Source organism: Mobula birostris, chromosome 14, assembly GCF_030028105.1.
Source record: "Mobula birostris isolate sMobBir1 chromosome 14, sMobBir1.hap1, whole genome shotgun sequence".
Lineage (NCBI taxonomy): Eukaryota > Metazoa > Chordata > Chondrichthyes > Myliobatiformes > Myliobatidae > Mobula > Mobula birostris.
Window position 1 is genome coordinate 98,733,604 of NC_092383.1, and position 485,033 is coordinate 99,218,636.

Here is a 485,033-nt window from a genome sequence, read left to right on the forward strand (position 1 = left end):
CCCCCCCCCACACACCCACACACACACACACACACTCACTGAGTCACACTGACCCCCCACACACACAGTCACTGAGTCACTCTGACCCCCCTCCACACACACAGAGTCACTGAGTCACACTGACCCCCCCACACACACGCAGTCTCTGAGTCACACTGACCCCCCCACACACACACAGTCACTGAGTCACACTGTACCCCCCCCACACACAGACACTGAGTCACACTGACACACCCCACACACACAGTCACTGAGTCACACTGACCCCCCCCACACACAGTCTCTGAGTCACACTGACCCCCCGACACACACAGTCACTGAGTCACCCTGACCCCCACACACACCACTGAGTCACACTACACCCCCACACACACAGTCACTAAGTCACTCTGACCCCCCCAAACACACACAGTCACTGAGTCACACTGACCCCCCCACACACACACAGTCACTGAGTCACACTGACCCCCCCACACACACACTCACTGAGTCACATTGAACCCCCGACACACACAGTCACTAAGTCACACTGACCCCCCCTCCACACACACACAGTCACTGAGACACACTGACCCCCCCACACACACAGTCACTGAGACACACTGACCGCCCCCCCACACACACAGTCACTGAGTCACACTGACCCCACACACACACACACAGTCACCGAGTCACACTGACCCCCTGACACACACAGTCACTGAGTCTCACTGACCCCCACACACACAGTCACTGAGTTACACTGACCCGCCCAACACACACAGTCACTGAGCCACACTGACCCCCACACAGACAGTCACTGAGTCACACTGACCCGCCCAACACACACAGAATCACTTAGTCACACTGACCCCCCCACACACAGAGTCACAGTGACCCCCCCACACACAGTCACTGAGTCTCACTGACCCCCACACACACAGTCACTGAGTTACACTGACACACCCCACACACACAGTCACTAAGTCACTGAGTGACAGTGACGCCCTCCACACACAGTCACTGAGTCACACTGACCCCCACACACACCGTCACTGAGTCACACTGACCCGCCCCACACACACAGAGTCACTGAGCCACACTGACCCCCACACAGTCACTGAGTCACACTGACCCGCCTCACACACACGGTCACTAAGTCACACTACCACCCCCCCCCCCCACACACACACACACACACACACACACACACACACACACACACATAAAGTCATTGAGTCACACTGACCCCCCACACACACATTGAGTCACACTGACCCCCCTCCACACACACAGAGTCACTGAGCCACACTGAGCCACACTGACCCCCCCACACACACAGTCACTGAGTCACACTGACCCCCCCACACACAGTCAATAAGTCACACTGCCCCCCCCACACACACAGTCACTGAGTCACACAGACCCCCCCACACACACAGAATCGCTTAGTCACACTGAACCCCCTACACACAAAATCACAGTGACCCCCCCACACACAGTCACTGAGTTACATTGACCCCCCTCCACACTCACACACTTACTGAGTCACACTCACCCCCCGACATACACAGTCACTGAGTCACACTGCCCCCCCGAGACACTGTCACTGAGTCACACTGACACCCCGACACACACAGTCACTGAGACACACTGACCCCCGACACACACACAGTCACTGAGTCACACTGACCCCCCCACCCACAGTCACAGAGTCACACTGAACCCACCACACACACAGTCACTGAGTCACACTGACGCCCACACACACACACAGTCACTGTGTCACACTGACCCCCCCCACTCACACAGTCACTGAGTCACACTGACCCCCCCCACACACACAGTCACTGAGTCACACTGACCCCCCCCAAGCACACAGACACTGAGTCACACTGACACCCCCCACACACACAGTCACTGAGTCACACTGACCCCCCCACACACACACAGTCTCTGAGTCACACTGACCCCCCGACACACACAGTCACTGAGTCACACTGACCCCACACACACTCACTGAGTCACTCTGAACCCCGACACATACACACACATTCACTGAGTGACAGTGACCCCCACACACAGTCACTGAGTCACACTGACCCCCCACACACACAGTCACTGAGTCACTCTGACCCCCCTCCACACACACAGAGTCACTGAGTCACACTGACCCCCCCACACACACGCAGTCTCTGAGTCACACTGACCCCCCCACACACACACAGTCACTGAGTCACACTGTACCCCCCCCACACACAGACACTGAGTCACACTGACACACCCCACACACACAGTCACTGAGTCACACTGACCCCCCCCCACACACAGTCTCTGAGTCACACTGACCCCCCGACACACACAGTCACTGAGTCACCCTGACCCCCACACACACCACTGAGTCACACTACACCCCCACACACACAGTCACTAAGTCACTCTGACCCCCCCAAACACACACAGTCACTGAGTCACACTGACCCCCCCACACACACACAGTCACTGAGTCACACTGACCCCCCCACACACACACTCACTGAGTCACATTGAACCCCCGACACACACAGTCACTAAGTCACACTGACCCCCCCTCCACACACACACAGTCACTGAGACACACTGACCCCCCCACACACACAGTCACTGAGACACACTGACCGCCCCCCCACACACACAGTCACTGAGTCACACTGACCCCACACACACACACACACAGTCACCGAGTCACACTGACCCCCCGACACACACAGTCACGGAGTCACACTGACCCCCCACACATACTGTCACTGAGACACACTGATCCCACACACACAGTCACTGAGTCTCACTGACCCCCACACACACAGTCACTGAGTTACACTGACCCGCCCAACACACACAGAGTCACTGAGCCACACTGACCCCCACACAGACAGTCACTGAGTCACACTGACCCGCCCAACACACACAGAATCACTTAGTCACACTGACCCCCCCACAAACAAAGTCACAGTGACCCCCCCACACACAGTCACTGAGTCTCACTGACCCCCACACACACAGTCACTGAGTTACACTGACACACCCCACACACACAGTCACTAAGTCACTGAGTGACAGTGACGCCCTCCACACACAGTCACTGAGTCACACTGACCCCCACACACACCGTCACTGAGTCACACTGACCCGCCCCACACACACAGAGTCACTGAGCCACACTGACCCCCACACAGTCACTGAGTCACACTGACCCCCCCACACACACACAGTCACTGAGTCACACTGACCCCCACACACACACACTCACTGAGTCACATTGAACCCCCGACACACACAGTCACTAAGTCACACTGACCCCCCCTCCACACACACAGTCACTGAGTCACACTGACCTCACACACACACACACAGTCACCGAGTCACACTGACCCCCCGACACACACAGTCACGGAGTCACACTGACCCCCCACACATACTGTCACTGAGTCACACTGACACGCCCAACACACACAGAGTCACTGAGCCACACTGACCCCCACACAGACAGTCACTGAGTCACACTGACCCGCCCAACACACACAGAATCACTTAGTCACACTGACCCCCTCACACACAAAGTCACAGTGACCCCCCCACACACAGTCACTGAGTCTCACTGACTCCCACACACACAGTCACTGAGTCTCACTGACCCCCACACACACAGTCACTGAGTCACACTGACCCGCCCAACACACACAGAGTCACTGAGCCACACTGACCCCCACACAGACAGTCACTGAGTCACACTGACCCGCCCCACACACACGGTCACTAAGTCACACTACCCCCCCCCACACACACACACACACACACTCACTGAGTCACACTGACCCCCCACACACACAGTCACTGAGTCACACTGACCCCCCTCCACACACAGAGTCACTGAGCCACACTGACCCCCCGACACACACACAGTCACTGAGTCACACTGACCCACACACACACAGTCACTAAGTCACACTAACCCCCCCACACACACACATAGTCACTGAGTCACACTGACCCCCCCACACACACAGTCACTGAGTCACACTGACCCCCCCACACACACAGAATCACTTAGTCACACTGACCCCCCCACACACAAAGTCACAGTGACCCCCCCCACACACAGTCACTGAGTCTCACTGACCCCCACACACACAGTCACTGAGTTACACTGACCCCCCCAAACACACAGTCACTGAGTCACACTGACCCCCCCCACACACAGTCACTGAGTCACACTGACCCCCACACAGACAGTCACTGAGTCACACTGACCCGCCCCACACACACGGTCACTAATTCACACTACCCCCTCCCCCCCCCACACACCCACACACACACACACACACTCACTGAGTCACACTGACCCCCCACACACACAGTCACTGAGTCACTCTGACCCCCCTCCACACACACAGAGTCACTGAGTCACACTGACCCCCCCACACACACGCAGTCTCTGAGTCACACTGACCCCCCCACACACACACAGTCACTGAGTCACACTGTACCCCCCCCACACACAGACACTGAGTCACACTGACACACCCCACACACACAGTCACTGAGTCACACTGACCCCCCCCACACACAGTCTCTGAGTCACACTGACCCCCCGACACACACAGTCACTGAGTCACCCTGACCCCCACACACACCACTGAGTCACACTACACCCCCACACACACAGTCACTAAGTCACTCTGACCCCCCCAAACACACACAGTCACTGAGTCACACTGACCCCCCCACACACACACAGTCACTGAGTCACACTGACCCCCCCACACACACACTCACTGAGTCACATTGAACCCCCGACACACACAGTCACTAAGTCACACTGACCCCCCCTCCACACACACACAGTCACTGAGACACACTGACCCCCCCACACACACAGTCACTGAGACACACTGACCGCCCCCCCACACACACAGTCACTGAGTCACACTGACCCCACACACACACACACAGTCACCGAGTCACACTGACCCCCTGACACACACAGTCACGGAGTCACACTGACCCCCCACACATACTGTCACTGAGACACACTGATCCCACACACACAGTCACTGAGTCTCACTGACCCCCACACACACAGTCACTGAGTTACACTGACCCGCCCAACACACACAGAGTCACTGAGCCACACTGACCCCCACACAGACAGTCACTGAGTCACACTGACCCGCCCAACACACACAGAATCACTTAGTCACACTGACCCCCCCACACACAAAGTCACAGTGACCCCCCCACACACAGTCACTGAGTCTCACTGACCCCCACACACACAGTCACTGAGTTACACTGACACACCCCACACACACAGTCACTAAGTCACTGAGTGACAGTGACGCCCTCCACACACAGTCACTGAGTCACACTGACCCCCACACACACCGTCACTGAGTCACACTGACCCGCCCCACACACACAGAGTCACTGAGCCACACTGACCCCCACACAGTCACTGAGTCACACTGACCCGCCTCACACACACGGTCACTAAGTCACACTACCACCCCCCCCCCCACACACACACACACACACACACACACACACACACACACACATAAAGTCATTGAGTCACACTGACCCCCCACACACACATTGAGTCACACTGACCCCCCTCCACACACACAGAGTCACTGAGCCACACTGAGCCACACTGACCCCCCCACACACACAGTCACTGAGTCACACTGACCGCCCCACACACAGTCAATAAGTCACACTGCCCCCCCCACACACACAGTCACTGAGTCACACAGACCCCCCCACACACACAGAATCGCTTAGTCACACTGAACCCCCTACACACAAAATCACAGTGACCCCCCCACACACAGTCACTGAGTTACATTGACCCCCCTCCACACTCACACACTTACTGAGTCACACTCACCCCCCGACATACACAGTCACTGAGTCACACTGCCCCCCCGAGACACTGTCACTGAGTCACACTGACACCCCGACACACACAGTCACTGAGACACACTGACCCCCGACACACACACAGTCACTGAGTCACACTGACCCCCCCACCCACAGTCACAGAGTCACACTGAACCCACCACACACACAGTCACTGAGTCACACTGACGCCCACACACACACACAGTCACTGTGTCACACTGACCCCCCCCACTCACACAGTCACTGAGTCACACTGACCCCCCCCACACACACAGTCACTGAGTCACACTGACCCCCCCCAAGCACACAGACACTGAGTCACACTGACACCCCCCACACACACAGTCACTGAGTCACACTGACCCCCCCACACACACACAGTCTCTGAGTCACACTGACCCCCCGACACACACAGTCACTGAGTCACACTGACCCCACACACACTCACTGAGTCACTCTGAACCCCGACACATACACACACATTCACTGAGTGACAGTGACCCCCACACACAGTCACTGAGTCACACTGACCCCCCACACACACAGTCACTGAGTCACTCTGACCCCCCTCCACACACACAGAGTCACTGAGTCACACTGACCCCCCCACACACACGCAGTCTCTGAGTCACACTGACCCCCGCACACACACACAGTCACTGAGTCACACTGTACCCCCCCCACACACAGACACTGAGTCACACTGACACACCCCACACACACAGTCACTGAGTCACACTGACCCCCCCCACACACAGTCTCTGAGTCACACTGACCCCCCGACACACACAGTCACTGAGTCACCCTGACCCCCACACACACCACTGAGTCACACTACACCCCCACACACACAGTCACTAAGTCACTCTGACCCCCCCAAACACACACAGTCACTGAGTCACACTGACCCCCCCACACACACACAGTCACTGAGTCACACTGACCCCCCCACACACACACTCACTGAGTCACATTGAACCCCCGACACACACAGTCACTAAGTCACACTGACCCCCCCTCCACACACACACAGTCACTGAGACACACTGACCCCCCCACACACACAGTCACTGAGACACACTGACCGCCCCCCCACACACACAGTCACTGAGTCACACTGACCCCACACACACACACACAGTCACCGAGTCACACTGACCCCCCGACACACACAGTCACGGAGTCACACTGACCCCCCACACATACTGTCACTGAGACACACTGATCCCACACACACAGTCACTGAGTCTCACTGACCCCCACACACACAGTCACTGAGTTACACTGACCCGCCCAACACACACAGTCACTGAGCCACACTGACCCCCACACAGACAGTCACTGAGTCACACTGACCCGCCCAACACACACAGAATCACTTAGTCACACTGACCCCCCCACACACAAAGTCACAGTGACCCCCCCACACACAGTCACTGAGTCTCACTGACCCCCACACACACAGTCACTGAGTTACACTGACACACCCCACACACAGTCACTAAGTCACTGAGTGACAGTGACGCCCTCCACACACAGTCACTGAGTCACACTGACCCCCACACACACCGTCACTGAGTCACACTGACCCGCCCCACACACACAGAGTCACTGAGCCACACTGACCCCCACACAGTCACTGAGTCACACTGACCCGCCTCACACACACGGTCACTAAGTCACACTACCACCCCCCCCCCCACACACACACACACACACACACACACACACACACACATAAAGTCATTGAGTCACACTGACCCCCCACACACACATTGAGTCACACTGACCCCCCTCCACACACACAGAGTCACTGAGCCACACTGACCCCCCCACACACACAGTCACTGAGTCACACTGACCCCCCCACACACAGTCAATAAGTCACACTGCCCCCCCACACACACAGTCACTGAGTCACACAGACCCCCCCACACACACAGAATCGCTTAGTCACACTGAACCCCCTACACACAAAATCACAGTGACCCCCCCACACACAGTCACTGAGTTACATTGACCCCCCTCCACACTCACACACTTACTGAGTCACACTCACCCCCCGACATACACAGTCACTGAGTCACACTGCCCCCCCGAGACACTGTCACTGAGTCACACTGACACCCCGACACACACAGTCACTGAGACACACTGACCCCCGACACACACACAGTCACTGAGTCACACTGACCCCCCCACCCACAGTCACAGAGTCACACTGAACCCACCACACACACAGTCACTGAGTCACACTGACGCCCACACACACACACAGTCACTGTGTCACACTGACCCCCCCCACTCACACAGTCACTGAGTCACACTGACCCCCCCCACACACACAGTCACTGAGTCACACTGACCCCCCCCCCAAGCACACAGACACTGAGTCACACTGACACCCCCCACACACACAGTCTCTGAGTCACACTGACCCCCCGACACACACACAGTCACTGAGTCACACTGACCCCACACACACTCACTGAGTCACTCTGAACCCTGACACATACACACACATTCACTGAGTGACAGTGACCCCCACACACAGTCACTGAGTCACACTGACTCCCTGACACACACAGTCACGGAGTCACACTGAATCCCCACACACACAGTCACTGAGACACACTCACCCCACACACACAGTCACTGAGTCACACAAACCCACCCCCCCCCCATACGCACAAACACACACACGGTCACTGAGTCACACTGACCCCCCACCACACACACAGATTCACAAAGTCACACTGACCCCCACACACACAGTCAATGAGTCAACTAACCCCCCCCAGACACAGTCACTAAGTCACACTGACCCCCCCACACACACACAGTCACTGAGTCACATTGACCCCCTAACACACAGTCACTAAGTCACACTGACCCCCCCCACACACACAGTCAATGAGTCACACTGACCCCCCCCCACACACACAGTGAGTCACACTGACCCCCCACACACAGTCACTGTGTCACACTGACCACCCCCACACACACAGTCACTGAGTCACACTGACACCCCCACACACACCACTGAGTCACACTGACACCCCCACACACACAGTCACTAAGTCACACTGACCCCCCCACACACACACATAGTCACTGAGTCACACTGACCCCCTCCACACAGACACAGTCACTGAGTCACACTGACCCCCCCACACACATACAGTCACTGAGTCACATTGACCCCCTGACACACAGTCACTAAGTCACACTGACCCCCCCCCCACACACACACACACACACACACAGTCACTGAGTCACATTGACCCCCTGACACACAGTCACTAAGTCACACTGACCCCCCCACACACACAGTCAATGAGTCACACTGTCCCTCCCCCACACACAGTGAGTCACACTGACCCCCCACACACAGTCACTGTGTCACACTGACCATCCCCACACACACAGTCACTGAGTCACACTGACACCCCCACACACACCACTGAGTCACACTGACCCCCCCACCCACAGTCACAGAGTCACACTGAACCCACCACACACACAGTCACTGAGTCACACTGACGCCCACACACACACACAGTCACTGTGTCACACTGACCCCCCCCACTCACATAGTCACTGAGTCACACTGACCCCCCCACACACACAGTCACTGAGTCACACTGACCCCCCCAAACACACAGACACTGAGTCACACTGACCCCCCCCACACACACACAGTCTCTGAGTCACACTGACCCCCCGACACACACACAGTCACTGAGTCACACTGACCCCACACACACTCACTGAGTCACTCTGAACCCCGACACACACATACACATTCACTGAGTGAGAGTGACCGCCACACACAGTCACTGAGTCACACTGACTCCCTGACACACACAGTCACTGAGTCACACTGAGCCCCCCCCCACACACACACAGTCACCGAGACTCTTTGACCCCCCGACACACGCAGTCACGGAGTCACACTGAATCCCCACACACACAGTCACTGAGACACACTCACCCCACACACACAGTCACTGAGTCACACAACCCCCACCCCATACACACAAACACACACACGGTCACTGAGTCACACTGAACCCCCCCACACACACAGATTCACTGAGTCACACTGACCCCCACACACACAGTCAATGAGTCAACTGACCCCCCCAGACACAGTCACTAAGTCACACTGACACCCCCACACACACCACTGAGTCACACTGACACCCCCACACACACAGTCACTAAGTCACACTGACCCCCCCACACACACACAGATTCACTGAGTCACACTGACCCCCACACACACAGTCAATGAGTCAACTGACCCCCCCAGACACAGTCACTAAGTCACACTGACACCCCCACACACACCACTGAGTCACACTGACACCCCCACACACACAGTCACTAAGTCACACTAACCCCCCCACACACACACATAGTCACTGAGTCACACTGTCCCCCTCCACACAGACACAGTCACTGAGTCACACTGACCCCCCCACACACATACAGTCACTGAGTCACATTGACCCCCTGACACACAGTCACTAAGTCACACTGACCCCCCCCACACACACACAGTCAATGAGTCACACTGACCCCACACACACATACAGTCACTGAGTCACACTGACCCCCCACACTCACACAGTCACTGAGTCACACTGACCACCCGACACACACAGTCACGGTGTCACACTGAACCCCACACATACTGTCACTGAGACACACTGACCCCACACACACAGTCACTGAGTCACACTGACCCCCCCACACACACACACTCACTGAGTCACACTGACCCCCCCGACACACACAGTCAATAAGTCACACTGCCCCCCCACACACATAGTCACTGAGTCACACTGACCCCCCCCACACACACTCAGTCAATAAGTCACACTGACCCCCCACACACAAAGTCACAGTGACCCCCCCGCACACAGTCACTGAGTAACAGTGACCCCCCCCACACGCACCGAGTCAGTGAGTGACACTGACCCCCCCACACACAGTCACTGAGTCACACTGACCCCCCCCCACACACACACTCACTGAGTCACCCTGACCCCCACACACACCACTGAGTCACACTGACACCCCCACGCACACAGTCACTAAGTCACACTGGCCCCCCCACACACACACACAGTCACTGAGTCACTCTGACCCCCCCCCACACACACACAGTCACTGAGTCACACTGACCCCCCCACACACACAGTCACTGAGTCACACTGACCCCACACACTCACTGAGTCACACTGACCCCCCGACACACACAGTCACGGAGTCACACTGACCCCCCACACACACAGTCACTGAGTCACACTGACCTGCCCCACACACACAGTCACTGAGTCACACTGACCCCCCGACACACACACGGTCACTAAGTCACACTATCCCGCCCCCCCCACACACACACACACACACACAAAGTCATTGAGTCATACTGACCCACACACACACACAGTCACTGAGTCACACTGACCCCCCCCACATACAGAATCACTTAGTCACACTGACCCCCCCACACACAAAGTCACAGTGACCCTCCCACACACAGTCACTGAGTAACAGTGACCCCCCCCACACACACCGAGTCAGTGAGTGACACTGACCCCCCCACACACAGTCACTGAGTCACACTGACCCCCCTCCACACTCACACACTTACTGAGTCACACTGACACCCCGACACACACAGTCACTGAGTCACACTGACCCCCCCCACACACACAGTCACTGAGTCACACTGACCCCCACACACAGTCACTGAGTCGCACTGACCCCCCCACAAACACACAGTCACTGAGTCACACTGACCCCCCCCACACAGTCACTGAGTCACACTGACCCCCACACACACACACAGTCACTAAGTCACACTGACCCCCCCTCCACACACACACAGTCACTGAGACACACTGACCCCCCCACACACACAGTCACTGAGACACACTGACCGCCCCCCCACACACACAGTCACTGAGTCACACTGACACCCCCCCACACACACACACTAACACACACAGTCACTGAGTCACACTGACACCACAGAGTCACTGAGTCACACTGACCTCCCCCACACACACAGTCACTGAGTCACACTGACCCCCCCACACACACAGTCACTGAGACACACTGACCCCCCCCACACACACAGTCACTGAGTTACATTGACCCCCCGACACACAGTCACTAAGTCACACTGACCCCCCCCCACACACACACAGTCACTGAGTCACACGGACCCCCACACACACCACTGAGTCACACTGACACCCCCACACACACAGTCACTAAGTCACACTGACCCCCCACACACACAGTCACTGAGACACACTGACCCCCCCACACACACACAGACACTGAGTCACACTCATCCCCCACACACAGTCACTGAGTCACACTGACCTCCCCTACACACACAGTCACTGAGACACACTGCCCCCCTCACACACAGTCACAGAGTCACACTGAACCCCCACACACACAGTCACTGAGTAACACTGACCCCCCCACACACACACTCACTGAGTCACTCTGACCCCCACACACAGTCACTGAGTCACACTGACCCCCCCTCACAAACACAGTCACTGAGTCACTCTGACCCCCCTCCACACACACAGAGTCATTGAGTCACACTGACCCCCCCACACACACGCAGTCTCTGAGTCACACTGACCCCCGCACACACACACAGTCACTGAGTCACACTGTACCCCCCCCACACACAGACACTGAGTCACACTGACACACCCCACACACACAGTCACTGAGTCACACTGACCCCCCCCACACACAGTCTCTGAGTCACACTGACCCCCCGACACACACAGTCACTGAGTCACCCTGACCCCCACACACACCACTGAGTCACACTACACCCCCACACACACAGTCACTAAGTCACTCTGACCCCCCCAAACACACACAGTCACTGAGTCACACTGACCCCCCCACACACACACAGTCACTGAGTCACACTGACCCCCCCACACACACACTCACTGAGTCACATTGAACCCCCGACACACACAGTCACTAAGTCACACTGACCCCCCCTCCACACACACACAGTCACTGAGACACACTGACCCCCCCACACACACAGTCACTGAGACACACTGACCGCCCCCCCACACACACAGTCACTGAGTCACACTGACCCCACACACACACACACAGTCACCGAGTCACACTGACCCCCCGACACACACAGTCACGGAGTCACACTGACCCCCCACACATACTGTCACTGAGACACACTGATCCCACACACACAGTCACTGAGTCTCACTGACCCCCACACACACAGTCACTGAGTTACACTGACCCGCCCAACACACACAGAGTCACTGAGCCACACTGACCCCCACACAGACAGTCACTGAGTCACACTGACCCGCCCAACACACACAGAATCACTTAGTCACACTGACCCCCCCACACACAAAGTCACAGTGACCCCCCCACACACAGTCACTGAGTCTCACTGACCCCCACACACACAGTCACTGAGTTACACTGACACACCCCACACACAGTCACTAAGTCACTGAGTGACAGTGACGCCCTCCACACACAGTCACTGAGTCACACTGACCCCCACACACACCGTCACTGAGTCACACTGACCCGCCCCACACACACAGAGTCACTGAGCCACACTGACCCCCACACAGTCACTGAGTCACACTGACCCGCCTCACACACACTGTCACTAAGTCACACTACCACCCCCCCCCCACACACACACACACACACACACACACACACATATAAAGTCATTGAGTCACACTGACCCCCCACACACACATTGAGTCACACTGACCCCCCTCCACACACACAGAGTCACTGAGCCACACTGACCCCCCCACACACACAGTCACTGAGTCACACTGACCCCCCCCACACACAGTCAATAAGTCACACTGCCCCCCCCACACACACAGTCACTGAGTCACACAGACCCCCCCACACACACAGAATCGCTTAGTCACACTGAACCCCCTACACACAAAATCACAGTGACCCCCCCACACACAGTCACTGAGTTACATTGACCCCCCTCCACACTCACACACTTACTGAGTCACACTCACCCCCCGACATACACAGTCACTGAGTCACACTGCCCCCCCGAGACACTGTCACTGAGTCACACTGACACCCCGACACACACAGTCACTGAGACACACTGACCCCCGACACACACACAGTCACTGAGTCACACTGACCCCCCCACCCACAGTCACAGAGTCACACTGAACCCACCACACACACAGTCACTGAGTCACACTGACGCCCACACACACACACAGTCACTGTGTCACACTGACCCCCCCCACTCACACAGTCACTGAGTCACACTGACCCCCCCCACACACACAGTCACTGAGTCACACTGACCCCCCCCAAGCACACAGACACTGAGTCACACTGACACCCCCCACACACACAGTCACTGAGTCACACTGACCCCCCCACACACACACAGTCTCTGAGTCACACTGACCCCCCGACACACACACAGTCACTGAGTCACACTGACCCCACACACACTCACTGAGTCACTCTGAACCCTGACACATACACACACATTCACTGAGTGACAGTGACCCCCACACACAGTCACTGAGTCACACTGACTCCCTGACACACACAGTCACGGAGTCACACTGAATCCCCACACACACAGTCACTGAGACACACTCACCCCACACACACAGTCACTGAGTCACACAAACCCACCCCCCCCCCATACGCACAAACACACACACGGTCACTGAGTCACACTGACCCCCCACCACACACACAGATTCACAAAGTCACACTGACCCCCACACACACAGTCAATGAGTCAACTAACCCCCCCCAGACACAGTCACTAAGTCACACTGACCCCCCCACACACACACAGTCACTGAGTCACATTGACCCCCTAACACACAGTCACTAAGTCACACTGACCCCCCCCACACACACAGTCAATGAGTCACACTGACCCCCCCCCACACACACAGTGAGTCACACTGACCCCCCACACACAGTCACTGTGTCACACTGACCACCCCCACACACACAGTCACTGAGTCACACTGACACCCCCACACACACAGTCACTAAGTCACACTGACCCCCCCACACACACACATAGTCACTGAGTCACACTGACCCCCTCCACACAGACACAGTCACTGAGTCACACTGACCCCCCCACACACATACAGTCACTGAGTCACATTGACCCCCTGACACACAGTCACTAAGTCACACTGACCCCCCCCCCCACACACACACACACACACACACAGTCACTGAGTCACATTGACCCCCTGACACACAGTCACTAAGTCACACTGACCCCCCCACACACACAGTCAATGTCACACTGTCCCTCCCCCACACACAGTGAGTCACACTGACCCCCCACACACAGTCACTGTGTCACACTGACCATCCCCACACACACAGTCACTGAGTCACACTGACACCCCCACACACACCACTGAGTCACACTGACCCCCCCACCCACAGTCACAGAGTCACACTGAACCCACCACACACACAGTCACTGAGTCACACTGACGCCCACACACACACACAGTCACTGTGTCACACTGACCCCCCCCACTCACATAGTCACTGAGTCACACTGACCCCCCCACACACACAGTCACTGAGTCACACTGACCCCCCCCAAACACACAGACACTGAGTCACACTGACCCCCCCCACACACACACAGTCTCTGAGTCACACTGACCCCCCGACACACACACAGTCACTGAGTCACACTGACCCCACACACACTCACTGAGTCACTCTGAACCCCGACACACACATACACATTCACTGAGTGAGAGTGACCGCCACACACAGTCACTGAGTCACACTGACTCCCTGACACACACAGTCACTGAGTCACACTGAGCCCCCCCCCACACACACACAGTCACCGAGACTCTTTGACCCCCCGACACACGCAGTCACGGAGTCACACTGAATCCCCACACACACAGTCACTGAGACACACTCACCCCACACACACAGTCACTGAGTCACACAACCCCCACCCCATACACACAAACACACACACGGTCACTGAGTCACACTGAACCCCCCCACACACACAGATTCACTGAGTCACACTGACCCCCACACACACAGTCAATGAGTCAACTGACCCCCCCAGACACAGTCACTAAGTCACACTGACACCCCCACACACACCACTGAGTCACACTGACACCCCCACACACACAGTCACTAAGTCACACTGACCCCCCCACACACACACAGATTCACTGAGTCACACTGACCCCCACACACACAGTCAATGAGTCAACTGACCCCCCCAGACACAGTCACTAAGTCACACTGACACCCCCACACACACCACTGAGTCACACTGACACCCCCACACACACAGTCACTAAGTCACACTAACCCCCCCACACACACACATAGTCACTGAGTCACACTGTCCCCCTCCACACAGACACAGTCACTGAGTCACACTGACCCCCCCACACACATACAGTCACTGAGTCACATTGACCCCCTGACACACAGTCACTAAGTCACACTGACCCCCCCCACACACACAGAGTCAATGAGTCACACTGACCCCACACACACATACAGTCACTGAGTCACACTGACCCCCCACACTCACACAGTCACTGAGTCACACTGACCACCCGACACACACAGTCACGGTGTCACACTGAACCCCACACATACTGTCACTGAGACACACTGACCCCACACACACAGTCACTGAGTCACACTGACCCCCCCACACACACACACTCACTGAGTCACACTGACCCCCCGACACACACAGTCAATAAGTCACACTGCCCCCCCACACACATAGTCACTGAGTCACACTGACCCCCCCCACACACACTCAGTCAATAAGTCACACTGACCCCCCACACACAAAGTCACAGTGACCCCCCCGCACACAGTCACTGAGTAACAGTGACCCCCCCCACACGCACCGAGTCAGTGAGTGACACTGACCCCCCCACACACAGTCACTGAGTCACACTGACCCCCCCCACACACACACTCACTGAGTCATCCTGACCCCCACACACACCACTGAGTCACACTGACACCCCCACGCACACAGTCACTAAGTCACACTGGCCCCCCCACACACACACACAGTCACTGAGTCACTCTGACCCCCCCCCACACACACACAGTCACTGAGTCACACTGACCCCCCCACACACACAGTCACTGAGTCACACTGACCCCACACACTCACTGAGTCACACTGACCCCCCGACACACACAGTCACGGAGTCACACTGACCCCCCACACACACAGTCACTGAGTCACACTGACCTGCCCCACACACACAGTCACTGAGTCACACTGACCCCCCGACACACACACGGTCACTAAGTCACACTATCCCGCCCCCCCCCCCCACACACACACACACACAAAGTCATTGAGTCATACTGACCCACACACACACACAGTCACTGAGTCACACTGACCCCCCCCACATACAGAATCACTTAGTCACACTGACCCCCCCACACACAAAGTCACAGTGACCCTCCCACACACAGTCATTGAGTAACAGTGACCCCCCCCACACACACCGAGTCAGTGAGTGACACTGACCCCCCCACACACAGTCACTGAGTCACACTGACCCCCCTCCACACTCACACACTTACTGAGTCACACTGACACCCCGACACACACAGTCACTGAGTCACACTGACCCCCCCCACACACACAGTCACTGAGTCACACTGACCCCCACACACAGTCACTGAGTCGCACTGACCCCCCCACAAACACACAGTCACTGAGTCACACTGACCCCCCCCACACAGTCACTGAGTCACACTGACCCCCACACACACACACAGTCACTAAGTCACACTGACCCCCCCTCCACACACACACAGTCACTGAGACACACTGACCCCCCCACACACACAGTCACTGAGACACACTGACCGCCCCCCCCACACACACAGTCACTGAGTCACACTGACACCCCCCCACACACACACACTAACACACACAGTCACTGAGTCACACTGACACCACAGAGTCACTGAGTCACACTGACCTCCCCCACACACACAGTCACTGAGTCACACTGACCCCCCCACACACACAGTCACTGAGACACACTGACCCCCCCCCACACACACAGTCACTGAGTTACATTGACCCCCCGACACACAGTCACTAAGTCACACTGACCCCCCCCCACACACACACAGTCACTGAGTCACACGGACCCCCACACACACCACTGAGTCACACTGACACCCCCACACACACAGTCACTAAGTCACACTGACCCCCCACACACACAGTCACTGAGACACACTGACCCCCCCACACACACACAGACACTGAGTCACACTCATCCCCCACACACAGTCACTGAGTCACACTGACCTCCCCTACACACACAGTCACTGAGACACACTGCCCCCCTCACACACAGTCACAGAGTCACACTGAACCCCCACACACACAGTCACTGAGTAACACTGACCCCCCCACACACACACTCACTGAGTCACTCTGACCCCCACACACAGTCACTGAGTCACACTGACCCCCCCTCACAAACACAGTCACTGAGTCACTCTGACCCCCCCTCCACACACACACAGTCACTGAGACACACTGACCCCCCCCACACACACACAGTCACTGAGTCACACTGACCCCCCCACACACACAGTCACTGAGTCACACTGACCCCTCCACACACAGTCACTGAGTCACACTGACCCCCCGACACACACACACAGTCACTGAGTCACACTGACCCCCCACACACACACAGTCTCTGAGTCACACTGACCCTCCCCCACACACACACACAGTCACTGAGTCACACTGACCCCCCGACACACACACAGTCACTGAGTCACACTGACCCCCCCCACACACACACACACACAGTCACTGCGTCGCATTGACCCCTCCCCTGCACACACAGTCACTGGGTCACACTGACCCCCCCCCCACACACAGTCACTGAGTCACACTGACCCCCCCCCACACAGTCACTGAGTCACACTGACCCCCCCCCCACACAGTCACCGAGTCACACTGACACCCCCACACAGTCACTGAGTCACACTGACCCCCCCACACACACAGTCACTGAGTCACACTGACCCCCCCCACACACACAGTCACTGAGTCACACTGACCCCCCGACACACACACAGTCACTGAGTCACACTGACACCCCCCACACACACAGTCACTGAGTCACACTGACCCCCCACACACCCTGTCAGCAGACCCAGTGACTTCACTGTCTCCTGTCGATGCTGCCTGTTCTGATGAGAATCTGCAGCATTCTGTGTTGCTCAGACTCTCTGATGTTTCACATATTTTTCATCTTTTTTGTTGCTTTTGCCTCTCCTTTTTCTCACACCGCTCCCCACTCACGGTCCCGCACATCCATCCCCACCCCTACTTCCATCCCTCTCTGCCCTCATTCTCCCATCCGATTCTCTCAACACCCCTGCTCCTTTACCCCTTCGTCTTCTGCTGCTGCACCTGCTCTACCTCCTCCCTTCGTCCCCACTAACCCCCACAAGATCTCCTCTGCCAGTCCAGCCACTGCTCTCCCCCACCCCTGCCCCCTCACCCCTCACCCTCACCACTGCTCGCGTCTCACCCCTCACCCTTCACCCCTGTCCCCCTCACCCCTGCCCCCCACCCACCTCACCCTTGCCACTGCTCCCGTCTCACCCCTCACCCCTCACCCTTCACCCTTTACCCCGTCCCCCTCACTCCTGCCCCCCACCACCTCACCCTCGCCACTGCTCCCGTCTCACCCCTCACCCTTCACCCCTGTGCCCCTCAGCTCTGCCTCCCTCAACCCTGTCCCCCTCACCCCTGCCCCCTCAGCCCTGTCCCCCTCATTCCTGCCCCCCTCACCCCTGTTCCCCCTCACCTCTCCCCCCTCGCCACTGCTCACTCTGTGTTTACTCTGTTCTCTTGCTCCTCTACAGTTTATCACTAATTCCCTCTCCGTCTCCCCACAGGATCTGGGAGAATTCTGCAATTCCACCTACGATTCTCATCCGCGCCAAGCTCCGAAGATGTAGTGATGATGCTGGTCTCCAGTGTTCAGGGGCAAGGGGGTGGGGAGGTTTGGCTGTGAGAGGGTGAGGGTGAGGGTGGGTGGGCTAACAGAGTCACCCAGTGATGTTCACAGTATGTTTACCTTGCCAATCCTTTGTCCATCTCTTGTCCCTGAGGTCATTTACCCCCTTTGTTTGGGGCAAGAACAGCAGGAGGTCACTCAGCCCCTCTATGTTTGGGTGTGATCAGGTTGTAGTGAAGGGGAACATGAGGACTGGTGATTCTGGGTGGGGTGTTTAAGATCTGCATGAGTTGGGTGAGGAACACTTTGAATCTCAGAACCAGGAGGTGAGCCACATGTGGTCGAACAGCTCAACGAACAACCTGCCACTGCCATTCTCAACTGTCTGTGGATTCAGCCTGTGCAATAAATTTGGCTGAAAAGTGGTCTGGGATCAATTTTCTCATGGCTTGAGTCCAGGCTGGGGGGTTGAATCAGATTCAAATAAAGGAAAAGGTTACGTGGCCTCACTCTAAATTCCAGTCACAGGCTGAACTATCACTAAACTCCAGGCCCAGGCTGTGTGGCCTACCTCTAAACTCCAGGCCCAGGCTGTATGGCCTTGCCCTCCAACACCAAGCCAGGATTTTGCAGTCTAACCCTGAACAGCCAGGCTGAGGGTTTCAGGCCTCATCCTGGGAGAAAGCCTCAGTCTCAGACAAGATTGTCCCAGTCACAGAGGGTCACTCTGACAGGGAGAAAACTTCAACCTCAGACGACACTGTCCCAGTCACAGACATCCCACCCTGCAAAAACTCATTTCAGGGAGGTAGCACACCAGCCCCCCCCCCCCACCCATCGACCTCCAAGGGTGTACATAATACTTTGCTCAGTGATTTTGTCTAATCTGTAAACCAAGTTGGGTATATGCAGCAAATGTGACATTAAAATGTGTACTTATATTATATTATCATGTTTATTCTATTACAATTTTAAGCAAGTCTACAGGGAGTTTGGCCTCGTCACGTTGAACATCAATAGAGTAGCTCCTTAGCAGCCAGCCAGCTCGTTTAAATAATGTTAGCTATGCTGTAATGACACCTGTTAAACTCACCTCAACATGTCTTTTAAATTTTAACCCACCATGGGCAATAGAAAAGTCACTGTTGCAAACAGTGCAGCGAGCAACACTGTCATTATTTTTGAGGCCGACTGTAAAGCCCGCCCACAGAGAAAACTGATAGGTCTACCTAGCAGGGGTCCCCAACATTTTTTGCACCGCAGACCAGTTTAATATTGACAATATTCTTGCGGACCGGCCGTCCGGGGGGGTGGGGGGTGTATTCATCACGACTGGAATATAGGTGATAAGTCAATAGCATCATAGCATTTTAAGTAACGTTTTTCCCTGTATGAACATATAAAATCATTTTAAGTAACATATTTTCCCCGTATGAACATATAAAATCATTGCAACGCTCCAATATCGCTGAATCAGTGCGAGCCCTGGGCTTGTTCCTCTGCAACAAGACGGTCCTATCGAGGGGTGATGGGAGTCAGTGATACTCGAAGGGAGTTCCTTATGTCCAGTCTATTCCGCAATTTAGTTTTCGTTGCATCCATTGCAGAATACACCGCTTCACAGAGATATGATGTTGGAAATGGAAGCAACGTTTTCAGTACTTCTGTGGCTATCTCTGGCTATTCAGCCTTGACTTTGATCCAGAATGCCGGCAGAGATGTTATGTCAAACAAACTTCTCAGCCCACCGTCATTTACAAGCTCGAGGAGTTGATCTTTTTCCCGCGCTGAGATGATGACGCATGCGTAATGACCTCGCGTGCGTTCGAGCTCAACAGTGCGTGACGGAATGAGGAAAGGTGCAAATGACTCATATTGTTTCATATCGCCAAATCATATTGTTTCCTCGCGGCCTGGTGGTTGGGGACCACTCTTAGCACGAAGAGAGACCAATCCGGATGCTCGCCCTCCCTCTCCCGCTCAAAAAAATCGAATTCCGGGATATTGTATATAATTTCCGGGCGTCAGGGAGCAGCTATCGATATGCGGGAGACTCCCGGATCTACCAGGAGAGGTGGAATGTCTGCAGTCACAGAGGATCACTCTGACAGGGAGAAAGCCTCAGTCTCAGACAACACTGTCCCAGTCACAGAGGGTCATTCTGATTCACAGTACCAACAGGAAAAGAGCAACAGTCAGCAGAGCATGAAGAAACCCGTTCATTTGGAAGTGTTACAGAGCGCCACACTGACCAGTGGGGAATTATCTGTAATGATCCCATTTCCCAACATTCAACCATAGCATCTGTGTCGGGGGGGTGGATTCAAGTCTTCATCTGCACCAGGGCTTAAGGGTCAAGCTGGACCCTTACCATTCACCATTAGGTGTAGTGGTCAGCACAATGTTTTACAGTACCAGTGACCCGGGTTCAATTCCCATCACACGGTAGTGTAGTGGTCAGCACAACGTTTTACAGTACAGGACCCGGGTTCTATTCCTGATGCTGCCAGCAAGAAGTTTGAATGTTCTTCCCGAGACTGTGTGTGTAATTTCTCCAGGTGCTCCGGTTCCAAAGGTGTAGCCGTGGGTAGGTTAATTAGTGATTGTAAATTGTCCCATCATTATGCTCGGATTGAATCAGGAGCTGCTTGGCGGCACAGCCCAAAGGACCGGAAGGATCTATTCCACACTGTATCTCAATAAATAACGAAGGGTCTGTGAACCCTCAGGGAACCGCTGGTGTAGACATCGTGTCTCTCCTGCCACTCTACTACTCTCTCGGTCCTACATTCCAGGCACACCCCTCTCTCTGGTGACAAATGCCCCCCTCACACCCCTCCAAATCTGGCCCTTACCCTGACTCTGCATCCTCTCATTTTGTCTGGTGTTGGGAAGTACCAAGAACAAGACATCTATAGGCGTCTGGGAGAGTGTTGATAAGAGAGAAGACAGTGGCCCGGCTGATTAGGTGACATTGCTGTTCTCACTGAGGACTGCTGAAAGGAAAACAGAATCCGCAACTCTGCCGTCGAACATCTCAGGGTTGCTAGGGCTGGGGTGTGGAGAAATAGAATGAGTATGCTGTTGAAATCTTCCGCTTCCTGTCACAGACAACCAACACAGACCACACGTTGCCTGCAGGTGGCAGTATTGCCCAACTTTACTTCCCTCAGTCTATTCTGTCCCATCACACACTCCCAGGACACGGGTCAGACACAGACTGAAGCTCCCTCTACACTGTCCCATCACATACTCCCAGGACACGGGTCAGACACAGAGTGAAACTCCCTCTACACTCTCCCATCACACACTCCTAGGGCACGGGTCAGACACAGAGTGAAACTCCCTCTACACTGTCGCAGCTTTATTAAAGCATCTTTAGATTAATGTGTCCCCAGTCTTCCCCAATCAGAAGCACTGGATGAGCCATGAGGGCCAGACCAAGATCATTCAAGCCTGGAGACTAAGAATGCTGCAAGAGATACAGGTATGATCTCCGGAAAGTCATCTCACGGGCAAAGTGGAGATTCCAGATCAAACTGGAATCAACAAGGGATGCTGGACTGTTGTGACACGGTTTGAATGCTGTAACCTCCTACTAAGTTAAATCAAGCAACATAGGGGAAAGCAGGGCTTTGCTTCCAGGTGACCTCAGTGTCTTCTATGCCTGCTTTGACCATTAGAATATGAGGAACCATTGTGAATCCCCACATCGCCCGCTGATCCTTTGATTTCCGTATTTGAAGCTGGTGTGTGGACTGCCTTCAGGAGGGAGAATCCAAGGAAACCATCCAGACCGGACAGAGTACCTGGCCGTGTCCTAAAGACCTCTGCTGACCAGCTGGCTGCGTTCACTGAGATCTTTAACCTCTCGCTTCAGCAGTGTGTTTTACGCAGGCCTCAATTATACCAGTGTCCAAGAGAGCGTGGTGACCTGCCTCAGTGACTATCACCCAGTTGCCCTGACACCCACAGTGATGAAGTGTTTTCAGAGGCTGGTCATGAAGCAGAATTAGAATCAGGTTTACTATCACCAGCATATGTGGTTTAATTTGTTAACTTTACGGCAGCAGTACAATGAAGTACATGATAAATAAATATAGAGGAAAAAACTGAATTGCAGCAAGGTTACAAAGGTCTATTAAATAAGCAGTGCAAAAAGAAACAGAAGTAAAAAGTAGTGAGGTCGTGTTCATTTAGAAATCAGATGGCAGAGGGGAAGAAGCTGTTTCTGAATTGCTGAGTGCCTGCCTTCAGGCTTCTGTAACAGTGTGAAGAGGCATATCCTGGGTGGTGGGGATCCTTAATGAGCCTTGAAAATGTCTTGGATTATACGGAGGCTGGTACCCAGGATGCAGCTGACTAATTTTACAAGTTTCTACAACTTGTTTCGATCTTGTGCAGTAGCCCCCCACCCCCCTCCCCATTACCAGACAGTGATGCAGCCAGTCAGAATGCTCTCCATGGTACATTTGTAGAAGTTTTCAAGTGAGTTAGTTGTCAAACCAAAACTCCTCAAACTCCTAATGAAATATAACCGCTCGCTTGGCTTCTTTATAGCTGCATCAATATGTTACGTCCAGGTTAGATCCTCAGAGATCTTGACACCCAGGAACTTGAAATTCTATCTCCTTTACCACAGCTTTGGAGAGGGATAGGAACAGACAAGTTAGGAAAGCTTTTAATTGGAGTAAGGGAAAATATGAAGCTATCAGGCATGAACTTTGAAGCATAAATTGGGAACAAATGTTTTCAGGGAAATGTATGGCAGAAATCTGGCAAATGTTCAAGGGATATTTGCATGGTGTTCTGCATAGGTACGTTCCAATGAGACAGAGAAAGGATAGTAGGATACAGGAACCATGCTGTACAAAGGCTGTTGAAAATCTAGTCAAGAAGAAAAGAAAAGCTTACGAAAGGTTCAAAAAATTAGGTAATGATAGAGATTTAGAAGGTTATAAGGCTAGCAGGAAGGAGCTTAAGAATGAAATTAGGAGAGCCAGAAGGGGCCATGAGAAGGCCTTGGCGGACAAGATTAAGGAAAACCCCAAGGCATTCTACAAGTTGGTGAAGTGCAAGAGGATAAGACGTGAGAGAATAGAACCAATCAAGTGTGACAGTGGAAAAGTGTGTATGGAACCAGAGGAGACAGCAGAGGTACTTAATGAATATTTCACTTCAGTATTTGCTATGAAAAAGGATCTTGGCGATTGTAGGGATGACTTACAGTGGATTGAAAAGCTTGAGCATTTTAGACATTAAGAAAGAGGATGTGCTGGAGCTTTTGGAAAGCATCAAGTTGGATAAGTCACCGGGACTGGACAAGATGTACCCCAGGCTACTGTGGGAGGCGAGGGAGGAGATTGCTGAGCCTCTGGCGATGACCTTTGCATCATCAATGGGGATGGGGGAAGTTCCGGAGGATTGGAGGGTTGCGGATGTTGTTCCCCTGTTCAAGAAAGGGAGTAGAGGTAGCCCAAGAAATTATAGACCAGTGAGTCTTATTTCAATGGTTAGTAAGTTGATGGAAAAGACACTCAGAGGCGGGATTTATGAACATCTGGAGAAGCATAATATGATTAGAAACATAGAAACATAGAAAACAGGTGCAGGAGTAGGCCATTCGGCCCTTCGAGCCTGCACCGCCATTTATTATGATCATGGCTGATCATCCAACTCTGAACCCTGCCCCAGCCTTCCCTCCATACCCCCTGACCCCCGTAGCCACAAGGGCCATATCTAACTCCCTCTTAAATATAGCCAATGAACTGGCCTCAACTGTTTCCTGTGGCAGCGAATTCCACAGATTCACCACTCTCTGTGTGAAGAAGTTTTTCCTAATCTCGGTCCTAAAAGGCTTCCCCTCTATCCTCAAACTATGGCCCCTCGTTCTGGACTTCCCCAACATCGGGAACAATCTTCCTGCATCTAGCCTGTCCAATCCCTTTAGGATCTTATACATTTCAATCAGATCCCCCCTCAATCTTCTAAATTCCAACGAGTACAAGCCCAGTTCATCCAGTCTTTCTTCATATGAAAGTCCTGCCATCCCAGGAATCAATCTGGTGAACCTTCTTTGTACTTCCTCTATGGCAAGGATGTCTTTCCTCAGATTAGGGGACCAAAACTGCACACAATACTCCAGGTCTGGTCTCACCAAGGCCTTGTACAACTGCAGTAGTACCTCCCTGCTCCTGTACACGAATCCTCTCGCTATAAATGCCAGCATACCATTAGCCTTTTTCACCGCCTGCTGTACCTGCATGCCCACTTTCAATGACTGGTGTATAATGACACCCAGGTCTTGTTGCACCTCCCCTTTTCCTAATCGGCCACCATTCAGAAAATAATCTGTTTTCCTATTTTTGCCACCAAAGTGGATAACTTCACATTTATCCACATTAAATTGCATCTGCCATGAATTTGCCCACTCACCCAACTTATCCAAGTCATCCTGCATCCTCTTAGCATCCTCCTCACAGCTAACACTGCCACCCAGCTTCGTGTCATCCGCAAACTTGGAGATGCTGTATTTAATTCCCTCATCCAAGTCATTAATATATATTGTAAACAACTGGGGTCCCAGCACTGAGCCTTGCGGTACCCCACTAGTCACCGCCTGCCATTCTGAAAAGGTCCCGTTTATTCCCACTCTTTGCTTCCTGTCTGCTAACCAACTCTCCACCCACACCAATACCTTACCCCCAATACCGTGTGCTTTAAGTTTGCACACTAATCTCCTGTGTGGGACCTTGTCAAAAGCCTTCTGAAAATCCAAATATACCACATCCACTGGTTCTCCCCTATCCACTCTACTAGTTACATCCTCAAAAAATTCTATGAGATTCATCAGACATGATTTTCCTTTCACAAATCCATGCTGACTTTGTCCGATCATTTCACCACTTTCCAAATGTGCTGTATTCACATCCTTGATAACTGACTCCTGCAGTTTCCCCACCACCGACGTTAGGCTAACCGGTCTATAATTCCCCGGTTTCTCTCTCCCTCCTTTTTTCAAAAGTGGAGTTACATTAGCCACCCTCCAATCCTCAGGAACTAGTCCAGAATCTAACGAGTTTTGAAAAATTATCACTAATGCATCCACTATTTCTTGGGCTACTTCCTTAAGCACTCTGGGATGCAGACCATCTGGCCCTGGGGATTTATCTGCCTTCAATCCCTTCAATTTACCTAACACCACTTCCCTACTAACATGTATTTCGCTCAGTTCCTCCATCTCACTGGACCCTCTGTCCCCTACTATTTCTGGAAGATTATTTATGTCCTCCTTAGTGAAGACAGAACCAAAGTAATTATTCAATTGGTCTGCCATGTCCTTGCTCCCCATAATCAATTCACCTGTTTCTGTCTGCAGGGGACCTACATTTGTCTTTACCAGTCTTTTCCTTTTTACATATCTATAAAAGCTTTTACAGTCCGTTTTTATGTTTCCTGCCAGTTTTCTCTCATAATCTTTTTTCCCCTTCCTAATTAAGCCCTTTGTCCTCCTCTGCTGAACTCTGAATTTCTCCCAGTCCTCAGGTGAGCCACTTTCTCTGGCTAATTTGTATGCTTCTTCTTTGGAATTGATACTATCCCTAATTTCTCTTGTCAGCCACGGGTGCACTACCTTCCTTGATTTATTCTTTTGCCAAACTGGGATGAACAATTGTTGTAGTTCATCCATGCAACCTTTAAATGCTTGCCATTGCATATCCACCGTCAATCCTTTAAGTATCATTTGCCAGTCTATCTTAGCTAATTCATGTCTCATACCTTCAAAGTTACCCCTCTTTAAGTTCAGAATCTTTGTTTCTGAATTAACTATGTCACTCTCCATATTAATGAAGAATTCCACCATATTATGGTCACTCTTACCCAAGGGGCCTCTCATGACAAGATTGCTAATTAACCCTTCCTCATTGCTCAAAACCCAGTCCAGAATAGCCTGCTCTCTAGTTGGTTCCTCGACATGTTGGTTCAAAAAACCATCCCGCATACATTCCAAGAAATCCTCTTCCTCAGCACCTTTACCAATTTGGTTCACCCAATCTACATGTAGATTGAAGTCACCCATTACAACTGCTGTTCCTTTATTGCACACATTTCTAATTTCCTGTTTAATACCATCTCCGACATCACTACTACTGTTAGGTGGCCTGTACACAACTCCCACCAGCGTCTTCTGCCCCTTAGTGTTACGCAGCTCTACCCATATCGATTCCACATCTTCCCGGCTTATGTCCTTCCTTTCTATTGCATTAATCTCTTCTTTAACCAGCAACGCCACCCCACCTCCCCTTCCTTCATGTCTATCCCTCCTGAATATTGAATATCCCTGTACGTTGAGCTCCCATCCCTGGTCACCCTGGAGCCATGTCTCTGTGATCCCAACTATATCATAATCACTAATAACAATCTGCACTTTCAATTCATCCACCTTATTACGAACGCTCCTTGCATTGACACACAAAGCCTTCAGGCGCTCTTTTACAACTCTCTTAGCCCTTATACAATTATGCTGAAGAGTGGCCCTTTTTAATGCTTGCCCTGGATTTGTCGGCCTGCCACTTTTACTTTTCTCCATAGTACTTTTTCCTTCTACCCTCACTTTACACCCCTCTGTCTCTCTGCACTGGTTCCCATCTCCCTGTTGTGAACTAACCTCCTCACGCCTAGCCTCTTTAATTTGATTCCCACCCCCCAACCATTCTAGTTTAAAGTCACCTCAGTAGCCCCCGCTAATCTCCCTGCCAGGATATTGGTCCCCCTAGGATTCAAGTGCAACCCGTCCTTTTTGTACAGGTCACGCCTGCGCCAAAAGAGGTCCCAATGATCCAAAAACTTGAATCCCTGCCCCCTGCTCCAATCCCTCAGCCACGCATTTATCCTCCACCTCATCGCATTCCTACTCTCACTGTCGCGTGGCACAGGCAGTAATCCCAAGATTACTACCTTTGCGGTCCTTTTTCTCAACTCCCTTCCCAGCTCCCTATATTCTCCTTTCAGGACCTCATCCCTTTTCCTACCTATGTCATTGGTACCTATATGTACCACGACCTCTGGCTCCTCACCCTCCCACTTCAGGATATCTCGGACACGATCAGAAATATCCCGGACCCTGGCACCAGGGAGGCAAACTACCATCCGGGTCTCTGGACTGCGTCCACAGAATCGCCTATCTGACCCCCTTACTATTGAGTCCCCTATCACAACTGCCCTCCTCTTCCTTTCCCTACCCTTCTGAGCTACAGGGCCAGACTCTGTGCCAGAGGCACGGCCACTGTCGCTTCCCCCGGGTATAGTCAGCATGGCTTTGTCAAAAGCACATCATGCCTTACGAGCCTGATTGAATTTTTTGAGGATGTGACTAAACACATTGATGAAGGTACAGCAGTAGATGTAGTGTATATGGGTTTCAGCAAGGCATTTGATAAGGTACCCCATGAAAGATTAATTGAGGAAGTAAGGAGGCATGGGATCAAAGGGGACCTTGCTTTGTGGATTCAGAATTGGCTTGTTCTCAGAAGACAAAGCGTGGTTGTAGACAGGTCATATTCTGCATGGAGGCTGGTCACCAGTGGTGTGCCTCAGGGATCTGTTCTGAGACCCCTACTCTTCGTGATTTCTATAAATGACCTGGATGAGGAAGTGGAGGGATGGGTTAGTAAATTTGCTGATGACTCAAAGGTCAGGGATGCTGCGGATAGTATGGAGGGATGTCAGAGGTTACAGCGGGACATTGATAGGATACAAAACTGGGCTGAGAAGTGGCAGATGGAGGTCAATCCAGATAAGTGTGAGGTGGTTCACTTTGGTCTATCAAATATGATGGCAGAATATAGTATTAATGGTAAGACTCTTGGCAGTGTGGAGGATCAGAGGGATCTTGGGGTCCGAGTCCATAGGACACTCAAAGTTGCTACGCAGGTTGACTCTGTGGTTAAGAAAACATACGGTGTATTGGTCTTCATCAATCGTGGAATTGAGTTTAAGAGCCAGGAGGTAATGTTGCAGCTATATAGGACCCTGGTCAGACCCCACTTGGAGCTCTGTGCTCAACTCTGGTCGCCTCACTACAGGAAGGATGTGGAAACTACAGAAAGAGTGCAGAGGAGATTTACAAGGATGTTGCCTGGATTGGGGAGCATGCCTTGTGAGAATAGGTTGAGTGAACTTGGCCTTTTCTCCTTGGATGACGGAGGATGAGAGGTGACCTGATAGAGGTGTATAAGATGATGAGAGGTATTGATCGTTTTCTATATTTCTATGTTTTGTTGTTTCTAAATTGCTCACTCTCTCCACTTCTGATCCCTCCATAAGGATTGGTTTGTGTTTCCTCGTCTTACCCTTCCTGAAGTCCACAATCAGCTTTTTGGACTTTCTGACGTTGTGTGCAAGGTTGTTGCCATGACTAGTATATCTCGTTCTTGTGCACCCTTTCATCACATCTGAAATTCTGCCAACAATGATTATATCACCAGCAGATTTGTAGATGCCATTTGAGCTATGCCTAGCCACACAGTCATATCAGAACCTGCCTGAGAGGTGACTTGGATCTTCTCTAGTTTGCCTACCAGAACAACAGGTCCACAGTAGGTGCCATCTCATTGGTTTTTCACTCAATCTCGGAACATCTGGTCAGCAAAGATGCAACATCAGGATGCTCTTTATTGATGACAGCTCAGCATTAAACACCATCATCCCATCAAAACTAATTAATAAGCAACAAGACCTTGGCCTCAATAACTCCTTGTGCAATTGAATCCAGGATTTCCTCACTTGCAGACCTCAGTCAGTTCAGATTGGAAACAATATCTCCTCCATGATCTCCATCAGCACAGGTGCACCATCACAAACTCCCCGGGTATGGGTCAGGCACAGAGTGAAGCTCCCACTACACTCTCCCATCACTCCCTCCCAGGACACAGGTCAGACACAGAGTGAAGTTCCCTCTACACTGTCCCATCACACACTCCCAGGACACGGGTCAGACACAGAGTGAAACTCCCTCTACACTGTCCCATCACACACTCCCAGGGCATGGGTCAGGCACAGAGTGAAACTCCCCCTACACTGTCCCATCACACACTCCCAGGACACAGGTCAGACACAGAGTGAAACTCCCTCTACACTGTCCCATCACACACTCCCAGGACACGGGTCAGACACAGAGTGAAACTCCCTCTACACTGTCCCATCACACACTCCCTGTACACTGTCCCATCACACGCTCCCTCTACACTGTCCCATCACACACTCCCTCTACACTGCCCCATCACACACTCCCAGGGCACAGGTCAGACACAGAGTGAATCTCCCCTACACTGTCCCATCACACACTCCCAGGACATGGGTCAGACACAGAGTGAAACTCCCTCTACACTGTCCCATCACACACTCCCAGGACACGGGTCAGACACAGAGTGAAACTCCCTCTACACTGCCCCATCACACACTCCCAGGACACGGGTCAGACACAGAGTGAAACTCCCTCTACACTGTCCCATCACACACTCCCTGTACACTGTCCCATCACACGCTCCCTCTACACTGTCCCATCACACACTCCCTCTACACTGCCCCATCACACACTCCCAGGGCACAGGTCAGACACAGAGTGAATCTCCCCTACACTGTCCCATCACACACTCCCAGGACATGGGTCAGACACAGAGTGAAACTCCCTCTACACTGTCCCATCACACACTCCCAGGACACGGGTCAGGCACAGAGTGAAACTCCCTCTACACTGTCCCATCACACACTCCCCGGGTATGGGTCAGACACAGAGTGAAACACCCTCTACACTGTCCCATCACACACTCCCGGGACACGGGTCAGACACAGAGTGAATCTGCCTCTACACTGCCCCATCACACACTCCCAGGGAACGAGTCAGAAACAGAGTGAAACACCCTCTACACTGTCCATTCACACACTCCCAGAGTCAGACACAGAGTGAAGCTCCCTCTACACTGTCCCATCACACACTCCCAGGGCACAGGTCAGACACAGAGTGAAACACCCTCTACACTGTCCCATCACACACTCCCAGAGTCAGACACAGAGTGAAGCTCCCTCTACACTGTCCCATCACACACTCCCAGGGCACGGGTCAGACACAGAGTGAAGCTCCCACTACACTGTCCCATCACACACTCCCAGGATACGGGTCAGACACAGAGTGAAACTTCCTCTACACTGCCCCATCACACACTCCCAGGACACGGGTCAGACACAGAATGAAATTCCCTCTACACTGTCCCATCACACACTCCCACCCCCGGGGTCAGACACAGAGAGGAGCTGTGCTGACTGAGCTGGGAGAAATCGAGGCAAAACTACTGGATAAAGTTCGTGGAATACTTTGGAGGTGGCTCTAAAAGTCTCTTGGACAACCGAGTGAGTGACGGCGCTGGTGTGGAAACTCGGTGTGGAGTTTTACTGCCGGTTTGGGCTGGGTTTGTTGGCGGCTGCTAACTGCGTAGCTCCCAGCTGCGGCCGCTGGCAACTCGCCAGGAAGCCGGTTCGCTCCAAAACCGGAGGCAAACGCCGTCCTTCCCCCCCATTGACATCGGGGCAACGTTCCTCCTCCATTGTTTTCCTGATTTTCGTCCGGTGTTGGTGCCGGAGCATCTGGAAGGACGTTTCGGCCTCTCCCGGCCTGGGTCTCTGCAAGTCCGACGGAGCCTTTCCTGGCGTCGAGCCAGCGAGGAACTGTCGACTGCAAACTTTCCCGGCCAGTTATTCGACTCGTTCCAGGACTTCTAACCGGCACCGCTGTAGGATTCTCGGACTGGAAAGAGCGCCAGCATGCCGGACCGGTCTCCAGGGAGTCGCGGACCTTCGGGGAGTTACGCAAGGGCGGCTGCCTCCCCGGCCTCGGACAACGCCCTGTTTCGGTCGGTGAAGGTGGATCGTGGGGTGCAATGTATTTTGCGCCCTGGAATGACACTTGAAAAGTGTACGGAGGCAATGGAGGACCTTGTTGGGAAAGGTGGTATTCTGGCCACCGAGAAGGAGTTCGGAAAGGCGGTGTTTTATCTGGCGAATGAAGAGCTAGTGCACCGGGCCCTAAGCAGGGGAGTCACGGTAGACAACATCTTTTTACCGATGGAGCTGGTGACGGCCCCCACGCAACGTATCGTGCTTGGGCATGTTAAGCCTTTCATTCCAAATGAGGACTTGCTTCCCCCACTGGCCCGTTTAGGGCAAGTAAGGTCGGAGATCACTGCCATCCGACCCAAATTTAAGAGACGCACCCTCCGCACCGTAATCTCTTTCCGGCGTCAGGTATTCATGCAGCTGGAAAGGGAGGACGATGTTGAGGGCCGGTTTACTGTCCGGCGCGAGGGAGTGGATTATCAGGTGTACTGGAGCTCCGAGCGCCCGCGGTGCCATGCGTGCAGGGGGGTGGGGCATTTTCGGAGAGACTGTCCTGCCGCCCGGAACCCGAGGGACCCCATTTCGGGCACCAGTGCCCCAGCTACCTCTACCCCTGATCCTACTCCTGCACGTGCATCTGCGCCTGCATCTGACCCTGCCCCCGCCCGTGATCCTGCCGCAGCCCCTCACCCTGCCCCTACCCCTACCCCTACTCCTACGGTTGGGTCGGTCCCTGCTCCTCTCCCTGTGGTTCAGGTGGGGGACGGGGTGGAGTCTGTGCGGAGCAAGAAGGCAAAGGGGAAATCCAAACACAGTAAGAAGCGGGCCTTTGAGGCTGCAGAGCTCACGCCCATTTCGCCTGAAGTGGAGCGTGGGGCTCGGGGAGGTGCGCAAGCAGACGGGGCGATGGAAACGGAAAGCGCCGCCCCATCGGTGAAGCCTGCACCTGTGTGCTCCTCCGGTGTGAAGAGGAGAAGGGAACGTTCCCGCAAGAGGGCAGGGGATGTAGATGCGGGGGAGTCCCAGGAAGGGGTGGGAATCCGGGTAGGGGTTGGTTCTGAACCTGAGTCCCCAGATGTAGCCACCAGTCCTGGGGTAGATGGTGTGGTTGTGCAAAAAGCTTGTGATAGCCCTGTTTGCACAAATGAGGCAGCCCTGGAGGCCTCCACCCAGGACCTACAAGTCAGCGCCTCTCTGGAGGCCAGTGTACGGAATAATGTAAGAGGAGACGAGACAAAGCTCTCTCATTCTCAGCACCAGGCTGCTTGTGAATCCCTTGGACCAAAGGTGCCGGGTTCCCCTCTATGCCTGCCCCCTGGGGAGGGCGTTTTTCTGTGCACGTCGACCCCAGCAATGAATGACTTGCAGGGAGTCCCTGGGGATTGTCCCTCCACTGTCGCAAATGTGGATGAGGCTGATGCGACGGTGGAGCGGGCAGGTAAGAGCGAGGTGCCCGCTGCGCGGTATGGGTCACAAGCGCAGCCATCTATTGGAACATGCGGGGAGGCCGATGGGGATTCTGTCTGCAGTGACGGGTTGGAGGGGGACTCTTTCGATAGTGAAATAATGGACATCCTCACCCCTCCTGAGAAGTCCCCATTGATACCTGTAGAGGAAATTAAGCATTTTATTCTCACCTCTGAGGGTGCCAAGCACCGGCCTCAACTAGCCTCGCTACGCTGGCCCAGCATGCCGAGGCTGGTGAGGTCCCTGCGAGTCATCCTCGGACGAAAGGGAAAGGGAAAGAGGAATGCGGTGGCGGGAAACGACAGACGGCAATTAAAATCTTTCCTAGATGACCTAGTAAGGGACATTAGAGGGAGAAGCAGCCTCGCTCCTACGGGGGATGGTGGGTCACAGGGTGTCGCTGGTACCGCTCGAGCCCGTAAGGCAAAAAGTAACCTTGCTTTCTTTCCGGACAGTGTGGTGGAGGGCGCCTCCGCTCTCACCGAAATGGGCACAGCTGCTGAGACCTAGTGTGCTCCCGCCATGAAGCTTACCATAGCTAGTCTCAATGTAAACGGCAGCAGGGGTCCTCTTCGCAGGCATAACAATCTCTCAGCCCTCAGGGATGGGCGGTATACGGTGAGTTTCCTGCAGAAAACCCATACCATCCCTGGGGATGAGTCTGCTTGGCTCCTGGAGTGGCGGGGCGGGGTCTACATGAGCCACCTCAGCTCCATTTCTAGCGGGGTGGCGATCCTGTTGGCCCCAACCTTCCAGCCAGTAATTGAAAGAGTCCAGGACGTTGTGCCCGGCCGTCTGCTCCACCTGGTTGTGCGCCTGGATGGCGTACCATTGCATTTTATCAAAGTGTATGCTCCCAGGCGCGGTGTGATGCAGACGCGCCTATTCTGCCAGCTGTCCACCCTGCTGAGCTCCATCGATCCTGGGGATTGCGTCATCCTCGGGGGAGATTTCAACTGTACCCTCGAGGCGGAGGACTGTTCGGGCCTCCAACGCGACCCAGCATCGGCAAAAAAGTTAAAGGAGCTAGTTGGCTCCTTTGACTTGGTGGACAGCTGGCGGAATCTTCACCCCAACTCTAGCGCCTTCTCGAGAAGGTCTAGAGAGGGGGGTTCCAGGATAGACCGCATTTACATCTCTCGGGCCTACGTCTCCTGCGTGTCGGCGTCCTCCATGCGGCCGGTGTCGTGCTCGGATCATCACCTTGTGTGGATGGAATTTATTCCACTACACCCTCGGGTGGGATCCGGGTATTGGCATTTTAACAACCGGCTGCTGGAGGACAGCCGATTCCGGGATTCGTTCCGAGCTTTCTGGGTCTCCTGGAAGGAGTGGCGGAGAGAGTTCTGCTCCCTACGGCTATGGTGGGATGTGGGCAAAGCCTACATCCGGTTTTTATGTCGGGAGTACACTAGGGGGTCGACAAAGAGGCGGAGCTCTGAGGTTGAGCGGCTTGAGAGAGCGTTGCTTGACCTGGAGTCCCGCCTCGGTCCGACTGCTGGAGACCAGCAGCTGTGGCAGGAATACCAGGAGAAGAAGGACGCACTAAGGAACCTGCAGCTTCAGCAGTCCCGAGGTGCGTACGTGAGGTCACGGATCCAAATGCTGCAGGATTTGGACCGTGGCTCACCCTTCTTCTACTCGTTGGAAAGGTGGCGGGGAGTTCAAAAGCAGCTTGTGGAGCTGCTGGCTGCCGATAGCTCCTCCATCACGGACCCTGATGGAATTAACAGGGAGACTTCCGCCTGCTCAATAACTGGCGGCCGGTCTCCCTCTTGTGCGCGGACTACAAGATCTTCGCCCGGGCAATGGCCAACCGTCTGGGTTCGGTAATTGGACAGGTGGTCCATCCTGACCAATCTTACACAGTCCCGGGCCGCTCCATCCAGGACAATGTCCACCTAGTACGGGACCTGATCCACCTACTCCAGGAGACTGGGAGCCCCGCAGCGTTTCTTTCTCTTGACCAGGAGAAGGCTTTTGACCGGGTGGACCACAGTTTCCTGGTGGGCACCCTGCAGGCTTTTGGGCTCGGACCACACTTTGTGGCCCGAGTTCGGCTCCTGTACTCTGCCGCAGAGTGCCTGGTTAAGATTAACGGATCATTGACAGGACCTATCCACTTCCGAAGAGGAGTGCGTCAAGGGTGCCCCATGTCCGGTCAACTGTATGCGATCTGTGTCGAGCCATTCCTCGGCCTTCTTCGGCGAAGGCTGACAGGTCTGGTTCTGCGCGAACCGGACATGGGGGTCGTCCTCTCGGCCTACGCCGATGACGTACTCCTCATGATGACAGACCCCTGTGACCTGCGGAGGATGCCCGAGTGCCAAGATGTTTTCTCGGCGGAATCGTCCGCCAGGATCAACTGGGCGAAATGTTCCGGACTCTTAGTAGGCCAGTGGCAGGTGGACTCCCTGCCGGAGGAGATGAGAGCTTTTGAATGGAGCACCAGACGTCTTCTCTATCTGGGAGTCCACCTGAGTCCTTCTGGGGAGACCTGGCTGGCGAACTGGCAGGACCTGGAGACAAAGGTCATGGCCCGGCTAGGGCGCTGGTCAGGCCTTCTCAGGGTGCTTTCCTATCGAGGCAGGGTGGTGGTCATAAACCAGCTGGTGGCCTCCATGTTGTGGTACTGGATGGTCACCTTGGCCCCCCCCCTGCCCCTTTTGTCGCAAGAATGCAGAGGAAGCTAGTGGACTTCTTCTGGGGAAACAGGAAGCACTGGGTCTCTGCAGCGGTTCTGAGTCTCCCAGAAGGAGAGGGCGGACAGTCGCTGGTGTGTGTACGCACACGACTGGCGGCTCTCCGCCTCAGGACGCTGCAGAGATTCCTGTACGCCGAGCACCCTCCCAGGTGGCACGTGTTGGCGACTTTCTTCCTCCGGAGGGGCTGCTGTCTTGCCGAAGATATGCAGCTACCACCGGCGGGCGTTAGCCGTGCTGCTTTGCAGAGGCTGCCCGGCTTCTATCAGGACCTACTGAGAGTCTGGAACATGGTTGCCTCAGGCCGGGAATCCCCTCCTCTGGCAGAGGGCGGGGTCCTGGCTGACCCTTGCCCTGTCTCAACGGATGTCAGTGCGGCTCAGGTGTGTGGAACGACTCGGGCTGAGCTGCTCGTCGGGCCCAGGCCCCGCAGCCTTGCCCGAGAGACGAATCCACACAACTTGAGCCGTCTTTCATCAACACCCACAATCCCATTCAGGGATGCAGGCAAGAGGTACCTTTATGGGCTGCTGCTCCACACCCTCCACTTCCTAGCATTTGTCCCCCGTCCCGACACGCCATGGCGGTCGGTCTTTCCACCTGGAGGTGAGGGGGGGTTAATGGAAGTCCCTCTACAAGGGAGTCCTTCCCATGCACCTTGGGGATCTCGGCTGGAGGGTGCTGCATAAAGCGGTGCCCTGCAATAAGTTCTTTAGTTTGTACACGGATCTCCCAGCCGCGTGTCACTTCTGCGGGCTGGAGGAGACCGTGTACCATATGTACGTGGAGTGTGTGAGGCTGCAGCCACTTTCCGCGTATTTGCGTGGGCTGCTTCTCGCCTTCTGGTTGCATTTCAGTCCCACCCTATTCATATATGGTCATCCAGTAAGGAGGGGGGCACAGAGGGATGAGGATGTCCTTGTCAACTTGCTCCTGGGGCTGGCGAAAATTGCCATCCGTGGCTCCTGGAAAAGGGTGGCAGGAGGTTCTCCCCGGGCGGACTGCCTGGCTATGTTTAGGGGGTATGTTCGAGCCCGGGTGAACATTGAAAAGGAATACGCACAGTCCACGGCGACCGTAGAGATGTTCCGGGACCGTTGGGCTCCGCGGGGTGTAAATGCCATCATTGATGAGGATGGCAATATATTGGTTTAACATGTATTGTCTGTTTGTAGTGTAGTAAATGTGTTAGTCACTGGTTTTGTAAATATTGTATAGCACCGACATTTGTAATAAAGAATTTTGTAAAAGAAAGTTTAAAAAAAAAGGACACGGGTCAGACACAGAGTGAAATTCCCTCTACACTGTCCCATCACACACTCCCAGGACACGAGTCAGACACAGAGTGAAACACCCTCTACACTGTCCCATCACACACTCCCGGGACACGGGTCAGACACAGAGTGAATCTGCCTCTACACTGCCCCATCACACACTCCCAGGGAACGGGTCAGAAACAGAGTGAAACTCCCTCTACACTGTCCATTCACACACTCCCAGAGTCAGACACAGAGTGAAACTCCCTCTACACTGTCCCATCACACACTCCCCGGGTATGGGTCAGACACAGAGTGAAGCTCCCTCTACACTGTCCCATCACACACTCCTCGAGTATGGGTCAGACACAGAGTGAAACTCCCTCTACACTATCCCATCACACACTCCTACAGAGATAGGGAGGGGATGGAAGTGGTTACAGAGATAGGGAGGGGATGGAAGTGGTTACAGAGATAGGGAGGGGTGGGTAGAGTTTTACAGAGAGAGGGAGGGCCGTATAGGGGTTACAGAGAGAGGGAGGGGCGGGTAGAGTTTTACAGAGAGAGGGAGGGGCGGGTAGGGGTTACAGAGAGAGGGAGGAGATGGAGGGTTTAAAGAGAGAGGGAGGGGATAGAGGGGTTACAGAGATAGGGAGGGAATGGAGGGGTTACAAAAATAAGGAGGGGATGGAGGGGTTACAGAGATAGGGAGGGGATGGAGGAGTTACAGAAAGAGAGAGGGACAGGTAGGGGTTACAGAGATAGGGAGTGGATGGAGGGGTTACAGAGATATGGAGGGGATGAAGGGGTTACAGAGATAGTGAAGGGATGGAGGGGTTACAGAGATGGGGAGGGGATGGAGGAGGTTTACAGAGATAGGGAGGGGATGGAGGCGTTACAGATATAGGGAGGGGATGGAGGGGTTACAGAGATAGGGAGGGGATGAAGGGGATTTACAGAGATAGGGAGGGGATGGAGCGGTTTTACAGAGATAGGGAGGGGATGGAGGGTGTTTACAGAGATAGGGAGAGGATGGAGGGGTTACAGAGATAGGTAGGGGATGGAGGGGGTTTACAGAGATAGGAGGGGATGGAGGAGTTACAGAGAGAGGGAGGGGCGGGTAGGGATTACAGAAAGAGGGAGGGGCAGGTAGGGGTTCACAGAGATAGAGAGGGCTGGGTAGAGTATTACCGAGATAGGGAGGGGATGGAGGAGTTACAGAGAGAGAGAGGGGATGGAGGAGTTACAGAGATAGGGAGGGAATGCAGGGGTTACAGAGATAAGGAGGGGATTGAGGGGTTACAGAGAGAGGGAGGGGATGGAGGGGTTACAGAGATAGGGAGGGGATAGAAGGGTTACAGTGATAAGGAGGGATGGAGGGGTTACAGAGATAGGGAGGGGATGGGGGGGTTTTACAGAGATAGGGAGGGGATGGAGGGTTTACAGAGAGAGGGAGGGTGTGGAGGGGTTACAGAGATAGGGAGGGAATGGAGGAGTTACAGAGAGAGGGAGCGGATGGAGGGGTTACAGAGATAGGGAGGGGATGGAAGGGTTTACAGAGATACAGAGGGGATGGAGGTGTTACAGAGACATGGAGGGGATAGAGGGGGTTTACAGAGAGTGGGAGGGGTTGGAGAGTTTACAGAGATAGGGAGGAAATGGAGGGGTTACAGAGAGAGGGAGGGGCTGGTAGTGGTTACAGAAATAGGGAGGGGTTGGAGGGGGTTACAGAGATAGGGAGGGGCTTGAGGGGTTACAGAGATAGGGAGAGGATGGGGGATTACAGAGAGAGGGAAGGGATGGGGGGTTACAGAGATAGGGATGGGATGGTGGGGTTAGAGAGATGGGGGATGAAGGGGTTACAGAGCTAGGGAGGGGATGGAGGGGGTTACAGAGATAGGGAGGGGATGGAGGGGTTACTGAGTTAGGGATGGGTTGAAGGGGTTACAGAGATAGTGAGGGGTGGGAGGGGTTACAGAGAGAGGGAGGGGATGGAGGATTTACAGAAAGAGGGAGGGAATGGAGGGGTTACAGAGATAGGGAGGGGATGGAGGGGTTACAGAGATAGGCAAGGGATCGAAGGGTTACAGAGATAGGCAGGGGATGGAGGTGTTACAGAGATAGGGAGGGGATCGAGGGGTTACAGAGAGAGAGAGGGGATGGAGGGTGTTACAGAGATAGGGAGGGGATGGAGGATTTACAGAAAGAGGGAGGGGCTGGTAGGGGTTACAGAAATAGGGAGGGGATGGGAGGTTACAGAGAGAGGGAAAGGTGGGTAGGTGTTTACAGAGATAGAGAGGGGCAGGTTGGGGTTTACAGAGATAGGGAGTGGATGGAGGGGTTACAGAGATAGGGAGGGGATGAAAAGGTTACAGAGATAGGGAGGAGATGGAGGGGTTACAGAGATAGGCAAAGGATCGAGGGGTTACAGAGAGAGGGAGGGGATGGAGGGTGTTACAGAGATAGGGAGGGGATGGAGGAGTTATAGAGATAGGGAGGGAATGGGGGTTACAGAGAGAGGGTGGGGCGGGTAGGGTTTACAGAGATAGAGAGGGGATGGAGGGGTTACAGAGATAGGGAGGGGATGGAGGGGTTACAGATATAGGGTGCGGATGGAGGGGTTACAGACATAGGGAGGGGATGGAGGGGGTTTACAGAGATAGGGAGGGGATGGAGGAGTTACAGAGATAGGGAGTGGATGGAGGGGTTACAGAGATAGGGATGGGATGGAGGGGCTTTACAGAGATAGGGAGAGGATGGAGGGGTTACAGAAAGAGTGAGGCGATGGAGGGGTTACAGAGATAGGGAGGGGATGGAGGGGTTACAGAGAGAGGGAGGAGATGGAGGGGTTACAGAGATAGGGAGGGGATAGAGGGGGTTTACAGAGATAGGGAGGGGATGGAGGGGTTACAGAGAGAGGGAGGGGATGGAGGGGTTACAGATCTAGGGAGGGGATGGAGGGGGTTTACAGAGATAGGGAGGGGATGGAGGTTTTACAGAGATAGGGAGGGGATGGAGGGCGTTACAGAAATATGTAGGGGATGGAGGTGGTTACAGATATAGGGGGGGCTGGAGGGGTTACAGAGAGAGGGTGGGGATGGGGGGTTACAGAGATAGGGAGGGGATGAAGGGGTTACAGAGATAGGGAGGGGATGGAGGGGTTACAGAGACAGGGAGGGGATGGAGGGGGTTTACAGAGATAGGGAGGTGATGGAGGGGTTACAGAGATAGGGAGGGGATGGAGGGGGTTTACAGAGATAGGGAGGGGATGGCGGGTTTACAGAGATAGGGAGGGGATGGAGGGGTTACAGAGATAGGGAGGGGATGGAGGAGTTACAGAGATAGGGAGTGGATGGAGGGGTTACAGAGATAGGGATGGGATGGAGGGGCTTTACAGAGATAGGGAGAGGATGGAGGGGTTACAGAAAGAGTGAGGCGATGGAGGGGTTACAGAGATAGGGAGGGGATGGAGGGGTTACAGAGAGAGGGAGGAGATGGAGGGGTTACAGAGATAGGGAGGGGATAGAGGGGGTTTACAGAGATAGGGAGGGGATGGAGGGGTTACAGAGAGAGGGAGGGGATGGAGGGGTTACAGATCTAGGGAGGGGATGGAGGGGGTTTACAGAGATAGGGAGGAGATGGAGTGTTTACAGAGAGAGGGAGGGGATGGAGGGGTTACAGAGATAGGGAGGGAATGGAGCGGTTACAGAGAGAGGGTGGGGATGGAGGGGTTACAGAGATAGGGAGGGAATGGAGGGGGTTTACAGAGATAAGGAGGGGATGGAGGTTTTACAGAGATAGAGAGGGGATGGAGGGCGTTACAGAAATATGTAGGGGATGGAGGTGGTTACAGATATAGGGGGGGCTGGAGGGGTTACAGAGAGAGGGTGGGGATGGGGGGTTACAGAGATAGGGAGGGGATGAAGGGGTTACAGAGATAGGGAGGGGATGGAGGGGTTACAGAGACAGGGAGGGGATGGAGGGGGTTTACAGAGATAGGGAGGCGATGGAGGGGTTACAGAGATAGGGAGGGGATGGAGGGGGTTTACAGAGATAGGGAGGGGATGGCGGGTTTACAGAGATAGGGAGGGGATGGAGGGGTTACAGAGAGAGAGAGGGGATGGAGGGGTTACAGAGAGAGGGAGGGGATGCAGGGGTTACAGAGATAAGGAGGGGATTGAGGGGTTACAGAGAGAGGGAGGGGATGGAGGGGTTACAGAGATAGGGAGGGGATAGAAGGGTTACAGTGATAAGGAGGGATGGAGGGGTTACAGAGATAGGGAGGGGATGGGGGGGTTTTACAGAGATAGGGAGGGGATGGAGGGTTTACAGAGAGAGGGAGGGTGTGGAGGGGTTACAGAGATAGGGAGGGAATGGAGGAGTTACAGAGAGAGGGAGCGGATGGAGGGGTTACAGAGATAGGGAGGGGATGGAAGGGTTTACAGAGATACAGAGCGGATGGAGGTGTTACAGAGACATGGAGGGGATAGAGGGGGTTTACAGAGAGTGGGAGGGGTTGGAGAGTTTACAGAGATAGGGAGGAAATGGAGGGGTTACAGAGAGAGGGAGGGGCTGGTAGTGGTTACAGAAATAGGGAGGGGTTGGAGGGGGTTACAGAGATAGGGAGGGGCTTGAGGGGTTACAGAGATAGGGAGAGGATGGGGGATTACAGAGAGAGGGAAGGGATGGGGGGTTACAGAGATAGGGATGGGATGGTGGGGTTAGAGAGATGGGGGATGAAGGGGTTACAGAGCTAGGGAGGGGATGGAGGGGGTTACAGAGATAGGGAGGGGATGGAGGGGTTACTGAGTTAGGGATGGGTTGAAGGGGTTACAGAGATAGTGAGGGGTGGGAGGGGTTACAGAGAGAGGGAGGGGATGGAGGATTTACAGAAAGAGGGAGGGAATGGAGGGGTTACAGAGATAGGGAGGGGATGGAGGGGTTACAGAGATAGGCAAGGGATCGAAGGGTTACAGAGATAGGCAGGGGATGGAGGTGTTACAGAGATAGGGAGGGGATCGAGGGGTTACAGAGAGAGAGAGGGGATGGAGGGTGTTACAGAGATAGGGAGGGGATGGAGGATTTACAGAAAGAGGGAGGGGCTGGTAGGGGTTACAGAAATAGGGAGGGGATGGGAGGTTACAGAGAGAGGGAAAGGTGGGTAGGTGTTTACAGAGATAGAGAGGGGCAGGTTGGGGTTTACAGAGATAGGGAGTGGATGGAGGGGTTACAGAGATAGGGAGGGGATGAAAAGGTTACAGAGATAGGGAGGAGATGGAGGGGTTACAGAGATAGGCAAAGGATCGAGGGGTTACAGAGAGAGGGAGGGGATGGAGGGTGTTACAGAGATAGGGAGGGGATGGAGGAGTTATAGAGATAGGGAGGGAATGGGGGTTACAGAGAGAGGGTGGGGCGGGTAGGGTTTACAGAGATAGAGAGGGGATGGAGGGGTTACAGAGATAGGGAGGGGATGGAGGGGTTACAGATATAGGGTGAGGATGGAGGGGTTACAGACATAGGGAGGGGATGGAGGGGGTTTACAGAGATAGGGAGGGGATGGAGGAGTTACAGAGATAGGGAGTGGATGGAGGGGTTACAGAGATAGGGATGGGATGGAGGGGCTTTACAGAGATAGGGAGAGGATGGAGGGGTTACAGAAAGAGTGAGGCGATGGAGGGGTTACAGAGATAGGGAGGGGATGGAGGGGTTACAGAGAGAGGGAGGAGATGGAGGGGTTACAGAGATAGGGAGGGGATAGAGGGGGTTTACAGAGATAGGGAGGGGATGGAGGGGTTACAGAGAGAGGGAGGGGATGGAGGGGTTACAGATCTAGGGAGGGGATGGAGGGGGTTTACAGAGATAGGGAGGGGATGGAGGTTTTACAGAGATAGGGAGGGGATGGAGGGCGTTACAGAAATATGTAGGGGATGGAGGTGGTTACAGATATAGGGGGGGCTGGAGGGGTTACAGAGAGAGGGTGGGGATGGGGGGTTACAGAGATAGGGAGGGGATGAAGGGGTTACAGAGATAGGGAGGGGATGGAGGGGTTACAGAGACAGGGAGGGGATGGAGGGGGTTTACAGAGATAGGGAGGTGATGGAGGGGTTACAGAGATAGGGAGGGGATGGAGGGGGTTTACAGAGATAGGGAGGGGATGGCGGGTTTACAGAGATAGGGAGGGGATGGAGGGGTTACAGAGATAGGGAGGGGATGGAGGAGTTACAGAGATAGGGAGTGGATGGAGGGGTTACAGAGATAGGGATGGGATGGAGGGGCTTTACAGAGATAGGGAGAGGATGGAGGGGTTACAGAAAGAGTGAGGCGATGGAGGGGTTACAGAGATAGGGAGGGGATGGAGGGGTTACAGAGAGAGGGAGGAGATGGAGGGGTTACAGAGATAGGGAGGGGATAGAGGGGGTTTACAGAGATAGGGAGGGGATGGAGGGGTTACAGAGAGAGGGAGGGGATGGAGGGGTTACAGATCTAGGGAGGGGATGGAGGGGGTTTACAGAGATAGGGAGGAGATGGAGTGTTTACAGAGAGAGGGAGGGGATGGAGGGGTTACAGAGATAGGGAGGGAATGGAGCGGTTACAGAGAGAGGGTGGGGATGGAGGGGTTACAGAGATAGGGAGGGAATGGAGGGGGTTTACAGAGATAAGGAGGGGATGGAGGTTGTACAGAGATAGAGAGGGGATGGAGGGCGTTACAGAAATATGTAGGGGATGGAGGTGGTTACAGATATAGGGGGGGCTGGAGGGGTTACAGAGAGAGGGTGGGGATGGGGGGTTACAGAGATAGGGAGGGGATGAAGGGGTTACAGAGATAGGGAGGGGATGGAGGGGTTACAGAGACAGGGAGGGGATGGAGGGGGTTTACAGAGATAGGGAGGCGATGGAGGGGTTACAGAGATAGGGAGGGGATGGAGGGGGTTTACAGAGATAGGGAGGGGATGGCGGGTTTACAGAGATAGGGAGGGGATGGAGGGGTTACAGAGAGAGAGAGGGGATGGAGGGGTTACAGAGAGAGGGAGGGGATGGAGGGGTTACAGAGATAGGGAGGGGATGGAAGGGGTTTACAGAGATAGGGAGGGGATGCAGGGGTTGCAGAGATAGGGATTGGATGGAGGGGTTACAGAGATAGGGAGGGAATGGAGGGGATTTACAGAGATAGGGTGGGGATGGAGGGGTTACAGAGAGGGAGGGGATGGAGGGGTACAGAGATAGGGAGAGGATGGAGCGGTTACAGAGAGAGGGTGGGGATGGAGGGGTTACAGATATAGGGATGGGATGGAGGGTGTTTACAGAGATAGGGAGAGGATGTAGCAGTTACGGAGATAGGGAGGGGATGGAGGGAGTTTACAGAGATAGGGAGGGGATGGAGGGGTTACAGAGATAGGGAGGGGATGGAGGGTTTACAGAGAGAGCGAGGGGATGCAGGGGGTTACAGATATAGGGAGGGGATGGAGGGTGTTACTGAGATAGGGAGGGGCGGGTAGGGGTTACAGAAATTGGGAGGGGATGGGAGGTTACAGAGAGAGGGAAAGGCGGGTAGGTGTTCACAGAGATAGAGAGGCGCAGGTAGGGGTTTACAGAGATAGGGAGTGGATGGAGGGGTTACAGAGATAGGGAGGGGATGAAGGGGCTACAGAGATATGGAGGGGATGGAGGGGTTACAGAGATAGGGAGGGGATGGAGGAGGTTTACAGAGATAGGGAGGGAATGGAGCGGTTACAGATATAGGGTGGGGATGGAGGGGTTACAGACATAGGGAGGGGATGGAGGGGGTTTACAGAGATAAGGAGGGGATGGAGGAGTTACAGAGATAGGGAGTGGATGGAGGGGTTACAGAGATAGGAGGGGATGGAGGGGCTTTACAGAGATAGGGAGAGGATGGAGGGGTTACAGAAAGAGGGAGGCGATGGAGGGGTTACAGAGATAGGGAGGGGATGGAGGGGTTACAGAGAGAGGGAGGGGATGGAGGGGTTACAGAGATAGGGAGGTGATGGAGGGGGTTTACAGAGATAGGGAGGGGATGGAGGGGTTACAGAGATAGGGAGGGGATGGACGGGGTTTACAGAGATAGGAAGGGAAGGAGTGTTTACAGAGAGAGGGAGGGGGTGGAGGGGTTACAGAGATAGGGAGGGAATGGAGCGGTTACAGAGAGAGGGTGGGGATGAAGGGGTTACAGAGATAGGGAGGGAATGGAGGGGGTTTACAGTGATAGGGAGGGGATGGAGGTTTTACAGAGATAGGGAGTGGATGGAGGGGTTACAGAGATAGGAGGGGATGGAGGGGCTTTACAGAAATAGGGAGGGGTTGGAGGGGGTTACAGAGATAAGGAGGGGCTTGAGGGGTTACAGAGATAGGGAGAGGATGGGGGATTACAGAGAGAGGGAAGGGATGGGGGGTTACAGAGATAGGGATGGGATGGTGGGGTTAGAGAGATAGGGGGGATGAAGGGGTTACAGAGCTAGGGAGGGGATGGAGGGGGTTACAGAGATAGGGAGGGGATGGAGGGGTTACTGAGTTAGGGATGGGTTGAAGGGGTTACAGAGATAGTGAGGGGTGGGAGGGGTTACAGAGAGAGGGAGGGGATGGAGGATTTACAGAAAGAGGGAGGGGATGGAGGGGTTACAGAAATAGGGAGGGGATGGGGGGTTACAGAGAGAGGGAGGGGTAGGTAGGGGTTACAGAGATAGGGAGGGGATGGGGGTTACAGTGATAAGGAGGGGATGGAGGGGTTTACAGAGATAGGGAGGGGATGGGGGTTTACAGAGATAGGGAGGGGATGGAGGGGTTACAGAGATAGGCAAGGGATCGAAGGGTTACAGAGATAGGCAGGGGATGGAGGTGTTACAAAGATAGGGAGGGGATCGAGGGGTTACAGAGAGAGAGAGGGGATGGAGGGTGTTACAGAGATAGGGAGGGGATGGAGGATTTACAGAAAGAGGGAGGGGCTGGTAGGGGTTACAGAAATAGGGAGGGGATGGGAGGTTACAGAGAGAGGGAAAGGTGGGTAGGTGTTTACAGAGATAGAGAGGGGCAGGTTGGGGTTTACAGAGATAGGGAGTGGATGGAGGGGTTACAGAGATAGGGAGGGGATGAAAAGGTTACAGAGATAGGGAGGGGATGGAGGGGTTACAGAGATAGGCAAAGGATCGAGGGGTTACAGAGAGAGGGAGGGAATGGAGGGTGTTACAGAGATAGGGAGGGCATGGAGGATTTACAGAAAGAGGGAGGGGCTGGTAGGGGTTACAGAAATAGGGAGGGGATGTGAGGTTACAGAGAGAGGGAAAGGTGGGTAGGTGTTTACAGAGATAGAGAGGGGCAGGTTGGGGTTTACAGAGATAGGGAGTGGATGGAGGGGTTACAGAGATAGGGAGGGGATGAAAAGGTTACAGAGATAGGGAGGGGATGGAGGGGTTACAGAGATAGGCAAAGGATCGAGGGGTTACAGAGAGAGGGAGGGGATGGAGGGTGTTACAGAGATAGGGAGGGCATGGAGGAGTTATAGAGATAGGGAGGGGATGGGGGTTACAGAGAGAGGGTGGGGCGGGTAGGGTTTACAGAGATAGAGAGGGGATGGAGGGGTTACAGAGATAGGGAGGGGATGGAGGAGGTTTACAGAGATAGGGAGGGGATGGAGGGGTTACAGATATAAGGTGAGGATGGAGGGGTTACAGACATAGGGAGGGGATGGAGGGGCTTTACAGAGATAGGGAGAGGATGGAGGGGTTACAGAAAGAGTGAGGCGATGGAGGGGTTACAGAGATAGGGAGGGGATGGAGGGGTTACAGAGAGAGGGAGGAGATGGAGGGGTTACAGAGATAGGGAGGGGATAGAGGGGGTTTACAGAGATAGGGAGGGGATGGAGGGGTTACAGAGAGAGGGAGGGGATGGAGGGGTTACAGATCTAGGGAGGGGATGGAGGGGGTTTACAGAGATAGGGAGGAGATGGAGTGTTTACAGAGAGAGGGAGGGGATGGAGGTGTTACAGAGATAGGGAGGGAATGGAGCGGTTACAGAGAGAGGGTGGGGATGGAGGGGTTACAGAGATAGGGAGGGAATGGAGGGGGTTTACAGAGATAAGGAGGGGATGGAGGTTTTACAGAGATAGGGAGGGGATGGAGGGCGTTACAGAAATATGTAGGGGATGGAGGTGGTTACAGATATAGGGGGGGGCTGGAGGGGTTACAGAGAGAGGGTGGGGATGGGGGATTACAGAGATAGGGAGGGGATGAAGGGGTTACAGAGATAGGGAGGGGATGGAGGGGTTACAGAGATAGGGAGGGGATGGAGGGGGTTTACAGAGATAGGGAGGTGATGGAGGGGTTACAGAGATAGGGAGGGGATGGAGGGGGTTTACAGAGATAGGGAGGGGATGGCGGGTTTACAGAGATAGGGAGGGGATGGAGGGGTTACAGAGAGAGAGAGGGGATGGAGGGATTACAGAGAGAGGGAGGGGATGGAGGGGTTACAGAGATAGGGAGGGGATGGAAGGGGTTTACAGAGATAGGGAGGGGATGCAGGGGTTGCAGAGATAGGGATTGGATGGAAGGGTTACAGAGATAGGGAGGGAATGGAGGGGATTTACAGAGATAGGGTGGGGATGGAGGGGTTACAGAGAGGGAGGGGATGGAGGGGTACAGAGATAGGGAGAGGATGGAGCGGTTACAGAGAGAGGGTGGGGATGGAGGGGCTACAGATATAGGGATGGGATGGAGGGTGTTTACAGAGATAGGGAGGGGATGTAGCAGTTACGGAGATAGGGAGGGGATGGAGGGAGTTTACAGAGATAGGGAGGGGATGGAGGGGTTACAGAGATAGGGAGGGGATGGAGGGTTTACAGAGAGAGCGAGGGGATGCCGGGGGTTACAGATATAGGGAGGGGATGGAGGGTGTTACTGAGATAGGGAGGGGCGGGTAGGGGTTACAGAAATTGGGAGGGGATGGGAGGTTACAGAGAGAGGGAAAGGCGGGTAGGTGTTCACAGAGATAGAGAGGCGCAGGTAGGGGTTTACAGAGATAGGGAGTGGATGGAGGGGTTACAGAGATAGGGAGGGGATGAAGGGGCTACAGAGATATGGAGGGGATGGAGGGGTTACAGAGATAGGGAGGGGATGGAGGAGGTTTACAGAGATAGGGAGGGAATGGAGCGGTTACAGATATAGGGTGGGGATGGAGGGGTTACAGACATAGGGAGGGGATGGAGGGGGTTTACAGAGATAAGGAGGGGATGGAGGAGTTACAGAGATAGGGAGTGGATGGAGGGGTTACAGAGATAGGAGGGGATGGAGGGGCTTTACAGAGATAGGGAGAGGATGGAGGGGTTACAGAAAGAGGGAGGCGATGGAGGGGTTACAGAGATAGGGAGGGGATGGAGGGGTTACAGAGAGAGGGAGGGGATGGAGGGGTTACAGAGATAGGGAGGTGATGGAGGGGGTTTACAGAGATAGGGAGGGGATGGAGGGGTTACAGAGATAGGGAGGGGATGGACGGGGTTTACAGAGATAGGAAGGGAAGGAGTGTTTACAGAGAGAGGGAGGGGGTGGAGGGGTTACAGAGATAGGGAGGGAATGGAGCGGTTACAGAAAGAGGGTGGGGATGAAGGGGTTACAGAGATAGGGAGGGAATGGAGGGGGTTTACAGTGATAGGGAGGGGATGGAGGTTTTACAGAGATAGGGAGGGGTTGGAGGGCGTTACAGAAATATGGAGGGGATGGAGGTGGTTACAGATATGGGGGGGCTGGAGGGGTTACAGAGAGAGGGTGGGGATGGAGGGGTTACAGAGATAGGGAGGGGATGGACGGGGTTTACAGAGATAGGAAGGGAAGGAGTGTTTACAGAGAGAGGGAGGGGGTGGAGGGGTTACAGAGATAGGGAGGGAATGGAGCGGTTACAGAGAGAGGGTGGGGATGAAGGGGTTACAGAGATAGGGAGGGAATGGAGGGGGTTTACAGTGATAGGGAGGGGATGGAGGTTTTACAGAGATAGGGAGGGGTTGGAGGGCGTTACAGAAATATGGAGGGGATGGAGGTGGTTACAGATATGGGGGGGCTGGAGGGGTTACAGAGAGAGGGTGGGGATGGGGGGTTACAGAGATAGGGAGGGGGTGGAGGGTTTACAGAGATAGGGAGGGGATGAAGGGGTTACAGAGATAGGGAGGAGATGGAGGGGTACAGTGATAGGGAGGGGATGGAGGGGGTTTACAGAGATAGGGAGGGGATGGAGGGGTTACAGAGATAGGGAGGGGATGGACGGGGTTTACAGAGATAGGAAGGGAAGGAGTGTTTACAGAGAGAGGGAGGGGGTGGAGGGGTTACAGAGATAGGGAGGGAATGGAGCGGTTACAGAGAGAGGGTGGGGATGAAGGGGTTACAGAGATAGGGAGGGAATGGAGGGGGTTTACAGTGATAGGGAGGGGATGGAGGTTTTACAGAGATAGGGAGTGGATGGAGGGGTTACAGAGATAGGAGGGGATGGAGGGGCTTTACAGAGATAGGGAGAGGATGGAGGGGTTACAGAAAGAGGGAGGCGATGGAGGGGTTACAGAGATAGGGAGGGGATGGAGGGGTTACAGAGAGAGGGAGGGGATGGAGGGGTTACAGAGATAGGGAGGGGATGGACGGGGTTTACAGAGATAAGAAGGGAAGGAGTGTTTACAGAGAGAGGGAGGGGGTGGAGGGGTTACAGAGATAGGGAGGGAATGGAGCGGTTACAGAGAGAGGGTGGGGATGAAGGGGTTACAGAGATAGGGAGGGAATGGAGGGGGTTTACAGTGATAGGGAGGGGATGGAGGTTTTACAGAGATAGGGAGGGGTTGGAGGGCGTTACAGAAATATGGAGGGGATGGAGGTGGTTACAGATATAGGGGGGGCTGGAGGGGTTACAGAGAGAGGGTGGGGATGGGGGGTTACAGAGATAGGGAGGGGGTGGAGGGTTTACAGAGATAGGGAGGGGATGAAGGGGTTACAGAGATAGGGAGGAGATGGAGGGGTACAGTGATAGGGAGGGGATGGAGGGGGTTTACAGGGATAGGGAGTGGATGGAGGGGTTACAGAGATAGGAGGGGATGGAGGGGCTTTACAGAGATAGGGAGAGGATGGAGGGGTTACAGAAAGAGGGAGGCGATGGAGGGGTTACAGAGATAGGGAGGGGATGGAGGGGTTACAGAGAGAGGGAGGGGATGGAGGGGTTACAGAGATAGGGAGGGGATGGAGGGGGTTTACAGAGATAGGGAGGGGATGGAGGGGTTACAGAGATAGGGAGGGGATGGACGGGGTTTCCAGAGATAGGAAGGGAAGGAGTGTTTACAGAGAGAGGGAGGGGGTGGAGGGGTTACAGAGATAGGGAGGGAATGGAGCCGTTACAGAGATAGGGAGGGGATGGAGGGGTTTCAGAGATAGGGAGGGGATGGAGGGGGTTTACAGAGATAGGGAGGAGATGGCGGGTTTACAGAGATAGGGAAGGGATGGAGGGGTTACAGAGAGAGGGAGGGGATGGAGGGGTTACAGAGAGAGGGAGGGGATGGAGGGTGTTTACAGAGATAGGGAGGGGATGTAGCAGTTACGGAGATAGGGAGGTGATGGAGGGAGTTTACAGAGATAGGGAGGGGATGTAGCAGTTACGGAGATAGGGAGGGGATGCAGGAGGTTTACAGAGATAGGGAGGGGATGGGGGTTACAGAGAGGGGGAAGGGTGGGTAGGGGTTACAGACATACAGAGGAGATGGGGGTTACAGAGAGAGGGAGGGGATGGAGGAGTTACAGAGAGAGGGAGGGGCGGGTAGGGGTTATGGAGAGAGGGTTGGCAGGTAGGGGTTTACATAGACAGAGAGGGGCGGGTAGGGGTTTACAGAGATAGGGAGAGGATGGAGGGGTTACAGAGAGAGGGAGGGGTAGGTAGGTGTTACAGAGATAGGGAGGGGATGGGGTTTACAGAGATAAGGAGGGGATGGAGGGGTTTACAGAGATAGGGAGGGGTAGGTAGGTGTTACAGAGATAGGGTGGGGATGGAGGGTGTTTACAGAGTTAGGGAGGGGATGGAGGTGTTACAGAGACAGGGAGGGGATGGAGGGGGTTTACAGAGAGAGGGAGGGGATGGAGGGGTTACAGAGATAGGGAGGGAATGGATGGGTTACAGAGAGAGGGAGGGGATGGAGGGTGTTACAGAAATAGGGAGGGGATGGAGGGGTTACACAGATAGAGAGGGTACTGGAGGGATTACAGAGATAGAGAGGGGATGGGGGGTTACAGAGAGAGGGAGGCGATGGGGGGTTACAGAGATAGGGAGGGGATGGAGGGGTTTAGATAGGGAGGGGATGAAGGGGTTGCAGAGATAGGGAAGGGATGGAGGGGTTACAGAGATAGGGAGGGGACTGGAGGGGTTACAGAGATAGGGAGGGGATGGGGAGTTACAGAGATAGGGAGGGGATCGAGGGGTTACAGAGATAGGGAGGGGATGGAGAGGGTTTACAGAGATAGGGAGGGGATGGAGGGGTTACAGAGAGGGGGAGGGGATGAAGGGCGTTACAGAGATAAGGAGGGGATGGAGGGTGTTACAGAGATAGTGCGGCTGGAGGGGTTACAGAGATAGGGAGGGGACTGGAGGGGTTACAGAGATAGGGAGGGGATGGGGAGTTACAGAGATAGGGAGGGGATCGAGGGGTTACAGAGATAGGGAGGGGATGGAGGGGGTTTACAGAGATAGGGAGGGGATTGAGGGGTTACAGAAATAGGGAGGGGATGGGGGGTTACAGAGAGAGGGAGGGGTAGGTAGGGGTTACAGAGATAGGGAGGGGATGGGGGTTACAGTGATAAGGAGGGGATGGAGGGGTTTACAGAGATAGGGAGGGGATGGGGGTTTACAGAGATAGGGAGGGGATGGAGGGGTTACAGAGATAGGCAAGGGATCGAAGGGTTACAGAGAGAGAGAGGGGATGGAGGGTGTTACAGAGATAGGGAGGGGATGGAGGATTTACAGAAAGAGGGAGGGGCTGGTAGGGGTTACAGAAATAGGGAGGGGATGGGAGGTTACAGAGAGAGGGAAAGGTGGGTAGGTGTTTACAGAGATAGAGAGGGGCAGGTTGGGGTTTACAGAGATAGGGAGTGGATGGAGGGGTTACAGAGATAGGGAGGGGATGAAAAGGTTACAGAGATAGGGAGGGGATGGAGGGGTTACAGAGATAGGCAAAGGATCGAGGGGTTACAGAGAGAGGGAGGGGATGGAGGGTGTTACAGAGATAGGGAGGGCATGGAGGAGTTATAGAGATAGGGAGGGGATGGGGGTTACAGAGAGAGGGTGGGGCGGGTAGGGTTTACAGAGATAGAGAGGGGATGGAGGGGTTACAGAGATAGGGAGGGGATGGAGGAGGTTTACAGAGATAGGGAGGGGATGGAGGGGTTACAGATATAAGGTGAGGATGGAGGGGTTACAGACATAGGGAGGGGATGGAGGGGCTTTACAGAGATAGGGAGAGGATGGAGGGGTTACAGAAAGAGTGAGGCGATGGAGGGGTTACAGAGATAGGGAGGGGATGGAGGGGTTACAGAGAGAGGGAGGAGATGGAGGGGTTACAGAGATAGGGAGGGGATAGAGGGGGTTTACAGAGATAGGGAGGGGATGGAGGGGTTACAGAGAGAGGGAGGGGATGGAGGGGTTACAGATCTAGGGAGGGGATGGAGGGGGTTTACAGAGATAGGGAGGAGATGGAGTGTTTACAGAGAGAGGGAGGGGATGGAGGGGTTACAGAGATAGGGAGGGAATGGAGCGGTTACAGAGAGAGGGTGGGGATGGAGGGGTTACAGAGATAGGGAGGGAATGGAGGGGGTTTACAGAGATAAGGAGGGGATGGAGGTTTTACAGAGATAGGGAGGGGATGGAGGGCGTTACAGAAATATGTAGGGGATGGAGGTGGTTACAGATATAGGGGGGGGCTGGAGGGGTTACAGAGAGAGGGTGGGGATGGGGGGTTACAGAGATAGGGAGGGGATGAAGGGGTTACAGAGATAGGGAGGGGATGGAGGGGTTACAGAGATAGGGAGGGGATGGAGGGGGTTTACAGAGATAGGGAGGTGATGGAGGGGTTACAGAGATAGGGAGGGGATGGAGGGGGTTTACAGAGATAGGGAGGGGATGGCGGGTTTACAGAGATAGGGAGGGGATGGAGGGGTTACAGAGAGAGAGAGGGGATGGAGGGGTTACAGAGAGAGGGAGGGGATGGAGGGGTTACAGAGATAGGGAGGGGATGGAAGGGGTTTACAGAGATAGGGAGGGGATGCAGGGGTTGCAGAGATAGGGATTGGATGGAAGGGTTACAGAGATAGGGAGGGAATGGAGGGGATTTACAGAGATAGGGTGGGGATGGAGGGGTTACAGAGAGGGAGGGGATGGAGGGGTACAGAGATAGGGAGAGGATGGAGCGGTTACAGAGAGAGGGTGGGGATGGAGGGGCTACAGATATAGGGATGGGATGGAGAGTGTTTACAGAGATAGGGAGGGGATGTAGCAGTTACGGAGATAGGGAGGGGATGGAGGGAGTTTACAGAGATAGGGAGGGGATGGAGGGGTTACAGAGATAGGGAGGGGATGGAGGGTTTACAGAGAGAGCGAGGGGATGCCGGGGGTTACAGATATAGGGAGGGGATGGAGGGTGTTACTGAGATAGGGAGGGGCGGGTAGGGGTTACAGAAATTGGGAGGGGATGGGAGGTTACAGAGAGAGGGAAAGGCGGGTAGGTGTTCACAGAGATAGAGAGGCGCAGGTAGGGGTTTACAGAGATAGGGAGTGGATGGAGGGGTTACAGAGATAGGGAGGGGATGAAGGGGCTACAGAGATATGGAGGGGATGGAGGGGTTACAGAGATAGGGAGGGGATGGAGGAGGTTTACAGAGATAGGGAGGGAATGGAGCGGTTACAGATATAGGGTGGGGATGGAGGGGTTACAGACATAGGGAGGGGATGGAGGGGGTTTACAGAGATAAGGAGGGGATGGAGGAGTTACAGAGATAGGGAGTGGATGGAGGGGTTACAGAGATAGGAGGGGATGGAGGGGCTTTACAGAGATAGGGAGAGGATGGAGGGGTTACAGAAAGAGGGAGGCGATGGAGGGGTTACAGAGATAGGGAGGGGATGGAGGGGTTACAGAGAGAGGGAGGGGATGGAGGGGTTACATAGATAGGGAGGTGATGGAGGGGGTTTACAGAGATAGGGAGGGGATGGAGGGGTTACAGAGATAGGGAGGGGATGGACGGGGTTTACAGAGATAGGAAGGGAAGGAGTGTTTACAGAGAGAGGGAGGGGGTGGAGGGGTTACAGAGATAGGGAGGGAATGGAGCGGTTACAGAGAGAGGGTGGGGATGAAGGGGTTACAGAGATAGGGAGGGAATGGAGGGGGTTTACAGTGATAGGGAGGGGATGGAGGTTTTACAGAGATAGGGAGGGGTTGGAGGGCGTTACAGAAATATGGAGGGGATGGAGGTGGTTACAGATATGGGGGGGCTGGAGGGGTTACAGAGAGAGGGTGGGGATGGGGGGTTACAGAGATAGGGAGGGGGTGGAGGGTTTACAGAGATAGGGAGGGGATGAAGGGGTTACAGAGATAGGGAGGAGATGGAGGGGTACAGTGATAGGGAGGGGATGGAGGGGGTTTACAGAGATAGGGAGGGGATGGAGGGGTTACAGAGATAGGGAGGGGATGGACGGGGTTTACAGAGATAGGAAGGGAAGGAGTGTTTACAGAGAGAGGGAGGGGGTGGAGGGGTTACAGAGATAGGGAGGGAATGGAGCGGTTACAGAGAGAGGGTGGGGATGAAGGGGTTACAGAGATAGGGAGGGAATGGAGGGGGTTTACAGTGATAGGGAGGGGATGGAGGTTTTACAGAGATAGGGAGTGGATGGAGGGGTTACAGAGATAGGAGGGGATGGAGGGGCTTTACAGAGATAGGGAGAGGATGGAGGGGTTACAGAAAGAGGGAGGCGATAGAGGGGTTACAGAGATAGGGAGGGGATGGAGGGGTTACAGAGAGAGGGAGGGGATGGAGGGGTTACAGAGATAGGGAGGGGATGGACGGGGTTTACAGAGATAAGAAGGGAAGGAGTGTTTACAGAGAGAGGGAGGGGGTGGAGGGGTTACAGAGATAGGGAGGGAATGGAGCGGTTACAGAGAGAGGGTGGGGATGAAGGGGTTACAGAGATAGGGAGGGAATGGAGGGGGTTTACAGTGATAGGGAGGGGATGGAGGTTTTACAGAGATAGGGAGGGGTTGGAGGGCTTTACAGAAATATGGAGGGGATGGAGGTGGTTACAGATATAGGGGGGGCTGGAGGGGTTACAGAGAGAGGGTGGGGATGGGGGGTTACAGAGATAGGGAGGGGGTGGAGGGTTTACAGAGATAGGGAGGGGATGAAGGGGTTACAGAGATAGGGAGGAGATGGAGGGGTACAGTGATAGGGAGGGGATGGAGGGGGTTTACAGAGGTAGGGAGTGGATGGAGGGGTTACAGAGATAGGAGGGGATGGAGGGGCTTTACAGAGATAGGGAGAGGATGGAGGGGTTACAGAAAGAGGGAGGCGATGGAGGGGTTACAGAGATAGGGAGGGGATGGAGGGGTTACAGAGAGAGGGAGGGGATGGAGGGGTTACAGAGATAGGGAGGGGATGGAGGGGGTTTACAGAGATAGGGAGGGGATGGAGGGGTTACAGAGATAGGGAGGGGATGGACGGGGTTTCCAGAGATAGGAAGGGAAGGAGTGTTTACAGAGAGAGGGAGGGGGTGGAGGGGTTACAGAGATAGGGAGGGAATGGAGCGGTTACAGAGAGAGGGTGGGGATGAAGGGGTTACAGAGATAGGGAGGGAAGGGAGGGGGTTTACAGTGATAGGGAGGGGATGGAGGTTTTACAGAGATAGGGAGGGGTTGGAGGGCGTTACAGAAATATGGAGGGGATGGAGGTGGTTACAGATATAGGGGGGGCTGGAGGGGTTACAGAGAGAGGGTGGGGATGGGGGGTTACAGAGATAGGGAGGGTGTGGAGGGTTTACAGAGATAGGGAGGGGATGAAGGGGTTACAGAGATAGGGAGGAGATGGAGGGGTACAGTGATAGGGAGGGGATGGAGGGGGTTTACAGAGATAGGGAGGGGATGGAGGGGTTTCAGAGATAGGGAGGGGATGGAGGGGGTTTACAGAGATAGGGAGGAGATGGCGGGTTTACAGAGATAGGGAAGGGATGGAGGGGTTACAGAGAGAGGGAGGGGATGGAGGGGTTACAGAGAGAGGGAGGGGATGGAGGGGTTACAGAGATAGGGAGGGGATGGAAGGGGTTTACAGAGATAGGGAGGGGATGCAGGGGTTGCAGAGATAGGGATTGGATGGAGGGGTTACAGTGATAGGGAGGGGATGGAGGGGATTTACAGAGATAGGGAGGGGATGGAGGGGTTACAGAGAGGGAGGGGATGGAGGGGTACAGAGATAGGGAGAGGATGGAGCGGTTACAGAGAGAGGGTGGGGATGGAGGGGTTACAGAGATAGTGATGGGATGGAGGGTGTTTACAGAGATAGGGAGGGGATGTAGCAGTTACGGAGATAGGGAGGGGATGGAGGGGGTTTACAGAGATAGGGAGGGGATGGAGGGGTTACAGAGATAGTGAGGGGATGGAGGGTGTTTACAGAGATAGGGAGGGGATGTAGCAGTTACGGAGATTGGGAGGGGATGGAGGGGGTTTACAGAGATAGGGAGGGGATGGGGTTTACAGAGATAAGGAGGAGATGGAGGGGTTACAGAGATAGTGAGGGGATGGAGGGTGTTTACAGAGATAGGGAGGGGATGTAGCAGTTACGGAGATAGGGAGGTGATGGAGGGAGTTTACAGAGATAGGGAGGGGATGTAGCAGTTACGGAGATAGGGAGGGGATGCAGGAGGTTTACAGAGATAGGGAGGGGATGGGGGTTACAGAGAGGGGGAAGGGTGGGTAGGGGTTACAGACATACAGAGGAGATGGGGGTTACAGAGAGAGGGAGGGGATGGAGTAGTTACAGAGAGAGGGAGGGGCGGGTAGGGGTTATGGAGAGAGGGTTGGCAGGTAGGGGTTTACATAGATAGAGAGGGGCGGGTAGGGGTTTACAGAGATAGGGAGAGGATGGAGGGGTTACAGAGAGAGGGAGGGGTAGGTAGGTGTTACAGAGATAGGGAGGGGATGGGGTTTACGGAGATAAGGAGGGGATGGAGGGGTTTACAGAGATAGGGAGGGGTAGGTAGGTGTTACAGAGATAGGGTGGGGATGGAGGGTGTTTACAGAGTTAGGGAGGGGATGGAGGTGTTACAGAGACAGGGAGGGGATGGAGGGGGTTTACAGAGAGAGGGAGGGGATGGAGGGGTTACAGAGATAGGGAGGGAATGGATGGGTTACAGAGAGAGGGAGGGGATGGAGGGTGTTACAGAAATAGGGAGGGGATGGAGGGGTTACACAGATAGAGAGGGTACTGGAGGGATTACAGAGATAGAGAGGGGATGGGGGGTTACAGAGAGAGGGAGGCGATGGGGGGTTACAGAGATAGGGAGGGGATGGAGGGGTTTAGATAGGGAGGGGATGAAGGGGTTACAGAGATAGGGAAGGGATGGAGGGGTTACAGAGATAGGGAGGGGACTGGAGGGGTTACAGAGATAGGGAGGGGATGGGGAGTTACAGAGATAGGGAGGGGATCGAGGGGTTACAGAGATAGGGAGGGGATGGAGGGGGTTTACAGAGATAGGGAGGGGATGGAGGGGTTACAGAGAGGGGGAGGGGATGGAGGGCGTTACAGAGATAAGGAGGGGATGGAGGGTGTTACAGAGATAGTGCGGCTGGAGGGGTTACAGAGATAGGGAGGGGACTGGAGGGGTTACAGAGATAGGGAGGGGACTGGAGGGGTTACAGAGATAGGGAGGGGATGGGGAGTTACAGAGATAGGGAGGGGATCGAGGGGTTACAGAGATAGGGAGGGGATGGAGGGGGTTTACAGAGATAGGGAGGGGATGGAGGGGTTACAGAGAGGGGGAGGGGATGGAGGGCGTTACAGAGATAAGGAGGGGATGGAGGGTGTTACAGAGATAGTGCGGCTGGAGGGGTTACAGAGATAGGGAGGGGATGGAGGGGCCTTACAGAGATAGGGATGGCTTGGAGGGGTTACAGAGATAGGGAGGGGATGGAGGGGGTTTACAGAGATAGGGAGGGGATGGAGTGGTTACAGAGAGAGGGAGGGGATCGAGGGGTACAGAGATAGGGAGGGGATGGAGGGGTTACAGAGATAGGGAGGGGATGGGGGGTTTACAGAGAGAGGGAGGGGATGCAGGGGGTTACAGATATAGGGAGGGGATGGAGGGTGTTACTGTGATAGGGAGGGGCTGGAGGGTTTACAGAGATAGGGAAGGGATGGGGTGTTACAGAGTGAGGGAGGGGCTGGTAGGGGTTACAGAGATAGGGAGGGGATGTGGGTTACGGAAAGGGGGAAGGGTGGGTAGGCGTTACAGACATAGAGAGGAGATGGGGGTTACAGAGAGAGGGAGGGGATGGAGGAGTTACAGAGAGAGGGAGGGGCGGGTAGGGGTTACGGAGAGAGGGTTGCAGGTAGGGGTTTACAGAGATAGAGAGGGGCGGGTAGGGGTTTACAGAGATAGGGAGGGGTTGGAGGGTTACAGAGAGAGGGAGGGGTAGGTAGGGGTTACAGAGATAGGGAGGGGATGGGGGGTTACAGAGATAGGCAGGCGATGATGGGGTTACAGAGATAGGGAGGGGATGGAGTGTGTTACAGAGATAGGGAGGGGATGGAGGAGTTATAGAGATAGGGAGGGGATGGGGGTTACAGAGGGAGGGAGGGGATGGAATGTGTTACAGAGATAGGGAGGGGATGGAGGAGTTAGAGAGATAAGGAGGGGATGGAGGGGGTTACATAGGGAGGGGATAGAGGATTGACAGAAAGAGGGAGGGGCTGGTAGGGGTTACAGAAATAGGGAGGGGATGGGAGGTTACAGAGAGAGGGAAAGGCGGGTAGGGGTTTACAGAGATAGAGAGGGGCAGGTAGGGGTTTACAGAGGTAGGGAGGGGATGGAAGGGTTACAGAGATAGGGAGGGGATGAAGGGGTTACAGAGATAGGGAGGGGATGGAGTGGTTACAGAGATAGGGAGGGGATTGAGGAGGTTTACAGAAGTAGGGAGGGGATGGAGGGTTTACAGATATAGGGAGGGGATGGAGGGTTTACAGAGATAGGGATGGGATGGAGGGGGTTTACAGAGATAGGGAGGGGATGGAGGGGTTACAGAGATAGGGAGGGGATGGAGGGGTTTTTCAGAGATAGGGAGGGGATGGAGTGGTTACAGAGAGAGGGAGGCGATGGAGGGGTTACAGAGATAAGGAGGGGATGAAGGGGTTACAGAGATAGGGAGGGGATGGAGGGGTACAGAGATAGGGTGGGGATGGAGGGTGTTACAGAGTTAGGGAGGGGATGGAGGATGGAGGTGTTACAGAGACAGGGAGGGGATGGAGGGGGTTTACAGAGAGAGGGAGGGGATGGAGGGGTTACAGAGATAGGGAGGGAATGGATGGGTTACAGAGAGAGGGAGGGGATGGAGGGGGTTACAGAAATAGGGAGGGGATGGAGGTGGTTACACAGATAGGGAGGGGACTGGAGGGGTTACAGAGATAGAGAGGGGATGGGGGGTTACAGAGAGAGGGAGGCGATGGGGGGTAACAGAGATAGGGAGGGGATGGGGGGGTTTAGATAGGGAGAGGATGAAGGGGTTACAGAGATAGGTAGGGGATGGAGGGGTTACAGAGATAGGGAGGGGATGGGGGTTACAGAGAGAGGGAGGGGATGGGGGTTACAGAGATAGGGAGGGGATGGAGGGGTTTAGATAGGGAGGGGATGAAGGGGTTACAGAGATAGGGATGGGATGGAGGGGTTTATAGAGATAAGGACGGGATGGAGGGGTTTTTCAGAGATAGGGAGGGGATGGAGTGGTTACAGAGAGAGGGAGGCGATGGAGGGGTTACAGAGATAGGGAGGGGATGAAGGGGTTACAGAGATAGGGAGGAGATGGAGGGGTACAGAGATAGGGTGGGGATGGAGGGTGTTTACAGAGTTAGGGAGGGGATGGAGGTGTTACAGAGACAGGGAGGGGATGGAGGGGGTTTACAGAGAGAGGGAGGGGATGGAGGGGTTACAGAGATAGGGAGGGAATGGATGGGTTACAGAGAGAGGGAGGGGATGGAGGGTGTTACAGAAATAGGGAGGGGATGGAGGGGTTACAGAGATAGAGAGGGCATGGGGGGTTACAGAGAGAGGGAGGGGACTGGAGGGGTTACAGAGATAGGGAGGGGATGGGGGGTTACAGAGAGAGGGAGGGGATGGGGGTTACAGAGATAGAGAGGGGAAGAAGGGGTTACAGAGGTAGGGATGGGTTGGAGGGGTTTACAGAGATAGGGAGGGGATCGAGGGGTTACAGAGATAGGGAGGGGATGGAGGGGGTTTACAGAGATAGGGAGGGGATGGAGGGGTTACAGAGAGGGGGAGGGGATGGAGGGCGTTACAGAGATAAGGCGGGGATGGAGGGGGTTACAGAGATAGTGCGGCTGGAGGGGTTTCAGAGATAGGGAGGGGATGGAGTGGTTACAGAGAGAGGGAGGGGATGGAGGGGTACAGAGATAGGGAGGAGATGGAGGGGTTACAGAGATAGGGAGGGGATGGAGGGTTTACAGAGAGAGGGAGGGGATGCAGGGGGTTACAGATATAGGGAGGGGATGGAGGGTGTTACTGAGATAGGGAGGGGCTGGAGGGGTTACAGAGATAGGGAAGGGATGGGGTGTTACAGAGTGAGGGAGGGGCGGGTAGGGGTTACAGAGATAGGGAGGGGATGTGGGTTACAGAGAGGGGGAAGGGTGGGTAGGCGTTAGAGACATAGAGAGGAGATGGGGGTTACAGAGAGAGGGAGGGGATGGAGGAGTTACAGAGAGAGGGAGGGGCGGGTAGGGGTTACGGAGAGAGGGTTGGCAGGTAGGGGTTTACAGAGATAGAGAGGGGCGGGTAGGGGTTTACAGAGATAGGGAGGGGTTGGAGGTTTACAGAGAGAGGGAGGGGTAGGTAGGGATTACAGAGATAGGGAGGGGATGGGGGTTACAGAGATAAGGAGGGGATGGAGGGGTTACAGAGAGAGGGAGGGGATGAAGGGGTTTACAGAGATAGGGAGAGGATGGAGGGGTTTACAGAGATAGCGAGGGGATGGGGGGTTACAGAGATAGGGAGGGGATGGGGGTTACAGAGATAGGCAGGGGATGAAGGGGTTACAGAGATAGGGAGGGGATGGAGTGTGTTACAGAGATAGGGAGGGGATGGAGGAGTTATAGAGATAGGGAGGGGATGGGGGTTACAGAGGGAGGGAGTGGATGGAATGTGTTACAGAGATAGGGAGGGGATGGAGGAGTTAGAGAGATAGGGAGGGGATGGAGGGGTTTACATAGGGAGGGGATGGAGGATTGACAGAAAGAGGGAGGGGCTGGTAGGGGTTACAGAAATAGGGAGGGGATGGGAGGTTACAGAGAGAGGGAAAGGCGGGTAGGGGTTTACAGAGATCGGGAGGGGATGGAAGGGTTACAGAGATAGGGAGGGGATGAAGGGGTTACAGAGATAGGGAGAGGATGGAGTGGTTACAGAGATGGGGAGGGGATTGAGGAGGTTTACAGAAGTAGGGAGGGGATGGAGGGGTTACAGATATAGGGAGGGGATGGAGGGTTTACAGAGATAGGGATGGGATGGAGGGGGTTTACAGAGATAGGGAGGGGATGGAGGGGTTACAGAGATAGGGAGGGGATGGAGGGGTTTTTCAGAGATAGGGAGGGGATGGAGTGGTTACAGAGAGAGGGAGGCGATGGAGGGGTTACAGAGATAGGGAGGGGATGAAGGGGTTACAGAGATAGGGAGGGGATGGAGGGGTACAGAGATAGGGTGGGGATGGAGGGTGTTTACAGAGTTAGGGAGGGGATGGAGGTGTTACAGAGACGGAGGGGATGGAGGGGGTTTACAGAGAGAGGGAGGGGATGGAGGGGTTACAGACATAGGGAGGGAATGGATCGGTTACAGAGAGAGGGAGGGGATGGAGGGGTTACAGAAATAGGGAGGGGATGGAGGGGGTTACACAGATAGGGAGGGGACTGGAGGGGTTACAGAGATAGAGAGGGGATGGGGGGGTTTCAGAGAGAGGGAGGCGATGGGGGGTTACAGAGATAGGGAGGGGATGGAGGGGTTTAGATAGGGAGAGCATGAAGGGGTTACGGAGATAGGGAGGGGATGGAGGGGTTACAGAGATAGGGACGGGACTGGAGGGGTTACAGAGATAGGGAGGGGATGTGGGGTTACAGAGAGAGGGAGGGGATGGGGGTTTCAGAGATAAGGAGGGGATGGAGGGGTTTAGATAGGGAGAGGATGAAGGGGTTACAGAGATAGGGATGGGATGGAGGGGTTTACAGAGATAAGGAGGGGATCGAGGGGTTACAGAGATAGGGAGGGAATGGAGGGGGTTTACAGAGATAGGGAGGGGATGGAGGGGTTACAGAGAGGGGGAGGGGATGGAGGGCGTTACAGAGATAAGGAGGGGATGGAGGGGGTTACAGAGATAGTGGGGCTGGAGGGGTTACAGAGATAGGGAGGGGATGGAGGGGGCTTACAGAGATAGGGAGGGCTTGGAGGGGTTACAGAGATAGGGAGGGGATGGAGGGGTTTACAGAGATAAGGAGGGGATCGAGGGGTTACAGAGATAGGGAGGGAATGGAGGGGGTTTACAGAGATAGGGAGGGGATGGAGGGGTTACAGAGAGGGGGAGGGGATGGAGGGCGTTACAGAGATAAGGAGGGGATGGAGGGGGTTACAGAGATAGTGGGGCTGGAGGGGTTACAGAGATAGGGAGGGGATGGAGGGGGCTTACAGAGATAGGGAGGGCTTGGAGGGGTTACAGAGATAGGGAGGGGATGGAGGGGGTTTACAGAGATAGGGAGGGGATGGAGGGGTACAGAGATAGGGTGGGGATGGAGGGGTTACAGAGAGAGGGAGGGGATGGAGGGGTTACAGAGATAGGGAGGGGATGGAGGGGGTTTACAGAGATAGGGAGGGGATGTAGGGGTTATGGAGATAGGGAGGGGGTGGAGGGGGTTTGCAGAGATAGGGAGGGCATGGAGGGGTTACAGAGATAGTGAGGGGATGGAGGGTTTACAGAGAGAGGGAGGGGATGGTCGGGGTTACAGAGATAGGGAGGGGATGGAGGGGTTACAGAGATAGGGAAGGGATGGGGTGTTACCGAGAGAGGGAGGGGCGGGTAGGGGTTACAGAGATCGGGAGGGGATGGGGGTTACAGAGAGAGGGAGGGGCAGGTAGGGGTTTACAGAGATAGAGAGGGCTGGGTAGGGGTTTACAGAGATAGGGAGGGGATGGAGGGGTTACAGAGATAGGGAGGGGCGTGTCGGGGTTACAGAGATGTAGTGGGGTCAGTGTGGGTCACAGAGACAGGGAGGATGTTTGAGACAGGAGAAGGTTACTGAGATAGGATGGGTGTTGTGATCAAACGAGGTCACGGAGATATGGGTAGAGTGTGGAGGTTTTTCTGTAGTGCTGGAAGTTCAGGAGTGTGTGATCTCGACCTTCATGGTGGGGCCCAGGTGATCTGAATCTCCTCCAGCACCCTGAGTTGCCGTCCACTGACAGTAACCCCACTGCTTTCTCTCTTTGTCCTTGCCCCTGTCTGCTGCCGTGTCCTCATTCCGACTGGAAATCACAGGTGCCATGTTAAAGTGACAATCCCTGGCCAGCCCCCGGTCTGCCGAGTGTCCACGGACAGCGGGTGGGGGGAGGCACATTGAGACTTACAACATGGAGGCTGATCCATTGGAGACACAGAGTGAAGACGACAGCCATCCACCCAGAGCAGCTCAGCAAGGCGAACGAGAGAAAACACGTTGCAAAATATCTTGATTAATGACAGGAGACCTAAACTAGTGAATAATGGAAAGGACACTTTAACCCTCACAGACAGCTACCCCTGTTGTATTTGGCGGGGAAACTCCTTCAGATGGAATAGTTCTCCTCTCACTGTGTGAGCCAGGCTCTGTCAGCATATTCCTTTATTACTGATTTCAGTGTGTGTGTGAGCCCATATGAATTTAATAGAACTTTTGTATATGTGGCAGTGCTCTGCTGTAAACATTACGGTCAAGGTCATCATTTCAAGAATCTCAGTCGGTATATAAATTGAACGCAGAACCAGCCAAACTCTGCTCTCATTTGGCACAGAGATCTGAACGTGGAGACACATACTGGATTAGTTTCACACCAGGTTAATTGAGGGGGCAGATACAGTGTAAGGGGGTCAATACCCACCAACAGGGGAGAATATCTGTGTGTGTGCGTGCGCACGTGTGCGGGGGTGCAGATACAGTATAAAGGGGTCAATACCCTCCGGGGGGGGAAGGGTGTGTGTTTGGGGGAGGGGGAGAGGGGTATATACGGTGGAAGGGAGTTAATAACCTCCCAGGGACCAGGCTGCCTGGTGTGTATGTTGGGGAGAGAGGATGAGGGGTGAGGGTTGATTTTCAGTGACTGGAGGTGGGCTGCCCCCTGTGTGTGTTTGGGGAGAGGGGAGAGGGTGGGGGTTGATTTTCAGTGACTGGGGTGGGCTACCCCATGTGTGCGCTTGGGGAGAGAGGGTGGGGGTTGATTTTCAGTGACTGGGGGTGTGCTGCCCTGTGTGTGCTTGGGGAAAGAGGGTGGGGGTTGATTTTCAGTGACTGGGGGTGGGCTGCCCCGTGTGTGTGTTTGGGGAGAGAGAGTGAGGGTTGACTTTCGGTGACTGGGGGTGGGCTGCCCCGTGTGTGTGTTTGGGGAGAGAGAGTGAGGGTTGATTTTCAGTGACTGGGGGTGTGCTGCCCCGTGTGTGTTTGGGGAGAGGAGTTGATTTTCAATGACTTCGGGGGGCTGCCCCATGAGTGTGTTTGGGGTGAGGGCGAGAGGGGAGAGGGGAAGGGGAGAGGGGAAAGGGGTGAGGGTTGATTTTCAGTGACTGGGGGTGGACTGCCCTGTGTGTGTTTGGGGAGAGAGAGTGAGGGGTGGGGGTTGATTTTCAGTGACTGGGGGTGGGCTGCCCCGTGTGTGTGTTTGGGGAGAGAGGGTGAGGGTTGATTTTCAGTGACTTGTGGTGGGCTGCCCTGTGTGTGTTTGGGGAGAGAGGGTGAGGGGTGGGTGTTGATTTTCAGTGACTGGAGGTGGGCTGCCCTGTGTTTGTTTGGGGAGAGAGGGTGAGGGGTGAGGGTTGATTTTCAGTGACTGGGGGTGGGCTACCCCGTGTATGTGTTTGGGGAAAGAGGGTGAGGGTTGATTTTCAGTGACTGGGGGTGGGCTGCTGCGTGTGTGTGTTTGGGGAGAGGGGAGAGGGTGGAGGTTGATTTTCAGTGACTGGGGGTGGGCTGCCCTGTGTGTGTGTTTGGGGAGAGAGAGTGAGGGTTGATTTTCGGTGACTGGGGGTGGGCTGCCCCGTGTGTGTGTTTGGGGAGAGAGAGTGAGGGTTGATTTTCAGTGACTGGGGGTGTGCTGCCCTGTGTGTGCTTGGGGAGAAAGGGTGAGGGTTGATTTTCGGTGACTGGGGGTGGGCTACCCCGTGTGTGTGCTTGGGGGGAGAGGGGAGAGGGGTGAGGGTTGATTTTCAGTGACTGGGGGTGGGCTGCCCCGTGTGTGTGTTTGGGGAGAGGGGAGAGGGTGGGGGTTGATTTTCAGTGACTGGGGGTCTGCCCCGTGTGTGTGCTTAGGGAGAGAGGGTGGGTGAGAGGGTTAACACTGACGAGGGCAGAGTGCCAATTTTGGGATTTTCTGGCTGTGCTCTGCAACGCCTCCTCCCTCCTCGAAGTGACATGTCATCAGAAACCTGTTCTTGTAATCAGGGCGTCGTGAGCATTGCCTTTATTCGCGATCCAGGGCTCCAGCGCTGTGCTACCCTAACTGGACTGCCTGTATCCTCAGCCTGCCTCCCTCTCCTCCCCTCCCCTCCCTTCCCCTGCTCCAGTCTGTGCCGTTAACCTGCAAACCCACACCCTCTCCCCTACCACCTTCTCTTCTCCTCCCTCCGTTGTCCCGGTCTGAGTCTCTAACCTGTGGGCCCACACTCCCCTCTCCTCCCAACCCTTCCCTGTCTGCTCTGAACCTGTAAACACTGTGCACCTGCTCCGCTCTCCCCTTCCCTCCCTCCCTGCTCCCCTCTCCCCTTCCCCTCCTCCCTGCTCCTCTCTCCCCTTCCCTCCCTCCCTGCTCCCCTTTGTCCTTCCCTCTCTCCTTGCTCCCCTCTTCCCTTCCCTCCCTCCCTGCTCCCCTCTCCCCTTCCCTCCCTTCCCCTCCTCCCCAGCCTGTTCTGATCCCTTCCCCTCCCACCCTCCTCTGATCCGATCTAATAACCTGAGAGCCTCCTTCCAGTCCACCCCCATCCAGGCCTTTCCATTAACCTCTGTGACTTCTCACCTCCACACTCCCCATACTCTCTTCTCTCTCCCTCCTCATTCCGAACTGCTAACCACTGAAGTCTCTCCTCTCTGTCCCCCTCCCTTCCCTCCATCCCCGCTCTGGTTTGTTGTCCTGTGAATCTCCGACAGAATCCACTCCCCCCCGAGTCCTGCCAGCTCCCCCCACCCCGTGCCAGCAGAGATGATGTCTGGTGGACTGCTGGGGTTGTCGTGCCTGCTGGTGGTGGGGGTGCAGGAAGGGTTGCCAAGCGAGCAGTGGGTGTCGCGGACGCGGCACGTGGAGCTGCTGGTGGTGGTGGACACGGAGCTGGCGCGAGTGCTGGGCAGCGAGGTGCGGCCCTACACTCTGGCTCTGCTGGGCGCGGTTGAGCGGCTGTACCGACACCCCTCGCTTGGCAGCGACGTGCGCCTTCCTGTGGTTTGGCTTGAGGTGCTCTGGGATGAGGCGAAGGGGCTACGGGTGGGCTCTGATGCCCGCCAGACCCTTCACGAGTTCTGTGGCTGGCAGCAGGACCGCCGGGCCAGGGGCGATTGGGCAGAAACCCCATATGATGTGGCCCTCTTACTGACAAGGCAGGTAGGGTGACATATTGCGGCATGCTCACCGGGACACATGCCAGGACACAGCTGGGCACACTCTCTGGGGCAAACTCTCTGGGGCACACTCACTGTGGCACTCTCACTGGGGCACACTCACTAGAAAACCTTCACTGTGAGATACTCACCATGGCTCACTCACTGGATTACACACTCTGGGACACACTCACTGGGACACACTCACTGGGGGACACTCTCTGGGACACATTGACTGTGGCACACTCACTATGTCACACAGAGTCACTCATATTGGGGCACGTTCACTGGATCATACTCACCATATCGCCCTCATACGGGCACACCGATCACACTGAGTGATGCGCACGAGGACACGCTGGGAAGTGCTCACCAGATCACTCTCACTGGGACACATCAGTCACAGGTGCTGGTGTTTACACACTACGTCACCCTCTCCGTGCTCATATCCGGCCATACTTTGTGCTCTTCCATTGGGTTACACCTGCTGTGCTCACCCACCCTTTCATCACAGAGTGAGGATCACTCCCCAGGGCACATTTACAGGTCAGACTTGCCGGGGATATTTTCAACGATTCACACACACCACACTCGCGCTGACTGACACACATCCTGGGTGTTACTTGGCAGGACACGATCGCCAACGTCACATCCACTCCACCAATCTCACCCTTCACCCCGTCACCATGTCACACTTGTCACACCCATGCCTGCCAGGGTCACCCTTGCTGGGGGGCATTCAGCACACCCCCAGTGGTCTGATACCACTACTAAGATGCACAGCTTACACTCTCCTGGCACTCACATGCACCAGACCCTTGTCATTACACTTACCCTCTCTAATCACGCTCATGACACAAGCACCCACAGTGCTCACACTCACCGGTTCACTTTGACCAGTACCACACACACTCATCTGAGAGTCTCAGTGTTCACGCTCACCAGGACCACACAAACGTAGCTCACAATCCCCCAGGTCACAACCGCTCAGCTAAATGCACACATGGGTCACTCTTGGCAGGCCAGCCATGCTCTGCTCACACTTGTCAGACCGAATTTCACTGGGGTAGGGCAATACTCACATTGACTGGACACCGATTTACGACACACCGCTGCTGGCTGACACTCACCAGGTGACAGAAAGGTTCACTCCCGTCAGGGTCATAGTGAGTGACATTCACATACAGCTGGGCCACGCAGCTTTCAATAAGACCACAACCATCACACGCTGCACTCACACAGACACAAACACACCAAAACCCCTGTACCCAGACAGAGCCACAACGTCTTTTTACAGAATTCTGCCAGGAGCCAAAATATGTGGAAGACAAGAGGACAAAAAAGAGAGAGGGGGAGATTAGGATCAACACTGCCCCCTCCCACCCACTCTATCTTTAGCTTCACATTTTATAGACTTCTGAAACATTCCTTTAAAAAGATCCTAAAGGCAATAACAAAAACATGCTGGATCCCAGATCCCGATGGGAGTTACTAACAAAACACAGAGTGTTTGTGCAAAACCAGAACTTGTCCACGTCAACACATAACAACCTCTCAAATATAATATCATCTCAGCTACCACAGTCTTCAACACAGTTCAAATAACATCAGAACATAGGAACACTGACCGGTGTCTCTCAGTCCCTCTCTCTCAGGGGATATCTGTACACTGACCGGTGTCTCTCAGTCCCTCTCTCTCAGGGGATATCTGTACACTGACCGGTGTCTCTCAGTCCCTCTCTCTCAGGGGATATCTGTACACTGACCGGTGTCTCTCAGTCCCTCTCTCTCAGGGGATATCTCTACACTGACTGGTGTCTCTCAGTCCCTCTCTCTCAGGGGATATCTGTACACTGACCGGTGTCTCACAGACCCTCTCTCAGGGGGATATCTGTACACTGACCGGTGTCTCTCAGTCCCTCTCTCTCAGGGGGATATCTGTACACTGACCGGTGTCTCTCAGTCCCTCTCTCTCAGGGGGATATCTGTACACTGACCGGTGTCTCTCAGTCCCTCTCTCTCAGGGAGATATCAGTACACTGACCGGTGTCTTTCAGTCCCTCTCTCTCAGGGGATATCTGTACACTGACCGGTGCCTCTCAGTCCCTCTCTCTCAGGGGATATCTGTACACTGACCGGTGTCTCTCAGACCCTCTCTCAGGGGGATATCTGTACACTGACCGGTGCCTCTCAGTCCCTCTCTCTCAGGGGGATATCTGTACACTGACCGGTGTCTTTCAGCATTAAACTCTGTGTTCTTTACCCCACAGAACCTCTGTCAGGAAAACAATTGTGAATCTCTGGGCCTTGGCCACATCGGGACTGTGTGTGAGGTGAATGGTGGTCAGAACTGTGCTGTGATCCAGGACATAGGCCTCCAAAGTTCCTTCACCATCGCCCATGAAATTGGTAATCTGCACTGGCTACCAGTCCGGGGTGGGGAGGGCGCGGCGGTGTGATGGGGCAGCGTAGAGGGAGATTCACTCTGTGTGACCATTGCATTCACAGGACACCTGCTGGGAATGGCTCATGATAATTCAGGGATTTGTGTACAAATGGGGGAGTTGTCCCATCGGTCCCAGATGATGTCCCCCATGTTGTCTAGAATTGACTTCTCAGAGCCGTGGTCTCGCTGCAGCATCCGGTTATCCCTGGGGTTCTTCGCGAGTGGCCGAGGTGAGAATGTGGCCGGGCTGCTGAACCAGAAGCATGCAGGAGCTCCACAACCTGCCTGTGACGGGGCAGTGAGGGAGCTCTCTGTGGGAGGGGCAGTGAGGGAGCTCTCTGTGGGAGGGGCAGTGAGGGAGCTCTCTGTGGGAGGGGCGGTGAGGGAGCTCTCTGTGGGAGGGGTGGTGAGGGAGCTCTCTGTGGGAGGGGCGGTGAGGGAGCTCTCTGTGACGGGGCAGTGAGGGAGCTCTCTGTGGGAGGGGTGGTGAGGGAGCTCTCTGTGGGAGGGGCAGTGAGGGAGCTCTGAGATGTGGGAGGGGTGGTGAGGGAGCTCTCTGTGGGAGGGGTGGTGAGGGAGCTCTCTGTGGGAGGGGCGGTGAGGGAGCTCTCTGTGGGAGGGGCAGTGAGGGACCTCTCTGTGGGAGGGGCAGTGAGGGAGCTCTCTGTGGGAGGGGCAGTGAGGGAGCTCTCTGTGGGAGGGGTGGTGAGGGAGCTCTCTGTGGGAGGGGCAGTGAGGGAGCTCTGAGATGTGGGAGGGGTGGTGAGGGAGCTCTCTGTGGGAGGGGTGGTGAGGGAGCTCTCTGTGGGAGGGGCGGTGAGGGAGCTCTCTGTGGGAGGGGCAGTGAGGGACCTCTCTGTGGGAGGGGCAGTGAGGGAGCTCTCTGTGGGAGGGGTGGTGAGGGAGCTCTCTGTGGGAGGGGCAGTGAGGGAGCTCTGAGATGTGGGAGGGGTGGTGAGGGAGCTCTCTGTGGGAGGGGTGGTGAGGGAGCTCTCTGTGGGAGGGGCAGTGAGGGAGCTCTCTGTGGGAGGGGTGGTGAGGGAGCTCTCTGTGGGAGGGGTGGTGAGGGAGCTCTCTGTGGGAGGGACAGTGAGGGAGCTCTCTGTGGGAGGGGTGGTAAGGGAGCTCTGAGAAGTGGGAGGGGCAGTGAGGGAGTTATGTGCTGTGGGAGGGGTGGTGAGGAAGTTCTGAGATGTGGGAGGGGTCATGAGGGATCTCTGTACTGTGGGAGGGGTGGTGAGGGATCTTCTGTACTGTGGGAGGTATTGTGAGGGATCTCTGTACTGTGAGAGGAGTTGTGAGGGAGCTCTCTACTGTGGGAGGGGTTGTGAGGGATCTCTGTACTGTGGGAGGGGTTGTGAGGGAGCTCTGTACTGTGGGAGGGGTGGTGAGTGATCTCTGTACTGTGGGAGGGGTGGTGAGGAATCTCTATACTGTGGGAGGGGTGGCGAGGGATCTCTATACTTTGGGAGGGATGCTGAGGGATCTCTGTGCCATGGGAGGGGTTGTGAGGGATCTCTGCACTGTGGGAGGGGTTGTGAGGGAGCTCCATGTTGTGGGAGGGGTGGTGAGGGATCTCTGTGCCTTGGGAGGGGTTGTGAGGGATCTCTGTGCCATGGGAGGGGTTGTGAGGGATCTCTGCACTGTGGGAGGGGTTGTGAGGGAGCTCCATGTTGTGGGAGGGGTGGTGAGGGATCTCTGTGCCTTGGGAGGGGTTGTGAGGGATCTCTGTGCCATGGGAGGGGTGGTGAGGGATCTCTGTGCCATGGGAGGGGTGGTGAGGGAGCTCCTTGCTGTGGTGAGGGGGGAGGGAATGCTGTTTGTGGAAGACTGGTACCTGTGGAGTGGTGGATGGTGACGAAGGTTATCTAAGGCAGGATAGACAAAGAGCTGGAAGACTGGGTGGAATATTTTCCAATAGAGTGCACCCTGACCAGTGCAGCTGCAAGTTCTCCCTTGCATTTGTGCATGCATGCACCTACGCAGTTTTCACCGACTGAATATGGAAAGACCCAGACAGCGGACAGCGAGAATGTTTCCAGTCGTGGAGGAGTGGAGGACCCGAGGGCACAGCCTCAGCGTAAATGGACATACATTTGGTACAGAGATGAGGAGCGATTAGTTTAGCCAGAGTCCGATGAATCTGTGCAATTCATTGCCACACACAGCTGTAGGGACCAAGTCATCGGGTGTATTTAAAGCGGAGGTCGGTAGGTTCTTGATTAATAATGGCATCAAAGTTTATGAGGAAAAGGCAGGAGAATAGGGTTGAGTCAAAGAGTCATGGAAAAGACAGTACAGAAACAGGCCATTCAGCCCATCTAATCCAGGCCGAAGCTGCCCACTCCCATCGACCTGCACCAGGACCATAGCCTTCCATACCCCTACCATCCACATACCCATCCAAACGTCTCTTAAATGTTGAAATCAAAATCAGACGCACCACGTGTGCTGGCAGCTCGTTCCGCACTCTCACCACCCTCTGAGTGAAGCAATTTCTCCTCACGTTCCCTTAAACTTTTCACCTTTCATCCTTAACCTATGACCCACCCAACCTCAGTGGAAAACGTCTGCATGCATTTACCCTGTCTATACCGCTCCAATTTTATGTACCTGAATCAAATCTCCTCTCAGTCTTCGATGTTCCAAGGAATAAAGTCCCAACGTATTTAATATTTCCTTATGGCTCAGGTCCTCCAGTTCTGGCAACAACCTTGTAAATTTTCTCTGCACTCTTTCAACTTCATTTACATCTTTCCTCTTGGTCGGTGACCAAAACCACATACAATACTCTAAACTTGGCCTTACCAACGTTTTAGCAACGCAGAAACATAGAAAACCTAGAGCAAAATACAGGCCCTTCGGCCCACAAAGCTGTGCCGAACATGTCCCTACCTTAGAAATTACCTAGGGTTACCCATAGCCCTCTATTTTTCTGAGCTCCATGTACCTGTCCAGGAGTCTCTTAAAAGACCCTATCGTATCCGCCTCCACCACCGTCACCAGCAGCCCATTCCATGCATTCACCACTCTCTGCGTAAAAAACTTACCCCTGACATCTCCTCTGTATCTACTTCCAAGCACCTTAAAACTGTGTCCTCTCGTGTTAGCCATTTCAGCCCTGGGAAAAAGCCTCTGACTATCCACACGATCAATGCCTCTCATCATCTTACACACCTCTATCAGGTCACCTCTCATCCTTTGTTGCTCCAAGGAGAAAAGGCCAAGTTCACTCAACCTATTCTCATAAGGCATGCTCCCCAATCCAGGCAACATCCTTGAAAATCTCCTCTGCATCCTTTCCATGGTTTCCACATCCTTCCTGTAGTGAGGCGACTAGAAATGAGCACAGTACTCCAAATGGGGTCTGACCAGGGTCCGATATAGCTGCAACATTGCCTCTCGGCTCTTAAACTCAATCCCATGATTGATTCAGGCCAACACACTGTATGCTTTCTTAACCACAGAGTCAAACCGTGCAGCAGCTGTGAGTGTCCTATGGACTCGGACCCCAAGGTCCCTCTGATCCTCCACAATGCCAGGAGTCTTACCATTAATACTATATTCTGTCATCATATTTGACCTACCAAAATGAGCCACCTCACACTTATCTGGGTTGAACTCCATCTGCCACTTCTCAGGCCAGTTTTGCACCCTATTGATGTCCTGCTGTAACCTCTGACAGCCCTCCACACTATCCACAACACCCCTAACCTTTGTCTCATCAGCAAATTTACTAATCCATCCTTCCACTTCTTCATCCAGGTCATTTATAAAAATCAGGAAGTGTAGGGGTCCCAGTACAGATCCCTGAGGCACACCACTGGTGACCAACCTCCATGCAGAAAATGACCTGTCTACAACCACTCTTCACCTTCTGTGGGCAAGCCAGTTCTGGATCCACAAAGCAATGTCCCCTTGGATCCCATGCCTCCTTACTTTCCCAATAAGCCTTGCATGGGGTACCTTATCAAATGTCTTGCTGAAATCCACATCTACTGCTTCACCTTCATCAGCGTGTTTAGTCACATCCTCAAAAAATTCAATCAGGCTCGTAAGGCACAACCTGCCTTTCACAAAGCCATGCTGACTATTCCTGATATATCATGCCTCTCCAAATGTTCATGAATCCTGCCTCTCAGGATCTTTTCCATCAACTTACCAACCACTTAAGTAAGACTCACTGGTCTATAATTTCCTGGGCTATCTCTACTCCCTTTCCTGAATAATGGAACAACATCTACAACCCTCCAATCCTCCGGAACCTCTCCTGTCCCCATTGATGATGCAAAGATCATCGCCAGAGGCTCAGCAATCTCCTCCCTCGTCTCCCACAGTAGTCTGGGGTACATCTCATCTGGTCCCCGTGACTTATCCAACTTGATGCTTTCCAAAAGCTCCAGCACATCCTCTTTCTTAATATCTACATGCTCAAGCTTTTCAGTCCACTGCAAGTCATCCCTACAATCGCCAAGATCCTTTTCCATAGTGAATACTGAAGCAAAATATTCATTAAGTGCCTCTGCTCTCTCCTCCGGTTCCATACACACTCTTCCACTGTCACAGTTGAATACATAACTCCAACATAACATCTCATCTCCAGTACTCAGTGCTTTGATTTATGAAGGCCAATGTGCCAAAATCTTTCTTTATAACCCTATCTAATAAATCAGCCATGATGGAACGGTGGAGCAGACTCGATGGGTCAAGTGGCCGAATTCTGCTCCTATGTCGTGTGGTGTTTTACGTCTAAGTGGGAAATGAATGCATTGAGAAGGTTGGTTGGATATTGGCCGTGATGGTGATGGTGATGGGATTGTAGTAATTACTGAGGAACTGCGGGTTCGAGGCAGAGCAGACAGACTCATTCTTCATTGGACATGACAGAGAATGTGAGAGCTGAGATGTGTTATTATCGATGTTTGAAACTGGGACGGGTCACCGCGGGAGCACAACGTGCAATTCTGGCCAGCACAGCACAGGACAGGAAGGTTGTGGTTGGGAGCCCGGACTGTAATTGCAGGGGAAGATCAGACAGGCGTGTCTGCTTTTCCCGGGTCAAGGAAAGCTGACGGAGAACCTGACGTGAGGTGATAAGAGGCACAGAGAGGCTGAGAAGGCAGGATCCTTCTCCAGTTGTAGGGGTGTCAAAAGCAAGGGGAGTGTGGGTTGAAGGTGAGGGAGGAGGATTAGAGGGGCGTCCTGAGTGAGAATGTATTCTCCAGAGGAGGTTTGAAACAGAAACACACTACCTCAGGAGTGAATGAGGTCAGAGAGGGGACGGTGAAGGATGTGGGGAGAGGAAAACAGGGGGGAGAGGTAGGTGGGGAATGGGTGCGGGGAGAGTAATGGGTGCGGGGAGAGGAGACAGGGAAGGGGTGGGGGAGAGGAGACAGGGATGAGAGGGCTTGGAAATCAGAAAGGGCAGATAAGTTGGTGGGAGGGGAGAGGAGGATTGGGGTAGGGAGGTGAAAGAGGAGGGGAAAGTTGGAAAGGGGAGAGAATAAAAGGAGAGGAGGAGGGAGAGCAGAGAAAGGAGGAGTGAAGTGGAGGGGTGTGAGGGGGAGGGGGAAGGGGAGGGGGTGTGGAAAGGGCAGAATGGAAGTGGAAGGGGAAGGGTTTGGGGAAGGATTGGTCAGGGGGAAGGGGAATGGGGAAGGGGAAGGGGGAAGGAGAAGGGGAAGGGAAAGGGGGGAAGGGGAAGGGGGAATGGGGAATGGGGAAGGGGTAGGGGAAGGGGAGGAGGAGGGGGAGGAAGGGGGAAGGGGGAAGGGGTAGGGTGGAGTTTGAGAAGAAGAGTGGAAGGTGCAAGAGAAGGGAAAGAGGAAGAAGGGAGAGAAGGTGAGGGAGGGGGAGTGAGTGGGAAGGGGCTAGGGATAGGGGAGAGGGGGCAAGGGAGAGAAGGGGTGAAATCTCTCTCTCCCTCTCTCTCCCTCTACCTCTCATCCCCAGACCTATCCATTGTCCCAACAACTCCCTCCCACTCTCCTGTCACCCACCCATCAATCCCCATTCCCCATAAGCTACCCCAATCCCCACCAACTGCTCACCATTCCCATTTCTGCTCCCCATTCCCCCACCCCTCGCTCTTCGATTCAACCACCCCTTCACCCTAATCCCTCATAGCTCCCTATTCCCTACCCTTCCCATCCCCAACCCCTCACTCCTCATTCCCTCACCCCTCCCTCTCTATCCCCGAACCTCTCATTCCCCATTCCCCGCCCCCTTCACTCCCCATTCCCCCACCCTTGCTCCCTTTCCCCACCCCTTTGCTCAACATCCCACCACCACCCACTCACCATTCCCCAACAACCCGTTCCCCATTCTCCCACCCCCCCACTACCCATTCCACCAAACCCTGCTCCCCATTCCAAACCTCCTCACCACCCCTTCCCCAGCCCCTGCTCTCCATTCCCCACCCCCTCGCTACATCATACTCCTCCCCCATTGTCGTTTCAATATTTTATTAGTGTCTGCATAGACAAATACAGAGTACAAGACATATGTCAAAAGAGAAAAATAAATAGTACCAAATACATTGTATTAAAAATACAGTTACAATCACTAAACCCTGTATTCATAAAAATTAAATTAAATCATAATATTGAAATATAATAATTTTGTTACACAGAAAAAAGTCTAAACCCACCACCAAAGTCAGAGCTGTTAGGAAAAGCAAGAAAAAAAAGAGGAAAAACCACTTATCATATAGTAAAATATATTATTAGCCATCATCTGTACATTTACAACAAATCAAAGGTTTGAAAATAACTAAGAAATGGTCCCCATAAAGTATAAAATTCTTGGCTAGATTCAAAAACTGAACAACGGATCTTCTCTAAATTTAAGCATGACATAACAACACATAATTGTCAATCTCTCCCTCTTTCCATTGTCCAATTTCTGACTGCCACTCTACCAGTTTCTGTCCCTCCCTTTCTTCCCTCATTTCTGCCCTTCTCTGCTTTTATCCCTCCCTCTTCTCTCTTCTGCCCCCATTCTCTCTCCCAAACTCCCCCTTTCTGCCCCTGCTCCCACCGCCTGGGCATCATCCCCTCCCCATATCAGACACAGCCACTGCTAATGGGCTGCCCTCTGCTCTCCACAGCTGACTGCCTCCTGAACAAGCCGCCCGTCTCTCTGGCTGAGTCCGTCCCCCTGGCCGGGTTAACATACGACCGGGACGTACAGTGCCAGCTGACCTTCGGCCCTGGGTACCAAGCCCAGCCGAAACGCGATCCCTGCCCTGTGCTCTGGTGCTTGGCTTGGCGCCAGGGGAGGTGGCACCATGTCAGTAAGCACCTGCCCGCTGCGGATGGAACACCATGTGGTAAAGGGTCCGTCTGCCTCCGAGGGATTTGTACCCAGAACTGGAAACACCTGGTGCGTACTGGGGAGTGTCTACCTGTGTCCAGGGACAGTGTAGAGGGATTTTCAATCTGTGTCTGACTGATGCCTTGGTAGTGTGTGATGGGACAGTGTAGTCGGAATGTGTGATGGAACAGTGTAGAGGAGTGTGTGATGGACAGTGTAGAGGGAGTGGGTGATGGGACGGTGTGGAGGGTGTGTGTGATGGGACAGTGTAGAGGGAGTGTGTGATGGACAGTGTAGAGGGAGTGTGTGATGGGACGGTGTGGAGGGAGTGTGTGATGGGACAGTGTAGAGGGAGTGTGTGATGGACAGTGTAGGGGGAGTGTGTGATGGGACAGTGCAGGGGAGAGTGTGATGGGACAGTGTAGGGGGACTGTGTGATGGGACAGTGTAGGGGGAGTGTGTGATGGAAGGTGTAGAGGGAGTGTGTGATGGAAGGTGTAGACGGAGTGTGTGATGGGAAAGTGTAGAGGGACTGTGTGATGGGACAGTGTAGGGGGAGTGTGTGATGGGACAGTGCAGGGGGAGAGTGTGATGGGACAGTGTAGAGGGACTGTGTGATGGGACAGTGTAGGGGGAGTGTGTGATGGGACAGTGTAGGGGGACTGTATGATGGACAGTGTAGAGGAAGTGTGTGATGGGATGGTGTAGGGGGAGTGTTTGATGGGACAGTGTAGAGGGAGAGTGTGATGGGACAGTGTGGGGGAGTGTGTGATGGAAGGTGTAGACGGAGTGTGTGATGGGACAGTGTAGAGGGAGTGTGTGATGGAAGGTGTAGACGGAGTGTGTGATGGGACAGTGTAGATATAGTCTGTGATGGGACAGTGTAGAGGGAGTGTGTGATGCACTGTGTAGAGGGAGTGTGTGATGGACTGTGTAGAGGGAGGGTGTGATGGATAGTGTAAAGGGAGTGTGTGATGGACAGTGTAGGGGAGTGTGTGATGGGACAGTGTAGGAGGAGTGTGTGATGGGACGGTGTAGGGGGACTCTGTGATAGGACAGTGTAAAGGGAGTGTTTGAAGGGACAGTGTAGGGGCAGTGTGTGATGGGACAGTGTAGAGGGAGTGTGTGATGGGACAGTGTAGGGGAAGTGTGTGATGGGACTGTGTAGAGGGAGTGTGCAATGGGACCATGTAGGGGGAGTGTGTGATGGGCCGGTGTAGATGTAGTGTGTGATGGACAGTGTAGATGTAGTGTGTGATGGGACAGTGTAGAGAAGTGTGTGATGGACAGTGTAGGGGGAGTGTGTGATGGGACGGTGTAGGGGAGTGTGTGATGGGACAGTGTAGACGGAGTGTGTGATGGGCCGGTGTAGATATAGTGTGTGACGGGACAGTGTAGGGGAGTGTGTGCTGGGCCGGTGTAGATGTAGTCTGTGATGGGACTGTGTTGAGGGAGTGTGTGATGGACAGTGTAGAGGGAGTGTGTGATGGGACGGTGTGAAGGGAGTGTGTGATGGGACAGTGTAGAGGGAGTGTGTGATGGACAGTGTAGGGGGAGGGTGTGATGGGACAGTGCAGGGGGAGTGTGTGATGGAAGGTGTAGAGGGAGTCTGTGATGGAAGGTGTAGACGGAGTGTGTGATGGGACAGTGTAGGGGGAGTGTGTGATGGGACAGTGTAGGGGGAGAGTGTGATGGGACAGTGTAGAGGGACTGTGTGATGGGACAGTGTAGGGGGAGTGTGTGATGGGACAGTGTAGGGGGACTGTATGATGGACAGTGCAGAGGGAGTGTGTGATGGGACAGTGTAGAGGGAGAGTGTGATGGACAGTGTAGGGGGAGTGTGTGATGGAAGGTGTAGACGGAGTGTGTGATGGGACAGTGTAGAGGGAGTGTGTGATGGAAGGTGTAGACGGAGTGTGTGATGGGACAGTGTAGATATAGTGTGTGATGGGACAGTGTAGATATAGTGTGTGATGGACAGTGTAGGGGGAGTGTGTGATGGGACAGTGTAGGAGAGTGTGTGATGGGACGGTGTAGGGGGACTCTGTGATAGGACAGTGTAAAGGGAGTGTTTGAAGGGACAGTGTAGGGGCAGTGTGTGATGGGACAGTGTAGAGGAGTGTGTGATGGGACAGTGTAGGGGAAGTGTGTGATGGGACTGTGTAGAGGGAGTGTGCAATGGGACCATGTAGGGGGAGTGTGTGATGGGCCGGTGTAGATGTAGTGTGTGATGGGACAGTGTAGATGTAGTGTGTGATGGGACAGTGTAGAGGAAGTGTGTGATGGACAGTGTAGGGGGAGTGTGTGATGGGACGGTGTAGGGGGAGTGTGTGATGGGACAGTGTAGCCGGAGTGTGTGATGGGCCGGTGTAGATATAGTGTGTGACCAGTGTAGGGGGAGTGTGTGCTGGGCCGGTGTAGATGTAGTCTGTGATGGGACTGTGTTGAGGGAGTGTGTGATGGACAGTGTAGAGGGAGTGTGTGATGGACAGTGTAGAGGGAGTGTGTGATGGGACGGTGTGAAGGGAGTGTGTGATGGGACAGTGTAGAGGGAGTGTGTGATGGACAGTGTAGGGGGAGGGTGTGATGGGACAGTGCAGGGGGAGTGTGTGATGGAAGGTGTAGAGGGAGTCTGTGATGGAAGGTGTAGACGGAGTGTGTGATGGGACAGTGTAGAGGGACTGTGTGATGGGACAGTGTAGGGGGAGTGTGTGATGGGACAGTGTAGGGGGAGAGTGTGATGGGACAGTGTAGAGGGACTGTGTGATGGGACAGTGTAGGGGGAGTGTGTGATGGGACAGTGTAGGGGGACTGTATGATGGACAGTGCAGAGGGAGTGTGTGATGGGACAGTGTAGAGGGAGAGTGTGATGGGACAGTGTAGGGGGAGTGTGTGATGGAAGGTGTAGACGGAGTGTGTGATGGGACAGTGTAGAGGGAGTGTGTGATGGAAGGTGTAGACGGAGTGTGTGATGGACAGTGTAGGGGGAGTGTGTGATGGACAGTGTAGGGGGAGTGTGTGATGGGACAGTGTAGGAGGAGTGTGTGATGGGACGGTGTAGGGGGACTCTGTGATGGGACAGTGTAAAGGGAGTGTTTGAAGGGACAGTGTAGGGCCAGTGTGTGATGGGACAGTGTAGAGGGAGTGTGTGATGGGACAGTGTAGGGGGGAGTGTGTGATGGGACTGTGTAGAGGGAGTGTGCAATGGGACCGTGTAGGGGGAGTGTGGGATGGGCCGGTGTAGATGTAGTGTGTGATGGGACAGTGTAGATGTAGTGTGTGATGGACAGTGTAGGGGGAGTGTGTGATGGACAGTGCAGCAGTTGTGTGTGATGGGACAGTGTAGGGGGAGTGTGTGATGGGCCAGTGTAGATGTAGTCTGTGATGGGACTGTGTAGGGGGAGGGTGTGATGGGCCGGTGTAGATGTAGTCTGTGATGAGACTGTGTAGAGGGAGTGTGTGATGGACAGTGTAGGGGGAGTGTGTGATGGGATGGTGTAGGGGAGTGTGTGATGGGACCGTGTAGGGGGAGTGTGTGATGGGCCGGTGTAGATGTAGTGTGTGATGGGACAGTGTAGAGGGAGTGTGTGATGGACAGTGTAGGGGGAGTGTGTGATGGGACGGTGTAGGGGGAGTGTGTGATGGGACAGTGTAGGGGGAGTGTGTGATAGGCCGGTGTAGATGTAGTCTGTGATGGGACTGTGTAGGGGGAGAGTGTGATGGACCGGTGTAGATGTAGTCTGTGATGGGACTGTGTAGAGGGAGTGTGTGATGGACAGTGTAGGGGGAGTGTGTGATGGGATGGTGTAGGGGGAGTGTGTGATGGGACCGTGTAGGGGGAGTGTGTGATGGGCCGGTGTAGATGTAGTGTGTGATGGGACAGTGTAGAGGGAGTGTGTGATGGACAGTGTAGGGGGAGTGTGTGATGGGACGGTGTAGGGGGAGTGTGTGATGGGACAGTGTAGGGGGAGTGTGTGATGGGCCGGTGTAGATGTAGTCTGTGATGGGACTGTGTAGGGGGAGAGTGTGATGGACCGGTGTAGATGTAGTCTGTGATGGGACTGTGTAGAGGGAGTGTGTGATGGACAGTGTAGGGGGAGTGTGTGATGGGATGGTGTAGGGGGTGTGTGTGATGGGACTGTGTAGGGGGAGTGTGTGATGGGCCGGTGTAGATGTACTGTGTGATGGGACAGTGTACAGGGAGTGTGTGATGGGATGTTGTAAAGGGAGTGTGTGATGGACAGTGTAGGGGGAGTGTGTGATGGAACAGTGTAGAGGGAGTGTGTGTTGGGACAGTGTAGAGGGAGTGTGTGATGGGACAGTGTAGAGGGAGTGTGTGATAGGCTGGTGTAGATATATTGTTTGATGGGACAGTGTAGAGGGAGGGTGTGATGGGACAGTGTAGAGGGAGTGTGTGATGGGCTGCTGTAGATATGTTGTTTGATGGGACAGTGTAGAGGGAGGGTGTGATGGGATAGTGTAGGGGAGGGTGTGATGGGCTGTGTAGAGGGAGTGTTTGATGGACAGTGTAAAGGGAGTGTGTGATGGGCAGTGTAGGGGGAGTGTGTGATGGGACGGTGTAGAGGGAGTGTGTGATGGGACTGTGTAGAGGGAGTGTGTGATGGGACGGTGTAGAGGGAGTGTGTGATGGACTGGGTAGAGGGACTGTGTGATGGGACAGTGTAGGGGGAGTGTGTGATGCGACAGTGTAGGGGGACTGTATGATGGACAGTGTAGAGGGACTGTGTGATGGGACAGTGCAGGGGGAGAGTGTGATGGGACAGTGTAGAGGGACTGTGTGATGGGACAGTGTAGGGGGAGTGTGTGATGGGACAGTGTAGAGGGAGTGTGTGATGGAAGGTGTAGACGGAGTGTGTGATGGGACAGTGTAGGGGGAGTGTGTGATGGGACTGTGTAGAGGGAGTGTGCAATGGGACCGTGTAGGGGAGTGTGTGATGGGACCGTGTAGGGCGAGTGTGTGATGGGCCGGTGTAGATGTAGTCTGTGATGGGACTGTGTAGAGGGAGTGTGTGATGGGCCAGTGTAGGGGAGTGTGTGATGGGATGGTGTAGGGGGAGTGTGTGATGGGACCGTGTAGGGGGAGTGTGTGATGGGCCGGTGTAGATGTAGTGTGTGATAGGACAGTGTAGAGGGAGTGTGTGATGGACAGTGTAGGGGGAGTGTGTGATGGGACGGTGTAGGGGGAGTGTGTGATGGGACAGTGTAGGGGGAGTGTGTGATGGGCCGGTGTAGATGTAGTCTGTGATGGGACTGTGTAGGGGGAGAGTGTGATGGACCGGTGTAGATGTAGTCTGTGATGGGACTGTGTAGAGGGAGTGTGTGATGGACAGTGTAGGGGGAGTGTGTGATGGGATGGTGTAGGGGGAGTGTGTGATGGGACTGTGTAGGGCGAGTGTGTGATGGGCCGGTGTAGATGTACTGTGTGATGGGACAGTGTACAGGGAGTGTGTGATGGGATGTTGTAAAGGGAGTGTGTGATGGACAGTGTAGGGGGAGTGTGTGATGGAACAGTGTAGAGGGAGTGTGTGTTGGGACAGTGTAGAGGGAGTGTGTGATGGGACAGTGTAGAGGGAGTGTGTGATAGGCTGGTGTAGATATATTGTTTGATGGGACAGTGTAGAGGGAGGGTGTGATGGGTCAGTGTAGAGGGAGTGTGTGATGGGCTGCTGTAGATATGTTGTTTGATGGGACAGTGTAGAGGGAGGGTGTGATGGGATAGTGTAGGGGGAGGGTGTGATGGGCTGTGTAGAGGGAGCGTTTGATGGACAGTGTAAAGGGAGTGTGTGATGGGCAGTGTAGGGGGAGTGTGTGATGGGACGGTGTAGGGGGAGTGTGTGATGGGACTGTGTAGAGGGAGTGTGTGATGGGACGGTGTAGAGGGAGTGTGTGATGGAGAGTATAGAGGGAGTGTGTGATGGAACAGTGTAGGGGGAGTGTGTGATGGACAGTGTAGAGGGAGTGTGTGATGGACAGTGTAGAGGGAGTGTGTGATGGACAGTGTAGGAGGAGTGTGTGATGGGACGGTGTAGAGCGAGTGTGTGATGGAGGGTGTAGAGGGAGTGTGTGATGGGATGGTGTAGAGGGAATGTGTGATGGACTGTGTAGGGGAAGTGTGTGATGGGACGGTGTTGGGGGAGTGTGTGATGGGACAGTGTAAAGGGAGTGTGTGATGGACAGTGTAGGGGGAGTGTGTGATGGGACCGTGTAGGGCGAGTGTGTGATGGGCCGGTGTAGATGTAGTCTGTGAAGGGACTGTGTAGAGGGAGTGTGTGATGGGCCAGTGTAGATGTAGTGCGTGAAGGGACAGTGTAAAAGTAGTGTGTGATGGGACAGTGTAGGGGGAGTGTGTGATGGGACAGTGTAGAGGGAGTGTGAGATGGACTGGGTAGAGGGACTGTGTGATGGGACAGTGTAGTGGGAGTGTGTGATGGGACAGTGTAGGGGGACTGTATGATAGACAGTGTAGAGGGAGTGTGTGATGGACGGTGTAGAGGGAGTGTGTGATGGAAGGTGTAGACGGAGTGTGTGATGGGACAGTGTAGATATAGTGTGTGATGGCACTGTGTAGGAGGAGTGTGTGATGGGATGGTGTAGGGGGACTCTGTGATGGGACTGTGTAAAGGGAGTGTTTGAAGGGAGAGTGTAGGGGCAGTGTGTGATGGGACAGTGTAGAGGGAGTGTGTGATGGGACAGTGTAGGGGGAGTGTGTGATGGGACTGTGTAGAGGGAGTGTGCAATGGGACCGTGTAGGGGGAGTGTGTGATGGGACCATGTAGGGCGAGTGTGTGATGGGCCGGTGTAGATGTAGTCTGTGATGGGACTGTGTAGAGGGAGTGTGTGATGGGCCAGTGTAGATGTCATGCGTGAAGGGACAGTGTAGAAGCAGTGTGTGATGGGACAGTGTAGGGGGAGTGTGTGTTGGGACAGTGTAGAGGGAGTGTGTGATGGACGGTGTAGGGGGAGTGTGTGATGGGCTCGTGTAGGGGGAGTTAGTGATGGCCCGGTGTAGATATAGTGTGTGATGGGACAGTGCAGAGGGAGTCTGTGTTGGGACAGTGTAGAGGGAGGGTGTGATGGGACAGTATAGAGGGAGTGTGTGTTGGGACAGTGCAGAGGGAGTGTGAGATGCGACAGTGTAGAGGGAGTGTATGATGGGCCGGTGTAGATATAGTGTGCGATGGGACAGTGCAGAGGGAGTCTGTGTTGGGACAGTGTAGAGGGAGGGTGTGATGGGACAGTGTAGGGGGAGAGTGTGATGGGACAGTGTAGAGGGACTGTGTGATGGGACAGTGTAGGGGGAGTGTGTGATGGGACAGTGTAGGGGGACTGTATGATGGACAGTGCAGAGGGAGTGTGTGATGGGACAGTGTAGAGGGAGAGTGTGATGGGACAGTGTAGGGGGAGTGTGTGATGGAAGGTGTAGACGGAGTGTGTGATGGGACAGTGTAGATATAGTGTGTGATGGGACAGTGTAGAGGGAGTTTGTGATGGACAGTGTAGGGGGAGTGTGTGATGGGACAGTGTAGGAGGAGTGTGTGATGGGACGGTGTAGGGGGACTCTGTGATGGGACAGTGTAAAGGGAGTGTTTGAAGGGACAGTGTAGGGCCAGTGTGTGATGGGACAGTGTAGAGGGAGTGTGTGATGGGACAGTGTAGGGGGAGTGTGGGATGGGCCGGTGTAGATGTAGTGTGTGATGGGACAGTGTAGATGTAGTGTGTGATGGACAGTGTAGGGGGAGTGTGTGATGGGCCCGTGTAGGGGGAGTTAGTGATGGCCCGGTGTAGAAGTAGTGTGTGATGGAACAGTGTAGAGGGAGTGTGTGATGGGACAGTGTAAAGGAAGTGTGAGAAGGACAGTGTAGGGGGAGTGTGTGATGGGCCGGTGTGGATGTAGTGTGTGATGGACAATGTAAAGGGAGTGTGTGATGGACAGTGTAGGGGGAGTGTGAGATGCGACAGTGTAGAGGGAGTGTATGATGGGCCGGTGTAGATATAGTGTGTGATGGGACAGTGCAGAGGGAGTCTGTGTTGGGACAGTGTAGAGGGAGGGTGTGATGGGACAGTATAGAGGGAGTGTGTGTTGGGACAGTGCAGAGGGAGTGTGTGATGGGACAGTGTAGAGGGAGTGTGTGATGGGCTGGTGTAGATATATTGTTTGATGGGACAGTGTAGAGGGCGTGTGCGATGGGACGGTGTAGAGGGAGTGTGTGATGGGACAGTGTAAAGGGAGTATGTGATGGACAGTGTAGGGGGAGTGTGTGATGGACAGTGTAGGGGGAGTGTGTGATGGGACGGTGTAGGGGGTGTGTGTGATGGGACCGTGTAGGGGGAGTGTATGATGGGACGGTTTAGGGGTAGTGTGTGATGGGACTGTGTAGTGGGAGTGTGTGATGGGACAGTGTAGGGGGAGTGTGCGATGGGACGATGTAGAGGGAGTGTGTGATGGGACAGTGTAAAGGGAGTATGTGATGGACAGTGTAGGGGGAGTGTGTGATGGGACAGTGTAGGGGGAGTGTGTGATGGGACAGTGTAAAGGGAGTGTGTGATGGACAGTATAGGGGGAGTGTGTGATGGGACGGTGTAGGGGGAGTATGTGATGGGTCTGTGTAGAGGGAGTGTGTGATGGACTGTGTAGATGTAGTGTGTGATGGGACCGTGTAGAGGGAGTGTGTGATGGGACAGTGCAGTGGGAGTGTGTGATGGGACAGTGTAGAGGGAGTGTATGATCGACTGTGTAGAGGGAGTGTGTGATGGACAGTGTAGGAGGAGTGTGCGATGGGACAGTGTAGGGGAAGTGTGTGATGGGACGGTGTAGAGGGAGTGTGTGATGGGACAGTGTAAGGGGAATGTGTGATGGGACCATTTAGGGGGAGTGTGTAATGGCCCGCTGTAGATGTAGTGTGTGATGGGACAGTGTAGAGGGAGTGTGTGTTGCGACAGTGTAGAGGGAGTGTGTGATGGGACGCTGTACGGGGACTGTGTGATGGGACCGTGTAGGGGGAGTATGTGATGGGACAGTGTATAGGGAGTGTGTGATGGGACAGTGCAGGGGAATTCAGTGATGGGACGGTGTAGGGGGAGTGTGTGATGGGACAGTGTAGAGGGAGTGTGTGTTGGGACAGTGTAGAGAGAGTGTGTGATGGGACAGTGAAGGGGAATTGTGTGATGGGACGGTGTAGGGGGAGTGTGTGATGGGACAGTGTAGAGGGAGAGTGTGATGGGACGGTGTAGAGGGAGTGTGCGATGGGACGGTGTAGAGGGAGTGTGTGATGGGACCGTGTAGGGGAGTGTGTGATGGAGAGTGTAGAGGGAGTGTGTGATGGGACAGTGTAGAGGGAGTGTGTGATGGACAGTGTAGAAGTAGTGTGTGATGGGACAGTGTAGAGGGAGTGTGTGATGGACAGTGTAGAGGGAGTGTGTGATGGGACAGTGTATAGGGAGTGTGTGATGGACAGTGTAAGGAGAGTGTGTGATGGGACAGTGTAGAGGGAATGTGTGATGGACTGTGTAGGGGAAGTGTGTGATGGGACGGTGTTGGGGGAGTGTGTGATGGGACAGTGTAGAGGGAGTGTGTGATGGGACAGTGTCAAGGGAGTGTGTGATGGACAGTGTAGGGGGAGTGTGTCATGGGACCGTGTAGGGGGAGTGTCTGATGGGCCAGTGTAGATGTAGTGCGTGAAGGGACAGTGTAGAAGTAGTGTGTGATGGGACAGTGTAGGGGGAGTGTGTGATGGGACAGTATAGAGGGAGTGTGTGATGGACAGTGTAAGGGGAGTGTGTGATGGGACAGTGTAGAGGGAATGTGTGATGGACTGTGTAGGGGAAGTGTGTGATGGGACGGTGTTGGGGGAGTGTGTGATGGGACAGTGTAGAGGGAGTGTGTGATGGGACAGTGTCAAGGGAGTGTGTGATGGACAGTGTAGGGGGAGTGTGTCATGGGACCGTGTAGGGGGAGTGTGTGATGGGCCAGTGTAGATGTAGTGCGTGAAGGGACAGTGTAGAAGTAGTGTGTGATGGGACAGTGTAGGGGGAGTGTGTGATGGGACAGTGTAGAGGGAGTGTGTGATAGGCTGGTGTAGATATATTGTTTGATGGGACAGTGTAGAGGGAGGGTGTGATGGGTCAGTGTAGAGGGAGTGTGTGATGGGCTGTTGTAGATATGTTGTTTGATGGGACAGTGTAGAGGGAGGGTGTGATGGGATAGTGTAGGGGGAGGGTGTGATGGGCTGTGTAGAGGGAGCGTTTGATGGACAGTGTAAAGGGAGTGTGTGATGGGCAGTGTAGGGGGAGTGTGTGATGGGACGGTGTAGGGGGAGTGTGTGATGGGACTGTGTAGAGGGAGTGTGTGATGGGACGGTGTAGAGGGAGTGTGTGATGGAGAGTATAGAGGGAGTGTGTGATGGAACAGTGTAGGGGGAGTGTGTGATGGACAGTGTAGAGGGAGTGTCTGATGGACAGTGTAGAGGGAGTGTGTGATGGACAGTGTAGGAGGAGTGTGTGATGGGACGGTGTAGAGCGAGTGTGTGATGGAGGGTGTAGACGGAGTGTGTGATGGGATGGTGTAGAGGGAATGTGTGATGGACTGTGTAGGGGAAGTGTGTGATGGGACGGTGTTGGGGGAGTGTGTGATGGGACAGTGTAAAGGGAGTGTGTGATGGACAGTGTAGGGGGAGTGTGTGATGGGACCGTGTAGGGCGAGTGTGTGATGGGCCGGTGTAGATGTAGTCTGTGAAGGGACTGTGTAGAGGGAGTGTGTGATGGGCCAGTGTAGATGTAGTGCGTGAAGGGACAGTGTAAAAGTAGTGTGTGATGGGACAGTGTAGGGGGAGTGTGTGATGGGACAGTGTAGAGGGAGTGTGAGATGGGACAGTGTAGGGGGACTGTATGATAGACAGTGTAGAGGGAGTGTGTGATGGGACGGTGTAGAGGGAGTGTGTGATGGAAGGTGTAGACGGAGTGTGTGATGGGACAGTGTAGATATAGTGTGTGATGGCACTGTGTAGGAGGAGTGTGTGATGGGATGGTGTAGGGGGACTCTGTGATGGGACTGTGTAAAGGGAGTGTTTGAAGGGAGAGTGTAGGGGCAGTGTGTGATGGGACAGTGTAGAGGGAGTGTGTGATGGGACAGTGTAGGGGGAGTGTGTGATGGGACTGTGTAGAGGGAGTGTGCAATGGGACCGTGTAGGGGGAGTGTGTGATGGGACCGTGTAGGGCGAGTGTGTGATGGGCCGGTGTAGATGTAGTCTGTGATGGGACTGTGTAGAGGGAGTGTGTGATGGGCCAGTGTAGATGTCATGCGTGAAGGGACAGTGTAGAAGCAGTGTGTGATGGACGGTGTAGGGGGAGTGTGTGATGGGCTCGTGTAGCGGGAGTTAGTGATGGCCCGGTGTAGATATAGTGTGTGATGGGACAGTGCAGAGGGAGTCTGTGTTGGGACAGTGTAGAGGGAGGGTGTGATGGGACAGTATAGAGGGAGTGTGTGTTGGGACAGTGCAGAGGGAGTGTGAGATGCGACAGTGTAGAGGGAGTGTATGATGGGCCGGTGTAGATATAGTGTGCGATGGGACAGTGCAGAGGGAGTCTGTGTTGGGACAGTGTAGAGGGAGGGTGTGATGGGACAGTGTAGGGGGAGAGTGTGATGGGACAGTGTAGAGGGACTGTGTGATGGGACAGTGTAGGGGGAGTGTGTGATGGGACAGTGTAGGGGGACTGTATGATGGACAGTGCAGAGGGAGTGTGTGATGGGACAGTGTAGAGGGAGAGTGTGATGGGACAGTGTAGGGGGAGTGTGTGATGGAAGGTGTAGACGGAGTGTGTGATGGGACAGTGTAGATATAGTGTGTGATGGGACAGTGTAGAGGGAGTTTGTGATGGACAGTGTAGGGGGAGTGTGTGATGGGACAGTGTAGGAGGAGTGTGTGATGGGACGGTGTAGGGGGACTCTGTGATGGGACAGTGTAAAGGGAGTGTTTGAAGGGACAGTGTAGGGCCAGTGTGTGATGGGACAGTGTAGAGGGAGTGTGTGATGGGACAGTGTAGGGGGAGTGTGGGATGGGCCGGTGTAGATGTAGTGTGTGATGGGACAGTGTAGATGTAGTGTGTGATGGACAGTGTAGGGGGAGTGTGTGATGGGCCCGTGTAGGGGGAGTTAGTGATGGCCCGGTGTAGAAGTAGTGTGTGATGGAACAGTGTAGAGGGAGTGTGTGATGGGACAGTGTAAAGGAAGTGTGAGAAGGACAGTGTAGGGGGAGTGTGTGATGGGCCGGTGTGGATGTAGTGTGTGATGGACAATGTAAAGGGAGTGTGTGATGGACAGTGTAGGGGGAGTGTGAGATGCGACAGTGTAGAGGGAGTGTATGATGGGCCGGTGTAGATATAGTGTGTGATGGGACAGTGCAGAGGGAGTCTGTGTTGGGACAGTGTAGAGGGAGGGTGTGATGGGACAGTATAGAGGGAGTGTGTGTTGGGACAGTGCAGAGGGAGTGTGTGATGGGACAGTGTAGAGGGAGTGTGTGATGGGCTGGTGTAGATATATTGTTTGATGGGACAGTGTAGAGGGCGTGTGCGATGGGACGGTGTAGAGGGAGTGTGTGATGGGACAGTGTAAAGGGAGTATGTGATGGACAGTGTAGGGGGAGTGTGTGATGGACAGTGTAGGGGGAGTGTGTGATGGGACGGTGTAGGGGGTGTGTGTGATGGGACCGTGTAGGGGGAGTGTATGATGGGACGGTTTAGGGGTAGTGTGTGATGGGACTGTGTAGTGGGAGTGTGTGATGGGACAGTGTAGGGGGAGTGTGCGATGGGACGATGTAGAGGGAGTGTGTGATGGGACAGTGTAAAGGGAGTATGTGATGGACAGTGTAGGGGGAGTGTGTGATGGGACAGTGTAGGGGGAGTGTGTGATGGGACAGTGTAAAGGGAGTGTGTGATGGACAGTATAGGGGGAGTGTGTGATGGGACGGTGTAGGGGGAGTGTGTGATGGGTCTGTGTAGAGGGAGTGTGTGATGGACTGTGTAGATGTAGTGTGTGATGGGACCGTGTAGAGGGAGTGTGTGATGGGACAGTGCAGTGGGAGTGTGTGATGGGACAGTGTAGAGGGAGTGTATGATCGACTGTGTAGAGGGAGTGTGTGATGGACAGTGTAGGAGGAGTGTGCGATGGGACAGTGTAGGGGAAGTGTGTGATGGGACGGTGTAGAGGGAGTGTGTGATGGGACAGTGTAAGGGGAATGTGTGATGGGACCATTTAGGGGGAGTGTGTAATGGCCCGCTGTAGATGTAGTGTGTGATGGGACAGTGTAGAGGGAGTGTGTGTTGCGACAGTGTAGAGGGAGTGTGTGATGGGACGCTGTACGGGGACTGTGTGATGGGACCGTGTAGGGGGAGTATGTGATGGGACAGTGTATAGGGAGTGTGTGATGGGACAGTGCAGGGGAATTCAGTGATGGGACGGTGTAGGGGGAGTGTGTGATGGGACAGTGTAGAGGGAGTGTGTGTTGGGACAGTGTAGAGAGAGTGTGTGATGGGACAGTGTAGGGGAATTGTGTGATGGGACGGTGTAGGGGGAGTGTGTGATGGGACAGTGTAGAGGGAGAGTGTGATGGGACGGTGTAGAGGGAGTGTGCGATGGGACGGTGTAGAGGGAGTGTGTGATGGGACCGTGTAGGGGAGTGTGTGATGGAGAGTGTAGAGGGAGTGTGTGATGGGACAGTGTAGAGGGAGTGTGTGATGGACAGTGTAGAAGTAGTGTGTGATGGGACAGTGTAGAGGGAGTGTGTGATGGACAGTGTAGAGGGAGTGTGTGATGGGACAGTGTATAGGGAGTGTGTGATGGACAGTGTAGGAGGAGTGTGTGATGGGACGGTGTAGAGCGAGTGTGTGATGGAGGGTGTAGAGGGAGTGTGTGATGGGACAGTGTAGAGGGAATGTGTGATGGACTGTGTAGGGGAAGTGTGTGATGGGACGGTGTTGGGGGAGTGTGTGATGGGACAGTGTAGAGGGAGTGTGTGATGGGACAGTGTCAAGGGAGTGTGTGATGGACAGTGTAGGGGGAGTGTGTCATGGGACCGTGTAGGGGGAGTGTGTGATGGGCCAGTGTAGATGTAGTGCGTGAAGGGACAGTGTAGAAGTAGTGTGTGATGGGACAGTGTAGGGGGAGTGTGTGATGGGACAGTGTAGAGGGAGTGTGTGATGGACAGTGTAAAGGGAGTGTGTGATGGACAGTGTAGGGGGAGTGTGTGATGGGACCGTGTAGGGCGAGTGTGTGATGGGCCGGTGTAGATGTAGTCTGTGAAGGGACTGTGTAGAGGGAGTGTGTGATGGGCCAGTGTAGATGTAGTGCGTGAAGGGACAGTGTAAAAGTAGTGTGTGATGGGACAGTGTAGGGGGAGTGTGTGATGGGACAGTGTAGAGGGAGTGTGAGATGGGACAGTGTAGGGGGACTGTATGATAGACAGTGTAGAGGGAGTGTGTGATGGGACGGTGTAGAGGGAGTGTGTGATGGAAGGTGTAGACGGAGTGTGTGATGGGACAGTGTAGATATAGTGTGTGATGGCACTGTGTAGGAGGAGTGTGTGATGGGATGGTGTAGGGGGACTCTGTGATGGGACTGTGTAAAGGGAGTGTTTGAAGGGAGAGTGTAGGGGCAGTGTGTGATGGGACAGTGTAGAGGGAGTGTGTGATGGGACAGTGTAGGGGGAGTGTGTGATGGGACTGTGTAGAGGGAGTGTGCAATGGGACCGTGTAGGGGGAGTGTGTGATGGGACCGTGTAGGGCGAGTGTGTGATGGGCCGGTGTAGATGTAGTCTGTGATGGGACTGTGTAGAGGGAGTGTGTGATGGGCCAGTGTAGATGTCATGCGTGAAGGGACAGTGTAGAAGCAGTGTGTGATGGACGGTGTAGGGGGAGTGTGTGATGGGCTCGTGTAGCGGGAGTTAGTGATGGCCCGGTGTAGATATAGTGTGTGATGGGACAGTGCAGAGGGAGTCTGTGTTGGGACAGTGTAGAGGGAGGGTGTGATGGGACAGTATAGAGGGAGTGTGTGTTGGGACAGTGCAGAGGGAGTGTGAGATGCGACAGTGTAGAGGGAGTGTATGATGGGCCGGTGTAGATATAGTGTGCGATGGGACAGTGCAGAGGGAGTCTGTGTTGGGACAGTGTAGAGGGAGGGTGTGATGGGACAGTGTAGGGGGAGAGTGTGATGGGACAGTGTAGAGGGACTGTGTGATGGGACAGTGTAGGGGGAGTGTGTGATGGGACAGTGTAGGGGGACTGTATGATGGACAGTGCAGAGGGAGTGTGTGATGGGACAGTGTAGAGGGAGAGTGTGATGGGACAGTGTAGGGGGAGTGTGTGATGGAAGGTGTAGACGGAGTGTGTGATGGGACAGTGTAGATATAGTGTGTGATGGGACAGTGTAGAGGGAGTTTGTGATGGACAGTGTAGGGGGAGTGTGTGATGGGACAGTGTAGGAGGAGTGTGTGATGGGACGGTGTAGGGGGACTCTGTGATGGGACAGTGTAAAGGGAGTGTTTGAAGGGACAGTGTAGGGCCAGTGTGTGATGGGACAGTGTAGAGGGAGTGTGTGATGGGACAGTGTAGGGGGAGTGTGGGATGGGCCGGTGTAGATGTAGTGTGTGATGGGACAGTGTAGATGTAGTGTGTGATGGACAGTGTAGGGGGAGTGTGTGATGGGCCCGTGTAGGGGGAGTTAGTGATGGCCCGGTGTAGAAGTAGTGTGTGATGGAACAGTGTAGAGGGAGTGTGTGATGGGACAGTGTAAAGGAAGTGTGAGAAGGACAGTGTAGGGGGAGTGTGTGATGGGCCGGTGTGGATGTAGTGTGTGATGGACAATGTAAAGGGAGTGTGTGATGGACAGTGTAGGGGGAGTGTGAGATGCGACAGTGTAGAGGGAGTGTATGATGGGCCGGTGTAGATATAGTGTGTGATGGGACAGTGCAGAGGGAGTCTGTGTTGGGACAGTGTAGAGGGAGGGTGTGATGGGACAGTATAGAGGGAGTGTGTGTTGGGACAGTGCAGAGGGAGTGTGTGATGGGACAGTGTAGAGGGAGTGTGTGATGGGCTGGTGTAGATATATTGTTTGATGGGACAGTGTAGAGGGCGTGTGCGATGGGACGGTGTAGAGGGAGTGTGTGATGGGACAGTGTAAAGGGAGTATGTGATGGACAGTGTAGGGGGAGTGTGTGATGGACAGTGTAGGGGGAGTGTGTGATGGGACGGTGTAGGGGGTGTGTGTGATGGGACCGTGTAGGGGGAGTGTATGATGGGACGGTTTAGGGGTAGTGTGTGATGGGACTGTGTAGTGGGAGTGTGTGATGGGACAGTGTAGGGGGAGTGTGCGATGGGACGATGTAGAGGGAGTGTGTGATGGGACAGTGTAAAGGGAGTATGTGATGGACAGTGTAGGGGGAGTGTGTGATGGGACAGTGTAGGGGGAGTGTGTGATGGGACAGTGTAAAGGGAGTGTGTGATGGACAGTATAGGGGGAGTGTGTGATGGGACGGTGTAGGGGGAGTGTGTGATGGGTCTGTGTAGAGGGAGTGTGTGATGGACTGTGTAGATGTAGTGTGTGATGGGACCGTGTAGAGGGAGTGTGTGATGGGACAGTGCAGTGGGAGTGTGTGATGGGACAGTGTAGAGGGAGTGTATGATCGACTGTGTAGAGGGAGTGTGTGATGGACAGTGTAGGAGGAGTGTGCGATGGGACAGTGTAGGGGAAGTGTGTGATGGGACGGTGTAGAGGGAGTGTGTGATGGGACAGTGTAAGGGGAATGTGTGATGGGACCATTTAGGGGGAGTGTGTAATGGCCCGCTGTAGATGTAGTGTGTGATGGGACAGTGTAGAGGGAGTGTGTGTTGCGACAGTGTAGAGGGAGTGTGTGATGGGACGCTGTACGGGGACTGTGTGATGGGACCGTGTAGGGGGAGTATGTGATGGGACAGTGTATAGGGAGTGTGTGATGGGACAGTGCAGGGGAATTCAGTGATGGGACGGTGTAGGGGGAGTGTGTGATGGGACAGTGTAGAGGGAGTGTGTGTTGGGACAGTGTAGAGAGAGTGTGTGATGGGACAGTGTAGGGGAATTGTGTGATGGGACGGTGTAGGGGGAGTGTGTGATGGGACAGTGTAGAGGGAGAGTGTGATGGGACGGTGTAGAGGGAGTGTGCGATGGGACGGTGTAGAGGGAGTGTGTGATGGGACCGTGTAGGGGAGTGTGTGATGGAGAGTGTAGAGGGAGTGTGTGATGGGACAGTGTAGAGGGAGTGTGTGATGGACAGTGTAGAAGTAGTGTGTGATGGGACAGTGTAGAGGGAGTGTGTGATGGACAGTGTAGAGGGAGTGTGTGATGGGACAGTGTATAGGGAGTGTGTGATGGACAGTGTAGGAGGAGTGTGTGATGGGACGGTGTAGAGCGAGTGTGTGATGGAGGGTGTAGAGGGAGTGTGTGATGGGACAGTGTAGAGGGAATGTGTGATGGACTGTGTAGGGGAAGTGTGTGATGGGACGGTGTTGGGGGAGTGTGTGATGGGACAGTGTAGAGGGAGTGTGTGATGGGACAGTGTCAAGGGAGTGTGTGATGGACAGTGTAGGGGGAGTGTGTCATGGGACCGTGTAGGGGGAGTGTGTGATGGGCCAGTGTAGATGTAGTGCGTGAAGGGACAGTGTAGAAGTAGTGTGTGATGGGACAGTGTAGGGGGAGTGTGTGATGGGACAGTGTAGAGGGAGTGTGTGATGGACAGTGTAAGGGGAGTGTGTGATGGGACAGTGTAGAGGGAATGTGTGATGGAATGTGTAGGGGAAGTGTGTGATGGGACGGTGTTGGGGGAGTGTGTGATGGGACAGTGTAGAGGGAGTGTGTGATGGGACAGTGTCAAGGGAGTGTGTGATGGACAGTGTAGGGGGAGTGTGTCATGGGACCGTGTAGGGGGAGTGTCTGATGGGCCAGTGTAGATGTAGTGCGTGAAGGGACAGTGTAGAAGTAGTGTGTGATGGAACAGTGTATGGGGAGTGTGTGATGGGACAGTATAGAGGGAGTGTGTGATGGACAGTGTAAGGGGAGTGTGTGATGGGACAGTGTAGAGGGAATGTGTGATGGACTGTGTAGGGGAAGTGTGTGATGGGACGGTGTTGGGGGAGTGTGTGATGGGACAGTGTAGAGGGAGTGTGTGATGGGACAGTGTCAAGGGAGTGTGTGATGGACAGTGTAGGGGGAGTGTGTCATGGGACCGTGTAGGGGGTGTGTGTGATGGGCCAGTGTAGATGTAGTGCGTGAAGGGACAGTGTAGAAGTAGTGTGTGATGGGACAGTGTAGGGGGAGTGTGTGATGGGACAGTGTAGAGGGAGTGTGTGATGGACAGTGTAAGGGGAGTGTGTGATGGGACAGTGCAGGGGGAGAGTGTGATGGGACAGTGTAGGGGGACTGTGTGATGGGACAGTGTAGGGGGAGTGTGTGATGGAAAGTCTAGAGGGAGTGTGTGATGGAAGGTGTAGACGGAGTGTGTGATGGGACAGTGTAGATATAGTGTGTGATGGGACTGTGTAGAGGGAGTGTGTGATGGGACAGTGTAGGAGGAGTGTGTGATGGGATGGTGTAGGGGGACTCTGTGATGGGAATGTGTAAAGGGTGTGTTTGAAGGGACAGTGTAGGGGCTGTGTGTGATGGGATAGTGTAGAGGGAGTGTGTGATGGGACAGTGTAGGGGGAGTGTGTGATGGGACTCTGTAGAGGGAGTGTGCAATGGGACCGTGTGGGGGGAGTGTGTGATGGGACCGTGTAGGGCGAGTGTGTGATGGGCCGGTGTAGATGTAGTCTGTGATGGGACTGTGTAGAGGGAGTGTGTGATGGGCCAGTGTAGATGTAGTGCGTGAAGGGATAGTGTAGAAGCAGTGTGTGATGGGACAGTGTAGGGGGAGTGTGTGATGGGCCAGTGTAGAGGGAGTGTGTGATGGGACAGTGTAGAGGGAGTGTGTGATGGACAGTGCAAAGGGAGTGTGTGATGCGACAGTGTAAAGGGAGTGTATGATGGGCCGGTGCAGATATCGTGTGTGATGGGACAGTGTAGAGGAAGTGTGTGATAGGACAGTGTACGGGGAGTGTGTGATGGGACAGTGTAGAGGGAGTTTGTGATGGACAGTGTAGGGGGAGTGTGTGATGGGACGGTGTAGGGGGAGTGTGTGATGGGACAGTGTAGATGTAGTGCGTGAAGGGACAGTGTAGAAGTAGTGTGTGATGGGACAGTGTAGGGGGAGTGTGTGATGGGACAGTATAGAGGGAGTGTGTGATGGACAGTGTAAGGGGAGTGTGTGATGGGACAGTGTAGAGGGAATGTGTGATGGACTGTGTAGGGGAAGTGTGTGATGGGACGGTGTTGGGGGAGTGTGTGATGGGACAGTGTAGAGGGAGTGTGTGATGGGACAGTGTCAAGGGAGTGTGTGATGGACAGTGTAGGGGGAGTGTGTCATGGGACCGTGTAGGGGGAGTGTGTGATGGGCCAGTGTAGATGTAGTGCGTGAAGGGACAGTGTAGAAGTAGTGTGTGATGGGACAGTGTAGGGGGAGTGTGTGATGGGACAGTGTAGAGGGAGTGTGTGATGGACAGTGTAAGGGGAGTGTGTGATGGGACAGTGCAGGGGGAGAGTGTGATGGGACAGTGTAGGGGGACTGTGTGATGGGACAGTGTAGGGGGAGTGTGTGATGGAAAGTCTAGAGGGAGTGTGTGATGGAAGGTGTAGACGGAGTGTGTGATGGGACAGTGTAGATATAGTGTGTGATGGGACTGTGTAGAGGGAGTGTGTGATGGGACAGTGTAGGAGGAGTGTGTGATGGGATGGTGTAGGGGGACTCTGTGATGGGAATGTGTAAAGGGTGTGTTTGAAGGGACAGTGTAGGGGCTGTGTGTGATGGGCCAGTGTAGAGGGAGTGTGTGATGGACAGTGTAAAGGGAGTGTGTGATGCGACAGTGTAAAGGGAGTGTATGATGGGCCGGTGCAGATATCGTGTGTGATGGGACAGTGTAGAGGAAGTGTGTGATAGGACAGTGTACGGGGAGTGTGTGATGGGACAGTGTAGAGGGAGTTTGTGATGGACAGTGTAGGGGGAGTGTGTGATGGGACTGTGTAGAGGGAGTGTGCAATGGGACCGTGAGGGGGGAGTGTGTGATGGGACCGTGTAGGGCGAGTGTGTGATGGGCCGGTGTAGATGTAGTCTGTGATGGGACTGTGTAGAGGGAGTGTGTGATGGGCCAGTGTAGATGTAGTGCGTGAAGGGATAGTGTAGAAGCAGTGTGTGATGGGACAGTGTAGGGGGAGTGTGTGATGGGCCAGTGTAGAGGGAGTGTGTGATGGACGGTGTAGGGGGAGTGTGTGATGGGCCCGTGTAGGGGGAGTTAGTGATGGCCCGGTGTAGAAGTAGTGTGTGATGGGACAGTGTAGAGGGAGTGTGTGATGGGACAGTGTAAAGGGAGTGTGAGAAGGACAGTGTAGGGGGAGTGTCTGATGGGCCGGTGCGGATGTAGTGTGTGATGGACAGTGTAAAGGGAGTGTGTGATGGACAGTGTAGAGGGAGTGTGTGTTGGGACAGTGCAGAGGGAGTGTGTGATGGGACAGTGTAGAGGGAGTGTGTGATGGACTGGTGTAGATATATTGTTTGATGGGACAGTGTAGAGGGAGTGTGCGATGGGACGGTGTAGAGGGAGTGTGTGATGGGACAGTGTAAAGGGAGTGTGTGATGGGACAGTGTAGGGGGAGTGTGTGATGGGTCTGTGTAGAGGGAGTGTATGATGGGCCCGTGTAGATGTAGTCTGTGATGGGACAGTGTAGAGGGAGTGTGTGATGGGACAGTGTAAAGGGAGTGTGTGATGGACAGTGTAGGGGGAGTGTGTAATGGGACGGTGTAGGGGGATTGTGTGATGGGACAGTGTAGAGGGAGTGTGTGATGGGCCGTTGTAGATATGGTGTGTGATGGGACAGTGTAGAGGGAGTGTGTGAAGGGACAGTGTATAGGGAGTGTGTGATGGGACAGTGTAGGGGAATTCTGTGATGGGCCGGTGTAGATATATTCTTTGATGACACAGTGTAGAGGGAGTGTGTGATGGGCTGTGTAGAGGGATTGTGTGATGGACAGTGTAAAGGGAGTGTGTGATGGACAGTGTAGGGGGTGTGTGTGATGGGACCGTGTAGGGGGAGTATGTGATGGGCCGGTGTAGATGTAGTATGTGATGGGACAGTGTATAGGGAGTGTGTGATGGGACGGTGTTGGGGGAGTGTGTGATTGGTCTGTGTAGAGGGAGTGTGTGATGGACTGTGTAGATGTAGTGTGTGATGGGACCGTGTAGAGGGAGTGTGTGGTGGGACAGTGTAGAGGGAGTGTGTGTTGGGACAGTGTAGAGGGAGTGTTTGATGGGACAGTGTAGGGGAATTGAGTGATGGGACGGTGTAGGGGGAGTGTGTGATGGGACAGTGTAGAGGGAGTGTGTGATGGGACGGTGTAGAGATAGTGTGTGATGGGACAGTGTAGGGGGACTGTGTGATGGGCTTTGTAGTGGGATTGAGTGATGGACAGTGTAAAGGGAGTGTGTGATGGACAGTGTAGGGGGAGTGTGTGATGGGACAGTGTAGGGGGAGTGTGTGATGGGCCGTGTAGGGGGTGTGTGTGATGGGCTGTGTAGAGGAAGTGTGTGATGGACAGTGTAAAAGGAGTGTGTGATCGGACGGCGTAGATGTAGTCTGTGATGGGACAGTGTAGACGGAGTGTGTGATGGGCCGGTGTAGATGTAGTGTGCGATGGCACAGTGTAGAGGCAGTGTGCGATGGGACCGTGTAAGGGGAGTGTGTGATGGGACAGTGCATAGGGAGTGTGTGATGGGACAGTGTAGGGGAATTCTGTGATGGGACGGTGTAGGAGAGTGTGTGATGGGACAGTGTAGGGGGTGTGTGTGATAGGACGGTGTAGGAGAGTGTGTGATGGGACAGTGTAGAGGAAGTTTGTGATGGGCCGGTGTAGATGTAGTGTCTGATGGTACAGCGTAGAGGGAGTGTGTGATGGACTGTGTAGAGGGAATGTGTGATGGGACCGTGTAGGGGGAGTGTGTGATGGGCCGGTGTAGGAGAATTCTGTGATGGGACAGTGTAGGAGAGTGTGTGATGGGACAGTGTAGAGGGAGTGTGTGATGGGCCGGTGTAGATATATTGTTTGATGGGACAGTGTAGAGGGAGTGTGTGATGGGCTGTGTAGAGGGATTGTGTGATGGACAGTGTAAAGGGAGTGTGTGATGGACAGTGTAGGGGGAGTGTGTGATGGGACAGTGTAGGGGGAGTGTGTGATGGGCCGGTGTTGATGTCGTGTGTGATGGGACTGTGTAGAGGGAGTGTGCGATGGGACCGTGTAGGGGGTCTGTGTGATGGGCTGTGTAGAGGAAGTGTGTGATGGACAGTGTAAAGGGAGTGTGTGATCGGACGGCGTAGATGTAGTCTGTGATGGGACAGTGTAGACGGAGTGTGTGATGGGCCGGTGTAGATGTAGTGTGCGATGGCACAGTGTAGAGGCAGTGTGCGATGGGACCGTGTAAGGGGAGTGTGTGATGGGACAGTGCATAGGGAGTGTGTGATGGGACAGTGTAGGGGAATTCTGTGATGGGACGGTGTAGGAGAGTGTGTGATGGGACAGTGTAGGGGGTGTGTGTGATGGGACGGTGTAGGAGAGTGTGTGATGGGACAGTGTAGAGGAAGTTTGTGATGGGCCGGTGTAGATGTAGTATCTGATGGTACAGCGTAGAGGGAGTGTGTGATGGACTGTGTAGAGGGAATGTGTGATGGGACCGTGTAGGGGGAGTGTGTGATGTGCCGGTGTAGGGGAATTCTGTGATGGGACAGTGTAGGAGAGTGTGTGATGGGACAGTGTAGAGGGAGTGTGTGATGGGCCGGTGTAGATATATTGTTTGATGGGACAGTGTAGAGGGAGTGTGTGATGGGCTGTGTAGAGGGATTGTGTGATGGACAGTGTAAAGGGAGTGTGTGATGTGACAGTGTAGGGGGAGTGTGTGATGGGCCGGTGTAGATGTAGTGTGTGATGAGACAATGTAGGGGGAGTGTGTGATGAGACGGTGTAGGAGAGTGTGTGATGGGACAGTGTAGAGGGAGTGTGTGATGGACAGTGTAAAGGGAGTGTGTGATGCGACAGTGTAAAGGGAGTGTATGATGGGCCGGTGCAGATATCGTGTGTGATGGGACAGTGTAGAGGAAGTGTGTGATAGGACAGTGTACGGGGAGTGTGTGATGGGACAGTGTAGAGGGAGTTTGTGATGGACAGTGTAGGGGGAGTGTGTGATGGGACGGTGTAGGGGGAGTGTGTGATGGGACAGTGTAGGGGGAGTGTGTGATGGGCCGGTGTAGATGTAGTCTGTGATGGGACTGTGTAGGGGGAGAGTGTGATGGACCGGTGTAGATGTAGTCTGTGATGGGACTGTGTAGAGGGAGTGTGTGATGGACAGTGTAGTGGGAGTGTGTGATGGGATGGTGTAGGGGGTGTGTGTGATGGGATTGTGTAGGGGGAGTGTGTGATGGGCCAGTGTAGATGTACTGTGTGATGGGACAGTGTACAGGGAGTGTGTGATGGGATGTTGTAAAGGGAGTGTGTGATGGACAGTGTAGGGGGAGTGTGTGATGGAACAGTGTAGAGGGAGTGTGTGTTGGGACAGTGTAGAGGGAGTGTGTGATGGGACAGTGTAGAGGGAGTGTGTGATAGGCTGGTGTAGATATATTGTTTGATGGGACAGTGTAGAGGGAGGGTGTGATGGGACAGTGTAGAGGGAGTGTGTGATGGGCTGCTGTAGATATGTTGTTTGATGGGACAGTGTAGAGGGAGGGTGTGATGGGATAGTGTAGGGGGAGGGTGTGATGGGCTGTGTAGAGGGAGTGTTTGATGGACAGTGTAAAGGGAGTGTGTGATGGGCAGTGTAGGGGGAGTGTGTGATGGGACGGTGTAGGGGGAGTGTGTGATGGGACTGTGTAGAGGGAGTGTGTGATGGGACGGTGTAGAGGGAGTGTGTGATGGAGAGTATAGAGGGAGTGTGTGATGGAACAGTGTAGAGGGAGTGTGTGATGGACAGTGTAGAGGGAGTGTGTGATGGACAGTGTAGGAGGAGTGTGTGATGGGACGGTGTAGAGCGAGTGTGTGATGGAGGGTGTAGAGGGAGTGTGTGATGGGATGGTGTAGAGGGAATGTGTGATGGACTGTGTAGGGGAAGTGTGTGATGGGACGGTGTTGGGGGAGTGTGTGATGGGACAGTGTAAAGGGAGTGTGTGATGGACAGTGTAGGGGGAGTGTGTGATGGGACCGTGTAGGGCGAGTGTGTGATGGGCCGGTGTAGATGTAGTCTGTGAAGGGACTGTGTAGAGGGAGTGTGTGATGGGCCAGTGTAGATGTAGTGCGTGAAGGGACAGTGTAAAAGTAGTGTGTGATGGGACAGTGTAGGGGGAGTGTGTGATGGGACAGTGTGGAGGGAGTGTGTGATGGACTGGGTAGAGGGACTGTGTGATGGGACAGTGTAGGGGGAGTGTGTGATGCGACAGTGTAGGGGGACTGTATGATGGACAGTGTAGAGGGACTGTGTGATGGGACAGTGCAGGGGGAGAGTGTGATGGGACAGTGTAGAGGGACTGTGTGATGGGACAGTGTAGGGGGAGTGTGTGATGGGACAGTGTAGGGGGACTGTATGATAGACAGTGTAGAGGGAGTGTGTGATGGGACGGTGTAGAGGGAGTGTGTGATGGAAGGTGTAGACGGAGTGTGTGATGGGACAGTGTAGATATAGTGTGTGATGGGACTGTGTAGAGGGAGTGTGTGATGGGACAGTGTAGGAGGAGTGTGTGATGGGATGGTGTAGGGGGACTCTGTGATGGGACTGTGTAAAGGGAGTGTTTGAAGGGAGAGTGTAGGGGCAGTGTGTGATGGGACAGTGTAGAGGGAGTGTGTGATGGGACAGTGTAGGGGGAGTGTGTGATGGGACTGTGTAGAGGGAGTGTGCAATGGGACCGTGTAGGGGGAGTGTGTGATGGGACCGTGTAGGGCGAGTGTGTGATGGGCCGGTGTAGATGTAGTCTGTGATGGGACTGTGTAGAGGGAGTGTCTGATGGGCCAGTGTAGGGGGAGTGTGTGATGGGATGGTGTAGGGGGAGTGTGTGATGGGACCGTGTAGGGGGAGTGTGTGATGGGCCGGTGTAGATGTAGTGTGTGATGGGACAGTGTAGAGGGAGTGTGTGATGGACAGTGTAGGGGGAGTGTGTGATGGGACGGTGTAGGGGGAGTGTGTGATGGGACAGTGTAGGGGGAGTGTGTGATGGGCCGGTGTAGATGTAGTCTGTGATGGGACTGTGTAGGGGGAGAGTGTGATGGACCGGTGTAGATGTAGTCTGTGATGGGACTGTGTAGAGGGAGTGTGTGATGGACAGTGTAGGGGGAGTGTGTGATGGGATGGTGTAGGGGGAGTGTGTGATGGGACTGTGTAGGGGGAGTGTGTGATGGGCCGGTGTAGATGTACTGTGTGATGGGGCAGTGTACAGGGAGTGTGTGATGGGATGTTGTAAAGGGAGTGTGTGATGGACAGTGTAGGGGGAGTGTGTGATGGAAGAGTGCAGAGGGAGTGTGTGTTGGGACAGTGTAGAGGGAGTGTGTGATGGGACAGTGTAGGGGGAGTGTGTGATAGGCTGGTGTAGATATATTGTTTGATGGGACAGTGTAGAGGGAGGGTGTGATGGGTCAGTGTAGAGGGAGTGTGTGATGGGCTGCTGTAGATATGTTGTTTGATGGGACAGTGTAGAGGGAGGGTGTGATGGGATAGTGTAGGGGGAGGGTGTGATGGGCTGTGTAGAAGGAGTGTTTGATGGACAGTGTAAAGGGAGTGTGTGATGGGCAGTGTAGGGGGAGTGTGTGATGGGACGGTGTAGGGGGAGTGTGTGATGGGACTGTGTAGAGGGAGTGTGTGATGGGACGGTGTAGAGGGAGTGTGTGATGGAGAGTATAGAGGGAGTGTGTGATGGAACAGTGTAGAGGGATTGAGTGATGGACAGTGTAAAGGGAGTGTGTGATGGACAGTGTAGGGGGAGTGTGTGATGGGACAGTGTAGGGGGAGTGTGTGATGGGCCGTGTAGGGGGTGTGTGTGATGGGCTGTGTAGAGGAAGTGTGTGATGGACAGTGTAAAAGGAGTGTGTGATCGGACGGCGTAGATGTAGTCTGTGATGGGACAGTGTAGACGGAGTGTGTGATGGGCCGGTGTAGATGTAGTGTGCGATGGCACAGTGTAGAGGCAGTGTGCGATGGGACCGTGTAAGGGGAGTGTGTGATGGGACAGTGCATAGGGAGTGTGTGATGGGACAGTGTAGGGGAATTCTGTGATGGGACGGTGTAGGAGAGTGTGTGATGGGACAGTGTAGGGGGTGTGTGTGATAGGACGGTGTAGGAGAGTGTGTGATGGGACAGTGTAGAGGAAGTTTGTGATGGGCCGGTGTAGATGTAGTGTCTGATGGTACAGCGTAGAGGGAGTGTGTGATGGACTGTGTAGAGGGAATGTGTGATGGGACCGTGTAGGGGGAGTGTGTGATGGGCCGGTGTAGGGGAATTCTGTGATGGGACAGTGTAGGAGAGTGTGTGATGGGACAGTGTAGAGGGAGTGTGTGATGGGCCGGTGTAGATATATTGTTTGATGGGACAGTGTAGAGGGAGTGTGTGATGGGCTGTGTAGAGGGATTGTGTGATGGACAGTGTAAAGGGAGTGTGTGATGGACAGTGTAGGGGGAGTGTGTGATGGGACAGTGTAGGGGGAGTGTGTGATGGGCCGGTGTTGATGTCGTGTGTGATGGGACTGTGTAGAGGGAGTGTGCGATGGGACCGTGTAGGGGGTCTGTGTGATGGGCTGTGTAGAGGAAGTGTGTGATGGACAGTGTAAAGGGAGTGTGTGATCGGACGGCGTAGATGTAGTCTGTAATGGGACAGTGTAGACGGAGTGTGTGATGGGCCGGTGTAGATGTAGTGTGCGATGGCACAGTGTAGAGGCAGTGTGCGATGGGACCGTGTAAGGGGAGTGTGTGATGGGACAGTGCATAGGGAGTGTGTGATGGGACAGTGTAGGGGAATTCTGTGATGGGACGGTGTAGGAGAGTGTGTGATGGGACAGTGTAGGGGGTGTGTGTGATGGGACGGTGTAGGAGAGTGTGTGATGGGACAGTGTAGAGGAAGTTTGTGATGGGCCGGTGTAGATGTAGTATCTGATGGTACAGCGTAGAGGGAGTGTGTGATGGACTGTGTAGAGGGAATGTGTGATGGGACCGTGTAGGGGGAGTGTGTGATGTGCCGGTGTAGGGGAATTCTGTGATGGGACAGTGTAGGAGAGTGTGTGATGGGACAGTGTAGAGGGAGTGTGTGATGGGCCGGTGTAGATATATTGTTTGATGGGACAGTGTAGAGGGAGTGTGTGATGGGCTGTGTAGAGGGATTGTGTGATGGACAGTGTAAAGGGAGTGTGTGATGTGACAGTGTAGGGGGAGTGTGTGATGGGCCGGTGTAGATGTAGTGTGTGATGAGACAATGTAGGGGGAGTGTGTGATGAGACGGTGTAGGAGAGTGTGTGATGGGACAGTGTAGAGGGAGTGTGTGATGGACAGTGTAAAGGGAGTGTGTGATGCGACAGTGTAAAGGGAGTGTATGATGGGCCGGTGCAGATATCGTGTGTGATGGGACAGTGTAGAGGAAGTGTGTGATAGGACAGTGTACGGGGAGTGTGTGATGGGACAGTGTAGAGGGAGTTTGTGATGGACAGTGTAGGGGGAGTGTGTGATGGGACGGTGTAGGGGGAGTGTGTGATGGGACAGTGTAGGGGGAGTGTGTGATGGGCCGGTGTAGATGTAGTCTGTGATGGGACTGTGTAGGGGGAGAGTGTGATGGACCGGTGTAGATGTAGTCTGTGATGGGACTGTGTAGAGGGAGTGTGTGATGGACAGTGTAGTGGGAGTGTGTGATGGGATGGTGTAGGGGGTGTGTGTGATGGGATTGTGTAGGGGGAGTGTGTGATGGGCCAGTGTAGATGTACTGTGTGATGGGACAGTGTACAGGGAGTGTGTGATGGGATGTTGTAAAGGGAGTGTGTGATGGACAGTGTAGGGGGAGTGTGTGATGGAACAGTGTAGAGGGAGTGTGTGTTGGGACAGTGTAGAGGGAGTGTGTGATGGGACAGTGTAGAGGGAGTGTGTGATAGGCTGGTGTAGATATATTGTTTGATGGGACAGTGTAGAGGGAGGGTGTGATGGGACAGTGCAGAGGGAGTGTGTGATGGGCTGCTGTAGATATGTTGTTTGATGGGACAGTGTAGAGGGAGGGTGTGATGGGATAGTGTAGGGGGAGGGTGTGATGGGCTGTGTAGAGGGAGTGTTTGATGGACAGTGTAAAGGGAGTGTGTGATGGGCAGTGTAGGGGGAGTGTGTGATGGGACGGTGTAGGGGGAGTGTGTGATGGGACTGTGTAGAGGGAGTGTGTGATGGGACGGTGTAGAGGGAGTGTGTGATGGAGAGTATAGAGGGAGTGTGTGATGGAACAGTGTAGAGGGAGTGTGTGATGGACAGTGTAGAGGGAGTGTGTGATGGACAGTGTAGAGGGAGTGTGTGATGGACAGTGTAGGGGAAGTGTGTGATGGGACGGTGTTGGGGGAGTGTGTGATGGGACAGTGTAAAGGGAGTGTGTGATGGACAGTGTAGGGGGAGTGTGTGATGGGACCGTGTAGGGCGAGTGTGTGATGGGCCGGTGTAGATGTAGTCTGTGAAGGGACTGTGTAGAGGGAGTGTGTGATGGGCCAGTGTAGATGTAGTGCGTGAAGGGACAGTGTAAAAGTAGTGTGTGATGGGACAGTGTAGGGGGAGTGTGTGATGGGACAGTGTGGAGGGAGTGTGTGATGGACTGGGTAGAGGGACTGTGTGATGGGACAGTGTAGGGGGAGTGTGTGATGCGACAGTGTAGGGGGACTGTATGATGGACAGTGTAGAGGGACTGTGTGATGGGACAGTGCAGGGGGAGAGTGTGATGGGACAGTGTAGAGGGACTGTGTGATGGGACAGTGTAGGGGGAGTGTGTGATGGGACAGTGTAGGGGGACTGTATGATAGACAGTGTAGAGGGAGTGTGTGATGGGACGGTGTAGAGGGAGTGTGTGATGGAAGGTGTAGACGGAGTGTGTGATGGGACAGTGTAGATATAGTGTGTGATGGGACTGTGTAGAGGGAGTGTGTGATGGGACAGTGTAGGAGGAGTGTGTGATGGGATGGTGTAGGGGGACTCTGTGATGGGACTGTGTAAAGGGAGTGTTTGAAGGGAGAGTGTAGGGGCAGTGTGTGATGGGACAGTGTTGAGGGAGTGTGTGATGGGACAGTGTAGGGGGAGTGTGTGATGGGACTGTGTAGAGGGAGTGTGTGATGGGACCGTGTAGGGGGAGTGTGTGATGGGCCGGTGTAGATGTAGTGTGTGATGGGACAGTGTAGAGGGAGTGTGTGATGGACAGTGTAGGGGGAGTGTGTGATGGGACGGTGTAGGGGGAGTGTGTGATGGGACAGTGTAGGGGGAGTGTGTGATGGGCCGGTGTAGATATATTGTTTGATGGGACAGTGTAGAGGGAGTGTGTGATGGGCTGTGTAGAGGGATTGTGTGATGGACAGTGTAAAGGGAGTGTGTGATGTGACAGTGTAGGGGGAGTGTGTGATGGGCCGGTGTAGATGTAGTGTGTGATGAGACAATGTAGGGGGAGTGTGTGATGAGACGGTGTAGGAGAGTGTGTGATGGGACAGTGTAGAGGGAGTGTGTGATGGACAGTGTAAAGGGAGTGTGTGATGCGACAGTGTAAAGGGAGTGTATGATGGGCCGGTGCAGATATCGTGTGTGATGGGACAGTGTAGAGGAAGTGTGTGATAGGACAGTGTACGGGGAGTGTGTGATGGGACAGTGTAGAGGGAGTTTGTGATGGACAGTGTAGGGGGAGTGTGTGATGGGACGGTGTAGGGGGAGTGTGTGATGGGACAGTGTAGGGGGAGTGTGTGATGGGCCGGTGTAGATGTAGTCTGTGATGGGACTGTGTAGGGGGAGAGTGTGATGGACCGGTGTAGATGTAGTCTGTGATGGGACTGTGTAGAGGGAGTGTGTGATGGACAGTGTAGTGGGAGTGTGTGATGGGATGGTGTAGGGGGTGTGTGTGATGGGATTGTGTAGGGGGAGTGTGTGATGGGCCAGTGTAGATGTACTGTGTGATGGGACAGTGTACAGGGAGTGTGTGATGGGATGTTGTAAAGGGAGTGTGTGATGGACAGTGTAGGGGGAGTGTGTGATGGAACAGTGTAGAGGGAGTGTGTGTTGGGACAGTGTAGAGGGAGTGTGTGATGGGACAGTGTAGAGGGAGTGTGTGATAGGCTGGTGTAGATATATTGTTTGATGGGACAGTGTAGAGGGAGGGGTGTGATGGGACAGTGCAGAGGGAGTGTGTGATGGGCTGCTGTAGATATGTTGTTTGATGGGACAGTGTAGAGGGAGGGTGTGATGGGATAGTGTAGGGGGAGGGTGTGATGGGCTGTGTAGAGGGAGTGTTTGATGGACAGTGTAAAGGGAGTGTGTGATGGGCAGTGTAGGGGGAGTGTGTGATGGGACGGTGTAGGGGGAGTGTGTGATGGGACTGTGTAGAGGGAGTGTGTGATGGGACGGTGTAGAGGGAGTGTGTGATGGAGAGTATAGAGGGAGTGTGTGATGGAACAGTGTAGAGGGAGTGTGTGATGGACAGTGTAGAGGGAGTGTGTGATGGACAGTGTAGAGGGAGTGTGTGATGGACAGTGTAGGGGAAGTGTGTGATGGGACGGTGTTGGGGGAGTGTGTGATGGGACAGTGTAAAGGGAGTGTGTGATGGACAGTGTAGGGGGAGTGTGTGATGGGACCGTGTAGGGCGAGTGTGTGATGGGCCGGTGTAGATGTAGTCTGTGAAGGGACTGTGTAGAGGGAGTGTGTGATGGGCCAGTGTAGATGTAGTGCGTGAAGGGACAGTGTAAAAGTAGTGTGTGATGGGACAGTGTAGGGGGAGTGTGTGATGGGACAGTGTGGAGGGAGTGTGTGATGGACTGGGTAGAGGGACTGTGTGATGGGACAGTGTAGGGGGAGTGTGTGATGCGACAGTGTAGGGGGACTGTATGATGGACAGTGTAGAGGGACTGTGTGATGGGACAGTGCAGGGGGAGAGTGTGATGGGACAGTGTAGAGGGACTGTGTGATGGGACAGTGTAGGGGGAGTGTGTGATGGGACAGTGTAGGGGGACTGTATGATAGACAGTGTAGAGGGAGTGTGTGATGGGACGGTGTAGAGGGAGTGTGTGATGGAAGGTGTAGACGGAGTGTGTGATGGGACAGTGTAGATATAGTGTGTGATGGGACTGTGTAGAGGGAGTGTGTGATGGGACAGTGTAGGAGGAGTGTGTGATGGGATGGTGTAGGGGGACTCTGTGATGGGACTGTGTAAAGGGAGTGTTTGAAGGGAGAGTGTAGGGGCAGTGTGTGATGGGACAGTGTTGAGGGAGTGTGTGATGGGACAGTGTAGGGGGAGTGTGTGATGGGACTGTGTAGAGGGAGTGTGTGATGGGACCGTGTAGGGGGAGTGTGTGATGGGCCGGTGTAGATGTAGTGTGTGATGGGACAGTGTAGAGGGAGTGTGTGATGGACAGTGTAGGGGGAGTGTGTGATGGGACGGTGTAGGGGGAGTGTGTGATGGGACAGTGTAGGGGGAGTGTGTGATGGGCCGGTGTAGATGTAGTCTGTGATGGGACTGTGTAGGGGGAGAGTGTGATGGACCGGTGTAGATGTAGTCTGTGATGGGACTGTGTAGAGGGAGTGTGTGATGGACAGTGTAGGGGGAGTGTGTGATGGGATGGTGTAGGGGGAGTGTGTGATGGGACTGTGTAGGGGGAGTGTGTGATGGGCCGGTGTAGATGTACTGTGTGATGGGACAGTGTACAGGGAGTGTGTGATGGGATGTTGTAAAGGGAGTGTGTGATGGACAGTGTAGGGGGAGTGTGTGATGGAAGAGTGCAGAGGGAGTGTGTGTTGGGACAGTGTAGAGGGAGTGTGTGATGGGACAGTGTAGGGGGAGTGTGTGATAGGCTGGTGTAGATATATTGTTTGATGGGACAGTGTAGAGGGAGGGTGTGATGGGTCAGTGTAGAGGGAGTGTGTGATGGGCTGCTGTAGATATGTTGTTTGATGGGACAGTGTAGAGGGAGGGTGTGATGGGATAGTGTAGGGGGAGGGTGTGATGGGCTGTGTAGAGGGAGTGTTTGATGGACAGTGTAAAGGGAGTGTGTGATGGGCAGTGTAGGGGGAGTGTGTGATGGGACGGTGTAGGGGGAGTGTGTGATGGGACTGTGTAGAGGGAGTGTGTGATGGGACGGTGTAGAGGGAGTGTGTGATGGAGAGTATAGAGGGAGTGTGTGATGGAACAGTGTAGAGGGAGTGTGTGATGGACAGTGTAGAGGGAGTGTGTGATGGACAGTGTAGGAGGAGTGTGTGATGGGACGGTGTAGAGCGAGTGTGTGATGGAGGGTGTAGAGGGAGTGTGTGATGGGATGGTGTAGAGGGAATGTGTGATGGACTGTGTAGGGGAAGTGTGTGATGGGACGGTGTTGGGGGAGTGTGTGATGGGACAGTGTAAAGGGAGTGTGTGATGGACAGTGTAGGGGGAGTGTGTGATGGGACCGTGTAGGGCGAGTGTGTGATGGGCCGGTGTAGATGTAGTCTGTGAAGGGACTGTGTAGAGGGAGTGTGTGATGGGCCAGTGTAGATGTAGTGCGTGAAGGGACAGTGTAAAAGTAGTGTGTGATGGGACAGTGTAGGGGGAGTGTGTGATGGGACAGTGTAGAGGGAGTGTGTGATGGACTGGGTAGAGGGACTGTGTGATGGGACAGTGTAGGGGGAGTGTGTGATGCGACAGTGTAGAGTGACTGTGTGATGGGACAGTGCAGGAGGAGAGTGTGATGGGACAGTGTAGAGGGACTGTGTGATGGGACAGTGCAGGAGGAGAGTGTGATGGGACAGTGTAGAGGGACTGTGTGATGGGACAGTGTAGGGGGAGTGTGTGATGGGACAGTGTAGGGGGACTGTATGATAGACAGTGTAGAGGGAGTGTGTGATGGGACGGTGTAGAGGGAGTGTGTGATGGAAGGTGTAGACGGAGTGTGTGATGGGACAGTGTAGATATAGTGTGTGATGGGACTGTGTAGAGGGAGTGTGTGATGGGACAGTGTAGGAGGAGTGTGTGATGGGATGGTGTAGGGGGACTCTGTGATGGGACTGTGTAAAGGGAGTGTTTGAAGGGAGAGTGTAGGGGCAGTGTGTGATGGGACAGTGTAGAGGGAGTGTGTGATGGGACAGTGTAGGGGGAGTGTGTGATGGGACTGTGTAGAGGGAGTGTGCAATGGGACCGTGTAGGGGGAGTGTGTGATGGGACCGTGTAGGGCGAGTGTGTGATGGGCCGGTGTAGATGTAGTCTGTGATGGGACTGTGTAGAGGGAGTGTGTGATGGGCCAGTGTAGATGTCATGCGTGAAGGGACAGTGTAGAAGCAGTGTGTGATGGGACAGTGTAGGGGGAGTGTGTGTTGGGACAGTGTAGAGGGAGTGTGTGATGGACGGTGTAGGGGGAGTTAGTGATGGCCCGGTGTAGAAGTAGTGTGTGATGGGACAGTGTAGAGGGAGTGTGTGATGGGACAGTGTAAAGGGAGTGTGAGAAGGACAGTGTAGGGGGAGTGTGTGATGGGCCGGTGTGGATGTCGTGTGTGATGGACAGTGTAAAGGGAGTGTGTGATGGACAGTGTAGGGGGAGTGTGAGATGCGACAGTGTAGAGGGAGTGTATGATGGGCTGGTGTAGATATAGTGTGTGATGGGACAGTGCAGAGGGAGTCTGTGTTGGGACAGTGTAGAGGGAGGGTGTGATGGGACAGTATAGAGGGAGTGTGTGTTGGGACAGTGCAGAGGGAGTGTGAGATGCGACAGTGTAGAGGGACTGTGTGATGGGACAGTGTAGGGGGAGTGTGTGATGGAAGGTGTAGACGGAGTGTGTGATGGGACAGTGTAGATATAGTGTGTGATGGGACAGTGTAGAGGGAGTGTGTGATGGACAGTGTAGGGGGAGTGTGTGATGGGACAGTGTAGGAGGAGTGTGTGATGGGACGGTGTAGGGGGACTCTGTGATGGGACAGTGTAAAGGGAGTGTTTGAAGGGACAGTGTAGGGCCAGTGTGTGATGGGACAGTGTAGAGGGAGTGTGTGATGGGACAGTGTAGGGGGAGTGTGTGATGGGACTGTGTAGAGGGAGTGTGCAATGGGACCGTGTAGGGGGAGTGTGGGATGGGCCGGTGTAGATGTAGTGTGTGATGGACAGTGTAGGGGGAGTGTGTGATGGGCCCGTGTAGGGGGAGTTAGTGATGGCCCGGTGTAGAAGTAGTGTGTGATGGAACAGTGTAGAGGGAGTGTGTGATGGGACAGTGTAAAGGAAGTGTGAGAAGGACAGTGTAGGGGGAGTGTGTGATGGGCCGGTGTGGATGTAGTGTGTGATGGACAATGTAAAGGGAGTGTGTGATGGACAGTGTAGGGGGAGTCTGTGTTGGGACAGTGTAGAGGGAGGCTGTGATGGGACAGTATAGAGGGAGTGTGTGTTGGGACAGTGCAGAGGGAGTGTGTGATGGGACAGTGTAGAGGGAGTGTGTGATGGGCTGGTGTAGATATATTGTTTGATGGGACAGTGTAGAGGGCGTGTGCGATGGGACGGTGTAGAGGGAGTGTGTGATGGGACAGTGTAAAGGGAGTATGTGATGGACAGTGTAGGGGGAGTGTGTGATGGACAGTGTAGGGGGAGTGTGTGATGGGACGGTGTAGGGGGTGTGTGTGATGGGACCGTGTAGGGGGAGTGTATGATGGGACGGTTTAGGGGTAGTGTGTGATGGGACTGTGTAGTGGGAGTGTGTGATGGGACAGTGTAGGGGGAGTGTGCGATGGGACGATGTAGAGGGAGTGTGTGATGGGACAGTGTAAAGGGAGTATGTGATGGACAGTGTAGGGGGAGTGTGTGATGGGACAGTGTAGGGGGAGTGTGTGATGAGACAGTGTAAAGGGAGTGTGTGATGGACAGTATAGGGGGAGTGTGTGATGGGACGGTGTAGGGGGAGTGTGTGATGGGTCTGTGTAGAGGGAGTGTGTGATGGACTGTGTAGATGTAGTGTGTGATGGGACCGTGTAGAGGGAGTGTGTGATGAGACAGTGTAGAGGGAGTGTATGATCGACTGTGTAGAGGGAGTGTGTGATGGACAGTGTAGGAGGAGTGTGCGATGGGACAGTGTAGGGGAAGTGTGTGATGGGACGGTGTAGAGGGAGTGTGTGATGGGACAGTGTAAGGGGAATGTGTGATGGGACCATTTAGGGGGAGTGTGTAATGGCCCGCTGTAGATGTAGTGTGTGATGGGACAGTGTAGAGGGAGTGTGTGTTGCGACAGTGTAGAGGGAGTGTGTGATGGGACGCTGTACGGGGACTGTGTGATGGGACCGTGTAGGGGGAGTATGTGATGGGACAGTGTATAGGGAGTGTGTGATGGGACAGTGCAGGGGAATTCAGTGATGGGACGGTGTAGGGGGAGTGTGTGATGGGACAGTGTAGAGGGAGTGTGTGTTGGGACAGTGTAGAGAGAGTGTGTGATGGGACAGTGTAGGGGAATTGTGTGATGGGACGGTGTAGGGGGAGTGTGTGATGGGACAGTGTAGAGGGAGAGTGTGATGGGACGGTGTAGAGGGAGTGTGCGATGGGACGGTGTAGAGGGAGTGTGTGATGGGACCGTGTAGGGGAGTGTGTGATGGAGAGTGTAGAGGGAGTGTGTGATGGGACAGTGTAGAGGGAGTGTGTGATGGACAGTGTAGAAGTAGTGTGTGATGGGACAGTGTAGAGGGAGTGTGTGATGGACAGTGTAGAGGGAGTGTGTGATGGGACAGTGTATAGGGAGTGTGTGATGGACAGTGTAGGAGGAGTGTGTGATGGGACGGTGTAGAGCGAGTGTGTGATGGACGGTGTAGAGGGAGTGTGTGATGGGACAGTGTAGAGGGAATGTGTGATTGTCTGTGTAGGGGAAGTGTGTGATGGGACGGTGTTGGGGGAGTGTGTGATGGGACAGTGTAGAGGGAGTGTGTGATGGGACAGTGTCAAGGGAGTGTGTGATGGACAGTGTAGGGGGAGTGTGTCATGGGACCGTGTAGGGGGAGTGTGTGATGGGCCAGTGTAGATGTAGTGCGTGAAGGGACAGTGTAGAAGTAGTGTGTGATGGGACAGTGTAGGGGGAGTGTGTGATGGGACAGTGTAGAGGGAGTGTGTGATGGACAGTGTAAGGGGAGTGTGTGATGGGACAGTGTAGAGGGAATGTGTGATGGACTGTGTAGGGGAAGTGTGTGATGGGACGGTGTTGGGGGAGTGTGTGATGGGACAGTGTAGAGGGAGTGTGTGATGGGACAGTGTCAAGGGAGTGTGTGATGGACAATGTAGGGGGAGTGTGTCATGGGACCGTGTAGGGGGAGTGTCTGATGGGCCAGTGTAGATGTAGTGCGTGAAGGGACAGTGTAGAAGTAGTGTGTGATGGGACAGTGTAGGGGGAGTGTGTGATGGGACAGTGTAGAGGGAGTGTGTGATGGACAGTGTAAGGGGAGTGTGTGATGGGACAGTGTAGAGGGAATGTGTGATGGACTGTGTAGGGGAAGGGTGTGATGGGACGGTGTTGGGGGAGTGTGTGATGGGACGGTGTAGAGGGAGTGTGTGATGGGACAGTGTCAGGGGAGTGTGTGATGGACAGTGTAGGGGGAGTGTGTCATGGGACCGTGTAGGGGGAGTGTGTGATGGGCCAGTGTAGATGTAGTGCGTGAAGGGACAGTGTAGAAGTAGTGTGTGATGGGACAGTGTAGAGGGAGTGTGTGATGGACAGTGTAAGGGGAGTGTGTGATGGGACAGTGCAGGGGGAGAGTGTGATGGGACAGTGTAGGGGGACTGTGTGATGGGACAGTGTAGGGGGAGTGTGTGATGGAAGGTCTAGAGGGAGTGTGTGATGGAAGGTGTAGACGGAGTGTGTGATGGGACAGTGTAGATATAGTGTTGGATGGGACTTTGTAGAGGGAGTGTGTGATGGGACAGTGTAGGAGGAGTGTGTGATGGGATGGTGTAGGGGGACTCTGTGATGGGAATGTGTAAAGGGTGTGTTTGAAGGGACAGTGTAGGGGCAGTGTGTGATGGGATAGTGTAGAGGGAGTGTGTGATGGGACAGTGTAGGGGGAGTGTGTGATGGGACTGTGTAGAGGGAGTGTGCAATGGGACCGTGTGGGGGGAGTGTGTGATGGGACCGTGTAGGGCGAGTGTGTGATGGGCCGGTGTAGATGTAGTCTGTGATGGGACTGTGTAGAGGGAGTGTGTGATGGGCCAGTGTAGATGTAGTGCGTGAAGGGACAGTGTAGAAGCAGTGTGTGATGGGACAGTGTAGGGGGAGTGTGTGATGGGACAATGTAGAGGGAGTGTGTGATGGACGGTGTAGGGGGAGTGTGTGATGGGCCCGTGTAGGGGGAGTTAGTGATGGCCCGGTGTAGAAGTAGTGTGTGATGGGACAGTGTAGAGGGAGTGTGTGATGGGACAGTGTAAAGGGAGTGTGAGAAGGACAGTGTAGGGGGAGTGTCTGATGGGCCGGTGCGGATGTAGTGTGTGATGGACAGTGTAAAGGGAGTGTGTGATGGACAGTGTAGAGGGAGTGTGTGTTGGGACAGTGCAGAGGGAGTGTGTGATGGGACAGTGTAGAGGGAGTGTATGATGGGCTGGTGTAGATATATTGTTTGATGGGACAGTGTAGAGGGAGTGTGCGATGGGACGGTGTAGAGGGAGTGTGTGATGGGACAGTGTAAAGGGAGTATGTGATGGACAGTGTAGGGGGAGTGTGTGATGGGACCGTGTAGGGGGAGTGTGTGATGGGCCGGTGTAGATGTAGTGTGTGATGGGACAGTGTAGAGGGAGTGTATGATGGGATGGTGTAGGGGGAGTGTGTGATGGGACTGTGTAGAGGGAGTGTGTGATGGGACTGTGTAGGGGGAGTGTGTGATGGGTCTGTGTAGAGGGAGTGTATGATGGACCGGTGTAGATGTAGTCTGTGATGGGACAGTGTAGAGGGAGTGTGTGATGGGACAGTGTAAAGGGAGTGTGTGATGGACAGTGTAGGGGGAGTGTGTAATGGGACGGTGTAGGGGGATTGTGTGATGGGACAGTGTAGAGGGAGTGTGTGATGGGCCGTTGTAGATATGGTGTGTGATGGGACAGTGTAGAGGGAGTGTGTGAAGGGACAGTGTATAGGGAGTGTGTGATGGGACAGTGTAGGGGAATTCTGTGATGGGCCGGTGTAGATATATTGTTTGATGGGACAGTGTAGAGGGAGTGTGTGATGGGCTGTGTAGAGGGATTGTGTGATGGACAGTGTAAAGGGAGTGTGTGATGGACAGTGTAGGGGGTGTGTGTGATGGGACCGTGTAGGGGGAGTATGTGATGGGCCGGTGTAGATGTAGTGTGTGATGGGACCGTGTAGAGGGAGTGTGTGGTGGGACAGTGTAGAGGGAGTGTGTGTTGGGACAGTGTAGAGGGAGTGTTTGATGGGACAGTGTAGGGGAATTGAGTGATGGGACGGTGTAGGGGGAGTGTGTGATGGGACAGTGTAGAGGGAGTGTGTGATGGGACGGTGTAGAGATAGTGTGTGATGGGACAGTGTAGGGGGACTGTGTGATGGGCTGTGTAGTGGGATTGAGTGATGGACAGTGTAAAGGGAGTGTGTGATGGACAGTGTAGGGGGAGTGTGTGATGGGCCGTGTAGGGGGTGTGTGTGATGGGCTGTGTAGAGGAAGTGTGTGATGGACATTGTAAAGGGAGTGTGTGATCGGCCGGCGTAGATGTAGTCTGTGATGGGACAGTGTAGACGGAGTGTGTGATGGGCCGGTGTAGATGTAGTGTGCGATGGCACAGTGTAGAGGCAGTGTGCGATGGGACCGTGTAAGGGGAGTGTGTGATGGGACAGTGCATAGGGAGTGTGTGATGGGACAGTGTAGGGGAATTCTGTGATGGGACGGTGTAGGAGAGTGTGTGATGGGACAGTGTAGGGGGTGTGTGTGATGGGACGGTGTAGGAGAGTGTGTGATGGGACAGTGTAGAGGAAGTTTGTGATGGGCCGGTGTAGATGTAGTGTCTGATGGTACAGCGTAGAGGGAGTGTGTGATGGACTGTGTAGAGGGAATGTGTGATGGGACCGTGTAGGGGGAGTGTGTGATGGGCCGGTGTAGGGGAATTCTGTGATGGGACAGTGTAGGAGAGTGTGTGATGGGACAGTGTAGAGGGAGTGTGTGATGGGCCGGTGTAGATATATTGTTTGATGGGACAGTGTAGAGGGAGTGTGTGATGGGCTGTGTAGAGGGATTGTGTGATGGACAGTGTAAAGGGAGTGTGTGATGGACAGTGTTGGGGGAGTGTGTGATGGGACAGTGTAGGGGGAGTGTGTGATGGGCCGGTGTTGATGTCGTGTGTGATGGGACTGTGTAGAGGGAGTGTGCGATGGGACCGTGTAGGGGGTCTGTGTGATGGGCTGTGTAGAGGAAGTGTGTGATGGACAGTGTAAAGGGAGTGTGTGATCGGACGGCGTAGATGTAGTCTGTGATGGGACAGTGTAGACGGAGTGTGTGATGGGCCGGTGTAGATGTAGTGTGCGATGGCACAGTGTAGAGGCAGTGTGCGATGGGACCGTGTAAGGGGAGTGTGTGATGGGACAGTGCATAGGGAGTGTGTGATGGGACAGTGTCGGGGAATTCTGTGATGGGACGGTGTAGGAGAGTGTGTGATGGGACAGTGTAGAGGAAGTTTGTGATGGGCCGGTGTAGATGTAGTATCTGATGGTACAGCGTAGAGGGAGTGTGTGATGGACTGTGTAGAGGGAATGTGTGATGGGACCGTGTAGGGGGAGTGTGTGATGTGCCGGTGTAGGGGAATTCTGTGATGGGACAGTGTAGGAGAGTGTGTGATGGGACAGTGTAGAGGGAGTGTGTGATGGGCCGGTGTAGATATATTGTTTGATGGGACAGTGTAGAGGGAGTGTGTGATGGGCTGTGTAGAGGGATTGTGTGATGGACAGTGTAAAGGGAGTGTGTGATGTGACAGTGTAGGGGGAGTGTGTGATGGGCCGGTGTAGATGTAGTGTGTGATGAGACAATGTAGGGGGAGTGTGTGATGAGACGGTGTAGGAGAGTGTGTGATGGGACAGTGTAGAGGGAGTGTGTGATGGACATGTAAAGGGAGTGTGTGATGCGACAGTGTAAAGGGAGTGTATGATGGGCCGGTGTAGATATCGTGTGTGATGGGACAGTGTAGAGGAAGTGTGTGATAGGACAGTGTACGGGGAGTGTGTGATGGGACAGTGTAGGGGGAGTTTGTGATGGACAGTGTAGGGGGAGTGTGTGATGGGACGGTGTAGGGGGATTGTGTGATGGGACAGTGTAGAGGGAGTGTGTAATGGACGGTGTAGGGGAATTGTGTGATGGGACGGTGTAGGGGGAGTGTGTGATGGGACAGTGTAGGGGGAGTGTGTGATGGGCTCTGTAGAGGTAGTGTATGATGGACAGTGTAAAGGGAGTGTGTGATGGACAGTGTAGGGGGAGTGTGTGATGGGACGGTGTAGATGTAGTGTGCGATGGGACAGTGTAGAGAGAGTGTGTGATGGGACGGTGTAGGGGGAGTGTGTGATGGGTCTGTGTAGAGGGAGTTTGCGATGGGACCGTGTAGGGGGAGTGTGTGATGGATGGTGTGGGGGGTGTGTGTGATGGGCTGTGTAGAGGGAGTTTGTGATGGTAGGTGTAAAGGAGTGTATGATGGACAGTGTAGGGGGAGTGTGTGATGGGACAGTGTAGGAGGAGTGTGTGATGGGACAGTGTAGAGCCAGTGTGTGATGGGACAGTGTAGGAGGAGTGTGTGATGTGACAGTGTAGAGGGAGTGTGTGATGGACTGTGTAGAAGGAGTGTGTGATGTACAGTGTAGGAGGAGTGTGTGATGGGACGGTGTAGAGCGAGTGTGTGATGGAGGGTGTAGAGGGAGTGTGTGAAGGGATTGTGTAAAGGGAGTGTGTGATGGCACAGTGTAGAAGTAGTGTGTGATGAGACAGTGTAGAGGGAGTGTGTGATGGGACAATGTAGAGGGAGTGTGTGATGGACTGTGTAGAGGGAGTGTGTGATGGACAGTGTAGAGGGAGTGTGCGATGGGACGGTGTAGAGGGAGTGTGTGATTGTACAGTGTAAAGGAAGTATGTGATGGACAGTGTAGGGGGAGTGTGTGATGGACAGTGTAGAGAGAGTGTGTGATGGACAGTATAGGGGGAGTGTGTAATGGGACCGTGTAGGGGGAATGTGTGATGGGCCGGTGTAGATGTAGTGTGTGATGGGTCTGTGTAGAGGGAGTGTGTGATGGACTGTGTAGATGTAGTGTGTGATGCGACAGTGTAGAGGGAGTGTGTGATGGAGGGTGAAGAGGGAGTGTGTGATGAGACGGTGCAGAGGGAGTAGGTGATGGGACAGTGTAGAGGGAGTGTATGATCGACTGTGTAGAGGGAGTGTGTGATGGACAGTTTAGAGCGAGTGTGTGATGGACAGTGTAGGAGGAGTGTGTGATGGGACGGTGTATAGCGAGTGTGTGATGGAGGGTGTAGAGGGAGTGTATGAAGGGATTGTGTAAAGGGAGTGTGTGATGGCACAGTGTAGAAGTAGTGTGTGATGAGACAGTGTAGAGGGAGTGTGTGATGGGACAATGTAGAGGGAGTGTGTGATGGACTGTGCAGAGGGAGTGTGTGATGGACAGTGTAAAGTTATTGTGTGATGGACAGCGTAGGAGGAGTGTGTGATGGGACAGTGTAGAGGGAGTGTGTGATGGGACAGTGTAAAGGGAGTGTGTGATGGACAGTGTAGAGGGAGTGTGTGATGGGACAGTGTAGAGGGAGAGTGTGATGGGCCGGTGTTGATATAATGTGTGATGGGACAGTGTAGAGGGAGTGTGTGATGGGACAGTGTAGAGGGAGTGTGTGATGGGACGTTGTAGGGGGAGTGTGTGATGGGACAGTGTAGAGAGAGTGTGTGATGGGACAGTGTAAAGGGAGTGTGTGATGGACAGTGTAGAGGGAGTGTGTGATGGGACAGTGTAGAAGGAGTGTGTGATGGACAGTTTAGAGCGAGTGTGTGATGGACAGTGTAGGAGGAGTGTGTGATGGGACGGTGTATAGCGAGTGTGTGATGGAGGGTGTAGAGGGAGTGTATGAAGGGATTGTGTAAAGGGAGTGTGTGATGGCACAGTGTAGAAGTAGTGTGTGATGAGACAGTGTAGAGGGAGTGTGTGATGGGACAATGTAGAGGGAGTGTGTGATGGACTGTGCAGAGGGAGTGTGTGATGGACAGTGTAAAGGTATTGTGTGATGGACAGCGTAGGAGGAGTGTGTGATGGGACAGTGTAGAGGGAGTGTGTGATGGGACAGTGTAAAGGGAGTGTGTGATGGACAGTGTAGAGGGAGTGTGTGATGGGACAGTGTAGAGGGAGAGTGTGATGGGCCGGTGTAGATATAATGTGTGATGGGACAGTGTAGAGGGAGTGTGTGATGGGACAGTGTAGAGGGAGTGTGTGATGGGACAGTGTAGGAGGAGTGTGTGATGGGACAGTGTAGAGCCAGTGTGTGATGGGACAGTGTAGGAGGAGTGTGTGATGTGACAGTGTAGAGGGAGTGTGTGATGGACTGTGTAGAAGGAGTGTGTGATGTACAGTGTAGGAGGAGTGTGTGATGGGACGGTGTAGAGCGAGTGTGTGATGGAGGGTGTAGAGGGAGTGTGTGAAGGGATTGTGTAAAGGGAGTGTGTGATGGCACAGTGTAGAAGTAGTGTGTGATGAGACAGTGTAGAGGGAGTGTGTGATGGGACAATGTAGAGGGAGTGTGTGATGGACTGTGTAGAGGGAGTGTGTGATGGACAGTGTAGAGGGAGTGTGCGATGGGACGGTGTAGAGGGAGTGTGTGATTGTACAGTGTAAAGGAAGTATGTGATGGACAGTGTAGGGGGAGTGTGTGATGGACAGTGTAGAGAGAGTGTGTGATGGACAGTATAGGGGGAGTGTGTAATGGGACCGTGTAGGGGGAATGTGTGATGGGCCGGTGTAGATGTAGTGTGTGATGGGTCTGTGTAGAGGGAGTGTGTGATGGACTGTGTAGATGTAGTGTGTGATGCGACAGTGTAGAGGGAGTGTGTGATGGAGGGTGAAGAGGGAGTGTGTGATGAGACGGTGCAGAGGGAGTAGGTGATGGGACAGTGTAGAGGGAGTGTATGATCGACTGTGTAGAGGGAGTGTGTGATGGACAGTTTAGAGCGAGTGTGTGATGGACAGTGTAGGAGGAGTGTGTGATGGGACGGTGTATAGCGAGTGTGTGATGGAGGGTGTAGAGGGAGTGTATGAAGGGATTGTGTAAAGGGAGTGTGTGATGGCACAGTGTAGAAGTAGTGTGTGATGAGACAGTGTAGAGGGAGTGTGTGATGGGACAATGTAGAGGGAGTGTGTGATGGACTGTGCAGAGGGAGTGTGTGATGGACAGTGTAAAGTTATTGTGTGATGGACAGCGTAGGAGGAGTGTGTGATGGGACAGTGTAGAGGGAGTGTGTGATGGGACAGTGTAAAGGGAGTGTGTGATGGACAGTGTAGAGGGAGTGTGTGATGGGACAGTGTAGAGGGAGAGTGTGATGGGCCGGTGTTGATATAATGTGTGATGGGACAGTGTAGAGGGAGTGTGTGATGGGACAGTGTAGAGGGAGTGTGTGATGGGACGTTGTAGGGGGAGTGTGTGATGGGACAGTGTAGAGAGAGTGTGTGATGGGACAGTGTAAAGGGAGTGTGTGATGGACAGTGTAGAGGGAGTGTGTGATGGGACAGTGTAGAAGGAGTGTGTGATGGACAGTTTAGAGCGAGTGTGTGATGGACAGTGTAGGAGGAGTGTGTGATGGGACGGTGTATAGCGAGTGTGTGATGGAGGGTGTAGAGGGAGTGTATGAAGGGATTGTGTAAAGGGAGTGTGTGATGGCACAGTGTAGAAGTAGTGTGTGATGAGACAGTGTAGAGGGAGTGTGTGATGGGACAATGTAGAGGGAGTGTGTGATGGACTGTGCAGAGGGAGTGTGTGATGGACAGTGTAAAGGTATTGTGTGATGGACAGCGTAGGAAGAGTGTGTGATGGGACAGTGTAGAGGGAGTGTGTGATGGGACAGTGTAAAGGGAGTGTGTGATGGACAGTGTAGAGGGAGTGTGTGATGGGACAGTGTAGAGGGAGAGTGTGATGGGCCGGTGTAGATATAATGTGTGATGGGACAGTGTAGAGGGAGTGTGTGATGGGACAGTGTAGAGGGAGTGTGTGATGGGACGTTGTAGGGGGAGTGTGTGATGGGATAGTGTAGAGAGAGTGTGTGATGGGACAGTGTAAAGGGAGTGTGTGATGGACAGTGTAGAGGGAGTGTGTGATGGGACAGTGTAGAGGGAGTGTGTGATGGGCCGGTGTAGATATAATGTGTGATGGGACAGTGTAGAGGGAGTGCGTGATGGGACAGTGTAGAGGGAGTGTGTGATGCGACGCTGTAGAGGGAGAGTGTGTGATGGGATGGTGTAGAGGGAGTGTGTGATGGCACAGTGTAGAGGGAGCGTGTGATGGGCTGGTGTAGATATATTCTTTGATGGGACAGTGCAGAGGGAGTGTGCGATGGGACGGTGTAGAGGGAGTGTGTGATTGTACAGTGTAAAGGAAGTATGTGATGGACAGTGTAGGGGGAGTGTGTGATGGACAGTGTAGAGGGAATGTGTGATGGACAGTATAGGGGGAGTGTGTAATGGGACCGTGTAGGGGGAGTGTGTGATGGGCCGGTGTAGATGTAGTGTGTGATGGGTCTGTGTAGAGGGAATGTGTGATGGACTGTGTAGATGTAGTGTGTGATGCGACAGTGTACAGGGAGTGTGTGATGGAGGGTGAAGAGGGAGTGTGTGATGAGACGGTGCAGAGGGAGTAGGTGATGGGACAGTGTAGAGGGAGTGTATGATCGACTGTGTAGAGGGAGTGTGTGATGGACAGTGTAGAGCGAGTGTGTGATGGGACAGTGTAGGGGAATTGTGTGATGGGACGGTGTAGGCTGAGTGTGAGATGGGACAGTGTAGAGGGAGTGTGTGATGGGACGGTGTAGAGGGAGTGTGTGATGGGACCGTGTAGGGGGAGTGTGTGATGGGCCGGTGTAGATGTAGTGTGTGATGGGACAGTGTAGAGGGAGTATGTGATGGGACGGTGTAGGGGGAGTGTGTGATGGGACTGTGTAGAGGGAGTGTGCGATGGGACAGTGTAGAGGGAGTGTATGATGGGCCGGTGTAGATATAGTGTGTGATGGGACAGTGTAGAGGAAGTGTGTGATGGGACAGTGTAAAGGGAGTGTGTGATGGACAGTGTAGAGGGAGTGTGTGATGGGACAGTGTAGAGGGAGAGTGTGATGTGCCGGTGTAGATATAATGTGTGATGGGACAGTGTAGAGGGAGTGTGTGATGGGACAGTGTAGAGGGAGTGTGTGATGGGACGTTGTAGGGGGAGTGTGTGATGGGACAGTGTAGAGAGAGTGTGTGATGGGACAGTGTAAAGGGAGTGTGTGATGGACAGTATAGAGGGAGTGTGTGATGGGACAGTGTAGAGGGAGTGTGTGATGGGCCGGTGTAGATATAATGTGTGATGGGACAGTGTAGAGGGAGTGCGTGATGGGACAGTGTAGAGGGAGTGTGTGATGCGACGCTGTAGAGGGAGAGTGTGTGATGGGATGGTGTAGATGGAGTGTGTGATGGCACAGTGTAGAGGGAGCGTGTGATGGGCTGGTGTAGATATATTCTTTGATGGGACAGTGCAGAGGGAGTGTGCGATGGGACGGTGTAGAGGGAGTGTGTGATTGTACAGTGTAAAGGAAGTATGTGATGGACAGTGTAGGGGGAGTGTGTGATGGACAGTGTAGAGGGAGTGTGTGATGGACAGTATAGGGGAAGTGTGTAATGGGACCGTGTAGGGGGAGTGTGTGATGGGCCGGTGTAGATGTAGTGTGTGATTGGTCTGTGTAGAGGGAATGTGTGATGGACTGTGTAGATGTAGTGTGTGATGCGACAGTGTACAGGGAGTGTGTGATGGAGGGTGAAGAGGGAGTGTGTGATGAGACGGTGCAGAGGGAGTAGGTGATGGGACAGTGTAGAGGGAGTGTATGATCGACTGTGTAGAGGGAGTGTGTGATGGACAGTGTAGAGCGAGTGTGTGATGGGACAGTGTAGGGGAATTGTGTGATGGGACGGTGTAGGCTGAGTGTGAGATGGGACAGTGTAGAGGGAGTGTGTGATGGGACGGTGTAGAGGGAGTGTGTGATGGGACCGTGTAGGGGGAGTGTGTGATGGGCCGGTGTAGATGTAGTGTGTGATGGGACAGTGTAGAGGGAGTGTGTGATGGGACGGTGTAGGGGGAGTGTGTGATGGGACTGTGGAGAGGGAGTGTGCGATGGGACCGTGTAGGGGGAGTGTGTGATGGGTCTGTTTAGAGGGAGTTTGCGATGGGACCGTGTAGGGGGAGTGTGTGATAGACGGTGTGGGGGGTGTGTGTGATGGGCTGTGTAGAGGGAGTGTGTGATGGACAGTGTAGAGGGAGTGTGTGATGGGACAGTGTAGGAGGAGTGTGTGATAGGACAGTGTAGAGGGAGTGTGTGATGGGACAGTGTAGGAGGAGTGTGTGATGGGACAGTGTAGAGGGAGTGTGTGATGCAATGTGTAGAGGGAGTGTGTGATGGACACTGTAGGAGGAGTGTGTGATGGGACAGTGTAGGGGATGTGTGTGATGGGACGGTGCAGGGGGAGTGTGTGATGGGACAGTGTAGAGGGAGTGTGTGATGGGACATTGTAAAGGGAGTGTGTGATGGACAGTGTAGAGGGAGTGTGTGATGGGACAGTGTAGAGGGAGTGTCTGATGGGCCGGTGTAGATATAATGTGTGATGGGACAGTGTAGAGGGAGTGCGTGATTGGACAGTGTAGAGGGAGTGTGTGATGGACAGTGTAGAGGGAGTGTGTGATGGGACAGTGTAGAGGGAGTGTGTGATGGGCCGGTGTAGATATAATGTGTGATGGGACAGTGTAGAGGGAGTGCGTGATGGGACAGTGTAGAGGGAGTGTGTGATGCGACGCTGTAGAGGGAGAGTGTGTGATGGGATGGTGTAGAGGGAGTGTGTGATGGGACAGTGTAGAGGGAGCGTCTGATGGGATGTTGTAGGGGGAGTGTGTGATGGGACTGTGTAGAGGGAGTGTGTGTTGGGCAGTGCAGTGGGAGTGTGTGATGGAACAGTGTAGAGGGAGTGTGTGATGGGATGGTGTAGATATATTGTTTGATGGGACAGTGTAGAGGGAGTGTGCGATGGGACGGTGTAGAGGGAGTGTGTGATGGGACAGTGTAGAGGGAGTGTGTGATGGGATAGTGTAGGGGGAGTGTGTGATGGGACGGTGTAGGGGGAGTGTGTGATGGGACCGTGTAGGGGGAGTGTGTGATGGGCCGGTGTAGATGTAGTGTGTGATGGGACAGTGTAGAGGGAGTGTGTGATGGGACGGTGTAGGGGGAGTGTGTGATGGGTCTGTGTAGAGGGAGTGTGTGATGGACTGTGTAGATGTGGTGTGTGATGGGACCGTGTAGAGGGAGTGTGTGATGGGACAGTGCAGTGGTAGTGTGTGATGCGACAGTGCAGAGGGAGTGTGTGATGGAGGGTGAAGAGGGAGTGTGTGATGAGACGGTGTAGAGGGAGTATGTGATGGGACAGTGTAGAGGGAGTGTATGATCGACTTTGTAGAGGGAGTGTGTGATGGACAGTGTAAAGGGAGTGTGTGATGGACATTGTAGGAGGAGTGTGCGATGGGACAGTGTAGGGGAAGTGTGTGATGGGACGGTGTAGGGGGAGTGTGTGATGGGACAGTGTACAGGGAGTGTGTGATGGGACAGTGTAAGGGGAGTGTGTGATGGGACCGTTTAGGGGGAGTGTGTAATGGCCCAGTGTAGATGTAGTGTGTGATGGGACAGTGTAGAGGGAGTGTGTGTTGCGACAGTGTAGAGGGTGTGTGTGATGGGACGCTGTACGGGGACTGTGTGATGGGACCGTGAAGGGGGAGTATGTGATGGGACAGTGTATAGGGAGTGTGTGATGGGACAGTGTATGGGAATTCTGTGATGGGACGGTGTAGGGGGAGTGTGTGATGGGACAGTGTAGAGGGAGTGTGTATTGGGACAGTGTAGAGGGAGTGTGTGATGGGACAGTGTAGGGGAATTGTGTGATGGGACGGTGTAGGGGGAGTGTATGATGGGACAGTGTAGAGGGAGTGTGTGATGGGACGGTGTAGAGAAAGTGTGTGATGGGACAGTGTAGGGGGACTGTGTGATGGGCTGTGTAGAGGGATTGAGTGATGGACAGTGTAAAGGGAGTGTGTGATGGACAGTGTAGGGGGAGTGTGTGATGGGACAGTGTAGGGGGAGTGTGTGATGGGCCGGTGTAGATGTCGTGTGTGATGGGACAATGTACAGGGAGTGTGTGATGGGACGGTGTTGGGGGGGGTGTGTGATGGGACTGTGTAGAGGGAGTGTGCGATGGGACCGTGTAGGGGGTGTGTGTGATGGGCTGTGTAGAGGAAGTGTGTGATGGACAGTGTAAAGGGAGTGTGTGATCGGACGGTGTAGATGTAGTCTGTGATGTGACAGTGTAGACGGAGTGTGTGATGGGCCGGTGTAGATGTAGTGTGCGATGGCACAGTGTAAAGGAAGTATGTGATGGACAGTGTAGGGGGAGTGTGTGATGGACAGTGTAGAGGGAGTGTGTGATGGACAGTATAGGGGAAGTGTGTAATGGGACCGTGTAGGGGGAGTGTGTGATGGGCCGGTGTAGATGTAGTGTGTGATGCGACAGTGTACAGGGAGTGTGTGATGGAGGGTGAAGAGGGAGTGTGTGATGAGACGGTGCAGAGGGAGTAGGTGATGGGACAGTGTAGAGGGAGTGTATGATCGACTGTGTAGAGGGAGTGTGTGATGGACAGTGTAGAGCGAGTGTGTGATGGGACAGTGTAGGGGAATTGTGTGATGGGACGGTGTAGGCTGAGTGTGAGATGGGACAGTGTAGAGGGAGTGTGTGATGGGACGGTGTAGAGGGAGTGTGTGATGGGACCGTGTAGGGGGAGTGTGTGATGGGCCGGTGTAGATGTAGTGTGTGATGGGACAGTGTAGAGGGAGTGTGTGATGGGACGGTGTAGGGGGAGTGTGTGATGGGACTGTGGAGAGGGAGTGTGCGATGGGACCGTGTAGGGGGAGTGTGTGATGGGTCTGTTTAGAGGGAGTTTGCGATGGGACCGTGTAGGGGGAGTGTGTGATAGACGGTGTGGGGGGTGTGTGTGATGGGCTGTGTAGAGGGAGTGTGTGATGGACAGTGTAGAGGGAGTGTGTGATGGGACAGTGTAGGAGGAGTGTGTGATAGGACAGTGTAGAGGGAGTGTGTGATGGGACAGTGTAGGAGGAGTGTGTGATGGGACAGTGTAGAGGGAGTGTGTGATGCAATGTGTAGAGGGAGTGTGTGATGGACACTGTAGGAGGAGTGTGTGATGGGACAGTGTAGGGGATGTGTGTGATGGGACGGTGCAGGGGGAGTGTGTGATGGGACAGTGTAGAGGGAGTGTGTGATGGGACATTGTAAAGGGAGTGTGTGATGGACAGTGTAGAGGGAGTGTGTGATGGGACAGTGTAGAGGGAGTGTCTGATGGGCCGGTGTAGATATAATGTGTGATGGGACAGTGTAGAGGGAGTGCGTGATTGGACAGTGTAGAGGGAGTGTGTGATGGACAGTGTAGAGGGAGTGTGTGATGGGACAGTGTAGAGGGAGTGTGTGATGGGCCGGTGTAGATATAATGTGTGATGGGACAGTGTAGAGGGAGTGCGTGATGGGACAGTGTAGAGGGAGTGTGTGATGCGACGCTGTAGAGGGAGAGTGTGTGATGGGATGGTGTAGAGGGAGTGTGTGATGGGACAGTGTAGAGGGAGCATCTGATGGGATGTTGTAGGGGGAGTGTGTGATGGGACTGTGTAGAGGGAGTGTGTGTTGGGCAGTGCAGTGGGAGTGTGTGATGGAACAGTGTAGAGGGAGTGTGTGATGGGATGGTGTAGATATATTGTTTGATGGGACAGTGTAGAGGGAGTGTGCGATGGGACGGTGTAGAGGGAGTGTGTGATGGGACAGTGTAGAGGGAGTGTGTGATGGGACAGTGTAGGGGGAGTGTGTGATGGGACGGTGTAGGGGGAGTGTGTGATGGGACCGTGTAGGGGGAGTGTGTGATGGGCCGGTGTAGATGTAGTGTGTGATGGGACAGTGTAGAGGGAGTGTGTGATGGGACGGTGTAGGGGGAGTGTGTGATGGGTCTGTGTAGAGGGAGTGTGTGATGGACTGTGTAGATGTGGTGTGTGATGGGACCGTGTAGAGGGAGTGTGTGATGGGACAGTGCAGTGGTAGTGTGTGATGCGACAGTGCAGAGGGAGTGTGTGATGGAGGGTGAAGAGGGAGTGTGTGATGAGACGGTGTAGAGGGAGTATGTGATGGGACAGTGTAGAGGGAGTGTATGATCGACTTTGTAGAGGGAGTGTGTGATGGACAGTGTAAAGGGAGTGTGTGATGGACATTGTAGGAGGAGTGTGCGATGGGACAGTGTAGGGGAAGTGTGTGATGGGACGGTGTAGGGGGAGTGTGTGATGGGACAGTGTACAGGGAGTGTGTGATGGGACAGTGTAAGGGGAGTGTGTGATGGGACCGTTTAGGGGGAGTGTGTAATGGCCCAGTGTAGATGTAGTGTGTGATGGGACAGTGTAGAGGGAGTGTGTGTTGCGACAGTGTAGAGGGTGTGTGTGATGGGACGCTGTACGGGGACTGTGTGATGGGACCGTGAAGGGGGAGTATGTGATGGGACAGTGTATAGGGAGTGTGTGATGGGACAGTGTATGGGAATTCTGTGATGGGACGGTGTAGGGGGAGTGTGTGATGGGACAGTGTAGAGGGAGTGTGTATTGGGACAGTGTAGAGGGAGTGTGTGATGGGACAGTGTAGGGGAATTGTGTGATGGGACGGTGTAGGGGGAGTGTATGATGGGACAGTGTAGAGGGAGTGTGTGATGGGACGGTGTAGAGAAAGTGTGTGATGGGACAGTGTAGGGGGACTGTGTGATGGGCTGTGTAGAGGGATTGAGTGATGGACAGTGTAAAGGGAGTGTGTGATGGACAGTGTAGGGGGAGTGTGTGATGGGACAGTGTAGGGGGAGTGTGTGATGGGCCGGTGTAGATGTCGTGTGTGATGGGACAATGTACAGGGAGTGTGTGATGGGACGGTGTTGGGGGGGGTGTGTGATGGGACTGTGTAGAGGGAGTGTGCGATGGGACCGTGTAGGGGGTGTGTGTGATGGGCTGTGTAGAGGAAGTGTGTGATGGACAGTGTAAAGGGAGTGTGTGATCGGACGGTGTAGATGTAGTCTGTGATGTGACAGTGTAGACGGAGTGTGTGATGGGCCGGTGTAGATGTAGTGTGCGATGGCACAGTGTAAAGGAAGTATGTGATGGACAGTGTAGGGGGAGTGTGTGATGGACAGTGTAGAGGGAGTGTGTGATGGACAGTATAGGGGAAGTGTGTAATGGGACCGTGTAGGGGGAGTGTGTGATGGGCCGGTGTAGATGTAGTGTGTGATGGGTCTGTGTAGAGGGAATGTGTGATGGACTGTGTAGATGTAGTGTGTGATGCGACAGTGTACAGGAAGTGTGTGATGGAGGGTGAAGAGGGAGTGTGTGATGAGACGGTGCAGAGGGAGTAGGTGATGGGACAGTGTAGAGGGAGTGTATGATCGACTGTGTAGAGGGAGTGTGTGATGGACAGTGTAGAGCGAGTGTGTGATGGGACAGTGTAGGGGAATTGTGTGATGGGACGGTGTAGGCTGAGTGTGAGATGGGACAGTGTAGAGGGAGTGTGTGATGGGACGGTGTAGAGGGAGTGTGTGATGGGACCGTGTAGGGGGAGTGTGTGATGGGCCGGTGTAGATGTAGTGTGTGATGGGACAGTGTAGAGGGAGTGTGTGATGGGACGGTGTAGGGGGAGTGTGTGATGGGACTGTGGAGAGGGAGTGTGCGATGGGACCGTGTAGGGGGAGTGTGTGATGGGTCTGTTTAGAGGGAGTTTGCGATGGGACCGTGTAGGGGGAGTGTGTGATAGACGGTGTGGGGGGTGTGTGTGATGGGCTGTGTAGAGGGAGTGTGTGATGGACAGTGTAGAGGGAGTGTGTGATGGGACAGTGTAGGAGGAGTGTGTGATAGGACAGTGTAGAGGGAGTGTGTGATGGGACAGTGTAGGAGGAGTGTGTGATGGGACAGTGTAGAGGGAGTGTGTGATGCAATGTGTAGAGGGAGTGTGTGATGGACACTGTAGGAGGAGTGTGTGATGGGACAGTGTAGGGGATGTGTGTGATGGGACGGTGCAGGGGGAGTGTGTGATGGGACAGTGTAGAGGGAGTGTGTGATGGGACATTGTAAAGGGAGTGTGTGATGGACAGTGTAGAGGGAGTGTGTGATGGGACAGTGTAGAGGGAGTGTCTGATGGGCCGGTGTAGATATAATGTGTGATGGGACAGTGTAGAGGGAGTGCGTGATTGGACAGTGTAGAGGGAGAGTGTGATGGACAGTGTAGAGGGAGTGTGTGATGGGACAGTGTAGAGGGAGTGTGTGATGGGCTGGTGTAGATATAATGTGTGATGGGACAGTGTAGAGGGAGTGCGTGATGGGACAGTGTAGAGGGAGTGTGTGATGCGACGCTGTAGAGGGAGAGTGTGTGATGGGATGGTGTAGAGGGAGTGTGTGATGGGACAGTGTAGAGGGAGCGTCTGATGGGATGTTGTAGGGGGAGTGTGTGATGGGACTGTGTAGAGGGAGTGTGTGTTGGGCAGTGCAGTGGGAGTGTGTGATGGAACAGTGTAGAGGGAGTGTGTGATGGGATGGTGTAGATATATTGTTTGATGGGACAGTGTAGAGGGAGTGTGCGATGGGACGGTGTAGAGGGAGTGTGTGATGGGACAGTGTAGAGGGAGTGTGTGATGGGACAGTGTAGGGGGAGTGTGTGATGGGACGGTGTAGGGGGAGTGTGTGATGGGACCGTGTAGGGGGAGTGTGTGATGGGCCGGTGTAGATGTAGTGTGTGATGGGACAGTGTAGAGGGAGTGTGTGATGGGACGGTGTAGGGGGAGTGTGTGATGGGTCTGTGTAGAGGGAGTGTGTGATGGACTGTGTAGATGTGGTGTGTGATGGGACCGTGTAGAGGGAGTGTGTGATGGGACAGTGCAGTGGTAGTGTGTGATGCGACAGTGCAGAGGGAGTGTGTGATGGAGGGTGAAGAGGGAGTGTGTGATGAGACGGTGTAGAGGGAGTATGTGATGGGACAGTGTAGAGGGAGTGTATGATCGACTTTGTAGAGGGAGTGTGTGATGGACAGTGTAAAGGGAGTGTGTGATGGACATTGTAGGAGGAGTGTGCGATGGGACAGTGTAGGGGAAGTGTGTGATGGGACGGTGTAGGGGGAGTGTGTGATGGGACAGTGTACAGGGAGTGTGTGATGGGACAGTGTAAGGGGAGTGTGTGATGGGACCGTTTAGGGGGAGTGTGTAATGGCCCAGTGTAGATGTAGTGTGTGATGGGACAGTGTAGAGGGAGTGTGTGTTGCGACAGTGTAGAGGGTGTGTGTGATGGGACGCTGTACGGGGACTGTGTGATGGGACCGTGAAGGGGGAGTATGTGATGGGACAGTGTATAGGGAGTGTGTGATGGGACAGTGTATGGGAATTCTGTGATGGGACGGTGTAGGGGGAGTGTGTGATGGGACAGTGTAGAGGGAGTGTGTATTGGGACAGTGTAGAGGGAGTGTGTGATGGGACAGTGTAGGGGAATTGTGTGATGGGACGGTGTAGGGGGAGTGTATGATGGGACAGTGTAGAGGGAGTGTGTGATGGGACGGTGTAGAGAAAGTGTGTGATGGGACAGTGTAGGGGGACTGTGTGATGGGCTGTGTAGAGGGATTGAGTGATGGACAGTGTAAAGGGAGTGTGTGATGGACAGTGTAGGTGGAGTGTGTGATGGGACAGTGTAGGGGGAGTGTGTGATGGGCCGGTGTAGATGTCGTGTGTGATGGGACAATGTACAGGGAGTGTGTGATGGGACGGTGTTGGGGGGGGTGTGTGATGGGACTGTGTAGAGGGAGTGTGCGATGGGACCGTGTAGGGGGTGTGTGTGATGGGCTGTGTAGAGGAAGTGTGTGATGGACAGTGTAAAGGGAGTGTGTGATCGGACGGTGTAGATGTAGTCTGTGATGTGACAGTGTAGACGGAGTGTGTGATGGGCCGGTGTAGATGTAGTGTGCGATGGCACAGTGTAGAGGCAGTATGCGATGGGACCGTGTAGGGGGGAGTGTGTGATGGGACAGTGCATAGGGAGTGTGTGATGGGACAGTGTAGGGGAATTCTGTGATGGGACAGTGTAGGGGGTGTGTGTGATGGGACGGTTTAGGAGAGTGTGTGATGGGACAGTGTAGAGGGAGTGTGTGATGGGCCGGTGTAGATATATTGTTTGATGGGACAGTGTAGAGGGAGTGTGTGATGGCCGATGTAAATGTAGTGTCTGATGGTACAGCGTAGAGGGAGTGTGTGATGGACTGTGTAGAGGGAATGTGTGATGGGACCGTGTAGGGGGAGTGTGTGATGGGCCGGTGTAGGGGAATTCTGTGATGGGACAGTGTAGGAGAGTGTGTGATGGGCCGGTGTAGATATATTGTTTGATGGGACAGTGTAGAGGGAGTGTGTGATGGGCTGTGTAGAGGGATTGTGTGATGGACAGTGTAAAGGGAGTGTGTGATGTGACAGTGTAGGGGGAGTGTGTGATGGGCCGGTGTAGATGTAGTGTGTGATGAGACAATGTAGAGGGAGTGTGTGATGAGACGGTGTAGGAGAGTGTGTGATGGGACAGTGTAGAGGGAGTGTGTGATGGACAGTGTAAAGGGAGTGTGTGATGGGACAGTGTAGAGGGAGTGTATGATGGGCCGGTGTAGATATAGTGTGTGATGGGACAGTGTAGAGGAAGTGTGTGATAGGACAGTGTATGGCGAGTGTGTGATGGGACAGTGTAGAGGGAGTGTGTGATGGACAGTGTAGGGGGAGTGTGTGATGGGACGGTGTAGGGGGATTGTGTGATGGGACAGTGTAGAGGGAGTGTGTGATGGGCCATTGTAGATATTGTATGTGATGGAACAGTGTAGAGGGAGTGTGTGATGGGCTGGTGTAGGGGAATTGTGTGATGGGACGGTGTACGGGGAGTGTGTGATGGGACAGTGTAGAGGGAGTGTGTGATGGGATGCTGTAGAGGGAGTGTGTGATGGGACAGTGTAGGGGGAGTGTGTGATGGGCTCTGTAGAGGGAGTGTGTGATGGACAGTGTAAAGGGAGTGTGTGATGGACAGTGTAGGGGGAGTGTGTGATGGGACGGTGTAGATGTAGTGTGCGATGGGACAGTGTAGAGGGAGTGTGTGATGGGACGGTGTAGGGGGAGTGTGTGATGGGACTGTGTAGAGGGAGTGTCTGATGGAACAGTGTAGAAGTAGTGTGTGATGGGACAGTGTAGGGGGAGTGTGTGATGGGTCTGTGTAGAGGGAGTTTGCGATGGGACCGTGTAGGGGGAGTGTGTGATGGACGGTGTGGGGGGTGTGTGTGATGGGCTGTGTAGAGGGAGTGTGTGATGGAAGGTGTAAAGGAGTGTATGATGGACAGTGTAGGGGGAGTGTGTGATGGGACAGTGTAGGAGGAGTGTGTGATGGGACAGTGTAGAGCCAGTGTGTGATGGGACAGTGTAGGAGGAGTGTCTGATGGAACAGTGTAGAAGTAGTGTGTGATGTGACAGTGTAGAGGGAGTGTGTAATGCGACGCTGTAGAGGGAGAGTGTGTAATGGGATGGTGTAGAGGGAGTGTGTGATGGGATGGTGTAGAGAGAGTGTGTGATGGGACAGTGTAGAGGGAGTGTGTGATGGGATGGTGTAGGGGGAGTGTGTGATGGGACTGTGTAGAGGGAGTGTGCAATGGGTCCGTGTAGGGGGAGTGTGTGTTGGACGGTGTAGGGGGAGTGTGTGATCGGCCCGTTTTGGGGGAGTTAGTGATGGCCCGGTGTAGAAGTAGTGTGTGATGGGACAGTGTACAGGGAGTGTGTGATGGGACAGTGTAAAGGGAGTGTGAGAAGGACAGTGTAGAGGAAGTGTGTGAAGGGACAGTGTAGGGGGAGTGTGAGATGCGACAGTGTAGGGGGAGTGTGTGATGGGACAGTGTAGAGGGAGTGTATGATGGGCCGGTGTAGATATAGTGTGTAATGGGACAGTGTAGAGGGAGTGTGTGTTGGGACAGTGTAGAGGGAGTATGTGATGGGACAGTGTAGGGGAATTGTGTGATGGGACGGTGTAGGCTGAGTGTGAGATGGGACAGTGTAGAGGGAGTGTGTGATGGGACGGTGTAGAGGGAGTGTGTGATGGACTGTGTAGGGGGAGTGTGTGATGGGACGGTGTAGGGGGAGTGTGTGATGGGACCGTGTAGGGGGAGTGTGTGATGGGCCGGTGTAGATGTAGTGTGTGATGGGACAGTGTAGAGGGAGTGTGTGATGGGACGGTGTAGGGGGAGTGTGTGATCGGACTGTGAAGAAGGAGTGTGCGATGGGACCGTGTAGGGGGAGTGTGTGATGGGTCTGTGTAGAGGGAGTTTGCGATGGGACCGTGTAGGGGGAGTGTGTGATGGACGGTGTGGGGGGTGTGTGTGATGGGCTGTGTAGAGGGAGTGTGTGATGGAAGGTGTAAAGGAGTGTATGATGGACAGTGTAGGGGGAGTGTGTGATGGGACAGTGTAGAGCCAGTGTGTGATGGGACAGTGTAGGAGGAGTGTCTGATGGAACAGTGTAGAAGTAGTGTGTGATGGGACAGTGTAGAGGGAGTGTGTGATGGGACAGTGTAGAGGGAGTGTGTGATGCGACGCTGTAGAGGGAGAGTGAGTGATGGGATGGTGTAGAGGGAGTGTGTGATGGGACGGTGTAGAGGGAGTGTGTGATGGACTGTGTAGGGGGAGTGTGTGATGGGACGGTGTAGGGGGAGTGTGTGATGGGACCGTGTAGGGGGAGTGTGTGATGGGCCGGTGTAGATGTAGTGTGTGATGGGACAGTGTAGAGGGAGTGTGTGATGGGACGGTGTAGGGGGAGTGTGTGATCGGACTGTGAAGAGGGAGTGTGCGATGGGACCGTGTAGGGGGAGTGTGTGATGGGTCTGTGTAGAGGGAGTTTGCGATGGGACCGTGTAGGGGGAGTGTGTGATGGACGGTGTGGGGGGTGTGTGTGATGGGCTGTGTAGAGGGAGTGTGTGATGGAAGGTGTAAAGGAGTGTATGATGGACAGTGTAGGGGGAGTGTGTGATGGGACCGTGTAGGAGGAGTGTGTGATGGGACAGTGTAGAGCCAGTGTGTGATGGGACAGTGTAGGAGGAGTGTCTGATGGAACAGTGTAGCAGTAGTGTGTGATGGGACAGTGTAGAGGGAGTGTGTGATGGGACAGTGTAGAGGGAGTGTGTGATGCGACGCTGTAGAGGGAGAGTGAGTGATGGGATGGTGTAGAGGGAGTGTGTGATGGGACAGTGTAGAGGGAGTGTGTGATGGGATGGTGTAGGGGGAGTGTGTGATCGGCCCGTTTTGGGGGAGTTAGTGATGTCCCGGTGTAGAAGTAGTGTGTGATGGGACAGTGTACAGGGAGTGTGTGATGGGACAGTGTAAAGGGAGTGTGAGAAGGACAGTGTAGAGGAAGTGTGTGAAGGGACAGTGTAGGGGGAGTGTGAGATGCGACAGTGTAGGGGGAGTGTGTGATGGGACAGTGTAGAGAGAGTGTATAATGGGCCGGTGTAGATATAGTGTGTAATAGGACAGTGTAGAGGGAGTGTGTGTTGGGACATTGTAGAGGGAGTATGTGATGGAACAGTGTAGGGGAATTGTGTGATGGGACGGTGTAGGCTGAGTGTGAGATGGGACAGTGTAGAGGGAGTGTGTGATGGGACGGTGTAGAGGGAGTGTGTGATGGGACAGTGTAGGGGGAGTGTGTGATGGGCTGTGTAGGGGGAGTGTGTGATGGGACGGTGTAGGAGGAGTGTGTGATGGGACAGTGTAGAGCCAGTGTGTGATGGGACAGTGTAGGAGGAGTGTCTGATGGAACAGTGTAGAAGTAGTGTGTGATGGGACAGTGTAGAGGGAGTGTGTGATGCGACGCTGTAGAGGGAGAGTGTGTGATGGGATGGTGTAGAGGGAGTGTGTGATGGCACAGTGTAGAGGGAGTGTGTGATGGGATGGTGTAGGGGGAGTGTGTGATGGGTCCGTGTAGGGGGAGTTTGTGTTGGACGGTGTAGGGGGAGTGTGTGATCGGCCCGTGTTGGGGGAGTTAGTGATGGCCCGGTGTAGAAGTAGTCTGTGATGGGACAGTGTACAGGGAGTGTGTGATGGGACAGTGTAAAGGGAGTGTGAGAAGGACAGTGTAGAGGAAGTGTGTGATGGGACAGTGTAGGGGGAGTGTGAGATGCGACAGTGTAGGGGGAGTGTGTGATGGGACAGTGTAGATGGAGTGTGTGATGGGACATTGTAAAGGGAGTGTGTGATGGACAGTGTAGAGGGAGTGTGTGATGGGACAGTGTAGAGGGAGTGTCTGATGGGCCGGTGTAGATATAATGTGTGATGGGACAGTGTAGAGGGAGTGCGTGATTGGACAGTGTAGAGGGAGTGTGTGATGGACAGTGTAGAGGGAGTGTGTGATGGGACAGTGTAGAGGGAGTGTGTGATGGGCCGGTGTAGATATAATGTGTGATGGGACAGTGTAGAGGGAGTGCGTGATGGGACAGTGTAGAGGGAGTGTGTGATGCGACGCTGTAGAGGGAGAGTGTGTGATGGGATGGTGTAGAGGGAGTGTGTGATGGGACAGTGTAGAGGGAGCATCTGATGGGATGTTGTAGGGGGAGTGTGTGATGGGACTGTGTAGAGGGAGTGTGTGTTGGGCAGTGCAGTGGGAGTGTGTGATGGAACAGTGTAGAGGGAGTGTGTGATGGGATGGTGTAGATATATTGTTTGATGGGACAGTGTAGAGGGAGTGTGCGATGGGACGGTGTAGAGGGAGTGTGTGATGGGACAGTGTAGAGGGAGTGTGTGATGGGACAGTGTAGGGGGAGTGTGTGATGGGACGGTGTAGGGGGAGTGTGTGATGGGACCGTGTAGGGGGAGTGTGTGATGGGCCGGTGTAGATGTAGTGTGTGATGGGACAGTGTAGAGGGAGTGTGTGATGGGACGGTGTAGGGGGAGTGTGTGATGGGTCTGTGTAGAGGGAGTGTGTGATGGACTGTGTAGATGTGGTGTGTGATGGGACCGTGTAGAGGGAGTGTGTGATGGGACAGTGCAGTGGTAGTGTGTGATGCGACAGTGCAGAGGGAGTGTGTGATGGAGGGTGAAGAGGGAGTGTGTGATGAGACGGTGTAGAGGGAGTATGTGATGGGACAGTGTAGAGGGAGTGTATGATCGACTTTGTAGAGGGAGTGTGTGATGGACAGTGTAAAGGGAGTGTGTGATGGACATTGTAGGAGGAGTGTGCGATGGGACAGTGTAGGGGAAGTGTGTGATGGGACGGTGTAGGGGGAGTGTGTGATGGGACAGTGTACAGGGAGTGTGTGATGGGACAGTGTAAGGGGAGTGTGTGATGGGACCGTTTAGGGGGAGTGTGTAATGGCCCAGTGTAGATGTAGTGTGTGATGGGACAGTGTAGAGGGAGTGTGTGTTGCGACAGTGTAGAGGGTGTGTGTGATGGGACGCTGTACGGGGACTGTGTGATGGGACCGTGAAGGGGGAGTATGTGATGGGACAGTGTATAGGGAGTGTGTGATGGGACAGTGTATGGGAATTCTGTGATGGGACGGTGTAGGGGGAGTGTGTGATGGGACAGTGTAGAGGGAGTGTGTATTGGGACAGTGTAGAGGGAGTGTGTGATGGGACAGTGTAGGGGAATTGTGTGATGGGACGGTGTAGGGGGAGTGTATGATGGGACAGTGTAGAGGGAGTGTGTGATGGGACGGTGTAGAGAAAGTGTGTGATGGGACAGTGTAGTGGGACTGTGTGATGGGCTGTGTAGAGGGATTGAGTGATGGACAGTGTAAAGGGAGTGTGTGATGGACAGTGTAGGGGGAGTGTGTGATGGGACAGTGTAGGGGGAGTGTGTGATGGGCCGGTGTAGATGTCGTGTGTGATGGGACAATGTACAGGGAGTGTGTGATGGGACGGTGTTGGGGGGGGTGTGTGATGGGACTGTGTAGAGGGAGTGTGCGATGGGACCGTGTAGGGGGTGTGTGTGATGGGCTGTGTAGAGGAAGTGTGTGATGGACAGTGTAAAGGGAGTGTGTGATCGGACGGTGTAGATGTAGTCTGTGATGTGACAGTGTAGACGGAGTGTGTGATGGGCCGGTGTAGATGTAGTGTGCGATGGCACAGTGTAAAGGAAGTATGTGATGGACAGTGTAGGGGGAGTGTGTGATGGACAGTGTAGAGGGAGTGTGTGATGGACAGTATAGGGGAAGTGTGTAATGGGACCGTGTAGGGGGAGTGTGTGATGGGCCGGTGTAGATGTAGTGTGTGATGGGTCTGTGTAGAGGGAATGTGTGATGGACTGTGTAGATGTAGTGTGTGATGCGACAGTGTACAGGAAGTGTGTGATGGAGGGTGAAGAGGGAGTGTGTGATGAGACGGTGCAGAGGGAGTAGGTGATGGGACAGTGTAGAGGGAGTGTATGATCGACTGTGTAGAGGGAGTGTGTGATGGACAGTGTAGAGCGAGTGTGTGATGGGACAGTGTAGGGGAATTGTGTGATGGGACGGTGTAGGCTGAGTGTGAGATGGGACAGTGTAGAGGGAGTGTGTGATGGGACGGTGTAGAGGGAGTGTGTGATGGGACCGTGTAGGGGGAGTGTGTGATGGGCCGGTGTAGATGTAGTGTGTGATGGGACAGTGTAGAGGGAGTGTGTGATGGGACGGTGTAGGGGGAGTGTGTGATGGGACTGTGGAGAGGGAGTGTGCGATGGGACCGTGTAGGGGGAGTGTGTGATGGGTCTGTTTAGAGGGAGTTTGCGATGGGACCGTGTAGGGGGAGTGTGTGATAGACGGTGTGGGGGGTGTGTGTGATGGGCTGTGTAGAGGGAGTGTGTGATGGACAGTGTAGAGGGAGTGTGTGATGGGACAGTGTAGGAGGAGTGTGTGATAGGACAGTGTAGAGGGAGTGTGTGACGGGACAGTGTAGGAGGAGTGTGTGATGGGACAGTGTAGAGGGAGTGTGTGATGCAATGTGTAGAGGGAGTGTGTGATGGACACTGTAGGAGGAGTGTGTGATGGGACAGTGTAGGGGATGTGTGTGATGGGACGGTGCAGGGGGAGTGTGTGATGGGACAGTGTAGAGGGAGTGTGTGATGGGACATTGTAAAGGGAGTGTGTGATGGACAGTGTAGAGGGAGTGTGTGATGGGACAGTGTAGAGGGAGTGTCTGATGGGCCGGTGTAGATATAATGTGTGATGGGACAGTGTAGAGGGAGTGCGTGATTGGACAGTGTAGAGGGAGAGTGTGATGGACAGTGTAGAGGGAGTGTGTGATGGGACAGTGTAGAGGGAGTGTGTGATGGGCTGGTGTAGATATAATGTGTGATGGGACAGTGTAGAGGGAGTGCGTGATGGGACAGTGTAGAGGGAGTGTGTGATGCGACGCTGTAGAGGGAGAGTGTGTGATGGGATGGTGTAGAGGGAGTGTGTGATGGGACAGTGTAGAGGGAGCGTCTGATGGGATGTTGTAGGGGGAGTGTGTGATGGGACTGTGTAGAGGGAGTGTGTGTTGGGCAGTGCAGTGGGAGTGTGTGATGGAACAGTGTAGAGGGAGTGTGTGATGGGATGGTGTAGATATATTGTTTGATGGGACAGTGTAGAGGGAGTGTGCGATGGGACGGTGTAGAGGGAGTGTGTGATGGGACAGTGTAGAGGGAGTGTGTGATGGGACAGTGTAGGGGGAGTGTGTGATGGGACCGTGTAGGGGGAGTGTGTGATGGGCCGGTGTAGATGTAGTGTGTGATGGGACAGTGTAGAGGGAGTGTGTGATGGGACGGTGTAGGGGGAGTGTGTGATGGGTCTGTGTAGAGGGAGTGTGTGATGGACTGTGTAGATGTGGTGTGTGATGGGACCGTGTAGAGGGAGTGTGTGATGGGACAGTGCAGTGGTAGTGTGTGATGCGACAGTGCAGAGGGAGTGTGTGATGGAGGGTGAAGAGGGAGTGTGTGATGAGACGGTGTAGAGGGAGTATGTGATGGGACAGTGTAGAGGGAGTGTATGATCGACTTTGTAGAGGGAGTGTGTGATGGACAGTGTAAAGGGAGTGTGTGATGGACATTGTAGGAGGAGTGTGCGATGGGACAGTGTAGGGGAAGTGTGTGATGGGACGGTGTAGGGGGAGTGTGTGATGGGACAGTGTACAGGGAGTGTGTGATGGGACAGTGTAAGGGGAGTGTGTGATGGGACCGTTTAGGGGGAGTGTGTAATGGCCCAGTGTAGATGTAGTGTGTGATGGGACAGTGTAGAGGGAGTGTGTGTTGCGACAGTGTAGAGGGTGTGTGTGATGGGACGCTGTACGGGGACTGTGTGATGGGACCGTGAAGGGGGAGTATGTGATGGGACAGTGTATAGGGAGTGTGTGATGGGACAGTGTATGGGAATTCTGTGATGGGACGGTGTAGGGGGAGTGTGTGATAGACGGTGTGGGGGGTGTGTGTGATGGGCTGTGTAGAGGGAGTGTGTGATGGACAGTGTAGAGGGAGTGTGTGATGGGACAGTGTAGGAGGAGTGTGTGATAGGACAGTGTAGAGGGAGTGTGTGACGGGACAGTGTAGGAGGAGTGTGTGATGGGACAGTGTAGAGGGAGTGTGTGATGCAATGTGTAGAGGGAGTGTGTGATGGACACTGTAGGAGGAGTGTGTGATGGGACAGTGTAGGGGATGTGTGTGATGGGACGGTGCAGGGGGAGTGTGTGATGGGACAGTGTAGAGGGAGTGTGTGATGGGACATTGTAAAGGGAGTGTGTGATGGACAGTGTAGAGGGAGTGTGTGATGGGACAGTGTAGAGGGAGTGTCTGATGGGCCGGTGTAGATATAATGTGTGATGGGACAGTGTAGAGGGAGTGCGTGATTGGACAGTGTAGAGGGAGAGTGTGATGGACAGTGTAGAGGGAGTGTGTGATGGGACAGTGTAGAGGGAGTGTGTGATGGGCTGGTGTAGATATAATGTGTGATGGGACAGTGTAGAGGGAGTGCGTGATGGGACAGTGTAGAGGGAGTGTGTGATGCGACGCTGTAGAGGGAGAGTGTGTGATGGGATGGTGTAGAGGGAGTGTGTGATGGGACAGTGTAGAGGGAGCGTCTGATGGGATGTTGTAGGGGGAGTGTGTGATGGGACTGTGTAGAGGGAGTGTGTGTTGGGCAGTGCAGTGGGAGTGTGTGATGGAACAGTGTAGAGGGAGTGTGTGATGGGATGGTGTAGATATATTGTTTGATGGGACAGTGTAGAGGGAGTGTGCGATGGGACGGTGTAGAGGGAGTGTGTGATGGGACAGTGTAGAGGGAGTGTGTGATGGGACAGTGTAGGGGGAGTGTGTGATGGGACCGTGTAGGGGGAGTGTGTGATGGGCCGGTGTAGATGTAGTGTGTGATGGGACAGTGTAGAGGGAGTGTGTGATGGGACGGTGTAGGGGGAGTGTGTGATGGGTCTGTGTAGAGGGAGTGTGTGATGGACTGTGTAGATGTGGTGTGTGATGGGACCGTGTAGAGGGAGTGTGTGATGGGACAGTGCAGTGGTAGTGTGTGATGCGACAGTGCAGAGGGAGTGTGTGATGGAGGGTGAAGAGGGAGTGTGTGATGAGACGGTGTAGAGGGAGTATGTGATGGGACAGTGTAGAGGGAGTGTATGATCGACTTTGTAGAGGGAGTGTGTGATGGACAGTGTAAAGGGAGTGTGTGATGGACATTGTAGGAGGAGTGTGCGATGGGACAGTGTAGGGGAAGTGTGTGATGGGACGGTGTAGGGGGAGTGTGTGATGGGACAGTGTACAGGGAGTGTGTGATGGGACAGTGTAAGGGGAGTGTGTGATGGGACCGTTTAGGGGGAGTGTGTAATGGCCCAGTGTAGATGTAGTGTGTGATGGGACAGTGTAGAGGGAGTGTGTGTTGCGACAGTGTAGAGGGTGTGTGTGATGGGACGCTGTACGGGGACTGTGTGATGGGACCGTGAAGGGGGAGTATGTGATGGGACAGTGTATAGGGAGTGTGTGATGGGACAGTGTATGGGAATTCTGTGATGGGACGGTGTAGGGGGAGTGTGTGATGGGACAGTGTAGAGGGAGTGTGTATTGGGACAGTGTAGAGGGAGTGTGTGATGGGACAGTGTAGGGGAATTGTGTGATGGGACGGTGTAGGGGGAGTGTATGATGGGACAGTGTAGAGGGAGTGTGTGATGGGACGGTGTAGAGAAAGTGTGTGATGGGACAGTGTAGGGGGACTGTGTGATGGGCTGTGTAGAGGGATTGAGTGATGGACAGTGTAAAGGGAGTGTGTGATGGACAGTGTAGGTGGAGTGTGTGATGGGACAGTGTAGGGGGAGTGTGTGATGGGCCGGTGTAGATGTCGTGTGTGATGGGACAATGTACAGGGAGTGTGTGATGGGACGGTGTTGGGGGGGGTGTGTGATGGGACTGTGTAGAGGGAGTGTGCGATGGGACCGTGTAGGGGGTGTGTGTGATGGGCTGTGTAGAGGAAGTGTGTGATGGACAGTGTAAAGGGAGTCTGTGATCGGACGGTGTAGATGTAGTCTGTGATGTGACAGTGTAGACGGAGTGTGTGATGGGCCGGTGTAGATGTAGTGTGCGATGGCACAGTGTAGAGGCAGTGTGCGATGGGACCGTGTAGGGGGAGTGTGTGATGGGACAGTGCATAGGGAGTGTGTGATGGGACAGTGTAGGGGAATTCTGTGATGGGACGGTGTAGGAGAGTGTGTGATGGGACAGTGTAGGGGGTGTGTGTGATGGGACGGTTTAGGAGAGTGTGTGATGGGACAGTGTAGAGGGAGTGTGTGATGGGCCGGTGTAGATATATTGTTTGATGGGACAGTGTAGAGGGAGTGTGTGATGGCCGATGTAAATGTAGTGTCTGATGGTACAGCGTAGAGGGAGTGTGTGATGGACTGTGTAGAGGGAATGTGTGATGGGACCGTGTAGGGGGAGTGTGTGATGGGCCGGTGTAGGGGAATTCTGTGATGGGACAGTGTAGGAGAGTGTGTGATGGGCCGGTGTAGATATATTGTTTGATGGGACAGTGTAGAGGGAGTGTGTGATGGGCTGTGTAGAGGGATTGTGTGATGGACAGTGTAAAGGGAGTGTGTGATGTGACAGTGTAGGGGGAGTGTGTGATGGGCCGGTGTAGATGTAGTGTGTGATGAGACAATGTAGAGGGAGTGTGTGATGAGACGGTGTAGGAGAGTGTGTGATGGGACAGTGTAGAGGGAGTGTGTGATGGACAGTGTAAAGGGAGTGTGTGATGGGACAGTGTAGAGGGAGTGTATGATGGGCCGGTGTAGATATAGTGTGTGATGGGACAGTGTAGAGGAAGTGTGTGATAGGACAGTGTATGGCGAGTGTGTGATGGGACAGTGTAGAGGGAGTGTGTGATGGACAGTGTAGGGGGAGTGTGTGATGGGACGGTGTAGGGGGATTGTGTGATGGGACAGTGTAGAGGGAGTGTGTGATGGGCCATTGTAGATATTGTATGTGATGGAACAGTGTAGAGGGAGTGTGTGATGGGCTGGTGTAGGGGAATTGTGTGATGGGACGGTGTACGGGGAGTGTGTGATGGGACAGTGTAGAGGGAGTGTGTGATGGGATGCTGTAGAGGGAGTGTGTGATGGGACAGTGTAGGGGGAGTGTGTGATGGGCTCTGTAGAGGGAGTGTGTGATGGACAGTGTAAAGGGAGTGTGTGATGGACAGTGTAGGGGGAGTGTGTGATGGGACGGTGTAGATGTAGTGTGCGATGGGACAGTGTAGAGGGAGTGTGTGATGGGACGGTGTAGGGGGAGTGTGTGATGGGACTGTGTAGAGGGAGTGTCTGATGGAACAGTGTAGAAGTAGTGTGTGATGGGACAGTGTAGGGGGAGTGTGTGATGGGTCTGTGTAGAGGGAGTTTGCGATGGGACCGTGTAGGGGGAGTGTGTGATGGACGGTGTGGGGGGTGTGTGTGATGGGCTGTGTAGAGGGAGTGTGTGATGGAAGGTGTAAAGGAGTGTATGATGGACAGTGTAGGGGGAGTGTGTGATGGGACAGTGTAGGAGGAGTGTGTGATGGGACAGTGTAGAGCCAGTGTGTGATGGGACAGTGTAGAAGTAGTGTGTGATGTGACAGTGTAGAGGGAGTGTCTGATGGAACAGTGTAGAAGTAGTGTGTGATGTGACAGTGTAGAGGGAGTGTGTAATGCGACGCTGTAGAGGGAGAGTGTGTAATGGGATGGTGTAGAGGGAGTGTGTGATGGGATGGTGTAGAGAGAGTGTGTGATGGGACAGTGTAGAGGGAGTGTGTGATGGGATGGTGTAGGGGGAGTGTGTGATGGGACTGTGTAGAGGGAGTGTGCAATGGGTCCGTGTAGGGGGAGTGTGTGTTGGACGGTGTAGGGGGAGTGTGTGATCGGCCCGTTTTGGGGGAGTTAGTGATGGCCCGGTGTAGAAGTAGTGTGTGATGGGACAGTGTACAGGGAGTGTGTGATGGGACAGTGTAAAGGGAGTGTGAGAAGGACAGTGTAGAGGAAGTGTGTGAAGGGACAGTGTAGGGGGAGTGTGAGATGCGACAGTGTAGGGGGAGTGTGTGATGGGACAGTGTAGAGGGAGTGTATGATGGGCCGGTGTAGATATAGTGTGTAATGGGACAGTGTAGAGGGAGTGTGTGTTGGGACAGTGTAGAGGGAGTATGTGATGGGACAGTGTAGGGGAATTGTGTGATGGGACGGTGTAGGCTGAGTGTGAGATGGGACAGTGTAGAGGGAGTGTGTGATGGGACGGTGTAGAGGGAGTGTGTGATGGACTGTGTAGGGGGAGTGTGTGATGGGACGGTGTAGGGGGAGTGTGTGATGGGACCGTGTAGGGGGAGTGTGTGATGGGCCGGTGTAGATGTAGTGTGTGATGGGACAGTGTAGAGGGAGTGTGTGATGGGACGGTGTAGGGGGAGTGTGTGATCGGACTGTGAAGAAGGAGTGTGCGATGGGACCGTGTAGGGGGAGTGTGTGATGGGTCTGTGTAGAGGGAGTTTGCGATGGGACCGTGTAGGGGGAGTGTGTGATGGACGGTGTGGGGGGTGTGTGTGATGGGCTGTGTAGAGGGAGTGTGTGATGGAAGGTGTAAAGGAGTGTATGATGGACAGTGTAGGGGGAGTGTGTGATGGGACCGTGTAGGAGGAGTGTGTGATGGGACAGTGTAGAGCCAGTGTGTGATGGGACAGTGTAGGAGGAGTGTCTGATGGAACAGTGTAGAAGTAGTGTGTGATGGGACAGTGTAGAGGGAGTGTGTGATGGGACAGTGTAGAGGGAGTGTGTGATGCGACGCTGTAGAGGGAGAGTGAGTGATGGGATGGTGTAGAGGGAGTGTGTGATGGGACGGTGTAGAGGGAGTGTGTGATGGACTGTGTAGGGGGAGTGTGTGATGGGACGGTGTAGGGGGAGTGTGTGATGGGACCGTGTAGGGGGAGTGTGTGATGGGCCGGTGTAGATGTAGTGTGTGATGGGACAGTGTAGAGGGAGTGTGTGATGGGACGGTGTAGGGGGAGTGTGTGATCGGACTGTGAAGAGGGAGTGTGCGATGGGACCGTGTAGGGGGAGTGTGTGATGGGTCTGTGTAGAGGGAGTTTGCGATGGGACCGTGTAGGGGGAGTGTGTGATGGACGGTGTGGGGGGTGTGTGTGATGGGCTGTGTAGAGGGAGTGTGTGATGGAAGGTGTAAAGGAGTGTATGATGGACAGTGTAGGGGGAGTGTGTGATGGGACCGTGTAGGAGGAGTGTGTGATGGGACAGTGTAGAGCCAGTGTGTGATGGGACAGTGTAGGAGGAGTGTCTGATGGAACAGTGTAGCAGTAGTGTGTGATGGGACAGTGTAGAGGGAGTGTGTGATGGGACAGTGTAGAGGGAGTGTGTGATGCGACGCTGTAGAGGGAGAGTGAGTGATGGGATGGTGTAGAGGGAGTGTGTGATGGGACAGTGTAGAGGGAGTGTGTGATGGGATGGTGTAGGGGGAGTGTGTGATCGGCCCGTTTTGGGGGAGTTAGTGATGTCCCGGTGTAGAAGTAGTGTGTGATGGGACAGTGTACAGGGAGTGTGTGATGGGACAGTGTAAAGGGAGTGTGAGAAGGACAGTGTAGAGGAAGTGTGTGAAGGGACAGTGTAGGGGGAGTGTGAGATGCGACAGTGTAGGGGGAGTGTGTGATGGGACAGTGTAGAGAGAGTGTATAATGGGCCGGTGTAGATATAGTGTGTAATAGGACAGTGTAGAGGGAGTGTGTGTTGGGACATTGTAGAGGGAGTATGTGATGGAACAGTGTAGGGGAATTGTGTGATGGGACGGTGTAGGCTGAGTGTGAGATGGGACAGTGTAGAGGGAGTGTGTGATGGGACGGTGTAGAGGGAGTGTGTGATGGGACAGTGTAGGAGGAGTGTCTGATGGAACAGTGTAGAAGTAGTGTGTGATGGGACAGTGTAGAGGGAGTGTGTGATGCGACGCTGTAGAGGGAGAGTGTGTGATGGGATGGTGTAGAGGGAGTGTGTGATGGCACAGTGTAGAGGGAGTGTGTGATGGGATGGTGTAGGGGGAGTGTGTGATGGGACTGTGTAGAGGGAGTGTGCAATGGGTCCGTGTAGGGGGAGTTTGTGTTGGACGGTGTAGGGGGAGTGTGTGATCGGCCCGTGTTGGGGGAGTTAGTGATGGCCCGGTGTAGAAGTAGTCTGTGATGGGACAGTGTACAGGGAGTGTGTGATGGGACAGTGTAAAGGGAGTGTGAGAAGGACAGTGTAGAGGAAGTGTGTGATGGGACAGTGTAGGGGGAGTGTGAGATGCGACAGTGTAGGGGGAGTGTGTGATGGGACAGTGTAGATGGAGTGTATGATGGGCCTGTGTAGATATAGTGTGTGATGGGGCAGTGTAGAGGAAGTGTGTGTTGTGACAGTGTAGAGGGAGTGTGTGATGGGACAGTGTAGGGGAATTGTGTGATGGGACGGTGTAGGTGGAGTGTGTGATGGGACAGTGTCGAGGGAGTGTGTGATGAGACGGTGTAGGAGAGTGTGTGATGGGACAGTGTAGAGGGAGTGTGTGATGGACAGTGTAAAGGGAGTGTGTGATGGGACAGTGTAGAGGGAGTGTATGATGGGCCAGTGTAGATATAGTGTGTGATGGGACAGTGTAGAGGGAGTGTGTGATGGACAGTGTAGGGGGTGTGTGTGATGGGACGGTGTTGGGGGATTGTGTGATGGGACAGTGTAGAGGGAGTGTGTGATGGGCCGTTGTAGATATTGTATGTGCTGGAACAGTGTAGAGGGAGTGTGTGATGGGCTGGTGTAGGGGAATTGTGTGATGGGACGGTGTACGGGGAGTGTGTGATGGGACAGTGTAGAGGGAGTGTGTGATGGGATGGTGTAGAGGGAGTGTGTGATGGGACAGTGTAGGGGGAGTGTGTGCTGGGCTCTGTAGAGGGAGTGTGTGATGGACAGTGTAAAGGGAGTGTGTGATGGACAGTGTAGGGGGAGTGTGTGATGGGACGGTGTAGATGTAGTGTGCGATGGGACAGTGTAGAGGGAGTGTGTGATGGGACGGTGTAGGGGGAGTGTGTGATGGGACTGTGTAGAGGGAGTGTCTGATGGAATAGTGTAGAAGTAGTGTGTGATGGGACAGTGTAGGGGGAGTGTGTGATGGGTCTGTGTAGAGGGAGTTTGCGATGGGACCGTGTAGGGGGAGTGTGTGATGGACGGTGTGGGGGGTGTGTGTGATGGGCTGTGTCGAGGGAGTGTGTGATGGAAGGTGTAAAGGAGTGTATGATGGACAGTGTAGGGGGAGTGTGTGATGGGACAATGTAGGAGGAGTGTGTGATGGGACAGTGTAGAAGTAGTGTGTGATGGGACAGTGTAGAGGGAGTGTGTGATGGACTGTGAAGGGGGAGTGTGTGATGGGACAGTGTAGGAGGAGTGTGTTATGGGACAGTGTAGGAGGAGTGTCTGATTGAACAGTGTAGAAGTGGTGTGTGATGGGACAGTGTAGGAGGAGTGTCTGATGGAACAGTGTAGAGGGAGTGTGTGATGGGACAGTGTAGAGGGAGTGTGTGATGCGACGCTGTAGAGGGAGAGTGTGTGATGGGATGGTGTAGAGAGAGTGTGTGATGGGACAGTGTAGAGGGAGTGTGTGATGGGATGGTGTAGGGGGAGTGTGTGATGGGACTGTGTAGAGGGAGTGTGCAATGGGTCCGTGTAGGGGGAGTGTGTGTTGGACGGTGTAGGAGGAGTGTGTGATCGGCCCGTGTAGGGGGAGTTAGTGATGGCCCGGTGCAGAAGTAGTGTGTGATGGGACAGTGTACAGGGAGTGTGTGATGGGACAGTGTAAAGGGAGTGTGAGAAGGACAGTGTAGAGGAAGTGTGTGAAGGGACAGTGTAGGGGGAGTTTGAGATGCGACAGTGTAGGGGGAGTGTGTGATGGGACAGTGTAGAGGGAGTGTATGATGGGCCGGTGTAGATATAGTGTGTAATGGGACAATGCAGAGGGAGTGTGTGTTGGGACAGTGTAGAGGGAGTATGTGATGGGACAGTGTACGGGAATTGTGTGATGGGACGGTGTAGGCTGAGTGTGAGATGGGACAGTGTAGATGGAGTGTGTGATGGGACGGTGTAGAGGGAGTGTTTGATGGGACAGTGTAGCGGGAGTGTGTGATGGGCTGTGTAGGGGGAGTGTGTGATGGGACGGTGTAGGGGGAGTGTGTGATGGGACCGTGTAGGGGGAGTGTGTGATGGGCCGGTGTAGATGTAGTGTGTGATGGGACAGTGTAGAGGGAGTATGTGATGGGACGGTGTAGGGGGAGTGTGTGATGGGACTGTGTAGAGGGAGTGTGCGATGGGACCGTGTAGGGGGAGTGTGTGATGGGTCTGTGTAGAGGGTGTTTGCAATGGGACCGTGTAGGGGGAGTGTGTGATGGACGGTGCGGGGGGTGTGTGTGATGGGCTGTGTAGAGGGAGTGTGTGATGGAAGGTGTAAAGGAGTGTATGATGGACAGTGTAGGGGGAGTGTGTGATGGGACAGTGTAGGAGGAGTGTGTGATGGGACAGTGTAGAGCCAGTGTGTGATGGGACAGTGTAGGAGGAGTGTCTGATGGAACAGTGTAGAAGTAGTGTGTGATGGGACAGTGTAGAGGGAGTGTGTGATGCGACGCTGTAGAGGGAGAGTGAGTGATGGGATGGTGTAGAGGGAGTGTGTGATGGGACAGTGTAGAGGGAGAGTGAGTGATGGGATGGTGTAGAGGGAGTGTGTGATGGACAGTGTAGAGGGAGTGTGTGATGGGACAGTGTAGAGGGAGTGTGTGATGGGCCGGTGTAGATATAATGTGTGATGGGACAGTGTAGAGGGAGTGCGTGATGGGACAGTGTAGAGGGAGTGTGTGATGGGACGGTGTAGGGGGAGTGTGTGATGGGACAGTGTAGAGGGAGTGTGTGATGGGACAGTGTAATGGCAGTGTGAGATGGACAGTGTAGAGGGAGTGTGTGATGGGATGGTGTAGGGCGAGTGTGTGATGGGACTGTGTAGAAGGAGTGTGCAATGGGTCCGTGTAGGGGGAGTGTGTGTTGGACGGTGTAGGGGGAGTGTGTGATCGGCCCGTGTTGGGGGAGTTAGTGATGGCCCGGTGTAGAGGTAGTGTGTGATGAGACAGTGTACAGGGAGTGTGTGATGCGACAGTGTAAAGGGAGTGTGAGAAGGACAGTGTAGAGGAAGTGTGTGATGGGACAGTGTAGGGGGAGTGTGAGATGCGACAGTGTAGGGGGAGTGTGTGATGGGACAGTGTAGAGGGAGTGTGTGTTGTGACAGTGTAGAGGGAGTGTGTGATGGGACAGTGTAGGGGAATTGTGTGATGGGACTGTGTAGGGGGAGTGTGTGATGGGACAGTGTAGAGGGAGTGTCTGATGGGCTGGTGTAGATATATTTTTTGATGGGACAGTGTAGAGGGAGTGTGTGTTTGGACAGTGTAGAGGGAGTATTTGATGGGACAGTGTAGGGGAATTGTGTGATGGGACGGTGTAGGCTGAGTGAGTGATGGGCAGCGTAGGAGGAGTGTGTGATGGGACAGTGTAGGGGAAGTGTGTGATGGGACGGTGTAGGGGGAGTGTGTGATGGGACAGTGTAAAGGGAGTGTGTGATGGACAGTGTAGAGGGAGTGTGTGATGGGACAGTGTAGAGGGAGTGTGTGATGGGCCGGTGTAGATATAATGTGTGATGGGACAGTGTAGAGGGAGTGCGTGATGGGACAGTGTAGAGGGAGTGTGTGATGGGACGGTGTAGGGGGAGTGTGTGATGGGACAGTGTAGAGGGAGTGTGTGATGGGACAGTGTAAAGGCAGTGTGAGATGGACAGTGTAGAGGGAGTGTGTGTTGGACGGTGTAGGGGGAGTGTGTGATGGGACGGTGTAGGGGGAGTGTGTGATGGGATGGTGTAGGGGGAGTGTGTGATGGGACTGTGTAGAGGGAGTGTGCAATGGGTCCGTGTAGGGGGAGTGTGTGTTGGACGGTGTAGGGGGAGTGTGTGATCGGCCCGTGTTGGGGGAGTTAGTGATGGCCCGGTGTAGAAGTAGTGTGTGATGAGACAGTGTACAGGGAGTGTGTGATGCGACAGTGTAAAGGGAGTGTGAGAAGGACAGTGTAGAGGAAGTGTGTGATGGGACAGTGTAGGGGGAGTGTGAGATGCGACAGTGTAGGGGGAGTGTGTGATGGGACAGTGTAGAGGGAGTGTATGATGGGCCGGTGTAGATATAGTGTGTGATGGGACAGTGTAGAGGGAGTGTGTGTTGTGACAGTGTAGAGGGAGTGTGTGATGGGACAGTGTAGAGGAATTGTGTGATGGGACTGTGTAGGGGGAGTGTGTGATGGGACAGTGTAGAGGGAGTGTGTGTTTGGACAGTGTAGAGGGAGTATTTGATGGGACAGTGTAGGGGAATTGTGTGATGGGACGGTGTAGGCTGAGTGAGTGATGGGACAGTGTAGAGGGAGTGTGTGATGGGACGGTGTAGAGGGAGTGTGTGATGGGACAGTGTAGGGGGAGTGTGTGATGGGCTGTGTAGGGGGAGTGTGTGATGGGACGGTGTAGGGGGAGTGTGTGATGGGACCGTGTAGGGGGAGTGTGTGATGGGCCAGTGTAGAGGGAGTGTGTGATGGGATGGTGTAGGGGGAGTGTCTGATGGGACTGTGTAGAGGGAGTGTGCAATGGGTCCGTGTAGGGGGAGTGTGTGTTGGACGGTGTAGGGGGAGTGTGTGAACGGCCCGTGTTGGGGGAGTTAGTGATGGCCCGGTGTAGAAGTAGTGTGTGATGGGACAGTGTACAGGGAGTGTGTGATGGGACAGTGTAAAGGGAGTGTGAGAAGGACAGTGTAGAGGAAGTGTGTGATCGGACACTGTAGGGGGAGTGTGAGATGCGACAGTGTAGGGGGAGTGTGTGATGGGACAGTGTAGAGGGAGTGTATGATGGGCCGGTGTAGATATAGTGTGTGATGGGACAGTGTAGAGGGAATGTGTGTTGTGACAGTGTAGAGGGAGTGTGTGATGGGACAGTGTAGGGGAATTGTGTGATGGGACTGTGTAGGGGGAGTGTGTGATGGGACAGTGTAGAGGGAGTGTCTGATGGGCTGGTGTAGATATATTTTTTGATGGGACAGTGCAGAGGGAGTGTGTGTTGGGACAGTGTAGAGGGAGTATGTGATGGGACAGTGTAGGGGAATTGTGTGATGGGACGGTGTTGGCTGAGTGTGTGATGGGACAGTGTAGAGGGAGTGTGTGATGGGAAGGTGTAGAGGGAGTGTGTGATGGGACAGTGTAGGGGGAGTGTGTGATGGGCCGGTGTAGATGTAGTGTGTGATGGGACAGTGTAGAGGGAGTGTGTGATGGGACGGTGTAGGGGGAGTGTGTGATGGGTCTGTGTAGAAGGAGAGTGTGATGGGCCGGTGTAGATGTAGTCTGTGATGGGATAGCGTAGAGGGAGTGTGTGACGGGACAGTGCAGGGGGAGTGTGTGATGGGACAGTGTGGAGGGAGTGTGTGATGGAGGGTGAAGAGGGAGTGTGTGATGAGACAGTGTAGAGGGAGTATGCGATGGGACAGTGTAGAGGGAGTGTATGATGGACTGTGTAGAGGGAGTATGTGATGGACAGTGTAAAGGGAGTGTGTGATGGACAGTGTAGGAGGAGTGTGCGATGGGACAGTGTAGGGGAAGTGTGTGATGGGACAGTGTAGGGGGAGTGTGTGATGGGACCATTTAGGGGGAGTGTGTAATGGCCTGCTGTAGATGTAGTGTGTGATGGGACAGTGTAGAGGGAGTGTGTGTTGCGACAGTGTAGAGGGAGTGTGTGATGGGACGCTATACGGGGAGTGTGTGATGGGACCGTGTAGCGGGAGTGTGTGATGGGACAGTGTAGGGGAATTCTGTGATGGAACCGTGTAGGGGCAGTGTGTGTTGGGACAGTGTGGAGGGAGTGTGTGATGGGCCGGTGTAGATATAGTGTGTGATGGGACAGTGTAGAGGGAGTGTGTGTTGGGACAGTGTAGAGGGAGTGTGTGATGGGACAGTGTAGGGGAATTGTGTGATGGGACGGTGTAGGTGGAGTGTGTGATGGGACAGTGTAGAGGGAGTGTGTGATGAGACGGTGTAGGAGAGTGTGTGATGGGACAGTGTAGAGGGAGTGCGTGATGGACAGTGTAAAGGGAGTGTGTGATGGGACAGTGTAGAGGGAGCGTATGATGGGCCGGTGTAGATATAGTGTGTGATGGGACAGTGTAGAGGAAGTGTGTGATAGGACAGTGTACGGGGAGTGTGTGATGGGACAGTGTAGAGGGAGTCTGTGATGGGCAGTGTAGGGGGAGTGTGTGATGGACAGTGTAGGGGGAGTGTGTGATGGGACGGTGTAGGGGGATTGTGTGATGGGACAGTGTAGAGGGAGTGTGTGATGGGCCGTTGTAGATATTGTATGTGATGGAACAGTGTAGAGGGAGTGTGTGATGGGCTGGTGTAGGGGAATTGTGTGATGGAACGGTGTACGGGGAGTGTGTGATGGGACAGTGTAGGGGGAGTGTGTGATGGGCTCTGTAGAGGGAGTGTGTGATGGACAGTGTAAAGGGAGTGTGTGATGGACAGTGTAGGGGGAGTGTGTGATGGGACGGTGTAGGGGGAGTGTGTGATGGGACTGTGTAGAGGGAGTGTGTGATGGACAGTGTAGGGGGAGTGTGTGATGGGATGGTGTTGGGGGATTGTGTGATGGGACAGTGTAGAGGGAGTGTGTGATGGGCCGTTGTAGATATTGCATGTGATGGAACAGTGTAGAGGGAGTGTGTGATGGGCTGGTGTAGGGGAATTGTGTGATGGGACGGTGTACGGGGAGTGTGTGATGGGACAGTGTAGAGGGAGTGTGTGATGGGATGGTGTAGAGGGATTGAGTGATGGACAGTGTAAAGGGAGTGTGTGATGGACAGTGTAGGGGAAGTGTGTGATGGGACGGTGTAGGGGGAGTGTGTGATGGGACCATGTAGGGGGAGTGTGTGATGGGCCGGTGTAGATGTCGTGTGTGATGGGACAATGTAGAGGGAGTGTGTGATGGGACGGTGTAGGGGGAGTGCGTGATGGGACTGTGTAGAGGGAGTGTGCGATGGGACCGTGTAGGGGGTGTGTGTGATGGGCTGTGTAGAGGAAGTGTGTGATGGACAGTGTAAAGAGAGTGTGTGATGGACACTGTAAGGGGAGTGTGTGATGGGACGGTGTAGATGTAGTCTGTGATGGGACAGTGTAGATGGAGTGTGTGATGGGCCGGTGTAGATGTAGTGTGCGATGGCACAGTGTAGAGGCAGTGTGCGATGGGATCGTGTAGGGGGAGTGTGTGATGGGACAGTGTATAGGGAGTGTGTGATGGGACAGTGTAGGGGAATTCTGTGATGGGACGGTGTAGGGGGAGTGTGTGATGGGACAGTGTAGAGGGAGTGTGTGATGGGACGGTGTAGGGGGAGTGTGTGATGGGACCGTGTAGGGGGAGTGTGTGATGGGCCGGTGTAGATGTAGTGTGTGATGGGACAACGTAGAGGGAGTGTGTGATGAGACGGTGTAGGGGGAGTGTGTGATGGGACTGTGTAGAGGGAGTGTGTGATGGACAGTGTAAAGGGAGTGTGTGATTGGACAGTGTAGGGTAATTCTGTGATGGGACGGTGTAGGAGAGTGTGTGATGGGACAGTGTAGATGTAGTCTGTGATGGGACAGTGTAGAGGGTGTGTGTGATGGGACAGTGTAGAGGAAGTGTGTGATAGGACAGTGTACGGGGAGTGTGTGATGCGACAGTGTAGAGGGAGTGTGTGATGGACTGTGTAGAGGGAGTATGTGATGGACAGTGTAAAGCGAGTGTGTGATGGACAGTGTAGGAGGAGTGTGTGATGGGACAGTGTAGGGGGAGTGTGTGATTGGACCATGTAGGGGGAGTGTGTGATGGGCCGGAGTAGATGGCGTGTGTGATGGGACAATGTAGAGGGAGAGTGTGATGGGACGGTGTAGGGGGAGTGTGTGATGGGACTGTGTAGAGGGAGTGTGCGATGGGGCCGTGTAGGGGGTGTGTGTGATGGGCTGTGTATAGGAAGTGTGTGATGGACAGTGTAAAGGGAGTGTGTGATGGACAGTGTAGGGGGAGTGTGTGATGGGCCGGTGTAGATGTAGTGTGCAATGGCACAGTGTAGAGGCAGTGTGCGATGGGATCGTGTAGGGGGAGTGTGTGATGGGACAGTATATAGGGAGTGTGTGATGGGACTGTGTAGGGGAATTCTGTGATGGGACGGTGTAGGAAAGTGTTTGATGGGACAGTGTAGAGGGAGTGTGTGATGGGACAGTGTAGAGGGAGTGTGTGATGGGCCGGTGTAGATATATTGTTTGATGGGACAGTGTAGAGGGAGTGTGTGATGGGCTGTGTAGAGGGAGTGTGTGATGAGACGGTGTAGGGGGAGTGTGTGATGGGACTGTGTAGAGGGAGTGTGTGATGGACTGTGTAGAGGGAGTGTGTGATGGACAGTGTAGGGGGAGTGTGTGATGGGACAGTGTAGGAGAGTGTGTGATGGGACAGTGTAGAGGGAGTGTGTGACGGACAGTATAGGGGGAGTGTGTGATGGGACCGTGTAGATGTAGTGTGTGATGGGACAGCGTAGAGCAAGTGTGTGATAGGACAGTGTACGGGGAGTGTGTGATGGGACAGTGTAGAAGGAGTGTGTGATGGACTGGTTAGAGCGAGTGTGTGATGGGCCGGTGTAGATATAGTGCGTGATGGGACAGTGTAGAGGGAGTGTGTGATTCGACGCTGTAGAGGGAGTGTGCGTGATGGGATGGTGTAGAGGGAGTGTGTGATGGGACAGTGTAGAAGTAGTGTGTGATGAGACAGTGTAGAGGGAGTGTGTGATGGGACAGTGTAGTGGGATTCTGTGATGGGCCGATGTAGATGTAGTGTGTGATGGAATGTGTAGAGGGAGTGTGTGTGGACAGTGTAAAGGGAGTGTGTGATGGGACGGTGTAGGGGGAGTGTGTGATGGGACGGTGTAGGGGGAGTGTGTGATGGGACAGTGTAGAGGTAGTGTGTGATGGGCCGGTGTTGATACAGTGTGTGATGGGACAGTGTAGAGGGAGTGTGTTATGGGACAGTGTAGGGCGAGTGTGTGATGGGACGGTGTAGGGGGAGTTTGTGATGGACAGTTTAAAGGGAGTGTGTGATGGACAGTGCAGGGGGAGTGTGTGATGGGATGGTGTAGGGGGATTGTGTGTTTGGACCGTGTAGTGGGAGTGTGTGATGGGCCGGTGTAGATATAGTGTGTGATGGGACACTGTAGAAGGAGTGTGTGATGGGACAGTGTAGAGGGAGGGTGTGATGGGCCAGTGTAGATATAGTGTGTGATGGGACACTGTAGAAGAAGTGTGTGTTGGGACAGTGTAGAGGGAGTGTGTGATGGGACAGTGTAGGGGAATTGTGTGATGGGCCGGTGTTGATACAGTGTGTGATGGGACAGTGTAGAGGGAGTGTGTTATGGGACTTTTTAGGGCGAGTGTGTGATGGGATGGTGTAGGGGGATTTTGTGATGGACAGTTTAAAGGGAGTGTGTGATGGACAGTGCAGGGGGAGTGTGTGATGGGATGGTGTAGGGGGATTGTGTGTTTGGACCGTTTAGTGGGAGTGTGTGATGGGCCGGTGTAGATATAGTGTGTGATGGGACAGTGTAGAAGGAGTGTGTGATGGGACAGTGTAGAGGGAGGGTGTGATGGGACAGTGTAGGGGAATTGTGTGATGGGACGGTGTAGGGGGAGTGTGTGATGGGACAGTGTAGGGGGAGTGTGTGATGGACAGTCTAAAGGGAGTGTGTGATGGACAGTGTAGGGGGTTGTGTGATGGGACAGAGTAGAGGCAATATGTGATGAGCCAGTGCAGATATAGTGTCTGATGGTACTTTGTAGAGGGAGTGTGTCATGGGACAGTTTAGGGGGAGTGTGTTATGGGATGGTCTAGGTGGAGTGTGTGATGGGACAGTGTAGAGGGCGTCTGTGATGGGCCGGTGTAGATATAGTGTGTGATGGGACAGTGTAGAGAGAGTGTCTGATGGGACGGTGCAGGGGGTGTGTGTGATGGGACAGTGTAGACGGACTGTGTGATGGGACAGAGTAGGGGGAGTGTCTGATGGACGGTGTAGACGGGGTGTGTGATGGGACAGTGTAGAGGGAGTGTGTGATGGACTGTGTAGAGGGAGTGTGTGATGGGACAGTGTAGAGGGAGTGTGTGATGGACTGTGTAGAGGGAGAGTGTGATGGACAGTGTAAAGGGAATGTGTGACGGACAGTGTAGGGGGAGTGTGTGATGGGATGGTGTAGATGTAGTGTGTAATGGGACAGTGTAGGGGGGTGTGTGATGGGACAGAGTAGAGGGAGTATGTGATGAGCCAGTGCAGATATAGTGTCTGATGGTACTTTGTAGAGGGAGTGTGTCATGGGACAGTTTAGGGGGAGTGTGTTATGGGATGGTCTAGGTGGAGTGTGTGATGGGACAGTGTAGAGGGCGTCTGTGATGGGCCGGTGTAGATATAGTGTGTGATGGGACAGTGTAGAGAGAGTGTCTGATGGGACGGTGCAGGGGGAGTGTGTGATGGGACAGTGTAGACGGACTGTGTGATGGGACAGAGTAGGGGGAGTGTCTGATGGACGGTGTAGACGGGGTGGTGATGGGACAGTGTAGAGTGAGTGTGTGATGGGACAGTGTAGAGGGAGTGTGTGATTGACTGTGTAGAGGGAGTGTGTGATGGGACAGTGTAGAGGGAGTGTGTGATGGACTGTGGAGAGGGAGTGTGTGATGGACAGTGTAAAGGGAATGTGTGACGGACAGTGTAGGGGGAGTGTGTGATGGGATGGTGTAGATGTATTGTGTGATGGGACAGTGTAGGGGGAGTGTGTGACGGGCCGGTGTAGATGTAGTGTGTGATGGGACAGTGTAGAGGGAGTGTGTGATGGACTGTGTAGAGGGAGTGTGTGATGGACTGTGTAGAGGGAGTGTGTGATGGACAGTGTAAAGGGAGTCTGTGATGGGACAGTGTAGGGGGAGTGTGTGATGAGTCAGTGTAGGGGAATTGTGTGATGGGACAGTGTAGAGGGACTGTGTGATTGGACGGTGTAGAGTGGGTATGTGATGGACAGCGTAGAGGGAGTATGTGATGGACAGCGTAGAGGGAGTGTGTGATGGACAGTGTAAAGGGAATGTGTAATGGACGTTGTAGCGGGAGTGTGTGATGGGACAGTGTAGGGGGAGTGTGTGATGGGCCGGTGTAGATGTAGTGTGTCATGGGATGGTGTAGAGGGAGTGTGTGATGGTCCGGTGTAGATGTAGTGTGTGATGGGACAGTGTAGAGGGAGTGTGTGGTGGGCCGGTGTAGATGTAGTGTGTGATGGGACAGTGTAGGGGTAGTGTGTGATGGACAGTGTAGGAGGAGTGTGTGATGGGATGGTGTAGGGCGAGTGTGTGATGGGACAGTGTAGAGGGATTGTGTGATGGGCCGGTGTAGATATAGTGAATGATGGGACAGTGCAGAGGGAGTGTGTGATGGGATGGTGCAGGGGGAATGTGTGATGGGACAGTGTAGGGGGAGTGTGTGATGGGACGGTGTAGAGGGAGTGTGTGATGGACGGTGTAGAGGGAGTGTGTGATGGGATGGTGTAGAGGGAGTGTGTGATGGGACAGTGTAGGGGGAGAGTGTGTTGGGACAGTGTAGAGGGAGTGTGTGATGGGACGGTGTAGAGGGAATGTGTGATGGGACAGTGTAGGGGGAGTGTGTGATGGGACGGTGTAGAGGGAGTGTGTGATGGACGGTGTAGAGGGAGTGTGTGATGGGATGGTGTAGAAGGAGTGTGTGATGGGACAGTGTAGAAGTAGTGTATGATGAGACAGTGTAGAGGGAGTGTGTGATGGGACAGTGTAGGGGAGTGCGTGATTGGTCAGTGTAGGCCGAGTGTGTGATGGGACGGTGTAGATATAGTGTGTGATGAGACAGTGTAGAGGGACTGTGTGATGGGACGGTGTAGGGGGAGTGTGTGATGGGACAGTGTAGAGGGACTGTGTGATGGGACAGTATAGAGGGAGTGTGTGGTGGACAGTGTAGGGGGAGAGTGTGTTGGGACAGTGTAGAGGGAGTGTGTGATGGGAGGGTGTAGATGTAGTGTGTGATGGACTGTGTAGATGTAGTGTGTGATTGGACAGTGTAGAGGGAGTGTGTGATGGGACAGTGTAGAGGGAGTGTGTGATGGGACGGTGTAGAGGGAGTGTGTGATGGACTGTGTAGAGGGAGTGTGTGTTGGACAGTGTAAAGGGAATGTGTGATGGACAGTGTAGGGTGAGTGTGTGATGGGACGGTGTAGGGGGAGTGGGTGATCGGACGGTGTAGTGGGAATGTGTGATGGGCCGGTGTAGATATTTTGTGTGAAGGACAATGTAGAAGGAGTGTGTGATGGGACAGTGTAGGGGGAGTGTGTGATGGGCCAGTGTAGATGTAGTGTGTTTTGGGACGGTGTAGAGGGAGTGTGTGATGGGACAGTGTAGAGGGAGTGTGTGATGGGCCAGTGTAGATATAGTGTGTTTTGGGATGGTGTAGAGGGAGTGTGTGATGGGACAGTGTAGAGGGAGTGTGTGATGGACAGTGTAGGGGGAGTGTGTGATGGGACAGTGTAGGAGGAGTGTGTGATGGGCCGGTGTAGAGGGAGTGTGTGATGGGCTGTGTAGAGGGTGTGTGTGATGGACAGTGTAGAGGGAGTGTGTGATGGGACCGTGTAGAGGGAGTGTGTGATGGGACAGTGTAGGGGGAGTGTGTGATGGACCGTGTAGCGGGTCTGTGTGATGGGACGGTGTAGTGGGAGTGTGTGATGGGACAGTGTAGGGGGAGTGTGTGATGGGCCAGTGTAGATGTAGTGTGTTTTGGGATGGTGTAGAGGGAGTGTGTGATGGGACAGTGTAGAGGGAGTGTGTGATGGGCCAGTGTAGATGTAGTGTGTTTTGGGATGGTGTAGAGGGAGTGTGTGATGGGACAGTGTAGAGGGAGTGTGTGATGGACAGTGTCGGGGGAGTGTGTGATGGGACAGTGTAGAGGGAGTGTGTGATGGGACAGTGTAGCGGGAGTGTGTGATGGGCCGGTGTAGAGGGAGTGTGTGATGGGACAGTGTAGAGGTAGTGTGTGATGGGACAGTGTAGGGGGAATGTGTGATGGACAGTGTAGGGGGAGTGCGTGATGGGCTGGTGTAGATATTGTGTGTGATGGGACAGTGCAGAGGGAGTGTGTGATGGGACAGTCTAGGGTGAGTGTGTGATGGGCCACTGTAGATGTTGTGTGTTTTGGGATGGTGTAGAGGGAGTTTGTGATGGGACTGGTAGATGTAGTGTGTTTTGGGATGGTGTAGAGGGAGTGTGTGATGGGATGGTGTAGAGGGAGTGTGTGATGGGCCAGTGTATATGTGTCTGATGGGACAGTGTAGATGTAGTGTGTTTTGGGATGGTGTAGAGGGAGCTTCACTTTATGTCTGACCCCTGTGTCTGTTGCTGTTTTTCAGACTCCAGTGGATGGGAGATGGGGTTCCTGGGGTCCTTGGGGATCTTGCTCTCGCTCCTGTGGGGGTGGGGTCCAATTCTCACGGCGCCATTGTGACAATCCTGTTCCCGCTAATTTTGGCAAGTTCTGTCTTGGGAAGCGGGAGATGTTCCAGTCGTGTAACCTGAAAGGTTGTCCAGACAATGGTGGTAGGTCTACACCCAGGAACAGTGGCAGCACCAACCCTCTCGTATCAGGAACCCTCGTTGGTTGTTACTTCCTGCTGCATCTTCCACTGCCCAGGCCATTGGCATCCTTCACCTGCCTCACTGCCCACTAGCATCTCCTCCACCCACCTCACTGCCCACTGGCATCGTTCACCTGTGCCACTGCCCTTTGGCATCCTTCACCTGCCTCACTGCCCACTGGCATCCTTCACCTGTTTCATTACCCATTGACATGCCCATTAGCATCACCCAGCTCATTGCCCGTTGCCCCATTCTGTTACACTATTATTGTTTTACCCCGTCCCACTTCAATGCACTGTTTGATAAATTGACTCTTTGAACAGTATGCAAAACAGATTTTACACTGTATTTTTATTCTTATGACCATAATGAACCAATTTGAATTTCCCTCACTCACCTTCTCCACTACCTATGACTGTACGGCTAAGCACAGCTCCTGTTGACGACACCTCTGTTTTTGGCCGAGTCAAAGGTGCTGACAAATCAGCATCTAGGAGGGAGATTGAGAATCTAGCTGAGCAGAGCCACAATAACATATTCTCACTCGATGTCAGCAAGACCAAGGAGCTGATTATTGACTTCAGGAGGAGTCAGAGGTCTGTGAGCCCATCAGTGGATCAGAGGTGGAGAGGGTCAGTTACTTTAAATTCCTGTTAGACAATCTGTCCTGGCTCCAGCACATCAGAGCAATTTGGAAGTGCCTCTACTTCCTTCCCAGTTTGTGAAGATTTGGCTTGACATCTAAAACTTTTACATACTTCTGTAGATGTGTGGTGGAGAGTGTACTGACTGGATGCATCATGGTCTGGTATGGAAACACCTTCAAAAAGTATTGGATGTCGCCCAGTCCATCCTGGGTAAAGCCTTCCCCTCCATTGAACACATCTATACAGAGCCAGTTGCAAAAAACAACATCCATCGTCAAGGACCCCGACCATCCAGTCCGTGCACTCTTCTCACTGCTGCTACCAGAAAGAAGGTATAGGAGCCTCAGGACCCACTCCACCAGGTTGAGGAATGGTTATTCCCCCTCAACCATCAGGCTCTTGAACCCAAAGGGGATAAGCACTCAACTTCACTCGCCCCATCACTGAACTGTTTCCACAAACTCAACACTCACATTCAAGCACCCCATCTCATGTTCTCAATATTTATTGTTTATTTATTTATTATTATTATTATTGTATTTTTATTTTTTCTCCTCTCAAAGTGATAAAACCTGAGGTACAGGAATAGCCAAGAACACTCATTTTTCAATTGCTAGGATCTTTCAGACTATTCTAGTGGTGTCTCATATTGTGGCTTCTGGAGATTTACGTAGATATTGCTGTGTAGTGACTTTGGGTTGCTGCCATTTGTAGAAATTACTACTGGGGCAATGTATACCTTGTTCATGTTCCATAGTCTTTCAATTGCCTCTTTTCTCGCTTTGCTCACTGCTACCAGAGGAAGGTGTTGCCTTCGATCAGTCTCTCTCTGTCCCTCTCGCTTGCTGCTGAAGGATGATGTCAAGAGTCTTGGGTCTTGGGCAAGGTTTAATCAATGAGGTTTGTGGATTGGACTTGCACAGTTTATGTGTTTCCATTTTTTGTTGTTATTTTGTGTGATGTTGATCGAGTGATTGGCTCTGCAACCGGCACTAGATTGAATTGAACTGAGCTGAAGCTGAATGTTTTGTTGATTTTGTGGTTTGATGTTTTATGTTCTGTGTTTTTTTTGCTCATTATTTTGCTGTCTGTGCGATTTGTTCTTTGTTTGCACGCTGGGGATTGATGTTTTCCTTTGAACGGGTTCCATGGTGTTTCTTTGTTTCGTGGCTGTCTGTGGGAAGAGAAATCTCAGGGTTGTAGAGGGCACACATAGTTTGATAAAAAATGTACTTTGAATCCTTGAATTCAGCATATTTCTGATTCTTCATTTAGTAATTTCTATAAGTTATGTGTGTTTGGAATAGCTTTATCTATTAAATAAGTTGTTCTTGCTTGTTTATCCTGTATTATAATATCCAGACAGTCATTATGGATTGTCCTATCTGTAATAATGGATCGGTGGTAATATAATTTGTAGGACTCTGACTCTAAAACTGGATCAGGCTTGTATTTATAGCAAGGTATGGTGTTTTTTTATGAGTTTGTACTTTAAAACAAAATTTTGGTGAATGACATTTGCCACTTGATTGTGCCTCTGTTAAGTCATCAGATTGAGCTAAACTGCTACAGGATCCTGTAATGTGTTGGATTGGTTCTCGCTTCTCTTGGTATTTTATACACTTACCATCTTGGATATGTTATTTTATTATGTATTTTCGATCATTTGTTCTGTTAAACACATCCTGTATTGCCACAAGGAACCCTTCTGTTTCTGGAAGAGGTCTCTATCTCTGAGACAGGTGTTAATTATTAGTAGTATTATTTCCTTTGTATTTGCATGGTTACTGTCTTTTGCACACTGGTTATTTGTCTGTCCTGCTAGGTGTGGTCTTTCATGGATTTTATTTCTTTATTTCACAATACAGCACCCTTTGAGACACACCAGCCCAGCAACCCCTGACAAACTCAATTAACCCTAACCTAATCACTGGGCAATCTACAATGATCAATGAACCTATCCCGTACGTCTTAGGACTGTGGGAAGAAACCAGAGCACACGGGGAAAACCCAGACGTTCCACGGGGAGAACGTATACAAACTCTTGCCAGAATTTAACTCCGAACTCCAGTACGCCCCTAATTGTAATAGCATCACACTAACCACTACGTGCCTGTGGCACCCTATTGTGATCCTTAGCTTTATTGAGAATGAATCTCAGGGTTGTATATAGTGATATATACATACTTTGATAATAAATTTACTTTGAACTACCTCCTCCTCCTCCTCTGACGTGTCCTCATTGTCCGCCTCGTCAGCCTGGCTCACGCTCAGCAGTGGGGGTTCCTCAAATACATAATGAACCAATTTACCGAACTGCACATCTTTGGACATGGAGGAAAATGGAGCAATCAGGGAGAAGGTGGAAAACCCACACAGGCAGCACCCAAGACAGCACACAGGCAGCACCCAAGACACCACACTGGCAGCACCCAAGACAGCACCCAAGATAGCACACAAGCAGCACCCAAGACACCACACAGGCAGCACCCAAGACACCATAACAGGCAGCACCCAAGACAGCACACAGGCAGCACCCAAGGCAGCACCCAAGGCAGCACCCAAGACTCTACAGCTGGGAAGCAGGGGCTATGCCCACTGTGTCTACGTACCATTCCCTTGCAGTCTGTATGTGATCATCCTGAACTGCACCTGCCCTGCACAGTCCAGTCACCCCCAGCCTCCACCTCAACTCCTCCATGCTGCCTCATTGCCCTTTCCCATCTGATCCCCTCCGTTGTCCCCTGTGGCTAAGGCCACGTCCACCCTTTCTTGGGCCCAGTCCTCCGCCCTTACCCTCCCCTCCCCTCCCCTCGCCATCCGCTCCGCGGCCAGGTGGCATGTTCCTAATGGGAGTGCCCTGTTGCCGACAGGCCTGAGCTTCCGTCAGGAGCAGTGTGAGGAGAGGAACGGGCTGTCGCCGGAGGGGACACTGCTGGAATGGGAGCCTTACTACCACGGCATCCGCTGGGCTGACCTCTGCAAACTCAACTGCCTGCTGAAGGGGACATCTCGTGTCAACGTCTTCTCTGTCAAGGTTTGTCTAAACCTCTCCATACCTCTCCCCATTGAGACCCCCCTACCGCCACCTCCCAGTCCCATCCAGACGTCTATTCAGAGGGCCCACACAAGCTCCCTCTACCTTCCCAGAGGAACGCGTCTGCATTAGGTCAAGACACGTCAACACTGGGTCAATGTAGCACCAAAGCAGAGTCAACAAGCACCTCCTTCTGGCTTCACCCCCCCAGCAACTTCCTGCTGATGCCCCCTTGGGTGACCCCAACAGCTTTTTCTACAGCTGTGATCAAAAAGCTCCAGACCCTGGTCCTCTGCACCTCCCTCCGTAACTGGATCCTCAACTTCTGAACCAGGAGACCACAATCTGTGCAGGTCGGAAATAACATCTCCACCTCGCTGACAATCTCAGGGCACACCCTGGGGTGCTTGCTCAGCTCTCTCCACCCATGATTGTGTGGCTAGGCACGGCTAAAATCCCAGATGCCATCTTCAAATTTGCTGACAATACAACTATTTCAGATGGTGATGAGAGGGCGCACAGGAGTGAGATATATCACCTAGCTGAGTGGTGTCACAACAACCTTGCACTCAACGTCAGTAAGACCAAAGAACTAATTGTGGACTTCCAAAAGGGTAAGACGAGGAAACACACACTGGTCCTCTCAGAGGGATCAGAAATGGAAAGAGTGAGAGATTTCAAGTTCCTGGGGATCTATCCTGGGCCCAACATATCGATGAAGCTATAATGAAGGTCCAACAGTGATTATATTTCATTGGGAGTTTGAGGAGATTTGGTTTGTCACCAAAGACATTCAGAGATTTCTACAGATGTACTGTGGAGAGCACCCTAACTGGCTGCGTCACGGTCTGGTATAGGGTGAGGGGGGTGAGGGCTACTTAACAGGATCACAACAAACTGCAGAGAGCTGTGAACTCAGTCAGCTCCATCATGGGCACGAGGCTCCGTAGTATCCAGGACATCTTCAAGGAGCAGTGTCTCAAAAAGGCAACACCCATCATTACGGACTGAAATCATCCAGGACATGCTATGTTCTCATTGTTTCCATCAAGGAGGTGGTACAGGAGCCCGAGACACACATACAATGTTTCAGGAACAGCTTCTTCCCCTCTGAATGGACTTTGAACCTATGAACACGACCACATCACTTTTTGATTTTTATTTTTGCACTACTTATTTAATTTAACCATTATATATACTGAAGGTAATTCATGGTGGTTTTCTATTATTATGTATTGTGTTCTACTGTTGCTGCAAAGAGAACAAATTTCACAACATATGCGGGTCACGCTGGGTGGCCTGGGTGTCTGATCCTCAGTGACCCGGTCCCTTGGTCCAAACACTGACCTCTCGCCCTGCAAATGAACCCATGGATTCCCACTCCTGTCTTTGCGACATCACAACTAACCTCACTTCTGTGTGTAACTTCTTGCCTGCCCTCTGCAGGACCTCAAGGCTGTGTGACTCCACGACTGACCTCTGCTCACTACGTAACCCAAGGCTGACCTTTGCTCTTTGCCCCAACTCCGTGCAGGTGCAGGATGGGACATCGTGTTTCCCACACAGCAATGCTGTGTGTGTGCGCAGCCAGTGTGTGAAGACCGGCTGTGATGGGCTGATTGGCTCCAGGAAGCGCTACAGCTCTTGCGGTGTGTGCGGGGGTCTTGAAGCAAACTGCAAGAGGGTGGTCCATCACTACCATAGGAGAGTGTGAGTGAACCCTGCAACTTCACCTCTGAACCCTGCCCTTGCATCTCCAAACCCTCTTTCTGTATACAAGCTCTGCCCCTTGACCTTCTGAACCTTGTTCTGCAACCTCCACACTCTTTTATTGAACTCTAAGCTAACTGCACAACCTTCCCATGACCTGCCCCTCAACCTCTGAACCCTACCTTTTAAAATACTGACCCACTAAGGACCTATGCCCCTCACTCCATCAAAATGATGACCACCGCTGCCTTAGATCCCACTGCTGATGAATTTCTTCCTGCCAAACCCCAACCCCCTACCCATCAAACCTACAACTCTCTTGACCTTTGACCCTGGAACCTCACAAAAATTTTGGTCATTGACTCTTCGATTTTCCTTCTCTAGCTCATCCCCTCCCCCCACTCTTGATCCTTGAACCCGCTAACTGGGCAGCCCTTCAGCCTTTCAGCTGTTGATCTCTTGACCCTTCATCTGACCTCCAAACAGATGACCAATGCTCTGACCTATAACCTACCATGGTGCACAATAACGTCATATTCCCTTTGGGCGCTTCTTCACCATCTCTCCGTTTCCACTCTCGGATCTTTGACTTCCTGACCCTTCTCACTACTCCCTTTCACCCTATTGCTCCTGGTAAACTCACCATATCCTCTACTGATCAATAGACAATCAATGAGTTGGACACCTTCATCTGCCTTAATCTAATCCTCAGAATGTGATTGCAACATGTCCCAGGAGAGAGAGCGGTGGGAAACAACCAGACTAGTCGATTAAATTAACTCCATCATCAAATCAGAGATGTGCAGAGCAATAAATGGCCCTCCAGACCATCCATACTCAGGCTGACCAAGATATATAGTCAAGCTAATTCAATTTCCTTCAAAACTCTTGTAATCCAAATCCCTGAGCACAGATTCCTTCAATGTATCTAACATACTGAGCCTGCTTGAAGCACTTCCTCTGACAGATGGTTCTATTTATCCACCACCCGCTGTGTGGAAAAAAATCCCCTCTGCTTCATATAAAACCTTTCAACTCTGGCTTTAAAATTTTGTTCCCTGGATTCAGTTTCTACATGTTGGAGGAAAAAATGCTCAAACTGTCTAATCTCTCCCTGTAACTCAATCCGGATCGTCTCCTCTCTCCCTGTAACACCATCCAGACAGTCCAATTTCTACCTGTAACTCACTTCAGACTGTCTAATGTCTCCCCGTAACTCGGTCCAGACTCTCTCCTCTCTCCCTGTAACTGAACCAGACAGTCAAATCTCTCTGTAACAGAATTCAGTCTGTCTAATGTCTCACTGTAACTCAGTTCAGACTGTCTCCTCTCTCCCTGTAACTCAGTCCCTCAATTTCTTGCAAGCGTTTCTTTTGCACCGTTTATAGCTGAATGGTGTGGGCACATGGCCAAGTGGTTAAGGCATTGGACTAGCGACCTGAAGGTCGTGAGTTCGAGCCCCAGCCGAGGGAGCGTGTTGTGTCCTTGAGCAAGGTACTTAATCACACATTGCTCTGTGATGACACTGGTGCCAAGCTGTATGGGTCCTAATGCCCTTCCCTTGGACAACATGGGTGTCGTGGAGAGGGGAGACTTGTAGCATGGGCAACTGCCGGTCCTTCCATACAACCTTGCCCAGGCCTGCGCCCTGGAGAGTGAAGACTTTCCAGGCACAGATCCATAGTCTCGCAAGACTAACGAATGCCTTATCTATAGCTGAATGGCTTGCTTCCTATATCAAAGTAAGCAGAACATTGCCTAACACCCCAAATATGACTTTGCCGGCATCTTGGACACTGGCAACATAATATGCTGCCTTCTGTGCTCATACACTGACTGATGAAGGCCAATGTTCCCATTTCCTTTTTAACTATCTTCCTGTTCAGGTGACCTTTGCTTCTTTGATTTGTGCTTTTGTGCCTTGTGAGTACACGATTAGCTGAATTAAATTACCGTGGGGTGGCCTGGTGGTGAAGTGGTCAGCAAAGCGCTTTATAGTACCAGTGTCCCAGTTTCAATTCCCACTACTGCCTACAAGGTGTTTGTACTCTATCCCCGAGATCACATGGGTTTTCTCCAGATGCTCCGATTTCCTCCCACAGTCCAAAGACATTTGGGTTAGTAGGTTACTTGGTCATTGTAAATTGTTCCATGATTAGGCTGGAGTTGAATTGGGAATTGCTGGGCACAGCTCAAAGTGCCCGAAGGATCTGTTCTGTGCTGCAACTCAATGAAATAAAAATTAAACTGCATTTGCCATTCCTCTGCCCAGCTACGCCACCAGTCCAGATCCCATTACATTTCCTGGTACTCGTCTTCACTGTCAATGGATTACATCCTTCCTAAATGTTGTATTTCTCTTATGAGAAGCCATTTTTCCTCTCTGCGGTCTGTTACCAAGGTATATGGGGAGCGAGTGACTGTCTCAGAGGGTGGGGAGTGGAGTGGTATGAGTGGGCGGGTCCTGACCCTCTTTCTCCGTGCTGCAGGATGAACTACAGCGAGGTGGGGGTGATCCCACGGGGAGCAGCCAACCTGAAGGTGCGCCAACAGCCCAGGAGGGCTCCATTCCAGCTGTCGGCCTGCCTGGTGCTGCAGCGGGAGGACGGAAGCTTTGTGTTGAACGGTCGGGGCCGGATCAGCGGCTTTCCCAGCCTGGTTCAGGCAGGTGGAGTGGCACTGCACTACTCGGGCTGGAGCTCCCGCAGGGAGGTGCTGCAGGCAATCACCTGTGCGCCCCTGTCCGAGGAGCTGAGGCTGATGGTGTACAAACTGGGCTCGAGGAGGGCAGTCCGCATCACCTACTCCTACTACCTACACAGGAGGAGGATTCAGGGGGAGGAAGTGCGAGAGGTGGTAAGGGCTCCAGCAGGAAAAACCGGACCAGAACCTCGCCCTGTCCTGAGACCAGATCCCTTCCCTGTCCCCAGACTGGACACCACCCCTGTCTCCAAACTGGACACCAGCTCTGCCTCCAAACCAGACCCCACCTCTGTCCCCAAACTGGAAGTCATTACAGTCCCCAGACCGGGCATCACTCCTGCCCCCAAACCAGACCCCACCTCTGTCCCCAAACTGGAAGTCATTACAGTCCCCAGACCGGGCATCACTCCTGTCCCAAAACCAGAACACACCCATGCTTCTAGCCAGCAGTCCACACTCTCCCCGCAAGAACAGCCCACCCCTATTCCTACAGAGGACCTCACCTGTTTCCCCAGTCAGGAACCCCCCCCTGTCCCCACACAGGACCTCAGCGCTGTCCTCACACTGGTTCCAGTTCCTCTCCCCACAGGGCGCCCCACCTCAGGAAGCTGGCAGACGGGATCCTGGCAGTTCTGCTCTGTCTCTTGCGGCGTGGGCTGGGTGTCGAGAAGGGTGGTTTGCACAGACGAAGCAGGGAGACAAGTGAAAGCTTGCAATATGGAAAGGAGACCACACAGCATGGCACTATGTGTCAGGGGGAGCTGCAGCAGGGGGAAAGGATAGGCACAGAGATCCCATACACGGTCCCATCACACACTACCCCTAGATCATCCCACCACACACTCCCCTACACTGTCACATCACACACTCCCTCTACACTGTCACATCACACACTCCCCCTAGATCATTCCATCACACACTCCCTCTACACTGTCCAACATACACTCCCTCTACACCATCCCATCACACACTCCCCTACACTGTCCAACACACACTCCCTCTACACCGCCCCATCACACACTTCCTCTACACCGTCCAATCACACACTCCCCTACACTGTCCAACACACACTCCCTCTACACCGTCCCATCACACACTCCCTCTACAGTGTTCCATCACACACTCCCTCTACACCGTCCCATCACACACTGCGTCCCATCACACACTCCCTCTACACCGTCCCATCACACACTCCCTCTACACTGTTCCATCACACACTCCCTCTACACCGTCCCATCACACACTCCCTCTACTCTGTCCCATCACACACTCCCTCTACACTGTCCATCACACACTCCCCCTACACCGTCCCATCACACACTCCCTCTACACCGTCCCATCACACACTCCCTCTACACTGTCCATCACACACTCCCCCTACATCGTCCCATCACACACTCCCTCTACACCGTCCCATCACACACTCCCTCTACACCGTCCCATCACACACTCCCTCTACACTGTCCGCTCACACACTCCCTCTACACGGTCCCATCACACACTCCCCCTACACCGTCCATCACACACTCCCCCCACACTGTCCCCTCACACACTCCCTCTGCACAGTCCCATCACACACTCCCCCTACACTGTCCCATCACACACTCCCCCTACATCGTCCCATCACACACTCCCTCTACACCATCCCATCACACACTCCCTCTACACTGTCCAACACAGACTCCCTCTACACCGTCCCATCACACACTCCCTCTGCACCGACCCATCACACACTCCCTCTACACCGTCCCATCACACACTCCCTCTACACCGTTCCATCACATACTCTCCCTACACTGTCCCATCACACACTCCCAGGACACGGGTCAGACACAGAGTGAAACTCCCTCTACACTGTCCCATCATACACTCCTGGGACATGGGTCAGACACAGAGTGAAACTCCCTCTACGCTGTTCCATCACACATTCTCAGGACACGGGTGAGACACAGAGTGAAACTCCCTCTACTTTGTCCCATCACACACTCTCAGGACACAGGTGAGACACAGAGTGAAACTCCCTCTACACTGTCCCATCACACATTCTCAGGACACGGGTGAGACACAGAGTGAAACTCCCTCTACACTGTCCCATCACACACTCCCAGGACACGGGTGAGACACAGAGTGAAGCTCCCTCTGCACTGTCCCATCACACACTCCCAGGACACGGGTCAGACATGAAGTTACAATGAAATGAAATGAAGACTGAAATCACTCACTGTTTGTCTATCAAAATCTATTGATCCTCCTACTGATATTTGCTCTTTTCCATATTTCCAATATCCAATGAATCTGTTTGAGGAACACTCATGTGTGTGTGTGTTTGTGCGTCTGCATGTGATTGTCAAACCTCAGCCCCACTCCGCTCCCCAGTTCCATACAGGTGATTGTGGGGAGGGGGGCATGGTTTGATCTCAACGCTCACCCATCTTCTGTACTGCAATCGGCATGGCTGTGCATACGAACAGTGTCACAGAGGACACACGTATGGCTTGGTCCCTGTCCTTTGGCAAGGAGTCAGACTCTTGAGGGAGGGGAAGTCTCACCCAAACCATGCAGTCGTTCCAACCCCTGGGTGTGAAGACTCACTTAAAGAATGTACCAATGGAATCAGAGAAGGACTCACTGAACGCCTGTACCAATAGGGACCTGGAGACATACTGACTGAACGGCTGTACCAATGGGGACCTGGAGACAGACTGACTGAACGCCTGTACCAATGGAATCAGATAGGGACTGACTGAAAGCCTGTACCAGTGGGGACTCAGAGACAGACTGAGGGGCTGTGTCTGTTGCTCACATGTTTTGTCCTGCTGGGAGGGTGATCAGTTCTGAAGTTAGGGATCGGGGGAAGAGGGGACAGGGAGAGCAGGAACTGGAGGATTTGGCAGGGACAAAGTGGGTGCAGTTTAATACACAGTGAGGTTGAGAACAGAATGTAGGAGGGAAAGGGGTGGATGTCAGAGTGGATACATAAGGGGTAGAAAGTCTGCTCTCCTCTTCTTTCCTGAGGCCTGGGCATCTACAATGGGCACTGCCAGGTACTGGAGAGATCCAACACTACTACTGTTCCCACAAACCCCTCCCAATCCATTGAAAGGATCATTTAACCAATATCAGTGATTTCTCCCAGACTGACATCCCCAGTAACATCCTCATCCTGTCCCATCGGACAAACAACATAATTCACAAGCCTCCTCTATCATGGGAAGAGATCAATAAGCTGACAGAGGAAACAACTCGATAATATGTTTAAAGTCTCGATGAAGTGACACAACATCCCCACTGACTCCTGGGAATCTCCTGCCCACGACCGCAGCAAGCGTGGGCTGGAGTTGGAAATCTGGAGCTGTTGACCAGGGGCACACAGGGGTCCTACGTGAGCAATAGGAGAGGTATCCTCACTTGCCCATCCCGACACACACTGCTGTCCTACCTGTGGTAAAGACTGACCTCATCACTCACCTCAGGACAACCAGAGGGACGTCCTCGAACCCAAGAAGCAGGGGAAAGCAGGTAGGCTGCAGGGTGCAGCAGGAAAGCAGACAGGAAGAGTGGAAGGAGGAACTCGGGAACTGTGCAGAGAAGTAGCAAATGCCGTTTAACACAGTGTGCTGTAAAGCCACCTACATTATGGAGGAGATACAACACACACCAAGTCAGTCAGGTCCAAAGGGTGTGGCTGACCGATGGACGTGGCTGGAGATGGGGCTGGTAAGAAAGCAGAGGCAGTGGGAAAAGTGGTAGGGGTCTGGATCCATGGACAAGAGGCAGAGACAATAATACTGTGTTCAAGCAAGTTTATCAAAGCAATATGAAGTTCAAGTGTAATTGTCGTTCGTCCATAGATGAATACCCATGAATACAGCCAAACAAAATAGCATTACTCCGAGCCAAGCTGCAAAACACAGCACCAACAGTCATAAACAGGGACCAGGCACACATAAGATACCATCAAACATACAGTGACAAAAAATATAGTCCAAATCCAAATCCCCGAGCCCATGAAATGCTGCAGCGGTCTGCAGCTGAATACATCATCCTCTGCCGAGCAGGCACTGAGGGGCAGCAGGCATGCCACGCCACACTGCCTCCGGCCCTCGGGTGGAGCGACCGACTCCAACATCTCTCTTCTGAGTGACGGCACTGCAGCTGGAGGACTAGTCCTCACTACACAACTCCCCTGCCGTTTGCCAAAAAACATGATTTGGACTTGCAGAATTGCACATTGACAATGTCCAACAGGGTCTTGCAATCACAATAAAAGTGACTAAGATGATCGTTCTCTCTTCGACTGCATATTGCCTTCATGCACCAGCACCTCTCTGTCGCGGGCAGCATCACGGACCGCACCAAGACCAGCTCCTTCCGTTTCTACGCCAACGAGCAACGCACTGATGAGATAGGCCTGCAGTACGTTAAATTCTTGATGACCAGCAGGGTCTTGTGATCGTAAAAAGCAAATTAAAAAAAGACAATAGCACCTCTGCTTGGCCCTGTGGAAGCCATTGAGTCCAAGCACACCACCATCTAATCATCCAAATCTCAGGTTTGTCTACTGCATACATACTTTAATAATAAATGGATCTTGAACCTTGCACAATATGTAATTTCCTTCACTACAGACGACAACAGTGGACCTTCTCTTGGTAAATAAGGCTGGGGAAGAGGCTGAGGTATCGGTGGGCGGGCAGTTTGGGACCAGTGATCACAATCTTACTCATTCAAACTAGTCATAAAAGATAGAACTGGTCCACAGACTTTTCTACTTTTATTACCCACAGGTGAGGTACTGGAGAATGAGTGATGTTGTGTCTTTATTTATGAAGGGCTGCAAGCACAAACCAGGAAACGGCAGGTCAGTGAGCCTAACAGCAATAGTGGGAAGGTACCCTGAGGGGATTCTGAGAGAATCTACCTGCATTGGGAAAGGCAAGGACTGATTAGGGATTGTCAGCATGGATTTGTGTGTGGAAAATAATGCCTCAACAAATATGTGTTTTTTGAAGAGGTGACCAAGAGGATTGATGTGGGCAGGGCAGTAGATGGTGTCTACATGGACTTCAGCAAGGTCCATGACAAGGTCTCGTGGTGGGCCAGTCCAGTAGGTTAGAACTCATGGGATGCAGAGCAAATTGAATTAGTGGTAGGAGTCACAGAAACATAGAAACATAGAAATTAGGTGCAGGAGTAGACTATTCGGCCCTTTGAGCCTGCACCGCCATTTATTATGATCATGGCTGATCATCCAACTCAGAACCCTGCACCAGCCTTCCCTCCATACCCCCTGATCCCTTTAGCCACAAGGGCCATATCTAACTCCCTCTTAAATATAGCCAATGAACTGGCCTCAACTGTTTCCTGTGGCAGAGAATTCCACAGATTCACCACTCTCTGTGTGAAGAAGTTTTTCCTCATCTCGGTCCTAAAAGGCTTCCCCTTTATCCTCAAACTGTGACCCCTCGTTCTGGACTTCCCCAACATCGGAAACAATCTTCCTGCATCTAGCCTGTCCAATCCCTTTAGAATTTTATACATTTCAATCAGATCCCCCCTCAATCTTCTAAATTCCAGCGAGTATAAGTCTAGTCGATCCAGTCTTTCATCATATGAAAGTCCTGCCATCCCAGGAATCAATCTTCTTTGTACTCCCTCTATGGCAAGAATGTCTTTCCTCAGATTAGGGAACCGAAACTGTACACAATACTCCAGCAACCAACAGGAATTCTGCAGATGCTGGAAATTCAAGCAACACACATCAAAGTTGCTGGTGAACGCAGCAGGCCAGGCAGCATCTCTAGGAAGAGGTGCAGTCGATGTTTCAGGCCGAGACTCCAGGTGTGGTCTCAGCAAGGCCTTGTACAACTGCAGTAGTACCTCCCTGCTCCTGTACTCGAATCCTCTTGCCATGAATGCCAGTGGGAGATGGTGGAGAGTTGTTTATGGACATGAGGCCCGTGATCAGTGATGGGTGCTGCAGAGATCAGTGATGGGTGCTCTGTTGCTTGTCATGAGATTGCGGGTGTTCTGGTTGGTGCATCTGTAGATAACACCAAAACTGGTGGTAGGGTGAACTGTGAAGAACAGGATCTCCGTTGACTGTGAAAGAGAAAGAAAAATGCAAATGGAATTTAACTCAGACAAGTGTGAAATCAGGGTGGGACTTACAGTGAATGATAGGGCCCTGGGGAGTGTTGTATCACAGACTGACCTGGGGGGAGGTATATAGTTACCAGGAGGAGAGAGGGTGATGCAGAAGGCAGAAGTGGCAGCTTGCTTTCAACAAGGCACTGGAATAGGGATGTCCATGTTACAGATATACAAAAATTTGAAAAAAAGAAGCCGAAATCTGATGTGTCGGTATTTCAGTGGAGTAAAGGAAATTACAGTGGCATGAGAGAGGAACTGGCCAAAGTTGACTGGAAAGGGACACTGGCGGGAAGGACGGCAGAGCAGCAGTGGCTGGAGTGTATGCGAGAAGTGAGGAAGGTGCAAGATAGGTATATTCCAAAAAAGAAGAAATTTTTGAATGGGAAAAGGATGCAACCACAGCTGACAAGAGAAGTCAAAGCCAATGTTAAAGCAAAGGAGAGGGCATACAAGGAAGCAAAATTTAGTAGGAAGGCAGAGGATTAGGAAGTTTTTAAAAGCTTACAAAAGGAAATTAAGAAGGTCATTAAGAGGGAAAAGATTAACTATGAAAGGAAGCTAGCAAATAATACCAAAGAGGATACTAAAAGCTTTTTCAAGTATACAAAGAGTAAAAGACAGGTGAGAGTAGATATAGGACCGATAGAAAATGATGCTGGAGAAATTGTAATGGTAGATAAGGAGATGGCAGAAGAACTGAATGAGTATTTTGCATCAGTCTTCACTGAGGAAGACAGCAGTATACCAGACACTCAAGGGTGGCAGGGAAGAGAAGTGTGCGCAGTCACAATTACGACAGAGAAAGTACTCAGGAAGCTGAATAGTCTAAAGGTAGATAAATCTCCCAGACCAGATGGAATGCACCCTCGTGTTCTGAAGGAAGTCGCTGTGGAGATTGCAGAGGCATTAGCGATGATCCTTCAAAAGTCGATAGATTCTGGCATGGTTCTGGAGGACTGGAAGATTGCAAATGTCACTCCGCTATTTAAGAAGGGGGCAAGGAAGCAGAAAGGAAATTATACACCTGTTAGCTTGACATCGGTGGTTGGGAAGTTGTTGGAGTAGATTGTCAAGGATGAGGTTACGGAGTACCTGGAGGCATATGACAAGATAGGCAGAACTCAGCGTGGATTCCTTAAAGGAAAACCCTGCCTGACAAACCTATTACAATTTTTTGAGGAAATTACAAGTAGGCTGGACAAGGGAGACGTAGTTGATGTTGTATATTTGGATTTTCAGAAGGCCTTTGACAAGGTGCCACACATGAGGCTACTTAACAAGATAAGAGCCCATGGAATTACGGGAAAGTTACATACGTGGATAGAGCATTGGCTGATTGGCAGGAAACAGAGAGTGGGAATAAAGGGATCCTATTCTGTTTGGCTGCCGGTTACCAGTGGTGTTTCACAAGGGTACGTGTTGGAGCCACTTCTTTTTACGTTGTACATCAATGATTTGGATTATGGAATAGATGGCTTTGTGGCTAAATCTGCTGATGATACCAAGATAGGTGGAGGGGCCAGTAGTGCTGAGGAAACAGAGAATCTGCAGAGAGACCTGGATAGATTGGAAGAATGGGCAAAGAAGTGGCAAATGAAATACAGTGTTGGAAAGTGTATGGTTATGCACTTTGGCAGAAGAAATAAATGGGCAGACTATTATTTAAGTGGTGAGAGAATTCAAAGTTCTGAAATGAAATGGGACTTGGGAGTCCTCGTACAGGATACCCTTAAAGTTAACCTCCAGATTGAGTCGGTGGTGAAGAAGGCGAATGCAATGTTGGCATTCATTTCCAGAGGAATAGAGTATAGGAGCAGGTATGTGACGTCGAGGCTCTATAAGGCACTGGTGAGACCTCACCTGGAGTACTGTGGACAGTTTTGGTCTCCTTACTTAAGAAAGGATGTGCTGACGTTGGAGAGGGTTCAGAGAAGATACACTAGAATGATTCTGGGAATGAGAGGGTTAACATATGAGGAACGCTCATCCGCTCTTGGACTGTATTCCTTGCAGTTTAGAAGAATGAGGGGAGACCTCATGGAAACATTTCGAATGTTGAAAGGCATGGACAGAGTGGATGTGGCAAAGTTGTTTCCCATGATAGGGGAGTCTAGTACGAGAGGGCATGACTTTAAGGATTGAAGGGCGCCCATTCAGGACAGAGATGCGAAGAAATTTTTTTTAGCCAGAGAGTGGTGAATCTATGGAATTTGTTGCCACGGGCGGCAGTGAAGACGAAGTCATTGGGTGTATTTAAGGCAGAGATTGATAGGTATCTGAGTAGCCAGGGCATCAAAGGTTATGGTGAGAAGGCGGGGGAGTGGGACTAAATGGGAGAAAATGGATCAGCTCATGATAAAATAGCAGAGCAGACTTGATAGGCCGAATGGCCGACTTCTGCTTCTTTGTCTTATGGTCTTAAAACAATCTTTAGGCCACCGGTAGAATATAGTGTGCATTTCCATAGTCTTGTCCTTCAGTCCACGGGTAGAATATTGTGTTGTGTGCATTTCCAGTCCTGATAGCCTTGTCCACTCCACAGATAGAATATTGCATGAGGTTCTGCTCTCCATAGCCTTGTCCTTCACTCCAACTGGAATATGTTGACCCTGAAATCTCCCCATCCTACTTTGAAAGTCCTCCCAATTGTCAAATGTCTCTTTAACTACAAACAGCCTCCCTCAACTAATTTCTCAGAAGGTCATGTCCGCTGAGGGCAGAGAGGAAATGAAAGAATGACGGTTGTGAAAGAGAGAGGAAGAGTTAAAAGAGGGGAGAGAGCGAGAAGTCTGAAAGAGAAAGAAGAGGGCGAAAGAGAGGAGGGGGAGAAACCAAGCACACAGTCAGACAACTGTCTTCTCCCAGATTGTTTATTCCAGCCTCTTTGCAGTCTCTGCGCTTTTTACAAATACAGAAAGCAGGTGCCTCGGATTACAGAGTCTGGGGCCTCTCCCCTTGCTTCCCCTCAGTACCCAACACACCCACCCGTCACCATGGGAATCCCTCCCTTACTCCTCGGTCACGCTGCTTGTTCGCCCACTCCCTGGGACCGTCACTCCGAGTCCCCCACCTCGAGGGCCAGCGAGCGGCAGCGTGACTGTGGCGCCACCCCCACGTGGGAGGCCCCGTCCAGGGACGGGAGGTTGCCTGCAGGGGGGAGGCTGAGCCTGTCCCGCGGGGTGGGTGGGGCGGGACTGCTGGAGGGCAGGGAGTCGCCACGGGTGAAGGGGCGGTCGTGCTGCGAGATGGCCCCCTGCTGGTCCCGTCGGCGGGCCACGGCCTCGTCGAAGGACTGGCTGCCCTTCTTCCTCCAGGCTTGGGAGCGGGCAGCGGGGCTGGTGCTGAGCGGCCGCGGTCGGGCCTTCAGTGCGGGTGGCAGCATGGTGTAGTGGGGCTTGGGGGGCACCACCGGCAGCGCCCGACACATTTGCGATTCCACCACTGAGCTCTCCAGCCGCATGGGCGCTGCCGTCAGCTGCGGCCCCTCCACGCCACCTTCCGCGGGTGCGGCTTCCCTGCCCAGCTCTTCCTCCTCCTCCTCCTCCTCTGGCAGTGATGCCTGGTCTTGTCCATCCGAGCATGTGACCCAGGACTCCCCACTCTCTTCAGCCTGCCCAGCGATGCCCGAGTCCAGAGGCTCCTCGTCCCTCTCCTCCACACTCCCACCACAGAGGTCACCCTGTCCAGCGGGGGCCGCCGCAGCTGAACAGCCCTCACGGCAGCCAGCATCCCTGGGCCCCAGCAGAGTCTGGTTCTCCTCCTCCTCCTCAGAGACTTCAGCATCTGGCATTGGAGGGGTTGGACAGCAGAGGCTGGAGGGAGGGCAGAGCGGGAGGACCTCTTCCGGGCCCCACTCATCCTCGCAGGGAGGTTCCACCGAAAACTCTTGGAGTTGGAACTGTGGAGGGAGGAAACAGATCATCGGGGGTAAAACACAGATAGTCCCACCTCCCGGTCAACAAACGCATCACTCTGTTCCTCCACACCTACCTCCCAGTCCCCACAACCATTTCCATGTTCTTCCACACCCACTTCCTCATTCCTCTAGACCCATCTCCCATTCCTCCACACCAACATCCCAGACACACACCCATCTTCCACGCCTTCACACCAACATCTCAGTCCCAATACCGATCTCCCTGTTTCTCCCACACCAACACAGTCCCACTCCCATCTCCCCACTCCTCCACACCAGCATCCCAGTCCCACTCCCATCTTCCCACTCCTCCACACCAACATCCCAGCCTCCACATCCATCGTCCCATTTCGCCACACATCCACCCAGCTCCCCTTTCCCTACACCCACACAGTGACCTTCCCAATTCACGACGCTAATTCCTGGCACGAGAATGCTGTCCTACAGAGACCAGAGTGTTCAGGTCTCTTCCTTGGACGATAGGCAGAGGTGTGCTCCATTCAAATAAAGAAGAAAGCTAAAAGGTGGTGGGGGGGGGGGGTGGGGGGTGGGAAGTTGTTTGACAAAAGATTCTGCAGATGCTGGAAATCTTCAGCAAAATACACAAAATACTGGAGGAACTTAGGTGGTCTATGGGGAAAAAATGAAAATTTGACTACAAGCCAGTCTTTAAACTGATTGAATCAGAGTGCAGGGACTCAGGATAGGTTGAACAAATAACTGTGCAGACTATTTTCTAAACAGGGAGAAAATCCAAAAATCTGAGATGCAAAGAGACTTGGGAATCCTTGTGCAGAACACCCTAGAAATTAACTTGCAGTTTGAGGTAATGTTGAGGAAGACAAATGCAATGTTAGCATTCATTTCAAGGGGCCTAGAATACAAGAACAAGGATGAGCTGAGGCTTTATAAGGCACTGGTGAGGCCTCACCTTGAGTATTGTGAACAATTTTGGACTTCTTATCTCAAAAGAGATGTGCTGGCATTGGAGACGGTCCAGAGGAGGTTCACAAGGATGATTCCAGGAATGAAAGGATTTTCATATGAGGAACATTTGATAGCTCTGGTTCTGTATCCACTGGAATTTAAAAGGATGAGGGGGGATCTCATTGAAACCTTTCGAATGTTTGAAGGCCTAGACAGAGTAGATGTGGAAATGATGTTTCCCGTAGTGGGGGAGCCTAGGACATCGGGCACAGGCTCAGGGTGGTGAATTTGTGGGATTCGTTACCACATACAGCTGTGGGGGCCAGGTCCTTGGGTGTATGAAAGGCGGAGATTGTTAGGTTCTTGATTGGACATGGCACGAAAGATTACAAAGCCTGGGGCTGAGGAGGGGGAAAAGGATCAGCCATGATCGAATGCTGGAGCAGACTTGATGGACCAAATGGCCTAATTCTGCTCCAATGTCTCCATTCTCCACCACAGATGCTGCCTGACCTGCTGAGTTCCTCCAACATTTTGTGTGTGCTGACAGGGTAGATGCCGGGATGTTTTCACTCATGGGAGAGTCTCTAACCAGTGCGGCTGCCCTGCAGCTCAGAGACCTGGGCTCAGTCCTGGCCTCGTGTGCTGTTGTATTTTTCCCATAGCCTGTGGATTTCCTCTCATATCCCAGAGGTTTGTGGGTCAGTGAGTGAAATTCCACTGTGAATTGCTCCCCGGTTTGTAGAATCTGGGGGGGCGGGGGGTGATGTTGAGAGCAATGTGGGGAGAAAAAAGTCAGATTAGTGTGAACGGGTGGCAGATGGTCAGCACTGAGTAGATGGGCTGAACGGCCTGTTTACATGCTGAATTTCCTGCCCCTCACTGTAAGGGGGTATCGTTACAAGTTCATTTGAAACCGGGATACATCAGCAGTTGTTCTTGCAGAGGGCGCTGGAGGCTGGATCACTGGTGGTACTCAAAGAGGAGCTGGGTTCATTTGCGAGTGATTGGAAGGGCAGGCTCATTTGGTCATTTCCATGAGGGATCTTCTGAGGAGGCTGTTGTGGAGGTCTGGCGAATGAGGCAAGGATGTGTGGGATCCTCACCTGCGTGTGGTACTCCTGCAGCCCCCCCTCGTCCATCTCCCGTTCCATCAACTCTGACTCGATGCTCATGTCCACCCCGCTGGCCCGGCTGTGCTCGCAGGCCGGGAGGTACTCCGAGGGGTCCATCTCCTCCGGGGTGCGCAGGGGCCGGCCCAGCTCTCCCAGGTACTCGGATTCGTAGTCTCCATCCCCTACTGTGTCCTGGCTGTCCAGAAAGGAGAAGGTGTCCTGCAGTTCCAGCGAGATCTCTGGCATCAGAGGCAGGGTGGAGGCCGAGACTGTGATGAGACAGAGAGAGAGAGAGAGGGTCACTCCATCCTCCTTATCTGCAACCCATTCCACCCCCGATCTCCATCACTTCCTCTCTTATTTTCCCTGTCCCCTACACTCATTCTTTATCAGTAATCCCTTTGCTCTCCCCGTTTCCCCTTCTCTCTTTCCCTGAGTCCCTCTCTCTCCATTCCACCCTCCTCCTCACACACCGAGGGATCACTGGTGGAATATTCAGCAGTTTCTGGTCCCTTGGCATCAACACCTCAGCATCTTTCAGAATAAATGCGTGCCAGCAACTATACTTCAGTAGACTCCAGCAAATTTGTACAGCTGTACAGTGGAGAGCATTCTGACTGGCCCCATCACCATCTGGTATGAAGGCTCAGGATTCAACATTAGAATCAGATTTAATATCACCAGAATGTTTTTGTTTTGCAGCAGCATTACAGTGCAAGACATAAAAAACTATAAATTACTATTGCAAATATATATTAAAAAGTTAAATTGAACAGGTAGTGCAAAGAGGGAGCGAAAATAGTGAGGTTCACTATCCATTCACCGGCTGGTGGCGTAGTGGCATCAGCACCAGACTTCGGAGCGAAGGCTCCCGAGTTCGAATCCAGCCGGCTCCCTTGCACGCTTTCCATCCGTGCTGGGTTGAGCGTCGAGCTAGCAACTCGGCCTCGCAAAAATAAGAAAGCCTGCTGAAAAAAACGCCGTCATGACGACGTCCCGATGACTCCACTCGGAGTTAAGGGCTTTCTTCTTCTTCTTCACTATGCATTCAGAAATCTGAAGCTGTTCCTAAAACATTGAGTGTGTGTCTTCAACCTCCTAAAGAGGGTGTGTCCTGGGTGATGGAAGTCCTTAATAACGGATGCTGCTCTTCTTGAGGATGTCATTTTGAAGATATCCTCGACGCTGGGGGAAGCGAGGGTAGACTCAGCCAGCACCAGCCTCCCTACCATTGAGGCCATCTTCAAAGGGCAATGCTTCAAGGCAGCAGCATCCATCCTGAAGGATCCTCACCATCCCAGACATGCCCTCTTCTCGATCTACCATCAGGGAGGAGATGCAGGACCCTGAAGATACACACTCAACATTTTAGGAAGTTTCTTCTGCTCTGCCATCAGATTTCCAATGAATTCATCATGAACTAATGAACACTGCGTCGCCATTCCTTTGGTGCGCTTACTTACAGTGTTTATTTTCTATTGTAACTCAGAGTAATTTGTTCTGCCTGCACTGTACTCCTGTCATAAAACAAGAATTCCACAACTCATGACAGTGACAATAAACCTGACTTGCTCTTCCCGTTTTCTCACCAGCTTTATCTTCAATTCCCTTTCTCCCAATCCTTCCCTCTCACGCTCTACTTGTATACTTCAACCTACCTCACTCTCTTCTCCATCTCCTGCTATCCTTCCCTTCTCTCTTCCCAACTCTAACATCTCCTACTTTGTCTCCTTCCCTCCCTCTGACTCCATAATACGAAATATGGACAGAAACTCTGAGGACTGTAGCATGTTACTCCCACCCACCCAGCGGCCGCACCCCAGGCATCATCCAGACCAACTTCCCTACAACTTCAGATGTTTGGTTCAGGTTCAGGAATAGTTACTGCTTCTCAACCATCGGGCTCTTGAACCAAAGTCAATAATTTCACTCAACTTCACCTGCCCCATCATTGAAATGTTCCCTCAACCAATGGACTCGTTTTCAAGGACTCTTCATCTCATTTTTGCGATATTTATTTCTTATTATTGTTTCTTCTTTTTGTATTTGCAAGCTTGTTGTCTTCTGCAGTCTGGTCGAACACACTAGTTGCGTAGTCTTTCATTGATTCCGTTATAGTTATTATTCTATAGATTGGGTGAGTATGCCCACAAGAAAATGAAACTCAGGGTAGTATATGGTGATGTACATGTACTTAAATAATACATTTATTTTGAATTTTGAAGCATAACATGGTTCTGGAACCCAGGAACAGTTTCTGCACGCAATGCCAAAATAATTGAGTCCTGCTCAACTTGACCCATATCCCAATTCTTTGCTTATCCATATGCATCACATCCTATTAAACAGCTTTATTATAACTGCCTCTACTTTGTTCCAACTCATTCCAGGCATCCAGCATTACTGCGTTAAAATACTTGCCCACCCATCTCTTTTAAACTTTTCCCTTCACCTTAAATCTATGCTCTATGGTGCACAAAATCTCTACCCTGGGGAATAGATACCAATTGTATATCTATGCCTCTCATAATCTAATGAACTTCTATCATAAGACCAGAAAATGATAAGATACAGTGCCGACAAAAAGTATGCACCCTCCTTGGAAGTTTTCATGTTTTATTCTTTTACATTGAATCTCAGTGGATTTAATTTGGCTTTTTTGAGACTGATCAACAGAAAAAAAGATCTCTTTTGTATCAAAGTGAAAACAGATCTCTACAAAGTGGTCCAAATTAATTACAAATATAAAACACAAATAATTGATTACATAAGTATTCACTCCCTTCCAGTCAGTATTTAGTAGATGCACCTTTGGCAGCAATTACAGCCTTGAGTCTGTGTGGATAAGTCTCTATCAGCTTTGGTCATCTGGACATTGCAAATTTCCCCCATTCTTCTTTACAAAACTGCTCAAGCTTTGTCAGATTGCATGGGGGTCGTGAGTGAACAGCCCTTTTCAACTCCAGCCACAAATTCTCAATAGATTGAGAACTGGACTCTGACTTGGCCACTCCAGGACATTAACTTTGTTGTTTTTAAGCCGTTCCTGTGTAGCTTTGACTTTATGCTGGGGTCATTGTCTTGCTGGAAAACAAATCTTCTCCCAAGTTGCAGTTCTCTTGCAGATTGCATCAGGTTTTCCTCCAGGATTTCTCTGTGTTTTGCTGCATTCATTTCACCCTCTACCTTCACAAGCCTTCCAGGGCCTGCTGCAGTGAAGCATCCCCACAGCGTGATGCAGCCATCACCATGCTTCATGATTGGGATGGAGTGTTTTTGATCATGTGCAGTGTTTGACTTATAATAAACATAGCATTTAGTCTGATGGCCAAAAAGTTCAACTTCCAACTGACTTCATCTTCCTGCTGACTTCAGAGTGTCTCACATGCCTTCTGGCAAACTCGACCCGATATTTCACAAGAGTTTTTTTTCAGCGGTGGCTTTCACTTTGCAAATTTCTCATAAAGCTGCAATTGGTAAAGCAGACGGGCAACAATTGTATGCACACTTTCCCATCTCAGCCACTGAAGCCTGTAACTCCTCCAGAGTTGTCATGGGTCTCTTGGTGGCCTCCCTCACTAGTCCCCTTCTTGCACGCTCACTCAGTTTTTGAGGACGGCCTGCTCTGGGCAGATCTACAGCTGTGCCATATTCTTTCCATTTCTTAATGATTGACTTAACTGGACTTCATATGATTTATATGATTTTATTTTGGATGCTTTCTCTTTACTGTTATGAATTGTACACTAGACATGTTGGTTTTACACTATATAAATCTCCTTTTTGTTGGTGGGGTTTTTTATTGTATTGCAGAAACTCATTAAAAAATTAATTCAAAAAAACTGTACTGCAAGGGATACTCAGTGACTTGGGAATTTTCTTGTATCCATCTCCTGACTTGGGCTTTTCAATAACCTTTTCGCAGAGTGTGTCCTTTTGTCGGGATACTGACTCACCAGCAGGTGGACTTCCCAAATACAGGTGTATTTTTTCACTAGTCACTTGAAACACCATGAATGCATACAGGTCTCCAGAAACAGATCTCCATTTAACGAATTGTGTGACTTCTAAAACCAATTGGCTGCACCAGGGATGATTTGGTGCGTCATATTAAAGGGGGTGAATACTTATGTAATCAATTATTTGTTATACGAGTAATTTAGATCAGTTTGTAGAGATCTGTTTTCACTTTGACATAAAAGAGTCTTTTTTCTTTTGATAAGTGTCAAAAAGCAAATTATATCCATGTGACTCAATGTTGTAAAACATTAAAACATGAAAACTTCCACAGTGCGCGGTGGGGGGGTGAATTCCATTTATATGCACTGTACAAGAGCAGAATTAGGCCATTTGGCCACATCAAGTCTGCTCCAGCATTTCATTTTGACTGAACCATTTCCTTCTCAGCCCCAATCTCCTGCCTTCTTCCCGTATCCTTTGTTTCCTGACCAATCAAGAATCTATCGACCTCTGCCTTAAAAACACACAAAGGTGGCCTCCACAGCTGACTGTGGCAACAGATTCCACAGATTCACCACTCACTGGCTAAAGAAATTCCTCCTCATCATTCTAGAAGGACGCCCCTCTATTCTGAGGCAACGTCCTCTGGTCTTAGACTCTCCCACCATAGAACACATGCTCTCCACATCCACTGTCAAGGCTTTTCACCATTTGATAGAATCAATTGGGTCACGCCTCATTCTTCTGAATTCCAGTGAATACAGGCCCAGAGCCATCAAACGCTCTTCATATGACAAGCCATTCAATCCTGGAATCATTTCTGTGAACCTCCTTTGATCCCTCTCCCGTTTCTGCACATACTAAGATTAGAGGCCCAAATCTGCTCACAATACTCCAAAGTGAGGCCTCTCCAGTGCTTTATAAAGTTTCAACATTACATCCTTGCTTGTATATATTCTAGTTCTCTTGAAATAATGCTAACATTGCATTTGCCTTCCTCACCACAGACTCTCCATTTAGAAAATAGCCTATGCATTTATTTCTTCTGTCAAAGCACATGACCATACACTTCCCAACACTCTGTTCCATCTTCCACTTATTTGCCCATTCTCCTAATCTGTCTAAATTCTTCTGTAGCACCGATTTCTTCAAAACTACATGCTCCTCCACCTAACTTCACATCAACTGCAAACTTTGCAACAAAGCCATCAATTCCATCATCCAAACCATTGACATACAAAGTGAAAAAAAGTGGTTCCAAAACAGATTCATATGGAACATCATTAGTCACCAGCAGGTAATGAGTAAAGGCTCCCCTTATTCTCACACTTTGCCTCTAACCAATCAGTCACTGTTTTATCCATGCTAGGATCTTTCCTGTAATACCACGGGCTAATAACTTGTTAAAGCAGCCTCATGTGTGGCACCTTGTCAAAGCTCCTCTGAAAATTCAAGTACACAACATCAACCAATTCTCCTTTGTCTGTCCTGCTTGTTATTTCTTCAAAGAATTCCACCAGACTTGCCAGGTAAGATTTTCCCTCGAGGAAAGCATGCTGACTACTGCTTATTGTATCATGTGCCTCCAAGTAACCCAAAACTACATCCTTAACAACTTCCAAAATACAGACATCAGACTAACTGGCCTATCATTTTTTTTTTTCTACGGCCTCTCTCCTTTCTTGAAGAGTGGAGTGACATTTGGAAATTTTCCAGTGTTTTGGAACCATTCCAGAATCTAGTGATTCTTGAAAGATCATTACTAATACCCCCACGATCTCTTCAGCCTCCTCTTTCAGAACCCTAGACTATACACCAACTGGTCCAGGTGACGCATCTGCCTTCAGACCTTTGTTTCCCAAGACCTTTTTCCCTTGTAATGGTACCTTCACACACTTCATGAACCCGGACACCTGGAACGTCCACCATACTGCTAGTGTCTTCCACAGTGAAAACTGATGCAAAATGCTTATTCAGTTCATCTGCCATTTCCTTGTCCCTCATTACTACCTCTCCAGCATCATTTTCCAACATTCCGATATCCACTCTCGCCTCTCTTTTACACTTCATGAGTCTGAAGAAGCGTTTGGCATCTTCTTTAATATTACTGGCTAGTTTACTTTCATATTTCACCTTTTCCTTCTTAATGACTTTTTTTAGTTGCCTTCTGTCAGTTTTTAAAAGCTTCCCAATCCTCTAACTGCCCACTAATTTTTGCTCTATTGTATGCCCTCTCTTTGGCTTTTATGTTGGCTTTGACTTCGCTTGTTAGCCACAGTTGTATCATCTTGCCTTTAGAATACTTCCTCCTCTTTGGGATGTATATATCCTGTGCTTTCTTAATTGCTTCCAGAAATTCCAGCCATTGCTGTCCTGCCATCATCCCTGCCAGTGTTCTTTTCCAATGAATTTTGGCCAACTCCTCTCTCATGTCTCTGTAATTCCCTTTACTCCACTGTAATACTGTTACATTTGACTTTAGCTTCTTCTCAAATTTCAGGGTGAATTTGATTATATTATGATTACAATTCCCTAAGGGTTTCTTTACCTTAAGCTCTCTAATCAATCCTGGTTCATTGCACAACACCCAGTCCAGAATAGCTAATCCTCTAGTGGGCTCAACCACAAGCTGCTCAGAAAAGCCATTTCATTTTCCCAGTCTATCTGCACATTGTAATCCTCTGTGACTATTGTAATATTGCCCTTTGACATGCATTTTCTATCTCCTGTTGTAATTTGTAGACTACGCTACATCTTTACTGCTGCTTGAGGGTCAACTCCCATCAGGGTCTTTTTACCCTTGCAACTGCTTGTCTCTATCCACAATGACTTAACAACTCCTGACCCTATCTCACCTCTTTCTAAAGAGGTGACTTCACTTTTACTAACAGGGCCACGCCATCCCCTCTGCCTACATGCCTGTCCTTTCGATACAATATCCATCTTTGGATGTTAAGCACCCAGCTATAATCTTCTTTCAACCAGGATTCAGTGATGCCTACAGCATCATAAATGCCAATTTGTAATTGTGTGGCAAGTTCATCTACTTTATTCTATATTCTGCATGTATGCTATCAGGTCTCTGCCACTCCAGAGAAAACAATCCATTTGTCCAAACTCTCTTCATAGCTAGTACACACTAATCCAGGCCATCTCCTGCTAAACCTCTTTGGCACCCTCTCCAAAGCCTTCATACCCTAGAACTACATACAATACTGTGGCCGAACCAAAGTTTTATAGAACAGCAACATGATTTCTTGTCCCTTATACTCTGTGACCTTAGCGATGATGCAAGCATGCCATTCCTTCCCCACCACCACCACTATTTTATTCTGGTGTCTTCCCCTTTCCTTTCCAGTCCTGAAGGGTCTCACCCGAAACAATGGCTATTTACTCATTTCCATAGATGCTGCCTGATGTGCTGAGTTTCCCCGGCATTTTGTGTGTGTTGCTTTGGATTTCCGGCATCTGCAGAATCTCTGGAGTTTACCACTTTATCGAAGTGTTTTGGCATTTTTGACCTGTACATCAGTACTGTTATGGGTTCTGCTGTTAGCTGTGTATTATCCCCTTACATTTAACCTCCCAAAGTGCAACATTTCACACTTGCCCGAATTAAACTCTATCTGCTATTTCTCTACCGATGCTTTAACTGATTTATACCCTATTCCATCCTTTAACAACCTTCTTCACTCTCCATAACTCCACCATAACATCAACCCAACTACATATTCATCCGGACAAGAACAGAAGTCCCAGCACTAACCCCTGCAGTACACCAGGTTACTGGAGCCTCCCAAAACAACACCCTTCCAGACTACCCTGTCTCTTGCAGCCAAGCCAAGTCCGAATCTAAATTACAGATCTCAGTCACTATGGATCCTGATTAACCTACCATCACAGACCTTGTCAAGTGCCTTACCTCAGACGACATAGACAACATCCACTGCCCTATCCTTATTCACTTTCAACCCAAAAAAAAACTCAGTCAGGTCTGTAAGACGTGACCAGCCCCACACAAAGCTATGCTGACCATCCCTGATTCGTCCACATTCATCCAATTGCATCCCCAAGGATCCCCTGCACTGGTCTATCATTTCCTGGATTATCCCCATTTCCCTTCCTAAACAAAAAACAACATTGCTACTTTCCAGTCCTCCAGAACCTCACCTATTGCAAATATCTTCATTATGGTCCATCAGTCTGCTCTGTCAGTAACCTGGGGTAGATTCCATCAGGGACTTATCCCACCATAATGTTTTTCAAGAGACCCAATATCTCCCACTTGATCTGAAGATGCCCTTGCCTATTCAAATACACCGCACTGATTTCACTGTCTTCTCCATCCGTGCCTTTAGAGAGCACCAGCACAAGGTATTCATTAGGTACCGAACTGCTGTCACACCATGGGTTTTCCTGAGGGCCTCATGCCCTCATGAAGGTGTCACTTTTAAAAATCAGACAGCAGGCCACAACAGCATAGTCAGTACAAAGGTGTTCATAGTGCACGAGAGGTGAAAAACTTTTAGAAAAAGCATAGAAGTATTTACAGTGCAAAGAAAAAGGCAAAATAACAAAAATGACAAAAAAGAAACATCACCTGTCCTTTAGAACTAGAGCTCCAATCCATCAGTCTGAAGTACCTCACCTCACCTCACCCCACCCCACCCCACCTCACCCTCTCTCCTTCCCACTTACAACAAAGTGCCCCTCTCAGTAAAATCTCCTTATCCAGTCAAAAAGGGTAGTCCATTCTTTGGAATATGGGGGGAGGGGGAGTCGATACCATGAGCCGGAACAAAAAAGGAATTCACATCCTCCTTCTCAATCACAAATATCCACAAATATATTCATCACGATAAGATCACAATGACATTGCACAACAAAATCAATCAATAACTGGCCATTTTCCAGAAGCCAGCACTCTTCCCCATCCCCCAAAATGAACTCTTCCACTGAGCCCACACAGAGCATGTGCCACCACAACAGGACCCCCACCCATCGGTCACCCACCCATCAGACACCCCACCCATCAGTCAGTCACCCATCAGTCACTCACCCATCAGTCAGTCACCCATCAGTCAGGTCCCCCACCCATCAGTCAGGCCCCCCACCCATCAGACACCCCACCCATCAGTCAGTCACCCATCAGTCAGGCCCCCCACCCATCAGTCACTCACCCATCAGTCAGGCCCCCCACCCATCAGTCACCCCACCCATCAGTCAGGTCCCCCACCCATCAGTCAGTCACCCCACCCATCAGTCAGGCCCCCCACCCATCAGTCACCCCACCCATCAGTCAGTCACCCCACCCATCAGTCAGGCCCCCCACCCATCAGTCACCCCACCCATCAGTCACCCCACCCATCAGTCAGGCCCCCCACCCATCAGTCAGGCCCCCTCCCTGAACCTGGAAACAGCAACAAACAGAAGTGTCACTGTCCTGGAGTGTGCAAGCACGGACAACAGTGTCCAGGCTGTGAAGGGGACTGCCCTGTGCGCCCAATAAGCTCATGCCTGCACTGCCAGACAGAGATAATGAGGATTACTGAGCTACTGGGGCGGGGAAGAGAGAAAAAATTACCCGGTCTGTCACAGCTGCCATCCTCTGACTTTGTTCTGATGAAATGTAACCTCTCTCCATGGGCACTGTACACCTGGTGTGTGCTTCCCATTTCTTAGCCGTTATTCCAAAGTTCCAAATTCTGGAGATTTCTGCTTGCTTCTTCCCCCTCCCTGACAAGCGCTCACCCCCACCACTGTGCTCATCCTTTCCCCATCCATTCCCTTTGGTCTCTCCATCTGATTTGTCACCCCCTCCCTTCTCTCCATCTGTCCTCCTCCCTCTCCCTCCATCGCTTCCTCTTTCCTCCCATTCTTCATCCCCTCCCTCTCTGTTCACCCCGTCTCTCTCTCTCCCTCCTTCTTCCACTCTCCCCTCACCCTTTCCCTCTCTCCTGGTGGCCGGGGAGAACTCAGTCCATAAATCAGTGAGCTTGAATGAATCAAGGACAGTGGAAGTAGACAAGTTTATTGTCTTTGTTCGTGCCATGTGCTTCAAGGAATGGAGGCTGCCATTTTGTGAAGCTGCTCTGTAACCTTCAGTTTTTGAGCTGTCTGAAGCTCTGAGTTTTGCTCAGCAATAGCTGCATCAAAGTGCTTTAAAGAGGACACAGTGATGTTCCTGTTATTCTGCTGGACAAGATCATTTCCAAATGAGAAGTTATTTGTGAGGTGCTGTTTGGTATGCTGGAACATGCAGGTTTATAAATGGGGGGGGTCTGTGTCTGACCTGAATAACCCGAGCCGACTAACTGACTGGTCAACTCTGATTCAGAATAAAGAAACGTCAATTACAAGCTGTTACTTATGAGAATGGCAATAAAATGCTGTTGATGTGGACGAGAGCCAATGGGAAGGTGATACACGTTCTCCAAAAAAGGGGAGAACCAATAGGAAAGTGACACACGTTCTCCAGAAAGGACAGCGCCAATGGGAAGGTGACACACGTACTCCAGAAGGGGCAGAGCCAATGGGAAGGTGACACGCGTTCACTGGAAGGGGCAGAGCCAATGGGAAGGTGACGTACATTCTCTGGAAAGGGCAGAGCCAATGGGAAGGTGGCACACGTTCTCCGGAAAGGGCAGAGCCAATGGGAAGGTGGCACACGTTCTCCAGAAAGGGCAGAGCCAATGGGAAGGTAACACATGTTCTCTGGAGAGGGCAGAGCCAATGGGAAGGTAACACACGTTCTTCAGAAAGGGCAGAGCCAATGGGAAGGTGGCACACATTCTCTGGAAAGGGCAGAGCCAATAGGAAGGTGACGCACGATCTCTGGAAAGGGCAGAGCCAATGGGAAGGTGACACACATTCTCCGGAAGGGGCAGAGCCAATGGGAAGGTGACACACTTTCTCTGAATGGGCAGAGCCAATGAGAAGGTGACACACGTTCTTCAGAAAGGGCAGAGCCAATGGGAAGGTGACACACGTTCTCTGGAGAGGACAGAGCCAATGGGAAGGTGGAACATGCTCTTCGGAAAGGACAGAGCCAATGGGAAGGCGGCACACATTCTCCGGAAAGGACAGAGCCAATTAGAAGGTGACACAGGTTCTCCAGAAGGGGCAGAGCCAATGGGAAGGTGACACGCGTTCTCTGGAAGGGGCAGAGCCAATGGGAAGGTGACGTACATTCTTTGGAAAGAGCAGAACCAATGGGAAGGTGGCACATGTTCTCTGGAAAGGGCAGAGCCAGTGGGAAGGTAACACACGTTCTTCAGAAAGGGCAGAGCCAATGGGAAGGCGATACATATTCTCTGGAGAGGGCAGAGCTAATGGGAAGGTGACACATGTTCTCTGGAGAGGGCAGAGCCAATGGGAAGGTGGAACACGGTCTTCAGAAAGGACAGAGCCAATGGGAAGGTGGCACACGTTCTCCAGTAAGGGCAGAGCCAATGGGAAGGTGACACACATTCTCTGGAGAGGGCAGAGCCAATGGGAAGGTGGAACATGGTCTTCGGAAAGGACAGAGCCAATGGGAAGGTGGCACACGTTCTCCGGAAAGGACAGAGCCAATGGGAAGGTGACACACATTCTCCAGAAGGGGCAGAGCCAATGGGAAGGTGACGTACATTCTCTGGAAAGGGTAGATCCAATGGGAAGGCGACACGCGTTCTCTGGAAGGGGTAGAGCCAATGGGAAGGTGACGTACATTGTTTGGAAAGGGCAGAGCCAATGGGAATGTGGCACACGTTCTCCGAAAAGGGCAGAGCCAATGGGAATGTGGCACACGTTCTCCGGAAAGGGCAGAGCCAACGGGAAGGTGGCACATATTCTCCGGAAAGGGCAGAACCAATAGGAAGGTGACACACTATCTCTGGAAAGGGCAGAGCCAATGGGAAGGTGGCACACATTCCCCGGTAAGGGCAGAGCCAATGGAAAGGTGACGCATGTTCTCTGGAAAGGGCAGAGCCAATGGGAAGGTGGCACACATTCCCCGGTAAGGGCAGAGCCAATGGGAAGGTGACGCATGTTCTCTGGAAAGGGCAGAGCCAATGGGAAGGTGGCACACGTTCCCCGGTAAGGGCAGAGCCAATGGAAAGGTGACGCATGTTCTCTGGAAAGGGCAGAGCCAATGGAGATAGAAACACAACAACTGATGAACAGTGTATGAGAGTGAGCGGCTTCGAATACAAAGATGTGACAGCTCGCCAGGACAAGCACGGCAGATGTGAAGGAGCCCACGTTGGACATGTGGAGATCACAATGGGACCACGAGGAACACCTCGCCAGCCTTGACTCATTGCCCAGGGATCACCTGTCCTTTACCTGATGGACGGTCAGGTGTGCACACAGTTAGTCAGGTTGTGCTTACTAGTTGAGACAGTAAAGGTACCTGTCAGTAAATACAGATTCTCTCTGCCTAACTCATCATTATCTCAGTCAGCATCTCGCAAGAAACAAAACCTGCCCATGAGGATTCTGTCACAGCCTCAGTAAAGCAAAGACCCCAGCCGCCCCAGACATTCTCTCTCCTCTGCTCTCCCTTCAGGCAGAAGATACAAGGCCAGGAAGCACGTCCCACCAGGCTCAACGACAGCTTCTATCCTGCTATCCGGCTACTTAAAGATTTCCTGGTACCTCAGCTGGACCGTTGCCCTCACAATCGACCTCGTGGTGATCTTGTACCTTATTGTTTACCTGCACTGCACTCTCTCTCTGACTGTAGCACTTTACTCTGCATTGTTACTGACCAGAGAGCAAGACAAACTTGTCCCTGATCTCTGTACGTGAGAATAATAAACCAATTCCAATTCCTCTTAATTCTCACTCACCTTCTCCGTCTTCCTCCTCTTCCCCCAGATCCTCCTCCTCCTCCTCCTCCTCGTCACCCTCTGCTTCCTCCTCCTCGGCTGTGTCAGTCTCGGCCTGGCTGGCACTCGGCAGCGGGGGGCCCCCCTGCCCCTCGAGGGTGACTCCCGGGGTCTGGCCCTCGGCGGCTCGGTACAGGAGGTTTCCGAGGTGCTGGGGCAGGGAGACGGAGAAGGGGCCGGAGATGTGGAGAGCGACGCGGCGGCCGGCCCTCTCACGAGCATCCTTGGCGGAGCGGGGCGAGTCGGGGCCCCCGCGCAGTACGGGCCGGCCCCCCTCCTCCAGGGGCAGCGAGCAGAAGGCCGGCTCCTCCGTGTCCAGCGGCCGGCTGGAGAAACTGTCCCGGCGGCTCAGCGAGCTGCTCCCGTGCGGGGGGGTCCCTGAGGGGGGACAGGGTGAGCGGGAGGGAGGGGGGAGGGGAGAGAGGGAGGGGGTGAGGGGGAGATGGGGTGAGGGGGATAGGGAGGGTGGAGGGGGTGAGGAGGATAGGGAGGGTGTGGGGGGAGGTAAGGAGGGGGGATATGGAGAGGAGGAGGGAGAGGGTGAGGGGGAGAAGGGAGGGTGGAGGGGGTGAGGAGGATAGGGAGGGTGTGGGGGAGGTAAGGAGGGGGGATATGGAGAGGAGGAGGGAGAGGGTGAGGGGGATAGGGAGGGTGGAGGGGGTGAGGAGGATAGGGAGGGTGTGGGGGAGGTAGGGAGGGGGGATGTAGAGAGGAGGAGGAGAGGGTGAGGGGGAGAAGGGAATAGGGAAGGATGGGGGGAGGGCGATAGGTGGGGGAGACAAGGATGGGGTGAGCATGGGGATAAGGAAAAGGGTGTGAGAGGGGAGCGAGTGAGAGCAGGATTGTGAGGGAGGAGTTGTGAGTGGGTGAGGGCAGAGGGGATGAGGTTGAGAGTGGTGGGGCAGAGAGGGGTTTGAGTTTGAGAGGGGAAGGTGTTATACGGAGGGAGAGCAGAAACAAGGGAGTGGTGAGAATGGTAAAGGGAGAAAGGAAGGAGAGAGATTAGAATGGAAAACTGAGGTCCTAGTTCGGCAAACCACAATTACCCAGCGCATTACCACAGAGAGACTGGGCCGGCAATCAACGTCGGGAGGACGATGGTAAGGTGTAGTGTTCCCCATACAGAGCTGCAGCCACATTCCCAGAGCAAGGGCCACTCAGACTCACCGTCATTGGTGAAGGGTGCTGAGCTCAATGAGTCCATGCTCTTCGCTGGCCGCAGGGTCATGGATGAGGTCTTCAAATCTGCAGCAGGAAAAGGTGGAGGAAGAGAGGGTGTTTAAACAGGAAAATGGAGTGATAGACCAGTCCTTACACATCTCATTCAATCCCAGCAGACCCCACCACTTCCCATTTATGCTCAATTCAATCCCAACCTTTCCCATTCACTGCCTACCATCCACACTCCAAATGGACCCACCCCTTCCCTATCACTCCTACCATCCACCGTCCCGAGACCCACCATTCCCATTCACTCCCATTGTCTACACTCCTAACGAGACGCACCATTCCCATTCACTCCCATTGTCTACGCTCCTAACGAGACGCACCATTCCCATTCACTCCCATTGTACACACTCCTAACGAGACGCACCATTCCCATTTAACTCCCATCGTCCACACTCCCGAGACCACCATTCCCATTCACTCCCATTGTACACACTCCCAATGACGCACACTGCTCCCATTAATTCCCATCATCCACAGTCCCATCAAGATTCACCATTCCCATTCACTCCCACCATTTACATTAAGTCCCACTCACCTCAGGAGCACTATCCTGTAAAATCTTACTTGCTCCCCAAACCTCTCCTTCCCTCCCTCTCTCTGACACTCTTTCAGTTCCATTGTCACCTTTTCCCTCATTCCGATTCAATTTTCGTTTGGAATCATTCCCAGATCTCCCAAGGTTAAATATTGATCGCCATTTCTTGACCTTTAAAGAGCCTTTTCTCCTGTATTGAGAGAGAGAGAGAAGGGAAGAAATCAATAATGTACCTGAACCCCTGGGTTAGACCCCATCCTGTAACCCACTCCTGGGAATCTGTTATTTTATATTCAACCCCACCCTCAACTCCTCCGACCAAAGCCCTGGGTTAGAACCCAGCCTGAAACTCACTCCCGGGGATCTGTTATTCAATAAATTACCCTCACCATCGACTCCCCCTCAATCAATCCCAGGATTAGATTCTACTGCTGAGGATCTGTTATTCCATTCAGCATATAACCCCCACTCCCACCCCCTCCATCTCCACCTCTACCCCTCTCCGTTCTCCACGTCACCTGCTCTCCAGTCCCCAGTCGGTCCTCCCCCCTCCCATCTCCCGCCCGTTTTGTTCCTTCCCCCCCACCCCCACTACCTGGTGTCCGGCAGCTCGATGATAGTGTGGTAGGGTTTGATGGCAGGCGGTCCGTCCCCGAGGTGCAGGACATGTGGGATCTGGGAGGGGTGGATACGCCCTGGCCCCAGGGCAGGTGCCGGCTCTTTCGCTGGGCTAAGGCAGGGCAGAGACTGGCACCGCTCGGTTTCTCCGTCTGTGGGGTGAGGGGAGAGAGAACAGCAGGAGTAATCAGGGCAGTCAGACCCCGGTAGTCCTTCATCCTGACAGGACACAGAGGAGCAGGAGAAGGCCGCTTGGCCCCTCCAGCCTGTCCCACCATTCCCTGTGACCATGGCTTATTTATACCAGTTACAGCTCCCCTTCTGTGCCATCTCTCATCCCCCCCTCCACCCCTCAATCGGTCAAATAATTCTCCAGCTCTACTTGAAATATTTCCGCCACCCAGTGTGACTGGGATACCAGATATTCACAGCCTAATGGCGGAATAATCCCTACATACCGCAATTTTAAGTGACCAGCCCCTTAGTTTACAGTTGTGTCCATTGTTCTAGAGCCTGCCACTGGTGTAAACAGCACAACATCAACCCTGTCACAGCCCATATCGATGAATACACCACTCCTAAACTCCCTGGAATACAGAAACAACCGCTTTTGGTAGTGTAAGGGGGTTTCGACTTTTATGTTACTGCGGAGGCTGATTAAAATGGCGTCTTTGTTATGTTAATCTGGGGAATGCGGCTTTGTTGTGTTAAACGCTGAGAAAGTTTGCGCTAGCAGCTTGTTGTGGTTTAGAGGGTGATAAGAAATGTTATTAACCAATTGGGATAGTTGTTATGGTTTTGGTGTATTTGAAGATACTGTATGCGCGGGGTTTTGGGGCAGAAGGCGGGAGAGCGATACAGAGGATGGACGAGGTGCTGTAAGTCCGCTAACAGGGTCGAACCCCGAGCAGGACGTTCGGCAAGGAGACAGAGACGGACTCGTGTGGAGCGTCTGGTCGACCACCTTTGTTGGTCCCAGGCGACCGGTCAAGGTGGTCCAAGGGGTCACAGGGTGAAGAAGGAGGGTCCTGAGCTCCAACTGTTTGTGCACGAAGAGATTGAACTTTGATAAGTGTGGCGCCTTTTATTTTCCTTTTATGTTTTATTCTCTCTTAATTATATAGTTCCAGTAATATCTACAAACTGTATATCATTTAATTGCAACGGGTGTATTGTCTGTTATTTGGGCGGGGTGGGGTACCTCACACAGCATCCACACAAACTAATACCCAGTTTGGCGGGGCCGAGGCTGTTTCCCTAGACGACAGCGAGCCGAGCGACCCTGAGGGTGGCCAGGGGGGCTACAGTAGGATGAACCTCTCCTCCCAGAAGTTCGCCTTCCACGGCCTCCAATGCTACTGAAAGGACCCACACCATGCTCAACTCTGGCCTCACAAAACCACTGGCTCAAACACCAACCCCTTCACCATGAGGGCTTGCCATTGTTTGCCTCTGGTCTGTGGTTGTTGTTCTGTAATTCACCTCAATCCCCCAGTGCGTCACTCCTGTTCACTCTCTCTGCGTTTAGACCTCTGTTTTAAATCTCCTCAGTGACCGAGTCTCTACAGCCTCTGGGGGGGAGAATTCCCAAGAATACCTTCCCCTGGGTGAAGAATTTTCTCCTCATCTGTCCTGAATGGCCAAAATCTAATTCTGAGTGTGACCCTTGGTTCCAGACACACTACCCAGGGGAAACAGCCACCCTGCCAATCCCTGTAAGGAGTCTGGACATTTCAGTGAGATCACCTCTCACTCTTGTAGAGAGGACAGTCCCAGTCTGCTTCATCTCTTCTCGTGGGACAACCCCCCCCCACCCGAGAATCGATTTGGGGACCATTCACTGCAATCTCTCTGTCATATGTGGATCCACACTTAGGAGGGGTGTTTAGACCTGTCCGCAATATTTCAGGTGTGGTCTCCCCAGTCCCGGGATGATTGGAGCAAGATGTCTCGTGTCTTGGAGCCAAAGACTCACAATAAACTGTCTCCCTCCTGAAGTTATTATCCCTGTGGGATGACATCCGGTCACTGGGGTGCCAGGATACCCAGCTCACTCCCAACACTGACAAGGTGAGAGACAGTGAGTCAGTCCTTGAGTGGGAGGACGAAATGCCATGGGAGGGGAGAGCAAGAGTGAAGGAGAGGGGGCAGAGTGAGAGAGAGGAGAGGGAGTGAGCCAAATGGGAGATGGGAGGTGGGGGGGGGGAGTAGCCAGTGTCGGGGCAAATCGATTTCCAGTGAAACTTTAACTTTCTCTCCACTACAGGACCTGGTGAGAGTTTCCTGCACCCTCTGATTTAGTCCCACATTTCAGGCAAGGTGGTGGGTGTCATGGGGAAGTTACTGAGGTCAGGGTGACGGGTGCTCTGGGGTAATAACTGTCAGGGTGACAGGTGAGAGGTGATGGGTGTTCTGGGGTAATAACTGAGGTCAGGGTGAGGTCAGGGTGATGGGTGTTCTGGGGTAATAACTGAGGTCAGGGTGATGGGTGTTCTGGGGTAATAACTGAGGTCAGGGTAGTTACTGAGTTAACAGTGATGGGTGATGGTATTCGGGTCGTTACCGGAGTCAGTGTGGTGGTCGCTGGAGCCGAACAGCTGCTGTACGTGATTGAGGATGAACTCGACCACAATGGACTGGACGCGAACCTCCATGAATGCGGCTGTCCCGTTGAAGCCTGTCATCTCGATCTCCTTCGACCTGAGGGAGAGAGGGGAAGAGGGTGACACTATCCTGGGATCGACTGTCCACACCTGCTCACCATCTGCATACCCTCCCCTCTCCCCACCCTCCCCTGCATCTCCTTCCCTTGTCCTCCTTTCATCCCACCCCTTCTTCCACAATCCTTACCCCTCTACACCAACATCCCTCCCCTCCCTACACCCACCCTTCCCACTCTCCTCTGTTACCTCTCCTCCTACCCCTCCCTGGATCGATGAACACTACCCTCCTTCCCTCCACCTATGTATCCCTCCCTCTCTCTGCCCACACCCCACTCTCCTCCGTGTCCTCTCCACACCCTCTCTCCCTTTCCTCTCTTCCATTCGCATCCTCACACACCTCACTTCACCTCGCCTTGCCTGTACCCTCCTCTCCTGTCCCACCTCATCCCTCCATCTATAATCCCTCTGGCAAATTGTAGAGACCGGCAAGTGAGAAATGAGGGATGAGGGTACAGTCAGAGATAAAGGAGTGAGGGATGAGGGAGTGGGGGTGGGTGGCGTGAGGAATGAGGGTGCAGTCAAAGATGAGGGATGAGAGTGGAGTCAGGGATGAGGGAGTGGGGTGGGTGGAGACAGGGATGAGGGTGGAATCAAGGATGAGGGATTGAGGGATGAGGGTGGAGTCAGGGATGAGGGTGGAGGGATGAGAGTGGAGTCAAGGATGAGGGATTGAGGGATGAGGGTGGAGTCAGGGATGAGGGATTGAGGGGTGAGAGTGGAGTCAGGGATGAGGGATTGAGGGATGAGAGTGGAGTCAGGGATGAGGGATTGAGGGATGAGAGTGGAGTCAGGATGAGGGATTGAGGGATGAGGGTGGAGTCAGGGATGAGGGATTGAGGGATGAGAGTGGAGTCAGGGATGAGGGATTGAGGGATGAGGGTGGAGTCAGGGATGAGGGATTGAGGGATGAGGGTGGAGTCAGGAATGAGGGATTGAGGGATGAGAGTGGAGTCAGAGATGAGGGTGGAGTCAGGGATGAGGGATTGAGGGATGAGGGTGGAGTCGGGGATGAGGGATTGAGGGATGAGGGTGGAGTCAGGGATGAGGGATTGAGGGATGAGGGTGGAGTCAGGGATGAGGGATTGAGGGATGAGGGTGGAGTCAGGGATGAGGGATTGAGGGATGAGGGTGGAGTTAGGGATGAGGGATTGAGGGATGAGGGTGGAGTCAGGGATGAGGGATTGAGCGGTATCGGATCCATTGCTGGAACAGGGCAAGTGTGCATGCGGCCGATTGATTCGATTGCAACCTCAGCATTGCTGGGCTATTTTGAAAAACCAGGCTGGATAAAGTTCAGGGAGGCGGATGCCTACAACCATCACACTAACATAGAGTAATATGCGGGATCTGTGATTGACTAGAGAGGGAAATGCGTCACCGTTAGTAAACACTTCTGTGTGAGGGCAAGTCAGAAGCCATGGGTGCTCTTCCCAGCGCCAAGAGCATGCCAAATTGTGATTATTCACAAAGAATACACAGACATTTCTGTGACACCAGAGACACAAGAGGCATGTGGCAGGGTATTCAGTCCATACTGGACTACAGTTCACCCTGGGCATCAGAATATCAAGATTCAAGATTCAAAAAACTTTATTGTCATTCTAACTGTACATCAGCTCTGCAGGGCAGAATGAGACAGCGTTTCCCAGGAGCAGTGCAATCATAATATAACAAACGCAACACTAAATAATAAACATAACAATAAATAGTAAAACACAACAGCCACATGTCAGTTATAAGTGTGCAGTGCAAGTTAAAAGTGTCCAAAGCAGAGTCAGGTGGAGCAGCTATTTAGCAGTCTGACTGCCTGTGGGAGGAAGCTGTTTAGTAGCCCTGTGGTTTTAGTTTTGATGCTCCTGTAACGTTTGCCTGATGGCAGAAGAACAAACAGTTCATGGAGAGGGTGTGAGGGGTCTTTAATGATGTACCGTGTCTTCTGGAGGCATCGACTCTGAAAGAGGTCTTGGACAGAAGGTAGGGAGACCCCAATAACCTTCTCTGCTCCCCTAACCACCCTCTGCAAGGCTTTTTTGTCGACAGCACTACGGCTGGAGTACCAGGTTGTGATGCTAAAGGTCAGCACACTCTCAACCACGCCTCTGTAGAATGTAGTTAAGATGTTAGTGGGGAGTGATGCTTGTTTAAGCTTCCTCAGAAGGTGCAATCTCTGCTGGGCCCGTTTCACAATCCCAGTGGTGTTCCTGGACCAGGTGAGATTGTCCGAGATCTGCACCCGAAGGAACTTGATGTTTTCCACTCTCTGCACTGTGGAGCCGCTGATACTGACGGTTGTGTGCTCAGGCTGAGACCGTCTGAAATCGACGATCATCACCGGCATCTGTTGTGAAATCTGTTGTTTTGCGGCATCGGTGCATTGAAACACATAGAAATAAAAACACTACAAATTACAATATATACATATAAAACAAATAAACAGCCAAAAGGAGAGGGAATAATAATGAGGTAGTGTTCATGGGTTCATTGTCCATTCAGAAATCGGGTGGCAGAGGGGAAGAAGCTGTTCCGGAAACGTTGAGTGTGGGTCCTCAGGCTCCTGTCCCTCCTCCCCGATGGTAGCAATGACAAGAGGGCATGTCCTGGGTGATGGGGGTCTCTAATGATGATGCCTCTCAAAGTTGGCATCCACCTTCTGAATGTGTCCACGATGCTGGGGAGGCGAGAGCCCTAGATGGAGCCGGCTGAGTTTACAACTTTCTGTAGCTTTTTCCGATCCTGTGCAGTGGGACCTCCGCACCCGTGTTGCAACGATAGTGACACCTCTCTTCCTGACAGACGCTCGGTTTGATGCAGCGAACAACGAGCCGGCAAGGAAGGACTCTCCCCCCCGCGAGGAGCAAGGACTCCGGACACGGCTGACGTGAGGAAACCCCTGGACAGGGTCAGCCCATGTGAAGTTACGGGGCCTAGGCAACATAGCTGGTCAGGCACTGGTTGACTGTGCAATCCAGCTAACAGAGATTCTAACAGACATCTTTCTAGAACAGTCCACTTGTCTCCTCAGGCTTCAGGGCAACTACTGTCATTCGGATGCTCAACAGCCTTAACGACTACCGCGCAGGGTGCTGACCTCAATGATAATGAAGTGGTTTGAGTCTGGTTATGAATGGCATTAAATCTCCTTACTGGCAAGATAATGGCACGCTCAGGTTCACCGGCTTCTCCAGTGTTGTCACTGTCTTTTGTAAATGTCTGTTTTTCGATCACAAGACCCTGCTGGACATTGAGAACTTGGACTGCTGCAAGTCCAGCCCGTCAGTGGATTGTGCGTTGGCGGAAGAGCTGGAGGAGCTGGGCTTACTGCCAATTGTGTTGTTTCCTGCATCAGAGAAGCGTCGGAGGAGTGTGTGCGCAGAGCGGCGTGTGGTCTAACAGCGAGTAGCTGTCTTAATCGCTTTTCTCGTGACTGCAAGACCCTGTCGGACATTGCTAACGTGGAATGCTGCAAGTCTGATTCACTGAGTTATTGGCGGCCGGCGGGGGAGCTGTGTGACCTCGGTCATCGCGAAGCCTGGGCCTTGGACTGCAGTGTCACCTGTTTACGGCCACCCAGGAGAGAGGCGTCGGAGTCGGGTGCTCCACCAGAGGAGGTGGGACATAGCATCTAAACTGGAAACGGTTCTGCTCCAGTGTTCGCTCGGCAGAAGACAAGCTGTATAGTGTTAGAATTCAGATTGCTACAACGTTCATGGAATCAGGGACTTGGACTCTATTTTTTGTGTGACGGTGTCTTGTGTGCTTTGCGCTATGTCTGACCGGTGGTGTTTTGCACCTTGGCCCCAGAGTAATTCTGTTTCGTTTGGTTGTATTCATGGTTGAATGCAATTAAAAATGAGATGAATTGTACACTCTCCAGTTCACCTATTGGTCCACTGCGTTTGCACTCCACTCTGTCCTGTCCTACCTGGAAAATGGTGCCTCACACACTAGGATTGTCTTTATTGCCTTCACCTGACCATTTAATACAATCAACCCTCAGAAACTGGTGGGTAAACTGTCGTCATTGGACTTCAGCACCTTTCTCTGTAACTGGATCCTGGACAACTTGACAGAAGGACCAGTCAATCAGTGTTGGCAGCAACATCTCCAGCTCCATCATGCTGCACTCCCTAGGGATGTGTTTGCAGCCCCTCTGCTGTTCCAGTTCAAACCAAATCAAGGTTGCTGATGACACAACAGTGGCTGGCCTCGTTAACAATGATGATGAGATGGTGTGAGGAGAGGAGACAGAGCAGCTGCTAGAATGGTCTGACCACAACACCTTGAGACTCAACATGGACAAGACCAAAGAGATGATTGTGGACTTTAGGCTACCCACTCCTCGCTGCACACACACACAGCGCCTCCAGGAACAAAGCTAGGAGCAGCAAGTTTCTGCGAGTGCTCACAAGAGACAATCTCACCTGGTCTCCTCTTTCTGAGGAGATTGAGGTGTGCATGTATTCCACACCCCCACCATCCTAAACAATTTCTACAGGAACACCATCCAGAGTGTCCTGACCAGTTGCATCACCGTCTGGTACAGGAATTGCAAGGCACCTGGCCACAAGTCCCCACAAAAGATTGCAAGACTGCTGAGAGGATCCTCGGGGTCTCTCTCTCTCACCCATTCAAGATCATTACCAGAGCACTTAGCATTGTCAGTGGTCCCTCACATCCGTCCAACAATCTCTCTGACCCCCTGCCATCAGGCAGGAGGTACTGTAGCATTAGAACAAGGTCTGTTTGGATGGGAAGCAGTGGGACTATAGTACCCCCTGTCACTACCCAGGTCTCATCATGTACGGAGCCGCAGTGCTGTACTGAATACTGTTTAGTTTTTGACTGTGCCGTAAGTGCACCTTATTAATTGATAATTTATTTGAGGTAATATTACTTTACTATGTTTGTAAGTTACATGTACGTACTGTGTTGTGCACCTCGTTCTGAAGGAAGGTTTGGTGTTACGGTTGAACGGCCATGAACCTGAACATGAACCTGATTGGGTCTACTATGCCAAAGGCCCCTCTCTTTTTTCATGGGCGATCGAGTGCACATGTTGTCGTCTCCGCAGCCTCAGTTCATAGGTTTTGCACTGGAAGATGTGCAGCATGTGCGGTTATGATCATGGCTCAGTAAAGTTGTTTGATCATACTACTCTGTTGCTGTTCTTGTACCACAGGTACGTTACATTTGGTGGTGGCAGTCTAAACGAGAATGGTCTCCCTACTCCAAGCGCCCTGGCCACAGCTATGGAAATACTTGGAATACTGTGAGCAGGTTTGGGCCCATTACCTTAGAAAGGACACGCTGACATTCAAGAGGTTCACGAGAATGATCTAGAATGAAAGGGTTACCATTATGGCAAGAGATTGGGGCTGAGAGGAAAATCAGATCAGTCATGATGAAATGGAGGAGCAGACCTGTTGGGCCAAATGGCCTAATTCTGCCCCTATACCTTATGGTCTTATGAGGAGCGTTTGATGGCTCTGGGCCTGTACCCACTGGAATTCAGGAAGGAGAAACTCTTATTGAAACTTATGAATGGAGTGGATATGGAGAGGATGTTTCCTTTGGTGGGGGAGTCTAGGACTAGAGGGCACAGCCTCAGCATAGAGAGAGGTTCATTTAGAACGACAATAAGGAGGAATTTATTTGCCAGAGGGTGGTGGAACTCATTGCGACAGGTGGCTGTGGAGGCCAAGTCATTGAGTATATCTAAGGCAGAGATACCTTAAGCTAAGGTACTGGTGACCCCTGTTTCCATCCAGGGGGTCAGGGTGGACATGGTGGAGGATTACAAATACCTGGGGATACAAATTGACAATAAACTGGACTGGTCAAAGAACACTGAGGCTGTCTACAAGAAGGGTCAGAGCCGTCTCTATTTCCTGAGAAGACTGAGGTCCTTTAACATCTGCCTGGACGATGCTGAGGATGTTCTATGAATCTGTGGTGGCCAGTGCGATCATGTTTGCTGTTGTGTGCTGGGGCAGCAGGCTGAGGGTAGCAGACACCAATAGAATCAACAAACTCATTCGTAAGGCCAGTGATGTTGTGGGGATGGAACTGGACTCTCTGACGGTGGTGTCTGAAAAGAGGATGCTGTCCAAGTTGCATGCCATCTTGGTTAATGTCTCCCATCCACTACATAATGTACTGGGTGGGCACAGGAGTACATTCAGCCAGAGACTCATTCCACCGAGATGCAACACAGAGTGTCATAGGAAGTCATTCCTGCCTGTGGCCATCAAACTTTACAACTCCTCCCTTGGAGGGTCAGACACCCTGAGCCAATAGGCTGGTCCTGGACTTATTTCCTGGCATAATTTACATATTACTATTTAACTATTTATGGTTTTATCACTATTTATTAGTTATGGAGCAACTGTAACGAAAATCCAATTTCCCCTGGGATCAATAAAGTATGACTCTGACTATGAATAGGTTCTTGATTAATCAGTTCATGAAGGGATAACCTGAGAAGGCAGGAGATTGGGGCTGAGAGGGAAATGGTGGAGCAAACTCAGCGAGCCAAATGGCCCAATTTGGCTTCTATATTTTATGTCTGAAGGCTGGAAGAAGCAACGAAACTCAAGCTGCCATGTATGCTCTCGCCAGAAGTCAGGCAGAAGTACTTCGCTGTTCTGCAATCTGAACCGACAGACACATTTGAGGTTTTGGGCAATGTTTGGAGGACGCAGGACAATATCTTAATCAGTAACGCTTCCGATTCTCCCAGCTGCGACAGATCCCGACGAGAAGGTAGATGATTTCATCACAAGACTGACCATAATGACCCAGGAATTCACGGACAAAGACGTTCCCCTTCCCTCTTGTATGTGTTGCTTTCTATTTCCCCGCGTGGATTGTTTGAGTCCGAGATGGGAAGACACGGGACTCTATCCCAAACGCACGAGTTTTCCTGGGACAGAACGTGCTTCAGGAAGCAGTCAACCGAGGCCCTATGCAGGTTCTGCCAATCCCATCTCACAGACTGTGGCAGTTCCGAAAACAGCAAAGTTTGCCAGCAGACACCGACCCGCAGCCTCCACAGAGATTTCGGGACAGAAATTGGATTAAAAACATAACAAGGTGTTGTAATGTATTGAGCGTATTGGATGGAACCCCGCGTTGAATTCTTTACCACAAGAGCACCAGCGCATTTTCCAAACGGACAATATGGCTCAATACCGTTATCCGTGGTCCTTAAGTTCAAGCTTAAGGAAGTTTTACAAGGCTGTCCAGTCAGCCCAACAGGTAGGAAAAGAACTCGATTGACTACAGAACAACTGGCCAGCAAGGAGCAAATCTGCCATAAGCAAGAGTCCATGAACCACATATACGCTATGCACACCAGGCAGCGAATGCTTGGTGCGAGAGACATCTCACATGACCACTGGCGTTGTCACGGTCAAGGTCAAGGAGCAGAACCTCAGCTGGCAGACGGACGAATTATCAGGTGACATTTAGATCCAATACACCATCAAACTGCAGAAACGTAAGGAATACTCTGAAGTAAAGCGGATATTAAAGTAAGGAAAGATTAGACTCCAAACTCCGTACCCTGCTAAACTGCGAGTGTTTTATGAAGATTGGACGCAGCTGTATCAAACGGTGGAAGAGGCGACTACAGACATGAACAACAGAGGACTGCCCGTCAGTGTGATCAAACCAAGGGAAAGTCTGGCTGAGCAGTTATCCCGATCTGCTTGGGAAATAGTAAGAGAACCGAGAAAGCCGGGGACGGGAGGAGGACGAGAGAATATCAGGAAGAGACTGAGTTTTCCGAAGACAACCCTCACCCCCTCCAGAAGAGCCATAAGGTTTGGATAACTTTAAAAGTGTTGATAAGCTAAACGGGAGCGAAAATAGACGGTGCTATACCTATCTCAAGAAATACTTATTATAATGTGGATTTTATATTACTCATTTTTTATTCATTCATTCACTCCTTTTTTCCCCACCTAAGTCAAAATATATATATGGGAGGAATACACAGGGAAATCTTTTCTGTGCAATGGACATAGATTTGTTCACTTACTTTTATGGGTACTGCAGCGGGGGCCCTCAACTCACAGGGAGGAGGGGCTGTGCCCCACGGCCAGACGTTTCCTCCAGCTCAACCCAGGGTCATCTAGAGACCCCAGCCTTGCAATCACACCTTCGTTACCTTTTTTTTATTATTCACGTTTCTTGGTTCTTATTTGTTCAGGGAGTAGATCAATTAAATTTTATTCTGCTAATTTCAATGATATATTGACAGATAAGTACACATGGCTAAGAGCAAAGCAAAATTCATTTCTTTTAATGTCAATGGGTTGTTAAATCCAATCAAACGCAGTAAAATTTTATCCAAAATGAAAAAAGAACAAGCCCATGTAGTATATTTACAGGAAACTCACTTAGGTGATAACGAGCATGGAAAATTAAAGAGAATGGGCTTTACTAATTTATTTTTCTCCTCATATAAATCAGGACATAGGAGAGGAGTTGCTATTCTCATCTCAAGCAAGCTAAATTTTGAAAAAGTATTTGAAATGGGAGATAAGGAGGGCAGATATATTCTGGTAAGGGGGAATATAGACAGAAATTAAGTTACTTTATTGAATATATATGCACCCCCAGGAAGCAATATTAGTTTCTTTTAGAAAATTACTAACATTATGGTAACAGAAACAGAAGGTCTCCTGATATGAGGGGGAGACTTAAATTTACAATCACAACCAAAGTTAGACTCTTCCAATAGAAAAACCTATGAAACAAAATCCTTATATAAGAAAGTTAACATACTTTTTGAGGATGTTAGTCTAATTGATATATGGAGGGACCTTTTCCCTGACAGAAGGAATTACATTCATTTTTCTGCCCCCCATTCTGTAAATAAAAGAATAGACTATTTCATAACATTTGGAAAAGACAAAGACAAAATAATCACTTGTGGAACGGGGACAATAGATGTAAGTGACCATGCACCTATATCTGTTGATTTTGTCCTGCTACCAAAGAATACTATTTGGAAACTAAATTCAAGTCTACTCAATGATCCCTATTTTAAGGAACAAATTAAGAAAGAAATTGGTCTTAGAATTCAATGATAATGGAGAGGTTTCACCTCCCATTCTATGGGATACTCTAAAGGCTGTCTTAAGAGGGAAAATCATAGCGATATCTTCATATAAGAAAAAAATAAGGAATAAAATATCAGAGGAATTACAAAATAGGCTGAAGGAACTAGAAAAAAAAACACATTGAATTTGGCACAGGATACATTAGAGGAAATTTTAAAAATTAGGAATGAAATTAATAGTTTGGCTACGCAAGAAACCAGAAAAAATTTAATGTTTCTGAAACTGAGACATTATGAAAGTGGATCTAAGTCTATGAAAATACTGGCGGGAAAACTGAAAAAAAATAGCAGAAAATACAATTCATAGGATTAGGGATCCAAGAACAAAAATGATAAAAAAAAAATAAGCTAAGTGAAATTCAAGAAGCTTTTGAAGTATTTTGCAAAACTCGATATTCCAAAGTCCCAGGGGGAAACATAACCCAAATTGACACTTTCCTAAATTCTCTAGAGTTACCCACTTTAAGCGAAGAACAAAATAGAACGATGACTGCTGACATAACTGAAGTTGAACTAAAAGCTGCAATTACTAGGCTTAAATTAAGCAAGTCACCAGGTTCAGATGGGTATACGGCAGAGTGGTAGAAAGAATTTAAAAATGAGTTAATTCCTGTCTTACTCCCCATACTGAACTGGGCTCTAAAAAAGGCACAAATGCCACCCAGCTGGAAGGAAGTGATAATCTCAGCTATACCGAAAGAAGGCAAGGATAAAATGGAATGTGGGTCATTTAGACCAACATCCATTCTTACTGTAGATTGTAGATTATTTACCTCCATCATGGCCAAACGATTAGAAGAGTTTCTACCCACACTGATACATAATGATCAGACAGGTTTTATACAACAATACCAAACACAAGACAATATATGAAGGACACTTCACATTATGGATCATAAACAAAAAAATAAAATTGAAGCAATAGTGATAAGCATGGACGCTGAAAAGGCATTTGATTCAGTTAATTGGAATTTTCTTTACAGAGTTTTATGTAGATTTGGTTTCCATGACACAATTATTAAAACTATACAGGCACTGTATGACGACCCTGCTGCTAGGATTAAAATCAATGGATATTTACCAAATAGTTTTACCCTAGAAAGGGGCACGAGACAGGGCTGTGCATGGTCACCGCTACTCTTCACATTATCTCTAAGGAACAGAGCATAAATTGGCCTGTTACGCAGATGACATTTTGATCTATCTAGGGCAACCAACATACTCTTTACCTAAATTGATGCAATCCTTTGAACAATACGGTCAATTATCAGGATACAAGATTGACATAGATAAAGCCCAATTACTTTCATATAACAATAGCCCATCAAGAGAAATTGAAAGTAGGTATCCTTGGGCATGGCAAACAGAGTCTGTCAAATATTTGGACATTATTATGCCAAAAGATTTGGCAAAATTATCAGAATGCAATTATCAGCCTATATATAAAAAAAATTAAGAAAGCTATAACAAGATGGAACCTAATTCCTTTTTTTAGTCTTAAGTCAAGGATTGAATCCATTAAAATGAATATACTGCCCAGACTATTATATCTCTTTCAGACCCTACCAATAGAGATTAATCAAAATCAATTCAATGAATGGAACAAAATGTTATCAAGATATATATGGCAAGGTAAAAGGCCTAGAGTTCGTCTCAAGACTTTGCAATTAGCCAAGGAAAAAGGGGGATGGGGCCTATCTTCTCTTAGAGATTATTATTTTGCAGCACAGTTGAGAGCTGTGATATGTTGGTACAACCCATCATATGACACTCAATGGAAAAACATTGAGGAGAAGATACTTTCCATCCCCATACAGGCAATTTTGGCTGATAACAACCTACAAAGGTGCATAAATACTATTGATAACCCGTGGGTGAAATGGACTCTTAAAATATGGAAAACTATTATAAAAGAATATAAACTAGAGAGAGACATTGCAATTCTTAAATGGTGTGCATATGACTCGGATTTTACGCTGAATAAACTGGATGCTGGATTTAAGGAGTGGACAGCTAAAGGAATAACAGCTATTTGCAATATAATGAAAGAAGGAACACTGTTCAGTTTGAAATGCTCAAAGAGAAACACTTATTAGAAAAACAAGACTATTATCAGTATTTACAGATGCAACAGTATGTTAATAGGATGGTTAAAAATATAACCAAGGCAAGTACATGTTTGATAGAGCTAATTAGAAAAGCATGTAATTCAGATAACAGTAGTAGAATCATTTCAAGCATGTGTAAGGGTTTGTCAAATCTTAAAACACATTCGACTTCATACATTAAAACAAAATGGGAGAAGGAAGGAGGGGTAATAATATCTGAGGAAGAATGGACAATAATATGGAGGTATCAATGGAAGTGTACCAGTTCACAGAAATGGAGGAAGTTTGGGTGGAAAAACTTGATAAGGTATTTTATTACACCCTCTCAGAAATCCCAGTATGTTAGTAACCTCCCTGTTTGCTGGAGAAATTGTGAAAATCAAAATGCAAACCAATATCATATTTTCTGGGAATGCCCCGTTATCAAAGACTATTGGAGTGGGATACACAATGCCCTACAAGAAATCTTTAAATGTGAAATACCCTTAGAAAGTAAGACCATATATTTTGGGTTTATACCTCAAGAATGGTTGAAAAGAGATAAATATTTAATGAATATATTGCTGGTGGCTGGTAAAGAGACCCTTACCAGGAAACGGTTATCACAGGAGAGCCCAACTTTAAATGTATGGATGGAAATTACAATGGACATTTACAAAAAGGAGAAGATAACAGCATCTGTTAATCATAAATTGGAACAATTTAATTCATACTGGAAAAATGGTTTAACTACATAACACCTCATAGGCCTGATTTTATTCTCACAAATCAATGAATATGTTGTAAAAAAAATCACTCCCTACTTGTACATAGTTTTCTCCTTTTGCTTGTTCTTTCTTTCCTCTCTTTTCTATAAGTGTATACCTCAGATAAATATTATGTGGAGAAGTGTGGCATATATGACTATATGATATATACGTACAATATCTGAAATACATCTTATGGAAAAGTTTGTTTGATGATGAACTTCAATAAAAAATAAATTACAAAAAAAAATAGAAGGGGAGTGAGGGATGAGGAATGAAGGAGGGGGAGTGAGTGATAAAGAGTGAAGGGGGAGTGAGGGGAAGCTGGAGTGAGGGAGAAGGAGTGAGGGAGAAGTGAGGTAGGAGCAGTGAGGGAGGGGAGTGAGAGATGAGGGGTAAGAGAGCGACTGAGCTGGTCCTACCTCAGCAGGTTGGGGGCCCAGACAATAGCCAGGTTACGAGCGTGCATGTTGGTTTGCTGACTGTGGGAAGCCATTCGCAGGAGGTGCCTCATTAGGTACTCCAGGGTCCTGGGAACAAGAGAGTGATCAGAGGGGTAGGGTGGAGGGTGAGGGAGTGCAATGCTGTGCGGGGATCAGTGAGGGAAGGTAAGGGAGAGTGCGAGGGATTTTTACCTGTAATGGGAGGGGGGCAGTTCCTGTAGAACCTGACGAATTTTCAGGAGACGATCAGCTTCCATCTGTGTGTTCACAGCATCCTGACAACCAAGCAGTTCAGAGTGTGAGCATGTAGTTGGGGGTGTGATTCCTATTATCTGACCCGTGTCCTGTGAGTGTGTGATGGGACAGTGTAGAGGGAGGTTTCACTCTGTGACTGACCCGTGTCCTGGGAGTGTGTGATGGGTCAGTGTAGAGGGAGTTTCACTCTGTGTCTGACCCGTGTCCTGTGAGTGTGTGATGGGACAGTGTAGAGGGAGTTTCACTCTGTGTCTGACCCGTGTTCTGGGAGTGTGTGATGGGACAGTGTAGAGGGAGTTTCACTCTGTGTCTGACCCGTGTCCTGGGAGTGTGTGATGGGACAGTGTAGAGGGAGGTTTCACTCTGTGACTGACCCGTGTCCTGGGAGTGTGTGATGGGTCAGTGTAGAGGGAGTTTCACTCTGTGACTGACCCGTGTCCTGGGAGTGTGTGATGGGACAGTGTAGAGGGAGTTTCACTCTGTGTCTGACCCGTGTTCTGGGAGTGTGTGATGGGACAGTGTAGAGGGAGTTTAAATCTGTGTCTGACCCGTGTCCTGGGAGTATGTGATGGGACAGTGTAGAGAGAGTTTCACTCTGTGTCTGACCCGTGTCCTGGGAGTATGTGATGGGACAGTGTAGAGGCAGCTTCACTCTATGTCTGACCCGTGCCCAGGAGTGTGTGATGGGACAGTGTAGAGGGAGCTTCACTCTGTGTCTGACCCGTGCCCCGGGAGTGTGTGATGGGATGGTGTGTAGAGGCTGTTCTATGTACCTACAGTCATGGAGACTTACTGCGAATTTATCATATAGTCGGTACATAAGCAGGGGGTTGGGCAGTTCCCGGAAGTAGGCCTTGCAGAGGGAGCTAACACAGTGTATGTCCTGTAGGTACACTTCCTTGGACAGATCGACTGTCTTCTCCGTGTCGAACTCCTGCCTGTGGGCAAAGACAAACCTGCTGAGACTCTGGGGATGGAATCAGGGACAGCAGCTCACTCAGCCTTCCAGATGGTGACCCTTTCCCACTTCACCATCTCTCCCGTTCGTTAGAATCCATGGAATAATTTGCTCTCTCCATGCACCAGACTCCTGTGTTTTGTATATGAGAAAACCACTTCCCTTCACACCCAGCCCTCTGGCCCTCCCTCTGTTTATAAAGTCTCTGTCTTTCCCACACCGGGGGTCTCACCTCCCACAACAGAGGGTCTTGCTTTCCCACAGCAGAGGGTCTCAGCTTCCCATACCAGGACGTCACACCCCTCCCACACCAGGGAATGTCTCACCGTTCCTAAACCAGGGCGTCTCATCATTTCCAAATGAGAATTGAAACCGTGAGAAAGAGGTGGATTATAAGAAGGAAAGGAAGGAGAGAGGAAGATGCAGAGGAGAAGAGAAAGGGAAAAATAAAGAGAGCGAGAGAGCAAGACGCAACATCAGAAAAAGCAGAAAAGAGTTTCTGGGGGACAAAATCTAGGGACAGTCAGAGTCTTACGTCTAATGGTCACAAAAAAGAAAAGAGAGTGTGAATGTGAAAGAGAAGATAATGACAGACAGAAGGAACCAAGCTGAGCAAACGACTGGGTGACAGCGAGGCAGAGTGAGGAAGGGATGGGGAGTGAGAGACAGCACATTACCGCAGTTTCTGAATGTTGGATGATATTCCAGAGAGACGATAGATTCCATCTACTATTCCGTGTTGTTCAATGAATTCTGCACAAGCCTTCAAAACCTGGGGGACTAAGAGAGAAAGAGTTCATCAGTTGCAGGCAGAATAATAACAGACAGAGAGAGAGAGAAAGAAATCTGACAACGTTATCTATACACGGAATAGTCGCTCTCTGTCATCAGCACATCTGTACACCGACCAGTCTTCATCAGTCCCTCTCTCTCAGGGGATATCTGTACACTAACTGGTGTCTCTCAGTCCCTCTCTCTCAGGGGATATCTGTACACTAACCGGTGTCTCTCAGTCCCTCTCTCTCAGGGGATATCTGTACACTGACAGGTGTCTCTCAGTCCCTCTCTCTCATGAATATCTGTACACTGACTGGTGTCTCTCAGTCCCTCTCTCTCAGGGGATATCTGAACACTGACCGGTGTCTCTCAGTCCCTCTCTCTCAGGGGATATCTGTACACTGACCGGTGTCTCTCAGTCCCTCTCGCTCAGGGAGATCTGAACACTGACCGGTGTCTCTCAGTCCCTCTCTCTCAGGGGATATCTGTACACTGACTGGTGTCTCTCAGTCCCTCTCTCTCAGGGGATATCTGTACACTGACTGGTGTCTCTCAGTCCCGCTCTCTCAGGGGATATCTATACACTGACTGGTGTCTCTGATTCCCTCTCTCTCAGGGATATCTGTACACTGACCGGTGTCTCTCAGTCCCTCTCTCTCAGGGGATATCTGTACACTGACCGGTGTCTTTCAGTCCCTCTCTCTCAGAGATATCTCTACACTGACTGGTGTCTCTCAGTCCCTCTCTCTCAGGGATATCTGTATACTGACCGGTGTATCTCAGTCCCTCTCTCTCAGAGATATCTGTACACTGACCGATGACTCTAGGTCCCCCTCTCTCAGGGGGATATCTGTACACTGACCGGTGTCTCTCAGTCCCTCTCTCTCAGGGGATATCTGTATGCTGACCGGTGTCTCTCAGTCCCTCTCTCTCAGGTGGATATCTGTACACTGACCGGTGTCTCTCAGTCCCTCTCTCTCAGGGGATATCTGTACACTGATCGGTGTCTCTCAGTCCCTCTCTCTCAGGGGATATCTGTACACTGACCGGAGTCTCTCAGTCCCACTCTCTCAGGGGGATATCTGTACACTGACCGGTGTCTCTCAGTCCCTCTCTCTCAGGGGATATCTGTACACTGACCGGTGTCTCTCAGTCCCTCTCTCTCTCAGGGGATATCTGTACACTGACAGGTGTCACTCAGTCCCTCTCTCTCAGGGGATATCTGTACACTGATCGGTGTCTCTCAGTCCCTCTCTCTCAGGGGATATCTGTACACTGACCGGAGTCTGTCAGTCCCTCTCTCTCAGGGGATATCTGTATACTGACCAGTCTCTTTCAGTCCCTCTCTCTCAGGGGATATTTGTACACTGACTGGTGTCTCTCAGTCCCTCTCTCTCAGGGGGATATCTGTACACTGACCGGTGTCTCTGATTCCCTCACTCTCAGGGATATCTGTACACTGACCGGTGTCTCTCAGTCTCTCTCTCTCAGGGGATATCTGTACACTGACCGGTGTCTCTCAGTCCCTCTCTCTCAGGGGGATATCTGAACACTGACCGGTGTCACTGATTCCCTCTCTCTCAGGGATATCTGTACACTGACCGCTGTCTCTCAGACCCTCTCTCTCAGGTGGATATCTGTACACTGACCAGTGTCTCTCAGTCCCTCTCTCTCAGGGGATATCTGTACACTCATCGGTGTCTCTCAGTCCCTCTCTCTCAGGGATATCTTTACACTGACCGGTGTCTCTCAGTCCCTCTCTCTCAGGGGATATCTGTACACTGACCGGTGTCTCTCAGTCCCTCTCTCTCAGGAATATCTGTACACTGACCGGAGTCTGTCAGTCCCTCTGTCTAAGTGAATATCTGTATACTGACCGGTGTCTCTCAGTACCTCTCTCTCATGAATATCTGTACACTGACCGGAGTCTCTCAGTCCCTCTCTCTCAGAGGAATATCTGTATACTGACCGGTGTCTCTCAGTCCCTCTCTCTCAGGGGGATATCTGTACACTGACCGGTGTCTCTCAGTCCCTATCTCTCAGGTGGATATCTCTACACTGACCAGTGTCTCTCAGTCCCTCTCTCTCAGGGATATCTGTACACTGACCGGTGTCTCTCAGTCCCTCTCTCTCAGGGAGATCTGAACACTGACCAGTGTCTCTCAGTCCCTATCTCTCAGGGGATATCTGTACACTGACTGGTGTCTCTCAGTCCCTCTCTCTCAGGGATATCTGTACCCTGACCGGTGTCCCTCAGTCCCTCTCTCTCATGGGATATCAGTATACTGACCGGTGTCTCTCAGTCCCTCTCTCTCAGGGGGATATCTGTACACTGACCGGTGTCTCTCAGTCCCTCTCTCTCAGGGGATATCTGTACACTGACCGGTGTCTATCAGTCCCTCTCTCTCAGGGATATCTGTACACTGACCGCTGTCTCTCACTCCCTCTCTCTCAGGGGATATCGGTGCACAGACTGGTGTCTCTCAGTCCCTCTCTCTCAGGGGATGTCTGTATACTGACCGGTGTCTCTCAGTCCCTCTCTCTCAAGGGATAACTGTATACTGACAGGTGTCTCTCAGTCCCTCTCTCTCAGGGGATATCTGTACACTGACCAGTGCCTCTCAGTCCCTCTCTCTCAGGGATATCTGTACCCTGACCGGTGTCTCTCAGTCCCTGTCTCTCAGGGGATATCTGTACACAGACCGGTTTCTCTCAGTCCTTCTCTATCAGGGATATCTGTATACTGACCGGTGTCTCTCAGTCCCTCTCTGTCAGGGGATATTTGTACACTGACTGGTGTCTCTCAGTCCCTCTCTCTCAGGGGGATATCTGTACACTGACCGGTGTCTCTGATTCCCTCATTCTCAGGGATATATGTACACTGACTGGTGACTCTCAGTCCCTCTCTCTCAGGGGGATATCTGTACACAAACCAGTGTCTCTCATTCCCTCTCTCTCAGGGGGATATCTGTACACTGACCGGTGTCTCTCAGTCCCTCGCTCTCAGGTGGATATCTGTACACTGACCAGTGTCTCTCAGTCCCTCTCTCTCAGGGGATATCTGTACACTGACCAGTGTCTCTCAGTCCCTCTCTCTCAGGGGATATCTGTACACTGACCGGTGTCTCTCAGTCCCTCTCTCTCAGGGATATCTGTACACTGACCGGTGTCTCTCAGTCCCTCTCTCTCAGGGGATATCTGTACACTGACCGCTGTCTCTCAGTCCCTCTCTCTCAGGTGGATATCTCTACAATGACCAGTGTCTCTCAGTCCCTGTCTCTCAGGGAGATATCTGTATACTGACCAGTGTCTGTCAGTCCCACTCTCTCAGGGATATCTGTACACTGACTGGTGTCTCTCAGTCCCTCTCTCTCAGGGGATATCTGTACACTGACCGGTGCCTCTCAGTCCCTCTCTCTCAGGGATATCTGTACCCTGACCGGTGTCTCTCAGTCCCTCTATCTCATGGGATATCAGTATACTGACCGGTGCCTCTCAGTCCCTCTCTCTCAGTGATATCTGTACTCTGACCGGAGTCTCTCAGTCCCTCTCTCTCAAGGGAATATCTGTATACTGACCGGTGTCTCTCAGGGGATATCTGTACACTTACCGGTGTCTCTCAGTCCCTCTCTCTCAGGGGATATCTTTACACTGACCAGATTCTCTCAGTCCCTCTCTCTCAGAGGGATATCTGTATACTGACCGGTGTCTCTCAGTCCCTCTCTCTCAGGGGATATCTGTACACTGACCGGTGTCTCTCAGTCCCTCTCTCTCAGGACATATCAGTGCACAGACTGGTGTCTCTCAGTCCCTCTCTCTCAGTGGATATCTGTATACTGACCGGTGTCTCTCAGTCCCTCTCTCTCAGGGGATAACTGTGTACTGACCGGTGTCTCTCAGTCCCTCTCTCTCAGGGGATATCTGTACACTGACCGGTGTCTATCAGACCCTCCCTCTCAGGGATATCTGCACACTAACCGGTGTCTCTCAGTCTCTCTCTCTCAGTGGATATCTGTACACTGACCGGTGTCTCTCAGTCCCTCCCTCTCAGGGGATATCTGTACACTGACCGGTGTCTATCAGTCCCTCTCTCTCAGGGGATATCTGTACACTGACCGGTGTCTCTGATTCACTCTGTCTCAGGGATATCTGTACACTGACCGCTGTCTCTCAGTCCCTCTTTCTCAGGGGGATATCTGTACACTGACCGGTGTCTCTCAGTCCCTCTCTCTCAGGGGATATCTGTACACTGACCGGTGTCTCTCAGACCCTCTCTCTCAGGGGGATATCTGTACACAAACCAGTGTCTCTCAGTCCCTCTCTCTCAGGGGGATATCTGTACACTGACCGGTGTCTCTCAGTCCCTCTCTCTCAGGGGGATATCTGTACACTGACCGGTGTCTCTCAGTCCCTCTCTCTCAGGGATAGCTGTACACTGACCGGTGTCTCTGATTCTCTCTCTCTCAGGGATATATCTACACTGACTGGTGTCTCTCAGTCCCTCTCTCTCAGGGATATCTGTATACTGATCTGTGTCTCTCAGTCCCTCTCTCTCAGGGGATATCTGTACACTTTCCGGTGTCTCTCAGTCCCTCTCTCTCAGGGGATATCTGTACACTGACCGGTGTCTATCAGTCCCTGTCTCTCAGGGGATATCTGCACACAGACCGGTTTCTCTCAGTCCTTCTCTCTCAGGGATATCTGTACACAGACCGGTGTCTCTCAGTCCCTCTCACTCAGGGAAATATCTGTATACTGACCGGTGTCTCTCAGTCCCTCTCTCTCAGGGGATATTTGTACACTGACTGGTGTCTCTCAGTCCCTCTCTCTCAGGGGGATATCTGTTCACTGACCGGTGTCTCTGATTCCCTCATTCTCAGGGATATATGTACACTGACTGGTGACTCTCAGTCCCTCTCTCTCAGGGGGATATCTGTACACTGACCGGTGTCTCTCAGTCCCTCTCTCTCTGGTGGATATCTGTACACTGACCAGTGTCTCTCAGTCCCTCGCTCTCAGGTGGATATCAGTACACTGACCAGTGTCTCTCAGTCCCTCTCTCTCAGGGGATATCTGTACACTCATCGGTGTCTCTCAGTCCCTCTCTCTCAGTGATATCTGTACACTGACCGGTGTCTCTCAGTCCCTCTCTCTCAGGGGATATCTGTACACTGACCGCTGTCTCTCAGTACCTCTCTCTCAGGAATATCTGTACACTGACCGGAGTCTCTCAGTCCCTCTGTCTCAAGGAATATCTGTATACTGACCGGTGACTCTCAGTCCCTCTCTCTCAGGGGGATATCTGTGCACTGACCGGTGTCTCTCAGTCCCTCTCTCTCAGGTGGATATCTCTACAATGACCAGTGTCTCTCAGTCCCTGTCTCTCAGGGAGATATCTGTATACTGACCGGTGTCTGTCAGTCCCACTCTCTCAGGGATATCTGTACACTGACTGGTGTCTCTCAGTCCCTCTCTCTCAGGGGATATCTGTACACTGACCGCTGTCTCTCAGTCCCTCTCTCTCAGGGGATATCGGTACACAGACCGGTGTCTCTCAGTCCCCCTCTCTCAGGGATATCTCTACGCTGACCGGTGACTCTCAGTCCCTCTCTCTCAGTGGGATATCTGTACACTAACCGGTGTCTCTCAGTCCCTCTCTCTCAGGGGATATCTGTATACTGACCGGTGTCTCTCAGTCTCTCTCTCTCAGGGGATATCTGTACACTGACCGGTGTCTCTCAGACCCTCTCTCTCAGGGGGATATCTGTACACAAACCAGTGTCTCTCAGTCCCTCTCTCTCAGTGGATATCTGTACACTGACCAGTGTCTCTCAGTCCCTCTCTCTCAGGGGATATCTGTATACAGACCGGAGTCTCTCAGTCCCCCTCTCTCAGGGGGATATCTGTACACTGACCGGTGTCTCTCACTCCCTCTCTCTCAGGGGGATATTTCTATACTGACCGGTGACTCTCACACCCTCTTTCTCAGGCATATCTGTACCCTGACCGGTGTCTCTGATTCCCTCTCTCTCAGTGATATCTCTACACTGACCGGTGACTCTCAGTCCCTCTCTCTCAGGGGGATATCTGTACACTGACCGGTGTCTCTCAGTCCCTCTCTCTCAGGGGATATCTGTACACTGACCGGTGTCTCTCAGTCCCTCTCTCTCAGGGATATATGTACACTGACCGGTTCTCTCAGTCCCTCTCTCTCAGGGATATCTGTATACTGACCGGTGTCTCTCAGTCACTCTCTCTCAGGGAATATCTGTACACTGACCGGTGTCTCTCAGTCTCTCTCTCTGGGGGATATCTGAACACTGACCGGTGTCTCTCAGTCCCTCTCTCTCAGGGGATATCTGTACACTGAACGGTGTATCTCAGTCCCTCTCTCTCAGGGGATTTCTGTACACTGACCGGTGTCTCTCAGTCCCTCTCTCTCAGGGGATATCTGTACACTGACTGGTGTCACTCAGTCCCTCTCTCTCAGGGGATATTTGTACACTGACCGGTGTCTCCCAGTCCCTCTCTCTCAGGGATATCTGCACACTGACCGGTGTCTCTCAGTCCCTCTCTCACAGGGGTATATCTGTCAACTGACCGGTGTCTCTCAGTCCCTCTCTTTCAGGGGATATCTGTATACTGACCGGTGTCTCTCAGTCCCTCTCTCTCAGGGGGAGATCTGTGCACTGACCGGTGTCTCTCAGTCCCTCTCTCTCAGGGGATATCTGTACACTGACCGGTGTCTCTCAGTCCCTCTCTCACAGGGGGATATCTGTACACTGACCGGTGTCTCTCAGTCCCTCTCTCTCAGGGGGATATTTGTACACGGACCGGTGTCTCTCAGTCCCTCTCTCTCAGGGGATATCTTTACACTGAACGGTGTCTCTCAGTCCCTCTCCCTCAGGGATATCTGTACACTGACCGGTGTCTCTCAGTCCCTCTCTCTCAGGGATATCTGTATACTGACTGGTGTCTCTCAGTCCCTCTCTCACAGGGATATCTGTACACTGACCGGTGTCTCTCAGTCCCTGTCTCTCAGGGATATCTGTACACTGACCGGTGTCTCTCAGTCCCTCTCTCTCAGGGGATATCTGTACACTGACCGGTGTCTATCAGTCCCTCTCTCTCAGGGATATCTGTACACTGACCGGTGTCTCTCAGTCCCTCTCTCTCAGGGGATATCTGTACACTGACCGGTGTCTCTGATTCACTCTCTCTCAGGGATATCTGTACACTGACCGCTGTCTCTCAGTCCCTCTCTCTCAGGGATATCTCTACACTGACCGGTGACTCTCAGTCCCTCTCTCTCAGGGGGATATCTGTACACTGACCGGTGTCTCTCAGTCCCTCTCTCTCAGGGGATATCTGTACACTGACCGGTGTCTCTGAGACCCTCTCTCTCAGGGGGATATCTGTACACAAACCAGTGTCTCTCAGTCCCTCTCTCTCAGGGGGATATCTGTACACTGTCCGGTGTCTCTCAGTCCCTCTCTCTCAGGGATATCTGTACACTAACTGGTGTCTCTGATTCTCTCTCTCTCAGGGATATATCTACACTGACTGGTGTCTCTCAGTCCCTCTCTCTCAGGGAATATCTGTACACTGACCTATGTCTCTCAGTCCCTCTCTCACAGTGGGATATCTGTACACTGACTGGTGTCTCTCAGTCCCCCTCTCTCAGGGGATATCTCTACACTGACCGGTGACTCTCAGTCCCTCTCTCTCAGGGGGATATCTGTACACTGACCGGTGTCTCTCAGTCCCTCTCTCTCAGGGGATATCTGTACACTGACCGGTGTCTCTGATTCACTCTCTCTCAGGGATATCTGTACACTGACCGCTGTCTCTCAGTCCCTCTCTCTCAGGGATATCTCTACACTGACCGGTGACTCTCAGTCCCTCTCTCTCAGGGGGATATCTGTACACTGACCGGTGTCTCTCAGTCCCTCTCTCTCAGGGGATATCTGTACACTGACCGGTGTCTCTGAGACCCTCTCTCTCAGGGGGATATCTGTACACAAACCAGTGTCTCTCAGTCCCTCTCTCTCAGGGGGATATCTGTACACTGTCCGGTGTCTCTCAGTCCCTCTCTCTCAGGGATATCTGTACACTAACTGGTGTCTCTGATTCTCTCTCTCTCAGGGATATATCTACACTGACTGGTGTCTCTCAGTCCCTCTCTCTCAGGGAATATCTGTACACTGACCTATGTCTCTCAGTCCCTCTCTCACAGTGGGATATCTGTACACTGACTGGTGTCTCTCAGTCCCCCTCTCTCAGGGGATATCTCTACACTGACCGGTGACTCTCAGTCCCTCTCTCTCAGGGGGATATCTGTACACTGACCGGTGTCTCTCAGTCCCTCTCTCTCAGGGGATATCTGTACACTGACCGGTGTCTCTCAGTCCCTCTCTCTCAGGGATATATGTACACTGACCGGTTCTCTCAGTCCCTCTCTCTCAGGGATATCTGTATACTGACCGGTGTCTCTCAGTCACTCTCTCTCAGGGAATATCTGTACACTGACCGGTGTCTATCAGTCCCTGTCTCTCAGGGGATATCTGCACACAGACCGGTTTCTCTCAGTCCTTCTCTCTCAGGGATATCTGTACACAGACCGGTGTCTCTCAGTCCCTCTCACTCAGGGAAATATCTGTATACTGACCGGTGTCTCTCAGTCCCTCTCTCTCAGGGGATATTTGTACACTGACTGGTGTCTCTCAGTCCCTCTCTCTCAGGGGGATATCTGTTCACTGACCGGTGTCTCTGATTCCCTCATTCTCAGGGATATATGTACACTGACTGGTGACTCTCAGTCCCTCTCTCTCAGGGGGATATCTGTACACTGACCGGTGTCTCTCAGTCCCTCTCTCTCTGGTGGATATCTGTACACTGACCAGTGTCTCTCAGTCCCTCGCTCTCAGGTGGATATCAGTACACTGACCAGTGTCTCTCAGTCCCTCTCTCTCAGGGGATATCTGTACACTCATCGGTGTCTCTCAGTCCCTCTCTCTCAGTGATATCTGTACACTGACCGGTGTCTCTCAGTCCCTCTCTCTCAGGGGATATCTGTACACTGACCGCTGTCTCTCAGTACCTCTCTCTCAGGAATATCTGTACACTGACCGGAGTCTCTCAGTCCCTCTGTCTCAAGGAATATCTGTATACTGACCGGTGACTCTCAGTCCCTCTCTCTCAGGGGGATATCTGTGCACTGACCGGTGTCTCTCAGTCCCTCTCTCTCAGGTGGATATCTCTACAATGACCAGTGTCTCTCAGTCCCTGTCTCTCAGGGAGATATCTGTATACTGACCGGTGTCTGTCAGTCCCACTCTCTCAGGGATATCTGTACACTGACTGGTGTCTCTCAGTCCCTCTCTCTCAGGGGATATCTGTACACTGACCGCTGTCTCTCAGTCCCTCTCTCTCAGGGGATATCGGTACACAGACCGGTGTCTCTCAGTCCCCCTCTCTCAGGGATATCTCTACGCTGACCGGTGACTCTCAGTCCCTCTCTCTCAGTGGGATATCTGTACACTAACCGGTGTCTCTCAGTCCCTCTCTCTCAGGGGATATCTGTATACTGACCGGTGTCTCTCAGTCTCTCTCTCTCAGGGGATATCTGTACACTGACCGGTGTCTCTCAGACCCTCTCTCTCAGGGGGATATCTGTACACAAACCAGTGTCTCTCAGTCCCTCTCTCTCAGTGGATATCTGTACACTGACCAGTGTCTCTCAGTCCCTCTCTCTCAGGGGATATCTGTATACAGACCGGAGTCTCTCAGTCCCCCTCTCTCAGGGGGATATCTGTACACTGACCGGTGTCTCTCACTCCCTCTCTCTCAGGGGGATATTTCTATACTGACCGGTGACTCTCACACCCTCTTTCTCAGGCATATCTGTACCCTGACCGGTGTCTCTGATTCCCTCTCTCTCAGTGATATCTCTACACTGACCGGTGACTCTCAGTCCCTCTCTCTCAGGGGGATATCTGTACACTGACCGGTGTCTCTCAGTCCCTCTCTCTCAGGGGATATCTGTACACTGACCGGTGTCTCTCAGTCCCTCTCTCTCAGGGATATATGTACACTGACCGGTTCTCTCAGTCCCTCTCTCTCAGGGATATCTGTATACTGACCGGTGTCTCTCAGTCACTCTCTCTCAGGGAATATCTGTACACTGACCGGTGTCTCTCAGTCTCTCTCTCTGGGGGATATCTGAACACTGACCGGTGTCTCTCAGTCCCTCTCTCTCAGGGGATATCTGTACACTGAACGGTGTATCTCAGTCCCTCTCTCTCAGGGGATTTCTGTACACTGACCGGTGTCTCTCAGTCCCTCTCTCTCAGGGGATATCTGTACACTGACTGGTGTCACTCAGTCCCTCTCTCTCAGGGGATATTTGTACACTGACCGGTGTCTCCCAGTCCCTCTCTCTCAGGGATATCTGCACACTGACCGGTGTCTCTCAGTCCCTCTCTCACAGGGGTATATCTGTCAACTGACCGGTGTCTCTCAGTCCCTCTCTTTCAGGGGATATCTGTATACTGACCGGTGTCTCTCAGTCCCTCTCTCTCAGGGGGAGATCTGTGCACTGACCGGTGTCTCTCAGTCCCTCTCTCTCAGGGGATATCTGTACACTGACCGGTGTCTCTCAGTCCCTCTCTCACAGGGGGATATCTGTACACTGACCGGTGTCTCTCAGTCCCTCTCTCTCAGGGGGATATTTGTACACGGACCGGTGTCTCTCAGTCCCTCTCTCTCAGGGGATATCTTTACACTGAACGGTGTCTCTCAGTCCCTCTCCCTCAGGGATATCTGTACACTGACCGGTGTCTCTCAGTCCCTCTCTCTCAGGGATATCTGTATACTGACTGGTGTCTCTCAGTCCCTCTCTCACAGGGATATCTGTACACTGACCGGTGTCTCTCAGTCCCTGTCTCTCAGGGATATCTGTACACTGACCGGTGTCTCTCAGTCCCTCTCTCTCAGGGGATATCTGTACACTGACCGGTGTCTATCAGTCCCTCTCTCTCAGGGATATCTGTACACTGACCGGTGTCTCTCAGTCCCTCTCTCTCAGGGGATATCTGTACACTGACCGGTGTCTCTGATTCACTCTCTCTCAGGGATATCTGTACACTGACCGCTGTCTCTCAGTCCCTCTCTCTCAGGGATATCTCTACACTGACCGGTGACTCTCAGTCCCTCTCTCTCAGGGGGATATCTGTACACTGACCGGTGTCTCTCAGTCCCTCTCTCTCAGGGGATATCTGTACACTGACCGGTGTCTCTGAGACCCTCTCTCTCAGGGGGATATCTGTACACAAACCAGTGTCTCTCAGTCCCTCTCTCTCAGGGGGATATCTGTACACTGTCCGGTGTCTCTCAGTCCCTCTCTCTCAGGGATATCTGTACACTAACTGGTGTCTCTGATTCTCTCTCTCTCAGGGATATATCTACACTGACTGGTGTCTCTCAGTCCCTCTCTCTCAGGGAATATCTGTACACTGACCTATGTCTCTCAGTCCCTCTCTCACAGTGGGATATCTGTACACTGACTGGTGTCTCTCAGTCCCCCTCTCTCAGGGGATATCTCTACACTGACCGGTGACTCTCAGTCCCTCTCTCTCAGGGGGATATCTGTACACTGACCGGTGTCTCTCAGTCCCTCTCTCTCAGGGGATATCTGTACACTGACCGGTGTCTCTCAGTCCCTCTCTCTCAGGGATATATGTACACTGACCGGTTCTCTCAGTCCCTCTCTCTCAGGGATATCTGTATACTAACCGGTGTCTCTCAGTCACTCTCTCTCAGGGAATATCTGTACACTGACCGGTGTCTCTCAGTCTCTCTCTCTGGGGGATATCTGAACACTGACCGGTGTCTCTCAGTCCCTCTCTCTCAGGGGATATCTGTACACTGAACGGTGTATCTCAGTCCCTCTCTCTCAGGGGATTTCTGTACACTGACCGGTGTCTCTCAGTCCCTCTCTCTCAGGGGATATCTGTACACTGACTGGTGTCACTCAGTCCCTCTCTCTCAGGGGATATTTGTACACTGACCGGTGTCTCCCAGTCCCTCTCTCTCAGGGATATCTGCACACTGACCGGTGTCTCTCAGTCCCTCTCTCACAGGGGTATATCTGTCCACTGACCGGTGTCTCTCAGTCCCTCTCTTTCAGGGGATATCTGTATACTGACCGGTGTCTCTCAGTCCCTCTCTCTCAGGGGGAGATCTGTGCACTGACCGGTGTCTCTCAGTCCCTCTCTCTCAGGGGATATCTGTACACTGACCGGTGTCTCTCAGTCCCTCTCTCACAGGGGGATATCTGTACACTGACCGGTGTCTCTCAGTCCCTCTCTCTCAGGGGGATATTTGTACACGGACCGGTGTCTCTCAGTCCCTCTCTCTCAGGGGATATCTTTACACTGAACGGTGTCTCTCAGTCCCTCTCCCTCAGGGATATCTGTACACTGACCGGTGTCTCTCAGTCCCTCTCTCTCAGGGATATCTGTATACTGACTGGTGTCTCTCAGTCCCTCTCTCACAGGGATATCTGTACACTGACCGGTGTCTCTCAGTCCCTGTCTCTCAGGGATATCTGTACACTGACCGGTGTCTCTCAGTCCCTCTCTCTCAGGGGATATCTGTACACTGACCGGTGTCTATCAGTCCCTCTCTCTCAGGGATATCTGTACACTGACCGGTGTCTCTCAGTCCCTCTCTCTCAGGGGATATCTGTACACTGACCGGTGTCTCTGATTCACTCTCTCTCAGGGATATCTGTACACTGACCGCTGTCTCTCAGTCCCTCTCTCTCAGGGATATCTCTACACTGACCGGTGACTCTCAGTCCCTCTCTCTCAGGGGGATATCTGTACACTGACCGGTGTCTCTCAGTCCCTCTCTCTCAGGGGATATCTGTACACTGACCGGTGTCTCTGAGACCCTCTCTCTCAGGGGGATATCTGTACACAAACCAGTGTCTCTCAGTCCCTCTCTCTCAGGGGGATATCTGTACACTGTCCGGTGTCTCTCAGTCCCTCTCTCTCAGGGATATCTGTACACTAACTGGTGTCTCTGATTCTCTCTCTCTCAGGGATATATCTACACTGACTGGTGTCTCTCAGTCCCTCTCTCTCAGGGAATATCTGTACACTGACCTATGTCTCTCAGTCCCTCTCTCACAGTGGGATATCTGTACACTGACTGGTGTCTCTCAGTCCCCCTCTCTCAGGGGATATCTGTACACTGACCGGTGTCTCTCAGTCCCTCTCTCTCAGGGAGATATCTGTATACTGACCGGTGTCTCTCAGTCCCTCTCTCTCAGGGATATCTGTACACTGACCGGTGTCTCTCAGTCCCTCTCTCTCAGGGATATCTGTATACTGACCGGTGTCTCTCAGTCCCTCTCTCTCAGGGCTATCTGTACACTGACCGGTGTCTCTCAGACCCTCTCTCTCAGGGAATATCTGTATACCGACCGGTGTCTCTCAGTCCTTCTCTCTCAGAACATATCTGTACTCTGACCGGTGTCTCTCAGTCCCTCTCTCTCAGGGGATATCTGTACACTGACCGGTGTCTCTCAGTCCCTCTCTCTCAGGGAGAGAACTGTATACAGACCGGTCTCTCTCAGTCCCTCTCTCTCAGGGGATATCTGTACACTGACCGGTGTCTCTCAGTCCCTCTCTCTCAGGGGATTTCTGTACACTGACCGGTGTCACTCAGTCCCTCTCTCTCAGGGGATATTTCTACACTGACAGGTGTCTCTCAGTCCCTCTCTCTCAGGGATATCTGTAAAGTGACCAGTGTCTCTCAGTCCCTCTCTCTCAGGGATATCTGTACACTGACCAGTGTCTCTGAGACCCTCTCTCTCAGGGGGATATCTGTACACAAACCAGTGTCTCTCAGTCCCTCTCTCTCAGGGGGATATCTGTACACTGTCCGGTGTCTCTCAGTCCCTCTCTCTCAGGGGGATATCTGTACACTGACCGGTGTCTCTCAGTCCCTCTCTCTCAGGGATATCTGTACACTAACCGGTGTCTCTGATTCTCTCTCTCTCAGGGATATATCTACATTGACTGGTGTCTCTCAGTCCCTCTCTCACAGGGGTATATCTGTCCACTGACCGGTGTCTCTCAGTCCCTCTCTTTCAGGGGATATCTGTATACTGACCGGTGTCTCTCAGTCCCTCTCTCTCAGGGGGAGATCTGTACACTGACCGGTGTCTCTCAGTCCCTCTCTCTCAGGGGATATCTGTACACTGACCGGTGTCTCTCAGTCCCTCTCTCACAGGGGGATATCTGTACACTGACCGGTGTCTCTCAGTCCCTCTCTCTCAGGGAGAGAACTGTATACTGACCGGTGTCTCTCAGTCCCTCTCTCTCAGGGGATATCTGTACACTGACCGGTGTCTCTCAGTCCCTCTCTCTCAGGGAGATATCTGTATACTGACCGGTGTCTCTCAGTCCCTCTCTCTCAGGGATATCTGTACACTGACCGGTGTCTCTCAGTCCCTCTCCCTCAGGGAATATCAGTACACTGACCTATGTCTCTCAGTCCCACTCTCACAGTGGGATATCTGTACACTGACTGGTGTCTCTCAGTCCCCCTCTCTCAGGGGATATCTGTACACTAACCGGTGTCTCTCAGTCCCTCTCTCTCAGGGAGAGAAGTGTATACTGACCGGTGTCTCTCAGTCCCTCTCTCTCAGGGGATATCTGTACACTGACCGGTGTCTCTCAGTCCCTCTCTCTCAGGGAGATATCTGTATACTGACCGGTGTCTCTCAGTCCCTCTCTCTCAGGGATATCTGTACACTGACCGGTGTCTCTCAGTCCCTCTCTCTCAGGGATATCTGTATACTGACCGGTGTCTCTCAGTCCCTCTCTCTCAGGGCTATCTGTACACTGACCGGTGTCTCTCAGACCCTCTCTCTCAGGGAATATCTGTATACCGACCGGTGTCTCTCAGTCCTTCTCTCTCAGAACATATCTGTACTCTGACCGGTGTCTCTCAGTCCCTCTCTCTCAGGGGATATCTGTACACTGACCGGTGTCTCTCAGTCCCTCTCTCTCAGGGAGAGAACTGTATACTGACCGGTCTCTCTCAGTCCCTCTCTCGCAGGGGATATCTGTACACTGACCGGTGTCTCTCAGTCCCTCTCTCTCAGGGGATTTCTGTACACTGACCGGTGTCACTCAGTCCCTCTCTCTCTGGGGATATTTCTACACTGACAGGTGTCTCTCAGTCCCTCTCTCTCAGGGATATCTGTAAAGTGACCAGTGTCTCTCAGTCCCTCTCTCTCAGGGATATCTGTACACTGACCTGTGTCTCTCAGTCCCTCTCTCTCAGGGGATATCTGTACGCTGACCGGTGTCTCTCAGTCCCTCTCTCTCAGGGGATATCTGTACACTGACCGGTGTCTCTCAGTCCCTCTCTCTCAGGGGATTTCTGTACACTGACTGGTGTCACTCAGTCCCTCTCTCTCAGGGATATCTGCACACTGACCGGTGTCTCTCAGTCCCTCTCTCACAGGGGTATATCTGTCCACTGACTGGTGTCTCTCAGTCCCTCTCTTTCAGGGGATATCTGTATACTGACCGGTGTCTCTCAGTCCCTCTCTCTCAGGGGGAGATCTGTGCACTGACCGGTGTCTCTCAGTCCCTCTCTCTCAGGGGATATCTGTACACTGACCGGTGTCTCTCAGTCCCTCTCTCACAGGGGGATATCTGTACACTGACCGGTGTCTCTCAGTCCCTCTCTCTCAGGGGGATATGTGTACACTAACCGGTGTCTCTCAGTCCCTCTCTCTCAGGGAGATAACTGTATACTGACCGGTGTCTCTCAGTCCCTCTCTCTCAGGGATATCTGTACACTGACCGGTGTCTCTCAGTCCCTCTCCCTCAGGGATATCTGTATACTGACCGGTGTCTCTCAGACTCTCTCTCTCAGGGAATATCTGTATACTGACAGGTGTCTCTCAGTGCCTCTCTCTCAGAAGATATCTGTAGTCTAACCGGTGTGTCTCAGTCCCTCTCTCTCAGGGGATATTTGTACACTGACCGGTGTCTCTCAGTCTCTCTCTCTCAGGGGATATCTGTACACTGACCGGTGTCTCTCAGACCCTCTCTCTCAGGGGGTATCTGTACACAAACCAGTGTCTCTCAGTCCCTCTCTCTCAGTGGATATCTGTACACTGACCAGTGTCTCTCAGTCCCTCTCTCTCAGGGGATATCTGTATACAGACCGGAGTCTCTCAGTCCCCCTCTCTCAGGGGGATATCTGTACACTGACCGGTGTCTCTCACTCCCTCTCTCTCAGGGGGATATTTCTATACTGACCGGTGACTCTCACACCCTCTTTCTCAGGCATATCTGTACCCTGACCGGTGTCTCTGATTCCCTCTCTCTCAGTGATATCTCTACACTGACCGGTGACTCTCAGTCCCTCTCTCTCAGGGGGATATCTGTACACTGACCGGTGTCTCTCAGTCCCTCTCTCTCAGGGGATATCTGTACACTGACCGGTGTCTCTCAGTCCCTCTCTCTCAGGGATATATGTACACTGACCGGTTCTCTCAGTCCCTCTCTCTCAGGGATATCTGTATACTGACCGGTGTCTCTCAGTCACTCTCTCTCAGGGAATATCTGTACACTGACCGGTGTCTCTCAGTCTCTCTCTCTGGGGGATATCTGAACACTGACCGGTGTCTCTCAGTCCCTCTCTCTCAGGGGATATCTGTACACTGAATGGTGTATCTCAGTCCCTCTCTCTCAGGGGATTTCTGTACACTGACCGGTGTCTCTCAGTCCCTCTCTCTCAGGGGATATCTGTACACTGACTGGTGTCACTCAGTCCCTCTCTCTCAGGGGATATTTGTACACTGACCGGTGTCTCCCAGTCCCTCTCTCTCAGGGATATCTGCACACTGACCGGTGTCTCTCAGTCCCTCTCTCACAGGGGTATATCTGTCCACTGACCGGTGTCTCTCAGTCCCTCTCTTTCAGGGGATATCTGTATACTGACCGGTGTCTCTCAGTCCCTCTCTCTCAGGGGGAGATCTGTGCACTGACCGGTGTCTCTCAGTCCCTCTCTCTCAGGGGATATCTGTACACTGACCGGTGTCTCTCAGTCCCTCTCTCACAGGGGGATATCTGTACACTGACCGGTGTCTCTCAGTCCCTCTCTCTCAGGGGGATATTTGTACACGGACCGGTGTCTCTCAGTCCCTCTCTCTCAGGGGATATCTTTACACTGAACGGTGTCTCTCAGTCCCTCTCCCTCAGGGATATCTGTACACTGACCGGTGTCTCTCAGTCCCTCTCTCTCAGGGATATCTGTATACTGACTGGTGTCTCTCAGTCCCTCTCTCACAGGGATATCTGTACACTGACCGGTGTCTCTCAGTCCCTGTCTCTCAGGGATATCTGTACACTGACCGGTGTCTCTCAGTCCCTCTCTCTCAGGGGATATCTGTACACTGACCGGTGTCTATCAGTCCCTCTCTCTCAGGGATATCTGTACACTGACCGGTGTCTCTCAGTCCCTCTCTCTCAGGGGATATCTGTACACTGACCGGTGTCTCTGATTCACTCTCTCTCAGGGATATCTGTACACTGACCGCTGTCTCTCAGTCCCTCTCTCTCAGGGATATCTCTACACTGACCGGTGACTCTCAGTCCCTCTCTCTCAGGGGGATATCTGTACACTGACCGGTGTCTCTCAGTCCCTCTCTCTCAGGGGATATCTGTACACTGACCGGTGTCTCTGAGACCCTCTCTCTCAGGGGGATATCTGTACACAAACCAGTGTCTCTCAGTCCCTCTCTCTCAGGGGGATATCTGTACACTGTCCGGTGTCTCTCAGTCCCTCTCTCTCAGGGATATCTGTACACTAACTGGTGTCTCTGATTCTCTCTCTCTCAGGGATATATCTACACTGACTGGTGTCTCTCAGTCCCTCTCTCTCAGGGAATATCTGTACACTGACCTATGTCTCTCAGTCCCTCTCTCACAGTGGGATATCTGTACACTGACTGGTGTCTCTCAGTCCCCCTCTCTCAGGGGATATCTGTACACTAACCGGTGTCTCTCAGTCCCTCTCTCTCAGGGAGAGAACTGTATACTGACCGGTGTCTCTCAGTCCCTCTCTCTCAGGGGATATCTGTACACTGACCGGTGTCTCTCAGTCCCTCTCTCTCAGGGAGATATCTGTATACTGACCGGTGTCTCTCAGTCCCTCTCTCTCAGGGATATCTGTACACTGACCGGTGTCTCTCAGTCCCTCTCTCTCAGGGATATCTGTATACTGACCGGTATCTCTCAGTCCCTCTCTCTCAGGGCTATCTGTACACTGACCGGTGTCTCTCAGACCCTCTCTCTCAGGGAATATCTGTATACCGACCGGTGTCTCTCAGTCCTTCTCTCTCAGAACATATCTGTACTCTGACCGGTGTCTCTCAGTCCCTCTCTCTCAGGGGATATCTGTACACTGACCGGTGTCTCTCAGTCCCTCTCTCTCAGGGAGAGAACTGTATACAGACCGGTCTCTCTCAGTCCCTCTCTCTCAGGGGATATCTGTACACTGACCGGTGTCTCTCAGTCCCTCTCTCTCAGGGGATTTCTGTACACTGACCGGTGTCACTCAGTCCCTCTCTCTCAGGGGATATTTCTACACTGACAGGTGTCTCTCAGTCCCTCTCTCTCAGGGATATCTGTAAAGTGACCAGTGTCTCTCAGTCCCTCTCTCTCAGGGATATCTGTACACTGACCAGTGTCTCTCAGTCCCTCTCTCTCAGGGGATATCTGTACACTGACCGGTGTCTCTCAGTCCCTCTCTCTCAGGGATATCTGTACACTGACCGGTTCTCTCAGTTCCTCTCTCTCAGGGATATCTGTACACTGACCGGTGTCTCTCAGTCACTCTCTCTCAGGGAATATCTGTACACTGACCGGTGTCTCTCAGTCTCTCTCTCAGGGGATATCTGTACACTGACCGGTGTCTCTGAGACCCTCTCTCTCAGGGGGATATCTGTACACAAACCAGTGTCTCTCAGTCCCTCTCTCTCAGGGGGATATCTGTACACTGTCCGGTGTCTCTCAGTCCCTCTCTCTCAGGGGGATATCTGTACACTGACCGGTGTCTCTCAGTCCCTCTCTCTCAGGGATATCTGTACACTAACCGGTGTCTCTGATTCTCTCTCTCTCAGGGATATATCTACATTGACTGGTGTCTCTCAGTCCCTCTCTCACAGGGGTATATCTGTCCACTGACCGGTGTCTCTCAGTCCCTCTCTTTCAGGGGATATCTGTATACTGACCGGTGTCTCTCAGTCCCTCTCTCTCAGGGGGAGATCTGTACACTGACCGGTGTCTCTCAGTCCCTCTCTCTCAGGGGATATCTGTACACTGACCGGTGTCTCTCAGTCCCTCTCTCACAGGGGGATATCTGTACACTGACCGGTGTCTCTCAGTCCCTCTCTCTCAGGGAGAGAACTGTATACTGACCGGTGTCTCTCAGTCCCTCTCTCTCAGGGGATATCTGTACACTGACCGGTGTCTCTCAGTCCCTCTCTCTCAGGGAGATATCTGTATACTGACCGGTGTCTCTCAGTCCCTCTCTCTCAGGGATATCTGTACACTGACCGGTGTCTCTGAGTCCCTCTCCCTCAGGGAATATCAGTACACTGACCTATGTCTCTCAGTCCCACTCTCACAGTGGGATATCTGTACACTGACTGGTGTCTCTCAGTCCCCCTCTCTCAGGGGATATCTGTACACTAACCGGTGTCTCTCAGTCCCTCTCTCTCAGGGAGAGAAGTGTATACTGACCGGTGTCTCTCAGTCCCTCTCTCTCAGGGGATATCTGTACACTGACCGGTGTCTCTCAGTCCCTCTCTCTCAGGGAGATATCTGTATACTGACCGGTGTCTCTCAGTCCCTCTCTCTCAGGGATATCTGTACACTGACCGGTGTCTCTCAGTCCCTCTCTCTCAGGGATATCTGTATACTGACCGGTGTCTCTCAGTCCCTCTCTCTCAGGGCTATCTGTACACTGACCGGTGTCTCTCAGACCCTCTCTCTCAGGGAATATCTGTATACCGACCGGTGTCTCTCAGTCCTTCTCTCTCAGAACATATCTGTACTCTGACCGGTGTCTCTCAGTCCCTCTCTCTCAGGGGATATCTGTACACTGACCGGTGTCTCTCAGTCCCTCTCTCTCAGGGAGAGAACTGTATACTGACCGGTCTCTCTCAGTCCCTCTCTCGCAGGGGATATCTGTACACTGACCGGTGTCTCTCAGTCCCTCTCTCTCAGGGGATTTCTGTACACTGACCGGTGTCACTCAGTCCCTCTCTCTCTGGGGATATTTCTACACTGACAGGTGTCTCTCAGTCCCTCTCTCTCAGGGATATCTGTAAAGTGACCAGTGTCTCTCAGTCCCTCTCTCTCAGGGATATCTGTACACTGACTAGTGTCTCTCAGTCCCTCTCTCTCAGGGGATATCTGTACGCTGACCGGTGTCTCTCAGTCCCTCTCTCTCAGGGGATATCTGTACACTGACCGGTGTCTCTCAGTCCCTCTCTCTCAGGGGATTTCTGTACACTGACCGGTGTCTCTCAGTCCCACTCTCTCAGGGGATATCTGTACACTGACTGGTGTCACTCAGTCCCTCTCTCTCAGGGATATCTGCACACTGACCGGTGTCTCTCAGTCCCTCTCTCACAGGGGTATATCTGTCCACTGACTGGTGTCTCTCAGTCCCTCTCTTTCAGGGGATATCTGTATACTGACCGGTGTCTCTCAGTCCCTCTCTCTCAGGGGGAGATCTGTGCACTGACCGGTGTCTCTCAGTCCCTCTCTCTCAGGGGATATCTGTACACTGACCGGTGTCTCTCAGTCCCTCTCTCACAGGGGGATATCTGTACACTGACCGGTGTCTCTCAGTCCCTCTCTCTCAGGGGGATATGTGTACACTAACCGGTGTCTCTCAGTCCCTCTCTCTCAGGGAGATAACTGTATACTGACCGGTGTCTCTCAGTCCCTCTCTCTCAGGGATATCTGTACACTGACCGGTGTCTCTCAGTCCCTCTCCCTCAGGGATATCTGTATACTGACCGGTGTCTCTCAGACTCTCTCTCTCAGGGAATATCTGTATACTGACAGGTGTCTCTCAGTGCCTCTCTCTCAGAAGATATCTGTAGTCTAACCGGTGTCTCTCAGTCCCTCTCTCTCAGGGGATATCTGTTTACTGACCGGTGTCTCTTAGTCCCTCTCTCTCAGGGAGATATCTCTACACTGACCGGTGTCTCTCAGTCCCTCTCTCTCAGGGGATACCTGTACACTGACCAGTGTCTCTCATTCCCTCCCTCTAAGGGGATATCTGTACAGTGACCAGTGTCTCTCAGTCCCTCTCTCGAGGGGGATATCTGTACACTGACCGGTGTCTCTCAGTCCCTCTCTCTCAGGGATTTCTGTACACTGACCGGTGTCTCTCAGTCCCTCTCTCTCAGGGATTTCTGTACACTGACCGGTGTCTCTCAGTCCCTCTCTCTCAGGAGATATCTGTACAATGACCGGTGTCACTCAGTCCCTCTCTCTCAGGGGATATTTGTACACGGACCGGTGTCTCTCAGTCCCTCTCTCTCAGGGATATCTGTACAGTGACCAGTGTCTCTCAGTCACTCTCTCTCAGGGATATCTGTACACTGACCAGTGTCTCTCAGTCCCTCTCTCTCAGGGGATATCTGAACACTGACCGGTGTCTCTCAGTCCCTCTCTCTCAGGGGATATCTTTAGACTGAACGGTGTCTCTCAGTCCCTCTCTCTCAGGGATATCTTTACACTGACCGGTGTCTCTCAGTCCCTCTCTCTCAGGGATATCTGTATACTGACCGGTGTCTCTCAGTCCCTCTCTCTCAGGGAATATCTGTATACTGACCGGTGTCTCTCAGTCCCTCTCTCTCTGGGGGATATCTGTACACTGATCGGTGTCTCTCAGTCCCTCTCTCTCAGGAGATATCTGTACACTGACCAGTGTCTCTCAGTCCCTCTCTCACAGGGATATCTGTACAGTGACCGGTGTCTCTCAGTCCCTCTCTCTCAGGGGATATCTGTATAGTGACCGGTGTCTCTCAGTCCCTCTCTCACAGGGGTATATCTGTACACTGACCGGTGTCTCTCAGTCCCTCTCTCACAGGGGGATATCTGTACACTGACCGGTGTCTCTCAGTCCCTCTCTCTCAGGGGGATATTTGTACACTAACCGGTGTCTCTCAGTCCCTCTCTCTCAGGGAGAGAACTGTATACTGACCGGTGTCTCTCAGTCCCTCTCTCTCAGGGAGATATCTGTATACTGACCGGTGTCTCTCAGTGCCTCTCTCTCAGGGATATCTGTACAGTGACCGGTGTCTCTCAGTCCCTCTCTCTCTCAGGGATTTCTGTACACTGACCGGTGTCTCTCAGTCCCTCTCTCTCAGGAGATATCTGTACAATGACCGGTGTCACTCAGTCCCTCTCTCTCAGGGGATATTTGTACACGGACCGGTGTCTCTCAGTCCCTCTCTCTCAGGGATATCTGTACAGTGACCAGTGTCTCTCAGTCACTCTCTCTCAGGGATATCTGTACACTGACCAGTGTCTCTCAGTCCCTCTCTCTCAGGGGATATCTGAACACTGACCGGTGTCTCTCAGTCCCTCTCTCTCAGGGGATATCTTTAGACTGAACGGTGTCTCTCAGTCCCTCTCTCTCAGGGATATCTTTACACTGACCGGTGTCTCTCAGTCCCTCTCTCTCAGGGATATCTGTATACTGACCGGTGTCTCTCAGTCCCTCTCTCTCAGGGAATATCTGTATACTGACCGGTGTCTCTCAGTCCCTCTCTCTCTGGGGGATATCTGTACACTGATCGGTGTCTCTCAGTCCCTCTCTCTCAGGAGATATCTGTACACTGACCAGTGTCTCTCAGTCCCTCTCTCACAGGGATATCTGTACAGTGACCGGTGTCTCTCAGTCCCTCTCTCTCAGGGGATATCTGTATAGTGACCGGTGTCTCTCAGTCCCTCTCTCACAGGGGTATATCTGTACACTGACCGGTGTCTCTCAGTCCCTCTCTCACAGGGGGATATCTGTACACTGACCGGTGTCTCTCAGTCCCTCTCTCTCAGGGGGATATTTGTACACTAACCGGTGTCTCTCAGTCCCTCTCTCTCAGGGAGAGAACTGTATACTGACCGGTGTCTCTCAGTCCCTCTCTCTCAGGGAGATATCTGTATACTGACCGGTGTCTCTCAGTGCCTCTCTCTCAGGGATATCTGTACAGTGACCGGTGTCTCTCAGTCCCTCTCCCTCAGGGATATCTGTATACTGACCGGTGTCTCTCAGACCCTTTCTCTCAGGGAATATCTGTATACTGACAGGTGTCTCTCAGTGCCTCTCTCTCAGAAGATATCTGAACTCTAACCGGTGTCTCTCAGTCCCTCTCTCTCAGGGGATATCTCTTTACTGACCGGTGTCTCTTAGTCCCTCTCTCTCAGGGAGATATCTCTACACTGACCGGTGTCTCTCAGTCCCTCTCTCTCAGGGATTTCTGTACACTGACCGGTGTCTCTCAGTCCCTCTGTCTCAGGAGATATCTGTACAATGACCGGTGTCACTCAGTCCCTCTCTCTCAGGGGATATTTGTACACGGACCGGTGTCTCTCAGTCCCTCTCTCTCAGGGATATCTGTACAGTGACCAGTGTCTCTCAGTCCCTCTCTCTCAGGGGATATCTGTACACTGACCGGTGTCTCTCAGTCCCTCTCTCTCAGGGAGATATCTCTACACTGACCGGTGTCTCTCAGTCCCTCTCTCTCAGGGGATACCTGTACACTGACCAGTGTCTCTCATTCCCTCCCTCTAAGGGGATATCTGTACAGTGACCAGTGTCTCTCAGTCCCTCTCTCGAGCGGGATATCTGTACACTAACCGGTGTCTCTCAGTCCCTCTCTCTCAGGGATTTCTGTACACTGACCGGTGTCTCTCAGTCCCTCTCTCTCAGGAGATATCTGTACAATGACCGGTGTCTCTCAGTCCCTCTCTCTCAGGGATATCTGTACAGTGACCAGTGTCTCTCAGTCCCTCTCTCTCAGGGATTTCTGTACACTGACCGGTGTCTCTCAGTCCCTCTCTCTCAGGGGATATCTGAACACTGACCGGTGTCTCTCAGTCCTTCTCTCTCAGGGGATATCTTTACACTGAACGCTGTCTCTCAGTCCCTCTCTCTCAGGGATATATTTACACTGACCGGTGTCTCTCAGTCCCTCTCTCTCAGGGATATCTGTATACTTACCGGTGTCTCTCAGTCCCTCTCTCTCAGGGAATATCTGTATACTGACCGGTGTCTCTCAGTCCCTCTCTCTCTGGGGGATATCTGTACACTGATCGGTGTCTCTCAGTCCCTCTCTCTCAGGAGATATCTGTACACTGACCAGTGTCTCTCAGTCCCTCTCTCACAGGGATATCTGTACAGTGACCGGTGTCTCTCAGTCCCTCTCTCTCAGGGGATATCTGTATAGTGACCGGTGTCTCTCAGTCCCTCTCTCACAGGGGTATATCTGTACACTGACCGGTGTCTCTCAGTCCCTCTCTCACAGGGGGATATCTGTACACTGACCGGTGTCTCTCAGTCCCTCTCTCTCAGGGGGATATTTGTACACTAACCGGTGTCTCTCAGTCCCTCTCTCTCAGGGAGAGAACTGTATACTGACCGGTGTCTCTCAGTCCCTCTCTCTCAGGGAGATATCTGTATACTGACCGGTGTCTCTCAGTCCCTCTCTCTCAGGGATATCTGTACAGTGACCGGTGTCTCTCAGTCCCTCTCCCTCAGGGAATATCTGTATACTGACTGGTGTCTCTCAGTGCCTCTCTCTCAGAAGATATCTGTACTCTAACCGGTGTCTCTCAGTCCCTCTCTCTCAGGGGATATCTCTTTACTGACCGGTGTCTCTCAGTCCCTCTCTCTCAGGGGATACCTGTACACTGACCAGTGTCTCTCATTCCCTCCCTCTAAGGGGATATCTGTACAGTGACCAGTGTCTCTCAGTCCCTCTCTCGAGGGGGATATCTGTACACTGACCGGTGTCTCTCAGTCCCTCTCTCTCAGGGATTTCTGTACACTGACCGGTGTCTCTCAGTCCCTCTGTCTCAGGAGATATCTGTACAATGACCGGTGTCACTCAGTCCCTCTCTCTCAGGGGATATTTGTACACGGACCGGTGTCTCTCAGTCCCTCTCTCTCAGGGATATCTGTACAGTGACCAGTGTCTCTCAGTCCCTCTCTCTCAGGGATATCTGTACACTGACCAGTGTCTCTCAGTCCCTCTCTCTCAGGGGATATCTGTACACTGACCGGTGTCTCTCAGTCCCTCTCTCTCAGGGGATATCTGTACACTGACCGGTGTCTCTCAGTCCCTCTCTCTCAGGGATATCTGTACACTGAACGGTGTCTCTCAGTCCCTCTCTCTCAGGGATATCTGTACACTGACCGGTGTCTCTCAGTCCCTCTCTCTCAGGGAATATCTGTATACTGACCGGTGTCTCTCAGTCCCTCTCTCTCAGGAGATATCTGTACACTGACCAGTGTCTCTCAGTCCCTCTCTCCCAGGGAGATATCTGTACACTGACCGGTGTCTCTCAGTCCCTGTCTCTCAGGGATATCTGTACACTGACCGGTGTCTCTCAGTCCCTCTCTCTCCGGGATATCTGTACACTGACCGGTGTCTCTCAGTTGCTCTCTCTCAGGGGATTTCTGTACACTGACCGGTGTCTCAAAGTCCCTCTCTCTCAGGGGATATCTGTACAATGACCGGTGTCACTCAGTCCCTCTCTCTCAGGGGTTATTTGTACACTGACCGGTGTCTCTCAGTCCCTCTCTCTCAGGGATATCTGCACACTGACCGGTGTCTCTCAGTCCCTCTCTCTCAGGGGATATCTGTATAGTGACCGGTGTCTCTCAGTCCCTCTCTCACAGGGGTATATCTTTACACTGACCGGTGTCTCTCAGTCCCTCTCTTTCAGCGGATATCTGTATACTGACCGGTGTCTCTCAGTCCCTCTCTCTCAGGGGGAGATCAGTACACTGACCGGTGTCTCTCAGTCCCTCTCTCTCAGGGGATATCTGCACACTGACCTGTGTCTCTCAGTCCCTCTCTCTCAGGGGATATCTGTACACTGACCGGTGTCTCTCAGTCCCTCTCTCTCAGGGAGATATCTGTATACTGACCGGTGTCTCTCAGTCCCTCTCTCTCAGGGATATCTGTACACTGACCGGTGTCTCTCAGTCCCTCTCCCTCAGGGATATCTGTATACTGACCGGTGTCACTCAGTCCCTCTCTCTCAGGGCTATATGTACACTGACCGGTGTCTCTCAGTCCCTCTCTCTCAGGGGATATCTCTTTACTGACTGGTGCCTCTTAATCCCTCTCTCTCAGGGAGATATCTCTACACTGACCGGTGTCTCTCAGTCCCTCTCTCTCAGGGGATACCTGTACACTGACCAGTGCCTCTCATTCCATCCCTCTAAGGGGATATCTGTACAGTGACCAGTGTCTGTCAGTCCCTCTCTCGAGGGGGATATCTGTACACTGACCGGTGTCTCTCAGTCCCTCTCTCTCAGGGATTTCTGTACACTGACCGGTGTCTCTCAGTCCCTCTCTCTCAGCAGATATCTGTACAATGACCGGTGTCACTCAGTCCCTCTCTCTCAGGGGATATTTGTACACGGACCGGTGTCTCTCAGTTTCTCTCTCTCAGGGATATCTGTACAGTGACCAGTGTCTCTCAGTCCCTCTCTCTCAGGGATATCTGTACACCGACCAGTGTCTCTCAGTCCCTCTCTCTCAGGGGATATCTGTACACTGACCGGTGTCTCTCAGTCCCTCTCTCTCAGGGGATATCTGTACACTGAACGGTGTCTCTCAGTCCCTCTCTCTCAGGGATATCTGTACACTGACCGGTGTCTCTCAGTCCCTCTCTCTCAGGGATATCTGCATACTGACCGGTGTCTCTCAGTCCCTCTCTCTCAGGGAATATCTGTATACTGACCGGTGTCTCTCAGTCCCTCTCTCTCTGGGGGATATCTTTACACTGATCGGTGTCTCTCAGTCCCTCTCTCTCAGGAGATATCTGTACACTGACCAGTGTCTCTCAGTCCCTCTCTCACAGGAATATCTGTACACTGACCAGTGTCTCTCAGTCCCTCTCTCTCAGGGAGATATCTGCACACTGACCGGTGTCTCTCAGTCCCTGTCTCTCAGGGATATCTGTATACTGACCGGTGTCTCTCAGTCCCTCTCTCTCAGGGATATCTGTACACTGACCGGTGTCTCTCAGTTGCTCTCTCTCAGGGAATTTCTGTACACAGACCGGTGTCTCTCAGTCCCTCTTTCTCGGGATATTTGTACACTGACCGGTGTCTCTCAGTCCCTCTCTCTCAGGGATATCTGCACACTGACCGGTGTCTCTTAGTCCCTCTCTCTCAGGGGATATCTGTATAGTGACCGGTGTCTCTCAGTCCCTCTCTCACAGGGGTATATCTGTACACTGACCGGTGTCTCTCAGACACTCTCTTTCAGGGGATATCTGTATACTGACCGGTGTCTCTCAGTCCCTCTCTCTCAGGGGGAGATCTGTACACTGACCGGTGTCTCTCAGTCCGTCTCTCTCAGGGGATATCTGCACACTGACCTGTGTCTCTCAGTCCCTCTCTCACAGGGGGATATCTGTACACTGACTGGTGTCTCTCAGTGCACCTCTCTCAGGGGATATCTGCACACTGACCGGTGTCTCTCAGTCCCTCTCTCTCAGGGAGAGAACTGTATACTGACCGGTGTCTCTCAGTCCCTCTCTCTCAGGGGATATCTGTACACTGACCGGTGTCCCTCAGTCCCTCTCTCTCAGGGAGATATCTGTATACTGACCGGTGTCTCTCAGTCCCTCTCTCTCAGGGATATCTGTATACTGAGCGGTGTCTCTCAGTCCCTCTCTCTCAGGGCTATATGTACACTGACCGGTGTCTCTCAGACCCTCTCTCTCAGGGCTATATGTACACTGACTGGTGTCTCTCAGATCCTCTCTCTCAGGGAATATCTGTATACTGACCGGTGTCTCTCAGTCCCTCTCTCTCAGGGAGATATCTGTATACTGACCGGTGTCTCTCAGTGCCTCTCTCTCAGGGATATCTGTACAGTGACCGGTGTCTCTCAGTCCCTCTCCATCAGGGATATCTGTATACTGACCGGTGTCTCTCAGACCCTTTCTCTCAGGGAATATCTGTATACTGACAGGTGTCTCTCAGTGCCTCTCTCTCAGAAGATATCTGAACTCTAACCGGTGTCTCTCAGTCCCTCTCTCTCAGGGGATATCTCTTTACTGACCGGTGTCTCTTAGTCCCTCTCTCTCAGGGAGATATCTCTACACTGACCGGTGTCTCTCAGTCCCTCTCTCTCAGGGGATACCTGTACACTGACCGGTGTCACTCAGTCCCTCTCTCTCAGGGGATATTTGTACACGGACCGGTGTCTCTCAGTCCCTCTCTCTCAGGGATATCTGTACAGTGACCAGTGTCTCTCAGTCCCTCTCTCTCAGGGATATCTGTACACTGACCAGTGTCTCTCAGTCCCTCTCTCTCAGGGGATATCTGTACACTGACCGGTGTCTCTCAGTCCCTCTCTCTCAGGGGATATCTGTACACTGACCGGTGTCTCTCAGTCCCTCTCTCTCAGGGAGATATCTCTACACTGACCGGTGTCTCTCAGTCCCTCTCTCTCAGGGGATACCTGTACACTGACCAGTGTCTCTCATTCCCTCCCTCTAAGGGGATATCTGTACACTGACCAGTGTCTCTCAGTCCCTCTCTCTCAGGGAGATATCTGCACACTGACCGGTGTCTCTCAGTCCCTGTCTCTCAGGGATATCTGTATACTGACCGGTGTCTCTCAGTCCCTCTCTCTCAGGGATATCTGTACACTGACCGGTGTCTCTCAGTTGCTCTCTCTCAGGGAATTTCTGTACACAGACCGGTGTCTCTCAGTCCCTCTTTCTCGGGATATTTGTACACTGACCGGTGTCTCTCAGTCCCTCTCTCTCAGGGATATCTGCACACTGACCGGTGTCTCTTAGTCCCTCTCTCTCAGGGGATATCTGTATAGTGACCGGTGTCTCTCAGTCCCTCTCTCACAGGGGTATATCTGTACACTGACCGGTGTCTCTCAGACACTCTCTTTCAGGGGATATCTGTATACTGACCGGTGTCTCTCAGTCCCTCTCTCTCAGGGGGAGATCTGTACACTGACCGGTGTCTCTCAGTCCGTCTCTCTCAGGGGATATCTGCACACTGACCTGTGTCTCTCAGTCCCTCTCTCACAGGGGGATATCTGTACACTGACTGGTGTCTCTCAGTGCACCTCTCTCAGGGGATATCTGCACACTGACCGGTGTCTCTCAGTCCCTCTCTCTCAGGGAGAGAACTGTATACTGACCGGTGTCTCTCAGTCCCTCTCTCTCAGGGGATATCTGTACACTGACCGGTGTCCCTCAGTCCCTCTCTCTCAGGGAGATATCTGTATACTGACCGGTGTCTCTCAGTCCCTCTCTCTCAGGGATATCTGTATACTGACCGGTGTCTCTCAGTCCCTCTCTCTCAGGGCTATATGTACACTGACCGGTGTCTCTCAGACCCTCTCTCTCAGGGCTATATGTACACTGACTGGTGTCTCTCAGATCCTCTCTCTCAGGGAATATCTGTATACTGACCGGTGTCTCTCAGTCCCTCTCTCTCAGGGAGATATCTGTATACTGACCGGTGTCTCTCAGTGCCTCTCTCTCAGGGATATCTGTACAGTGACCGGTGTCTCTCAGTCCCTCTCCATCAGGGATATCTGTATACTGACCGGTGTCTCTCAGACCCTTTCTCTCAGGGAATATCTGTATACTGACAGGTGTCTCTCAGTGCCTCTCTCTCAGAAGATATCTGAACTCTAACCGGTGTCTCTCAGTCCCTCTCTCTCAGGGGATATCTCTTTACTGACCGGTGTCTCTTAGTCCCTCTCTCTCAGGGAGATATCTCTACACTGACCGGTGTCTCTCAGTCCCTCTCTCTCAGGGATTTCTGTACACTGACCGGTGTCTCTCAGTCCCTCTGTCTCAGGAGATATCTGTACAATGACCGGTGTCACTCAGTCCCTCTCTCTCAGGGGATATTTGTACACGGACCGGTGTCTCTCAGTCCCTCTCTCTCAGGGATATCTGTACAGTGACCAGTGTCTCTCAGTCCCTCTCTCTCAGGGATATCTGTACACTGACCAGTGTCTCTCAGTCCCTCTCTCTCAGGGGATATCTGTACACTGACCGGTGTCTCTCAGTCCCTCTCTCTCAGGGGATATCTGTACACTGACCGGTGTCTCTCAGTCCCTCTCTCTCAGGGAGATATCTCTACACTGACCGGTGTCTCTCAGTCCCTCTCTCTCAGGGGATACCTGTACACTGACCAGTGTCTCTCATTCCCTCCCTCTAAGGGGATATCTGTACAGTGACCAGTGTCTCTCAGTCCCTCTCTCGAGCGGGATATCTGTACACTAACCGGTGTCTCTCAGTCCCTCTCTCTCAGGGATTTCTGTACACTGACCGGTGTCTCTCAGTCCCTCTCTCTCAGGAGATATCTGTACAATGACCGGTGTCACTCAGTCCCTCTCTCTCAGGGGATATTTGTACACGGACCGGTGTCTCTCAGTCCCTCTCTCTCAGGGATATCTGTACAGTGACCAGTGTCTCTCAGTCACTCTCTCTCAGGGATATCTGTACACTGACCAGTGTCTCTCAGTCCCTCTCTCTCAGGGGATATCTGAACACTGACCGGTGTCTCTCAGTCCTTCTCTCTCAGGGGATATCTTTACACTGAACGGTGTCTCTCAGTCCCTCTCTCTCAGGGATATATTTACACTGACCGGTGTCTCTCAGTCCCTCTCTCTCAGGGATATCTGTATACTTACCGGTGTCTCTCAGTCCCTCTCTCTCAGGGAATATCTGTATACTGACAGGTGTCTCTCAGTCCCTCTCTCTCTGGGGGATATCTGTACACTGATCGGTGTCTCTCAGTCCCTCTCTCTCAGGAGATATCTGTACACTGACCAGTGTCTCTCAGTCCCTCTCTCACAGGGATATCTGTACAGTGACCGGTGTCTCTCAGTCCCTCTCTCTCAGGGGATATCTGTATAGTGACCGGTGTCTCCCAGTCCCTCTCTCACAGGGGTATATCTGTACACTGACCGGTGTCTCTCAGTCCCTCTCTCACAGGGGGATATCTGTACACTGACCGGTGTCTCTCAGTCCCTCTCTCTCAGGGGGATATTTGTACACTAACCGGTGTCTCTCAGTCCCTCTCTCTCAGGGAGAGAACTGTATACAGACCGGTGTCTCTCAGTCCCTCTCTCTCAGGGAGATATCTGTATACTGACCGGTGTCTCTCAGTCCCTCTCTCTCAGGGATATGTGTACAGTGACCGGTGTCTCTCAGTCCCTCTCCCTCAGGGAATATCTGTATACTGACAGGTGTCTCTCAGTGCCTCGCTCTCAGAAGATATCTGTACTCTAACCGGTGTCTCTCAGTCCCTCTCTCTCAGGGGATATCTCTTTACTGACCGGTGTCTCTTTGTCCCTCTCTCTCAGGGAGATATCTCTACACTGACCGGTGTCTCTCAGTCCCTCTCTCTCAGGGGATACCTGTACACTGACCAGTGTCTCTCATTCCCTCCCTCTAAGGGGATATCTGTACAGTGACCAGTGTCTCTCAGTCCCTCTCTCGAGGGGGATATCTGTACACTGACCGGTGTCTCTCAGTCCCTCTCTCTCAGGGATTTCTGTACACTGACCGGTGTCTCTCAGTCCCTCTGTCTCAGGAGATATCTGTACAATGACCGGTGTCACTCAGTCCCTCTCTCTCAGGGGATATTTGTACACGGACCGGTGTCTCTCAGTCCCTCTCTCTCAGGGATATCTGTACAGTGACCAGTGTCTCTCAGTCCCTCTCTCTCAGGGGATATCTGTACACTGACCGGTGTCTCTCAGTCCCTCTCTCTCAGGGGATATCTGTACACTGACCGGTGTCTCTCAGTTGCTCTCTCTCAGGGGATTTCTGTACACTGACCGGTGTCTCAAAGTCCCTCTCTCTCAGGGGATATCTGTACACTGACCGGTGTCTCTCAGTCCCTCTCTCTCAGGGGATATCTGCACACTGACCTGTGTCTCTCAGTCCCTCTCTCTCAGGGGATATCTGTACACTGACCGGTGTCTCTCAGTCCCTCTCTCTCAGGGAGATATCTGTATACTGACCGGTGTCTCTCAGTCCCTCTCTCTCAGGGATATCTGTACACTGACCGGTGTCTCTCAGTCCCTCTCCCTCAGGGATATCTGTATACTGACCGGTGTCACTCAGTCCCTCTCTCTCAGGGCTATATGTACACTGACCGGTGTCTCTCAGTCCCTCTCTCTCAGGGGATATCTCTTTACTGACTGGTGCCTCTTAATTCCTCTCTCTCAGGGAGATATCTCTACACTGACCGGTGTCTCTCAGTCCCTCTCTCTCAGGGGATACCTGTACACTGACCAGTGCCTCTCATTCCATCCCTCTAAGGGGATATCTGTACAGTGACCAGTGTCTGTCAGTCCCTCTCTCGAGGGGGATATCTGTACACTGACCGGTGTCTCTCAGTCCCTCTCTCTCAGGGATTTCTGTACACTGACCGGTGTCTCTCAGTCCCTCTCTCTCAGCAGATATCTGTACAATGACCGGTGTCACTCAGTCCCTCTCTCTCAGGGGATATTTGTACACGGACCGGTGTCTCTCAGTTTCTCTCTCTCAGGGATATCTGTATAGTGACCAGTGTCTCTCAGTCCCTCTCTCTCAGGGATATCTGTACACCGACCAGTGTCTCTCAGTCCCTCTCTCTCAGGGGATATCTGTACACTGACCGGTGTCTCTCAGTCCCTCTCTCTCAGGGGATATCTGTACACTGAACGGTGTCTCTCAGTCCCTCTCTCTCAGGGATATCTGTACACTGACCGGTGTCTCTCAGTCCCTCTCTCTCAGGGATATCTGCATACTGACCGGTGTCTCTCAGTCCCTCTCTCTCAGGGAATATCTGTATACTGACCGGTGTCTCTCAGTCCCTCTCTCTCTGGGGGATATCTTTACACTGATCGGTGTCTCTCAGTCCCTCTCTCTCAGGAGATATCTGTACACTGACCAGTGTCTCTCAGTCCCTCTCTCACAGGAATATCTGTACACTGACCAGTGTCTCTCAGTCCCTCTCTCTCAGGGAGATATCTGCACACTGACCGGTGTCTCTCAGTCCCTGTCTCTCAGGGATATCTGTATACTGACCGGTGTCTCTCAGTCCCTCTCTCTCAGGGATATCTGTACACTGACCGGTGTCTCTCAGTTGCTCTCTCTCAGGGAATTTCTGTACACTGACCGGTGTCTCTCAGTCCCTCTCTCTCAGGGGATATCTGCACACTGACCTGTGTCTCTCAGTCCCTCTCTCACAGGGGGATATCTGTACACTGACTGGTGTCTCTCAGTGCACCTCTCTCAGGGGATATCTGCACACTGACCGGTGTCTCTCAGTCCCTCTCTCTCAGGGGGATATTTGTACACTAACCAGTGTCTCTCAGTCCCTCTCTCTCAGGGAGAGAACTGTATACTGACCGGTGTCTCTCAGTCCCTCTCTCTCAGGGGATATCTGTACACTGACCGGTGTCCCTCAGTCCCTCTCTCTCAGGGAGATATCTGTATACTGACCGGTGTCTCTCAGTCCCTCTCTCTCAGGGATATCTGTATACTGACCGGTGTCTCTCAGTCCCTCTCTCTCAGGGCTATATGTACACTGACCGGTGTCTCTCAGACCCTCTCTCTCAGGGCTATATGTACACTGACTGGTGTCTCTCAGATCCTCTCTCTCAGGGAATATCTGTATACTGACCGGTGTCTCTCAGTCCCTCTCTCTCAGAAGATATCTGTACACTGACCGGTGTCTCTCAGTCCCTCTCTCTCAGGAGATATCTGTACAATGACCGGTGTCAGTCAGTCCCTCTCTCTCAGGGGATATTTGTACACTGACCTGTGTCTCTCAGTCCCTCTCTCTCAGGGATATCTGTACACTGACCGGTGTCTCTCAGTCCCTCGATATCTGTACACTGACCGGTGTCTCTCAGTCCCTCTCTCTCAGGGGATATCTGTACACTGACCGGTGTCTCTCAGTCTCTCTCTCTGGGGGATATCTGTACACTGACCAGTGTCTCTCAGTCCCTCTCTCTGGGGGATATCTGTACACTGACCGGTGTCTCTCAGTCCCTCTCTCTCAGGGGATATCTGTACACTGAACGGTGTCTCTCAGTCCCTCTCTCTTAGGGGATTTCTGTACACTGACCGGTGTCTCTCAGTCCCTCTCTCTCAGGGGATATCTGTACAATGACCGGTGTCACTCAGTCCCTCTCTCTCAGGGGATATTTGTACACTCACCGGTGTCTCTCAGTCCCTCTCTCTCAGGGATATCTGCACACTGACCGGTGTCTCTCAGTCCCTCTCTCTCAGGGATATCTGCACACTGACCGGTGTCTCTCAGTCCCTCTCTCTCAGGGGATATCTGTATAGTGACCGGTGTCTCTCAGTCCCTCTCTCACAGGGGTATATCTGTACACTGACCGGTGTCTCTCAGTCCCTCTCTCTGGGGGATATCTGTACACTGACCGGTGTCTCTCAGTCCCTCTCTCTCAGGGGATATCTGTACACTGAACGGTGTCTCTCAGTCCCTCTCTCTCAGGGGATTTCTGTACACTGACCGGTGTCTCTCAGTCCCTCTCTCTCAGGGGATATCTGTACAATGACCGGTGTCACTCAGTCCCTCTCTCTCAGGGGATATTTGTACACTCACCGGTGTCTCTCAGTCCCTCTCTCTCAGGGATATCTGCACACTGACCGGTGTCTCTCAGTCCCTCTCTCTCAGGGATATCTGCACACTGACCGGTGTCTCTCAGTCCCTCTCTGTCAGGGGATATCAGTACACTGACCGGTGTCTCTCAGTCCCTCTCTCACAGGGATATCTGTACACTGACCAGTGTCTCTCAGTCCCGCTCTCTCAGGGAGATATCTGTACACTGACCCGTGTCTCTCAGTCCCTGTCTCTCAGGGATATCTGTGCACTGACCGGTGTCTCTCAGACCCTCTCTCTCAGGGGATATCTGTACTCTGACCGGTGTCTCTCAGTCCCTCTCTCTCAGGGATATATGTACAATGACCGGTGTCTCTCAGTCCCTCTCTCTCAGGGGATATCTGTACACTGAACAGTGTCTCTCAGTCCCTCTCTCTCAGGGGATATCTGTATACTGACCAGTGTCTCTCAGTCCCTCTCTCTCAGGGGATATCTGTACACTGACCGGTGTCTCTCAGTCCCTCTCTCTCAGGGGGTTATCTGTACACTGACCGGTGTCTCTCAGTCCCTCTCTCACAGGGATATCTGGACACTGACCGGTGTCTCTCAATCCCTCGATATCTGTACGCTGACCGGTGTCTCTCAGTCCCTCTCTCTCAGGGATATCTGTACACTGACCGGTGTCTCTCAGTCCCTCTCTATCAGGGGAGATCTGTACACAGACCGGTGTCTCCCAGTCCCTCTCTCTCGGGATATCTGTACACTGACCAGTATCTCTGATTCCCTCTATCTCATGGATGTCTGTACACTGACCAGTGTCTCTCAGTCCCTCTCTCTAAGGGGATATCTATACACTGACCGGTGTCTCTCAGTCCCTCTCTCACAGGGATATCTGTACACTGACCAGTGTCTCTCAGTCCCGCTCTCTCAGGGAGATATCTGTACACTGACCCGTGTCTCTCAGTCCCTGTCTCTCAGAGATATCTGTGCACTGACCGGTGTCTCTCAGTCCCTCTCTCTCAGGAGATATCTGTACAATGACCGGTGTCAGTCAGTCCCTCTCTCTCAGGGGATATTTGTACACTGACCTGTGTCTCTCAGTCCCTCTCTCTCAGGGATATCTGTACACTGACCGGTGTCTCTCAGTCCCTCGATATCTGTACACTGACCGGTGTCTCTCAGTCCCTCTCTCTCAGGGGATATCTGTACACTGACGGGTGTCTCTCAGTCCCTCTCTCTCAGGGGATATCTGCACACTGACCGGTGTCTCTCAGTCCCTCTCTCTCAGGGGATATCTATTAACTGACCGGTGTCTCTCAGTCCCTCTCTCTCAGGGGATATCTGTACACTGACCTGTGTCTCTCAGTCCCTCTCTCTCTGGGGATATCTGTTTACTGACCGGTGTCCCTCAGTCCCTCTCGCTTAGGGGATATCTGTACCCTGACCGGTGTCTCTCAGTCCCTCTCTGTCAGGGGATATCTGTGCACTGACCGGTGTCTCTCAGTCCCTCTCTCTCAGGGATATCTGTACACTGACCGGTGTCTCTCAGTCCCTCTCTCTCAGGGATATCTGTATACTGACCTGTGTCTCTCAGTCCCTCTCTCTCAGGGATATCTGCACACTGACCGGTGTCTCTCAGTCCCTCTCTCTCAGGGGATATCTGTATAGTGACCGGTGTCTCTCAGTCCCTCTCTCACAGGGGTATATCTGTACACTGACCGGTGTCTCTCAGTCCCTCTCTCTGGGGGATATCTGTACACTGACCGGTGTCTCTCAGTCCCTCTCTCTCAGGGGATATCTGTACACTGAACGGTGTCTCTCAGTCCCTCTCTCTCAGGGGATTTCTGTACACTGACCGGTGTCTCTCAGTCCCTCTCTCTCAGGGGATATCTGTACAATGACCGGTGTCACTCAGTCCCTCTCTCTCAGGGGATATTTGTACACTCACCGGTGTCTCTCAGTCCCTCTCTCTCAGGGATATCTGCACACTGACCGGTGTCTCTCAGTCCGTCTCTCTCAGGGATATCTGCACACTGACCGGTGTCTCTCAGTCCCTCTCTGTCAGGGGATATCAGTACACTGACCGGTGTCTCTCAGTCCCTCTCTCACAGGGATATCTGTACACTGACCAGTGTCTCTCAGTCCCGCTCTCTCAGGGAGATATCTGTACACTGACCCGTGTCTCTCAGTCCCTGTCTCTCAGGGATATCTGTGCACTGACCGGTGTCTCTCAGACCCTCTCTCTCAGGGGATATCTGTACTCTGACCGGTGTCTCTCAGTCCCTCTCTCTCAGGGATATATGTACAATGACCGGTGTCTCTCAGTCCCTCTCTCTCAGGGGATATCTGTACACTGAACAGTGTCTCTCAGTCCCTCTCTCTCAGGGGATATCTGTATACTGACCAGTGTCTCTCAGTCCCTCTCTCTCAGGGGATATCTGTACACTGACCGGTGTCTCTCAGTCCCTCTCTCTCAGGGGGTTATCTGTACACTGACCGGTGTCTCTCAGTCCCTCTCTCACAGGGATATCTGGACACTGACCGGTGTCTCTCAATCCCTCGATATCTGTACGCTGACCGGTGTCTCTCAGTCCCTCTCTCTCAGGGATATCTGTACACTGACCGGTGTCTCTCAGTCCCTCTCTATCAGGGGAGATCTGTACACAGACCGGTGTCTCCCAGTCCCTCTCTCTCGGGATATCTGTACACTGACCAGTATCTCTGATTCCCTCTATCTCATGGATGTCTGTACACTGACCAGTGTCTCTCAGTCCCTCTCTCTAAGGGGATATCTATACACTGACCGGTGTCTCTCAGTCCCTCTCTCACAGGGATATCTGTACACTGACCAGTGTCTCTCAGTCCCGCTCTCTCAGGGAGATATCTGTACACTGACCCGTGTCTCTCAGTCCCTGTCTCTCAGAGATATCTGTGCACTGACCGGTGTCTCTCAGTCCCTCTCTCTCAGGAGATATCTGTACAATGACCGGTGTCAGTCAGTCCCTCTCTCTCAGGGGATATTTGTACACTGACCTGTGTCTCTCAGTCCCTCTCTCTCAGGGATATCTGTACACTGACCGGTGTCTCTCAGTCCCTCGATATCTGTACACTGACCGGTGTCTCTCAGTCCCTCTCTCTCAGGGGATATCTGTACACTGACGGGTGTCTCTCAGTCCCTCTCTCTCAGGGGATATCTGCACACTGACCGGTGTCTCTCAGTCCCTCTCTCTCAGGGGATATCTATTAACTGACCGGTGTCTCTCAGTCCCTCTCTCTCAGGGGATATCTGTACACTGACCTGTGTCTCTCAGTCCCTCTCTCTCTGGGGATATCTGTTTACTGACCGGTGTCCCTCAGTCCCTCTCGCTTAGGGGATATCTGTACCCTGACCGGTGTCTCTCAGTCCCTCTCTGTCAGGGGATATCTGTGCACTGACCGGTGTCTCTCAGTCCCTCTCTCTCAGGGATATCTGTACACTGACCGGTGTCTCTCAGTCCCTCTCTCTCAGGGATATCTGTATACTGACCTGTGTCTCTCAGTCCCTCTCTCTCAGGGATATCTGTACACTGACCGGTGTCTCTCAGTCTCTCTCTCTGGGGGATATCTGTACACTGACCAGTGTCTCTCAGTCCCTCTCTCTGGGGGATATCTGTACACTGACCGGTGTCTCTCAGTCCCTCTCTCTCAGGGGATATCTGTACACTGAACGGTGTCTCTCAGTCCCTCTCTCTTAGGGGATTTCTGTACACTGACCGGTGTCTCTCAGTCCCTCTCTCTCAGGGGATATCTGTACAATGACCGGTGTCACTCAGTCCCTCTCTCTCAGGGGATATTTGTACACTCACCGGTGTCTCTCAGTCCCTCTCTCTCAGGGATATCTGCACACTGACCGGTGTCTCTCAGTCCCTCTCTCTCAGGGATATCTGCACACTGACCGGTGTCTCTCAGTCCCTCTCTCTCAGGGGATATCTGTATAGTGACCGGTGTCTCTCAGTCCCTCTCTCACAGGGGTATATCTGTACACTGACCGGTGTCTCTCAGTCCCTCTCTCTGGGGGATATCTGTACACTGACCGGTGTCTCTCAGTCCCTCTCTCTCAGGGGATATCTGTACACTGAACGGTGTCTCTCAGTCCCTCTCTCTCAGGGGATTTCTGTACACTGACCGGTGTCTCTCAGTCCCTCTCTCTCAGGGGATATCTGTACAATGACCGGTGTCACTCAGTCCCTCTCTCTCAGGGGATATTTGTACACTCACCGGTGTCTCTCAGTCCCTCTCTCTCAGGGATATCTGCACACTGACCGGTGTCTCTCAGTCCCTCTCTCTCAGGGATATCTGCACACTGACCGGTGTCTCTCAGTCCCTCTCTCTCAGGGGATATCTGTATAGTGACCGGTGTCTCTCAGTCCCTCTCTCACAGGGGTATATCTGTACACTGACCGGTGTCTCTCAGTCCCTCTCTTTCAGGGGATATCTGTATACTGACCGGTGTCTCTCAGTCCCTCTCTCTCAGGGGGAGATCTGTACACTGACCGGTGTCTCTCAGTCCCTCTCTCTCAGGGATATCTGTACACTGACCAGTGTCTCTCAGTCCCTCTCTGTCAGGGGATATCAGTACACTGACCGGTGTCTCTCAGTCCCTCTCTCACAGGGATATCTGTACACTGACCAGTGTCTCTCAGTCCCGCTCTCTCAGGGAGATATCTGTACACTGACCCGTGTCTCTCAGTCCCTGTCTCTCAGGGATATCTGTGCACTGACCGGTGTCTCTCAGTCCCTCTCTCTCAGGGGATATCTGTACTCTGACCGGTGTCTCTCAGTCCCTCTCTCTCAGGGATATATGTACAATGACCGGTGTCTCTCAGTCCCTCTCTCTCAGGGGATATCTGTACACTGAACAGTGTCTCTCAGTTCCTCTCTCTCAGGGGATATCTGTATACTGACCAGTGTCTCTCAGTCCCTCTCTCTCAGGGGATATCTGTACACTGACCGGTGTCTCTCAGTCCCTCTCTCTCAGGGGGTTATCTGTACACTGACCGGTGTCTCTCAGTCCCTCTCTCACAGGGATATCTGGACACTGACCGGTGTCTCTCAATCCCTCGATATCTGTACGCTGACCGGTGTCTCTCAGTCCCTCTCTCTCAGGGATATCTGTACACTGACCGGTGTCTCTCAGTCCCTCTCTATCAGGGGAGATCTGTACACAGACCGGTGTCTCCCAGTCCCTCTCTCTCGGGATATCTGTACACTGACCAGTATCTCTGATTCCCTCTATCTCATGGATGTCTGTACACTGACCAGTGTCTCTCAGTCCCTCTCTCTAAGGGGATATCTATACACTGACCGGTGTCTCTCAGTCCCTCTCTCACAGGGATATCTGTACACTGACCAGTGTCTCTCAGTCCCGCTCTCTCAGGGAGATATCTGTACACTGACCCGTGTCTCTCAGTCCCTGTCTCTCAGAGATATCTGTGCACTGACCGGTGTCTCTCAGTCCCTCTCTCTCACGGGATATCTGTACACTGACCGGTGTCTCTCAGTCCCTCTCTCTCAGGGATATATGTACAATGACCGGTGTCTCTCAGTCCCTCTCTCTCAGGGGACATCTATACACTGAACGGTGTCTCTCAGTCCCTCTCTCTCAGGGGATATCTGTACACTGACCGGTGTCTCTCAGTCCCTCTCTCTCAGGGGGTTATCTGTACACTTACCGGTGTCTCTCAGTCCATCTCTCACAGGGATATCTGGACACTGACCGGTGTCTCTCAATCCCTCGATATCTGTACGCTGACCGGTGTCTCTCAGTCCCTCTCTCTCAGGGGATATCTGTACACTGACCAGTGTCTCTCATTCCCTCCCGCTAACGGGATATCTGTACAGTGACCAGTGTCTCTCAGTCCCTCTCTCTCAGGGGATATCTGTACACTGACCGGTGTCTCTCAGACCCTCTCTCACAGGGGGATATCTGTACACGGACCGGTGTCTCTCAGTCCCTCCTTCTCAGGGGATATCTGTATACTGACCGGTGTCTCTCAGTCCCTCTCTCTCAGGGGGAGATCTGTACATGACCGGTGTCTCCCAGTCCCTCTCTCTCAGGGGATATCTGTACACAGACCTGTGTTTCTCAGTCCCTCTCTCACAGGGGGATATCTGTACACTGACTGGTGTCTCTCAGTCCACCTCTCTCAGGGGATATCTGTACACTGACCGGTGTCTCTCCGTCCCTCTCTCTCAGGGGGATATCTGTACACTGACCGGTGTCTCTCAGTCCCTCTCTCTCAGGGAGAGAACTGTATACTGACCGGTCTCTCTCAGTCCCTCTCTCTCAGGGGATATCTGTACAATGACCGGTGTCACACAGTCCCTCTCTCTCAGGGGATATTTGTGCACTGACCGGTGTCTCTCAGTCCCTCTCTCTCATGGATATCTGTACAGTGACCGGTGTCTCTCAGTCCCTCTCTCTCACAGGGGATATCTGTACACTGACCGGTGTCTCTCAGTCCCTCGATATCTGTACACTGACGGGTGTCTCTCAGTCCCAGTCTCTCAGGGGATATCTGTACACTGACCGGTGTCTCTCAGTCCCTCTCTCTCAGGGGATATCTGTACACTGACCGGTGTCTCTCAGTCCCTCTCTCTCAGGGAGAGAACTGTATACTGACCGGTCTCTCTCAGTCCCTCTCTCTCAGGAGATATCTGTACAATGACCGGTGTCACTCAGTCCCTCTCTCTCAGGGATATCTGTACAGTGACCGGTGTCTCTCAGTCCCTCGATATCTGTACACTGACTGGTGTCTCTCAGTCCCAGTCTCTCAGGGGATATCTGTACACTGACCGGTGTCTCTCAGTGCCTCTCTCTCAGGGGATATCTGTACACTGACCGGTGTCTTTCAGTCCCTCTCTCTCAGGAATATCTGCACACTGACCGGTGTCTCTCAGTCCCTCTCTCTCAGGGGATATCTGTACACTGACCGGTGTCTCTCAGTCCCTCTCTCTCCGTATATCTGTACACTAACCGGTGTCTCCCAGTCCCTCTCTCTCAGGGAGATATCTGTATACTGACAGGTGTCTCTCAGTCCCTCTCTCACAGGGGGATATCTGTACACTACTGGTGTCTCTCAGTCCCCCTCTCTCAGGGGATATCTGTACACTGACCGGTGTCTCTCAGTCCATCCCTCGCAGGGAGATATCTGTATACTGACCGGTGTCTCTCAGTCCCTCTCTCTCACGGGATATCTGTACACTGACCGGTGTCCCTCAGTCCCTCTCTCTCAGGGAGATATCTGTATACTGACCGGTGTCTCTCAGTCCCTCTCTCTCAGGGTTATCTGTACACTGACCGGTGTCTCTCAGTCCCTCTCTCTCAGGGAGATATCTGTATACTGACCGATGTCTCTCAGTCCCTCTCTCTCAGGGGATATCTGTACTCTGACCGGTGTCTCTCAGTCCCTCTCTCTCAGGGGATATCTGTTTACTGACCGGTGTCCCTCAGTCCCTCTCTCTCAGGGCGATATCTCTACACTGACCGGTGTCTCTCAGTCCCTCTCGCTTAGGGGATATCTGTACCCTGACCGGTGTCTCTCAGTCCCTCTCTCTCAGGTGATATCTGTGCACTGACCGGTGTCTCTCAGTCCCTCTCTCTCAGGGATATCTGTTCACTGACCGGTGTCTCTCACTCCCTCTCTCACAGGGATATCTGTACACTGACCAGTGTCTCTCAGTCCCGCTCTCTCAGGGAGATATCCGTACACTGACCGGTGTCTCTCAGTCCCTGTCTCTCAGGGATATCTGTACACTGACCGGTGTCTCTCAGTCCCTCTCTCTCAGGGGATATCTGTACAATGACCGGTGTCACTCAGTCCCTCTCTCTCAGGGGATATTTGTGCACTGACCGGTGTCTCTCAGTCCCTCTCTCTCATAGATATCTGTACAGTGACCGGTGTCTCTCAGTCCCTCTCTCTCTCAGGGGATATCTGTACACTGACCGGTGTCTTTCAGTCCCTCGATATCTGTACACTGACTGGTGTCTCTCAGTCCCAGTCTCTCAGGGGATATCTGTACACTGACCGGTGTCTCTCAGTCCCTCTCTCTCAGGGGATATCTGTACACTGACCGGTGTCTCTCAGTCCCTCTCTCTCAGGGAGAGAACTGTATACTGACCGGTCTTTCTCAGTCCCTCTCTCTCAGGAGGTATATGTACAATGACCGGTGTCACTCAGTCCCTCTCTCTCAGGGGATATTTGTGCACTGACCGGTGTCTCTCAGTCCCTCGATATCTGTACACTGACTGGTGTCTCTCAGTCCCAGTCTCTCAGGGGATATCTGTACACTGACCGGTGTCTCTCAGTCCCTCTCTCTCAGGGGATATCTGTACACTGACCGGTGTCTCCCAGTCCCTCTCTCTCAGGGGGAGATCTGTACACTGACTGGTGTCTCTCAGTCCCTCTCTCTCAGGGGATATCCGTACACTGACCTGTATCTCTCAGTCCCTCTCTCACAGGGGGATATCTGTACACTACTGGTGTCTCTCAGTCCCCCTCTCTCGGGGGATATCTGTACACTGACCGGTGTCTGTCAGTCCCTCTCTCTCCGTATATCTGTACTCTAACCGGTGTCTCCCAGTCCCTCTCTCTCAGGGAGATATTTGTATACTGACAGGTGTCTCTCAGTCCCTCTCTCACAGGGGGATATCTGTACACTACTGGTGTCTCTCAGTCCCCCTCTCTCAGGGGATATCTGTACACTGACCGGTGTCTCTCAGTCCCTCTCTCTCCGGGATATCTGTACACTAACCGGTGTCTCTCAGTCCCTCTCTGTCAGGGGATATCTGTATACTGACCGGTGTCTCTCCGTCCCTCCCTCTCAGGGAGATATCTGTATACTGACCGGTGTCTCTCAGTCCCTCTCTCTCAGGGAGATATCTGTACACTGACAGGTGTCTCTCAGTCCATCCCTCTCAGGGAGATATCTGTATACTGACCGGTGTCTCTCAGTCCCTCTCTCTCAGGGATATCTGTACACTGACCGGTGTCTCTCAGTCCCTCTCTCTCAGGGAGATATCTGTATACTGACCGATGTCTCTCAGTCCCTCTCTCTCAGGGGATATCTGTACTCTGACCGGTGTCTCTCAGTCCCTCTCTCTCAGGGGATATCTGTTTACTGACCGGTGTCCCTCAGTCCCTCTCTCTCAGGGCGATATGTCTACACTGACCGGTGTCTCTCAGTCCCTCTCGCTTAGGGGATATCTGTACCCTGACCGGTGTCTCTCAGTCCCTCTCTCTCAGGGGATATCTGTGCACTGACCGGTGTCTCTCAGTCCCTCTCTCTCAGGGATATCTGTACACTGACCAGTGACTCTCAGTCCCTCTCTCTCAGGGGATATCTGTACAGTGACCGGTGTCTCTCAGTCCCTCTCTCTCAGGGATATCTGTTCACTGACCGGTGTCTCTCACTCCCTCTCTCACAGGGATATCTGTACACTGACCAGTGTCTCTCAGTCCCGCTCTCTCAGGGAGATATCCGTACACTGACCGGTGTCTCTCAGTCCCTGTCTCTCAGGGATATCTGTATACTGACCGGTGTCTCTCAGTCCCTCTCTCTCAGGGGATATCTGTACACTGAACGGTGTCTCTCAGTCCCTCTCTCTCAGGGATATATGTACAATGACCGGTGTCTCTCAGTCCCTCTTTCTCAGGGGATATCTGTACAGTGACCGGTGTCTCTCAGTCCCTCTCTCTCAGGGATATCTGTACACAGACCGGTGTCTCTCAGTCCCTCTCTCTCAGGGATATCAGTATACTGACCGGTGTCTCTCAGTCCCTCTCTCTCAGGGGATATCTGTACACTGACCGGTGTCTCTCAGTCCCTCGCTCTCAGGGGATATCTGTACACTGACCGGTGTCTCCCAGTCCCTCTCTCTCAGGGGGAGATCTGTACACTGACTGGTGTCTCTCAGTCCCTCTCTCTCAGGGGATATCCGTACACTGACCTGTGTCTCTCAGTCCCTCTCTCACAGGGGGATATCTGTACACTACTGGTGTCTCTCAGTCCCCCTCTCTCAGGGGATATCTGTACACTGACCGGTGTCTCTCAGTCCCTCTCTCTCCGTATATCTGTACTCTAACCGGTGTCTCCCAGTCCCTCTCTCTCAGGGAGATATTTGTATACTGACAGGTGTCTCTCAGTCCCTCTCTCACAGGGGGATATCTGTACACTACTGGTGTCTCTCAGTCCCCCTCTCTCAGGGGATATCTGTACACTGACCGGTGTCTCTCAGTCCCTCTCTCTCCGGGATATCTGTACACTAACCGGTGTCTCTCAGTCCCTCTCTGTCAGGGGATATCTGTATACTGACCGGTGTCTCTCCGTCCCTCCCTCTCAGGGAGATATCTGTATACTGACCGGTGTCTCTCAGTCCCTCTCTCTCAGGGAGATATCTGTACACTGACAGGTGTCTCTCAGTCCATCCCTCTCAGGGAGATATCTGTATACTGACCGGTGTCTCTCAGTCCCTCTCTCTCAGGGATATCTGTACACTGACCGGTGTCTCTCAGTCCCTCTCTCTCAGGGAGATATCTGTATACTGACCGATGTCTCTCAGTCCCTCTCTCTCAGGGGATATCTGTACTCTGACCGGTGTCTCTCAGTCCCTCTCTCTCAGGGGATATCTGTTTACTGACCGGTGTCCCTCAGTCCCTCTCTCTCAGGGCGATATGTCTACACTGACCGGTGTCTCTCAGTCCCTCTCGCTTAGGGGATATCTGTACCCTGACCGGTGTCTCTCAGTCCCTCTCTCTCAGGGGATATCTGTGCACTGACCGGTGTCTCTCAGTCCCTCTCTCTCAGGGATATCTGTACACTGACCAGTGACTCTCAGTCCCTCTCTCTCAGGGGATATCTGTACAGTGACCGGTGTCTCTCAGTCCCTCTCTCTCAGGGATATCTGTTCACTGACCGGTGTCTCTCACTCCCTCTCTCACAGGGATATCTGTACACTGACCAGTGTCTCTCAGTCCCGCTCTCTCAGGGAGATATCCGTACACTGACCGGTGTCTCTCAGTCCCTGTCTCTCAGGGATATCTGTATACTGACCGGTGTCTCTCAGTCCCTCTCTCTCAGGGGATATCTGTACACTGAACGGTGTCTCTCAGTCCCTCTCTCTCAGGGATATATGTACAATGACCGGTGTCTCTCAGTCCCTCTTTCTCAGGGGATATCTGTACAGTGACCGGTGTCTCTCAGTCCCTCTCTCTCAGGGATATCTGTACACAGACCGGTGTCTCTCAGTCCCTCTCTCTCAGGGATATCAGTATACTGACCGGTGTCTCTCAGTCCCTCTCTCTCAGGGGATATCTGTACACTGACCGGTGTCTCTCAGTCCCTCGCTCTCAGGGGATATCTGTACACTGACCGGTGTCTCTCAGTCCCTCTCTCTCAGGGATATCTGTACACTGACCGGTGTCTCTCAGTCCCTCTCTCTCAGGGATATCTGTGTACTGACCGGTGTCCCTCAGTTCCTCTCTCTCAGGGAGATATCTCTACACTTACCGGTGTCTCTCAGTCCCTCTCGCTTAGGGGATATCTGTACCCTGACCGGTGTCTCTCAGTCCCTCTCTCTCAGGAGATATCTGTACACTGACCAGTGTCTCTCAGTCCCTCTCTCACAGGGATATCTGTACACTGACCAGTGCCTCTCAGTCCCTCTCTCTCAGGGAGATAGCTGTACACTGACCGGTGTCTCTCAGTCCCTGTCTCTCAGGGATATCTGTACACTGACCGGTGTCTCTCAGTCCGTTTCTCTCAGGGGATATCTGTACTCTGACTGGTGTCTCTCAGTCCCTCTCTGTCAGGGGATATCTGTTTACTGACCGGTGTCCCTCAGTTCCTCTCTCTCAGGGAGATATCTCTACACTTACCGGTGTCTCTCAGTCCCTCTCGCTTAGGGGATATCTGTACCCTGACCGGTGTCTCTCAGTCCCTCTCTCTCAGGGGATATCTGTGCACTGACCGGTGTCTCTCAGTCCCTCTCTCTCAGGGATATCTGTACACTGACCAGTGTCTCTCAGTCCCTCTATGTCAGGGGATATCAGTACACTGACCGGTGTCTCTCAGTCCCTCTCTCACAGGGATATCTGTACACTGACCAGTGTCTCTCAGTCCCGCTCTCTCAGGGAGATATCTGTACACTGACCCGTGTCTCTCAGTCCCTCTCTCTCAGGGGATATCTGTACTCTGACCGGTGTCTCTCAGTCCCTCTCTCTCAGGGATATATGTACAATGACCGGTGTCTCTCAGTCCCTCTCTCTCAGGGGATATCTGTAAACTGAACGGTGTCTCTCAGTCTCTCTCTCTCAGGGGATATCTGTATACTGACCAGTGTCTCTCAGTCCCTCTCTCTCAGGGGATATCTGTACACTGACCAGTGTCTCTCTGTCCCTCTCTCTCAGGGGGTTATCTGTACACTGACCGGTGTCTCTCAGTCCCTCTCTCACAGGGATATCTGGACACTGACCGGTGTCTCTCAATCCCTCGATATCTGTACGCTGACCGGTGTCTCTCAGTCCCTCTCCCTCAGGGATATCTGTACACTGACCGGTGTCTCTCAGTCCCTCTCTATGAGGGGAGATCTGTACACAGACCGGTGTCTCCCAGTCCCTCTCTCTCGGGATATCTGTACACTGACCAGTATCTCTGATTCCCTCTATCTCATGGATGTCTGTACACTGACCAGTGTCTCTCAGTCCCTCTCTCTAAGGGGATATCTATACACTGACCGGTGTCTCTCAGTCCCTCTCTCACAGGGATATCTGTACACTGACCAGTGTCTCTCAGTCCCGCTCTCTCAGGGAGATATCTGTACACTGACCCGTGTCTCTCAGTCCCTGTCTCTCAGGGATATCTGTGCACTGACCGGTGTCTCTCAGTCCCTCTCTCTCAGGGGATATCTGTACACTGACCGGTGTCTCTCAGTCCCTCTCTCTCAGGGATATCTGTACACTGACCGGTGTCTCTCAGTCCCTCTCTATCAGGGAAGATCTGTACACAGACCGGTGTCTCCCAGTCCCTCTCTCTCAGGGCTATCAGTACACTGACCGGTGTCTCTCAGACCCTCTCTCTCAGGGAATATCTGTACACTGACCGGTGTCTCTCAGTCCCTCTCTCTCAGAAGATATCTGTACTCTGACCGGTGTCTCTCAGTCCCTCTCTCTCAGGGGATATCTATACACTGACCAGTGTCTCTCATTCCCTCCCGCTAAGGGGTTATCTGTACAGTGACCAGTGTCACTCAGTCCCTCTCTCTCAGGGGATATCTGTACACTGACCGGTGTCTCTCAGTCCTTCTCTCTCAGGGATATCTGTACACTGACCGGTGTCTCTCAGTCCCTCTCTCTCAGGGATATCTGTACACTGACCGGTGTCTCTCAGTCCCTCTCTCTCAGGGATATCAGTATACTGACCGGTGTCTCTCAGTCCCTCTCTCTCAGGGGATATCTGAGCACTGACCGGTGTCTCTCAGTCCCTCTCTCTAAGGGATATCTGTACACTGACCGGTGTCTCTCAGTCCCTCTCTCTCAGGGATATCTGCACACTGACCGGTGTCTCTCAGTCCCTCTCTCTCAGGGGATATCTGTATACTGACCGATGTCTCTCAGTCCCTCTCTGTCAGGGAATATCTGTATACTGACCAGTGTCTCTCAGTCCCTCTCTCTCTGGGGGATATCTGTACACTGACCGGTGTCTCTCAGTCCCTCTCGCTTAGGGGATATCTGTACCCTGACCGGTGTCTCTCAGTCCCTCTCTCTCAGGGGATATCTGTGCACTGACCGGTGTCTCTCAGTCCCTCTCTCTCAGGAGATATCTGCACACTGACCAGTGTCTCTCAGTCCCTCTCTCTCAGGAGATATCTGTACACTGACCAGTGTCTCTCAGTCCCTCTCTCTCAGGGGATATCTGTACACTGACCGGTGTCTCTCAGTCCCTCTCTCTCAGATGTATCTGCACACTGACCGGTGTCTCTCAGTCCCTCTCTCTCAGTGGATATCTGTATAGCGACCGGTGTCTATCAGTCCCTCTCTCACAGGGGGATATCTGTACACGGACCGGTGTCTCTCAGTCCCTCCTTCTCAGGGGATATCTGTATACTGACCGGTGTCTCTCAGTCCCTCTCTCTCAGGGGGAGATCTGTACATGACCGGTGTCTCTCAGTCCCTCTCTCTCAGGGGATATCTGTACACAGACCTGTGTCTCTCAGTCCCTCTCTCACAGGGGGATATCTGTACACTGACTGGTGTCTCTCAGTCCACCTCTCTCAGGGGATATCTGTACACTGACCGGTGTCTCTCAGTCCCTCTCTCTCAGGGGGATATCTGTACACTGACCGGTGTCTCTCAGTCCTTCTCTCTCAGGGAGAGAACTGTATACTGACCGGTGTCTCTCAGTCCCTCTCTGTCAGGGGATATCTGTGCACTGACCGGTGTCTCTCAGTCCCTCTCTCTCAGGGGATATCTGTTTACTGACCGGTGTCTCTTAGTCCCTCTCTCTCAGGGAGAGAACTGTATACTGACCGGTCTCTCTCAGTCCCTCTCTCTCAGGGGATATCTGTACAATGACCGGTGTCACTCAGTCCCTCTCTCTCAGGGGATATTTGTGCACTGACCGGTGTCTCTCAGTCCCTCTCTCTCATGGATATCTGTACAGTGACCGGTGTCTCTCAGTCCCTCTCTCTCTCAGGGGATATCTGTACACTGACCGGTGTCTCTCAGTCCCTCGATATCTGTACACTGACTGGTGTCTCTCAGTCCCAGTCTCTCAGGGGATATCTGTACACTGACCGGTGTCTCTCAGTCCCTCTCTCTCAGGGGATATCTGTACACTGACCGGTGTCTCTCAGTCCCTCTCTCTCAGGGGATATCTGTACACTGACTGGTGTCTCTCAGTCCCTCTCTCTCAGGGATATCTGTACAGTGACCGGTGTCTCTCAGTCCCTCTCTCTCTCAGGGGATATCTGTACACTGACCGGTGTCTCTCAGTCCCTCGATATCTGTACACTGACTGGTGTCTCTCAGTCCCAGTCTCTCAGGGGATATCTGTACACTGACCGGTGTCTCTCAGTCCCTCTCTCTCAGGGGATATCTGTACACTGACCGGTGTCTTTCAGTCCCTCTCTCTCAGGAATATCTGCACACTGACCGGTGTCTCTCAGTCCCTCTCTCTCAGGGGATATCTGTACACTGACCGGTGTCTCTCAGTCCCTCTCTCTCAGGGGGAGATCTGTACACTGACTGGTGTCTCTCAGTCCCTCTCTCTCAGGGGATATCTCTACACTGACCTGTGTCTCTCAGTCCCTCTCTCACAGGGGGATATCTGTACACTACTGGTGTCTCTCAGTCCCCCTCTCTCAGGGGATATCTGTACACTGACCGGTGTCTCTCAGTCCCTCTCTCTCCGTATATCTGTACACTAACCGGTGTCTCCCAGTCCCTCCATCTCAGGGAGATATCTGTATACTGACAGGTGTCTCTCAGTCCCTCTCTCACAGGGGGATATCTGTACACTACTGGTGTCTCTCAGTCCCCCTCTCTCAGGGGATATCTGTACACTGACCGGTGTCTCTCAGTCCATCCCTCTCAGGGAGATATCTGTATACTGACCGGTGTCTCTCAGTCCCTCTCTCTCACGGGATATCTGTACACTGACCGGTGTCCCTCAGTCCCTCTCTCTCAGGGAGATATCTGTATACTGACCGGTGTCTCTCAGTCCCTCTCTCTCAGGGATATCTGTACACTGACCGGTGTCTCTCAGTCCCTCTCTCTCAGGAAGATATCTGTATACTGACCGATGTCTCTCAGTCCCTCTCTCTCAGGGGATATCTGTACTCTGACCGGTGTCTCTCAGTCCCTCTCTCTCAGGGGATATCTGTTTACTGACCGGTGTCCCTCAGTCCCTCTCTCTCAGGGCGATATCTCTACACTGACCGGTGTCTCTCAGTCCCTCTCGCTTTGGGGATATCTGTACCCTGACCGGTGTCTCTCAGTCCCTCTCTCTCAGGTGATATCTGTGCACTGACTGGTGTCTCTCAGTCCCTCTCTCTCAGGGATATCTGTACACTAACCGGTGTCTCTCAGTCCCTCTCTCTCAGGGGATATCTGTATACTGACCGGTGTCTCTCAGTCCCTCCCTCTCAGGGAGATATCTGTATACTGACCGGTGTCTCTCAGTCCCTCTCTCTCAGGGAGATAGCTGTACACTGACAGGTGTCTCTCAGTCCATCCCTCTCAGGGAGATATCTGTATACAAACCGGTGTCTCTCAGTCCCTCTCTCTCACGGGATATCTGTACACTGACCGGTATCCCTCAGTCCCTCTCTCTCAGGGAGATATCTGTATACTGACCGGTGTCTCTCAGTCCCTCTCTCTCAGGGATATCTGTGCACTGACCGGTGTCTCTCACTCCCTCTCTCTCAGGGGATATCTGTTTACTGACCGGTGTCCCTCAGTCCCTCTCTCTCAGGGCGATATCTCTACACTGACCGGTGTCTCTCAGTCCCTCTCGCTTAGGGGATATCTGTACCCTGACCGGTGTCTCTCAGTCCCTCTCTCTCAGGGGATATCTGTGCACTGACCGGTGTCTCTCAGTCCCTCTCTCTCAGGGATATCTGTACACTGACCAGTGACTCTCAGTCCCTCTCTCTCAGGGGATATCTGTACAGTGACCGGTGTCTCTCAGTCCCTCTCTCTCAGGGATATCTGTTCACTGACCGGTGTCTCTCACTCCCTCTCTCACAGGGATATCTGTACACTGACCAGTGTCTCTCAGTCCCGCTCTCTCAGGGAGATATCCGTACACTGACCGGTGTCTCTCAGTCCCTGTCTCTCAGGGATATCTGTATACTGACCGGTGTCTCTCAGTCCTTCTCTCTCAGGGGATATCTGTACACTGAACGGTGTCTCTCAGTCCCTCTCTCTCAGGGATATATGTACAATGACCGGTGTGTCTCAGTCCCTCTTTCTCAGGGGATATCTGTACACTGAACGGTGTCTCTCAGTCCCTCTCTCACAGGGGATATCTGTATACTGACCAGTGTTTCTCAGTCCCTCTCTCTCAGTGGATATCTGTACACTGACCGGTGTCTCTCAGTCCATCTCTCTCAGGGGGATATCTGTATACTGACCAGTGTTTCTCAGTCCCTCTCTCTCAGTGGATATCTGTACGCTGACCGGTGTCTCTCAGTCCCTCTCTCTCAGGGATATCTGAACACTGACCGGTGTCTCTCAGTCCCTCTCTATCAGGGGAGATCTGTACACAGACCGGTGTCTCCCAGTCCCTCTCTCTCAGGGGATATCTGTACACTGACCAGTATCTCTGATTCCCTCTATCAGGGGAGATCTGTACACAGACCGGTGTCTCCCAGTCCCTCTCTCTCAGGGGATATCTGTACACTGACCAGTATCTCTGACTCCCTCTACCTCATGGATGTCTGTGCACTGACCAGTGTCTCTCAGTCCCTCTCTCTCAGGGGATATCTGTACACTGACCGGTGTCTCTCAGTCCCTCTCTCTCAGGGATATATGTACAATGACAGGTGTCTCTCAGTCCCTCTCTCTCAGAGGGAAATCTGTACACAGACCAGTGTCTCTCAGTCCCTCTCTCTCAGGGGATATCTGTACACTCACCAGTGTCTCTGCAGTCTCTCTCTCTCAGGGGATATCTGTACACTGACCAGAGTCTCTCAGTCCTTCTCTCTCAGGGGGATATCTGTAAACTGACCGGTGTCTCTCAGTCCCTCTCTCTCAGGGATATCTGTACACTGACCGGTGTCTCTCAGTCCCTCCCTCTTAGGGGATATCTGTACACTGACCGGTGTCTCTCAGTCCCTCTCTCTCAGAGAGAGAAATGTATACTGACCGGTCTCTCTCAGTCCCTCTCTCTCAGGGGATTTCTGTACACTGACCGGTGTCTCTCAGTCCCTTTCTCTCAGGAGATGTCTGTACAATGACCGGTGTCTCTTAGTCCCTCTCTCTCAGGGAGATATCTGTATACTGACCGGTGTCTCTCAGTCCCTCCCTCTCAGGGAGATATCTGTATACTGACCAGTGTCTCTCAGTCCCTCTCTCTCAGAGAGATATGTGTATACTGACCGGTGTCTCTCAGTCCCTCCCTCTCAGGGAGATATCTGTATACTGACCGGTGTCTCTCAGTCCCTCTCTCTCAGGGAGAGAACTGTATACTGACCGGTGTCTCTCAGTCCCTCTCTCTCACGGGATATCTGTACATTGACCGGTGTCCCTCAGTCCCTCTCTCTCAGGGAGATATCTGTATACTGACCGGTGTCTCTCAGTCCCTCTCTCTCAGGGATATCTATACACTGACCGGTGTCTCTCAGTCCCTCTCTCTCAGGGAGATATCTGTATACTGACCGGTGTCTCTCAGTCCCTCTCTCTCAGGGGATATCTGTTTACTGACCGGTGTCCCTCAGTCCCTCTCTCTCAGGGCGATATCTCTACACTGACCGGTGTCTCTCAGTCCCTCTCGCTTAGGGGATATCTGTACCCTGACCGGTGTGTCTCAGTCCCTCTCTCTCAGGGGATATCTGTGCACTGACCGGTATCTCTCAGTCCCTCTCTCTCAGGGATATCTGTACACTGACCAGTGACTCTCAGTCCCTCTCTCTCAGGGGATATCTGTACACTGACCAGTGTCTCTCAGTCCCGCTCTCTCAGGGAGATATCCGTACACTGACCGGTGTCTCTCAGTCCCTGTCTCTCAGGGATATCTGTACACTGACCGGTGTCTCTCAGTCCCTCTCTCTCAGGGGATATCTGTACACTGAACGGTGTCTCTCAGTCCCTCTCTCTCAGGGATATATGTAGAATGACCGGTGTCTCTCAGTCCCTCTTTCTCAGGGGATATCTGTACACTGAACTGTGTTTCTCAGTCCCTCTCTCTCAGTGGATATCTGTACACTGACCGGTGTCTCTCAGTCCATCTCTCTCAGGGGGATATCTGTATACTGACCAGTGTTTCTCAGTCCCTCTCTCTCAGTGGATATCTGGACACTGACCGGTGTCTCTCAATCCCTCGATATCTGTACGCTGACCGGTGTCTCTCAGTCCCTCTCTCTCAGGGATATCTGTACACTCACCGGTGTCTCTCAGTCCCTCTCTATCAGGGGAGATCTGTACACAGACCGGTGTCTCCCAGTCCCTCTCTCTCAGGGGATATCTGTACACTGACCAGTATCTCTGATTCCCTCTATCAGGGGAGATCTGTACACAGACCGGTGTCTCCCAGTCCCTCTCTCTCAGGGGATATCTGTACACTGACCAGTATCTCTGACTCCCTCCACCTCATGGATGTCTGTGCACTGACCGGTGTCTCTCAGTCCCTCTCTCTCAGGGGATATCTGTACACTGACCGGTGTCTCTCAGTCCCTCTCTCTCAGGGATATATGTACAATGACAGGTGTCTCTCAGTCCCTCTCTCTCAGAGGGATATGTGTACACTGACCAGTGTCTCTCAGTCCCTCTCTCTCAGGGGATATCTGTAAACTGACCAGTGTCTCTGCAGTCTCTCTCTCTCAGGGGATATCTGTACACTGACCGGTGTCTCTCAGTCCCTCCCTCTAAGGGGATATCTGTACACTGACCGGTGTCTCTCAGTCCCTCTCTCTCAGAGAGAGAAATGTATACTGACCGGTCTCTCTCAGTCCCCCTCTCTCAGGGGATATCTGTACACTGACCGGTGTCTCCCAGTCCCTCTCTCTCAGGGAGATATCTGTATACTGACAGGTGTCTCTCAGTCCCTCTCTCACAGGGGGATATCTGTACACTACTGGTGTCTCTCAGTCCCCCTCTCTCAGGGGATATCTGTACACTGACCGGTGTCTCTCAGTCCCTCTCTCTCCGGGATATCTGTACACTAACCGGTGTCTCTCAGTCCCTCTCTCTCAGGGGATATCTGTATACTGACCGGTGTCTCTCAGTCCCTCCCTCTCAGGGAGATATCTGTATACTGACCGGTGTCTCTCAGTCCCTCTCTCTCAGGGAGATATCTGTACACTGACAGGTGTCTCTCAGTCCATCCCTCTCAGGGAGATATCTGTATACAAACCGGTGTCTCTCAGTCCCTCTCTCTCACGGGTTATCTGTACACTGACCGGTATCCCTCAGTCCCTCTCTCTCAGGGAGATATCTGTATACTGACCGGTGTCTCTCAGTCCCTCTCTCTCAGGGATATCTGTGCACTGACCGGTGTCTCTCAGTCCCTCTCTCTCAGGGAGATATCTGTATACTGACCGATGTCTCTCAGTCCCTCTCTCTCAGGGGATATCTGTACTCTGACCGGTGTCTCTCAGTCCCTCTCTCTCAGGGGATATCTGTTTACTGACCGGTGTCCCTCAGTCCCTCTCTCTCAGGGCGATATCTCTACACTGACCGGTGTCTCTCAGTCCCTCTCGCTTAGGGGATATCTGTACCCTGACCGGTGTCTCTCAGTCCCTCTCTCTCAGGGGATATCTGTGCACTGACCGGTGTCTCTCAGTCCCTCTCTCTCAGGGACATCTGTACACTGACCAGTGACTCTCAGTCCCTCTCTCTCAGGGGATATCTGTACAGTGACCGGTGTCTCTCAGTCCCTCTCTCTCAGGGATATCTGTTCACTGACCGGTGTCTCTCACTCCCCCTCTCACAGGGATATCTGTACACTGACCGGTGTCTCTCAGTCCCTGTCTCTCAGGGATATCTGTATACTGACCGGTGTCTCTCAGTCCTTCTCTCTCAGGGGATATCTGTACACTGAACGGTGTCTCTCAGTCCCTCTCTCTCAGGGATATATGTACAATGACCGGTGTCTCTCAGTCCCTCTTTCTCAGGGGATATCTGTACACTGAACGGTGTCTCTCAGTCCCTCTCTCACAGGGGATATCTGTATACTGACCAGTGTTTCTCAGTCCCTCTATCTCAGTGGATATCTGTACACTGACCGGTGTCTCTCAGTCCATCTCTCTCAGGGGGATATCTGTATACTGACCAGTGTTTCTCAGTCCCTCTCTCTCAGGGGATATCTGTACACTGACAGGTGTCTCTCAGTCCCTCTCTCTCAGGGATATATGTACAATGACAGGTGTCTCTCAGTCCCTCTCTCTCAGAGGGATATCTGTACACTGACCAGTGTCTCTCAGTCCCTCTCTCTCAGGGGATATCTGTACACTCACCAGTGTCTCTGCAGTCTCTCTCTCTCAGGGGATATCTGTACACTGACCAGAGTCTCTCAGTCCTTCTCTCTCAGGGGGATATCTGTAAACTGACCGGTGTCTCTCAGTCCCTCTCTCTCAGGGATATCTGTACACTGACCGGTGTCTCTCAGTCCCTCCCTCTTAGGGGATATCTGTACACTGACCGGTGTCTCTCAGTCCCTCTCTCTCAGAGAGAGAAATGTATACTGACCGGTCTCTCTCAGTCCCTCTCTCTCAGGGGATTTCTGTACACTGACCGGTGTCTCTCAGTCCCTTTCTCTCAGGAGATGTCTGTACAATGACCGGTGTCTCTTAGTCCCTCTCTCTCAGGGAGATATCTGTATACTGACCGGTGTCTCTCAGTCCCTCCCTCTCAGGGAGATATCTGTATACTGACCAGTGTCTCTCAGTCCCTCTCTCTCAGGGAGATATCTGTATACTGACAGGTGTCTCTCAGTCCCTCCCTCTCAGGGAGATATCTGTATACTGACCGGTGTCTCTCAGTCCCTCTCTCTCAGGGAGATATCTGTATACTGACCGGTGTCTCTCAGTCCCTCTCTCTCAGGGATATCTGTACACTGACCGGTGTCTCTCAGTCCCTCTCTCTGAGGGAGATATCTGTATACTGACCGGTGTCTCTCAGTCCCTCTCTCTCAGGGGATATCTGTTTACTGACCGGTGTCCCTCAGTCCCTCTCTCTCCGGGAGATATCTCTACACTGACAGGTGTTTCTCAGTCCCTCTCGCTTACGGGATATCTGTACCCTGACCGGTGTCTCTCAGTCCCTCTCTCTCAGGGGATATCTGTGCACTGACCGGTGTCTCTCAGTCCCTCTCTCTCAGGGATATCTGTACACTGACCAGTGTCTCTCAGTCCCTCTCTCTCAGGGCGATATCTCTACACTGACCGGTGTCTCTCAGTCCCTCTCGCTTAGGGGATATCTGTACCCTGACCGGTGTCTCTCAGTCCCTCTCTCTCAGGGGATATCTGTGCACTGACCGGTGTCTCTCAGTCCCTCTCTCTCAGGGATATCTGTACACTGACCAGTGACTCTCAGTCCCTCTCTCTCAGGGGATATCTGTACAGTGACCGGTGTCTCTCAGTCCCTCTCTGTCAGGGATATCTGTTCACTGACCGGTGTCTCTCACTCCCTCTCTCATAGGGATATCTGTACACTGACCAGTGTCTCTCAGTCCCGCTCTCTCAGGGAGATATCCGTACACTGACCGGTGTCTCTCAGTCCCTGTCTCTCAGGGATATCTGTACACTGACCGGTGTCTCTCAGTCCCTCTCTCTCAGGGGATATCCGTACACTGAACGGTGTCTCTCAGTCCCTCTCTCTCAGGGATATATGTAGAATGACCGGTGTCTCTCAGTCCCTCTTTCTCAGGGGATATCTGTACACTGAACGGTGTCTCTCAGTCCCTCTCTCACAGGGGATATCTGTATACTGACCAGTGTTTCTCAGTCCCTCTCTCTCAGTGGATATCTGTACACTGACCGGTGTCTCTCAGTCCATCTCTCTCAGGGGGATATCTGTATACTGACCAGTGTTTCTCAGTCCCTCTCTCTCAGTGGATATCTGGACACTGACCGGTGTCTCTCAATCCCTCGATATCTGTACGCTGACCGGTGTCTCTCAGTCCCTCTCTCTCAGGGATATCTGTACACTGACCGGTGTCTCTCAGTCCCTCTCTATCAGGGGAGATCTGTACACAGACCGGTGTCTCCCAGTCCCTCTCTCTCAGGGGATATCTGTACACTGACCAGTATCTCTGATTCCCTCCACCTCATGGATGTCTGTGCACTAACCAGTGTCTCTCAGTCCCTCTCTCTCAGGGGATATCTGTACACTGACCGGTGTCTCTCAGTCCCTCTCTCTCAGGGATATATGTACAATGACAGGTGCCTCTCAGTCCCTCTCTCTCAGAGGGATATCTGTACACTGACCAGTGTCTCTCAGTCCCTCTCTCTCAGGGGATATCTGTAAACTGACCGGTGTCTCTGCAGTCTCTCTCTCTCAGGGGATATCTGTACACTGACCGGTGTCTCTCAGTCCCTCCCTCTAAGGGGATATCTGTACACTGACCGGTGTCTCTCAGTCCCTCTCTCTCAGAGAGAGAAATGTATACTGACCGGTCTCTCTCAGTCCTTCTGTCTCAGGGGATTTCTGTGCACTGACCGGTGTCTCTCAGTCCCTTTCTCTCAGGAGATGTCTGTACAATGACCGGTGTCTCTTAGTCTCTCTCTCTCAGGGAGATATCTGTATACTGACCGGTGTCTCTCAGTCCCTCTCTCACAGGGGGATATCTGTACACTACTGGCGTCTCTCAGTCCCCCTCTCTCCGGGATATCTGTACACTAACCGGTGTCTCTCAGTCCCTCTCTCTCAGGGGATATCTGTATACTGACCGGTGTCTCTCAGTCCCTCCCTCTCAGGGAGATATCTGTATACTGACCAGTGTCTCTCAGTCCCTCTCTCTCAGGGAGATATCTGTATACTGACCGGTGTCTCTCAGTCCCTCCCTCTCAGGGAGATATCTGTATACTGACCGGTGTCTCTCAGTCCCTCTCTCTCAGGGCGAGAACTGTATACTGACCGGTGTCTCTCAGTCCCTCTCTCTCACGGGATATCTGTACATTGACCGGTGTCCCTCAGTCCCTCTCTCTCAGGGATATCTGTACACTGACCGGTGTCTCTCAGTCCCTCTCTCTCAGGGAGATATCTGTATACTGACCGGTGTCTCTCAGTCCCTCTCTCTCAGGGGATATCTGTTTACTGACCGGTGTCCCTCAGTCCCTCTCTCTCAGGGAGATATCCCTACACTGACCGGTGTTTCTCAGTCCCTCTCGCTTACGGGATATCTGTACCCTGACCGGTGTCTCTCAGTCCCTCTCTCTCAGGGGATATCTGTGCACTGACCGGTGTCTCTCAGTCCCTCTCTCTCAGGGATATCTGTACACTGACCAGTGTCTCTCAGTCCCTCTCTCTCAGGGCGATATCTCTACACTGACCGGTGTCTCTCAGTCCCTCTCTCTCAGGGAGATATCTGTATACTGACCGGTGTCTCTCAGTCCCTCTCTCTCAGGGAGAGAACTGTATACTGACCGGTGTCTCTCAGTCCCTCTCTCTCACGGGATATCTGTACATTGACCGGTGTCCCTCAGTCCCTCTCTCTCAGGGAGATATCTGTATACTGACCGGTGTCTCTCAGTCCCTCTCTCTCAGGGATATCTGTACACTGACCGGTGTCTCTCAGTCCCTCTCTCTCAGGGAGATATCTGTATACTGACCGGTGTCTCTCAGTCCCTCTCTCTCAGGGGATATCTGTTTACTGACCGGTGTCCCTCAGTCCCTCTCTCTCAGGGAGATATCTCTACACTGACCGGTGTTTCTCAGTCCCTCTCGCTTACGGGATATCTGTACCCTGACCGGTGTCTCTCAGTCCCTCTCTCTCAGGGATATCTGTACACTGACCAGTGTCTCTCAGTCCCTCTCTCTCAGGGCGATATCTCTACACTGACCGGTGTCTCTCAGTCCCTCTCGCTTAGGGGATATCTGTACCCTGACCGGTGTCTCTCAGTCCCTCTCTCTCAGGGGATATCTGTGCACTGACCAGTGTCTCTCAGTCCCGCTCTCTCAGGGAGATATCCGTACACTGACCGGTGTCTCTCAGTCCCTGCCTCTCAGGGATATCTGTACACTGACCGGTGTCTCTCAGTCCTTCTCTCTCAGGGGATATCTGTACACTGAACGGTGTCTCTCAGTCCCTCTCTCTCAGGGATATATGTAGAATGACCGGTGTCTCTCAGTCCCTCTTTCTCAGGGGATATCTGTACACTGAACGGTGTCTCTCAGTCCCTCTCTCACAGGGGATATCTGTATACTGACCAGTGTTTCTCAGTCCCTCTCTCTCAGTGGATATCTGTACACTGACCGGTGTCTCTCAGTCCATCTCTCTCAGGGGGATATCTGTATACTGACCAGTGTTTCTCAGTCCCTCTCTCTCAGTGGATATCTGGACACTGACCGGTGTCTCTCAATCCCTCGATATCTGTACGCTGACCGGTGTCTCTCAGTCCCTCTCTCTCAGGGATATCTGTACACTGACCGGTGTCTCTCAGTCCCTCTCTATCAGGGGAGATCTGTACACAGACCGGTGTCTCCCAGTCCCTCTCTCTCAGGGGATATCTGTACACTGACCAGTATCTCTGACTCCCTCCACCTCATGGATGTCTGTGCACTGACCAGTGTCTCTCAGTCCCTCTCTCTCAGGGGATATCTGTACACTGACCGGTGTCTCTCAGTCCCTCTCTCTCAGGGATATATGTACAATGACAGGTGTCTCTCAGTCCCTCTCTCTCAGAGGGATATCTGTACACTGACCGGTGTCTCTGCAGTCTCTCTCTCTCAGGGGATATCTGTACACTGACCGGTGTCTCTCAGTCCCTCCCTCTAAGGGGATATCTGTACACTGACCGGTGTCTCTCAGTCCCTCTCTCTCAGAGAGAGAAATGTATACTGACCGGTCTCTCTCAGTCCCTCTCTCTCAGGGGATTTCTGTACACTGACCGGTGTCTCTCAGTCCCTTTCTCTCAGGAGATGTCTGTACAATGACCGGTGTCTCTTAGTCCCTCTCTCTCAGGGAGATATCTGTATACAGACCGGTGTCTCTCAGTCCCTCTCTCACAGGGGGATATCTGTACACTACTGGCGTCTCTCAGTCCCCCTCTCTCCGGGATATCTGTACACTAACCGGTGTCTCTCAGTCCCTCTCTCTCAGGGGATATCTGTATACTGACCGGTGTCTCTCAGTCCCTCCCTCTCAGGGAGATATCTGTATACTGACCAGTGTCCCTCAGTCCCTCTCTCTCAGGGAGATATCTGTATACTGACCGGTGTCTCTCAGTCCCTCCCTCTCAGGGAGATAACTGTATACTGACCGGTGTCTCTCAGTCCCTCTCTCTCAGGGAGAGAACTGTATACTGACCGGTGTCTCTCAGTCCCTCTCTCTCACGGGATATCTGTACATTGACCGGTGTCCCTCAGTCCCTCTCTCTCAGGGAGATATCTGTATACTGACCGGTGTCTCTCAGTCCCTCTCTCTCAGGGATATCTGTACACTGACCGGTGTCTCTCAGTCCCTCTCTCTCAGGGAGATATCTGTATACTGACCGGTGTCTCTCAGTCCCTCTCTCTCAGGGGATATCTGTACACTGACCAGTGTCTCTCAGTCCCTCTCTCACAGGGGGATATCTGTACACTGACTGGTGTCTCTCAGTTCCTCTCTCTCTCAGGGGATATCTGTATACTGACCAGTGTCTCTCAGTCCCTCTCTCTCAGGAGATATCTGTACAGTGACCGGTGTCTCTCAGTCCCTCTCTCTCAGGGGATATCTGTTACCTGACCGGTGTCTCTCAGTCCCTCTCTCTCAGGAGATATCTGTACACTGACCAGTGTCTCTCAGTCCCTCTCTCTCAGGGAGATATCTGTACACTGACCAGTGTCTCTCAGTCCCTCTCTCTCAGGGGATATCTGTACACTGACCGGTGTCTCTCAGTCCCTCTCTCTCAGGGAGATATCAGTACACTGACCGGTGTGTCTCAGTCCCTGTCTGTCAGGGATATCTGTACACTGACCGGTATCTCTCAGTCCCTCTCTCTCAGGGATAACTGTACACTGACCGGTGTCTCTCAGTCCCTCTCTCTCAGGGGATATCTGTACACTGACCGGTGTCTCTCAGTCCCTCTCTCTCAGGGAGATATCAGTACACTGACCGGTGTGTCTCAGTCCCTGTCTCTCAGGGATATCTGTACACTGACCAGTATCTCTGATTCCCTCTATCAGGGGAGATCTGTACACAGACTGGTGTCTCCCAGTCCCTCTCTCTCAGGGGATATCTGTACACTGACCAGTATCTCTGACTCCCTCCACCTCATGGATGTCTGTGCACTGACCAGTGTCTCTCAGTTCCTCTCTCTCAGGGGATATCTGTACACTGACCGGTGTCTCTGCAGTCTCTCTCTCTCAGGGGATATCTGTACACTGACCGGTGTCTCTCAGTCCCTCCCTCTAAGGGGATATCTGTACACTGACCGGTGTCTCTCAGTCCCTCTCTCTCAGAGAGAGAAATGTATACTGACCGGTCTCTCTCAGTCCCTCTCTCTCAGGGGATTTCTGTACACTGACCGGTGTCTCTCAGTCCCTTTCTCTCAGGAGATGTCTGTACAATGACCGGTGTCTCTTAGTCCCTCTCTCTCAGGGAGATATCTGTATACTGACCGGTGTCTCTCAGTCCCTCTCTCACAGGAGGATATCTGTACACTACTGGCGTCTCTCAGTCCCCCTCTCTCCGGCATATCTGTACACTAACCGGTGTCTCTCAGTCCCTCTCTCTCAGGGGATATCTGTATACTGACCGGTGTCTCTCAGTCCCTCCCTCTCAGGGAGATATCAGTATACTGACCAGTGTCCCTCAGTCCCTCTCTCTCAGGGAGATATCTGTATACTGACCGGTGTCTCTCAGTCCCTCCCTCTCAGGGAGATATCTGTATACTGACCGGTGTCTCTCAGTCCCTCTCTCTCAGGGAGAGAACTGTATACTGACCGGTGTCTCTCAGTCCCTCTCTCTCACGGGATATCTGTACATTGACCGGTGTCCCTCAGTCCCTCTCTCTCAGGGAGATATCTGTATACTGACCGGTGTCTCTCAGTCCCTCTCTCTCAGGGATATCTGTACACTGACCGGTGTCTCTCAGTCCCTCTCTCTCAGGGAGATATCTGTATACTGACCGGTGTCTCTCAGTCCCTCTCTCTCAGGGGATATCTGTACACTGACCAGTGTCTCTCAGTCCCTCTCTCACAGGGGGATATCTGTACACTGACTGGTGTCTCTCAGTTCCTCTCTCTCTCAGGGGATATCTGTATACTGACCAGTGTCTCTCAGTCCCTCTCTCTCAGGAGATATCTGTACAGTGACCGGTGTCTCTCAGTCCCTCTCTCTCAGGGGATATCTGTTACCTGACCGGTGTCTCTCAGTCCCTCTCTCTCAGGAGATATCTGTACACTGACCAGTGTCTCTCAGTCCCTCTCTCTCAGGGAGATATCTGTACACTGACCAGTGTCTCTCAGTCCCTCTCTCTCAGGGGATATCTGTACACTGACCGGTGTCTCTCAGTCCCTCTCTCTCAGGGAGATATCAGTACACTGACCGGTGTGTCTCAGTCCGTGTCTGTCAGGGATATCTGTACACTGACCGGTATCTCTCAGTCCCTCTCTCTCAGGGATAACTGTACACTGACCGGTGTCTCTCAGTCCCTCTCTCTCAGGGGATATCTGTACACTGACCGGTGTCTCTCAGTCCCTCTCTCTCAGGGAGATATCAGTACACTGACCGGTGTGTCTCAGTCCCTGTCTCTCAGGGATATCTGTACACTGACCGGTGTCTCTCAGTCCCTCTCTCTCAGGGATAACTGTACACTGACAGGTGTCTCTCAGTCCCTCTCTCTCAGGGGATATCTGTACACTGACTGGTGTCTCTCAGTCCCTCTATCTCAGGGATATCTGTATACTGACCGGTGTATCTCAGTCCCTCTTTCTCAGGGATATCTGTACACTGACCGGTGTCTCCCAGTCCCTCTCTCTCAGGGATATCTGGGCACTGACCGGTGTCTCTCAGTCCCTCTCTATCAGGGAGATATCTGTACACTGACCGGTGTCTCTCAGTCCCTCTCTCTCAGGAGATATCTGTACAGTGACCGGTGTCTCTCAGTCCCTCTCTCTCAGGGGATATCTGTTACCTGACTGGTGTCTCTCAGTCCCTCTCTCTCAGGGGATATCTGTACACTGACCAGTGTCTCTCAGTCCCTCTCTCTCAGGGGATTTCTCTACACTGACCGGTGTCTCTCAGTCCCTCTCTCTCAGGAGAAATCTGTACAGTGACCGGTGTCTCTCAGTCCCTGTCTCTCTCAGGGTATATCTGTACACTGACCAGTGTCTCTCAGTCTCTCTCTCTCAGGGAGATATCTGTACACTGACCGGTGTCTCTCAGTCCCTCTCTCTCAGGGAGATATCAGTACACTGACCGGTGTGTCTCAGTCCCTGTCTGTCAGGGATATCTGTACACTGACCGGTGTCTCTCAGTCCCTCTCTCTCAGGGATATCTGTACACTGACCGGTGTCTCTCAGTCCCTCTCTCTCAGAGAGAGAAATGTATACTGACCGGTCTCTCTCAGTCCCTCTCTCTCAGGGGATTTCTGTACACTGACCGGTGTCTCTCAGTCCCTTTCTCTCAGGAGATGTCTGTACAATGACCGGTGTCTCTTAGTCCCTCTCTCTCAGGGAGATATCTGTATACAGACCGGTGTCTCTCAGTCCCTCTCTCACAGGGGGATATCTGTACACTACTGGCGTCTCTCAGTCCCCCTCTCTCCGGGATATCTGTACACTAACCGGTGTCTCTCAGTCCCTCTCTCTCAGGGGATATCTGTATACTGACCGGTGTCTCTCAGTCCCTCCCTCTCAGGGAGATATCTGTATACTGACCAGTGTCTCTCAGTCCCTCTCTCTCAGGGAGAGAACTGTATACTGACCGGTGTCTCTCAGTCCCTCTCTCTCACGGGATATCTGTACATTGACCGGTGTCCCTCAGTCCCTCTCTCTCAGGGAGATATCTGTATACTGACCGGTGTCTCTCAGTCCCTCTCTCTCAGGGATATCTGTACACTGACCGGTGTCTCTCAGTCCCTCTCTCTCAGGGAGATATCTGTATACTGACCGGTGTCTCTCAGTCCCTCTCTCTCAGGGGATATCTGTACACTGACCAGTGTCTCTCAGTCCCTCTCTCACAGGGGGATATCTGTACACTGACTGGTGTCTCTCAGTTCCTCTCTCTCTCAGGGGATATCTGTATACTGACCAGTGTCTCTCAGTCCCTCTCTCTCAGGAGATATCTGTACAGTGACCGGTGTCTCTCAGTCCCTCTCTCTCAGGGGATATCTGTTACCTGACCGGTGTCTCTCAGTCCCTCTCTCTCAGGAGATATCTGTACACTGACCAGTGTCTCTCAGTCCCTCTCTCTCAGGGAGATATCTGTACACTGACCAGTGTCTCTCAGTCCCTCTCTCTCAGGGGATATCTGTACACTGACCGGTGTCTCTCAGTCCCTCTCTCTCAGGGAGATATCAGTACACTGACCGGTGTGTCTCAGTCCCTGTCTGTCAGGGATATCTGTACACTGACCGGTATCTCTCAGTCCCTCTCTCTCAGGGATAACTGTACACTGACCGGTGTCTCTCAGTCCCTCTCTCTCAGGGGATATCTGTACACTGACCGGTGTCTCTCAGTCCCTCTCTCTCAGGGAGATATCAGTACACTGACCGGTGTGTCTCAGTCCCTGTCTCTCAGGGATATCTGTACACTGACCAGTATCTCTGATTCCCTCTATCAGGGGAGATCTGTACACAGACTGGTGTCTCCCAGTCCCTCTCTCTCAGGGGATATCTGTACACTGACCAGTATCTCTGACTCCCTCCACCTCATGGATGTCTGTGCACTGACCAGTGTCTCTCAGTCCCTCTCTCTCAGGGGATATCTGTACACTGACCGGTGTCTCTGCAGTCTCTCTCTCTCAGGGGATATCTGTACACTGACCGGTGTCTCTCAGTCCCTCCCTCTAAGGGGATATCTGTACACTGACCGGTGTCTCTCAGTCCCTCTCTCTCAGAGAGAGAAATGTATACTGACCGGTCTCTCTCAGTCCCTCTCTCTCAGGGGATTTCTGTACACTGACCGGTGTCTCTCAGTCCCTTTCTCTCAGGAGATGTCTGTACAATGACCGGTGTCTCTTAGTCCCTCTCTCTCAGGGAGATATCTGTATACTGACCGGTGTCTCTCAGTCCCTCTCTCACAGGGGGATATCTGTACACTACTGGCGTCTCTCAGTCCCCCTCTCTCCGGCATATCTGTACACTAACCGGTGTCTCTCAGTCCCTCTCTCTCAGGGGATATCTGTATACTGACCGGTGTCTCTCAGTCCCTCCCTCTCAGGGAGATATCTGTATACTGACCAGTGTCCCTCAGTCCCTCTCTCTCAGGGAGACATCTGTATACTGACCGGTGTCTCTCAGTCCCTCCCTCTCAGGGAGATATCTGTATACTGACCGGTGTCTCTCAGTCCCTCTCTCTCAGGGAGAGAACTGTATACTGACCGGTGTCTCTCAGTCCCTCTCTCTCACGGGATATCTGTACACTGACCAGTGTCTCTCAGTCCCTCTCTCTCAGGGAGATATCTGTACACTGACCAGTGTCTCTCAGTCCCTCTCTCTCAGGGGATATCTGTACACTGACCGGTGTCTCTCAGTCCCTCTCTCTCAGGGAGATATCAGTACACTGACCGGTGTGTCTCAGTCCGTGTCTGTCAGGGATATCTGTACACTGACCGGTATCTCTCAGTCCCTCTCTCTCAGGGATAACTGTACACTGACCGGTGTCTCTCAGTCCCTCTCTCTCAGGGGATATCTGTACACTGACCGGTGTCTCTCAGTCCCTCTCTCTCAGGGAGATATCAGTACACTGACCGGTGTGTCTCAGTCCCTGTCTCTCAGGGATATCTGTACACTGACCGGTGTCTCTCAGTCCCTCTCTCTCAGGGATAACTGTACACTGACAGGTGTCTCTCAGTCCCTCTCTCTCAGGGGATATCTGTACACTGACTGGTGTCTCTCAGTCCCTCTATCTCAGGGATATCTGTATACTGACCGGTGTATCTCAGTCCCTCTTTCTCAGGGATATCTGTACACTGACCGGTGTCTCCCAGTCCCTCTCTCTCAGGGATATCTGGGCACTGACCGGTGTCTCTCAGTCCCTCTCTATCAGGGAGATATCTGTACACTGACCGGTGTCTCTCAGTCCCTCTCTCTCAGGAGATATCTGTACAGTGACCGGTGTCTCTCAGTCCCTCTCTCTCAGGGGATATCTGTTACCTGACCGGTGTCTCTCAGTCCCTCTCTCTCGGGGGATATCTGTACACTGACCAGTGTCTCTCAGTCTCTCTTTCTCAGGGGATTTCTCTACACTGACCGGTGTCTCTCAGTCCCTCTCTCTCAGGAGATATCTGTACAATGACCGGTGTCACTCAGTCCCTCTCTCTCAGGGGATATTTGTACACTGATCGGTGTCTCTCATTCCCTCTCTCTCAGGGATATCTGTACAGTGACCGGTGCCTCTCAGTCCCTCTCTCTCTCAGGGTATATCTGTATACTGACCGGTGTCTCTGCAGTCTCTCTCTCTCAGGGGATATCTGTACACTGACCAGTGTTTCTCAGTCCCTCTCTCTCAGGGATATCTGGGCACTGACCGGTGTCTCTCAGTCCCTCTCTCTCAGGGAGATATCTGTACACTGACCGGTGTCTCTCAGTCCCTCTCTCTCAGGAGATATCTGTACAGTGACCGGTGTCTCTCAGTCCCTCTCTCTCAGGGGATATCTGTTACCTGACTGGTGTCTCTCAGTCCCTCTCTCTCAGGGGATATCTGTACACTGACCAGTGTCTCTCAGTCCCTCTCTCTCAGGGGATTTCTCTACACTGACCGGTGTCTCTCAGTCCCTCTCTCTCAGGAGATATCTGTACAGTCACCGGTGTCTCTCAGTCCCTGTCTCTCTCAGGGTATATCTGTACACTGACCAGTGTCTCTCAGTCTCTCTCTCTCAGGGAGATATCTGTACACTGACCGGTGTCTCTCAGTCCCTCTCTCTCAGGGAGATATCAGTACACTGACCGGTGTGTCTCAGTCCCTGTCTGTCAGGGATATCTGTACACTGACCGGTGTCTCTCAGTCCCTCTCTCTCAGGGATAACTGTACACTGACCGGTGTCTCTCAGTCCCTCTCTCTCAGGGGATATCTGTACACTGACCAGTGTCTCTCAGTCCCTCTCTCTCAGGGGATATCTGTACACTGACCGGTGTCTCTCAGTCCCTCTCTCTCAGGGAGATATCAGTACACTGACCGGTGTGTCTCAGTCCCTGTCTCTCAGGGATATCTGTACACTGACCGGTGTCTCTCAGTCCCTCTCTCTCAGGGGATATCTGTACACTGACTGGTGTCTCTCAGTCCCTCTCTCTCAGGGATATCTGTATACTGACCGGTGTATCTCAGTCCCTCTCTCTCAGGGATATCTGTACACTGACCGGTGTCTCTCAGTCCCTCTCTCTCAGGGATATCTGGGCACTGACCGGTGTCTCTCAGTCCCTCTCTCTCAGGGAGATATCTGTACACTGACCGGTGTCTCTCAGTCCCTCTCCCTCAGGGATATCTGTACACTGACTGGTGTCTCTCAGTCCCTCTCTCTCAGGGGATATCAGTACACTGACCAGTGTCTCTCAGTCCCTCTCTCTCAGGAGATATCTGTACACTGACCAGTGTCTCTCAGTCCCTCTCTCTCAGGAGATATCTGTACACTGACCAGTGTCTCTCAGTCCCTCTCTCTCTCAGGGGATATCTGTATACTGACCAGTGTCTTCAGTCCCTCTCTCTCAGGAGATATCTGTACACTGACCGGTGTCTCTCAGTCCCTCTCTCTCAGGAGATATCTGTACACTGACCGGTGTCTCTCAGTCCCTCTCTCTCAGGGGATATTTGTACACTGACCGGTGTCTCTCAGTCACTTTCTCTCAGGGATACCTGTAGAGTGACTGGAGTCTCTCAGTCCCTCTCTCTCTCAGGGGATATCTGTATACTGACCGGTGTCTCTCAGTCCCTCGATATCTGTACACTGACCGGTGTCTCTCAGTCCCTCACTCTCAGAGGATATCTGTACACTGACCGGTGTCTCTCAGTCCCTCTCTCTCAGGGATATCTGTACACTGACCGGTGTCTCTCAATCCCTCTCTCTCAGGGGATATCTGTACACTGACCAGTGTTTCTCAGTCCCTCTCTGTCAGGAGATATCTGTACACTGACCAGTGTCTCTCAGCCCCTCTCTCTCAGGAGATATCTCTACAATGACCGGTGTCACTCAGTCCCTCTCTCTCAGGGTATATTTGTACACTGACCGGTGTCTCTCAGTCCCTCTCTCTCAGGGATATCTGTACAGTGACCGGTGTCTCTCAGGCCCTCTCTCTCAGGGATATCTGTACAGTGACCGGTGTCTCTCAGTCCCTCTCTCTCTCAGGGGATATCTGTATACTGACCAGAGTCTCTCAGTCCCTCTCTCTCAGGGAGATATCTGTAAACTGACCAGTGTCTCTCAGTCCCTCTCTCTCAGGGGATATCTGTACACTGACCGGTGTCTCTCAGTCCCTCTCTCTCAGGGATATCTGGACACTGACCGGTGTCTCTCTATCCCTCGATATCTGTACACTGACCGGTGTCTCTCAGTCCCTCTCCCTCAGGGGATATCTGTAAACTGACCGGAGTCTCTCAGTCCCTCTCTCACAGGGATATCTGTACACTGACCGGTGTCTCTCCGTCCCTGTCTCTCAGGGATAACTGTACACTGACCGGTGTCTCTCAGTGCCTCTCTCTCTGGGGATATTTGGACACTGACTGGTGTCTCACAGTCCCTCTCTCTCAGGGATATCTGTATACTGACCGGTGTATCTCAGTCCCTCTCTCTCAGGGATATCTGGACACTGACTGGTGTCTCTCAGTCCCTCTCTCTCAGGGGAATATCTGTACACTGACCGGTGTCTCTCAGTCCCTCTCTCTCAGGGATATCTGTACACTGACCGGTGTCTCTCAGTCCCTCTCTCTCAGGGATATCTGTACACTGACCGGTGTCTCTCAGTCCCTCTCTCTCAGGGATATCTGTACACTAACCGGTGTCTCTCAGTCCCTCTCTCTCAGGGGATATCTGTACACTGACCAGTGTCTCTCAGTCCCTCTCTCTCAGGAGATATCTGTACACTGACCGGTGTCTCTCAGTCCCTCTCTCTCAGGGGATATCTGTTTACTGACCAGTGTCTCTCAGTCCCTCCCTCTCAGGGGATATCTGTACACTGACCGGTGTCTCTCAGTCCCTCTCCCTCAGGGAGATATCTGTACACTGACCGCTGTCTCTCAGTCCCTCTCTCTCTCAGGGGATATCTGTATACTGACCAGTGTCGCTCAGTCCCTCTCTCTCAGGAGATATCTGTACAGTGACCGGTGTCTCTCAGTCCCTCTCTCTCAGGGGATATCTGTTACCTGACCGGTGTCTCTCAGTCCCTCTCTCTCAGGAGATTTCTCTACACTGACCGGTGTCTCTCAGTCCCTCTCTCTCAGGAGATATCTGTACAATGACCGGTGTCACTCAGTCCCTCTCTCTCAGGGGATATTTGTACACTGACCGGTGTCTCTCATTCCCTCTCTCTCAGGGATATCTGTACAGTGACCGGTGTCTCTCAGTCCCTCTCTCTCTCAGGGGATATCTGTATACTGACCGGTGTCTCTGAGGCCCTCTCTCTCAGGGGATATCTGTACACTGACCAGTATCTCTGCAGTCTCTCTCTCTCAGGGGATATCTGTACACTGACCAGAGTCTCTCAGTCCCTCTCTCTCAGGGGGATATCTGTAAACTGACCGGTGTCTCTCAGTCCCTCTATCTCAGGGGAGATCTGTACACTGACCGGTGTCTCCCAGTCTCTCTCTCTCAGGGGATATCTTACACTGACCAGTATCTCTGATTCCCTCTCTCTCATGGATGTCTGTACACTGACCAGTGTCTGTCAGTCCCTCTCTCTCAGGGGATATCTGTACACTGACCGGTGTCTCCCAGTCCCTCTCTCTCAGGGGATTTCTGTACACTGACCGGTGTCTCTCAGTCCCTTTCTCTCAGGAGATGTCTGTACAATGACCGGTGTCTCTTAGTCCCTCTCTCTCAGGGAGAGAAATGTATACTGACCGGTCTCTCTCAGTCCCTCTCTCACAGGGGGATATCTGTACACTACTGGCGTCTCTCAGTCCCCCTCTCTCCGGGATATCTGTACACTAACCGGTGTCTCTCAGTCCCTCTCTCTCAGGGGATATCTGGATACTGACCGGTGTCTCTCAGTCCCTCTCTCTCAGGGAGAGAACTGTATACTGACCGGAGTCTCTCAGTCCCTCTCTCTCACGGGATATCTGTACATTGACCCGTGTCCCTCAGTCCCTCTCTCTCAGGGAGATATCTGTATACTGACCAGTGTCTCTCAGTCCCTCTCTCTCAGGGATATCTGTACACTGACCGGTGTCTCTCAGTCCCTCTCTCTCAGGGCGATATCTCTACACTGACCGGTGTCTCTCAGTCCCTCTCTCTCAGGGAGATATCTGTATACTGACCGGTGACTCTCAGTCCCTCCCTCTCAGGGAGATATCTGTATACTGACCGGTGTCTCTCAGTCCCTCTCTCTCACGGGATATCTGTACATTGACCGGTGTCCCTCAGTCCCTCTCTCTCAGGGAGATATCTGTATACTGACCGGTGTCTCTCAGTCCCTCTCTCTCAGGGATATCTGTACACTGACCGGTGTCTCTCAGTCCCTCTCTCTCAGGGAGATATCTGTATACTGACCGGTGTCTCTCAGTCCCTCTCTCTCAGGGGATATCTGTTTACTGACCGGTGTCCCTCAGTCCCTCTCTCTCAGGGAGATATCTCTACACTGACCGGTGTTTCTCAGTCCCTCTCGCTCACGGGATATCTGTACCCTGACCGGTGTCTCTCAGTCCCTCTCTCTCAGGGGATATCTGTGCACTGACCGGTGTCTCTCAGTCCCTCTCTCTCAGGGATATCTGTACACTGACCAGTGTCTCTCAGTCCCTCTCTCTCAGGGCGATATCTCTACACTGACCGGTGTCTCTCAGTCCCTCTCGCTTAGGGGATATCTGTACCCTGACCGGTGTCTCTCAGTCCCTCTCTCTCAGGGGATATCTGTGCACTGACCGGTGTCTCTCAGTCCCTCTCTCTCAGGGATATCTGTACACTGACCAGTGACTCTCAGTCCCTCTCTCTCAGGGGATATCTGTACAGTGACCGGTGTCTCTCAGTCCCTCTCTCTCAGGGATATCTGTTCACTGACCGGTGTCTCTCACTCCCTCTCTCATAGGGATATCTGTACACTGACCAGTGTCTCTCAGTCCCGCTCTCTCAGGGAGATATCCGTACACTGACCGGTGTCTCTCAGTCCCTGTCTCTCAGGGATATCTGTACACTGACCGGTGTCTCTCAGTCCCTCTCTCTCAGGGATATATGTAGAATGACCGGTGTCTCTCAGTCCCTCTTTCTCAGGGGATATCTGTACACTGAACGGTGTCTCTCAGTCCCTCTCTCACAGGGGATATCTGTATACTGACCAGTGTTTCTCAGTCCCTCTCTCTCAGTGGATATCTGTACACTGACCGGTGTCTCTCAGTCCATCTCTCTCAGGGGGATATCTGTATACTGACCAGTGTTTCTCAGTCCCTCTCTCTCAGTGGATATCTGGACACTGACCGGTGTCTCTCAATCCCTCGATATCTGTACGCTGACCGGTGTCTCTCAGTCCCTCTCTCTCAGGGATATCTGTACACTGACCGGTGTCTCTCAGTCCCTCTCTATCAGGGGAGATCTGTACACAGACCGGTGTCTCCCAGTCCCTCTCTCTCAGGGGATATCTGTACACTGACCAGTATCTCTGATTCCCTCTATCAGGGGAGATCTGTACACAGACCGGTGTCTCCCAGTCCCTCTCTCTCAGGGGATATCTGTACACTGACCAGTATCTCTGACTCCCTCCACCTCATGGATGTCTGTGCACTGACCGGTGTCTCTCAGTCCCCCTCTCTCAGGGATATATGTACAATGACAGGTGTCTCTCAGTCCCTCTCTCTCAGAGGGATATCTGTACACTGACCAGTGTCTCTCAGTCCCTCTCTCTCAGGGGATATCTGTAAACTGACCGGTGTCTCTGCAGTCTCTCTCTCTCAGGGGATATCTGTACACTGACCGGTGTCTCTCAGTCCCTCCCTCTAAGGGGATATCTGTACACTGACCGGTGTCTCTCAGTCCCTCTCTCTCAGAGAGAGAAATGTATACTGACCGGTCTCTCTCAGTCCCTCTCTCTCAGGGGATTTCTGTACACTGACCGGTGTCTCTCAGTCCCTTTCTCTCAGGAGATGTCTGTACAATGACCGGTGTCTCTTAGTCCCTCTCTCTCAGGGAGATATCTGTATACTGACCGGTGTCTCTCAGTCCCTCTCTCACAGGGGGATATCTGTACACTACTGGCGTCTCTCAGTCCCCCTCTCTCCGGGATATCTGTACACTAACCGGTGTCTCTCAGTCCCTCTCTCTCAGGGGATATCTGTATACTGACCGGTGTCTCTCAGTCCCTCCCTCTCAGGGAGATATCTGTATACTGACCAGTGTCTCTCAGTCCCTCTCTCTCAGGGAGATATCTGTATACTGACCGGTGTCTCTCAGTCCCTCCCTCTCAGGGAGATATCTGTATACTGACCGGTGTCTCTCAGTCCCTCTCTCTCAGGGAGAGAACTGTATACTGACCGGTGTCTCTCAGTCCCTCTCTCTCACGGGATATCTGTACATTGACCGGTGTCCCTCAGTCCCTCTCTCTCAGGGAGATATCTGTATACTGACCGGTGTCTCTCAGTTCCTCTCTCTCAGGGATATCTGTACACTGACCGGTGTCTCTCAATCCCTCTCTCTCAGGGAGATATCTGTATACTGACCGGTTCTCTCAGTCCCTCTCTCTCAGGGGATATCTGTACACTGACCAGTGTCTCTCAGTCCCTCTCTCACAGGGGGATGTCTGTACACTGACTGGTGTCTCTCAGTCCCTCTCTCTCTCAGGGGATATCTGTATACTGACCAGTGTCTCTCAGTCCCTCTCTCTCAGGAGATATCTGTACAGTGACCGGTGTCTCTCAGTCCCTCTCTCTCAGGGGATATCTGTTACCTGACCGGTGTCTCTCAGTCCCTCTCTCTCAGGGGATATCTGTACACTGACCAGTGTCTCTCAATCCCTCTCTCTCAGGGGATTTCTCTACACTGACTGGTGTCTCTCAGTCCCTCTCTCTCAGGAGATATCTGTACAATGACCGGTGTCACTCAGTCCCTCTCTCTCAGGGGATATTTGTACACTGACCGGTGTCTCTCATTCCCTCTCTCTCAGGGATATCTGTACAGTGACCAGTGTCTCTCAGTCCCTCTCTCTCTCAGGGTATATCTGTATACTGACCAGTGTCTCTCAGTCCCTCTCTCTCAGGGAGATATCTGTATACTGACCGGTGTCTCTCAGTCCCTCCCTCTCAGGGAGATATCTGTATACTGACCGGTGTTTCTCAGTCCCTCTCTCTCAGGAGATAACTGTACACTGACCAGTGTCTCTCAGTCCCTCTCTCTCAGGAGATATCTGTACACTGACCAGTGTCTCTCAGTCCCTCTCTCTCAGGGAGATATCTGTACACTGACCAGTGTCTCTCAGTCCCTCTCTCTCAGGGGATATCTGTGCACTGACCGGTGTCTCTCAGTCCCTCTCTCTCAGGGAGATATCAGTACACTGACCGGTGTGTCTCAGTCCCTGTCTGTCAGGGATATCTGTACACTGACCGGTATCTCTCAGTCTCTCTCTCTCAGGGGATTTCTCCACACTGACCGGTGTCTCTCAGTCCCTCTCTGTCAGGAGATATCTGTACAATGACCGGTGTCACTCAGTCCCTCTCTCTCAGGGGATATTTGTACACTGACCGGTGTCTCTCATTCCCTCTCTCTCAGGGATATCTGTACAGTGACCGGTGTCTCTCAGTCCCTCTCTCTCTCAGGGTATATCTGTATACTGACCGGTGTCTCTGAGGCCCTCTCTCTCAGGGGATATCTGTACACTGACCAGTGTCTCTGCAGTCTCTCTCTCGCAGGGGATATCTGTACACTGACCAGTGTTTCTCAGTCCCTCTCTCTCAGGGATATCTGGGCACTGACCGGTGTCTCTCAGTCCCTCTCTCTCAGGGAGATATCTGTACAGTGACCGGTGTCTCTCAGTCCCTCTCTCTCAGGGGATATCTGTTACCTGACTGGTGTCTCTCAGTCCCTCTCTCTCAGGGGATATCTGTACACTGACCAGTGTCTCTCAGTCCCTCTCTCTCAGGGGATTTCTCTACACTGACCGGTGTCTCTCAGTCCCTCTCTCTCAGGAGATATCTGTACAATGACCGGTGTCACTCAGTCCCTCTCTCTCAGGGGATATTTGTACACTGACCGGTGTCTCTCATTCCCTCTCTCTCAGGGATATCTGTACACTGACCGGTGTCTCTCAGTCCCTCTCTCTCAGGGATAACTGTACACTGACCGGTGTCTCTCAGTCCCTCTCTCTCAGGGGATATCTGTACACTGACCAGTGTCTCTCAGTCCCTCTCTCTCAGGGGATATCTGTACACTGACCGGTGTCTCTCAGTCCCTCTCTCTCAGGGAGATATCAGTACACTGACCGGTGTGTCTCAGTCACTGTCTCTCAGGGATATCTGTACACTGACCGGTGTCTCTCAGTCCCTCTCTCTCAGGGATAACTGTACACTGACAGGTGTCTCTCAGTCCCTCTCTCTCAGGGGATATCTGTACACTGACTGGTGTCTCTCAGTCTCTCTCTCTCAGGGATATCTGTATACTGACCGGTGTATCTCAGTCCCTCTCTCTCAGGGATATCTGTACACTGACCGGTGTCTCTCAGTCCCTCTCCCTCAGGGATATCTGTACACTGACTGGTGTCTCTCAGTCCCTCTCTCTCAGGGGATATCAGTACACTGACCAGTGTCTCTCAGTCCCTCTCTCTCAGGAGATATCTGTACACTGACCAGTGTCTCTCAGTCCCTCTCTCTCAGGAGATATCTGTACACTGACCAGTGTCTCTCAGTCCCTCTCTCTCTCAGGAGATATCTGTATACTGACCAGTGTCTCTCAGTCCCTCTCTCTCAGGAGATATCTGTACACTGACCGGTGTCTCTCAGTCCCTGTCTCTCAGGGATATCTGTACACTGACCGGTGTCTCTCAGTCCCTCTCTCTCAGGGGATATTTGTACACTGACCGGTGTCTCTCAGTCACTTTCTCTCAGGGATACCTGTAGAGTGACTGGAGTCTCTCAGTCCCTCTCACTCTCAGGGGATATCTGTATACTGACCGGTGTCTCTCAGTCCCTCGATATCTGTACACTGACCGGTGTTTCTGAGTCCCTCACTCTCAGGGGATATCTGTACACTGACCGGTGTCTCTCAGTCCCTCTCTCTCAGGGATATCTGTACACTGACCGGTGTCTCTCAATCCCTCTCTCTCAGGGGATATCTGTACACTGACCAGTGTTTCTCAGTCCCTCTCTGTCAGGAGATATCTGTACACTGACCAGTGTCTCTCAGCCCCTCTCTCTCAGGAGATATCTCTACAATGACCGGTGTCACTCAGTCCCTCTCTCTCAGGGTATATTTGTACACTGACCGGTGTCTCTCAGTCCCTCTCTCTCAGGGATATCTGTACAGTGACCGGTGTCTCTCAGGCCCTCTCTCTCAGGGATATCTGTACAGTGACCGGTGTCTCTCAGTCCCTCTCTCTCTCAGGGGATATCTGTATACTGACCAGAGTCTCTCAGTCCCTCTCTCTCAGGGAGATATCTGTAAACTGACCAGTGTCTCTCAGTCCCTCTCTCTCAGGGGATATCTGTACACTGACCGGTGTCTCTCAGTCCCTCTCTCTCAGGGATATCTGGACACTGACCGGTGTCTCTCTATCCCTCGATATCTGTACACTGACCGGTGTCTCTCAGTCCCTCTCCCTCAGGGGATATCTGTAAACTGACCGGTGTCTCTCCGTCCCTGTCTCTCAGGGATATCTGTAAACTGACCAGTGTCTCTCAGTCCCTCTCTCTCACAGGGATATCTGTACACTGACCGGTGTCTCTCCGTCCCTGTCTCTCAGGGATATCTGTATACTGACCGGTGTCTCTCAGTGCCTCTCTCTCTGGGGATATTTGGACACTGACTGGTGTCTCACAGTCCCTCTCTCTCAGGGATATCTGTATACTGACCGGTGTATCTCAGTCCCTCTCTCTCAGGGATATCTGGACACTGACCGGTGTCTCTCAGTCCTTCTCTCTCAGGGGAATATCTGTACACTGACCGGTGTCTCTCAGTCCCTCTCTCTCAGGGATATCTGTACACTGACCGGTGTCTCTCAGTCCCTCTCTCTCAGGGATATCTGTACACTAACCGGTGTCTCTCAGTCCCTCTCTCTCAGGGGATATCTGTACACTGACCAGTGTCTCTCAGTCCCTCTCTCTCAGGAGATATCTGTACACTGACCGGTGTCTCTCAGTCCCTCTCTCTCAGGGGATATCTGTACACTGACCAGTGTCTCTCAGTCCCTCCCTCTCAGGGGATATCTGTACACTGACCGGTGTCTCTCAGTCCCTCTCCCTCAGGGAGATATCTGTACACTGACCGCTGTCTCTCAGTCCCTCTCTCTCTCAGGGGATATCTGTATACTGACCAGTGTCTCTCAGTCCCTCTCTCTCAGGAGATATCTGTAAAGTGACCGGTGTCTCTCAGTCCCTCTCTCTCAGGGGATATCTGTTACCTGACCGGTGTCTCTCAGTCCCTCTCTCTCAGGAGATTTCTCTACACTGACCGGTGTCTCTCAGTCCCTCTCTCTCAGGAGATATCTGTACAATGACCGCTGTCACTCAGTCCCTCTCTCTCAGGGGATATTTGTACACTGACCGGTGTCTCTCATTCCCTCTCTCTCAGGGATATCTGTAAACTGACCAGTGTCTCTCAGTCCCTCTCTCTCAGGGGATATCTGTACACTGACCGGTGTCTCTCAGTCCCTCTATCTCAGGGGAGATCTGTACACTGACCGGTGTCTCCCAGTCCCTCTCTCTCAGGGGATATCTTACACTGACCAGTATCTCTGATTCCCTCTCTCTCAGGGGATATCTGTACACTGACCGGTGTCTCTCAGTCCCTCTCTCTCAGGAATATCTGTACACTGACCGGTGTCTCTCAGTCCCTCTCTATCAGGGGATATCTGCACTCTCAACAGTGTCTCTCAGTCCCTCTCTCTCAGGGATATCTCTACACTGACCGGTGTCTCTCAGTCCCTCTCTCTCAGGGGATATCTGTCCACTGACCAGTGTCGCTCAGTCCCTCTCTCTCCGGGATATCTGTACACTAATCGGTGTCTCTCAGTCCCTCTCTCTCAGGGATATCTGTATACTGACCGGTGTCTCCTAGTCCCTCTCTCTCAGGGAGATATCTCTACACTGACCGGTGTCTCTCAGTCCCTCTCTCTCAGGGGATACCTGTACACTGACAAGTGTCTCTCATTCCCTCCCTCTAAGGGATATCTGTACACTGACCGGTGTCTGTCAGTCCCTCTCTCTCAGGGGATATCTGTACACTGACCGGTGTCTCTCAGTCCCACTCTCTCAGGGAGAAAACTGTACACTGACCGGTCTCTCTCAGTTCCTCTCTCTCAGGGGATATCTGTACACTGACCGGTGTCTCTCAGTCCCTCTCTCTCAGGGGATTTCTGTACACTGACCGGTGTCTCTCAGTCCCTCTCTCTCAGGGATATCTGTACACTGACCGGTTTCTCTCAGTCCCTCTCTCTCAGGGAATATCTGTATACTGACCGGTGTCTCTCAGTCCCTCTCTCTCTGGGGGATATCTGTACACTGACCGGTGTCACTCAGTCCCTCTCTCTCAGGAGATATCTGTACACTGACCAGTGTCTCTCAGTCCCTCTCTCACAGGGATATCTGTACACTGACCAGTTTCTCTCAGTCCCTCTCTCTCAGGGAGATATCTGTACACTGACCGGTGTCTCTTAGTCCCTGTCTCTCAGGGATATCTGTACACTGACAAGTGTCTCTCAGTCCCTCTCTCTCAGGGATATCTGTACACTGACCGGTTCTCTCAGTCCCTCTCTCTCAGGGGATATCTGTACACTGACCAGTGTCTCTCAGTCCCTCTCTCACAGGGGGATATCTGTACACTGACTGGTGTCTCTCAGTTCCTCTCTCTCTCAGGGGATATCTGTACACTGACCAGTGTTTCTCAGTCCCTCTCTGTCAGGAGATATCTGTACACTGACCAGTGTCTCTCAGCCCCTCTCTCTCAGGAGATATCTCTACAATGACCGGTGTCACTCAGTCCCTCTCTCTCAGGGTATATTTGTACACTGACCGGTGTCTCTCAGTCCCTCTCTCTCAGGGATATCTGTACAGTGACCGGTGTCTCTCAGGCCCTCTCTCTCAGGGATATCTGTACAGTGACCGGTGTCTCTCAGTCCCTCTCTCTCTCAGGGGATATCTGTATACTGACCAGAGTCTCTCAGTCCCTCTCTCTCAGGGAGATATCTGTAAACTGACCAGTGTCTCTCAGTCCCTCTCTCTCAGGGGATATCTGTACACTGACCGGTGTCTCTCAGTCCCTCTCTCTCAGGGATATCTGGACACTGACCGGTTTCTCTCTATCCCTCGATATCTGTACACTGACCGGTGTCTCTCAGTCCCTCTCCCTCAGGGGATATCTGTAAACTGACCGGTTTCTCTCCGTCCCTGTCTCTCAGGGATATCTGTAAACTGACCAGTGTCTCTCAGTCCCTCTCTCTCACAGGGATATCTGTACACTGACCGGTGTCTCTCCGTCCCTGTCTCTCAGGGATATCTGTACACTGACCGGTGTCTCTCAGTGCCTCTCTCTCTGGGGATATTTGGACACTGACTGGTGTCTCACAGTCCCTCTCTCTCAGGGGAATATCTGTACACTGACCGGTGTCTCTCAGTCCCTCTCTCTCAGGGGATATCTGTACACTGACCGGTGTCTCTCAGTCCCTCTCTCTCAGGGAGATATCAGTACACTGACCGGTGTGTCTCAGTCACTGTCTCTCAGGGATATCTGTACACTGACCGGTGTCTCTCAGTCCCTCTCTCTCAGGGATAACTGTACACTGACAGGTGTCTCTCAGTCCCTCTCTCTCAGGGGATATCTGTACACTGACTGGTGTCTCTCAGTCTCTCTCTCTCAGGGATATCTGTATACTGACCGGTGTATCTCAGTCCCTCTCTCTCAGGGATATCTGTACACTGACCGGTGTCTCTCAGTCCCTCTCTCTCAGGGATATCTGGGCACTGACCGGTGTCTCTCAGTCCCTCTCTCTCAGGGAGATATCTGTACACTGACCGGTGTCTCTCAGTCCCTCTCCCTCAGGGATATCTGTACACTGACTGGTGTCTCTCAGTCCCTCTCTCTCAGGGGATATCAGTACACTGACCAGTGTCTCTCAGTCCCTCTCTCTCAGGAGATATCTGTACACTGACCAGTGTCTCTCAGTCCCTCTCTCTCAGGAGATATCTGTACACTGACCAGTGTCTCTCAGTCCCTCTCTCTCTCAGGAGATATCTGTATACTGACCAGTGTCTCTCAGTCCCTCTCTCTCAGGAGATATCTGTACACTGACCGGTGTCTCTCAGTCCCTGTCTCTCAGGGATATCTGTACACTGACCGGTGTCTCTCAGTCCCTCTCTCTCAGGGGATATTTGTACACTGACCGGTGTCTCTCAGTCACTTTCTCTCAGGGATACCTGTAGAGTGACTGGAGTCTCTCAGTCCCTCTCACTCTCAGGGGATATCTGTATACTGACCGGTGTCTCTCAGTCCCTCGATATCTGTACACTGACCGGTGTTTCTCAGTCCCTCACTCTCAGGGGATATCTGTACACTGACCGGTGTCTCTCAGTCCCTCTCTCTCAGGGATATCTGTACACTGACCGGTGTCTCTCAATCCCTCTCTCTCAGGGGATATCTGTACACTGACCAGTGTTTCTCAGTCCCTCTCTGTCAGGAGATATCTGTACACTGACCAGTGTCTCTCAGCCCCTCTCTCTCAGGAGATATCTCTACAATGACCGGTGTCACTCAGTCCCTCTCTCTCAGGGTATATTTGTACACTGACCGGTGTCTCTCAGTCCCTCTCTCTCAGGGATATCTGTACAGTGACCGGTGTCTCTCAGGCCCTCTCTCTCAGGGATATCTGTACAGTGACCGGTGTCTCTCAGTCCCTCTCTCTCTCAGGGGATATCTGTATACTGACCAGAGTCTCTCAGTCCCTCTCTCTCAGGGAGATATCTGTAAACTGACCAGTGTCTCTCAGTCCCTCTCTCTCAGGGGATATCTGTACACTGACCGGTGTCTCTCAGTCCCTCTCTCTCAGGGATATCTGGACACTGACCGGTGTCTCTCTATCCCTCGATATCTGTACACTGACCGGTGTCTCTCAGTCCCTCTCCCTCAGGGGATATCTGTAAACTGACCGGTGTCTCTCCGTCCCTGTCTCTCAGGGATATCTGTAAACTGACCAGTGTCTCTCAGTCCCTCTCTCTCACAGGGATATCTGTACACTGACCGGTGTCTCTCCGTCCCTGTCTCTCAGGGATATCTGTATACTGACCGGTGTCTCTCAGTGCCTCTCTCTCTGGGGATATTTGGACACTGACTGGTGTCTCACAGTCCCTCTCTCTCAGGGATATCTGTATACTGACCGGTGTATCTCAGTCCCTCTCTCTCAGGGATATCTGGACACTGACCGGTGTCTCTCAGTCCTTCTCTCTCAGGGGAATATCTGTACACTGACCGGTGTCTCTCAGTCCCTCTCTCTCAGGGATATCTGTACACTGACCGGTGTCTCTCAGTCCCTCTCTCTCAGGGATATCTGTACACTAACCGGTGTCTCTCAGTCCCTCTCTCTCAGGGGATATCTGTACACTGACCAGTGTCTCTCAGTCCCTCTCTCTCAGGAGATATCTGTACACTGACCGGTGTCTCTCAGTCCCTCTCTCTCAGGGGATATCTGTACACTGACCAGTGTCTCTCAGTCCCTCCCTCTCAGGGGATATCTGTACACTGACCGGTGTCTCTCAGTCCCTCTCCCTCAGGGAGATATCTGTACACTGACCGCTGTCTCTCAGTCCCTCTCTCTCTCAGGGGATATCTGTATACTGACCAGTGTCTCTCAGTCCCTCTCTCTCAGGAGATATCTGTACAGTGACCGGTGTCTCTCAGTCCCTCTCTCTCAGGGGATATCTGTTACCTGACCGGTGTCTCTCAGTCCCTCTCTCTCAGGAGATTTCTCTACACTGACCGGTGTCTCTCAGTCCCTCTCTCTCAGGAGATATCTGTACAATGACCGCTGTCACTCAGTCCCTCTCTCTCAGGGGATATTTGTACACTGACCGGTGTCTCTCATTCCCTCTCTCTCAGGGATATCTGTAAACTGACCAGTGTCTCTCAGTCCCTCTCTCTCAGGGGATATCTGTACACTGACCGGTGTCTCTCAGTCCCTCTATCTCAGGGGAGATCTGTACACTGACCGGTGTCTCCTAGTCCCTCTCTCTCAGGGGATATCTTACACTGACCAGTATCTCTGATTCCCTCTCTCTCATGGATGTCTGTACACTGACCAGTGTCTGTCAGTCCCTCTCTCTCAGGGGATATCTGTACACTGACCGGTGTCTCTCAGTCCCTCTCTCTCAGGAATATCTGTACACTGACCGGTGTCTCTCAGTCCCTCTCTATCAGGGGATATCTGCACTCTCAACAGTGTCTCTCAGTCCCTCTCTCTCAGGGATATCTCTACACTGACCGGTGTCTCTCAGTCCCTCTCTCTCAGGGGATATCTGTCCACTGACCAGTGTCTCTCAGTCCCTCTCTCTCCGGGATATCTGTACACTAATCGGTGTCTCTCAGTCCCTCTCTCTCAGGGATATCTGTATACTGACCGGTGTCTCCTAGTCCCTCTCTCTCAGGGAGATATCTCTACACTGACCGGTGTCTCTCAGTCCCTCTCTCTCAGGGGATACCTGTACACTGACAAGTGTCTCTCATTCCCTCCCTCTAAGGGATATCTGTACACTGACCGGTGTCTGTCAGTCCCTCTCTCTCAGGGGATATCTGTACACTGACCGGTGTCTCTCAGTCCCACTCTCTCAGGGAGAAAACTGTACACTGACCGGTCTCTCTCAGTTCCTCTCTCTCAGGGGATATCTGTACACTGACCGGTGTCTCTCAGTCCCTCTCTCTCAGGGGATTTCTGTACACTGACCGGTGTCTCTCAGTCCCTCTCTCTCAGGGATATCTGTACACTGACCGGTTTCTCTCAGTCCCTCTCTCTCAGGGAATATCTGTATACTGACCGGTGTCTCTCAGTCCCTCTCTCTCTGGGGGATATCTGTACACTGTCCGGTGTCACTCAGTCCCTCTCTCTCAGGAGATATCTGTACACTGACCAGTGTCTCTCAGTCCCTCTCTCACAGGGATATCTGTACACTGACCAGTTTCTCTCAGTCCCTCTCTCTCAGGGAGATATCTGTACACTGACCGGTGTCTCTTAGTCCCTGTCTCTCAGGGATATCTGTACACTGACAAGTGTCTCTCAGTCCCTCTCTCTCAGGGATATCTGTACACTGACCGGTTCTCTCAGTCCCTCTCTCTCAGGGGATATCTGTACACTGACCAGTGTCTCTCAGTCCCTCTCTCACAGGGGATATCTGTACACTGACCAGTGTTTCTCAGTCCCTCTCTGTCAGGAGATATCTGTACACTGACCAGTGTCTCTCAGCCCCTCTCTCTCAGGAGATATCTCTACAATGACCGGTGTCACTCAGTCCCTCTCTCTCAGGGTATATTTGTACACTGACCGGTGTCTCTCAGTCCCTCTCTCTCAGGGATATCTGTACAGTGACCGGTGTCTCTCAGGCCCTCTCTCTCAGGGATATCTGTACAGTGACCGGTGTCTCTCAGTCCCTCTCTCTCTCAGGGGATATCTGTATACTGACCATAGTCTCTCAGTCCCTCTCTCTCAGGGGATATCTGTACACTGACCGGTGTCTCTCCGTCCCTGTCTCTCAGGGATATCTGTACACTGACCGGTGTCTCTCAGTGCCTCTCTCTCTGGGGATATTTGGACACTGACTGGTGTCTCACAGTCCCTCTCTCTCAGGGGAATATCTGTACACTGACCGGTGTCTCTCAGTCCCTCTCTCTCAGGGAGATATCAGTACACTGACCGGTGTGTCTCAGTCACTGTCTCTCAGGGATATCTGTACACTGACCGGTGTCTCTCAGTCCCTCTCTCTCAGGGATAACTGTACACTGACAGGTGTCTCTCAGTCCCTCTCTCTCAGGGGATATCTGTACACTGACTGGTGTCTCTCAGTCTCTCTCTCTCAGGGATATCTGTATACTGACCGGTGTATCTCAGTCCCTCTCTCTCAGGGATATCTGTACACTGACCGGTGTCTCTCAGTCCCTCTCTCTCAGGGATATCTGGGCACTGACCGGTGTCTCTCAGTCCCTCTCTCTCAGGGAGATATCTGTACACTGACCGGTGTCTCTCAGTCCCTCTCCCTCAGGGATATCTGTACACTGACTGGTGTCTCTCAGTCCCTCTCTCTCAGGGGATATCAGTACACTGACCAGTGTCTCTCAGTCCCTCTCTCTCAGGAGATATCTGTACACTGACCAGTGTCTCTCAGTCCCTCTCTCTCAGGAGATATCTGTACACTGACCAGTGTCTCTCAGTCCCTCTCTCTCTCAGGAGATATCTGTATACTGACCAGTGTCTCTCAGTCCCTCTCTCTCAGGAGATATCTGTACACTGACCGGTGTCTCTCAGTCCCTGTCTCTCAGGGATATCTGTACACTGACCGGTGTCTCTCAGTCCCTCTCTCTCAGGGGATATTTGTACACTGACCGGTGTCTCTCAGTCACTTTCTCTCAGGGATACCTGCAGAGTGACTGGAGTCTCTCAGTCCCTCTCACTCTCAGGGGATATCTGTATACTGACCGGTGTCTCTCAGTCCCTCGATATCTGTACACTGACCGGTGTTTCTCAGTCCCTCACTCTCAGGGGATATCTGTACACTGACCGGTGTCTCTCAGTCCCTCTCTCTCAGGGATATCTGTACACTGACCGGTGTCTCTCAATCCCTCTCTCTCAGGGGATATCTGTACACTGACCGGTGTCTCTCAGTCCCTCTCCCTCAGGGGATATCTGTAAACTGACCGGTGTCTCTCCGTCCCTGTCTCTCAGGGATATCTGTAAACTGACCAGTGTCTCTCAGTCCCTCTCTCTCACAGGGATATCTGTACACTGACCGGTGTCTCTCCGTCCCTGTCTCTCAGGGATATCTGTATACTGACCGGTGTCTCTCAGTGCCTCTCTCTCTGGGGATATTTGGACACTGACTGGTGTCTCACAGTCCCTCTCTCTCAGGGATATCTGTATACTGACCGGTGTATCTCAGTCCCTCTCTCTCAGGGATATCTGGACACTGACCGGTGTCTCTCAGTCCTTCTCTCTCAGGGGAATATCTGTACACTGACCGGTGTCTCTCAGTCCCTCTCTCTCAGGGATAACTGTACACTGACAGGTGTCTCTCAGTCCCTCTCTCTCAGGGGATATCTGTACACTGACTGGTGTCTCTCAGTCTCTCTCTCTCAGGGATATCTGTATACTGACCGGTGTATCTCAGTCCCTCTCTCTCAGGGATATCTGTACACTGACCGGTGTCTCTCAGTCCCTCTCTCTCAGGGATATCTGGGCACTGACCGGTGTCTCTCAGTCCCTCTCTCTCAGGGAGATATCTGTACACTGACCGGTGTCTCTCAGTCCCTCTCCCTCAGGGATATCTGTACACTGACTGGTGTCTCTCAGTCCCTCTCTCTCAGGGGATATCAGTACACTGACCAGTGTCTCTCAGTCCCTCTCTCTCAGGAGATATCTGTACACTGACCAGTGTCTCTCAGTCCCTCTCTCTCAGGAGATATCTGTACACTGACCAGTGTCTCTCAGTCCCTCTCTCTCTCAGGAGATATCTGTATACTGACCAGTGTCTCTCAGTCCCTCTCTCTCAGGAGATATCTGTACACTGACCGGTGTCTCTCAGTCCCTGTCTCTCAGGGATATCTGTACACTGACCGGTGTCTCTCAGTCCCTCTCTCTCAGGGGATATTTGTACACTGACCGGTGTCTCTCAGTCACTTTCTCTCAGGGATACCTGTAGAGTGACTGGAGTCTCTCAGTCCCTCTCACTCTCAGGGGATATCTGTATACTGACCGGTGTCTCTCAGTCCCTCGATATCTGTACACTGACCGGTGTTTCTCAGTCCCTCACTCTCAGGGGATATCTGTACACTGACCGGTGTCTCTCAGTCCCTCTCTCTCAGGGATATCTGTACACTGACCGGTGTCTCTCAATCCCTCTCTCTCAGGGGATATCTGTACACTGACCAGTGTTTCTCAGTCCCTCTCTGTCAGGAGATATCTGTACACTGACCAGTGTCTCTCAGCCCCTCTCTCTCAGGAGATATCTCTACAATGACCGGTGTCACTCAGTCCCTCTCTCTCAGGGTATATTTGTACACTGACCGGTGTCTCTCAGTCCCTCTCTCTCAGGGATATCTGTACAGTGACCGGTGTCTCTCAGGCCCTCTCTCTCAGGGATATCTGTACAGTGACCGGTGTCTCTCAGTCCCTCTCTCTCTCAGGGGATATCTGTATACTGACCAGAGTCTCTCAGTCCCTCTCTCTCAGGGAGATATCTGTAAACTGACCAGTGTCTCTCAGTCCCTCTCTCTCAGGGGATATCTGTACACTGACCGGTGTCTCTCAGTCCCTCTCTCTCAGGGATATCTGGACACTGACCGGTGTCTCTCTATCCCTCGATATCTGTACACTGACCGGTGTCTCTCAGTCCCTCTCCCTCAGGGGATATCTGTAAACTGACCGGTGTCTCTCCGTCCCTGTCTCTCAGGGATATCTGTAAACTGACCAGTGTCTCTCAGTCCCTCTCTCTCACAGGGATATCTGTACACTGACCGGTGTCTCTCCGTCCCTGTCTCTCAGGGATATCTGTATACTGACCGGTGTCTCTCAGTGCCTCTCTCTCTGGGGATATTTGGACACTGACTGGTGTCTCACAGTCCCTCTCTCTCAGGGATATCTGTATACTGACCGGTGTATCTCAGTCCCTCTCTCTCAGGGATATCTGGACACTGACCGGTGTCTCTCAGTCCTTCTCTCTCAGGGGAATATCTGTACACTGACCGGTGTCTCTCAGTCCCTCTCTCTCAGGGATATCTGTACACTGACCGGTGTCTCTCAGTCCCTCTCTCTCAGGGATATCTGTACACTAACCGGTGTCTCTCAGTCCCTCTCTCTCAGGGGATATCTGTACACTGACCAGTGTCTCTCAGTCCCTCTCTCTCAGGAGATATCTGTACACTGACCGGTGTCTCTCAGTCCCTCTCTCTCAGGGGATATCTGTACACTGACCAGTGTCTCTCAGTCCCTCCCTCTCAGGGGATATCTGTACACTGACCGGTGTCTCTCAGTCCCTCTCCCTCAGGGAGATATCTGTATACTGACCAGTGTCTCTCAGTCCCTCTCTCTCAGGAGATATCTGTACAGTGACCGGTGTCTCTCAGTCCCTCTCTCTCAGGGGATATCTGTTACCTGACCGGTGTCTCTCAGTCCCTCTCTCTCAGGAGATTTCTCTACACTGACCGGTGTCTCTCAGTCCCTCTCTCTCAGGAGATATCTGTACAATGACCGCTGTCACTCAGTCCCTCTCTCTCAGGGGATATTTGTACACTGACCGGTGTCTCTCATTCCCTCTCTCTCAGGGATATCTGTAAACTGACCAGTGTCTCTCAGTCCCTCTCTCTCAGGGGATATCTGTACACTGACCGGTGTCTCTCAGTCCCTCTATCTCAGGGGAGATCTGTACACTGACCGGTGTCTCCCAGTCCCTCTCTCTCAGGGGATATCTTACACTGACCAGTATCTCTGATTCCCTCTCTCTCATGGATGTCTGTACACTGACCAGTGTCTGTCAGTCCCTCTCTCTCAGGGGATATCTGTACACTGACCGGTGTCTCTCAGTCCCTCTCTCTCAGGAATATCTGTACACTGACCGGTGTCTCTCAGTCCCTCTCTATCAGGGGATATCTGCACTCTCAACAGTGTCTCTCAGTCCCTCTCTCTCAGGGATATCTCTACACTGACCGGTGTCTCTCAGTCCCTCTCTCTCAGGGGATATCTGTCCACTGACCAGTGTCTCTCAGTCCCTCTCTCTCCGGGATATCTGTACACTAATCGGTGTCTCTCAGTCCCTCTCTCTCAGGGATATCTGTATACTGACCGGTGTCTCCTAGTCCCTCTCTCTCAGGGAGATATCTCTACACTGACCGGTGTCTCTCAGTCCCTCTCTCTCAGGGGATACCTGTACACTGACAAGTGTCTCTCATTCCCTCCCTCTAAGGGATATCTGTACACTGACCGGTGTCTGTCAGTCCCTCTCTCTCAGGGGATATCTGTACACTGACCGGTGTCTCTCAGTCCCACTCTCTCAGGGAGAAAACTGTACACTGACCGGTCTCTCTCAGTTCCTCTCTCTCAGGGGATATCTGTACACTGACCGGTGTCTCTCAGTCCCTCTCTCTCAGGGGATTTCTGTACACTGACCGGTGTCTCTCAGTCCCTCTCTCTCAGGGATATCTGTACACTGACCGGTTTCTCTCAGTCCCTCTCTCTCAGGGAATATCTGTATACTGACCGGTGTCTCTCAGTCCCTCTCTCTCTGGGGGATATCTGTACACTGTCCGGTGTCACTCAGTCCCTCTCTCTCAGGAGATATCTGTACACTGACCAGTGTCTCTCAGTCCCTCTCTCACAGGGATATCTGTACACTGACCAGTTTCTCTCAGTCCCTCTCTCTCAGGGAGATATCTGTACACTGACCGGTGTCTCTTAGTCCCTGTCTCTCAGGGATATCTGTACACTGACAAGTGTCTCTCAGTCCCTCTCTCTCAGGGATATCTGTACACTGACCGGTTCTCTCAGTCCCTCTCTCTCAGGGGATATCTGTACACTGACCAGTGTCTCTCAGTCCCTCTCTCACAGGGGGATATCTGTACACTGACTGGTGTCTCTCAGTTCCTCTCTCTCTCAGGGGATATCTGTACACTGACCAGTGTTTCTCAGTCCCTCTCTGTCAGGAGATATCTGTACACTGACCAGTGTCTCTCAGCCCCTCTCTCTCAGGAGATATCTCTACAATGACCGGTGTCACTCAGTCCCTCTCTCTCAGGGTATATTTGTACACTGACCGGTGTCTCTCAGTCCCTCTCTCTCAGGGATATCTGTACAGTGACCGGTGTCTCTCAGGCCCTCTCTCTCAGGGATATCTGTACAGTGACCGGTGTCTCTCAGTCCCTCTCTCTCTCAGGGGATATCTGTATACTGACCAGAGTCTCTCAGTCCCTCTCTCTCAGGGAGATATCTGTAAACTGACCAGTGTCTCTCAGTCCCTCTCTCTCAGGGGATATCTGTACACTGACCGGTGTCTCTCAGTCCCTCTCTCTCAGGGATATCTGGACACTGACCGGTGTCTCTCTATCCCTCGATATCTGTACACTGACCGGTGTCTCTCAGTCCCTCTCCCTCAGGGGATATCTGTAAACTGACCGGTGTCTCTCCGTCCCTGTCTCTCAGGGATATCTGTAAACTGACCAGTGTCTCTCAGTCCCTCTCTCTCACAGGGATATCTGTACACTGACCGGTGTCTCTCCGTCCCTGTCTCTCAGGGATATCTGTACACTGACCGGTGTCTCTCAGTGCCTCTCTCTCTGGGGATATTTGGACACTGACTGGTGTCTCACAGTCCCTCTCTCTCAGGGATATCTGTATACTGACCGGTGTATCTCAGTCCCTCTCTCTCAGGGATATCTGGACACTGACCGGTGTCTCTCAGTCCTTCTCTCTCAGGGGAATATCTGTACACTGACCGGTGTCTCTCAGTCCCTCTCTCTCAGGGATATCTGTACACTGACCGGTGTCTCTCAGTCCCTCTCTCTCAGGGATATCTGTACACTAACCAGTGTCTCTCAGTCCCTCCCTCTCAGGGGATATCTGTACACTGACCGGTGTCTCTCAGTCCCTCTCCCTCAGGGAGATATCTGTACACTGACCGCTGTCTCTCAGTCCCTCTCTCTCTCAGGGGATATCTGTATACTGACCAGTGTCTCTCAGTCCCTCTCTCTCAGGAGATATCTGTACAGTGACCGGTGTCTCTCAGTCCCTCTCTCTCAGGGGATATCTGTTACCTGACCGGTGTCTCTCAGTCCCTCTCTCTCAGGAGATTTCTCTACACTGACCGGTGTCTCTCAGTCCCTCTCTCTCAGGAGATATCTGTACAATGACCGCTGTCACTCAGTCCCTCTCTCTCAGGGGATATTTGTACACTGACCGGTGTCTCTCATTCCCTCTCTCTCAGGGATATCTGTAAACTGACCAGTGTCTCTCAGTCCCTCTCTCTCAGGGGATATCTGTACACTGACCGGTGTCTCTCAGTCCCTCTATCTCAGGGGAGATCTGTACACTGACCGGTGTCTCCCAGTCCCTCTCTCTCAGGGGATATCTTACACTGACCAGTATCTCTGATTCCCTCTCTCTCATGGATGTCTGTACACTGACCAGTGTCTGTCAGTCCCTCTCTCTCAGGGGATATCTGTACACTGACCGGTGTCTCTCAGTCCCTCTCTCTCAGGAATATCTGTACACTGACCGGTGTCTCTCAGTCCCTCTCTATCAGGGGATATCTGCACTCTCAACAGTGTCTCTCAGTCCCTCTCTCTCAGGGATATCTCTACACTGACCGGTGTCTCTCAGTCCCTCTCTCTCAGGGGATATCTGTCCACTGACCAGTGTCTCTCAGTCCCTCTCTCTCCGGGATATCTGTACACTAATCGGTGTCTCTCAGTCCCTCTCTCTCAGGGATATCTGTATACTGACCGGTGTCTCCTAGTCCCTCTCTCTCAGGGAGATATCTCTACACTGACCGGTGTCTCTCAGTCCCTCTCTCTCAGGGGATACCTGTACACTGACAAGTGTCTCTCATTCCCTCCCTCTAAGGGATATCTGTACACTGACCGGTGTCTGTCAGTCCCTCTCTCTCATGGGATATCTGTACACTGACCGGTGTCTCTCAGTCCCACTCTCTCAGGGAGAAAACTGTACACTGACCGGTCTCTCTCAGTTCCTCTCTCTCAGGGGATATCTGTACACTGACCGGTGTCTCTCAGTCCCTCTCTCTCAGGGGATTTCTGTACACTGACCGGTGTCTCTCAGTCCCTCTCTCTCAGGGATATCTGTACACTGACCGGTTTCTCTCAGTCCCTCTCTCTCAGGGAATATCTGTATACTGACCGGTGTCTCTCAGTCCCTCTCTCTCTGGGGGATATCTGTACACTGACTGGTGTCACTCAGTCCCTCTCTCTCAGGAGATATCTGTACACTGACCAGTGTCTCTCAGTCCCTCTCTCACAGGGATATCTGTACACTGACCAGTTTCTCTCAGTCCCTCTCTCTCAGGGAGATATCTGTACACTGACCGGTGTCTCTTAGTCCCTGTCTCTCAGGGATATCTGTACACTGACAAGTGTCTCTCAGTCCCTCTCTCTCAGGGATATCTGTACACTGACCGGTTCTCTCAGTCCCTCTCTCTCAGGGGATATCTGTACACTGACCAGTGTCTCTCAGTCCCTCTCTCACAGGGGGATATCTGTACACTGACTGGTGTCTCTCAGTCCCTCTCTCTCAGGGGATATCTGTGCACTGACCGGTGTCTCTCAGTCCCTCTCTCTCAGGGATATCTGTACACTGACCAGTGACTCTCAGTCCCTCTCTCTCAGGGGATATCTGTACAGTGACCGGTGTCTCTCAGTCCCTCTCTCTCAGGGATATCTGTTCACTGACCGGTGTCTCTCACTCCCTCTCTCATAGGGATATCTGTACACTGACCAGTGTCTCTCAGTCCCGCTCTCTCAGGGAGATATCCGTACACTGACCGGTGTCTCTCAGTCCCTGTCTCTCAGGGATATCTGTACACTGACCGGTGTCTCTCAGTCCCTCTCTCTCAGGGGATATCTGTACACTGAACGGTGTCTCTCAGTCCCTCTCTCTCAGGGATATATGTAGAATGACCGGTGTCTCTCAGTCCCTCTTTCTCAGGGGATATCTGTACACTGAACGGTGTCTCTCAGTCCCTCTCTCACAGGGGATATCTGTATACTGACCAGTGTTTCTCAGTCCCTCTCTCTCAGTGGATATCTGTACACTGACCGGTGTCTCTCAGTCCATCTCTCTCAGGGGGATATCTGTATACTGACCAGTGTTTCTCAGTCCCTCTCTCTCAGTGGATATCTGGACACTGACCGGTGTCTCTCAATCCCTCGATATCTGTACGCTGACCGGTGTCTCTCAGTCCCTCTCTCTCAGGGATATCTGTACACTGACCGGTGTCTCTCAGTCCCTCTCTATCAGGGGAGATCTGTACACAGACCGGTGTCTCCCAGTCCCTCTCTCTCAGGGGATATCTGTACACTGACCAGTATCTCTGATTCCCTCTATCAGGGGAGATCTGTACACAGACCGGTGTCTCCCAGTCCCTCTCTCTCAGGGGATATCTGTACACTGACCAGTATCTCTGACTCCCTCCACCTCATGGATGTCTGTGCACTGACCGGTGTCTCTCAGTCCCCCTCTCTCAGGGATATATGTACAATGACAGGTGTCTCTCAGTCCCTCTCTCTCAGAGGGATATCTGTACACTGACCAGTGTCTCTCAGTCCCTCTCTCTCAGGGGATATCTGTAAACTGACCGGTGTCTCTGCAGTCTCTCTCTCTCAGGGGATATCTGTACACTGACCGGTGTCTCTCAGTCCCTCCCTCTAAGGGGATATCTGTACACTGACCGGTGTCTCTCAGTCCCTCTCTCTCAGAGAGAGAAATGTATACTGACCGGTCTCTCTCAGTCCCTCTCTCTCAGGGGATTTCTGTACACTGACCGGTGTCTCTCAGTCCCTTTCTCTCAGGAGATGTCTGTACAATGACCGGTGTCTCTTAGTCCCTCTCTCTCAGGGAGATATCTGTATACTGACCGGTGTCTCTCAGTCCCTCTCTCACAGGGGGATATCTGTACACTACTGGCGTCTCTCAGTCCCCCTCTCTCCGGGATATCTGTACACTAACCGGTGTCTCTCAGTCCCTCTCTCTCAGGGGATATCTGTATACTGACCGGTGTCTCTCAGTCCCTCCCTCTCAGGGAGATATCTGTATACTGACCAGTGTCTCTCAGTCCCTCTCTCTCAGGGAGATATCTGTATACTGACCGGTGTCTCTCAGTCCCTCCCTCTCAGGGAGATATCTGTATACTGACCGGTGTCTCTCAGTCCCTCTCTCTCAGGGAGAGAACTGTATACTGACCGGTGTCTCTCAGTCCCTCTCTCTCACGGGATATCTGTACATTGACCGGTGTCCCTCAGTCCCTCTCTCTCAGGGAGATATCTGTATACTGACCGGTGTCTCTCAGTTCCTCTCTCTCAGGGATATCTGTACACTGACCGGTGTCTCTCAATCCCTCTCTCTCAGGGAGATATCTGTATACTGACCGGTTCTCTCAGTCCCTCTCTCTCAGGGGATATCTGTACACTGACCAGTGTCTCTCAGTCCCTCTCTCACAGGGGGATATCTGTACACTGACTGGTGTCTCTCAGTCCCTCTCTCTCTCAGGGGATATCTGTATACTGACCAGTGTCTCTCAGTCCCTCTCTCTCAGGAGATATCTGTACAGTGACCGGTGTCTCTCAGTCCCTCTCTCTCAGGGGATATCTGTTACCTGACCGGTGTCTCTCAGTCCCTCTCTCTCAGGGGATATCTGTACACTGACCAGTGTCTCTCAGTCCCTCTCTCTCAGGGGATTTCTCTACACTGACTGGTGTCTCTCAGTCCCTCTCTCTCAGGAGATATCTGTACAATGACCGGTGTCACTCAGTCCCTCTCTCTCAGGGGATATTTGTACACTGACCGGTGTCTCTCATTCCCTCTCTCTCAGGGATATCTGTACAGTGACCAGTGTCTCTCAGTCCCTCTCTCTCTCAGGGTATATCTGTATACTGACCAGTGTCTCTCAGTCCCTCTCTCTCAGGGAGATATCTGTATACTGACCGGTGTCTCTCAGTCCCTCCCTCTCAGGGAGATATCTGTATACTGACCGGTGTTTCTCAGTCCCTCTCTCTCAGGAGATAACTGTACACTGACCAGTGTCTCTCAGTCCCTCTCTCTCAGGAGATATCTGTACACTGACCAGTGTCTCTCAGTCCCTCTCTCTCAGGGAGATATCTGTACACTGACCAGTGTCTCTCAGTCCCTCTCTCTCAGGGGATATCTGTGCACTGACCGGTGTCTCTCAGTCCCTGTCTCTCAGGGATATCTGTACACTGACCGGTGTCTCTCAGTCCCTCTCTCTCAGGGGATATCTGTACACTGAACGGTGTCTCTCAGTCCCTCTCTCTCAGGGATATATGTAGAATGACCGGTGTCTCTCAGTCCCTCTTTCTCAGGGGATATCTGTACACTGAACGGTGTCTCTCAGTCCCTCTCTCACAGGGGATATCTGTATACTGACCAGTGTTTCTCAGTCCCTCTCTCTCAGTGGATATCTGTACACTGACCGGTGTCTCTCAGTCCATCTCTCTCAGGGGGATATCTGTATACTGACCAGTGTTTCTCAGTCCCTCTCTCTCAGTGGATATCTGGACACTGACCGGTGTCTCTCAATCCCTCGATATCTGTACGCTGACCGGTGTCTCTCAGTCCCTCTCTCTCAGGGATATCTGTACACTGACCGGTGTCTCTCAGTCCCTCTCTATCAGGGGAGATCTGTACACAGACCGGTGTCTCCCAGTCCCTCTCTCTCAGGGGATATCTGTACACTGACCAGTATCTCTGATTCCCTCTATCAGGGGAGATCTGTACACAGACCGGTGTCTCCCAGTCCCTCTCTCTCAGGGGATATCTGTACACTGACCAGTATCTCTGACTCCCTCCACCTCATGGATGTCTGTGCACTAACCGGTGTCTCTCAGTCCCCCTCTCTCAGGGATATATGTACAATGACAGGTGTCTCTCAGTCCCTCTCTCTCAGAGGGATATCTGTACACTGACCAGTGTCTCTCAGTCCCTCTCTCTCAGGGGATATCTGTAAACTGACCGGTGTCTCTGCAGTCTCTCTCTCTCAGGGGATATCTGTACACTGACCGGTGTCTCTCAGTCCCTCCCTCTAAGGGGATATCTGTACACTGACCGGTGTCTCTCAGTCCCTCTCTCTCAGAGAGAGAAATGTATACTGACCGGTCTCTCTCAGTCCCTCTCTCTCAGGGGATTTCTGTACACTGACCGGTGTCTCTCAGTCCCTTTCTCTCAGGAGATGTCTGTACAATGACCGGTGTCTCTTAGTCCCTCTCTCTCAGGGAGATATCTGTATACTGACCGGTGTCTCTCAGTCCCTCTCTCACAGGGGGATATCTGTACACTACTGGCGTCTCTCAGTCCCCCTCTCTCCGGGATATCTGTACACTAACCGGTGTCTCTCAGTCCCTCTCTCTCAGGGGATATCTGTATACTGACCGGTGTCTCTCAGTCCCTCCCTCTCAGGGAGATATCTGTATACTGACCAGTGTCTCTCAGTCCCTCTCTCTCAGGGAGATATCTGTATACTGACCGGTGTCTCTCAGTCCCTCCCTCTCAGGGAGATATCTGTATACTGACCGGTGTCTCTCAGTCCCTCTCTCTCAGGGAGAGAACTGTATACTGACCGGTGTCTCTCAGTCCCTCTCTCTCACGGGATATCTGTACATTGACCGGTGTCCCTCAGTCCCTCTCTCTCAGGGAGATATCTGTATACTGACCGGTGTCTCTCAGTTCCTCTCTCTCAGGGATATCTGTACATTGACCGGTGTCCCTCAGTCCCTCTCTCTCAGGGAGATATCTGTATACTGACCGGTGTCTCTCAGTTCCTCTCTCTCAGGGATATCTGTACACTGACCGGTGTCTCTCAATCCCTCTCTCTCAGGGAGATATCTGTATACTGACCGGTTCTCTCAGTCCCTCTCTCTCAGGGGATATCTGTACACTGACCAGTGTCTCTCAGTCCCTCTCTCACAGGGGGATATCTGTACACTGACTGGTGTCTCTCAGTCCCTCTCTCTCTCAGGGGATATCTGTATACTGACCAGTGTCTCTCAGTCCCTCTCTCTCAGGAGATATCTGTACAGTGACCGGTGTCTCTCAGTCCCTCTCTCTCAGGGGATATCTGTTACCTGACCGGTGTCTCTCAGTCCCTCTCTCTCAGGGGATATCTGTACACTGAACGGTGTCTCTCAGTCCCTCTCTCTCAGGGATATATGTAGAATGACCGGTGTCTCTCAGTCCCTCTTTCTCAGGGGATATCTGTACACTGAACGGTGTCTCTCAGTCCCTCTCTCACAGGGGATATCTGTATACTGACCAGTGTTTCTCAGTCCCTCTCTCTCAGTGGATATCTGTACACTGACCGGTGTCTCTCAGTCCATCTCTCTCAGGGGGATATCTGTATACTGACCAGTGTTTCTCAGTCCCTCTCTCTCAGTGGATATCTGGACACTGACCGGTGTCTCTCAATCCCTCGATATCTGTACGCTGACCGGTGTCTCTCAGTCCCTCTCTCTCAGGGATATCTGTACACTGACCGGTGTCTCTCAGTCCCTCTCTATCAGGGGAGATCTGTACACAGACCGGTGTCTCCCAGTCCCTCTCTCTCAGGGGATATCTGTACACTGACCAGTATCTCTGATTCCCTCTATCAGGGGAGATCTGTACACAGACCGGTGTCTCCCAGTCCCTCTCTCTCAGGGGATATCTGTACACTGACCAGTATCTCTGACTCCCTCCACCTCATGGATGTCTGTGCACTAACCGGTGTCTCTCAGTCCCCCTCTCTCAGGGATATATGTACAATGACAGGTGTCTCTCAGTCCCTCTCTCTCAGAGGGATATCTGTACACTGACCAGTGTCTCTCAGTCCCTCTCTCTCAGGGGATATCTGTAAACTGACCGGTGTCTCTGCAGTCTCTCTCTCTCAGGGGATATCTGTACACTGACCGGTGTCTCTCAGTCCCTCCCTCTAAGGGGATATCTGTACACTGACCGGTGTCTCTCAGTCCCTCTCTCTCAGAGAGAGAAATGTATACTGACCGGTCTCTCTCAGTCCCTCTCTCTCAGGGGATTTCTGTACACTGACCGGTGTCTCTCAGTCCCTTTCTCTCAGGAGATGTCTGTACAATGACCGGTGTCTCTTAGTCCCTCTCTCTCAGGGAGATATCTGTATACTGACCGGTGTCTCTCAGTCCCTCTCTCACAGGGGGATATCTGTACACTACTGGCGTCTCTCAGTCCCCCTCTCTCCGGGATATCTGTACACTAACCGGTGTCTCTCAGTCCCTCTCTCTCAGGGGATATCTGTATACTGACCGGTGTCTCTCAGTCCCTCCCTCTCAGGGAGATATCTGTATACTGACCAGTGTCTCTCAGTCCCTCTCTCTCAGGGAGATATCTGTATACTGACCGGTGTCTCTCAGTCCCTCCCTCTCAGGGAGATATCTGTATACTGACCGGTGTCTCTCAGTCCCTCTCTCTCAGGGAGAGAACTGTATACTGACCGGTGTCTCTCAGTCCCTCTCTCTCACGGGATATCTGTACATTGACCGGTGTCCCTCAGTCCCTCTCTCTCAGGGAGATATCTGTATACTGACCGGTGTCTCTCAGTTCCTCTCTCTCAGGGATATCTGTACATTGACCGGTGTCCCTCAGTCCCTCTCTCTCAGGGAGATATCTGTATACTGACCGGTGTCTCTCAGTTCCTCTCTCTCAGGGATATCTGTACACTGACCGGTGTCTCTCAATCCCTCTCTCTCAGGGAGATATCTGTATACTGACCGGTTCTCTCAGTCCCTCTCTCTCAGGGGATATCTGTACACTGACCAGTGTCTCTCAGTCCCTCTCTCACAGGGGGATATCTGTACACTGACTGGTGTCTCTCAGTCCCTCTCTCTCTCAGGGGATATCTGTATACTGACCAGTGTCTCTCAGTCCCTCTCTCTCAGGAGATATCTGTACAGTGACCGGTGTCTCTCAGTCCCTCTCTCTCAGGGGATATCTGTTACCTGACCGGTGTCTCTCAGTCCCTCTCTCTCAGGGGATATCTGTACACTGACCAGTGTCTCTCAGTCCCTCTCTCTCAGGGGATTTCTCTACACTGACTGGTGTCTCTCAGTCCCTCTCTCTCAGGAGATATCTGTACAATGACCGGTGTCACTCAGTCCCTCTCTCTCAGGGGATATTTGTACACTGACCGGTGTCTCTCATTCCCTCTCTCTCAGGGATATCTGTACAGTGACCAGTGTCTCTCAGTCCCTCTCTCTCTCAGGGTATATCTGTATACTGACCAGTGTCTCTCAGTCCCTCTCTCTCAGGGAGATATCTGTATACTGACCGGTGTCTCTCAGTCCCTCCCTCTCAGGGAGATATCTGTATACTGACCGGTGTTTCTCAGTCCCTCTCTCTCAGGAGATAACTGTACACTGACCAGTGTCTCTCAGTCCCTCTCTCTCAGGAGATATCTGTACACTGACCAGTGTCTCTCAGTCCCTCTCTCTCAGGGAGATATCTGTACACTGACCAGTGTCTCTCAGTCCCTCTCTCTCAGGGGATATCTGTGCACTGACCGGTGTCTCTCAGTCCCTATCTCTCAGGGAGATATCAGTACACTGACCGGTGTGTCTCAGTCCCTGTCTGTCAGGGATATCTGTACACTGACCGGTATCTCTCAGTCTCTCTCTCTCAGGGGATTTCTCCACACTGACCGGTGTCTCTCAGTCCCTCTCTGTCAGGAGATATCTGTACAATGACCGGTGTCACTCAGTCCCTCTCTCTCAGGGGATATTTGTACACTGACCGGTGTCTCTCATTCCCTCTCTCTCAGGGATATCTGTACAGTGACCGGTGTCTCTCAGTCCCTCTCTCTCTCAGGGTATATCTGTATACTGACCGGTGTCTCTGAGGCCCTCTCTCTCAGGGGATATCTGTACACTGACCAGTGTCTCTGCAGTCTCTCTCTCGCAGGGGATATCTGTACACTGACCAGTGTTTCTCGGTCCCTCTCTCTCAGGGATATCTGGGCACTGACCGGTGTCTCTCAGTCCCTCTCTCTCAGGGAGATATCTGTACAGTGACCGGTGTCTCTCAGTCCCTCTCTCTCAGGGGATATCTGTTACCTGACTGGTGTCTCTCAGTCCCTCTCTCTCAGGGGATATCTGTACACTGACCAGTGTCTCTCAGTCCCTCTCTCTCAGGGGATTTCTCTACACTGACCGGTGTCTCTCAGTCCCTCTCTCTCAGGAGATATCTGTACAATGACCGGTGTCACTCAGTCCCTCTCTCTCAGGGGATATTTGTACACTGACCGGTGTCTCTCATTCCCTCTCTCTCAGGGATATCTGTACACTGACCGGTGTCTCTCAGTCCCTCTCTCTCAGGGATAACTGTACACTGACCGGTGTCTCTCAGTCCCTCTCTCTCAGGGGATATCTGTACACTGACCAGTGTCTCTCAGTCCCTCTCTCTCAGGGAGATATCAGTACACTGACCGGTGTGTCTCAGTCACTGTCTCTCAGGGATATCTGTACACTGACCGGTGTCTCTCAGTCCCTCTCTCTCAGGGATAACTGTACACTGACAGGTGTCTCTCAGTCCCTCTCTCTCAGGGGATATCTGTACACTGACTGGTGTCTCTCAGTCTCTCTCTCTCAGGGATATCTGTATACTGACCGGTGTATCTCAGTCCCTCTCTCTCAGGGATATCTGTACACTGACCGGTGTCTCTCAGTCCCTCTCTCTCAGGGATATCTGGGCACTGACCGGTGTCTCTCAGTCCCTCTCTCTCAGGGAGATATCTGTACACTGACCGGTGTCTCTCAGTCCCTCTCCCTCAGGGATATCTGTACACTGACTGGTGTCTCTCAGTCCCTCTCTCTCAGGGGATATCAGTACACTGACCAGTGTCTCTCAGTCCCTCTCTCTCAGGAGATATCTGTACACTGACCAGTGTCTCTCAGTCCCTCTCTCTCAGGAGATATCTGTACACTGACCAGTGTCTCTCAGTCCCTCTCTCTCTCAGGAGATATCTGTATACTGACCAGTGTCTCTCAGTCCCTCTCTCTCAGGAGATATCTGTACACTGACCGGTGTCTCTCAGTCCCTGTCTCTCAGGGATATCTGTACACTGACCGGTGTCTCTCAGTCCCTCTCTCTCAGGGGATATTTGTACACTGACCGGTGTCTCTCAGTCACTTTCTCTCAGGGATACCTGTAGAGTGACTGGAGTCTCTCAGTCCCTCTCACTCTCAGGGGATATCTGTATACTGACCGGTGTCTCTCAGTCCCTCGATATCTGTACACTGACCGGTGTTTCTCAGTCCCTCACTCTCAGGGGATATCTGTACACTGACCGGTGTCTCTCAGTCCCTCTCTCTCAGGGATATCTGTACACTGACCGGTGTCTCTCAATCCCTCTCTCTCAGGGGATATCTGTACACTGACCAGTGTTTCTCAGTCCCTCTCTGTCAGGAGATATCTGTACACTGACCAGTGTCTCTCAGCCCCTCTCTCTCAGGAGATATCTCTACAATGACCGGTGTCACTCAGTCCCTCTCTCTCAGGGTATATTTGTACACTGACCGGTGTCTCTCAGTCCCTCTCTCTCAGGGATATCTGTACAGTGACCGGTGTCTCTCAGGCCCTCTCTCTCAGGGATATCTGTACAGTGACCGGTGTCTCTCAGTCCCTCTCTCTCTCAGGGGATATCTGTATACTGACCAGAGTCTCTCAGTCCCTCTCTCTCAGGGAGATATCTGTAAACTGACCAGTGTCTCTCAGTCCCTCTCTCTCAGGGGATATCTGTACACTGACCGGTGTCTCTCAGTCCCTCTCTCTCAGGGGATATCTGTACACTGACCGGTGTCTCTCAGTCCCTCTCTCTCAGGGATATCTGGACACTGACCGGTGTCTCTCTATCCCTCGATATCTGTACACTGACCGGTGTCTCTCAGTCCCTCTCCCTCAGGGGATATCTGTAAACTGACCGGTGTCTCTCCGTCCCTGTCTCTCAGGGATATCTGTAAACTGACCAGTGTCTCTCAGTCCCTCTCTCTCACAGGGATATCTGTACACTGACCGGTGTCTCTCCGTCCCTGTCTCTCAGGGATATCTGTATACTGACCGGTGTCTCTCAGTGCCTCTCTCTCTGGGGATATTTGGACACTGACTGGTGTCTCACAGTCCCTCTCTCTCAGGGATATCTGTATACTGACCGGTGTATCTCAGTCCCTCTCTCTCAGGGATATCTGGACACTGACCGGTGTCTCTCAGTCCTTCTCTCTCAGGGGAATATCTGTACACTGACCGGTGTCTCTCAGTCCCTCTCTCTCAGGGATATCTGTACACTGACCGGTGTCTCTCAGTCCCTCTCTCTCAGGGATATCTGTACACTAACCGGTGTCTCTCAGTCCCTCTCTCTCAGGGGATATCTGTACACTGACCAGTGTCTCTCAGTCCCTCTCTCTCAGGAGATATCTGTACACTGACCGGTGTCTCTCAGTCCCTCTCTCTCAGGGGATATCTGTACACTGACCAGTGTCTCTCAGTCCCTCCCTCTCAGGGGATATCTGTACACTGACCGGTGTCTCTCAGTCCCTCTCCCTCAGGGAGATATCTGTACACTGACCGCTGTCTCTCAGTCCCTCTCTCTCTCAGGGGATATCTGTATACTGACCAGTGTCTCTCAGTCCCTCTCTCTCAGGAGATATCTGTACAGTGACCGGTGTCTCTCAGTCCCTCTCTCTCAGGGGATATCTGTTACCTGACCGGTGTCTCTCAGTCCCTCTCTCTCAGGAGATTTCTCTACACTGACCGGTGTCTCTCAGTCCCTCTCTCTCAGGAGATATCTGTACAATGACCGCTGTCACTCAGTCCCTCTCTCTCAGGGGATATTTGTACACTGACCGGTGTCTCTCATTCCCTCTCTCTCAGGGATATCTGTAAACTGACCAGTGTCTCTCAGTCCCTCTCTCTCAGGGGATATCTGTACACTGACCGGTGTCTCTCAGTCCCTCTATCTCAGGGGAGATCTGTACACTGACCGGTGTCTCCCAGTCCCTCTCTCTCAGGGGATATCTTACACTGACCAGTATCTCTGATTCCCTCTCTCTCATGGATGTCTGTACACTGACCAGTGTCTGTCAGTCCCTCTCTCTCAGGGGATATCTGTACACTGACCGGTGTCTCTCAGTCCCTCTCTCTCAGGAATATCTGTACACTGACCGGTGTCTCTCAGTCCCTCTCTATCAGGGGATATCTGCACTCTCAACAGTGTCTCTCAGTCCCTCTCTCTCAGGGATATCTCTACACTGACCGGTGTCTCTCAGTCCCTCTCTCTCAGGGGATATCTGTCCACTGACCAGTGTCTCTCAGTCCCTCTCTCTCCGGGATATCTGTACACTAATCGGTGTCTCTCAGTCCCTCTCTCTCAGGGATATCTGTATACTGACCGGTGTCTCCTAGTCCCTCTCTCTCAGGGAGATATCTCTACACTGACCGGTGTCTCTCAGTCCCTCTCTCTCAGGGGATACCTGTACACTGACAAGTGTCTCTCATTCCCTCCCTCTAAGGGATATCTGTACACTGACCGGTGTCTGTCAGTCCCTCTCTCTCAGGGGATATCTGTACACTGACCGGTGTCACTCAGTCCCTCTCTCTCAGGGTATATTTGTACACTGACCGGTGTCTCTCAGTCCCTCTCTCTCAGGGATATCTGTACAGTGACTGGTGTCTCTCAGGCCCTCTCTCTCAGGGATATCTGTACAGTGACCGGTGTCTCTCAGTCCCTCTCTCTCTCAGGGGATATCTGTATACTGACCAGAGTCTCTCAGTCCCTCTCTCTCAGGGAGATATCTGTAAACTGACCAGTGTCTCTCAGTCCCTCTCTCTCAGGGGATATCTGTACACTGACCGGTGTCTCTCAGTCCCTCTCTCTCAGGGATATCTGGACACTGACCGGTGTCTCTCTATCCCTCGATATCTGTACACTGACCGGTGTCTCTCAGTCCCTCTCCCTCAGGGGATATCTGTAAACTGACCGGTGTCTCTCCGTCCCTGTCTCTCAGGGATATCTGTAAACTGACCAGTGTCTCTCAGTCCCTCTCTCTCACAGGGATATCTGTACACTGACCGGTGTCTCTCCGTCCCTGTCTCTCAGGGATATCTGTATACTGACCGGTGTCTCTCAGTGCCTCTCTCTCTGGGGATATTTGGACACTGACTGGTGTCTCACAGTCCCTCTCTCTCAGGGATATCTGTATACTGACCGGTGTATCTCAGTCCCTCTCTCTCAGGGATATCTGGACACTGACCGGTGTCTCTCAGTCCTTCTCTCTCAGGGGAATATCTGTACACTGACCGCTGTCTCTCAGTCCCTCTCTCTCTCAGGGGATATCTGTATACTGACCAGTGTCTCTCAGTCCCTCTCTCTCAGGAGATATCTGTACAGTGACCGGTGTCTCTCAGTCCCTCTCTCTCAGGGGATATCTGTTACCTGACCGGTGTCTCTCAGTCCCTCTCTCTCAGGAGATTTCTCTACACTGACCGGTGTCTCTCAGTCCCTCTCTCTCAGGAGATATCTGTACAATGACCGCTGTCACTCAGTCCCTCTCTCTCAGGGGATATTTGTACACTGACCGGTGTCTCTCATTCCCTCTCTCTCAGGGATATCTGTAAACTGACCAGTGTCTCTCAGTCCCTCTCTCTCAGGGGATATCTGTACACTGACCGGTGTCTCTCAGTCCCTCTATCTCAGGGGAGATCTGTACACTGACCGGTGTCTCCCAGTCCCTCTCTCTCAGGGGATATCTTACACTGACCAGTATCTCTGATTCCCTCTCTCTCATGGATGTCTGTACACTGACCAGTGTCTGTCAGTCCCTCTCTCTCAGGGGATATCTGTACACTGACCGGTGTCTCTCAGTCCCTCTCTCTCAGGAATATCTGTACACTGACCGGTGTCTCTCAGTCCCTCTCTATCAGGGGATATCTGCACTCTCAACAGTGTCTCTCAGTCCCTCTCTCTCAGGGATATCTCTACACTGACCGGTGTCTCTCAGTCCCTCTCTCTCAGGGGATATCTGTCCACTGACCAGTGTCTCTCAGTCCCTCTCTCTCCGGGATATCTGTACACTAATCGGTGTCTCTCAGTCCCTCTCTCTCAGGGATATCTGTATACTGACCGGTGTCTCCTAGTCCCTCTCTCTCAGGGAGATATCTCTACACTGACCGGTGTCTCTCAGTCCCTCTCTCTCAGGGGATACCTGTACACTGACAAGTGTCTCTCATTCCCTCCCTCTAAGGGATATCTGTACACTGACCGGTGTCTGTCAGTCCCTCTCTCTCAGGGGATATCTGTACACTGACCGGTGTCTCTCAGTCCCACTCTCTCAGGGAGAAAACTGTACACTGACCGGTCTCTCTCAGTTCCTCTCTCTCAGGGGATATCTGTACACTGACTGGTGTCTCTCAGTCCCTCTCTCTCAGGGGATTTCTGTACACTGACCGGTGTCTCTCAGTCCCTCTCTCTCAGGGATATCTGTACACTGACCGGTTTCTCTCAGTCCCTCTCTCTCAGGGAATATCTGTATACTGACCGGTGTCTCTCAGTCCCTCTCTCTCTGGGGGATATCTGTACACTGACCGGTGTCACTCAGTCCCTCTCTCTCAGGAGATATCTGTACACTGACCAGTGTCTCTCAGTCCCTCTCTCACAGGGATATCTGTACACTGACCAGTTTCTCTCAGTCCCTCTCTCTCAGGGAGATATCTGTACACTGACCGGTGTCTCTTAGTCCCTGTCTCTCAGGGATATCTGTACACTGACAAGTGTCTCTCAGTCCCTCTCTCTCAGGGATATCTGTACACTGACCGGTTCTCTCAGTCCCTCTCTCTCAGGGGATATCTGTACACTGACCAGTGTCTCTCAGTCCCTCTCTCACAGGGGGATATCTGTACACTGACTGGTGTCTCTCAGTTCCTCTCTCTCTCAGGGGATATCTGTACACTGACCAGTGTTTCTCAGTCCCTCTCTGTCAGGAGATATCTGTACACTGACCAGTGTCTCTCAGCCCCTCTCTCTCAGGAGATATCTCTACAATGACCGGTGTCACTCAGTCCCTCTCTCTCAGGGTATATTTGTACACTGACCGGTGTCTCTCAGTCCCTCTCTCTCAGGGATATCTGTACAGTGACCGGTGTCTCTCAGGCCCTCTCTCTCAGGGATATCTGTACAGTGACCGGTGTCTCTCAGTCCCTCTCTCTCTCAGGGGATATCTGTATACTGACCAGAGTCTCTCAGTCCCTCTCTCTCAGGGAGATATCTGTAAACTGACCAGTGTCTCTCAGTCCCTCTCTCTCAGGGGATATCTGTACACTGACCGGTGTCTCTCAGTCCCTCTCTCTCAGGGATATCTGGACACTGACCGGTGTCTCTCTATCCCTCGATATCTGTACACTGACCGGTGTCTCTCAGTCCCTCTCCCTCAGGGGATATCTGTAAACTGACCGGTGTCTCTCCGTCCCTGTCTCTCAGGGATATCTGTAAACTGACCAGTGTCTCTCAGTCCCTCTCTCTCACAGGGATATCAGTACACTGACCGGTGTCTCTCCGTCCCTGTCTCTCAGGGATATCTGTACACTGACCGGTGTCTCTCAGTGCCTCTCTCTCTGGGGATATTTGGACACTGACTGGTGTCTCACAGTCCCTCTCTCTCAGGGGAATATCTGTACACTGACCGGTGTCTCTCAGTCCCTCTCTCTCAGGGGATATCTGTACACTGACCGGTGTCTCTCAGTCCCTCTCTCTCAGGGAGATATCAGTACACTGACCGGTGTGTCTCAGTCACTGTCTCTCAGGGATATCTGTACACTGACCGGTGTCTCGCAGTCCCTCTCTCTCAGGGATAACTGTACACTGACAGGTGTCTCTCAGTCCCTCTCTCTCAGGGGATATCTGTACACTGACTGGTGTCTCTCAGTCTCTCTCTCTCAGGGATATCTGTATACTGACCGGTGTATCTCAGTCCCTCTCTCTCAGGGATATCTGTACACTGACCGGTGTCTCTCAGTCCCTCTCTCTCAGGGATATCTGGGCACTGACCGGTGTCTCTCAGTCCCTCTCTCTCAGGGAGATATCTGTACACTGACCGGTGTCTCTCAGTCCCTCTCCCTCAGGGATATCTGTACACTGACTGGTGTCTCTCAGTCCCTCTCTCTCAGGGGATATCAGTACACTGACCAGTGTCTCTCAGTCCCTCTCTCTCAGGAGATATCTGTACACTGACCAGTGTCTCTCAGTCCCTCTCTCTCAGGAGATATCTGTACACTGACCAGTGTCTCTCAGTCCCTCTCTCTCTCAGGAGATATCTGTATACTGACCAGTGTCTCTCAGTCCCTCTCTCTCAGGAGATATCTGTACACTGACCGGTGTCTCTCAGTCCCTGTCTCTCAGGGATATCTGTACACTGACCGGTGTCTCTCAGTCCCTCTCTCTCAGGGGATATTTGTACACTGACCGGTGTCTCTCAGTCACTTTCTCTCAGGGATACCTGTAGAGTGACTGGAGTCTCTCAGTCCCTCTCACTCTCAGGGGATATCTGTATACTGACCGGTGTCTCTCAGTCCCTCGATATCTGTACACTGACCGGTGTTTCTCAGTCCCTCACTCTCAGGGGATATCTGTACACTGACCGGTGTCTCTCAGTCCCTCTCTCTCAGGGATATCTGTACACTGACCGGTGTCTCTCAATCCCTCTCTCTCAGGGGATATCTGTACACTGACCAGTGTTTCTCAGTCCCTCTCTGTCAGGAGATATCTGTACACTGACCAGTGTCTCTCAGCCCCTCTCTCTCAGGAGATATCTCTACAATGACCGGTGTCACTCAGTCCCTCTCTCTCAGGGTATATTTGTACACTGACCGGTGTCTCTCAGTCCCTCTCTCTCAGGGATATCTGTACAGTGACCGGTGTCTCTCAGGCCCTCTCTCTCAGGGATATCTGTACAGTGACCGGTGTCTCTCAGTCCCTCTCTCTCTCAGGGGATATCTGTATACTGACCAGAGTCTCTCAGTCCCTCTCTCTCAGGGAGATATCTGTAAACTGACCAGTGTCTCTCAGTCCCTCTCTCTCAGGGGATATCTGTACACTGACCGGTGTCTCTCAGTCCCTCTCTCTCAGGGATATCTGGACACTGACCGGTGTCTCTCTATCCCTCGATATCTGTACACTGACCGGTGTCTCTCAGTCCCTCTCCCTCAGGGGATATCTGTAAACTGACCGGTGTCTCTCCGTCCCTGTCTCTCAGGGATATCTGTAAACTGACCAGTGTCTCTCAGTCCCTCTCTCTCACAGGGATATCTGTACACTGACCGGTGTCTCTCCGTCCCTGTCTCTCAGGGATATCTGTATACTGACCGGTGTCTCTCAGTGCCTCTCTCTCTGGGGATATTTGGACACTGACTGGTGTCTCACAGTCCCTCTCTCTCAGGGATATCTGTATACTGACCGGTGTATCTCAGTCCCTCTCTCTCAGGGATATCTGGACACTGACCGGTGTCTCTCAGTCCTTCTCTCTCAGGGGAATATCTGTACACTGACCGGTGTCTCTCAGTCCCTCTCTCTCAGGGATAACTGTACACTGACAGGTGTCTCTCAGTCCCTCTCTCTCAGGGGATATCTGTACACTGACTGGTGTCTCTCAGTCTCTCTCTCTCAGGGATATCTGTATACTGACCGGTGTATCTCAGTCCCTCTCTCTCAGGGATATCTGTACACTGACCGGTGTCTCTCAGTCCCTCTCTCTCAGGGATATCTGGGCACTGACCGGTGTCTCTCAGTCCCTCTCTCTCAGGGAGATATCTGTACACTGACCGGTGTCTCTCAGTCCCTCTCCCTCAGGGATATCTGTACACTGACTGGTGTCTCTCAGTCCCTCTCTCTCAGGGGATATCAGTACACTGACCAGTGTCTCTCAGTCCCTCTCTCTCAGGAGATATCTGTACACTGACCAGTGTCTCTCAGTCCCTCTCTCTCAGGAGATATCTGTACACTGACCAGTGTCTCTCAGTCCCTCTCTCTCTCAGGAGATATCTGTATACTGACCAGTGTCTCTCAGTCCCTCTCTCTCAGGAGATATCTGTACACTGACCGGTGTCTCTCAGTCCCTGTCTCTCAGGGATATCTGTACACTGACCGGTGTCTCTCAGTCCCTCTCTCTCAGGGGATATTTGTACACTGACCGGTGTCTCTCAGTCACTTTCTCTCAGGGATACCTGTAGAGTGACTGGAGTCTCTCAGTCCCTCTCACTCTCAGGGGATATCTGTATACTGACCGGTGTCTCTCAGTCCCTCGATATCTGTACACTGACCGGTGTTTCTCAGTCCCTCACTCTCAGGGGATATCTGTACACTGACCGGTGTCTCTCAGTCCCTCTCTCTCAGGGATATCTGTACACTGACCGGTGTCTCTCAATCCCTCTCTCTCAGGGGATATCTGTACACTGACCAGTGTTTCTCAGTCCCTCTCTGTCAGGAGATATCTGTACACTGACCAGTGTCTCTCAGCCCCTCTCTCTCAGGAGATATCTCTACAATGACCGGTGTCACTCAGTCCCTCTCTCTCAGGGTATATTTGTACACTGACCGGTGTCTCTCAGTCCCTCTCTCTCAGGGATATCTGTACAGTGACCGGTGTCTCTCAGGCCCTCTCTCTCAGGGATATCTGTACAGTGACCGGTGTCTCTCAGTCCCTCTCTCTCTCAGGGGATATCTGTATACTGACCAGAGTCTCTCAGTCCCTCTCTCTCAGGGAGATATCTGTAAACTGACCAGTGTCTCTCAGTCCCTCTCTCTCAGGGGATATCTGTACACTGACCGGTGTCTCTCAGTCCCTCTCTCTCAGGGATATCTGGACACTGACCGGTGTCTCTCTATCCCTCGATATCTGTACACTGACCGGTGTCTCTCAGTCCCTCTCCCTCAGGGGATATCTGTAAACTGACCGGTGTCTCTCCGTCCCTGTCTCTCAGGGATATCTGTAAACTGACCAGTGTCTCTCAGTCCCTCTCTCTCACAGGGATATCTGTACACTGACCGGTGTCTCTCCGTCCCTGTCTCTCAGGGATATCTGTATACTGACCGGTGTCTCTCAGTGCCTCTCTCTCTGGGGATATTTGGACACTGACTGGTGTCTCACAGTCCCTCTCTCTCAGGGATATCTGTATACTGACCGGTGTATCTCAGTCCCTCTCTCTCAGGGATATCTGGACACTGACCGGTGTCTCTCAGTCCTTCTCTCTCAGGGGAATATCTGTACACTGACCGGTGTCTCTCAGTCCCTCTCTCTCAGGGATATCTGTACACTGACCGGTGTCTCTCAGTCCCTCTCTCTCAGGGATATCTGTACACTAACCGGTGTCTCTCAGTCCCTCTCTCTCAGGGGATATCTGTACACTGACCAGTGTCTCTCAGTCCCTCTCTCTCAGGAGATATCTGTACACTGACCGGTGTCTCTCAGTCCCTCTCTCTCAGGGGATATCTGTACACTGACCAGTGTCTCTCAGTCCCTCCCTCTCAGGGGATATCTGTACACTGACCGGTGTCTCTCAGTCCCTCTCCCTCAGGGAGATATCTGTACACTGACCGCTGTCTCTCAGTCCCTCTCTCTCTCAGGGGATATCTGTATACTGACCAGTGTCTCTCAGTCCCTCTCTCTCAGGAGATATCTGTACAGTGACCGGTGTCTCTCAGTCCCTCTCTCTCAGGGGATATCTGTTACCTGACCGGTGTCTCTCAGTCCCTCTCTCTCAGGAGATTTCTCTACACTGACCGGTGTCTCTCAGTCCCTCTCTCTCAGGAGATATCTGTACAATGACCGCTGTCACTCAGTCCCTCTCTCTCAGGGGATATTTGTACACTGACCGGTGTCTCTCATTCCCTCTCTCTCAGGGATATCTGTAAACTGACCAGTGTCTCTCAGTCCCTCTCTCTCAGGGGATATCTGTACACTGACCGGTGTCTCTCAGTCCCTCTATCTCAGGGGAGATCTGTACACTGACCGGTGTCTCCCAGTCCCTCTCTCTCAGGGGATATCTTACACTGACCAGTATCTCTGATTCCCTCTCTCTCATGGATGTCTGTACACTGACCAGTGTCTGTCAGTCCCTCTCTCTCAGGGGATATCTGTACACTGACCGGTGTCTCTCAGTCCCTCTCTCTCAGGAATATCTGTACACTGACCGGTGTCTCTCAGTCCCTCTCTATCAGGGGATATCTGCACTCTCAACAGTGTCTCTCAGTCCCTCTCTCTCAGGGATATCTCTACACTGACCGGTGTCTCTCAGTCCCTCTCTCTCAGGGGATATCTGTCCACTGACCAGTGTCTCTCAGTCCCTCTCTCTCCGGGATATCTGTACACTAATCGGTGTCTCTCAGTCCCTCTCTCTCAGGGATATCTGTATACTGACCGGTGTCTCCTAGTCCCTCTCTCTCAGGGAGATATCTCTACACTGACCGGTGTCTCTCAGTCCCTCTCTCTCAGGGGATACCTGTACACTGACAAGTGTCTCTCATTCCCTCCCTCTAAGGGATATCTGTACACTGACCGGTGTCTGTCAGTCCCTCTCTCTCAGGGGATATCTGTACACTGACCGGTGTCTCTCAGTCCCACTCTCTCAGGGAGAAAACTGTACACTGACCGGTCTCTCTCAGTTCCTCTCTCTCAGGGGATATCTGTACACTGACCGGTGTCTCTCAGTCCCTCTCTCTCAGGGGATTTCTGTACACTGACCGGTGTCTCTCAGTCCCTCTCTCTCAGGGATATCTGTACACTGACCGGTTTCTCTCAGTCCCTCTCTCTCAGGGAATATCTGTATACTGACCCGTGTCTCTCAGTCCCTCTCTCTCTGGGGGATATCTGTACACTGTCCGGTGTCACTCAGTCCCTCTCTCTCAGGAGATATCTGTACACTGACCAGTGTCTCTCAGTCCCTCTCTCACAGGGATATCTGTACACTGACCAGTTTCTCTCAGTCCCTCTCTCTCAGGGAGATATCTGTACACTGACCGGTGTCTCTTAGTCCCTGTCTCTCAGGGATATCTGTACACTGACAAGTGTCTCTCAGTCCCTCTCTCTCAGGGATATCTGTACACTGACCGGTTCTCTCAGTCCCTCTCTCTCAGGGGATATCTGTACACTGACCAGTGTCTCTCAGCCCCTCTCTCACAGGGGGATATCTGTACACTGACTGGTGTCTCTCAGTTCCTCTCTCTCTCAGGGGATATCTGTACACTGACCAGTGTTTCTCAGTCCCTCTCTGTCAGGAGATATCTGTACACTGACCAGTGTCTCTCAGCCCCTCTCTCTCAGGAGATATCTCTACAATGACCGGTGTCACTCAGTCCCTCTCTCTCAGGGTATATTTGTACACTGACCGGTGTCTCTCAGTCCCTCTCTCTCAGGGATATCTGTACAGTGACCGGTGTCTCTCAGGCCCTCTCTCTCAGGGATATCTGTACAGTGACCGGTGTCTCTCAGTCCCTCTCTCTCTCAGGGGATATCTGTATACTGACCAGAGTCTCTCAGTCCCTCTCTCTCAGGGAGATATCTGTAAACTGACCAGTGTCTCTCAGTCCCTCTCTCTCAGGGGATATCTGTACACTGACCGGTGTCTCTCAGTCCCTCTCTCTCAGGGATATCTGGACACTGACCGGTGTCTCTCTATCCCTCGATATCTGTACACTGACCGGTGTCTCTCAGTCCCTCTCCCTCAGGGGATATCTGTAAACTGACCGGTGTCTCTCCGTCCCTGTCTCTCAGGGATATCTGTAAACTGACCAGTGTCTCTCAGTCCCTCTCTCTCACAGGGATATCTGTACACTGACCGGTGTCTCTCCGTCCCTGTCTCTCAGGGATATCTGTACACTGACCGGTGTCTCTCAGTGCCTCTCTCTCTGGGGATATTTGGACACTGACTGGTGTCTCACAGTCCCTCTCTCTCAGGGGAATATCTGTACACTGACCGGTGTCTCTCAGTCCCTCTCTCTCAGGGAGATATCAGTACACTGACCGGTGTGTCTCAGTCACTGTCTCTCAGGGATATCTGTACACTGACCGGTGTCTCTCAGTCCCTCTCTCTCAGGGATAACTGTACACTGACAGGTGTCTCTCAGTCCCTCTCTCTCAGGGGATATCTGTACACTGACTGGTGTCTCTCAGTCTCTCTCTCTCAGGGATATCTGTATACTGACCGGTGTATCTCAGTCCCTCTCTCTCAGGGATATCTGTACACTGACCGGTGTCTCTCAGTCCCTCTCTCTCAGGGATATCTGGGCACTGACCGGTGTCTCTCAGTCCCTCTCTCTCAGGGAGATATCTGTACACTGACCGGTGTCTCTCAGTCCCTCTCCCTCAGGGATATCTGTACACTGACTGGTGTCTCTCAGTCCCTCTCTCTCAGGGGATATCAGTACACTGACCAGTGTCTCTCAGTCCCTCTCTCTCAGGAGATATCTGTACACTGACCAGTGTCTCTCAGTCCCTCTCTCTCAGGAGATATCTGTGCACTGACCAGTGTCTCTCAGTCCCTCTCTCTCTCAGGAGATATCTGTATACTGACCAGTGTCTCTCAGTCCCTCTCTCTCAGGAGATATCTGTACACTGACCGGTGTCTCTCAGTCCCTGTCTCTCAGGGATATCTGTACACTGACCGGTGTCTCTCAGTCCCTCTCTCTCAGGGGATATTTGTACACTGACCGGTGTCTCTCAGTCACTTTCTCTCAGGGATACCTGTAGAGTGACTGGAGTCTCTCAGTCCCTCTCACTCTCAGGGGATATCTGTATACTGACCGGTGTCTCTCAGTCCCTCGATATCTGTACACTGACCGGTGTTTCTCAGTCCCTCACTCTCAGGGGATATCTGTACACTGACCGGTGTCTCTCAGTCCCTCTCTCTCAGGGATATCTGTACACTGACCGGTGTCTCTCAATCCCTCTCTCTCAGGGGATATCTGTACACTGACCAGTGTTTCTCAGTCCCTCTCTGTCAGGAGATATCTGTACACTGACCAGTGTCTCTCAGCCCCTCTCTCTCAGGAGATATCTCTACAATGACCGGTGTCACTCAGTCCCTCTCTCTCAGGGTATATTTGTACACTGACCGGTGTCTCTCAGTCCCTCTCTCTCAGGGAGATATCTGTAAACTGACCAGTGTCTCTCAGTCCCTCTCTCTCAGGGGATATCTGTACACTGACCGGTGTCTCTCAGTCCCTCTCTCTCAGGGATATCTGGACACTGACCGGTGTCTCTCTATCCCTCGATATCTGTACACTGACCGGTGTCTCTCAGTCCCTCTCCCTCAGGGGATATCTGTAAACTGACCGGTGTCTCTCCGTCCCTGTCTCTCAGGGATATCTGTAAACTGACCAGTGTCTCTCAGTCCCTCTCTCTCACAGGGATATCTGTACACTGACCGGTGTCTCTCCGTCCCTGTCTCTCAGGGATATCTGTATACTGACCGGTGTCTCTCAGTGCCTCTCTCTCTGGGGATATTTGGACACTGACTGGTGTCTCACAGTCCCTCTCTCTCAGGGATATCTGTATACTGACCGGTGTATCTCAGTCCCTCTCTCTCAGGGATATCTGGACACTGACCGGTGTCTCTCAGTCCTTCTCTCTCAGGGGAATATCTGTACACTGACCGGTGTCTCTCAGTCCCTCTCTCTCAGGGATAACTGTACATTGACAGGTGTCTCTCAGTCCCTCTCTCTCAGGGATATCTGGACACTGACCGGTGTCTCTCAGTCCTTCTCTCTCAGGGGAATATCTGTACACTGACCGGTGTCTCTCAGTCCCTCTCTCTCAGGGATAACTGTACACTGACAGGTGTCTCTCAGTCCCTCTCTCTCAGGGGATATCTGTACACTGACTGGTGTCTCTCAGTCTCTCTCTCTCAGGGATATCTGTATACTGACCGGTGTATCTCAGTCCCTCTCTCTCAGGGATATCTGTACACTGACCGGTGTCTCTCAGTCCCTCTCTCTCAGGGATATCTGGGCACTGACCGGTGTCTCTCAGTCCCTCTCTCTCAGGGAGATATCTGTACACTGACCGGTGTCTCTCAGTCCCTCTCCCTCAGGGATATCTGTACACTGACTGGTGTCTCTCAGTCCCTCTCTCTCAGGGGATATCAGTACACTGACCAGTGTCTCTCAGTCCCTCTCTCTCAGGAGATATCTGTACACTGACCAGTGTCTCTCAGTCCCTCTCTCTCTCAGGAGATATCTGTATACTGACCAGTGTCTCTCAGTCCCTCTCTCTCAGGAGATATCTGTACACTGACCGGTGTCTCTCAGTCCCTGTCTCTCAGGGATATCTGTACACTGACCGGTGTCTCTCAGTCCCTCTCTCTCAGGGGATATTTGTACACTGACCGGTGTCTCTCAGTCACTTTCTCTCAGGGATACCTGTAGAGTGACTGGAGTCTCTCAGTCCCTCTCACTCTCAGGGGATATCTGTATACTGACCGGTGTCTCTCAGTCCCTCGATATCTGTACACTGACCGGTGTTTCTCAGTCCCTCACTCTCAGGGGATATCTGTACACTGACCGGTGTCTCTCAGTCCCTCTCTCTCAGGGGATATCTGTACACTGACCAGTGTCTCTCAGTCCCTCCCTCTCAGGGGATATCTGTACACTGACCGGTGTCTCTCAGTCCCTCTCCCTCAGGGAGATATCTGTATACTGACCAGTGTCTCTCAGTCCCTCTCTCTCAGGAGATATCTGTACAGTGACCGGTGTCTCTCAGTCCCTCTCTCTCAGGGGATATCTGTTACCTGACCGGTGTCTCTCAGTCCCTCTCTCTCAGGAGATTTCTCTACACTGACCGGTGTCTCTCAGTCCCTCTCTCTCAGGAGATATCTGTACAATGACCGCTGTCACTCAGTCCCTCTCTCTCAGGGGATATTTGTACACTGACCGGTGTCTCTCATTCCCTCTCTCTCAGGGATATCTGTAAACTGACCAGTGTCTCTCAGTCCCTCTCTCTCAGGGGATATCTGTACACTGACCGGTGTCTCTCAGTCCCTCTATCTCAGGGGAGATCTGTACACTGACCGGTGTCTCCCAGTCCCTCTCTCTCAGGGGATATCTTACACTGACCAGTATCTCTGATTCCCTCTCTCTCATGGATGTCTGTACACTGACCAGTGTCTGTCAGTCCCTCTCTCTCAGGGGATATCTGTACACTGACCGGTGTCTCTCAGTCCCTCTCTCTCAGGAATATCTGTACACTGACCGGTGTCTCTCAGTCCCTCTCTATCAGGGGATATCTGCACTCTCAACAGTGTCTCTCAGTCCCTCTCTCTCAGGGATATCTCTACACTGACCGGTGTCTCTCAGTCCCTCTCTCTCAGGGGATATCTGTCCACTGACCAGTGTCTCTCAGTCCCTCTCTCTCCGGGATATCTGTACACTAATCGGTGTCTGTCAGTCCCTCTCTCTCAGGGTATATCTGTACACTGACCGGTGTCTCTCAGTCCCACTCTCTCAGGGAGAAAACTGTACACTGACCGGTGTCTCTCAGTCCCTCTCTCTCAGGGGATACCTGTACACTGACAAGTGTCTCTCATTCCCTCCCTCTCAGGGATATCTGTATACTGACCGGTGTCTCCTAGTCCCTCTCTCTCAGGGAGATATCTCTACACTGACCGGTGTCTCTCAGTCCCTCTCTCTCAGGGGATACCTGTACACTGACAAGTGTCTCTCATTCCCTCCCTCTAAGGGATATCTGTACACTGACCGGTGTCTGTCAGTCCCTCTCTCTCAGGGGATATCTGTACACTGACCGGTGTCTCTCAGTCCCACTCTCTCAGGGAGAAAACTGTACACTGACCGGTCTCTCTCAGTTCCTCTCTCTCAGGGGATATCTGTACACTGACCGGTGTCTCTCAGTCCCTCTCTCTCAGGGGATTTCTGTACACTGACCGGTGTCTCTCAGTCCCTCTCTCTCAGGGATATCTGTACACTGACCGGTTTCTCTCAGTCCCTCTCTCTCAGGGAATATCTGTATACTGACCGGTGTCTCTCAGTCCCTCTCTCTCTGGGGGATATCTGTACACTGTCCGGTGTCACTCAGTCCCTCTCTCTCAGGAGATATCTGTACACTGACCAGTGTCTCTCAGTCCATCTCTCACAGGGATATCTGTACACTGACCAGTTTCTCTCAGTCCCTCTCTCTCAGGGAGATATCTGTACACTGACCGGTGTCTCTTAGTCCCTGTCTCTCAGGGATATCTGTACACTGACAAGTGTCTCTCAGTCCCTCTCTCTCAGGGATATCTGTACACTGACCGGTTCTCTCAGTCCCTCTCTCTCAGGGGATATCTGTACACTGACCAGTGTCTCTCAGTCCCTCTCTCACAGGGGGATATCTGTACACTGACTGGTGTCTCTCAGTTCCTCTCTCTCTCAGGGGATATCTGTACACTGACCAGTGTTTCTCAGTCCCTCTCTGTCAGGAGATATCTGTACACTGACCAGTGTCTCTCAGCCCCTCTCTCTCAGGAGATATCTCTACAATGACCGGTGTCACTCAGTCCCTCTCTCTCAGGGTATATTTGTACACTGACCGGTGTCTCTCAGTCCCTCTCTCTCAGGGATATCTGTACAGTGACCGGTGTCTCTCAGGCCCTCTCTCTCAGGGATATCTGTACAGTGACCGGTGTCTCTCAGTCCCTCTCTCTCTCAGGGGATATCTGTATACTGACCAGAGTCTCTCAGTCCCTCTCTCTCAGGGAGATATCTGTAAACTGACCAGTGTCTCTCAGTCCCTCTCTCTCAGGGGATATCTGTACACTGACCGGTGTCTCTCAGTCCCTCTCTCTCAGGGATATCTGGACACTGACCGGTGTCTCTCTATCCCTCGATATCTGTACACTGACCGGTGTCTCTCAGTCCCTCTCCCTCAGGGGATATCTGTAAACTGACCGGTGTCTCTCCGTCCCTGTCTCTCAGGGATATCTGTAAACTGACCAGTGTCTCTCAGTCCCTCTCTCTCACAGGGATATCTGTACACTGACCGGTGTCTCTCCGTCCCTGTCTCTCAGGGATATCTGTACACTGACCGGTGTCTCTCAGTGCCTCTCTCTCTGGGGATATTTGGACACTGACTGGTGTCTCACAGTCCCTCTCTCTCAGGGATATCTGTATACTGACCGGTGTATCTCAGTCCCTCTCTCTCAGGGATATCTGGACACTGACCGGTGTCTCTCAGTCCTTCTCTCTCAGGGGAATATCTGTACACTGACCGGTGTCTCTCAGTCCCTCTCTCTCAGGGATATCTGTACACTGACCGGTGTCTCTCAGTCCCTCTCTCTCAGGGATATCTGTACACTAACCAGTGTCTCTCAGTCCCTCCCTCTCAGGGGATATCTGTACACTGACCGGTGTCTCTCAGTCCCTCTCCCTCAGGGAGATATCTGTACACTGACCGCTGTCTCTCAGTCCCTCTCTCTCTCAGGGGATATCTGTATACTGACCAGTGTCTCTCAGTCCCTCTCTCTCAGGAGATATCTGTACAGTGACCGGTGTCTCTCAGTCCCTCTCTCTCAGGGGATATCTGTTACCTGACCGGTGTCTCTCAGTCCCTCTCTCTCAGGAGATTTCTCTACACTGACCGGTGTCTCTCAGTCCCTCTCTCTCAGGAGATATCTGTACAATGACCGCTGTCACTCAGTCCCTCTCTCTCAGGGGATATTTGTACACTGACCGGTGTCTCTCATTCCCTCTCTCTCAGGGATATCTGTAAACTGACCAGTGTCTCTCAGTCCCTCTCTCTCAGGGGATATCTGTACACTGACCGGTGTCTCTCAGTCCCTCTATCTCAGGGGAGATCTGTACACTGACCGGTGTCTCCCAGTCCCTCTCTCTCAGGGGATATCTTACACTGACCAGTATCTCTGATTCCCTCTCTCTCATGGATGTCTGTACACTGACCAGTGTCTGTCAGTCCCTCTCTCTCAGGGGATATCTGTACACTGACCGGTGTCTCTCAGTCCCTCTCTCTCAGGAATATCTGTACACTGACCGGTGTCTCTCAGTCCCTCTCTATCAGGGGATATCTGCACTCTCAACAGTGTCTCTCAGTCCCTCTCTCTCAGGGATATCTCTACACTGACCGGTGTCTCTCAGTCCCTCTCTCTCAGGGGATATCTGTCCACTGACCAGTGTCTCTCAGTCCCTCTCTCTCCGGGATATCTGTACACTAATCGGTGTCTCTCAGTCCCTCTCTCTCAGGGATATCTGTATACTGACCGGTGTCTCCTAGTCCCTCTCTCTCAGGGAGATATCTCTACACTGACCGGTGTCTCTCAGTCCCTCTCTCTCAGGGGATACCTGTACACTGACAAGTGTCTCTCATTCCCTCCCTCTAAGGGATATCTGTACACTGACCGGTGTCTGTCAGTCCCTCTCTCTCATGGGATATCTGTACACTGACCGGTGTCTCTCAGTCCCACTCTCTCAGGGAGAAAACTGTACACTGACCGGTCTCTCTCAGTTCCTCTCTCTCAGGGGATATCTGTACACTGACCGGTGTCTCTCAGTCCCTCTCTCTCAGGGGATTTCTGTACACTGACCGGTGTCTCTCAGTCCCTCTCTCTCAGGGATATCTGTACACTGACCGGTTTCTCTCAGTCCCTCTCTCTCAGGGAATATCTGTATACTGACCGGTGTCTCTCAGTCCCTCTCTCTCTGGGGGATATCTGTACACTGACCGGTGTCACTCAGTCCCTCTCTCTCAGGAGATATCTGTACACTGACCAGTGTCTCTCAGTCCCTCTCTCACAGGGATATCTGTACACTGACCAGTTTCTCTCAGTCCCTCTCTCTCAGGGAGATATCTGTACACTGACCGGTGTCTCTTAGTCCCTGTCTCTCAGGGATATCTGTACACTGACAAGTGTCTCTCAGTCCCTCTCTCTCAGGGATATCTGTACACTGACCGGTTCTCTCAGTCCCTCTCTCTCAGGGGATATCTGTACACTGACCAGTGTCTCTCAGTCCCTCTCTCACAGGGGGATATCTGTACACTGACTGGTGTCTCTCAGTTCCTCTCTCTCTCAGGGGATATCTGTATACTGACCAGTGTCTCTCAGTCCCTCTCTCTCAGGAGATATCTGTACAGTGACCGGTGCCTCACAGCCCCTCTCTCTCAGGGGATATCTGTTACCTGACCGGTGTCTCTCAGTCCCTCTCTCTCAGGGGATATCTGTACACTGACCAGTGTCTCTCAGTCCCTCTCTCTCTGGGGATTTCTCTACACTGACCGGTGTCTCTCAGTCCCTCTCTCTCAGGAGATATCTGTACAATGACCGGTGTCACTCAGTCCCTCTCTCTCAGGGGATATTTGTACACTGACCGGTGTCTCTCATTCCCTCTCTCTCAGGGATATCTGTACAGTGACCGGTGTCTCTCAGTCCCTCTCTCTCTCAGGGTATATCTGTATACTGACCGGTGTCTCTGAGGCCCTCTCTCTCAGGGGATATCTGTTACCTGACCGGTGTCTCTCAGTCCCTCTCTCTCAGGGGATATCTGTACACTGACCAGTGTCTCTCAGTCCCTCTCTCTCAGGGGATATCTGTACACTTACCGGTGTCTCTCAGTCCGTCTCTCTCAGGGATATCTGTACACTGACCGGTGTCTCTCAGTCCCTCTCTCTCAGGGGATATCTGTCTACTGACCAGTGTCTCTCAGTCTATCTCTCTCCGGGATATCTGTACACTAATCGGTGTCTCTCAGTCCCTCTCTTTCAGGGATATCTGTATACTGACCGGTGTCTCCTAGTCCCTCTCTCTCAGGGAGATATCTCTACACTGACCGGTGTCTCTCAGTCCCTCTCTCTCAGGGGATACCTGTACACTGACAAGTGTCTCTCATTCCCTCCCTCTAAGGGATATCTGTACACTGACCGGTGTCTCTCAGTCCCTCCCTCTCAGGGGATATCTGTACACTGACCGGTGTCTCTCAGTCCCACTCTCTCAGGGAGAAAACTGTACACTGACCGGTCTCTCTCAGTTCCTCTCTCTCAGGGGATATCTGTACACTGACCGGTGTCTCTCAGTCCCTCTCTCTCAGGGGATTTCTGTACACTGACCGGTGTCTCTCAGTCCCTCTCTCTCAGGGATATCTGTACACTGACCGGTTTCTCTCAGTCCCTCTCTCTCAGGGAATATCTGTATACTGACCGGTGTCTCTCAGTCCCTCTCTCTCTGGGGGATATCTGTACACTGACCGGTGTCACTCAGTCCCTCTCTCTCAGGAGATATCTGTACACTGACCAGTGTCTCTCAGTCCCTCTCTCACAGGGATATCTGTACACTGACCAGTTTCTCTCAGTCCCTCTCTCTCAGGGAGATATCTGTACACTGACCGGTGTCTCTTAGTCCCTGTCTCTCAGGGATATCTGTACACTGACAAGTGTCTCTCAGTCCCTCTCTCTCAGGGATATCTGTACACTGACCGGTTCTCTCAGTCCCTCTCTCTCAGGGGATATCTGTACACTGACCAGTGTCTCTCAGTCCCTCTCTCACAGGGGGATATCTGTACACTGACTGGTGTCTCTCAGTTCCTCTCTCTCTCAGGGGATATCTGTATACTGACCAGTGTCTCTCAGTCCCTCTCTCTCAGGAGATATCTGTACAGTGACCAGTGCCTCACAGTCCCTCTCTCTCAGGGGATATCTGTTACCTGACCGGTGTCTCTCAGTCCCTCTCTCTCAGGGGATATCTGTACACTGACCAGTGTCTCTCAGTCCCTCTCTCTCAGGGGATTTCTCTACACTGACCGGTGTCTCTCAGTCCCTCTCTCTCAGGAGATATCTGTACAATGACCGGTGTCACTCAGTCCCTCTCTCTCAGGGGATTATTGTACACTGACCGGTGTCTCTCATTCCCTCTCTCTCAGGGATATCTGTACAGTGACCGGTGTCTCTCAGTCCCTCTCTCTCTCAGGGGATATCTGTGTACTGACCGGTGTCTGTGAGGCCCTCTCTCTCAGGGGGTATCTGTACACTGACCAGAGTCTCTCAGTCCCTCTCTCTCAGGGGGATATCTGTAAACTGACCAGTGTCTCTCAGTCCCTCTCTCTCAGGGGATATCTGTACACTGACCGGTGTCTCTCAGTCCCTCTCTCTCAGGGATATCTGTACACTGACCAGTGTCTCTCAGTCCCTCTCTCTCAGGGGAGATCAGTACACTGACCGGTGTCTCCCAGTCCCTCTCTCTCAGGGGATATCTTACACTGACCAGTATCTCTGATTCCCTCTCTCTCATGGATGTCTGTACACTGACCAGTGTCTGTCAGTCCCTCTCTCTCAGGGGATATCTGTGCACTGACCGGTGTCTCTCAGTCCCTCTCTTTCAGGGATATCTGTACACTGACCGGTGTCTCTCAGTCCCTCTCTATCAGGGGATATCTGCACTCTCAACAGTGTCTCTCAGTCCCTCTCTCTCAGGGATATCTCTACACTGACCGGTGTCTCTCAGCCCCTCTCTCTCAGGGGATATCTGTCTACTGACCAGTGTCTCTCAGTCCCACTCTCTCCGGGATATCTGTACACTAATCGGTGTCTCTCAGTCCCTCTCTCTCAGGGATATCTGTATACTGACCGGTGTCTCCTCGTCCCTCTCTCTCAGGGAGATATCTCTACACTGACCGGTGTCTCTCAGTCCCTCTCTCTCAGGGGATACCTGTACACTGACAAGTGTCTCTCATTCCCTCCCTCTAAGGGATATCTGTACACTGACCGGTGTCTCTCAGTCCCTCCCTCTCAGGGGATATCTGTACACTGACCGGTGTCTCTCAGTCCCACTCTCTCAGGGAGAAAACTGTACACTGACCGGTCTCTCTCAGTTCCTCTCTCTCAGGGGATATCTGTACACTGACCGGTGTCTCTCAGTCCCTCTCTCTCAGGGGATTTCTGTACACTGACCGGTGTCTCTCAGTCCCTCTCTCTCAGGGATATCTGTACACTGACCGGATTCTCTCAGTCCCTCTCTCTCAGGGAATATCTGTATACTGACCGGTGTCTCTCAGTCCCTCTCTCTCTGGGGGATATCTGTACACTGACCGGTGTCACTCAGTCCCTCTCTCTCAGGAGATATCTGTACACTGACCAGTGTCTCTCAGTCCCTCTCTCACAGGGATATCTGTACACTGACCAGTTTCTCTCAGTCCCCCTCTCTCAGGGATATCTGTACACTGACTGGTGTCTCTCAGTTCCTCTCTCTCTCAGGGGATATCTGTATACTGACCAGTGTCTCTCAGTCCCTCTCTCTCAGGAGATATCTGTACAGTGACCGGTGCCTCACAGTCCCTCTCTCTCAGGGGATATCTGTTACCTGACCGGTGTCTCTCAGTCCCTCTCTCTCAGGGGATATCTGTACACTGACCAGTGTCTCTCAGTCCCTCTCTCTCAGGGGATTTCTCTACACTGACCGGTGTCTCTCAGTCCCTCTCTCTCAGGAGATATCTGTACAATGACCGGTGTCACTCAGTCCCTCTCTCTCAGGGGATATTTGTACACTGACCGGTGTCTCTCATTCCCTCTCTCTCAGGGATATCTGTACAGTGACCGGTGTCTCTCAGTCCCTCTCTCTCTCAGGGGATATCTGTATACTGACCGGTGTCTCTGAGGCCCTCTCTCTCAGGGGATATCTGTACACTGACCAGAGTCTCTCAGTCCCTCTCTCTCAGGGGGATATCTGTAAACTGACCAGTGTCTCTCAGTCCCTCTCTCTCAGGGGATATCTGTACACTGACCGGTGTCTCTCAGTCCCTCTCTCTCAGGGATATCTGTACACTGACCGGTGTCTCTCAGTCCCTCTATCTCAGGGGAGATCAGTACACTGACCGGTGTCTCCCAGTCCCTCTCTCTCAGGGGATATCTTACACTGACCAGTATCTCTGATTCCCTCTCTCTCATGGATGTCTGTACACTGACCAGTGTCTGTCAGTCCATCTCTCTCAGGGGATATCTGTGCACTGACCGGTGTCTCTCAGTCCCTCTCTTTCAGGGATATCTGTACACTGACCGGTGTCTCTCAGTCCCTCTCTCTCAGGGGATATCTGCACACTGACCGGTGTCTCTCAGTCCCTCGCTCTCAGGGGATATCTGTACACTGACCAGTGTCTCTCAGTCCCTCTCTCTCAGGGATATCTGTACACTGACCGGTTTCTCTCAGTCCCTCTCTCTCAGGGAATATCTGTATACAGACCGGTGTCTCTCAGTCCCTCTCTCTCTGGGGGATATCTGTACACTGACCGGTGTCTCTCAGTCCCTCTCTCTCAGGTGATATCTGTACACTGACCAGTGTCTCTCAGTCCCTCTCTCTCAGGGATATCTGTACACTGACCAGTGTCTCTCAGTCCCTCTCTCGCAGGGAGATATCTGCACACTGACCGGTGTCTCTCAGTCCCTGTCTCTCAGGGATATCTGTACACTGACCGGTTCTCTCAGTCCCTCTCTCTCAGGGGATATCTGTACACTGACCAGTGTCTCTCAGTCCCTCTCTCTCAGGGGATTTCTGTACACTGACCGGTGTCTCTCAGTCCCTCTCTCTCAGGAGATATCTGTACAATGACCGGTGTCTCTCAGTCCCTCTCTCTCAGGGATATCTGTACAGTGACCGGTGTCTCTCAGGCCCTCTCTCTCAGGGATATCTGTACAGTGACCGGTGTCTCTCAGTCCCTCTCTCTCTCAGGGGATATCTGTATACTGACCGGTATCTCTGAGTCCCTCTCTCTCAGGGGATATCTGTACACTGACCAGAGTCTCTCAGTCCCTCTCTCTCAGGGGGATATCTGTAAACTGACCAGTGTCTCTCAGTCCCTCTCTCTCAGGGGATATCTGTACACTGACCGGTGTCTCTCAGTCCCTCTCTCTCAGGGATATCTGGACACTGACCGGTGTCTCTCTATCCCTCGATATCTGTACACTGACCGGTGTCTCTCAGTCCCTCTCCCTCAGGGATATCTGTACACTGACCGGTGTCTCTCAGTCCCTGTCTCTCAGGGATATCTGTACACTGACCGGTGTCTCTCAGTCCCTCTCTCTCATGGATGTCTGTACACTGACCAGTGTCTCTCAGTCCCTCTCTCTCAGGGGATATCTGTACTCTCAACAGTGTCTCTCAGTCCCTCTCTCTCAGGGATATCTCTACACTGACCGGTGTCTCTCAGTCCTTCTCTCTCAGGGGATATCTGTCTACTGACCAGTGTCTCTCAGTCCCTCTCTCTCCGGGATATCTGTACACAAATCGGTGTCTCTCAGTCCCTCTCTCTCAGGGATATCTGTATACTGACCGGTGTCTCTTAGTCCCTCTCTCTCAGGGAGAAAACTGTATACTGACCGGTCTCTCTCAGTCCCTCTCTCTCAGGGGATATCTGTACACTGACCGATGTCTCTCAGTCACTCTCTCTCAGGGATATCTGTACACTGACCAGTGTCTCTCAGTCCCTCTCTCTCAGGGGATATCTGTACACTGACCAGTGTCTCTCAGTCCCTCTCTCTCAGGGATATCTGTACACTGACCGGTTTCTCTCAGTCCCTCTCTCTCAGGGAATATCTGTATACAGACCGGTGTCTCTCAGTCCCTCTCTCTCTGGGGGATATCTGTACACTGACCGGTGTCTCTCAGTCCCTCTCTCTCAGGGGATTTCTGTACACTGACCGGTGTCTCTCAGTCCCTCTCTCTCAGGAGATATCTGTACAATGACCGGTGTCTCTCAGTCCCTCTCTCTCAGGGATATCTGTACAGTGACCGGTGTCTCTCAGTCCCTCTCTCTCTCAGGGGATATCTGTATACTGACCGGTATCTCTGAGTCCCTCTCTCTCAGGGGATATCTGTACACTGACCAGAGTCTCTCAGTCCCTCTCTCTCAGGGGGATATCTGTAAACTGACCAGTGTCTCTCAGTCCCTCTCTCTCAGGGGATATCTGTACACTGACCGGTGTCTCTCAGTCCCTGTCTCTCAGGGATATCTGTACACTGACCGGTGTCTCTCAGTCCCTCTCTCTCATGGATGTCTGTACACTGACCAGTGTCTCTCAGTCCCTCTCTCTCAGGGGATATCTGTACTCTCAACAGTGTCTCTCAGTCCCTCTCTCTCAGGGATATCTCTACACTGACCGGTGTCTCTCAGTCCTTCTCTCTCAGGGGATATCTGTCTACTGACCAGTGTCTCTCAGTCCCTCTCTCTCCGGGATATCTGTACACAAATCGGTGTCTCTCAGTCCCTCTCTCTCAGGGATATCTGTATACTGACCGGTGTCTCTTAGTCCCTCTCTCTCAGGGAGAAAACTGTATACTGACCGGTCTCTCTCAGTCCCTCTCTCTCAGGGGATATCTGTACACTGACCGATGTCTCTCAGTCACTCTCTCTCAGGGATATCTGTACACTGACCAGTGTCTCTCAGTCCCTCTCTCTCAGGGGATATCTGTACACTGACCGGTGTCTCTCAGTCCCTCGCTCTCAGGGGATATCTGTACACTGACCGGTGTCTCTCAATCCCTCTCTCTCAGGGATATCTGTACACTGACCGGTTTCTCTCAGTCCCTCTCTCTCTGGGGGATATCTGTACACTGACCGGTGTCTCTCAGTCCCTCTCTCTCAGGAGATATCTGTACACTGACCAGTGTCTCTCAGTCCCTCTCTCACAGGGATATCTGTACACTGACCAGTGTCTCTCAGTCCCTCTCTCTCAGGGAGATATCTGTACACTGACCGGTGTCTCTCAGTCCCTGTCTCTCAGGGATATCTGTACAGTGACCGGTGTCTCTCAGTCCCTGTCTCGCAGGGGATATCTGTACACTGACCTGTGTCTCTCAGTCCCTCTCTCACAGGGGGATATCTGTACACTGACTGGTGTCTCTCAGTCCCCTTCTCTCAGGGGATATCTGTACACTGACCGGTGTCTCTCAGTCCCTCTCTCTCAGGGGGATATCTGTACACTGACCGGTGTCTCTCAGTCCCTCTCTCTGAGGGAGAGAACTGTATACTGACCGGTGTCTCTCAGTCCCTCTCTCTCAGGGCTGTCTGTACACTGACCGGTGTCTCTCAGTCCCTCTCTCTCAGGGAATATCTGTTTTCTGACCGGTGTTTCTCAGTCCCTCTCTCTCAGAAGATATCTGTACTCTGACCGGTGTCTCTCAGTCCCTCTCTCTCAGGGGATAACTGTTTACTGACCGGTGTCTCTTAGTCCCTCTCTCTCAGGGAGATATCTCTACACTGACCGGTGTCTCTCAGTCCCTCCCTCTAAGGGGATATCTGTACAGTGACCAGTGTCTCTCAGTCCCTCTCTCTCAGGGATATCTGTACACTTACCGGTGTCTCTCAGTCCCTCCCTCTCAGGGGATATCTGTACACTGACCGGTGTCTCTCAGTCCCTCTCTCTCAGGGAGAGAACTGTATACTGACCGGTCTCTCTCAGTCCCTCTCTCTCAGGGGATATGTGTACACTGACCGGTGTCTCTCAGTCCCTCTCTCTCAGGGGATTTCTGTACACTGACCGGTGTCTCTCAGTCCCTCTCTCTCAGGAGATATCTGTACAATGACCGGTGTCACTCAGTCCCTCTCTCTCAGGGTATATTTGTACACTGACCGGTGTCTCTCAGTCCCTCTCTCTCAGGGATATCTGTACACTGACCAGTGTCTCTCAGTCCCTCTCTCTCAGGGGATATCTGTACAGTGACCGGTGTCTCTCAGTCCCTCTCTCTCAGGGGATATCTGTACAGTGACCGGTGTCTCTCAGTCCCTCTCTCTCTGGGGGATATCTGTACACTGATCGGTGTCTCTCAGTCCCTCTCTCTCAGGAGATATCTGTACACTGACTGGTGTCTCTCAGTCCCTCTCTCTCAGGGATATCTGTACACTGAACGGTGTCTCTCAGTCCCTCTCTCTCAGGGCATTTCTGTACACTGACCGGTGTCTCTCAGTCCCTCTCTCTCAGGGCATTTCTGTACACTGACCGGTGTCTCTCAGTCCCTCTCTCTCAGGGGATATCTGTACACTGACTGGTGTCTCTCAGTCCCTCTCTCTCAGGGGATATTTGTACACTGACTGGTGTCTCTCAGTCCCTCTCTCTCAGGGGATATCTGTACACTGACCGGTGCCTCTCAGTCCCTCTCTCTCAGATATATCTGCACACTGACCGGTGTCTCTCAGTCCCTCTCTCTCAGGGGATATCTGTATAGCGACCGGTGTCTCTCAGTCCCTCTCTCACAGGGGGATATCTGTACACTGACCGGTGTCTCTCAGTCCCTCCTTCTCAGGGGATATCTGTATATGACCGGTGTCTCTCAGTCCCTCTCTGTCAGGGGATATCTGTACACTGACCTGTGTCTCTCAGTCCCTCTCTCACAGGGGGATATCTGTACACTGACCGGTGTCTCTCAGTCCCTCTCTCTCAGAGGATATCTGTACACTGACCGGTGTCTCTCAGTCCCTCTCTCTCAGGGGATATCTGTTTACTGACCGGTGTTTCTTAGTCCCTCTCTCTCAGGGAGATATCTCTACACTGACCAGTGTCTCTCAGTCCCTCTCTCTCAGGAGATATCTGTACAATGACGGGTGTCACTCAGTCCCTCTCTCTCAGGGGATATTTGTACACTGACCGGTGTCTCTCAGTCCCTCTCTCTCAGGGATATCTGTACACTGACCGGTGTCTCTCAGTCCCTCTATCTCAGGGGAGATCTGTACACTGACCGGTGTCTCCCAGTCCCTCTCTCTCAGGGGATATCTTACACTGACCAGTATCTCTGATTCCCTCTCTCTCATGGATGTCTGTACACTGACCAGTGTCTGTCAGTCCCTCTCTCTCAGGGGATATCTGTACACTGACCGGTGTCTCTCAGTCCCTCTCTCTCAGGGATATCTGTACACTGACCGGTGTCTCTCAGTCCCTCTCTATCAGGGGATATCTGCACTCTCAACAGTGTCTCTCAGTCCCTCTCTCTCAGGGATATCTGTCTACTGACCAGTGTCTCTCAGTCCCTCTCTCTCCGGGATATCTGTACACTAATCGGTGTCTCTCAGTCCCTCTCTCTCAGGGATATCTGTATACTGACCGGTGTCTCCTAGTCCCTCTCTCTCAGGGAGATATCTCTACACTGACCGGTGTCTCTCAGTCCCTCTCTCTCAGGGGATACCTGTACACTGACAAGTGTCTCTCATTCCCTCCCTCTAAGGGATATCTGTACACTGACCGGTGTCTCTCAGTCCCTCCCTCTCAGGGGATATCTGTACACTGACCGGTGTCTCTCAGTCCCTCTCTCTCAGGGAGAAAACTGTACACTGACCGGTCTCTCTCAGTTCCTCTCTCTCAGGGGATATCTGTACACTGACCGGTGTCTCTCAGTCCCTCTCTCTCAGGGGATTTCTGTACACTGACCGGTGTCTCTCAGTCCCTCTCTCTCAGGGATATCTGTACACTGACCGGTTTCTCTCAGTCCCTCTCTTTCAGCGAATATCTGTATACTGACCGGTGTCACTCAGTCCCTCTCTCTCAGGAGATATCTGTACACTGACCAGTGTCTCTCAGTCCCTCTCTCACAGGGATATCTGCACACTGACCAGTGTCTCTCAGTCCCTCTCTCTCAGGGAGATATCTGTACACTGACCGGTGTTTCTCAGTCCCTCTCTCTCAGAAGATATCTGTTCTCTGACCGGTGTCTCTCAGTTCCTCTCTCTCAGGGATATCTGTACACTGACCGGTGTCTCTCAGTCCCTCCCTCTCAGGGGATATCTGTACACTGACCGGTGTCTCTCAGTCCTTCTCTCTCAGGGAGGAAACTGTATACTGACCGGTCTCTCTCAGTCCCTCTCTCTCAGGGGATATCTGTACACTGACCGGTGTCTCTCAGTCCCTCTCTCTCAGGGGATTTCTGTACACTGACCGGTGTCTCACAGCCCTCTCTCTCAGGAGATATCTGTACAATGACTGGTGTCTCTCAGTCCCTCTCTCTCAGGGATATCTGTACAGTGACCGGTGTCTCTCAGTTCCTCTCTCTCAGGGATATCTGTATACTGACCGGTGTCTCTCAGTCCCTCTCTCTCAGGGGATATCTGTGCACTGACCGGTGTCTCTCAGTCCCTCTCTTTCAGGGATATCTGTACACTGACCGGTGTCTCTCAGTCCCTCTCTCTCAGGGGATATCTGTACACTGACCGGTGTCTCTCAGTCCCTCGCTCTCAGGGGATATCTGTACACTGACCAGTGTCTCTCAGTCCCTCGCTCTCAGGGGATATCTGTACACTGACCAGTGTCTCTCAGTCCCTCTCTCTCAGGGATATCTGTACACTGACCGGTTTCTCTCAGTCCCTCTCTCTCAGGGAATATCTGTATACTGACCGGTGTCTCTCAGTCCCTCTCTCTCTGGGGGATATCTGTACACTGACCGGTGTCTCTCAGTCCCTCTCTCTCAGGTGATATCTGTACACTGACCAGTGTCTCTCAGTCCCTCTCTCTCAGGGATATCTGTACACTGACCAGTGTCTCTCAGTCCCTCTCTCTCAGGGAGATATCTGTACACTGACCGGTGTCTCTCAGTCCCTGTCTCTCAGGGATATCTGTACACTGACCGGTGTCTCTCAGTCCCTCTCTCTCAGGGATATCTGTACACTGACCGGTTCTCTCAGTCCCTCTCTCTCAGGGGATATCTGTACACTGACTGGTGTCTCTCAGTCCCCCTCTCTCAGGGGATATCTGTACACTGACCGGTGTCTCTCAGTCCCTCTCTCTCAGTGGATATCTGTACACTGACCTGTGTCTCTCAGTCCCTCTCTCACAGGGGGATATCTGTACACTGACTGGTGTCTCTCAGTCCCCCTCTCTCAGGGGATATCTGTACACTGACCGGTGTCTCTCAGTCCCTCTCTCTCAGGGGATATCTGTACAGTGACCAGTGTCTCTCACTCCCTCTCTCTCAGGGATATCTGTACACTGACCGGTGTCTCTCAGTCCCTCTCTCTCAGGGGATTTCTGTACACTGACCGGTGTCTCTCAGTCCCTCTCTCTCAGGAGATATCTGTACAATGACCGGTGTCACTCAGTCCCTCTCTCTCAGGGTATATTTGTACACTGACCGGTGTCTCTCAGTCCCTCTCTCTCAGGGATATCTGTACAGTGACCGGTGTCTCTCAGGCCCTCTCTCTCAGGGATATCTGTACAGTGACCGGTGTCTCTCAGTCCCTCTCTCTCTCAGGGGATATCTGTATACTGACCGGTATCTCTGAGTCCCTCTCTCTCAGGGGATATCTGTACACTGACCGGTGTCTCTCAGTCCCTCTCTCTCAGGGGATATCTGTACACTGACCGGTGTCTCTCAGTCCCTCTCTCTCAGGGGGATATCTGTAAACTGACCAGTGTCTCTCAGTCCCTCTCTCTCGGGGGATATCTGTACACTGACCGGTGTCTCTCTATCCCTCGATATCTGTACACTGACCGGTGTCTCTCAGTCCCTCTCCCTCAGGGATATCTGTACACTGACCGGTGTCTCTCAGTCCCTGTCTCTCAGGGATATCTGTACACTGACCGGTGTCTCTCAGTCCCTCTCTCTCATGGATGTCTGTACACTGACCAGTGTCTCTCAGTCCCTCTCTCTCAGGGGATATCTGTACAGTGACCGGTGTCTCTCAGTCCCTCTCTCTCAGGGATATCTGTACACTGACCGGTGTCTCTCAGTCCCTCTCTCTCTGGGGGATATCTGTACACTGACCGGTGTCTCTCAGTCCCTCTCTCTCAGGTGATATCTGTACACTGACCAGTGTCTCTCAGTCCCTCTCTCTCAGGGATATCTGTACACTGACCGGTGTCTCTCAGTCCCTCTCCCTCAGGGATATCTGTACACTGACCGGTGTCTCTCAGTCCCTGTCTCTCAGGGATATCTGTACACTGACCGGTGTCTCTCAGTCCCTCTCTCTCATGGATGTCTGTACACTGACCAGTGTCTCTCAGTCCCTCTCTCTCAGGGGATATCTGTACAGTGACCGGTGTCTCTCAGTCCCTCTCTCTCAGGGATGTCTGTACACTGACCGGTGTCTCTCAGTCCCTCTCTCTCTGGGGGATATCTGTACACTGACCGGTGTCTCTCAGTCCCTCTCTCTCAGGTGATATCTGTACACTGACCAGTGTCTCTCAGTCCCTCTCTCTCAGGGATATCTGTACACTGACCAGTGTCTCTCAGTCCCTCTCTCTCAGGGAGATATCTGTACACTGACCGGTGTCTCTCAGTCCCTCTCTCTCAGGGATATCTGTACACTGACCGGTTCTCTCAGTCCCTCTCTCTCAGGGATATCTGTACACTGACTGGTGTCTCTCAGTCCCCCTCTCTCAGGGGATATCTGTACACTGACCGGTGTCTCTCAGTCCCTCTCTCTCAGTGGATATCTGTACACTGACCTGTGTCTCTCAGTCCCTCTCTCACAGGGGGATATCTGTACACTGACTGGTGTCTCTCAGTCCCCCTCTCTCAGGGGATATCTGTACACTGACCGGTGTCTCTCAGTCCCTCTCTCTCAGGAGATATCTGTACAATGACCGGTGTCACTCAGTCCCTCTCTCTCAGGGTATATTTGTACACTGACCGGTGTCTCTCAGTCCCTCTCTCTCAGGGATATCTGTACAGTGACCGGTGTCTCTCAGGCCCTCTCTCTCAGGGATATCTGTACAGTGACCGGTGTCTCTCAGTCCCTCTCTCTCTCAGGGGATATCTGTATACTGACCGGTATCTCTGAGTCCCTCTCTCTCAGGGGATATCTGTACACTGACCGGTGTCTCTCAGTCCCTCTCTCTCAGGGGATATCTGTACACTGACCGGTGTCTCTCAGTCCCTCTCTCTCAGGGGGATATCTGTAAACTGACCAGTGTCTCTCAGTCCCTCTCTCTCAGGGGATATCTGTACACTGACCGGTGTCTCTCAGTCCCTTTCTCTCAGGGATATCTGGACACTGACCGGTGTCTCTCTATCCCTCGATATCTGTACACTGACCGGTGTCTCTCAGTCCCTCTCCCTCAGGGATATCTGTACACTGACCGGTGTCTCTCAGTCCCTGTCTCTCAGGGATATCTGTACACTGACCGGTGTCTCTCAGTCCCTCTCTCTCATGGATGTCTGTACACTGACCAGTGTCTCTCAGTCCCTCTCTCTCAGGGGATATCTGTACAGTGACCGGTGTCTCTCAGTCCCTCTCTCTCAGGGATATCTGTACACTGACCGGTGTCTCTCAGTCCCTCTCTCTCTGGGGGATATCTGTACACTGACCGGTGTCTCTCAGTCCCTCTCTCTCAGGTGATATCTGTACACTGACCAGTGTCTCTCAGTCCCTCTCTCTCAGGGATATCTGTACACTGACCAGTGTCTCTCAGTCCCTCTCTCTCAGGGAGATATCTGTACACTGACCGGTGTCTCTCAGTTCCTGTCTCTCAGGGATATCTGTACACTGACCGGTGTCTCTCAGTCCCTCTCTCTCAGGGATATCTGTACACTGACCGGTTCTCTCAGTCCCTCTCTCTCAGGGATATCTGTACACTGACTGGTGTCTCTCAGTCCCCCTCTCTCAGGGGATATCTGTACACTGACCGGTGTCTCTCAGTCCCTCTCTCTCAGTGGATATCTGTACACTGACCTGTGTCTCTCAGTCCCTCTCTCACAGGGGGATATCTGTACACTGACTGGTGTCTCTCAGTCCCCCTCTCTCAGGGGATATCTGTACACTGACCGGTGTCTCTCAGTCCCTCTCTCACAGGGGGATATCTGTACACTGACTGGTGTCTCTCAGTCCCCCTCTCTCAGGGGATATCTGTACACTGACCGGTGTCTCTCAGTCCCTCTCTCTCAGGGGATATCTGTACAGTGACCAGTGTCTCTCACTCCCTCTCTCTCAGGAGATATCTGTACACTGACCGGTGTCTCTCAGTCCCTCTCTCTCAGAAGGTTACATAGATCATTGAAAGTTCCAGCACATTACAAACCCTTCGGCCCACAATGCTGTGCTGACCATGTAACCTACTCGAGAGACTGTCTGTAATTTCCCTAGCACATGGCTCACAATTTTCTAAGCCCCATGTAGCTGTCTAAGAGGCTCTTAAAAAACCCTATTGTATCCGCTGCCACCACCACTGCCGGCAGTGCACACCACTTACTCACCACTCTCTTTTCGAAAAACTTACCCCTGACATCCCCTCTGTACCTACTTCCAAAGTCCTTAAAACTGTGCCCCCTTGTAGTAGCCATTTCAGCCCTGGGAAAAAGCCTCTGACTATCCACACGATCACTGCCTCTCATCATCTTATACACCTCTATCAGGTCACCTCTCATCTTCCGCCGCTCCAAGGAGAGAAGGCCGAGTTCACTCAACCTATTCTCATAACATACCCCGTCCAATCCAGGCAACATCTTTGTAAATCGGTACATGATGGTGACCAGGTCTCTGGCACTGAGCCTGGCGCTGTTGTGCAGGAGGGAAGGAGTGAGATGAGGAATGCGGTAGTAGTAGGGGATTGCATAGTCAGGGGAACGGACGGGAGATTCTGTGAGCCTGATAGAGATACCCGCATGGTGTGTTGCCTCCCAGGTCCAGGGTATGGGATGTCTCGGATCGGGTCCAGAATATTCTGAAGGGGGAGGGCGAGCAGCCAGTTGTCTTGGTACATGTTGGTACCAATGACATAGATAGGACAAGGGAGGAGGTCTTGAAGAGAGAGATTTCTGGGAGTTAGGAAGGAAGCTGAGAAGCAGGACCTCGAGGGTAGTAATCTCGGGATTGCTACCTGTGCCACGTGCTAGCGAGGGCAAGAATAGTAGGATCAGGCAGATGAATGCATGGCTGAGAGACTGGTGCAGGGGGCAGGGCTTCAGATTCTTGGATCATTGGGATCTCTTCTGGGGGAAGTATGACCTGTTCAAAATGGACAGGTTACACCTGAACCCGAAGGGGACCAATATCCTGGCAGGAAAGTTTAATGGAGCTGTTAGGGAGGGTTGAAACTAATTTGGCAGGGGGATGGGAACTGGAATAATAGAGCAGAGGAGGGGGAAAACAGAAATAAATCTAAGATAGTGAGCAGTCAAGATGTCAGGAAGGACATTCAGGTGATGGGGCAAATTTGCAGCCATTGGGATGAGTTGCAGTGCAATCAAAGCAAAAAGTACCAAATACTGGTCTTAAGGTGTTATACTTAAATGCACGCAGCATAAGGAATAAGGTGGATGATCTTCTCATACAGCTACAGATTGGCAGGTATGATATTGTGGCCATCACTGAGACGTGGCTAAAGGATGCATGTCTCTGGGAGCTAGGGGATCGGCTGTACTGGATTGGGTGTTGTGTAATGAACCAGAGATGATTAGAGAGACTGAGGTGAAGGAACCCTTAGGAGGCATTGATCATAACATGATTGAGTTCACTATGAAATTTGAAAAAGAGAAGCCGAAATCTGATGTGTCGGTGTTTCAGTGGAGTAAAGGAAATTACAGTGGCACGAGAGAGGAACTGGCCAATGTTGACTGGAAAGGGACACTGGCGGGAAAGACAGCAGAGCAGCAGTGGCTGGAGTTTATGCGAGAAGTGAGGAAGGTGCAAGACAGGCATATTCCAAAAAAGAAGAAATTTTCGAATGGAAAAAGGATGCAGCCATGGCTGACAAGAGAAGTCAAAGCCAAAGTTAAAGCAAAGGAGAGGACGTACAAGGAAGCAAAAATTAGTGGGAAGACAGAGGATTGGGAAGTTTTTAAAAGCTTACAAAAGGAAACTAAGAAGGTCATTAAGAGGGAAAAGATGAACTATGAAAGGAAGCTAGCAAATAATATCAATGACGATACTAAAAGCTTTTTCAAGTATATAAAGAGTAAAAGACAGGTGAGAGTAGATATAGGACCGATAGAAAATGATGCTGGAGAAATAGTAATGGCAGATAAGGAGATGGCGGAGGAACTGAACGAGTATTTTGCATCAGTCTTCACTGAGGAAGACAGCAGTATACCGGACACTCAAGGGTGGCAGGGAAGAGAAGTGTGCGCAGTCACAATTACGACAGAGAAAGTACTCAGGAAGCTGAATAGTCTAAAGGTAGATAAATCTCCCGGACCAGATGGAATGCACCCGCGTGTTCTGAAGGAAGTAGCTGTGGAGATTGCGGAGGCATTAGCAAAAAGGAAATTATAGACCTGTTAGCTTGACATCGGTGGTTGGGAAGTTGTTGGAATCGATTGTCAAGGATGAGGTTACGGAGTACCTGGAGGCATACGACAAGATGGGCAGAACTCAGCATGGTTTCCTGAAAGGAGAGTCCTGCCTGACAAACTTATTTGCAATTTTTTGAGGAAATTACAAGTAGGCTAGACAAGGGAGAAGCAGAGGATGTTGTATATTTGGATTTTCAGAAGGCCTTTGACAAGGTGCCGCAAATGAGGCTACTTAACAAGATAAGAGCCCATGGAATTACGGGAAAGTTACATATGTGGATAGAGCGTTGGCTGATTGGCAGGAAACAGAGAGTGGGAATAAAGGGATCCTATTCTGGTTGGCTGCCAGTTACCAGTGGTGTTCCACAGGGGTCCGTGTTGGGGCCGCTTCTTTTTACATTGTACATCAACGATTTGGATTATGGAATAGATGGCCTTGTGGCTAAGTTTGCTGATGATACAAAGATAGGTGGAGGGGCCAGTAGTGCTGAGGAAACAGAGAGTCTGCAGAGAAACCTGGATAGATTAGGAGAATGGGCAAAGAAGTGGCAAATGAAATACAATGCTGGAAAGTGTATGGTTATGCATTTGGCAGAAGAAATAAATGGGCAGACTATTATTTAAATGGGGAGAGAATTCAAAGTTCTGAGATGCAATGGGACTTGGGAGTCCTTGTACAGGATACCCTTAAGGTTAACCTCCAGGCTAAGTCGGTGGTGAAGAAGGTGAATGCAATGTTAGCATTCATTTCTAGAGGAATAGAGTATAGGAGCAGGGATGTGATGTTGAGGCTCTATAAGGCGCTGGTGAGACCTCACTTGGAGTACTGTGTGCAGTTTTGGTCTCCTTATTTAAGAAAGGATGTGCTGATGTTGGAGAGGGTTCAGGGAAGATTCACTGGAATGATTCCGGGAATGAGAGGGTTAACATATGAGGAACGCCTGACCGCTCTTGGACTGTATTCCTTGGAGTTTAGAAGAATGAGGAGAGACCTCATAGAAACATTTTGAATGTTGAAAGGCATGGACAGAGTGGATGTGGCAAAGTTGTTTCCCATGATGGGGGAGTCTAGTACGAGAGGGCATGACTTCAGGATTGAAGGGCGCCAATTCAGGACAGTGATGCGAAGAAATTTTATTAGCCAGAGGGCTGGTGAATCTATGGAATTTGTTGCCATGGGCGGCAGTGGAGGCCAAGTCATTGGGTGCATTTAAGGCAGAGATTGATAGGTATCTGAGTAGCCAGGGCATCAAAGGTTATGGTGAGAAGGCGGGGGAGTGGGACTAAATAGGAGAATGGATCAGCTCATGATAAAATGGTGGTGGAGGACGGCCCCGTCTGCAAATGGAGTAGCAGTATTTTTGAGCTGCTCCTAGTTTTCTTTCTTTCCCCCTAGTTTAAGCTTTGAATTTAAAATATTTACTTGCTGATTCTTGAGGGGGAACAATATGTCTATGTCTACAAGAAGTGGGGAGAATTTACCTGAACCTAGTGATAAAGATAATGGGAAAGGAAAGGTGCAAAAGGAAAGATCTGATGAAATGCCATCGTGGGCTGAAGATATCATTCGGACATTGAATTCAATTAAGGATCAGAATGGATCAATTAAAGACCAACTGGAAAAGAATAGTAATGAAATGAAATCATTTCTGGGAAAACTTAAGGACCTGGAAACTCAAGTTATTTCACATGAAGAGGAATTGAAGATAACTAAGCAAAAGTTGTCTGAAGCTACAACTCGTTTGGAAAGATATCAAAATAAGATTATAGACCTGGAAACTAGGTCTCGACGAAGGAATATAAGAATTGTTGGGCTGCAGGAAGGAGCTGAAGATGGAGATCTAACGGCTTACTTTGGTAAGCTTTTCCACACTTTATTTCCTACCATTCTATCAAAGCCGCCTGCTATAGAAAGGGCACACAGAGCGTTTATCTCGAAATTGAAGGATTCTTGTAAGCCCAGATCTGTTCTGGTTTGCTTCCATCACTTTAAAATTAAGGATCAAATAATGCGACAGGCAAGAAAACAGAGAGATTTTATGGAATCTGAGCTCCGTTTTTATGAAGATTATCCAAGAGAGATAATGGAACAAAGATGAAAATTTGCCCTGGTAATGAAATAAGCATATGATAAAAAACTTTTTCCGTCTTTGAGGTACCCGACAAGAATTAAAGTTTTTCCTGCTAATTCTCCTCCTCGTACTTTTTTTGATCCAAAAGCTGCACTGGACTTTGTTCAGGCTATACCCGCCAGCGTTACTGACACCGCTGCTGAATGAACTATCTGAAAGGTTGTTTGGCTACCTGTATATTATACACATTTTGGAAAGAATATTTATGAAGGTCATTTGTATATTTCATTGAGAGACTAATTAAAGAAGACAAGGAGAGTTGTTCATTATTGCATATTGTTGGTTTTCCTTTGGAAAGACTTATGGCTCAAGTATCTTTGTGTAAATGATCTCTGAACATTCTACAACTGAGAGAAGAAGATAAGGGGATTTGCTCCTTTAATTTAATACTTGGTTTGTTTCTTTTTTTAAAACCAGCTAATTGGTTGTTTTTTCTATTAAAAGGGCATTTTATATATTTTTTCTGTTTTATTATTACATTTTATAACTGAATTTAAAGCTTTTTTAGGGAATTAATATTAAACTTAAAGATGGCACTGGTTTTTCTCCCTAAGAGATAACATTATTTTGGTTCTTTCTTGTTTATTAGTTGATGGAATGTAAATACCTTTTTTTTGCTGAAACTTTAACGTTTTTTTACAAGGTCACTCTACTTTTTTACTAACTGGGGGGAGGGAAAGAAAACACAGACAGAGCAGTCAGCAGCTTTGAATTCTATCGTCGATCCCTTGCCTTTTTCGGGCTTTCGGGTGTGGGTGGGAGGGTGGGTTTAGAGTCAGGAGTTTTTTCCCATTGGGTGGTTTCAGAGCATGCGTGTTTTTTATCTGGTTGTATTCTTCATCACCGCCATTTTTGATCATCCTGTATTGGTATGTGCTCTGTCTATGTATAAAGTAGAATAAAATTATAGTATTGCATTGTTAAACAGATTAATATAATAAGTTGGAATGTACGTGGTTGGAATCATCCTATTAAATGAAAAAAAGACTTTTAAAATTATTAACCGATTCCAACCTGATATAATTTTTGCTCAAGAGACACATATCAGGGTGGGAGATCAAAATAGATTTTTTAGATGGTGGAATGGTTTGCAATTCCACTCTACTTCTCAGAGTAAAACAAAAGGTGTGTCTATTTTTATTAAACCTAATATATTTATTCAAGAGGATATTGAATCAGATTCTAATGGTAGATTTTTAATTGTTAAAGGAACAATTTGTAAGAGAAAAGTTGTTTTGGTTAATTTGTATGGTCCTAACTTAGATGACCCTTTTTTAAAAAAAGGTATTTGCTTTACTGCCTGATTTAAATGAATATATGCTGATAATGGGTGGGGATTTTAATTGCCGCTTAAATCCTATGACTGATAAGAGCTCAACCAATCAGCGACTTCCAAATCGATCCACGTCATTTATTAATTCCTTTTTGATTGATTTTGGGTTGATTGATTTGTGGAGGTATCTCATTTATAAAAAATATTCGATTTTTATATTCGATTATATTGTAATCGATCCCCGCTTCTTGCCTAGTGTTAAAAGTTGTGAATATGACGCTATTGCTATATCTAATCATGCACCTCTGAGTTTGTCTTTTGAATTTGATGATGTCATTCTTGCCCACCCACCTTGGCGCATGTCTCAGACATTATTGCAAAACTCTGACTTTGTCAGTTTCATTGAAACCCAGATAAAAGAATTTTTTTCTTTTTAATGATATAGGGGGTATGTTTAAATTAGTTATATACGATACATTTAATGCATTTTTACATGGTCAGATTATTTCTTATTCAGCTAAACTTGAAAAACAAACTAAAGCAGAATTAGATAGAATTTCAAAACAAATTAAAGATTTAGATAATATCTATGCAATTTCCCCCAATACTGATTTATTTAAACAAAGGGTGGAACTTCAATCACAATATAACCTATTATTAACTCATCCCATTGAAGGATATTTGCTTAAGTTTTAAGAGCCAATTTTATATGTTTGGAGATAAAAGTAATAAACTGCTCGCATCTCAATTAAAAATGGCTGCAGCCAAAAGGCAAATCATGAAAATTCGTAGGAAAGATGGTACCTTAGCTCAGGAATTTGAAGAAATTAATAAGATTTTTATGCTGAGCTTTATAAATCTCAATGTCCGTTAGATTTCTCTGAAATGAATGCTTTTTTACGAAAGATTGTTTTTCCTAAAATCTCAGCTGAGGATCAAAAATCTCTTGATGCTCAAATCACTGAAGCCGAAATTCATAAAGCTATTTTTTCAATGCAATTTGGTAAGTCCCCGGGCCTTGATGGTTATCCTGCAGAATTTTATAAAAAATTTGGGAAGTTGCTTTCTCCGTATATGTTGGAAATGTTTAAGAATTCTTTTGTGAAAAGTGACTTACCCTCTACTTTTTATGAGGCTTCTATTTCTTTAATTCTTACAAAAGATAAAGATCCCACTGACTGTGCTTCATATAGACCTATTTCATTACCGAATGTGGACACTAAGATTTTGTCAAAGATAATGGCCAATCGGTTGGAGAATATTTTGGGTAAAATTATTTTTAAAGATCAAACAGGCTTTATAAAGGGTCGCTATTCCTTTTCAAATGTTCGGAGACTATTTAACATTATATATTTGTCCTCTTTTAAAACTCCACAATGTGTTGTATCTTTGGATGCTGAAAAAGCGTTCGATCGAGTCAAATGGAAATATTTACTCAATGTTTTAGAGAAATTTGGCTTTGGTGCTAATTTTAATAATTGGATTAAAATGATATATAAAGCCCCTATTGCTACTGTTGTCACTAACAATTGTAGGTCTTTTTTGTCAGCTTTCACGGGGGACAAGGCAAGACTGTCCATTAAGTCCTTTGTTATTTAATTTAATATTAGAACCGCTTGTTATTGCTCTTCGTGAGGCTAAAGATATCTATGGAATTTTTGTGAATGAGACCATGCATAAGATCTCTCTTTACGCTGATGATTTATTGGTTTATATATCTAACCCTGACGAATCCATTCCTGCCTTGCTAAAATTATTTAATGAATTTGGAGGTTTTTCAGGATATAAAATAAATTTTAGTAAAAGTGAATTGTTTACTTTAAATGGTTCTGTCTCTATATATGATAATACTCCTTTTAAAGTTACAGACTCTTTTAGATATCTAGGTATCATAATTACAGAAAAATTAAGGATCTTTATAAAGCCAATTTTGTTCCCTTAGTAGACTCTATGAAGTATTTATTTAGTAGATGAAGTCCACTTATATTTTCACTTGCAGGTCGTATTCATATAGTTAAAATGATGATTTTACCGAAATTTTTATATTTATTTGAGAATATTCCTGTTTTTTTGACTCGGAAGTTTTTTGATCGGACTGATTCTATTATTTTATCTTTTATTTGGAATAATAAAAGACCAAGAATTAGTAAATGTCACTTACAAAAATTGAAAAAGGATGGAGGTCTTGCTTTGCCTAATTTAAGAATGTATTATCGGGCTGTTAATGTGCAATACATGTCTTTTTGGTTATACTGGGTTGATAAGAGTGATCGGCCAGTTTGGGTAGACCTGGAACTGAAAGTTGTAAAACAGTTTTATCTAACCTAACAGTTATTGGGAGCTCCATTACCTATGCAATTAGTTAAAGTTGTTAATTTAAACCTATATCCTGGGTTAAGTATTCTTTACAAATTTGGCTCCAGTTCCGCAATTTTTTTAATTTTAAAAAATTAAACTTTGTAGTTTAATTTATCGAAATTACTTTTTTAAGCCTTCTTTGAGTGATCCAATTTTTTTATTTTGGAAAAATAAAGGTATTAATTCTTTTTTGGATTTATTTAAAGAAGATAGATTGATGTCTTTTGAACAAATATTCTCTTTCATATTTACACTTTCTGCAATACCTTCAAGTTAGACATTTTGTACAAAAATATTTGAGTAATTTTCCTTACATATTGGAGGCTGACCTGTTAGATACTATTATGAGTATGAATCCTTTGATTAAGGGTTCTATTGGAAGAATTCATAATTTATTATTACAATGGGATAAGCGTCCTTTATCTAAGATTAAACAGGATTGGGAAAAGGAACTTAATTTGACTTTTATGATGGAGGATTGGATGTGGATTTTGAAGTTGGTTAACTCTTCTTCAATTTGTGATAGCCATTCATTGATTCAATTTAAAGTTGTACATCGTTATCATTTGACAAAAGAGAGCCTCTCTAAAATCTTTTCTAATGTTGATAGTCATTGTGATAGATGTAAAACTGAGATAGCTACACTGACATATGTTTTGGTCTTGTTCTTTATTGGAACTGTTCTGGAAGTCAGTTTTGTCAACAATTTCTAAAGCACTTAAAATTAATTTACAACCTAATAAATTAACTGTGCTTTTTGGAATAATTCCTCAAAATACTCATGGTATTTCTGTGTCTGACCAACATGTTATTGCATTTGTTACATTGATAGCTAGGAGGGCCATTTTGTTGAAGTGGAAGGATACATCAGCTCCCACTTTGTCACAATGGTTCTCTCAAGTGATGCTATGTCTTAGTTTGGAGAAATTGGTCCGAACCTTTATTTGATTTTGAGAAAAGATGGGGCTCATTTGCTCGTTATTATCATTTGAGTTAATTGATATAATTTTTCCACGATCTAATTGTAAATTTTTTAGTATATTTTCTTTTCTTGCTGGTGGTTTGATGTTTATCTTTAGAAGCTTTTTGTATGACGCCTGACTCCGGGGTTGTACACCTAATGGGTTCTTTTTTTTTTCTCTCACTTTTCTGCTTAGTAGGTCTTTTTTTGTTATCACAAAATTTTTTTCCAATCTTTAAGATAATGTCTTTTTTGAGACATTGTAAGTGTTGTTACTTCAATGTACTCATGTCATTTTTCCTGTATAATATAACAATAAAAAGATTTGAAAAGAAAGATAAAATGGTGGAGCAGACTCGATGGGCCGAATGGCCAACTTCTGCTCCTTTGTCGTATGGTCTTGTGGTAAATCTCCCCTGCACTCTCTGTATAGTATCCACATCCTTCCTGTAGTGAGGTGACCAGAACTGAACACAGTACTCCAAGTGGGGTCTGAACAAGGTTTATATAGCTGTAACATTACCTCACGGCTCCTGAACTCAATCCCATGGTTGATGAATGCCAATATACCATACGCCTTCTTAACAACAATGTCAACCTGCGCAGTGTCTTATCAACATCGACACCAACATCTCTTGGATCCTCCACTCTGCAAAGAGTCTTACCATTTATATGATATTCTGTCTTAAAATTGGACCTACCAAAATGAACCACTTCACACTTAACTGAGTTGAATTCCATCTGCCACTTCTCAGTCCAGTTCTGCATCCTATCGATGTCCCACTATAACCACTGACAACCGTCCAGACTATCTACAACACCCCCGACCTTTGTGTCATCAGCAAACTTACTAACCCACCTTTCTACTTCCTCATCCAGGTCATCTATAAAAATCAGAAAGAGGAGGGGCCCAAAACACATCCCTGCCGAACACCACCGGTCACTGACCTCCAGGCAGAATATGAACCATCTACAACCATCCTTTGGCTTCTGTGGGCAAGCCAATTCTCAATCCACAAAGTGAGGTCTCCTTGGATCCCATGCCTTATTACTTTCTGAATGAGCATGGGGAAACTTATCAAATGCCTTGCTGAAATCCATATACAGTAGATCCACAGCTCTACCTTCATCAATGTGTTCAGTTACATCCTCAAAGAATTCAATCAAGCATGTAAGGCACGACCTGCCCTTGACAAAGCCATGCTGACTATCCCTAATCAGGTTATGTCTCTCCAAATGTTCATAAATCCTGCCTCTCAGGATCTTCTCCAACAACTTGCCCACCACTGAAGCCAGACTCACTGCTCTATAATTTCCTGGGTTACCTCTACTCCCCTTCTTGAACAAGGGAACAACATTTACAACCCTCCAATCCTCTGGTACTTCTCCCGTCCCTAATGATGACGCAAAATCATCGCCCGAGGCTCCGCAATCTCCTCCCTCACTTCCCACAGTAGCCTGGGTTATATCTCATCTGGTCCTGGTGACTTATATAATTTAATGCTTTTCAAAAGCTCCAGCACGTCCTCTTTCTTAATGTCTATATGCTCAACTGTTTCCGTCTGCTGTAAGTCATCCCCACAATTGCCAAGGTCCTTTTCCCTGGTGAACACTGAAGCAAAGTATTCATTAAGTACCTCCACTGCTTCCTCCAACTCCTTGCACACGTCTCCACTATCACTCCTGACTGGTCCTATTCTCACACGGCTCATCCTCTTGCTCTTCACATACTTGTAGAATTCCTTGGGGTTTTCCTTAATCCTGCTCACCAAGGCCTTCTCATGGCCCCTTCTGGCTCTCGTAATTTCATTCTGAAGCTCCTTCCTGGCAACCTTGTACTTTTCTAGAGCTCTAATAGTACCTAGTTTCTTCAACCTTTCATAAGCTTCTCTTCTTAGCTAGATTGTCTACATCCTTTGAACACCATGGTTCTTTTACCCTACCATCCTTTCCCTGCCTCCATGCAACATGCCTATGCAGAACGCCACGCAAATATTCCCTGAACATTTGCCACATTTCTGCCGTGCATTTCCCTGAGAACATCTGCTCCCATTTTATGTTCCCAAATTCCAACCTAATAGCATCATATTTCCCCCTACCCCAATTAAGTGTTTTCCCAAATTGTCCGATCCTGTCCCTCTCCAGCACTATGGTAAAGGAGACAGAGTTGTGATCATGACCCCCAAAATGGTCTCCCACTGAGAGATCTGACACCTGCCCAGGTTCATTTCCCAATACCAGATCAGGTACAGCCTCTCCTCTAGTTGGCTTATCTACATATTGTGTCAGGAAAACTCCCTGAATACACCTAACAAACTCCACCCCATCTAAACCCCATGCTCTAAAGAGATGCCAGTCAATATTAGGAAAGTTAAAATCACCCATCACAACAACATTATTATTGCACCATTCCAGTATCTGTCTCCCTATCTGCTCCTCAATATCCCAGTTACTATTGGGGGGTCTATAAAAACACTAGTAGAGTTATTGCCCCTTTCCTGTTTCTGACTTCCACCCACACTGACTCAGTAGACAATCCCTCCATGACTTCCTCCTTTTCTGCAGCCATAGCACTACCCCTGATCAACAGTGCCACGCCCCCACCTCTTTTGCCTCGCTCCCTGTCCTTTTTGAAGCATCTAAAGCCCAGCACACTCAGCAGCCATTCTTGCTCCTGAGACATCCAAGGCCCTGTAATGGCCACAACGTCACAGATCCACATATTGATCCATGCTCTCAGTTCATCCGCCTTGTTTATTATGCTCTTAGCATTAAAACAGACTCATCTCAAACCATCAGGCAGAGTGCAACCTTGCTTTAACATCTGCCTATCCTTCCTCACAAACTCCCTACAAGCTGTCTCTACTTATGCTCCAACCTCCGCATCCTCTGCCTCTTCACTTCGGTTCCCAACCCCCTGCAAATATATTTTAAACCCTCCCCAATAGCCTTAGCAAACCTCCCTGCCAGGATATTGGTCCATCTGGGATTCAAGTGCAACCTATCCTTTTGTGCAGCTCACACCTTCCACAGAAGAGGTCCCAATGATCCAGAAATCTGAATCCCTGTCCCATGTTCCAATCCCTCAGCCACGCATTTATCCTCCACCTCACTCTATTCCTATACTCACTGTCATGTGGCACAGGCAGTAATCCTGAGATCACTACCTTTGAGGTCCTGCTTCTCAACTTCCTTCCTAACTCCCTGTAGTCTGTTTTCAGAACCTCCTCTCGTTTCCTACCTATGTCATTGGTACCAATATGTACCACCACCTCCGGCTGCTCCCCGCCCATTTCAGGATGTTGTGAACAAACTCAGAAACATCACAAACCCTGGAACCTGGGAGGCTAACTGCCATCCTTGTTCCTTGTTTCTTTTTCACGTCTACATTATGGCCTATCTGTCCCCTGACTATAGAGTCCCCTATTACTGCTGCGATCCTCTTCCGTTCCCTACCCTTCTGAGCCACAGGGACAGACTCAGTGCCAGAGGCACAGCCACTGTTCCTTCCCCCAGGTAGGTCGTTCCCCCTCCAACAGCTTTCAAAATGGAGCATATTGTTAATGGGGCCAGGCACAGGCGAGCACTTCCCCGCTTCCCCTCTCCTGACAGGTTATCTGTGCACTGACTGGTGTCTCTTAGTCATTCTCACTCAGGACATATCTATACACTAACCACTGTCTCTCTGTCCCTCTCTCTCAGGGGATATCTGTACACTGACCGGTGTCTCTCAGTCCCTCTCTCTCAGGGGATATCTGTACAATGACTGGTGTCTCTCTGTCCCTCTCTCTCAGGGGATATCTGTACACTGACCAGTGTCTCTCAGTCCCTCTCTCTCAGGGGATATCTGTACACTGACTGGTGTCTCTCAGTCCCTCTCTCTTAGGGGGATATCTGTACACTGACCAGTGTCTCTCAGTCCCTCTCTCTCAGGGATATCTGTACACTGACCAGTGTCTCTCAGTCCCTCTCTCTCAGTGGATATCTGTACACTGACCGGTGTCTCTCAGTCCCTCTCTCTCAGGGGATATCTGTACACTGACTGGTGTCTCTCAGTCCCTCTCTCTCAGGGAATATCTGTACACTGACTGATGTCTCTCAGTCCCTCTCTCTTAGGGGGATATCTGTACACTGACCAGTCTCTCAGTCCCTCTCTCTCAGGGATATCTGTACACTGATCAGTGTCTCTCAGTCCCTCTCTCTCAGGGAATATCTGTACACTGACCAGTGTCTCCCAGTCCCTCTCTCTCAGGGGATATCTGTACACTGACCGATGTCTCTCAGTCCCTCTCTCTCAGGGGATATCTGTACACTGACCGGTGTCTCTCTGTCCTTCTCTGTCAGGGGATATCTGTACACTGACCGATGTCTCTCAGTCCCTCTCTCTCAGGGGATATCTGTACACTGACTGGTGTCTCTCTGTCCTTCTCTCTCAGGGGATATCTGTACACTGACCGATGTCTCTCAGTCCCTCTCTCTCAGGGGATATCTGTACACTGACCAGTGTCTCTCAGTCCCTCTCTCTCAGGGATATCTGTACACTGACCGGTGTCTCTCAGTCCCTCTCTCTCAGGGATATCTGTACACTGACCGGTGTCTCTCAGTCCCTCTCTCTCAGGGGATATCTGTACACTGACCGGTGTCTCTCAGTCCCTCTCTCCCAGGGGGATATCTGTACACTGACCAGTGTCTCTCTGTCCTTCTCTCTCAGGGGATATCTGTACACTGACCGGTGTCTCTCAGTCCCTCTCTCTCAGGGGATATCTGTACACTGACCAGTGTCTCTCAGTCCCTCTCTCTCAGGGATATCTGTACACTGACCGGTGTCTCTCAATCCCTCTCTCTCAGGGATATCTGTACACTGACCGGTGTCTCTCAGTCCCTCTCTCTCAGGGGATATCTGTACACTGACCGGTGTCTCTCAGTCCCTCTCTCCCAGGGGGATATCTGTACACTGACCAGTGTCTCTCAGTCCCTCTCTCTCAGGGGGATATCTGTACACTGACCGGTGTCTCTCAGTCCCTCTCTCTCAGGGGATATCTGTACACTGACCAGTGTCTCTCAGTCTCTCGCTCTCAAATATTTCAAGCCAGATCTCACAATTCCTCTCTAGATTGCAGAACATAGAGCAGTACGTTACAAGAGGAGGCATGTTAGTCCAGGACGCCTGTTGTGATCATGAAACCAGTTGAACTATTAGCCTCAGACTTCACATGTTCTTGATCCCTCCATTCCCTATTCGTGCCTGCCAAAATCCCTCTTAAACCTTGTTGTTGTATCTGTTCCGCCATTTCCCCTGCAGCATTCACTAGTCTGCGTAGAAAACCTGACTCATCAATCTGCATTAATCTCAGGAATGAAGAGTTTCGCCTGGGAGGAGTTGTTGATGTGTCTGGGGCTTCACTCAGCTCTGTTCAGAAGGAGTGAGGACCTCACTGAAATCCATCAGATGCTGAAGGTCTGGGAGAGTAGACGTGGAGACGATGTTTCCATTAATAAGACATCCAGGATGAGGAGGAATTTCTGCAGCCCGAGGATGGTGAATCCGTGGAATTCATTGCCACAGCGGTCTGTAGAGACCAGCTCTCTGGGTATCTTTAAGGCAGGGTTCCTTAGGTTCTTTATTGGTAAGGTGGGAGGGTTAAGGGTTATCGGGAGGAGGCAGGAGAATGGGGTGGGAAAAACGAGCCGTACAGGGTGGGCAGAACAGACTCGATGGGCCGAATATCATCATTCTTATTTATCCTATGACCTTTAACCTTTCCCCATTTCACTGTAAAGCAACGGCTCTCGTTTTGATATTTATATTTCAGTCTCGGGAAAAGACTCTACTCTATGTCTCTCGTAATTTCATTAATGTCTATCAGATCTCTCTTCAGCTGCAGCATTCCAAAGAAAACATTCATGTGGCCACACTGTCCTTATGGTTGATACCCTCTTGTCCAGGCAGCCTTCTGGTAAGTCTCTTCTGCACCATCTGCCAAGCCTCCGCTACCTTCCTGTGCTGACATTGGAGAGTGCCCAGCGGTAGTTCACGAGAATGATCCCAGGAAAGAAAGGTTTAACATATGAGAAGTGTTTGATGGCTCTGGGCCGGTACTCACTGGAGTTTCGAAAAATGAGGAGGGAGTCTCAGTGAGTTTTAAAAGGCCGAGATAGAGTGGATATGGAGAGGATGTTTTCTATTGTGGGGAATCTTGGAGCAGTGGCCACAACCTCAGACAATGAAGGCATCCCTTCAAACAGAGATGAGGAGGAATTTCTTTAGCCAGAGCGTGTTGAATCTGTGGAATTCATTGTTAAAGATGGCTGAGAAGGCCAAGTTGCTGGCTATGTTTAAAACGGAGGTTGATTAAGGGCATCGGAAGTTACAGGGAGAAGAAGGAGGCAGGAGAATGGGTTGCCAGGGATAGTAAATCAATCATGATTACATGGCAAAGAAGACTTCATGGGCCAAATACTTTAGTTCTGCTCCATGTCATGTGGTCTAACGCAGTGACTAGAAATTCACGTAGTTCTCTAATGGTGAGGAAAGCAAGGATTTGTCCAACTGCAACACGTTTTCCCGACTTTTACAGTCAGCTCTGACAGACGTAGGCAATCATGCCCTGTGCCGCCTGTCCCACCCATTCCATTTGCTGCCACCTACAGGTCGCTCGCGATTCGAACCGCACAAGCACTCTGGGTCTCTATCGACTTGAACTGTACAAACCCTCTGGGTCTCTATCGATCCAAACCACAAACTCCCTCTGGGTCTCTATTAACTCGAACTGTACAATCCCTCTATTGACTGGAACTGTACAATCCCTCTGGGTCTCTCTCGATTCAAACTGTACAATCCCCCTGGATCTCTAAGCACTCGAACTGCACAATCCCTCTGGGTCTCTCTCGATTCAAACTGTACAATCCCTCTGCGTCTCTATCGACTCGAATCATACAATCCCTCTGGGTCTCTACTGACTCGAACTGTACAATCCCTCTGGGACTCCATTAACTGGAAGTGTATAAATCCTCAGGGTCTCTATTGACTCGAACTGTACATTCACTCTGGGTCTCTATCAGCTGGAACTGTAATTTTTAACTGGAATTTTTCGGTTTTTTTCATCGGCGTTGTGAGAGGCAGGACTGTGCAGGCATGTGATGTTGGAGAATGAAGCGAGGAAGATTTAAAAGGAACACAGCCTTATACAGCGGGCTGCGGAGTGAGCCAGAAGCAGAGTGAAGGCTTAAGGGCTTTGGCTCAACGGGCTTAGGTGGAAACGGGTGAGGCAAAGAAGGTTTGGTATTCATTTTTTTTCCCTGTTATTTGAAGAGGGGGAAGTATGAGTGTGAGGGCAGTTTGTTGTTCTCGGCGCCGGAGGTGGGAGGCCCTGGAGTCTCCAAGCCTCCCGGACATCCACATCTGCGCCAGGTGCAGAGATGCAGCTCCTAAGGGACTGCGTTAGGGAACTGGAGCTGCAGCTCGATGACTTTCGTCTGGTCAGGGAGAGTGAGGAGGTGATAGAGAGGAGTTACAGGCAGGTGGTCACTCCGGGGCCACGGGAGGCAGACAAGTGGGTCACGGTTAGGAGGGGAAGGGGAAGAGTCAGGTAATAGGGAGTACCCTGGTGGCTGTGCCCCTTGACAATAGGTACTCCTGTTTGAGTACTGTTGGGGGGGGACAGCTTACCTGGGGGAAGCGACAGTGGCCGTGCCTCCGGCACAGATTCCGACCCTGTAGCTCAGAAGGGTAGGGAAAGGAAGAGGAGGGCAGTAGTAATACGGGACTCAATAGTTAGGGGGTCAGATAAACAATTCTGTGGACGCAGTCCGGAGACCCGAATGGTAGTTTGCCTCCCTGGTGCCAGGGTCCGGGATGTTTCTGATTGTGTCCAAGATATCCTGAAGTGGGACAGTGAGGAGCCAGAGGTCGCGGTACATATAGGTACCAATGACGTAGGTTGGAAAACGGAAGAGGTCCTGAAAGAAGAATATAAGGAGTTAGGAAGGGAGTTGAGAAAAAGGACCACAAAGGTAGTGATCTTGGGATTACTGCCTGTGCCACGCGACAGTGAGAGTAGGAATGCGATGAGGTGGAGGATAAATGCGTGGCTGAGGGATTGGAGCGGGGGCAGGGATTCAAGTTTTTGGATCATTGGGACCTCTTTTGGCGCAGGCGTGACCTGTACAAAAAGGACGGGTTACACTTGAATCATAGGGGAACCAATATCCTGGCGGGGAGATTAGCGAGGGCTACTGAGGTGACTTTAAACTAGAATGGTTGGGGGGTGGTAATCAAATTAAGGAGACCAGGAGAGGGGAGGTTGATGAAGGGGAAAAGGAAGAAAAAGATAAAAAAGTTGCTTGCTCCATTAAGGATAAACAGAGAGTAAGAGGTGGAGAGTTTTTTAAATGCATCTATTTTAATGCTAGGAGCATTGTAAGAAAGGTGGATGAGCTTAGAGCATGGATTGATACCTGGAAATATGATGTTGTAGCTATCAGTGAAACGTGGTTGCAGGAGGGGTGTGATTGGTGAGTAAATTTTCCTGGATTTCATTGCTTCAGGTGTGATAGAATTGACAAGAGGGGGAGGTGTTGCATTGCTTGTCAGAGAAAATATAACAGCGGTGCTCTGGCAGGATAGATTAGTGGACTTGTCTAGGGAGGCTATTTGGGTGGAATTGAGGGATAGGAAAGGTGTAGTGATGCTTGTAGGGATGTATTATAGACCACCTAATGGGGACCAAGAACTGGAGGAGCAAATTTGTAAGGAGATAGCAGATATTTGCAGTAAACACAAGGTTGTGATTGTGGGAGATTTTAACTTTCCACACATAGACTGGGAAGCCCATTCTGTAAAAGGGCTGGATGGTTTGGAGTTTGTCAAATGTGTGCAAGATAGTTTTTTGCAGCAATACATAGAGGTACCAAGTAGAGAAGGAGCAGTGTTGGATCTCCTGTTAGGGAATGAGATAGGTCAGGTGACGGAGGTATATGTTGGGGAGCACTTTGGGTCCAGTGATCACAATACCATTAGTTTCAGTGTAGTTATGGAGAAGGATAGGACTGAACCTAGGATTGAGATTTTTGATTGGAGAAAGGCTAACTTTGAGGAGATGCGAAAGGATTTAGAAGGAGTGGATTGGGACAATTTGTTTTATGGGAAGGATGTAACAGAGAAATGGAGGTTATTTAAAGGTGAAATTTTGAGGGGTCAGAATCTTTATGTTCCTGTTGGGTTGAAAGGAAAGGTTAAAAGTTTGAGAGAGCCATGGTTTTCAAGGGATATTGGAAACTTGGTTCGGAAAAAGAGAGGGATCTTCAATAAATATAGGCAGCTTGGAGTTAATGAGGTACTTGAGGACTATAAAGAATGTAAAAAGAATCTTAAGAAAGAAATTAGAAAAGCTAAAAGAAGATACGAGGCTGCTTTGGCAAGTAAGGTGAAAATAAACCCAAAGGGTTTCTACAGTTATGTTAGTGGCAAAAGGATAGTGAGGGATAAAATTGGTCCCTTAGAGAATCAGTGCGGAGCCAAAAGAGATGGGGGAGATTTTGAACAATTTCTTTTCTTCGGTATTTACCAAGGAGAAGGATATTGAATTGTGTAAGGTAAAGGAAACAAGAAGGGTAGTTATGGAAAGTATGACAATTAAAGAAGAGGAAGTACTGGCGCTTTTAAGGAATATGAAAGTGGATAAGTCTCTGGTTCTGGACAAGATATTCCCTAGCACCTTAAGGAAAGTTAGTGTGGAAATAGCAGGGACTCTGACAGTAATAGTTCAAATATCATTAGAAATGGGGATGGTGCCAGAGGATTGGTGTATTGCTCATGTGGTTCCATTGTTTAAAATGGGTTCTAAGAGTAAACCTGGCAATTATCAGCCTGTGAGTTTGATGTCAGTAGTGGGTAAATTGATGGAAAGTATTCTTAGAGATGGTATATATAATTATCTGGATAGACAGGGTCTGATTAGGAACAGTCAACATGGATTTGTGTGTGGAAGGTTATGTTTGACAAATCTTATTGAATGTTTTGATGAGGTTACTAAGAAAGTTGACGAGGGTAAAGCGGTGGATGTTGTCTATATGGACTTCAGTAAGGTCCTTGACAAGGTTCCACATGGAAGGTTAGTTAGGAAGGTTCAATCGTTAGGCATTAATATGAAAGCAGTAAGATAGATTCAGCAGTGGCTAGATGGGAGATGCCAGAGAGTAGTGGTGGATAACTTGTGTCAGATTGGAGGACGGTGTCTAGTGGTGTGCCTCAGGGATCTGTACTGGGTCCAATGTTGTTTGTCATATATATTAATGATCTGGATGATGGGTTGGTAATTTAGATTAGTAAGTATGCAGATGATACTAAGATAGGTGACATTGTGGATAATGTAGTAGGTTTTCAAAGCTTGCAGAGAGATTTAGGCCAGTTAGAAGAGTGGGCTGATCAATGGCAGATGGAGTTTAATGCTGAAAAATGTGAGATGCTACATTTTGGTAGGACTAATCAAAATAGGACATACATGGTAAATGGTAGGGCATTGAAGAATGCAGTAGAACAGAGGGATCTAGGAATAATGGTGCATAGTTCCCTGAAGGCAGAATCTCATGTGGATAGGGTGGTGAAGAAAGTTTTTGGTATGCTGGCCTTTATAAATCAGAGCATTGAGTATAAGAGTTGGGACGTAATGTTGAAATTGTATAAGGCACTGGTAAGGCCAAATTTGGAGTATTGTGTACAGTTCTGGTCACCTAATTATAGGAAAGATGTCAATAAAATTGAGAGAGTATAGAGGAGGTTTACTAAAATGTTGCCTGGGTTTCATCTCCTAAGTTACAGAGAAAGGTTGAACAAGTTAGGTCTTTATTCTTTGGAGCGTAGAAGGTTGAGGGGGGACTTGACAGAGGAGTTTAAAATTATGAGGGGGATTGATAGAGTTGACGTGGATAGGATTTTTCCATTGAGAGTGGGGAAGATTCAAACAAGAGGACATGAGTTGAGAGTTAAAGGACAAAAGTTTAGGGGTAACATGAGGGGAAACTTCTTTACTCAGAGAGTGGTAGCTGTGTGGAACGAGCTTCCAGCAGAAGTGGTTGAGGCAGGTTCGATGTTGTCATTTAAAGTTAAATTGGACAGCTATATGGACAGGAAAGGAATGGAGGGTTATGGGCTGAGTGCAGGTCGGTGGTACTAGGTGAGAGTAAGAGTTTGGCATGGACTAGAAGGGCTGAGATGGCCTGTTTCCGTGCTGTAATTGTTATATGGTTATATGTACATTCACTCTGGATCTCTATCGATTCGAACTGTACAATCGCTCTGGGTCTCTAATACTCGAACTGTAGAATCCCTCTGGGTCTATATCGATTCAAACCATACAATCCTTCTGGTCTCTATGGACTGGTAGTGTACAGTGCCTCTGGATCTTCATTGACTCTAACCGTAAAATCCCGCTGTAACTCTATCGATTCAGAACGTACAATCCCTCTGGTTCTCTATTGATTCCAATCGTACATTCACTCTTCCTTCAGTTAGTCCTGACGAAGGGTCTCGGCCTGAAACGTCGACTGCACCTCTTCCTACAGATGCTGTTTGGCCTGCTGCGTTCACCAGCAACTTTGATGTGTGTTGCTTGAATTTCCAGCATCTGCAGAACTCCTGTTGTGTTCATTCACTCTTGGTCTCTCTCGATTTGAACCATACAATCCTTCTGGGGTCTCTCTCGATTCGAACTGTACAATCCCTCTGGATCTCTCTCGATTCAAACTGTATAATCCTTCTGGGGTCTCTCTCGACTAGAACCGTACAATACCTCTGTGACTCTATCAACTCGAACTGCACAATCCCTCTCGGTCCCTATCACTCGAACTGTAGAATCCCTTTGGGTCTCTCTTGATTCGAACTGTACAATCACTCTGGGTCTCTCTCGATTTGAACTATACAATCCCTCTCGGTCCCTATCGACTCGAACTGTACAAACCATCTGGGTCTCTTTCGATTCAAACCGTACAATCCTTCTGGTCTCATCAAAGTTGCTGGTGAACGCAGCAGGCCAGGCAGCATCTCTAGGAAGAAGTACAATCGACGTTTCAGGCCAAGACCCTTCGTCAGGACTCTGAGTCTATATCGATTTGAACCGTACAATCCCACGGGGTCTCTCTCGATTCACACTGTATAATACCTCTGGGTCACTATCAATTCGAACCATACAATCTCTCTGGGTCTCTATCTTCTCGAACTATACAATCCCTTTGGGTCTTTATTGATTCGAACCGTACAATCCCTCTGGGTCTCTATCGACTCGAACTCCACATTCCCTCTGGGTCTCTCTCGATTCGAACTGTAGAATCATTCTTGGTCCTAAGCAATTTGAACTGTACAATCCCTTTGGGTCTCCATCAAATCGAACTGTACAATCCCTCTGGGTCTCTCTCAATTCGAACTGTACAATCCCTCTGGGTCTCTCTCGATTCAAACTGTACAATCCTTCTGGGGTCTCTCTCGACTAGAACGGTACAATACCTCTGTGACTCTATCAACTCGAACTGCACAATTCCTCTCGGTCCCTATCACTCGAACTGTACAATCCCTCTGGGTCTCTCTTGATTCGAATTGTACAATACTTCTGGGTCTCTCTTGATTCAAACTGTACAATACCTCTGGGTCTCTATTGATTCAAACCATACAATCACACTTGGTCCTAAGCAATTTGAACTATACAATCCATTTGGGTCTCTATCAACTCGAACTGTACAATCCCTCTGGGTCTGTATCCATTCACTCTGTACAGCCCCTCTGGGTATCCATCAAATCGAACTGTACAAGCCATCTGGGTCTCTCTCGATTCAAACTGTACAATCACTCTGGGTCTCTATCGACTTGAACTGTACAATCGCTCTGGGTCTCTCTCGATTCGAACTATACAATCCCTCTCGGTCCCTATCGACTCGAACTGTACAAACCATCTGGGTCTCTTTCGATTCAAACCGTACAATCCTTCTGGTCTCATCAAAGTTGCTGGTGAACGCAGCAGGCCAGGCAGCATCTCTAGGAAGAAGTACAATCGACGTTTCAGGCCAAGACCCTTCGTCAGGACTCTGAGTCTATATCGATTTGAACCGTACAATCCCACGGGGTCTCTCTCGATTCACACTGTATAATACCTCTGGGTCACTATCAATTCGAACCATACAATCTCTCTGGGTCTCTATCTTCTCGAACTATACAATCCCTTTGGGTCTTTATTGATTCGAACCGTACAATCCCTCTGGGTCTCTATCGACTCGAACTCTACATTCCCTCTGGGTCTCTCTCGATTCGAACTGTAGAATCATTCTTGGTCCTAAGCAATTTGAACTGTACAATCCCTTTGGGTCTCCATCAAATCGAACTGTACAATCCCTCTGGGTCTCTCTCAATTCGAACTGTACAATCCCTCTGGGTCTCTCTCGATTCAAACTGTACAATCCTTCTGGGGTCTCTCTCGACTAGAACCATACAATATCTCTGGGTCTCTATCACCTCGAACTGCACAATCCCTCTCGGTCCCTATCACTCAAACTGTACAATCCCTCTGGGTCTCTCTCGATTCGAACTGTACAATCCCTCTGGGTCTCTCTCGATTCAAACTGTACAATCCTTCTGGGGTCTCTCTCGACTAGAACCGTACAATACCTCTGTGACTCTATCAACTCGAACTGCACAATTCCTCTCGGTCCCTATCACTCAAACTGTAGAATCCCTCTGGGTCTCTCTTGATTCGAACTGTACAATACCTCTGGGTCTCTCTTGATTCAAACTGTACAATACCTCTGGGTCTCTATTGATTCAAACCATACAATCACACTTGGTCCTAAGCAATTTGAACTGTACAATCCATTTGGGTCTCTATCAACTCGAACTGTACAATCCCTCTGGGTCTGTATCCATTCACTCTGTACAATCCCTCTGGGTATCCATCAAATCGAACTGTACAAGCCATCTGGGTCTCTCTCAATTTAACTGTACAATCACTCTGGGTCTCTATCGACTTGAACTGTACAATCGCTCTGGGTCTCTCTCGATTCGAACTATACAATCCCTCTCGGTCCCTATCGACTCGAACTGTACAAACCATCTGGGTCTCTTTTGATTCAAACCGTACAATCCTTCTGGTCTCATCAAAGTTGCTGGTGAACGCAGCAGGCCAGGCAGCATCTCTAGGAAGAAGTACAATCGACGTTTCAGGCCAAGACCCTTCGTCAGGACTCTGAGTCTATATCGATTTGAACCGTACAATCCCACGGGGTCTCTCTCGATTCACACTGTATAATACCTCTGGGTCACTATCAATTCGAACCATAAAATCCCTCTGGAACTCAATCAACTCAAACTGTACAATCCTTCTGGGTCTCTATAGATTCGAACTGTACAATCTCTCTGGATCTCTGTCGATTCGAACCGATCAAACCTTCTGGGTCTTTATCAATTTGAACTATACAATCACTCTGGGTCTCTATCAATTCGAACCGATCAAACCCCCTGTGTCTCTATTGATTCAAACCGTACAATCCCTCTGGGTGTGTATCAACTCGAACCGTACAATCCCTCTGGATGTCTATCAACTCGAACTGTATAATCCCTCTGGGTGTCTTTCAATTCGAACCGTACAATCCCTCTGGGTGTCTATCAACTCAAACTGTATAATAGAAACATAGAAACATAGAAAATAGGTGCAGGAGTAGGCCATTCGGCCCTTCGAGCCTGTACCGCCATTTATTATGATCATGGCTGATCATCCAACTCAGAACCCTGCACCAGCCTTCCCTCCATACCCCCTGATCCCCGTAGCCACAAGGGCCATATCTAACTCCCTCTTAAATATAGCCAATGAACTGGCCTCAACTGTTTCCTGTGGCAGAGAATTCCACAGATTCACCACTCTCTGTGTGAAGAAGTTTTTCCTAATCTCGGTCCTAAAAGGCTTCCCCTTTATCGTCAAACTGTGACCCCTCGTTCTGGACTTCCCCAACATCGGGAACAATCTTCCTGCATCTAGCCTGTCCAATCCCTTTAGGATTTTATACATTTCAATCAGATCACCCCTCAATCTTCTAAATTCCAACGAGTACAAGCCCAGTTCATCCATTCTTTCTTCATATGAAAGTCCTGCCATCCCAGGAATCAATCTGGTGAACCTTCTTTGTACTCCCTCTATGGCAAGGATGTCTTTCCTCAGATTAGGGGACCAAAACTGCACACAATACTCCAGGTGTGGTCTCACCAAGGCCTTGTACAACTGCAGTAGTACCTCCCTGCTCCTGTACTCGAATCCTCTCGCTATAAATGCCAGCATACCATTTGCCTTTTTCACCGCCTGCTGTACCTGCATGCCCACTTTCAATGACTGGTGTATAATGACACCCAGGTCTCATTGCACCTCCCCTTTTCCTAATCGGCCACCATTCATCTGTTTTCCTATTTTTGCCACCAAAGTGGATAACTTCACATTTATCCACATTAAATTGCATCTGCCATGAATTTGCCCACTCACCTAACCTATCCAAGTCACCCTGCATCCTCTTAGCATCCTCCTCACAGCTAACACTGCCGCCCAGCTTCGTGTCATCCGCAAACTTGGAGATGCTGCATTTAATTCCCTCATACAAGTCATTAATATATATTGTAAACAACTGGGGTCCCAGCACTGAGCCTTGCGGTACCCCACTAGTCACCGCCTGCCATTCTGAAAAGGTCCCGTTTATTCCCACTCTTTGCTTCCTGTCTGCTAACCAATTCTCTATCCACATCAATACCTTACCCCCAATACCGTGTGCTTTAAGTTTGCACACTAATCTCCTGTGTGGGACCTTGTCAAAAGCCTTTTGAAAATCCAAATATACCACATCCACTGGCTCTCCCCTATCCACTCTACTAGTTACATCCTCAAAAAATTCTATGAGATTCGTCAGACATGATTTTCCTTTCACAAATCCATGCTGACTTTGAGTCCCTCTGGATCTCTCTCGATTCAAACTGTACAATCCCCCTGGATCTCTAAGCACTTGAACTGTACAATCCCTCTGAGTCTCTATCGACTCGAACTGTACAATCCCCCTGCATATCAATTCTCCTAAGGGTCCAGCCTTTCACTGTGTAAACTGCTCTTGCATTTGATTTCCGAAAATGCAACACCTCACATCTGTCTATAGAATATTGAACATGGTACAGCACAGGTTTCATTAGTTTAGCACAGCATCAGACCCTTTGTAGATTCACAGAGCACTACAGAACTGAAACAGGCTCTTTGGCCCACCTAGTCCATACCAAACTGTTCATCTGCCTCATCCTGTCAAAACTACCTCTCCCATCCATGTAACTGTCCAAATTTTTTTTTTACTTTTGAAATGGCCCCCACGTCCACCACTTGTTCTGGCAGCTCGTTCCACACTCACCCTGCCCTCCGAGTGATGAAGTTTCCCTTCGTGTTCCCTTGAACATTTCACCTTTCACCCTTGACCCATGACCTCTGTTGTTGTCCCACCCAACCTCAGTTGGAAAAGCATGCTTGCATTTACCCGTCTACACCCCTCATAATTTTGTATACCTCTATCAAATTTCAATCTCCTACATTCTAAGGAATAAAGTCCTAACCTATTTAATCTTTCCTTATAATTCAGGTCCTCAACTCCCGACAACATCCTTGTAAATTTTCTCTGTATTCTTTCAATTTTATTTACATCTTTCCTGTAGGCACTATAGGTGGCCAAAACTTCAACAAAATACCCCATCTCCTGCACTCTTTGATCTATGAAAGCCAGTGTGCCAAAGAATGTCTTTATAACTCTGTCAGCCTGCTACAGTACTTCCAGTGAATTGTGTACCTGTACTCCTAGATCCCTTTGTTCTACCACACTCCTCAGTGCCCCACCGTTCATTGTTACACATACTGAAGTTCAACAGCTCGCCTTGACATTCTGTGCTTTAAGTTCAACCTGTCACTTTTCAGAGCACGCAGACATCATCCACTGCCCCGTCCTTATCAACGACCTTCATCACTCTTCAAAAAAATCCTCAGGGTAACAGCTGTTCCACACAGAGCTGTGCTGACTGTCCCAATCAGTCCATGTTTTTCTGTGTGAGACAATCCTATACCTAAACATCTTCTTCAATAAATTTTCCTGCCACCAGGCTCATTAACCTGCAATTGAATGGTTTGTACCTGCTGCCCTTCTTAAACAGAAGAATCACATTGGATATTCTCCAGTGCGCAAACCCATTGTGGATATGGATGATACAAGCATCTTCGTCAAGGCCCCAACAACAGTCATAGAGCACTACAATACAGGAACAGGCCCTTCAGCCCATCAAGTCCAAGCCAGTTATTCTGCCAAGACCCATCAACCCACACCTGGACTTGGCCCTAATACCCCTCCCATTCAAATACTTACCCAAATTTCTCTTAGATTTTGCAATTGAACCCTCATCCAGCACTTCCACTGGCATCTCGTTCCTTCATTCTCTCTGAGTGAAGAGTTTTAACCTATTTCCCCTTAAATATTTCACCTTTCACCCTGAACATATGACGTCCAGATCCGGTCTCAGTCTCACGTAATCTCAGTGGAAAAAGCCTAAGATCTATACCTCCCCCACCCAATCAAATATCCCTAACAAATCTCCCCTCATTCTTCTAGGCTCCAGGTAATATCGTCCTAATCAACTCAACTTTTGCTTATAACTCCTGTCCTCCAGTCCTGGCAATATCCTTATCAATCCTCTCCGTACTCTTTCAATCTTACTGACATCTTTCCTGTAGATAAGTGACCAGAACTGGACACAATACCTCAGATTATGCTTGATAAATTAATGTATTATGCACTGGAAATGGGATGCTATGTTGAAGTTGTATAAACCATACAACTTCAACATAATATCCATTTCCTGTACTCAATACATTGATTTATGAGAGGCAATGTGCTGAAAGCTTTTTTATGGCCCTATCTATCTGTGACCACACTTTCAAGGAATTATGGACCTGTATTCCCAGATCCCTTTTTCTCTACCACACTCCTCAGTGCCCCACCATTCACTGGGTAAGTCCCACCTCACACTTGTCTGTATTAAGTTCCACCTTCCATTTTTCAGCCTAGTTTCCAATTAGTCCAGATCACTCTGCAAGCTTTAATAACTTTTCTGGCTGTCCACTAAACCCCAATATTGCTGTCATCCACAAAACTTTTGAATCCAGTTTATCACATTATTATTCAGATCATTGATACAGATGACAAACAACAATGGACCCAGCGCCATTCCTTGCTGCACACCACTAGTCACAGGGCTCGAGTCTGACAGGCAAACCTCTACTACCGCTCTCTGACTTCCCCTGCAAAGCCGGTGTCTAATACCTCATCTTTAACGCCGAGCAACTGATCCAGACTCTCATGTGGGATCTTGATAAAGGCCTTGCTAAAATCCATGTAGACAAAATCCACTGCCTTACTAGGAAATCAAATTTCCTGGCAAGTTCGTTGAAAAAATCCATAAAATCAGTTATACATGACAAATAACACACAAAGCCATGTTAACTATCCTAAATCATACCTTGTTCACCTAAATACTTGTATGTCCTGTCCCTAAAAATACTTTCCAATAACTTTCCCATTACTGATATCAGGCTCAATGGTCTATAATTCAAAGGCTCATCCTTAGAATCTTCCTTAAACAACAGAACATTGGCAATCCTCCAATCCTCCAGCACCCCACCTGTGGCTAAGGGTAATCTCTGCACTTGCCTCCCACAGGGTCCGAGGGGACACTTTGTCAAGGCCCTGGGGATTTACCCACCATAATTTGTCTCAAGACTGCAAGCACCTTTTCCTCTGTAATCTGTATATTGTCCGTGACCTCTGTTGTTTTGCCTCAGTTCTATGGGCTTTGTGTCAATCTCCTGACTAAATACAGATGTGAAAAAAGCTGTTGAGTATCTCCCTATTGCTTTCAATTCCAGGCACAATTAACCAAGCTCAGAATCAAAATCGTGTAATATCACTGCAATATGTTGTGAAATGTGTTGTTTTGTGGCAGTAGTACATTGCGATATATAATAATTGTAAATTACAGCAATATTTATGTATTTAAAAAGTTAAAATTACTAAGTTGTGCAACAAGAAAAAAATAAAAAGCAGTGAAATAGTGTTGATGGGTTCAATCTCTATTCAGAAATCTGAAAGCAGACGGGGAGAAGGTACTCCTGAAATGTTAAGTGTGTCTTGAAGCTCCTGAACCTCCTCCCTGATGGTAGAAATGAGCAGAAGGCAGGTCCTGGGTGATAGGGCTCTTGAAGGTGGATGCTGCCTTTTTGAGGCATCGCTGCTTGACAATGTCCTGGATGCTGGGGAGGCTGGTGCCCGTGATGGAGCTGGTTGAGTTCACAACTTTCTGCAGCTTATTTCACTCCTGTGTAGTGTCCCATCCCCACACTTTGCTGACCAGTTTTAGCTTTTGCTATCCTGCTGCTCTGAACATATCTGTAGAAGCACTTGTGATTCTCCTTCAACATCATGCCTTCTTCCAACCCTGCTGATTTCGCTCTGAAGTGTTCTCTCATATCTCTGATATTCCTCAAGCACCTTCATTCCTTATCATCTACTCTTCTGCTTCCTCAGCCTCCTGCGATCAATTTCATCAGATGCTGGGGTTATCCTTCTCTCAGGGGATATCTGTACACTGACCGGTGTCTCTCAGTCCCTCTCTCTCAGGCGATATCTGTACACTGACCGGTGTCTCTCAGTCCCTCTCTCTCTCAGGGTATATCTGTACACTGACCAGTGTCTCTCAGTCCCTCTCTCTCTCAGGGTATATCTGTACACTGACCAGTGTCTCTCAGTCCCTCTCTCTCAGGGGATATCTGTACACTGACCGGTGTCTCTCAGACCCTCTCTCTCAGGGTATATCTGTACACTGACCAGTGTGTCTCAGTCCCTCTCTCTCAGGGGATATCTGTACACTGACCGGTGCCTCTCAGTCCCTCTCTCTCAGGGGATATCTGTACACTGACCGGTGTCTCTCAGTCCCTCTCTCTCAGGGGATATCTGTACACTGACTGGTGCCTCTCAGTCCCTCTCTCTCAGGGGATATCTGTACACTGACCAGTGTCTCCCAGTTCCCCTCTCACAGCAGAATATCAGTACACTGAGGGGTGTGTCTCACAACGGGATACCTGTACATTGACTGGTGTCTCCCAGTCCCTCTCTCACAGCAGATCATCTGTACAATGATGAGTATTCGGGGTCTTACCGTCATGTCCAGTCCCCTCCAGGTGTGCCACTAGATCACAGCCGAAGACTCGTTCCTTGGCTTGCCCTTTCTTCTTCCCCTTCTGCCGTTTCATGGCTGGCTACCAGTCTCACAGAGCCCTGCTTCCTGTCTGCCTCTCCCTGTCTCTCAGGGGTGCGAAGGCCAGCCTCTGGCCTACCTGTCCCAACTGGGCCCCGTTGCCTGGGACCAGCCTGTTGCCATTTCCTGGGCCCCTGTCACTCTCCACCGGTTACTCGCCTCGATCTCCCTGCCACTGCTTCCACCGTTTTCCTCTCGGGCCCAGTACCTCCCCGTGTCCGGCCCGCCGTGGAAGGGGGCGGTGATGATGTGCAGTGCCCGAGTCACAGGCAGAGACTGAGGGCTGTGTGCTGCACAGGAAGGGAGGCCGAGGGTTCTTGTAGTTCCGCCTCGGCAGGAAGCGAGAGACAGAGGGAGGGGTAGAGTGAGAGGAAGGGTGTGACGGTGAAAGAGAGACCCAGAGAGAGAGGGGGAGACAGAGGGAGGGAGAATCCAAATGCAGAATGATAGTGACCTTTGGTGGAACTCACTACCTTCCCAAGTTCAACAGTTGGAGGAGGGAGACTCCTACAAGACCCCCTTCGCGATGGTCGCTGTCAGGAAGCAGCCTGGGATCTCCATGAAACCACGTCCTGTTTCAGCGCTGTCTGAGTCGAGAAACCAGAAGAGAGAGAAACTAACAGAAAGATAGTGGCGGATGGGAGAGGACTGAGAGAGAGGGAGAGAGAGGAGGAGAGTGAGGAAGAGGTTGGAGAGAGAGTGAGATGGACAGAGTGAGAGAGGGAAAGGGAAAGGGGAGAGTGAGAAATTAGAGGGGGAAGGTGAAATGAATGAAGCACAAGAGAGTGGGTTTGAGGCATGAGGGGAGTCGGGGAGAAAGAGAGGAGGAAAAAACGGTCAAGAGGGGAAGTGAGAGGAATGATGGAGAGATTGATATAGAGGGCAGAGGGGGAAGAAGGGGAATGAGTGATATAGAGGGGAGGGGGAAGGGGAATGAGTGATATAGAGGGGAGAGGGCGAAAGGGGAATGAGTGATATAGAGGTGAGGGGGAGGAAGGGGAATGAGTGATATAGAGGGGAGAGGGAGGAAGGGGAATGAGTGATATAGAGGGGAGGGGGAAGAAGGGGAATGAGTGATATAGAGGGGAGAGGGAGGAAGGGGAATGAGTGATATAGAGGGGAGAGGGGGGAAGGGGAATGAGTGATATAGAGGGGGGGAAGGTGAATGAGTGATATAGAGGGGAGAGGGGGAAGGGGAATGAGTGATATAGAGGGGAGAGGGAGGAAGGGGAATGAGTGATATAGAGGACAGGGAGAAAACAAGAAAGTGAGATTCAGGGAGAGGGATTGAGGAGGGTGGGGGGGAGCGCAGGGACTGAGGCGAGGGGGAGAAAGAAGTGTGTGGAGAGGGGAAGAGAATGGTGTAAGAGGGAAGAGAGGGAGAACAAAAGGGGTTGAGAGAGTGAAAAGGGGATAAGGGGGGTTGAAGGAGGTGGTAGCAAGAATGGGAAGAGAAGGAGAGAGGGGGATTAACCGAGTGAGAGTGGGTGGGGAAGAGTGGAGTGAGGGGGGATGGAGGTGGTGAAAATAGTGATGAGAGAAGGGGCTGGGGTGGGAAAGAGATGGGAAGAGGGGAAGAGTGGAGAGACACAGAAAGAGTAGGGATGGGGCAGATGGAGAGAGAGTGGGAGGGGAGAGGAGGAGAAATAGGAATGGGTGAGGGAGAGGGGAGGAAGAATGGAGGGATGCAATGGGAGGGCGGAGAGTTTGCGAGAGGGTCTTGAGAAAGTAAGGAAGGGGGAGAGAGGAGAAATAGAAGTGGGGAGAGTATGTGAGGGGGACACTGATAAGGGGGTAAGGGGGGCTGGTTATGGCTTTGAGCCCTGTTCCCCAACAAGACTCCAGTTCTGTCCGATGGGAGCCAATGATCAGACAGTTTGTTTCCACACTATAGTCTAGTGCTTTACTGAGAGCTTCTGTACAAATATACAACAGGTCAAAGACGGTGCACAGATCACAGGATTGATCAGACCGGACCCCAGCGCCCCCCCCTATATATATATACACACACACACACACACACACACACACACACAGTGACGACACATACAGTCACCCCATGGCGAACGGGTTCTTGACAGAGAAGTGCTGTCACTTTCCGTAGATTGCTTTACGTTCTTCCTGCAGTGGAGGTGAATGGCCGTATCCCACCTAATGCTCACGCACTGCTCAGTCACAGCCCAGCCTAAATTCCACAGCTCAGAAATCTGCCAAGATTACTCCTTTCCCCTTTTGCCTCTGTTGGTCAGTCGGTGGGGATTGATGCTGACCCTTCCCCTCTGGTTCTATGGGTCCTGGGGTCAGTGTAGGAGCACGAACGGTACAGGGGGTGTGTGACTGGACGTGGGGGGGGGGGTAGAGAGTACGTGAGCTGGAAACTCTGTCCACAGCTCACACAGGACCTCCGTGTGTTTCCAATCTACAGCTCCAGGTTCCCAGTCCCATCCCGAACATTCCCTGTACATTTGAAACAGCCATGGGCCAGAGATTCGCAGGAGTCAGTGGAGATGGTGTGACAGAGCTGGGAACAGGGTGAGTGTTTTACAGGAGTCCGGTGTTGGGCTTGTAAATTACGTGGTTTGTCCGATGGGACAGGGTGTAACTGGGGTCTCTATGCTGGGTGTGTCATTCTGGGAGAGGTCACTGATATTGGTTCAATGATCCTCCTGGTAGATCGGGTGGGGTCTGTGGGGACGGTGTTGGTGGGATTCTCCAGCACTTTGAAGTGCCTGAGGTAGGTGGTCCAGGCTTCAGAAAGCCAGGATTCACTGTCCAGTAGACCATACATTGTGCCAGGTTTGGGGTCTTCACCCTCCTCCTCAATCAACCAAAGGTGGTGGTGAATGTCACCAATAACCAGAGGTAAGCCACAAGGAGAGCGTTTCCACTGAGCCACTGTGGGGTTACAGGCCCCGTTCCACTCAGCCCCTGTCTAGGACAGCTTACAATTGTGAAGCCCTCCCCTTCTGTGTAACTGTGGAGGGGATCTCTGCCTCTTCCCGTCAGGCGGCGAGTCCCAGACCCCCCCACCTTCCCTCCTCTCCCCTCTGCCCCTGCTCTCCTTCCTATTTACTCTGCGCAGACCCCTCACCAATTTACACCCTCCACCGTCTCCGCTCAGCCTTCTGTGTTACTGGGGAGACAAGCCCAGCCTCTCCCACCTCCCCACGTCTGTGTGTGTGGTCTCCACATTCCCAGCAGGGACAATACAGACTAGCGTGCGTTTAGTACAGTGCCTGCGGGGTCTCTACAATTCTGTATGTCTATGTCCATGTTCTGTACAATTCCAGTACGGTGTTTATGGTCCAGTGATTCCACATCCATGTCCTGTACAGTGCTGGCAGAATCTTTATGATCCAGTGTACCATTGTTTGTTTCCTGGACAGCCCTGGTGTGGTATCTACAGTCTGGTGTGTCTCTGTCTGTGTCCTGTACAGACAGGTTCCCAGCCTGCTGTGTACAGTCCCCACAGTGGAGTCCTTGCCCTGTGTGGGACATCTGACTCATTGCCCTCACACGCAGTGCTCTCTTCTGGCGATGTAGATGGTGTTGCCAGACGGCTTCGCCCGCAGCGTCCCGTTGTGGGGGTAGAAATGACCCATGGCCGCGTGGATGGACTTTTGGTGGTCTGCCACATCCTCCTCGTCCTCTGTCTGAGAGCCGGGGTCTGACGGAGAGGGAGTCAGGGGCCGGGCAGAGTACGGAGTCACCTGTCACAGTGAGTGGGGAGCGGTGTTGGGGAGAGGAACGGGTTGGGGAGGGGAGAAAGCAGGAAGGGATGGAAGAGATCAAGAGGGAGAGAGAGTGAAGGGGGAAGGGGGGAGAAAAGGGAGGAGCGAGGTAAATGGAAAAGCAGAGAAAAGCAATATTAATTTGACAGCTACCCAAGATACTCTGCAAATGCTGGCAATCTTAAGCAATGCGGACAAAATGCAGAAGGAACACGGCCAGAGATTTAAGGACGCAAACAACAGGAATTCTGCAGATGCTGAAAATTCAAGCAACACACATCAAAGTTGCTGGTGAACGCAGCAGGCCAGGCAGCATCTCTAGGAAGATGGACAGTCGACGTTTCGGGACGAGACCCTTCGTCAGAGATTTAGGGTCCCAGCCCAAAACGTTTATTTCCCTCCATAGATGTTGTCTGACCTGCTGTGCTCCTCCAGCATTTTGTGCATGTTTCTCAGTGATTAGACACAAATGTCGAGGAGATGTTTGAGAGAGGATTTCGATAGAACGGGAGCGGTGGGTAGTACTGCTGCCTCCGAGTGGTGTTTCAGAGACCCAGCTTCAAGCCTGGCCTCAGGCGCTGTCTCTGTGGAGTCAGCATGCTCTCCCTGTGGGTTTCCATGGCTGCCCCGGTTTCCTCTCATACCCCAGAGAGGTGTGGCTCAGTGACTGAGCTGTGCTCAGTAAGCTGGCCCCTGTGTGTGGGTGAAGGGTACAGTCTGATGAGAATGTGGGCCAGTGAGATACAACTGGAGTAGATGGGAGGGTGAGGGTTGGATGGACCTGGTAAGCCAAAGAGCCTGGCCTTGTGCTGTATCTCTGTCAGTGATTGTGCAGAGGGAGCTTCACTCTGTGACCAACCCTTGCCTTGTGAGTGTGTGACATGATGATCTACAATGCTTCCTTCTGTGCCTGATCCGTGAACTGGGAGTGTGTGATGGGAGAGTGTAGAGGGAGTTTCACTCTGTGTCTGACCTGTGTCCTGGGAGTGTGTGATGGGACAGTGTAGAGGGAGCTTCACTCTGTGTCTGACCCGTGCCCTGGGAGTGTTTGTGATGGGACAGTGTAGAGGGAGTTTCACTCTGTGTCTGACCCTGGGGGTGTGTAATGGGACAGTGTCGAGGGAGCTTCACTCTGTGTCTGACCCTGGGAGTGTGTGATGGGACTGTGTAGAGGGAGCTTCATTCTGTGTCCTCACCTGCTCCTGGTTGTTCCTGAGGTCACGGGTGCTGCTGTTTCGTGTGTCTCCTGGTGAGACCGACCTCTCACTGGGACCCAGTGACCAATCCCTCATACTGTACCTCTGGCTACTGGGCAGGCTGTTCCTGTAGGCCCCGAAGGGGTAGGCAGTTGGAGGCCGGGTATCACTGGCTGTCGATCGCAGGCTGTAACGATGGTTGCCCAGGGGCAGAGGTGCTAGGTGGGTCTCCACTGGCCCCGACAACAGGTCCCTCGAGCTGCTCCTCTGTTGCGGTAAATGCTCTTCTATCATGGGCTCCTGCTCCAGCTGTTGGCACATGAAAGCAGGGAGGCATTAAAACTGAGTCTCAAGCTTCGACATTGGCATTCCCCACTCAGACCTTTATCTTCCTGTGTCTTGGGATAGAGAGGGTGGAAACACAGGAATCCCAAATCCCGTTACATCCATCCATATCTCCCTCCTCAACCCCTGCAAACCTCTCTCTCTGTCCTCCCACATCACTCTCAAATTCACTTGCACTCTCTCCCATCCCTTTCTCTTTCTTCCCTTCTTTACTCTCTCAAAAGCCCCTCAAATTTTCTCCCCATCCTCCTCTCTCCCCATCACTCCTTCATCCTCTCTCTCTCGCCCCCACACACACTGTCCCCTTCCCTCACCCAACCTCCTAAGGGCTCTTTTACCTTAAGCTCCTTAATCACCTCCGGTTCATTTCATATCACCCAATCCAGTACAGCTGATCCCCTAGTAGCTCAACAACAAACTGCTCTAAGAAGTCATCTCATTGGCATTCGACAATCTCATTCTCTTGAGATCCAATACCAACCTGATTTTCCTAACCAACTTGCAAGTTGAAATCTCTCTTGACTATCATAAAATTGACTTTTGACACGACTTTTCTATTTCCCATTGTAATCTGTGGTTCACATCCCAGCTACTGTTTGGAGGCCTCTATATAATTGCCATCAGGGTTCTTTCTAACTCAACCTGTAAGGATTCAATATCTTCCATAAGAACATAAGAAATAGGGGCAGGAGTAGGCCATCTGGCTCATTGAGCCTGCCCTGCCATTCAATAAGATCATGGCTGATCGGGCCTTGGACTCATCTCTATCTATCTGCCTTTCTCCATAATCCTTAGTTCCTCTACTATGCAAAAATCTATCCACCCTTGTCTTAAATATATTTACTTTGGTAGATTCCACTGGTTCATTGGGCAGAGAATTCCACAGATTCACCACTCTCTTGGAAAAATAGTTTCTCCTCATCTCCATCCTAAATCTATTCCCCCGAATCTTGAGGCTATGTCCCCTAATTCTAGTTTCCACTTCCACTTTCCACTTTCCTGTCTCTATCTTATCTATCATTTTTATAATTTTATATGTTTCTATAATAGCTCTCATCCTTCTGAATTCCAGTGAGTACAGTCCCAGGCAACAATCTCTCCTCATAGTCTAAGCCCCTCATCTCTGGAATCAACCTGGTGAACCTCCTCTGCACCACCTCCAAAGCCAGTATATCCTTCCTCAAGTAAGGAGACCAGAACTGCATGCAGCACACCAGGTGCGGCCTCACCAGTACCCTGTACAGTTGCAGCATAACCTCCCAGTCCTTAAATTCAATCCCTCTAGCAATGAAGGCCAATATTCCATTTGCCTTCTTGACAGCCTGCTGTACCTGCAAACCAGCCTTTTGTGATTCATGCACACGCTCTCCCAAATCCCTCTGCACAGCAGCATGCTGTAATTTTTTACCATTTAAATAATTCTCTGATCTTCCATTTTTCCTTCCAAAGTGGATGACCTCACATTTACCAACATTGTACTCCATCTGCCAGACCCTTGCCCACTCACTTAACCCATCTATGTCTCTCTGCAGACTCTCCGTATCTTCTGCACAATTTGCTTTTCCACTCAATTTAGTGCATCAGCAAACTTAGATACACTACACTCAGCCTGCTCTTCCAGATCATTAATGCATATTCTGAACAGTTGTGAGCCCAGCACCAACCCCTGCACCATTTTTTGCACCAATCTCTATAAACTCTAGAGATCGTTGTGTGTGAAACTCCTAGGAGATCTGCAGTTTCTGAGATACTCAAACCGCCCTATCTGGCACCAACAATCATTCCACAGTCAAAGTCACTTGGATCACATTTCCTCCCCATTCTGATGTTTAGTCTGATTAACAACTGAACCTCTTGACCATGTCTACATGCTTTTATTCATTGAGTTGCTGCCACTTAATTGACTGATTAGATATTTGCATTAACGGCAGGTGTACAAGTGTACCGAATAAGGTGGCCACAAAGTGTATACGTATTTGGATAGATAGTGCCTGATTAGGGACAGGTTCTTTTGAGGAGGTCACCAGGGAAGCTGATAAAAGAATGGCAGTGGAGGTTGCCTGTATGAACTTTAGCAACTGCTTTGACAAGATCCCACATGGGAGCTGGTTCGCTTGAGAGGCTGCTTGGCATTCAGGATGAGCTAGTGAATTGGATTAGGCATTGGCTTCCCGGGAGAAGCCAAAAGGAAAGTGATAGTAGTTGCTTGTCTCCGTATGTGCCACCGGGATCAGAGCTGGGCCCACTGTTGTTTGTCATCTACATCAATGATCTGGATGATAATGTGGTTAACTGGATCAGCAGAATTTGTGGATGACAGCAAGATTGGGGGTGTAATGGACAGTGAAGAAGACTTTCAGAGCTTGCAGGGGGATCTGGACCAACTGGAAAAATAGGCTGAAAATAGCAGGTGGAATTTAGTGCAGACAAAGTTTGAGGTGTTGCATTTTGGGAGGAGAAACCAGGATAGGACCTACACAGTAGATAGGATCATGAAGAAATCTTTGGTACGTTAGAGTTGAAAGCAAAGTAATTTGAAGCATTGTGTACAAGGATGTTGCCAGGACTAGAGGACCTGAGTCACACAGAAACATGGAACAGGTTGGGATTTTATTCCCTAGAACGCAGGAGTCCAATGGTCATTATTGTGAAAAGGTTCAGCTCCAAGAGTAGAGACGCTCCGTGTAGAGATGGGGAGGATTTTCTTCACCCAGAAAGGGGAGCCCTTGGTAATTCTCTCTCCTAATGGCGGGGAACTCTCTCACTGATGAGATTCGGGACACAGATCACTGGGATGTGGGATATTGTGGGAACAGAGGGATGGGATGAGGTAACAGATTAGTCTTGGCGGCAGGAAGAAGGGGTTTCTGTTCCCACACGTGCCGATTCCAAGGCCAATCAGGTACCGTGCAGACCCCTCTCTCTCCCCGCAGCCCACCCAACAGCCGCCCTCTCCAGCACCCTGCACCACCCCCCCCACATCTCAGAACCAGCACTCACGTCAATGTCCCGGCTCCCACCGTTCTCCAACGTACGGACATCCACAGAGGCGGACATGGAGTTACAGCGGCGGATGGAGGGCTGCCGAGACATGGTGGAGATCTCCTCCCTGGGCAGAGGGAAGCAGGGGTCAGTGATGGAGAAACGAGAGGCCCAACGCCTGAGCAAAGACCTTTACTCCCTCTCTCCCATCCCTCACCTTGTCTTCTCTGTTCCCACCTTCTCCTCAATCCCACCCACTCTCTCACTCCCCTCCCTCAATCCTCTCACTCATCTCCCTTCAACCCTCTTCCCCTCCCTCACACTCACCTTCCTCTCCTCCTCCCCTCCTCCTTCCTGACCTCCTCTCCAAGTCTCCTGCAACAGGATGACCCACCTTCTCCGCCCGGTTGCAACTTCACCCCACCCAGACTCTCCGTGTGCCCATGTTCTCTGTCACCCCGTCCTCCTGCTCTCACTCACAGTTTGAAGACCATTTGCTCTGTTTTCTTGCGGTGTGAGCGGTTCACAGCGAACACAGCGCCGATGAAGATCAGCACGAGGACCAGGCCGACCACGCCAATGGCCACGAAGGCCAGGGTCAGCATGCTCACCCCAGCCACGTTCGACTCTGTGAGGGGGCAACCAACAGGGGTCAGCACTGGAGCACACCCACCCTCAAAACCTCCAGAGGCCGATGGAAGACCTGAGAGAGGTTTAGAAGATTATGAGGCATAACATAGGGAGAGCAGAGAGCCGGCATTCCTTTGCAGGGCGGAAATGCCTAATACCAGAGGGCATGCAATGAAGGTGAGACAAGGTAAGTTCAAAGCAGGATATGTAAGGTAAGCTGTTTTTTTTTAAAAGCACAGAGATTGGTGGATGCCTGGAATGTGTTGCTTGGGGTGGTGGTGGAGACAGATACAAGGCCCTGTTCCTGTGTTGTTCTATGTCGCCTCACACACTCCCAGGGTCAGACACAGAGTGAGGCTCCCTCCACACTGTCCCATCACACACTCCCAGGACACGGGTCAGACACAGAGTGAAACTCCCTCCACACTGTCCCATCACACACTCCAAGGACACGGGTCAGACACAGAGTGAAACTCCCTCTACACTGTCCCATCACACACTCCCAGGACACGGGTCAGACACAGAGTGAAGCTCCCTCCACACTGTCCCATCACACACTCCCAGGACACGGGTCAGACACAGAGTGAAACTCCCTCCACACTGTCCCATCACACATTCCCAGGACATGGGTCAGACATATAGAACATAGAACATAGAATAGTACAGCACAGTACAGGCCCTTCGGCCCACAATGTTGTGCCGACCCTCAAACTCTGCCTCCCATATAAGCCCCCACCTTAAATTCCTCCATATACCTGTCTAGTAGTCTCTTAAACTTCACTAGTGTATCTGCCTCCACCACTGACTCAGGCAGTGCATTCCACACACCAACCACTCTCTGAGTAAAAAACCTTCCTCTAATATCCCCCTTGAACTTCCCACCCCTTACCTAGATGACACCGAGCCCAGCGACCCTGAGGGTGGCCAGGGGGGCTACATTGTATACCTCTATCATGTCTCCTCTCATCCTCCTTCTCTCCAAAGAGTAAAGCCCTAGCTCCCTTAATCTCTGATCATAATACATACTCTCTAAACCAGGCAGCATCCTGGTAAATCTCCTCTGTACCCTTTCCAATGCTTCCATATCCTTCCTATAGTGAGGTGACCAGAACTGGACACAGTTCTCCAAGTGTGGCCTAACCAGAGTTTTATAGAGCAGCATCATTACATCACGACTCTTAAACTCTATCCCTCGAATTTTGAAAGCTAACATCCCATAAGCTTTCTTAACTAACCTATCTACCTGTGAGGCAACTTTCAGGGATCTGTGGTCATGTACCCCCAGATCCCTCTGCTCCTCCACACTACCAAGTATCCTGCCATTTACTTTGTACTCTGCCTTGGAGTTTGTCCTTCCAAAGTGTACCACCTCACACTTCTCCGGGTTGAACTCCATCTGCCACTTCTCAGCCCACTTCTGCATCCTATCAATGTCTCTCTGCAATCTTTGACAATCCTCTACACTATCTACAACACCACCAACCTTTGTGTCATCTGCAAACTTGCCAACCCACCCTTCTACCCCCACATCCAGGTCATTAATAAAAACCACGAAAAATAAAGGTCCCAGAACAGATCCTTGTGGGACACCATTAGTCACAATCCTCCAATCTGAATGTACTCCCTCCACCACCACCCTCTGCCTTCTGCAGGCAAGCCAATTCTGAATCCACCTGGCCAAACTTCCCTGGATCCCATGCCTTTTGACTTTCTGAATAAGCCTACCGTGTGGAACCTTGTCAAATGCCTTACTAAAATCCATATAGGTCTCATCCACTGCACTACCCTCATCTATATGCCTGGTCACCTCCTCAAAGAACTCTATCAGGCTTGTTAGACATGATCTGCCCTTCACAAAGCCATGCTGACTGTCCCTGATCAGACCATGATTCTCTAAATGCCCAGAGACCCTACCTCTAAGAACCTTTTCCAACAGCTTTCCTCACCACAGACGTAAGGCTCACTGGTCTATAATTACCCGGACTATCCCTACTACCTTTTTTGAACAAGGGGACAACATTCGCCTCCCTCCAATCCTCCGGTACGATTCCCGTGGACATCGAGGACATAAAGATCCTAGCCAGAGGCTCAGCAATCTCTTCCCTCGCCTCATGGAGCAGCCTGGGGAATATTCCGTCAGGCCCCGGGGACTTATCCGTCCTAATGTATTTTAACAACTTCCAACACCTCCTCTCCCTTAATATCAACATGCTCCAGAACATCAACCTCACTCATATTGTCCTCACCATCATCAAGTTCCCTCTCATTGGTGAATACTGAAGAGAAGTATTCATTGAGGACCTCGCTCACTTCCACAGCCTCCAGGCACATCTTCCGACCTTTATCTCTAATCGGTCCTACCTTCACTCCTGTCATCCTTTTGTTCCTTCACATAATTGAAGAATGACTTGGGGTTTTCCTTTACCCTACTCGCCAAGGCCTTCTCATGCCCCCTTCTTGCTCTTCTCAGCCCCTTCTTAAGCTCCTTTCTTGCTTCCCTATATTCCTCAATAGACCCATCTGATCCTTGCTTCCTAAATTTCAGGTATGCTGCCTTCTTCCACCTGACTAGATTTTCCACCTCACTTGTCACCCATAGTTCCTTCACCCTACTATTCTTTATCTTCCTCACCGGGACAAATTTATCCCTAACATCCTGCAAGACTGAAGTTCCCTCTACACTGTCCCATCACACACTCCCAAGGCATGGGTCAGACACAGAGTGAAACTCCCTCTACACTGCCCCATCACACACTCCCAGGACACGGGTCAGACACAGGGTGAGGCTCTCTCTACACTGTCCCATCACACACTCCCAGGACATGGGTCAGACACAGGGTGAGGCTCTCTCTACACTGTCCCATCACACACTCCCAGGACACGGGTCAGACACAGAGTGAAGCTCCCTCTCCACTGTCCCATCACACACTCCCAGGACATGGGTCAGACACAGAGTGAAGCTCCCTCTACACTATCTATCACACACTCCCAGGACACGGGTCAGATACAGAGTGAAGCTCCCTCTACACTATCTATCACACACTCCCAGGACATGGGTCAGACACAGAGTGAAACTCCCTCTACACTGTCCCATCACACACCCCCAGGACATGGGTCAGATACAGAGTGAAGCTCCCTCAACTCTGTCCCATCACACACTCCCAGGGTCAGACACAGAATGAAACTCCCTCTACTCTGTCCCATCACACACTCCCAGGGTACAGATCAGACACAGAGTGAAGCTCTATCAGGAAGAGGGACGGGGATGGGGATATGTCCTCTCAGGGGAACTCAGCAACAGCCAGGCTGTGACCCCACTGTTGTCTCTGTTGCAGTGAGACTTGGGGGAGAGGAGAGCTGCAGTGATCGGGGACTTAACTGGATGCGGAGCAGACGGGTGTATCTGTGTGTGAGTGATCTCGGGGATGCTGTCACCTCCCTGGTGCATGAGCGGTTTTAGGGCATTCTGAAGGGGGAGCAAAGCAGAGGGTGTGGTTCACACCAATACCAGCAAGGTGGGTAATAAAGAGGGATGAAGCTCTGCAATATAAATTTTGTGAGATAGCATGCAGATTAAGGAACTGGATCGTAATCTCGGCACACCACACTCTCCTGAGCACAGGAATAGGAAGATGGGGTAGATGAGAGTGCAGCTGAGGAACTGATATAGGAGGGAGGATTGCAGATACCAGGATCATTGGGGCCTTTCCTGGGGGAAGTGGGACCTCTACAGGCAGGACAGTTGCAGCTGAACTGGAACAGGTCCCCTATCCCTACTGTTGGGGAGAGGTTAAAGTTTGACAGGGGGGCGGAGAGCATTTGGAAGCAGGTATGGAATATAACCCAAGTAATCCAGTGGGTAGCGTAGACAGGGGCTCTAAAAGGCAGAGCACTTCCATTGCAAGGCGCCTGACTGATGAACAGAGCATCATTGAAAACCTGGGAAGATAATATTATTGTAATCACAGTAACACGGTTGAAGGAAGGCAGAAATAGCAGCTCAAAACCCCAGGCGTCAAAGATCCCACGTCAAAGAGAAGGGGCGTCACTGTAGGACTCGGACAGAATGTTGGAAACCTGTCCCAGTAAGGCCAGGTGGGTAGAGTTAGAAATAAGGAAGGGACCATCACTTTGCTGGGGTTACACTGCAGGATCACCAATGGTCATTGGGAGAGAGAGGAGCAGATATGGAGACAAATCACAGACTGGTGTAAAAGCAAAGTTAGTGGTGGGAGGGGTTTAACTCTCCACATTATTGATTGGGTTGCTGTTGTCCAAGGGCTTGAGGTGGGGAGGGATTTGTAGCGTGCCTCTAAGAGAGCTTTCAAGCCAATACATAAACAGACCCATCCAAGAGATGGGGCTGTACTGGACCGAGCCTTGGGAAATCGGTGTAAGTATCGATAGGGGAGCATTTTGAGGATGGTGATCATAATCCACAGTCACGAACAATCTGGTGGAGCAACCCGGCTGGTCAGCAACAACTCTGTAGTGGGGTGCAACCACAGATGCTTTCAGCTAAAACTCCATATCAAGACTGAGCGGAGAGAGGGGGTGGTCAGCACAAAGAGGGGAGGGGGGATTGCTGAGCTAGGAGCCAGATGTGATTGATGGACTGCCAGGGCAGAGGGGAAGAGTGTTGAATGACAGGCAGATCAAGCCAGGTGGTGGAGGGGGGGAGAGGTAGAGTCGGGAGACGGAAGCTGGTGGATGATAGGTGAGGCCAAAAGACAAGAAAAGGCAGAGAACACCAGGGAGTGGGATGTGAGGGAAAAGGTTAGAGAAGGTCAGGTGGCTGATAAGCAGGAAGACGAAGACAACCAGTGCTGGAAACTGATAAGGTCACGGAAATCAATGGGGGATAGTTCAAGGAAGTTATGGAAATGGATGAGGATGGGCCAGGCCAGGAGTTCGGACGAGGCTTATTACAGAAATGTGGGTCAGCTGGGAGCAACTGCTATTGGGGTAAATATCCAGCTGTGGGGAGCTTGGCACTAACAGGTTCTCATGAGGATGAAGGGCAAGGCTGACACATTACTCATTCCCTGGTGACATCAAGCATTGATGAAGATAAAAGAGAAGCATTTGGCAAGCACAGACAATGGGAAAGCAAGAGGGAACCTTGGGGAATATTGAGAGTGTAGCAAAACTCTTAAAAAATAAAATAGTAGAGCAAAGAGGGTTTTATGAAATATCCCTGATTCAGGAGAAGCCTCGAGGCATTTAGTGAAGATAGCAGGGAAAGTTTGGGTAAACTAGTTTATCATTACATTTTATTTTGTAATGGTGGGCTCTTGAACTGACAATCTACCTCATGATGATCTTACACCTTATTATCTGCCTGTCTGCATTTTCTCTGTAGGTGCATTCTGCAATCATTTTACCTTGTTCTACCTCAATGCACTGTATAATGATAATATCCAGAAAAACAATATGCAAGACAGGTTTTTCACCGTAAGTTGGTACATCTGACAATAACAAACCAATTCCAGGTATTGTCAAATATACCGACGCCCAGTGAGAAGCTTGTCTTGTATACCAGTCAGACACATCAGATCGTCACAGAGTAAGAGAAGACAAGGACGGAATGGAGAATAATGTGGTACAGTTACAGAGGAAGTGCAGTGTTGCTAGGCAATGCATTACAAGCCCATCATGAGGTAGATCATGGTACTAAGGAACTGTTTAATGGTCTTACTACAGTAGGGCAGAAGCTGTCCTTTAGCCAGGGGGACGTGCTTTCAGGCTTTTGTATTATCTGGCCAATGTGGAGTGGGGGGCAAGACAGAATATCTGGGAGGGTGGGGTAGGGTCTTTTATTATGCTGGCTGGTTTACCAAGGTAGTGAGAAGGAGGCAGAGTCTATGGAGGGGAGGGTGGTTTCCATTCAAAACCAAAGGGGCTATCAGAGGATGTCGGTGAGGTCTCAAATGAATCCCTCTCGTCTGCATTTACCACGGAGAAAAATACGTTCAACGGGGCAGTCATGGAGAGGGCCACTGAGATTCCAGACATGTAGGCATGAAGAGTTTGATGTCTGGAGCACAAGATCCCCAGGGCCTGACGAGTTGCTGCCTGGGCTGTCGTGGGAGAGAAGGAACAAACATAGAACTTTCAGCACAGGAACAGGCCATTCAGCCCATAACTCCGTGCTAAACATGAAACCAAATTGTAGTAATTTTCCTTTGCTTAAACATGATCCATATCCCTCCGTTCCCAGCTCGCTCATGTCTGCAACAACCCAAACGTCTGTTCATATCTGTTTCTAACACCCTCCCCCCCACCCTGGCACCCACACTCTGTGTGTAAGGAAACTCGCCCCCCACACATCTCCTTTAAACTTTCAAGTTAAGTATACTGTCCGTTAACCATATATATGTACACCATCAAATGAGACTACATTTCTCTGAACCAGGGTGTAAAGCATAGTAGTAATGCACATATAACACACAATAACTTAGGAAAGTAGGAACTAAATCTACAAATCAATTATGCAAAGCTAAACAAAGTAAAGTGCATAAATTAAATATTGTAGGGTACAGTGCAAATTGTAAGTGATGCAACAGAAGTTGTTTCCTGACCATTCTTTCCTTTCTCTATCAGAGTCTCCTGCCTGATGGTAGAAAGTCAAAGAGGATACTGGTTGGGTGAGTGGGATCCTTGATAATACTGAGAGCCCTGCATGCACACCGCTCATGAGAAATGTCCCGAATGGATGGTAGCCTATCTATCAGCCTCTCACTTTCAATGCTTGTTCTGGTGTTTAATATTTCAACTCGGGGACAAGGATTCTGACCTTCTACTCTGGGGATTCCCTACCTGGGGTTCACGGACCCCTCGGTTCATGGCAAAGGTCCATGACATACAAAAGGTTGGGAACCCCTGATCTACTCTATCCATGCCTCTCGTAACTTTATAAGCTTCTATCAGGTCTCCTCACAACCTCCACTCCAGACAAAATAAGACTGTCCAACCACCTCTCAAAGGAAGAGATTGCTGCGGCAGATGGAGATTTGCTCTGTCCATGGGTGGGTGTACCAGATAACTAGAGGGAAGGAAAACTGGTTCCTTCATGTTAGAAGGATAGCTGGAATAAAACAGGTAGCATTTATACCCGGGAAAGGCAGAGATTGATCCAGGACATTCATCAAATTTTAGTTCATGACAAATTCTGTCTTACTAATTTCATAAAACTTTTTGAAAAGTTATCTAAGTATATCTGGGTGGCAGGGTGGAGACATGTCTCTACCAAAGGAGGTGTAAGGCGCTTCTTCCCTTCACTAGCCTGCAGGTCACCCTCGGGAAGGTGTAGCACCTGCTTAGCCCCTGATCAGGGTCATGTGAAGCCAGGAGCAGGTGGTGGACGGTCGTGTGAGCAATTGGTGCATGACACAAGTCCTGGTTATGTCACCACTGACACCAGGCAGACAATCTCTGAAGACTATTGATAATGGCTGGGGTCACCCGTCTAGTAAAAACACTGTCCAGAAGAAGGCAATGGCAAATCACTTCTGTAGAAAAAATTACCAGGAACGATCATGGTCATGAAATGACCATGATCGCCCACATTATACGACATGACACATAACGAACAAACAAAGTACTGTACGTGGATGAGGGGAGTGTGGTAGATATTGGCCTTTTAGCAGGTCATGTGTGCTTGGCGTCCAGAGGTTTGGAGCGCAATGGATCCAGGACTGGTGGGTAAATTGGATCCACAATTGACAGTGACGGAGGCAGAGGGTAGTGACGCAGACTGGAAGTCTGGGACCGGGGGTGTCCCACAGGGATCGGAGCTGTGACCCCACGTGCCTGCGATACACAGGAACAAACTGGGTGTGAAAGATGAGTCAGTCTGTAGAAGGGACAAAAATTTGGGGTACTTGCAGATAGTGAGGTCACAGCATCAGTGAGAAAGTTGGGCAGAACATTGGAATTGCAACTGGAACTGGAGTTGGACGGATGGAATTTAATTCTGACAAGTGTGAGGTGATGCGTTTGATAATGGCAAATGCTAACAGGAAACTTCATTGTCAACACAGAGGTGGTGCACCACGAGGGGCAGATACATCAGAGAGCTTCAACTCACACCCCGGACTGAGAGCTTGGGTACAAACTTTACTGACCTGAGACACTTATTTTAACTTGGGCACTCCGACTGCCAATCTCATTGGAAACTTCACAGATGTAGGTTCCAGAATCTTCCAGGGTGAGGCGTCTGTTGAATAAGAGCCTATCCCCATCCATGGTGACGTTGTTGGGAAGGGTACCACCTACTCTGTCAACCAATCACCAGGAAAGTGTGAGACTTGAACCCACACAACCAGTCCCCACCATCCACACTCCCAAAGGGACCCACCCCTTCCCATTCACTCCCACTATCCACACTCCCAACGGACAAACCCCTTCCCATTAACGTTTGCCATCCACACTCCCAACAGGACCCACCCCTTCCCATTCACTCCCACCAACAACACTCCCAATGGATCCCACCCATTCCCATTCACTTCCACTGTCCACACTCCCAACAGGGCCCACCCTTTTTCTATTCAGTCCCACCGTCCATATTCCCAATGGGACACCACCCCATCAGACTCACTGCAACTATCCAAAATTCAATTGTTTCCATTTTAGTTCAGAACGGAAACTTTAGATCATTACCTTCTCCATACAAAGTTTGTGGCTGGAGGATTCCCATTTTCCTCACACTCTAACTCCATCCCTTCCATATCCACAAGCCAATTCTCTGTGGATTTTCTTATCATTACTTCAGGAACATCTACAAGAAGAAAGTAGAAGAAAGGAGTTTAGAAAAGTTTCCTCCACTCTGTCCCATCACACATTCTCTGGGCACAGGTCAGACACAGAGTGAAACTCCCTCTACACTGTCCCATCACACACTCCCAGGGTACAGGTCAGACACAGAGTGAATCTCCCTCTACACTGTCCCATCACACATTCTCTGGGCACAGGTCAGACACAGAGTAAAACTCCCTCTACACTGTCCCATCACACACTCCCAGGGCACGGGTCAGACACAGAGTGAAACTCCCTCTACACTGTCCCATCACACATTCTCTGGGCACAGGTCAGACACAGAGTGAAACTCCCTCTACACTGTCCCATCACACATTCTCTGGGCACAGGTCAGACACAGAGTAAAACTCCCTCTACACTGTCCCATCACACACTCCCAGGGCACGGGTCAGACACACAGTGAAACTCCCACTGCACTGTCTCATCACACACTCCCAGAACACGGGTCAGACACACAGTGAAACTCCCACTGCACTGTCTCATCATACACTCCCAGAACACGGGTCAGACTCAGAGAGAAACTCCCTCTACACTGTCCCATCGCACACTCCCTGGGCACAGGTCAGACACAGAGTGAAACTCCCTCTACACTGTCCCATCACACACTCCCAGGACACAGGTCAGACACAGAGTGAAACTCCCTCTACACTGTCCCATCACACACTCCCCAGGCACAGGTCAGACACAGAGTGAAACTCCCTCTACACTGTCCCATCACACACTCTCAGTGCATGAGTCAGTTAGCCTGACCTCAGTGGTTGTGAAGATGCTGGAATCAATTGTTAAGGATGAGGTTATGGAGTACTTGGTGACACAGGACAAGATAGGACAAAGTCAGCATGGTTTCCTTAAGGGCAAATCTTGCCTGATGAACCTGTTGGAATTCTTTGAGGAGATTACAAGTAGGATAAATAAAGGGGATGTTGTATATTTGGACTTTCATAAGGCTGCTGACCAAGTTAAGAGTCCATGGCATTACAGGAAAGTTACTGGTATGGTGAAAGCATTAGCTGTTTGGTAAGAGGCAGAGAGTGGGAATAAAAATGTCCTTTTCTGGTTGGCTGCCAGTGACTGGAGATGTTCCATAGGGATCGGTGTTGGGACCGCTTCTTTTTATGCTGTATATCAATTGTAACACACTGTAAGGTTTCACTGCTAAGGCTAATGTGATGGCTTCTATGTAATGTTCCACTGTTAAGGTAATGGTTTCTCTATAGCAGTAATGTTTAGATTTAGATTATGAGGACACGCAGTCCTCTTTTATTGTCATTTAGTAATGCATGCATTAAGAAATGATACAATGTTTTTCCAGAACGATATCACAGAAACACATGACAAACCAACAAAAACCACATAATTATAACATATAGTTACAACAGTGCAAAGCAATACTGTAATTTGATAAGAACAGACCATGGGCACGGTAAAAGTCTCAAAGTCTCTCGAAAGTCCCATCATCTTACACGGATGGTGAACCTCCAGCACCGCAAACTTGCCGATGCAGCATCCTGGAAGCATCTGACCACAGTCCGACACCGAGTCCATCCGAAAACTCTAAGCCTCCGACCAGCTCTCCAACACCGAGCACCGAGCACCATCTCTGCCGAGCGCTTCGACCCCGGTCCCGGCAATAGGCAAAGCTGAGGATTTGGGGCCTTCCCCTCCGGAGATTCTCGATCACACAGTAGCAGCGGCAGCAAAGCGGGCATTTCAGAAGTTACTCCAAGTGTTCCTCCGTGCTTCTCACAGCTGTCTCCATTAAATCAGGATTGTGAACGGCCACAACAGGAATTCTGCAGATGCTGGAAATTCAAGCAACACACATCAAAGTTGCTGGTGAACGCAGCAGGCCAGGCAGCATCTCTAGGAAGAGGTACAGTCGACGTTTCAGGCCAAGACCCTTAGTCAGACCCTTCATTAGTCCTGACGAAGGGTCTCAGCCTGAAACGTCGATTGTACCTCTTCCTAGAGATGCTGCCTGGCCTGCTGCGTTCACCAACAACTTTGATGTGTGTTGTGAACGGCCCCTAGTTAACACATACGATATCATTTGGAACGGCCGTGCGCACTGCGTCGCGCCACCATCTTCTCCTCCCTTTGGGTTATGACTAGAGAAAACGGAATTTGGAATGCAGGGGGCTATCCAATGGGAGAAATGTTGCTCTTTCTTGTGTGTCTGGGAGCCGGGTTTTTGTGGTCTTTTGTCGGGGAGCGATGGAAAGAGAGGACGTGAATGGAGAGAGTCAGAAGAGCAGGAGTCTGAGAGCTGGCACCACTCGGAGGAGGTCGATGGTTGATGAATAGCTGCATCAGTCAGCTCCAACGCCCACTTTCCACTTTTTTCCCTAAAATGGGCCCTTTTTCTTTTTATTTTCCTTACTAACCCTATATTCAGATTAAAATTTATAAGGTTCAATTATTTAACTGCATATGGTGCACTGTCTGATATCTTGCGATGCAGATTTGTAACCGGACACATCAGGCAGCATCCACACAAACGAGGTTTCTCAGTTTGGCAGGGCCAGGAGTTGTTTTCCCCGAGACGAACACGTGCTGGCCGAGCCTGACGGTTACATAATGACTTAGATGATGGAATAGATGGCTTTGTTGCCAAGTTTGCAGATGATACGAAGAGGGACAAGTAGTGTTGAGGAAACAGGTAGGCTGCAGAAGGATTTATATAGATTAGGAGAATGGGCAAGAGAGTGGCAAGTGGAATACAATAGGCAATAGGCGCAGGAGTAGGCCATTCAGCCCTTCAAGCCAGCACCACCATTCACTGTGATCATGGCTGATCATCTACAATCAGTATCCAGATCCTGCCTTATCCCCATAACCTTTGATTCCACTATCTTTAAGAGCTCTATCCATCTCTTTCTTGAAAGCATCCAGAGACTTGGCCTCCACAGCCTTCTGGGGCAGAGCATTCTATATATCCACCACTCTCTGGGTGAAAAAGTTTTTCCTCAACTCTGTTCTAAATGGCCTACCCCTAATTCTGTGGCCTCTGGTTCTGGACTCTCACATCAGCGGGAACATGCTTCCTGCCTCCAGCGTGTCCAATCCCTTAATAATCTTATATGCTTCAATAAGATCCCCTCTCAGCCTTCTAAATTCCAGAGTATACAAGCCCAGTTGCTCCAATCTTTCAACATATGACAGTCCCGCCATCCCGGGTATTAACCTTGTGAACCTACGCTGCACTCCCTCAATAGCAAGAATGTCCTTCCTCAAATTTGGAGACCAAAACTGCACACAGTACTCCAGGTGTGGTCTCACCAGGGCCCTGTACAGCTGCAGAAGGACCTCTTTGCTCTTATACTCAATTCCCCTTGTTATGAAGGCCAGCATGCCATTAGCTTTCTTCACTGCCTGCTGTACCTGCATGCTTGCTTTCAAGAACACCTAGATCTCGTTGTGCTTCCCCTTTTCCTAACTTGACTCCATTTAGATAATAATCTGCCTTCCTGTTCTTACCACCAAAGTGGATAACCTCACATTTATCCACATTAAACTGTATCTGCCATGCATCTGCCCACTCACCCAGCCTGTCCAAGTCACCCTGCATTCTCATAACATCCTCCTCACGTTTCACACTGCCACCCAGCTTTGTGTCATTGGCAAATTTGCTAATTTTACTTTTAATTCCCTCATCTAAATCATTAATATATATTGTAAACAGCTGCGGTCCCAGCACTGAACCCTGCGGTACCCCACTGGTCACTGCCTGCCATTCCGAAAGGGACCCGTTAATCGCTACTCTTTGTTTTCTGTCAGCCAGCCAATTTTCAATCCATGTCAGTACTCTGCCCCCAATACCATGTGCCCTAATTTTGCCCACTAATCTCCTATGTGGGACTTTATCAAAGGCTTTCTGAAAGTCCAGGTACACTACATCCACTGGCTCTCCCTTGTCCATTTTCATAGTTACATCCTCAAAAAATTCCAGAAGATTAGTCAAGCACGATTTCCCCTTCATAAAACCATGCTGACTCGGACTGATCCTGTTACTGCTATCCAGATGTGTTGTAATTTCATCTTTTATAATTGACTCCAGCATCTTTCCCACCACTGACGTCAGGCTAACCAGTCTAAAATTCCCTGTTTTCTCTCTTCCTCCTTTCTTGAAGAGAGGGACAACATTAGCCACCCTCCAATCCACAGGAACTGATCCTGAATCTATAGAACATTGGAAAATGATTACCAATGTGTCCACGATTTCCAAAGCCACCTCCTTTAAGTACCCTGGGATGCAGACCATCAGGTCCGGGGGACTTATCAGCCTTCAGACCCAACAGCCTATCCAACACTATTTCCTGCCTAATATAAATTTCCTTCAGTTCATCTATTACCCTAGGTCCTTTGGCCACTATTACATCTGGGAGATTGTTTGTGTCTTCCCTAGTGAAGACAGATCCAAAGTACCTGTTCAACTCGTCTGCCATTTCCTTCTTCCCCATAATAAATTCACCCGCTTCTGTCTTCAAGGGCCCAATTTTGGTCTTAACTATTTTTTTCCTTTTCACATACCTAAAGAAGCTTTTACTATCCTCCTTTATATTCTTGGCTAGTTTACCTCCGTACCTCATTTTTTCTCCACGTATTGCCTTTTTAGTTACCTTCTGTTGCTCTTTAAAAGTTTCCCAATCCTCCGGCTTCCCACTCGTCTTTGCTGTGTTATACTTCTTCTCTTTTATTTGTATGCTGTCCATTACTTCCCTTGTCAGCCATGGCCTCCCCTTACTCCCCTTAGGATCTTTCTTCCTCTTTGGAATGAACTGATCCTGCAGCTTCCGCATTATTTCCAGAAACACTTGCCATTGCTGTTCCACTGTCATCCCTGCTAGGGTGTTGTTCCATTGAACTTTGGCCAGCTCCTCCCTCATAGCACCATAGTTCCCTTTGTTCAACTGTAATACTGACACTTCCGGGTTTCCCCTCTCCCTCTCAAATTGTAGATTAAAACTTATCATATTATGGTCACTACCTCCTAATGACTCCTTTACCTCAAGGTCCCTGATCAAATCCAGTTCATTGCACAACACTAAATCTAGAATTGCGTTCTCTCTGGTAGGTTCCAGTACAAGCTGTTCTAAGAATCCATCTCGGAGGGACTCCACAAACTCCCTTTCTTGGGGTCCAGTACCAACCTGATTCTTCCAGTCTACCTGCATGTTGAAATCACCCATAACAACTGTAGCATTACCTTTGTGATATGCCAATTTTAACTCTTGATTCAACTTACACTCTACATCCAGACTACTGTTTGGGGGCCTGTAGGTAACTCTCATTAGGGTCTTTCTACCCTTAGAATTTCTCAGTTCTATCCATACTGACTCTACGTCTCCTGATTCTATGTCCCCCCTCGCAAGGGACTGAATATCATTCCTCACCAACAGAGCCACCCCACCCCCTCTGCCCATCAGTCTGTCCTTTTGATAGGACGTATAACCTTGAATATTCATTTCCCAGGCCCTGTCCACTTGAAGCCATGTCTCTGTTATTCCCACAACATCATACTTACCAATTTCCAACTGTGTCTCAAGCTCATCTACTTGTTGGAAGATGCACAATAATGCACTTTGGTAGCAGAAATAACTGTACAGACTATTTTCCAAATGGGGAGAAAATCCAAAAATCTGAGATGCAAAGGGACTAAGGAGTCCTTGTGCAGAGCACCTCAAAGGTTAACTTGCAGGTTGAGTCAGTAGTGAGAAAGGCAAATGCAATGTTAGCATTCATTTCAAAAGGTCTAGAATACAAGAGCAGGGATGTGATGTTGAGACTTTATAAGGCACTGGTGAAGCTCCCTCTACGCTGTCCCATCACACACTCCCAGGACACGGGCCAGACACAGAGTGAAGCTCCCCCTACACTGTCCCATCACACACTCCCAGGACACGGGTCAGACACAGAGCGAAGCTCCCTCTACACTGTCCCATCACACACTCCCAGGACACGGGTCAGACACAGAGTGAAGCTCCCCCTACATTGACCCATCACACACACACGGAGTCGGGTCTTCTCCGTGGATTGTCACCTTGTCGCGGTGGAGAAGCTTGTGTGGTCCTGTGATCCCGAGAGAGATACCGTTGGTCGCTATGCTCCTGGTAGGGTCACCCATGGCGGTAAGGTCAAAGGTGAGGTCCCTGACAAAGAACAATCCAACCAAGATCTCAACGGTGGAACAGGCGAACGAAGTTACTTCAAACTCAACGGCTTGGAAACTGTACAGATCGAAAAGGAGGAGGTGCTTGCTGTCTTGAGGAAAATTAAAGTGGATAAATCCCCGGGACCTGACAGAGTGTTCCTTCAGACCTTGAAGGAGACTAGAGTTGAAATTGCGGGGGCCATGACAGAAATATTTAAAATGTCGCTGTCTACAGGTGAGGTGCCGGAGGATTGGAGAGTGGCTCATGTTGTTCCGTTGTTTAAAAAAGGATCGAAAAGTAATCCGGGAAATTATAGGCCGGGAGTTTAACGTCGGTAGTAGGTAAGTTATTGGAGGGAGTACTAAGAGACGGAATCTACAAGCATTTGGATAGACAGGGGCTTATTAGGGAGAGTCAACATGGCTTTGTGCGTGGTAGGTCATGTTTGACCAATCTATTGGAGTTTTTCGAGGAGGTTACCAGGAAAGTGGATGAAGGGAAGGCAGTGGATATTGTCTACATGGACTTCAGTAAGGCCTTTGACAAGGTTCCGCATGGGAGGTTAGTTAGGAAAATTCAGTCGCTAGGTATACATGGAGAGGTGGTAAATTGGATTAGACATTGGCTCGATGAATGAGGGGAGATTTGATAGAGGTATATAAAATTATGATGGGTATAGATAGAGTGAATGCAAGCAGGCTTTTTCCACTGAGGCAAGGGGAGAAAAAAACCAGAGGACATGGGTTAAGGGTGAGGGGGGAAAAGTTTAAAGGGAACATTAGTGGGGGCTTCTTCACACAGAGAGTGGTGGGAGTATGGAATGAGCTGCCAGACGAGATGGTAAATGTGGGTTATTTTTTAACATTTAAGAATAAATTGGACAGATACATGGATGGGAGGTGTATGGAGGGATATGGTCCGTGTGCAGGTCAGTGGGACTAGGCAGAAAATGGTTTGGCACAGCCAAGAAGGGCCAAAAGGCCTGTTTCTGTGCTGTAGTTTCTGTGGTTCTATGGTTCTATGGCTGTGAAGGCGGATGAAGGCTGCAGCAAATCCACCAGCTCCAATCGTCGTGGTTTCCATGCCATTGGAATCAGTTGGTTGATTTGTGAAGTATCGTGTGCTTCTTGGAGTGCAGCATCAAGTACACGTTAAACAAATACACGCACAGGCGTCTTCACTCTGTGGGCCACTTCTTCAGAATGAAGACCATCATCCTCGACCTCGAGGCATAGCCACGACGACGACGACTCCCAGGGTACGGGTCAGACACAGAGTGAGCCTCCCTCTATACTGTCCCATCACACACTCCCAGGACACCGGTCAGACACAGAGTGAAGCTCCCTCTACACTGTCCCATCACACACTCCCAGGACACGGGTCAGACACAGAGTGAAACTCCCTCTACACTGTCCCATCACACACTCCCAGGGCATGGGTCAGACACAGAGTGAGGCTCGCTCCCTACACCCTGGTACTCACAGAAGACGTTGAGGGTGTAGTGGATGCGGACGGGCTCAGACAAGGTGGAGTGATTGACGACACAAACCAGATCCTTCCCCTTCACCCCACGCTCGGGCCGGATGAAGTACTGAGCTCTGGCTGTCACCGTGCCATTCTCATTCTCCGACTTGAGCAGTTCCTGCTCCCCCACCACTGGCGATTCCCACCGCACCTCGGGTCCCGGCTTACTCCCCGTGGCCACACAGGACGCCGCCAGCGCACGGCGCTCCCCCTCCAGCAGGGTACGTGGTCCCTGTACCACCCACACCTGAGGAGGAACTGCGGATGGGCAACAAGGGGAGGCGTGTATTAGGGATGGTGGGAGATGGGTAGTCAGAGAAAGAGGAGACGGCCAGCAGGAAGAGGGAGAGGAAGTTGGTGGAAGAGGAGAGGAAGTTGGTGGAAGAGGAGAGGAGGTTGGGGGGAGGGAGAGGAGTTTGGGGAAGAGGAGAGGAGGTTGGGGGGAGGGAGAGGAGGTTGGGGGGAGGGAGAGGAGGTTGGGGGGAGGGAGAGGAGATTGGGGAAGGGGAGAGGAGATTGGGGAGAGGGAGAGGAGGGTGGGGGAAAGGGAGAGAAGGATAGGGAGAAATGGAGAGGGGAAGAGGGAATGATGAGAAGGCATGGAGGGTGAAGAGTTGGGATGGGGTAGAATGAGTGGGAGGGGGAGGGGAGTGAAAGATGAATAGGATATTGCATTGTAATATGTTAATTCCCTGTCCCTACCATGGTCTCTTCTACCTCCCACCTACTCCCCTCTACCTTGCTCCCGTTGCATCCCCCACCTCTCCCACTCTTCATCGCCCCACTATCTCCCACCTCTCTCTCTTCCTCTTCCACAATCCTGCTTCCCTCATCTTCGCTCACTCAACCCCTACTTCTTCCTCCATCCCATTCACTCACTTCCCCAATGTCCCTCCCATCCCTCCCATCCCTCCCTTTCCCCTTACCCTTACCCTCCCTTTCCCCTCTCCTTACCATTCCTCTTCCTCTTCCCCTCCCTGATGCCTCCCCTTCCCCTCACCCCTCCCCTCCCCTCCCCTCCCTTTTAGCCTCCCCTCCCTGCCCTTCCCCATTCCTCCCTCCTCTTCCCCTTCCCACTCCTCCCCCTCCTCCCCTTCTCCTCCCCTCCACCTTCCCTCCTAAACTTCCCTCCCCTTTCCTCTTCCTCCCTCCTCTCCTCTTCCCCTCCACCTTCCTCCCTCCTCCATCTCACTTTACCATCCTCTACACCTCTCCTCCCCTCTCCCTCCATACTACCCTACCCCCTCATCCTGCCCACTCATCCTCCCCCCTCACTGCCCCCTCTTTCCTTCTGTCACTCCCCACCCCTCACTCTGTCCTCCTGACCCCGACACCTACCCAGGACGGTGAGCCAGGTGTCTCCCTCGAAGCTCCCGGCTGGGAAGGTGAAGACTTTGCAACGGAAGTGACCGGCGTCGGCGAGCACCACGTCCTGGATGAGGAGCGAGGCGTCGGGCTGAACGTCCGCCTGGACAAAGCGCGCCCGGGACCCGTAGAACGGGTGTGTGCTGGTGCCGTGCTCGGTGCTGCGAACTGCCACTGTCTGCGGGCCCAGATCCGTCAGCTTGTCCCAGGTTACCTGCGTCAGCTGGCCCGAGCCCGTGAACACGCAGCGCAGCAGCACGTTGCCCCCGAGGGTGGCCTGGCTCTCGGCGTCCGTCTGCAGCTCCTGCCCACTGAGTCCTGGAGGTAGCGAGGGGACAGCGCAGAGAGGAACGGGACAGAGAGAGGGATGGAGAGGAATGGGACAGGGCAGGGAGAGAGAGGGAGAGAAACGGGACGGGCAAAGGGTGAGGCAGAGGAACGGGACAGGGGAGAGAGGGAGGGAGAGGAACGGGACAGAGAGAGGGATGGAGAGGAACGAGATGGGCAAAGGTTGAGGGAGAGGAAAGGGACAGGGCAGAGAGAGGGATGGAGAGGATAGAAAGAACGGAAGGGAGAACATGGAGGCACGGGGAAGGGAGAGGGTAAAGGGGAAAAGAGGATGGGTAGTGAGGAGAGGGGAGGGGAGAGGGATCAGGAGAGAGTGGGAAAGGGTGTGAGAGAGCGGGGAGAGGATCGGTGGAGGGAGGGGAAAGATGTCAGGGGATTGGATGGAGCACGACGGGACGAATGGGGTACAAAGAGGTTGGAGAATGGTAAAGGGGATAGTGGGGAAGTTTAAAGCAGAGAGGGGGTAAGGGGTAGAGAAGTACAGGGAGGTGGATGTCGGGATGTGGAATAGTGAGTGTGGCAGAGACGCAGGCGAATTTGGGAAGAAGATGGGGATGGGGCGAGAGTGAGGAGCAAAGAGGAACATGAGTAATTGATGTGACCCATTTGTTGCTTTTTAAATGAGCTTCATTGCTATTGTTACATAACTTTCATTAGGTTGTTAAAACAATGCAGTTCAGAAGAGCCAAGCCCAGTCCCGGAAAGTTGCCATTCCAGCTCGGGGCATCGGAGTTCCACGTTCAATGCTCGTGTCTTCTGGAAGGAATCTGTACATCATCCCAGTGGAATAAATCGGTTATCTCCCAGTGCTCCAGTTCCTCCCACAGTACAAAATGTACTGGTCAGTAGGTTAATTGGTCACCGTAAATTGAGGGTGTTGTAACTAAATAAACACCGTGAACTTGTTCTCCAGGGGCACGTGACATGGATATATCCCCCGGAGCAGGAGCAGACCCAGGAATGACCATCTCGGCCAGGCCCACCAACCAGGAAATCGAGTTTTTCAAGGAGGTGAAGATGATGATTGATGAGGGTAGAGCTATGGAGGTTGCCTACGTAGATTTTAGTGAGGCTTTTGACAAGGTCTCTCCTGTTGGTTCACCCAGAGGTTAAGATGCATCAGATACGTGGAATTCGGATAAAGAATTGGCTTGCCCATGGAATTCAGAGGATCAATAGGGTTTACTCTGGCTAGAGGTTGGTGATTAGTGCTACGACGGCCTCTGTTGCCCGTGATGTACAATATATAAATGACCTAGATGAAAATGTAGATAGTTGGGTTAACAAACCTTGTAGTAAGCACAAGGTTGTGATTGTGGGAGATTTTAATTTTCCACACGTAGACTGGGAAGCCCATTCTGTAAAAGGGCTGGGTGGTTTGGAGTTTGTCAAATGTGTGCAAGATAGTTTTTTGTAGCAATACATAGAGGTACCAACTAGAGAAGGGGCAGTGTTGGATCTCCTGTTAGGGAATGAGATAGGTCAGGTGACAGAGGTATGTGTTGGAGATCACTTCGGGTCCAGCGATCACAATGCCATTAGTTTCAATATAATTATGGAGAAGGATAGGACTGGACCCAGGGTTGAGATTTTTGATTGGAGAAAGGCTAACTTTGAGAAGATGTGAAAGGATTTAGGAGGAGTGGATTGGGACAATTTGTTTTATGGGAAGGATGTAATAGAGAAATGGAGGTCATTTAAAGGTGAAATTTCGAGGTTACAGGATCTTTATGTTCCTGTTGGGTTGAAAGGAAAGGTTAAAAGTTTGAGAGAGCCATGGTTTTCAAGGGATATTGGAAACTTGGTTCGGAAAAAGAGAGGGATCTACGATAAATATAGGCAGCTTGGAGTTAATGAGGTACTCGAGGAATATAAAGAATGTAAAAAGAATCTTAAGAAAGAAATTAGAAAAGCTAAAAGAAGATACGAGGCTGCTTTGGCAAGTAAGGTGAAAATAAACCCAAAGGGTTTCTACAGTTATATTAATAGCAAAAGGACAGCGAGGGATAAAATTGGTCCCTTAGAGAATCAGAGTGGATGGCTATGTGCAGAGCCAAGAGACATGGGGGAGATTTTGAACAATTTCTTTTCTTCGGTATTCACTAAGGAGAAGGATATTGAATTGTGTAAGGTAAAGGAAACAAGAAGGGTAGTTATGGAAAGTATGATGATTAAAGAAGAGGAAGTAATGGTGCTTTTAAGGAATATAAAAGTGAATAAGTCTCTGGGTCTGGACAAGATATTCCCTAGCACCTTAAGGGAAGTTAGTGTGGAAATAGCAGGGGCTCTGACAGAAATATTTCAAATGTCATTAGAAACGGGGATGGTGCCAGAGGATTGGTGTATTGCTCATGTGGTTCCATTGTTTAAAAAAGGTTCTAAGAGTAAACTTAGCAATTATCAGCCTGTGAGTTTGACGTCAGTAGTGGGTAAATTGATGGAAAGTATTCTTAGAGATGGTATATATAATTATCTGGATAGACAGGGTCTGACTAGGAACAGTCAACATGGATTTGTGTGTGGAAGGTCATGTTTGACAAATCTTACTGAAGTTTTTGATGAGGTTACTAGGAAAGTTGACGAGGGTAAAGCGGTGGATGTTGTCTATATGGACTTCAGTAAGGCCTTTGACAAGGTTCCACATGGCAGGTTAGTTAGGAAGGTTCAATCGTTAGGCATTAATATCGAAGTAGTAAAATGGATTCAGCAGTGGCTGGATGGGAGATGCCAGAGAGTAGTGGTGGATAACTGTGTGTCAGATTGGAGGCCGGTGTCTAGTGGTGTGCCTCAGGGATCTGTACTGGGTCCAATGTTGTTTGTCATATATATTAATGATCTGGATGTTGGGGTGGTAAATTGGATTAGTAAGTATGCAGATCATACTAAGATAGGTGGCGTTGTGGATAATGAAGTAGGTTTTCAAAGCTTTCAGAGAGATTTAGGCCAGTTAGAAGAGTGGGCTGATCAATGGCAGATGGAGTTTAATGCTGAAAAATGTGAGGTGCTACATTTTGGTAGGACTAATCAAACTAGGACATACATGGTAAATGGTAGGGCATTGAAGAATGCAGTAGAACAGAGGGATCTAGGAATAATGGTGCATAGTTCCCTGAAGGTGGAATCTCATGTGGATAGGGTGGTGAAGAAAGCTTTTGGTATGCTGGCCTTTATTAATCAGAGCATTGAGTATAGGAGTTGGGATGTAATGTTGAAATTATATAAGGCATTGGTGAGGCCAAATTTGGAATATTGTGTACAGTTCTGGTCACCTAATTATAGGAAAGATGTCAATAAAATTGAGAGAGTACAGAGGAGATTTACTAAAATGTTGCCTGGGTTTCACTCCTAGGTTACAGAGAACGGTTGAACAAGTTAGGTCTTTATTCCTTGGAGCATAGAAGGTTGAGGGGGGACTTGATAGAGGTATTTAAAATTATGAGGAGGATAGATAGAGTTGACGTAGATAGGCTTTTTCCATTGAGAGTGGGGGAGATTCAAACAAGAGGACATGAGTTGAGAGTTAAAGGGCAAAAGTTTAGGGGTAACATAAGGGAGAACTTCTTTACTCAGAGAGTAGTAGCTGTGTGGAACGAGCTTCCAGCAGAAGTGGTTGAGGCAGGTTCGATGTTGTCGTTTAAAGTTAAATTGGATAGATATATGGACAGGAAAGGAACGGAGCGTTATGGGCTGAGTGCAGGTCGGTGGGACTAGATGAGAGTAAGAATTTGGCATGGACTAGAAGGGCCAAGATGGCCTGTTTCTGTGCTGTAATTGTTATATGGTTAAATCTGTGGATTGGCCAAAGATTGGTGTTATTGTGAATAGTGTAGAAGATTGACCGAGTATATAGGGGGACAGTGCACAGTTAATCGCAATATCTTTAAGTGTTGATGTACAGAGGGACCTTGGGGTCCAAGCCCTTAGTTCCCTGAAGTGGATAGGTGGGGCAAGTGTTAGGTGCCTGGAATCTGCTGCTGGTTGTGCTGGAGGTAAATATTTGAAGCCTTTGATAGGCACACAGAAGTGCAGAGAATGGAGAGAGTTAAACAGGTAGAAGGGATGGTTAAGCCAGGAGTTTAATTATCTTACCACAACATTGTGGGCCAACGAGCCTATTCCAGTACAGTACTGTTCTGTCACCTGTGTTCTGTTCTATCTCCCATGTTCTGTGCCACCAGATCCCCCAACCAACTGACTCACCTCAACAACTAGCTGACTGAAGATCGGGAGTTCAGCCAGAACTTGAGGAGCAACTCCTCCAGATACACAAATAGAGATTGCAATCTATTACACCCCATATATACACGGGAGACCATCCTCTCCCGGCCTCAGAAATGGCAGACAGCTGGAAAGTCCATAACCCAACTTGGGAATCTGTTCTATGGTGCTGCCGTGTGCAGAACTTTGTACCCCAAGTCCCCAATGGCCAGGGGATGGACTCCGGTGGGGACCCGTATTGTGAAATGGAAAATCGGAATAACGGGGTGGGGGCGGGAGAACAGAGTGCATAGGAAACACTTCTATGTCACGATGGGGGGGTCAGAGTGCATGGGAAACACCTCTATGTCACGATGGGGGGGGGTCAGAGTGCATGGGAAACACCTCTATGTCACGATGGGGAGGGGGTCAGAGTGCATGGGAAACGCCTCTATGTCACGATGGGGGGGGGTCAGAGTGCATGGGAAACACCTCTATGTCACGATGGGGGGGTCAGAGTGCATGGGAAACACCTCTATGTCACGATGCGGGGGGTCAGAGTGCATGGGAAACGCCTCTATGTCACGATGGGGGGGGTCACCAAATTACAGGAAGGATATAAATAAGGTTGAAAGAGTGCAGAGAAGGTTTACAAGGATGTTGCCGGGACTTAAGAAACTCAGTTACAGAGAAAGGTTGAATAGGTTAGGACTTTATTCCCTGGAGCGTAGAAGAATGAGGGGAGATTTGATAGAGGTATATAAAATTATGATGGGTATAGATAGAGTGAATGCAAGCAGGCTTTTTCCACTGAGGCAAGGAGAGAAAAAAACCAGAGGACATGGGTTAAGGGTGAGGGGGGAAAAGTTTAAAGGGAACATTAGGGGGGGCTTCTTCACACAGAGAGTGGTGGGAGTATTGAATGGGCTGCCAGACGAGGTGGTAAATGTGGGTTCTTTTTTAACATTTAAGAATAAATTGGACAGACACATGGATGGGAGGTGTATGGAGGGATATGGTCCGTGTGCAGGTCAGTGGGACTAGGCAGAAAATGGTTCGGCACAGCCAAGAAGGGCCAAAGGGCCTGTTTCTGTGCTGTAGTTTCTATGGTTCTATGGTATGGATGGATGGGGGGGTCAGAGTGCATGGGAAACACCTCTATGTCATGATGGGGGGGTCAGAGTGCATGGGAAACACCTCTATGTCACGATGGGGGGGGTCAGAGTGCATGGGAAACACCTCTATGTCACGATGGGGGGGTCAGAGTGCATGGGAAACACCTCTATGTCACAATGGGGGGGGTCAGAGTGCATGGGAAACACCTCTATGTCACGACGGGGAGGTCAGAGTGCATGGGAAACACATCTATGTCACGATGGGGAGGGGGGTCAGAATGCATGGGAAACACCTCTATGTCACGATGGGGGGGGGTCAGAGTGCGTGGGAAACACCTCTATGTCACGATGGGGGGGGGTCAGAGTGCATGGGAAACACCTCTATGTCACGATGGGGGGGAGACAGACACCTCTATGTCACGATGGGGGGGGGGGGGCGGTGTGAGGAACACCTCCATGCAGCATGACCCTCTGCCGGGGGGGAGGGCATTCCGAACAGCCTGGTGTGGCTGTGGCATGGGGAATCCCTGTCAGAAGACATGGGACTATTTGCGTGGAGCACTGCACACCTCCTCTACGCGAGTCCCACTGAGGATAGAAGGCTAGGGAACTAGCAGGACTTGGAGACTGAAGCCATTGCCTGGTTAGGGCACTGGTCAGGACATCACAGAATGATTCCTCACTGGGGTAAAGTGCTGAGCATGAACCAACTATGTTGTGGAACCAGTTGGTCACTTTGGACCTTCCCTCATCTTTGTTACCATAACGCAGAGGAAGTTGGTGAACTTCAACAGGAAACACTGGGTCTCTGCTTCCTGTGCTGAGGGGGGGTGGTCAGTCACTGCTGTGAGTACGTACCCACCTCAGGACCATGCAGGGATACTCGTACACTGAGCACCATCTGAGATGGTGTGCACTGCTGATGTACTCTTCCCAGTAGTCCTCTGCCTTCAGGGGGTCACCTGGCTCCTGGCAGCAAGCACCAGCTGCCATCCACGTTTTACTGGGACACATTCCGATTGTAGGACATGCTCCCTGCTTCCCTACTGCTGTGGGAAATGTACTGGCTGGGGGCACAGCTAGAAGAAGGAATTGGAAGTGGGAATTGATTTATTGATTGAAGTACAGTTTTGCAGATCAAATCTTCATAATGTATTGGGGTAGAACAATAACAGAATGCAGAACAGAGTGTAAAGGTTTCAGAGAAAGCGCAGTGCAGGTCAACGATAAGGTACATGTTCATAACGAGGGAATTGAGAGAACAGGGGAGCAGCACCTCACGGACCAGATGGTGGAAGAGTGAGTCACTCATCATGCCTGGAACTGAAGCCTCTGGCCATTCTCTCATGAGAGGGATGATAAACAAGGGGTGATTTCGGCTACGCTGTCCCTCCTACAGGGGCCTTGAGTGACAACCCACACATTGTCTGAAAAACATCACCCCGCCAACGAGGCAACCAGAGACCTCTGACACAATCAGCCTGGAATTTCCGGAGGTGAGTCATGCCTGTGAGCAGGGGAACAGGAAAAAATCAGAGCACACCTTACACACAACTCACACCCTCATCACACTGCAGAGACAGGACAAACACGGTAACTGGAGAAACAGGTTCAACCAGTGCAGAAGCTGCAGCATACAGAATGATGAGACAGTGTAAAGAGAGACAGTTTCACTCTGTCTAAATTGTGCCCTTTTTTATGTACAAAATATCTTTATTACAAATTCAGTGTTATATGTACAAACCAGTGACTAACACAATTACTGCACTACAAATACACAACACATATTAAACTAAAATGCTTCCATCTCTGTCAATGATGGCAATAACCACCCCCCCCACCCCCACAGAGCCCAATGGTCCCAGAATGCCTCCATGGTCGCCGTGGACAGCGCGTGTTCCTTCTCAATATTTACCCGGGCACGAACATATCCCCTAAACATTGCCAGGCAGTCTGCCCGGCCAATCCTCGCACCACTAGTTTCTAAGACCCATGGATAGCTGTGTCCTGGGAGTGTGTGATGGGACAGTGTAGAGGGAGCTTCACTCTGTGTCTGACCCGTGTCCTGGGAGTGTGTGATGGGACAGTGTAGAGGGAGTTTCACTCTGTGTCTGACCCGTGTCCTGTGAGTGTGTGATGGGACAGTGTAGAGGGAGGTTCACTCTGTGACTGACCCGTGCCCTGGGAGTGTGTGATGGGACAGTGTAGAGAGAGCTTCACTCTGTGTCTGACCCGTGCCCTGGGAGTGTGTGATGGGACAGTGTAGAGGGAGCTTCACTCTGTGTCTGACCCGGGCCCTGGGAGTGTGTGATGGGACAGTGTAGAGGGAACTTCACTCTGTATCTGCCCCATGCCCTGGGAGTGTGTGATGGGACAGTGTTGAGGGGGTTTTACTCTGTATTTGACCCTTTCCTGGGAATGTGTGATGGGACAGTGTAGACATAACAAAACCTTAGATTGTATTGTGGGAAAAAAGATTCGGACTCTCTACCCTATCCATGCCTCCTATAATTTTATACAATTCTCCCAGGTCACAGCTCATCCCTTTCACTCCAGAGAACAGGCCCAGCATGACCAAACTCTCTCTGTAACTAAAGTTCTCAAATCCAGGCTCCTTGCTGGCAAACCTCCTCTACACCCTCTTCAGTGCAACCACATCCATATCAGAGTAAACATCACCAATGCCCTGCCCTGGTACATGTTGACGTCTCGGCCAAGAAAGCTCACCAACACCTCTACGTCCTCAGGAGGCTAAATAAATTCAACATCAGTACACCATAGAAAGCATCCTATCCAGACGCATCCCGGCTTGGTACAGTAACTGCTCTGCCCGTCACCTCGAAAAACTGCAGAGAGTTGTGCATATCACAGAAATGATGGACTTGGTCTACACTTCCCTCTGCCTCAGTTCAGCAGTCAGAGAGATCAATCAGCTCCCCCCCCCCCCCATCGAACAGAAGGTATAAGAGCCAGTGTTCAAAGACAGCTTCTACCCAGCTCTAGACTGGCTCCCTAGTACAGTAAAATGAACCTCACAATCTACCTTGTCATGCCCATCAACCTCATGGTTTACCTGCAGCGCACTTTCCTCTCTAACTGTAACACTTCATTCCATTTTCCTTTGTACCATGAGCTGAAATGATTTGCCTCAATGGCAAGCAAAACAAAATTTGTCACTGTGCCTCAGTTCATCCTAGAGTAATAAAACAATTTATCAATTTCATTGCAGTAATCAGACCACACGATTCTCTGTGCAATTTAACCAGTGCTTTGTGAGTTGCAGCATAACACTTCAACTTTTATGATCTGTTCCCTGAACTCTGAAGGCAGGCATGCCATACACATTTTTCAGCACCACTTCTGGGGAACAATGGTCTATCCTTTCATCAACATTCCTTAGCACTCGCGGTTCCCAACCTTTGTTATGCCGTGCACCAATACCATTAAGCAAGAGTCTGTGAGCCCAGGTTGGGAAACGCTGCTTGGCGCCCACCATTTACTGTGTCTGTCCTACCTCTACAAAATGTATCAATTCCTACTTGCTAGGATTAAATTCTATCTGCCAATGCTCCGCCAAAATTTCCATCTGAAGTGTACCTTGCTGTACTGTTCCCTCTAAGCTATGTGCGTGCATGGCCGCCCACTAACTGAAATGCTCCGGTGCACATAGTCTTTGTTGTTGCACAGATAAACTAATGTTCATATAATTTAGAAATTATGCTAATATAATCTATGTTATAATTGTGAAATACCATGTAATTATGTTAATGAATATAATTGATAAATTTTCTAAATAATAAACATACCACAATCTTTACTTTGAAACATTTTAGAGCTTCAGCATATTTACATTGTCAGTGCTTCATGTTACAACACTGTTATAAATTGTAACAATAAACACAGAATGGAAGTCAGTAGCTCATTATTAAAAAACTGCTGGCGCATTGAATGCCAGCACCATCTAGTTAAAACATTTTACTTTTACCATTGTACTATTGCCTGTCAGTTGTTTTGACTTCCTGACATTGTTTACTTGTGTTGTGAGTTGTGGTTTGCGTTTGGCTGATGTGCATATTACAAAAAGGCATTTAAAGTGCAGCACAGTTTTCAGACCATGTAAAAATTTCCTGCTCAGGGAAATGATTAGTCCATGTATTCTTAGACAATGTTCCTCACTATCTACAACACTATCAACTTTTGTGTCATCCACAAGCCTACCAGTCATGCCTCCTACATTCATGTTCAAATTGTTAATCTATATCACAAACAGCAATGGTCCCAGCATCGAACCCCCAACTACATCATTGATCAGGGACCTCCCTACCATGACCTAACCACAGGACAATTGACAATAACCAATTAACCAACCTGGTACATCTTTGGACTGTGGGAAGCAACTGGAGAAAGCTCACTTGTTCCACGGGGAGGACATACTGACACTCCTCACGGACAGCGCTGGAATTGAACTCCAAACTCTGGAACGGCCTCATGCTAACCGCTACACTACCGTTGCACCCCTACTCTGGGAAAAGGACTGTGAGCAACCGCTTTATCTTTGGTCTTTATGAATTTAGAATCTGGATTGTCTCTGATTCTGCCACCTCCTCTGGAAGTGAGATCCAGATATCAACCACTCAGTGTAAAAAAATTATTCTCAGATCTGTAACAAATGTACTTTTGAAAGTATCCTGACTAGTTGCAGCGTGGTCTGGGACGGCAATTGGAAATTGCAGGAACATCGGAAGCCTCAGAGGGTAGTGAACTCAGTGTGTGTCCCTCTCCCCATCACCAATAGTACCTACAGGATGCTCTGCCTCCAACATGAGGCCATAGGGACAAGGAAGCAGAATGAGGCCACCGTGTCTGCTCCGCCATTTCAACACGGCTGATCCATTTCCCTCTTAACCCCATTCTCCTGCCTTCCCCCGTAACCTTTCACACCCTGACTAATCAAGAACCTATCACCCACCTTAAATGCACCCACTGACCTGGCCTTTACAGCCGCCCGTGGCTAGGCATTCCACAGGTTCACATCTGTGAATGCACTGGCTAAAGAAATTCCTCCTTATAGAACATAGAACATAGAACATAGAATAGTACAGCACAGTACAGGCCCTTCGGCCCACAATGTTGTGCCGACCCTCAAACCCCGCCTCCCATATAAACCCCCACCTTAAATTCCTCCATGTACCTGTCTAGTAGTCTCTTAAACTTCACTAGCGTATCTGCCTCCACCACTGACTCAGGCAGTGTATTCCACGCACCAACCACTCTCTGAGTAAAAAACCTTCCTCTAATATCCCCCTTGAACTTCCCACCCCTTACCTTAAAGCCATGTCCTCTTGTATTGAGCAGTGGTGCCCTGGGGAAGAGGCGCTGGCTATCCACTCTATCTATTTCTCTTATTATCTTGTACACCTCTATCATGTCTCCTCTCATCCTCCTTCTCTCCAAAGAGTAAAGCCCGAGCTCCCTTAATCTCTGATCATAATGCATACTCTCTAAACCAGGCAGCATCCTGGTAAATCTCCTCTGTACCCTTTCCAATGCTTCCACATCCTTCCTATAGTGAGGTGACTCTCTGATCCCCACCAGTCGGGCCATACTATTTTCTCATAGCTTCCGTCGGACATGGGGTTCAGAAGCCTGAAGTTCCACATCACTAGGTTCAAGAACAACTACTTCCCTTCATCTACTGGTTCCTGAAGAAACCTGAACAATCCTGATCACTACAGCTTAGCAACACTATAACCACTTCCATTAATTGCATTAAAGTGGACTATTTTTTGTTCTGCTTGTGCTCTCTTGTGAAAAATGTGTATAATCTGTGTTTATCAGCTGAAAGCTGCTCGTATGATCCAACGCACTGGGTAAGTAAGTTTTCACTACTGTGCATACATGGATTTGTGCTTGACTTTGGCTTTGATGTTTTGACATCCTCCCTGATCATTGGAAAAGAGTGTCTACGTGATCACTGCCCCTCATAATCTTCATAGCTTGAGAGATTGCTTATATGTCTTGGAATGCTGTGTTTTGTAACGCTGGTTAGGTCCACAGAAATCCAAGTGTGTTCTGACAGCATACTGCCCTGGTCACTGCACCATAGGAAGGATGTGGTTGCATTGGAAAGGGTCAGAGAAGAACCCCTTCATTATGCATGGACGAGGGAGGGGGTGCATTCGTAAACAGTCCATATGCCCCATTTCTATTATGCATGGATGAGTGAGTGCAAAACAGTCTTTATTCACATTTCCCTTAACAGGATGTAACATCATATGATTATGTGTTAATTTATTTGCTTTATCTCCACACACAACTTCAGTTAGAGTCCATCTCTCAAAGCTATGGGCAGTAGTTTGTGAGTTCTGTGAGGGCAAGTTTCTGTAACTGGAACAGCCATAACATGGGTAGGGGGATGGGGCGTCACCCGTACATCTCCATCAGGTCTCCCCATCAGCCTCTTCACTCCAGGGAAAACAAGCCAGCTTGCCTGATCAATCCCTTAACTAAAGTCTTCCAATCCAGCTCTTCCCCTGGGGAATCTCCCTCCACAGCCTTGCTCGAGTGTGGTAACCAGAAACGTACACAGTGATCTGGCAACCGAACCGCAACTGTGCACATTGATCCGTACGAGCAAACCAGATCTGCACACGGCGATCTGTACGACCGAACCGGATCTGCACACAGTGATCTGTACGAGCAAACCAGATCTGCACACGGCGATCCATACGACCGAACCGGATCTGCACACAGTGATCTGTACGAGCAAACTGGATCTGCACAAAGTGATCTCTACAAGCAAACCGGAGCTGTGCACGGTGATCCGTACGACTGAACTGGATCTGCACACAGTGATCTGTATGAGCAAACCGGATCTGCACACAGTGATCTGTATGACCAAACCGGATCTGCACACAGTGATCTGTACGAGCAAACCAGATCTGCACACAGTGATCTGTACAATCAAACCGGATCTGCACACGGTGATCCGTACGACCGAACTGGATCTGTGCACGGTAATCCATGGGACCAAACCGGAAATGTGTGTGGCGGTCTGAGCGCCTGAACCATGTTTCTCTAAAGCTGAGACTCTTACATTCCAAGCCACAGCCTGTGAAGACAAATTTGCCATATGCCTTCTTCATAACTTCTTGTCCCCATATCCAGGCTCTCTCTGTTCATCAACATTCCTTGTTGACTTCCCAAAGTACAGCATCTTGCACTGGTTGGGATGAAATTTCTCCCAGTCACAGAGTCATACAGCATGGAACCAGGACCTTGGGCTCAACTGGGCCATACTGAGCAAGACTTGCACCCATGCTGGTTCCATTTCCCCATGCTTGGCCCATATTTCTCCAGATCAGGGGTTCCCACTCTGGGGCCCACAGATCCCTTGGTTAATGGTAAGGCTTCATGGCATAAAAATGGTTAGGAACCCCTGCTCTAAATCATTCCTACTCATGTACATGTCCAAGTACCACTTAAATGTTGTAAATGTATCTGCCTCAAATGCTTCCTCAGGCAGCCCGTTCTATGTACCAACCAGTCTCTAGCTGAAAAAGTTGCCACTCAGGTTCCAATTAAATCTGTACACTCTCATCTTAAAACTGTGCCCTCTTGTTTCTTGATTTGCCAACCCTGGGAAAAAGGCTGCATGCATTCACCCTATCTATGCCCCTCATGATTTTATACACCTCTCTAAGGTCATCCCTCATTCTCCTGTGCTCCGGTGAATCAGTCCCTACCTGCTCAGCCTCTCCATAACTCAGTCCCCCGAAACCTTGCAAAGTTCTCATGAATCTCCTCTGTACTCTTTACCAGTCGGGGTGCATTTTTCCAACACCACGGTGAGCAACAATATTATAAATACTGCCTCACCAATATCTTGTAAAACTGCAACTTAGCATCCCAACTTCTGTACCGAGTGCACTGAATGAAGCAGGTCAGTGTGCCAAAAACCCTCTTCACTGTCCTCTCTACCTGTGATGCCACTGGGTCATTCCTCAAATCCCTACCGTTCACAGTTAAATCCCACCCTCGAACGTCTTTGCAAAATACAATGCTAAATGAAACCTTCACAGAAGACCGAGGCGGGGACCGAGGCTGCGAGGAAATTCCGCCCTCCTACACTCTCTCCTGCACTCCCCGAGTTCAGCCCAACTCGCTCGTTTCCCAAGCTAGTCCCATTTGCCTGCATTTGGCCGAGATCCCTCTAAGCATCCCTAACTATCTGCCTGTCCAAGCATCCTTTAAACATATTCACCGAACCCATCTCTGTCACTATCACATCCCAAACACCCACCAGATTCCATGTGAAGCATTTGCCGCTTTCAATTTTTCCTTCTGCACCTCACATCTATAGTTCCAGACTGACTCAGAAAATCGCAATCACAAAACTATTTATGGATTCAATTAGACAGCCTGGCTTAGATCCTATAAACTTCTGGAACATCTTCCATGCAGAACCTTATCAAATGTCAGCTTCACTCTGTCTAACTCATTCCCTGGGAGTGTGAGATGGGACAGTGTAGAGGGAGTTTCACTCTGTGTCCGAGCCATGCCCTGGGAGTGTGTGATGGGACAGGGTAGAGGGAGTTTCACTCTGTGTCTGACCCGTGCCCTGGGAGCGTGTGATGGGACAGTGTAGAGGGAACTTTACTCTGTGTCTGACCCGTGTCCTGGGAGTGTGTGATGGACAGTGTAGAGGGAGTTTCACTCTGTGTCTGACCCATTCCCTGGGAGTGTGTGATGGGACAGTGTAGAGGGAGTTTCACTCTGTGTCTGACCCTTGTCCTGGGAGTGTGTGATGGACAGTGTAGAGGGAGTTTCACTCTGTGTCTGACCCATTCCCTGGGAGTGTGAGACTGGAAATAAAGGTAAAGGGGTGTATGCCAAGCAGGAATCTTTTAAAAGTGAGATAGGGAGAGTTCAGAGCCAGCATGTTCCTGTGTAAAGGGCATGGCTGGCAGGATGGACGAGGATATTGAGGGTCTGTTCAGGAATAAGGAATGGCCTGGATGAGGTACGGACTTCTGTAATCAAGTAACTGTTTTCAGAGGTACAAGGGCTACAGGAGTACACAAGAGAGAAATCAGGAAGTTATAAAGAGGACATGAGATCGCTTTGCCATGTAAGGAGACTCTAAAAGATTCTACAAGAATTTTTTAAGAGCAAGAGTGTAACTTGAGAGTGTATAGGTCCCCATAAACATCAGCATAGCCATCTGTGTGTGGAGTACCAGAAGAGGAGCAAGGTGCTAAATGAAGGGTCTCAGCCTGACTTGTCAATGCTCCATAGATGCCGCTTGGCCTGATGAGTTCCTCCAGCACTTTGTGTGTGTTATTCTAGACTTCCAGCATCTGTCTGAATTGACTGTACAGAGGACATGACAACTAGGGAGTTCAGGGAAGAGGGTAGTAATGGCCGGCAACATACCCGCATCATAGAGGAGGTGCGGTCGTAAAGTGTACAGAGGCCTGAACAAGTATCTGCTAGGACACTGTGGGAAGCCAGGGAGGACAGTGCTGGGTCCAAGTAGAGATAGCTTTGATGCTTTCAGAAAGAATCCGTCAAGTGTGGGTTGGAATAGGCTGTTTTCTGGCAAGGGTGTACTTGGTAAGTGAGAGGCTTTCGAAAGTGCAATTTTCAGAGTACAAAGCTTGTGTGTGCCTGTCAGAATAAAAGGCAGGGATAATAAGTTTATGGAACCTTGGTTTTCAAGAGATATTGAGGCTCTGATTAAGTAAAAGAAGAAAGTGCAGGCAGGATTGAATGAGGTGCTTATGCAGTATAAGAAATGCAAGAAAGAAATCAGGAGGGCGAAAAGAAGGCAAGGGGTTGCCCTAGCAAACAAGATGAAGGAGAGTCCTTCAGGATTCTACAGATATATTAAGAACAAAAGGATTGCAAGGGACAAAACTGCTCCTTTGGCAGACCAGAGTGCTGATTATGCGAAAGAGATGGGGGAGACTTTTAAATTTTTTTTTCACGTCTGTATTTACTTGGAAATGGGCAAAGAATCTATAGAACTGAGGCAAAGCAGCAGTAGAACGTACTGTTTACAGATTACAGAGCTTGCTGTTTGCTATCTTGAGGCAAATTAGGGTGGATAAATCCCCAGGGTCCGACGATGTGTACCCTCGGTCCTTGGTGGAGGATAGTGTAGAAATTTCACAGGCCCTAGCAGAGATATTTACAAGATCCTTAGGTACTGGAGGATTGAAAGACAGCTAATGTTGTTCCACTGTTTAAGAGCTGCTCTAACAATAAACCAGGAAATTGTAGGCTGGTGAAACTGACAACAACCATGCGAAAGTTATTGGAAGGTATTCCAAGGGACTGGATACATGAGTATTTGGATAGACAGGGACTGATTAGGGATAGTCAGCATGGCTTCGTGCATGGTAGATTGTGTCTAACCAATCTTATAGAGCTTCCCAAGAAAGCTACCAGGAAAGTTGATGAAAGCAAAGCAGTAGATGTCGTCTACATGGACTCAGCAAGGCCTTTGACAAGGTTCTGCATGGGAGGTTGGTCAAGAAGGTTCAATTGCTTGGCATACAAGATGAGGTAGTAAATTGGATTAGAAATTGGTTTCATGGAAGAAGCCAGAGAGTGGTAAATGATTGCCTCTCTAACTGGAGGCCTGTGACTAGTGTTGTGCCACAGGGATTGGTGCTGGGCCCAGGATTGTTTGTCACCTACATCAGTGATCTGGATGGTAATGTAGCCAATTGGATCAGCAAATTTGCAGATGACACCAAGATTGGGGGTGTAAAGGACAGCGAGGAAGACTGTCAGAGATTGCAACAGAATCTGGATAGCTGGAAAAATGGGCTGAAAGATGGACGATGGAATCTAATGCAGACATACAGTATGTCAGGCGTTGCACTTTGGGAGGACCAAGCAGGTTTGGTCTTACACAGTGAGTAGTCGAGCACTGAAAAGCCTGGTAGAACAGAGGGATCTGGGAATATAGATCCATAACTCCTTGAAGGTGGCATCATGGATTGACAGGGTTGTAAAAAAACTTTTGCCACATTGGCCTTCATAGGTCAATATACCGAATACAGGAGTTGGAATCTTATGTTGAAATTGTATAAGAAGTTGGTGAGGCCTAATTTGGAATGTGCAGGTTTGGTCACAGGAAAGATGTAAATGAGGTTGAAAGAGCACAGAGAAAACTTACAAGGATATTGTCAGGATTTGTGGACCTGAGTTATAAGGAAAGATTGAATAAGTTGGGAAAGTATTCTTTAGAACGAGAGGAGATTTGATAGAGGTATACAAAATTATTGAGGAGTATTGTAGGACAAATGCAAGCAGGCTTTTGTCACTGAGGTTGGGTGAAACTAGAACTGGAGGTTATGGGTTAAAGGTGAAAGACGAAACACTTAAGAGGAGCATGAGGGGGATTTTCTTCACTCAGAGGGTTCCAAGAGTGTGGAACAAGCTACCAGCACAAGTGGTGGATGTTGGGTCGATTTCAATATTTAAGACAAATTTGGAAAAGTACCTGTATGGGAGGGGTATGGAGGGCTATGGTCCACATGCAAGTTGTTGGCATAGGCAGATTAATGGTTCAGCATGGACTAGATGGGCCAAAGGGCCTGTTTCTGTGCTGAGGTTTTCTATAATTCTATACTTTCATCAACTTAGCCATAGTGAGGTACTGGTGAGTGGTGAGTGTTGTGTCTTTGTAAAGAAGGTCTGCAAAGACAAGCAATTTGAATGAGAATGTAGGTAGGTGTCATGATTTGTGGGGCCACTGTGTGGTGAACAGTGAAGAGATTGTCAAAGGTTACAACAAGACTGAGATCAACTGTAAAAGGGGGCAAAGAAAGCCAGATGGGATTTAACTGAGACAAGTGTGAAGTGTTGTATTTTGGGAACATAAACCAGGGCAAGACTTGTGCAGTGAACGGTGGGATCTGGGCATGCACTGTAGAACAGAGAGGCCAAAGAGTACAAGTACATAGCACCCTGAAATTGGAAACACAAGTAGACAGGACGCTGAAGGGTGTTTGGCACACACGTCTTCATTAGTTAGGGCTCTGCGCCTGGAGTATTGTTGGCTATCCTCATGCAGCTATAGGAGGGATGTATGAAGACCTTACCAGGGATGGAGCATTAGAGTTATGAGGAGATATTGGATCGCCAAGAACTTTTCTTATTAAGCATGAGGGGTATGGACAAGGTGAGTGGGTACAAGTCACTTTTGCAGGATAAGGAACAGGTTTAAGGTGAGGAAGGAAAGATTAAAAATGGACCTGAGGGACAGTTTCTCCAGAGTGTCAGGTATATGCAACAAGCTGCCAGAGAAAGTGGAAGAGGCAAGTTCAATTACAATCTTTAAATCTTTACAATGGACAGGTTCATCAATAGGTATAGAGGGATATCGGCCAAACACAGGCAGGTGAGACAGGCTCAGGTAAGCACCTTGGCCAGCATGGATAGAGTTGGGCAGAAGGCCCTGTTTCTATGGTGTACTCATGACTGTATAGAGAGAGCTTCACTCTGTGTCTGACCCGTGCCCTGGGAGTGTGTGATGGGACAGTGTAGAGGCAGCTTCATTCTGTGCTGGCCCGTGTCCTGGGAGTGTGTGATGGGACAGTGTAGAGGGAGCTTCACTCTGTGTCTGACCCGTGTCCTGGGAGTGTGTGATGGGACAGTGTAGAGGGAGTTTCACTCTGTGTCTGACCCGTGCCTTGGGAGTGTGTGATGGGACAGTGTAGAGGGAGCTTCACTCTGTGTCTGACCCGTGTCCTGGGAGTGTGTGATGGGACAGTGTAAAGGGAGTTTCACTCAGTGTCTGACCCGTGCCCTGGGAGTGTGTGATCGGACAGTGTAGAGGGAGCTTCACTCTGTGTCTGACCCGTGTCCTGGGAGTGTGTGATGGGACAATGTAGAGGGAGCTTCACTCTGTGTCTGACCCTGGGAGTGTGTGATAGGACAATGTAGAGGGAGCTTCACTCTGTGTCTGACCCTGCGAGTGTGTGATGGGACAATGTAGAGGGAGCTTCACTCTGTGTCTGACCCTGCGAGTGTGTGATGGGACAGGATACAAGGAGATTTCTTTGTAAGATGTGATGTTGCTGTGTACTGATACATTTTCCCACACACACTGCAGAGTGTTTTTTATGGTCTGTTTTGAGAACTGTACTGTACTTGCTTTATCTCAGCTGTCTGTGTGTTCTAAACTAGAGGTGTGTTTGTGGGATTGTTAATTGGGGAACGGCTTCATGGTGGGTTCACCTGGAGCCCACCTCATCCTGATTAAAACAAAGGGACAAACACTCATCAAGAACCTGTGTGTAACCGAATTGCTGACACGCCTCATTCCACATTCACCACAGGCTTAGTGATGTCAGCTCTCACTGTGGGAGTCTGTCTGCCTCTCTCACACACACACCCTCTCTGCCCCCTCAATCTCTTACCCTCATCTCAATCCTCTCAGTTCCCCTCTCCCCCTCTTTCCCCACCATTCTCTTACCACCCCTTTCCCTCTCCCTCTCCGTACTCCCACGTCCCACTCTCCCACATCTTTTCTTTCTTGTCCTTCTCTCTGTCCCCCCATCACCCTGGTCCGAGACTCCTGGGTTCATTGAGACCCTCAGCCCATCGACCACTCATTTACGATTCAGACTATATTGATCCCAACATTCTCCTCACCACAGCAGAAAGTGCAAATTCCACACGGACACCACCGGAAGTCAGGAACAAACTCAGGCCTCGGCAGCAGCCTCACCCATTCCGACACCCTGGTGTTGTCCTCCACCTCTCAGCATGAAAAAACTTCCCAACTCATTCCCTGTCTGAATCAGGCAGCTCCCATATTCCCAGATTCCCCTGCCCTCTCCCATTTCCACCCCCCTCTGGAGGGAACGTCCTCTCTGCATACTCCTGGTCTGGACCACTCAGTATCTCGTTTCCCGAAGCACACCTTGGTCCAAGCCCCCCACCTTCCTCGACCTCTCCTGGTGAAACCACCCTCAGGAGGACCCGGTCACCCTTCTCGGCTCTGCCCCAACACTGGGGAACGTCCTCCTTATGAAAGGAGAGCAGCACTGCACCCGTGCTCCAGGGAGGTCCCATCTGGTACTGACCCCTCCACACTTCCCCACCCCTCTCCTCCCCTGTAGTAAGGACAACTTGCTGTCTCCACGTGCCAACATACTGTGTTTTGTGCATGGGACACCACAGCCTTCTACCCCCTGTCTCTGTTTACACAGCCTGTTGTCTCCCTGTCCTCACCACAGCAGGGGTCTCACCTTCCCACAGTCAACTCAGACAAAGTCCCGGCTTTGCATATCAACATTTCTTTCATGACTCTGCCCACGTCATGAATGTAAGTCTCACTAAACCTGCATCATACACACACACACACACACACACACACACACACACACACACACACACACACACACACAGACACACACACACGCACAGACACACACACATACACACAGACACACACAGACACTCACACACACAGACACACACACACACACACACACACACACACACACAGACACACACTCACACACAGACACACACACACACACTCACACAGACACACAGACACTCACACACACACACACACACACAGACACTCACACACATACATACACAGACACACACTCACACACACAGACACACACCCACACACATGCACTCTCACACACACAGATACACACACACAGACACTCACACACACACTCACACACACACAGACACACTCACACACACTCACACACTCACACACACACTCACACACACAGACACACACAGACACACACAGACACACACACTCACACACACACAGACACACACAGACAGACACACAGACACACACACAGATGCTGCCTGACCTGAGTTTCTGCAGCATTTTCCAGATTCCAGCATCTGCTGTCTCGTGTTTCCTCACTTTCACTCTCGTTTCTTCCATCTACCTACCTCCCTCCCTCTCCCTCCCTCTCTCCATCCACCTCTCTCCCTCCCCCACCCTCCACCTACCTCTCTCCCTCCCTCCCTCATTTCCTCCATCCATCTACCTCCCTCTTCCCCAGAGCACGGTTTGAGAACGAGGTTGGATAAAGCGGTCAAACAAGAATGTCGAGAAGTTTGTACAAAACATTTCAAACATATCTCCAAGGTCAGGGTGAAACCAAAACCAGTTCAGAAATGGCAAATAACAAGCGACATGTAAACAACAGCATGTACCTGTATTGATCTGTAATGTGGTGTGGAGAGAATGCCACACTGTAGGAAAGACAGTGAGGGTGGCCCTTGCTGTGGGAGGGATGGTGAGAGAGGGGCAGTGAGGGAGCACTGACTGTGACAGGGCAGTGGAGGGACAGATTGGGTGGTCGGTGATGGGGCTGGTGAGGTAGTAGCATGTCTACAGCAGCCCCCCTGCCCCGTTGTAATCGGGGTTCCTGTGTTGAGCTGCAATTCGCTGACACCTGTGGGAAACTTGTGGGTTGGAGCTAGCTGGCAAGTCCTGGGCTGGCTGCCAAACTCGGCAAGTCCCGTCCCGTCCCGTCAAGTCCCGTCCTATCCTGCGCACTCGCATTTCCAAAGAACGGCACCCATCCCACATCTGCCCGGGTGAGAGGGCACTGACACCCTCGGGACGCAGGAGAGACTCCCCATTCTCTCATCAAATGCTGGGGTGGGGGAGTGCAGAGATTGACCCGCAGTTTAGTCACAGAGTCCCTCAAAGCAGAGGTGTCAGGGGAACAGGACTGTGTCCATGGAGAGCAGACCCCCAGACCACCAGGGGGAGGTGACAGGGAGGTGGGGGTTGATCATACAGCTGTACAGCATGGAAAAGGTCCCATCGGCCCATCCATACCCATGCTAACCAAGTTATGCTAACTCTATTCCCCAGCACTTGGCCCATATCCCTCCAAACTCTTGTCATCCATTTGCCTGTCCGCAGATTTCTCAAGGTATCTAACGTACTGAGCCTGCTTTAAACACTTCCTCTGACAGCTGGTTCTATTTATCCACCACCTGCTGTGTGACAAAAGTTGCCCCTCAGTTTCTTATTAAACCTTTCACCTCTGACCTTAAAATTTTGCCTCCTGGTTTTCGATTTCCTAATGGAGGAAAAATTACACTCACCTAATCTCTGCCCCACATGATTTTACGTACCTCTGTGAGATCACCCTTCAGTCTCCTACAAAGAATATAGGGCAGCCTGTGACTCAGTCCCTCAAGTCTCAGCAACATCAACATCCTCAGCCCCATCCCCCATTACGCCCATTCATTCCACTTTAATCACATCCTTCCTGTAACACCATTCTCCACAATGGTGCGATCGCAGGTTGGGGAACTGGGAGACCGGTGAGTGGACAGGGTGGTGGGAAGGATAAGATCATAAGATATTGGCAAAATTTGGCTTTCCAGACCATCATCTGCTCCAACATTCCATCATGGCTGATTTATTATCCCCATCAATCCCATTCTCCTTCTTTCCCCGTGCAACCTGTGATGCCCTGACTAACCTTTGTGGTCTTACTAGGTTCTTGGTCAGTTGAGAGGGATAATGAATTAGCAATGATGGAATAGTGAAACTGACAACAAGCCAAATTCTGCTCCTATGTCTTATGGTCTGATCAAGAACCTATCAACCTCCACTTTAAATATACTCAATGACTTGCCTTCCACAGTTACATGTAGCAATGAATTCCACAGATTCACCATTCCTCCTCATCTCCGTTCGAAATGGACGTCCCTCTATCCAGAGGCTGTGCCCTCGGGTCCTACAGCCCCCCACTATAGAAAACATTCTCTCCACTCCCACTCCATTTAGGCCTTTCAATATTTAATGTTCCAATCAGATTGTCCATCATTCTTCTGAACTCCAGCAAGTTCAGACAAAAAGCCATTAAAAATTCCCCATACATTAATCCTTTCATTCCCGGGATAATTCTCGTAAATCTCCTCTGGACCCTCTCCAATGCCAGCACAATCCTTCTTATATAAGGTGCCCAAAACTGCTCACAATACTCCAAGTGCAGTCAGATCAATGCCTCAGCTTGACATCCTTGTTTTTATACTCTAATCCCTCGAAATGAATGCTGACATTGCATTTGCCTTCCTCCCCACTGACTCAACCTGCATTATTTTGTGTTTACAACTTTCAGAGAGATTGCGGGGGGGAGGGAGAAAGAAAGGTGGACGGGGGATAAGAGGGAAATAAGGAAGGAAGGGAAGGTGTGGAAGGTGAGTGAACGGTTGTGGGCGAGAGTGGAAGGGGAGATGGATGGTGGGTTGTGGGCAGGAATGGAAGGGGAGGTGCGTGAGTGAGGACAGGAATGGAAAGGGAGATGAGTGAACGTTTGTGGGCAGGAATGGAAGGGGAGGTGAGTGAGTGGGGACAGGAATGGAAAGGGAGGTGAGTGAACGTTTGTGGACAGGAATGGAAAGGGAGGTGAGTGAACATTTGTGGGCTGGAATGGAAGAGGAGGTGAATGAGTGGGGACAGGAATGGAAGGGGAGGTGGGTGCATGGTTGTGGACAGGGATGGAAGGGGAGGTGCGTGAGTGGGGACAGGAGTGGAAGGGGAGGTGAGTGAACATTTGTGGGCTGGAATGGAAGGGGAGGTGCGTGAGTGGGGACAGGAATGGAAAGGGAGGTGAGTGAACGTTTGTGGACAGGAGTGGAAGGGGAGGTGCGTGAGTGAGGACAGGAATGGAAAGGGAGGTGAGTGAACGTTTGTGGGCAGGAATGGAAGGGGAGGTGAGTGAGTGGGGACAGGAATGGAAAGGGAGGTGCGTGAGTGGGGACAGGAGTGGAAGGGGAGGTGGGTGAGTGGGGACAGGAATGGAAGGGGAGGTGCATGAGTAGGTTGGGAGCAGGAGTGGAAGAGCAGGGTGAGTGAACGTTTGTGGACAGGAGTGGAAGGGGAGGAGAGTGGTTGTGGACAGGACTGGAAGGGGAGGTGAGTGAACAGTTGGGGGCAGGAATGGAAGGGGAGGTGGGTGAGTGGTTGGGACAGGAATGGAAGGGGAGGTGGGTGAATGTTTGTGGGCAGGAATGGAAGGGGAGGTGGGTGAGTGGGGACAGGAATGGAAGGGGAGGTGCATGAGTAGGTTGGGAGCAGGAGTGGAAGGGCAGGGGTAAGTGAACGTTTGTGGACAGGAATGGAAGGGGAGGTGAGTGAACGTTTGTGGGCAGGAATGGAAGGGGAGGTGAGTGAACGTTTGTGGGCAGGAATGGAAGGGGAGGTGGGTGAGTGGTTGGGGCAGGAATGGAAGGGAGGTGGGTGAGTGGTTGGGGGCAGGAATGGAAGGGGAGGTGGGTTAGTAGGTTGTGGACAGGAATGGAAGGGAGGTGGGTGAGTGGTTGGGGGCAGGAATGGAAGGGAAGGCTTCGGTGATGAAGGTGAGAGAGGAGGTGTAGCCTATTATTTCATTGCAACCTGCCTTCTGCATGAGATATACAGTAATCATCATATTAATTTCCACTAAGCACAACCACCAATACCAAAACACATACAGGGAGCGTAGGAACAACAAAAGCTCCTCACAGAATTAAAACAGAGTAGGACTCACTGAGATACTGTGCTCCACCCCATAACACCTGTGAATAAACAGCTGTCTCATAGTGTTTGCAACTTTGGAAGAGAAATGTTTGATGGGATAGTCTCGTAGGAACTTCACTCAGTATCTGATTCATGTCCTGGGAGTGTGTGATGGGACTGTGCAGAGGGAACATCACTCTGTGTCTGACCCGTGTCCTGGGAGTGTGTGATGGGACGGTGTAGAGGGAGTGTGTGATGGGACAGTGTAGAGGGAGCTTCACTCTGTGTCTGACCCGTGTACTGACAGTGTGTGACGGGACAGTGTAGAGGGAGTTTCACTCTGTGTCTGACCCGTGTGCTGGGAGTGTGTGATGGGACCGTGCAGAGGGAGTTTCACTCTGTGTCTGGCCCATGTCCTGGGAGTGTGTGATGGGACCGTGCAGAGGGAGTTTCACTCTGTGTCTGACCCGCGTGCTGGGAGTGTGTGATGGGACCGTGCAGAGGGAGTTTCACTCTGTGTCTGACCCGTGTCCTGGGAGTGTGTGATGGGACCGTGCAGAGGGAGTTTCACTCTGTGTCTGACCCGTGTGCTGGGAGTGTGTGATGGGACAGTGCAGAGGGAGTTTCACTCTGTGTCTGACCCGTGTCCTGGGAGTGTGTGATGGGACAGTGCAGAGGGAGTTTCACTCTGTGTCTGACCCGTGTGCTGGGAGTGTGTGATGGGACAGTGCAGAGGGAGTGTGTGATGGGACAGTGTAGAGGGAGTGTGTGATGGGACAGTGCAGAGGGAGTGTGTGATGGGACAGTGCAGAGGGAGTGTGTGATGGGACGGTGCAGAGGGAACATCACTCTGTGTCTGACCCGTTTGTGCACTTCTCTTTCTTACTCAGCACCTTTGCCTTCAAATGGAACAGGTGGACGGTGAGCTATCTCAACCTCACCGCCATGCATGATCCAACATGCACAGGGACGTCACGGGACCTGACTAATCAGAATTATGTTGTTTTTCTGTCCATTTGCCTGTCTGTTTCCTTCTTCCGGTCTCTCCATTTCTTCTCCCACTCAATAATCTGGATAGGCTTTTTTCCATTGAGAGTGGGGGAGATTCAAACAAGAGGACATGAGTTGAGAGTTAAAGGGCAAAAGTTTAGGGGTAACATGAGGGGGAACTTCTTTACTCACAGAGTGGTAGCTGTGTGGAACGAGCTTCCAGCAGAAGTGGTTGAGGCAAGTTTGATGTTGTCGTGTAAAGTTAAATTGGGTAGATATATGGACAGGAAGGGAATGGAGGGTTATGGACCGAGTGCAGGTCGGTGGGGCTAGGTGAGAGTAAGAGATCGGCACGGACTAGAAGGGCCGAGATAGCCTGTTTCTGTGCTGTAATTGTTATATGGTTATAATCTCCCTCTCCCCGTTGTCTCGTACTTATCCACCCTTGTCTGTCCTCTTGATTCCACCTCCCAACCTTACCTCTCGTCTGCAAATTCCGCTCTCCCCTGCCTCCCCCTCCTCAACACCTTTACGGCCCGTTGATCCTTACCTGACGGGACGAAGAGGAGGAACAGGACGGCTCTCAGCTGGTTCTCCATCCCTGAACAGAAGGGTAAGCGCTTCGGACGGTCGCACTGCAAGTGTGTGGCTGACTGGCGGAGTAAGCGGCCGCCAGGGTTTACCCGTTTGCAACAGAGAGAGCGAGCTAGAGACAGACGGAGACGGGAAGAAAGTGAGAGAGGCTGACAGAGAGAGAGAGAGGGAGAGAGAGAGAGATATTGCGAGGACGAGAATGAGAGAAATAGAAAGGGGATGGGGTGGAGAGAGGGAGAGAAGACAGAATAAGAGAAAGGAAGGCGAGAAAGAAAAAGGGAAAGCGAGGAGAAAGAGGAGATGAAACAGAGAGAATGCGAGACAGGTAGTGGAGACGCTGGACACAGGTAGTTCTCGGATAGCGGGTCCCTGTCCCGGAGGCGATCCGCGGAAGAGGGTGGACGAGGTGTCGGAGCCGGAGCTGAGCGTGGGACCGATAGTTCCCGGTCGGTCGGTCGGTCGCTGTGTCAGTTGCGCTTGCCACTCAACTTTGGCATCCTTACTCGCCCAACCTGTTCGCCCTGGCCCCAGGCGATGGGCGGGCCGAGAGTGAGAGGGCAGGGACGGGGAGGTGCTTCACCTGCCACAGCAGGTGTCTGTTAACCCTTTCTCGCACCCGCAGATCCCAATCCACGTCCATCCCAGCGGAGGTTGGTATGGGAAGGGGTGAGGGACACACAGCCTTGTCTGACACCAGTCTTTCGATCGCGACTTGCACGTTTTCGGGAAGCCAACATGCGAACCCGCGGGACTTGGGCAGCGTGTCCCACAGCAGAGGCGTCTTCAATCAGAAGGTATGGTTTAGGGGGCTGGGGTTAAAGTTTTGGAATGGGTACGGGGGGAATGTTTAAAAAGACTGGTAATTGAATTTATTATTGTCACATGTACCTAGATACCCTGATCCAGGATATCTTAGCTCCATCATGGGCACTAGCCTCCGTAGTATCTAAGACCAGGCGGAGCGACGCCTCAGAAAGACGCCGTCTTTTAGGGACCCCCACCACCCAGGACATGCCCTCTTCTCATTGCTGTCATCAAGGAGGAAGTACATGAGCCTGAAGACACACTTAACCTTCTTCCCCTCCCCCATCAGAGTTCTGAATGGCCTTACGTAGGCTACACTAGACTACGTAAGACAACACAAAACTACACTAGACTACAGACCTACACAGGACTACATAAAGTGCACAAAACAGTGCAGAGCAGTGCAATAAATAATAAACAAGACAATAGGCACAGTAGAGGACAAATTACAATATAATAATAAATGATGTAGATGTCAGTCTAGACTCTGGGTAATAAAGAGTCTGATGGCTTGGGGGAAGAAACTGTTGCACAGTCTGGTGCACCAGAGTGTAACAGACAGCGAGAAAGTGCAGTGCAGATAAACTAAAAGGTGCAAGATCATAACAAGATGGATTGGAAGCTGGAACGCACTGCCTGAGGGGGTCTGATGGTGAGAACAGAGACTCTCACAACGCCGGAGTGTCTGGACCAGCGTGTGAATTACCAAAGTAAGAAGGTACGGACCGAGTGCTGGGAAAAGGGATTAGGAAAGATGGGGACAGCGGCCAGCATGGACACGACTGGCCAAAGGGCCGGTTTCTTTGCTGTAGATTGCTCGGTGGCTTCCCATCCTGGCTATGAGGCTGTGGGTGTCTTCTGCAATCCTCCCGGAGCTGTGGCACGATGCGGAGGACTGGGCCATGCCCACAGGGTTCCGGTGCTGAGGACCTCCACCCTGCTGCCTGTCGTTCCACTCGGAGGAAGGAACAGGACGAAAAGTCTCCAACTCTGGGGTTGGATGGGAGTGCCAGTCGAGGAAAGGTAGAGAGAAACTGCGGCTTGGACTGGCTGGGGGCGCGGACACACAGAGGCTGGAGTCACCAACTGCTGGGGAAACTCAGCGTCGTTTCGGGTCGACACCCTTGGTCGGGACTGGGACCGGGAAGCTCACTTTAGCGATGTATCGGGATTAGGATGGGCTGGGAAAGGGAAAGCCAGGTGTCACTGCAGGGGCAGTAGCAAATGGTCTGCCACCTTCCTAGTGGAAGGGCTCCACTGTCGGAGAAGGACTGCCTTGGCACTGGGTCACACTGTGACAATTTCTCCCTCATCAGAAGGAGATCCTCGCTGTACGGGGAGTTCGGCAAAGGTTCACCGGACCAGCCCCTCCTACGGCAGAAATGACGCGTGGAGATTTGAAGACCTGGATTTGTTTACACTTCCGGTTGCCGGGGCAAAGCAGCCAGCATAATCAAATACCCCACCCATCCCAGGCATTCTCTTTTCCCAACCCACAACCACCACCAAAAGACTGGTAGTATCCATGGGTTCAATGGCCGTTCAGAACTCTGATGGGGGAGGGGAAGAAGGTGTTTCTGAAATGTTAAGTGGGCCTTCAGGCTGCTGTACCTCCTCCCTGATGGTAGCAATGAGAAGAGGGCATGTCCTGGACCCTCAGGTCCTTAAAAGACGCCGTCTTTCTGAGGCATCGCTCCTTGAAGACGTCCTAGGAACTACGGAGGTTAGTGCCCATGATGGAGCCCAATCAAGCAGAAGATACAAAGGTTTGAAAACAGGTGCCACCACTATGTTGAAGGATCTACTGCACCTTCTCTGTAACTGTAACTCTTTATTCTGCACTGTGTTAACATTTTCCTGGTACCACCTGAAGCACTGATGCAATGAACCTGTTTGGAATGTGTGTAAAACAGTTTTTCACCGTGTCTCGGTACATGTGACAATAATATATAGATCTGCCAATTTACCCACTAGAGTTTAAACATACAGAATGCACGATGTACCAAATTCTGCCTTGCTGATTGGATGTGGAAAAAATGGATATTCCTTACGGCCACTAGGTGTTGGAGCAGGTTCAGTAACCATAAGGGAAAAGCTGTTTAAGCCCGAGTCTAGAGGAATTTCCTTCCCAGAGCAAGTGGCCTTGATCATTGGAAGAGGTTGATGATATGTGCATTCTAGGAGTGAAACCTTGTTCTTCGGGGGGGGGGAGGGGTGCAAGGGATATGAGGAGAAAGCAGGAACTATGATCAGGTTGAATGGGGAGCAGGTTTAGTTATTTAGCAATACCACACAGAGCTGGTTCTTCTGACTTGTCATGGTCCGGTCAGTGAAGTCCACATTCCGGTCCATCGATCCTTATTCCAGGTTTTCCGGTTTTCCCTTGTCCTGTTGTGTGCCTTAATTCAGGGACATGATTCTCCTTTTGGGCTGGCTACATAAACAGCTCCTGGGTTCAGCTTCAGTTGTTGGACTGCTCCCTCCCCTTCCCCTCCCTTCTGAAGCCTCACCTGCTACCTTCGCCTGTGTCCTCACCTGTAATGCCATCAGGTTCAACCGCCAGGGCACGATCAGGGCCTTGCTGTGTCTAGATAAGGAACTGTCTTTCATTGTTTGGAACTGTCCCTTTGTGTCCTCGCCTTCTCCAGGTAGGTCCGGGGCGTTTGCCACTACCTTGTGTTGGAAACCATCTCTTTATGCCCTCGCCTCTGCTGGGTAGGTCCGGCCGTTTGCCGCTACCTTGAGTGGAGATCAGTCTCTCAGTGTTCTGTGTATGAGTCCCGGCCCTACGTCCTGCTCCCTAGGAAGGGTCCTGATTCTGTGTAGAGCCCCGGCCCCAAGTCCTGTTCCCAAGGAGGGGTCCCGGCTCTATGTTGCATGTTCCTGTTCTCTCACGACCAAGGTTCTGCGCTCCTGTCTCCCTCAACCAAGTCAAGACTCTGCATTCCTGTCTCCCTCGACCAAGTCAAGGCTTTGTGTTCTCGTCCTGTCCAAGTGCCTCGCCCTACCTGGTGCTGGGGTTCCCTTGTCCTGTCCAGGAGTCTCACGTCCAGTCCTGTGCCATTCCTCATCCTGTAGCCACGTCTTGTCCTCGCCTGGTTCTGGGGTCCGAGCCCGAGTCAAGACCCAGGTTCCAGGTCCCTGTCCAGTCTCTGGCTCGGAGTCCTTGTCCAGGTTCCAAGTTCCTAATTCCATGTCCAGGTCCCACTTTCCTAGTCTAGTCCTAGCCCAGGCCCTGTATCCCAGTGTCGTCCAGGGCCCGTGTTAATGTCCAGCATAGTTTCTTCCCCATTTCCCTTGCTTTCTTGACAAACCTAGACCTGTTCCTTGTACCTCAGTGTCTGTGTCTTGCCCCCGCTTATGACAGACTCTTCAAGCCAAGCCGCCCCAGCAACCCCACAACCCCAATTAACCCTAACCTAATGACGGAACAATTTACAATGACCAACTACCAACCCAATCAACACAGTCTTTGGACTGTGGGAGGAAACCGGAGCACATGGGAAACCCAAGCATTCCACGGGGAGGACGTATAAGCTCCTTACAGAGGGCACTGGAATTGAACCCTGAACCCTGGAATGTCCAGAGCTGTAATACCTACACTACCGTGGTACCTAAAAGTCAGATGTTCCCATTCAGAATCAGGGTTAATATCACCAGCATATGTCGTAAAATTTGTTGACTTTGCAGCAGCAGTACAATGTAATACATAATATAGAGAGAAAAAACTAAATTACACCATATGTAATAGTAGTGCAAAAATAGAAATTAAAAACTCATGAGGTGGTGTTCCTGGGTTCATTGTCCATTCAGAAATTGGATGACAAAAAGAAGCTGTTCCTGAATCGCTGAGTGTATGCCTTTACACTTCCTGATGGTAGCAGTAAGAACAGGGTACGACTCTGGTGATGCTGGTCCTTAATGTTGGACGCCACCTTTTCGAGGCACTGCTCCTGGATACTAGAGGTGAGTGCTCATGAAGGAGCTGACTAAGTTTACAAGTCTTTGCAGCTTACTTCGATCCTATGCATTACACCACTTCCACCTGCCCATCAAACGGTGATGCAGCCAGTTAGAATGCTCTCCACATTACATCTGTAGAAATTTTCGAGTACTTTTGGTGACATACCAAATCTTCTCAAACTCCTGATGAAATATAGCTACTGTCATGCCTTCTTTGTAGCTTCATCGTTGTGTCGGGTCCATCTTAGACCCTCTGAGATATTGACACACAGGAACTTAACCACCTCACTCTTTCCACCTCTGACCCCTCTATGAGGACTGGTGTGTGTTCCCTTATCTTACCCTTTCTGAAGTCCACAATCAATTCCTTGGTGTTACTGACATTGAATGCAAGGTTGTTGCTGCGACACCACTCAATCAGCTGATAAATCTCACTCCCGCAAGCCCTCGCGTCACCATTTGTGATTCTGCCAACAATGGTTATATTGTCAGCAAATTTATAGATGGTATTTGAGCTATGCCTAGCCACACAGTCATGGGTGTAGAGAGGGTAAAGAAGTGGGCTAAGCACACACCCCTAAGGTGCGCCAGTGTACAGTGTCAGCCAGGAGGAGATATTACTACCCATCCACACAGATAGTGGTCTTCCAGTTAAAAAGTTGAGGACTGAGGAGAGAGGTACAGAGGTTCTGATTCTGGAACTTCTTAATCAGAACTGTTAAATGCTGAGCTGTGGTCAATAAATAGCATCCTGACATAGGTATTTGTATTGTCCCAATCCAAGGCCAAGTGAAAAGCCAATGAGTTTGTGTCTGCAGTAGACCTATTGTGGTGATAGACAAATTACGGGTATGTCCAGGTCCCTGCTGAGACCGGAGTTAATTCTAGCCATATCCAACCTCTCAAAGCACTTTGTGAGTGCTACTGGACAATAGTCATTAAGGCAGCTCTCACTGCTCTTCTTGGGCACTGGTATAATTGTTGTCCTTTTGAAGCAAATAGGAACTTCTGATTGTAGCAGTGGGAGATTGAAAATGTCTTTGAATACTCCTGCTCGTTGGCTGGTACAGGTTTTCAGAGCCTTACCAGCAGAATCCATTAGGGCTCCTCACCTTGTGAGGATACATCCTCTTGAAAGACAGCCAGACAGTGGTCTCTGAGACAGAGATCACAGAATCACCAGGTGCTGCAGGGATCCTCATAGCCAAAGTTTTCTCCTCTCTTTCAAAGCAAGCAGACATTTGTAACAAAATAGTGCCTCTTCAGGGAGAAAATCCACACTGAAATGTAGGGAGTCACTTAGGAGGAGGAGCTGGTGGTAACGGAGACACCTCTTTTTCCCTTATTAGGGACAGAGAGAGCCTGTGGAATGTCGAATTACCGGGTAAATGAGTAGTCTTTGGGGTACTGCAAGTCTGTGTTTTTATTGATGTTTTGCTGCACCCTTGAGTGCTTGGTGGGGGGCGTGATACTTTTTTTGCTGGTGGGGGAGGGGGATCGTTGCTTTGCTGCTACTTACAAGTGGGAGGGAGAGCTGGGGCGACTTTGGGGTTCTAACATTTAACCGTCATTCATTCTTTGGGGTACTCCTCTGTTTTCGTGGATGGTTGCCAAGAAAACAAATTTCAGGATGTATATTGTATACATTTTTCTGACCTTAAATGTACTTTTGAAACCTTTCTCAAGGTAGACAGCAGAAAGGCTCCTCTGCTGATACCTCCATGACCAAGGTTACCCTGATGTCAGTTGTCCAGTTGCAGTGTGTAGTCACTGCTGGGCTTCAAGATCAGGAGCTTATTCAGTGAAGTGCAACAGAGTGGGCTCACTAACAATATTCAGCAACTTGTCACCACTATACATCAGGTCTAAGGTGAGACCCTGGGAAATGGACTACTTCTTAGGAGCTACCTCTTGTTGAAGGAGAACATTGATGGTGACTGTCATCATCACCTTCAGTTGATCATGGAAAAGGGTGAAGACCTCTTTAGACAAGACATGGTCTAGTGGGCAACCCTGTCTCAGCAAGGGCCTGGACCCACTGCAATTTGGACCATCTACAGCAAGCTCCTCAAGGTATTGGAGGGATACAACATCAGCACTGTCCCCGCAAACCCTCCCAATCCACTGGAAGGATCAGTCAACCAGTATCGGTGACCTCTCCCAGCCCAACATCCCCAGCATGGAGGCCTCAGTCACACCCTGTCCATTGGATAGACCACGTCATTTCCAAGCTCAATACCAGACTCCCACACCTCACAGTCTGTTCCCAGATCCATCATGGGAAGAGATCACCAGGCTGACAGAGGGAACAACTCAAAGATGTGCTTAAAGTCTCTGTGAAGGGACACAACATTCCCACTGAACCCTGGGAATCTCCAGCCCATGACTGTTCCATGTATAGAGGGAGTGTCTGAGACAGAACTGGGATTCTGGAACTGTGGATCGGTAGCACACAAGAGTGAGCAGCGGGAGGAGCCATTACCTCACAAATTCCTCACCCACCACCTGTCCCATCTGGGAAGGGTCTTTGGATCCCACACTGACTTCACTAAGACCTGTGTGGATGAGCAGGTGCCTACAAAAACTTACCGTATTATACATTCCTAAACCAAAAGGCGTGGCTGAACCAGGAGGTTCACAGTCTGCTGAGGGCTAGACCTGTGGCATTTAAGTCTGGTGACCGAGGTCTGTCCAACAAAATCAGGAGGGCTATTTCAAGAGCAAAGAAACAATTCCAAGAGAGATTGGAGGAGACACTGGCTGCACGTCAACTCTGGCAGGGTTTGCAAGACATTATTTCCTACAAAGTGAAACCCAACATCATGAGTGGCAGCAATGCTTCACTACCAGATGAACTCAAAGCCTACTCTGCTTATTTTGAAAGGGAGAATAAACATACATCTGTGAGGATCCCTGCAACATTTGATGACTCTATCTCAGAGGCCGATGTCAAGCAGTCTTTCAAGAGGGTGAATCCTTGCAAGGTGACAGGGCCTGATGAAGTACCTGGTAAGACTCTGAAGCCTGTGCCAACCAACTAGTGGGGGTATTCAAAGACATTTTAAATGTCTCACTGCTACATTCAGAAGTTCCCACCTGCTTCAAAAGGGCAACGATTATAACAGTGCCCAAGAAAAGCTGTCTTAACGACCATTGTCCAGTAGTGCTCACATCCTTGGCAACAAAATACTCTGAGAGTTTGGTCAAGTCTAGGATCAACACCTGTCTCAAGAAGGACCTAGACCCACTTCAATTTGCCTATTGCCACAAAAGGTCTACAGCAGATACATTCTGGATGGTTCTTCACGTGGCCTTGGATCACCTGGACAATGCAAATACTTATGTCAGGATGCTGTTTACAGTATTGAATATAGCTCAGCGTTTAACACCATGATTCCTACAGTCCTGATTGAAAAGTCTCTCTACCTCCCCTCCGCAAATGAATCCTCACTTACTAACTGGAAGACCAACACTGCTCTGCTCTACTCTCGCTATATCAATGACTGGATGTGTCGTTAGGCATAGCTATACATTTGCTGATGACATAACCATTGCTGGCAGAATTTCGGATGCTGATGAAAGTGCATACAGCAGTGGGATATACCTAGTTGAGTGGTGTCACAGCAAAAACCTTGCACTCAACGTCAGAAAGACCAAACAGCTGATTGTGGACTTCAGAAAGGGTAAGATGAGGGAACACAAACCATCTTCATAGAGGGATCAGAAGTGGAGAGAGTGAGCAGTTTCAAGTTCCTGGGTGTGAATATCGCTGAGGACCTAACCTGGACGCAACATATTGATGCAGCTATAAAGGCAAAACAGCAGCTATATTTCATTAGCGTCTGAGGTGACGTGGTTTGTCTTTGAAAACACTCAAAAACTTCTACAAATGTACCATGGACAGCATTCTGACTGGCTGCATCACTGTCTGGTATGGGAGGTGAGGCTACTGCATAAAATCAAAGTAAGTTGCAGAAACTTGTAAAGTTAGTCAGCTCTATCAAGGGTATCAGCCTCCGTAGTATCCAAGACACCTTTAAGGAGTGGTGCCCATCATTAAGGATCCCCACCACCCAGGATATGCCTCTTCTCAATGTTATCGTCAGAAAGGAGGTTCAGAAGCCCGAAAGCAGACACTCAGTGATTCAGAAACAGCTTATTCCCCTCTGCCATCCAATTGCTAAATGGACATTGAACCCATGAACACTACCTCTCTATTTTTATTTCAGTATTTTTTGCACTACTCATTTTAACTATTTAATGGGCATATACATACTTATTGTAATTCAGTGTTTTTTCCTGTATATTTATCATGTATTTCATTGTACTGCTGCTGTAAAGTTCACAAATTTCACGACATATGCTGGTGATATTAAATCTGATTCTGAATCTGATTCATCAGTCACCTCAGGGCCCATAGAATTAGAAGGAAAAGGTCACTCTCATTCCTGAGAAAGAGAAAAGATCAGGGATGAGACACCAAAGCTGTGTCCCACACCAGTTACACCCCAGCCTGACCACATTCCAGAAGAACTGTAGTTCCACTGGAGAGGAGTCGTCGATTTACAAGGACATTGGTGTGTCTGGAACACTGTCACTGTGAGGAGAGACGGGAACGGGAGAAGCTGAGGATGTTTCCTGTTAAACACAGGAGGCAGCAAGGAGATCATGGAGGGATGTGAAATGGTGAATGGTCTGGCCAAAGCAAATAGGAAGGAGCAAGTGCCCTGAGACCAGATGCAGAGGTTTACAGGAACAGGGACCTGGATAGAGGGGAGAGGAGGGAAGGCATTTCCCCAGATAGTGGGAGTCTGGAACGTTGCCTGACAGGAGAGACAGAGACCCTCCCCACAGTGGGTGATGTGCCATGACCCACAGTGGTACAGACCCAGTGTGGGAGGGTGTAGCTGCAGGGGGTACAGTATGAACTGGTTACATTGAAAGGCTACTCCTGTATTGTGAACTTTCTGAGATTTTAGGATTCCCACTCTTCTTCTCACTCTGTCTTTTTAAAACTCTCTCACCCTCTGTCTCTCTCCCACCTCCTTCTCACTCTCCCTTCCCTTCACTCTCTGGCTTCGGCCTCACTTGCTCTTTCCATCCATTTGTCATTCTACCTCATTTATCTCTCTCTCCCCATCTCTTTCTCTTTCTCTCTCCCACTCTGTCCATTCCCCTGCCCTCTCCCTTAAAGTTATTTGGTGAAGTGGGGAAATAGCCAACAAAAGAGGACATGGCTTTAAGCTAAGGGGTGGGAAGTTCAAAGGGGATATTAGAGGAAGGTTTTTTACTCAAAGAGTGGTTGGTGCGTGGAATGCACTGCCTGAGTCAGTGGTGGAGGCAGATACACTAGTGAAGTTTAAGAGACTTCTAGACAGGTATATGGAGGAATTTAAGGTGGGGGCTTATATGGGAGGCAGGGTTTGAGGGTCGGCACAACATTGTGGGCCTGTCATAAGGAGGTGGCTGGGAACGGACCCAAGTGCAAGACACAGACACTGAAGGACTAGGGACAGGACTAGGATACAGGGTGAGAGCAAGGACATGGACACAAAAATCAGGAACCCGGAACAGGACTGGACAAGAGCTAGGAGCCCGGGCTTGGACTCCGAGCCAGAGACTGGACAAGGACCCAGTACCTGGGTCTTGCCTCTGGCTCAGACCCCTCAACTGGGCAAGGACGAGGCCTGGTTGGCAGGCAGGACGAGGCTGGAGTCTTAGAGACTTGAGGCAAGGCTTGGCAGGCGGCTGAAATCTTCAGGCTTGAGGCTAGAGGCTAGAGACTTGAGGCAAGGCTTGGCAGGAGGCAGAAGGCTGGAGTCTCCAGGCTTGAGGCTAGGCAGGAGGCTGGAGTCTCCAGGCTAGAAGCTAGAGACTTGGCTTGGCAGGAGGCAGGAGGCTGGAGACTTGAGGCCAGGCTTGGCAGGAGGCAGGAGGCTGGAGACTTGAGGCCAGGCTTGGCAGGAGGCAGGAGGCTAGAGACTCCTCCTGGGCAGGGTGCGGATCACCACCCGACAGAGGCAAGGGACAGGAAGAGACAGAACCAACCGCAGGTAACGGCAAGGCAGCCTGGCTTACCTGACAGAGGCAAGGGTTAGGAAGGGACAGAACCAACAGTAGGTAATGGCAATACGGCCTGGCTTACCCGACAGAGGCAAGGGACAGAACCAACCGCAGGTAACGGCAAGATGGCCTGGCTTACCCGATGGAGGCAAGGGGCAAGAAGGGAGCTAGGTACAAGGTGGCTCCAGGACAAGACTGCAGGCGAGACGAGGCGAGAGATACCAGCAAGACCAGGCAAGGCTTCAGGCAATGCAAGGCGAAACGAGAACTTCAGGCGAGGCGAGAGTTACTGGCAAAACAAGGCAAGGCTTCAGGCAAGGAAACAGAAGGCAGAGGAAGGCATACAAGGAGTAAGGACAAGACCAATCCAGCAGCCATGCCCTGGTCTCTGAAGGTATTTATGCAGCCAGCCCCAACGAGCATCAGCTGGCTCAATTAGAGCTCAACAAGGACAGAAACAGGGTAGACAGGAAAACCTGGAGCAAAGGTCGATGGACCGGACCGTGAACTAGAATACGGACTTCATGGACTGGACCATGACAGGGCCAAAGGGCCTGTACTGTGCTGTACTATTCTATGTTAATTCAAATAAACTTTTGTTTTTTGTAAGATTTGAAGTGAAAATTGAAGAAGCAAAAAAACTCTCAGAAATTGAGGAAGTATCAATAGAATTACAGAGGTTCAACGAATATCTTACGCCTGCCTTTCACACAGGGGGACACAGAAAACCTCCCAGAAACAATGCAGTCCACTGGATTGAGAGTGAGTGAGCAGTGGAAATTATTGATAGGATAACATTTATTGCTGGTGAAATGAGTGAGAATGGAAGGCAATAAGCTGCAGGACTAGATGGCATGCAGCCCAGGATTTGAAGGAGGGAGGGGATGGAAAGCAGCAAAGCAGGGATCAGTTGCAGTGAAAAGGCTAGAAAGTGGCAAGTTGGAATGGGACAGGGCAGAGCCAGTGCAGAATGATCAAAGGGAAATCACAGCTGGCCAACTCTCTGCCGATTGCTCAGGTTGTAACCATTAACAGATAAGGCTGATGTGGTGTGTTTGAACTTTTGGCATTTTTTTGATAAGGTGCAGGCAATGACAATTAAACAAAAGTTCAACACAGGGTATTGACGGCAATAGACCAGTGTGGACCTTGGACTGCCGAAGAGACAGGAAACAGCAGTAATAAACTTCATACACTAAATGATGGAAGAACTCAGCAGGTCAGGCAGCATCTATCGAAATGAATAAACAGTTGACACTTCGGGCCAAGACTCTTCTTCAGGACTGGAAACGAAGGGTCTCAGCATGCAATGAAATGCCGTCTGTTTATTCCTCTCCATAGATGCTGCCTGACCTGCTGAATTCCTCCAGCATTTTTTGTATGTTGTTTTGGATTCAGGAGAGACTTAGCATCTGCAGATCTCTCCTGTTCAGGAATAATCATATCCAGACTGGGACCAGCCACAGGAATAAGTTCCAGGGTCCGGCTCTTCACTGTCTACGTTACTGAAGCCCAACCATCTCGTAGAATCATAGTGTGTGGAAACAGGCCCTTCATCCCAAATGGTCTATACTAGCCAAAGTGCCTACCTAAGGTAGATCCATTTGCTTAGATTTGGCCAGAATTCCTCGAAAGCTTTCCTATCCAAATACCTTGCAAATGTTGTTAACATACCTGCCTCAACACTGCCTGTGGTAGCTTACTCCAAATACTGACCAGCCTTGGTGTGAAAAAGTTGCCCAAAGGTCCTTATTAAATCTCTGCCCTTTCACTGTAAACTTCTGCCCTCTGGCTCGTCATTCCCAAACCATGGGGAGAAAATGAGTGCACTGACCCTATCCACGTCACTAAGAATTGTATACACCTCCATAAGATCACCTGTCCTTCTCCTAAGCTCAAGCGAGAACATTCCCAACATGTCCAGTCAGTCCGAGTCCTGGCAACATCATCAGTAATGTCCTCTGCACTCTTTCCAGCTTAATCACATCTTTCCTACAGCAGGATGACCAAAACTGAACACAGTCTTCCAAAAGTGGCCTCACCTACGTGCTGTACATCTGCAACGTAATGTCCCAGCTCCTGCAGTCAGTGCCCTTACGGATGCAGGCCAGAACTCTGTCTTATGTACAAATTTGATGGTGATCCAGAACTGCGTGGCAGAATCCAGAGAGACAGACACACACAGGGGTATTCATTTTGTGACTACAAAAACTCTTGCAAGATCTTTCTCACATACACCAGCCCCCTCAACCATCTCTCACACATCCTGCTCCCGCCTTCGCCCGCAGTCCTTCACGCCCACCTCATCCCCTTAAGCGGACAGCTCCTGGTAATATTTCCTTTATTGACAGCAGCAGGGGTATAAGATGTGATGAACACAGAGAGTTCTGGTGCCTGATTAACGATGGTGAGAGTGTGAGGAGAACAGTCAGCTTAGGGATGGAGGTTCACCCACACTCCCGTAGAGATCGTTCCGCCGGTGTTGGGTCACGGGCATCTGTTGGCGCACCTGACGCAGGTAGTCCAGGTCTACCTCAGCATAGCAGAGACCGGGGCCCTGTCCACACTGGGCCAACACACAGCCCCAGGGGTCCACCACCATGGAGTGGCCAAAGGACAAGCGACGGTCATTGTGCCGGCCTGTCTGTGCAGCCGCAACCACATAGCACTGTGTCTCGATTGCCCGGCTCCGCAGGAGAGTCTGCCAGAGAGAACAGGATGAGTGGCAGGGCAACAGTGGGTCACATTGTGGAAGTCCACACACTCAGTACACACACAGGATACACTACTAAAGGAACATTCCCTCACACCCGAGACACACGCACACGCACGTCAATTACTCGTAGTCGAGTACAATTCCTTTCCTGGTGTTGATCTGGTCACTTGTGGGTCTTGAGATAACTGAAGAGGCCGATCTGTGATCTACAAGTCCTTTGCAGTGTTGGCAGGTGTAGGCCATTGAGAGGGTGGTGGATGTAGCTGGTTGGACCTTTCCCAGTCTCTCTTTACGTTGAAGCCGCTTAGTCTCAGCGGCACAGTGGAGGTATTCTTTGAGCTGTGCAGTCCCCTCATAGACAGTCCTTCTCCAGCTTTCCCTATCCTGTGATAATTTCTCCCACCCATTCAGGTTGATGTAGTACTTCTTCAGGTGGGCCTTGATGTTGTCCTTGAGCTGCTTTTTCTGGCCTTCAGGAGTCGCTTTGCATCCTTGAGTTGGCTGAACAGGAGTCCTTTAGGGAGGCAGGAGTCAGGGATACGGATGATGTGGCCGACCCATCGCAATTGGTGTTGAGTGATGATTGTGGCTATGGGGTTAATGTTAGCTTCTAACAGGATGCTGGAGTTAGTATGCCCGTTCTTCAGCTCTCAGAGGAAACTTTGATGGTAAGTGGGATTTTATGTGCCTGCTGTATGTTGTCCATGACTCCACTCCATATAGTAAGTAGGTGAGGACTTTAACTTTATAGACCAGAAGCTTGAGTTGGTCTTGCTATTTTGATCTTCAAAAACCCTCTTTCTCAGGCTGGCAACAGCTCCACTCACACAACCTATTCTGTGAGTTATTTCAAGGTAATGTTGGCTCTTGAGGAAAGAAGGCTGCCCAAATACGAACAATGACAAGTGTCCTCCAGAGGGACGTTGTCAATTTGGATGGTTGGAGGTTTAGGAGCTTGATTTGGAGCAGTTTGGTGCAGGACTTGGGTTTTCTTGATGTTTAGATCAAGTCCCAGGAGCTTGTATGCTCTGGCAAAAGCATCCATTGTACACTGCAGATCCTCTTTACAGCAAGCTACTATGTTGTTGTCTGCATATTGGAGCTGCATGATAGAAATAGTTGACACCTTGCTCTTTGTCTTGAACCTGTTAAGGTCCTATAGAGAATCTAGACTCCTTATGGGAGGTCTTGGCCTGTGAGGTGAAGAATGGTTGCAATGAAATTGGCAAACAGAGTTGGGGCAACGATGCACCCCTGTTTAACCCTGGTCTCAACCTTAAAAGGAGCTGTTTCAGGGCTGCTGCTGCTAATGACTGTTGCACTCATATCACTGTGTAAGAGCTGCAGGACCTTGAGGTATTTCTCCGGGCACCTGATTTTGGACAGTACCTGCTAAAGGACAAGATGATTTACAGAGTCAAATGCTTCTGTAAAGTCTATGAAAGCCATATAAAGTGGGAGAGTTTGTTCCCGAGCTTGCTCCTGCAATTGATGTGCTGTAAATATCACATCAGGTACTCCTCTGGCTGGATGGAGGCCACACTGAGACTCAGGCAGGAGATCTTCTGCCAGAGGTGAAAACCAGTCACATAAGATTCAGGTGAGTATCTTTCCTGTTGTAGAGAGGAGAGAGATGCCACTATGGTTTCTGCAGTCAGCTTTATCACCCTTTTTGAAGAGTGTGACAATCAGGGCATCCCTGAGTTTAGCCAGAATCTTCTCCTGGTCCCAGGTCATGAATAGGATTTAAAAGTTCTATGCCACCTTCCTCGAGAATTTCTGCTGGAATTCCATCAGGCCTGGTGGCCTTGTTGTTCCTCGATTTCTTGTAAGCTATCTGCACCTCTTTGATACTGGGAGGCTTACTCACATCCTCCTTCATGGGTCGTTGTGGGAACTTCAATATCAACAGTGGTGTTAGGATTAAGTAGCTCCTGAAAGTGTTCCTGCCATCAGAATTGATGGCATCATTGTCCTTTAGCAGCCTTTGTCCATCTTTGGTGAAGGAAGTTTAGGCCACGGCCTTGGTGGCAATAAAGAAACCCTGATATCACCAGAGTCAGCAGGCTGCCGTGTTTCTGGGGCCCTCTCAGTCCACCACTGATTCTTTATTCCCCTTACTCTAAACTAGACTAAAGCCTTTGCTTTGAAATGGGCTGCTTTTTTAGCCTTGTTATTAATGTCCTTCTGCCAGGCACAGAAAGCTTTCCTTTTTTGTTGATTAGCCCTTCTATTTCATTGTCATTTTCATCAAACCAAAATGATCTGCAGATGCTGGGGTCAAAGCAACATGCACAACACGCTGGAGGAACTCAGCAGGTCGGGCAGCATCCGTGGAAACCATCAGTCAACGTTTTGGGCTGGAACCCTTCGTCAGGACTGTAGAGGGAGGGGGCAGGGGCCCTATAAAGAAGGTGGGGGGAGGGTGGGAAGGAGAGGCTGGTAGATTCCAGGTGAAAAACCAGTAAGGGGAAAGATAAAGGGGTGGGGGAGGGGAAGCAGGGAGGTGATAGGCAGGAAAGGTGAAGAAGGAATAAGGGAAAGCACAATGGGTAGTAGAAGGAGGGGGAACCATGAGGGAAGTGATAGGCAGCTGGGGGAGGGTGCAGAGTGAAACTGGGATGGGGGAAGGGAGGGGGAGGGAATTATCGGAAGTTGGAGAATTTAATGTTTATGCCAAGTGGCTGGAGACTACCCAGACGGTGTATGAGGTGTTGCTCCTCCAACCTGAGTTTGGCCTCATTGTGGCAGTAGAGGAGGCCATGTATGGACATATCCAAATGGGAATGTGAAGCAGAGTTGGAGTGGGCAGCTACTGGGAGATCCTGTCTGTTGTGGCGAACGGAGCAGAGGTGCTCGACAAAGCGGTCCCCCAATCTGCGTTGGGAGCACCGGATGCAATCGATCACCCCAACAGACTCCCAAGTGAAGTGTTGCCTCACTTGGAAGGACTGTTTGTGGCCCGAATAGTGGTGAGAGAGGAGGTGTAGGGACAGGTGTAGCACTTATGCTTATAGGGATAAGTGCCGGGTGGGAGATCCGTGGGGAGGGATGTGTGGACCAGGGAGTCGCGGAGGGACCGATCCCTGCGGAAAGCGGAGAGGGGTAGAGAGGGAAAGATGTGCTTAGTGGTGGGGTCCTGTTGAAGGTGGCGGAAGTTGCAGAGGATAATGTGCTGGATTCGGAGGCTGGTGGGGTGGTAGGTGAGGACAAGGGGAACTGTCCCTGTTGTGGTGACGGGAGGATGGGGTGAGGGCCAAAGTGCAGGAAATGGAGGAGATGCAGGTGAGGGCATCATTGATGACGACAGAAAGGAAACCACGACCCTTAAAGAAAGAGGACATTTGAGATGTCCTGGAACGGAAAGCCTCATCCTGGGAGCAGATGCAGCGGAGATGGAGGAACTGGGAATAAGGAATAGCATTTTTCCATGTGGCAGCGTGGGAAGAGGTATAGTCGAGGTAGTTATGAGAGTCAGTGGGCATATAGAAGATGTCAGTGGACAGTCTGTCTCCAGAGATGGAGACCGAGAGATCGAGAAAGGAGAGAGAAGTGTCCGAGATGGACCAAGTGAATCTGAGGGCTGGGTGGAAGCTAGAAGCAAAGTGGATGAAATTGACAAGCTCAGCATGGGTGCAGGAAGCAGCACCAATATAGTTGTCAATGTAGCGAACGAAAAGCTGGGGAGCAGTACCAGTATAGGTTTAGAGCATAGACTGTTCCACATAACCAACAAAGAGGCAGGCATAGCTGGGGCCCATGCGAGTGCCCATAGCTACACCCTTGGTCTGAAGAAAGTGGGAAGAGCCAAAAGAGAAGTTATTAAGTGTGAATACCAGTTCCGCCAAACGTAAAAACTCTGTTTTTTCAGGTCTTGTATCTAATGATATTTTCAGAAGTATCAAGGATGGTGATCCTCAGTGTAGTCCAGTGTGCTTCAATGTCCTCCAGATACTGCTTTGGGAATCTTTCAGAAAGGGCAGCCTGGAGATAATTGTACCTTCACTGTGTCTTTTAGGCTCTCAATGTTGAACCCGGGACGGCTCACGTTCTTTTTCACTCCACTCCTCCACATGATTTTGATGGTCATTTGTGAGCAAGTAAGCCACTGGTCTGTCCAGCCATCATCAGCACTGATCATGGCTCTTGTATTCTTTACATCTCTGTGATCCCTCCTCTGAACGATGATATAATCTAGAAGATGCCAAGTCTTTGAAGTTTTCACCTTATTTCACACACACACAAATCACTATTAAGCACTTTTCTTCAAACCTGAAATTTGACAGAGTGAAATTACTTTCATGAAGCCTCACCTCCCAATGTGCCATGCCAGTTGTTAACGTAAAAGCAGATGGGAATGTAAGAATTTCTGCTCCAGCATCAGCTAGAGTTCGAGATATTTCTGGGAATCGAAGATCATAACAAATAGCAAGTCCAATCTGTGGTAGGAAAGCACAACACAGGTCAGACACAGAGTGAATCTCCCTCTACCCTATCCATCACACACCCCCAGGGAATGGGTCAGACACAGAGTGAATCTCCCTCCAAATTGTCCCTTCACACACTCCCTCTACACTATCCCAATACGCACCCCCAGGACAGGGGTCAGACACAGAGTGAAGCTCCCTCTGCACTGTCCCATCACACACTCCCACGGCATGGCTCGGACACAGACTGAAGCTCCCTCTACACTGACCCATCACACACTCCCAGGGTCAGACACAGAGTGAAACTCACTCTACACTGTCCCATCACACACTCCTAGGACACTGGTCAGACACAGTCCCATCACATTTACCTTGCCAACTGGAGTTGTAACCGGCAGCTCAATTCGTGGTCCCGGAATGGTGAAGCTGCTCTCCTTGAGTGAGACCTGACCCGGGAGATCCACATCGAAGAGGTGGGTCTTTCGGTAGAGCCCCACAGTTTGTCCTAAATACAACAGGATTAATATGCTTTGTAGCTCTGCCTCCTGGTTTTAATTCCATCTTCCTATGGTCACACCACCCCCAGTGACAGCAGACAGAAAACATCAATCTGGATTTGTCCTCACAATCAAATCTGTCCCAGACACAGGCCTGTTTCTCCCCGTCCTTCCCTGATCCGGGACCTCCTGCCCCCCACCAGCCCACACGGTTATTCCATCTGCCAATCCCTCTTACCCGAGTCGTCAAGTAGCAGGTGGGTATTGTAGACTCGCCGGTCCTGATCCCAGCGTGGTCCTCGTTCGTGGAACCCACCCAGGGACAGCCAGAGCCTCGACTCCCTGCAGACAGGTACAGGCCTTTGAGAGAGGGCAAAGGAGGCAAGAGGTGTGGGGAATCGAGGGAGAGATGATGCAGAGGGATGGGGGAGGTTGTTAATGGGAACTGAGGGATGAGGAGGGACAGAGGGGGACGAGGCTGACAGAGGCGACGATCGGGTCGGAGAGGAACGAGAGAGATGGAGGGACGAGTGAGACAGAGGAGAACGAGGGGACACTGTGTTGGGGGAAGAGGGATGGAGGGAATGAGGGATTGGAGAGGACAGTGAAGATGGTGAGGGACAGTGAGGACGAGGGCAAGGAAGGAATGAGGGGGTGGAGGGAATTAGGGGCTGGAGGAGGACAGTGGAGATGGAGAGGGACAGTGAGAATGAAGGGAAGGAGGGGATGAGGGGGATGGAGGGGAACATAGGGAATGAGGAGTACTGAGGGGACAAGGGGAATGAGGGAGATGGAGGGGGATTGGGGGAACGGAGATAAGTGGCAAATACAGAGGGTCAAGGAGGCCTACCTGGCCAGCTGCCGGTATCTCTCTACCAGCTCCCCCTCAAGACCCTCGGCGAGGTGGAGGGTTTCCTCAGTGCTGGGTGCGATGTAATCGAAGGCCTCAGGCAGGAAGAGCATGCGGACCCCACGGGCTGCCCCCACCCTCACCAGCTCCTGGCACTGATGGAAATTGTGCTCCTTGTCTGCGGAGGCGGTCATCTGGCCCACTCCAATCAGGGCCCTCCGTGAGCTGGACATGGCCAAGGTCCTGCCCCAGGAGAGTTTGTCAGTAAACAGCCTCATCCTCCCTCCCTCTCTCCCACAGCCCTCACACAAATACCACCATACTTTCAAATAATGTACATCCCTTATAAATAGACCCCAGCAAACTCAAAGCACACCACTTGCATCTAAATATCTCCGGCAAACTCAAACACAGTGCCTATAAAAAGTAATCATCCCACCCCAGGAAGTTTTCATGTTTTATTGTTTTACAATTTTGAATCACAGTGGATTGAATTTGACTTTTTTTGATACTGATCAACAGAAAAAGACTCTTGTGTCCAGGTGAAAACAGATCTGTACAAAGTGATCTAAACTGATTAGAAATATAAAACACAAAATAATTGATTGCTTAAGTACTCACCTCCTTTACTATGACACACCAGAAGATCACTGGTGCAGCCATTTGGTTTTATAAGTCATGTACGTAATTAATTAAATGGAGATCTGTTTTTGGAGTCAAGGTGTTTCAAGTGAATAGTGAAAACACACCTGTATCTGGAAGGTCCAATTACTGGAGAGTCAGTATCCTGGCAAAACCTACACCATGAAGACAAAAGAACACTCCAAGCAACTCCGCCAAAAGGTTATTGAAAAGTACAAGTCAGGAGAAGGATACAAGAACATTTCCAAGTCACTGAGTATCCCTTGGTTAAGTCAATCATTAAGAAATGGAAAGAATATGACACAGCAGTAAATTTGCCTCGAGGAGACCATCCTCAAAAACTGAGTGACTGTGCAAGAAGGGGACGAGTGAGGGAGGCCACAGAGACCCATGACAACTCTGGAGGAGTTACGAGGTTCAGAGGCTGAGATGGGAGAGACTGTGCATACAATAACTGTTGCCCAAGTGCTTCAGTAGTCAGTTTTATGGAAGAGTGGCAAAGAAAAAGCCACTGTTGAAAAAAACCTACATGAAATCTCAGCTAGAGCTTACCAGAAGGCATTTGGGAGACTCTGAAGTCAGCTTGAAGATGGTTCAATGGTCTGATGAAACCAAATTTGAGCTTTTTGACCATCGGGCTAAATGCTATGTTTGTCGTAAGCCAAACATCGCACATCTTCAAAAATACCCCATCTCTGCTGTGAAGCATAGTGGTGGCTGTATCATGCTGTGGGAATGTTTCTCTGCAGTAGGCCCTACAAGGCTTGTGAAGGTACAGGGTAAAATGAATGCATCAAAATACAGGGAAATCCTAAAGGAAAACATGATGCAATCTGCAAGAGAACTGTGACTTGGGAGAAGATTTGTTTTCCAGCAAGACAATGACCCCAAGCGTAAAGTCAAAGCTACACAGTAATGGCTTATCAGCAACAAAGTTAATGTCCTGGAGTGGCCAAGTCAGAGTTGAGACTTCAATCCAATGAAAATTTGTGGCTGGACTTGAAAAGGGCTGTTCACTCATGATCCCAATGCAATCTGACAGAGTTTGAGCAGTTTTGTAAAGAAGAATGAGGAAAAATTGCAGTGTCCAGATGACCAAAGGTGATCGAGACCCATCCACACAGACTCAATGCTGTCATAAGTGCATCTAGTAAACACTGACTTGAATGGGGTGAATACTTATGCAATCAATTATTTTGTGTTTTATATTTGTAATTGATTTAGATCACATTGTAGAGATCTGTTTTCACTTTTACTTGAAAGAGTCCTCTTCTGTTGTTCAGTCTCAAAAAAAAAGTCAAACTAAATTCAGCAGGCCAGGCAGCATCTGTAGGAAGAGGTGCAGTCGACGTTTCAGGCCGAGACCCTTGAAGGTGCTGCCTGGCCTGCTGCGTTCACCAGCAACTTTGATGTGTGTTGCTTGAATTTCCAGCATCTGCAGAATTCCTGTTGTTTGCGTTTAAATCCAAACTAAATTCACTGTGATTCAATGTTGTAAAACCATAAAACATGAAAACTTCAAAGGGGGTTGAATACTTTTTAGAGGCACTGTATAGTGGGTCCCTCCCCACCCCAAGCAAAGACCCTTCCCACACAGATGGGTCTGTCCCTGGGCACTGAGATCGTAGAGGGACCAAGCGAGGGACATACAGGACAGGATGTAACAGGGGAAGGGAGTGTGGTGATGGGAGAAGGTCAAGTGGGGAGGCAGTGGATCAGGGTAGGGCTAATAAGGGAGTGGGATCGGGAGAGAACCAGGGTAGGGGTGTTGAAAGTTTGAGTGATGGGTCAAAGTCCCGAGATGCTGGGGTCAGGGTCCAGGAGCAGGTGGTTACGGACCATGGGGCTGAATCAGTGTGATGGGCAAGTTGGTAGGAGTCTGAGGAAGGACTAGGAGCCATGGGTGGTACAGAGATGAGGGGCAGGCAGGGAAGGATTTCCCATCCTCGCCTTCTAATTGGCTGATTATCAGCCTGAGCCCGCCCTCCTCGCTGATTGGCAGCGGCTGTATTAAAATCTCGCCCGTTCCTCTCCAACTATGGTGACGTCATCACAACCGCACTCGGCTGAGTCAGGGTCTTTTCCACAGAACCAATGCCTGACTTTTTAAAAAAAATCACTTTGCCACAATCAAACCCAGAGCTTCGACAGCATCCACTCAGAAAATATTCTCTGGAATGCGACAGCGTTTCTGGAATTACCCGCCGATTCTTCTTGCAACCCGCAGAAGGAGCATTAGCGAGACGGGAAGATGGCTGCCCGACTCCGGGGCGACGGTTGGGGTCCTGGCGGGTTTAGCTGCCTAAAATCCTATCACCTTTACTTTTATTTATGAGGGTCGAAGGAAACGGGAGGCGGCGGACAGTTAGAATGAGATTATTTACCACTATGAAGCAGCGGCAGCTGTGTTTTTTCCCCCATCCTCGAACGGTCAGGTGGGAAAGCCCCAACAGGCGCTTGCAGGGGCTACCTGCGGTGGGCGGAGGTCTATAAAAGGCGGCGCACGGCTGGCGCTGCCAGTCACCGCCTCCGCGGGATGGAGAGCGGAGCGGGTTTTGGTGGTGCTCGTACTGCTGGGCCCGCGTCGGGAGGTCGGCCCCGAGCTCCGGGCACAGGCTCCGGCTCCGGGCCTACTCCCGAGCAGGTGCTGGCCGGCTTCAATCGTCTGCGACAGGAGCAGCGCAACCTGGTCGGGAAGGGAGCGGAGCTGGAGCAAGAAGTGGTGGAGCACGGGTGCGTGTGGGCGGGGAGCAGAGGGTGGCTGAGCCACATTCGTGCTATCTTGTACAGATCTGGCCATCCAGCAAAGTCACTGAGCTGGAGATGATACACAACAGATGAGCCTGGCTTAGGAGAAGAGACTGGGGCTCTTTGTTGGAAGGGTAGGAGACCCATGAGACCACGATGGGGACAGATAAAATGGATGCTCCCAGTAACTTTGGCTGGCTAGGGGAGGCCAAACGGTTTAAGGCGAGAGGGGAAAGATTGGAAGTGGGATTTCCACACCGGCTAGTGGGAATGTGGAATAAACTGGCAGACGAAGTGGTAGTTACAGCATTAAAGTTATTTGGCCAAATATACAGATAGGGGGATATGATACAGGCAAATGTGTTTTTCTTGGGTATCCATCTTGGTGAGTATGGACCGGATGGGCCAAAGGGTCTGTTTGCTGAGTGATTGACTTTAGGATTGGTGGGAGCGGAGATGGCAGAATGATCGGGGGTTTGTGTGTACTGGGGGAGGATATGGGGTGTCAGGTGTGTGTAGAGGGAGGGGTTTTATTTGAGGGGAATGGGGAGAGTGGGCATTAGAATCAGAGTGATTATCTCTTACGTATGTTGGGAAAATTATTGTGTGGTGCAAGACATCAAAAATTAATGTATCACAAAAGTAGTGCAAGAGTAGAACAGTGTGTTTGTATAAAGTTTAGAAATCTGACCACAAAGGGAAGAAGCTTCTTTTAAAACAAAGATGGGGGGAGGGGTTGAGTAGCTCATTTAAATGGTGACGGCAAGCAATCTCTCACTCCCTCCTCCTCTCTTCCCCACCCAGACTTGTCATTGAAACTCTGGCAGAGGTGGATCCCAGCCGCAAGTGTTACCGTATGGTGGGGGGTGTGCTGGTGGAACGGACAGTGAAGGAGGTTCTCCCAGCCCTGGAGAACAACCGGCAGCAGGTGAGGTGGTTGGGCACGTCCAGAGATGTACCGGGTAGGGTTAATTGGCCATTGTAAATTTTCCAGGATTAAGTTATGGTTAATTGGGGTTGCTGAGGCTCAAAGGGGCAACTCCACACTGTATTGCTAAATTAAATGAATGTAATGCCTTGTCTCAGATGAGCAATCTATGTTTGTAACCCACTATGTCGCTGTCCTGATCCTTTAGGGATCTGTGACTGCACCTTTTCACATCACCTCACATCCCTCTGCCTGTACTCCTCCTCCACCCAGTTCATTCATGTCCCACAGCAAACCACTTCACGCAGACCTCTAAACCATCCCTGTCTACAACGCAGTGAGGGATGGAGCACTGGCCCTGTGGATCAGATGGGTAACAGCTCCAGTCATACAAGCACCCATTCCCCATTCCCCCTCGCTTCCTCCCATGGGCTCTTGCTGTGTGCACTGACCGGTTCTGTTAGCAGGCTTACAGGTGAGTTGGAGGGGAAACTGGCTCTGCATTGTCACCCCTCTATTTACTTGTTCTCAGCAAACAACATTCTCTAATTTTTCTTGTAAACAGTTGTGTGGACCAACCCTTGCTCTGACCAGGAAATTTTTACACAACCTGAAAACTGCACAAAATTTAAAATTTTTTTTTGTAATATTCATACTACCAATATTTAGAATGAGAATTGAAAACTTGCATAATTGTATTTAATTTGAAGGGTATGATGAAATGGGTGGCGGAGTAGAAATGCACCTCTGCCAACAGCACTCCTTCCCTCTGCTAGGCTGCAGGTCACCCTTGGTCACGTGAAGCCTTGCGTACATCACAAGTCCTGGTTATGTGACCAGTGACGCCAGGCAGATAATCTCTGAAGAGTATTGATAATGGCTGGGGTCACCCATCTTGTAAAGACACTGCCCAGAAGAAGGCAACGGCAAACCACTTCTGTGGGGAAAATTTGCCAAGAACAATCATGGTCATGGAACAACAATGATCAGTGGCGCTATACGACATGGCACATCAAACATATAATGATGAAATGCAGTACAACGAAAAACTTCTTGTTTTGTGAACTTGTTCTTGTCTATCTTTGTTCCAGTTGTAGGGCAATAAAGGCTAAGTGCGGGAGCTTTTCAGCTGCTGCATGCCTGCGCAGCTTGCATGCGACAGTGCCAGCAACTCCACCTTGTGACATCAGTCAATCTGGCTGCAGGGCCCTTTGGCTAAGCCGCTGATTGCCCTGTGCCCAGTGGCACCACAGTGGTCTTAAAGTGAATTGTGCATCTTGACGGTACGGTGCAGCAGCTAATCCTGTTGCCCCCAATTCCAGAGTCCTGGCTTCCGTGCTGATCTCTGGTGGAGTTTGCACGTTCCCCCTGTGGCTTCTGCCGAGATGCTCAGGATTTCCTCCCACATCGCAAAGGTTTCTGTCAGTGGCTGCTGTATATTGTCCCCTAGTGTACGGGTGAGGTGTCAAATCTGGGGGAATTTGAGAGGAATTGCATTGGTAAAAGATCCGTGTAAGTGGGTGATTGATAGCATAGACTCTGGGCTGAAGGGCCTGTTTGAGGTGTGTCTCTGCGGTTCTCCACCCATGTAAAATGTTAACCCAGTCCTCTGAGCAGTGGCCTTGCACCAGAGCAGGAAACCCAAGTGGTCTCGGTCACCATCTCCCTCTGTGCTCACTTGGGTGTGGTTCCCCTGCTAGATCGGTGTCCTGGATCACTGGGGATTTGGGATGTCATTGTGTTGTGGACTGTGTTAACGCTACTCTCCCCTCCTGCAGCTGGTGAAGCTGATCGAATCGCTGAACGCCCAGATTCAGAGCAAGGGCCGAGAGCTGACAGAGTACCGGGAGAAGTACAACATCCGGCTGATGAACGAGGAGGAGAAGTCAGCTCGTGACAGTGACTCCAGCAGCAGGACTGGGGGCACCGGAGTCTTGGTTTCCTAGCCCGGTCCCAGCCGGGCTGCTCAATCCCCGTTTTGTCTCAGCCCCAGCTGCTGCCCGACTGGGAAGGCATTGTGCTGTCACCCTTGGACACGGTTCGTGTAGTGGGTTATCCCCGGGAGCCAGTTATTTTGGTCCTGGGTCCTGAATTAGACCTTTGTGTAACGTTTGTGACTGCTAATGTGATTATTAAACTGTATGGTTGTAAACAGGGGCTTCTGAGATTTCTCCCTCCTCCCACGACCCCCCACGCTCATTGCCCCACCACAACTGGCCTGGAGCTGCTTTGTGACAGGCTGGGGAGGGGCTGAGGCATCTCTTGTCCCTGTCCAGCAGGGCTGAATGGGCCAGTGGACCCTGGCTGCTGCGCTGACGGACAGACAGTGGTGATCACACTCACCGCTGCTCTGGGTAGGGTCTGGGGTAAAATGTTGCAGTCAGTAAGTTGGACACTTGCCAGTTCATCACTTGTGTGATGGGGGAGCAGCGGCCAAGTCTTTCCCCACCCTGGCTGAGTACGTAGCTCTGGAATGGAGGGGTCCATGTGTACTCAGAGGCTTCAAGATCCCAGCCTCTCAGCTTGAGGGCCATGCCCAACTGACAGGAGCAAGGAGTGAATTGCAGAGGGAGCATGGGTGACCCCGGTGTACGATGTGAGGGGGCGGGGGGGGGTGTTGCAACAGGGTTTATTGGTGGGTTAAATAGAATGAAAGGTGGGGAGATTGGGCTTCCGTCACCCTGGGCATTAACCCGCATCTGGTGGTCAGTGTCTGTTGGAGAGGCCCTGACTGAGAGATCCAAGAGACACGGGGAAACATGTTTTGAGTTCTTTACCTTGGTTACTTCTGTAGAAGGAATAGGTGGATTTGTGATGGGTGAGGGAGAGACGTGGCAATGGTGTTCAGATGGATTTGTGAGTTCAGGTGTCCCAGCCACTGATGGCAGAGTAATGGAGAAGAAAGAGGAATTGGAGGATGTTGAGATCCTGTTGTGTGTTTATGGAGCTGCCGGTAAACTTTAACAGAACAGAAGAGGGAGAGTCATCTCTGCATTGCTTCTGGTGCCAGGAGCTCATCGGGCAGGTCGGGTGAATCTGTGGCTGCAGGAGGATAGGTTTTGGGTCTCCAGATCGCGGGAACCGTTTCGGGAGAAAGTGAGTTCAGTACAAATGGGATAGTTTGCAGCTTAGCCACAGTGAGATCAGCGTTTTTACTGGGAGAGTTACCAGTGCTGGGGAAAGATTAAAATAAGGTGGAAGCAGTTTGCTAAATTACAGCTATTTAGCTACCTGTCCCTTTGCAAGGAGTCGAGGGGTGCAAGTGAACCCAGAACTTTAATTATGATGTGGGACTTGCTTTGTGACATAGCTGAAAGAGTGGCATTATTCCAGCGTGTAAAAGTTTTGACTGGGGTAGAAGCAATGTGAAAGACAAGGTCCCACATGGCAGGTTCAGACAAAACGAGAAGTTGCGGTCTCTTGAAATTGCAGTGGAGGTAGTAAATTAGATTTCCACGTTGACCTCGCATGAGAAGCCAGCGAAGAGTGGTCGATGGTTGCCTCTGACTCGTGGTGTGCTGCAGGATCCATCGTTTGTCATCTGTATCAATGATGTGGGTGATAATGTGGTAAACTGGGTCAGTAAATTAGCAGGTGACCAGAATTGGCGTAGTGAAATGCAAGGAAGATTATCAAAGCTTGCAGCATGATCTGGACCAGCTGGAAAAATGACTTGGAATTTAATGCAGACAAATGTGAGGTGTTGCACTTGGGGTTGATAAACCACGTTAAAACTTGCATAGTAAATGGGTACTGAGGAGTATAGCAGAACAGGAATCTAGGTGTACAGATCCATAATTCCTTGAAAGTGTTACAGGTGAATGGTTGTAGAGCTTTTGGCACATTGGCCTTCATAAATCAATATATTATTGACGTACAGCACAGAACAGGTTCCAGCCCTTCGAGCTGCGCCGCCCAGCAGTCACCCAGTTTAATCCTAGCCTAATCATGGGACTATTTACAGTGACCAATTAACCTACCAACTGGTACGTCTTTGTGAGTAAACCCACATAGTCACGGGGAGATATAAACTCCTTACAGTAGTCGTACAAGATGCTGGTGAGGCTGAATTTGGAGAATTATGTGCAGTTCTGGTTACCAATCTACAAGAAAGATATCAATAGGATCTGAAAGTGCAGAGAAAATCTACAAGGATGCTATTGGGATTTGACCTGAGATGTAGGGAAAGATTGAGTAAGTTGGGACTTTATTCCCTGGACCATAGGAGAATAAGGGGAGATTAGATAGAGATATAAAATTAGATAGCAGTCTTTTTCCACTGTTTAGGTGAAACTAGAAGTCATGGGTTAAGCATGAAAGGTGAAATATTTAAGGGGATCCTGAGGAAGAACTTGACTCGGTGCTGTGAGAATGGAACAAGTGGAGGACGCAGGTTCAATTTCAACAGTTGAGAGAAGTTTGGGTGAGTACGTGGATGGCAGGGGCATGGAGGATTCTGGTCCCGGTGGGGGCAGATGGGACTAGTTTGACATGGACTGAAGGATCTGCTCCTGTGCAGTATTGCTCTGTGATTCCCGACCCTCAATCCACGGACCTGTTGCTTAACGGTATTCGTCCATGACATTTAAAAGCAATGCCTGGGAACTCCTACTCTAAAAGGAGGGGGCGTTGAGTTGCTAGTCAGGTCAGCCCCGTGCACCTGCATTACTTCTGTGTTCAGGATATCCTGAAACAAATTAAACATGGTCACCTTGTCATTGAGTGCTTTGTCAACTTGTTGTGAGTCTATACGGAAGTCAGGCCTTTCTTCCACACAGATACTGCTGCTGCCTGAGCTGGGAGCTGGCCGGATTCGAACCCAGGACCATCTGCTGAAAATCCAGCGCTGGTGCCACTGCACCACCTATGGCCTATGGTCACCTTACGAGGGTTGTGTTACAGACTCCAAACAATCAGCAGAGGAAACAGCTGTGCTTTCAGTTAAAAACGTGCAATTATTGAATCAGAATTGCAATCAAGTTTAATACTGCTGGCAACATGTCATGAAATCAGTTTTGTGGCCGCAATACATTTTAAAACTATCGATTACAAGAAGTATATAAGGCAGGAGCAGAATTGGGTCGTTCAGCCATGGAGTCTGCTCCACCATTCCATCATGGTTGATCCTGGATCCCATTCAACCCCATACACCTGCCTTCTCCCAATATCCTTTGCCCTGACCAATGCTTTCAATATACCCACGGACTTGGCCTCCACTGCAATCTGTGGCAAAGCATTCCACAGATTTCACCACTTTCTGGCTGGGGGAAAAAATCCTTTCCTCTGTTCTAAAGGGTTGCCCCTCAATTTTTGAGGCTCTGCCTTCTGGATACCCCTGCCAGAGGAAACATAGTGGATGTGGAGAGGATATCTATTCAATTTAGCATTCCATAGGTTTTAATGGGATCCACATGCATTCTAAATTCCAGTGAGTACGGGCCCAAAACTGCCAAAGCCTCCTCATGTTAACCCCTTCATTCCTGGAATCATCGTCGTGAACCTACTCTGGACAATCCCAACGATAAAACTTTGTTTCTGAGATAAGGGGCCCAAAACTGTTTATAATACTCCCAAGTGTGGCCAGGCTAGTGTCTTAAAGCTTCAGCGTTATCGCCTTGCTTTTATATTCTGTTTCCCTTGAAATGAATGCCAACATGCATTTGTCTTTTTTTTACCACAGGCTCAACCTGTAAACTTGGAAGTCTTGCACGACTCCCTCTGCACCGCTGATGTTTGAATTTGTTCCCCATTTAGATAATAGTTCACACTATTCCTTTTTACCAAAATGCATTTTCATACATTTCCCAACACTATTACATCTGCCACTTTATTGCACATTTTTAGTGCTTCGTTATGCACTACCTACCCCTCCACCTAGCTCCGTATCATTTGCAAATTTTGCCACAAAGCCATCAATTCCACTATCTAAATCATTGGCAAACAATGTGAAAAGTTGCAGTCCCAATACCTGAGGAACACAGAGTCACTGGCAGCCATCCAGAAAAGGCCCCCTTTATTCCCACTTGCTGCTTCCTGCCTGTCAGCCATTCCTCTACCCATGGCAGTATCTTTCCTGTAATGCCATAGGATTTTACCTTGTTAACAAGTCTTGTGTGGCACCTTACAAATGCCTTCTGAAAATCCAAATCAATGACACCCACTGCTTCCCCTTTGTCTACCCTGCTAGTTACTTCCTTAAAGAACTCGAACAGATTTGTCAGATTTCCCTTTACAGAAACCATGCTGACTTTGACTTGTGTCTCCAAATACCCCAAAACTTCATCCTTAATAATAGACTCCAACACTTTCCCAACCACTGAGGTTAGGCTAACTGGCCTATAATTATCTTTCTTTTGCCTTCCTCCCTTCTTAAAGAGCGGAGTGACATTTGCAATCTTCCAGTCCTTTCGGTCCATGCCAGAATCAAGTGATTCTTGAAAGATCATGACCACTGCATCTGTTATCTCTCTCAGGACTCTGGGATGTAGTCTATCTGGTCCAGGTGACTTATCCACCTTAAGCCTTTGAGTTTGCCTAGCACTTTTTCCTTTGTAATGGCAATGGCACTGTTAGTCCCTGACACTCTGGCACACTGCCAGTGTCTTTCACAGTGAAGACTGATGCAAAGTGCCCTTTAAGTTCATCTGCCATTTCTTGGTCCCCATTACTACCTCACTAGCATATTTTTCCAGAGGTCCAGTATCAACTCTCACCTCCCTTTATATATAACTGAAAAAGCTTTTGGTATCCTGCTTTATATTATTGGCTAGTTTGTCCTCATGTTTCATCTTTTCCATTGTACCTTTTTTAGTTACCTTTTGTTGGAATATAAAGCTTCCCAATCATACAACTTCCCATTCACTTTTGCTACCTTGTATGCCCTTTCCTTGGCTTTTATGCAGTCCTTAAACTCCCTTGTCAGCCATGGTTGCCTACCCCTGCCACTTTGAACCTTCTTCCTCTGTGGGACGTATTTATTCTGCACCTTTTGGACTATTTTCAGAAACTTCAGCCATCTCTACTCTGCAGTCATCCTCGCCAGTACCCTCCTCCAATCCACCTGGACAAGTTCTTCTCTCGTGCCTCTGAATTCCCTTTATTCCATTGTGATACTGATACATGTGACTTATGCTTCTCCCTCTGAAATTGCAGTATAAATTCAATCATCTTATGATCACTGCCTCCTAAGGGTTCCTTTACTTTAAGCTTTCAGGATTATTGCACAACACCCAATCTACAATAGCCTTTTCCTGAGTAGGCTCAAGCACAAGCTGCTCTAAAAAACCATCTTGTAGGCACTTAAAAATGGCTTTTGCGATCTGACACCAACCTGATTTTCCCAATCCCCTTGCATTTTGAAGTCCTGCATTACAATTGTGACATTACCCTTGTTACATGCCGTTTCCAGCTCCCTTTGCAATCTCAATGTCACATGTTGGCTGCTATTTGAAGGCCGATATACGATTTCCATAATTTTTTTTCATCCTTGCAATTACTTCACTTCATCCACAAAGATTAACATTCTCTGACCCTATTGTTACCTCCTAAAAATTTAATTCCATCTCTTACCAACAGAGCCGCACCATCGCCTTTGCTTTCTTGCCTGTCCTTTCAGTACAAAGTATCCTTTGATAAGCTCGCAATTAAGGCCTTTCAGCCACAGCTCAGTAATGCCCACAATGTCATACTGCCCAATCTCTAATTGCACCATGAGTTTGTCCACTTTACTCCAAATGTTATGCGCATTTAAATAAAGTACCTTCAGTCCTGTATTCTTTGTCCTTTTGAATTTTGTCTCTGGAACTATTTAACTCTTTGCTTTGTCTGCATTTGTACCCAATCATTGGCTTGTCTTTCCTTACAGTCATGTTACACCCATCATCTACTTGTAAACCTGCTTGATCATCATCAGTTCTATCACAATGGTTCCCATAAGAAATATAAATCTTGTACTGGTTTGCATATAGACAAACAAATTTGATAAGTAGTAAAAATATTGAAGTAGAGTACATGCGTTCATTATTTCACTTCCCCAAGTATTACCTGGGAGTCTTTGGACTGTGGGACTGAGTGTTCAAGACCCAGAGCCAGCTCTTTGAGATTGGATGTAGATAGACGGACAAGGGAGTGTTCAAGACCCAGAGACAGCTCTGTGAGATCGGATGTAGGTGGACAGACAAGGGAAGTGCATCACTACACCTTGTCTTGGGCAATGTAGCTGGTCGGATGGAAGCAGTGATTCGCACTCTTCGTCTACTCCTAAGCACCAATTGGAAGTAATGGCCATAACTTTGTATATCTATGTGGTTTTTGAATAGAACAGGTGACATAGAATAAAGTGCTTAAACTGGGGGAAGCCTGATTTTCTCAAAATGATAGGACCGGAGAATAGTAGACTGGAAGCACCGACTTTTAGGTAAGGTGACATTACGCAGTGGGAAGCATTCAGAGTAAAAGCAGCAAGTTGAGGGCTGATGCAATCCTGTAAGGATAACAAGTGCAGAACCTGGATCTAGAGTGATTTGGAGGGTTGGATAAAGAGGAAAAAGGAACCATGTGGGAGGTGTAGGGAACTAATGACAGGAGGAGACAAAATGTAGGGAGAGACTTGCAAAGGAAGTCAGGGAGGCAAAAAGAAATCAGAGGGTTGGCAGGTCTGAAGATGGAAGTATATTAAGGACAAAAGAATGCCCAGGAACAGAGCAAGTTCCATTAGGGACAATCTGTATGAAACCAGAAAGTGTAGGTGAGGGATTAAATGAATACTTTGGGCATTCACAAGGGGAACTGCTAAACTCGCTGAGAGGAAGATGAAAGTGTTCAGTTCTAAGCAAAGAGACGTGATGTCTGGGTGTGATTGTTTATTGAGATACAGATGTCTGGGTGGGATTGTTTATTGAGATACGGTGTGGAACTGGCCCTTTGAGCCTTGCCACCCAGCATCTCCTGATTTAACCCTAGCCTAATCACAGGACGATTTACAATGACAAATTAACCTATCAATCACTACATGTTTGGACTGTGGAGGGAAACCAGAGCACCCGGAGGAAATCCCACACGTTCCATGGGGAGAATGAACATACCCTATCCCAAGCTGCTGTGGAAGGTGAAAGAGATGGCTGGAGTCACGCAGATTTTGAAACCTTCCCGGAACGCCAGTGTGCTGCCAGATGGATAACTGGAGGATGATAAATGTGCCCCCAATTCCTGTTCAAAGAGGGGAGTAGGGAACATACAGTGGGCCAAACATCTGAGACACAGGATCCATTTACAGTTGGAAAGGCACAGATTGATATGGGATACGCAGCATAGCTCTGTTTGTGGAAAATCGTGGCTTACTAATTTGAATGAATCTATCTGAGGTAATGAAGTATATTGTTGATGTCTGTAAGATCAGTAAAGCCTTTGACAAGGTCCTGAAGGGGAGACTGGACCATTAGATTAGAGCCCATGGGATTCAGGTCAAATGGGAAATGGAATTGTTAATGAGATGGTGGAGGGTGATTTGTGTTCTACAGGGATAGGTGCTGGGACCCATGCAGTTTGTAGTTCATGTCAATGACTCGAATGTAGATGTTGGAGGTTTGATGTGTAGGACAGAGACCATGAATGACAAGGTTGTATGGAGTATTGACAAACAGGGACCTTGCTGTGCAAGATAAAAGATCCCTGAAGGTGACAGCACGGGCAGGCAATGTCATTAAGCAGGCATGAGGGGTACTGATCGTGATTATTATGGCACGGAGTACAAGAGTAAAGAAGTTGTTTCAATTTCTAAAAACCTTGCTTAGTCCTCAGCTGGACTACTGCGTGCAGTTCTGGTCTGCAGGCCACAGGAAGGATGTGATCATCACTGAACAGTGCAGAGGGGAATTCACCAAGATGTTGCCTGGGACATTGGATTTCACTTCTGAGGAGAGGCTGGGTCTGTTCCCCCAGGAATGGAGGAAGTCAGGAGGGGTAAGACTGGGATATTTAAAATGAGACAGAACAGACTGCAGGAATTTTCCCCGTACCCTGAGGTAGATGAAATTTAAGGACACAGATCAGGGTGAGGAGGAAGCGGGGTAGGTACCTTTGTCACTCAGAGAGTGACGACTACCTGTGACACACAGCCGGACAGAGTCACTGACAGTTTAATGGCCTGTTTCCCTCCTGTCTGACTCTGTGACCCTCCTGCTCAGCCCAATGAGAAACACTGAGTGCTTGGCTGTTCGTGTGGATTGGGTTGCCTGTCTGGCTCAGTGCCGACATGAAGCAAGCTTCAACTTGCAGGAGGGGTGGGGTTTGGGGAGAGGCGTACAGAACAAAAGGGGAAGGTGTGGTGTGAGCAGGATTAAATATCAGAGGGCGGACTGACAGAGTTTTGACACCCTGCAGGGTTGGTAAAACTGGGATACACAAATTCGGGGTATGGGAGGAGGGATTCAGAGGGACATGTTTATCACCTGTATGAAGAAGTAGAAGTGTGGGGAGTACTTGGAACACAGCTGGAGAGAGTGGGAGAACTGGACCACTGACATTTAACCATCGTCCAGATGAGCACAAAGTCCCCTTGACAAGTGCTGGCGATGGGAGCAATACAGACGGTTAGCCGCTGGTCAGTGTGCACTTGATAGACTGGATGGCCTGATTCCATGTGTATAAACATAGGATAAATGAGCCCAGAACACAATAAGCATTCCACGTGAGTGGGGCAGACAGCATCTTTATTTGAACCAAAGGGTTCCCACAGCCAGAGTCAGCAGTGGAGGTCCAGGGTGTAAATATCAGGGGGACAGTGCTTGCCGCCTGGTCCCAGACCTCCGATCACACACAGCTGCTCTCCGAGCACTACCATCCGATGTCCAACTCTCTTCAGCTCTACGTCAGAGGCGGGGAACCGGAACCACTGCCCGGCACAAGATCCTGAGGAAACAAGAGATTGGGATCAAATACTCACTGTGATCCCTGGCCTATCACACACTTCCAGCGCACGAGTCAGAGTGAAACTCTCTACACTGTCCCATCACACACTCCCAGGGCACGGGTTAGACATGCGGTGAAGCTCCCTGTCACGATATCTGACACTCACGTGTGTCGTAGATGTAGAGGTCGCTGCAGATTGTGTCAATGGCCTTGTTGAATGACTCACCCCCATGCAACAGGGTGAAGGGTCCCACCTGCACCGTGGAGTGGTGTCGGCGAGGTGTTGGGCTGCCAGGAGTCACCACCTCGTCAGCGATGAGGGAGCTCAACTTCCCAACCAAGCCTTGGGGAGAGGGTTGCTGGGACTGTGGGGCATCAGAGAGGTGGTTAGTATCAATGGGACTATCCTGTCATCCACCCTCCCGAGAGCCGCACTCTCCCTTCTTTCCTTCCCGTCTCCTCTCTCCCTCCTACTCTTTTGCACACTTCCATCACGGCTTTCCACTTCCATTCTAAGGATTGTTTATTTCCCACATTCCCTGTCTCCTCACAGAACTCTGTCCTCTCCATTCTGCCATTCCATCCAATCCAGCAGGCTCCTTACTCCCACTGCTTATCCCTGCTGACCCTTCCAGGGTAATTCCCCCCACCACCACCACCATCTTCACACCTTCTTCCCAATCACTCTTCCCTACCCCTCCTCATCCCCTTCCCCACCCCTCCTCATCCCCTTCCCCCTCTACTCACTGACCACAACGCCCTCCATCCTTCCTCCTCAACATCACTGAGCAAGATCCCCTCCTTCCCAACTCTGATCTTCCTGATCACTGACCATCACAAACCCCTCCCCATCACTGACCCTCACAAAATCCTCCCATCACTGACCCTCACAAACCCCCTCCCCATCACTGACCCTCACAAACCCCCTCCCCATCACTGACCCACACAAACCCCTTCCCCATCACTGACCCTCACAAACCCCTCCCCATCACTGACCCTCACAAACCCCCTCCCCATCACTGACCCTCACAAACCCCCTCCCCATCACTGACCCTCACAAACCCCTCCCCATCACTGACCCTCACAAACCCCCTCCCCATCACTGACCCTCACAAACCCCCTCCATCACTGACCCTCACAAACCCCATCCCCATCACTGACCCTCACAAACCCCCTCCCCATCACTGACCCTCACAGACCCCCTTCCACATCACTGACCCTCACAAACCCCCTCCCCATCACTGACTCTCACAAACCCCGTCCCCATCACTGACCCTCACAAACCCCCTTCCCCATCACCGACCCTCACAAACCCCTCCCCATCACTGACCCTCACAAACCCCTCCCCTATCACTGACCCTCACAAACCCCTCCCCATCACTGACCCTCACAAACCCCTCCCCCATCACTGACTCTCACAAACCCCGTCCCCATCACTGACCCTCACAAACCCCCTTCCCCATCACCGACCCTCACAAACCCCTCCCCATCACTGACCCTCACAAACCCCTCCCCTATCACTGACCCTCACAAACCCCTCCCCATCACTGACCCTCACAAACCCCCTCCCCATCACTGACCCTCACAAACCCCTCCCCATCACTGACCCTCACAAACCCCTCCCCCATCACTGACCCTCACAAACCCCCTCCCCCCATCACTGACTCTCACAAACCCCGTCCCCATCACTGACCCTCACAACCCCCTCCCCCATCACTGACCCTCACAAACCCCTCCCCATCACTGACCCTCACAAACCCCTTTCGCCATCACTGACCTTCACGACCCCTTCCTTCCAGTGCCCGGCCACCTCAAAGCCAGGTGTGTTGCGCCCTCCAAATAGCAGCAGCTGAAAGCTGGCCTTCCCTCGGCACCCTCTCCGACACAGGGTGGCCGAGTGCCCAGAGCGCGAGGCTGTGCGTGAGGCCTGCTCCTCGTACCTGGGGAGGGACAGGCAGTCAGAGACCGCAAAGCCCACAGTCCCATCACATGGTCGCTGCAAGATGTCATGGGGGAAGTGATGTGGCTCCACCCCACCCTATCCCCTCCCTTCTTACACTCCCACACCACTCGAATGGGAATCTACAAAGCATGATTCGCAAGATGTGGATGGCATGAAAAGCAGGTGGTGTCTAATAGTGGAGATGTGTATAATGTCCTGGTTAAGATTTCTATTGCTGCGCTGTGAGGTATTTTATTTTAGCAGTTTCTGTAAAAACAGTCTGTCCTGCTGGTAAAAGATAAGGAGTCACACTGTCCAAGTTAAGAATGTCAGCTAATCAGGATTGTGGGATGGTGAGGAGGTTCTGGAGAGCTGGGCTGGGTAAGATTTCTGAAGGACAGTAGTCTGGTTTGAGGTCTTTTTGGGGGGGGGGGGCATGGACAGAACAGCACCAGGGAAGACCCGATTGCAAGGAGTGCTTCACAAGGCAGAGAATTTCAAGAAGGGACGTTCTGCCTGTGCTTGGTGATGGGAATTCAGCGCTGTGAGTAAAGCAATACTCACAGCTACTACGGAAATGAGCTCCAACGTTTATGTGTAACTGTAATAGGCCCTTTTTTTCTTTTTGTTTCTCTGTTAGCTGTTTGATAAAGTTGAAATTTGGTAAATATACTTTCTTTATAGTTTTATGTTGGTGTGCAATCTGTCATTTCTGGACTACTGATAACTCTATGGGCAGTATTTACACAGCATTCACTCAAACCGAGGTTCCTTTAATTGGAACATCACAATGTTCCTGTTTAATTGAACTCCAAATCATACCAACGCTAGACATACATTACGTACGAAAGGTGGCCTCAGCACTGGGCCACATGGCTGTTAGCAGAGGTAGTCTTGTCATCTTCAGAAGTTTTCAGATGGCTCCATAGTTGGATGCATCAGCAAGGGAGATGAGGCTAAGTACAGGGCTACGGTAGGAAACTTTGTCACATAGTGTGAGCAGAATTATCTGCAGCTTAATGTGAAAAAGACTAAGGAGCTGGTGGTGGACCTGAGGAGAGCAAAGGTACCGGCGACCCCTGTTTCAATCCAGGGGGTCAGTGTGGACATGGTGGAGGATTACGTATACCTGGGGATACGAATTGACAATAAACTGGATTGGTCAAAGAACACTGAGGCTGCCTACAAGAAGGGCCAGAGCCGTCTCTATTTCCTGAAGAGACTGAGGTCCTTTAAGATCTGCTGGACGATGCTGAGGATGTTCTATGAGTCTGTGGTGGCCAGTGCTATCATGTTTGCTGTTGTGTGCTGGGGCAGCAGGCTGAGGGTAGCAGACACCAACAGAATCAACAAACTCATTCGTAAGGCCAGTGATGTTGTGGGGATGGAACTGTACTCTCTGACGGTGGTGTCTGAAAAGAGGATGCTGTCTAAGTTGCATGCCATCTTGGTCAAATGTCTCCCATCCACTACATAATGTACTGGGTGGGCACAGGAGTACACTCAGCCAGAGACTCATTCCACCGAGATGCAGCACAGAGCGTCATAGGAAGTCATTCCTGCCTGTGGCCATCAAACTTTACAACTCTTCCCTTGGAGGGTCAGACACCTTGAGCGAATAGGCTGGTCCTGGACTAATTTCATAATTTCCTGGCATAATTTACATATTACTATTTAGCTATTTATGGTTCTATTACTATTTATTATTTATGGAGCAACTGTAACGAAAACCAATTTCCCTTGGGATTAATAAAGTATGACTATGACTATGAGCTAACGATCTAAGTTTGTGTATGAGCCCCAGTGCTTGGAAATAGGTACCGAGGGGATGCCGGGGGTAAGTTTTTCACACTGGGAGTGGTGGGTGCGTGGAATGCACTGCCAGTGACGGTGGTAGAAGCGGATACAATAGGGCTTTTTGCAAGCCTCAAGATAGGTGCATGGAGCTTAGAAAAATAGAGGGCTATGCGCTAGGGAAATTCTAGGCAGTTTCTAGAGTAGGCTACATGGTCAGCACAATATTGTGGGCTGAAGGTCCTGTAATGTGCTGTAGATTTCTATGTTCTCTGTTCAAAGGAGGGCTGGACTTTTCTAGTGAACGATAGGGCCCTGGGGAGTGTTGTAGAACATAGGGATCAGGGGAATTTCCTCGTGAACTATAGGGCCCTGAGGAGTGTGGTAGAACAGAGGGATCAGGGGAATTTCCTCGTGAACTATAGGGCCCTGGGGAGTGTTGTAGAACAGAGGGATTCAGGGGACTTTTCTAGTGAATGGTAGGGCCCTGGGGAGTGTTGTTGAACAGAGGGATCAGGGAAATTTCCTCGTGAACTATAGGGCCCTGGGGAGTGTTGTGGAACAGAGGGATCCAGGAATACAAGTGCATATTTCCCTGAAAGTGGAGTTACAGAAAGGGTGGTGAAAAGGGCTTCCGTCATGTTGGCCTTCATCAGTTACAGCACTGAGAGCAGAAGCTGAGATATGTTACCGTTGCACAGGACGTCGGTGAGCCTGCATCTGGAATACCGTGTGTCATTCACTTGCTGTAGGAAAGATGCCATTAAGCTGGAAAGAGTGCAGGGGAGGTTTCTGCAGACCCTGCTGGGATGCAGAGAGGCTGAGCAGGTAAGGACTGTTTTCACTGGAGCGTAGGAGAATGAAAGATGACCTTACAGAGGTATAGATAGGGTGAATGTGCATGGCCTTTTTCACACAGTTGGAGAACCAAGAAGCAGAGGACAGAGATTTAATAGGAACCTGAGGCAACTTTTTCACCCAGAGGCTGGCCAGCATACAGAACAAGCTGCCGGGGGCTGTGTTGAGGCGGGTAAGTTAACAGCATTTAAAAGGCACTTGGACAAGTACGTGGATAGGAAAGGTTGAGAATGCTCAGGCCAGTGTCTGACTGACTCACCGGTAGTGTCCATGCTGCATGTCCACTTGAAGCTGGAAGATGCTGGCAAACCTCCTCTGGGTGCGGACCCCTCCCTCGCGTCCCACCACCCAGAGCCGCTGCTCGCTCAGCTTGGTGACACTATGGCCACTCAGCCCCACGGGTGCCTGGCTGCGCTGCTCCTGCTTCAGCTGGCTCCAGAAGCCGGGCTCGGTCTCATACCCAGCCAGGTCGAGGGCCTGGAGCCCAGCCAGCCGCCTCTTGCCGTCCCACCCCCCCACCACCAGCAACCAGCGCTCCTGCAGCACGGCGGTGCCATGGTGGCTGCGGGCTGGCCCGCCCGACACCACCCCCTCCACTGCCAATGAGCCCGCCCCCAGGATCACCGCATCACCCAGCGGCCCTTCCCGGGGCTCTGTTGACCGCATCCCTCCGTAGACCACCAGCCTGTCTCCCACCAGGTCCGCACTGTGGAAGGCTCGGGCCAGGAGCACAGAGGAGCCCGTCTTCTTCCAGCTCCAGTGGACCTCAGGCCCCTCCGCTCCCGCTCCGCCCTGCAACAGAGAGGGAAGAGAGAACAGTGTCACTGACCAGGGAAGGAGCCATCTACAGCCAATGTGGACCACTGGGCAGCCCAACCATTCAGCATCAATGGGCATTCTCAGTTTTACTTGCACTATTTCGGCCACCTCTCTTCCTTTCCTGGATCTCCTGGCCTCCATGACATGAAAAAAACTATCCACCAATACCTACTACAAACCCAGAGGTTCCTCCATTACACTTCCATCCTGCATAGATGCCATCCACTGTATCTGCCCTCAGATCGAGGCTTTCTGCTCCAGGAATATCCTCCTTCGGAACGTGGTGCTCCCTGTCTCTGCCATAACTGGTAGTGCACTCGCCCACGTTTCCTCTGCTTCCTGCAGATCTGCTCTCACCCCCACCAGCCCAGACAGAACAGAGATAGAGTTCCTGGTCCTCACCTTTCACTCCACCAGCCTTCACTTCCAGCACATCCACTTCCATATTTTCACCAGCTGCAATATGATCCCACCACCAGTTACACCTCCCCCTCTCCACCCCTTTCTGCTTTCCCTGGGCACTCTCCTCTCTTCATTCACTCACCTCTCCGCACCCACCCTTCCCATCTTCTAGTACTTTCCATGCACCCATGGGAGATGCCAAGTGTCTCCACACCTCCTTCCTCAATGCTATCTGGCGACTTTAGACTTTCCAAGCGATGCACAGATTCACATATACCTCCTCCAACCTTGCCTGCTGCATTTGGGGCTCCCGAAGTGGCCTCTTCTACACAGTGAGGCCAAGCACAGACCAGGCAAGCATATGAATAAATAGTTTGTCAAAAAACATAGAGCAGTTGGAAATTTGGACAGAGAACTGAAAGATGGAATTTGATCTAGGCAAGTATGAGATGTACTTTTGATTAAAGTTCACAGTAAATTTATTATCAAAGTACATAGTATGTCACCATATACATCCCTGAGATTCATTTTTTGTGGGCATTCTCAATAAATCCAATGAAAATAATAGAATTAATGAAAGGCCTCACAGAAGGATGCTTATGTGAGAATGCTGTTCTTGGACTACAGTTCATCATTCAACACCGTAATTCCCTCCAGTCTCAGCAAGAAGCTCAGAGACCTTGGCCTTCACCCTGCCTCGTGCAGCTGGATCCTGGATTTACAGTCAGGTCACCAGCAGGTGGTAAGAGTGGGCTCCCTCACCTCTGCCCTTCTGACCCTCAACACAGGTGCCCCTCTGGGCTGTGTCCTAAGCCCCTCCTTTACTCTCTGTACACCCATGACTGTGTCGCCACCCACAGCTCCAATCTGCTAATTAAATTAGCTGACGACACTACACCGATTGGCCTTATCTCAAATAATAATGAGGCAGCCTACAGAGAAGAAGTCATCACCCTGACACAGTGGTGTCAAGAAAACAATCTCTCCTCCGATGTTGCAAAAACAAAGGAGCTGGTTGTGTGGACTACAGGAGGAATGGAGACAGGCTAACAAACCCTACTGACATCTGGAGTTGAGAGGGTGAATAGCTTTAAGTTCCTCAGCATCCACATCACCGAGGATCTCACGTGGTCTGTACACACTGGCTGTGGGGTGAAAAAAGCACAAAAGCGCCTCTTTCAACTCAGTGAAGAAGTTTGGCATGGGCCCCCAAATCCTCAGAACTTTTTACAGGGGCACAATTGAGAGCATCCTGACTGGCTGCATCACTGCCTGGTATGGGAACTGTACCTCCCTCAATCGCAGGACTCTGCAGATGTGAACTTCCCACTATCCAGGACATTTACAAAGACAGGTGTGTAAAAAGGGCCCGTAGGATCATTGGGGACCGAGTCACCCCAGCCACAAACTGTTCCAGCTGCTACCATCTAGGAAATGGTACCACAGCATAAAAGCCAGGACCAACAGGCTCCGGGACAGCTTCTTCCACCAGGCCATCAGGCTGATAAAATCATGCTGGTACAATTGTATTTCTATGTTATATTGACTGTCCTGCGGTACATACTATTTATTATAAATTACTATACGAGGGGTGATTGATAAGTTCGTGGCCTAAGGTAGAAGGAGATGAGTTATTAACCTCAAATTTTCTGCATAATCATTCAAAGAGTTGAACTGCATGTGCATGTAATGAGAGCTGTATAACTCATCTCCTTCTACCTTACCAATTACCCCTACTGTGGACACTTTCTGGAGGTCCAAGATCCGTACGCTCCACAACTGCTGGACTAAGTGTAAATAAAGGAGGGGACTATGTTGAAAACTAAATGTGCTAGGTTTTCTAAAATTGACTCCTTCTACCTTAGGCCACAAACTTATCAATTGTCCCTCGTAAATTGCACATTGCACGTTTAGACAGAGATGTAACGTAAAGATTTTTACTCCTCGTGTTTATGAAGGATGTAAGAAATAAAGACAATGCAATACAATTCAATTCAACTCAACTTGTGCATTCAACCAGTGTGAAAAAGAAGACAAACTCTGCAAATAACAGAAGAAATAAATCATAATAATTACAAATAAATAAGCAATAAATAGCAAGAACATGAGATGACATGTCCTTGAAGGTGACTCCACAGGTTGTGGAAACAGTTCAGTGATGGGGCAAGTGAAGTTATCCTCCTTGGTTCAAGAGCCTGATGGTTGAGGAGTTATAACTGTTCCTGAACGTGGTGGAGTGAGTCCTGAGGCTGCTGTACCTTCTTCCTCATGGCAACAACAAGATGAGAGAATATTCTTGGTGGTGGGCATCCCTGATGATGGATGCTGCTTTCCTGTGACATTTCATTTAAATATGCTCAGAAATGGGGAGGCCTTTACCTGTGATGGACTGGGCTGTATCCACTACCTTTTGTAGGATTGTCTGTTCAAGGGCGTTGGTGTTTCCATACCAGGCTGTGATGCAGCCAGTCTATATACTCACTGCACATCTATAGCAGTTTATCAAAGTGTTAGATGTCATGCCGAATTTTCGCAAACTCCTAAGGAAGTAGAGATGCTTTCTTTCTAATTGTACTTATATTCTGGACAGGTCCTCTGAAATGATAACACTTTGCTTTTACATTTGATCCTGGAGCGAAGTACACTGCGTATGACAGGAACTTTGATGTGCAGAGGGAAGTTGTGGTGAAATTCCATTGCTTGTTGAAAACTCACCAGCTTCTCCTCTTCCTTATGAGGCTGAATACACTTGGCAGATACCCAATGACCCTCACCATTTTTTCTAGAAAGCATCCTATCTCGAGGCATCAAGACTTGGCATAGCAACCACTCTGCATATGACTCTTTCTATACCTCTCTGCCAATATGACCCTGAACATCCTCTCTCCTCCCCGGTCCCACTGGGCAGAAGACGTAAAAGCCTGATAGTACGTACCACCGGGCTCAAGGGTGGCTTCTACTTCCTTGGTATGCTAGGCTATTCTTGACCTCACCATCTGCTGCGTTATGGCCCTCGCAAGTTATTGTCAGCCTGCACTGCACTTTTTCTGGAACTGCAACACTTTATTCTGCATTCTGTTCTTGTTTTCACTCATACTATATCACGCACTGATGTAATGAAATGAACCATGGATAGCATACAAAACAAAAATGTCACTGCACCTCAGTACATGCCAATAGTAAACCAATTAATTATTAAATAGCAACAGATGGAGAGGTGGTAAAATTGGCTTACAGCATTGGTTGGTTGGGGCATTAAGCTAAAAATCCAATTGCAACACACAGTGAATAAAGGTGTAAGGTTGACGTGGTATGCGAGCGGAAACTTCTTCACTCAGGGCAGTGACAGTGTGCAACCAGCTGCCAGCACAAGTGGTGCATGCCAGCTTCATTTCAGTGTTTAATAGCAGTTTGGATAGGTACAGGGATGGCAGGGGTATGGAGAGCAGTTTAAATGGTTTGGCATGGACTAGATGGGCCGAAGGGCCAGTTTATGTGTTGACTCTATAAGTGCTGGATGAGCTCTTCAGAGAGTGTTGATTTCAGGTTGAGACCCATCATGACTGCGGAGATGGTCAGCATAAAAAAGTAGAGGGAAGGGATGGAGAAGACACGAGCAGCAGATGGCGGATCCAGGTGAGGTGGGGGACGGAGAGTAGGGATGATGTCTAAAGTTGCGAGCTGATGGGAGGAAGGAACAAAGGGCTGACAAGGTGGAATCCGATAAGACAGGACAGTGGACCTGCAGGCCAGGCAACATCTATGAAGGGGAATAAACAGTGGACCATAAAATAAAGGGAAGGAGCACCGGATGCAATTAAATGGTTAATTTATCAAAATATATATTACATATTAAAATATGATTTACTGTGCCCACTGCTCTCACACAGCCTCTTCTACATTGGTGAGTACATTCATCCGCCTTACTGGTTGTAATTTCCCACATTCCCACTTTTATTTTATTTTAGTGATACGGCACGCTACAGTAGTGATTGACCACTCAGTTACACTTCCCATTCCCACAGGGACAGATGCTCTCTACTGCCACATAGAGGCCAGACACAGATTAGCAAAGCAGCACCTCATATTGTGTTCTGCTCATCTCCAACAGCGCACCGTGCGCATCATTCCCTCTAACTTCCAGTAACTGCTCACCCCGTCCCTTTTTTTTCCATATCTGATCACCCTGTATCATCCCACCTCTACTCCCCACCAGCCTCTTGACCTGCTCATCACCGACACATTCAATGGTCTACCGTCCTCTCCATCTTCCTCCTATCGCTTTTAGTATATATCACTTTCCAGTTCAGATGAAGGGTCTCAGCCTGAAATGTTGACTGTTTATTCCCCTTCATAGATGTTGCCTGGCCTGCTGAGTTCCTCCAGCATTGTGTACGCAGTCCCAGATTTCCAACACCTGCAGGCTCTTCTGTTTCCATTCTAATGGTGCAAGTTGTATAAAGCTTTGACTAGGCTGTATACGTGTATTGTGTGCCGTTCTGACACCCTGTTACAGGATGTGGATGCTTTGGAGAGGGTGCAGAAGAGGTTCACCTGGATGTTGATGGTGCTGAAGTGTGACAACGCACGAGCTGATCCCTGCAGATAACGTGTTACTTCTGTTATAGAAACATAGAAAATCTACAGCACAATACAGGCCCTCTGGCCCACAATGCTGTGCCGAACATGTACTTACTTTAGAAATCACCGAGGGTTACCCATAGCCCTCTATTTTTCGAAGCTCCATGTACCTGTCCAGGAGTCTCTTAAAAGATCCTATCGTTTCCACCTCCACCACCATCGCCGGCAGCCCATTCCACGTACTCACCACCTTCTGCGTTAAAAAACTTACCCGTGACATCTCCTCTCTAGCTACTTCCAGGCACCTTAAAACTGTGCCCTCTCACGATAACAATTTCAGCCCTGGGAAAAAGACTCTGACTATCCACACAATCAATGCCTCTCATCATCTTATACACCTCTATCAGGTCACCTCTCATCTTCCGTTGCTCCAGGGCAAAAAGACCAAGTTCACTCAACCTATTCTCATAAGGCATGCTTGCCAATCCAGGCAACATCCTTGTAAATCTCCTTTGTACCCTTTCTACAGTTTCCACATCCTTCCTGTTGTGAGGTGACCAGAACTGAGCACAGTACTGCAACTGGGTTCTGACCAGTGTTACTAGTGTAACACTGTGTTACACTCAATCCCACAGTGATGAAGGCCAATACATCATATGCCTTCTTATCCACAGAGTCAACCTGCGCAGCAGCTTTGAGTGTCCTATGAACTCGGACCCCAAGATCCCTCTGATCCTCCACACTGCCAAGAGTCTTACCATTAATACCACATTCTGCCATCATATTTGACCTACCAAAATGAACCACCTCACACTTATCTTAATTGAACTCCATCTGCCACTTCTCAGCCCAGTTTTGCATCCTATTGATGTCCCGCTGTAACCTCTGACAGCCCTCCATACACTATCCACAACACACCCGACCTTTGTCTCATCAGCAAATTTACTAACCCATCCCTCCACTTCCTCATCCAGGTCATTTATAAAAATCAGGAAGTGTAGGGCTCCCAGTACAGATCCCTGAGGCACACCACTGGTGACCAACCTCCATGCAGAAAATGACCTGTCTACAACCACTCTTCACCTTCTGTAGGCAAGCCAGTTCTGGATCCACAAAGCATTGTCCCTTGGATCCCACGCCTCCTTACTTTCCCAATGAGCCTTGCATGGGATACCTTATCAAATACCTTGCTGAAATCTATATACTCTACATCTACTGCTCTACCTTCATCAACGTGTTTAGTCACATCCTCAAAAAATTCAATCAGGCTCGTAAAGCACGACCTGCCTTTGACAAAGCCATGCTGACTATTCCTAATCATATTATGCCTCTCCAAATGTTCATAAATCCTGCCTCTCAGGATCTTTTCCATCAACTTACCAACCACTGAAGTAAGACTCACTGGTCTATAATTTCCTGGGCTATCTCTACTCCCTTTCTTGAATAATGGAACAACATCTGCAACTCTCCAATCCTCCAGAACCTCTCCTGTCCACATTGATGATGCAAAGATCATTGCCAGAGGCTCAGCAATCTCCTCCCTCGCCTCCCACAGCAGCCTGGAGCACATTTCATCCGGTCCCGGAGAGTTAACCAACTTGATGCTTTCCAAAAGCTCCAGCACATCTTCTTTCTTAATATCTACATGCTCAAGCTTTTCAATCTGCTGTAAGTCATCCCTATAATCGCCAAAATCCTTTTCCGTAGTGAATACTGAAGTAAAGTATTCATGAAATACCTCTGCAATCTCCTCCGGTTCCATACACACTTTTCCACTGTCACACATTGGTCCTATTCCCTCACGTCTTATCCTCTTGCTTTTAACATACTTGCAGAATGCCTTGGGGTTTGATCCTACTCGCCAAGGCCTTCTCATGGCCCCTTCTGGCTCTTCTAATTTTATTCTTAAGCTCCTTCCTGTTAGCCTTACAGTATAATCTTCTAGATTTCTATCATCGCCTAGCTTTTTGAACCTTTCGTAAGCTTTTCTTTTCTTTTTGACTAGATTTTCAACAGCCTTTGTACACCTCAGTTCCTGTATCCTACCATCCTTTCTCTGTCTCATTGGAACATACCTATGTAGAACACCACGCAAATATCACCTGAACATTTGCCACATTTCTGCCATACATTTCCCTGAGAACATCTGTTCCCAATTTATGCTTCCAAGTTCCTGCCTGATAGCTTCATATTTCCCCGTACTCCAGTTAAACACTTTCCTAACTTGTCTGTTCCTATCCCTCTCCAACGCTATGGTAAAGGAGATAGAATTGTGATTACTATCTCCAAACTGCTCTCCCACTGAGAGACCTAACATCTGACCAGGTTCATTTCCCAATACCAGATCAAGTACAGTCTCTCCTCTTATCAGCTTATCTACATATTATGTCAGGAAAGCTTCCTGAACACACCTAACAAACTCTACCCCATCTAAACCCCTTGTTCTAGGGAGATGCCAATCAATATTTGGGAAATTAGAATCTGCCACCATGACAACCCTGTTATTATTACACGTTTTTGGAATCTATCTCCCTATCTGCTCCTCAATATCCCTGTTACTATTGGGTGGTCGATAAAAAACACCCAGTAGAGTTATTGACCCCTTCCTGTTTCTAACTTCCACCCACACAGACTCCGTAGACAATCCCTCCATGACTTCCTCCTTTTCTGCAGCTGTGACACTATCTCTGATCAACAGTGCCACTCCCCCACCTCTTTCGCCTCCCTCCCTGTCCTTTCTGAAACATCTAAAGCCTGGCACTCAAAGTAACCATTCCTGCCCCTGAGCCATGGCCACAACATCATAGCTCCAAATACTGATGGGCACTCTAAGGTCATCCGTTTTGTTCATGATGCTTATAAATCAATTATTCTTCTAAATCTAAATTCTCTAACTTTGAGACTTTTATTTTATTTTAGCGATACAGCATGCTAACAGACCCTCCCAACCCAACAAGTCCGTGCCACCCAATGACTAATTAAGCTGCTAACCCATATGTCTTTGGAATGTATGAGAAAACCGGAGAAGATCCTCACGGTCACAGGGAGAATGTACAAACTCAAACTGGACAGCCCCGAGATTCTGCATTGTTACTGTTCTACCTCAATGCTCCGTGTAATGATCTGATCTGTATGAACAGAGTGCAAGACAAGCTTTTCACTGTATCACTGTACAAGTGACAAGAATAAACCAATGCCAGTATGAGGGGAACCTGGACCAACTTGTGTTTATTTTTTTCTCTCTGGAATGCTGAAGGCTGAGGAGAGACCTGAGGGAAATGTAGATATGGTCAGAACCTTTATTCCAGGTTGGAAGTGCTAGAAAGTAGGGCATAGGTTTAAAGAGTGAGGGAGAAAGTTTAAAGATTCATGCAACATTGTGTCCCTTTCCCCTGCCACCCAACCACCCAGCTTCTGTGACGAAAGAGGGTTACAAAAAGTACACATAGACTAAGATGTTAACTGTCCTGTGCTGGCACCAGTGGGATCAACAGTTGATCTGCCACCTGTCTTCAGGAGAAAGAGAGATAAGGAAGACAATGGAGCAGCATTTGGAAATGTTAATGAAGAGACGAGAGAGTTTAATAGAAGGAGAACTGAGAACTGAGAAGATCTCAGAACTGTCAAGATCGGCTCCTGTTTGATCCCTGAACTGTTTGAAGTGTGATGGACAGGCGATACCCCAGCAGGGGGATAAAAAGGGACAGGTTCGCTAAGGCAGGACACACACGACACCACGAGGTAATGAGACCCTGGAAGCGGTGCATCTCCCACAAGTCGGTGGGAGTTTTTGGAGGGCTGGTCGCGGGACCAAGCCATAGACGCACAGGGTGGAAAGGTACGATTGGCAGGAACCTGGTGTGTGTCCGCCCTTGCCTGGGTGCCAGGTTCACTGCAGAGGAACAATCGTATCTGAAACGGAGGGGTCACAGTCAGTGACCTCAGAAGACATTACAAAGGGCTCGCCCGAAAGCTGACTGTGAGGAATATCGAAGGTCTGTTTGAAATCCGATTTGAATATTCATTCACTCTCTCTCTCTCCCTCCCACGGCGACGGCGATTACTGCGAACTGAACTTTGCGTCACTTTGAAACTGGTCATTTACCCCTAGACGACGATTAGAGCTTGATTGATCCTATTATCCTAGTTCTGTGTACATGTGTGTTTATCATTGCTGAACTGTTGTATTTATTATCCTTTTGATTGGAGTACTGTGTTGCTTATTTCTTTAATAAAACTTTCTTAGTTCCAGTAATCCACACTCCAACTGAGTGATCTATTTCTGCTGGTTTGGCAACCCAGTTACGGGGTACGTAACACTTCATTCTCACATTCTATTCTTCCCTTTCCCATATCCAGCCTCATCCCCCCTCTCCCACCTGTCTCCATCTTCACATCACCCTATCTGCCACCTCCCCCAACACCAACCAGATCCTACCTCACCTCTCACTCAAATCTCTGCACACTGACTAACACTCTTCTGTACTCTCAGTAATCTGAAACACTGATCATCCCTTTTCCTGACCCACTGAATTCTTCCGAAACTTTGTTCAGGCATTATCATTGCCCAAGTCTGTACAACCAATCAGAATCAGGTTTATTATCACCAGCATCCTCAACCAATCACAACCATTGGCCATCTAACCAGTGCTGGGCATTCAGCCAATCAATATCAGTCATTCAACCAGTCATCAGCATCGACCAATCACAACCATCGGCCATCTGTCCAGTGATGGGCATTCAGCCAATCAATATCAGTCATTCAACCAGTCATCAGCATCGACCAATCACAACCATCGGCCATCTGTCCAGTGATGGGCATTCAGCCAATCAGGACCATGGCCATCCATTTAATTACCATTACTAGCCATCAAGCAATCCACATGCCCAACCATTTAACCAATTGCAACCTCAACTCTTTTCAACTCCCTAACATTCGACTAATCACTGTGATTCTCCAATCACAGTTTGACTTCCCCACAGCTGACCACTGAATTAATTACAATCACTGGCCAGTTGACCATCAGTCCAGCCAATCATGTTGGTCGGAGCACTCAATCCATCAGTTCACATCCAACGAATCTCAACACCTGAGTGCTCTTCATCCCTCCACTTCTCCTTCAACACCACTTCCCCACCCATCCCCTGTTGCTCACGCTTCTGTTCACCCTCCATTCCACATCTCTTCCTTCTCCCTGCCCCTCCAACCTTCAGAGCCCACACTGCCCCTCTCTCCTTCCTCCCTCTCTCCCTCCCTCCTGCTCTCTGTCTTCCCCTCTACTACTCTTCCCTCCCTCCCTCCCCTTCTATCCCTACATCTCTCTCCCCCTTTCTCTCCGGCTCTTTTTCTCCACTCCTTCTGCCCTTCCTCTCACCTCCCTCCTCACTACCCCCTCTCCCCTCCATGCCCCTGCTCACTCCCCCCTCCCTCTCTCCCCCTCCACCGCCCTCTCGCTCCTCTCCCACCCTTCCTCCTTCACTCTCTTTCTCCTTCCTCCCCTCTTCCTCTCTCCAACTCCCTCTCTCCCCTCACTCACCCCCTCTCTCACCATCTTCTCCCCTCTCTCTCCACACCCCACTCTTTCTCCTCCCCTCACTCTCTCCTCCCCTTCTCACCCTTTTGCCCCCTGCACCCTCTCCTCTCCCCCTCCCTCCCTCCCCTTCTCCCATCCCTCCCTCTCACATTTCTCTCCCTCCACCTCTCTCTCTGTCTCTCTCTCCCTCCCTAACTCCCCTTCCTTGCCCTTCTCTGCCCTTCTCTGCCTTCCATCTCTCTCTCTCTCTCACCCGTCTCTGCCTCTGTCCCCTTCCTACCCCTCCCTACTTCCTTCTCCCCCTCTACTCCACCACTCTCTCCCTCCCCTCCTCTTCCCGAACCGTCCCACCCTCTCCATCTCACCTTTCCCTCCCCATCTCCGGCTCCCCCTCTCCATCCCCCCTCCCTCCCTTCCTCCCTCCCTTTTTTTATCGTGCCCATGGACTGATCTTCATCAAGTTACAGTATTGCTTCCACTGTTGTAACTATATGTTTATAATTATGTGGTTTTTGTCAGTTTTTCAGTCTTGGTCTGTCCTGTGTTTCTGTCATATCACACCGGAGGAATATTGTATCATTTCTTAATGCATGCATTACTAAACGATAATAAAAGAGAACTGCGTGTCCTCATAATCTAATCTATCTTCCCTCCCTCCCACCCTCTCTCCATCCCCCCTCCCTCCCTCTCTCCATCTCCTCTCCCTCTCTCTCCATCTGTTCCTCCCTCCATCACTCTCTCCATCCCCCTCCTTCTCTTCCCTCCCTCCCCCTCCCTCTGTCCCCTCCCTCCCTCTATCTCCCCTCCCCTCCCTCTCTCCATCCCCCTCTCTCCTCTCCCTCCCCTCCCTCCTTCTCTCCACTCCCTCCCTCTCTCCATCCCCCTCCCCCTCCCTCCCTCCATCCCCTCCCTCCCTCTCTCCATCTCCCCTCCCCTCCCTCCCTCCATCCCCCCTCCCTCTCTCCCCTCCCTCCATCCCCCTCCCTCCTTCTCTCCATTCCCCTCCCCCTCCCTCCCTCCCTCTCTCCATCCCCTCCCTCCCTCTCCTGCTCCCTCTCTCTCTCCATCTGTTCCTCCCTCCCTCCCTTTCTCCCCTCCTTCCTTCCCTCCCTTTCTCCCCTCCCTCCCTTCTCCCCTCTCCCTCCCTCCCTTTCTCCCCGCTCCCTCCCTCCCTTTCTCCCCCCTTTTCTCCCCCCTCCTCCCTCCCTTTCTCTCCCCCTCCCTCCCTTTCTCCCCCCTCCCTCCCTCCTCCCTTTCTCCCCCCTCCCTCCCTCCCTCCTCCCTTTCTCCCCTCTCCCTTTCTCCCCCTCCCTCTCTCTCTCCCTTTCTCCCCCCTCCCTCCCTCTCTCCCCCCTCCCTCCCTCTCTCCCCCCTCCCTCCCTCTCTCCCTTTCTCCCCCCTCCCTCCCTCTCTCCCCCTCCCCCTCCCTCCCTCTCTCCCCCCTCCCTCCCTCCCTCTCTCCCCCCTCCCTCCCTTTCTCCCCTCTCCCTTTCTCCTCCTCCCTCTCTCTCTCCCTTTCTCCCCCTCCCTCCCTCTCTCCCCCTCCCTCCCTCTCTCCCCCTCCCTCCCTCTCTCCCCCTCCCCCTCCCTCCCTCTCTCTCCCTCCCTCTCTCCCCCTCCCCCTCCCTCCCTCTCTCCTCTCTCCCCCCTCTCTCCCCCTCTCTCCCCCCTCTCTCCCCTCCCCCTCCCTTTCTCCATCTCCCCTCCCCCCTCCCTTTCTCCATCTCCCCTCCTCCCTCCCTTTCTCTCCCCCTCCCTCCCTTTCTCCCCCCTTCCCCCTCCCTCCCTTTCTCCCCCCTCCCTCCCTCCCTCCTCCCCTCCCTCCCTCTCTCCTCCCCTCCCTCCCTCCTCCCTTTCTCCCCTCTCCCTTTCTCCCCTCTCCCTTTCTCCCCCTCCCTCTCTCTCTCCCTCTCTCCCCCCTCCCTCCCTCCCTCCCTCTCTCCCCCCTCCCTCCCTCCCTCTCTCCCCCCTCCCTCCCTCCCTCTCTCCCCCCTCCCTCCCTCCCTCTCTCCCCCCTCCCTCCCTCCCTCTCTCTCCCTCCCTCCCTCCCTCCCTCTCTCTCCCTCCCTCCCCCCTCTCTCCCTTTCTCCATCTCCCCTCCCCCCTCCCTTTCTCCATCTCCCCTCCTCCCTCCCTCCCTTTCGCCATCTCCCCTCCTCCCTCCCTCCCTTTCTCCATCTCCCCTCCTCCCTCCCTCCCTCCCTTTCTCCATCTCCCCTCCTCCCTCCCTCCCTCCCTCCCTTTCTCCATCTCCCCTCCTCCCTCCCTCCCTCCCTCCCTTTCTCCATCTCCCCTCCTCCCTCCCTCCCTCCCTCCCTCCCTTTCTCCATCTCCCCTCCTCCCTCCCTCCCTCCCTTTCTCCATCTCCCCTCCTCCCTCCCTCCCTCCCTCCCTCCCTCCCTTTCTCCATCTCCCCTCCTCCCTCCCTCCCTTTCTCCATCTCCCCTCCCTCCCTCCCTCCCTCCATCTCCCCTCCTCCCTCCCTCCCTCCCTCCCTCCCTCCCTCCATCCCTCCATCCCTCCATCCCTCCATCCCTCCATCTCCCCTCCTCCCTCCATCTCCCCTCCTCCCTTCCTCCCTCCATCTCCCCTCCTCCCTTCCTCCCTCCATCTCCCCTCCTCCCTCCATCTCCCCTCCTCCCTCCATCTCCCCTCCTCCCTCCCTCCCTCCCTTTCTCCATCTCCCCTCCTCCCTCTGTCTATCTCTCGAAGTTTCACCTGCATTTCCCGCAGCCGCTCTCGTTGCCTGGCAACCGTTCCCCTGGAAAACGCGTCGCTGCTTTACGGCAGTGTCGCCGAGACTCTGCGCGCTTCTCCTGGGGATGGCGACGGGACGTTCGCACTCAGCCGGGGAATTGGTCCCGTGTGCTCGGGGACGGGGCGTCCGGTCCGGGGTGAGAGGGTTAATCCCACCAGTATCCCCCTCCCCCGCAAAATAGATTGTTTGTGGGCAAAGGGAGGCTTTGAACAGTGGGACCTGGAGATCTGCACTGAAAGGCAAGGCGGGCATTACTGGGGGAACCGAGGGAGACGAAAATTATTGATGCTCTGGTTGAAAAGCAGGAGGCTTGGGTCAGGTACAGGCAGCTGGGACTTTGGGGCACGTCCAGCTGGTTCATGTGGAGCATGAGGCAGAGAGAACAGCATCATCGATGTGGGCAGAGTGAGGGTTGTCACTGAGACGTGGGGGGGTCCGGAGATACACTGGCCGCTGTGAAGAAGGGAGTAGAGGGGAGGCCATTTGGTTGAAGGGGTATTCTAGCTGGTTTGGGCCAGTTCTACCTTCCGCACTGCGCCCTGAGCTGAGAGATTTACAATTCCACAGCACTGTTTTCCCCCCTCAGATCGGTCTCAGACAAGCATGTCCTCATTCCAGACCTACTGGAAGTGTACAATGCTATGCTTCTGGCTGGCAGCATGTCACACTCCATGAGGAAGGGCATCCTTACCCTCGTCTACAAGTAGAAGCGGGAGAGAGATGACATCAGTATTTGGAGACCCATTTCACTGCTGAATGTAGATTACAGTATGCTATCCAAGGCCACTGCCAACAGAGTCAGGTCTGTTGTAGGACAGGTGACCCACCTGGACCAAACCTATGCTGTACCTGGCAGGAAGCTCTTTGACAGCCTGGTGCTGCTCACGGATACCATCGCCTGCACGCAGGTCAGAGGAGTGGATGCCCGGCTGGTCATCTTCGGAGCAGGAAAAAGCCTTTGACAGCATGCTACACAGGTATACGTATGATGGACGCTCCAAAATGGGTTTTGGGGAGGGAATCAGAAATTGGATCCAGCAGCTCTCCACAGAGATCTATATTGCAGTCCAAATCAATGGTTGGGAGATAGCTTCCCCTTCAAGTCTAGAGTCAGGCAGGGCTGCCCTCTCTCCCCTGCCTTGTCTGTGTGCTGTATAGAACTCTTTGTCGAAGGACGAGAGCATAAGAGGGGTGATGCTGCTGGGCAATGGGGGGGGACCCAGGTGAAAACCTCCCTGTACATGGTCGATGTCAATGTCTCCTGCTCGGATCGGAGGCCAGTCCATAGATAGATCTGCAACCAGTCTGAATTGCCATCAGGGAAGCCACGCTCTTCGGCAACTGGCCCAACCCACCCAGTGTCCTTTTATCTGTCCGGTCCAATTACATGAAGGTGCTGGGGATCAAAAATTGGGATTTCCCTCTGGATAACTGGGAAGAACCTGGCCATCAGCTCTCCACTGCAGTACTAGGTGCAGGTGTGGCCCTTCTATCCCCTTCTCCAGCTTGGGAATCACCCGAGACATCTTCAGGTTCATCTGGGGATTGAAGATGGAGTGGGTCAGATGGGTCACAACGCACAACTCCCTGGACAATGGGAGCAAATCCATACCTAATGTCACCCTCATCCTGTTAATCACCTTTGTATGTAGCTGCATCAGGTTGTGTGTGGAACCTAAATCCATGGACACCTAGTACCACTACATGGCGAGGTTCTCATTAACACTCAAACAACAAAGGCAAGATTTTCTTTTGCTTCTTCAACTTTACTCTCTCCGTTCAAATTTTGTACACTAGGCTGCCATTTTCTTACCAACCATCCTCCCACCACTTTCATGCACATGCCCATAACAGGGAAAGTGAACATCATAACTAAATGTCGACATAACCCAAATGAACATAACTCAACAATCTCCCATCCTCTTTATGTACATAAAATAATCTTAAATGTCCATTGGTTTAGATGTATTACTTTTAACTCTTCTTGTTAGGTTTAATAAATTTCTTAAGATTCCCTATACCCTCACTTAATGCTTTCACAGTACTACAAAAATAAAAAAATACATATATATATCAACTCAAATGTCCATTAGGATATGGGGATTGGTTCTAACTCTTGACGTTGATACAGTTCTTAAGGTACCAAATGCCTTCACGAAAGGCCTTTAGCAGCACAAGAGCTGGAGCTCCCTTCTCTGTCAGACTGTCAGCTAGTTGTTCCTTTCTAGTTGACCACAGCACATGATAAATTTTCTGTGCTTGGACAAGATCTTATCACTAGATGAAGCCTCTCCTCTGTAACTGACTTGGTGGATTTGATGGCATCAACCAAAGACCAGTTGTTTGTGACACAAGTTATTTGTTGACTGTCCTTTGGGTCACCATGGAAAAGCTCGGAATAGAGTGTGGCCAGAAAAACAGTATTGTCAATACCTTCAGACATTGCAAGGGTTTCTCCTGCCTGCGTACTCCATACAACCCCTCAGATCCTTTTTGATTGCCAACAGAGAGGTGAAAATCTTCTCTCTTCTCCCAGCAGTACAATAAAATGGAGTCCTTCCATCAGGGACATTACCATGTGAGGCATCACCGAAGATAAGGAGCCTCAGCGAGCTATCTTTTCCAAGCTGTTGAAACTGCAAAACTACTTTTTTCAGATTGAATTCTGCACACTATCTTGTCTGCCTCATCTAAAGTTTGTACTGTGGCATTTTTTTGTGCTGGATGTCAAGTTTGCAAGCATCAAACATGATATCAGGTCTGCCCTGCCTTGCCATCCATAGAATCTGACCTATCTTTGGCTCAAGTTGCTCCGCTTCAGCTTCACTGAGGGGTGCGTCCCACTGTGTGACACGTGGGGATTCCATGTGGATTGTCTGAAGATTCCTGATGTAGCTTTCTTGGTGCAGTTGTGCTGTTCCATCAACAGC

At 51.1% G+C, this 485,033-nt stretch overlaps 7 protein-coding genes and 1 long non-coding RNA gene across 10 annotated transcripts in view; 4 read left to right on the top strand and 4 right to left on the bottom strand.

The window, feature by feature from the left end:
• The window catches only part of LOC140209585 (uncharacterized), a 103,218-nt gene extending 82,239 nt beyond the window's left edge, over positions 1 to 20,979 (top strand). Inside the window, exon 6 of the mRNA XM_072277858.1 lies at positions 19,987 to 20,979. Coding sequence (XP_072133959.1) covers positions 19,987 to 20,049 — 63 coding nt within the window. The 3' untranslated portion in view covers positions 20,050 to 20,979. The remainder of the gene's footprint in view (positions 1 to 19,986) is intronic.
• Positions 20,980 to 68,067: 47,088 nt separating this feature from the next.
• LOC140209423 (A disintegrin and metalloproteinase with thrombospondin motifs 5-like) lies at positions 68,068 to 173,749 on the top strand. The gene is made up of 9 exons (XM_072277669.1): positions 68,068 to 68,460; positions 70,727 to 70,865; positions 70,965 to 71,132; positions 78,011 to 78,285; positions 160,974 to 161,157; positions 164,720 to 164,883; positions 166,418 to 166,593; positions 169,083 to 169,449; positions 173,618 to 173,749. Exons 1-9 carry the CDS (start codon positions 68,068 to 68,070, stop codon positions 173,747 to 173,749), a joined length of 1,998 nt encoding a protein of 665 aa, XP_072133770.1.
• Positions 173,750 to 178,303: 4,554 nt separating this feature from the next.
• On the bottom strand, positions 178,304 to 376,695 carry LOC140210153 (rho GTPase-activating protein 30-like). The gene is made up of 12 exons (XM_072279038.1): positions 376,253 to 376,695; positions 213,658 to 213,760; positions 212,816 to 212,960; positions 211,960 to 212,042; positions 211,747 to 211,854; positions 199,184 to 199,320; positions 196,598 to 196,772; positions 196,092 to 196,192; positions 195,405 to 195,482; positions 194,199 to 194,615; positions 181,399 to 181,676; positions 178,304 to 179,347 (listed from the first exon to the last, which is right to left on the bottom strand). Exons 1-12 carry the CDS (start codon positions 376,344 to 376,346, stop codon positions 178,502 to 178,504), a joined length of 2,565 nt encoding a protein of 854 aa, XP_072135139.1. The 5' UTR covers positions 376,347 to 376,695; the 3' UTR covers positions 178,304 to 178,501.
• A 2,728-nt stretch (positions 376,696 to 379,423) lies between these two features.
• Positions 379,424 to 429,405, bottom strand: LOC140209586 (nectin-4-like). The gene is made up of 9 exons (XM_072277859.1): positions 428,826 to 429,405; positions 403,067 to 403,411; positions 401,687 to 401,986; positions 393,897 to 394,014; positions 393,362 to 393,513; positions 385,086 to 385,233; positions 384,624 to 384,732; positions 381,279 to 381,587; positions 379,424 to 380,061 (listed from the first exon to the last, which is right to left on the bottom strand). Exons 1-9 carry the CDS (start codon positions 428,872 to 428,874, stop codon positions 379,864 to 379,866), a joined length of 1,728 nt encoding a protein of 575 aa, XP_072133960.1. The 5' UTR covers positions 428,875 to 429,405; the 3' UTR covers positions 379,424 to 379,863.
• Positions 428,430 to 433,633, top strand: LOC140209587 (uncharacterized). The gene is made up of 3 exons (XR_011889026.1): positions 428,430 to 428,888; positions 429,492 to 429,663; positions 433,487 to 433,633. It is a non-coding gene; the product is annotated as an uncharacterized lncRNA (long non-coding RNA).
• Positions 433,634 to 441,952: 8,319 nt separating this feature from the next.
• nit1 (nitrilase 1) lies at positions 441,953 to 451,305 on the bottom strand. 2 transcript variants are annotated; one of them, XM_072279039.1, is made up of 6 exons: positions 451,033 to 451,136; positions 448,190 to 448,432; positions 447,578 to 447,681; positions 447,214 to 447,347; positions 446,729 to 446,854; positions 441,953 to 442,400 (listed from the first exon to the last, which is right to left on the bottom strand). In XM_072279039.1, exons 1-6 carry the CDS (start codon positions 451,065 to 451,067, stop codon positions 442,128 to 442,130), a joined length of 915 nt encoding a protein of 304 aa, XP_072135140.1. In that variant the 5' UTR covers positions 451,068 to 451,136; the 3' UTR covers positions 441,953 to 442,127. The 2 variants fall into 2 exon arrangements, with proteins under 2 accessions (XP_072135140.1, XP_072135141.1); XM_072279040.1 differs by lacking the exon at positions 451,033 to 451,136 and adding an exon at positions 451,216 to 451,305 and having other exon boundaries at positions 441,954 to 442,400.
• A 31-nt stretch (positions 451,306 to 451,336) lies between these two features.
• Positions 451,337 to 455,113, top strand: pfdn2 (prefoldin subunit 2). The gene is made up of 3 exons (XM_072279041.1): positions 451,337 to 451,564; positions 452,384 to 452,507; positions 454,286 to 455,113. Exons 1-3 carry the CDS (start codon positions 451,368 to 451,370, stop codon positions 454,451 to 454,453), a joined length of 489 nt encoding a protein of 162 aa, XP_072135142.1. The 5' UTR covers positions 451,337 to 451,367; the 3' UTR covers positions 454,454 to 455,113.
• An 8,093-nt stretch (positions 455,114 to 463,206) lies between these two features.
• Positions 463,207 to 482,113, bottom strand: LOC140209589 (kelch domain-containing protein 9-like). Of its 2 annotated transcripts, none has more exons than XM_072277860.1 (5): positions 482,064 to 482,113; positions 468,269 to 468,801; positions 465,193 to 465,355; positions 463,582 to 463,780; positions 463,207 to 463,415 (listed from the first exon to the last, which is right to left on the bottom strand). In XM_072277860.1, exons 1-5 carry the CDS (start codon positions 482,067 to 482,069, stop codon positions 463,249 to 463,251), a joined length of 1,068 nt encoding a protein of 355 aa, XP_072133961.1. In that variant the 5' UTR covers positions 482,070 to 482,113; the 3' UTR covers positions 463,207 to 463,248. The 2 variants fall into 2 exon arrangements, with proteins under 2 accessions (XP_072133961.1, XP_072133962.1); XM_072277861.1 differs by having other exon boundaries at positions 463,289 to 463,415; positions 463,670 to 463,780.
• Between the last annotated feature and the right edge of the window lie 2,920 nt (positions 482,114 to 485,033).

Excerpts from the sequence above, each read along its gene's own strand:
- nit1 (XM_072279039.1), bottom strand. The coding sequence starts at position 451,067 with ATGCTCCTTCTGCGGGTTGCAAGAAGAATCGGCGG. Across the intron at positions 446,855-447,213 it reads TTACAACTCCAGTTGGCAAG|ATTGGACTTGCTATTTGTTA; the intron begins GTAAATGTGATG and ends TTCCTACCACAG. Across the intron at positions 442,401-446,728 it reads CTGGCATGGCACATTGGGAG|ACTCTCCTGCGGAGCCGGGC; the intron begins GTGAGGCTTCAT and ends TCTCTCTGGCAG.
- LOC140209589 (XM_072277860.1), bottom strand. Across the intron at positions 465,356-468,268 it reads ATGCAGCATGGACACTACCG|GTACGAGGAGCAGGCCTCAC; the intron begins GTGAGTCAGTCA and ends GTCCCTCCCCAG. Across the intron at positions 463,781-465,192 it reads GGAAGGAAGGGGTCGTGAAG|TCCCAGCAACCCTCTCCCCA; the intron begins GTCAGTGATGGC and ends GATGCCCCACAG.
- LOC140210153 (XM_072279038.1), bottom strand. The coding sequence starts at position 376,346 with ATGAAACGGCAGAAGGGGAAGAAGAAAGGGCAAGCCAAGGAACGAGTC. Across the intron at positions 194,616-195,404 it reads AGCACCCTTCACCAATGACG|GGACCCCCCCGCACGGGAGC; the intron begins GTGAGTCTGAGT and ends GTCCCCCCTCAG. Across the intron at positions 181,677-194,198 it reads AGAGGAGGAAGACGGAGAAG|TCTCGGCCTCCACCCTGCCT; the intron begins GTGAGTGAGAAT and ends GTCTCATCACAG.
- LOC140209423 (XM_072277669.1), top strand. The coding sequence starts at position 68,068 with ATGTCTGGTGGACTGCTGGGGTTGTCGTGCCTGCTGGTGGTGGGGGTG. Across the intron at positions 68,461-70,726 it reads CCCTCTTACTGACAAGGCAG|AACCTCTGTCAGGAAAACAA; the intron begins GTAGGGTGACAT and ends TTTACCCCACAG. Across the intron at positions 161,158-164,719 it reads GAAAGGTTGTCCAGACAATG|GCCTGAGCTTCCGTCAGGAG; the intron begins GTGGTAGGTCTA and ends TGTTGCCGACAG.
- LOC140209586 (XM_072277859.1), bottom strand. The coding sequence starts at position 428,874 with ATGGAGAACCAGCTGAGAGCCGTCCTGTTCCTCCTCTTCGTCCCGTCA. Across the intron at positions 393,514-393,896 it reads ACAAACTTTGTATGGAGAAG|AGTAGGTGGTACCCTTCCCA; the intron begins GTAATGATCTAA and ends ATTGGTTGACAG. Across the intron at positions 380,062-381,278 it reads TCAGGAACAACCAGGAGCAG|GTGACTCCGTACTCTGCCCG; the intron begins GTGAGGACACAG and ends TCACTGTGACAG.
- pfdn2 (XM_072279041.1), top strand. The coding sequence starts at position 451,368 with ATGGAGAGCGGAGCGGGTTTTGGTGGTGCTCGTACTGCTGGGCCCGCG. Across the intron at positions 451,565-452,383 it reads CAAGAAGTGGTGGAGCACGG|ACTTGTCATTGAAACTCTGG; the intron begins GTGCGTGTGGGC and ends TTCCCCACCCAG. Across the intron at positions 452,508-454,285 it reads TGGAGAACAACCGGCAGCAG|CTGGTGAAGCTGATCGAATC; the intron begins GTGAGGTGGTTG and ends CCCCTCCTGCAG.